At 39.5% G+C, this 545,151-nt stretch overlaps 10 protein-coding genes, 1 long non-coding RNA gene and 3 other non-coding genes across 39 annotated transcripts; 11 read left to right on the forward strand and 3 right to left on the reverse strand.

The window, feature by feature from the left end:
* The first annotated feature begins 40,790 nt into the window (after positions 1-40,790).
* On the forward strand, positions 40,791-128,048 carry CPA6 (carboxypeptidase A6). Its single transcript, XM_072851194.1, has 11 exons — positions 40,791-40,888; positions 80,120-80,195; positions 93,483-93,607; positions 97,116-97,230; positions 98,161-98,262; positions 99,103-99,207; positions 115,766-115,876; positions 116,127-116,217; positions 120,806-121,008; positions 126,139-126,223; positions 127,861-128,048. Exons 1-11 carry the CDS (start codon positions 40,791-40,793, stop codon positions 128,046-128,048), a joined length of 1,299 nt encoding a protein of 432 aa, XP_072707295.1.
* Positions 128,049-150,818: 22,770 nt separating this feature from the next.
* On the forward strand, positions 150,819-249,185 carry ARFGEF1 (ARF guanine nucleotide exchange factor 1). Its single transcript, XM_072852378.1, has 39 exons — positions 150,819-151,591; positions 183,500-183,530; positions 187,786-187,942; positions 189,016-189,162; positions 198,633-198,812; positions 200,859-201,132; positions 201,685-201,798; positions 202,459-202,631; positions 203,746-203,879; positions 207,384-207,618; positions 212,059-212,158; positions 212,279-212,418; positions 212,523-212,631; positions 213,656-213,857; positions 214,912-215,023; positions 216,261-216,466; positions 216,568-216,652; positions 217,451-217,622; positions 218,818-218,969; positions 222,236-222,364; positions 224,365-224,523; positions 224,898-225,048; positions 228,656-228,746; positions 229,933-229,973; positions 230,082-230,251; positions 230,891-231,042; positions 231,204-231,376; positions 232,381-232,541; positions 233,059-233,189; positions 234,258-234,387; positions 235,418-235,553; positions 235,641-235,779; positions 240,759-240,828; positions 243,165-243,294; positions 244,151-244,290; positions 244,667-244,835; positions 245,802-245,940; positions 246,892-247,009; positions 247,739-249,185. The coding sequence occupies exons 1-39, from the start codon at positions 151,468-151,470 to the stop codon at positions 247,901-247,903; spliced, it is 5,541 nt and encodes a 1,846-aa protein (XP_072708479.1). The 5' UTR covers positions 150,819-151,467; the 3' UTR covers positions 247,904-249,185.
* Positions 249,186-251,893: 2,708 nt separating this feature from the next.
* CSPP1 (centrosome and spindle pole associated protein 1) lies at positions 251,894-319,874 on the reverse strand. 4 transcript variants are annotated; one of them, XM_072852379.1, is made up of 31 exons: positions 319,757-319,874; positions 314,697-314,800; positions 313,231-313,327; positions 308,460-308,560; positions 307,720-307,743; positions 305,165-305,245; positions 301,966-302,067; positions 297,959-298,404; positions 293,677-293,778; positions 292,955-293,037; positions 291,049-291,142; positions 290,029-290,086; positions 286,879-287,051; positions 286,042-286,160; positions 284,368-284,446; positions 283,907-284,027; positions 281,875-282,022; positions 279,325-279,477; positions 276,800-276,912; positions 275,550-275,699; positions 274,163-274,309; positions 273,235-273,339; positions 272,010-272,076; positions 270,433-270,553; positions 269,573-269,718; positions 268,865-269,005; positions 262,950-262,990; positions 261,585-261,648; positions 257,458-257,567; positions 257,123-257,273; positions 251,894-252,742 (listed from the first exon to the last, which is right to left on the reverse strand). In XM_072852379.1, exons 2-31 carry the CDS (start codon positions 314,796-314,798, stop codon positions 252,516-252,518), a joined length of 3,666 nt encoding a protein of 1,221 aa, XP_072708480.1. In that variant the 5' UTR covers positions 314,799-314,800; positions 319,757-319,874; the 3' UTR covers positions 251,894-252,515. The 4 variants fall into 4 exon arrangements, with proteins under 4 accessions (XP_072708480.1, XP_072708481.1, XP_072708482.1 ...); XM_072852380.1 differs by lacking the exon at positions 319,757-319,874 and adding an exon at positions 315,611-316,398; XM_072852381.1 differs by lacking the exon at positions 307,720-307,743.
* A 42-nt stretch (positions 319,875-319,916) lies between these two features.
* Positions 319,917-333,863, forward strand: COPS5 (COP9 signalosome subunit 5). 2 transcript variants are annotated; one of them, XM_072852383.1, is made up of 8 exons: positions 320,078-320,509; positions 320,637-320,871; positions 323,610-323,738; positions 324,965-325,030; positions 326,511-326,596; positions 329,655-329,766; positions 330,516-330,664; positions 333,461-333,863. In XM_072852383.1, exons 1-8 carry the CDS (start codon positions 320,349-320,351, stop codon positions 333,543-333,545), a joined length of 1,023 nt encoding a protein of 340 aa, XP_072708484.1. In that variant the 5' UTR covers positions 320,078-320,348; the 3' UTR covers positions 333,546-333,863. The 2 variants fall into 2 exon arrangements, with proteins under 2 accessions (XP_072708486.1, XP_072708484.1); XM_072852385.1 differs by lacking the exons at positions 329,655-329,766; positions 330,516-330,664; positions 333,461-333,863 and adding an exon at positions 328,348-328,552 and having other exon boundaries at positions 319,917-320,509.
* Positions 333,864-344,917: 11,054 nt separating this feature from the next.
* On the forward strand, positions 344,918-369,195 carry PPP1R42 (protein phosphatase 1 regulatory subunit 42). Its single transcript, XM_072851246.1, has 10 exons — positions 344,918-345,050; positions 345,496-345,585; positions 346,531-346,741; positions 349,004-349,170; positions 349,619-349,757; positions 351,960-352,076; positions 357,989-358,106; positions 359,402-359,530; positions 360,798-360,951; positions 368,408-369,195. The coding sequence occupies exons 3-9, from the start codon at positions 346,613-346,615 to the stop codon at positions 360,932-360,934; spliced, it is 936 nt and encodes a 311-aa protein (XP_072707347.1). The 5' UTR covers positions 344,918-345,050; positions 345,496-345,585; positions 346,531-346,612; the 3' UTR covers positions 360,935-360,951; positions 368,408-369,195.
* Positions 369,196-374,095: 4,900 nt separating this feature from the next.
* TCF24 (transcription factor 24) lies at positions 374,096-380,397 on the forward strand. The gene is made up of 5 exons (XM_072851247.1): positions 374,096-374,116; positions 375,228-375,313; positions 376,310-376,405; positions 377,312-377,721; positions 380,284-380,397. Exons 4-5 carry the CDS (start codon positions 377,338-377,340, stop codon positions 380,395-380,397), a joined length of 498 nt encoding a protein of 165 aa, XP_072707348.1. The 5' UTR covers positions 374,096-374,116; positions 375,228-375,313; positions 376,310-376,405; positions 377,312-377,337.
* Positions 380,398-384,308: 3,911 nt separating this feature from the next.
* Positions 384,309-400,680, forward strand: LOC140647597 (uncharacterized). Of its 12 annotated transcripts, none has more exons than XR_012040852.1 (8): positions 384,309-384,905; positions 385,985-386,102; positions 386,905-387,008; positions 387,498-387,670; positions 388,348-392,212; positions 396,680-396,822; positions 399,207-400,508; positions 400,662-400,680. It is a non-coding gene; the product is annotated as an uncharacterized lncRNA (long non-coding RNA). The 12 variants fall into 12 exon arrangements; XR_012040862.1 differs by lacking the exon at positions 400,662-400,680 and adding an exon at positions 386,202-386,262 and having other exon boundaries at positions 399,207-400,610; XR_012040855.1 differs by lacking the exon at positions 400,662-400,680 and having other exon boundaries at positions 388,348-388,423; positions 392,042-392,212; positions 399,207-400,610.
* On the forward strand, positions 386,760-386,838 carry LOC140648710 (small nucleolar RNA SNORD87). Its single transcript, XR_012041323.1, has one exon. It is a non-coding gene; the product is annotated as a small nucleolar RNA SNORD87 (small nucleolar RNA).
* Positions 387,340-387,418, forward strand: LOC140648709 (small nucleolar RNA SNORD87). The gene has a single exon (XR_012041322.1). It is a non-coding gene; the product is annotated as a small nucleolar RNA SNORD87 (small nucleolar RNA).
* On the reverse strand, positions 388,961-399,017 carry MCMDC2 (minichromosome maintenance domain containing 2). Its single transcript, XM_072852386.1, has 14 exons — positions 398,349-399,017; positions 398,125-398,255; positions 397,970-398,029; positions 397,451-397,646; positions 396,371-396,493; positions 396,074-396,181; positions 394,751-394,879; positions 393,998-394,229; positions 392,057-392,262; positions 391,574-391,740; positions 391,016-391,192; positions 390,313-390,455; positions 389,633-389,742; positions 388,961-389,127 (listed from the first exon to the last, which is right to left on the reverse strand). The coding sequence occupies exons 1-14, from the start codon at positions 398,560-398,562 to the stop codon at positions 388,961-388,963; spliced, it is 2,163 nt and encodes a 720-aa protein (XP_072708487.1). The 5' UTR covers positions 398,563-399,017.
* A 1,676-nt stretch (positions 400,681-402,356) lies between the features above and the next one.
* Positions 402,357-464,497, reverse strand: SGK3 (serum/glucocorticoid regulated kinase family member 3). 6 transcript variants are annotated; one of them, XM_072852393.1, is made up of 17 exons: positions 464,327-464,497; positions 431,834-432,033; positions 426,937-427,020; positions 424,916-424,988; positions 421,976-422,051; positions 416,122-416,209; positions 414,078-414,127; positions 412,697-412,754; positions 411,817-411,900; positions 411,586-411,717; positions 409,605-409,717; positions 409,355-409,391; positions 409,157-409,243; positions 406,936-407,031; positions 405,943-406,098; positions 404,747-404,836; positions 402,357-403,736 (listed from the first exon to the last, which is right to left on the reverse strand). In XM_072852393.1, exons 2-17 carry the CDS (start codon positions 431,909-431,911, stop codon positions 403,566-403,568), a joined length of 1,473 nt encoding a protein of 490 aa, XP_072708494.1. In that variant the 5' UTR covers positions 431,912-432,033; positions 464,327-464,497; the 3' UTR covers positions 402,357-403,565. The 6 variants fall into 6 exon arrangements, with proteins under 6 accessions (XP_072708494.1, XP_072708489.1, XP_072708490.1 ...); XM_072852388.1 differs by having other exon boundaries at positions 464,323-464,497; XM_072852389.1 differs by lacking the exon at positions 464,327-464,497 and adding an exon at positions 439,719-439,950.
* A 17,540-nt stretch (positions 464,498-482,037) lies between these two features.
* On the forward strand, positions 482,038-498,837 carry VCPIP1 (valosin containing protein interacting protein 1). Its single transcript, XM_072852394.1, has 3 exons — positions 482,038-484,946; positions 490,536-490,622; positions 493,714-498,837. The coding sequence occupies exons 1-3, from the start codon at positions 482,240-482,242 to the stop codon at positions 494,583-494,585; spliced, it is 3,666 nt and encodes a 1,221-aa protein (XP_072708495.1). The 5' UTR covers positions 482,038-482,239; the 3' UTR covers positions 494,586-498,837.
* A 9,363-nt stretch (positions 498,838-508,200) lies between these two features.
* On the forward strand, positions 508,201-508,290 carry TRNAY-GUA (transfer RNA tyrosine (anticodon GUA)). Its single transcript is given in 2 exon segments — positions 508,201-508,237; positions 508,255-508,290. It is a non-coding gene; the product is annotated as a tRNA-Tyr (tRNA).
* A 328-nt stretch (positions 508,291-508,618) lies between these two features.
* On the forward strand, positions 508,619-533,139 carry MYBL1 (MYB proto-oncogene like 1). 6 transcript variants are annotated; one of them, XM_072852395.1, is made up of 17 exons: positions 508,619-509,157; positions 509,668-509,738; positions 512,597-512,699; positions 512,825-512,896; positions 515,891-515,983; positions 517,042-517,262; positions 519,081-519,264; positions 519,488-519,562; positions 521,110-521,214; positions 522,455-522,688; positions 523,003-523,371; positions 523,861-524,003; positions 524,406-524,520; positions 526,219-526,335; positions 526,422-526,526; positions 528,535-528,714; positions 530,508-533,139. In XM_072852395.1, exons 1-17 carry the CDS (start codon positions 509,122-509,124, stop codon positions 530,634-530,636), a joined length of 2,352 nt encoding a protein of 783 aa, XP_072708496.1. In that variant the 5' UTR covers positions 508,619-509,121; the 3' UTR covers positions 530,637-533,139. The 6 variants fall into 6 exon arrangements, with proteins under 6 accessions (XP_072708496.1, XP_072708497.1, XP_072708500.1 ...); XM_072852396.1 differs by having other exon boundaries at positions 521,113-521,214; XM_072852399.1 differs by lacking the exon at positions 528,535-528,714.
* Positions 533,140-545,151: the final 12,012 nt, after the last annotated feature.

Raw genomic sequence — 545,151 nt, forward strand, 5'->3', positions numbered from 1 at the left:
TACTTTGCTGTCAACCATATCTCATCTTCTGGAAAATACTTTTTTTTTTCATAATCATTGCTTCCCCTGCTACTCATACATCAGCTAAAAATCGCAACAATTTCCCACTCTAAAAATGTAATTGTACCTTGTATTTATAAACAAAGGCAAATGTGTTACTTGTCAAATGAAGATTTTTCCCTTATGCACTGCACTTCAGCTATCCTGTGTACTACTCAGCTCATCCTCCAGATGTCAATTTTTATTTAAAATACTTAATCAAAAAAGATAAAAATAACTCAAATCATATTAAAGAAAGAAACATACAACTTCTAAATCAATACTTGTGTAATCTACCCAAACATGATTCTCTGAAGTCAGTGGGGACCCAGTCATACAACCCTTCTTCCAAGCACAGTGAAGTCAACAAGAGTGCTTTAAGTTAGATATATATCATTCATCCACCCATCACCATACATGTAAGTACTTTCCTAAATACATTAAGTATTAAATATATCCTTGAATGTTTAATTAGCATCACTGGAGTTAAATTTTAAGCATTTCTCTAAGTGTTTAGCATCACTGCCTTCCGGACAGAAGAAATGACAATATATACCTTGTTAGAGCATAACTGTATTTATTAAGATCAATAATTGAGGTTTTTTAAGGCTTTATCACGATAAATTTTTGCAGTCAGGGTTCCATAGATTTGGCCATGCATTTTACCTATGTAACCCACATTTACATATCCTGAGGGTATTTCTAGGGGAGAAGCAAAATTCAACTCAGACATTGAACAGTGTTATGTAATTTAAAGCTATATAAAAGTGTGATCTATATTATCACAGAGTTAGGCTGAATACACTTGCTTGGATTTTGATGGAGTTTTTTGTTTGGTTTGGATTTGGGGTGTGTGTGGAGGGGGAATATACTTTCTTTCATAGAATCACAGAATGGTTGAGGTTGGAAGGGACCTCTGGAGGTCATCTGGTCCAACCCCCCTGCTCAAGTAAGGCCACCTAGAGCTGGTTGCCCAGGACCACGTCCAGATGGCTTTTTAATATCTCCAGCAACGGAGAATCCATAACCTCTCTGGGCAGCCTGTGCCAGTGCTTGGTCACCCTCACAGTAAAGAAGTTTTTGTATGGTGGATAGCAGAAGAATTTTTCTGTCTGACTGAGTACCATTCCATCACTATATGGCCTTTTTAAATTTTATATTCTGGTCATTTATCAGCTAACTGGCAAACAGCAGTTCTGATAATGCAATTATTTTTATGCTTATTCGAAGATTTAAAGGACTCCCTTGTGTGCAAAAAATGTCTGGAAAAAAGTGGAAGCTCAGAGATTCTAATGTGGCACCAGAGAGTGAGAAAAGAGTAGCTCTGAAGCAGAAACAGTTGTCATGATCACCAGCACAGTTCACAAAACTAAAAATATATGAGAACTATGAAAAATGTTCATGAGGAACATTTGAGTAAATCACAGAACAAGTTGAGTCATTTTGTGGAACACAACTGAAGGAACAAGAGCTCATTGATATGCCACTGGAAAGTATGTCTTAAACGTAGTCGATCCACTGCCAATATTGTAATATTGTCGTAGCAACTGTAATTAGGACAGAATAACATTTAAGAGCATCTTAAGTACTAAAAACAAGTGAAGTGGTTATGGTGCCTCTCTCTGGTCATTAGCTGTGCATCAGATGCTGTTTGATCACATTTTTCATAGCTTCCAGACTGATTTACACTGTGTAGGAACTTAACCCACAACATTTTAGATATCAATCATCACAGCTCTTCAAAATGTATTTTAACATTATTTGATTTCCCAGTAAAGGAACAGACACATCCAGTGTATTTATAGATCTTACAGCACTGTCTAGTCTGGGAAATGAAACATCTATTTTAAAAATGTATTTGTTTTGGTTATATTTTCAAACTGATGACTAAAACATTTTAAATACCTAAATAACAAATAAGCATTTTTTGACATTTTCTCACAAAAAACCACCTCTCCAAGTTGTGTATGAACACAAATTGATAGCACCAACAGCTGAAGAGCAAGTAAGAATAGACATGCAGATAAGAAATTAAAACTGCCCAAATATCATTTGCCATATTCTTCCATATTCACTGTGGAGTATGGATTTTTATCTGCAATCTTGAATTAAGTCTCTAAGTCCACACTCTTCATTACAGATAACAGTGAAGTTTTCAACATAAATGCAAAATAAAAGCATGAGCTCACATCTTCTTCTCTCATTTATTTTATTTTTAAATAGCTAGGCCATAGAGTCCTTATTAAGCATGGAAATGCACATGAGCCACAGTGTTGACAGCTCTATCAGCTTTTACAGGTGTACTGGGTCTGGCTGGGATGGACTTAATTTTCATCACGGCAGCCCGTATGGTGCTGTGTTTTAGACTGGTGACCAAAATAGTGTTGATAACAAACCAATGCTTTAGCTATTGCTGAGCAGTGCTTGCACAGCGTCAAGGCTTTCTCTGTGTCTCGCTCTGCCCCTCAGCAAGCAGGCTGGGGGTGCACAGGAGGCTGGGAGGGGACACAGCCGGGACAGCTGACCCCAACTGAGCACAGAGAAATTCCATACCAGATGACCATAATGTCATGCTCAGCAATAAAACTGAGGGGGAGTTTTTCCAAAGTAGCCATTGCTCAGGGACTGGCTGGGCATCGGTCTGTGTGTCGAGTGATTGCTTTTCCATCACTTGTTTTCTTTTCTTCTTTTTTCCCCCCTTCACTTATTAAACTGTCTTTATCTCAACACATGAATCTTCTTCTCACCTTTGCCATTCTGATTTTCTCTCCCATCTTGCTGCTGGGGAAAGTAAGTGAGCAACTAAGGGGGGAGGTTGCCTGCCGGCCAGGGCCAACCCATCACAACAAGTTTCACAATATCTCATTTTATTTATTTTTTATTGTCCAGTGTATCCACTGATGGAAAAATCCCAAATTGTACTTACATAGTTCAAGGGCATTCTTAAGTTTCAAAACTCCCAGAGATTTAGTTAAATACTAAGTTTTTCCCAACACTTCAATTTGCAGAGGCCATCTTGCTAGTTCTTGACTGTTCAGATATTGTAGTATTATGTCATGCAACATTGTCTTTTGAAGTGTGCTTTCAGTCTGAGCTGGAGGAATGAACTTCTTTTTCTATGGTTTTAAACTGCCCTGTGTTGCCTTGCGTTCAGAGAACACCTGGAGACTGATGCTCTGACTTTGGGCATCCATACAGTTTTGTCTCTACCTCAAACAGTAGCACCACTGATTTTAAACAGTACTATTGATGTCAATAAAGTTAAGCAGATACATAATTAGTAACAGAATAAGAGATATGTTTGAAAAAATTAATTTACAATAAGCTATATTTCTGACTGTATAGCTCAGCCAGCTAATTGTGCTCTTATGCAAAGCCAACACACTGCTAATTCTGAAAGCACTCAAAAACATTTTAATATATGTTTTCCAGTACAGCATCTCAAGGAAAAACATCAAGATAGTATTTTTCTTGTGGAAAGTCTAAAAAGCTTGGGGGTTGAGGGCTGGCAAGTATTGGATTCTCCATCACTAATAAAGGAGAAAATTATATTATTCTCCAGTAGTTTTGATTACCCTATATCTTATAAGCATTTGATTAGTTAGGTTTGGGTTTTCCTGCTTAAAATTTCAAATAAAAGAAAATAGCAGTGTAAGTCTTATAAATGTATGCTTTCTAAAAGTTGTCTTTTGGTAAAGTATCTCATCAAGAAAAAGAAAGAGAAAAATCCAAGGAAGGGAAACAAACCAATGAAAACAGGGAACGCCAAACAACCTGTAACAAAACTCAGTTTTAATAATTGTAGGTGTTCACTATATTTAGTATGTTTTAATCATCCTTTTCAACATGTACCCTTTAATTATTTCAAAGGCACCAAGGAAAGAGAAAGGACATGGCAGATTAGTTCATTTTTGTATACTTTTAAGTTAGTCTCCTCACTCTTAGGATTGTTTACAAGAATAATAAAATTAACATTTTGTGGCAAAGGATGGCATTCTACTGTCTGTTTGATGCTAAGTTTTTATCCATTTTTTTCCTTTCAACTACTTTTGTTAGTATTCTGAAATGAAGTCCTGGAAAATTATGAAACAATGCAGATTCATATCTGACCAAGTAGGCTGTTTTTCCATGTGCTGAATTGCTAGGCACTGACAGTGAAAGGAGAACTCAGGGAGGTTTGTGCTTTTGGGAAAGGATACCACTCAACTAACCAACTATTGTGCCTAAACACAGGGAACACAATGTATTCACCAAGTGCTTTCCTAACCACGTTAAAAACTTTTTTTACCTTGTCCTGGTTTCGGCTGGGCTAGAGTTAATTTTCTTCCTAGTAGCTGGTATAGTGCTGTGTTCTGGATTTAGTACCAGAATAATGTTGATAACACACTGATGTTTTAGTTGTTGCTAAGTAATGTTTACACTAGTCAAGGACTTTTCAGCTTCCCATGCTCTGCCAGGGGCACAAGAAGCTGGGAGGGTCACAGCCAGGATAGCTGATCCAAACTGGCCAAAGGGCTATTCCATACCATATGGTGTCATGCTCAGTATAGAAACTGGGGGGAGTTGGCCAGGGGGCAGCGATCGCTGCTTGGGGACGGGCTGGGCATCAGTCAGCGCGTGGTGAGCGGTTGTATCACCTGGGTTTTGTTCCTCTCTTGCTCTCTTGTTGTTTTCCTTTTATTACAATTTATTATTTTTTTCCCAATTATTAAACTGTTCTTATCTCAACCCACAGGTTTTCTTTACTTTTGCTCTTCCAATTCTCTCCCTCATCGCACCAGAGGGGGAGGGTGAGTGAGTGAGTGTGTGGTGCTTAATTGGTGACTGAAGCTAAACCACGATAGTCCTTCACGTCTTTATTATGAGGCAAGGATTTATTCATCCCATAACTATCATTCACCCGTTACACCAACAAAATAATCAGAGCTTATCCAATAAGACATACAGCTCCAGAGTGTGCACATACCAGCACTAGCAGACTCAGCGACTTTATAGCCATTACATGCATCTGTAACCATATGATACTGTGTCACCTGAGGTCCTTATATAGATTTATGACTTCAGTATTTCTTTCAATCCAACATCTCTTACCTGAAGTGAAAAGGGTTCAAATTTACGTCACAAACCACAAAAATAACAGGCAGAGTTTGATTTGTCATGCAGTTTTAAAACACTATTCACTTCCAGATCCAGCAACAGAAGCCTACACTCCTGATGCCCAGAAAGGTACACACAGATATCTGTATAGCTGGAAAGACAGCTCCATCCAGGAGATAAAAATCACCCTGAATCTGAAGGGAAGGGTCTTCCTCCTTGAGAAAAAAAAAAACAAAATAAAACTTCTGTGTACCATTTAGTACAAGGGCCCCTAAGTAAAATTCCTCACTTATAATACTCTGTACCTTAATAGTTCACTGCTGTAATTAAGGTTTTATGTTTTTAGATAGAGGTGCTGTTCCTTTCACCACAGAACAAGACAGGAGAAAAAAGCTCAGTGTGCCTAAATAAAAAAGATTGTTTACTTTTTCCAGCCATATCAGCTAGTCTAACCAAATATATTCTCTTTCTCTTCAATCATTGCTTCATGATAGCCTTGATAGTCATGGATGCAACAGTTATTAAGAGTATGGCACCATGAGCCTATGGTGTCACTCCTCTCCTGTTCTTGCTCCCAACTCTACAAACATAGGATCCACCTTGGTTTCTTCTGGTTATTTTTCTGTTCTTTTGTCTTACTCAATGTATCTCTTCCACATACAGAAACCATGATAAAAACAACACTGCCACCTCAACACATTCACCCCCAGATACTAATTTCTTTACTCACTTCAAATAGGAATGACTCAGAAAAAACAGTGTTTCTTCTGGAACATGTCACATCCGTTCTACTGTGCTACCAATAATGATTAGGAGAATGATTTCTATCAACAGTCTGTAGCTTAAACTACATGTATCAAACAATACGTTACTTTCACTTCTATTTTTATCTGATTTTCATTAGGACTTCTTGTATTAACTTTTTTCTCCTTTAATGATAAAAATGTCACTTATTTAATGTCACTTGCATAGTTATTGAGCAAAAGGAAAAAGAAGTGAGTGTCGTACATAATTTACAATTTCTTTTGATTAATCATCTTCTGTTGGCAGAACTGCTCATCTTTCATGTAAAAAGCTTGGGTATGTTGGGTAGTTCTACTGGACTGACACCATAAAAAAGCTACTGATCAATTATTCATACACAGATTAAAGTGAATTAAAACTGTAATCTTGGAACATCAGGAAAATATAAAATGACCAAGAATTATTAATATAAAAACCTTCAAAGAAGTTATAAAAGTCAAATTCTCAGCTACAAGCCTACTGTTACCTTTTTGGTCAAAAAAAAATTAAAGGAAAACTTTCTTTTTTTTATATGGTCATTCATTCTTTCACAATTTCAATTAATTCTGCCAAAGATTTTGGAGAATCTAGTTCTTATTAGAGGAGACCATTTCAAGGGAAAAAGTCACAGTTTTATGCTGATTTCAAGCCCTATGCAGTTCTCTCATGACTAAAAAAGGCAATCTAGAGCTAAACACTTCCTTCTCTGCTCATGATGTCTAGGAGCTGTAACATTTATGTCTTCCGTTCTGTCAGCAACTGGGAAAAAAAGAAAAAAATGAACCTAGCATTGTGGAGCAACATCATTCTGTAATAAGAGCAGCAAAGAGTTGTCAAAGAGTCCAGTCATGCCTTTCTCAATAAGTTTTGACACTCGTTTCGGTAAGGCTGAAGATACCATTCAGAAAATCCAGATAATATCCAGCCAGTCTCTCACCTGACTGTTTTGCACCAAGAGTTGCTGGTCTGTTACGACCCCAGTAAGAAAGGCACTCAGACTCCGTAAGGTATCATTTAAATGCTATTTATTAGAGATAACACTATAAGGAGAGAAAAGTAAAGATAATCTTACTTCTCTTTAGATGCTGGGAACTCCAAGTGGTGTGGCAATGAACGAGCCTCTGATCCACGTGTACGTCATGCAGACCCCATCCGTAGAATTTTGGTCATTCGAGCTATTATAGGATTTTATTGCAAGAAAACAACTGTATTCATAATTTCTACTGTCAAACAGAAAGGATGTTTGCATGAGAACTTCTTGCTGTGCTTTTAGATAAAGGCAAGGCCACGCAGGTGGCATAATCACGGGTACCTGGTGGGAGCTGCCTGTAGGCTCTCCTTTTGCAATGAGCTGGCTGAGTCTATCCCGAAGCCAAGGGATTTGTGCAGCGCAGCACCAGGCTGAAGGCAAAGCTGCCTGTGCAGCACAGCACAAACCAGCCCTGGGCCTGCTCAGGTTGGCCGTTTTGTGGATCACTGACTCCTTGATGTACAACAGTCTTCTGGTCAGGATCACTACACACATCCTTCAGTCTGCTTCCCCTAGAACATTTGCGTGGCTGATGCTGTGTTTTTTACAGAGGACCAATATAATTCTGAAAGGGATTTACATTTCTCCCCAAAAGTTTAACATACCCATCCTGAAGGCTCCCTCTCTCACAGCTGCTGTCCTACTGCAGAGAGAGCACAGTTCTCCTCATGGAGCTCACATACAACTAACAAAAATTCTGCTGCCACCACCCCTTCTCCTTTCCTGTAACTGTGTACCATTAAAAACATTGTGCATAAATGAGCATTAAGTCCATTTAATTGCACAAACACACAGCTAATTTTTCCCCCACCTACTTGTTCAGTTGCACTCGGCGCTTACCCTTCCTGTGGCTTTTTACTCATTTTTAGCCTTTCCATTCACTCCTTTATCAAACAGAACACGCTCCTTATTTCACCAGTCAGTTCTACTTGTATTCACCTCTGTTCATCCCAGCTATGCACAAACAGGTTTGCATGCATGCACACCTCACGTGCTCACAGCCCCTCTGTCTGAATACCCATCCTTCTTCACTTCTCTGTGCAAGACAAAATACAGAGAGGGAATACGACATTGTATGAATGTGTGTGTATATATGTGTCTGTGTGTGCTTTGGTGTGTATTTCTCCACAACCACACACAGACATACACATGCATTTGCCTGGGTCCTGGAGTAGAAGGGGATGCAGGCAAGCTCAGTGGAACACAAAACCACATCCCCACAGGGAGTGAAAGAAAGAGTTGTTTCTCCATCTGCAAGCTGCGACATGTAGGATCATTACCACTGCTGCTCTCAGGGCTGAGCAGAGCCCAAATCCAAGGAAAAATTAAACCTGCTAACAGAATAATCGAAGTCTGAAAATAGGGAAGGCTGAAGTCCTGCACCCAGAACTCCCTGTACCTGACCCCTGGGCAGGATGAATTTGCTGTCCTGCCTGTACAAGTCACTGTCTTCTGTACTAATAGTCAAATTGTGGTGCACCAGAAGTAGCCATAGAGAATAAATACTGCTTACCTCTATGCAATGCACATATAAACAACCACGGCCATGTTGCAACTTGCATATACTGGACACTTAATGCAGTCATCGTGCCTACTGTGGCATTTGCAGACAGGAGACCAGCACCCAGGTTAAACTGCCCACTGCACAAGGCAACCACATCATGGCCAGTGCTGCCAATCAAGACTTCAGAACAGGGTAAATTATTCTTTATTTCTCCCCTATCAAAAAAGTCTGCATCCCACAATGCTCTCAAAATGGTCAGTGCATGGACAGAAGGTGTCAGAAAGGCTAAGGTTAGGAACATCTGGTAGGCATCTATAGAAACGTTTCCGTACCTGTTCTCACTGAAGGTAAATTTCAAACCTAATGTGTGACAAATGAGGTATGGCATCTTATACCATGGGAAAGAGAAGTGAGAAGGACACACAAAAATACCTGTTATGTCTGCAAAATGCTCAAAGGACCACTTGCCATTTTGGCTTAAATCTTTGGTTAGTTTCATTAGCTCATTAACTAAGTAATATTCAGAAAGTCACCTTCTATTAGGGAAGACAAATTTCACTCCATTAATACTCAGAATTAAAATAATTCAATCACAAATGTATGCTGAATTTTTATTGTACATCAGGTGCATCCTTTTCATCACCACCACATTGCAAAGCCAATGTACTGTTGTCACAAGCACAGGTGATTTAATCACTAAATAATGAAATGCTGCAATCAGAAACATAGCATACCAAGCCTTTGGGTCTAAATGAGAAATTCTAATCAGACTTAAATAGTTCAGTTGTTCCAGTTACTGCAACAATCTTTGAATTCATGGGTTTTTTAATAGGATGAGACAATCTGACCGTGTCAAAAATGCCACTGCTCAAGTACAAAACTATATGTACTGTAGGCACTTCTCAGTTGTCTAATTCTATGTGCTATTTCAAGCCTTGAAACAGCTGTCGAGTTTGTTGTGACAATTCGGTATCATTTATTTTCACAGTTTTTATTTCACTACCTTTGTTTTTTTCCATTATGGCCACAGCACCTTTAGTATCATGGTTATTTTCTAAATCCAGCTTGCTTCCTCTTTTCAATAAATATACAGAACTTGTAGTTGTGAAAACAGGAACCAAGTATAACAACAAATTCCAATGTCAGAAGACAAAGTTAACCTAAAATTACACTAACTATCATAATTTTTGCATACTTGACTCAAGATTTTTTTTAATACTGTAAGTGAGCCATGCTGGGGACCCGCCTCCTTATTCTTTCTGATTGTTTGGGTGCTGTTTGAAGAAACCTGCAGTAAAATTCATCTGCCATTACTCTTGCTGTGTACTGCCCTCTCGTGGATTTCTGTCAGAAAAGAAAAAGAAATCCAACCAAGTGAGAATATACACCCTCTACATTGTTTTCCCAAGCCCTGTAAAGAGTCTGTACATGCTTGAATTCAGTCAAAGAAGTGGGTGGACAGGAACTCACACTTAGGGGTATATATAAGCAATTACAGAACTGATCTCTAAATAATCAGGGATAAAGATATTAACAGCACTTCGCATTGTGTATACTTTAAATTCAAATTATAGCTCTTCATGTCATCGGGGCATACCTATTCATGTTTTTTACATCAAAATATCTCATAGATTGGAACTTGATAATTTCAGCTACAAAACTTTCTCTCTCTATCCATTATAAATGAAAAATACTTTAATTAATGAAGGCCTTAAGCTACTTCAGAATCAAGCCAAATATTTTAAAATGAAACCAAAGTCTACAGAGGTTTTTAATAGGCATTTATAAGTAATGTAAATAATTTAGAACTCATGTAAATTTATGATATACATCTTTTTAGGCCAAGACTGGTAAAACATCCAAATTTTGACTACCAGAAGGAACATTTTATACAAGCTGCAGAAAAGAGAATCACTTCAATACAGCTGACACATTGAGCAAGACAGATCTGCAAATATTCTCAAAAAAAAAAAATCCTTTGAGCATCAACACTGTTGTTCACTCCATGTGGAAATATGAGTTTCTCTACAATTCAGTCTGCTCCTGAAATTCACAAATTCTTTTTTTTTTTTTTAAATAATTCAAGCTAGGTAACTAATTTATCTCTGAATTTGGGGTTTAGTCATTGGCTGATTATTTTTTTTTTAGGCAAAATCAGATGTACTCAAAGGGGTGCCACAGGAAGGGTGCTTCAGTCTAGGAAATGTATGGCTAAAAGTCTGTGTCAGTAACCGCATTCAGCCCAGTCCAAATAAAACACATTCCCTTCCACCTCCTTTCCCAATTAATTGATTTGCAACTAATTCTGAGAGTCGTAAGGAAAAAGATCAGAAGTTCTTAATTAGCATGGTTGACTACAGTATGACGCAACAAGCCCTGCCAGTGATCAAGGAACATAATACATACACTGTTTCCACCATATTTTAAATCAAGACTTCAGAACAGGATAAATTATTCTTTATTTCTCCCCTATCAAAAAAGTCTGCATCCCACAATGCTCTCACAAGGAGCAGATGGACATTTGACAGGAAAATCTAATCCTGATAGTCTAGGATTTTAATCCATGTAGTCAACTCTGTTATCACTCAAATCAAGGGATCTTGGCCAACAACTTTGACGGGAAATAAAATCAAGCCTGAATTGGAGGTGAACAGTTACGTTGCGTGACTATCTCCAGACGTGATGAGGGGTAACACAATTCGGAGTTCAATGCTGTAGTGAAACTGAAGATTCAGCCCACAGTCTGGATTCATTGCCAACATCTAGGGGCAGATCAAGGGTATAGATTACCCCATGCCACCACCATATCCTTCCTACAGTGCTGCAAAAGGCTCAGTATCCACCAGAACCCTTCTGCTACCCAGCTGAGTTTGTGCTTCAGGATGATTCTCATGTCTTCCAACTCCTGGGAACCACAATATGCAGTGCTTTTCGATTGCTTCATTCAGGATTTAGCTTTTGTGGCATTTCCCATTTTTAAATACACATCAGGGAACAGATGGATAGGATGACAATTTTGCATGTCCATGCAGTATAATTCTTTATGGAGCAAGCTGCCAGATTTTAGTATTTCTAATTTACGAGAATGCTTTTATACCTTTTATCAGCATCAGACACTGAAGCTAACTTTCAGAAGCAGCTAGAAGTAAATAGCTATAGATTTTAGAATGGGTAGAAGAGGAACGCACTTCAGGGAATTTCAAATTCAATAGAAGTCTATTTGAGCTTTCGGTTCTTTTATCCAGGCATCTTTTAGAGCCAACTAGGAACGCTACAGAATGAGCGCAGGAAAGTTTTCCCTCCTCGGCCATCCAATCAAATCGAGTAGGTCAGCTTTAGAAAGGAAAGTGTTCTTCTGTTTCCCTTTGAGACTCATACTCTTGCATTGATGTGATATTCTGGTTTGCGCCTATTCTCTACTCTTCTATTCGCACAAGAGGACCCAGGCTCAAGAATACTGGTCTTTTGTTTGATCTCTCTCACAGTAGTAAAATCAGAGCAAAAGCAGGATTCAGCAGAAGAAAAGGTCCATAAAGAGCTTTAGAGACTTGGGGATTCCTCTGATTTCCATGGCAGTAGCAGAAAACAAGATCAGCCTTATTCAATGTCCTTCTATGGTGCATTGCTTCCTTCCTATGGTAGATGGCACTACCTGCACCTATTATCAATGGTACCACTTTCCACCTAAAATGTTTGGTTTAGTTGTTTATAGCTTTGCCAAGTATCTGTAGTTTGCCCTTAGATTTTGTTTCCAGGCCAAGTATCATGTCAGCTTGAAATCTGGGGAGGAGGGGCAAGAGAAGGAAAGGAACAGATTTAAATAGAAATAGTTCAGCTGGGTAGTCAGAATTGGCTGAGGCTGGGTTTGCCTGTGTTAAAAAAAAAAGTAATCTTGTTTTGCTAAAAGTTCTAGCAGTTTGTTCTTTGAAGTAGGGACTTGAATTTCAGGTGGGCAAGGATGGGAAGGGAGGAGTGCCAGCCACTGTATTGAGAATGTGGCTTTTTCATCCTTTAAAAAAATCCACACAAATTTGTCTAGGTTTTAAGTTCACAAAGAACTACAGTATGAAGCTCCTGAGCAAAGGCTGAGATCCTAGCAGTATATTTTCCCATCCAGTCCATCTGTACCCAAGCATGCTTTAACCCCATCCAAGCAAAAGCATTTTTGGAATAGCAGCGGTTGGCTGCTGAAGGCTGTGTTTGGTCTCAGTTCAGGTGTGTGCACAGAGGCTGAGACACCTATTGCCTGTGTGCTTTCAGGAATCATTTTCTGCAGACAAGGAGCACACATGTGTACACGCACACACACAGAGCAGGCACAGCATCCAGACATGCTCTCAGTGAGGGCTTTGAAGGAGCTGTCTGAGAATAGGGGGAAACCTGGAGGCAAAGGGAAATGCAAAAGGAATATGAGATTATGGGATGACCTATCTGTGGGCAAGAGAAGAAACTTGAATTCTGAGACCCAGAGGGGTCTGAAAGTGGGATTTAAGCAAGCACAGGTGCTAAGTACAGCAGTACATACCCAAATCTCAGGATATTCAGACAGCTGTCACTCAGCATTAGAGAGATAGAAAAGACCATTTAGTCATCAAAATGTTTGCTGCTTCAGTAGAGCACTGAACAAATAAGAACCTTTTAACCCTGTTTTGATACATGGACAATGTCATCTTCATCCTTTCTCCAGTAGTATCCTATTACTGACTAGCTAACACTGAAAACTTTGTACTCAACACACAATTTCTTATGGAGTCCATTTTGAGGTACTTGACTTTCCTGTGCATTGAATAAGGAGCCTCAACAGATAACACAGGAGGTGGCAGGCAGCCAACAAGAGCACTATTTCCACACATTGTTGAACTGACCAAGTCTTTTCATGGATACAGCCTTGGGTCTGGGAGGGAGGAGGCAAATGTGTTGAGACAATGACTGAGAAGGAGACTGTCTCCAGGTGGCAGAAGGGACAACTGGAACCAACAGACAAAGCTGAGATAGAGCAAAGAGCCAGAACACAGCCAGGGAGTGTGTGGGGCTGAGAACAGATGAGGAGCAAGCGTCAAACACTCTGAAAGGCAGAGAAGAACAGACACTGGCAACACAGATGAATGTGATCAGGAGGCTGGGTACAGGAAAAATAAAAGGCACTGGCTGAACAAGCTGATTAAAGGTAGGAGCAGCAAAGCAGAGAGCTGGAAGTGGGTTGGAGAATAAGTAATAAGCCTGAGGGAGAAAACATATTGAGGTAAAGTGGTGGACAAAGTGAAGAAAAATGGGAATTTTTTTTAAGGATGGGTAGGCTTGGCAGAGAACTAGGATAAGGTGGAGAAGGATACTAAAATTAGGAGGAGAGCTGAGCTCAAGAGTCTAGGGCGTTGGACTAGAACTTGCACCATCAGGGGACCGTGTCCCCGAGGAGAAACCTAAGGAGTGGTGAGTGCAGCTGGTTGAGAAACCAAACTGAACTTGAAACAAAGGACCAACATGAGTGGAGAGACAAGAGTAGGGCCAAGAGAGACTGAAAGGAACAGGACAAGATTCCCACCTAAAAAGCTTACTCCCCTCTCCAGAGATGAGAGTTTCACTCTTCTGCTGAAGCAACATGAAGCCTCCAGCACAGTAACATGCAACCTGGAAACCTCTGTCCCAAGCTTATTCTTGGGTCAGGTTGAAAGTTTTCAGAATGCTCTGAAGAATCCCTGTGACTTTGTATTTCCATCAGTGTGAGATTCCTCAAAACACTTCCCTCTGTTTATATCCCCATTCAAGTCCTACAAGCTTCTACCATATCCAGCTCTGGAACAGACAGAAAATTTTAAGAAAAATGAACATCAGCCTTTCAGGCATCAAAGTAAGATACTAAATAGTAATATTCTTAGCGCAAATTTGGGAGCTCTGTTTTCCCGTGGGGCACGTGGCATTTGGAAAAGAGCCTTCTGAATCCAAGAGGAAACAAAGGAACAGAAAGTAGGAATAGACTGAGATGCCACAGGCTCTGTTGGCAATGCTCCTTTTCTAGCTTCAGCCTTGGAGACTTGGCCTGAACTGGTTCCATTTTCAAGGCTGAAGTATCCACTATTAGCAGTACTGACTTCTTTACTGAACTTCTTATTAATTTTGTCTTTATTTTAAGGGCAGGTGGGTCTGTTTTTCACCATCACTGGGGTATACCACTTCCCTCTTCACAGTCAGGAAACCATTCCTCTGAAGGAAAGCAAGGATTGGCAAAGTGCACCCACCTCAAGCCTGTAGGCAAACATCAGAGCCCAGTGCTATCAAGAAGAAAATCAGCATCTGCCATACTATTTGAGATGTGTGAGAGTGTATTGGGTTTACGTGGCAAGGTTTCGATAGCAGGGGTGGGCTACAGGGGTGGCTTCTCTGAGAAGATGCCAGAAGCTTCTCCCATGTCCGATAGAGCCAATGCCAGCCGGTTCCATGATGGACCCAGAGCTGGCCAAGGCTGAGCCCATCAGCGACGGTGGTAGCGCCTCTGTGGTAACATATTTAAGAAGGGGAAAAAAACTGCTGTGCAACAGCGGCCGGAAGAGAGGAGTGAGAATATGTGAGAGAAACAACCCTGCAGACACCAAGGTAGGAGGGGGAGGAGGTGCTCCAGGTACCAGAGCAGAGATTCCCCTGCAGCCCGTGGTGAAGATGTTGATGGTGAGGCAGGCTGTCTCCCTGCAGCTCATGGAGGTCTGCTGTGGAGCAGATATCCACTCTGCAGCCCACAGAGGACCCCATGCTGGAGCAGGTGGATGTGCCCTGAAGGAGGCTGTGACCCCGTGGAGAGCCCACGAGGAGCAGGCTCTTGGCAGGACCTGTGGCCCCATGAAGAGGAGCCCACGCTGGAGCAGGTCTTCTGGCAGGACCTGGACCCCACAGGGGACCCACAATGGAGCAGTTCATGAAGAACTGCAGCCCATGGGAAGGACCCACGTTGAAGAAGTTCATAGAAGACTGTCTCCTGTGGGTGGGACCCCACATAGGACAACTTAGTAACTTCTGTTAAGTTTAACATGGCATCAAGGTGAGGTGCTATGGTTGGAAGCAGTAGCTCTTTTCATTTCAATCACACAGCTAAAAAACTTCAACCCCTCTTTCCAAGTAGGTGCTACTTATTAATACTGCTCACACCAATTTTAAGAAAGTTGTCCTGCTTGGAAGCTGCTTTTCAAACACTATAGTCACTAGTACTAGTGTACTAGTACTTCATTTGTGACAAGGAAAACTAGGAATATTTTCAGGGGAGGTTATATTAGTCACAAAAATCATGTAACTCTAACACATAAGATTCTTTATGTCATTAAAAAATGTATGTCATATCGTGTGCTGCTGGCATATAAAAATTAGTGGGGCTCCCCTTTTTAAAGAGCTGTAAACATATGTGGTAAACATAAGCAAGCCCTACATATTCGTCTGGCAATACTCCTCAGAGCAATGAGATCTGCAGCCTTGCAAGGAAATACTAAGTCCCATTGAGGTGAAAATATGGCAGGGTAAAAATAACTGCACAAGTGCTAGTAAATCAGCACCTATAAATGATAATCTGAGAAGTGAAGTGTATTCAAAGGGGATATTTCACAAAAGTGATGGAATGGTGATCAGAATAGCATGTGATGTTCCCAGGAGTTTTGAGAAAAGCTGTGACAAAAATCTTGAGAGCACTTTGCACAGATGAGAGCCCCAAGCAATTTGGAAAGTGACAACCAAAATATGGAAAACAGTGACTAAGCTATTTTCTATGAAGAGAAACAAACAAATGCATCAGAGAAATGAGGTCTACAGATTTACTGAAACTCTCTGCATTGCTGATCCTCTATTTCATGTCATAGACAGCTCTGCTCTGCTCTGAAATGCTAACTGGAAAATTCTTTAGCAGCATTGTTAAATCAGCAAAGAAAAGGGTTCATACTGATGGCTTTTGAAAGTCAGGTAAACCATCTAAGAGAACTGCTGAGAGGTTCACAGAATCACAGAATGGTCAAGGTTGGAAGGTACCTCTGGAGGTCATCTGGTCCAAGCCCCCTGCTCAAGCAGGACTAGCTGTTGCTCAGAAAGGCAGTTGCCCAGGACCATGGCCAGATGGCTTTTGAGTATCTGCAAGGATGGAGACCCACAACCTTCCTGGGCAACCTGTGCCAGTGCTCGGTCACTCTCACAGTGAAACAGCGTTACCTGACGTTCAGAGGGAACCTCCTGTGCTTCAGTTTGTGCCCATTGCCTCTGGTCCTGTCATTGGGCACCACTGAAAAGAGCCTGGCTCTGTCCTCTTTGCACCCTCCCTTCAGGTATTTATATACATTGATGAGATCCCCCCTGAGCCTTCTCTTCTCCAAGCTGAACAGTCCCAGCTCTTTCAGCCTTTCCTCATAGGAGAGATGCTCCGGTCCCTTAATCATCCTTGTGCCCCTTTGCTGGACTCTCTCCAGGATGCCTATGTCTCTCTCACACTGGGGAGCCCAGACCTGGATGCAGTACCCAGGTGTGGTCTCACCAGTGCTGAGGAGAGGAGCAGGATCACCTCCCTCCACCTGCTGGCAACACTCCTCCTAATGCAGCCCAGGACACCTTTAGCCTCCTGTGCCACAGGAGCACATTGCTGGCTCATGGTCAACTTGGCATCCACCAGGACCCCAAGGGCCTTTTCTGCAGGTTATCTTTGGTTTCTCCCAGTAACACTTTTGCGATGCTCCCTCTGTTCCACCAACTGCTTCACCTCTTTCTTCCTTTCCTTTCCATTAACTGAGAGGCTTCTGGGATTTCCACAAGGTCTTCAGACAGAAGACAGGAAAATAACCATAGCTTGTCTGAGGAGGCGCCAGTTTTCCAGAGTTGTATTTTCAAAGAATAGTATATTTAGATGAGTTTGATTAACCTGAAGTTTAAATTTTATACATTAAAATACAGTAGGAGAAATTTAAACATGGCATTAGTTCATCAGCTGAAGATGCCAGTGATTTGAATTGGGATTTTTAGTAGTGATCATGGTGGTAAAGACAGATGCTAGATTATTTAAAGGCTGTTCTGTAACCACGCACACTTAAATTTTCCACACCTTTCTGTTCTTTTTTCTGTGCGTCTGACATGAATCCTACTCAAAAGTACCATGTCAAAGTCACAACTTTAGCTTTAGGCAGAGGTTCACAAGGGAGGAGAAAGCACAAAAGCAGTAAGACAAGGTCCTGGCTCACTCCCTCTCACTAATGCCGAGGCAGGGAAGTCCTGTGCACTCCCCAGTACAGGGTCTGCCCTGCTGGCCCCATGGTCCTTCTGTCTTTTCTCCTCCCAGGGCCCAGGACAAGAGCAGAGTGTGGGGGCAGTACCCCCACTGTGACCTGGCGCCAGCCCCAGGCCAATACCTCCACTATCTCTTGGAAGAAGAGAGCCTCATATCTCCCTGACTGCTGCTACCGCTTTGCTGTGAAGCAGCCTTCATCTCCAGCTTCACCCGGCCATGTTACACGTTATTCCTCCAAACCTAACTCAGCCATACTGGTCTGCATCCCAAGACTAGGGGGAATGGCAGCTACCCCATATGCTGTACCACAGAATCACAGAATGGTTGATGTTGCTGAATACAAGAAGACAGCTAACACTGTATATTTTTTCCTAGTGCTGATATTTCACCTATAAATCTTGGCAATATTGAAAAATAAACAAAGGAACAATGTAAAATTGTAACTTTGTAGTTCAGCTTCAGCTGAGAGTTAGAAAAAATGTAATATCTAATATTTATGTTCTTTTAACGTTTGGAGCAGAGTGCTCAAGCAGAACCACAATAACCTAGTAAGACAGACAAATTCAAATTAAAAAACAGCATGATATACATTTGCATATATTCTGTGGGGTTTTAGATCCTATGCAACCAGAGATATCAGTGATTCAGCACACAGTGTGAATTAAAAAGAGAAGTTTTCCCAAAATATATAAATAAGTTTTTCTTACAAGGAACATTGCAGTTTAGTACATATCCCAGCTTATATTGTATACTCCAGGCACTTAAGTCTACAAGGTCAATGATTCAGCTACACTGCCAGAAGTCTCCCTTGTGACAAGTCACCTTGTTCCCAGATGGTTATGAAACAAGAACATTGACGCTCTGTCAGAAATCTGTTGGGTTTTTTTCTCTCTCTTAATGTTTAGTCAAGTTAGAGCTACAGAAGTGTGTGAATGACAGCCCTGGTGACTATATTCATTTGTGATTTCACAAAAAGGTTCAGCTTGAGCAGAACTGGCACCAACCTCCCAACACTGTCTTATCAACATCCATCAGCCCTGGCCTGCAGTGACCTCTTCCAGCAGTAAGCTTCCTTAAATCCAATTTAGACAGTGGTTTCGGTGATGGCCAAGGCTTGCAGTGCTGACAGCTCTGTTGATGGGGCCAAGTGAATCAAGATCACCAGCACATTTCAAATAGTTCTCCAAACAGTACATAGATGGTAATTGTCAGTCATTATCTATCCAACCTGGAATGAGTTATTAACTGATTTTTATGTCCATAACAACTATTACTTGCATTTATATTAGTATCCTTTTAAAGAGAGCTCAGGGAGCTATTCCTAGCAAGATGTTCAGGCCTTGATATTAGTAGATAAATTATTCCATAAAGCAATTAAAACTCTGTGAACAGCAGGAAGAAATCCAAAGGGATTGCCTAAAATGAGTCGGCAATGTGCGCTAGCAGCCCAGAAAGCCAATTGCATCCTGGGCTGCATCAAAAGAAGTGTGACCAGCAGGTCAAGGGAGGTGATTCTCCCCCTCTACTTGGCTCTCGTGAGACCCCAGCTGGAGTACTGTGTTCATCTCTGGGTGTCCTCCCATAAGAAGGGCATGGACCTGCTCGAGCAGGTCCAGAGGAGGGCCATGAGGATGATCAGGAGGCTGGAGCACCTCCCCTATGAGGACAGGCTGGGAGAGTTGGGGTTGTTTAGCCTAGAGAAGAGAAGGCTGCAGGGAGACCGTATAGTGGCCTTCCAGTACTTAAAGGGGGCCTACACGAAAGATGAGGAGGGACTCTTTACCAGGGAGTGTAGTGATAGGACAAGGGGTAACAGTTTTAAACCCACCACAAGGGTAGATTTAGATTAGATATTGGGAAGAAATTCTTCACTGTGAGGGTGGTGAGACACTGGAACAGGTTGCCCAGAGAAGTTGTGGATGTTCAAGCCCAGGCTGGATGTGGCTTTGAGCAACCTGATCTAGTGGAAGGTACCCATGCCCATGGCAGCAGAGTTGAAACTAGATGATCTTTAAGGTCCCTTCCAACCCAAACCATTCTATGATTCTATGATTCTATGATTAAAACCTAAAATTATCCTGTGAAGACTACTGTCTCCAAGCTCCCTTGTTGTTCAGTAGTGAAAGAGAAGTTTTCTTGGGCACAGTTCAACACAAGACCAACTTCAGTCACGCTGCATCTCCCTGTAGAAGAGTCCCAGTGGAAGCCTAGGGTTATTAGTTTTACAAGGCTTAAGTTAATAGGATGTAAAAGATGCTTTAAGAGGCACTTTGTACAGTAAGAAGAACAACAGGGTCTTTGTGGGATGTTTTTTGTTTTTTACATTATTTTTGACTGCTCAAAAATATTCTGTAATTCTGCAGATCCATAAAATTTTAATTCTCAGTGAATAACACTGTCAAATTTCTTATAGGAGAAATTTGTAAGGAAAGATGTTACTTTTTATTGGGCGTACCCCAGGGTGCAATTTTGTTATTTCCCCAGGCCTACCTGACAACAACTGCCATTTCAGTCTGACAGCCCAGCACATCTGCAGCAGGGAAGCATAACAAGAGTTAGAGAACAAGATAACACCTATTTTGACATGATTACCATATAAAAAAAAATTAAAAAGATCTGATGTCTGGTTATGGGCATATGAGGTATATAACTATAAAACTTAAATCTTGGGCGGGCACAAGGGAAAGGAGGATGGAAAAGCACTGCCTGCCTGCACTCACTGATTCCACAATTACACTGCAGGCTCTGTTGGGATCCCCTGTTGCAGAGACCCACACCCTTTACTTTGTAGCAGCTTACTGGTTTACATTATTCCACTGTGTCACTTATTCACAATAAACCTCATATTTAACCTCACAATAAGCCTCATATTGACTAAGCTGCAATAGCTTAGTCATTACAATATTTTGACTCAAATAGTATTCCAAAATTCTATGAATAGAACTAATATTCTTAGACCATCATGATTATAGCATGGAAATTCCCATCTATTTTGAGAAAAAAAAACCAAAAAAACCCCAAACAATTTAGAAATTATCAGTTTGAGATGCACATAAAGAAATTGTATGATCTATAAAAAGCTTATTAATAAAATGCTTTACACTACTAAAGTGAAATATGCTAATTAAACCTCTCAGTGGCCATTTCATGATTAGACATATATATTATTTATAGTGTTGTGGTTATGGCAAATACTTGATATACATTCCCAAGACTTACAATTTTTTTTTTAATATTATAAAACTGTATTTTTCGAGTGCAAGTACTTAGCGGTAAAGAAATTAAACAGCTTACAGAAAACAAAATGGATATAATGATTTTGAAACACAAGTACTTCTGATAGGTAAGTGCCAAAACAGGATGGAAATATAATAATGTGGTTAAACATTGGTTAAAAGATAGTAGACCAGATCCTGATCCCACATGTATTAGCCACAGGAGTTGACCCATACAAGCCTGGATGGTGTGCTAGCACATCCTGATGCTCCAAACCATGCACACACATCTTAAGGCACCTTAAATGCTTCTCATGAAGAAACCTGAAGTGATACAGAATCCAAATAGCCCTTACTGCAAAGTAAGCAGTGCAAGATACGTACGTACGCATGATATATTAGTCCCCCATAGAATGTAAGAATTTTTAGATGTTGTCGCTGTGATTTTATGATAATGGCAGAAGTACTTACAGGAATATAAAATGGTTACTTTTAGGGGATTGTCTTAAAATATTTCCATGATTCTTATATCCATGATAGAATTCTTCCCATATGTATCAGAGTTAAGATATACTGCAGTTGTCAAGCAGCTGGAATGATAGCCCATTATACATTATAGAGTGAGAAACAAGTTTAATTGGTCACTTATAAAGAGGCAATCTTGGCCTTCATATATAATTTGGGTTATAATTCGCTGGAAGCAGCCTAAAGGGGATTTTTCTGTTATTTTAATCACCACAAGTTCGTTCAGACAAAGCCTTCTTTCAGATCAAATTAATAATCCTATCTGGTAATATTCCATGCATTTCATCTAAACTTTCTAGACAGCTGACTAGCTACAGGGGAATGGAAATTTGTAATGCCATTGCAGTGTTCTCCACAGCCTTACCAGAATGTAAAGCAAATGGCATACCTTTGACAACTTTTCATCATTTGGGTTCCTGCTTTTCCTATTCATGCAACAAGTTGATTCTCTTATACATTGATTGCTTAATTTTTTCTTTCTGACAAGCATTCAGCATGTGATAACATCTAGCTGTTTGTCAGCTTGTTCTCTTTGTCAGATCCTTTGAACTGATTAAACAGCTTAGCAAACTGATTTTTCATCACGTTCAAAGCTGAAACCTGCTCCATCACTTTCCATCAAAAAAGATTATAAGATTACAAAGGTGCCAACACATTAGTGACCTCTGAAAAATCTCTTCCATTCCTACCTTTCTCTGCTATTGCATTTCACATCTTCTCTGCAAATCCCTTACCTTCAGTGGTAGTGCCATTTCTTCTGTAAAAAAAATTATATGTCACCAATTATACAGACTAAACTGGTGCTAAGAAACACTGTGGTGTTTCACTGTGGCAATACAGTTGTTTCAAACAACAGGTAGGTCCTGTTCCAACATCACTGATATTTCTTAAGTTAGAATTTCAAGGTGCACAGTTCCTGTAAAAGTCCTACTCAAGTAACCCAAATACCCTATTTAGAGACTATATAGTTATATTAAATGATATTTCCCGTAAAAAGATAAACCAAAGGCATAGGGATTAATGCAACCACTCTTTGGCAAAGCTTTTTAAGAAGCTAGCGAAAATTAATTTGACAGATATCCATGTGGTATAAAAGCAGCATGATGCTGCCCTCTCCTCAGCACATCATCTTAGGTTCCTACAGCAGCTGACAATGTGGTCTCCAATGCAATTTTGGCATTTTGTGTCCTTTGGTTTTGAAGATTTTCTTCCCAGTGTCACAGGGCTACTAAATACTGTTCACGAAAAAATGGCTGCCAGAGCTAGAGGTGATTTTTGCAATTCCAGAAAAACGGGTTTTTTTACCAACTCATTTCTCACATGCTAAAATCTGAATGTAGCAAATAAATTGCATGTGTACATATACAGAACTGAAACCAGTCTTCTGTTTAAAATTAACCAGGGACTTAATTATACATAGGCTAAATTAGGTGCTAAGTACTCTCATTTGCCACCATTCTGCTTTAAGGGAAATAGATTATCTGCAGGTGCTTGGAAATTAACCAAATGATTTAGTGGTGTGTCCTGGTTTTGGCTGGGATACAGTTAATTTTCTTCCTAGTAGCTGGTATAGTGCTGTGTTTTGGATTTTAGTATGAGAATAATGTTGATAACACACTGATGTTTTAGTTGTTGCTAAGGAGTGCTTACACTAGTCAAGGATTTTTCAGCTTCCCATGCTCTGCCAAAGGCACAAGAAGCTGGGAGGGGGCACAGCCAAACTGGCCCAAGGGCTATTCCATACCATATGGCGTCATGCTCAGTATAGAAACTGGGGGGAGTTGGCCGGGGGACAGCGATCGCTGCTCAGGGACTGGCTGGGCATCAGTCAGCGCGTGGTGAGCGGTTGTATCACTTGTTTTTTCCTGGGTTTTGTTCCTCTCCCGCTGTCTTTTGTTTTCCTTCTCATTACAATTTGTTATTTTTGTTGTTGTTGTTCCAATTATTAAACTGTTCTTAACTCAACCCATGGGTTTTCTTACTTTTGCTGTTCCAATTCTCTCCCCCATCCCACCGGAGTGAAGGGTGAGCGAGCAGCTGTGGGGTACTGAATTGCCAACTGGGGCTAAACCACAACATGGTGCCTTGTCAAAAGCTCGCTATGCCTTTTCCATGGAATTTATCCAAGAGATGTATCCTGTTTCTAAATGCCAGACACTAGCTATATAACTAATAGGTCACTGTGAATTTTAGTCTATGTAAACAAGCTGGGCAGAACATGCAGAAGGTATCAGAGTTCAGTCTGCTTGCTGCTAGACTGAGGGCATATACCAAGGGAGAGCTCATCCTACTTCCACTTTCAATGGACTTGGTGATTTTGAAGTTTAATTTGAACACACGTGTTTATCCATTTGCAGCTCAGTTCAAAGAATAGCTATGTGGCAAGTAGAGAATAAAGAGCACCTAAAAGTGTCACGGGCTAGAAATATCAGTCAGTGGTGATCTTGTTTTTCCTACAGTGCTGCTCCTAGTCTGTCTTTAGACAGTCTTGAGAAAGGAGAGGAACATGCAATACATTGTCCAACAGCAGCCTGGAAAAGACTCTGTGGCTTAGTTCACAAACCTCTTCCAATTTCCCCTTGCTCAAGGGGAAGGAATAATTTGTAGGTGATCTTTGCCTATTATATAATCCTTCCACCACAAGTGTTGGGAAGATCCATGGCTCTATTAATTCTCTAATTTCCTTCCCACATTGCTTCCTTGACACAAAAGCACAGTGATATCTGCCTACTCATCACAAGTGTCTTACTGACTGGCATAAGTGTTAAAACGTAGTTTTAATCTAGATAGATATCAGTTTGCATGTATAAGCCTGCAAAGTTCAAAGGGAGATAAATCTTTAAGGGGAGTAAATGATATGGTATTTGCCAAATAGCCAGGGTTAGAAGAGCTCATCAGTGCAGTAATACTGTGTTTATGGGAGTCTGTCAAAATTTTGCCTTGCCACTACGCCAGGCCAGGTGTGGCAGTGTGCTCCCCCCCCCCCCTCCCTGCACAATCAGTAACCATCAGTGGGAGTCATCCTGATAGCTGCATCCAGCTTATGCTGGACCTTGAGGATGAATGGCAACAAAGTAGCCAAGGGCTGCCTGAAGCAGGGATCTAAACCTCTTGCTGATATGCAAATATGACCATAAGTCAATCATCTTACTCCTTAAATAGTGGACAGCCCAGGGCCCTTTGAGCTCTCCTGCATGGCAGCGGGCTGCATGCCAGGATCTCCCCTTGAGCAGGGACGCCTCTCAAGGTTACTCCTTGAGGTTGAGAGATTCCTTGCCGCAACAGATCCTCGGTAAGTGACTAATAGCATGCTAAACTTTGAAATCTTAGCTAAGTGATATAAAGGATTGATTGCGCATATATAATCCTTTAGACATAAACCGTTGACCAAGTCTGGGACTAGGACTGGATCTAGCCGCACCTAGACTCCTCTCTGAGAAGGAGTTTAGAAAGCAAGGGGATCCTTTCCGAACCTCATGACTCAACAGGAGGGTCTCCCTGACAGTTCTGTCTGACCCTGTCCTCTATGCAGTAAATAATCAAGTGTACCTCGCCATCGAATCTCGTTAAAACATTGTCGCATTGAACTTTGTTAACTCCCTATTCTGTATCAATAAACTATATTTTTACTTCTCTCTTACGAGTGAAGTGCACTCTCACTCCATCCGCGACACCACCTTACATCAAAATTAAAATATATTCTTCAGGTCGATGTTATATCATGTTTTGACCTTGGACCCTTTGAGCTCAAACAGAAGTGAAACAGTGGCAGCAAATTTGAAAGGACTGTCAATCCAAAGCCTAGCAAGTACACAAAGAAGGAGGATCCTGGGCTGCGTTATTAGCAGTGTAGCCAGTAGGTTGAGGGCAGTGATTATTCCCTTCTGCTTGGCACTTGTTAGACGGCATCTAGAATACTGTGTCTGGTTTGGGGGCCCCAATACAGGAGAGACATCAGTTAAACCAGTGCACAGCCAGTGGAGGGCCACCAAGATGCTTGGGGGCTGCAGCACTCCTATGAGAAGAGGCTGAGAGATCTGGACCTTCAGCCCGGAGAAGAGACAGCTTCGGGGGAGACCAAATAATCCCCTGCCAGTAACTATGAGATCATTGAAAAGCCAGAGCCAGGCTAATACAGCAGTGCATGGTAGGAGCACAAGAAACAACAGGCACATTGAAGCAAGAGAAGTTCAGGCGACATACAAAGAAAAACTTTTTCACTTTGAGGACAGTGACAGTGAAAGAGGTTGCCCAGAGAGGAAGCACAGTCTCTGGTCTTACAGGTTTTCAAGATCTGACTGGATAAAGCCCTGGTCTGATCTCATATATATGCCTCTCTTGAGCAGAAGGTTGGGTTAGAAACCTCCCAAAATCCCTTCCAACCTAAATTTTCCCGTGATCCTATGCAATACTCTTGAGAGAAGGGGGATTAATCTAGTTGAGTGTCCTCTGTGTACATTTACTCAGGACATTAAATTTTTGCTGCTAAACTCAGTGTCATTATATAGTTTCATTAATGAGAGATATGAATACATTATCACAGGTACAACTACAATGATCATACTATTGAGATTTTAGTGTTGCATAGATAAACTCCCACTAGCTTAAATCTACTGCTTCAGGTAGTAGTCACATTCTGGCTCAAGTCAGTAACTCCCAGAGATGGCAGTGGGAAGAGAGAGTTTTGAAAGCATAAGGTTTGAAAATAAGGTGGTAACAAGACAGTAACTTTACATACAGTTATAGTGGGGATAGTTCAGATGGCTCCATGGACAACTTCTTTCCCAACGAGGTTCTTAAATTATTGTACAATTTATCATTGTTCCATCTTACTCTCTTCACTGTACTTACACAACAGGTCCCAGACAAGATCAAATACCCATTGCACTAGCAACTGTTATCAACAAATATTAAAATAAAGTTAAGTTTGGGGGAGGAAAGGAGTGGAAAACATCACTCATACATTGTTTTCTTCACACTGTTTCCCCTTACAAAGTATTATGTTGAACACACACACACACACACACCCCCCAGTTAATAACCTCCTTGCGCAGACATTTATGGATTTGGATGGAGCCTTCAATTGAACAACAAGTCCCTCTTCCCCAATAAAAAAGGAGTAAGGCAGTTGAATTGCCAGTAATCACTGAGACATGGGACGCTAAGATATGACATTTTAAAAGCAGTAAGTCCTGACCTTTATTTGATAAGATCAAAGGGTAATTTGAGTAACTGTACTTTCTGGTGTACCTATTTCTTGGGTACACCTACAAAAATTTTTTTTAATCTCAGATCTTCTCAGTGGTTCCATTTATAATGGAAAGCAAGGTGTGTGCATACCTGCAAAAACATCTGGATTTAACAATGTGTATAAATGCTATTATATTACATTATATTAGTATTAATTAATGACAGTATATTACATTATTATATTAAATGCTAATATAAAATGCAGCCAGCTAATTGTTTAAGAAAAGGTGATCTTTACCTCTGCTAATGATGAATCTTCCCTCAGCCTTAGGTAAGGATAAAAAGAAAAACCCTCCTGTCCTACTGACTTTGTGTTTAATTTACCACTCAGGTTGCCAAAGGCTACTCTAAAAACAATTTTTTGCTTATTTTCTGCACTAAGTAATCCATCCAGCAGAGGAATTTTGGACCATCATGTAGAACGTGGCAAAGTGACATGAGGAAAATTCAGATTATTTTTTTTTCCAAGAGATATTTGCTGAACAAAAAGATTTTTTGAGGAACAGCTAAGAATAGGAAGAGGACTAAGATGTAATATGTGGCCAAGAAGGCCAATAGCATCCTGTCTTGTATCAGAAACAGTGTGGCCAGCAGGACTAGGGAAGTGATCGTCCCCCTGTACTCAGCACTGGTGAGGCCGCACCTCAAATACTGTGTTCAGTTTTGGGCCCCTCACTACAAGAGAGACATTGAGGTGCTGGAGCGTGTCCAGAGAAGGGCAACGAAGCCAGTGAAGGGTCTAGAGCACAAGTCTGATGAGGAGCGGCTGAGGGAACTGGGGTTGTTTAGCCTGGAGAAAAGGAGGCTGAGGGGAGACCTTATCGCTCTCTACAACTACCTGAAAGGAGGTAGAGAGTCCCTTCTCCCAAGTAACAAGCCATAGGATGAGAGGAAATGGCCTCAAATTGCACCACGGGAGGTTTAGATTGGATATTAGGAAATATTTCTTCACCGAAAGGGTTATCAAGCATTGGAAGAGGCTGCCCAGGGAAGTGGTTGAGTCACCATCCCTGGAGGTATTGAAAAGATGTGTAGATGTGGTGCTTAGGGACATGGTTTAGTGGTGGACTTGGCAGTGCTAGGTTAACGGTTGGACTCAATGATCTTAAGGGTCCTTTCCAACCTAAATGATTCTATGATTCTGTGATTCTGTGAATATGAGGGAATTAAATGGGAGGGCAGAGGAAAGAAAGGAGAAGCTGCTATGTTGAGGGAATGCAATCACCTGAGGGTGAGAGTTCAGGAGGCAATTGGAAAAGGCAGCTAGGGTAAAAGAGAGAGGAACTTGAACAGAATCTGCAAAGGAACCACTGCAAAGAATGGTGAAGAAGAAAAAGAGGAAGATGTAGTCATAGATAACTAGAAGACCTGGAAACTAATGGACAAGTAGCATGAATGAATAGCCTGAGGGATGGGAAATTCTAACAGGATTCACTTCACCTAAAAGGAGCATTGGCCATACCAAAGTGTCTCAGAAAGGGCTCAGAAAGATTGGGCTGCCTCCCTTTCTTTATGGCAGCCCGATCTTTCAGTGAGGGAGACAATCTACTAGGAGCTGATGAGGAAGCCTTCCAAAACTTTCACCCAGGCTGCTGCAACAACAGACTGCCTCAAGACACCACAAAGTCAGTGGAGAAGTTAGCAAAGTATGTTTTACTGACCACTGGTTAATATTATTTCATTTTACCCCAAAAAATATACACGAAAATATGCATGCTTACTTGACTGATCATATAGGGTTTTCTTAAGCTATGCTATGCTCAGGTACGAACCCACACCTTGTTTCAATGCCAAACGGATCCCAAAGACTGAAAGCAAGGTTTTAGTGCATACATCAGAATCAATAAATACAGAAAAGATCTTTTGTCATCTATACAAGTATATATATATATATATACACCTATTTTTATCATGCTAAGGTGCTAAATCCTGTCAAAAAAATAACTCCATGATATTTTATAGTTTTTGTCATGCACAGTTTAAAGGTGCAAGAGCATGTGTCAGCTGTAGGAGGTGCAAATGTGTTATTTCTGACACTAGATGGCAGGAGATTGAAGTAAATTATTTCCAGTGGGTCAGAGCAGCCGCCTTAATAAATCAGTTTAAAAAAACAAATGCCTGCCGTTTTGTAAGTCGGGTAATAAAATCAAATTGAAAGATACAGTGAGGATTCTGAAATAAAGCAGAACAGACTTTTATGTTTTTAAAGCTAAGATGTTCCTTGGAGAATGACTGTCTGTTCAAATACACACATATAATCTCAGTAATTAGATGGAGTTCATCATGGGTTAAAAAAATGGTGGAAGTGATTCTACAAATTTCAAACCCCAGCGAAGTTTTCCCGGATGTGATTAGAAGCTGGTGGTGTATTTAGAAACTAAATTACATGTAAGAAAGTTGTGAAACCTCAAACCTCAGAGTCCATGTTTGTTAGAAAGAGAGATCAGGACGAAACCTAACGGGAGAGAACAGACTATTCCACACCAAGTAAAGGCTTTTTGTATCTTCTACTAAAGTGCTACTTGGCTCAGCTAAAGGAAGAAAGCTGGACTAGAGGGACTGAGGTTCTGATAGGCACTTTAGATAGCTTCATACCCACCCTTTGCTCCCTTCTAAAAGTTTATTCTTCATAGTCTCCGGCTTAAACCTTCGTTAGCTTTGGACAGGAATCTTCAGTGTTACCAGTGCAAAGGGGCTTCTTAATGCAATTCTTACAAGTATCCCTCGTGATTTGTCACACAGCGTCATGTTGTCTGAGAGGAATAGAGGTACTACAACAGCCTTCCTGCAGAGCTAATAGGTTCTTTGCCTGCTCACCCCTTACAGCAGCTCTTGCTTTAGCACTAGACTTGCAAATAGGCAGTGCCTCCTCCAGCTCTTCAAGCCCATGAGGCTGATGTGCTGCAGGGAAGCTGGAAAATGAGAAATATCAGGTATGCCTTATGGGTGGGGGATTTTTTTTATGGGCTTATTTTTTAAAAATAATAATTCTTCATAGGATTGGTTCTGTCAATTTTCACTATTTTCCAGAGGTGTTGCTGTCACTTGCAAGCAAACCTCAGGACAAGCAGGAGAGGTGCATATCCACACGTTTAGTATGAAAGAGATTGTAGAGAAGGGAATGTGACATTTTTACTGAGAAGTTTCAGTGGTCAAAGTAGTTCCTGGTCAACTGCCAAAAGAAGACCCTGAAGGTTTGTCTGCAATTACCTACCTCATGCCACAAGTGATCTGCACTAGCTAGAAAGACAGAGTATGTCTCTACGGCTATATGGGGCTACTCTGAAAAACAGCACAGTGAGTTGTGGTGATTTATTGTCATTCTGATTCTTTGAACTTTGAATGTCATTGAATGCTTGGAAGGCTACAAGACTCCAAAACACATCCTCACTTCTGCATTCATTAAGTGTTTTGTCAGTCTGTTTCTTTATCAGAAGTATGTTTCAGATCAGTTACTAGCTCCATCCATCACACAAGGCTATAGTTAAGATTACACAGAGCCAGTAAGACTAGCTGGCACTTTTCACTTTTCATTAAGTGCTCTTTGAAAATGGTGAGTATCATTATATCGCTTTTCTAGACAGGGAAACTTAAGCTGAAGAAGATGATGTAATTTGTGCAGGGTCATCAGCAGGCTAGCAGCAAGGTTCAGTCAAAAAGTTAAGTCCCTCAGACTCCTGGCCCCAGATTCTAGCCACTATTTCCCAACAGCATGGTAACTACCCATAAATAGATTTTGGTTCTTTTGTCATCTAGTAATTTTGCTTTCATATTGGTAATCTATATGTAGCAGGTGATTAGGAGGTCAGCTGTCTCCTAGTAGTGGAAACTGGGCTAGTCCCAATCTCCTACTAAACCACCTCAGCTGATGGTCCCTTCCACATTTATTGTGGATCCTATCAAATACAGGATACTTGTCTCAGATGTTATAAATTGTCCATTTACAAATAGGAAAAGCAGCTCATACTGAGCTTAAGCCACTTATATGATTCTCTGTAACTCATTGCTCCTCTGCTTATTGCACTGCTTGAATTTGGTTTGTAAGTAAATGCCTTCCAGGAGTGATTTTACATTTACCTCCAAATCACAAATGAATAGTCCTAGATCAGACTTAATACTTATATCTATGGAGCCTTGCTTAGATGGTTCTCATTAACTACAATTTCCTAATAACTACCACTTTCTGTATTTATCTGTCACCTAGTTCTTAAGCTGTGAATTTGCACTTTATTGATACTGCATAGAGCTATTCTTGATTTGTGCTAATCAGAACATCAGGCAATATGAAATCATGTATTGTACTTCCCAAAAGTCTGAATATATTGCATCTATATGGCAATCAACCCAAGTCCCACAGGGGTAGCTTATACTTGTGAACAAATGTCAGGCATACTTGATTTAAATCTTTTGAGGTATCTTTTTTCACAAACCATACTGACTAGCATTACTTCCACTCCAACCCTCAGATTTTTTTTCTAATTGCACCCTGTATAAACCACTCCTCTGTCTTCCCTAGGACTTGTGTCAGACCAACAAGCTTATGCCTACCTGAATCAGCCACTTTGCCTTTGTAATATATAATATGGAACAGTATTTGACTTTTCCAGAAACTTTTCAGAAATCCAGTATTTATGTAAAATCATGAGGGGCCAGGATACAGCTTCTCTGGCCATGCTGATTAATATTTTTTTATCCCTTTTTAAATATTGTTCATGTTCTTCCTTGATTACTGCTGACTTCCCGATTCTCTTGTGGTATAAGGATATAATGTTGCTTCTTGCCTCTTTCCAAATACAGAACAGATTTTCCTATTGAACACTTCTGCTATTTCTGCATTATTATTAACAATTTACCCATCAAGCAGTGGCTCTTTGCCACTGCTAGGATTTACACTGTACCCAATGTATTTAAACCCTTTTGTTCTTGCCAGTCATGAATTTCTTCCTGATGGTTTTAGATCCTCTTATAATTCAGAATTTATGAAGTGTAGAATATGTGTATCCACTGCTATATATTTCTGTTTTTTTCTTGTTACATGTTGCTTTTTTTTTTTTAATTGCTGCACCTATTTCACTACTGAACCAGGATGGGCTTTTAGCCAGTGCTGTCCTATTTCCTGGAAAACAGAAATTGTTGAATTGTGTCTTCAGGCCATAAAATAACTTCTTCTCAAAGAATATTCAATTCAATATAGTTTTTATTTCTGTATACTAGAGTAGCGTTTAGGAAATAACACATCTTAACACATCTTTTTCATTTAGCCTTTAACAAATCTCAACCAGTGCCCTTCCTGGGCTTTGTTAGTATGTTGCTCCACAAGTATTCAAGATCCCATAATTCATTCTTAATCAGCTTTTAAACAGGTAACGGTGTATTTAATGTGAAAGACCTTACTGTTATATGCTTTTTACTCTCTCCACCAACACTACATGGGTTAAAAGTAGTTTCTCTGCAGTAGAGTAACTGGCCTTTTTAAGGCGTTACAGAGGAAGACTGTATTACAGCTGTTCTGCAAAGGGATGCCATCAATTATCTGTATTTCTGGCAGGTAACTGGGAACATTGACAGAATGTGCAACTGCCTCTAAACCACCCGATAGCATTTTGAATAGCAAAGATGCATGGAAAGGACGGAAACATCATGGCACTTTTGTTCTGGAGGGTAAGAATATATTCCAGCAGTGGGATGGTATAACCTTCAGATAGCTGTGTGGCAATTTCCTCTTAAGTATTGACTTTCCCAGCTGTTAGAGAAAGCTCTAGATTATCAGTCTGAATCCTTGGATTTAATCCAGAAAGAACTGTCTCTGAGCTAAGAGATTTTCGCTATGGAAACAGTTTCCATGGTGCATGGAGAGTCTAATTCTGACTATCAGATACATCAACCAATTTGACAAAATTTGACCAAAGTACATACAGACTTATTTTCCATTTTCTTGGAAAAAACAGTATTCTCAGCTGCAGTCACTGGTTTATCCCCAGTGATAACTGTGTCACAGGAAGCAAAATGGGATTCTTCCAAAATACTTCCATATTAATGAAGACGTTACTTGGATAGACTATCCATTACAGTTCATATGGATCTTCGCAACTAAGCTTTGCACTAACAGAGGGCAGCAAACTGTAATTCATTCCCAGGGAAAAGGTCCCACAGCTCTTCTTACTTGGTGTCTTAGAATAAGGGGAGTTTTCACTCTATGAAGCCCAGGTTCAAAAATGTTCATTGCTTGTCTGGTATCTCAGGTGCAAGTTGTGGGCAGGAAAGCAGGACACCAGCTAGGCTGGAAAAAAAACCAGCTTTTAAAGTTTAACAAGGTAGTCGAATAGATAATTGATAATTGAATCATTGAATTGATAATTGAATCTGAATTGAGTTCTTTCACCTGAGAACTTATCTACTATACTTATTTAAGCTTCACATATACCTGGGTTAAACGTTATCGTAAAGGATTATCCCACCTCTACAGTCACACAGAGATTGAAGGATATGTGAAACGCTTTTAACAGTGTTGAGAAACAGGAGAGAAAAGCATCGCTTATAGAGGTAACAAGTTGCCATCCACTGACTGACTACTCAGCGAAGTGAAAGACAGTTTAACAGGCTCCTTAGGAGTAAAGGTATCTTCTGCTCTGCTTGGCTGTTACTGCTCAGTGTTTTCTTGTGTTTATGTTTGTGGACAGTAACACAGCAGCTGAAAAACTTTGTTGTTTTTTTAATCTATTGCTTTCAGGTTTTTTTCTTGTTCCTCCAACAGTGAAACAGCCTATCAAGAGACAAGTACATTTTTACATTTGCGGGGGGTGAAGGGGACAGTGTCATTTGCTTGTGCAGGGAAGTTTAATCAATCCAGGTAAAAATAAAGTGAAAAAATTTTGCAGTCCTGTGTCCCAGCCACTTGCTGTCATGTTTGAAATCACCATGTTTAAGAGAGCAATGAGTGATGAAGACTACCTGTTACCCGAGTTATCGAACAGTAGGTACTTTATCTATTGAAGAAAAAGAGATACTGCATTCAGATCACGTACTATAAGGTCTAGCTTAGACGTCACACTCAGCTAACTCTCCCTATCAACAGCAAAGAGAAAAAGCTAAAATGTTATCTAAAATGTTCTTTAACTGCATCACGTGTCCTTCCTGCACTGTAACGCTGTGTGAAACAGCATTACCAACATGAATGTCAGGTGAAAACAAGTCTTGGTCTGCCCTGGAGGAAAATATTAATGAGCATCTTTAGCAATTTTTTCTTTCTTTCTACAAACTGTTTGCAAGCCTTTCTCTTAGTAAAGAGTTAGAAACAGTTTTACAGGTTGTCCTTTAAAATTTTTTAATGGAAAGACCACATAATAGTTCACTTTTAAAGGAAGGGGCCCCCAACAGCAGATTACTACAGATAACTTTTTAGGCATATTCTAATCTTTCCGTGCAAATTTCTGGATCCCACAACTTCCATCAGGTGATGAAATGATGAAATTCTCATAATGAAATTCTTTCCTGAACCAAATTTATGTAAAGTCAGCTCTTGTTAAGTCAGCAGAATATTTGTCAAATTAACTCAATGGATGTAAATTCAAGTAGAGTGTTAATCAGAAATACGGGGGGTTGAGTTTGGATTATTTTTTTGGCATCATATTTTCATATTTATGACTACCCTGCAACGTCTGGTATCCACAAGCTTCTGCCACCCTGCCTCTTATGGTTTTGTAACCACTCGCCTCTGATTTGGACTGCAAGGCTATGCGTGCTTCAACTACCAAGATGGAGAAGATAAACATCAAGTTAATGTCAGGGAGCAGCAAAAGCCGGCAGCTCCCTGTGGGTCAGCAGCATTAGGGGCTCCCCAGGGTGGCAGGGCAGCCAGGGCCACCGGGGCAGCCCCAGCCCCGGGCATTGGCCACCTCCCTGGGGACGGGGACAGGCCCGAGACAGGCTGGGATGTGGGCCCGTGGGTGGGCCCGGCTTGGTGGGTCCCCTGGCCGGGCAGGGCCGGGCTGGGCTGTGGGGAGCTGGAAGCGGCCCTGCTGCGGCATCGCTGGGCAGGGGCTGAGACGGGGCCCCAGGCCGCGGGCAGGGGCAGGCAGGGCTGGCAGTGCCCTCGGGGCCCTGGCAGTTCTCTGTCTCCCAACTGAAACAATTTCCTCTCATGGCCGAGCTCGCGTGCATCCAGTTTTTTTGAAAAGTTGATGACAGACAGGTGGAATTGTCTTGCTGTAATGCTGCCTGCTTGTAAGACTCAAGGAAGTTTGCGTTAAATATGCTTTTGGGGTTCCTCTTGTTTTCTTCCTCTGTTCTCTTCTCTGACATATTTCACCAGATCGAGACCTTGTTCCCTGGCTTTTTAACGTCTGAGAAGTGGAATGACAGACTCCTGTAATACCAGTATTTTTCACCATTCACGTCTTCCAGTCTTTTCAGCATTTTTCAGCATTCAAGTTGCATAAAACTCTGAAGTACATGCTACCTAATTATATACAGTTTCAAGCTATTGAGGCATCCAAATTTGAAGGAGGACAATCAAAATATCATTCCAGGCACAGATGGTAAAATGACCTGATAATTACCAGGCAATGTTAAGGGCGAGAAAGGGAGGAGGAGGAAAGACACTTTTCATGCCAGTGCAGCTGACAGATAAATGAAACAACTCAGTAGTTTCTGTTTCACCTACCTCCAGTGTGATATTCTACGTAATGTTCCCTTTCCTCCCAGAAGATACGACGATAGTGCACCGCAGAACATCTGCAGCTGGGAGTTGTCTGGAGAGTCGCACAGCACCCTATTGTACTGAACTTACTCTTTCAAAAGGACTTTTTCCTTCTAAATATTTTCATATGTGCACATATGGTAAATGCTAGTTGATATAAATAAAACCTCGGCACCTGTCATCTTTTGTGCGCAGTAGCTGCTATAAAGCAGTTATAAACAGTGTTCGCTGGTTCAGAAGCCACTTAGATTTCTCACAGTGTTTCAAAATAAACATTGTTATTATTCTTTCTTTTTTCTCAACATTATAAAAAAATCATTGCTGGGTATCCAATGATTGCAAATAATGTGTATATTAAAACTAGATACTGAACATAATCTTTCATTGTGAATATGCCACTCCCCTTGGAGTAGAAGTGAAACTGTATCTAAGCCTGAGTATGCTCAGACAAGTCTGAGACTCTGGGAACTAATATGTTTGCCTTTTAGATTAAAAATACAATCTAATACAAATTCACTAATAGCATATGTTCTAGTGGTTATTGTCAGGAGACCCAAATGCTAGACTTACAGTTGCCAAAGACTTGCTCTTTCTCCTGGGACAAATTATTCAGCGTCCCCATATCTTAGTATCCCCATCTGCAAAACAAGTCCAAAATCCTGTTTACATTAAGTTAGAGGAAGGCCAAGATCTTTAATGACTGCAAAGTACAGAAGTTCAGAGAGGGTTGGAGGAATGTGCAATACAAGTCCAATGTGTTACTAGACACAAATTTCCCAGTCCTAAATTGTCACCAGAACAGAAAAGCTAGAGAAATCTCTTGCCTAATTAAAGACTGTATTTTCACTCAAATAAAAATCCTGTAGGTTCAGATATAGGAAATCTTTTTTGATTTTGTTTCTCTACGAATGCTAGCAGGGGTAAAGAGACATCCGAGACAAAGTCTACATATAATCACACTGCAATTTGTTTACCCAGTTACATACATCTCTCACTTAAAAAAAGAAAAATAGTTTTACAAAATTGTCTTGAGCAATGCTTTTTTCAGAATTCATGGCCGAAAGTTTAAAAACAAGTGGCCACGCATGTCTTAAGGCAGAATCTCAAGACAGAACAAGCTTTCCTTCACAATGTTGCCTGCTGCAGATCCTTCAAATAATTTTTTTTCTCCTATGGGTAGCTTTAAGAAGGAATTCTATACGTATAAAGAAAGCCATGAACACAAGTATAGCAGTCTTTCCAAGACTAAAACCATGCTAAGGAACAGAAGTCATCAGGTTTGTAATACTGTCATCTGATGTTATCTATCAGTATGGTTTCTAAAGACTCCCAGGGGGGTTGATCTGTTGATGATTTGTCTGTTACACATCTAATTTCCTTTAGCTGCTTCCAAAGCATACCCATATTTAAATATCTCATTTCCACAAAACAGAAAAGAATATTTAACCTGTGTTCCTGTCCTCCTGCAGAATGACAGAATAATAGCAGAACAGAAGACAGAAATACTTTAAGTGAAAGAGTACCATTCTTTCACTTAATTGAACCATTTTATAACAGTTCAGTGCCATTGACACAAATCCAAATAAAATGACTCGGTTATAGTCATGCAGCATCCTCAAGTAAGCTGAAGACAGAATGTCAAGATTCTTAATTGCAAAACTCATCCCTTTAAAAGACACCTGCAATTCATTTTAGAAAGCTGATCACATCCGAATACCCTCCAAGGCAATGTTCAGCACTGGTTCATTGTTACAAAACCCGCTGATCATTTCTTCTTTCCTGTGCTGCCACGTCTGAGGCCACAGTGAGGGCAGGGTGATGGTGACACCTTCCCAAGTACCAGTTGTCAGCAGACCCAGGAAGAAGGACCACAGAGCTGTGTTAGCAGGCTGAGCAGGAGGTTGAAGAAACTTAAAGGGGATGGGAGCGGGGTCAGGGAAGGACACAGGGAAAGGTAGCAAACCTACTTAGAGAAGCACAGACACCCTAAGTGTCTTGCCTCTGCAGCAGCCTGGTACCCCAACTAAGTTTCGACTAGCTCAGGTACCAACAGCAGCCTGTCCCTGACAGTACAAAGCTCAGTGCTACCTGAACAACCAGCCCTAGGAATGGGTAAGTCCTCGGGTATCAGCTCTCTGTTGCTACAGTAACACTCCTGACTACACAGAGTGGTTAGTTAAAGTTAACTCGGCCGTGGCACTCATGCGTGGATTATATCACTTTCATGTTCTTTTAGACCCCAAACCTAATCTAGCACAGGATCAGCAGGGCCACTTTCACTGTCCTTCATCCATCAAGGTCTCTGTGTGAGCTAAAAGAAATGGAGACCAGATCTTGAAAAGGACAGTGCACTCAATCAACTTCAATCTTTTTTAACTAGTTATAGCAGTGCAAATCCCAGCATGAACATGCTTATTCCGATTTATTATTAACTGGTATGATTTAAACTAGAACAACTTAAACCTTGTTTAAACTCCTGTTTCTGAACCATTATGGCTCTAACAAACATACAGCAAGGATTGTTTATTCAAGCTAATGCAACCTTCTCATGAAGGTGAGAGCTGGGACAGCTCAAAGGTATAAAACATGCTTATAAGAAACTATTTTCCTTTTTCTGCTCTTCTGTGCAATTACAGGCTTCTCAATAAATGGCATGTTCTCAAGTTCAGGTACCAAATGTAGGCTGCCTGCCCACTCACTTTACATGAAGCCTTTCTTGTTTTCATGCCATGTAGAATTGCCTCTGTTTCGGCAGCCTGTGTTCCTTGTAAAGTGTGGGACGCTGTGATAAATCCCAGATCTTGATTCATTAAGAGGGAAACCATATCTCAGCCTTCGCTCTCCTGTTTCTTCACAGGCTCTCATCACCTCCAAGTCAAAGCTGCACACCAGAACCCTTGGTGTTGGCAATTCCTCTCTTCAGCTCCAAGAAGCGAAGGAAAAGAAACTCTTACTTTCTTCCTCCCAAATCCTTTGCTTAGCTGGGTGCAAGTTTCATAGGCTCATCTTGTCAGGAAAGTAGGCTTACCACATGTGTAACTTCCAGGCTCAACTACAGCTTTTTAATCCTTTCCTATCTGCCAGCATGACGGAGTTCCAGCCCTCCCTCCAGTCTGCCCCGTCGCCTACTATGATTTAAACTGATGGATCAGAGAGAGACCGAGGGATCTGTATCTCCCTCACTATCCCTACCTCTTTTAAAGCCCTTTTTGATATTTTTGAGCTATTTCTCTCTCCAGCTTCTCCACAGCTCTAAAGGTGTGGTTTTAAATCAATTTTTTAATTTATTTTAAACAGGCAGAAGTAATACATATTAAGAAAGATAGCAATACCTTTCTTTTGAGTGTTTATTCCACGTTCTGTTACTTATCTTCACTATTTGGTTTTGGTTCTTGAACTCTCTTTCTCATATCTTCTTGCCTTTTACTTTCAGGGAATGTTGCAGAAAGGCAGGATTTAAAACTGAAATCTAGAGCCACAGAAACCCATAATAAAATTCTCCCTAACTCAAATGGAGCCAAGTTTTCCTCTTGAAAGCAAAGCTTTCAGAATAATAGCCAAACTATTTTGCAAACAGAAGCCAATAGTAAAATTCTTCCTAACTCCAGCAGAGCCAGGTTTTCATCCTGAAAGCAAGTATTTCAGAATAATAGCCAAACTACATTTTGCAAACATTTTGATAAATTGGTGTATTACCTGATGCACTTCAGGTGTAGCAAGAGTACATAGTAAGGAAAGTAACCAAGAACAGCATGTGAAATAAAGCAGTGGTTTTTGTTCCAGTATCATACTTATACCCTCCAAAAGTCAGTTACTTGACTTCACGACAGCTGACTTCACCTTTGAAGTCACCTCTGAACATACAGTAGAGCTTCTATTAAATAGGTGTCTGTAAAGTTAAAGTTGCATTTATTACAAGACTGAAGATTTGCAGAAAAGGTTTGGGGTTTTGCCGCTAGTAAATGGAAAGTGTTTTCAACAAGAGATGTACAACAGCTCACGCTGAACGCACATCTGTGTATAAGCACACACACAAATTCACCTCTGCGCAGCCTCACCAGAAATGAATTTGAGATTTTAAGCAGGGTATGTTATGGGGGGACGGGCAGCTCAAGGGAGAGAAAGCCAGTAACCAAACAGAAGGGACTAATCCTGCCCTGGACGAAGGCTTTTCCATCTCTGGACTCTATCACACAACTAGTGTCAGATTTGGTGCTAGTATGGAGAAGAGACAAAGGAAAACGTTCATTTGCCTTTCAGCCATAGAATAGGAAGTGTGTGTGGTTTATTACAGTCCTTTTTCAAAAAGCTCCCTGTGTCTCTGAAACATTAACAGGGATTTACAGTAGTTCTCACACATGTTCAAATGTCAGCTGGTTTTATTTGTCTACAGCCCACTCGTTCTTTTTGCTCTCAGAGAGGCTGAGAATCAGTTGGGTTTCAAGCACTTTTTGTTCCTTTTTATGAGAGTCAACATAAGTATCGAAGGGGCTATCAATTTATTCCATATTGGCATTATATTTTTACCGACTTTTTCTTTAACAAGTACTCCATGTGTTTTCTATAAACTACAATTATTTGCAACAAAATTCTCCCCATTTTCTTTGCTGTTCCCAGTGCCCCAGTGGCTTATCTTTACGTGGATCTTTCCCCCTCACCCGTGTGGAAAAGAGACGGCAAACCTCCGGTTTTCAAAAAAAATGCTGAGCTTTTGCTTTATTTTATTATAGCAGTCTCTCTTCCCCTTCCCACTACGCAGGCCCAAGATTTTTGGCAACACTGGTAACTTGAAATCCCACTCTCGCCTCCCTTCGTGGTTCCTAATGGACTCTCCACCGCTTATGTTTTATGTAAGCGTCTCTCTGCCCTCTCACCAGACTCAACCCTTTTCCCCAGGCGGGGAAATCACGGCGATAATCCCCCCGATGCCACTTGCTGCGCGTTAACCGCCCCTTGGCCGGCTGCCTCGGCGCGGCACCTGCACCCGCAGCCCGCCCCGCGCACCCCTCTTCCCGGCAGTCCCGCCGGAGCCGCCGTGCCCGCGGGGGGCTGCTCGCCGCCGCCCGGCCCTTGCCAGCCCCCGGCCCCCCGGGGCAGAGCGGCGGCGGGGCCACGCACCCCCCGCACCCCTCAGCCCTCCCAGGCGGGCGGGCGCCTCCCCGCCCCGTCCCGTCCCGTCCCGTCGCCGTCCCCGTGCCCAGGCGCGGCGGGGCTGCGGGCGTCGTCCTCCCCCGACTTTCTCTCCTCGCCGCTGGCGACCCGCGACACCTCCGACCGCCCCGCTCCTCCCGGCCCCCGCCTCCGCGCCGGCTTTGTGTGCGCGGCCGCCGCCACCTGGGGCGGGCGCGGCGCTGGCGTTGGCGGTGGCGGTGGCGGCGGCGGTGGCGGCGGCGGCGCGGCCCCGCACCATGCCGTTCGGCGGGCGCCCCGCCGCGCTCCTGCCCCTTTGTCTGCTCTGCCTCCAGGCTGCGCTGCCGCTCCGCGGCCACCGCGGCCGCTACGCCGGGTAAGTCGGGCCGCCGCCCCTCTCCGCCCCGGAGGGGCTGCACCGCAGCCGCGCTCCCTCCGCTAACCTTCCCCAGCGCCGCTAGCAAGAACCGGCTTGCACGTACGTGTTCGGGCTTTTCTTCCCGCTGCTGAGCTGTTTGTTTGCTTGTTTCCATTCACTTGTAGCGTGCTCCGGCGCTTTCTTGCCATAGGTACTGTGAGTCTCTGCTAGCGATAGGAAGGATGCTACGTTGGGGGGGAAAAAAGTTTTGGTGTCCGTGTAGAAAGAGAAGCTGCGATTATACAGGGGGAAAAAAGTTTCGGAGGCTTCACCGTGCTCTGAAATGAGCGACGGTTTGTATTTTCTTGTTGGGGACAATTTTAGCGGAACTCAGAATTGTTTTTTTAAAAAGTTGAACAATGTGCAGTCCTACTGAATGCATAAAAAGCTCAACCGATAAGGGAACTTGATTAACCTTACTGTAAGCAAGTGGCGACTTTCACATGTAGTTCAAACGACTTCTTTTTTCTTTTTTTTTTTTTTGTTTTTCATTTGAAGTTCAAATTTGTGTTAGAAAGGGAGAGATTGAACTAAGTAGTAGTAAAAGGCGAACTGTGGTATCATTGCTAGGCTTTGCTTCCAAAGTGTATGTTCTTTTTGCCTGGTTTAGAGACTTGGTTTTTAGCAAGTATTTAACAAAATAGGTGGATTTATGATGCAGATGAAACGACAACCAAACATAGGAGCATGAGAACCCAGTGGCATCTTTTTACATACCGTATAAAATTCATTCAAACTGACCAGCAAATTCCTCAGGATAAGCACACCGCCCTGTGGAAGCAGGAGCCGTATTATTCTTTTTATTTTATTGAAGTAGCCAAGACAGGCATGTAAATCCCACTACTAAAATGAAGTTTAAAAAAAACATTCCCTGAGCTTCAAGGATTTGGTAACGTGATATGAAGCCATTCACCCCTGGGTCACTATTAGTGACAGAAAGTAGTGAAACAATTGACAGCTGTTTCACTGTCTCTCTTCAGTCCCTCGGGTCCCGCTATCTGTCTGCACTGCAAAACCAAACCAGCCACCCCGGTCAGGAGCTCTCCTGGCAGTGCCAGAAAGGAACAGGACAGAAAACTAAACTGTTCTTTAAAGGCAGGGTCCTGTCTTAAGTTTTGTGCAGCAGCACTGTCCTCTCTGTCTGGAGCCCATTGCACAGTCATGGTCTCAGTAAGACCCCAATTTTAAATTCAAGATTGTATTCAATTTGTTTGCAGATTACATTGAGATGAATAACACATTCCCGGTGCTCGTACATAACTTTTGCTGAATATTAGTTACATGAGCTATCCATTGATCGATCTATGAGATGTCAAAATACATGTTTTAATATCCTCTAGGTTTAAGTGAGATTGTCAATCTAAAATCAAGTTGGTTAAAATATAGAAAAAAATGCATGCAGACTCAAGTATTGTACCTCCGCTCATTTATGTGATTCACCAATTTTGTTAACGTTTTAAAAATAATTTTCTCGTTTAAGCATTTTATGTGCCCTGGATGACGTGTGAAAGACCCATCCAAACTCTCCCTGTTGATCCCTGTCCTAGAAGCTTTCACATAGAGTCTAGTCCAGAAAAATGAGACTTCTCATCAGCTTCCAGAGTTTAGGCAAACCCAACAAAAATCACTGCTCAAAAAAAAAAAAGCTAGAGTTCGTTATAAAAACGCTTGGTCAATAGGCAATTGTACTAGGGGGCCAAGATACATTTACAAGCCTTGCTGAAAATGTGGTCACATTTGTAACAGAAACCAGAATGTGTACCACATGTGTAACGCAAACTGGAAAAATAAACCTGATATTTTTCCCACTCTACTAATCTTTTCCATTTCTACTATCCTGGCATTATTTGTGTCAATAAAAGATGATGAAAAATTAGTCTGAAGTGGGATGAAGGTTTCTTCAGAATTATGAATCTATCTTGTCCTCCAGAGGCATCTGTCATCAGCCCAGTGTCCTGGGCAGGATCATTTGATTTCCTCTGTGTGTGCAATTGATTAGAAACAGTTGAGCAGGTATTGCCATCACTACTGAACCTGGTCATCACCCAACGGGAAAAATTTTTTGGTAGGTTTTTTTTGAGAAAGGCAATCAGGACATGAATATAGTTTTCTAATGTTCATCATTAAAAGGGGTGTCCCAACCACAGGACTTATTTTGTGCTAAGAAATGTGTGTCAGTCCTAGTCATTTCTATCGTGTCAGAAGCTGTACCATATCGGGGAAAGGCATAAATATAATTAGGGCAAAAGGATGAGAGAAAAAAAGAACAAAAAAAGCAATGGAAAACATTTCTCTCAAACTCAAGCCAGCACTAGGAGGCACAGAGGAATTGTAGATCTTTAGCTGAGGACTCTGACCTAAGACAATTAAGTGGTATTGCACATGTTTCTCCAAACTAACTTCTCCAAACCTTGTTCAGAGCAGGCCAGGTATGCCATGTGGACACACTTTAACCAAATGCATTCCAGATACCTTTGGGAAGTCAACAAATAGTTGGCAAGTCTCAGCAAAGAGGCAGCAGCTCTCATGCCCACTGAGTTCTTGCAAAGCCTGAGGAACAGATGTATTTGCCTTCTGCTGCCTCACACAACACGCAGGAGTTCAACCTGCTCCTGCTCTTGTGCCCACAGGAGCTCAAGGGGAGCTTGGAGCTACTGCCTTCGCCTCTAAAAGACGCTGCTAATCAGCTACCCTACAGCAAACTCAAAACTATACTCACACATGCACATTTTTCCTTCTCCCATTTGCGTGCTCTGTCCAAAGGTTCCAGGGGAGCTAGGCAAGGTGGGGGGCACATCAGGGTTTGGACAGAGTAGATGTACATTCAAGAGGATTTTCGAAGAGGGCACTACCAGAGGTTCAAACAGGGGCAATGGGGATAACTAAATGTATGGAATGGTTTAAGTGCCTGAAATAACCATGTAAGGTAGGACTCTTTGGTCTCTAATAGAAAAAATTTAGGGCCTAACAGATGTCTACAAGCTTTGAGTGACATGGAGGTAGTGGATAGAGATCAGTTGTTCACTGTTTCTTCCAGTTACAAGTAGAAGGCATAAAACAAATCTAGTAGGAACCAGGTTGAAAAGAAAACCTTGCTGAAGGATGTGAAATGTTTACAAGGATTCGAGGGGGCTTGACAGGTCCGTGGAAGAGTGAGTTACTAGGTATGCTACTGAAATGACATCCAGCCCAGGAGATCACTGCATTGAAAGTAACTGTAGGCTGGGAGAGTACTTAGTGGTAATATCATACACTTTTGCCTTGTTGTCACTCTTCCTTGGGTAGTTGTCTTTTGGCAGTTTTCCAGAGTAGGGTACTGGAGCAGATGGACTTTTTGTGGGGTTTTTTGACCAAATGCCGCAATATTCCTACTCTTAGGAATCCTGTGAAGAAGGAGATGGCTTCTCATTATCAGGTCTTAGGACAAAAAGCATATCTCTCATTTGTTCTTTAAAAATCACTACTAAGATCTTTTTACTCTGGCTCATCTACCTCCACCTGTACATGGCGGTTGGGCACGTTCCCTCCATTTTCTACCCCACTTGCTGTTCTTCCAAAGCCTTTTCAGAAGTGTGCCTCATCTCACCTCTGCTCTCACCACAAATAACGAAATGCAAGCAAAGGCTGAAAAAACTTGGCCAGTTCTTTTCTAAGGTTTTTGCTGGAGGTTTTGGAGTCTTTTTAAGTATTGGATCGAGATGTTAACTCCTCCAAAATGTTATTCTTCTGTGGGTTGCAGTACTGCAGATAATTGTCATTTCTCTTGGTCAGGGGAAGGCTATGGTACATGCTTACATTATTGTGTAACAACCGTGTAAAATAATCTGGGAATGATGTTGAGGTGGATAACAAGGAAACTGAAAACAGTAAAGAAATGTTCTGTAATCCAAGATATAATAGCGCTGCAGCTACTGGGACATCACATCCTGAAAATTGCATAAACCAGCTGTTCATATAGATAAGCACAGATACCAAATCTGAGAGCATTCAGCAAATTTCAAGTATTTTAATGCCCATTAATATCCCTACATACCATAGCTAAGTGCCTCTGATCCCACAATACCTTACACACAATAGCTGGCAATTGTTCTCATGGAAAAAACACATGGGAGTGTGATGAAAATGAGTTGCTGAGGGAATTGAGAAGTGGAAAGGAACTCCTTCTGTGCTATTCCCCTCTGCAGATTTTTTCCAAATGTTTTAATAAGGGACTAAAAGATCTGCTTTGCTGTGTAAAAAATGTTCTTCCTCTCTGCTGCTCAGCTCTCCTTCCCCACCCCCAAGTTAAAGTAAAATGTCATACACACAACTGGCAAAAAAAGCGCTTGGAAAGCACGCCACCAGCATTAGATGGAAGTTAATCGTATTCATTCAGATGAAAACCACACTTAATGCTTCTCTGGATGGTGTCAGGGAGCTTGTAAAAGGTGAAAAGCTGTGAGCTCTCTAGCACAAACAATTTTAAGTATTCTCTTTTCAAATAACCAATAATTCTGTAATCAAAGCACCGCTGATTCCTAAAAAGAGCACAGATCAGTGAAATCCACAACAAATCTGGGACCTCTATACCCATTCTTGTCCCAACACCGCAACTCTAATTTTGTGCTTTCTCATCACATGATATTCCCCCTGTACAGTATCATTTATGTTCTCCTAGAGGAAAAAAAAAATTACTGCCAAGTTTTGATTCTTTTTCTCCTCTAACTCCAGGCATGATAAATTTACCTTTTAAAGCCTCTCTGCCCTCCTCATTATAAATGAGAAATATGAAGTGTTTCAGTTGCTCTGTCTTTCCCTTTTTTACTTTTTTTTTTTTTTTAATAATTGGAACAACAGTGCACATGCACATTACCCAGGTGTAGTGAATGCCAGGCAAGGAGGCTCCCAGTTGATTATGACTGTGTCTAAACTGATCTCCAGGTTCATGTCACCACGTGAGCCTGGTCCCATACTCGTCCAAATTGGGACGCCATTGGGTGGTGGTGTGGTTCCTGTCTTTCCTCTGCAGGTGGAAGAGAGGGGCAGAAAGCATGGGGAGTAAGGGAAGACAGAAAAAATCAGGACATGGGCAAAGCTTGCACCCATACTTGGGAGTCCAGAACCTTTTCTAGGTTTCCTACATTAGATGCAACCTATGGTCTTCCAGTAAGAATGATTCTTTGGGAAATGTAAAACCAATTCAGTGAAGATTTACACTTTCCTCGTTTTTAAAAGTGTATATATATTACGAATGGGAATGTAGTATATTATTAAAGAAAATTCATGTTCAGGCTTGGTTTTTAGTCCAACAATTATGTTCTGCAAAAAACAGGATATATTTAAGGTGTACTGAGACAAAGATACTTATAAAAAAAGAGAATTCATATATCAAATCCATCCTGACTCTCAGTCTAAAGCATCCACTTTGAATCCAGCAGCTTCACTGTCTCATGGAAGTAAGCAGGCAAAGAAATACAGCTTTTCCCAGAGCTTCTGGTACTAGTTGCAGTGAACTCCAAAGCTCCCAGTTCTATGGTATACCCACTTCCAGCTGCTGCTGCTGTGAATTCACTCTCCCAGAGTCACTCATGGGCTTCTTAAAATGAAGTTCTCAACTCTGAATGTTTTGTACAGGACTTTAACAAGCACTTAACAGGGGACAGATACTATACAAATTATGTACATACTGATTTTTTTATTTAAAAAATTGGAATCTGAAATATGTGAGCAGTTCACATGAAAGACAGTGGAACTTAGTTGTAGTCCCGAAGGAAAATCACGGTTCTGGGAGGAGCAAATTTGAAAAAGGGAAGCTAAAAATCTGCTTTTCTTGAATACATTGCTAATAATTTGTAGGGAACTCTTCTTTCATACACTGCATGCGACTGTATCCCACACTGTACAATAAACAGGATCACAAGGTCTCCTGAAGTTCTAGTATCTGTAAAAATGTCATCCATATATCTGAAACAGCCTTACATGGTCAAAATGCCGTAGGAAACGTTTATTGCTCTATCCAGTTGAAGGGGAATGGCCACCATTAATCATTTCTCACTATCTCCAGAAGGTAAATTCTGTCATCTCTGTTTTGCAGAACTGTCCTTCACTTATCTTTTCTCCTTAATTTTACCTCTGAATACATAACAGAAATTGTACTCCCTCTTCTATTGTAGAACATAGTATTTAACAGTGCACTGTGTGCGTAATGTTCAGGTAAATGTCAAGAAAGAAACAGATACGTTGATCATATATTGGGCATCTGTTCAGTAGTCCTGGAAGCAAAACATGCTGTGAGTATGAATATAGCAGTAAAAACTGAAAACAGGCAGTGTAGTTTGCCATTCAGTATTTTTACTGTTCAAGCAGAATAATTTAGTTTGCTCCCAAGCAGGAGATAAGGAGAATTTTCCCGCAGTTTGACCCTCTACACACACACACACAAATTAAAATAAACAGCATTGTTACTGTCCCCTGCCCACCTAGCTTACGTATTTATGCTGTCAGTATTATTTTTCATGCAGAAAACAACTTTCAGTGAATCCTGTATTCTCCATTCTGTTTACAATGATAAGCAGGTTTGGTTGCAAAATGAGAACCAATAATTACAATTATACATTAGATGTCTCTCTGAAAACCCTGCTGCAGGCAAAACTCCTTGCAGAACTTAACAGGACTTTTGCAGGTCTCAGATTTGCAGGAACAGACCTACAGTCAGCAAACTTCTGGAGACAATTAAGCCCAATTCTATTTTTTTTTTTCAGTAAATTTTGATTCTGATTTAAAGGCTTTGTTGTCATGGTTGAGTACAAAGATGTGCTTCTGATGTGATATTAGTGTTACAGCAAAACGTGCATGGATTTCAAGGGTGCTACTAATTTACACCTCAGTATATCAGATCAGAATCAGACCTTAAACAGACGCTGATTGTAAGGAAAGCATCTGCAAAGAAGACTCTAAAACTGCTTTTTGTGCAAGGCACCTGAGGGTAGGTGAGCCAAAGTACTCTGAACTGAAAAGATACTCAGACCGACAAATGGATGGGGACAATATATTCCATTTTTTCTAATACTTTGCACCTTTTGAGTTTGCCAAATGAGGAGGAAGGCCAAGGACCTCACTGCTTTCTTGTGAAACTTAAAGCCAGGCATTGCGCATCACTCGGGAGGTGCGAGGACGCCTGGTCTTTGGGGTGGGTGCTGGCACAGGCTGGCATACAGCAGCAGGCAGGGAGCACGAACCCCGTCCTTTTGCCTGTGTCTGCTCTGTGCAGGCTGAATGCTCTGGAGAACAAGGTTCTGCTGAGCCCCCTCTTGCCCTGGGGAACGATGAGACTTGCAAGTGTGCTTATTTAAAGAGAAGCCACACCATAAAGTTACCAGGCAAAGCAATACACAGAACAACACTTGCTAAGGGGAAGATCTTCTAGACTGTTTAAATACAGCCATGAAAAAATCAAAAGTAACTTATGAAATCAAAACATTTTTTCTTTTCTTTATGTCCTGCAGCTTGGTTAAGGCCTCTATACAGGGGAGGCTACCAAAGCTGGACCTTGAAAATGAGTTTGTAGGGGGTTTATTGCAGCAAGGTTATTCTAAGAAAAACTTACTGTTTCTTATATCATGCCATATATACCTTCAGGAGAGTAATGATACAGTTTGCAGCACCTCATGGATGACTCAGAAAAAGTGGCTCTTTTTAATTCAGATGTTTGTGTTACATTTGTATAATAACTCATGATTACAGTATCCTACAGGTTTGAAAGCCTCAGGTATGCAGCATAAAAGGTGGTACATCTTAAATATAGGACAACATAACAGCTTTTTAGGCTAGAGAACTAGAAGACTTTTTTTTTTTGAGGGACGGGTAGCATATATGATAAAACTATAGTCTGTAGATGGATTTTAAATGTGAATGTTTTGGCCATTTTCTTTTTTTTTTCTCTCCGAAAGCACTGAAGGTGTTAACTTAGTTGAAATAAATGAACAGATTAATGCATTGAAGTCAGGTATTGGATTATGTAAGTATGGGATAGGATCTTGAAAGAAAGCCAAGCCTCGAGGACAGATGTGAGAAATGACTTTAGCAGGCCTGATGAAAAACTGGTGCACTCTTTGATTTACTCCACCGTACTCCTACCAAGATTACCGCCAGATGCTACTCCAAGGCTGCAGTGCAGTGATACAGCCAAACCCCGCTAACCCCCGCTAATGGCCGGCTGCTGCCAGGGCAGGCAGTTGTGCTCCCACTGTTCCAGATGTGCAGCTGCTGCTCAGGGACTGGCACTCCTCTGCCTGCCAATTCCAGGAGCAAAGAGAGCAAAAAAGCACTTTTTCCTTTTTTTTTTTTTTTCTTCCCCTGGATTAACTTTCAGCTTCTCAGGCTGTGATCTGGCTGCTGCAGAGCCTCTGGGGTGTTGGTGTTGGCACAGGGAAGGGGTGGGAGTGGCTGGTTTTTCGGTACCTGCCTGCGTACTTCAAGCCTTTCAGTCTCCCTGTGCACATATGCACTGGAGACGGTTGTCTGAAACCAGTTAATTCCAGGTGTGAACTCCAAGGAGCTCACCGTGGTTTTGCCTCGGCAGAATTTGGCTTCCTGATCAGTCCCGACTGCCAGATTCCTCTCCAGACCGATGGCAATGGAACAATCCCAAATGAGTGTTTCAGGCTCACAGAGAGAATAGTGGGATGCTTATTTTCAAATAAGCACCTTCGTAAAAGTGCGTAACCAAAGAAAATGGTACTAGCCATCATCACACATCGGTTTTTGAAGCAAAGGGACTTCATCATTCCTGATGTCTGAAGAAGCTGTAAGTCCTTCTTTACATTACAGACAAGACTGATGTGATAGTGTCTACAGAAAAATAACCTCTATATTTATTAAATAGGTTGGTGTTAAGCAAACGATAGCTGTGTTTGTCAAGGAAACAGGGAAGACATTTAAATAAGGACGTTTTATTAAGAGCTCTGCCTTTTTTGTCACAGTGTGGTTTCAACAGGGAAATAAACCTTGGGTTCACCTGAACTGTATGGACAGGCAGCCAAGAACATACTCTGCCTAAAATTTATGCCAAAGAACAAGAGTCACCATGTAAGCACACTGCCAAGTCTGGGCTAGTAAGGCGAGTGTCTCCGCAGAATGAGCTCGCGTCTTTGCCAGCAGTACCCTGTGGCACAAAGACAGCACGTCGTGTCTTCATCCTACGCCATTATCAACAGGCTGGATCCCTGATCCGTCTGCCTGTGGTAGTGACAATGCTAAAATATATATATGGAGATCGCTAGTAGAACGTGAAGTCTAAGTAATTTTCTTGCTTTGTGAAAAATTAAATAGTTTCACCTTCAGTCTGTTCAGCTGAGGTTCTTTTGTTTTGCTTTTACCAAAAGCAGTTATCTTAGTTTTGATATAGTCTTAAAATCATGGCCTATTCAAAAAAGCTTCAGAGGAAATCAAAGCATTGGAGTGTAAAGGGTAAAAGCTTTTATATTCACTGTCCAACACCATAAAAATAGTTCCTGATGTATTTTCTGAGGCCTAGCCTAGACTCGTAACTGCAGTGAAATATGTAATTATACAGGTTTTGATCCCTACTGCAAGAGTTGTTTCTGTTCAACACTAACAGTCGTCCCTCCGAAGCAGCTGCAAGGAGTGGGAAGCACAGGACCCTGGGGCTCCTCTGCTCAGCAGCAGGGCGACCGTGTCTCCTGAGGAACCCTGTCTGCTTGGCAGGGGCTGTGCAGGGTCTGGGCACGTTTGGTGTATCCTATCTCCCAGGGGCCCCAGGCAAAGAAACATCACCTGGTCAACACCATCAGCCTCTGTCAGACAGACGCACGACAGAGATGCTGATCTACTCTTACCCGGTGGTTCTGGGCCAACATGGAGACAGACATGGGTATTTCAGGCTCAGATTTGGTGATGGAGGACTCAGGGGCTTCAGCCTTTCCTCCCCTCTACGATGTACGCTGTTTGTCACATGAGGTAGTTATGTCTTTCAAGGCCTTGCATCTAGCCTCGCCTGCCAGAAGTGTATATCAAATTAGGAAATAGGTGTCCATTGAGTTCAAGTGCTTTTGCAGTTCGGAAGCAGGTTAGCAGGTGTCACAGAGCTGAGGACGTTGGGACTATCAATGTCTCACCCTAGCATCCAGTCCTTCCATGTATGCTTAGTCCTTAGCCAGTGGGCGGCATGCAACACACCAGTGTGTTATTTTTCTTATGTCCACCCCTCTTTCCTTGGAAGTATCATCTCTTCTCCATACGATGACTGGCATTTTTTGGCTATATGATGAGTAATGGACAAAACGGCACCCAAAAAGTCTGGTAGTCAGCACAGGCTGCCCCTGCCTGACCAAAGCGGAGAATGATTTGTAATGATTAGCACATATCACCCACAAACAGATGGGAAAACAGTACAAAACCATAGAAAGATTAATTAGCTTAAGCCTCTAGGAGATGATGGAAAAGTGAAGTAAAGCCAGTCTCCTGCATGCTAAGGAGTCAGTATATACTAGTGTTCAAAATGAGTTAAGCTTTATGTCTCCTTTTTATGAGGGGCAACCTCTCCAAATGCTATAAAATCTCCACCGAGGAATGGTGGGAGAAGGGGTCCAGGGACCAGGAAAACCTGATTTTTTGCTTCTGCTGAATGAAACTGTAAGAGTGCGGAGAAAACCTGCAGATTTTACCTTGTCAGACCAGATCAGTCCTACCAATTTGCAGACAGCGAGACAGTGCCATGAAACAGTTCAGGGTACAGAATTATAGAGAACAAGGGATCCACACTCTGCTCTGTGAAATCTGATCTTTCCACATTGTTTTTCTTTAATCCAGCATGCATTATCTCTGCTGAAGAAATACACGTGAGCTTTTATGTATGGCAACTGCACTGGGGGTGGTCTTTGAATTAGAAGGCATTTGCTTGCAGAGCCTGCAGCAAGTCACGCTGGCTGCAGGCTGCACAGTTATACTGGAAAAAAAGAAGCAAACAGGAGACAAAAAGCGTTCTCCTGGATGGCTGAAGAGGACAGGTCCGTGAAAACTAGGAGGTCTGAGGAAAGAGGTTTCTAATATTCAGGTGTGTTTACTGTGCAGTGACATTAACTGAGGGAAGTGAGATACAATATTTTAAAGGTTTATTCTACGGGTAATGGATCTACCAGATTTCAGTTATCTTGGTAGAGCTAATGAAATACAGTCTCAATGATGGAGTAGCTAATAACTGGCCAATAAAAATGCTAAACAGTCATTCTGTTAAAACATATAAAATAAACAGAACAAAAAAAGGACTTTATGCAGGAGGAAAATGCAGGGACCTCACTGGCAGGACCAGTTTCACTGCAGCCAATGGAAAACATAATTATTAGGGTGTATTTAGCAACCAACAGTCCTTCTGCCCCACTGGAAAACATTACTTTTTTTGGGAGAAAGAATAACACAAACTTCAAGCAAACGAAGGAATTTTTAAATTAGTTGTATAAAGAACTGTGCTGCTTACAAGAATAAATAAATGGGCGAATTTAAGGTAATATTTTTTAAGTTATCAAATTGCATGCAGAGTATTTATTTTTAAACTGCATGGCTATAAAACACCAGATGTTGTACAATGAAGTAATGTCAGAAGAAGACTGGAATCTGTTGTCTATGAGGAACAGGCAGATGCTCGCTTTTAGCAGTGACGTCTTGCTCATAAAAGAAGAAAGTTTGCTTTCAGTGCAAGGACACCAAACACTCTTCACTGCATTCAAGACTTGTGTCCCCATTGCCTGTGGGGTTTTGTTGTTTTAAGCTTAATTATTACTCATGTGAAACAGGAAAGGGGGAGTTTAAAATTAGAGTTTATGGTGGAAGAAGAGTTGTTTTACCTTATGGTAGGGATTAACCAAAGGAAACATTGCCTGTTGGATGGGTGCTGCAGCCACAGCTTGAGAGGCCTTTGCTGTTTTGGCCACACGTTGTCTTGATTTATGACTTAGGTCACTCCACTCTCTATTTTACAAAAGAGAAATGGAAGTGCAACAAAAAGATATATTTTTCATTTGAGATGGAAAAAACAAAATTCTGATATAAACGCAAAGTATCACCTCATATATTGTGCTGCTTCTTGCATAATGTAAGTTTTTGGCAGCATATTCATAGCCATGTAGCATGCCAACTCCATTTTCCATGAAACTTTATGTAAGGATAGCTGGGCACACAAAGAGTGTAACAAGAAAGAAGCTGCAGAAATATGGAGCTGACAATTTAATGGTTTTGTACAGCTCTAAATTTGTGTGGTATTAATTCACATAACATATCAAGTGTAGCTCAGTGCGCCCATGTTTTGCACATCACAGCTTTATAGACTGAAATAATTGCAAATGGAAATTAATTCACATTATGAATTTATCTCAGTGTACAATGTAAAAAAAGACAATTTAAATGGTAAGTGTATATTCATATAAAAGCAGAGAATGTGATTTTAGCTGGATTTTTAAAAATTGCTTAACAACAAAAATAAACACAGCTGTGTATCTGGGTTCTGATTTTAGTGTTTAGTGGACATGTACTGTTGCTGCTAATTTCAAAAAAACCCCCTTCAGTTTATAATTTTGCTAAATCCCATGCTTTCAGGCATATCAAAGCAGCTGTCCTCTTCTAGGACAAAACATAGAGCAAGGCTGAGGTTCAATATTGATCACAGGTTTCAAAATTTGTGCGCTCGAGATAGCATAAGACAATAAAACATAATCTATTTCTTCATGTGAAATTTCATCTCACTCTGCTCGTCCATTTCAGTCAAATTGAGCTACATCCTATTTATCTACCAAAACCTCAGCAAAATTAAATAGACCAACCAAATCTTTCCCTTCCCTCGCTCCAGCATTTCACCTTTAGATGGGGAGCCAGTACATTAGAGGCTCTATCTGATAAAATCACTGGGTGCTACAGCAGTAGAAGCAGATTTTTAGTGAAAATGCTGCTCGGGGGACATATCTTGGCAAGCAACAGCTCCCTGATGGAAATAGCATTTGGCATCAAAAGTTCTTTCGCAGAAGGTCTATGTACATAGTTTCTCAGTTGTCATTTTCAAAGGACCTTTCCTTTTGCTGGCAGTGCAGGTGCTGAGCTGAGATTACAGCCTGCTGTGTAAAAACCTGCTCCTTTTCTTCATACCTGCCTCTCAGTTCTCGCCCCCCTTCTACTTCATTGTCCCCATGTCTCATCGTAAACAGCTTGCAGAACCGTTCTGGGTAGGACTGACTGGCATTTTACCACCTGCTGGATCAGCAGATAACTCCAGGTCTTTGTTGTCTTGTGTCTGCAGTATAATCAAGTAATAGTAGTAGTTTCAGCTCTAACACAGGTCTTTTGGACAGTGGATCCAGCCGGTATGATAAATAGCAGTCTTATACTGGTGAAAAGAAGCTTAACAATTTTTCAACTTAGGGATTTGTTTTCAGTTGGACAGAAGGCAGCAAATGCTGATGAGATGGTCTGTTTAAGGAGCTGGCAACTCTCTTCAGCATTTCGTTAATTTTTGTGAATTATAATAGCAGGAAAGAACCTAAATTGCATTTATGAAATAAACTGATAGTTTCCATCAAGTGTTGACAGGCAAAGCTCTGTTTCTTAATGTTGATATGAACAAGCTTGAGAAATAGCTGATACCTGAGTGCAAGACTCTACTGACACCCTCTGAACTCAGGATCTTGTTCTCCTGGATCCCTTTGGATTTTCTTGGTTTATTTGCTTGGTTTTAGTAGCTGTCTGGATGTGAGAGTTGGAGATTGTGATCAATTAAGAGATGAGTAAGCAGGAGGTCATAAACAATAGCTCTGAGACATTATCTACCCTGTTCGTTTCAACCCAAGGTAACTCACATCCTGGACGAAGTTGATAGCAATGTCCTTTTTCACTAAAAATTACATATATTTTTATACTTTCACACAATTATGTGCATCAACATTTCTGAAACGGGAAAGGCATCCGTTATACCTGCAAACCTGTTAAGTCAAAGTAACACACACAAAGGTAACTGTCTTTCGCACAGAAAGTATGAATAGCATGATGTCATTCGGTAAGGTAGACTAAACAATCTGTCTTTTTTAGATAAAACCTATAAAACCTTTAGAAACATTTACTGTATCAGGTATCTGATGAAAATTACAGTAATAAATCTGAGATGGTTTAGAAACCATATTCCCAGGACAATTACAGAATGCCCTAGGCATTTGCTGTCTGCCTGCTGTTAGGCAGAACATGTTTGCACCATGTTTCATAAATTCAGCTTTTGCAGCATGGAGTGTTTTCGTCTAAGAGCACAGCAGTGAATCGTCTAAACAAAATGAATGACATAAAATCTCAAATGGAGAGTTTGGTATTTCAGTGACAAAGACATAATACTTAAAGCAGATCTCTGCATTTGTGGGGTTTTTTGGTTTAGCAAACTAGATTCCAGATTGACGTTCAACAAATAACCAGTGCGGTAAATGCTTTTTAGCAATCAAGTAATAAACAAATGTAAAGGCATGTCTCAGGAAATCAGTCATAGGTTGTTAGGGCAGTGTCTATAACATCTGCTTGCTACCACAGATGCCGCAGGGCTCCAGCACTGAGAACGGTACTTGGTGGATTAATGGGATTTGCTGTGCTTTGTCAGTGGGCTGAGTCTTTCAAAGTAGCCCTTTCACCGTCTTCCATGCCTTCTCCCGGTAGAAGAGCCAAACTCATCACGTCACATTCAGCATGAATAGTTCAAGCCATAACTAACTCAGTGGTAACCACATCTTGAACTTTGGAAACACAGTCGCTGCTTTGCCAGTTAGAGTTGCGGGAGGGCAGCCAAGGTACTGCAGGGCAGTTTTGATGGAGTTACAGCAATGAAGTCAGAATCCAGCCAAAAATGAACGCTCCTTAATTTGAGGAAAAGTGATTACCAGGCAAATAGGTGAGATTTTCATAAGTTTCAGTTCAGAGTATTAAGCCCTTTTTTACCTGGGTGGAAAGAAAAACCTTACCATCTAATAAGAGCTCTGGCTTTTTTGCTTGGCAGAGCTCCCCAAAAGTAGATTATATTTCTCTTCTTGGTAGCATAAGGGAATCCCAAACCCTACTGCATTAATTCTCTGCTCAAAGAATGTTTTTCAAGTCACACTTTTTCTTCAAGCTTATAACTTTGTTGTTCCTTTAGATGACATGAATAACACTGCCACCTTATTTTCTGATTTTTGATTTACCTGTTGAATTGCTGGGGAAAAATGCAGACATTGATTCAGGAATCTGAATAATTCTGGGGAATATCGGCTCAGGAAGTTCACATTTTGGACAGTTGGTAGTAAACAAGCTGTTTTCTCCAAAAGTTACAAAATTCTGCAAAGTGAATGAAACTGTAATGCATTTTTATTCATGTTGTGACCAGAATTTCCCAACCTCACCCCACATCTCTACACAAATATTTATATTATCTAGCCATAAACTGACTTTATTAAATTAAATAAGAAACTCCATACTTCATTTTACAAACATTTCTCCATAAATTAAGTCATATTGGTAACAGATTCTGAGCCCACAGAAGTCCAAAGCACTATGTGAAGTAGTAAGATGAACTATTTAAAGGGTCATTTTTCGTGTTTTAAATTGTTAAAAAAAAATTTCATGCTTTTGTTTAAAAAAAAAAAAAAAAAAAGGAAGAGCTCTTAGGTGTGCCAGTGACCACAGTACCTCACATCAGATTGTGAATGTTTCATGCTGTCCTTTTGGGATATCAATTACAGGACCCATAAAGCAAAGAGTCAGTAAAGGAAAGAGAGTCTTCCAGGCATGAGACATCTGGTTCTTTGGCAGCCTACACAGACTTTATATTGCCAGCTTTAAATTGGGCCTTTGGGTTTGCCACATGCTTTAACTGATGATGGGCTGTCTGGACTGCCATGTGTTCCTGGTGGCAGTAGCTTTAACATTTAATGTTTAGGCTTATTCCCCTCCCTTCTCTCTCTTGAGGATCTCCACATAGGTGAAGCTTCACATTCGTCCCTAGTGTTTAGGGCTTACAACGTTGCTCTTCTAAGCCTGTAAATGTGCATTTCTAATTGGTTTTCTAAGGACTGGGACAAATTCACAGTACTACAAGAATTATGATCCTGAATATTCCTGTGCATCACCCAAAGTTCTACACTTGCAGACATTCAAAAGAAGCAATTAGAAGAACATTTTCCAACCACAAGACCATTAACACATCCATTGACTGGTTAGAAAATTCTCGGTCGCTTACTTTCCTAAACTGAGTCTGAAGTTTATATAATTGTTTCTAGCTTGGTGTCGGGCTCAATCATCAGAAATCTATTACTAGAGGAAGTTAGCTGGAGGAATTGTGTTTGTCAGCTATGAAAATAAGGTCTAGGATCAAACTGGGCATGTCATCTGAAACACAGATTGTAAATAGCCCCATTTATGTATATCTTGATTTAGGGTATTCTGCAAAGAAGCCAGTTACTGCTTGTTGTGTGAGCCGGCACAGGCAGGACACAGGAACAACCACAAAACCATGGATGAAATGCAAAGAGGAAATTTATTTTCATTACCTCGCCAACCAGGGGATCCCCGAAGCAGCACCCGTGCAGAGGCACACAAGTGCCATGCTAGAGCATCACCGAACCTGCTGGTTTTGCCTGTATTTCAGGGATTCTCGCAGGTGTAATTTACCATGTGCTTTGATCTTTCCCACAGCAGGGCAGGAATCTCAGGCATGTTCAATAGGGTGCCTCTAAGTCTATCACAGGCCTATGTTATCTAAACACAGGTGTTCTACTTGTCCAACACACAAGGCCAAACAACAATTAGTATGATACGTGTGTTTTTCGACACCCCAGCTGCAAGTCACTTGAGCATGTTTACAATCCTCCTCGCCAATCTTCTGTTATTTTCCATGACTTGTAGAAGTAGAAGAAGCTGCTGTTAGGGAGAAAAAGAATTCTGATAGTTATCTCTTGGGTATTAAACCCTAATAAAAACATAAAATTGCTTAGAAGGAGCATCAGTAGTTTCCAGATTAAGTAAGCTAGGAAACAGAGGAATTGAGATAGTTCATTCTTAATCTGTTCCGTTTGTGTATTGATTACAGCATCCTAGTACTCTTGCTCCTCCATCTGACACTTCAAGCGTGTGTATGACATACCTGCTCTGCCGAATGGTCTAGGGCCATCGTATCGTCAGGCCATCTGGAGTCATGGAGCCAGTTATATTCATACTGATCTTAAGAATTAGTTGGTTTATTTGTTTTCTGCTCAGATGATGCAATCAAGAGAATATCTAGTCATCTGAAATGTCATGAAAAATGGGTCTCCACTGTGAACCTTTGTACTTGAACCCCGCAGATAAATAGCCTAATGCTTATCTTTTCCTTTGCTCATAATTTTTTAAATTTCTTTTAGAGTCTGCAGAAACTGTTTGAATACTCAAACATTGCTGACCAAAGTCAGCAATGATTGGGAAAGCAGAAGAGCATCAGGGCAGAGGACTGCAGTTAGCACTCCTCTCTGGCTCTGTGTGCTATTTATCGCAAGTGTCACTGACTTCTCCTGTACCCCAGAAAATGCTTAAACGCCAGTATGTCACGCTGAGTGACAGTCAAGTGTTTTCGTACAAATGCCTTCTAACCTCTGCAGATAGACCTTCTTCCACAGTTGTATTTTCTATAAAGATGTAAAACCTTCTGTCTTTGTGCCAGTCCCTCTGACTATCTGCCCACCTCTTCGTGTCCAGATTCCCATTTTCTACTTCACTTCTGTCGCTGCTGAGCCCTGCCCCAGCCTCCATCTTCTGCAGTGCCCTCCCTGCTCTTGTGACAACGATGCTCCCACTTCTCTTCCAATTTAGTGCTCATTTAGAAATCACTACTGCCCTCGAACCTGAGACCAGTGATGGGCCACACAGTGGACTGTGAATCTTTCATAATCTGATACGAAAAACATTGTAGTGTGATATTACTAAGTATGCTATTCAACTAATTTGAAAACCTTTGAAATAGTTTCACTTATAATATTGGTATCAAAGGGAGCGTAAATAAATGGGCTTCTGCTTCTTCCCTGTTTTCACTGTGAGCAACAGTAGGACAAGGGAAGTCAGCAGCTACTCTGCTCTTTGGAGGATGCCCAAAGGCAAGTTTTAAGTGTTGCTCATTAAGTGTGAGCACTAAGGAGACTTACAGCATCAGGAATCTCTTCACTTTCACATCCAAAATGATGGCAAATGGCAAGCTAGCAGCCACCCTGCTCTGCTCCCTAAAACAACCATGGATCTGGTGCATTTCTCTATTTTACTGTATTTACCTGGTCATGTGTGATAGCATGGTCATTTACAACAGTAATAACACAGCACCAGGATGCCACTTACTGCTGTGGCAAACTGTATCAAGCTCTAGCAGATTACCAGGCTTCCTGCAGACAAATAGCACCCAAATATTCAGCTACCCAGGGAATTAGGCATCTGTTCACTTTATCTACCGCACTAGCGGTAACATAGCCTCTTTGTTACACAGTTCATTCTCTTGGCAATTGACCTTCAGAATAAATGTGAAATGCAAACCTCGGAGCATATAAAGAGCCTCTAAATTCTATCAAATCACTTAGTAAAATCCATCACTTTTGGCTCAGACAAAGTACTTCCTAATTTAAGGCTGGCATTTATATGTTACTCAAAAATAGCTAAACATGAATACTGAAAAGAGGAAAGAAGCTAGAAGCATGAGCATTAATCGTTAAACTTTTACAGCACTTGATTTTAAAAGTTAGGCTAATGGCATGAGATTCTAAAATCTGTGAGAACAGAGAATTTATGGTTTTGCAAAAGACCTTTAGAAACCTCTGTTCATGCGTAGCTGGATCATTAAAATATTTTATGGAGAAGTTTTGAAGAAGAGTGTTTCAGTTTCATTGGCACTTGCTTAAAACTGTAATATTTCACATAAGAGTCTAACGTGGAACTGAGAAAGCTTATTTTACACATTTAAGTATGTACCGACTTTGATAGCATTGAGATCTCAACACTTGTGTAACGTAGTGCCCCTGTAGGCAGAAAACATCTGTCAAGTAGAGCTGGTAAAAACAAAAGTTACCCTGGGTGTTTTTTAATTAAATTGGCCTTCAACAGAATAGAAATTTCGGTGAGAGTTTTCCCATGCTGTCACTGACCCCAAAAAAGAGGCAGCAGAGGTATTTAAAATACATTTTACTAAAAATCTTCTGGAAGCTAAATAGGTTGACTTCCTTCTTATTATTTATCTGGAAATAAATAAATTTCCTGAGTAGTTCTTGGCAAATCAGGATTTACCTCAATTACGACAAAAGTCTGAAGGTGAAAATTCTCTCACCAGAAGGCAGGATGCCTTGTAGCTCATGTGTTAATGACATGGATTTGAGTGGAGGAAGAAAGTTCTCCGCAAGCAGTAGTGTAGGATATACAACCACACTCTCACAGTGGTCTTCTGTAGGAAAAAATGCCTTCCAGTAGTTATACTACCTTTGGTAAATTTCAAGTATGACTTTTGGTTAACTTTAAACCTAAGCAAAGATCTACTTCTAAGTCTTGGCATATTGAGTCAAAATAACCATCCTTTCAGGTTATGTCTATGTTGGCAAGCAGTGCTATGTAGACATGCCAATGAGGCTGGATCAGCTGGTGCTGCAGACCAGACCTTCTCCACGCTATATGAATCTGGTTGGGTTTTGCTTTGGACTGGCTGATCTGATCCCACGGGCTGAAAGCCCGTTTGTGGTTGGGGCACATTACATGCACCCCAAGTGCATCTCTCAGTTCACATTCAATCCAGTTCATGCCCCTTGAGACTGGTCCATCGTGTGACATGCACCCAGAGGCTGCTTCATAGTGCCGACCACAGGCTGGTAAGAAGGGACACTCAGGCTCACTTCAGAAGTGCACATCTGATCTGAAATAAAATGTTTATGTAGTTTCTGTCCATCTCCCAGCACAAAGTCCTAAAGAATAAAATGTCTGAAACACTGCAGCTGTTAAATAGCGTGTCTGCAGCAAAGGTTTCTTCCTAATCTCCATCATTTATCATTGATAGAGAGACTGAAATCTCTGAGTGTCTTGGAGGAGGATATGAAATTGCTGTATTAGTTGTTTTTGTAATTTGTGGATATAATGGGGAGTAGCTTCTGTCCAGAGTGATCCACGATTCCTTTCTTTGTACATTTTCTAAAAGTTTTACTCAACTGTCGGTTCCTTTTTCAGAAGAATACTTTTCCATTGTAATCAGATTTGTATTGCCTAAAAATGAAGTCATTGCCTGCTCTGTACCAGGAATGTATTTAAACTAGCAAAATCTTTCCTTTCCTTTGCTTTGTGGCCCAGGTATGATAACTGTAGAAGCAAATGCAGTTAATATAAAGCATTGCCATATACCGTCTGTTTGTTGGGACCTGTATGCTGAAGGATGTTGTGTCAGTAATTATCCGGATCACCTCAAATCACTGTCCTCAGAGATTAGAAATCAGCTGGCTGACTAACTACTGAAGCAGTTCAGGATCATTCATACCGTTTCTTTTGTTAGCTGAGGACTCAAGTGAGTCGTATTTAGTGAACAGTATTTGTCCTTCAGTAAAAAATTATACTGGGGGAAGCAAAATGTTTACCTGTGTGTGTACCTGAGCCACCCAACTGAGTGGACTTTGGAGAAACACCCCGTCAGCCTTGTCCGGGCTGGCAGGTCTTGCGTGGCTGGGGAGAGCCGCACGGTCCGCTTGGGTCTGCGGCTGAGACCGCGCGGTGGTGCCGACCTGGCGCTGTCTCGCTGGGTGCTCTCTGCCTTCTCAGCCCCTGCTGTGAGACAGCCGTGCATCACTATAAACCAGCCCCATATATGTTAGCTGTGTATACAGCACAGCCAACACAAAAATAGCAAAGCATGAACTCTCGGTATCCGTTTTTTCCTTCAATTCACTTGCAAAAGGTGTCTTTTGAACCTCTCCTTTACAGAAACCAAGACATCAGTAACAAGAAATACAAACTCTCCAATAACAAAAGTGGTTAATACCAGGCTTTCACTTTTAAAGTTACTATAAATGGAGTCATATTACCATGAGCAGGCTTAAGAATGTAGAGCAAGTCCCAACAGCCCTGGAGAGGGACTGAGGCTGGGCTGAAGATTTAGGAGAAGGCTCAAACTTGTCTGGCGTTGGCAGCTTCCCTTGTAGTAAACTTGAGCACAACTGTTCACAGCTTCTTGCTTGAGGGCAGAGGGGGAACACCTCCGCTTACACACCACACTGCATTATTCTCCACATTACTTTGGTTTTATGGTTTACTGAAAAAAAAGTGAAGAGATTCTGCAAGGGCAATTCAAAGTGCTTCAGCATGGCACTGCTATTCCTCGTGCAGGTGACACCGTACAACCAAGCGTCCGGCTGGCTGTCACCTACCACAGGTACATCCTGCTGACTCTGGGCTAGAAGACTGGTCCAAAATAGAGAGCTCTCCTTGAGATGCTTTGATGAAGATAACCACCTTCTGACCCATACTAACATTCGGAGAATCTCAAAGCAATTTTATATTGCATATGCCTTCTGGAAGCACATCAAGAGGTATTTAAGGAAATTAAAGTACTTGAGGCATTAAGGAAAGGAAAAGGGAAGTGTCCTGCTGTAGGCACCATGGCAGAAACAGTTGCTGGCGGCAGGAAACTGGCTCTGGTCAGGGCAAGTGGGATTACTGTGGGTATCTGAGGCTCCTGCAGTATGGTCCTTCATACAGCGATGCTGGACGCTTCACTAGATCTGTAGGGTGGTAGTCACTCATTTAATACTTATTTGTACATTCAGTCATTCACTGTGTGTTTCTTAATATTCGAGACTGTACTCCTTGAGCTAAAATGAGACCTCAGAGTTTTCTGTTTACAAAAACAAAAAAATTCACTGCTTTTCTCCTTTTTCTTTCATGTTTTTCAGCAGTTCCTTATTGTTGTGCTGAAACTGCCTTACCTAGCTTCTACTTGACATCATTTTGGTGCGAACATTTTAATCTGCTGCTTCCTTGCATTGTTCACTTTTACTGTGCACTCTTTCCCAGTTGAGTGGTATTAAAAAGTTTGGAAATCTACTACTAAATAAAATTTTATTAATATTTATTAATTGTAATATTTATTAATTGTAATATTTATATTGGCTCTATTTACAGTATGAATAAGATTTAATAACATCATCTTTGCTGTTCCTGTAAAAAGATAATAAAAAGCAGATGATCTACATCCTTCTGTAATTTGTTTTCCTATATAGCTTGCAAAGGTTTGTCCTTACCAGAAAGTGATTTAGAGAAGACTAGCTTGACTTTTCACCATTTTCACAAAATCCAAATGCTAAATGTGATAGATGAGCTAAATGTGAACAATGAGGTCTAAAAGTAGACTTTTTTTTGCTCTGGCAAATGGGCAGATCTGAGCAGCTTTATTGTAGCACTCACTACAAGCAGTTTATGCCTGTATTAACAGACCATATAAAATATGTAATTGCCATTAAGCACAGCTATATGGATCTGTTAGGAACAGGCTACAATGTCATTTGCATTAGTCCAACGTTCATAGTATAACCTAATCATCACTAATCATCACTGATCTTGCTACAGCCTCTTTTATGAGAAGTCAGAAGACTGTTACTCCTTATTTCATGCAGACTGCATTAGTATGGATGATTCCCAATCCTAGAGCCCCTTCTGCCACGGAGGAAGAGAAGAGCCTGTGAGAAGTTTCAAATTAAAACTGAATAGTGAAAACAAAAAAATTCCTTAAAATACACTGTACTTAGGATGTTCTTGTGATGTGGTAAACTCCCTTCACTATGTCATTAAGACCAGGCACCTAAACATGAGTTTTCACATGCTGCCTAATTTATATCCATGCTATTCTGGGCTACTGAGCCTTTCTGTTGGATTTAAAATAGAAGAGTTTTAATTTTCTGTCCATGCAGAATGGGAAAGTTTCTGGAGTCTCCCACCATTTCCTGCTCACCCAAAATTGTCATCATTGTCAAATGGTGTTTCAGGTGTAGACTATTATTCCAGTGTGCTTCAGCTCAGTAAGCCTTCTGGTATCATGGGGAGAACCTTGGTGTTAGCAGCTTTGTTGGGTATTACATCTAACTCCCCCTACAATCAGGATATTTTTAAACAGAAAAAAAAGGCAAGCCATCAGGATTGAAAATGTTGCTGTGAGGGCTGTACTGCAGAAAGATTTATTTGCCCATGCAAGGCAGGTATCCTTTAAATGAGTACCAATAATGAACGTACAAATTGCAGGGCAATAAACATCCCACGATAAACATTTTGCCCTAACATCTGCACATCACAGATGTCAGCAGATAAGAAAACTCAAGACCAGATTCTCAGTTTATGCAAGCAGGCGTATCTCCATTGACTTGAACAAAACAATGTATGTTAACACCAACAAAAAAGAAAAGAACACCAAGTTCTTTTGGAAGATATTTTAAGAAACAGTTTATTAGTTAAATATGCAATATAAATCTTTCTCCTTACAGTCATAAACACAGATTGCCAAGAAGTTAAATATCAGCCTCACAATACAGCTATAATATACAGACTGCATTTATTCCTTGGTGAAGTATTTTACCTCACTTTGGTTAGGTAAATAACCTCACCAAGACCTGTTAATTGATTCATTGCCTGTTAATCTTTATTTGTCAGCCTTATTTTAAAAATACACATTTATCTTGTGCTAATGAGGAACAGGAATAAAAGCCATTCTCAGATGATTCGAGGAAGCATATCAGAATGTGCAGAGTGGTTAGGTTAGCGTGCAAAGCTCAAAATAAAATGCTCAAAGCAATCATATCCCTGGAATCAGAGAACAGCAAGTTTGGGTTCCTTAAAGGAAGGAAAAAGGCAATAAAATGGGGAGCCCTAAGGTAAAGCTGCCAGAGGAAGAGAATATAAAATAGCTTAAATACACTGTGCTCTATACTGTATTGGGTCTTCTGCAAATATTTCACTGTGTAGATGATGGAGAGAGGACTTCCAGAGGGTGATTCGTATCTTTAGCAGTCTGAATAGTCTTGAGATGCCCGTCTCTCATTATGGGCTATATAGGGTTGGATGGCCTAGCACGATGTGGAATGGACCTGGGCCTGTAAGACAGGTGCTGCAAACACCTACTAGAAGACCGCTATTCAAGAGGTGCCTTGCCCAGAAACCTGCCTGAGGTCATTCTTTTTACAAAGCACTTCCTCTCAGCAATTCGGAATTCAGTTTCGTGGCTGGTCTATTCATGAACTCGTGTTGGTAGAAAGGGGCAACATTTTATTAGGTACCTACAAACACCATCTCCCATGTATCTTCTTGTCATGATATAACAAAATTATTCTGTCTATTCACAGCACTCTGCTAGAAGTTGCGGCAGTGTTACAGTACTGTTCGGAGAAGACCTGTGGAGTTGGCTTCATTTTCAATTGTATTGAAATTACAACAAGCTAGATAGGTGCAGTTAAGGTAAACATTATTATCTTAACCACAAGTAGACTTACCACTTTTTTGCTTAGGGAAATCTTACTATGGCATCCGCTAAGTTCAGGATATTAGCAAACTAAGAGGCACAGGAAGTTTCTGTAGGATTCCAAGTCGTCCCACCCAAGCAACTATTAATACAATAAAGAAGTAAATCCCAAGATTTTACCTCCATAATTATGCAACATGTATCTCCAATATTCCCTTAAGTCAGAAGTGATTTTGTAGAGAACTGACACAGCATTAATCTAGTGGAGAAAAATTATTTCTCAAGCAGCTTATGAAAATGGCAAAATATAATTGCCTTAATGGATGGTGCAGCTGCCTTACAGGAACTGTCTTCAGAGAATAAATAATTTCATTGCCACTAAAATATTTATTTCCCTTCCCAAGCCTTCAGTTTGATTTTGTTTTTTAAATAGTATTCTGCATTTGATGTGCTTTGGTTTTCTTCGGCACTATAGGTTCCATTTTTCAGTGATAGGATAGCAGGTCAGTTTTGTGTAAGATACTCAGGACTGGTTTGTGCCATGAGGAAAAAGAAGAAAAGAATTAGTTTTAGAAAATCCAGATCAAAGGAGAGTTGGATTGCATATATGCATGCCAAGACTAAGTTCAAAGATTCAGGCCCATCAAATTATGCATAGCTATCTTGTTTATATGTGTGACTGTGTTATACACTTCCTTCCCATTCATTGCCCGCTGTTAAGTGAGACTGCAAACTTGCGAACTACTATAAACATGTTTAAATTTAGCATCCTGAAGTCTTTTTTATCAAGACACATAGTTAAGTATGTGCAAGAACTGTGATCCATGTATTACAACCTCATTAGGGCTTAAGGCTGTCTTATGTGCCTACATAGGGCCTCTCACAAGAAAATACTAAATACCACTTAAAGAAATGCACTGCCCTGAGAAGCAGCTGCAATCACATCATGAGCAGAGCTCTCTTGGGTCACCTTTCATTTTCTGGGGAGCCTGGCCAGGAAGCCCCTCCGCTCTTAATTCTTCCCCACCACTTACTCTACATTACTTATCAGTTTTGTTTGGTGTTTTTTTAAGCTTTCACTTTTGACACTGAAAAACAAAACAGGCTGGATCCAGCTGAATGAACACTAAAATGTATGGCAGCCCATCTTAACAAGTAATTGGCCAGCAAAACGTCAGTCCTACTTATTGCAATGTTGCATGGGTAGTCTGCCCCTGAGAAACCTTGTGCCAGGTTGGAACCTAAATTTATGGCTATAAAAATGCATGAGAAGGATAAAATGTAGTATGCTGATGGGCTAGACAAATGCAACGGCATTGGGAGTCTTGCACAGCCTTTATGAAGGGAGCCCAATGTCCAGCAAAGTGGGTCTGGTTGGCTTCCACACCCCAACTCCTAAATACAACTAACCTCAGACTTTTCCATGGGTGCATCTGAATGGCCCTTACTGATACTTAAAACTACATTAATTTTAAAAGAAAAAAAAACAACAAAACCCCCACTTTCCCCCTTCCCTAAAAAATAAGCAAACAAAATCCAGTATGTTCAAAATGGACGTTATCAAAGCAAAGGCACTTCTACATGGCTATTGTGCTGATTTTCACAGCCTATAAAATAAGTAATGAAGAAGAAGAAGATAGTTATGATGATCACATTAACCACACTTTTTGTCTGTTTTTTTTTTTTAATCCACTAATATGTACAAATACCTCCTAATGTTCAGATCCTGCAAGCAATTAGGTGTACTATTAATTTTACTGATGTGTAAGGTGACATGTATATTTAAACACAAGTCCTAGATTTGGTTCCACTGAAATATCAACATGTATTTTCTCTCTTTATTGTTATCTATCTTATTTATGCTTTTGACAAAATCTTGGTAGGAGTGCTGCAAGCAGTCATCTGAATAGCTGCTGGCCTGTGAGCAGTGAGTGTGGCAGGGAGGGCTGCCTGCACCCACCCGGGCTGGCAGCACCGGCTCTCCAGAGTGGCTGGTTCCTCCCTTTGGGCAGATTATCACGTAACTCCTATGGTATGAGAAACAAATGGGATAAGGTATAAAAGGGTGTAAAACCTGTATTTCCAAACAAGAAGGCTCAGGCAATAAGTTACAGAGCCTGAAACTAGCCTAGATGTACGTATAAGCAAAAAGACTATATGCATCCATAAAGCTGGGTGGAGCAGCTGGATAAGTGTTTTCTTGTTCGTGTGCTGAAAATGTCCTGCCCTGGAAGGTTTCTAAATCTTGCCTATAAATTCATCGCCATGGAAAAGTGGTCCTCAAGAGAGGACATGCTGTGAGTTATGAGGTTTCTCTTTGTAGTATTACATCCAGTTCCAAAATGTTTTGAACTCTCATGTTAAAAAAAATCTGACCTTTATCTGAAAATTATGAAAATGTGAACATTAAAAATCTGTTATAGTTAGTAAAATAACACTTCATACTGCAGGCACATGCATACTTAATTTGCCATCACAGGTAATTGGATTGATTTCAGTAAGGAAAGATGGTTCAGTAAATACACTGCAATTCGAAGTATACGTGGTGCAGAACTGGAGCTGCACTTTTCAGTGTATAATTCTTTAAAGCTCTACATTTCTGTGACACAACTGATTAGAAACCAAATAATTTTCATGAAAATTACTTCTCTCTCCTCCTGCCTCACGTTTGGTTTCCACGTTCACTGAAAATGTAATAAAACATTTTTATTTTCATATTTATTTCAAAAAATATTTTTGAAAGTTGATTTAAAGAAAACCCATTACATAATTAAACATCCAAAAACATTTCCAAATTTTTCAAAACATTTTATTGCACAAAACCTGTCAATGCTAAATGAAAAGCGCATTTGGTAGGATTTGTGTATATCAGTTCCCCAAAGATATAGGTTGCTTCTGGTGCACGCGCAGACTCCCAGCGGCGACATGCACCTTGCGTCCCTTCGCAGGGAAATGATGGTTGAACGCAGTGTGGTGCGGTCACTCGGGATTCAGCTTGAAGCTGAGAGACATCCGGAATGTACATTAAACTGGGAAATACTCCCAGTACAGCTGTAGCTTTTGCAGAAAGCTTGACTTACTGCTAGGTTTGTCTCATCAGTCTCTTTATTCAAGGCAGTTGGTAGAGAGCAAAAATGACACTGTGTACCAGGGATCATGGAGACCAACTGTCCGGCATTTTTAATTCAAAGACTCTATCTTACATCTCTGCTTTACAAATATTTAATCCACTCCTTTCCTGCAATATCATTTTCAGCTGATGGGAAGATATTCTGCCATACAGACTGTTTGGGGACAAATTGGCAAATACTGTTTCACCTTGGTCTAGGTGTGCAAGGTGTCCCCTTGCCGAGGGACTCTCCTCGTCCCCGTTGTCAGAGACACTCCACCTGGGCACAGAGTTTTGCCGTCTCAGGTCAGCATCGTCACCTTGTTCATGTCCCTGTGGGGAAAATAAGAGAGTTCCTGTGAGACTCTCAGTTGTCTGCTGTTGTAGGATTTAGCAGTTAGCATAATGTATAATTGTTCCTGGGCTTAGTGCTTGCAGATTTACAATTTCTTCTTTGAAATAGCATACTGAGTTAATGAACAGTTCAGCGCCCAGGTCTCTATTACCCTTATCTGAAACACAGGAATAACTGATTGTCCTGTCATGGAAAAAAAGCCTGCTGCTTTTTTCTTGCTTAACCTAGCAAGAAGAGGTAGCTCCCTTAAAATCAATGGAATTACACCAGCCTACTGCAGTAACACCAGCAAAAAGAGAAGTAGACCCAGGATTTTCCTTACCACACTCAGTAAACTTGGTATATTCCCCAGCTTTGAAATCTATGGATCCTGTCCTCCTGCAAAACTGTGGAGAGGCATGTCCTGTTTGTCCTTTATTTGTACGGTGACATTAAAGGTGTGCTTTCCATGAATTAAAATACAAAATCACTCTGTGGAAGCAAACTAGGTAATAAGTCATGACAGAATAGTTTGGGGAAACTTAACATGCTACAGACATCTCGATGCAACAGTATTTCAAGCCATAACAGTTTTTTTTACTCCATAAATATTTTCATCCTTCTTGCTGTAACTTGCATGAATGAATAAATACATAGAAAACACTAATGATAAATCCTAAATTAAAACTAAGCTCACCATCTTGACATTTACTTCTTAAAATATGTATGAGACAATTCTTCTGATCTCTTTTTTATATACTTACAAACTCACACACTTACCAGTTATTTGTGTTTCTGTGCCAAGTACAGTAATGAGTACAGACTTCCTCCTGCTAACGCTGAAAGCCTTTATACATTCATGAGAGCCTGAGGATCAAGGTCTTAAATTGAGTTCAAGAGATTGCCTATCAGGAATAACCAAATACTTCCAGACTTTGTCCTATTCAGCAACAGGAGTTGCTTCATGCTTTTATCCCTCATTCTCTGTGCCTTGAGTTATCATACCCACAAAAATACGAAGAGTTTTTCTTTATCCCCAAATTATTTTCTCAAGTTATTTATTGAAGGAAGCTTCTAGCCATGTATTAGAAAAACTTGATGGACTTAATGATTGAATTAAAAGAACTAGGATGGAATTCAATAGTTCAAATTTAAAGATCATACAAACAGAAATTTCTCCTATAACCACAAATCCTTGGGTTGGATCAGGGAGGAAAAAAACAGCAATGTACTATTCAGCCATAGGATGACTGTGAGCTCCAGGGTGTTAGGACCATAAAGTTGAGTTTGTAGGAGTGGAGACTTTTCAAAGGGGTAACAAAGTTTACACAGCACTTTCAGTCGATGTTCAAAAGCAGAAAAGCGGGAACAGGTACAGAGAAGAGCTACAAGGGTATCTGATGACATGATCTCCAGATATCCCATCAACCAAACTTATTCTGTTACTCTGTGCAATTACTTCTCCAAAGATGGGAATCATTTTGGCTTGAATTAATTACAAACAGTGAGAGGAACAGAGTACTAGAAAAGACCTGCTGGTCATAAGATCTTCCTCTTTGCTGTTAAAGGAAACAGCGTAATAAATTTAGCATGGTTTTTTATGGGCCTCCTATAGAGATTGTGTTTAAATTAAAAAAAAAAAAAAAAATTACAAATTTAAGTGAAGAGCATGACTCCTGAAAATAAAAGTAATAATTTCTTCCCTTCTGTTTTTCAAAGATTGAAGTATTGTCTGGTCCTTGAGAAAAAGTCATCAAGGCAGATAAATTACATACCCTATTCAGTGGTTGTCACACAGTTGGAAATGTGCAGGTATTGGACTGAAACGTTCCCTTCTTCAGTTGTGGCAGGTCAAGTAAAACCACAGCTCATAAAAAGTGAAGTCCACATAGCTTGTGTTCTATAAATTAAGGATTTTCTGTGAACTTCAGACATTCTAAAGGAAGGTTTTAGACCTTACATTTGTGTGTGGTAAGCTATTTATCAGAAAAAATAGTTATTTTACTTACTTCTGGATATATGAGAGTTTTAATACAAACACTTTTTAAAATAGTATATGGTAAATCAATTTTACCATGGTTTTTTCATGGTAAAATATTACGGTTTAGTATGCAGTGGTGACAACTTATGCAATTTTATCAGAAAACCACCAGTCTTTAAAATTTTCTTTAAAGACTGTAGAAGACTGCTTTCATTGAAAATGTACTACTTCATATTTTCCAGGTTTGTAGCTTGCCTGAGCAACCTGTCGTGAATGAGTGATTTAGATCGCTTAAAAAAATCACTGTCAAAGGTATTAGCAAAAGTGGTTTTAATATGATTTATAAAAGCACGACTTAACAAAGTTCGATGGCAAGGTTCACTCTATTAATTACTGCATGGAAGAAACATACACAGGAAAATTGGGTTACACTCGAGTTAAAATGATTCACAGAGAGACTGAGGATACAAAAGGGTACGGAGGACCCTCCCGTTGAGTCACGAGGTTCAGAATACACCCCCTTGCTTTCTAAACTCCTGATGGAGCTTACGTGCGGCTAGGTCCAATCTTAGTCTCAGACTTGGACAATGGTTTATATCTAATGGAAGGAATATAAAGAGTAAGGAAGACCCTCCTGTTGAGTCACGAGGTTCAGAGTAGTCCCCCTTGCTTTCTAAACTCCTGATGGAGCTTAGGTGCGGCTAGGTCCAATCTTAGTCTCAGACTTGGACAACAGTTTATGTCTAAGGGATTATATATGCAAAATTTATCAATTCAGGCATGCAATCAAAGTTACCAAGACAAAATCAAATTTATCATACTACAAGGTTATGCACGATATCGGTTGCTTACCAAAGATCTGCTGTTGGTAAAAGGTCTCTGCCTCAAGGAGCAACCTTGAGAGGTGTCCCAGCTCAAGGGGAGACCACCGCCATGCAGTCACGCTGCCTAGAAGGGAGAGCTCAAAAAAGGATCACTTTGGCTGTCATATTTCTAGATAAAGTGGTTGGCTAGTAGTCAGATTACATGCGATAGGATAGATATGCATGAGGCTCCTTGTACCCACAACTTTCTTTGTTCCTTGATAAATGAGTCTTGGAAAAGCCACCCGCTATTCATGTGTCAATCGCATGATCGGTGTTCCAAGCTCATATGCATCGATGCTCACTGTGCCACTCAGCTTCTTTGTGGGTTTTCAGAGAACAGATCGGAACCAGCAGAGCTCTTGGCCCGGCCATGGCTCGGGCCTTTACCTCCTTTGGAGCCTGTACCAAACTACTGCTAGTTTGGTTAAGAGGTCGAGTGCATCCATCACACAACCAAAAATGGTGGTTATTTCCAACCTTTGAGCATATTTCACAATTTCATAGCTGTCTCCAAAGCAAGAGAGCATGGACATCTTCTTTGGACTCTTTGCTGTTCGTTATTTTACAAATATCAATTCATTGTCTGTGGAAAAGCATAAAAGGAAAGAAGTACAGCACCTACTAATTTTTCACTGAACTTGAAAAGGAAGGGTCCTCTGCATGCCTTCTTTGCATACAGACAAGACTTTGGCAAATTATCTATGTTATCAGGAGACTCGTGTATAGGAAAAGCTCAAGATGTGGAAAATATTAGATTATTTGAAACAAAGCTTTTCTAGGATACTGAAAAAAGTATGAAGTTTAAAAAAGGATGCAAAGGAGTAGCACCAAATAATAAAGCATCACTATTAAATTTTTTAAAAGACGTAAATTGTAGCTTAACATTGCTTACCTTCTTTGTGCATATTAGTCTTGATTTTTTTCAGTCTCAGATTTACTAGAAAAGCCAAAGCCATGTCCACATGGTGTGATGGTACTTTGGCTTTAATAAAAGCAAAGTTGTCAAGGAATAGTGAGGTTTAAACTTCTGAGAAAGGAGGTAGTTTTCAGCTGACCAGGCAGAAATGCTGGTTTTTATTTCCCCACCATGAGTGAATCATGAGCAATGGCATTTACTGTCTTTCTGAGGCATTGTAGGACCTGCTGGGCAACTGATGGCTTTGTCCAGTTTCATGCAGTACAGTCTTTGATAACTCTAGGGGAAAATACAACCATTAGAACAAATAAAGTGCTCTTCTGTCTCTTGTGTGTGTGTCTGTAATAGAAAACAGGGCTTGAAGAAGCCTGTGCCGTTTCTCAGCATTGTACATGTCTGAGTGTATCTGCTTCTCTCTATTAAGATCAAAGGCAAGCAGAGGCAACTGAGAGCCACATGGCAAGTCAGACCTATGGACCATTGGAGTTTTGATATCTTTCTAGGCGTAGAGAGATCTCTTACAGTGCTTGCGACACCATTGAAGTCTATCGGGTAAATGCACAAGGTTTCAAGACTTAAAAAGAGTTGTAGAATTTTGTTCTTTACCTTCTGTAAAATGTGTATTTACTGCTTTCCATCTGTGGTCCCTGCATTGCTCCCATTACCGTAGCCATCTGGAAGCTTAAAAGTAATGAATTTTATTTATTGTCTCAATACCCCCACAAGTTTAAAAGATGCTATCATCCCCATTATGGGGGTGGGGACCTGAGCCATGTTTACACTGTCAGCTAAGCATAGCTCTAAGCCTAAGCTTGTCCATCATGCTTTATAGGCAAGTATGCACTCAGCTATAGAGTCAGGCTGAATGCCATGCTTTTGCAAGTACCTGTGCTTCAAGGACACTCACCAGGACAGAGCCCAGGCCATTGGAATGGATGGGGCAGAGAGGGACCAAACAAACCGGTCCACCAGCAAATATCTCTAACCAAATACACAGTGTGTGATTTTTACAACTGAATGACAGCCAGCAATGTGGATATAAAGCATGTGGAGCTCAGTATAAGAAACCTTCTGCCAAGCCTGCACTTAACCTCACTTGTAGATGACCTGTGATGGTTTGCTCAAGGTCTTAAAGGAAGTTGGAGCACAAGAAGTCTAATGTAGACCTCTAACACTGAAGCATTTGCCCCTTCAGCCTTCTGCTCTTGATATCTAAATTCTGTAACAACCCACTTTCAGACTTGGTGTTCTTTCTTTGATTTCACCAAGGTCAAGAGCAAATCTGCTGGGCAGAGTCCAGAGATACTTAATTTGGAAATTGTTGATGCAGTTGTCTGAAAATATACATGGAGCTTAGAATGAACTGAAGCAATTTTGAAGTTCAGAAAAGCATATGAGCTTCTGTGTGGACTTTTAGTATGGAGGAGGGTTGGGACTGCAGGCAAGCGCAGGCTGTGGACTAGACCCTGGACTGAGGTTAGGCTAACTGATCAGGACGTGGATAAACTATGGGACATGACATGAGAAATTGCTGGATGTGACAATGTGAGAAGCTGACAAAAATTTCAGATCACACTAGGACAGCTGGATCTTGTAGGAGGTAAAGAGGGAGTTATGTGAGAAATTATTGAATTTCACAGGTAATTGAAGGGGAGTATTGGGGACATCTTGCGGGCAACAATACCTAGGTAACCATATCAGTAATACCGTATGAGGCTGTGATTACCTAGAAATACCAAATTCAGGTACAGATGTAGCAAACCTGGGACCAACTGGGAAAAAGTAATTAGGGCTGAGTTGTTTATTTGAGGGGAAATGGATGGAGAAAGGAAGATACAAGCATGGTGAAAGAGAGGGTCAAGAATGGGAAAAAGGATAAAAATATATGCAGCTGATGTAATCGGGTCTGTCCAGGGGCACTGGCTGGGCAGCCCCATGCTTGATCACCACAACCTAGTCAGGACAGTAAACCAAGCTTGCCTGGCCATGCCACCCAAGTCCAATGTGCCCCTGGAGTCAGGATGAAGAGGGAGGGTGGGGGGAAGCTTTCCTCTTTGGGCAGGAGAGCACTCAGACAGACAGATAAGCATTGTGGTACTGTCAGGCCCATGCCAAATCAGCATCACCATCTACTCATTACTTCCTTACAAAGCACAGAGCAACTCACTGGAGAAATGTATGAGCCGTGGGAATAAAGAAGCAGACGGGGTTATTGCAGAAGCTCCTTTCAGTAATCTGTGTTACTGGAATGATGATGGTCCTTTTTTTAAAAGTAGCTGTGCTTGATATAACATGTCATTGGAAGGATTACATCCAAGCTAAACAATCATGAGCTGCTTCATGCAAACTTGTTATTATAATACTTGTCTTAGGAAGTGAATTCAAATGAGTACACATAGTGTTTCATTTAAGCAGACTACTACAGGCTCCCCCTTAGGTCAAAATGGGCATCTCCTAAGTCCTTGCATACATTAATCCTGCACGGTTAGCACCATATCTCCTTGTCGCCTACTTTCTTACTTTGGCCTGTTTGTTTCTCTTAAGTGTGTATTTGTCTTGTTAATTCTTATTTTATTTTCTGCCCTGAGTAACTGCCTTCTTTCTCTCTTCTATTTGCACACGACTGGATGACACTTGGTGAAGCAAGATGGTATCCATTACCATACACACACATCTTTTCGGAGACACAGACATGCACTGAAGCAACTGGTTCCCACTTTCTCTGTTTGAGCTAGATGGCTGTATATGCAGTGTTCACGAGTCATTGGAGGCCAGCTTTGCTTGGAAAAGCATTGTTCCTTAGTTGGAATGAAAACTGGAATTTCTGCAGACAATCACCTTTCCAGACCATCTGTCTCTTGAATTAAGCTGTTTAAAGGAAGAGTGCTAGTAATATAGCATTGGTTTAGTCCCTAAAGTTTCCTGCTTGGGTAAAGTAGGAAACCCTTTTTGCGCCTGAAAAACATCTGTGAAACTCAGATATCCCATGCCTGGGAATTAGCGGGCAACTTGCATATAAATTCAGTCTTCAGAGAAGTCGTCTGTGCTATACTGATAAATATCATGCAATAATATATTTTGCCTCCTCAGCATTTCTGCCTACATTAGCCAAGCAAATCTTTTTCATTCAAAATTATAGATTAGCCAGTTCTTCCTTATACCAGCAATAACATCAGTTTTCCTGCCTTAATAACTAAAAGGCAGAAAATATATATAATGCTATTGAGAAAATACAAATGGTGCTCTCTTCTGTTGGGATCAGTATCTGCTATAATCCAGAAAACAATAAAGAAGAGCTCAGGAAGTTTTGTAAAGTTCCCTTTCCAGATGTCTGCATCAGGTCTCAGGAAGGAGCCCAACCTTATTTAAGTAAGTAGTTTTTGTAACAGTATTGAGTCCCCAGTTGAAACTCTTCATCCCAGTAATGAAGAGACATAAAAAAATTAACGTTTGAATATTTAACATTTTGAGTAGCAGAAAAGTTTAGCAGAGAAAAGGGAATGAAGCAATCGATCTTTCATCACAAATGATATCTGATGGCATATTGGGAGTTGACAAGAGGCTTTCATGCTGTAGCTTTTTTCAGATGTGTCTTTCAGTGTTTAACTCGTTCCCAAGCCTTAGTGAACCACTTAGAGTGCAGCAGCTATGGCAGCTTGTTCTCAAGAACTATAATCCCTCCTCTACCATTAGGAATGGATGCTTGTAAGTGGAGATTTATTTTCTTTCCGATTTTTTCTATAGGTATTTGATTTATAACATATCATGCCTCAAATTGTGTTTAAAATACTTGTAAAGCCTTTGTAAACATATGTTTATTGAATTCCATGGGAGAGGAGAGAGCTGATTAAGGTTCACATTAGTCAGGAAAATAAAACAATAAGAAGGATTTTCCTGAAGGAAATGAGGAATTTACATAACTGCAGTTCATGCCATGTGACTTCAGCAGGAAAGTTTCATGGGAGAGAACTACTAATTCCATCAGTAAAGAAGTTGTATATGTGCTGCAGAATGGTTTCATTGAATCCATCTGGTCTGTTCCTAGATGAGTAAAACTATGAAGTAAATGGAAAAAAGTAAATGAAAAGAGCCAAAGAAATAAACCAATAGGTTTTAGTCCCCATTGGCAGCAAGGAATATCACCCTTCCCAGGCCCATGTAGCATATTCTATGTTTCAAAAGCAGCTGTGTCATTTTTCATGCTGTTCTTGAAAATATAAGGGGGTAATGAAGGGAAAAAAAGTCATTGCATGTCAATGTTAGCCAACATCTGGTCACCCATTTTGCTCAGACACAAGGCTGACCCTGGGGACACAGCGGTCTCGCTTCTGCTCTTTGCTCACCACTCTCATCTGGTCTGTTCATTTCATAAAGCTTGTGTGTTGCTCTTTGCAAAGGCTTTCAACTGTATTTACACAAAATTCAAATGATCTCACTAAGTCCTAGCTTTAAATTCCATTAGCCTAATTGCTAGGGGTAAATTGAAAGTTTGTCCTGGTGGATGTAAAGTTCTATATTAACTTATACAAAAGATATCCCATCTTGCTGTTTGTTTAGAAATTTAAAAAAAAAAGACTTTAAAAAAAAGTTTAGAGACATTATGGTTAGAAAAATAACCTTGCCTGCATAAACCAGCAGAGTGCTGACATATGTCTGCAGGCAATGCAACTTTCCCTAGATGTATACATGATCACTTACTTCTTTCTCCTCAACAGCTGGACATGAGGGATGGCAGGAGACCTCACCAGGGGGTGGTTCTGAGTGTTTGGGGTACAGCTGCCATTTATCAGCCACATTAGTCCATGATCTGGTAGATTTTGTTGTTGCCTTTTATATACTGGGTAGTCTGTTGGATTTCTACCCTAAATTCAATGGGTATTGCATAGTGTTTAAGGTAATAATTTGATTTCTTTAGTGTGAAATGTAACTAGGAAAGCTGTAAAGCTGAAAAATAACCTTAGGACTATGTTCTTTGACTGGCAGATATCAGGAGTAAAGCCATATTTTGTAACTGTGCTTTTTTGAAGAGCATATAATGATTATCCACCGGCTGGCTAGCCTACAGAAGTGGGTGTTAGCAGATAGTTCTCAGGAATTCAGTGTATTCCTGCATCTTGCATGCACAAAAAATGAAACTGCTTTGTCATAATGGCTTAACCATCTTTTCATAAAATACTAACAGTACCTGGTACTCTAAACTACTTTCTATGAGCTCTCTAGCAGCAGACCCAGCCACAGCTTGAGGCATTTCCCAACAATGTGTCAAGTGATCAATCTGTCACAGCAGCAATATTTTCCTCTTTAAGGCAGGTCTTTCATCACATTGGAAATGACAGAGTTGCTGAGCTAATCCAAGACAGTTTAGAGTGATGTGTATTAATTCAAGACTATACCTAAGTGATATCCATTCCTTCAAAATTCCATTGCAGCTGCGTAACAGATGCTTAGCTACTTGTTTCATTAAAATCTGGTTTTTATATGTCAGTTATCCCAGTCCTTCCAGAAATGTCCAATGAATCTTTATTACTTCACCTTCATGTCCTGGGCTTCTTCACGTCTATTTACTTCATGTCCTGGGCAATCATTACTTCTTTTTGCCCATTTCCTTCTTAACAGCAATTTAATACTCTGAAAGAAATGAGTAATGGGAAAGAATATTACTGTTGTATGTGTGATAAATTAAAAGCATCTATTTTCCTTGAAAAGATGCAGCAGTTGTAGTACTCTAAGAGGCTTATTCCTTTCTGTGTAAGTTCCTATACAGGAGGTTAAACTTGGCTTAGAAGCATAGTAATTTCTCCTAAAATTTTAGAGCTGCCAAATTATAAGACGAGTGCTTTCAGAAATCTTCCTTCTTAGGCATAGACCATTTGTCGAGTAGGGTCAACAGCAGCCAAGCAGAATGGACTCAGGTCCACATCTCTGGGTACATCAGTGTTATTGCATCCATAACCTGGAGTCTAGCTGGACCAAAAACTTTAAGGCCATGAAGCTGTTGGAAGACTTAGGAGTTTTAAGGCTTGGGACCCGTCTACAGGGAAAGCTCAGCAGGGGTGAGAACCAAAACTTAAGAGCTCAGACAAAAAAGAAGGATCAGAGGCTAACCAAGGGGAGCAGATGTTAACAGGAGAGAAAAGACTGAAGAAGAATGGGGAAGGGAAAATGGATGCCAGAAAGAGGCAGAGTAAGCCATTTCAGAATTCAGTATTTATTAGTAGTACTGAACCCAACAACCAGTGCATTCTTCTGAACCACTTACTGACAATATTTAATGCTTACAGATATGCATGAAGAATTCTTGCAACAAAGGTGAGTCCTACCAGAGCTGTAGCTTCACTACACCAAAGGCAAGACCTGGTGCCTGCTTGCTGAGAACAGCAGCAGCTTGGGAGCCTTCCTAAAACAGTGAGGCCAGCAAATGCACACTCACCAGTGTTGCTTCTAGTTGGTCAAATATCTTCTGAGCAGACTCAGAAGCTTCAGGAAAGTAGGAGAGTTCACAATATATTTAAGAGAGAAACTTCTCTCAATGCCAAGGGAAATCCTACTGCATAAAATTCCCAGATAATGAGGAAACTGGAGATAAATTTTTTAAAAGGGGGTTCTGGCTAGTGGATGGGACTGTAGAAATAAAGATGTGCATGACCTCCAAGGTCTCTTGGAAGAGGAGAACTACTGATTATCAACAGTACGAATTTAAAAACTCAAAATGTAGGAAAATGCTGGAATTAGCATTGTCCACACAAATTTATTTCAGCCCTCTTGTGTATGGATTATGATGGTGATGTCTTAGTTACATGATCACCCTCTATATTTTCTATGGTCTCCAGCCTCCCATAGTTCATGACATGGATGGTGGTTATTGAATGGACAGCTATTCAGTTTCTTGTTTCCTGTTTGCAAAGTTATGTTCATTGAGAGCTGCTAAAGAAAGTGCATAAAATGAGCTCCTATTATCTAGAACCTTCTGAGCGTGTATGAACAGCTATTTACTTCACAAAATTTGTGCAAGCTTTACTGGACAAAGCAAAAGGCATGCCCCGATATGAAGGTCACCTGTCCTCTAAAGTCAAGTCCCCTCTTTAACGCATGAGTACACTGGACTCTTCAAAGCCTATTAAATGTTTAACCATACAAAAGCAATGTCTCTTACCTAATCTTGTCCTCAGAAACAGATTATTTGTTTTGGCAAAAAATACGGGGTTTTTTATCTGAGGCAGATATTCAGTATGGAAGATGTCGGCCTGAATGGTTTCAATTAGAAGGAATGAAAAAAAGCATTTACATAGAAATGGAGGGTCAAGCTGACACCCTGATCTGTAAAGAGCAAATCAGTTCCGTGGAAGTGTATAATCCAGGGAGCAAGTTTAGAAGCAGAGCTCCGGTTCACCTGACATTTTGCAGATGCTGAAAAAGAGCACAAGTACAGTAGCTATCTGAACCTATTTACTGTTGCATTGTGCTGCTCCAAAGAGCCTCAAGGTGTCAATTCTATGTTCTGTTATTGGCAGTGATAAAGTCATACGAGTTGTTCCTGAGAGCGAGAGGGAAACACAGATCCTGAGGGCTGCATTTAACAGGCTTAAGGTGAGTTTGATTATTTTCATCTTCTTTTTCTGATCTTTGTTGAAGACTGTAGTGGGTTAACTGGCATGCCTTTCATTTGGCACTTTACTTCAAGCTATTTTATACTCTGGAAAGCAGCCTTTACCCATTAAATTCCTAATTTCCCAATAAAATAGTGTAGGAATTAGGTTCATCATGCCTAACAATTTTAACAAGAAACACTTAGTGCCTTAAAATAATATAGGTGCCACACATGCAAATTTGCTTTTTTTGCTCTTCCACTTCTTGCTAGCGTACATAGTTTCACGCTTCACTATCTGGCTGATGGTTTTATTTAAAACACTGAGTTAATTCAAGATGTGAACACACACAGGAATAGGAAAACGGAAGTGGCTTCAGTTTGAGAATCTCTCTGGCAGAATAATTTTCTACAGGGAGATGAGACAGTGTCTACGAGACTCACTAGCAAGTGAAAAACTTTCTTCCCTGGCCTTTTCCTGCAGATATAGATGAAAAGCAATGGTGCCACTGTAGCAGCGCAGCACAAGAGCACTCTGCAGCATGCTGCTTTGCCGGCACAGCTAGTGAAGGCACAGGCAGTCTTTCCCCAGCAGTGCGGCCCGATATCTCAGAGGAGGACGGGGAGTACCTGTAAGCCAGGTCTCTGGCCCCTTCACAGCATGGAAGGGACTGCACCATGCACATGCGCTGCCCTCAGGCACTGGGGGACGGACAAGCCTCATTAATAGTCTCCAAAACGCAGCCTAACCAAAGCAGAACCAGGGAAGTAACAACTTGATCGCTATGTTGAGTTTGTTCCAGGAGTTGAACGTGAGTCCCAGGCTCTGCCTCTTCCCCTGTGTTGAGCCCAGCGGGCAACAGTTGACTTCTCCCTGTACCTATGAAGGTAAAGGAGTTTGATGGGCAGCACAGGCACAAGCTAAAGTCATTTGGCACAGCAAACTCAAACCTTCATTTGTGTCTGGTTGAAAAGAGCTGTATGGATGTAGACAAAGGAACACGTTAGTAACTTTGGCAGTCCTGTGGCATACAGTTTTGGGTTACAGCAGAACACCAGTGGTACCAAAGTGATGGTGCAAAACCCCTGGGCTGCTCACTGCCTTCAACTCCAGAAAACTTATTAGGCAGTCTGCGATGTATCTCTGTCTCCGTTGTTGAAACCTCATGTAAATGATTGTGTTCTCACTGAGGCAAAGAATGAAGGTGCATATAATTTTCTAGTCCAATAGTTAACATCTGGGATACAAGTAAATCAAATCTCAGTCCTCGTACCAAATCAAACAAAATGAAGATCTTAGAAGAGCTCTTACACCCTCCTGAAAAGCATTCCATCTTTCAGTTATGATGAAGCTTTCTTGCTACCATTTTTTAAGAAAGTGGACAGAGCTACCTTAGGTACCTCAGCCTTCTCTTGAGAAGGCTTACTGCTGTGAATACACCAGCAGTCAAGACATTGATGCCTTACTAGCTTTAAGTAGGAAGGCTGAGGCTCTCTTCATCACCTCTGCATTTCTTAACAATATGTTCAGTGAGTTCCCCACTCAAGATAATATCTTTTGTAAATCCCATTCTCAAGACATCCAACCTGTGCACATGTTGCATGAGGAATTTCAATGTTCAACAGAGGCAGTGTCACACTGCTATGTGTTATAGCACTTTGTACTGTAATGCCCAACTCTTCTAAATAATATTGTCTTATATTTGTTTCTGCAGTGCTTACTAAGGGCCTGACCCTCAACTGTGAATGTTACTGTAATACCCCAAAAAGGATAATTGTTTTACTCCCAATTAGGAAAAAAAATATCAAATCATAAACCCAAGAAATACGTGTGGAAGCTGCTTTTTGCATTAATTTCTTCCCCCTGGATGCTGGAACATAAAGAGGGAGCACATGTGGTTTTTTCCTTTCTCCTCATATTGCAAACCCAGCGAAGCAAAAGGGTTACTCACCTTCCTGCAACTGTTTCTCATTACAGAGCTCCCTTAGGCTCCCAGAAAGATTCCTTCACCCAATCCCATCAAAGTGGGAGCAGTAGAAACTTGAATAAATAATTGCATACTATAACTCTGAGACCAGGATAATAAAATTTTGGCAGACTGCATCAGAATCTGACTAGTTAATTAGAAAGTGATTGATTCTGATGAGGTGGTAAGCTGAGGAAGTTGAAGGGAAGATTCAAAAGAGAGAGTATTGACACCCAGTTTCATGAAAACAGGCTGGGTTTGGCTGCATTTCAGTTCTTAGGGCTCTTCCATCTGCAGCTGCTTCACTGCCCATCTACATGGGGTCAGACAGAAAGAGACGCCTGGAGGGCTAACATGTTTAACATTAACTTATCATTATCTTTCCCCCCCCCCAAAAAAAAAATCTCCAAGTTACTCACTCATGAAGGAGTGGATTGACAATGACACTTCTTAGAAGTGCCAAGTACTCACAATACCAGCAAAAGTCAGTAGTGGCTGCGAGTCATCAGCCCCTCTGAAGAACCATATATTTAGAGTTGTGCAATTTTTAAAGTCTCCATGTCAGTCTCCCCTGTTCTTCCTCTGCCCCCAGACTTCCAGAGTTGGGAACTCAACCAACAGTGGACTTAGGCTCAATTTTTAAACATGAGTCTTTAAGTACAATGCTGATAATGTGCTCAGGAGAAAATAGAAGACAGTGCACCAGAAAAAAAAACAATAGTGCAAAATAAGCTACAAACAAAGGCCAGATATAGTCCTGTTGCTGTCTTAACACAGTATGCCTGACAAACAACAGAGATATGAACAGGGGCATCAACAGATATGTACAAATTGCTATAATTACTGCGCTTTGGATTTTTACATTTTAGAGTCAGAAAACCAGAACTGGTTTAAGACACATCTCCTTTGAATCCATTTTGGTTTGAGCAGTAAATTAATACCAACCTGTCATATTACTCACATGTTCTGTTCCTCAAGGGAAAAATAAAGCTGGAACCAGGATCCTTTCAAGACACAACAGTTTTGTACCTAAATAACCATCCAATAGCACCAATTTCACTTTTTTTTTCAGAGAAAGTATTTTAGGATTAACTGCAAGTAGTTGGTCTATTGAAGAACGTTAATGTTTTATTTAAAGCCATTTGAAGACTTCAACCTGAGTTATGATATGGCCTGATAGTATTCTCAGTACTGTCAGTATTAGAAGAACAAGAAAAGCCAGTGAAAATAAAAGTTACATCACTTTTGTTCTCAAAGTGAGAAGGATACCTGAACTTGGGTTTAAATTCAGCCATATGTTCCTCTATCCTGGCAAGTTGGTCTATTAGAGATGAGGTATATTTCAAAGGTACCAAAAGTTATGCTCTTTAGTGATGTCAGGATTAGTCCCCATTAGTGAACCCAAAGAAACACAGAAATTGCAGTGCAGAAATCAAGTTTGGGGAGCCCAGTTTTCCCCCAGGGTGATCCATGCACAATTTAAATGTTTTGAATAAATTCCCAGGACAGTGCAAACACAGAGTAGTTTCTGCACAAATGGATCGTATTCTCATTGCAGGATTTCCTTGCATACAACAGGCCATCTATGCTGGCAAGGGAAAGAGAAGACAATCCCTCCTGTCCCAGGCTCCTCACTGTGTCTGGTGGAGGGAGCTTTACTATAGACTCATGGTGTTTTGTGTTTATTCCAGCCATTTCCTTCTGCCTTTAAAATCTACGCTTGTAAGGCAGAGTCACTTAGCCTTTGCCTCTGGCCTATCTTTCATAATCCAAAGAATTAAAAGGAAAACTCATCTCTGTCCAGTTCAAATGAGCATATCCTTCTGAAGGGCTTTATCACAAAGAAGTTTGAGAAAATTATCCTGATGGTCCTATTACAAAGCAGTGTATTTCAGTGTCAGGCAAAGAATAAAGCAAATGCAAAGATACCCCTTCTTACCGCCCACTGATTTGGACAAAGGGAAAACAATCAGGAGGAAAATAAACGAGCACTGGAAAGAGTGGCAATGTATCTTTTCATTCATTTTGTTTTATCTGCCTGGTTCTTAATGACTGTCCTTACCACTGATTTTTCCTGAGTAGATTTTGTCATTTACAGTCTGCTCTAGCTGCTTTCTTTCAGAAAGAAACACCAGGGCAGTGGGGAAAGAAGTGGGGAGAGCTTTGCCTTCTGCCACACTGAAGCCGATGCTGTAGAAGTCAGCAGGTTGCAAGGTCCATCCCTTTTGGGAAGAGGATCAGACACAAAAGGAGTCCTTGCTTGAATGGGCGTTTACAGAAACCTACACTGAGACATCCTTGAAGGATCATCTTGGAATTGGCTATATGTCTTGATGTATTTGAAGTATCTTAGAATATGCCCCCAGTAATTAACTTGGGCAGCAGTGGCAGTCTAGCCACAGCGTAAGCGACAAAAGTCGCAGAAGTTGGATGACTACTCAGGGGCTTTAGTCCACATGGAAACCTTTTGATCTCAAACAGGACTGCTCTTCTACCAACACCTGAGCTGTAAAGTTAACTCATACACTTTTACAGAAGGTGTAGTCCCTTCAGACTTTTTAAATTTAGCATCTGGAGCTCCTTAGGAGGGATATTTGCCCCTTTTTTTTTTAAGCAAAAAAAGTACATATAATGCTTAGTGTAATAAACCCCTGAAACCTGTCTGAAGTGGATAGGCTCTGCTACAGTACAAATGCCATTGCCTGTACTGAGTGAATAATGGATAATGAATGTTTCATTCCACACGTTTAACTTTTGGTTCATGAATTGCCCAAAGGCAAATCACATTAGTCATAATCACTTGCTGAGTAATTTCCACAAATTAGTTTTGGTCTGTAGCTCCATTGCCCACAGTGCTTTGTTATTAATCATTATTATAAATTGATTCCTTCATTGGCTGGTTCTATTAACTTGTAGGTGACAAAATATTGCTTTTTTCCCTGATGGGGTGAACATAGCATGTAGATCTGCACTGCCAGTAAAAATAGCCAGCCCTACAGATTAAAATTTGTCTGCTGTGAGTTCTGTAAAGTTGCTTAAACTTGCATGTATTCAACCAATAAACTCGCCCACAAAAGGAAGCTTAAATGTACTGAGTCCCAGCCCAGCCCGCAAAGCAGCAGGAGGTGGCTCTGGCCCTCACTGCTCCTGCCCCAGCCTGGCAGAGCAGGGTCCCCCGCACTCCCCCTGCCAGCATCCCCTCCCCGCCAGGACCACAGTACCACCGTCTCTCCAGAGCAAGTTCTCAGAAAGCTCTTACGCATCATGCACGGCTGTGTATGCAACTGTTTCTTAGGGCAGTACGCGTCTGAGGTCATAAGAAATGAGGCAGGTGGCGAACAGGGAGTCATGCTCTTTTTCAAGGCAGGAGATGCCAGTTTCTGGTTTTCACTAAGTGGCAAAGGTAGTAGCAGCTGGGAGATGCCATCAGTATGTATACAGCAATATGTATCTCTTGTCTCCAGCATGTTCCTACATCAAGTTTCTTTCAGTTTCTGTGGGGAAGAAAAATCAGAGCCTAGTAACTGTGCTTCCCACCAGCAGCACCACCCCACACCCTTGAACACCCTTTGCACAGTCCCTGTGCCAAAGACCACTGGAGCAGATACGACGGTGAGTATGACGGGTAAATGATGGTGGAGCTCCTCCTCCAACTTTCGTCTAAGATGACAAGTATGTTGCATAGCAATGTTAAGGAACATTTTCATATGGTTGTGATGACAGACTGAAATGCAGCAAATTCTGTAGCAATTGAAGTACAAACTCATGGAGTTATTTATTTTTCTAGCTATAGATCACTGTCACAGTTTTTGGATTGGCTGCTGCTCTAACGCAATCACAGGCACCGATCTTAAATTTTAGATGTTCTGCTGCAGTCCTTTGCTCTTATAAATACTATCTCTTTTTATACATATGGTACAAATCTTTGTTCCTGACCCAGTGTTTAAGACCAGAAATACCTTTTTGCAGGTTCACTGTTTCACACTAATCATTTGCAAATTATTACAGTAATCAACAAACAACAGAGAAATATTGAGGATGATAGTACCACAGTGAACTGAGTATTACAGAACTGCCTGCTCTCTGTCCCCCAGGGCTCCTCTTGTCCAGCCGTTGTCCCTCTGCCTCACACACCTCTCCAATGACTGGCTATTGTCTCCTGCTCTGCCTTGTTTAGGAGACAATTTGAGGAGCCTGTTGCTGATTTAGGAGCCCTTTCATGGTTTTAATTCTGTTGGACCTGACTGACAGAAACAAATGTCACATTCCCAAGTGCTTTGCAAAGAAACCGGGATTTGCTCAGGTCCTCAGACCCAGCAGATTCTGTTTATCTGCTCTGGAATTTTCCTTTGTAAGCATTATTTTTGACGTGCTACTTCATTTGAGCCTTGACTGATAACTTCTACTCCATCGGTGGTCTACAAGCACTTTTTATCACATACGCCTGACTGGGATCGGGGCTGTTTGTATAAGTCGCAAAGAAGCTACTGCTCTGTGAACATTCCTGGCATAATAGAGTTAGACCACTCATTCTTCAGTAGCTTTTACAAAAGAAATTCCTGGCCACAGCCAGGCGCTTCTTTAACTTTGGGAGGAGCCAGCCTAGCAGGCCTTGAAGCCACAACTCCATTCCCTTTTGTTTGTTTTCTAGCCCCTACAGCAGCTGCTTATCCATTGTAATCCCTGAATTGATCCTGTCATTGCAGTTCAGGGACTCAGAAAAATATCTCATAGGGGAAAAGGATCACTTGGCTATAAATCTGATAGTTTACAGCTCCATAGGCAAATGCTGAAAAAGGCTTCAGAGAACAAAAGCCCAGCTGAAAATGCAGTAAGAAAGCCTGTCAGCCCAAATGGAGCTATTCCTACTTTGAGGAAGGAAAGAATTAGCTCAGTAGCCAGGGCTGTGTGCATTTTACTGTGCACATAGAGCAAATATATCCATATAGCCAGATGCTTTAGTCATCAGTCCAGATTTTACCCTAACTCATAGTTAGGGTTCCAGTCAGATATGCATAGAATATTTCAGGTACACAAGGAACATCAGGTGACAACAGAGGTTATTCATCAATATATCAGAATACATGTCTGTAAACCACTTGCCAGGCTCAGAAGGAAAATGTTTTTCCAGGAAAACTTTAGTAGGAAGATGCAAGCTAGAACAGGAGAGCCCAGGGAGTGAGTGCATCAGAAGATGCAGAAAGTCTGGACTTTCTGAGATGGGAGGAATCTGTTTCCTCCTTTACTGGTGAGGAAGCCTGAGTCCCAGCTCAACAAAGTCATCAGCACAGCCCCAGTGGGAGCAGGATCAGACCCAGACCCTATTCCATTTCTTATGCAGTGCAGCAACAACTACAAAAGGAACCAAGCCATAAATAGGTTAATAAGAAACAAAACAGGGTTTTGGTTGGGTTTTTTTAATAAGTGTGTTAAAGACTGTTTCACGTCTTTCAAATATACTTAGCCCAGTGGCATCTGTACTTGTAAGAATGGATATTCAATTACCATATAATTGTGTATGAGTTTTTCCTCAGTGACTCTCTTGAGGAATAGCCTACGAGTTCTTTTCTGCAGTGTAGAGCTCTGTGTAAAGTTATACCAGTGTACGTAGAGTGGCAAGACCATTACTGTGTTATAGTTCCACAAAGATCTGCAAAATTCAAAACTTCAAGCTGTGCATTGTTCGCATTCAGTTCCTGCCAGTGTTATGGCTGCTGCAATCTCGTGAATCAATCCCGATTTATTGGCACAATTATTCTTACCAGCCTCACTGAAAAGCAAATAAATACTGAAAAGTTAAAGCCAATTAAATGTCTAGTGTGCTCAATCAGAAACTTAAATTACTTTGCACCAGCAACTAGGACTACCTTGTAAGTCCTTCCAGAAAGCATGGGGAATCCCACACATAATTGCCACTGGACCATTTTGCTGCACATAAAGGGCAGCTGAAGGAGATTTGCAGTCAGGACTGTCAATTAAGTTCCTTAACTAGCAGGAGCAAGTCAGGATGAAATCAGTCCTGATCCTGAAAATATTTGCAAGGGTGAAGACATTAGAGAGGCGCAGTTCTACTCTTTCCAGGTGAACTACAGCACAGCTATAATTATCCACCAGTGTCAGAGTCAACAGGAGTCATTCTTCCTTCATTCTTTCTTTGCAAATATACCAACAGAAGCCAAAAATTCTGTTGCACACTATATATGTGCATGCGAGGGGTGTTTGTGTACATACATATATGTGATTATGTTTCTCGTGTGTTATGTGATGAAGCCTCTGATAGTCAGACCTCTGACAACATCAGTAAGACTAGAACAGTTTCTACTTCTATTCTCTACCTTCTACTATCAGATTTCTAATTGAAAACATACCTCATGAGTTTCAGGACTGCTTAGGGTGTTTATGTGTCTATACACGAGCATATGGATGTAAATGGAAAACCCAAACATCCTGAGAGAGCCCATGACATGCTGATAGAGCCCATGAGCAAAGAGCATCACTGCCTGCATTACTGACTGCACATTCCCTTTTACAAGAGGCTCAGAAATGCCAAGCCATTTCAGCTGATGGCATCATAATAATAATTATATTCTGAACTTTATAGTTGACAGCATTTCTCGAAGAAATCTGTTCATAGTGATGTTAAGGACAAGGCCAGCTTTGGCACATGGATTGCTGTATACAACTCAGTATAAAAACTGGAATTGCTAGGTAATAAAGCATAACAAAATTACTGTCTTCATGGGGTATAACACAGATAAATCATATAAACAATTTTGTCCAGATACTAAATGTAAATTATGGCAGAGTTATTCTAGTAATTTTCAAAGACAAGCATCAGTCATCTCTTTTGATCGATACACGATCACAGACCTGATGAGAGCTCTAAGCATCCTTCTTTCAGGCTAAATGGAAGAAGAAATTAAACACCTATTTACAAAAGGATAGTGAGGAACAACTGGAGGCTACTGCCCAAGAAAATGGCTTTAATTACAAAGTATGAGCCAGACTAAGCCCTGTTGTCTGAAGAAGCTGGGGATTTCTTTCAGTGACTTGAACGAAAAAAAGGACTGTGGGATTCATGCAGCCACGAGTGTGTTCCTGGGGAAAAGCAAGGAGAATCCTTTCTTCTCAGGCTCCCTTTCCACAGGCACAGAACGAGCTAGAGGAAAACCTGGAACTAGTGAAGTGAACTCTCTAGAACTAGTGAACTCCCTGCTCTGGTTTCTCTCTTGGCAGGGCAACAGAGCTTTGTGTACACCATTGGTGATATGCGGGATTATACCAACGAAATGTTCGTATTTATTTGCGTCGTTTTTAATTTTGGAAGAAATTCTGAATTCTCTTAGCTCAGCACCCAAATCTTTTAAAAATATTTGTCCCTTTGCCTCGTGATGACTTTTCATCACCATACTGACCAAAAGCTAGAGACATGACTAATGAGTTCAGGGTTGCTGTGGCTTGGAAGGTGTCCTGGTAAGAGCCGATACATTTATACTCTTGAGCTGTCTTTAACACCTTGGTTTAAAGAGAAACTGCCTACAAGGAAACCCAAAGAGTGTTGGCTTTCCTAAGCACAAGTTGAATCCCAGGGACTTTTATGGGACGGTGAGGTTGAAAAAAAGAATGTGCAGTTAAAAAAGAATACTTACTATGTAGTCACGATTAATAATCTCTTACACCTTCTTTGTTAAATAAAGCAATAATGTGTTTAAATCCTCTGGGAAAAGGAGCTGTCTATGCTTTTACATACCATTTCTTCTCATCGAAAGCAAGTCAGGATGCTCGTGCCTCCAGTGAGATTCTGGGAAAGAGCCTTCGCTGGGCACCTGCGGAGCCACCACTGTCCCTGAGAACAGGTACCCGGAGCCACACCTGAGTGCAGCAGCAGGTGCCGAGTAGTTGGTCTCCACGTCCCAAATCTGAGCCTGCTGAAAAACCCTGCCTGGGCTCTGCTTATTGTCCAGAGGCTTAAAACATCCCAAGACCCTCTAAGGGCAACCTGCTGCCTGACAGATAGAAAAAGACGTGCAAAGGAGACAGTTCTGCAAAGGAGATGAGAATATTTAGGTTTGCAGACATACTCTAAACCATATCTCTTTTCCTCTAGCCTGCAGATACCAGGTGAATTTTGAGGTTCAAATATTTGGCTGTGTGTTCAGGGTAGGATTTCTGTAGGATTTCTGCATCTGTTCATTGTGTAGCTGGAGAATCTTCCCCCCCATCTAGCAAATCCCACCACCCACACAGCAAATAAATGTCTTTTGGCAGTGACTGGTATACCGTCCATAATACTGTATAATAGCTGATGTGTAATGTGTGGGAATAACAACACCCCATCACAGATAGTAAAGAGGATAGGAGAACAATTAATATTACTACCACTTGCTAGCCAGCGGAGCACAGCTGGAAATCCAAGGCATGCTTGCCAGAGGAATGATGCTGAAAGAAGAGTGATGACTCCGATGGAGCCCTCAGTATCCATGGGAGATGCAATGATGAAGTCTCCTAAAGTAGACAGTGAGTAAAGGATAGTTGGACTTGCTCAGTCCAAACATGCCTGCTCTGAAATCCATCTTCTGTTTGTCAGTTTTCATGCGCTGCCTCTATGTCACGCCAAGGACAAGCTGAAAGCTGCAATATAAATAAGATGTCTGTTGGAGAAGTGTGTTTCTTGTTATATGCTTTATAAAGTAAAATCAAGTCAGCAATTGAAGTGGTGCTCTGGACAGCACAGGTAACATCTCCCAGATGAGCCCTGAATGCTTCATTTACAAAGGATGAGAAGTGGGAGTCAAATGAAACCAAAACCAAACTACCCAAATAGGGAACTGAGCTGAAGAGGAGTGATTTGCATTCTAAAAATGGGATTTTTTTGTCTCCCTTCCAGGACAATGCCAGGAGTGAAATATTGCATTTTCTCCGGAAGAGGATAGCAGTGTGCAATATACCACTGATTTCATTAGTTAAAAGAAGATTGCTTCTGCTTTTGATATTCCCTTGCAGCCAGTAATGTGAGGCACAATTAGAATACCTCAGAAATTAAAAAGCTTGGTGATGTTGTAACTGATAGTGTGAATATTGGTTCGTCTATCCCCTCCATGATGATGGAGAAATTAGCCAAAATTAATACAGAGTAACTATGAAGAACAAAGACAAATTTCAGGTGTATCTCAATCTTGATTTTTTTTTTAAAAAATTTTTGTAACTCTGTTTCCAGTTTTCTCTGCTTAGATGGCCAGGAGTTCTGCAGTTGGCAGTTGGCCAGGAGACACTTCACTTCAGTTGCTCTTAGCTTGCATATAACAATTTGTTGTTATTTTTATAAAGATGGCTCAAGCTGAGCTGATTGATACGCTGTTACTCCAAGAGCAACAAATTTACCCTCTGTGATGTGTATTTATAGGGATAAATCTTAAAAGTCAAATACACATTTCTAATTAACCATGTGTGAAATCAACCATGTTGAATTAGGGCGGACTTTCACTGGATGCCTATAATTAATCAAAATACGAAAGATAAACTAACAAACATAAGGTGTTAGCGCAGTGAGAGGATCTTTATTTATACGCAGCATTTAGCACCATTTAATTCATGAGTTCGGTTTCTACTGACCATCTGTCATAGCTGCTGTCAGCTTCACAAGTCTCGTGAACTTTGCCAGTCCTGGTGTTAGACTTCAAAAGATGCTGCGCCCACCCACCACTATCACATGGATCCATAGACCATATTGTGGCAGCGTGAAACAAAGACTGGTTTTGGCAGGAATAGAAGAGGCTGCCCCTGTGTTTCAGTTTTTCTCCTTCCAAAGTAGCAGGCATTTAATTGGATTAACAGGACTAACGTCACTACTGCTTGAAGAGGTAGCATCAGGTTCAGCAGCAGAGGCCTTCTTGGTAATCAGAATATTCGTACTCGGGGCCATTTGAGAAATGGTGGGAACTAAACCCCTGTTGCAAGATCGTACTCTCTTCTCAAACGAGGTTCATAGCAAGACCAGGTGAAATGCATTAGATATTTCCAAAATAGCTTGTATGGCATAGAAGAAGTCAGGAGCTTTTAAAATATAGATTATAAAAACCTTCTTAGAAACCTGGAAAGCAAGTAGGACAAGGGACACTCATGAGCTGTGTCCATGACTTTCATCAGTGCAGCCTAGCACAGCTGATGGCAATAAACTTCAAAAGATACTTATCAAGTATTAATTCATTTAAAATTCTCTTTAAGAAATGTGGGGACATGGTAGTCCCTATCAATTCCCCTCTTTGTATTCAGCTCACAAACTTAGGTATTTTTAAGGCCTGTGGATCTTGACATGCATATTTCTCACATTGACACAGAGGTTGTTGCTGAGACTCCTTTCCATAGTCTCCTGTGACTATCCAGCAGCTCTGGGAAGAGCTCTGTTAACTTGTGTTCTCGCCATTGTCCTCCCACTGGCTGAGGAGGAACTCTTCTCACCTCTGTTGAAGAGGATGTGCATCTGTTGTTGGTACGGCTCAGCAGTACAACACCATTTTGCTACAGGGTGCAGAACACCGAGCTTCAAATCCCTGTTTGCAAACTTTATTGCTTTCTTCAAAATTCATGTTCTGGGCTACAATTTCCAAGTGTGTTTCAGATTTGGCAACAAAAGAAAGTAAAAATGGACAAGAAGCATCCCTTAGGTATGCGCAGATATAGATAGCACACTAATAATTGTGGTATCATTTAGTAGCTATCATTTTTTACAAGATTGTAATAATTTGATTATCTTAATCCTGTTATTTTGACATTTCATATAAAATTATTGGGTAGATCACAGCTTCTTTCATAGTAGTGGTGACCTTCTGTTACTGACCTCTGATCTGCTTATTATCAAGAATAAAACTTGAGTACGCTTTGCAAACAGCACTGGTATATGCTACACTTTCTACCTCTCTTTAGCGTTCTTTTCTTTTACTGCCCTAGTGATCATAGAAAATACCTTGTGAAATAAAAGACTCACGGACTCCATAGGAGCTAATACACAGGGAATGTATAATAGTCTGAGGAGGCGCATGAAGTTGGAGGTAGTTTTGTTTCAAGCTGTTTGAGGAGGCACATTCCTGAGACTGTTCTCTCTTCCCATTGGCAAATATTCCACGAGAGTTGTGGTAAGCTGGACGCAATCATTCCTCAAAATCTGCTCCATTAGCACAGATGTCGAGCTGGACCAGCCAATACAGTTTTATTGTCTGTACCATGCCTAGAGTGTTTGCCTACATAGCTTCAAGCGTGCCATCTCCTGGATTTCCCCACCTACACTGAATGCGTATGAATTACAGGTTGGTTCCTGCACTACAGGTGGACCTGTGGCAGCCCAGCAGCCCCTTCCACATCGTCGAAGGTACGGTCACCGACGTGCGAGTACCACAGAACACATCCCGAAGTCTGCTGCCCTACCTCCAGCAAGCAAACATCCAGTACACGTAAGCCCGTGCTTTGCTTTCTGTGCCCCGCTCCAGAGATCTGGCCTCCAAGGCAGGTCTGCATCTACCACGCCAAATGCGCTTGAAAATATGTTCCACATCGTAGCAATTAGACTGGCAGACAGCTAGACATTGCCAAGAAAACAACCATTTTAATGGGAGAACAGAAAATCTCCCACAGGCAAGCAGTTTTAATTAAATGTCCTCCTTTGGAGTCAAGCTGAAGTGTTTTCAATGTATATGAAATCACATCTGTTAAGAGAGGGATGGTAATTACTAATTCTACAGCCTGCTTTGCCTCTCTCTGTATTTAACAGGAGCAAGGTTTGTTTACAAGTGTGCTGCAAACACGGAGGCAAGCCTTCTTCATGAATTATAAAGGAATGTACTAGTTCTGTTTCATAACTCCATTCCTTGTGACCCAACGCAAGTCATACAGAACAAATATACGCTAAGGATCACACATCATTTATAGTGTTTCTTAAAAGCATTCAAGACAGTTTTGGAGTATACTTATCATTTCATATTTATCAATATGATATGCTAGACAAGAGTAATGATCTTGTCATTAAAGCCTTTTCAGTGAGATGCTGAAGCATCTGAATAATCAACTGATGAGTTACTTGAATTCTCAAACATTTGCTGAATAAAGCCTTACGTGAGGCTATTTATACTTATTTCTCAGCAAGAAAAGGATGGCGCAAATCATATTGTATATTATATGTACTCTTATCAGAATTCCATTTTTATTATAACAATGGCCTCTTATTAATTTGTCATTCTAAAAATACAAAAATAAACATAAGGAAATTAATTACGCAGGCCCAGTAGCTGAAGTTCAGAGTGACTTTCATGTGGGTTCAACACTGCTTCAGTTTTGTTTGTGTTTAAAAATGAGATGGGGATTTCTGTAATTGTTTTCCTGTGCTTATACAAAAAATGCCCCCTAATTACTGTGCCCCGGCAGTTGTATATATGTCTGCTGCTGTTCCTGCTCACAGTAATCACCTTTAATGAAATGACAGAAGGCCATTTTATATGTGTTATAAACACTCCTGTACTTGAAGACCTTTACTTAGGTTGCAGAGCAGAGTGTGCGAGGGCAAGAACTGCGAGAGCGAAAGGTCTCTGCAGTTTGCCTGAAACAACGTGCTACAAATACTAGGACAACATCACATTAACTCTCCACAGGGAAAATTTCCTCTCTGACATTTGGCACACAAGTTGTGTGCTCTTAGAAGGAAGCCGGGCAGTATTTTCTCAGCTCCAGACTGTTTCTTTGCTCTCCCTCTTCATCTCCCTGCTGCCAGTTTTGGGCTCCTTGTCCACTGGATCCCAGCCATCAAAAGCAAAACCTTGCAAAGCCTCGGACGAGCATGTGCTTGTCCTGACAAGCCTCCTGAGATCTGTAACTCCACAAGAGCTGGCAGGATTCGCTGTGAAAGCAGCAACAGATATAGTCAGGGAGCAGCAGGAGTGGGGCTGCTGGGCACAGCCATGCCCACGGCACGGCTGGGGTGGGGACCACAGCCCTGAGCTGAAGTGCAGCTCCACAGCCAAGGGGCTGAGGCACCGGGCAAGGTTTCATACAGCTCCTTTTCTCATGGCTGTTTTTCACAATATTTTTTAATTATTATTTTTGACACGCTATTTGCAAAGGAGTTAAATTGCTACATCCCTTTTGGAACTGGAAAATCTGAGGCAAACACCATGTAAAGCTTCAGCCTGACGGAGTTACGCTTGCCTAAATTATGACAAATTTCTAAAGACAGGAAGCATTAAGCAGCCCTAATAATGAACAAAGTGACCAGGTGTATCTGTCCCAGTGTTTGACTTTATGACAAGAAGACAGTCATGAAAACAAGCCAGGCATCAGAGAAACTCTTACTGCACCAAGTTGCCTCAGTTGTAAGTTCTCTGGCAATGAAGCCACTTAGGTTGTATTCAGACCTGAGGGACTTAAGAGCCTCTGTGTTATAAGGACACACAGTACACGCTCATTTAAGAGTAAAGATTATCAAATCTCATTTGGAGTACAGACAAATAAACAATCAGGAATTGTGAAATTAAATCTATTATTGTAAAAGTGAACAAACAGAGCTTGATCCTGGTAGGTATTTACACTAATCAGAATTCAGCAAAGCAGGCAAGTATTTTTTTAACATATTAGATGTCCTAAGGACTTGAATTAAACCACTGCTTTAATCTGACTACAGGCTTAAATGCTTTACAGTACTGGTCTTAGAGTGTATAGCACTTTGCAAGTCAAGACTATAAGCCCTTAGTTTGCTTAATTAAAGTTGCTGATGTAGAACAATGTAATTCCTAACTATACAATTACTTCACTAATACATTTGAAGATGGGGATAGCCTTTTCTTTGATATTATATGTAGATAGACATATTATCTTTGAGGTATCTGCTGCCCAGCTGAGTTAGGATTAGAGTGAATGCAGTTTCTTTCCATCTTTTTCCAATCATTGCAGCTAATGCCTATAAAATTTTAAGAGGCTGAATGTGACCATCATTTTACAGGAATGATGAATTAGTGGTATGGTGATTACAGGTTGCCATGCTTTAGGAGAAGGTCGTCTACAAGGATGACTCTCAGTTTTACAGTGATGTTGTTACTGATGTCGGCGACGATATTCCCAGCTCCTGCCACTGTGTGATGGAAAGGATAGATGCTCCAACTTCTTCAATATAATCCTTTTTGGGTGTTTTCTGTATTATATTTTTATATTTGTATCATTATTTGGTTTTGCCATAAAAAAGGAAAGTTTTCAGCTTACACCACTGTTTCTGCATTTTGCTCTTAATGCAAAGAACCTTTCACGTTTTAGGCAAGCATATTTAATTTTCACTTAGTATTGTTTCATGTTTTTCCTGACTTATTTTAAAATAACTGGCAAACAACTATTGCAGAGTAGATAATGTAAACAACAAACCACACTTAAGATTTTTTCTTTGTTTGTTGTGTCTCAGACAGAATGATAATGCCGCCAAGTTCTTCATTTTTTTATTTTGCCTCTACAACTCATAGGTATATGAAAGGTTCCATGCCAGTACAATAACTGCCGAGAGAAAGTATGTGCATGTTTTTATAAGCCTAAACAGATTTTTTTTATGGTTTTGAAATCAATTTTTGAAGATCCGTGATCACGTAGTATAACTGGATTATAAAAGAAGACAGCAAATGCTGCTCCATAAACAAATTAAAGTGGCTTCTTCTTTGCATTGGCTACGATATTTACATCATTCTGTTTTATTCACTTAACAAGCTCATTGTAGTTTTTGAAGGCACTGTTGCATTTCAAAGCAGCCGGAGTATTTATTTGGCAGCATATATTCAAATAAGCCTGAAGCACTCTATTGTCAAAATATAACAGATGAAGTAACATCAGGGTGATTTAACTCCTGCTATATTTCTTCTAAATGTGATTGTTGTTCTGCTTTAGCCTGTGTCTTCTACTAGTTTTTCAGTAATGCCGCTATCTTTTTTTACCTAGGATTCTCATATCAGACCTACAGAAAGCAATAGAAAACCAAACTGGAGTGAGGTCATATAGGAATCGAAGGTCCCTCTCTGGGTATAACTATGAAGTGTATCACTCCCTGGAAGAAGTACGTGAAGATTCATACTGTTCCTCTTATCCGCTCTACTGTTGTTTTTAATAAGGCTAAGATTTCTCTCTCTCTACAAGTTATCTTCAGAAGTGTTCTAAATGTTTCTTCTTCAAAAATAGGCACCTTCTTGAAAATATGTATATTTTTAATATTTGTATTCAAGGCTTATCTTTACATGTAACTATCTTTGACAGCTTCTGAGTTTTGTTTATAAAGTAGGTCTTTTTCTCTGATGGAATAAGAGATTTCAGTGAGTGATTAGTCTCAATGAGTCATTTAAGAAAGCAATACGAGCAAATGCTTAAGTATTTGCACAAGAGGCCCAAAGACTTAAACACACTTAGATACAAATTCACGTAGAAGGGATACTATCCTGGAAGATAGCTGGGTAAATAATTTCTGCTGATTTCAGTGTGCTCACATATACAGTTTCAGTCTGCACCAAAAATGTCACTAGGCTGAGCATGGAGGGTGCTGCACCTCAACAAGACCTGTGAAACCAATATTGGCGGTAGCGTTGAACCCTGCAGGTCAATCTGTTCGCCATTCTGTGTCCTGGCAGGCAGACTCAGGGACCTTCTTTCTTCATTCCATTAATATTTAGTGGGAAGGGCAGATTAGCCCCATCCCCAGATTTTCGATGGACAGCTAATGCATTCCAGTAATATCCAACAATAAAATGGGAAAAAAATCCCATGTGACTGAAGGCTGCATCCAGCCTCTGGCAATAGAGCTATGAGAGCCCAATGATAGTTCAAGAGTGACAACAAAAACAAACAAAAAAAAAACCCAAAAAAGACAAAAATAAAAACTACAGGAAAATCCCAAAACATACAGAGAACTGAGAGCTGAGATTAGTAAATGTGTTACAGTTGCTTCCCATGAAATGCAGAGATTGAAGCAACAATTTTATTTCTGTATTTGCAGATCCAGGGTTGGATGCATCATCTGAATAAAACTCATTCAGATCTTGTTCACATGTTCTCTGTTGGAAAATCCTACGAAGGGAGACCACTGTTTGTACTCAAGGTAAAGATTAAATAGCCATTAATCACACTAAAATCTGGAATCAGGGACAGACACTTTGTTACTTATGTTATAGCATGTACACCGGGGAGGCAGGTTAACAGTGTTTCCTAAGGATGAGTTGCTAAGATTTAAGTATTTCTCTGAAATGTCATCTTTACTGAACAAAAAAATAAAAAGCTGGAAAACTAAAAGCCAAATCCTATTTACTTGGATTGGATATGCATGGAGATAGATTACAGTTCAATTAGCAGTATTTGTATTTAAGGGAACTGGAAAGTTTTGTGTTCATAGACAAGCGGGAAAGCAGTTACGCTGGAGAAGGACCCCAGAGGACTCTGGAGCCCTTCTCAGCAAGTGCCACATACACTTCCTCTTCAGATACTGACAAAATTTCAGGGCTGTGTGCTCTCAACTCACATTATTAGGACCACAAATTAGAGGGCGTCAGCAAGACACAAAAAAAATTTTACTTTCAATGTACTTTCTTTTCATCTGCTGTTGCAGAGTTCTGAAAATTTGATTCTGCATCAGGCTATTCCTGTAGCATCATTTTTCCTTATGCTGCTCCATGTGATATTTCAGGATATGAGTCCTCATAAAAGAGGAATTGACAGATCTCTCTTTCCTGTAAATTCTTTTTTCCATTTATCAACTTCATTATCTCGGCATACCTGCATATCATTATCTTGGCCATACCTTTGAAAACAATAAATATGTGTTCCTTTATATGAGGAAATTCAAAATGGTTTAGTGTTTCTAATATTCTATTATTTTCTCATCATTGTGTCTCACTAATGTCATGAGATCTATTGATATTTCTATGAATATTCACACTTCAAGTTAGGTAAAAGATCACGGCCCTACAAGAAAGCTGTCTGGATAGACTGTGGGATTCATGCAAGAGAGTGGATTGGCCCTGCTTTTTGCCAGTGGTTCGTGAAAGAAGTAAGTGTTTACCGATTTACAGTCATGCAGTTCTTTCAGTTCAGTAAACATTGCGTTTTTGCTATAACTGATGTAACATATTATTAATAAGAAAAATAACTAGCTATTATAACGCTTTTTTTGTTAATTTGTGCAACACTTAAGTGCTTGATAAACGAAGCTGATAGTGACAGCCAGACACAGCTAGGCACAGGACAAAAATATGCCAGATGCATATTGGCAAAGATATGAAGTAAGATTTTATTCCAAGACCTAAAAATGTGAAGACTGTAATTCTGGTAATGGTCCAGGTAAATCAGTGTCAGTGTGCACTGCGTCAGATCAGTTCAGCAATATCTTTGCTTTAAGGACTTAGATTAAGAAAGACATTCTCTTTTGTGTAATTCCATAGGAACAGGAAGCTAAAATCATAGAATCATAGAATCGAATCATAGAATCGTTTAGGTTGGAAAAGACCCTTAAGATCATAAAGTCCAACCATTAACCTGGCATTGCCAAGTCCACCCCTAAACCATGTCCCTAAGCACCACATCTACGTGTCTTTTCAATACCTCCAGGGATGGTGACTCAACCACTTCCCTGGGCAGCCTCTTCCAATGCTTGACAACCCTTTCGGTGAAGAAATTTTTCCTAACACCCAGTCTAAACTTCCCCTGGCACAACTTGAGGCCGTTTCCTCTTGTCCTGTCACTTGCTACTTGGGAGAAGAGACCAACCCCCACCTCTCTACAACCTCCTTTCAGGTAGTTGTAGAGAGCAATAACGTCTCCCCTGAGCCTCCTTTTCTCCAGGCTAAACAACCCCAGTTCCCTCAGCCGCTCCTCATCAGACTTGTGCTCTAGACCCTTCACCAGTTTTGTTGCCCTTCTCTGGACACGCTCCAGCACCTCAATGTCTTTCTTGTAGCGAGGGGCCCAAAACTGAACACAGTATTTGAGGTGCGGCCTCACCAGTGCCGAGTACAGGGGGACAATCACTTCCCTAGTCCTGCTGGCCACACTATTTTTGATACAAGCCAGGTTGCTATTGGCCTTCTTGGCCACCTGGGCAAACCACTGGCTCATATTCAGCCAGCTATCGACCTGATCCTTTTCTGCCGGGCATCTTTCCAGCCACTTTTCCCCAAGCATTGCATGGGGTTGTTGTGACCCAAGTGCACTTAGTCCACAACCCAGCACTTAGCCTTGTTGAACCGCATACAATTGGCCTCGGCCCATCGATCCAGCCTGTCCAGGTCCCTCTGCAGAGCCTTCATACCCTCAAGCAGATCAACACTCCCGCACAACTTGGTGTCATCTGCAAACTTACTGAGGGTGCACCTGATCCCCTCATCTGGATCATTGATAAAGATATTAAACAGAACTGGCCCCAATACTGAGCCCTGGGGAACACCACTTGTGACCAGCCACCAACTGGATTTGACTCCATTCACCACAACTCTTTGGGCCCAGCCATCCAGCCAGTTCTTTACCCAGCAAAGAGTACGCCCATCCAAGCCATGAGCAGCCACTTTCTCCAGGAGAATGCTGTGGGAAACCGTGTCGAAGGCTTTACTAAAGTCTAGGTAGACAACATCTACAGCCTTTCCCTCATGCACTGAGCAGGTCACCTTGTCATAGAAGGAGATCAGGTTAGTCAAGCAGGACCTGCCTTTCATAAACCCATGCTGGCTGGGCCTGATCACCTGGTTGTCCTGTACATGTCGTGTGATGGCACTCAAGATGATCTGCTCCATAACCTTCCCCGGCACCGAGGTCAGACTGGCAGGCCTGTAGTTCCCCAGGTCCTCCTTCTGGCCCTTCTTGTAGATCGGCATCACATTTGCTAACCTCCAGTCAACTGGGACCTCCCCGGTTAGCCAGGACTGCTGATAAAGGATTTACAGTGGCTCAGTGAGCACTCCCACCAGCTCCCTCAGTACTCTTGGGTGGATCCCATCTGGCCCCATAGACTTGTGTGTGTCTGAGTGGTGTAGCAGGTTGCTAACCATTTCCCCTTGTATTATGGGGGCTTCATTCTGCTCCCTGTCCCTGTCTTCCAGCTCAGGGGGCTGGGTATCTGGAGAACAACTGGTCTTACTATTAAAGACTGAGGCAAAGAAGGCATTAAGTACCTCAGCCTTTTCCTCATCCTTTGTCACTATGTTTCCCCCTGCATCTAATAAAGGATGGAGATTCTCCTTAGCCCTCCTTTTGTTGCTAATGTATTTATAGAAACATTTGTTATTGTCTTTTACGGAAGTAGGCAGATTAAGTTCTAGTTGGGCTTCGGCCCTTCTAATTTTCCCTCACAGCATCCTTGTAGTCCCCCTGAGTTGCCTGCTCCTTCTTCCAAAGGCACAAACTCTCCTTTTTTTCCTGAGTTCCAGCCAAAGCTCTCTGTTCAGCCAGGCCAGTCTTCTTCCCCACCAGCTTGTCTTTCGGCACATGGGGACTGCCTGCTCCTGCACCTTTAAGATTTCCTTCTTGAAGAATGTCCAGCCTTCCTTTGCCCTTCAGGACTGCCTCCCAAGGGACTCTGTCAACCAGGCTCCTCAACAGGCCAAAGTCTGCCCTCTGGAAGTCCAAGGTAGCAGTTCTGCTGACCCCCCTCCTTAGTTCTCCAAGAATCAAAAACTCTATCATTTTGTGATCACTCTGCCCAAGACAGCCTCCAGCCATCACATCACCCACAAGTCCTTCTCTGTTCACAAACAAGAGGTCCAGCGGGGCACCTTCCCTAGTTGGCTCACTCACCAGCTGTGTCAGGAAGTTATCTTCCACGCACTCCAGGAACCTCCTAGAATGTTTCTTCTCTTTGTATTTCCAGCAGACATCTGGTAAGTTGAAGTCCCCCACGAGAACAAGGGCTAGCAATTGTGAGACTTCTCCCAGCTGCTTACAGAATATTTCATCTGCCTCTTCATCCTGGTTGGGTGGTCTATAACAGACTCCCACCATGATATCTGCCTTGTTGGCCTTCCCCCTGATTCTTACCCATAAACACTTAACCCTATCATCACCATCATTAAGCTCTAGACAATCAAAACACTCCCTAGCATACAGGGCTACCCCACCGCCTCTCCTTCCTTGCCTACCCTCTCTGAAGAGTTTATAACCATCCATTGCAGCACTCCAGTTGTGCGAGTCATCCCACCATGTTTCTGTGATGGCAACTATATCATAGTTTTCCTGCTGCACAATGGATTCCAGGTCCTTCTCTTTGTTGTCTGTGCTGCATGCGTTGGTGTAGATGCACTTCAGTTGGGCTATTGATCCCGCCATCTTTTTGGGGGGAGAAGCCCTAATTCCTACATGACCATTCTTTCTCAGGTGCTTCCGTGGTTTCTAACACATCCATAACCCTTGTGTCTTTGCTGCCGCATGGATCTCCATCCCCCACCTCCACTGAGACAGCAGACTGAAGGACCTCACTAGCACACCGTCCCTCAAACATTGGTATGCCGCCCTCAGGCTTATCTCTAGCAAGCCTGGTTTTATCCCTTCTCCCCTTCAAATCTAGTTTAAAGCTCTTTCAATGAGCCCTGCTAACTCCTGTGCAAAGATCCTTTTCCCCCTTTGAGACAGGTGTATCCCATCTGTTGCCAGCAGGCCTGGTGTCATGTAAACAGACCCATGATCAAAAAACCCAAAATTCTGCTGGTGACACCAGGCTCAGAGCCAGGTATTGATCTGCTGGCTCTTCTTCTTCATAGGCAGATTTCACCCAAAATTATGGATTTCATATGCTCTGAATATCAAGTGGTTCCTCCAATGTTTCTTTGATCCTATTTTATTGGATTTATGTTCCCTTTATCTTTGATATCTAGGTTTTAGCCTTCATATCTATCCATTTGCCATTTTTCAAACGATCAGTGAAATCAAATGGAATTGGAATTTTGTTTCCACTTGTCCAGTACATCTTTTCTTTTATTTTTATATCAGCACTTAAACTCTTCTAATTTGGGAGTCATTTCAGATGCCCAATATGTTTGCAGGATTTTGACATTTCCCCTTAGCCAACAAACTTTTGTTCAAGATGGGATATTAGCTGCACAGTGGAGACTATCTTGCAATGCAATTTACAGAAGTCAAAGAAGGCTTCAGAAAAACCAACAGATGTGCTTTGAGTATTTTGCATACCATGTTTTGCACAAAATAAGGGATGCAACATTTTTTTTGCAAGGTTCTTCATATAAGCACACAGTTTTCTCACTTCTCTTCCACCCCATCACTGTGGAATTCTACAAAGTATTAATACCTCCTCTGATTTAAAGGATCTGCCTTTGATTTTCTGGGATCTCTCCACTCAGCAGAAAGATCCTGGCCCTATAAGTCACTTCATGAGAGTAAATTTCTGCATCATCAACACCCTAATGCATTAGCTGAGATGATCATATAACTGTGTGTGGCCTTTCCTCAGAAGTCACAGCAGCACATAGGGCAAGTACAAAAATAATGAGGCCACTACAATTTAGGTGAGCCTGTCAGCATGGCTGCTGATGCATGGGTAGGCTAAACCAGATCCAGGAGCTGATCTCCAAAGTTCAGTGTGCAATGATGGTGTGTCTTCTTATTAGGACTTCTGTTAGTGTAAAGATGAAGAAACTTGCAACTATTTCTGAGCAGCTTTCCTACCCAAGAGAACAGGCTGCAGTAAGGAAGGGAGATGCTTGGGACAGAGAGGCACTGGTGGGAAAGCCTATTGCTCAAGTACATCTTCCTTACCAAGGTTTTCCCATAAAGCACTACAATGTGGCAACAAGGTAAAAATCACAAGGTTTCTCTGTAGAGCTTATGGCAGAATATAGGCTGTGTATGTGTATATAAAAACCTTCTGTTATTATTTGAGATCCTCGGAGAGTAGCTTGCTAGTAAGACTGTTTTGCTAACTATGTAAAAGTATTTTCCTAGATTAAAGAAAAGTTTCTGCAGAATTCCTTGAGACTACAAGAACGTACCACCGTTGTCTGCCCATCTCGGTTGTGCATTGCCTTTGTTCACAAATGGCATATTTTCTTCTTTCCTTAGAGCAATATTTCAATCCAGCATTAAAGCAAAAAGCATCAGGATGAGAATACATTATGCTCACAGTCTCCATCATTATATTAAAAATGACTGGGAGAGGAGGAGAGACAAGATTGTTTGGTTTAGGATATTGCTTTTCTTGTTAAATGAATTAGACATTTTTACTAAGAACTCTGGGAAGACTGAAGGTCTCTCTGTGCTTCAAACTTTGCAATTCTCTTTTGCTGGCAAACTCTTCCCTTAAGCACCTCTGCAGCCCAGCAGCCCACTTTCCATCCTCCCTGGTGCTTATGGGCAGTTCTGAGAAAGGGCAGTCAGCTTGGAAACAGATTTTTCCTGGCATGTTTGTTGACTCTAAGGAATAGCACTACAAGCCATTGATGTAAGGCAAGCAAAAGGAAATGTTTGATTTATGTGATGTTAGCTTCTTTCCTAGCAGGAACAGCACACGCGCATCCCTTTACTGTACAGGCAGCCTGAAATACTTTATCAAGCTTTCACTTCACCCTGTGATCTCTGTCACTTGGTCTTGTTGAAGTATCCATACTCCTGTGTACAACTAGGCTTTTCAAGTGATTTAGCTTAGAAAACAACCTCTATGTATGAATGTCACTTAACATTCAAGCTCAAGACTGGGTGCTGCAAACTTGACCAGATATTCCCATCTAGCTTGGGAACCCTCGGTATCTTGCTTGCACCTCTGGAAGTAGCAGCTTCTGAGTCCCAGTGAATTTGCTGCAAGCAATGGGAGACACCACCTCCCGTAGGGTGGAGGTGCCACCGAGGAGCTGGCTGCTAGTGTGGCTTGCCAGAGTATGGGCAGTGGCTCCCCGCTTTCTACAAAGCATCTGGAGACATTCAGCTGAGCAGGACCCAGCTCCCATCTATCTAGAAATGCAAAGCAGACTAAGGCAGATCAGACTTGGGAAGTGAGGATGTGAGGCTAGAACGTGGGAAGGCAAGAGGCTGCCTGATATGCAGGCTTGTTCTCTGTTCAGGCAAATACAATAGTTAGAGAAAAAGAACAGATGGACTAGAGAAAAAGGGAGAAAGATATAGCAGTTAAAGATTAAAAAGAGAAAGAGAACACACAGGAAAGAGTTTTGCATTATGTGATAATAGAATTGGAAGAACAAAACCAGCCTACTCACATTTTGAAAGAAAAGGAGAGCGAAGACTATTGTTTGGTTTGGAGGTTTGGGGTTTTGTTTGGGGTTTTGTGTGGTTTTTTATTATAATCTACTCCAGCATGAGCTCTAGCCATGGCTCTGTATTCCATAGGTCTGGTGTTAATAACAACGTCGCTGTTTGTTTCTTTAGAAAGCGCCCCTGAATGCCTGTAGTCTCTCAGCTAAAGATAATCAGATGTTCTACCAGGGTTAGCAATACTGGTGGCCTCTGACAAACCCTACCTCATGGTCATTGAATTTCCAGTCAAGAAAGGGGACGCCCTGTGCTCATAGGATCAGGGTTTACAGTCGAGTCCCACCCACCTTCAAGCCTTACTCAGCTGGAAAGGAGTGGAAAAAAGGCCCTGACAGTGGGAATACTGAGAGACCTGTGGTGGAGTAGGGAAGCAAGAGGAACTGTAAAAGGAAATGGAACTGATTATGTATGGACTACTTTGAAGGCAACCTGCAAAGATAAATGAATCTAATGTAACCCAGAATTTGTGTCCACAGCAAAAGATTGGGGGGGAGGTTTGTTAGCCTAGATTTAGCCTAGTTTTTAAAAAGACCGCATGGGTTCTAATCATACATTACAATGTGTTAGTAAATATTCCAGACTGGAAAGAAAGGGACTCTATTATGTATTATTGCTTTGTAGAAAGCAGTTGACTTTAGAAACAAAATTTGTTTATCAGTCATAACATGTATTTATTCAAAATTAAATAGCCCTCATAAAACAAAGAAGCAAAACCTATAGACTTTTTGCAAAAGTACAATTATATATGTATATGTGTTAAATAAGAACATTTAACTCCTCTTCATTGGGTGTGCAATTATGAGTGGAGAAGCAGAATTCAGATATCAAATTATCCAGACCTCAAATTTAGGATTTCACCATTGTTTTAAAAATCTGAAATATGTTTCACAGGCTGCTATTCAAATTAACATCAAAACTAGATTCTGTTTCAGTTTTAGTGGAAGCAGATGAGGATTTCCATTACATCTGGTTTGACTTTCTTCCGTCTAATAAATGCTGCCATTTGATCCATGTCAATGATGTATAACCTTGAAATGTCATTCATACAACAGTTTTAGAAAACAACATACAAGAGATGTGACTTTAAGATGCACTGTTCTTTGTTTCTGGGGCAGAAATTTGTATTTCAAGATTAGAAAATGCAAGAAATGTAATTAAAAACCTTCAAGAAGCAAGCACTGATTGTACTTCTTCTTGACAAAATGTTCTAAGAATCCAATGGCAACTGTAAGGGAAACATCGATTAAGATCAAGTGCATGCCCCTAAGGAAGTGGCCTCATTGGGGCCTCAAATGAAGGTGCATATAGCCTCACACTTTAGAAATGCAGTAACCTCCACCATCACCTTCTTCTCCCATCCTCAAAAGTGGGCCTTTTTAGGAAAAAAGGAAAACTGACATATGTTGACCAGATTCAGTATATCTGCATCTCAAATGTGAAGTGGCATGCTCTTCCATAGACTCCCTAGGCTCTCATATTTTTCAAATGTTTAAATCTTGAGGACTTTCCTCAAAATAATATTATTATTCTTTGAATGCGGCTCAGCTTACATTGCATTGCACATACCCACTTTTCTTTCATGTTAGACTGTTGTGGGTTTTTTTTCTGGATGAGCAGTGCTACCGTCTGCTTCTTCTGGGACAGAACCTAGCCAATATCTAAGGTGTTTGCTGAAAAAATGTTCAAAACTATTTCTGAGCTTTCTGGATTTGATCAAGGTGGCTTGATAAGTTTGGTTCAGGCATTGACCTTGCTAGACTATCCATGACAGTTCCCTCACCCCTATACACAGGCCCACTGGAAAGGAGCTGTATGGTAGAGGAATCCAAATTCGCACCTCTGAAGCCCTGCTCATCCTGCAGCACTGCATCATCCCTTAAAGACGGGCCATAATAGCTGTCTCATCTCAGAAGAATCCCAAATCTGAAAAGAATATCAGTATGCTCTGTATACTTTAGTTTGTGAGATGCGTGGCTGAAAGTCCAGGTTCTGAAATGTGTGTGTCCTATGATCCCAGTTATATGAGTTCCCAAATTATCCAAGATGATGTGCTTGTGCTTCATCACGCGCCCAGGGAGCAGACAGGCAACCCTAGACAAAGAAGCTGAAGGCTGAGGGCAGGTTTTTTTGTTGTTTTTTTTTTTTTTTTAATGCTGACATTGGTATTGATTGCTGCCAAAACCAGACCTGAATCCCATCTTTCCACTCCATAATAATGAGCTAAGAGGGACACACAGGCTGTCTAAGATGCAAAATGGCAACACCTGTCTCCACTGTTCTAAGCTTGAGGCTGATTTATGAGTCACCTTGTGGGATGCATATGGGATGCATACTGCCAATTAGCCAACCATTGGGCTTGCGGACCAGGCCCCAGAGACCAGTCTTTACCAGGAATTTTGCAGGGTTCAAGACCTCAGATTCTTCCTCAGGAATGTTTATGAAGTGCTTGACTGTAAAGACAGGGTACCTAAAATAACAGCACATACACATATACAGAACTGAATAAGGACAACTGTGTGATCAGACGCAGGTCCAAGCAGGAGACCTAGACAGCGTCAGTGTTAAAAGAGGTTGGCTCTTCTTCTGCGCCATGCACGCCACGTGGTCAGAAGGCCATAAAGCTATAAGTATTCCTACTTTAAGATCTGCTGAAAGCCAGTATAGCACTTATACTCATTCTGCAAAATTCCATAGTCCGTGTCCTGATGGACAAAACATCTGCAATATGCTGCATGAACAGTCAGAGCAACACTCAGTCATTCATTCCAGTGCTGAAGTCCACACTGTCAGGAAAACAGCTTCACATTCTGGATCATTTCTGGGTCTTGCTGAGCTCCATCAAAACTGGTGATCCTTTAAGAATCAGAAAATTTATTTCCCCTTGCCTACAGAGGGGAATGTTGCCCCATAACTACCAGAGCCTCAAAATACTGGCTGATTATGAAATTCAGATACCAGTTTTCACCCACTTCAGAAATAGTCTGATCTTGGGGGTGTGTAAGGTAGTTATGTGAAGCAACATGCTAATGTTTGTTAAAGATTATACGCTTGACCTATCACTTGTCAACAGACTTAAGTCTTTTGAACAGGCACAGCTGAAATGCCAGGTTCCCACATCCAGGATTTCAGACTAATATTAATTTAAAGGATGCTCATTACACCTGTATTTAGTTATTCTTTGAGACAGTGTAGTTATTTCACTCCCCATGGTATGCTTTCCATCTCAATTTTTGGGAGTTTTCCAGGCAGAAGCTTTGAACCATACAGGAAAGAAAGCAAGGACCTGACTGCCTCTCCCTATATGCTGTATATTTATGCCACTCCTGTTCCTGGGGACAGATACGCCACTGTTCTTAACATATCTTTGAGTGCTGGCTTTCAGAAACCTTATGAGCTTTTGAAATAATTTGAAATATTCCGAAGTGAATCAGAAGCATGCAGGGCCAAAACAAATACTGTACCTGTAGCTTTTTCCTTTCACCCTTTAGCTGGATACGTTCGTTCTTTCCGAGGTCCATTCCCTTCAGCTAAAGCTCTTCAGCTGATGTTGGTTTGACTTGAAATATTTTGTTGCCCTTTAAACCATCGCATCTTCCTGCTCTGTGAAATCTTCCTATCTGGGTTTTCCTCCTGTTCACCAGTCTTTAGTTCACCGTTGTTTTGGGAAGGCGAGAAGCTCCTCAGGGCTGCATCTTGGGGGCTCCCCTGGCAGCCTCCTTCACAGCTGCCAGTGATTATGGCACCAGGAAGACTGGGCTCTTCTCACCTTGGAGGACCAGTCACCTGGTGACTGATCTCTCCACAAACTCTGCAGCTCTTTCAGTGAATGCAATACAATCACTGGAGCTTAATTTTTATTGTTTGCCAGACTCTAGTCTCCCCAGCTGTCTTTTTAGCTGCCTAGCCTCACAAAAAAAATTGACTTCTCTGAGTGCTCCCTATATATCCATTATCTGGAGGAAAAATCCATCTGTTTCATCCTGCAGCATCTATATTTGAAACACTCAGCCTTACTTATCTTTAGCTAACTCATTCTTCTCTGTCAGGAGCTTCTGCCTGAAATGCAATTTGTTTTTTCTCCATCAGAGAGATCACCTCTTCCAGCCTCTTCATTCAATACTTCATTCATCAGCCTTTCAACAACAAGAGGTGCTGATGCAAATGCAGAATCTGTTTTATCCTCGTGATTTTTTTCATCCTCCAAATGCTGTTCCTGCCATTTGAAGTTTCTGTGCAGTAATGACACCTATGTGTATGTAGTTTCTACTTCTACTCAACATCCCCCCTCCGCTCCACAGCTGGTTCAGCTCTGAATGAGTTTGGTTAGTTCAGCAGCCATCTCATATCCCACTTCGCTCTGCGTGTCTGCATCTCTCCAGCACATCCTTGCTGTGAAAACAGGTTACTAATGTGCACCACTTCTGAGGGGAAGGAAAATAAAGTAGCAGTGAACACTACCAACAAGAGTTTCCCAGACTGGGCCTTCAGTTGTGATGCTTTTTTTTTTTTTTGATGGATAAAATCTAAGCCAATGCCAAAAAGATGGAGTGCAGTACCATGGTGTCACCACAACGAGGCATGTGATGCATTGTTTTAAAAGCAGCTGTGGCAAACCATTTTTATACTGTGCAGTGTTTCTTTCTCTTTTGGTCCATGGTGGATTTTCCCAGCTTCTATTCAACGGTAAGACAGTTTAGAGAAGGTGCTTTCCTTTGCTGTGACATCTTCATGATGGCAAAAAACCAGTTAAAATGGTTTCCAGTTTTCTTCTTCCAAAATGAAATAAGTACTGCATTATTTCTCTTGTGCACTTTCAACTACTCAGCTGCACCCTCCTGCTTACCCATGATCTTAAGAAGGTAAAAAATACTTTCATTTTGCTTGCAGCTATTCATTTTTCACAATGTGAATACATCTTGATAAAATAAAGGTAACCCTGCAGCTGTGTTGTGCCTGTAGTAGGAATTCTTCAATGACACTTGCTAGTGCAAACTCCTATGTAAATATTAATCACTAGAACATTCAAATTCTACCCTGTGAAGGTTTTTAAGCTGTTGGGTATGTTCTTCTTCAAGTCATGAAGAGAATTCATATTATACTCTAACATATTACTTGCCCTAGGGAAGAAATTCTGCTTTATATTTTAGCAGTCCACTCCTGTATGATGATGCTGAGTATTTAGGGCCTTAGTAAAATTACTGATATGCAGAAGCACTATTGAGCACAAGAAAGGACTGTGAAAGAAAATTCTGTGTTGGACAATTTAGTTGTTCCAGAAATGGAATTATAAGCAATAACTTGCATCTTAATAATTTAACTGTGTCTCAACAATTTAATTAAACAATGTATTCAAGTGAGTTCTGTTGGGTTGCCCTCAATATGTACTACCCTGGACCAACATAACTAGGATGTAAAATGCAAGAATTACATTTTTCTGTGGTAGACATCTCAGGGGGTCTCCACCAACTTGGTGGGCTTTAGTTTCATACAATTACCAGTAGAGAAATTGGTCTTGCTCCTTGCAGAGTATTCACAGTGCTTCAGAATAACTCAGGCCTTTCTTTTCCCTGGTAAGCAGTCCTTGACTTATTTGGGACCTATGAGGTTTTTTTATGTACTACCTCTCAAAGTGGAACCAAGAAGTTGTGTCTCCTATTTCCACTAAGACCTGTGTAACTCTAGCCAGCTTCTTCCCCACAAAATCCTTCATTTTCTTGTGTGGTCCCCATCTTCCACAAGCTTCCTGGAACTGCTGTTTGCTTCTCTAACATGTCAGTCATGCCATCGTCCCTCTGCCTCTTCTCTGCTTCAGCATCTTCTCCATTTGCATCCTTAAGTACCAGCATAAGCAAGCCTTTGGGATCCTGCAGGTCCTTCTTTTCAGACTCTTTTTATGGGCTCTCTTCTCAGTGTTGCAGAGTAGTTGCAGCACACTGTCGTCTTTCTCAGTTGTTGTTTCTGAGTTCCTCCTGTGGGAAAATGCTCCCAAAGAGGAAGGAAAATTTTGCTTGGTGGGGAAAAAAAAATCAGACACAGTTCAAGCTTCAGCCTTGAAAATTTGACCCTTTGTTTTAAGCCATTTGTTTTTAGATACTCAGTTGTATCTTACCTTTAATAATGGGCTTACCACTCTGCTTGTGATTTGAGTGTCAAAGCAGGACACTAGCAGTAAAAGGGAAAATGGAGATAAAATGAGGTACTGCTTCCAAGTACAGAGACAGAGCTAACTACTAGCTTGCCAAACTGATAAAGTGGCAATGAAGGCTTGAATGGCAGATCATAGTGTCACCCTGCTAGAATGTAAGATATACAGACAATAGTAAAACATTGTATGTTACCATCAGAAAGGATGCTTTAACTGATATCTTAATAATTGCATGAAAGAGTTAATCCTGTTTTGTCGGAGGCAGTTTTATGCTATTTCTGGAAGAACAGCAATGGAGTCAATTCCCTGTGCTAAAATAGTAACTTTAATTCCATGTGATTGTTTAATTCAAAAACAGAAACAACAAAAGCTGATTGTTACCTTAGATTTGATAATAATTAGTTACGGGACAGCAAATCGTTATTAAGCTCAACTGCAATTTCAGAGGTTGTCTCAACCCTGTCTCGCTTTGTCCTTCTCAGTCAATCCCCTTATTTTATAAAAAGCCCAACTGCATCCTAAACCCATTTTAAAGTCTTGCCGTTTATTGCCTTGGCAGTTTACAATATAGCTCTTTTGTTCACTTCATCCCCCAGATTAAATTTCCTATGGCCCAGATCCTCAGCCAGCCTGAGCTGGCGTAGCTCTATCAACAACCACCGCTCTGCTGATCCAGATGATCGAGCCCCCTCCTATTAATCATTGATTGGTCCTTTGCCCCATCCCCCAGGCAGATTGCTTGCATGGTGTTGGCAGGGTTCCTGTATCATCTGTTCATTCACTAATAACACTATTCAGCATTTATTGAGGCAGTCTGGCTCTCTGCACATTCAGCAGCAAAGCTGCTATTGATTGCATGATGGGGAAGCAGAATCAAGCCATATAAAGTCGCATTACTTTGTATTCTGAGAGCTCTGTGCAAACTACAATGCAGTTAATTCACTAATAGTTTATATTGGTCTTGCTTGTGTCATAGTGAAGAGAAAATGTTTCAACACTGCTGGGCGGGGGTGGTTCACATGATCGCTGTTTGGAGGATTTGAGAGTCACGTCACAAAAGGCAAGCCGTGGGCTTTGCTCCAGCAAGGACACACCTTAGTAACTGTAAGGCACGTTGCCAAAGACCTCCCTGTTAAGGGAGGTCAGATGATACAGTCTGTGTTGCCTGATTACATATATCAAATAAAATTGCCAGATAAATACAGTATGAAGGACAAAATATTTTCAGCAGAAAGAGTGAATATGATCTCACACCAGGTTACACCATCTACACTCTTGTTTTTGATGAAGAATGCCGCACCAGGTCCATTACGTTTTTAATGAAATGCTACTCTAAAAGGGTAACCAAATTATTAAGATAAACCACATATGTTTTAAAGAACAGAATTGAATGATTGACATATTTGGCTCTAAATCAACTTTAAGACTTAAAATTTTGAAGAGTATTACTGGGGACTATAATGCTTTCTAAAGTCTGTCCTAGTATTTTGTCAATCACAGCAGGCATTAAAATAACACTTTCATTAAAAAATGGAAGGGTGCTTGGCATTTTGCAGTCTATGTTGTGTTTCGGTTTTTAAATGGTGGTGAATTTACCTAGCAGGAGAAATATATTCTTCACAGGATTTAAAACATATTGAACATTAAAAAGTCTTCAATTCAAATATTTTCACTATGTCACTTTTTGAGAATTTGGAAAGGTTCTGAAAAATTTGCAAAGCTCATCCATGCAATTTTTAAGGGGTGTATTACCTTAAATTAATTAATTATCTGTAGTTATTTTAAGGAGATGATTTTAAAAGTGTTTTAAAGAGTTTACTCTTAGAGCAGTGCAGTTTAAAATACAGTATATAACACTACAGTATAACAAAATGCATAATTACAGATGTAACTGACAGCAAAAGAATGGCATACGTAAATACAGATACAAGCAAATATGCCAATCTCATTATCGCTGATATGTAAATACCCACCATGGAGACACAACCTGAGCTTAATTTGTTAAAACTGTTTAAAAAGAGAAAAGCATTAAAAAGTCAAGGAAGTGGTGTGTGGTGCCTTATTTCCTCCCCAGCCAAATTACTTCTTCCTGAAATAAGCATGATAACAATATTCATCTTCCTTGACTCACATTTTGGAGCACAACTTGGTTCTGTTTCTACTGTAAGAACAGTCTTACAGATTTAACATCCATATTTACCGTATAGGCTCTTAATCCTGTGAAGATTTAAGTGCAGGGCTAGCTTAATGCACAGAGTAGCCCTAGTTACTCCAGTATGTGTTTTCTGCACGTGGAACATCAATGAGACAGAGCCCTTGTTTTCACGGTCATTATTTTTGAGTAACAATTGCATTCTGTTTTGACAAAATTACATTTTACTATAGCTGCAGTTCCCTGAATACCAATATTTTTATGCAAATATATTTGTAGCCTTGATGTGGCTTCCTAGTACAAGTAAATCAAATTTAAATGCAATACCATTCCAGCTAAGAATCTTCGGGGAATTTCTGGCACGCGGGCCAGGGGACCTGTGACCTCTGCATTGGCCAGGGACTTTCTCCCAGGCAGTCCATGGCTCCACCAAGCTTCCCGTCAAAAGCCCGCTGTGATCCTCTTCTCCCCTGTGATAACCCTACTCTCTTTCAGCATCTCGTCCCACCCTGCGGTGCTCCACGCCATGCTGTCCCAGCTGCTGCTGAAGTCTCATTTCATTCTGTGCTGTGCCCCCTTTGCCCTCTGTTGCTCACCATCCCTTCCTCTTGCCTGGCTGAAACAGAAGAGGAGCTCGGTGTGGACTAGCACTGGGTGACTCGGTGGCTTGGCACAGGGATGATGCGCTGCTTTGGATCTGCAAGTGAGGCTGAAGGACCAGCACATGCAGAGCACTGCTGGAAGGGAAGCTGAGGCTGGGTGAGGACAAAGGACTGCACAACAGAGAGGTGGTTAATGAACAGCGTAGAAAAAGTATTTAGAAGTCTCACTAGGCCCTCAGTAAAGAAAAAAATGTTCAGACTTCTCCATGAGTAAATTTCAGCCCCAGACATGTCCAATTGTATGGGTATTTTTTACAGGTATTCCACAAAAAGCATCTGTCAGCTCCCACAGCAGCTTCAATAATCCAAACAGCTGCATGGTTAGGAGCCCAGAATTATTGAATTCCTGTACTTCACACTGTTCTCTGGCATTTGTCAATTGAAAAGCTTTTAGCTTAGTTTATTTCAAAGCAAATGTTTCCCTTTGTCCCCCCAAACACTTGTTACTTCTCGGATCTGAAGGGCCAGAAATACTGCAGAGCAGAAGGCTATAATCACAGCACCAGGAGAGGAGCCAGCTTCAGGCATCCCTCTGAACCCAGCATCAGTGGGATATGCTTTCCGCTTGCCAGGTGAAGCACTTGATTCCTCACCTTACAGAATCAAGACTTCAACTTTGAAGGATGCAAGTTTGATGCCCAGCTATGACAAGGGACAGTTTTTGCTACAGCATGTGGAGTTCAAGCTTCCTGAAACCGGTAAAGGAGCATCTCTGGTACTAGCAAACAGGACTGCTGAGGAGCCTCTGGTTTGCTGCGTTTTTCTAAGATGTAGAATGGAAAAAAATACTTTCCCTATCTAGGCTTCCTCTACTAACCTTTATACTTGAGGTTCTCCAAAAGTAGAGGGTTTTCTAAATTATAAAGGAATAAACTGCCTGTATTGATGATTGTGCATATAGTAAATTACTTTGAATACAACAAAAGCTTATGCAATGTGAACCTTAAACGCTTTAAGACATGCTCTGACCTCACCAAATCATCACCTGGTGGAAACAACAGCAGTCCGTTGTCTTACAGGAGCTAAACTCGCTTCCTCAACTAAGAATCTATTCCACTGACTTTCAGCTCCTACGTCAAGAAACACTTGGTATGCATTTGCTTCTCTGTAATGCGAGTTGTATTTTCTTGGCTATTGAAAGTAACTAACTGAGAAGCAGAGAGAATAGGGTCTTTTGAACACCTTTTTCGCATGCTCACATGCTGCCTTTAATCACATTTGCAGGAAGATGTCAGCCTTTCAAGTACAGCTCTAAGGATGCCAGTGGTGCCGTGAGATCAGGTCTCTGTACTGCCAAAGGCCACGTGACTGTCTTAGCCTGTCACAATACTTAATCGGGAAATTATTTTTATTATGGAAACTACTTTCTTTGGCTTTTCTGCTTTAGGCTCTTCAGACATACCAGACTGATCCTGCCATGAGAAAGATGCTAACTCAGCTGTTTTTCTATATCATGCCTGTATTTAATGTGGATGGATATCATTTTAGCTGGACAAATGTAAGTAGTATCAGTAGTATTACTCAAAAAATTCTTCAGACAGGAAAGATCGAATGGTTGTTACATCATTCAAAGGTGACTTTCTGTATAATCTGGTCCATCACTTTGTGGCATGCAAAATGGAAGTAAATTACTCCAGTTAAAATATAATACTGAATATGTTTACCAGGGTTGGTTTGTTATGTGTACAAATAGATTTTTGCCAAAATATAGTAATATTGCTGTTTAACTATTTTATAACTTATGTTAGGATCGATTTTGGAGAAAAACAAGATCAAAGAACACAAGGTTTCGGTGTTATGGTGTTGATGCTAATCGCAACTGGAAAGTGAAATGGTGTGGTAAGTCTGGAGATACTTTGGTCCACCAGTTCAGATTACCCTGTATTTAATTATCCAGCAAAGTAGGTTAGGTCACATCCGTTGTGAAGTGTTCTCTTTTCCATAGTTAAAGTTGGAGCTATTTTCCCATAAAGCCACAAGCCAGGACTCAAATCTTCCTTCTAGCTTCTAACAAAATAGAAGTCCTGCACTTTGGAAAAACACATCTCATCACAAGTAAAAAGTTTTCATGGCGAGTGTGGCAAAAGTGAAAAACCGTACATACAGCTATTCTATATTTCTGCAAACATGTAAATAATTTGAAGCACAAATTAAATTATTTAATTTGTCATTTCTCCAAAATGGCTTTAGCTTCAGAAATGTCAGACTTGCTTTGTTGGCCTCACAGAGAAATGCCTGAGAATATTTTAAGGCCATTATTACTAGTGCTTTAATAAAGAAAGAAGGTGCTTCTAAATGCATGGAGATCTCATTTTAAACTCTCAGCACTTCTGTAAATACTTTTATAAAAATTGATGTTGTTTTTGCATAGAGAATGCAGCAGTAATGAAATACTAGCAGAAGATGTGGAATGGGTCCACTGAAGAAGAAATGGTATTAAATCTTACAGCAAGACAGTGCAACTCACACAGGAGTAAGCAGCCATACAAGTTCTGGTGCAGCAGAAAGTAATAGCACTTTGTTGTGAAATACAGTGATATATATACCTGGTTCTTCTGCTGACCTGCTCTCCCATCTTCAGGATCTTCCTTCACCTCTCTGTGCAGCTGTTTTCTCCTCCAGCATTCATCCAGCTTCCTTATTTACATTACAAACTTGTAAAGACAGAAATTGTGTTTGCATAGCACTAGTGCAATGGCCCTCCGTTCAGCCCATCCCTCTTCCACTGGAAGTCTCTAGATGTTTCCACAATAGTCTGATTACTTGCAGTAGGAGTAAGCACTGCACAGTCTGGCTTGCAGCCATTGGATTCTTTAAGTAGATTTTTGAGAACTGTAAGGATAAAAGTCAGTGTGAATAATCTGCCTGCGGAGATTACAAATGAGGTGAGAGTGAACAGAAGCATGCATTCAATACAGTATGGACCTGTGAAATATGCTTCCAATTTTTTTCAGCTCTACTTGTGGTAAGGAGAGGACTGACACAGAAGCAGTTACAGAAAGCCTATGTTAGCCGAGAATCCCTCCACTACAGAAGACAGTCCCAGGGCTGCTATCACGATCTTTAAAGCAATTTTATGCTGCAAAAATAATGTAAAAATGAACCAAAGTCCTGCATCACTGTTATCATCTTTTACTTAAGTGCATAAGTCACAACTGCAGGTATTTTGGGGACATACATTTACTGTTCAGAAGATAGCCACCGGCATAGTTGGAATGAACAGCTCTCTTACAAAGTCTTCAGAGCCGTATTATAGGTACCTATCAGTGCAACATTAATACTCACACAGTGCATTTTCTTTCTAGTCCTAATTAATCTTTCTTGGGTTCAGATCACTCTGTTCCTCCCTCTTCCTGCTCCCTAGCCACTGTATTAAAGCACACTTTTTACTTAGTCCTGAAAATGTTTGCTTAGTTTTCAGTAAAAAACATTTTTTCTAGGCTGAGTGAAACTATAACAATACACACACGCATTGTGTGTTGTAATCCACTACTTGCTGCATTTCTCCCCTGCACTGAATATGAAAGACAGATCCCCACCCTGAGTTTAAAAAATAAAAATTCCTTCAAGGTTGCTCATCATCCCACCAAGCACATGCTCTGCTTCCCTCACTGGACCCCAAACTCTGTCTGATTCTCTATTTTGCCAGAGAATGAAGAGCTCTTTCATGAACTGGGCTGACTGGTGCTCAGAAGATCCTCACCCAGCGCCCTATGTTCTCATTAATCTGACACTAAATGAGGCAGAGAAGAATCTGGATCATATCACACTTTGAGGCTTGTATAATCATCGTGTGTTTAACATTTAATACTGCATATGCTTGTAAAAACCTTTTAATTCAGTTCAGTCGCATTTGCAGTTTGCAGACAGGCTTGAACTTCACTGTGGGGCTTCCAGGCAGGTGTGTTGTGGCAGAATCCGGCCCCAGCAAAGCCGCTGAATGCTAGCTGCAGTGAGCTAGCTGGTAAAGATAACACAGCATCACTTCTGCTTTCCTCTTCCTTTCTAGTGTAGGACTTTGATGTAAGCTTTATGATGTTGCTTCTGTATTCTCTAGGGACCAACAAAAGGGCTATATCACTGATTGTGGTAGGTTTCACTTTGCAGTGCCCTGTACCCAAAATAGTGCCCGGAAATTGCACACAGACCCAGGTGAATACTGACAGCAAGATCTCTGGGTAGAAATGCTCCTTGCAATATATATATGTGCAATAACTAGCACAATGGTTTAGTGTTCATTAAATAAATAGCAACTTGAAAGCTAATAACAAGGTACTTAGAACTAAATTATGTCATAGGGCAAATCCAGTTAAAGGGGTTGCCTCCAAAGACCCCAAGAGAGCAGCAGTGGGAGTTAAAATATCCAGTGCATCCCAATTGCTAGTGCACCCTATTGCTCACTGAGGACAGTACCCCATACTGGCAGAAGAAGTGGATGCAAGGGAGTTTGAGAATCATGCTCCAGCTCATCCATCCTCCCAGTCTTCCTTCTGTACCAAAGCATTGGTTTTATCAGTCTCTGCACACATTGCCTTTGTACGTTTGATCTCATGATGGATGTTGAAGGATACTTGTCCTCCCCTGGTATGCTATCAGGTACAAAAATAAGGCAGCATGGTAATGTTTTATGCAATTCCATTTTCTTTTCATGACTGTAACTCAGAAATTTCACAGAATACCTACTGTATTGTTTTTTTCCTTCTTGTGTTACTTTAAAAGAACTTCCAGTATGAAAATTGAGGATATCCTTACATTATCCAAGGCCACCATGGAAACCCTCTCTTTTTACTACCAGCCAGCTTCACTTAAGGAAAAGCATTAACTACAGCTGGGATTGCAAATGGCTCACGATAGTACGCTGGACAGTTTAGAGAGTTTTTCTTCACCGAAGGTCACTAAACTGAATCATGTTTTACCATTGGGTCATTTTACCATTAGCTTGTAGGATTCTGCTGTTTATTCACAGTGATGTCCATTTTCATGATTCAGTACACAACACTGTTACAGGAGATGAAGTATCCATTAAAAAAAACAAAGGCTCCGGAGGCTCTGTGAAATAGCTCTCCTTTAGCTATATCGTCTGACAAGACATCGAGGCAGAGTGCTCTTGGGATTTGGATGACTTGGTGGCCATCTGTTCTGCAGGGAGGAGACCATCTGCCCTCTATATAACCCTTCCATATCCACTGCAATCTAAGCACTAATAACTTTTGAAATCCCCACCTGTGGCCATTGAATGGTAGCCTCAATTTTCATATTACAAATGAAGCTGCAGCATGAAGTACTTCCACTTTTTAATTTTTTTGGCATTAGCTTGATTGCATAACCCTGTTTTAGTTCATATTATTATGCCTTCTCACACACTGCTCTTTTCTTATTATTTGAAGATGGCATTACGTGCTATACAAAGGAAAGCTAATAAAACACTGCTTTTGTAAGTCCCTGATGACACCAGGGAATGTCGCAAACAAACTATTATTATTCTGCAGGTCAGTGTAAAACATGTGGCATTTTGAAATCACAGTGGATAAAAGAGCAGAGTGGATTTGCATAAATATTGTTCTTTTAGGCCCAGGCCCTAAGCTGTAAATGAGACGGTGGCTTAGATCCAGAATTGCTAAATGATAAAGGAGCCACTGCCACATCTCCTTTTCTGAGTTTCATCTTTCAGTACCTCATGGGATATTACAGGCAGGCTACACTTCTGCAGTTTACTGCCACCTGAGCAGGTTGATGTGGTGAAAGCTATCCTCACAACTGAACCCCTGCCCCAAACTTGAAGGAAAATTAAGCCCTGTGCAAACTGAGATGCTTTCTATTTTAGCTAACTGAGCAATCATCCCATGTGGCTTGTCATTTTTTTCCCATAAAGTTTGCAAGAGTAAAAATAGGCAGTAGTCAGGAACTATTCTCATGTTTTAAACCAGTCTCTAAGATAATGCCTGTTGAGGTTATCTACCTACCATTGTAACCACCACTGTAGTAGCTGGTACGTTAAAATGCTCTTAAAGGCTAGATTTGTCTTGGCAGCGACTAGTGAAAGAGGTATAGCTCTCTGATTTCAAATAGACCAACTGAGACCCTTCAGTAGTTTTAATACTGGAATGCTATCATAAAATGTGTCACTCATATGGAAAGCCAGGGAAGAAAATACAGTGAAGTCAGGCTCTCCTTTTACTGTTGGGTTAAAAATATGTTCTCTGGGGAGAACTGTGTGTAGTTGGCCAATTGACAACTCGGTGTGTCTACCAGATGAACAAGAGATTGCTGTACTGAGGTCCCGCTAGCTCATGCCCATCAGTCACAAGAAAGAAATTTGTTTATTGCTCTTCACACTTTTGCACGTGGGCCCACACAGGCTGAGCCAGAAGCTGACCCTTGGAAATTCTCTGATCATTCACCATCAACTTTCTCTTTCAATCTCTAGATGAAGGTGCTTCATTTCACCCATGCGATGACACCTACTGTGGTCCCTTTCCTGAGTCTGAGCCTGAAGTAAAGGCTGTTGCTCATTTTCTACGCAAACATCGGAAACAAATAAAAGCCTATTTGTCCTTCCATGCATATGCACAGATGCTGCTGTACCCTTACTCTTACAAATATGCAACTATTCCAAACTTCAGCTGCGTGGTAAGTACATTAAAACTGGGGAGAATATGCTTCCCTATATTATATTTTTTGGTATGTTTTGTTTTGAGAGGAGACTTGTTTTTTCAATACTTTGCACATATTTAATAGTGAGCGGTATTTATTCTGGATCCGCTTACAATTACATTTCTGGTTATATAACCTTCACTCAAAGTGAGTCACCGGTAATTTGATTAAAATTGTATAGTGCCTTCCATCCATCAGTCCCTTTAAATTACTTTATAGGATAAATCCCTGGGTTTTAATTATAGTTATTATCATTTTATTTAATTAACTGTAATGGGAATTATGTAGTTAAGTCCTTGGGCATCTAGCTGAAATTCTGTCCCTTCATGCTTAGAACTTAAATGCTGGGAGCACAAAGGGGATCATCTTCAATGTTATGAACAAAATAAAATTGAAATGGTTTACGTTTATCAATTAGAAGAGAAATCTCGTAGATTTCACCAAAAGTAAAGCTTCGATTGCTTTATGTATCATCCTGCTCAGACATAGTGTTTTTAATGCTTTAAGACAAGCAGTTAATTAACATCAGGGGCTTTTGTCTATTAGAAGAATATATTAGTAAGAATACATGGTTTTGATGCAAGCCTATCAATTTACAGATACGTACATTTCACGTATTCCATGCTCATCCAAACGCAGAAGAACTATTCCCTCTGCTCGCAGCCTGAGGTCTGTTTTTAGCCAGACCACTGTACCTAAAGCCCTCCCTATGGCTTATTCTCTTAGGGAAATGTGGCTAAGCTTTACCTTCTGTTTGCTCCTGCTCACAGACACACATTGCACCAACCAGTTGCCAGCCTCTTTCTTTCGCCCTCAGTCCCCAGTAAAATTACACTGTCCATATATCTCCCACTTTGGCCTTGAAAGTTACAGTGACCTTTAACTTACTAGTTTAAGCTAGTTTACTCCAAAGGAGCTTAACTGCACCTTAGATTTATCCTGTGCAGAATAAATGATGTTGTCAGACCCTGGAGCTTCGCTGAAGTTTCACTCAGCTGCCCTCTCAGGACGCTGAGCAGCCAGCACTCCACAAACTAAACTCTCTTTGTGGGTTTATTTCTGTTAAGACACTTAATTTCAGCAGCTGCTAAAAATTCTCCTGTCTGATGTCATTCCTGGGAAGCAGAGCAAATTAGAAGTTAACTAAGCAGCCAGAGGAGCTAAAAATAGGAGACTTGTGGGGACTGACCACCCAGCCCTGCATTGACTGTGAATAAATCCATGAATCTTTTTATTCTACCTTCTCCACCCTCTTTTTTGGGGAGTGGCAAAGAGAAAGGAGCTCCCCAAGTGAATTGGTAACTATTACTTTCCAAAAAACATAGGTTGGGAATTTAAAACCACAGGATCTCATTCCTTTGAAGACCAGCAGGTGCAAGAATGTTCTTTTAAGAACAGACAACACAGCAGAAGGTAAAGACATGGTGTTAGGAAGAATCAGCATCTCCTCTGCAAGTAGGTGTTATTGGGTGTCTGATGAAAATATCGAGAGTAACGTAAAGCAACAGCAGACACTGTGTCAGGAAACTCATTGTAAGGGAAAGGTGTTTCTAACAGAGTTTTCACACATACCAGTAAATCTTCAGTACATGTTGTTCTTGTTGCTCAAGGGGTATTTCCATTCTGAGACAGGGAGTAACTGCCCCTCAGCACACACACTCTGTCTTTCCATCCACGGCTTTTAGACCAAAGGAACCCAGTTTTTGATGTGTGGTAGGTGTTCCCCAGGTTTGTGAGACCTTGGATCAGGCTTCTCATCAGAGGAAGTGGAGCACAGACCTAAAGGGACAAAGAAAGACACTGTTTTAGACAACAGCCCTGGACAAATGGAAGCCAAATCCCAATTCTAAATATTTTGCCAGTATTTGGACTCTATACTTCTTTTTATTGCAGTGGGTCAAAAAGAACAGGGAGGTTGGAATAAGAAACTGAAGTAATTTCCTGTTATTTAGAAAGCTCATTATGGGGATCTTAGTGAAAATGAATGGAATACTGTTGCTTATTTATTTGTGTGTTTTAATATTTGCCTACAGCCAAAGGCTCCACCACCTAGTGGCTCCTAGATGAATAGTCTTTAATATTTGAAGTGTCTAAAATGGTGACTTAGGTTGAGGTTTCAGATTCTCCAGTTCTCTTGGAAATTACAGTGAGCTGGAAAGCAGCAGATCTCTGGTTCCTGCTGCTGATGGAACAAGCTTTGTTGGTCTACATGGATTGTGTACAGTGGACAACTGTTGGACTCCACATGCATAGCAGATAAATAACATTTGGTGCTAACAGGGGGGCACAATTAATCCTGAGCAGAAGAAAGGATATTTCTGTCTGGGTCGTATCATTCTAGTGAGCTGTCAGTTACCATTTCAATTAAAGTGTTCAATTATTCAGAGTTGCTTTGAAACTGGAGAGCTGTGTACTGATCACAACATGCATATTCTGTTCTAATTTAGGCACAACTCTCTTATTAACACTCTCCTGAAATCTGTTCTTTTAAGATACTTAAAATGAAAGTGCACTTTTAGATTGAAAAAAACAACAGAAACATTCATCCATCTCGAGGGTTTTAAATTTCACCTACTTTTCATCCCTTTTCTTCCTGTACAGTCATTTGCCTTAGTGTTTGCAGTGAACTTATATGGCAAGACTGAGTTTGCGTATGTCTTTGTAAAAATCTGGTAATTCTATGTGAAGCTTTCTCCTTGAGGGCGTTCAAAGACTGGTTGCCTGGATTTATTCAGGATCCAGCCTGCACAGTAGGATGCAGTTGAGAATTGTCACCTTCTTTGGGCACATAACTCCAACAGTGGAAGCAAGCAGCATTCCTCAAGGCTAAGAGCATCGAGTTCACAGTGCCCAGGGATGTCTGCCTACGTGGTGGACATGGACTTGGGTCACTCCCGGTCTGGCCTCCAGATGGTTGCTGCCTCTGCACAGAACCCAGTACTGTTGTGCTGGTTTTAAATGGGCATTACCAAACTATTTCTTCAGAAGGATTTCAACAGGGCTTGCTTCTGTTGTCTCACTGCTGTACGATGTGTAACTCATGCACAGGGAGTCTTCTCCTTTGTGGCTATGTTCTCCTTTCCATGGTGCGTTTACCAGGACATTGCTCTCCACCCGTCTCAACTCCCTCAGCTCCTGCCTCCCGCTCCCTTGGCGTCAGGCCTGTTGTCAGGCCGTCCCAGCTCCACACCACGGCCCTGGGATGGTAAGCACAGCTGCTTGACAAATTTCTGTAGAGCAACTGAGCCTGGTACTTGGGGCTTCAGTGCAGGCACCAGACAACAGCCCTAGGCTGCAGCTGGAGCTCCCCACTCCCCGGAGCCCTGTGAGGCCCCACTGCCACCGCCACGGCCTCACACTGCCACCCCGCCGCCCTCACAGGGTCCAACACCTCCGACCCCATCATGGATCTTGTGTGTCATGACTCACAGAAGTTGAGGCATCTGCAGGAGGAGGAAGAGTCCCAAGTGACAGCACTTCCCCTTTCCGCGGGCCTCCTCCCACCTCCTCATCGTTGGTGTTAGGGTGAGTCAGAGGTTACCCCTCACACCCGCTGGCGACCGCATCCCAGCCCGGCAGAAGTTCCCAGCAGCGTTGACTTCAGCGGTCCCTGCCTCCACGCGCTCTCTTGTGGAGGTGGCAAAAGGAAGAGAAGGGGCAAGCTGAAAATGTCAGTCTCCGGCACTATCATCCCTGCACTGAGAAACAAACAAACAAAAAATCTAGTTGTACCTAATGGATTTTTATAGTGGAGTAAAAAACTGTTCTTCTATTTACTAAGAGCAGTGTAAAATAAACTCTCCAAAGCCCTGCTTGCTGGCCAGTAAGTGAAAATGAACGTTTTTTTTCCTGGAATGATGCTTTAAAGCAGTTTTCTCTGGCTTCTCTACTCAGGCAGACAAAGACCCCAGCAGGAATGCCTGCACGGGTCAGACCAGGGCTTAAGCAAGAATCCTGATTCCTGACAATGGCAAACAAGTGGAAGGTTAGGGAAAATGTATAAACAGAAAGGCAAGTATAGAGTAATCCTTCCCCAGTGCATTCATCTAGTGCCTGATGAATAACAAGGTAAGGACCAAGTTCATGAAGACTTGCATAAACTGAAACCTACAGCTCTTCAGTTCACAGAAATAAAACAACTAAAACAACCATTGCAGCTTTATCCAGTGGTGCAAAGTCCAGCAGTTTCTAGCTCCAAAGATGTTAGTTTCCTGCTCTCTACAGGGAGATGGCTCTGTTTTCCTAGATATTCCCAGCCTTCACTATACATTCTCCAGGATCCTTTCCTTTGGAATCGTAATATTCCTTTTTCTTTTTAATATGTGTGTCCTTTCTCTGTGTTTGGGTGCACTATCCATGTGTGACCCTCAGAATTTGCCATGGGCCAGGCCTTCTGCGCCCAGTTTCACAGGATGCCGTGAACCTCCTAAACAGACTGCATCCATACAGATGTTGAAATGTAGGTGCTGATTTTCCCCATACAGTACTGAAATCACATATCTGCAATAGTGGAAGGACTTCTCCAAGCCTACATCATCTGGCCCCAGAGAAAGTTAGACCAGCAGCGAACATTCACCTCTCCATCAGAGATTCAGGAGTGGAATTTGCCTCCTTCCTTCTTCCCACTCTGCTCACTGAACCACTGTGGAGTGTCGCCAAGAGATCATTTCTCCTTCACAAGCCCAGCAGAGATAAGGTTTAGTGGACTGCGAAATGCATCCACAGGTACTGGCAGAAAATGGCTTTTAAACTGGATAAAAAAGAGATTATTTCATCTCATGGTCTCACATGTTGCCTAAATTTGTTGTGTCACTAAATTGGTATATATACCTATAATTACAAATATTTAATGGCTGATCATTCACAGTGCAGTGAGCTGCTTTATGCCATGAAAGTACAGAACCAAGTTTTTCAGGGAATTAGGGAATTGCTGTCAATAAAAATAAATAATGCATTTATCCTTTAAAATAATTTTGAATTAGCTGCCACGGACTCACGGAACACGGCATTGCGCCGGAAGTCAATGATCCATAGCTCAGGTTCCAATCCCATTACAGTATTTAATTCAAAGTCTAATTTATGTACTTGTTTTTCTCCCCCACACAGGAATCAGCAGCCTATAATGCTGTTAATGCTCTTCAGTCAGCCTATGGTGTAAGATACAGATACGGTCCTGCGTCTAGCACTTTGTGTAAGTTTTCCTCTGGCACAGGTTTGTGACTTTGACCTACCTATAGTAAGAAGGAGATTACCCTTATTATAACAAAGAAAGCAAACACTGTTTAAAGTGAACTTTGTTCCAGTTGTGAATGGTGAGGAAGGTGGAAGATGAAGTTTCGTAACTGATTCAGTCAGTTGATTGCAGTAATATTAACTCAACTGATGCAATAAAAGAGATTAAAATGCAATGCATTTGAGAGGCGAAAGCCAGCAAGTAACATGTTCAGAACATACAAAACCAGATTTTTTTAAAAAGAAAGATAAAACAAGATCTTAAAAAGCATATCTTTATCAGATACTGTAAATGTACTACTAAGTTATAAAATATTTGGGAGGAAATAATTCAAAGTAGGTTTCATTTTTCACCTTACTTGGCCTCTCCTTCTGTGCAATTGTGATAGATACAGCTATTCATAGAGCTCATTCTAAAATTTAGGGTGATGTCTTTAAAAGCTAGGTTTCAAATGTCTCTGTGTCTAGATGATGATAAATGATAGCAACAGTATCTGTATTTGGACATCTTCCATTTTTCAGAGAGCGATTTCAAATGCATTTTTCCCTATAACAAAATATCTTTAAAATATGCCTTTTAAATATGTAACAACATTTGTCAGGCAAGTTCTCCACGTAGACAGGTAAGAGAAAAACAAGTTCAATAGGTTTCAGCGAGACACTTTTGTTTTTACTGAAACTATGAGGCCCGAATGCTCTCGGTAATAACAGACATTGAAAAAGTGAGAAGCTTAAGTAAATAGCAAGATTTTTCACAAGTAACCTCCTGCATCTCCTCTGCTGTTGCTGTGTTTTGGCTAGAGCTCCACCTTATTGTGGGCCTCCATCTCACAGCACAGTCGTCGTCTTGTGCTCATTACAGTGCAGTCAGTCGCTATGTCAAAGGAAGAGCAGTGTGACTTAATGCCAGAATTGCACAGAAGACAGCAGGCCACATGAGAGATGGATCTTTATATAAATATAAGTGTCTTGGGTAATCAACATATGGAGATAACGAAAGCATAAGAAGCACACTTCCTCGGGAAGGTTTGTTAATATTAGACACCACCTATGCAAATGCTCTCATGCTCTAAGGAAATGGTGAGAAAACAAGAAAGAAATGAAGAGAAAATAATTTTAAAAGGACTTTGAAAAGGAGAATGTAGATTACCCTATCAACTTTCTCCCTTCTCCCTGCAAAGGAATTGCCTAAAAAACCCAAGTTAAACCTAGGAGCATGCAGAGCTCCAGTCCAGCTGGGAGATCTTTGTGGAAGCAGAGCTTTAGACTGCACTTGCCTGGGGATGAGAACAGTTTGAGGCTTTATTCTAAATGTTCTCTTTTATTAAAGTTTTGCTTTACACAAAAAAGTCAGTTATTAATTTTTTTCCTGTGAAAATCAAGGGTCTAATCCCTATTGTGCTGAGCACCTTTCACCAGGTGCTGGGTGCCCATGCTCTTCTCTGAAGGATGTTAAGGATCAGGGCAAGCAATAGCTGCAGTTGCAAGTATATTCACTGAGTCCTGGAGACAAAAAGCCACAAGAACCCTCTGGTGCTTTCAACATGACCTGCATTGAACATTTTTTTAAAATTTTCTCTGAATTCCCTCTTTCAGATGTGAGTTCTGGTAGCTCTATGGACTGGGCCTACAAAAATGGCATCCCCTATGCATTTGCGTTTGAGCTGCGTGACACAGGCCATTTTGGATTTTTACTTCCCGAGACGCTGATCAAACCAACCTGCACAGAGACCATGCTTGCAGTTAAAAATATAACTCTTCATCTGCTGAAGAAATGTCATTGAGAGCTATTTCTAGGAGCTGGAAGTGAGTGTTTTACTCCTAGTGCTGATGCCTCTCAGTGTGGCCAGTTGCCATTCTAAGCTTGGCCACTTCAAAGTTATAGAAGCTAATGGGAAATATGGTATTGTTTCTACCAGATTTACTTGGTGGGAAATGGAAAAAATCATTTAATATCTGCTCTACAAAAGTCCATAAAGTTGATATACTAACTTAGTTACCAGTTTTGTGTAAAATGGTGTGTTCTTTTTGCAATAAAGCTTTGACTCTGCAACTTCAGTGGGGCAGGTCCAGGTCTACGTACAGGTGCCTGAAATAAAACTCCACTTCCAGACAGTCCCTGGCCTTACTCCTTTCCCTAACAGGAAGGCTTCTCTTAGTGGGGTCTCTCGAACCAAGGGATTAAGTTTACGTTCATGTATATGTACTCTGTGACCCAACACAGGCCCATGTCTATAGCAGTAAATGGCATATGATTGCAGCTGGCCACACTGCAAGTGGCAATGTGGCTTCCTTCTGCATGTATATATACATATGTATATGCACTTTTGTGATTTTTTTTTCATGTAATGCAAGAATTTGACCCAAGGTTTCCTTTAACTGTTCAGAGAAACCTAGTTTCAAATGTATATCTTGGGGTGGATTCAAAATCAACATGTTGCCTTTGAAAATGTAACTTTCCTAGAGATGTGTAAGAATTATAATGAACTATTATTGAGATATACAGTACTCTGCTTTATAGAGAGACAAAGCAACTTGCCATGACTTCGAACTTGGAAGCCAGCAGGCAACTGGTGCATCTGGGTTCTGCTGTAGTCAGTGTCTGCCCATTTCCACCAGCTGAGGACCTAGCCTTAAACTGTAATTAACTGATGTTAACTGATGTTTTATTTATCGGTATTCTTGCAGTGAGTTCTGTAGCTCTATGGCTATGTGGCTGTTCTTCTTGGAAGTTGTATTTTTTGCATGTTTTAGAGGAATTAATAATAGATTCTTAAGTGAGCCGGAGGTGAAAGCAGAAGCTTTACAGCTGAAATACAGTGAATAAGCACTGCGTTTGGAAGAATAATAATGAAAGCACAGAGAATATAACAACTTGTTGAGGGGTTTTTGGTACTTTTAAAATACTATTTTTGTATCTTATATCTGCAAAAGCTTATATTTTACTTTATTAATTTTGAGTTTAATCTTATGCCATAACAAGTTAAATAAAACATATTTGTTAATAAAATCATCAGACTTTTGAAGTATTCATGATATTTCATTTAATTGTTAAAGCTTTAGTTCAAGGATGTGACAATTTTACCTATCTGTAAAACATTACTGCCAAGGATGTCAAAAAAACCCCCTACATCCTCTCTAAGTAAGTACTTGAACTTAGGAAATGGGCAACCTTTATGAGACTAGGAAGCACTGTATTTAATTAAGAATACTCTCGTTTTCAGGACTGCAAAAGGCAATCAGTGAGCAAAGATGACAGAATTGCATTCTATTTGTTTAACATTTTGTTAATAAAAAGTATTTATTCTAAAGAAGCTTTCTGAAAGCTTGTTCAGATTTGATTAGTTCAGACTTGTTTGAGTAATGCAAGTTTCTATTCTGGTTTAATAAAAATCTAGGGGACAGAAGCTCTCAACATATCTATCCACTAGTCATTTCCAATTGCTTATGACCATAACCATTAAATATTTTGAAGACGGCAATAACTGTCTTTTGCTATGCACAGATTCTTGACCAACAGTCTTGATAGTGGTGTAAAATTAAATATTAGCACCAATTGTTGTAGTTATTCTGGATTTAGATTACAAGATTGAACTACTACAAGGACATAAGAGACTGAAGTGAAGGACCAAAGGCATGAGAGATGACTAATCGGCATGAGGCAAACTTACCTCTGGATTGCTACAGTACAAACCTTTTCAAGTATGGGCCAGGAGAAACCAGTTCAGATGTGATGGTTTGATTCCTGCTCGTAGTCCAACAGTTTGTCATATGAAACATTTCAGCTTTATCTTCATACTATCACATCTCCACTGGTACTGAAAAGTAATTGAACTCTTGGAGCAAGAAAGGAAAAAAAAAACCCAAACCCCTTTTTTAGTTACCAAAAAAGACCTAACATTGTAGATCTAGTTGACCTTCTTGGACAGGAATAATTGCAAGTAGTCTTACATTTGTCTAAGAAGCTTTGACATTTAGAAGTACTTGATATCAAAAACAGTCCATGAATAAAGTTACATCCTGGTATCTGGATGGACTCAGGCTGAGTACCGTGTATTATGTGCAACTGAAAACTCTGAGCTGAGTTTTGAAGACCTGTGCAGGGTAATTCAGTGCCCCATAGCTGAATACAAGTGTAAACAGTCTCTGAGCCCTTTAATTTCAGGGTCACTAAAGCTGATCAGACAGTCACGAGAAACGAACAAACCCTATTTCCTGAATTAAGAATTTGTAAGGCAATTTATCAGCAAGAGTGATTCTAAATAGAGTAGTTTATCCTAAGGAAAGAACTACTGGAAACCAGCTATTTGGATATAGAACGACAGCCTTTGTGATTTACAAATGTTACTTCTCTGAACAGCTCTTTTTTATCTCCATAATTGCTTACTTCTCTTCCCTTTGTACTTCTCTTCAGCAGTCTTTATTGCTTACAGGACAACAGAATCGATAACTGGTTTTGAGAAAAGTGAATTTATTTTATGATTGTAGGTACAGTTTATCATTCAACACAATAAAAAGTACATGAACAGCAAAACACTGGTTATTAACCCAGCAGTCAAAATCACATATATAATGATCATGTGAAATCCAGGGGTTATACTTCCATTGATTATTGAGAGAATAATTATAAACACTTCTGTAACTTGGAAAAAGTGCTCAGGCAAGCTTTTGTGAACATCTGTTCTTTTTTTTGATAGTTTTTATTTTTTATAAACAAAACCCTGAGATTAATTAATGTGGGGAAACAGGCCTATGCCTCTTCAAGTCACCCTCCCCAACAACAAAACAATTATCCCAAATTACCTTGAATCATAATTCATAAATTGATTAAAAAATGGCCTTTAGAGGTCAAAAAAGGTATTGAGTTTGGTTGCAAACCTTGAAGAAAGAGCACAGCTGATGGGTGAAGCTCCCCGTGTGTTTTTCAGAAGTTGCTTCAAAAAGGCCAATGTATTTGGTCACTCATGTAACATATAAAGCCTATGGAAAACTGCAGTTCTTTCTTGAAATTTCTGAAATTTGAGTAGAAAGAGTCCAAATGACCTTGAATGCCAACATGCATTTACTTCAAAACATCCAGTGCCAGTCCGCTTGTCTATAACAAACTGCAGTGTGCAGATTGCGCTGCCTACTCGAGGACTGCGCAAAATAACTCTTTATTGAAAAGACTGCATCTAATTCTTAAAGTTGGGAAGAAAGCATTATATTTGCTACCAAAAAAAAGTTACTATTCAACTATTTGAGTTTATTCATGTTAAACAATCCTTTCCCTTTTTATGTTTACATTCAACTTAATGGTACCACTCAAAGAATAAGATATTTGGTAACATGGGTAGAGTAATAAGTCTTTTTGTAAGCCCTTTGACCTTTCCTTTGGCTGTGCAAAACTACTATATCATTTCCATAGTTCACTGTTATATAGCAGTCACATTCATTGTTAAAAAATGTTAGCCTCACGCATAATGACTTCATGCTTTTGACTTCTGTGCCTAAAAGCCAGATGTTACCATTTTCATGCAGTTCTCAAGTGATGGTAAAACACCAGAATAATATCTCAGATGTGTAGAGATGAAACTAAACTACCCCTCTGCTGTAGAAAACAGGACAAGAGAACAGAAATTCAAATAAATTGCAGAGAGACTTTTAAAATACAAACCCTGTGACATTAGCTATACTTCTTTAAAAACATTTTTAAACGCTCACCACACAAAATACCTTTTCCAAGTTGTAAATTTAAAAGTCTTCTGTCCACGGAAAACGTAGGCCATGTGGCATGCTTAATGTATGCCCGATTCTCATACTCATTCAGGATAAAAAATTAAGGTCCAAACAGCTGTAATTGCTTCCTCCTTCACTGGGTAGGAGGAAAGCTGGGTGCGGAGAGAGCTGCCATCTGGCCGACTGCATCGATAGGCTTCCAAGCCGTATCAGCACCACGAAGTCAGGAGTACTGGTGCTGTTGGTGCGTCTGTCTTGGAGGAAGGTGAACAACTCCAGAGTGGTTTTCACAGTCCTCAGCTGAACGTGCCTGTCGCCCTAAGTGCGATGCACTGGTTGAGCAGCTTGTCGGAAATTCAAGGTCTTGTGTTACTATCTGCAAATGAGGGATAACTAGAGCCACTCCAGAGCAGTGAGCTAACATATGGTTCTCCTTAGCAAGTGGTGTTTAGGGCAAGGACATTTAGAATAGGCAAATCTGTAGCCCCTGAATGCTTGTCCTTGCCTGACAGACAGGAGCGGTCAAGCAGAAAGTCTCAGCTCTCTCCGCTTGCAGATCCTTTCAAGCCCTCTCCTGAGAGACCGAGTCAAGCACGGCAGGGCTTGCCCTTGGATTTAGACATCAGGGAATGCACTCATAAATAATAGATTCAAATGTTAATTTAAAAAATCTGCCACTGTCCCCAGCCATGCAGAAAGTGCACTTCGCCCGCAACAAAGAAAATCCATCCGCTGCCATAAAGTCATGGGGTAATACATTTCATCCGTCCTGCCTGCCCTTAGAGTCCAGCCACCTTAGCACTGCTTGGCGTTATTGAAAAAGACATGTGGCAGAATAGCCATAACAATGAAATATTTTAATCTACCCCCAGTATATAGGAGCATATACTTTATCTCAAATAATAGATAACCGCTTCTGAAATAAATATTGTGCTACGACTGCGAGCAGATGTTTTAGTCTTTTGTGCTGACTACTGTGTGCCTGGATATTCCTCTGCATACAAGGATGGCTCGATGCTAGGGCTGTCTCTTTTTTTAACCAAATAATGAACCCTTTTCTTTTTTATCAATTCTGAGCAGAATGTCAAGTTAGGTCTGAAGATATATACACACAAAAGAGCCTGAGAAAGTTTCATTTTATAACAGAATTTTCAATTTTCTTTAAAATAATGCATCTGTTAAAATCACAGCCAGAGTTTTCGGGTGGCTTATTGTTTTCAGAATGTCATAACTGAAAAAAACAGTATAGCAGCCTGAAAAGCTGAGCAGAAATGACTGATCTACTTACTGTTTCATTCCCCTTGTTTCATTTCACTTTTTTTCTAGATTGAGAAAATCTGGGTTGATTGGGCTGAATTGAAGAAGTGCAGTCAAAAAGCTGAGTGTAAAGGGTTCTTCTGTGCTTAATGAGCTAGAAATAGCTACTTTAAAAAAAACCCAACTAGTTATATTTTAAGTTCTTTATACAGACTAATTGCTTTACTCTGAATTAAATTATCACATTCACAGAACTTAGTATGGTTTGGAATGATGTATTGTTATTTTCCTGTTATATTCCTAAATGAGCGAAATGCCTGCTAGTGTGGTAGGAGAACCGGAGCTGCTCTTTGGCCTTGTTAGCACTGAATCTGTCAAAAAGGCAAAATACACTTGCGCCTTATCTAACAGGGTAAATTTGCTATATCATGCTGCATGCATCTCCATTTCTCTTCCTCCATTTCAAAAAAGAAGTGAATACTGTCTGTCAGTGACGACTTCAGGCTATAACAGTGCCTAACTTTTGGTACTAAATTTAAATCATGAACCTGTTAAAATGTGTGAACTTCCCCACATACCTACGCAGATCCATTCACACACAAACAAGATGTCTGTCTGCACAATGTGTACTGTGTGATGGTTTACGTAACGGTGTAGCTGCAATTCTCGGCAACCACCGGGCTGCTGATAGCAGGCAGCATGTGTTCAGCATCTTTCCTCTGCCTGCCATAAGCACACGCGAGTTCAGCTCGTTTGGGCAGTTCCCTAAAAGCCCCCAATGCTATTTCACTGCTGCAACACAAGAAGTTCTCCTCCTGGGGCTGCTGCAGCGTATTTCCGTGGGTTATCCGCTACTACCATTAACACGCCACCTACAAGCTCAGATCATGGGCCAAGCTCTTCGCGTGTTGCACCATACAGAGCTAAGAAGTTGGGGTTTGCTATTGCGAATGCTTAGGGTAGAGGCTGTAAGAAGGTGTTATGCCGTCAACTCCCAATGTGGACTGCATCCCAGAAAACCTTCATTACCTCGTGGGTTATGAAGAAGGCCCTATACCATTGCCCATAGTGACCAAAGGTGTGTCTAAGGCTGTTCCTGTGAAGTCTGGAAACACGAAGGAGAGCACTGGAGAGCCCATACCAGCTGCCATGAGGGTTTTTTGGCTGCTTCAGCCCATGAACATTTCTTCCATATATGAGCCATTTGCAGGAAAACATTTGTAAAACAATAATTTTAGACCAAAACCCCCCTTTTTTAGTACATTTTAAAGATTTTCTATCCAAGCTATTGTGATTATTTTAATGAGGTTTCTTTTCTGAGAAATGAAGTCTCTTTTCCAGGAAGCTGAGGTAGAAGTAACCTGAAGTTGCTGTCATGCTGAAGGCTGTTTAGGGAGTCAGTGGATGCAGCCCACTGCCTGTCAAACACACACCTACCAACGCTGTGGATAATAAGCGCAACCTTCAGGAGATGTCTCAGCAGTGACCTCGCAGCAAACATTTCCGAAGACTGGGCTACTCTTCAGAGAGCAGTTTTGATGCAGACTGGCTAATGAATGTTGGGAAGCTCGTTCACAGCTCTCTCCTCTTGAGCTGAGAGTAGGAACATCACGTTTCCACAGCTGTCAGGACCGTACTTTTCAAAAAAACATGGAAGTCTGTATCAGAGTTTTAACAGAGAAAGGAAGGTCCCTGCTCATTTCACGCTCCTCTGCACGGCACGAGGGGAAGGGCTCCTTCACTGGTGTGCCTGGCTGCTGATCCGCTGGCACCCAGCCCATCAGAAACAGCGTTATTTAAAATTGCTGGAATCACCATCCTGTTTTTTGCTTTTGCCTCTTTGAGAATCTTAAAACAATCCATCAGTGCTAAAGCCTGAATATGGGCAAGAATAACTCTCTCCCATTTAGGTGTCTATTGAAGGACACACAAAAAGCAGATTTCTTAAAAATGACTTTTTGGATTCAGTGATTTCCATTCTGCTGAAAACTAACAGTTTGTATGTACAGGGGAGAAAAATAATCGCGGAAGACAAATGATTTATGAAAAGTTTTATCCCAAACCATACTAAGAACAGTATGTATCATCTTCATACTCTAATTCTGAACGCACAGAACAAAGGTGGAACATTTGGAGCATGTTTTCCATTTTCACTCGGTATCAGGATTAAAAATAAAGGCAAAGGACAGAAGTCTAACATGGAGTAGAGCAAAAAGTCCAAATTAAATAGTAAGACTCTAGGCCCCAAGAGTAGCAGAGATTACTTGGACTAGTATAAAAAGGCATTTTTATTTTTAACCAGGAATAAAATCACTGAAGCACCAATACTTAAGAAAGATGAAGGGAAATAATGTTGAATAATGTTAATGTGTTGAATAATTAGAGGACTGCTGGGTCAGATGGCCTACTGGAAGAGCGAATGGCTATCTGTGACTAAACAGTTGGAAGAACAAAAGTTAGAAAAAAATTGGCAAACAAGCAGAGACTAATCATTTTGGATTGAATGACACTCTGTGAGAAGTATAAAAATGTCTTCATCCTGAGTAAGTAAAGTAAACAGATACTGCTGGGATTATTTCTAAAAGTAATAAGGAGATAAGACCAAAGGGACACTAAAATCAAGAGAATCACTTCTCCGTTAATCTGATGGTGTCAGAACCCACAATTAAGCTTCTTTTACCTAAAAAATTACCTGCCTTTGGAGTACTCCCCTGGGGACAATGCTAATTAATATTCAGGAACCCTGTGACATAATTAATTTTTAGTGTATGTGGATATTAGCAAAGAGGTAAAGGTATCTAGTAATGCTCACTACCTTCCCTGGCAATTACAGTGTTTCCCAAGCCATGCAGGTTGGCACCTCTATCTCCACCCCTCCAGCTGTACGCGTGGATAAAGCCTAACACAGCAAAAATGGATAGGTATCTGCTGTGTGAAGAAGCAGAGCAGCGGATTCCATACTGAGGTAGCAGAAGTCGTCTGCATTATATTTGGGCCATATTTCCACAAGGGAATGTGTATAAGTGTAAAAAGCGCCATATATCTACTGCAAGATACTAGAAACCAAAAGGTAAAGAGGGTTAAGATTAGCTTCCTTTATGGAAAGCCTCACTTATCATAAAATTCATCAAAATATTGATCCTATTGCATGGTAGAAGTGCATTTCTTCTTCCACTTTTCATTAGACATCCATAATGCCACACAATAATGATTTTTCTCTATTTTTCTGCATTGCAATGCATTTCATAAGTACGCAGCTCTTCAAGAACAGATTGATACCATAGCTGAAAAGGATAAAGTAGCAGTACCACCAATATACAGTAGGAAATTAAAGACATGCAATAAACTCAAAGCAAAAAGCAGTACTGGAACCCAAGAGATGAGACTTATAGGGGAACGTTTCCAAGGAAGGCTCTCCTAGGCTTCACTAAATCTTGACAACCTGTATCTATTTAAACCATACTTTATGCTCAAATTCACTGGAGTGTAGAAGTCAAGGCTGCAATGAAAAGGAAAACTGTTGGATATGTATCATTTTACTTGCCATTCAGTGTGGGAAATTATTTTAACAGAGCCAGAGTCAATCTATTTGCCTAGTATGTATCTTTAAAAAAAGGAACAATAAATAAATAATAATCTTTGAACTCTGCAAATTTCTTTGTTATGCAAATGAGTATTACTTATCAAGGCTCACACACATCAATTACAAATCTCTCTGTCCTTCACCATAGGTGTTCCCTGACAATTATATACACCACCACAAAAAAGATCCAAACCTTTAACAGACCAATCACCATTATTCAGCATATTGACAACAACTGGCAATAATCCTACAGCCAAAAGTGTTACTTGAGATTTCCGAGATACCCCAGTAAATCTTCCCATTCTTTCATGTCTGGAAAAAAAACAGGCATCCCTTGTACCTCCTCCTGGGGGATAGTAATGCAGAGTACTAAGGAACAAAGAGGTGTTAAGAGTTACAGGCTTACCAATGCCGCCATTCACCTTCTGTTTTTTCTGTATTCAGCCCCTGGGGTGACAGGCCTCAACTTTCACCTGTCTGGGAGGAGAATTTCACAGTCCTTTTGCTCTGAAGGGGGGATTTAACTCATCTGACTTCCACTATATGAAAGCTATTCATCTAAACTAAATTGACTTGGTTCCCTCTGTAGTCGGTAGAGAAAAATAAAGTATATAGAGGATGACAGGTCACATCTATCTTAGACTTGGTACCATCGGTACTGCATGAGTTACTCTTTAGACGTTAGTCTTTTTGCATAGCAAGAATCCAGATGACAGTTTAGACTAGGTGCCTTGTTTTTATAACTACTAAAATTAATCCAGGCAAATTCCACCCTAGGATGAGACATATCCTTTAATTTCCAGTGTATCAACCATGCTTATATATCAGCTCTGGCTGAATTCAGATGCCTGAAGTTCTTTCTCTCAGGGTTGCCCATGGCACGTGGGACATTCAGGGAACAAACAGCCTTCCTAAAAATAAACATTATTTATTTTACCTGTAAATATTTGTCTAATAGAAAATAATTTACACATAATCAGCAAACTGTCTACATACATTTCTGTCATGTAACTTCAACTATAATTCAGGTAGACCTAATTTCTTCAGCCACCACAAGTGAAGCCTGGCATCTTTCAGGTGCTGTGGACCATGAATGCTTCTCCTTTTCTGTCCCTCTCTCTCATGTCTCCTTTAATCCCACCAGTTATTTTTGTAACTCTGCATTCACATTTCATTTCTTGTCCTTGTAGTTTGCTGGAGAGGGACCCAAAAATGTGAGAGCCCCCATAAATAACAATTAGCTGTCTAACTTTGAGTTAGCTGCTTGATGCATTCTTCTTCTTTTTTCCTGGACAGATTTTTTACAAGTTAAACAAATGCTACTATACAGCATACAGAAAATACCAAAGACACACAACATACTGGTACATGAAAAATCAAGCAATGTAGCATATTCAAAATCTGTCATAGGGCAGTTCCAAATATGTCACCAAAAATAGCACATTCCAGGGTTGGTGAGACCCTGTGGATTTTGTGACTGGCTGCCAGCTGCCTGCTGAATCCATAGGAGACGCCCCTTTAAGCAGTCAGTCTCTTTTGTTAATTACCTCTTTTTCCTGCTTCTAGTAGGCATTATACGATATTTAAAGGCTACTGAGTTTAAAGCGCTCCCTGAATTTAAAGTGAAAATGTTATCTTATTTTTATAAGAATATATAAAATTTCATGTTTGATGCAAATTATCAATAATTGAGACTAGTAAACGAATATTCCAAGTAAGCTGTAGCCTCTTCAGCTTCCCACTGCAGAAACCAATCTTGACCTCTGAATTTATGCATAGGAATAGTGACTGTAGATTTCTGTGTTGTGTGATTTTTTTAAATAAGTAAAAGTTTGCAATTATTGCAACAACATTTAGGTTTGCAAATACACCAGAATGTTTTAATATTATATTTCACATGGTGACCACATTTACCAAATGTGCACAAATACGCGAAGCCTGCTTATAAGACATTGATGTTATTGCTCAGATTTTTAAAACAGAGCACAGTCAGCTTCCATAGAGGGCTCACACCTCTTTCAAAGGACACAACCTCATTCTTATACAGTACACTGTGCATTTAAAGGCAATTTGGATTTTAATCTTCTACCTTTGATCCAGCACTACAATGAAAAGAAGTGAAACCATGAATTTAAACCTCCACAAACTTGGAGAAAATTCTGGTGGGGTCTCACATTTTGTGACATGAATGCCTCAAATTACTATTTTTAAATGACGCATGATTGTCTACCCTCCTTTACATATTTCTCCATGGACTGTTATGCCTTAAGATTAAGGAAGCTATCCTGCAGGTGCCATGCACACTGCTGCACCAAAAAAGGCAGAAATTACAGTTGCTGAGTGTTCTGGTTTCTAAGTATCCAGATTTGGGTTGACCTCATCCATGTCAGAGAGCTTACTGCCAGCACACTTCGTTTTGAAAACCTTACCATATTGTTTCCTTCTTACATCTGTGTTCATGCCATTTGCGCTCGATAATATCCCACGTATTATTTCTGTTCTAAAATGGTGAGCAAAAGAGACGCAATGTGCTGATGAGAGTTTAATCCAGGAAAAGTTAAGAAAGAACAAACTAATGGATAGAAGTGGTTTGTCAAGTGAGCATTTTAAGGACGATACCTGCAGCTATCCAGAGGTGTGACCCCCATCCCATGCATACACAAGTAGACCAATTCAAGCTCCACTGCCATAACCTGCTATTAAATTCATGTAAGTAAGCTTTTATTGCAAAATGTATCTAGTCCCAGTGCTAGCCAAGGAAGCAAGTTTGGTCCAAGCACGTATAAAACACCGTAAAAATTATCATTAGTGTTGACTTATATCGTTATGTATCTATTATAAGGGCCCTGCACAAAGCCTCCTCTTTACAGACTCTTTGTTTAAGCAAGGGTTGCATTACTGGTAAGCACAAGTTACCTCAAATCACATTTGTCAGGAACTGAGAAGAGAAGCAGTCACAAAAATCAGTAATGGCTCTATGGATTTGGAAGAACTTGTCCCTGTAGAATTATCTTCTGCATGTCTCACACATTATCATAAATTAGATTTTTACCAGCCCAACAACATTTGTTTGTTTGGCCTTCTCAGCTACAAACAATTATAAATTGCACCTCAACAGTCCCACCAGTGGCACAGCATAATTTTCCGATAGCCACTGTCACTACTCCTGTATGAGGAGATCTAAAATTATAAAGCTTTTAGCAAGAAACAGCACACAATACACACTTTCAAATATCAAAACTAAACACCCCAGGTCTGCCTGGATCTGAATCCAGACAGCAGCAACTTTGAATGTCATGAGAAACCATTCATTGTACATGCTGTGAACCAGTCAGTCTGGTTTTTAATGATCCAGATTGCACGTCAGCTCTGACACTTAACTTGAAAACAGAAACATCCTGGAATTCTAATCAAAACTGTCATAGGTATTTCAAAATGTCTTGTAAAGATATCTGAGTGAATACAGATCTAGTAAATAGTGAGTTAATTGGGATACTAGAATGAATCACTACAGTGCTTTTTTAATGTCTTTCTTCTAGGCAAGAATATCCGTAACTCCAATTCAATTTTATCTTTCTAGTTATTAATATTCAAAATCTTTCATTCCTGCCCCAAAGCCCACAGTTTATAACGTATATGCTGAAATATCAGTTATTGCATTTTTGACAGGAAATAAGCCACTGCAGTTGCTGGAGGAAACAATCAGGCAGATTCAAAGATCACTTCATGGCAGTTAAAAGTGGTTATTGCTCCAGTCTCATTGCTTCTCACCTTAATTCACATGACTTTTATGACCTCTCTGTCTAGGCTTTTCAACACGGATATTAAAATACTTGGAAACCATCCTTGTTATTCATTTGACTTACCCTACCCACAGATTAAAGGGATATTTTTCTCCGGCTGAATTCCATTCAACTTTTCTCAGTTCCTTTTCATTTTCAACCCTTCTTTTGTTATTATCAGCTTATTGAGAGAGATCTGCATAAACCTTTGAAAATGCGCAAGTTCTAAAGTGATATGCTGAATTCACCTCAGATCAAGGGCAAGAAAGTCATTCAGCATGTAAAAATTAGGTTAAAACTAATGCTTCATGCTCCCAATATCTAGGCTATTGTCGTGGTTTAACCCCAGCCGGCAACTCAGCCCCACACAGCCACGCGCTCACTCCTCCCTGGTGGGATGGGGGACAGAACTGGAAGGGTAAAACTGAGAAAACTCGTGGGTTGAGATAAAGACAGTTTAATGGGTAAAGAAAAGCTGCGCATGCAAGCAAAGCAAAACAAGGAATTCACTCACTCCTTCCCATCGGCAGCAGGTGTTCAGCCATCTCCAGGAAAGCAGGGCTCCATCACGCATAACAGTTCCTTGGAAAGACAAACGCCATCACTCCGAACGTCCTCCCCTTCCTTCTTCTTCCCCCAGCTTTATATGCTGAGCATGACAGCATATGGTATGGAATAGCCCTTTGGTCAGTTGGGGTCAGCTGTCCCAGCCGTGTCCCCTCCCAGCTTCTTGTGCACCCCCAGCCTACTTGCTGGTGGGGTGGGCTGAGAAGCAGAAAAGGTCTTGACACTGTGTGAGCACTGCTCAGCAATAACAAAAACATCCCTGTATTATAAACACTGTTTCCAGCACAAATCAAAAAAATAGCTACAAGCTACTATGAAGAAAATTAACTCTACCCTAGCCAAACCCAGCACATTCTCCACCCCTTATTCCATACCATTTATTTCATGCTTAGGTCCCACACTATCCAATACATCCTCATTAACCACCACCCCCCTTCCCATCCTTTGATATAATACACAGGTATCATTCCCTTAGTCTATGGACCACCCCTGTGAAATGTCTGTAAACTGTCCATAAATGTCCACCAATGTCCATTGAGTTCATTTAGTCCATGGCTTTGGGCTCCATCTCTTATGGTGGTCACTCAGGACAGGAGAGGTGGTGTGTTGTGTGGAGTTATTGGGCACTAAACCCAGCTCAGGTCGGGTCACTGCTGCACTTGCACTGCTTCTTGTAAGGCTGTCCTCCATTGGTTCAGGTGGTTCCTGCTGTAGTAATTCCTGTAACATGCAACTCAAATCCCAGGTTACAACAATTTAAAGGTATATCCATTACAATCTCCACCCCTGGCCCCTTTGGACCAGACCATCGGGTTTAACATTGCAATGAACTCCTCCCCTTGCCCCTGTTCTGGCTTGGACTTATCCACAGACTGCAGTCCCTTAGGGGTGTACCTGCTCCAAGTGGAGCCTTATCTATGAGCCACCGTCTCTTCAGGGATATACCTGCTGCACCATAGACTTATCCACAGCCACAGTCACTTTGAGGTGCACCTGTTCCAGCGTGGCCTTCTCCATGGGCCACAACGCTCTCAGAGATACACCTGCTCCAGTGTGGCCTTACTCACAGCCACAGTCCCTTCAGAAGTAAACCTGCTCCAACATGGCCTCACCCATGGCTGCAGTCCCTCCTGGGGTGTACCTGCTCTGTTGTGGGTTTATCCATGGCCACATGCTTTGAGGTGCTCCAGCATGACCTCATGCACAGCCACTGATGCTTCAAGGTGTACCTGCTGCAGCATGGACTTCATCCGCAGCCACAGATGCTTTGAGGTGTACCTTCTCCAGTGTGGACTTAACCTTGGGCCACAATCCCTTCGGAGGTAAACCTGCTGCAGCACAGACATAACCACGGCCACAGACATTTCAAGATATACCTGCTCTGGCATGGGCTTATCCATGGGGACAGACGCTTCGGGGTGTCCTGCTCCCACGTGGACTCATCCACAGGTCACAGTCCCTTCGACTCGAGTTCACACTGGAGTTCCAGCCTCTCCAGTACAGCAGGACACAAACAGCAGCGATGCCCTGGCCATCTGCCAGCCCAGGCACATCGCCATGGCTGTTATCAAAATGTTCCCAGGCACAGCAGAGTCAGATGATCAGCAGTACAGCAGCACGGCAAGCAGCAAAAGCAAAAAGCAGCCACTAATGAGCCCTAGACTCTAATATACAGTAAGGCAAGCAAGCCCCATGGCAAGCACAGGAGCCTGCCAATTAATAGCTAAACAGCAATACCAGATACAAATTCGATCTAGCACATTCCAGTCAAACCTGTCGTTATCTCAAACCCTTCAAGCCCCACATTGGGCACAAAAAATGACTGTCGTGGGGACTGTCGTAACCCCAGCCAGCAACTAAGCCCCACACAGCCACTCACTCACTCCCCCCCACGGTGAGATGGGGGAGAGAATCAGAAGGGTAAAAGTGAGAAAACTCATAGGTTGAGATAAAGACAGTTTAACAGGTAAAGCAAAAGCCACATGCACAAGCAAAGCAGAACAAGGAATTCACTCACTCCTTCCCATCGGCAGGCAGGTGTTCAGCCATCTCCAGGAAAGCAGGGCTCCACCACGCATAACAGTTCCTTGGGAAGACAAACACCATCACTCCGAATGTCCTCCCTTCATTCTTCTTCCCCAGCTTTATACGCTGAGCATGACGTCATATGGTATGGAATAGCCCTTTGGTGAGTTGGGGTCAGCTGTCCCAGCCGTGTCCCCTCCCAGCTTCTTGTGCACCCCCAGCCTACTCGCTGGTGGGGTGGGGTGAGGAGCAGAAAAGGCCTTGACTCTGTGTGAGCACTGCTCAGCAATAACAAAAACATCCCCGTGTTATCAACACTGTTTCCAGCACAAATCCAAAACACAGCCCCATACAAGCTACTATGAAGAAAATTAACTCTATCCCAGCCAAAACCAGCACAGCTATTTAACGCCTAATCTGTAAGACAACTCAGCATGCATTATGCTGGTCATGTCACATGAGTTACGAAGACCTGCAGGAGTCTGAAGCTAGGATTTAAAGGTAGGAGAGTAATCATCTTCAGTATATTTGTTACTTTTCTAATTTGTTACAAATCAGAATATTCCCATTTTGTAAACTGAAACTGGAGATTAAGAATTTGGTATAACCATACACTATGGTAGTCCTTCCTGTTACAGGTGTTTGGGGATTAATTAACCAGGCTCACACCCACAGAGTAATCTAGGAAAGGTGTAATGGTAGGGACAGCACCTCCCAAGGGAGAGGGCAATCATGTTGTGGTTCCCCCCCTCAATAGTTTCTCCTTAAAATCCAGTAACAGTTCCTTAGCAATTTTATCTGCTGCATTTGGCTAGGAGAAGCAATAAACCAGTGGATCTTATTGCTATCTTTGCCATATATCCTCCACACATCTTCTTTTGCAGTACAAGGCCCTCAGGAAATTGCCACAACTTTGTATTCTTGGTATTCAGAGACAGAAATACTTGCCATTATGAAGGCGTCACTATACTGGCTTGGATTTACCTTTGCATTTGCATAGCCTCACATACAACAATAACTGTATAGTAGGTTCCTGATTCAGGGTGAAGATGTGCTATTTATTTCTACGTTCCCCAAAAGAAACACTCTCTCTTTTCTCAAACAGGATATCTCAGAAAATCAGCCATCAGTTATGGCTGATACATCCATAATCAGGTCCTCAAGTTTGAAAAACTACTAAAGAAACTTTAAAAAAAACCCCTATATAACCAAATTTTAAAAAATATATTTCCTTCTGTCTTTAAGATGGATACTCGTATTCCTTCTTCATTCACAATATTAGGGAATGGTATGCTGAGGTGCCATGGAAGCTGGGAACTGAATTCTCCATCTATTAGCTGGAGCAAAATGCTGAAGAATGAAGTTGAAAACTCCTGTAGGTAGGTTAAAAGAAAACGTATTCCCACAAAAAAATTCCTAGCAAAAAGGGATCACATTGCAGGAAATGCAGTGGTATAAGCTTCCAGCACATAAATGCAAGCTACAGCCGGGAACGTTTGATATCCTCCACAGTTTCCAGCCACAATTCAAAACTTTATTGCATCAACCACAAGAGGTGGGGTTTTTTTTTTCCTTCACTGCTATCTGACATTTTTCCTGCAGCCGTCACAAACTGACAAATATCATGCTTTACTAGGAGTATGTATCCTCACTCAACTGTAGTATCAAGAATGTATTTCAATACAGCAAAAGCCTTTTAGCTGTACTTTTTAGCTTTAAGGAATAAATTTGTCACCTTGCAAGAGCCTCCTCAGTGATGGATGTTCATTTCATTATTGGTCACTCCAGGGTGTCATAACGCTTTTGTACAGATGTTTGGAAGCAACCTAGGAATTACTATTGATTAATACTCCCTGTGCTAATAAACATTTGCTTTTTGTTCTTTCAGTGCAGCAGTGGATATACTGCAGCCTGTTTTAACCTCTTGGAATACTCACTCTACAAACAAACTATGAACTCTTAATTTCAGCTCCTGAATTTATCTTAAAAAAACCCCAACTCTTAACAACATTAAAGTACATTTATAGTGAGCGTATCTCTTGCAGTTTGGTTGACAGATTGCGATCCTTTGCATAATAGATACAGTGAATATTTTGAATTATGCTTCACTTATTTTTACAAGGGAGGCAGACCTAGGACTCCACAAAGGGACAGAAAGAAATGCCTGCATTGTACCTCAGTATTACATGACGAAGCACCACCAGCAGACCTGTTAAACTGCTTGTATTCAGTAAGAGACTTGGAAACTTCTCCACCAACGTGCCTGCAGTTGCAGAACAGAATTGCAGCTTCTCTCCTGTTCCAGGTTCCCATCTGCCAGATCCATCTGGACCCTGATCCATCACGCACTGATTATCTGTATCTGGTACATGAAAACAGAACGGGAGCAAATGCAAAGTACTATACTGCAGCTAAAGAAGGTGCCAACAAGTGAGCCACCACAATTAAAGGATCATATACACTGGCACTAGTACACTGATCCCATCTATTGACCCATCCATCCTATATATGGGGTCACATACAGAGACAGGGCTGAGTGGTCTCTTACACAATGGAAATATTGAAGAAAATTTCTATTAAAAGCAGCAGTTTAAACAACACTTTAAGTCAGCATAAACTGGTACTGTTGCCAAAAAATGCAAGCCTGCCCTCTTCTTGCCCATTTTCTTGTTCCTGTCCTTGTGTTATCCCCTCCCTTGAGCTAACACAAACATTTGTGATGTTGCCTGATGAATCAGGATATGGAATGTATCTGGATTAAAAATCCTCTGTTTCTTGTCAGGTTAATTTCAACCTAATTAAATTCTGAATATAATTCAGCACATAATTCACAACATGACAATGCAAATGCTTATGCTGACCAAGGAAGCAAGAAATATATAGGTAGGAGCAGGAAGAAGCATTGCTTCTTTTAGTGGCAGTTCTGTTTTATTCTAGCTTAAAGTGATCACAGTCTAACTATTACTGTGCTGTTTCAAAGCTCATCAAGATGATTTAAGAAGACAGTGCCCCCATAAGCAGTAGACCGGCCCTCCTCATCACCCCGACCACATTTCTCCACTCCCTTTCTTGTGTAAGAATTACTGAATATGCAGGTAAGTCTGATCAATTCACTGACCCCACTGAAAACTAACTTTCTTGTAAGGCTGCTTTTTGGCTGGACCACTGAGCTGCACTGACTTACTGCATGGCTGCGCGACTGCAACACAAGAAAGGGGGTGAGAGCTCACACAAGTGAAAGAGTTCCCTTTGGGAGGCAGCAGCCATAGATCATCAGCTTGTTCCAAACATGAAACTGCGCTCTTACTATCACCTTTTACTGTCAGTTGGAAGCAAAGGCTTAAAAGCCCTAGCTTTTCAGCATTTTCAGACAAGCACTACATACAATTGTTGTACATAAAATCATCAGAAGCATGTGCTAATTGTTCCCTCTCACAGAAAATTCTCTACAGTTTTTTACTAAACAAGTATCTAATACTCACCGAAAACATTTTAAATATATGAAACAATATAAATGGCTTTTGGAATACTCCAATTCACTTGTAAATAAAAAAGTACTAGACAGTAATTTTTGGGATGTTTTGGAAGGTACTGCTGTTGTATGACACCATCTGTTCCCCAAGGCTCACTATTGGGGCCAGTTTTGTTTAATATCTTTATCAATGATCTGGACGAAGCGATTGAGTGCACTCTCAGTAAGTTTGCAGACAATACCAAGTTGGGCAGGAGTGTTGATCTGCTTGAGGTAGGAAGGCTCTGCAGAGGAATCTGGACAGGCTGGATCGATGGGCCGAGGCCAATTGTATGAGGTTCAACAAGGCTAAGTTCCAGGTCCTGCACTTGGGCCACAACAACCCCATTGGGGAAAAGTGGCTGGAAAGCTGCCCGGTGGAAAAGGACCTGGGGGTGTTGGTTGACAGCCGCCTGAATATGAGCCAGCAGTGTGCCCAGGTGGCCAAGAAGGCCAATAGCATCCTGGCTTGTATCAAAAATAGTGTGGCCAGCAGGACTAGGGAAGTGATTGTCCCCCTGTACTCAGCACTGGTGAGGCCGCACCTCGAATACTGTGTTCAGTTTTGGGTCCCTTGCTACAAGAGAGACATTGAAGTGCTGGAGCGTGTCCAGAGAAGGGCAACGAAGCCGGTGAAGGGTCTAGAGCACAAGTCTGATGAGGAGCGGCTGAGGGAACTGGGGTTGTTTAGCCTGGAGAAAAGGAGGCTGAGGGGAGACCTTATCGCTCTCTACAGCTGCCTGAAAGGAGGTTGTAGTGAGGTGGGTGTAGGTCCCTTCTCCCAAGTAACAAGCCATAGGACAAGAGGAAATGGCCTCAAGTTGCACCAGGGGAGGTTTAGATTGGATATTAGGAAAAATTTCTTCACCGAAAGGGTTGTCAAGCATTGGAAGAGGCTGCCCAGGGAAGTGGTTGAGTCACCGTCCGTGGAGGTATTGAAAAGATGTGTAGATGTGGTGCTTAGGGACATGGTTTAGTGGTGGCATTGGCAGTGCTAGGTTAACGGTTGGACTTGGTGATCTTAAGAGTCTTTTCCAACCTAAATGATTCTATGATTCTATCTTTAGTTAGGAACCCATGTAAGACAGAAATATTCTAAATCTTCACCCTTTTTTTCTTGTGAGTCTTCTTATTATCCTTTCAGTAGAGATAAACCCCTACCTTTTAAAGTAATCAGCAAAGAGCTAAACATGTTCCTTATGGTCTGTAGTCTCTTTAACAAAATCTGCCCTCAAAATGCTTCCTCGAAGTCCATAAAATTCTTCATAATTGACCAAATATTAATACATAGCTTCCCTAGTAAATAAACCTGTCATAACAATTGGCTCTATTCAAAGCACTGGGACCCAGCACACAAGCTGACAACAATTCATATCATGACCCTAAATGAGGGCACTGGACTGTCTTTTTATCTCCAGTGCTTCTACCATAGTTCCCCTGTGATTTCCATCCTTATTGGCTCAGCTCTTGCAAGGAAACTGGATGTCAACCTGCTGGACAGATGATGTACAATAAAATTTTCCTGTCCAATTTCAGAAGCAGTCCTTTGGTAACATACAGGCTCTACACTGTTGCGGGGTTTAGGCAGGGGTTGCCTTATGACTAGCATGTAGATGTAGAGTACCAGCTGTGCCAAGCTATAAATTGAGTGAACAGAGCAGCAGTTGTTTGAACCTGAGAACAGAAATTGAAGATTCAAACCACATGAAAAACCAAACCAAACCAAACCAAAACAAGAAGTTTAATCTAGTCATATTAGAGCAAGAATGAAAGACATGGAACCAAGTGTCTTTTTGACAGGTCTTTCCCTCCAGTAGCTTGATGTTTCAGCAGCAATTCTACACACTCAACTAAAACATATTTCACATGTAAAATAATATTGTGTACAGCATATGACAATAGACATTAATATAAACAAAACAGATAACTGCAGTGCTCAGTGCTCTTTACATACAGATACCCATTGTCTTCATGATATTGCAAGTCTTTCTGCCAAATGGACTGTGAAAATCAATAGCAAACCCCATTTGCTAAATAACACTTGCAAGCTCTGACTTGGCTAAGGAAATTTGGACTCAGGTGGTTTGTGAAAAACTACCAGCAAGAACTCCGTGGAAATTCTTATTCTTGCCATGTGGTCACTAGCAGGCAGCTTTGAAAGACCAAAGTCATTCTAACATCAAAATTTCTGAATTTGCACCTGTGTATAAAAAAAATTGAGATTTAACCAACAGGCAAAAGGTTTTTCCCTAAATAAATTACTATAAATAATTCAATTATGCTTAGTAATTGTGCTGCTGAAGACGCAGTCTTTTGAATAAACCAACCCAATCTGAATATGGTCATTAAACAAAACTTGAGTATTTTTTTTCAAGAATCAATGTGCTTGGTGATGTGACTTCTAACTCTCTCACAAAGCTGTTAAAAGGCTAAAATCAGGTGTACCATCTTAATATTTTCAGTATTATCAGTTGGGTAATAAAATAGCCTGCGGGTTCTGACAGTGACTAAAAAAGCCCCTGGTGCAGATCAAGTCATTTCAGCAAAGTAAGTGTTTTGCTCTAACAGTCAGGCCTGGCATTCACCTATAGCTTCGGTGGAATTCCCCATGCCAGGGTATTCCTTAAAAAGTCCACATATAGATAACTATAAGGCAACAAGTCATTTTGACACAAATCATTTTCCATTTAGGAAACTGGTTAAAGCAATACCGGGCAGCAGCTGCCTCTTCATTAGGGGGCTGGGATCACTGTACTTTTACTAATGCAGCTACAACCGCTCCGTTGTAGTCAAAGAAACAGGTGTTCAAATAAACTATTCAGTCAAGAGCATAAGGCTACTTCCAAGGCCTTAGCATGGTGGCATGATAGCCTGGGCAGGCTCTCTCAAATTCTTCATGACGAAGGGATCAGGATTAACCTTGGAAGGCTGTTGTCCTGACTGATGCAGCAGGACCAGAGGAATAGAGAACAGACAGGAAAAGTTAGCTGGGGATAACCTCTTCCCGTGCGCTGGCTCTCTGTCCTCCAAGGTCAGAGGTGGCCCCTGGTTTCCATAAGCATCTCTGCTTTCTGCATGCTGATGCTATAGCCTTGTCCCACTCTGCCTGAAAGGTACATCTAGAAATTCAGTCCTTTCATTTCCAGATTACTTTTTAATTAATACTTTATGTATCAGGCAAAAATTTTCTAAAGCAGACCTGGCTTCAGTTAGTGCCATATTCTACTTTTAAATACTGGTGTACATCCTCTGAGTGCAAAAACTTGCCCTGTTATGTTTTTGCTGCTTACCAGTTAGCCAGAGTCAACCAGAGCTCTTCTTGGCCCTGAAGCAAGCATGAGGAAATTACCCCTTAGCACTCTGGGAGGAAAAAAGGCCAAAGAACACCAGCAAAAAAATAACAATTTTACAAAAATTTCTAACAATTTAATAAAATAACAAAACACAGAAGTCACCGTTTAGTTATAAGTGAAGGTGCAATTTTTTTTTTTTAATGCTTTGTACTCCTAGTGCATATACAATGGAGAAGAAGTGCGGGATGACTGTATTTTAAAGGCAGAGGATGAACGCGATAGGGAAAGGGCACCCGAGCAGAAAGGGCACCATGAAAACACTCAGGTGAAGCGCTCATCCAACGCCCGAGAGCGGCGGGCAGCAACGACGAGGGCAGGGGGTGAGGGCAGACGGCTACAGAAGCCGCGCCGCACGCTCCTCACGGGAAGCGCGGCTCCCGCACGGCGGAGGCGAGGCCCTGCGCGCCCCGCCGGAGCGAGGCGGAGAGGGGGCCGAGGGAGCGCCCCCGGGGCGGGCACCGCGCTCCCCGTCTCCCCGGGAAGGGGCGCGGGGAGCCCGGTCACGTCCTGCACCCTAACACGCTTCTTCCTCCCTCGGCGCCGGAGAGCTGCTCTCCGCTCGCTCCTCCCGTGAGGCAGAGCTTCGGGGGCTTCCCGTCAGGGGAGGCCGAGGCCGGGACGACAACTCCTCTCCGAGAGACCCTCTCGCGCTACCCCCGGCGGAGCTCCCCCTTCGGGGCAGGTGGCGCTTCCCGGGGGAGCCTTCCTCCCCCTCCTAGTGCTGGTGGCCCGGAAGGGAAGCCCTGCCCCTCCTCCTCCTCAGCCAGCTCCCAGGTGGCAGCGGCCATCTCCGTACCTCCCTCTCCGCTGCCTCCCGCGAGTCTACTCCACCTGTAGCGCGCCCGCGGGGCGCGCAGAAGGCGAGCGCTCCCCCCCGCCCACCTGCTTCCCTCCGCCCGCCCGGCTGGGGTACGGCCGCCGCTTCCTCCCGCTCCGCAGCCGTGCGGCTGCGGCCCTGACGTCGTTTCCTTCCAACATGGCGAGGGCAGGTTGTTGCTGCTGCCATCGCCGCCGCTGCTGCCGCCGCTGCTGATGGAGGCGGGTGCGGGCCGGGGGCGGCTCGGGGACTGAGCGCGTCGCGGGCGCCGTCCGCGCACACACGCAGCAGGGGCGGGGGGGGAAGGAGAAGGCAGGAGAAGGCTTCGTCCTCCCTCAGCCGTGGGGGTTGGCTGCCGCCGCCGCCCGGGCCCACCCCAGCCTCCCCTCGGGGGGAGCCTCCGAGCCGGCGTCGGGACGCCGCGGCCCTCCCTCTGAGGGAGCCCTTCCCCCGCGCCTGCTTCGGCCCGGCCCCGCGGCCTCACCGCCTGCCCCGGCCCCTCGCAGCCCTCCCCCGGCGGGAGCGGCCGGTGCCCCGCTCTCCCTTCCCCTCCCCACCCCTCCTCCTCCTCTCCCGGCTCGATCGCGCCCATGTATGAAGGGAAGAAGACGAAAAACATGTTCCTGACCCGGGCCCTGGAGAAGATCCTGGCCGACAAGGAGGTGAAGAAGGCGCATCACTCCCAGCTGCGCAAAGCCTGCGAGGTGGCCCTAGGTGAGGCGCAGCTCGGGGCGGGAAGGGGCGGCCGGGGGTCGGGGTGCGCTCCGGGACCCCCTTCCCCTATTTCCCGGTGTGCGTTTGTGTTGCGGGAGGGAGGGAGGGAGGGAGCAGAGGCGTTTTGGGGCCTCTGGGGAAATGAGGCAGAGGGGGCTGACCAGAGGGGAAGGGCTGGGGGAGGTGGGGCTGCGGGCTGAGCCGTGGCACAGGTTTTGGATCGAGTGGAGGATCTGGTTAGTTGTGTGAGACTCGGGATGGGTGCGCAGAGGGGCCGAGGCCTGGCGTCTTACTGCGAAGCCCTCTGGGGCAGCGTGTGTGCCCCTGGGCTGCGGGGAGAGCTTCGCCCCTTGCTGAGAGCGGCCCCTCCGCGCACTGCCCCTTACTGACAGTGGCGGTGAGGGCGCTGCGGCGCCCGGCGGGCTCTCCTCCTCCTCCTCCCCGCTCGCAGGATGAATAGGCAGAGAGACAGGGGCGCCGAGCTGAGCTGAGCTGACCTGGAAGCAGACGGCCGGCGGGGAGGGAGCAGGTGACAGGCAGCGGTAAGGGAGGAGGGACGGGGGAGGAAGCGGGGGTGGCGGAAAGCGAGAGACAATGACACCAGGCCACGTCTGGAGCTGGTGGCCCTTCGGAGTCGGGACGCCCGCCTCTAGGGAGGAGGGCTAGAGAGAGAGAGGATGGCCCAGGAGATGTGCGAGGGAGAGCCTTAGCTGTGTGGTTACTGGTGGAGAAAGAGCTGATGGGGAAGGGGGCTTCTTTCATGCATGGCAGGGTTGGTGCAGCCACGGAAGATGTGGGACTGTTTGCGTGCTTCGGGCTGAAGAGGGGTGTTAGGGTTGTAGTGCAGCTGTGTCAACACCACCTTGTCTAGAAGCGTGAGGGAAGTACTGGGGCTGGCTAGTAGAAAGCATACGTACACATTCAATAACAGGCAGCATAAAAGGAGAACTTGGGCTTTAAAATTCTGGCGTGATGAGTACAGGCAGGGTTTGAACCTATGTGGCAAAATATTGACGTATTTACTGAAAGACTTCTGGAGAAAGGCCTGCTTTATTTAAATAATACATAAATGGATTATGTCCCTCCCATTCTTGTATAATTGTTTCTGGTTTTGGAGATAATTATCTTGATTTTGTACAGTAATAATGTCTGTTTAAATGGATTTGTTTGAAGAGATAATATTAAACTGAAACTTGCTTGTTTTAAAAATGATTATAAGTAATTTCAAGCTGTTCTTTTGTCATTCTATTCATTTGTCTTTTATAATACTTTCACTTCTTTAAAAAAAAGAACAATCCTTTTCTTGTTTTCTTTGTGAAAGCCCCTGACAAATGGAGGGGGAGAAATGGCAGTAATTCAACTATTTATGTCTTAATTATTCAAATAGATTGGAAAGAGTTTTTTCTTACATTTCTCATTTATCACTAGAATTATTAATAATAATCTTATGATTTAGACAGATGGGATTAAACTGATAACCCTTTGGCCTTTCCGTTGACTTTAGACTGCATATTCAAGTTAGAAATAAAACAGAGAAATGTTTTCTTATTAGTAAGTGGAATCTATATCCAGCCTGTATGTCATCCATAGAATTAGACATTGGTATTAATCTTGTGTTTCTGCTGTACTTTATTTCAGTAGCTTGATCTGTCTTAAGTATCATCCAGATCCCTCCAAGCATGGCTTCATTGTGTTACACAGATTATAAAGGAGGGCCGCTAGACTGTACAGTCTGCATCTTTTATCTTGTAAACTGATTTGTGCAAGGAGACCCCTAAGCACACATCCCAGTGATTTCTATGCTACAGCTTCATTGAAACCTTCTCCTGTGGACTGATTGCGTGATTGGGACTTAAATGGGAAAACGATACGATGTGTGGGTATAAAAGCCAGCGAAGCAGGAAAAAAGAACTACAAGATTGTGCATATTACCTAATGTATATAGAAGGGCTTCATGAACTTGAAGAATATCAGATGTGATGTTAATTACCATAGAGTCTTACTGAAATCAATTTTTTTAGATTGTGGCACAATGAAATATAGTTGGTGATTGTAAATGTAGTATGGTCCATTGTCTGGTTTTGTGTGTGATGGACTCCTAATTAAAAAGTGGCAATATATAACTTGAATAGAGTAGTGCTCATGTCTAACTATAAAAAGCTTTTCAGAGAAAAGTAGATATCCTCCTTATTTCACATGTGGGGCAACTGGCTGTTAAAGCTGAGCTGTGATTTTCATAGCAGAATTGGAAATAGGAAGCACATGTTGTGCTCTCTCCATTTAGCTTTTCATCTGTTGGAGAATACTCTTCAACTGGACGCTTCTTTTCCACCTTAAGCAAGGAGTATGTACTTCTTAGTCCTGAGAAATTGCTTTATTTTAGAGAGCAACAACATTAATGATAAAAAATTAGAAAAATGGTAATGTAGAGTTAAGTTCAATTTTGAGTTAACTCTGGCAAAGTCTAACTTTAAAGTTTTATTGGATTTTTTTAAAATGGTTGTTAAATAAAAGGTAGCTTTTAAAAAGCATGGCAGTAATTACACATCCTCAGATCAGCATAATGTTTTTTTCAGTCTGAATATTTAATTGATTAGTCTTCATTGAAATTATCTGATGTAATACAAAACTCTGCCATTAAGATCTTTTTTTTCCAACTGCATGACTGTAGTAAAATGTTGCTTACTATTAGTGTATCAAATATTCTAACTAGTAGTTGTTATCCAGACACTTTTTTGTTTCGTTTTTTGAGATGTTTTCTTCTTTTTCCTAAATCCAGTATTTACATTGTTTTACATTGTTTATATAAGATGAGCTGCTATTGAAGTATTTCAGAAACAAGCAAGCAATGACCAGAAATATGGTATTCCTGTACAATAAACAAACAAATTAAAAGTCTGCTTTTTAGACTGAGGTTGATTTAAGAATCTTTAGGAATATCCCTTTGTCATTTTTAATCTCTGTATGTTTTCTTATAAACCTGTGCTATTGTATTCCATTAAGATTATACTTCCATCTATTGTTACTTCGTGAATTCTGAGGGAGAAAAAACCCACAGCATTCCTGGTATATGTTACTGTGGCAGCCTGACCTCTGAACAGGTGTTATGATGAGATCCTTGTAGGATGAACATTTTTCTGGGCTATTAGAAGATAAGAAAGCAAAATATGAATTAAATATTGCAACTTGAATTATAGATGCTCTTTTGTTTTTAACAGGGACAAAATTAAGCCTGATGCTTGCATCCTTTATCTAATGATTCACCAGGTTGTGTCTGGATTAATACAGAATAATTGACTCCAAATTTAATGTATTTTTCATGTAACATTGTCCTTTCTGAAAGATGTTCTCTGTATGTAAAGAATGTAACATTTCTTTCTCTAGTCACATAATGAAATACAGCTAATTTAGAACTCGTGTTGTTTACTTGCATAGCAGCTACTCTTAATCTAGGTAAGGAATGAGTTTATCTTTAAAATTGTTGCTTGCAGAGAGCATCAGGCAGCAAGCTGACAGCAGGATTAGATTTAGAGGTTCCCTTCCCAGTCACTTCCCTGCACTGCTGTTTCTGTATTAGTTTTCAGCTATATTAGAGTATAGGAAACTTTACAGTAAACATACTGCATTATGTATGGTCCATAAAAAGTCTTGGGGAAAAAAAAATTCCTCAGCTGAATATAAAATTTTTAATAGACTGAAGAAAAACTATTAGTGCTTTGTGTCAGAATCCAGGGTGTGGATTTGTCTGCCTGGAAAGGTGGTTTATAGAAGGACCAAGCTGAGCAAACCAAAATTCCCTGCTTGTATAAAGGCTGCTAGTTCAACTGCAAATCAGGAGTCAAGCAACTCTTCTTTAAAACTCCAAACTGCCAATAACATAAAATGATACAGATATATACCTGGTACGTACTTTAAAGCAAAGCGTGCATTTGCTGCTTGGAATTCTGGAAGTGCCAACTGAAGAGGGCTGAAAGTAAGTTTTAAAAGGTTCTTCAGTGCTTCTTAGATTTAGTCTGTCATGCAAAGATCCTGCTGGATGATGTAGGTCTCGTCCAGTGTGAAAGTAACAGCTCCGTTCAGTTTGTGCTGCCATTACATGCATGCATAGGATGATGAAGCAGCAGGATATAATTAAGCATTGAATCTTAGTTTTTCTGAATACAGGTAACGTTTGGCGTACAACTTGCCCCAGAGGTGGGAAGGTTCATCTATATCTTTACTTACGCAGATTTGTAAATGGCCTGGGAGAGTCTCACCTGCATATGTTTTTCTGTCTCTCTTTTTACGCTTCCTAGTTTCATTTTTTCATGTCCTTCGCATACATAGATAAATCTGATAATAGAACACGATTCAGCTAGGTTAACAGTCAATACAGAAATGCATGTACCTGTTGCAGATGCCGGGTGCATTGAAAAAAGCTTTCCTAAACTGGCATGAACAGTTCAAAATGCATTTTTAAGACCATTATTGTGTTACTCCTCTGGAATTAATTTTACAGGAGAAGTGTTGGACGAGCTAAATTTCTGCTTATATTTTGGATAATGCTGTTCTCAGTAGAATACCTTCCATCTTTCATCAAAATTAGTTGTCCTTTTTTAGAAGCCAAAGCCCAGAATTTTCAGAGTCTCTTCTATGCTGAATACAAAGAGACCGATATTGTACCATTGTCTGTTGTCTGCATGTGCTATAGGCATTTATTTTCACAGTATACAAGTCACCATTGTCCATACAGAATTTATTTTCTGGTTTTAATTGTTCTTGTGAAACACTTATTTTGAAGTAAGCAATCAGAATAAAGGGAGATTTTTTGCTAGTACAAACCAAGATGTGTTTTTTAAAAAAAAAAACCAAATCCCTAAAAGTTGCAGCTGCCCTTTCCTCCTCGTGCTTGCTTTGCTAAATTTGGACTTTACCTAGCAGGGTTTCGGTGCTGTTAAGAGCTCATCTACTTTTGCAAAGATTTAAAACTTGGCTTGGTAACAGTAAGGTTTGGTTGGCCCTATAAACTGCTTTCCAGGTTGTCTTCTGCATTTGAGGTGTAGAGTGCCATTTATGTCGAATTTATGAGGCGAATTTAAGAGAAGTTGTGTATAGTGGGAATTTTTATTGTTTTAGATGTAATCAGTTCTTGGCTGTGTAGAATGGCAACACTGACGAGCTTTAATCTCCCTTGTGAAAGGGGATGGTTGGCAGGGTGCACATAAAAATACTTTTGTAGAAAACAAGGTAGATTGTATTTGGGTTGGGAAAATGTTAATGGAGAATGAGTATCAAATATTTGCTTTTTGTCTTGGAAGGAAAAAAAATGATATTTTTTTCAGGTGGAACTTTGACTTTATCCTGAAATACGTCCTCAGTTAAAGCCTTTGATATTTTGAAAGTTTTAATGTTGATTTTCAGTACCTTTTAAAATCTAATTTTGAAAGACTTCAACACATCTTTGTGACACAGAACAGCTTTTAAGTATCTCTGTTCTGCTGTGTATTTTAGAGCACTAATTGGAATGTTGAAGCTTAAAATGAAAAGCTGTTGCCTTGTGACCAGAGTGCTTCTATTTCTTATAATGAAGTATCTTTACTGGTTTGTGAGTCTTTGTTCTAGTTGATCTTCTTCTGTACCCTCTTCCAGTATATTATTCCTGTAATTGTAATATTTTTCTCTTGGTTCTTGTCTCCAGTTAACCACTGTTTCGTTTTTTTTCAGGACCACCACAGTGCCCATTCATGTGCGTCTTCTTCATATGCAATTGAAAAAAATTAGCTTGGCCATTGGTGTCAGGTGTACATTCCAGACCTTTTCTGGAGTCTTTCAGAGAATAATTGGTATTAAGCTAGTATTTTGATAATATGTTGTTAAATATGCTAACTCGTTTAGTTGTCAGGGAGGATTGTCACATGGGTGTTTAGAGGGAGGGAAGGATCAGCCAGTGGTGTTGTAGTCAGTCTCTCTTCCCTGTTTTTGGCGAAACTCCTAGCTGAAATCATGGACTCACAAAAAGCTCAATGAGGAAGCCTTGTCTTCTTTTGGGGCACCTGCCTGTCAGTTTTGGGTTTTTGATTGATGTTGATATTTTTATCAAGTTGCTGATTAGTGAGTACTTTAAAGTAAACAAATGCTGCCAGGAGCCTGGGAGGCAAGACCAGCAAACTTGTACGTGACACTCATTCAATTCTGCAACAGGCAGCAGTAGATTGGTGACTCTGACTTGAATAGGCAGGGGGAAGGGAGTTTTGTGTTTTCTGCATCAAGCCACAGAGTTTTCCTGTGTGATGTGTAAATTGGTGGTTTGCTGGGAGAAAATATTTTTGTCTGGGAAAGACAGCTACTGTCAGTGGAGCATCAGAGGCTGAAGTGATGGGAAACAGAACTCCACAGATTTTGAGGAAGGAGGATGGTATTCAGGAAATAGAATTGAGTAAGAAGCTTGATAGTTGTTATCTGTTAGAGGAGGCAGAACTCTATTGTGTATGTCTGAAAGCCAAAAATACGTGATCTAGCTGTGCTAGTCAGATGGATACAGACCAAGAAGTATTCTTTGCATAGTTGGCAGTTATTACCATGTCCGTGAGTAAATAGTAGAAGAAACTATAAGTTACTGTTAGGGAAACCAAACCTTTAAGAAAAAATCCCATACCTACAAAAAGTCTCCAAACAACCAGGGAAAACATGAAATACTTCTGTGGGATTTTATAGAAAGAGAATATTGTACATGGACAATTGAACAAACGGTAGCTGGTGTGTTTTGTTTCTATGAAAAACACGTAGTGTCGGAACTTAAGAAAAAAACCCAACACCACCCCCGCCCCAAGCCCCCCAGCCTGTATATTTTATAGATATCTTAATAGAATGCAGGGGAGCGTTAAATAAAAATAGCTGTTTTGAGGGATAAGGTAGATGATACTTGTTATACGATACTTCCCATTTTGAGTATAAATGTAAAAGAGCTGCTAAAAATAGGCCTGTCAAGTCCGGAAAGTTTGAAATACCTGGCAGAACTCCCTTATTGATTTCTAATCAATCTTAGGACGCTGAGAAAATACCAAAGGACTGGAAGACATCTGCTGCTGTGCCAACATTGTTACAAGGATGAATAGAATGACCTAGGTAATTACTAGTGTATTGGCCTAATGGTGATTCTGGGCAAGGTAGCTGGTACATGATGTGAGTGAGAACAAAAATGCCAGTCAGCAAGGATTTGAGATTTGTTTATTTATTTATTTATTAAAAAAGCAAGCCTTCTACCAGTTTTAAGGTTTTGGGGTGGATTATGAGGTGTTTTCCCCACATTTTAGTCTTCCATAACCCCTGTGTTCTTCAGTTCTTAATTTTACATGATTAGAAGTAAAAACTGCCAAACTGGTAGGGAAAGGCTTGATAAAATTTCATTTAAATTTATATATATTGACAAATGTTGTTAGCTTTTTTTTCCCATTTTCTGTTTCTTTCCACTGTAACCATGGTCTTAGCTTTTAGGTGGTATTCTTGTTGTCGGGGATTTTCCTTGGGTTTCTTTGGGGATTTCTGGGTTTGATTTTGTTTGTTGTTTTTATTTAATTTGAAGTTTTACATTTTAGTTTTCAGTGTGGACATATTAGTAGATGATGAGGTTTTAGTTGGGAAGCAGTATCTCTTAAAAGAACTTGAAATCTTGAGGAATCTGAGCTCTTACTATGATGCTGTAGTCAAGAGCAGCTTTGAAGCTTAGGTAGGGAATGTGGAGGTTATACTAACTCTGTACCTGATACGACTTTGAGAGTAATGTTACCCCTGGCTTCAGCAGTGCGTGGGCTGAATTATCAGTGAGAGGCTTGAAGAGCAATAAGAATTAGAGAATGAAAAAAATAGCACAAGAATCAAGATTAAGTCTGTTGCTTGTTTAGACACAGATAGGAAAACAGTGGGCTGGTTTTATTCTCTGATGTTGCAAAATCTTTGTATCACGCATTCTTTTCAAAAAATGTGTTTTAGTTCAAGCAACAATTGTTTCAGAGATGTACATCTGGCTGCGCTTTTCAGGAGTTTGTTAAAGGCAATCACACTGCCTTTTAAGTGCACACGTCCTCTTAAACTGCAAAAAGGATGATTCTGTTTTGGAAATTTCTTTCCCTTTAATAAAAAAGTCACACTTGATTTTATGGGAATTTAAGTGAAACTATATTTGTGCTTTTAAACATTATACCAAGAAGCTTGTGTGCTTAGTGGGTTGTGGAAGTGTTGGTCATGTGTGTGTGAAACCCCAAAATGACAAATAGAGCTTTCATTTTGAGAGGGGATTTCACTTCTTCCACCTTGGTCACCTGCCCACTGATTTCTCCCCCCCCCCCCCCCCTTCAGGAGTGACAGATCATAAAACTTCCTGAACTGAGTGATCATTGCTGCATTTTGATAGTGTTTATTCTCTGAAGCAGTTACTTGTAGCTTTTCTCTAAGCTGTGATCAAATGTACTCATGCTAGCGAAGGATCCCAAAGCAGTAATGTATTTGGTTGCAATGTTTTATTAGATTCCCAAACTATCTTTCTGCTCAGTTGTTTTAATCTTTTTTTTCCTCCTGCGATTTTTTTGAACTTGAACAAAGAAAAAATTTTCAGTAGCATCTCAGGTAGATTTTAAAATTAAAAGACAAACCCAATCCTGAAAAGCAGATTTACACTTGACCAAAGTAGTGGACAGTAGTCCCTGTCTAATTTGATAAACTCACATGGCCGCCTGTTTCACTGGCTCAGATTCTGTTTTTTTGCAGGTATGCTGTTCTTGTTCTGTTCTAGTATTATTTAATTTTTCTGCTAAACAGGTTTCATTCCAATTGTATTATCTAACTAGCTGTTTCGTCATGCTTGGGGGTTGTTTTTTTTTCTTTTGCCCCAGCTTTTTGTTCCAGAATTGTATACACACTTTAACAGCTTAACTAAATTTTGCTAAAAGCAAACGAGTCTTTTATTAAGACATCTAGGGCATGATTGCTGTGGGCTTTTTTTTTTTAATTGTTGATTTCAGTTCAGAATGTTTTACTTCTGTTCCCTGCCCCCCAGCATTTCTGGTAGTCTGTGTATTACGTGGTACGAGATTACATGGTTATTGATGTTATGCTGTTTAATACTTGTTTTTGTTCAAATGGGTAATGTCTGCTGTCCAGTGCTCTTCAATCTTTTTTTCATTTCATGTGTTTCTTTTGTCAGAAAAAAATTAAGATATTTTTAAGATAATTGAAAATACCCACCCTTGACATAAATGGTTTCATTCAAGCCCTCTTTTGTGTCTGCTCTTAAACACAGAGGTAGATAGGTTTAAAAAAGATGATCCATTAATAACACAAATTCTGCACTCGCTGTCTTTAGCACTTGCTATTCTAGTAATTGTAACAGGTTTTATAATGTTATTCTTTCTTTTCATTTAGAAATTAAAATATTGTAAATATTTCATGTTGAGATTTTAGCCAGTTCTGGCTACAGGGGTGTTTTACTGCTGTGTGTTTTTACTTGACATAAATGTGGGACTCTTGAGCATCAGTTTGTGTTGCAGGTAGTTGTCAGCAATGTTTGAGTGACCAGCATGCTTCAACATTGCAATGCGCAGCTTTGCAGTTTGAGAGAAACTGGGGAGAAGATATTTTTGGACTTTCAAATTGAGATAAAAATGTTGGGGTTTACTAAAGAAGTTAAATAGTGTTTTATGCTACAGGGCTCAGCTGTCCAGTTGAATAGCACAAGGTACACTTAGAAAAGTTTCAAATCTGTAAATTAAATATAAGTGGTGTGGCACTGGTTTAATTTCTTTGGTACCTTCCCATCATATTTTAATTTTAAAACTGTGCCACAACTTAACACTGATATACTTGCACAAAACTGTGTACTTTTAATGCAAGTAATAAGCATAAACTAATGGGAACGCCCTTTCAAATGAAGATTTTTTTTTTTCGCAAAGGCATGCTTCTGTTGTGTGTAAAACTAACACACCTGTGCATGCCTGGCAGGCAACCTTGCAGGTTATAACGGAGTGTTTAAAGGTCTGAGTGGTACTATTGCATGGACTGAGAGTGCAGCAGATGGCATAAAATCACAGTTTTTTTCTGCAACTCGGGAGAGCTGGAAAATGCAGAGTCTTAACTCAGCTCGCTTCATTTAGCTAATGGACTGTGACGTCTGCAAGAATGCCATGCTGGATCTTGTGCAGTGTATGGGAAAGTGGATAGGAATAAATTAACCTCTGTTTTCATTATCCTGAAATGGAAACAGAACTTTATAACTGCTGTAAGTAAAATTGGTAGAATAGGACAGCTGCATTTGCATGAAAGTTTGAAAGCTGGATAAAGACTGCCTAAGTGCCTGAGAAGTATGATTAAAATTTTCTTCACCTGCAGTGAAATGAGACAGTTAGATGTTTTCCACTTGTGATTTAAGACATGACACTTTATTTTGTGTGATTATGTGTGCATAATTATGCATATAAATAGATCTCGAATGCTTAGAAATTTTGCTGTAAAGAGAAATACACTGTAAAGAGAAATAGACTTCTTTGGAATTGTCTCTAACGCTGGGGGGAAAGTAGACTGTGATGGTTAGCAATGTTTGGAGGAGCCTTAGATTTGTGTCTTAGGTGCAGAAAGAAAGAGGGGATAAGTTTGACCTCCATCCCTGAGTCTTACATTGTATTCTTAAGCTCGAGACAAAATTCTGCGTTTGAATTATTAACACTGTCTTGTACATTGAAGGTAAAGCAGCACTTGGGCCATTCTTTCCTTGATCACCTCCTTTTCATATGGAAGCAGAAGCTGCTGTCTGTCTGCTTGGTTGCTCTCCAGGCCTTTCAATGATGAACTTGAGGCAGGTGGCATGGCACTAAGACCTCTTACCTCTACCTCTTACCTCTACCCTTTGGGTGATTGTTTCTTTTATGCTTCTGTGTAGGAGTTCACTTTAATAACACCCCCCACATCCCCCTCCAATCCAAAAATCCCCCCTTCCCCTGGCCCAAAGCTGCTCTCTGAAACTGGACCAGAGGGAGGGGTGGGTCAGGGTGAAATACCCTCACAAGGAAAGAAGGGTTTTAAATTTCTTTTTTAGAGAGTAAAGTGTAATTTTGAGGACCTTTTAAAGCAAAGTTAGAGATTCTTCTACTGTTTATTGCCAATATCTATAAAACTTAAAGGATATGTGTAACTTTAGAGGTTTATTTTCATATACAGCTTGTACCTGTGGCAGTACATGCACTAATGATTCATAACTTTAACTTAGGTAAAGGATTTCTACTTCCGAAGAGGTAGAAATGGCGAAAATAGTTTTATATATGAATGACTTAAATAAAATTAATAATAATAATAATAAAGCCGTGAATAGTACAGATTAGATGTAATCTAATAGACGCCTGATGAGCACTAGCTGGTGGTGGAAGATGCTTGCATTTGATCACAAATAGATTTCCTAGAAATAGCCAGTTATGCACTGGCTTCTGAAATATGAAGAAACTTCCATTATTTTGATAAAAAATAGTTAGACCAAGTATCCTTTTATAACAGAGGTGATTTTGAAAGTTCTTTGACTGACTGTTGTAGTTTATAACAGCATTTATTTAATCACGTGTCCTAAAATGCTCTTAAAGAACAAGTAGGAGGGGCGCAATCTCAGTGCAGTAGAAGTGTAAGTAATTACTGTTAAATAAAAATTGTGTGTGTATATATATAAAAAACCATTTGTGTAGGCAATGCAAGTACACTTTTTCATAATAGATTATTATGAACTCATGGATCCAGTAAATACTGAACCGAATACCTTAATTTTCTCGTTCTTCACAGCTTTGGTAAGCAATGGTAAAAGAAGCACTTCCTTGTAACACAGTGTGCAACATGGATAGAGTTAACAATATTGTGTAGTGGTGACCTTTTTGAGTAGTCTTCCAGTTGTCTTCTGATCAGCATCTGAGAAAATAGAGTAGTTGTCATATGAGTATTTGTCTTAATTTAAGCAGTCTGAATTTTCAAAAATACTTCTTTTGGATGTAAATAAAAGATAGGAGATGGAAAATAAAGGTTTCATTGTAGTAATAATCTAATGTGTATGTGCTGTACTGAAGGCAGCCACACTGGAGCTTTCAGACTACTGTAATACTCATATTCTTTCTTCTTGTGTTCATTCAAACATCTTTGTCTGAGCTGCTTCCTATATCAGAATCTAATGAAGAAATCAGGACTTTAGTAACAGTGTGATCACTTTGAAAGTTGCATTATAAACATCTCATGTCAGGACTTCTGATTTAAAGTTTGAGCTTTCTCTTACAAATTTTTGTTTGAGTGAAAATTATGAAGTTGATAAGGTTATAACCTTTTTGGGGGTCATACCATAGACATAAAAATAAACTTAAGTCCATGATACCCAATATTTTTTTTTCTCTGTCAAATGTAGCTTGATGAATTTTATAGACAATCATTAAATTGCGGTCTCCTGGCTATCTTCTTGTATCTGGAAAAGATTATGATTTTCTTATGATTCAAAGCTATGGCAAGAGGGAAGTGGCATAATGCTTTTTTAATTAGAAGGTTACCAGTAGTATAATTCATGTATAGACTTACATGTGACCTTTAAAGTTTTAGTGCTTGAAATGGGTAAGAATCTTGCAGTGTCATGTGTTTTGTTTCTTGTTTTTTCATCCCTACTTGCAAATTGCTTTTGGAGTTACCATAGTGAGCAGGCTGCTTAATGGGAATATGGTTGGTTTGGGGGTTTTTTTGCCATTTCTCAAGGTATCATGAACTTCTACGGATCTTGTATTTAAGTCTGAAATAAAGTTTAGTAATTTCCAACTTCTAAATTACCTTTTAAACTACCCATTTCCAAAAGGACAAAAAATAATTCCAGTTGGATATCTACAGCAAGGATGGAGGTTCAAAAACGTAGATTTTCCCATAAAACGTAGATTTTCCCATATTAAAAGGAATCTTTTAATTTGATTCTAGCTGTTCTTAGAACTTTACACTGCCCAAGAGCTTATTGTCCTTGGTTGTATCTAGTCTTTGACAATTCACAGTACTGATTGTTTAACAGAAAGGTATATGAAACCTTCTCTTAGAAATTGAAAATTTTATAGCAAATGATCGCCCCTGTCATCAGGATGATAATCAAAAAGCATGAAGATTCCCTTTTTGCAGGATGTGGGAAGGGTTACTGCATACATAGTTCAATCAGTTTTAACTCTGGATTTTATTTAAAAAAAAAGATTCTAGCAGTCAAAATAAACACCTACTTTGAGATAAATGTGCTCACATGCCTGGCTTAGAATAATCATCATTATATGCCAGGATTTATTTTATTCTGTGAGTCAGTTTTGTATGTGTATCACGCCTATTTAATATATTGTATGCTTGTGTTCATGGAGGGGACAGCAGAGGCGTCAGTGCTTTTCCTACCTGGAGTAAAGTGTTAAAATTGAGTGGCTTCAATGTATGTAATAGCAGTTTGTAGTAGCTGGTTATACTTTAAGAAGTATGGAGTAAGGATGCATGCATCATCATTGTTATGCATGTGTGCTTACTCCTGAAAGAAAAATTAAGAAAAAATAAGAATGTTTGAGGGGTTGTGTTACATGACAAAGTATTACTGAAGAGGTGGTCTGTATGAAAAGTGGACGTGTAGCTCTTGTTCATACTGTCAAATGATCCAGAAACAAGACTGAGAAACATAATGATGGTCTTGTTCTGCAGCAGCAGCCTGTCCTTGCCAGAATAAATACAAAGCATTAGTAAAACATTTATTTCAGTCTTCACTTGTCACCAACCAACCAAATGAGCAAGTAGAACATAGTAGAAAATAACAGAGAAGTCTCAAGAAATAGTTTCCTCAATAGGTATCTATGTCAAAAACAAATGTATGCTTGCTTATATATGAATGCTGGAAGTCTTTAAAAATGGTCAGCTGAAATATCAGTGGTTTTAAAATGAGGATGCTGTCTTAATAGGCCAGGAATAAGGAGAGATAATCTGTGGAAAAGTCTTAATTCCATAGCATTAATTATGTAGGTATGAATGTTTAATTTGCTATACTTTACAGAAAGCTTAGTCAAGTAAGTAAATCAACTGTGTTGACAGGTAACATTCAGTAAAGATGTATTGAGCAGCTCTTGAGTTCTTCTCGAGCGCTAGCCAGGAATTGGTTTAAGGTGTACAGCTGAAGAGCTGGTCTGTAATAGTGAGCATTCTCATCATTACATGCTCAAACATATGCTAAAATACGCTCAAATTCATCTTCCTAATAGTCAAGAAAAGACTCATTAAAGCACATATTTTTTTATTTCAAAAAAAGTACAGGATTGAGGACGCTTGGAAAGGAGCGCAATGCTTGGAGCTAACATGGTGATTCTTTGTCATGTGTTTTGTTTGAGTAGGTGTATACTAGCTATTGATAAAAGCTTATGAAAAGCCTATAATAAAGTTGGTATGAAATAGCAAAGAAGAAAACCCACCCGTATTTGTATTGCTTGTAGACGATAATGGTATCACAGAAGCTTTTGGGGAATACAAAGATATTGAAGGAGACCAAAATACATTATTTGCCTTGTTGTATATGGAAGCTGAGGAAGTTTCCTATAGTGGAATTACAAGGGATGAGTCAGAAAAAAAATCCCAATTTGAAATTTAAACCAAAGTTCATATTAACTTGTTAGGATTAGGAGTTTTTAAAGGTTCTCTAATCTGAAATTGCTGAACTGTTTAATAGAATGTATAATATTAAAATTTCATTGATTGGTAACAAAGGAATGGGAGGTACTAAATGTGAGTAGCATCAGTCTTTTTGTTTGTTTTTTTAAAAACAAAAAAGTGCCAAGGGTATAAGGGATGGAGAAATCTTGAGAACTTCAGACTGGCAAGTCTGAACTGTAGCAAAGAATAAAGCTGGTAGAGAACAGAATGGATGCGTGTGCTGTGGTGAGGAAGGGTCTGTGCAGGCATTGCAGAGGGGAAACTTACCATCACAAATCTGTAAGGCGGAGTTGATGAGTGTATAGATAAGCATATGGTAATCCAATTTTACAGTAAACCTCAACCGGGTTGCTCACCCAAGGTTCCTGAAGGTATTGAGCTGTTAAGGAGTACATCTGCTCTCCCAATGGAGAGGTATTTCAGTTCTGTAGAAGTTCGTGGTGTTTTGGGGTGAATTGTGAGGTGACAAAGGTTGACAAAGGAAAATATTTAGAAGAGTGAAAACAAGCTGTTAAAGCCCGCAGTTGTGCTATACTGACCCACTTCTTGATAAAATAGCAGAAATTGAGTGTTGATAAACGCAGACTGACCCCTATGAGCAGAAGAGGGGAAGTGGAGGGGGAAACCGGTCTAAATTGTGCATGCACAAACATGGGCTCTAAGAAAGACTTTTGTCCATTGCAAGGGGGGGAGAATTGGAGTTACTGTGAATTATTTCATCAAAATATTGATTCCTTTGTCAAAAAGACAAATATGAAAACAATAGAGAAAAAAAATGAAGCTGTTAAACCACCTTATAAAGGTGCCCTGCATCCCATGTGTAGTTCTGCTCTCTGCTGCCTCCCAAAGAGACAGTGGACTTAGAACCGATGCATTGGAAGTAAACAATGATGACTGAAAGTGTGGAATGTCTTCCAGAAGAGATCAAACAGACTATGCCTCCTGTTCCCCGGAGGGGAAAAAAATGAGGAAGATAGATGTAAAGGAAGTTTCTAAGATTGTAAGTGGCATAGACATGAAGAAAGAATAATTGATGATAATTTCTTGACATGCAGATCCGGATAGCCTGTAAAGAACTCAGCTTATTTAAAGTAAAGCAAAAAAATTATTTCCTGCAGCTTGTAATTACATGGATCCCAAAAGTTTAAATGGTTTAAAAAGTGATTAAATGAAAATTTAGCAAGGGTTGTCAAACCTGCAGGAACACTCTTTGTGCAGGAAGAGTATAAGCCACAGATGGCTAGATGCTGGTAGGAGGGGACTACTGCAGCATTCTTGCCCTGCTTTTATAATCTGCGTTTACTTAAGCATATGCTGTTGGCCACTCGTGGAAGCAAAATACACGCTAGATATCAAGGGCTGAAAAAAATTTGCTGTTCTTGTATCTTTTTGTCCAACACAGTCTGGTGTTTTTAGGTTTGATTTCTGGGTTTGTTCCCCACTTCTCAAAGTTTACATGAATTTTATTTAAAAATCTGAGGTAGGGATGCTCTGGTTTTGTTTGCATCTTTGGACGCTGATCTGCTTATGTATTTCATGAGACATTCATTGTCTGTCAAGCTTGATTAGTTGCCTTCGTGCCTCTTGTTTGAAAGTTATTTTCATTTAGTTCCATTATGTCTGCAGTCTGCAGTGAAAGAGCTTTTGAGCTGGGTAGTGCAAAAGTTCAAAAATGTTTGTGCTAAATTATCTTTGTTTTTTTCTTTTTTATTTTATGTATTAAAATGCATGTTTACCTACAAAGGAAAAAGAAATTTCTTTTCTTAACTAAGTGGACTAGAGCTACTGAATGCAAATCCCTGTCTTATGACATGAAATGATGATGAAAATACTGGTTTTCTGGGAATGGCATCATGAACTGAAGATACACTAATTCTGGAATTAAACTTTGCATGTAGGTGTAAAAAGCTGTGTTGTATCTGAAGTAGGAAGAACAGAATGCTTGTATAACACAAGGAGAGCTGAACTGCTGCAAAATCTGTTCCAGCTTGATTTTCCAATTTGTATTTGGTTAGGCCTTAAAAATTTGATTCATAAATAAGCCAAGTGCATAAGCGAAAATATAGTAGTCATTTTTTCTTTGTTTGAGTTTCTGTCATAATTTATGTAAATACAGCACTTTATGTTTACAATTGTAATACTGTTGTTAAAATATGAGAGTATTGGTGCCAAGGAAAAATTTAGAAACTGGCTTTGTGACTTAAATTCCTGTTATATGTCACTTGCTGGTTCTCTTATGGCAGCATAAACTTTTGAAACAGGACTCGGTTGAAGAGTAAGATGCCTAAGGTTAGGGGCTTCATATGCATCAAATCTCTCCTATTCCACTGATTGTACTGATCAGCTCTCTTCTGGCTTTGGAGAATGCTTGGGCAGGTCCTGAAGCACACCTCCTGGCTGGTCTGCTGCTGCACAGCTTCTTCAGCTGTTGACAAGTTGCAATTAGAAGAGGTTGGGCAGATAGCATGCATGAAAACATGCAGGTTGAAACATCTTAATATCAAACTGAATCCTACCTTGAATGTGACATTTTGTGTTTCTAGATGTAGGTTCTATTGAATGTTTGGGATCCTTTTTCAGTTGTCAATGCAAACAATTAAAAATGTTAATTAAATTTTAAGAGTTACTCAGCTACTTAAGAGACTTCTTTCTGTTAAGCCTTTTATTCATCACATTGTTTGACTGCAAGTGAATGCTGAAGAGATGTTTTTGTGTGACAGAAGTCTTTTGGAAATGTATGGAGTCAAGTCATAGAGAAGTCTAGATTGAACGGGACCTATGGAGATCATCTGTTGAAAGCAGATTAGGTTGAGAGCCGTGTCAAGCAATAGTGTGAGTCATTCCAGTGGAGCAGACTCTACCGCTTCTCTTGGCAGCCTGTTCACTGTTTAGATATTACCAAAGGTAATAAATAGGCAGCGGCACATCAGACTGTGCAGAAATTCCTCTCTTACAGGGATGGATATGGTGGAAGAATCCAGCGATTATAACTGCAGAGAGGTGAGATAATTTCTTACTATCGGGTCTTTGTATTTTTGAGTTGGACAGCTCATGTTTGCCTACTTTGAACTTAAAGGTCAGATTTAAAGATGATCTTCAGAAAGAAGCTCATTGTGTCCTTTCAGATGAGTTAAGAATTGCAGGATTTTGTTCTGAATATATTTAATTTCAGATATGCTTTTTCAGACAGGTGGAAATGATTTGATTGAAAATGCTTTCCCTGTTTCAAATGTAATTTTTGTGTCTGCAAAATTTGTTTCTGTCGTCTTTGTATTTTAGCAGAAACTCACACTTTTCCAAGCAGAATATGAGGGATATGCTTGAGTTTCTGATCTTAAAAATGAGGGAAACTAACCTACTCTCTTGGGGGGGTGGGGGGGAAGCCCAGCTTGCCATGAAGAGGCACAATGTGCATTACCGCAAGCTTTCTTTCTTTGTAAGAAATGATGCTACACTTCTTTCATATCTGACAGTTTTCACCAGAAATATCATACATAATCAATTATTTTATTTGCCTGTATTCATGAGTTTCAATTTTAACTTAAAAAAGAAGAATCTATGTTGTGTTTGAGTAGAGGTGAGTACTTTCCACAAAAAGTTTATCAGGATGTCTGAAACAGTGATAGAGGCTGGAAATCTATTAGTATTCTGATTTCAGTCATGACCTATCTTCTGATTCAAACTATTAGTTAAATGCTTGTGGTGTTTCCTATGTTCTGCTGAGTTAAAACTTCCTCTTCAAGTTGTAGATCAGATCTAGGGAGTAAAAATCACAGTATACATGGAGATATGGAGGGTGTGTACATATTTATAGATATAAAAATTAAAAATTTTTTAGAGATATATAGTCTTACATTTCTACTTTTTACTATGAATCCGAAATTCAGTGCTCAAAGGGAAAAATATAAAGACCTAGATCCACGTTAATTTCTTAAAGGTTGCAGCAGCAGAACTGAGGCTGCTTTTGACTTCTCTGAATTTCAGAGGGCGACATATCAAGCTGCTCTGGCAAATTAAGAGTTATTGATGATTCATTGTCTCTAGAACTAGGCAAACACGTTTCACAATCTTAAACAACAGAGCTACTGGTTTCCTTGTGGTTTTGAGGAAGTGTAAACCCACCATGCTCAGAGTGTCTGCAGTCCTGCTCTTACATGCAGTATAAGCTACAATGCTGCTGACTGAGGCAAATACTCACTCAAATGAACTCTTTGAGAAAATTGAGAGAGAAGAGGACTGGATGTATTGAGTCTCTCCTCAATACATCCTTTTGAGAATTTCTGTCTGTCCTGATTTTTCACTCTGTTTTCTCTTTGATGACTATGCTGAGAAACTGATGTGTCCCATCAGTTGAATCAGGTAAACAACGTGGTGGCGGGGGAGGGGGAAAGTCCAGTTATCTTGCGCAAACTATTCTAGAGAAACCAGAGGAGTTACATATTATTTCAAACCATTAGATTCTGTCATCCCTCAAGGCTTACCTTCCCCTTAAATTTGAAACTTAATGCAATGAGTAGATTCCTAACTCTTTCTAGTGGAGTTACAGGCACGTCCAGGAACTTCACACACATAGAGTGCTTTGTAACGTTGGGTTGCAATGACAGAGGGGATGTAAATATAAAGTCTCATTTTTTATAAAGAATTATGCTGATTATAATCCCTATTTTATCAAATTTGTAATTGGTAATTAGTTATTTTACCTTCTTATGGGTTACTTAGATGGCGGTTATTATTCTTGGCAAGAATATTTGAAAAACCAATTATTGAGGCAGAAAAGCTGGGGGGTCTTTTGTCTCCAAAGACTTGTGATGCTTTTCTCTAGTCCAGCATGTTGGCATTTTCATGAGAGACAGTTGGTAACAACATTTTTGTATACTGATCTGTATACTGTATACCATTGCACTCGGTAAAATTGCTTTTTCTGTAAATTACAGTTATTCTGATCTGAATAGTTGTAGTATATCCTTTGGTCAGACTCTTCTAGGGGATCTGTCTTAATTTGGTTGTTTCTCTGCAGTGTTTTGTCCTTCCATATTCTTTAGTAAAGAAATAAATGACCTCCCTCGACACACATTTTCATGTTTCCATGTTGAATTTAATTTTCTGTTATTTCTGTGATTCCAGTCTGTTACAATGAACACCCCGTATTTCCCCAGCAGTAGCAGTAATCCTGGCTAAAGCATTTGTTTTCTTCCCCACCGTACCCTTAGCCACGTGGTAAAACCAGATGAAGGAACTGATCAATATTTTAAAAAAATGTTTTAAACTTTAAGTTAAAAACTTCAACTTTTACTTTCTTAATCAAGTGTTACTTTTCAACTGGTAAGGTTCCTCTGCAATTTTATAGCAGGTGTGCGCAAACAGTTGTACTGGCCTAATATAGGTGATGCAGTCAGGAGGAAATGGCTGTTAAATATCAAAAAGATTTGTGCTGTTTAACACATTGAACAACATTCTACGTTTTTCTTGCTGAGTAGTCTTTCTTTTGTTCTGAACAGTAGTTGACTCATCTGTCTGCATAGGATATATATGCTGCTTACTTTCTTTAAGTAGCAAAAAATACAAAAAAGCAATAAAAATATCTGAGTGAAGTTAGTTTATGCTGTTTTCAAAATGTTGTGCTACCTGCCTCTTTATTTGGATAGCTGTTGCTGTGTTTATATGCTGGGGTTGAGGCCTCTAGAATCAGGATTTACACAACTCACAAGAATTTTAACATAGGACATGAGAAAGAAGGGTCAGAAAACTCTATACACAGTGTGAATATTAAGAGAATATACAGCTGCAGGCTTCCCCCCTTACCCGATGAAGAAACATTATTATCCTTGCAAAACTTACTTCATTACAAAAAATACTAATGCTGATGAAAGACAGTGGGTAAACTTCGTCTAGTTTTGCAGTATATTTATTCCAGTGCATCTGTGGGCATCCACTGCAATGGGCAGTTCTGTTCCAGCTCTTCCCTCCCGAAACATGTGATACACATGAGGTGTGGCAACTCGTGATCATGCAGCTCTACAGTGAATTGAAATAGAGCACTGACCCCAGGAGAACTAAAATTATCAAGCTATTTAAACTTTGTGCCTTGGCAATAATTGTATAAGGAGTGTGCAAATAAGCATGAAGAGACATGTGGAATAGGAGGAACCACCTTTTTCGGTGGCCACCCTCAGTTGGACTGGATTAAAGCATATTGAAAAACTGTACCTCTAGGCAAGATCCTTTCTATAATCTGGTTAGGTGACTGTATTTGGTAAGCAACCAAATTGCCTGTATATTGATGCACCTTTTCAGCAACTCGTGCCACAAGTTCTGAGTGTGAAACCAATATATGGGGGTAGTGGGAGGAAGTATCAAAAAGGGCTGGAACAAAGTATTTGAAAGGTATGCCCTGCTTGATTAAAATAAATGTACATGGCTATGCTGCTCTTGTAACAGGGTTTAAAGATGTAAATAAAAAGTCTGTTTCCATTCTTTGATTTTGATCTAAGTATAAGAAATTTCTTTAAGGAGTGAAGACACAGGTTTGGATACTGCTGGGAGTTTGCTGTAGATTTAATAAAGGGTGAAGACCCAAATGATATTGAGGGGAAGCAGAGGGATTTACTGCTGCAGAAAATGAGCTTTTCAGACACATGTTAGAATATCAATGCTACTAATCATGACTATAATTCAGTTATCCTTGGCAATGTGTGACTTATACGTGTGTCACCCCTCCTCTTCTTCTCAAGTAGTCAGTGAAGCAACTTGACAGTAGTCTCGGCTTGGTTTAGCAAGTAGCAAGATTATTACAGAAAATCTAGTCATAAAACCCATTGGATTGAATGATTCTGAATTAATTTTAAGCAGAATGAGGCCAGTAGAGTAGTTTCTTCTTTTGAGTAGATTTGCCACTGATTCTCTGTTTGAAAATGTCATACCTAATGAGCTGAAGGAGCAGGTAGTAAGGTTGGCTGAGTGGAGACGGGTTGTGTGTTCAAGCTTTGGAATTTACACCAGAGTTGCATATTCGCAAATGATATTATATTGTGAGGAAGGGTAGGGAGAAGCTGTAGCTCTGTATGAATGACTGTCTAAAAAGAAAATGAAGAAAGGGAAGATAAAAAGCCCAATAAGGACCATCAGACATAGAGTTACTGTCTTTTGAATTGCAGATACAAAAGTAGATAAATACTTCAATAGGATTTTCTGCAAACCTTTAACATAGCAGAAAATATGGCATGGAAAGTAACAACATATAATGTTCCTTTCTTATATTAGCACTCTCTTCAGAGGATTAGTGTCATCTGAAGTTGAAGCACCTCACCTGTACAAAGTTTGTATTCATGGCTTTTGTTTTTTTACTTTGTGTGTAGGTACACATTAATATTTCTCTGCACGCTTCAAAGGTTACTACTCTGTGTTTTTCTAAGCTAATGAGATAATGACTTAGTATTTCAGTTGATTAGAGAGTTTCAGGATTTCGTAGAGCACAACAAGGAGGATCTACATAGAATTTCATCAAGAGTTGTCAGACTCAAAATATAACTGCTGTTTGTTTGGAACGCTGCTTCTTAAATAGTGTGATTAATCTGTGCTTCCTTAGTTACTCCTTCAATACCTGTGAACATGAAGTTGCAGCAGCATAATACATTGGAATGGAAAGCAAGTGGAAGTGTTCAAATACACTTTTAAGGGTGTTTTGTTTGTCTGTACAATAATTATTTGCTATTATATAAATGCTGTGTGAAGACCACAGCAGTGACTCTTAAATCTGCATGGAGCTTTGCTCTTTTCCATCCATGTGCCATAGCTATGTGAGCTGTAATCTTGCAGATAGAGGAAACTAAGTAGAATGTAAGGTTAACTGACCCCAGCAAATAACAGCAGTCACAAGAACAGATGTGTAAATAAACTATAACTGAGGGTCTATGCTAAAGTCTGGGCTCAGAAATTTTGAGGGGAAAGAGACACTCATGGTATTCTACGATGGGGAGAATGTACACAGGTGAAATCCACACTTTGCTGTATGTGCTTGCGCTTGTGTCTGTATTTCTTCCAATCCTGTTTCTCTTTAGGTTAGCTTCCTGGATTAAAGCAAAGAACAAAAACTGCACCCCTAAAGGCCCAGTGCTGCTATTGGCCTCTTCTTGGACTCCCACAAATAGGATTTTTTGTCCATCTTACAGTCACTGTGTTCAGGAGGATTTGAGGGAAGGGAGAAATCTCTGTGCATCCTAGAAGGTATGATGGAGAAAGCTGTTTATAGGATTTACAGGGAGACACAGTGCTATGATATGCATCTTGGAAATTCCATTTAAGGAACAATTTCAGCTTTCATAGTGAGTGTTTTCTTCTGCAGGCTACCTAAAATACTGATCATTTCAGTACTGTCTTCCTATAATGAATTTGCATACATTATTACCAGTTCTAGGCAAGTCAACCTGATTTGATAATCTAGGGGGAAAACAGTATTGTACTAACCTGTTTAATTATTTTGTGGTAATTTGAGATCCCAGTGAGGCTTCTTATAAAGCTTTCGGGTTTTTTGTCTGTTTGCTATTTACATACACTGATAGAGTTTAACATTGAAGATAGATGTATTAAAAGTTGCTGAAAGTTAATTACATTGCTACAGTTTAAAAATAAATGGGAGAGGAAAGTACCATAATCTTAAGTTTGCTAGTTACTCTTCTCCATACATCTTCAGCACAAGAAAACGTTTTGAAACTGGAGTAGTTCAGAGTTTGGAAGTAGTGAGGCAGAGGCTCTGTGACAGCAAGAAGAGTGGTCAGCTGAAAGCCTGGAGAAAAATTTCTATGCAGTGTGTGTGCTTGACACTGTCCCTTAGCAAATCCTCAGCTTTGCAAAGACCTGTAGGGGGTTTAGATATTAGAAACAATGTTTAGGTAAGAGCAAGTGCCAAATTTGCAGCATGTATTTTTACATAAACTTGCTGGTTTTTCTTACACGTACTGACTTGGCAGAAGTTGCCCACAGAGATCATCTCTGGATCATCACTGTCTGCATGCAGTGGACCTTGAGTTGAAAATGGCTGTGTGTTTCTCCAGTTTGTTGTTTGGACTCTTAGACCTGATTATTTTAGGCTTTTTTCTGAAGTCTGTTACTGACTTTTGGGTGTTAATACTAATTTACCTTAGCTGAATAGGCAAGAGACTTTTTGACACTGCTTGAAGCTAACAGATAGCAGATAGCAAGAAAAGAAACAAGTTTGGGATATTTGTTTATAAATATATTCTAATAACCACTTTTGGGGGGAAACTTACTCAGCATGATCTGCTTGGAATTTTATCTCTTTGAGGGAGAGATTTTTTCGGGGTGTTTTTTATTCCCGTCATGTTTATATGGCTTTACTGCTGAGTTCAAACTTGGTAAATTTTTTTAGTTAAACTATCACCATATATGTAATAATCTTATTACACAGCTGGGGATATAGTTAATTAAAGTTCTCTTCAAATAAATATTGAATTTCTAGTTTTATATTACTTACAGTCCGGCTAACTTTATCTTACAGTTTTAAATTGACAAGTACCTTTAGACTGCTAGGTCTTTGAGGGTTTCTGTATACCTTGACATGGAGAAGTACAGTTTCAATATTGTTAACGATGAAAAATTTGGGGTTTTTTAATCCCTTGGTTTCCACAATATTTTGTATGATATTAGAGACAATCACTAGAATACTTGGATGGAAGGAAGCAAGCCAAGTCAATTCAAGCAAAGCTTTTAATGTTCTAATAGGGTTTCACTTTTTTTTTTTAATATAGCTATCGATATAATTTAAGTTCTTCTTCGCTGCATGTTCGTTGGATCTCATCCACCTGCTTTGACTTGAAAGAATTGAATTCAAATTGCTTCCTTCTCACGGTGGTCTTCTATGGTATAAGTAATGCAAGCTCCAAACATTGACTTGTTTCCTTGGAGTATTGCAGCCTGTGCTGCTTTGGCTGGTTCTACCTTCTGATTAGCTGGGATGGTTACAGTTCTTTAAAATGCCACTGCTTACTGTCTTGAATTCATTAGATATTTAATACACCTTTTTTTTTTTTTTGAGTTGTAATATAGTTATGATTTTTAGTCATCTGCATACATTTTTGGCATTAAGAAGAGTTGGAAAACCCAATTTTTTTTTCAATACGAAGTGGAAGAGTAGCTGCTTCTGCCTCTCCCCCAGTGAGCAGAGGAACAGGCATATACATTTTGGATATAATTTTTATGAGGTAATGGGTTTTTTCCCCAGTGAAAATGCAGGATGTTTTCTGTTCCAATAGATTTACTTTCAGTTAGATAAAGGAACTTTTATGTTTACACTGATTATTAGTCTTTGGATGTGCAGATCCTTGTAAAATTGAGACTTATGCCGGTGCTTCTCTGGCAGACAACATCAGTTGTTTGGAATTACAGTATTGTGGGAATGTAATATGCTCTTGTTTTTGAATACAATTCTGATGCAAGAACAGAAAAATATAATGTGATATGTATTAAATGCTTTTAAGTGTATGGGGTTTTCCTAACATCATACTTTGTAATGAACTTGTAAAGTATTTTTCCATTTTATGGTAAATAGTTTGCCCTGTTCCTGTTAGCAAGTTCCATAAGAATTCTTTTCCCTGTAATCTAATGTACAACTTGATGTTGAGCTGATACCCTAGAACTTAGCTCTGTATACCATTCCGAAGGTAACCATTTAGTTATCCCTTACTTGATGAGAATATTATCCTTGACTTCTGCCAAAGTGTAACCATAGAACATTTATACTTTACATGATATTATGGCATATTTAGATAAGCAGAAGGAAATATTACCTAAAGATAACCTAGAGGAGAGGGTCTGTTTCAGATGTAGAGGGATGTTGGCATAGGAACCAAAGGAATAATCCAGTCATAAAAAAATTTCAAATGGGAATTAGAGACACCCTTCAGTGTAGTTAAGGTTTAAATCATCCTTCGAATCGGATTAGCAGGGCAAACAGTGAATTAGTTCTAAGTTGGAGTTTGATCAGCATTAAAGACCAGTTAAGACAGTATTGTCCACAGCACCTGTTTGACCTACTTAGCCCATTTTGACCTTGGTGCTTAGGCATTGTCATTACAGAGAGAGTTGTTGAATTTATAGTTGCAAATGAGATTAGCTGGTTATTAGGTCTTAAAGGGAGAAAAAGAAAACTAGAAACTAGTTTGGTTTTTTCATCGTAGAAACCATGAGCAGTCTGAAGAGGGTAAGGAAAAGTGTTCAAATGGCATGCTGAAATAGTGAATTAAAGTTGGAGAGGTAAGAATGGAATTATGGATGCCTGTTGTGGTGGTTTACCTCCAGCCAGCAGCTAAGCCCCACGCAGCCACTCAGTGGCTGGTATGGGGGAGAGAATTGGAAGGGTAAAAGTGAGAAAATTTTGGGTTGAGATAAAGACAGCTTAATAAGAAAAAAAAAGGGGGGGGTGGAAGGCAAGAATAAAGGAAAACAAAACCAAGAAACAGAAGTGATGCAAAAAAAGCAATAGCTCACCACCAGGCAACTGATGCCCAGCCAGTCCCCAAGCAACAGCAGGTAAACTCCCCTCTTCTCCTCCCCAGCTTTATATGCTGAGCTTCACGTCATATGGTATGGAATAGCCCTTGGGTCAGCTGTCCCAGCCGTGTCCCCTCCCGACTTCTTGTGCACCCCCAGCCTACTCGCTGGTGGGGTGGGGTGAGAAGCAGAAAAGGCCTTGACTCTGTGTGAGCACTGCTCAGCAGTAACTAAAACATCCCTGTATTGTCAACACTGTTTCCAGCACAAATCTAAAACACAGCGCCATACAAACTACTATGAAGAAAATTAACTCTATCCCAGCCAAAACCAGTACATCTGTATAACAAAGGTCTTAGACTTGGAAAAAATTAGGAGATTTCTTTGAAATAATGATGGTCTGTACAAGTGTAGGTGAAATGGAAAATTATGTTGAAACTACTGTACGTGACTCATTTTACCTGCTGTGGTGGGTTGACCCTCGCTGGATGCCAGGTGCCCACCAAAGCTGCTCTATCACTCCCTTCCTCAGCTGGACAGGGGAGAGAAAATATAACAAAAGTCTCATGGTTGAGATAAGGGCAAGGAGAGATCACTCACCAGTTATTGTCACAGGCAAAACAGGCTCAACTTGGGGAAAGTAGTTTAATTTATTACTAATCAAATCAGAGTAAGGTAATGAGAAAATAAAAACTAAATCTTAAAACACCTTCTCCCCACCCCTCCTTTCTTCCCAGGCTCAACTTTACTCCCGAGTTCTCTGCCTCCTCCTCCTCAGCGGCGCAGGGGGACAAGGAGTGGGGGTTGCGGTCAGTTCATGACACGTCTCTGCCGCTCCTTCCTCCTCGGGGGAGGACTCCTCACACTCTTCCCCTGCTCCAGCATGGGGTCCCTCCATGGGAGAGTCCTCCACGAACTTCTCCAGTGTGAGTCCTTCCCACGGGCTGCAGTTCTTCACGGACTCCAGTGCTCCAGTGTGGGGGGTCCCTTCAGTGCTGCAGTGCTCCAGTGTGGGGGGTCCCTTCCATGGGGTGCAGTCCTTCAGGAACAGACTGCTCCAGCGTGGGTCCCCCGTGGGGTCACAAGTCCTGCAAGCAAACCTGCTCCAGCGTGAGCTCCTCTCTCCACGGGGCCGCAGGTCCTGCCAGGCGTCTGCTCCAGCATGGGCTTCCCACGGGGTCACAGTCTCCTTCAGGCATCCACCTGCTGCAGCATGGGGTCCTCCGTGGGCTGCAGGTGGATATCTGCTCCACCGTGGACCTCCATGGGCTGCAGGGGGACAGCCTGCCTCACCATGGCCTTCACCACAGGCTGCAGGGGAATCTCTGCTCTGGCGCCTGGACCACCTCCTCCCTCTCCTTCACAGACCTTGGTGTCTGCAGGGTTGTTTCTCTCACGTATTCTCACTCCTCTCTCTGTCTGCAGTTTCTATTGCGCAGGTTTTTTTCCCCCTTCTTAAATACGTTATCCCAGAGGCACTACCACTGTCACCGATTGGCTCGGCCTTGGCCAGCAGCGGGTCCGTCTTGGACATGGGAGAAGCTTCTAGCAGCTTCTCACAGGAGCCACCCCTGTAGCCCCCCTGATACCAAAACCTTGCCACGCAAACCCAATACAACTGCTTTGTGAAACAGTTGAGACATCATCCTTTCAGTGCCGTAGAATTATCTGAGCTATTTTACACAGTAATTCTGTGTTTACATCCCAGATAATGCAGAGAAAGACTCTGGAAGCTGTAGTCCTTTTCTGTAGTCTTCTTGCCCTGTTCCCAGCATCTTGCATCCTCTCTTACTCTTCCTTCCCAAAATGAATGGTGATGGTGAGAAAATAAGCTTTTCCAGCTCTTGGATCCTCTCCTTTGTGGTTTTGGGTGTGTGTTTTGGAGAGGGAGAGAGCAAAACAAGGAGGCAGCTGTATGATTTGAAGCCTAGCTTCATCTCCCTTTTGTAGCTAATCTTTAGTTTTGCAGGGATTGCTTTTTCCTATATAAGATAATGTATCAATCAGTGTTTTGGTTCATCTGTCATTAACAGATTACTAATCTAGCGTGAGAATTGTTAGTTACCTTTGTTATAATCTGTTTTTCTGATAATTGAATTTTTCTGTGCTTCCTACTGGATATGGTTGTTACATGATGATGCAATTATACCGTGATTAACTTGTGTTTTGGTTTGGAGAGCAGAGGGAGCAATCAGACAGTAAAGGAAAATAGGTTTTCTCTGTTCTCAAGGGTAAAAGTAAAGTTTGCTGTCTACCTCATTCATAGTAATGGTATCATACCATGTGCTTATCTGCCATTTAAAATATTTTAGTCTCCTAAAATATTGTCAGTTACTATAAGAACCTTTCTTTTTATTTAACAAAGGGTATAAAATCCATACTTTCACATTAATAGACTGATGTGGTGCTGCTCAAAATGGTAGTAACATTTAATTAGTGACACTTGCATAAGCTTTTGCCTTTTAATTGTAGTATACTTCCTTCAATTACAAAAATTTCCATTTTCTGTTATGAATTGTTGTGACCTATTCTGAAGACAATCTCTTGTAGTATTTTAAGAAAGAATAGTGATAATTTGTTAGAATATCAGCAGCACAATGAGGGCTCTAAGCAGCTCTGATTAGATTTTTTTTTTTTTTAATTATTTTTGTAATCTTTGCAGGTACTGCTATAGTTTACAAAGCAGAGAATAAATTCAGAGATAATCTGATGTAGCATCAGGATGACAACTAGCTGGGTTTGATACATTCTTTTAGTTCAGGAATAAAACCAGTTAGTGCAAAGCAGAACCACCGTTTCTGATCTTTCTTTTCCTGAATGTTATTTTATGTTTGTCTGTTTGCTACGGACTGTCTTTGTTCGTGCAGTGCTTTCAGCTCAAGAAATCTGCTTAGGCATACAGTTTAACCACTGTTTTGGATCCTGTAAAGTGATTAGGGTGTCTGAACGCTCACCTACTGTCACATCTGCTTTAAGTAGTGCATATTTGCAGTACTTAAAGAATATTTGCACTTAGGACACGTGCTGTCTTTTACTGGAAAAATACTGTTGTTCATGGAGAAAGGGAGAGGGTGGGGAGCTGAGAACCGCCTTACTTGTACTTCCTTAAGCAATTTTCACACTAATTCAGTACTCACAACTGTTTCTGTTCTGAACAATGAACAAGTTCCACTATAATTTGCACCTTCCCTAAGGGGGAGTAGTTAGCCTCAGGGAGTTAGCATTCCAGTGGCGTGGTGCAGGCTGAGAAGGGCAACCAGAATTGAATATGAAGTGGAGCTTCGCATTCTGTTGCTTTATTCATAGCAATAGTCTGAAATAATTCTTTTTCTAGATTTGTTTGTTGTTCTTTTCTTTCTCCTAGCCAAAGTATAAAATAACTTGTAAATGCACAAATCTTTGTGTTGTCAATAGAGTAGTTAAATCCTGTACCTAAGTGACCTTAAGTAAAACCGTTAAATAAACTATTGTGTTCCTTTCAGGTTATTAAAATCTGATAAAATTGTAAACTGAAATTTGTGTTATAACAAGTTGACAATTACTGTTTTATCTTGAATTGAAATATCATATTTTGTCATATCAAATACCATAAAATGGGTTATAATCTTGAATTATAATTTAAATATAAAACAAATGGTTGTTAGCATGACTTAAGTTCCAGTTTTATAACTAAGCGGTTTCTGAATTTGTGTGTTAATCATTTTAATCAGAAATTTAATATCTAAAAAAAGAGCATTTAAAGGAGTCACTCAAACTAATTCAAGTTCAGTAAGAGATGATTTCTACTTTCGTGTTGAGTATCTGGCCCCCACCTTTTTGGAGATACTTTAACACCTTGTGTAATTTTACAGGCAAAATTTGTTAACATTTCATTGCCATTATTAATGGGATTACTCTCTGAGTAGAGCATTAGGACTCCCTTAGTTTCTGTAGTCTACTGTGTTTCATTCTGTGTTCAAAGTAGTTGGGTATTGGGTGAGAATCTGCTCAGTTTGGTTGCTTTAGTTAGAAACTTTGAACTCAGAAGCCATTCTGCAGTTGTATCTGTTGGTTGGTAATGTTGTTTGTTGGACAGACTTCAGAACATCTCAGGGAGGCGAGTTCCTGTGTGTGAATGCTAAGGTGGGAGGTAAAATAATGAAGGGTATGAAGGTGCTGGAAGGGAGGAAGAGAGTTTCTTTTCCTTCCTGTTGGTCAGGAATTTGTCTTCAAGCGAGTAAATGGATCAAGCATCATAACCTGGTAGGAAGGCTTTCCTGAAACACTGCTGACTATAAGACTTCTTGTTGTTGTTATTGTTACTTATTGAGGAGTATTAAATATCTGGGATATGGTATTATTTTCATGTTTTAGCTAGTCCTGGATAACACAGATTTGAACCACTTTGGACTAGCTGTTTTTGGATGAACCACTGACCTGCTAACCTCTGGGTTTTACTGGCGGTAAACAGGAGCATCAGTCATATCAGAAATAAGACTTAGATTTTAGTTTGACATGCACTCCTTATGTTCATTTTTCTTCATGTTGAGCAAGAAATGTTTATTACTAAACATATTTGATACTAGTGATTTGTGATAAAATATCAAACTTGGGAACCTGTGTTGTGTAAGTGAATCAGTATGACTGTGTGAAATGCTAAATGAGGGGTTTGAAATGACTGTGTGAAACGCTAAAGACACAGACTAAGTGTGCTTTTGCTTCGTGGGGGCTTAGTTAGAAATATTAAATTCTTTTTTTTGTCAGAATCAATCCATGCCACTAGTTTAAAGCTTATGCACAACAATCCAAGTAAAGTGTTGGTTTTAGTTGATTGTGGCTTTGCATGTTTGAGCAGGATTTGACATTAGAATGGATTTCCTGAGGTGATTTCTTAAAACATGTATATATATTCATACTTGATCCTGTACATTTTATTTCAAGAATGTATTCCTACAACATTGGAAATCCTAGTCTTTATGGGATTTCCTATGATGTAAGTGTGCTAAATAACTAGAGAATACAAACAAAAGTACTCTTGAAATTGAAGATGTTTCCTAAAATTAGTTTCAGTACTTTAAAATTACTCTTAAAATGTATTGTAAAAAATTACTTAGAATGTCTTGTCAACAGCATTAAACTATCAGTCCTTCTGTTTTTAATATATTTTAAAATAGTATGAAATAGAGGTGCTACAGACTTTTTTCCTCTCCTCTAGTCATTACTGTGGTGTCTAACACTGTTTAAAACCAAAGATAATTATTAGTCATCAAGGTTTCATGTAAGAATCAGCAATGCTGGTTTCTTTATTGTTTTTCTGTATAATCCACATTTAACAAGCAGTATATCCTTTATTGATAGATTAATAGTTTTACAAATGCTTGCGTTTTCCTTGTTATTTCTATGTACGTGAGCTGTGAAAAGAGCTTGCCAATGTCTTGCCGGAAACATTCTAGGGATGTGGTGTTTAGCTGACATGACTGGATGCAAATTCAAGTATTAAGTTGTGAATATAGATTCATAACGTAATTTTGATATAGTTTGCAACCAGTGCAGGTGAAGAGTAAAAGCTCTTATGAAAGTGCTTATAAACATGTATTTTCTGTTTTAAACTATTCCTGGTTTCAAATGTTTGCTAGTTTTGCTATAGGTTTGCTTTCCAATCATTTTCAGTTATTTAATTTTATATTTGTGGTTTTGATACCATTTCCATAACTATGCCTTTGTTTCATTTTACAGAGGAAATAAAGGCTGAAACAGAAAAGCAAAGGTATGTGATAGTTCATCGTATTGAGTGATAGTGCTTTTAACTTCTTAAAATGTGTACCATACTTATTTTGCATTGGGAATACGGGCTCTCTCTGAAAAGCATTTTCAATGTATTTTGTAAGGTTGGTGGTATCTGGAAATGTGCTAAAAGTGCTCGTTCTCTGACTGGCTGTTAGGGTGCAAGGCATGGGGCCTGGGAGTAGATGCAAAAGATAGCTTAGAGGGAGCAGGCTGATACTGTCTGGCCAGGGAGGGTAGGAATGGGGATCAAGATTAGAAAAGGTCTTTGTGGGTGGCACAGAAAGAAAGTATTGGTGGAGGGGCCTGAGCTTAAAAGGCTCTTGAAGTGGGTTCAGAGGAGGCAGAAGAGCCTGGAATGCAAATAAAAGGCTTGAACTGTGAGCGAGGAAGGGGAGGAGGTTGGGGTGAGGAAGTGGGAACAGGTAGAGAAAACCAGTGTAATTTGAAAAGGTAGTGTCTGGAAAGGACCTTGTTAGGGAATAGGTGTAGATTTCTGGAAGCAGTTCCTCTGCAAGTGAAGGTAGAAGCCAAAATTGACATTGACTCTTCCACTATCAACAAGTACATCTTTAAGTATTGGTAAACTGTGGAATCCATTATTAGTATTTAATTACATGTTCCACAGGATCTTCTTCCTCATTCAGTGTACATTGCTAACCATGAGTCAGGGCTGCATGGTGAAGACTGTTTATACCACTTGTTGAAAGAATCCGATCAGTGGGTGAAACTGATGGTGAAAGTGCTCTTATGGCTTAAGCACATGAGTGCTGCTTGGGGACCTGTGTTCTGCCCTGTAACTGAATTTCTGGTTTAGGCAAATCATTTAAACCACAGCTGTCAAAATTGCCTGCTAATGGTTTTTGTTTGGTCTCCTGGGTGTTTGAGGTGAAATCTACAAGTTTTGGTTTGGAAAATGTAAGCACTTCTAGCTGGAAAGGAAGCCATCTTTGTTTCAGAAGATGTGAAGGACAATATCAAATATGCTGAACAATTTAGTCTTGCAGCTTATCAAATTGGGCACATAAAAATTAGTGGATGCAGCTGACTGAGTCACTGTGCTTCAGTTTCCACCAGCAAAATAAAGTCAATACCATCAGCTCATAGTAAGGTTGTAAAAATAAATTTAGTATTTGTGTGGTGTTCAGAAAATGTTGCACCAAGCACCACAAGACAGTCTCAGACAAAGTAATAATGTGGTTTTATAACGGGTTTTACTTAGAGTAGTATAAAAAAAGCAGAAGTCCACATTGTGAAGCTTCATAAGAAAAAAATGCTTAACGTTAAATATGCAGTGAGGGATATTTGTGCTGGGCACTGAATAAGGAAAAGTAATATCTGATCCTGTAGTTAAATACCATGCTAAAACTAATGAGAGCACTGATTTATACAAGCATGGTTCAGCCGTTTCTGAACTTTGGGTGCTTAAATTCTGTCCTGTTAATATCTGAAGTTGTGATTTTTTTGGGGCATAACGTGCATGTCTTACCTGCCTGTGTACATTTTCTAAATAGATTTTGATTTCTTCAGTTCTGTCTTTGACAGTAGCCTTTTGCTGCTATGAAGGCATTGCTGGTCTTGGAAACTGTGAATGGATTTGCCCTATTCTTACTGTAGAGTCAAATTTTTTAGATGCAGTAGAAAATACTGTTTTTCTAGGCCTTAGAATAGAGAAACCTCTTAGTTTATCAAATTATTTTCAGCTTCTTATTTCTGTAATTGAGATTTGAATATCCTAACAAGGGACTTATAATAATAATTCTTTAAATTTTTCCAGTCCCTGTTCAAGGAAACTGATCTCACAGTTAACCTAGAATGCATTGAACAATAGATCATTTCCACCTCCCAGAAATTTTGCATGGAAAACTGCTTCTTTTGTTTTGTTGTTTGTTCAGTTTTTAAACAGAACTGATGTTTGGTAGTGGGGCGGAGGGGAATGGAATAGAAAAGGACAGGCTGATTTATGTAACCATTATACAGCAAATGCTGCCAAAATTATTTTTGAAATTCTTTGTTTGATACATACCTTAGCCTGTTTCTATGGCTGATACGTAAATATCAGCATATTTCATAATTCTCGTGCTTGGTAGATCCCTTGGTGGAAGAAAGTTTTGTTAGGGACAGTTTCTGGTTTCACAGTCTGCTGGGAAAAAAAAAAACCAGCTGAAGTAATTTCTTCACTGACATTAAGAAGAAAAGACCTTTTGGGTTTCTCTTCTCCGCTCTCCCTGCTATCCCCTTCCCTTCCATCATCAGCAAGGTGATGAGCTTTTTGAGTGATCTTTCCAGAGACAAATGGAGCATCATCTTCTGTATTTATTATTTTGGGCATTTTTTAATAGCTTTCAATTAAGAGAAGCTTCAGGCTTCTGCAGTTGCTTGCTGTGGCATGGATTCTTCATTTTTGGAATCTCATCGTGGCTTGCTCCTTGTTTCTGAAAAATTCTGGTTTTATTTCTGGAGTGCTTTTTTAACCTAATTTTAATGATTTCAATAGACATAATCACTAGATGAAGAACAGTCTTGTCATAAGACGTCAGCAAGAGATGCCACCCTTCCATTCCTCAGAGAAAAGCTTTTTTTAGGCATTTCAGAGAGGTTTAAGAACATAGAAGAAACATGTAGTTCCTCTGCAACTTACCTGCTTTGGGTTTTGTCCAAAACAGCTCTGTTTCCAGCAAAACAATATTGGGCAATAAATAAAGTTATGCATCCAACAGATAAATAAACCTCTGCTCTTCTTCAGGAAAAAAATAAGTAGGGATAAATCCTTAAACCTTCAAAAGACAAGTTACTTAGTAGAAAGTAGAATCTTAACTCTAATTATTCACTATTAAGACTTAGAATTTAGGTGCCCTTTTTAAGCAGCTTAAACAAGGAGGGCTGTTTGAATGTGGTGCCAAACATCTTCTCAAGGACAATCCATCTTGCTCCTTGAAAAGCTGAAATTGATAATTTATCATATTGGTTAGTTTAAGGCTTTCTTCATGATGTGTGGGACTGCATTCATTCTTTGGATTTATAATAAAGTCTTAGCAGTTCATTCTTGTACTTCAGCAACATGAAAAACGTGTATTTTCTACCATCTGCATTCCTTGAAGCATCTGATTTAATTTGCAACAAATGCATAGGGCTTGGATTTGAAATTAGTTGTTCTGTAAAGATCTATTTGAATTACTGCAAGAATTTTGTAATCCTTCACTACAGAATACGAAGTTATGCTGTTGTTTTCTTTTTTTTTCTTGTACTGCTTACCAAGTCTGTGTAAGACAGTGTAGTTTACCTTTTATGTAAAGATACGTATGTGTGCACAGAAAGGGTCAGGAATGCTTTATATAAAGGTGATGAGCTGTTCTGTGAAATGAAAAATCCGAACATCTTGCTTTGAGTCAAAGGCAAACTACATTGATGCACACAAATTAGTGAAAAATTACACATTCTTAATTGTCCTTTTTAGCTAAGTATTAATGAGCATGCCGTTTCTAAAGGTGCTGTAAGCAATAAGACTTCAACAGCTAATGATTTTCTCAAATTTTGTACAGTTAGTCATTTCAGATAGATTGCCCAAGTGAGATACATTGGTAACCATGGACCTCTTAAATTTTGTGGTGTCATCTGAAGCAAAGATAGAGCAAAGTTTTGAGCGTTTTTTTGTTGGTGTTTTTTTGTTTGTTTGTGTGTTTTTCCCCTGAGTAGGTCCAGGATTGAAGTTCAGATACTTCAGTTGATCTCCAAAATGGATGTACTTTCTCTAAAGTACTGAACCAAATTCATGTCATAATACAGTAGTTACGTAGTTCTTAACTTTCAGGGTCATTAAAATTTTTTGCAAGCTGTATTTTTATCTGTTCTAGTAGTAACAGACTAGACTTCTCTCAAAGTTATTTAATGTGGAAATGATACTCAATAGATTTCCCTTCTTCCCCTCTGCCTTCACCAACCAAGTAAGGGGAGTCTTTTCCTATTTTCAGAGGAGACAAGTCTTTATGCCTTCAAACCGGCAGGGACCACTGAGTATCTACTTAGTGTGCAAATGGGTCAATTTGCCTGATCCATAAAGGAGACAGATGAGGTATAAAAGCTGTTAAGAAGACCATATTACTGTTGTGTTAACTTCACAGAAGTTACTCTTTCCTAATGTTAATTTTCTTGATATCTTACCTCATTCATAAACATTGTGGTGGTGAGAACTATTTGTCTGATCGCTTACAGCATTCTAATACAATCATTCTGTTTAGTCCCCCTCATGGAGAAGCAAAGCCTGGTTCAAGCACTCTTCCACCTGTGAAATCAAAGACAAGCTTCATTGAAGCGGACAAATACTTCCTACCATTTGAATTGGCATGCCAGTCGAAGTGCCCCAGGATTGTCAGTACATCTTTAGATTGTTTACAGGTCTGTATGAAGATAAGCTTTAACTGTCAACTATAAAGTTCTGTTGGTTTGGAGGGGAAGTACAGTTGTATGTAACAATGTCATTGCTTTTGTATTATTTTACTTTATTGCACACACAACCAAATTGAATATATTTCTCACAAAAAGTGAATGTATGTCTTATTTATTATGTAGTGCATGTATGTGTTTATTTGTGTATATATGCATTGCCACGGTTACATGTTTGGATCAATTTTATTATGTTAGTGTACAACTACCTATTTTCATGTGTATATCTCTGTGTTGAACTAACACAGCAAGTATAGCATTATCAAATTCATTTTATGCTATTTGTAATTGCAGTAAAATATTTTCAATTTGAGATGTCTGCTCTCTAAACTTATAGGCTCCTGTAACGTTTTCAAAACAGATTCTACAGCATGGAATTTAGCCATTCGCTTCTCCTGAGCAGCCCAACAGTGAACTCAATATATTTACATTCACAGGCACACGCATGCCTGGCATGCCATCGCACTATGATGCCTTGCTACTCTGTGTATTTTTTAAGTAGGTGGGCCATGGAGATTTACAAATACTCTCATGCCTGAAGTGGTCGGAAGAGGATTTTGTTAATTTTGTAATAAATTCCATTTCAAAGTATCAAAGACCTAGGGAGAGAAAGGGATAATAGAACACTTAAACAGAAGTCTATCTAGTAGCTTAAATAGAAAGCATTTGCAGCTGGTTTATCTGGTATTAAAAACATTTGTGTGCTGACTGCATATGAAGACTTGTGTGATGTGAGTTAGTTTTTAGAATCCTGTTTGTTTTAAAACATTGCTAGCTGATGAACAAAAGCTTTAATGTTAAGCTTGCTGAAAAACTTTGTATTGTAGTTGCTGAGTGAAAATTTAATAAATCTTCAGGACATGTAAAAAAAAAAAATCCTTGGTGTTTTATGAGACTTGGGGTAAAATGTACTGTTTTAATTATTCTGCCAAGTTAGAGCTATCAAGTGTATTTATTTATTATAACAAAAAAGCTGACTTATTTTTTAAGCTGTTATTTATGTGTGGTTTTTTTCTCCTCTCCAGAAACTTATAGCATATGGGCACTTGACAGGGAATGCTCCAGACAGTACAGCTCCAGGCAAAAAATTAATTGATAGAATTATTGAGACGATATGTGGCTGTTTTCAAGGCCCTCAAACAGACGAAGGGGTTCAGCTACAAATAATAAAGGTAATATGATTAATACTTCCAGTATTTATAGTGGTGACAGGAGGAAGACACACATGGCCTCAGAGTGCAAAAGCAGAAGTGTTTAATTTGTAAATGTAATAGTAATTTGAAAATATTTTCTTGATCCTGTTTCTTTGAGATGGAAACTCCCTATTTTATGCTCCTTTCCCTGCTCTCTCCCATTGCATTTTGGGTGAATTCATGGTTGTGACCTGAAGTCTTGTGCACAGACCACTGGGTGAAACTTCATTCCCAGCAGATCAGTGGAGCTCTCTAATTGTGAGGAATTACTATGAAATAATTCTGCACTCCCAGTGGGGAAGATAGTAATTAAGCAGCAGATTTTTAAATCCATTTTGGAATTATTTTATGAAATGCAATTAGACCTGGCAGTCAGGCATTAGCATGGTATCTTTGTGCTGCTGTGTAATAGACTTTTGCTTGAAGGAGGTCTAGGGTTTCTTTGCATAGCTTATATAAACATTGCATGTGGAGTTTGTACAAATAAGTGTTTCTGGGGAACCTTAGCAGTTTTCGGATTGCACCCATTAATTATGAGTATTTATTACAGGAATTATTATGTCAACTAATAGAAGTTACCCACCTAGTGGAAATACCATACCCTACTCCTGTAAAAGTAGTCTTTGAATGGTTGTGATGATAAGCAGTAGTGAAGAATACAATTAAAGTTAGTTATGAGGAATGGAGTGTTTGTTACCTCGTATTCTTGTGTATATGTGTCATGAGGTGTTGACATTTCTTGCAGATTGTGTTTACTTGTTTTACTGCAAATAAGGTAGTTTGTTCTATTGCTTTTCATAGCTCAAATCTTCTTTTTTCTTGACACTTCACTTCTCTAGCAGATAGTTGTTACAAATGTTGGTTTAGGCTGCTGTTGTCTAGATTCGTGTTGTTTTGCCCAAGCATTTAAGACATTTTTCATCTTGCGAAGGGAAGTTTTTGTTGATTGAAACTTCCAGTGGGTGAAACCATTATATCTCCCTCTCACTGTGATACTGTCTCTCTGAATGCTTTCTTATTCCGGTCCTCTCAGCCCTTCGTCAAGATGTTAAAAAGTTAACCTCCCGCTTGAAAGGGGGTGTCTGTGAGCTGAAATTCCTTCTGTCCAAGAAGATAGTTGAGAAAGTAAATTCTTCAACAATTGTAAAATGCATTGTGTGTAAATTCATTTAGTGCCTTCATTTTTTGACTGTTTAGACTTAGCTAATTGCCATGTTAGAATACCTGGGAAAGTGGGGAGTGCTGTTTTGGCTTTGACTCCATGTTTGTCCAGTAGACTGGACACTATAAAAATCATAAAAATTAGAAATAATCTTAGCAAAGACCAGGACTTTTGACTTCCTTTGGGGGAATAATGAAACTGCCAAGTCATTGGCATGGGGGGGCGGTGGGGGGTGCAAAGTTCCTGTTGACACCTGCAGAGGTTTTAGTTGAAGTTCTGTTTACATTTCTGTCTGGCCTTTTTGTTCCTGAAGAACTACAATTATGTCAAAAAATTATATTAAATTTTTTTTTTAAATCTATAAAGAAAGAATAGGGGTGAGGAAGAAGGATGGGACATGAGATCTACTGCTTATCCTCATCTGTGTTTTCTTTCCTTTGTCTGCTGTATAGTAAGTATTTGTTATTATTTAGATAGTTTTACAGTGTAACTTTCTCATGTTTGGCAAAGAAAAATTTTTGTGTGTGCTCGATAGCTGTAGTTTGAGAAGTTGAATGTTATTTTAGTGACTGCTTTCTGAGTCTTCCATGTGCAATAGACTGTTCATAAGGTCAACTCCTGTATGTGTGTTTTTACAACTAGTCACGCTGTCAGTATGACCGATGTCCATGGAGAAAGGAAAGTCCAATCAAACATTGCTTGCACAAGGTGCCTTTTGAAACTAACTAAATAGAGAGGAGAACTCATTGTTGGATTACAGAATGGGAAGACTGTAAAAGCCAACTAATTCTGAGGAATAAGGAGAATGATGATAGGTTTGAAAGAATTTTAACAGAACTTGTGTGAAAACAGATTCCAAATTGAGAACACCCTTAGAAAAAGCTTCTTCCATTCCGTATCCTGTTTTGTTTCAGTAGTGTGGAATGCTAAGTAACTTAATAATCTACAATATCATGTAGTAGCGTGGTTATTTTTTCCTATAAAAAGCTCATAGAAAGCTTAATTCCTCCTGCTGAGATTAAAAGGAGCTGTGGGTTATGGAATGATTTGAGAATTGAAATGATGATGCAGTAAGTTTTATTTCTGAATCTTTGTATTTTGAGGCTTTCATCTTAAGTTAATGGCTAGGGCTGGTTACTTAACCTGAAAATTCTGTCCTGTCAGTTTGCAATTTTATTTTTTAGAGAAGGGTTACGTTTTCAGAGTTGGACATGAAATACTTCTGTTTTGCAAGACATGTATCCGTTTAATTCGATATTAGGTTCTAGTTCATTTTGAACACCTAACTTTCCAGTGATAAAACTAAATAAAATTTTATATTCTTACATAATTTATATTCTTTGTGTTATCTTCCATAGGAGAAACCGGAACATAGTTCTGTTCTTTCTGCAATCTCCACAGTCATAATCCTTCAGTGTGTTTCAGGGCTGGTAACTGACCACATGCTTGTGAATATGGATTATTTTTTCTTTAAAAATAATGTTAAGTAGAAAAAAAATACTAGTTTAATTAACATTTAGTATTTGATTAAATGATCCATTATTACTGAAATCTGGTGTAGCATCTAGGATATGACACTGTTGATTTAAATTACTGTCTTGACTGTGAAAGCATGCTGGAAGCAAACACTATATTTTTCTAGTTTTCATACCCTTACAGTGTATTTCCATAAGTCTTCAAAGTTGGTAAACTGAGTTAGGTAAATGTAGGTGTTTTAAAGCTATGGTACATGTATAACAAAAATGACTGAATAATTTGGGAATGGTAAAAAGCAGGAGATAATCTTACCACTTGCTCACAAAGAAAATGTTGCTTGCAGAACTGTATTACTGCATTCTGTATTATTTTTTTAGTGTCACTTGTATTGAAAAATGATTTATCTGTGGAGGTTATTTGACGTATTTGTTGCTTTGTGGTTTAAGGACTTAAATCTGCGTTTTTCCAAAAGTCAGTCCATAGTAACACATTATTTTGTTAAGTGCATGTTCAGACTTCAAGTTGACTTTTAAAAAAATCTTATTATTAAAAGTAACCCTATAGCCCTTCTCAAAGAAAATGGAATTATGTGGTTCCAGTAGCTAATATGCTAGAGAGAAGGGTTAGGGCCACTGTGTTTTATGTGCTGTCTCAAGTACTCGAGAGTTCTCAGGCAACTGAATTATGAGTATTTTACCCACAGTAAGCTTGTGCTGATCAGATGATGGCTGTACTGTGTCATAAATCTTCCAAAGATAAGATGATCAGAGTTGGCTGAGAAGAAGAAAAGAATGGCCCTGAGCTGAAAACTAGGAAGCCTAGCAAGTCTGTATGTAGGTGTATCTGCCTCTTGTGCATTCTTAAGTCATTCTCCTGATTGTAGTTACTTTCTTTCACCGTAACCATTCTGTTCTTGCAGAATATTCAGTGTGAGAGGAATGAAAAGTTTACAGGTACAAATAGATGTTTTTAGTAGAGAATTAATGTTAATTTAGTTTCCTTTATAAACTACATTCGTTTTGCCTCACAAATCACGGTACTTCTGTACTGTTCTAATACATTCATTTTACATAATAGGGAATTCACTAAATAGGCAAATGTTTCAGGCTAAAAGAAAAAATACTATGGGTGTCATACAAAGATATGATAATCTGTAACTCAAGAAATGATCCTGAAGATTTTTCTCCTTTCCCAAACCCATCTGATGGTTGTTTATAAAATGAATAAGCTTTATTTATAGTAACTAGGTAGAGGCACAGAACAATAGGTTCTTTCTCAAATACAGAACAATAGGTGTGAAGGACGGGAAGGGAAGCGTAAGGAAACAATCTCACAGTCAGGATGATAGCCAGTAGTTTCAGGACAAGGAAAGCTTGATGGCTGTTGGTATTTTTGCAGGCTTTGTGAGAAAGAAAGCTTTTGTGGAGGGACCTGAAGTATAATGCGGTAGTGCTAACAATGTTTTTACAAAGATTTCCTTTTGTGCCTAAAGAACAGCAAAGGGGAGGAGCACAGTAAAGTAGGCTTTTTTTTTTTTTTTAATCATCTCTCCTTAGCTCACACTGAAGATATTGGATGAAAACAGATGAGCTAAGTGTGACCAGAAGGAGTGGAAACTCAGCTGCAAAGCCTTGAGCAGCAAATCTTTACCATGTGTGCATGGGTTTTACCATGATAGAAAAGAGCAACCTAATGCTGTGACTCCATAGCCAGTAGAGCCACTGCAGTAGCTTGCTGTTGTGACCTCTGCAGAGAGGCGTTTTTCTGTCCAGGCTTTGCTCCCAGACATTGTCCTACTCCATCCCTTGTCCTGGCATGCATTTAATACTCTGAATCAACTAAAATAACTTTTAAAACAAACAAACAAACAAAAACCTGAAACCAAACACCAGAAAAGCACCTGTGGGGTGGTTTTGTTCTGTTTTGGTTTTAGTTGTATTAATGTGTTGCCATTAAAATAGCAGACGTGGCCTCATGCCGCAGACCTGTTGCAAAGTAAGCAGTGAGAGCATATGGCTGGAAGGAAGGCAGAGCTTTTGTTGTTCCCCCCTCTCAAGGACGTGCATTGCTGCGTAGCAGTTCGAGATTTTGTGTAACCCTGCTTAACTGGGGACTGTTGCTGAGGTGGTTGTCTTCTACTCATCTGTCTCCCCTTTCTTCCTTCTTGCACTGGACCTAGTAGCTGTTTGGCCACAGAGTAAGGCTGGGGAGTAGTGTGATGAAAACTGATAAAGTGAGAAGGGGAAGGATTAGTTTTCTAACATCTGAGTTGACAAGGGTTTCAGAGGAGCAGGACTGCCACTCGTGATCGTAACCTGTGGTTTCTCGGGGTTAGCTGTCACACCAGTTGTGGTGATGATGTACTCTTTTATGATACAAAATGAGGTGATGTTGTTTATGGCATGCTGTCAAATTGAGCCCTAAATGGAAGCTGCCAAGAGGGAAGGATGTTGTCAGAAAGTAATTGTAAAACACTTCCTGTCTCATGTTCGTTCTCATATTTCTGCTAGATTGTGATAATAAAGGAAGAGAAATGGCATTGAGACATGAAGTAAGTGTGACTAATAGCCTGAGGATGGCTCTAAATTAGAAGGAATATGAAACATATTAGCAAAAGATCAAAGTTAAAAATGCTTATCAGTTTACAAACATGTTTAGTAGTCATTAGGGTTTGTTGTCTCTAGTGCCTGAGAAGGAAAGAAACCCAAAGAAGTGACTGTCAGGACCTCTGTAGCCAAGTTGAACTCTTTAATAGTTAGATATCTGCAAGCAGATGCCCTGCTAGAAAGACTGATTTCTCAGTCTGCATAGAAGATGTAGTTATTCAGTGAATTTGGATTAATATGTTAAGGAGGTATGTCTCTGTGTGTAAACATTTCTTCACCTCCATGCCCCCTTATCAGGTGGTGTGCAAAGAACCAAGCTCTAGTAGTCCTAACAAGCATACTGAAGAAACTTACGAAATTCAGGCTGTTAAGCCAATTAAAACAAAAGAGCACATAATACTTTTTCTACTAGCAGGCATTGTCTCCTGTTATTAAAAGTTGGGGGAAAAAAAACCCATGACACTTTACTAAACTGAGATGGAAGTTAAAATTGGACTTTCAAATATCAAATTCTTAATCACCCAAATTTAACGAGGAGACAGAAAGTGACACAAAGGAATAACTGTATGAATGACATAGCTAGAACAAAAGAGATGGAGACTTGATCCCCCTGCCCCCTCTGCACCTTTTCGTTAGTGTCCTAAATGCTAGGCAGCAAGAGACCTTATCTTCCAAGTGAGATATTGTAGGTGGTTCTTAAACTGATGTATTGTAAGTGTGTGTGTCTTTGTTATCTTTTGGAATTAGGCAAAAGAAATCTTAACTAAATCTAAATACTTACTGCTTTGGGCCCAAACAGTAGCGCTTGGGAAAAAATAGCTGTTTATGCCTGGGCTCTACTTGTTTGGCTTGTTTTCAAGAGTTACTGATTTTTTTTTTTTTTTTAAACTAGCATAGACAAAGTTGTTCAAGGTTAATTCTGTTACAGAATTATTGGTGAAAGATTAAGGGAGCTTTCTCTTCTGGCCTTTCAGGACTTTGACACACAAAACTTGAAAAAGTAAAATACTGAAATACATACAGGTGTACAGCCTTTCCAGCCAGATCGGAGAGTGCAGAATCTAATCACTGGGAGTTACCTGCCTTCAGGGTGATCACATTTGCTCCTGAAACATGTAGGAAAGAGTTGGAGAAGTCAGCAGGGCTGTGATTGATATGAGTAGCTTTGGGGATAAATTCTGGAGTGTGAGAGTACTGTGGTGTAGGGGATGTAGATAAGTTACCTGATCAGAAGAGATGTGCGACTCTAGTTAATGGGGTTCGGCATGTTTTAATTCAGTATCTGCAAGTCTCACAAACCCCCCAGGAATTCCTAGCAGTAAGGTAGAGGTGGAACAGTACAACACTTAATGAAATATAAGTGAAAATATGACACACAGAATTGCATGTGTAGGCCGGTGTAGAAGATGTTTGTATTAAGGGGGGAGGGGAAGGGACAGGTGGTGAATGGTTTAAATGTATAAATGGGTTTTTGTGGCAGACTCACTGATATAGAGATCATAGAATAGAATCATAGAATAGTTTGGGTTGGAAGGGACCTTTAAAGGTCATCTAGTCCAACCCCCCTGCAATGAGTAGGGACATCTTCAACTGGATCAGGTTGCTCAGAGCCCCATCCAACCTGACCTTGAATGTTTCCAGGGATGGGGCATCTACCACCTCTCTGGGCAACCTGTGCCAGTGTTTCACCACCATCATTGTAGAAAAATTTCTTCTTTATATCTAGTGTAAATCTACCCTCTTTTAGTTTAAAACCATTACCCCTTGTCCTATCGCAACAGGTCCTACTAAACAGTCTGTCCCCATCTTTCTTATAAGCCCCCTTTAAGTACTGAAAGGCCGCAATACGGTCTCCACAGAGCCTTCTCTTCTCTAGGCTGAACAACGCCACCTCTCTCAGCCTTTCCTCATACGAGAGGTGTTCCATCCCTCTGATCATTTTCATGGCCCTCCTCTGGACCCGCTCCAACAGGTCCATGTCTTTCCTGTGCTGAGGACTCCAGGGCTGGATGCAGTACTCCAGGTGAGGTCTCACCAGAGCGGAGTAGAGGGGCAGAATCACCTCCCTCAACCTGCTGGCCATGCTTCTTTTGATGCAGCTCAGGATACGGTTGGCTTTCTGGGCTGTGAGTGCATATTACTGGCTCAAGTCCAGCTTTTCATCCACCAAGGACCCCCAAGTCCTTCTCCACAAGGCTGTTCTCAATCCTTTCATCCCCCAGCCTGTATTGATACTGGGGGTTGCCCCAGCCCGGGTGCAGGACCTTGTGCTTGGCCTTGTTGAACCTCATGAGGTTCACATCGGCCCACTTCTTGAGTTTGTCCAGGTCTGTCTGAATGGCATCCCATCCCTCAGGTGTGTCAACTGCACCAGTCAGCTTGGTGTCGTCCACCAACTTGCTGAGGGTGCACTCGATCCTACTGTCTATGTCATTGACGAAGATATTAAACAGTACTGGTCCCAGTACAGACCCTTGAGGGACACCACTTGTCACTGATCTCTATCCAGTTAAGGCACTGGATTTTGTTATGGCTTTTGTATGTCCTCTTCCCTGAATGCTGTTTCCATTCGCAGAGGCAGGGTATTGGTAAGTTCTGTGGAGATATTGAATCGTTGCACAGAAAGGGTAAGAATTAAGGATGGTGGTATGAATTTCAGCTTAGCAATTCTTGGTTTTTAGAAGGTGTGTGACATGTAAACTGAATTTTGGGAGGAAAAAAAGAGTAGTACCAGTGTTTGGAGACTTAAGTTCCATTAACAAAGCCATTGACTACAGTTTGCCTACCTCTGTGACTTCTTCAGTTGGTTGGGTGCGTTTTGATTTTTTTTTTCTTTTGATTTTTGATAAAAAAGACTTCTAGTGGGCATTTAGGCAGTACTACTTTGTAGATTGTAGTGTGAGATGCTGTTTAGTGGTCATGCAGGTAAGAATGTATACTCTCCAGTAAGAAATGTAAGTGCAGTCATCCATATATGTACCTCCCTGTGTCCACTGATGAGAAAACTGAGGCACCACGGGTAGAATAAGAAGGGACCTTAAGCGGACTGCTTATCTAGGAGTAGAATTCAGGTCTCTTCAGCAGCAGCTCAGTGAGGTGGGTCTTTTATTTTCTTTTTCCTGTTAAGCTGTACAGTGATTTTTAAAGAGTTTGAGTGAGCAATGGATACTTTTTTGTCCACCTGTTGGTGCCATGTGTGGACAGAGGTGCTGACAGTGTCAGTAAGAGAAATGAGGCATGGTTTGATGAGTAAATTACACAACACTTAAAATAACTTCTGTTTTTAACTGTGATAAACTTACAAAAGTATGAGCTTTCCAGTGCTTCCAGTTCTTTTCTTTCTTACCGTACACGTCCCATTAAATCATCAACTCTGTCAGAGTTTTTAATGCATTAAATGCCCTGGTTTCTTCTACTGGAGTACAATGATCAGTATAAACATGTTTGTTCTACTGTGGACCAAGCTCTTCCCCTTCCCTTCCACTCTCCAACATGCACCTCTAACAATGTCTGCACACCCTGTCCTCAGCTTTCATCTACCTGTATTTCTGCTCTTTAATTAAGCCTGCTTCTACCTCACATAAAGATAATGTGTTCCTTATTTGTGTGTTACCTGATCTTTTAGAGGCTTATTTGCATTTTTTTTGTAAAAAAAGAGAAGCAGATAATAGCTCAAATGGAAAGAAAGAAGTGAATTTCTACAGAGAGGGCAACACAATATTCTAGCATCTACCCAAAGGTACAAAGGGTAGTTGTCCCACTTATAGCTGCCTAATCTCATAATCAGTCTTTGTTCTTCACATTTACATTTATTTGTGAAACAACTTTTGGACCCTTTTGATTGCTTCCCAGATTTTCACAGGTAGTCTGTTCATGTTTTGTCTCTAGAAAATTCTAGGATGACTTTTGTTAACTACCTGTCTGATAACTCCATTGGTTACTTCTTGCTGTTATATGCTATGAAACGTGTATTTCCTAGATATGTTGATTAAAAACACTCTCAATTTAATATAACTGATATGTATGGTGTTCCGATATGGCTACAAGAGTACATGGGAAAACTTAATTAAACTGCAGTTCAAGATATGTACTTAGTTATATTTTAAGAATAATCCAATTTTGATATTTATTCATTTGCAAACTATTTGATTGACAAGAAAAGTTTTGACTGGAAAAAATGTATATATGTGTGTTTGTTTATTTAGGCTTTGCTGACTGCGGTAACATCTCAACATATAGAAATCCACGAAGGAACAGTGCTACAGGCTGTAAGAACATGTTACAATATCTATCTAGCAAGCAAAAATCTCATAAATCAAACCACAGCCAAGGCCACTCTAACACAAATGCTGAATGTCATTTTTGCACGTATGGAAAATCAAGCAGTGAGTATCTCATTATCTTTGTATAGAAGCTAGCTCTTAAAAGCAAATCAGCTTGAGAGATTTGGTTTGTCATTATTATTAAAGCTTTTTGGCTTTCCTAACTTACGTACTTTTGGGGAAAAAAAAAAAAATCTTGTATCTTACACTGTTCTTTTTGTGTTTTGCACTCTGAAATAGGTGTGATGTGTTTTTGAGGGGTGGGGGTGGTGTATAGGTTTTAAACTTACCGTAGTGGTCCTCTATATTTAATTGGATATATTCAACTTCAGTTTCTGTTGTCAGGCTGTCAAGAGATGCCACACTACCTGCGTAAGAGTGCATATGGAGTACATTAGTGTTAGTGAAATGCTCCAATGTTGTTTTGATGGTAAACACCAAAGAAGTAATCCATGATTAAGACAAAACAAAAAACCTCAAACAAACAAAAAAACACCCCACAGAAAAACTTTTAGTCATGTAATCATTTACATTTTTTAACATTTTAATGTGTAGTAGTCACTAACAGATACTTATATGTCACTGAAATTGCTGTTGTGAGTTGTCAGCAGGGACCCCAGCGTATGCACTGTGCCTTCTGCTGCTGATAATAAAGATCAATAAGGCAAAGTAATTGTCCTATTCCTATTAAAAAAAAAAACCACCCAAAACCCAAACAAACAAAGCAGATGCCCAGATTTGAGAACTGGTTGAATTCCTAGCTACTTCTAGAAGTAATTCAGCTGTATTATTACAAACTCTAAGTTTTCTCTAAGAGTATGTAGATATTCTGAGAGAATATTTCTCTAAGAATATTCTTTCTTACTTTCCTCTCAGAAGCAACTGCGTATTGGTATGTGGTACCATCACAGTTGAAGATTTGAGACATCATATTTATGATAAGTCATGGCAAAAGTCATGCAGTACCCGAGTGCTTTGAGAAATCTGTGCAGTTACTGTCCTTTTAAGCAACTTAATATAGAAGAGGATTATTATCATTATTCTACAATGGAAGTCTTCATTTTTGCCAGACTATAAGTCTAGTCTTTATGCAAGTTGATAAGCAGTTCTGCTTGTTTTGCACTCTCAGGGCAGTTATTTTAATGAGATAGCTAACAAATGCTAGAAGGAATTATTTGAACTGTAATTTGAAAGGTAGTATCTAATCGGGGATCTGTAGCACCCCAAAAGATTCACCATAGAAAGCTTTAAGTGGAGGAGTAAAGGGCTGAGATCATAGTAGCCAAAATAACAGTATAAAAAGTTACAAAACTTTTGTTAAACACTAGGCTCTGCAGGGATAGAAAGCCAGTCCTTAGAGTATCGCCTCAAAGGACGCCCTGCTTTAGTTCAATGACTGTTGTCTTAATCCATTAGACAAGAAATTCTTCCCTTTCTGGGGACTCCAAATCAAGGAACTATGAAACTAAAATAGTCTTCGTCTTACAGTTTTAAGTATGATGATTTCTTCCTGAGGATCTGTTTTCTGTAGTGTTTTGGAAGTGCTGCTCTTCTCAGTTTTAACTCCCAGTTTTTTTTTTTTTTCCCTGGATGTTTACTCAGTTTCCTCTTTTTTGTTTTTTTGTTTGTTTTTGTTAGTCTTTTCCTTAATACCACATGTTTGTAGGATAACAGAAGACTTGTCCATTCTCCCATGTATTTCTCTTTGTGGGAACTTTCAAAAAAGAAATAAATCTGCCTTGTTGTTTCTCCATACAGTCCTTGTATATTGTCACATCTACTGGCTGAACTTCCTTATAGGGCAGGCAGACAACTCGAGGTCCTAGACTATGTGTAGTTTAGTCATCCCTCTTCCACAGTGAAGGTATGGTTAAGTGTAATGTGCATAGTTGGGAAGCAGCCCTCTTGCAAAGCTTTATCTCGTGATACTAAAATTATTTGTAGTAATACAAAGGATGCATTTTCCTAAACTGTTACAGCTTTATGAAGGCACTGTGTAAGCAGAGACAGTGGAGATTTAATGTTTATAAAATAACGTATAAAATACGTATACAGCTCATTGTTTTGTTTTGATGGTGAAATTCTTGTGTCATTGCAATGTTTTTGTAGCTTCAGGAAGCTAAACAGATGGAAAAGGAAAGACACAGACAGCAACACCATCTACAGCAGTCTCCAGTAAGCCATCATGAGCCTGAGTCACCTCAGTTGAGACATATTCCAACACAGACTGATCCGCTGTCCAAAGAACATGAGAGAGAGCTTGACCACAGCACAAATGATGTGGACAAGAACCTTCAAGAAGATACAGAGGCAGAAAATGGCTCTGATATTTCTAGTGCTGAAAATGAACAGACAGAAGCCGACCAAGCCACAGCAGCAGAAAGTAATCAGTGTGTATTTCTGTTTCATGGAGGGAGGGAAAAGGTCTGTAATAAGAAAGGCTTGAGGATTGTCTTTTTTTCCCTCTCCCAGATTTGGAGTCAGGCATATGTTTTCAAATAGTTGACTAATGCAAAATGCCTGTTGTCCTTGTTTGCACTGTTAAACTTTATCATGAGTATCCTTTAGTCCTATGCTCTGTTGTAGTCACTGTAGGAAAGATTCCTCTCTGCACCTATGTAATATTGTGAAAGTTTTTTGGGAGTAACATCTCAAACCCAGTAAGTTTTCAGTGTTTAATGTACATGAAAGTACAAAATTGATATCTTCTGTTGGCATAGACCTATGGATTAATTACCATTTACAGGTTAAACACTGGAATGCTTATGTTCTGCAAATACTATTTTCAAAGCATCCAAACATGGCTTTTCTTAACGTATACTCTCCTACTGATAGATTTGTAATTGAATTTTTAAAAATTAAATGCAAGTAAAATATATCCTTAGTTTCTGAGTTTCTCATTAATATTTGTTTGGGTTTGTTTTTCTTTTTAAAGATCTTTCTAAAGCTGATGGAGGAACATATGATGGTGAAAGCAATGAGTGTGAAGAGAAGGCGCAAGAAATTGTAGAAAGTATTGTACAGGAAATGGTGAACATAGTAGTTGGAGGTATTATATTAATATCTGTCTAGTCAATAACAACTGTAGTCTGAATCTTCACATTAAGAATTATTTTAACACTTCTGAATATTTAACTAAAATATGTCATTATTTAAATAACACTTACATGCTGAAGAAAATTGTTTCAGTTGTCTGATCTTAGCTGTGCATTATTTAACAGTAAAATGGACAAGATTTTATACATTAATTTACACTCTCTACATTGGAGACTAATGTTCTTTTTAAAATACAAATTCTTTTTCCTTTTTTTTTCTGTTTTGTTTCCACATAAACTTTTCACAAATGGGCCTGTCTCTGTAGTAGCAGTGTAGCACTACATTTTTCAGTTTGTTGGAAAGTGTACATCAAATCAGTGGCTCCTCGCCTGCCTCCCCACCCCCCACAGTCCGTCTTGGAAACTTAGTAGAATGGTGAACCTGGCAATGTAAAGTTATAAGTAATTTTTTAGTTGTAATTTTCATTAGTGGGAATTAAGACTATTTGGAATTTTTTTTTAGTTTTATAATGCCATGTAAATTCTGCCTTAAGCTCCTCCTTATGATATTTTGCTTATTATTGTTTTAGTATTTAAACGTTAGGTTTAAAAGCTCTTTTTAATTTGCATTCTTATGTAACATTTGTTTATAATTTTTACATCTTTTCTGATAGATGTGGAAGGGACTGCTGAAAGTGCAGGTGGTGATGGCACAATTGTAACATTAGAGGATGGCAGTGACAGTGAAAACATTCAGGCAAATGGAATTCCAGGGACTCCAATTTCTGTTGCTTATACACCATCTTTACCTGATGACAGATTATCTGTCTCTTCCAACGATACTCAGGTACAGGCAGTTACAAATTAGGAAATATTGAGAAAAGTAGTATGTTTTAAGTGTTGTCCAACACTTGTACAGAGAGTGTTTAATATAATTCCATAAAATAAGTTACTCAGATGAATTTCAAGTATTAAGTAATGTTCTAAGCATTATTCTATTTTAATGCACTATTTAAATTAAATTTTCGTAAGTAAATTTTGCATGTGATGCCTTTTTTGTCCTAGCATATTTTTAGCTGCCCCATAGAGTATGCTGTTCCAAGATTAGAGAACTCAGTTCCCTGTTTTTTTGAAGTGCTCCTGACAAACTATAAAACTAGCATTTGATATACATAGTGAAGAATATAGCTAATTAGAGACATACTTGTATAATTTCAGTGTGTTCTATTCAAATGATAAATAGAAATTTCAAGCCTATAGTAGGAACTTACTGCAATGATTTCACAAAAAAAGCTTCATGTCTGAGAGGATTTGATTTTCATTAACAAAAAAGAGGTGAAAATATACTCCCTCTGTGTTAGGTATCAGTATGTATGCACGATCCACTGGCAGAGGGTATCTGCTGTCAAAGTGTACTGAGTTTGGGAATAACAGATTTTAAGCTTAAAAAGCTACAGTCACATATGCTATACAAATAGAAGATGAACATGAAACATGTTGCTTGTATAAGGAATAACAATACAGAATTGCAAGAACTTAGTGATAGGGGTGATTATTGTACCATAGAAATTTTACCAAATGTATCTTGACACAGATATGTAACTACTTGCGTTCTATTAAAATGTGAAGGTTTGGGTTTTTTTAAACTAGTTATCCACTGAAAATGTCTGAAGGCAATTCACTGCAAGTTACCTTACTTAAACTTGACCTACCTAATTTCATGACAGTCTTTAACTAATTCTCACTTTTTACTGAGATGGCAATTTTTATTAGTGAGTTTGTCTATTTTAACTGGACTGCATAATATTTTGTTTTGTTTTAGTTTAGTCTTGAGACCATAAAGCTATAGTGAATTGGTTATATTTGTATAATATGTTAACTTCTTGTTGCTAGGAGGTGGGGATTTCCCTACACACCCTGCTAATGCAAAATGGAATACTGAAATATGTTAACTTCTTTAGGAATCTGGAAATTCTTCAGGACCTACCCCTGGTGCTAAGTTTTCCCACATTTTACAAAAGGATGCCTTCCTTGTATTCAGGTCACTGTGTAAACTCTCCATGAAGCCCCTGTCAGATGGACCACCAGATCCAAAGTAAGTAGAATTAAGAGTTCTTATAATGAATCTTTTCTACTTGAAAATAAAAATAAATTATTTAAATATTTTTGAGAGTCCTCAGTTGTTGAGAACATAATGGTATGGTAAAAAGAACCTAGAAACTTTGAAAAGGTATTTTTTTGTTTTAATGCATCCTTTGTATGTTAGATGAAAGCAACTGCTGCTACCCATCTACCTGTTTAGAAGTTTCTTAACAATGCCTGTGCTTCCTGCAAGTACATCATGTTCTTCCTAGTTGCTCTTTATAATGCTTTTCAGAAGGGTTTGTAAAGAAGGTCTTCAGGTATTTTTGGTCTCAGCTAATGTTGCTCTGCTTTTAAGTAATACTTAGGTTCATAACCGTTGCTGTTTATGCCCCACAGTTTCTTACATCTCTTGCGTATTGGGTGTCCAATACACATACCCAACTCTACTTCATCTTAATATAAGCTCCTCACTTTGAGCTGATACTGGTTATGATAAATTCGTGATATAGTGTTTCATTCTTTCACTCAGGTTGGACACTTTTGACAGCCTCCTTAATCAAAACATGAATGTTTTGAAAACAAAGTCTTTATTTGGCTGTTTTGGAAATGTTGTCCTCTGACTGAAGACACCATGGCTTAGACACTTGTTCATTGTAAACCAAAAAAAAATATTCTCCTCTATAGATGGGTGCCAGTTTTAGTTAGTTGTGGCAAAGAGCTTTGCATTTCTGATCTTGGATAGAATTTATATGCATCTTTTTTTGCACATTAGGAACAAGGGTAATAATTTTCAAGAGGAATGCTTTTTTTGTTCCTAAGATACTAAAACTGTGGTACGACTTCTGATGACAGTCAAAGGCCCAGTATTCTTCAAAATGAAATCAGCTTTACTGTTCCAAGGTTTAACTGTTAAAGCAAGTAACTTTAAGACAGTTTAATTTAATCACTGATGTGTATCATGGATTTAATAAGCTGAAAAAAGTATGATGCAGTAGAAAGGGTTTTGCAGGCTTAGTCTAGAACCATTTTCAAATTGTTATCTAGTGATGCACTATGGAAAGTCAGAACATTCAAGAATGAAGACTGAGGCATGAGGTTTTTCCTCACTATTTTTGAGAATGTGTCTTCCAGGAAGTGCCATGAAAATCCTGTGTTTTTTGTCAGTTCTCTGAGACTAAGACTGTCCATTTATTAAAGGCTTTAATGGATTAACTCCCTCTGGAAGAGCAGCAATAGCTATTGAGGCACTTGGAGCATCTCATCTGAATCCATGGAGTCCTTGATGTTTGTATCAGAACTGATTAAGCTCTTCATGTAGAACAAATTGGAGGAAATGGTGTTTAGGGCAACAAGAATTAACTGCAAAGGCATTTGAAGACATCCTGTGTTTGGAGGAGTGCCTAGAATTTATCAATGGTTCTGAGGCATTGATGGCTTTTTGAACTATTACAAACATGCTGTAATTGGAAGAGGAGGCGTAGGATATCTACAGCATTTTAAAAAAGTGTTATCTGCCTGTTTAAAAATAATATTTCCAGTGAAATTAGCTATGAAGTCTTTAATGAAAATATTTTTAAATTTCAGGTAACCAGACATGGAGCTTTAGCTTAAAATCACAAGGCTGGGAGTTGAGATCAAGGTTATGCTTCCTGGGAACCTGCTTAATGTCTTTATCTTGTTTTTCCATGGAATAAAATAAGATGGGGGAGAAATGTCTTGAAGGTTTACTTACTAGATTTTAGTCCTTAAAGTTGTTTTAAATTAAGTGGGCTTTACACATCATACAGAATTGGTAAGGCCAGCAAGTTAAGACTTCTGTTATGAGCTGACATTTGCTGGAAGTAGGCAATATTTACTATTTTATTTATTATTTAAATTCTCTTCATATTTAAATTCTTAATGTTTCATAGCAAAGTATGGTCTGGTCATGTGCTGTCTGCACACTTGATACAACATGATGCAAAAATCAAGCCTTTTGCATCAAAGGAGATTGTTATGTTAGGTTCCATGCAGCTGGGCAGCGCCTAGAGCTAGGCATTTTCTTGAAGAACCCCTACAGAGCTGTTTTGGGGCATTTACTTTGACCTGCAGCCCATAAGGAGGAATGGGAGGAACAAGTTCCTCACTCAATTTGACTGGCTATGTTTTGCTTCTCAAAAGTATCTTCAGGCAAAAAGTCTAAGCTTGGGATTATATTTTATGAGTTTGAAATGTTTGCAGATTCCCCCCCCATCCCACTTTGTTTGCCAGCGTGCAGAAATCATTGAGTTTATTTGCTACGTACTTTTATTAATTTGCATTTTTGTTTGTAGCTAGACTGGAATTACTTTTTTTTTTCATTAAGCTCATATTTTTGCACTATACAGCAAATATCCAACTACTGTGTGTGTCGTGTGTTGACTTGAAGTGCTCCCTACCATGTCTGAGCTGTACTGTATGAAAAATTTCCTGTCATTGTTCCTTATGTTTCATAACTGTCCTCTGTCAGTGGGTGGTTGTTCTATGAAAGCTGTGGACTGTCTTGTTGGGAAAGCCATTTGTATCTATACCTGCTCTTTAGAAGAGCTACAGTCTTTTTTTGAGATGATCAGAAGTGGGAAGGAGCATCAGGAGTCTGAGAAGAGAATGCTTTCACCCAGAATGCTATTTAAATTGCATTATATTTTCATAGTTGCAGATTTCCTTTACACTTTTGTGTATGTGTGGTTTGGAGGGTTTTTTGTCTGGGTGGTGTTTTTTTTGTTTTGGTTTGGTTTTTGTTTTGGTTTGTTAAAGCATAAATGGTAGCACTGTTCTGACATGAATTCTAGCTTACTTCAGTCTGTAAGAAGCGTGATGTTAACCGTGGAGCACTTGACAACACTGCAGCTGCCTGACTTTGCTATTGCCATGCTTAAAATAGGCATGTTATGTATCTTAGCTGCTCTTTGGAGTGTGATGGGGCCAGTGACTGATAAACAATATAAAATACGGTATTTGAGAAAAGAGATTTCAGTGTTGGGAGGAGGTAGGTCAGGCAGTACAGCTGTTGTCTTTATGGTCCTTCAACTCTCTTTCCGTGACGGTGGAAATAGAGGAGGAGGAGGAATTTCCATTTTTTGGTAGTCAGGGTTCTGTAGATGGGCTGAATATTTTAGATGGGATCTTTGAAAAATCCATTAAAAGGGAAGAATGCTCTCTTCAACCTCTGGCTAAGATGGGCAGCATTGCCTACTGTTGCTGCTGTTCTGCGGTGCTGTGCTGCAGAAGAGAGAGTGGCTCAATAGTAATGGAGAGAAACAGTAACAGGAAAAGGTTGTTCTTACCCACCTTCTTGGCTGAGGAGTGACCACTTCAACAAAAAAGGTCAACATCTTTTTATGACTCTTTCTACACCAGGTTGTGTCAAATTTGAGTTTATTTCATGAACATTCCACATAAAAAAAATCATTGTGGTGTGTATTGACTTTTCAAGAGAATGTTTTATTTTTTTATGACTTACACCGAGCTGATATGCTGCATTGTTTTATTCTAGATCTCATGAACTGCGATCAAAGATTCTTTCATTGCAGTTGCTTCTGTCCATTCTGCAAAATGCAGGACCTGTCTTCAGGACAAACGAGATGTTTATTAATGCTATTAAGCAATACCTTTGTGTTGCACTGTCAAAAAACGGAGTCTCATCAGTTCCAGAAGTTTTTGAACTTTCACTCTCCATATTTCTTACCCTCCTGTCAAACTTTAAGACTCATCTAAAGATGCAGATCGAGGTACGTTACATTAATTTCTAATTTAAGGGGTGGGGGTGTGTTAGGTGAACATCTGTTTATATTTGTGTGTAGCTTGGTCTTGCTTAGATAAATTTGTTTTCCTTTCTGAACCTCAGCTTTTGCATAAGGCTTGCCAAATCTTCCCATGCGTAGAAACTCTTTTTCACCCAGCAGTAATGGACTTGCTTGCAACAATGCCCTTGAAACCCCCTTCCAATAAAATAGCAGCATTTCCTTTGGAATACTTTATAGATTAAGTAAGATTTGCTCTGTAATATCAGAAGTAATGTGACACTTGTGGTAGTGTTAAGTTGTTTGGTGAAGTGGAAAGTGATGGGAAAACTTTTGTAGGGCTGTTTAAAAAAATTTCCATATTTTAACTAGAACATGAAAAGAAGTACCTAATAAAGAAGTAAGCCATTTCATCACTTAATAATAGACATTAACATAAAGTAAGAAATTTTACCGTGCAAAACATGCTTTGATTTACTTTGTGATTGAGGTGAATTTTTACAGTCATAACTTATACGCCCATACTCCCTACTATTACTATATGAGTTAGTTTCCTTTATTTAAAAGCAGAGTTTTCTGTTGGCTGTGGCATGGTATTATCGCAGAATGATGCTGAAACTCAGAAATGAGTAGGTTTGTGGATAAGCTCGGTCAACCAGCGTTCAATGATGCAATTAGGAAGTTTTAGCTCTGCACTACATAGTACAAATGAAGAAAATGAGTACACTTAGGAAACTACTATGTAATCTGTGGTTTTGCAAAGGAATTTTAGAAGAAAAATTAATGACTTGAAATGCATTGTGGATTCTCTTTGAGGCCTCTTGACCAGATTTCTTTCTCTAGGGAAACCCCAGCTATTTGATTATTGTAGACACTTCCTGTTGTATATGAGGGCCTACATCAATGTATGTCCTGAATTAAGAAAATCTCATTTCCTCAGGCTTCAAAAGGTGTATGCACAATTTAACTCCTTGGGCCATAAGTAGAGATAAGTCCATATTCTTAGCAATAAGAGTTATTCAAGTCCTGACAGACATTGCGAATTTTCTCACTGGGTGGATATATTCTAAGTCATAGAGGAAAGCAAGACATACGTAGAGCTTTGTTCTTGACTTCTAATTCTTGTGCTGTAGGGTACGAGCAGCTTCTTGGAATGATTCTGTCCATTTGAACCACATGAATACCCTCTTGTGTGTCCCATGTGTTAAAGTTCTTAATTCCGTGGTGAATAAAGTAGTAGTGTGCATAGTGTGTTGCTACTGTTCATTCTGGTAATTTTATGTTTTGGGAGGCAATGTGAATACTGAAGCCTACAGATTGCCCCCTAAGCGTGGAGGTTAAGTACGTGAAAAGATGCTGAGGAGTGTTGATAATGTTGCTGTTATAAGGACCTTGAATTCAGGGATTTCTTCATCTATGGATGTCATTGTATAAGTTGATACATTGCGGCAGCTTTGGAGGAAGAACCTCATTTTGCCAGTGCCACGTCAGAAGGATACTGTGTCTGATCACTTACCAGGTTATTTTTATGCCTTTTTGGAGAAGAATAACAGTAGGATTTCCAGTATTTCCTTGAGCATAGCTTGGATAGAAATACAGGTTTGGTGACTCATTGAATGTGCCTTGAAAATATGATGCATTTTGAAGACTTTCAAGACAAACTGTGTGTGCTCAACAAGACTGTAGTGCATGTGCAGCGTTCAGCACATCAGACAGACTGGGCCGAGCTGCTGCTCTTCAGTCACACAGCCTGCTTCCCAGAAAGTGTTGGACTCGCTATGTGTTCTCAGAGCTTACAAGTCAGTGTGTAGGTGGTAAATGCATTGCAATCCGGCTTCCCTGACAGAAATTTTCATGAGCTCCCATTGCTGCCATCCTTTCCCCAAATTCCAAACAGAAAATGAAGACATATCTGAGGAAAATTGCATATAGGATACCCTACACTATTGTAGCAGCTTCTAGAATACGCTAAATTAGGACCCTCACCACATAGCAGGGCTGCATTTCCTCCTCACAAATATGAAAGCCAAAAGCTTGATGCTGCCAAAGTATCTATCTATTACAAAGTACGGGGAACAGCAATTTCTAGAAACTTACTCTTTTTCCTGGTTGTGAGCTAAGAATTCCTCTTCTTTCAGCTACTGATCCTAAAGGTTATTCAGAAGATGTGGGTAGACAAGTAGATAACTTCACATTCAGTTTGTGTCTTGGAGCTGTAAGGGGAGCCATATGCTCTGATTTATAATATGCAAAATTTATATATTTAGGGATTGAGGCTGCATTTTTCATCCGTGTAAGAAATTTTTGGCTTATTTTAAAATAATAGTTTTAGATTCTGTTGAAAGTGACCTTCCCCTGGTCCTTTGACTTAAATATTCAGCTAACACTGCCCTCTGACAGTTAAAATAGTTTGAGTCGTACCGTAATTGTATTGTAACTGTATTTCTAAATGGGTCAATGAATATATTTGCAGCAAATCAAGTCCTAGACACCAGGGGATTTGGGGTGTCATTTAGCTATACTTACCATTACCACCCTTTCATAACTGTGAATAAGCTATCTTAAAACTCTTATTTTCAATTGACCAAACTAAATAATTAGATCTTTTCTGGTTTACTTTTCTGATACGCTAGGAATAAAGTCTCAACTCTGTGACATGAATTGCAATAAGTAACGTAGTGATAGATAGCATTTTTAAATATCTGAAATGTGAATGATCAGTACTGTTTTGAGAAGCTGTTCATTCCAAGATATGCTTGTCCAAAGTTGACACTAGAAGCAAGAAGTCAGCTCTGTCTCGGAAGCATGGAGATTTAAAGTGTCTTTGTAGTATGCAGACTTTCCAGCTAATTTATCTTCTAGCTTAGATTTGGGTTTAATTTTTATACTTGAAAGTTTTTTCTCTGCTCCATCAGTGACTACTTTTTAAAAATTTTCTACAGGGGAAAAAAAATTATTTTCCTGATTCCAGAGGGTATATAACATTACTGTCTTTCAGTAAAAACATCAGAAAATAGCACATATGTAACTAAGGATTGCTCATAGTATGACCTTTATTAAAATTTTATGTCTTCCTCTGTTTGGATTACGTAAAGTTGTGGCTAAAATCAGTCTAGTACTCTTGAGTGTATTTAAGTGCTTGAAAGTCTTTGATCTGTTATGTGTTGAACTCCTTATGTTTCGTAGGGATGCTTTCCTTATTAAGACTAGTAACTGGGATTGTGCTGTGTGCCTCTTTTTCTCTAAAGAGGCCAATAAAATGGAGATACTGTTAGCACATTTTGCTTGAGGAAATGGCTTACCATCAAAGTTGCTTAAAAATCAGTGTTGCTGTTTTTCCCCAAACATGTGACTTAAAGTGAAATTAGCCTTAGGCTTATCTCTACCTGGCTAATAGCATAAAAACCTCTGTAAAAATTCTGTGGTATAAGGGAATATCTAATATTACAAACAAGGGTAGTTATATATTTGGATATTTGTGTGCTGCTATTGAAGAGGAGTTTGCTGGATTGAGACTATCGGCAGCATTCTAGAAAAAACGTATGTTGGTGGATTTGGTAGCCACAACTGGCTACGAAGAGGTGAGCTCTCAGAAGTGCAGAATGGTGATGTAATGCCATGTAGCAGTTCACATTTTGAGTTCATACGCTGTTACAGCAGTTGCTGCTGCTTAGGGAAGAAGTGAGAAAAAGCCTGCCCTAGGTGCTAAGCATGCTCAGCTGAAATAGTCTGCCTATAATACTAATTGATCTGGTGAGGAACTAATTGAGAAGGGATGAAATAGTCTCTGTTCCAAACAAAAGCATCTGTACTAAAATGATTTCAGGGAAGAATAATACCTCTTTTGGAGAAGAGTAACTTTCCTATTAATGGACCTGCTGCATTTTTTATGCTGTGCCTGACCAGTACCTTTCTTCCAATAATCTAATACTGTAGAGTGATTCTTTTGTGTCAAGATGTTTCCCTTCTAACAAAGGTCTGATACTTTAAATTGGCATGAGTGGCTGTTTTTTATGTTTGTGCCATATCATCATCATCTCGCAGAGAAAATCTTTTGTGGTGAGGTAATACCTCTCCTTTCAAAATCCCAAATAAACTCTAACAACAGCTCAGACTTCTTGTTAGGCTAAATTGTCCTTCAGGACTTCACATCATTCCTGGTTCTTCTGGTTTTGAGTGATCAGAATAGAAACTAAATTTCTCAGCCGGACAAAACTCGAGAAGTACATAAGTGATAATTCGAATTCCTAATTTGAATGTATCAAGCATGAGTTGTATTTCCTCCTTTCCTCTTTTTTTTTTTTCCTTATCTCCTGTACCTCTAAAGTGCTGCTTTCAGAATTATGTCAGAATATTGGCCATCAAAGTTAGTGACTGTGTTTGTAATAGATTTTATTTTTTTCTCCCTCTTCCTGGAATATTTGTTAGGTTTTCTTCAAAGAAATTTTCCTGTATATCTTGGAAACATCTACTAGCTCATTTGATCATAAATGGATGGTTATACAAACACTGACAAGGATATGTGCAGGTATTAAGGACCATTTGGTTCTAGTTTTTACATTTTTATGCTAAAGAACAAAACTGTACTTGCCTTTCATTGAACGATCTAGTTTTTGTCCCAAGTTTGACAATGTCACTTTGTTTATAGATGCCCAGAGCGTAGTGGACATCTACGTGAACTATGATTGTGATTTAAATGCAGCAAATATATTTGAAAGGCTGGTTAATGACCTATCAAAGATCGCTCAAGGAAGGGGTAGCCAAGAACTTGGCATGTCCAATGTTCAGGTAAAAATTCCACCAAACTTTATGAAGCTTCATGTTTCTTAGCATGACAGGTTAAGACTAAACTCTCCATTCTACTAATGTATTGCTTTTGAAATCTTTTCTAGGAATTAAGTTTGAGAAAAAAAGGATTGGAATGCTTAGTATCAATCTTGAAGTGCATGGTGGAGTGGAGTAAGGATCAATATGTAAATCCCAATTCTCAGACAACACTTGGTAAGACACGGGATGTGTTTCTTCTGGCTTTAGTAAAGAGGTGCTGCAGGAGTTTAGTGCATTTTTCCAGTATTTTGATACTGTTAGCGTCCAGATTGGTAAAACCTCTTGTATTAAAAAAAGAGAGAGAATAAACTTTTTTTTTATTTGGTAGAAATATTGCTAAATTTGAATTGGTGTCATTTGAACAAGTTGTCTAAGTTGTCTTTTCTTAATTGTATGAATTCCTAGAAAGCTACTACACGGAAAATGACTGAATCCTGTTATTTTCTGTATTTCTAATTTCAAAAAGATCACAAAATTTACTTTGAAGCTCCCCTAATTTCATCTAACTTTATATTGATTAAATTACTACTGAAGCAAGCTAGATGGAGAGCAATTTTTTTATTTATTAATATATAGCTATCAAACTTTTAATGTTGTAAGCAGTGAAGTAACTAAATCATGACTTGTTTTAATTTTTTTTCCATCTGACCTGAGATGAAAAGTACTAAGATTATGCCAGAATTTTCAGATCAAGCGCTTAAAGTTGGTAGGTGAAGTAATAATCTTTTTAGAGGTAGTTAGCATGGCTGTCTTTGAGAACTGAGAGCACCAGCTCCTTGGCGTATCTGCTCATAAACACTTGTAGACACTTTGTTTCAAAAACTTAGAATAGTGTGATTCACTTCAGGTCAAAAGTAACCTCAGACTTGAAAATAGAAGGAAAGATCTGTAATAGGGTTTCTAAAATGTCATATATTTTTTTTCCGAGTGCCTACAAATTATAGTTGTAATTTAAGGCTTAAATTTCAGGTATGTGATGGACTGAAAGAATCCTCTTTGATATGTTGTAGTGATTTTTTTTTGTGTTATTTTCCCAACCGAAACAAAAGTACAATATTTATATAAAAATAAATATATCATTGAAGATAACCCTACTAAGCTTTAGAAGCCTTCAGAGAGGATTTGGAGAATAATCTGTGATTTTAATTTCTTTTCACTGTATGTATTTTGTATGTATGTAACCCTTTCCAATTTATAGGCCAAGAAAAACCCACAGAACAGGACAGCAATGAAACCAAACACCCTGAGACAATTAACAGATATGGAAGCTTAAATTCATTGGATTCTACTGCTTCATCAGGAATTGGCAGTTACAGCACACAGATGTCTGGCACTGACAACCCAGAGCAGTTTGAGGTCCTAAAGCAACAAAAGGAAATAATAGAACAAGGAATTGACTTGTGAGTGCCCTTTTATCACCCATGGGAGGGTGGATTCTTTTGGAGCTATGAAGATTCCTGGGTTTTTCTTCCTTCTCCTCATAGATACTCATCTTGTGTTAGGAAAAAAACTCTGGATGTAACAGCACTTCCTCTGGTGAAAGAGTGCTGAATGGTGTCCCCTTTGGAGCCTGTCAACAGTGTTTTCTGTTAACCTAGTTCCTCACAGCTAGAAGATGAGTACTCTGAATGTTTGTTCTTTTTTCTCCAGACCTGCTTGTCTAAAAATAAGATTTTTATATTTGGATAAAAAGAACATTGAGCTCATGATCAGTTGAATACGACCCGTTTTAGTGTACACGTTACTGATGAAAGTGCCTATATGCTTAAGCTGATGCTTCCTTCTGATTAATTAACTTGTCGTAATTAGAACTGGAGGATAGTATAATTTCAGTGCAGTCTGGCATGAATCTTCTGTGGGATTTCAACCTTGTCACCTTACCTCCTCAGTGAGGTCACTTTATGCAAAAATAAAAAGTTTTCTGTAGTATAGTTCTCAGACCTTGAACAAACATGCTTCAGTCCTTTAGGGTTTCAGTTTCTTTCAGTTACCTGGTTCCTTGTCTTGTACGTTTCCATTCTTTCAGGATTACATACATTCTCATGAATTTCTTGATTGTTTCATACAGATTAAAACAAAAAGCAACAGAGCATAATTGTTCCTTTCCAAGCCAAGACTTTGCATTTCTCTGGAATATTTTTTTCTTCACGAGTGCCAGAGTAAATGATAGTGTTTAGCTCTCTTTACTGGGAGCTGCTTGGATGCCGTGCTGGCAGTTATGTAGCAAAGAGGAAGAGGAGGCTGTTTACAGGGGAAAAAAAGATGTAACGTCATCCAATGATGAAGGGAATAGCTCATTCCCGTCTGATGCACAGTTTGATAAAGGAAAAATATTTAATACATAGATTTTCAATACCTCATCCAAAATTGTTGAATCTTTTTACTTAAGCTGGTAAGGCTTTGTGCATGGGTAAAAGGGTTAACTCTCATTCCATCCTGATCTTGATTGTACAGATTCAATAAGAAACCAAAGAGGGGGATTCAGTACCTGCAAGAACAAGGAATGCTTGGCACTACCCCTGAAGATATTGCTCAGTTCTTGCATCAAGAGGAAAGATTAGATTCAGTAAGAAAACTGTTTTCCTGATGGTTGTTTTTGCTCATGCTGATGTTTTTGTACTAATAGCAAATCACATGCTAGTGTTTTAAAGTGTGTAACATGATTGTACAATGAAGAAAAGGAAACCTTCTCTCACTTCTAAAATTTGTAAGCTCAGGCAATTTGAATTGGAGTATGCATTAGAGCTATACTGTGTACTATATGCATCCTGCAGTTCAGCGAAGTGTAAAGGAAAAGACTGACCTACTTGAGCTGACTCAAAACTTGCACTTAGTTGCTAGTGTAGCTAGAAGCAACTTACTAAACTGTATGTACTTTAGTCCAATAAGGGACTGCCAGAAGTAACTGTCCTTCGGAGACAGCAAAAAAATAAAGTGGTGCAACAACATGAAAAGCATTTTTTGCTGCCTCCCAAAGGAAAGTTATTTAATCTGGATTAGTTCTTTGATTTTCTTTACAGCTAGCAGCTGTTGCTAGACTTGGAAGGGTCCTGCAATATCTGGCTGAAGAGGGTGGGAATATCTCATGTTCGTATTGTCATGAAAAACTTAGCTTTCTGAAATGGCTGTCTGCACCATCGTGCTTAGTAGTCACCCCCATTGTTTTCTAAGGAAAGGCTTGCAGGTGCCCGTGCTTGTAGCTGTGACTGAAGTCACAAATTTCAGTATTAGAACTTAGAATCAGCCATCAAAACAAATTTTTTAACCTCAGTTTACATATACAGGCATCTTTATCTGAATGCACAGTATTTTTCACTGTACTGTTGCGTTGACAGTGATCAACTTGGATGTGTTTGAGTACCAGCTATTTATATTCGAGCAGCACTTGCATCTATTTGAGGTCTGAACTCTAGTAGCCATAAAGTTGAGTTTAGTAAGCTTTTCATTCCTGTGGTAAGTTTTCTAACTACAAAAATCATTACAGCAGAGAACAAACAATCATTGGTAATATTAACTTTGTCTTGTGCACATGTGGAATTAATCTAATAGAAAAAAATGGTACATGAGTAAAACCAGAGAAGGAGGAAAGTAGGCACATATGAGCATGTAAGAGCATTGGGATGGAATATATGGCCAAAATACTTTGCTTTAGAGAGTAGAGGATAAGCAGGAATATGTCTTAGTTGACTGCATACAGGCCTCTCTTCTTGTGAGGCATATGGGCAGTATGACTCTGTTGTTCTTATTTACTATTTTTTTTCCAGTGTAAATGCACTAGTTTGTCTTTTCTATTCTTATTTTAGACTCAGGTTGGGGAGTTCCTGGGAGACAATGATAAATTTAACAAAGAAGTCATGTATGCATATGTAGACCAACACGACTTTTCAGGAAAGGATTTTGTTTCAGCTCTGCGCATGTTTCTAGAGGGATTTCGTCTTCCAGGAGAGGCTCAAAAAATTGATCGCCTAATGGAGAAATTTGCTGCTAGATATTTAGAATGTAACCAAGGGTAAGCCATACTTTTGTCTTCAGAACTTCGGGAAGCTGAATAATAAGTAAAAAATCCTCATGTGTTTAAGTTGCTGTTCTTTTTCTCCTTTCCCCCTTCAGGCAAACTCTTTTTGCTAGTGCAGATACTGCATATGTTTTAGCTTACTCAATTATCATGTTGACAACAGATCTTCACAGTCCACAGGTATGTTGCTAGAAAAACATCTGTGTAACCCATAGACATCTAACTTTCAGGCTTTCTGACAATGTAGTTGTAAAAGCTTGGTGTTCAATTCAGCACCAATATGTGTGTAAGAAATATGTTAGCTTAAATCTGTGCATCTTTTAAGTAACAGTATTGTGTTTCATGGGTCTTGAGATTTTTAATTTGTTTTGGTTAGACCTTTCTGTAAGGTATCATTTCCCTACTCTGTGTTCAGTATGAATTGCGTAGATTTGCTTTCATCTTATGGCGCTCGCACTTACAATCAAAGCCAGAATTTGTGTAATTACTTACCCATTGATTTTAACACATATCTGCTCCTGATTTCAGTCTGTTTGAAAAAATAATACAGCTTTATTTTGATAAATACAGCTCACTTCTACAGTGCATAATATTCAAAGTTGCGGTGATTGGCCATCATCATTTATTTAAGCAAAATCTGGAAAGAGTATTGAACTCTTATGAGATTATAGGATTATGCTTAAAATAGATGGCTTGGTCTGTATGACAAAATAAGACACTTCTTTTTGTAATGTATGTCTAATTGATCTGCGGATCCTACTGAATGTTTGAGTGTTATAATGTCCACATGGCCTTGTGTTATTCTGTAGATTTGACAGTATAGTCTTGCATATGTTGGGTACTTAAAAATGTCTTCTGAATCAGAAGGTTTGTCCTTGATGGTAACTTTTCATCTATTTGGCTGCTTTATAGGCAGCATTGTAACTGCTATGAACTTGCCTCATTTGTTGATATTAATAGCTTCTTTCTGGGTTTCAGGTTAAGAATAAAATGACAAAAGAACAGTATATTAAAATGAATAGAGGTATCAATGACAGTAAAGATCTCCCTGAAGAGTATTTATCTGCTATCTATAATGAAATAGCTGGAAAGAAAATTTCAATGAAAGAAACAAAAGAATTAACAATACCCACAAAATCCAGTAAACAAAGTAAGTAGTTGCAATGTTAGCTTTCTTCAAAGTGTTGGCTCTTCGATTTCATGAAGCTGTCTCCTTTTTAAAATGAGAGATGAATGAAGCAAGCACCACTTAACTCAAAATGAATCCTAACTTCTAATTTCGTATTCTTTTCCTTTTAACATAAATGCATGATGCTACCTTCAAATCTGTGTTAAATGCAACTGCTTATTTTCACTTCCCTTTGCATCTGAATTCCTGATATTCAGTGCATTGACCATGGAGAGGACATGTTTTGCTGTTGAACAGCAACATAGGGAAATGCATTTGAGGGCTTTATGACGTTAACAGTGCTGATAGGCATAGTGCAGAACAAACACAGTGGTTGTGCCTTCTATTTCTAAGGTAACCGTTGTGTTTTCCTGCAATAACCAGTCTGTCGTCATCAAAAATTTTGCATTATTTGGTTTGTAGGGCCCTAATTTATGCACTTTTAATTTTATTTTCCTCTCTCAAATACCAGAAAAACTTTTTTGTGTTTTGCACAATATGAAGATTCAGATATTATTCATTCTAGCTTTTCTACAGAGGACATTAAGAGAGACTTAACTTTTTCCCAACATAGTCAAATTTGTATACTTTTAAGTCCTAGGTTAGCCTTATGAACAGATTACTTACAGGAAATTTGCATCTGGAGAAAAGAATCCCTCAATATTCATTCAATTAACATAATGTTTTTATTGTAATTTTAAAGAAGCTGATTATTACATTCTACTTGGGTTTCACTTTCTTGATGAGATGGAGGTTCCATTACTGAAATGCAAAGGTGATTAAGGTAGTTCTCCCTCAGAAAAAGGATGTCCACTTGTTTTTATTATTTTCTGTTCTGATGGATTGCTGTAAAACTTCTGTTCACTTTGAATTTAGCTTAGTGGATGTGATATTTATGCTGTCAGTTGAAGTGATGGAGAAGAAAAGTTTGTTGTGCAAATCTTAAAATTCTGTCAAGCTTTAAAATTAGGTTACATTTCATACGTAAGTTTGCCTTAAGTTAAATTTTATCTATATTGTAAAAGAAATATCTTGCTAGTGTGGTAATTTCAGAAAGTAAAGGTAATACAAAAAAATGCATCTGAGTATGGCACTTAATGAAAAATGTAAAATTATTATATTCCTGAAGATACCACTGCTAAAGATGCACAAATGAGAGGAAAAAATGTGTTTACAGGTGTTGCTAGTGAAAAGCAGAGAAGACTCCTATATAATTTGGAAATGGAACAAATGGCTAAAACAGCTAAAGCTCTTATGGAGGCAGTGAGCCATGTTCAGGCACCTTTTACTAGTGCAACACACCTGGAGCATGTGAGACCTATGTTTAAGGTGAGATACATGTGTAGATATTTACCTAGAATATCACAGAGTTTCTTAATACAAAATACTGACTGACAGGATTTCTTGAAAATACTAAAGATTTGTGTCTGCTATGTTTTGATCATTTTGTAAGTTATTTAACTTGCTGTAGGAAAGAAGGGATTTTGAGCCTTCTACTCCAGTTTCATTTACCCTGGGATTTAAGAAGTTTCTGTGCTGATAGAAGCAGCATCTTGATATAATGGAGGAGTTACAAGGAGTATGTTGAGAGGATTAAAGTATAAAGAGTAGTTAAAAACTTGAAAATACAGGATTTTAATTTCGGGTATAGCGGTGTAGTCAACACAACAGATTTATAAAAGTGCAATGACTAATCCCGGGTTATTGTTTGAGTCCCTCCTACTGCTTCTAAGGGAGATTACTTCATTGCATATTGGGGGAGCAATTATCAGAACAAACTTCTGTCTAATGTTGTCTGTTGCAAATCAATATTTCAGAAAGGCTAGGACTGTCATCTAGTTTTGGGGGAGGTAGCTGGACCTGTATTAAACCATTATGCTAAACACCTGTCTTCGCTATTGTGTAGGTGCAAAGCTGTCTGCATCCCAAATGCCTTTTCCGTACCAGTGATTCAGATTCACAGATATAGAGTATGTTCAGTAGTGTATTATGCCTCAGTATGCTTTTGGATATGGTCTTTGACATAACTAACTCATTATGGTTAACTGCCACTGAAATAAATTGTTGCACCCTTACCACGCGCTCTCATTTGCTGCCCTTGTGTAAGTAGTGGTCCTTATATGGCCCCTTTGTGAACTGCTCCAGGGAAGTAAAGTCTCAGACCACTGCCATTACAATGAACAAATGGTTACCTGGAGTGATGTGCTGTGAGGTTAGGTTGACCTCCAGGTCCAGGCTCAAGAATCATAGAATCATTTAGGTTGGAAAAGACCGTTAAGACCATTGAGTCCAACCATTAACCTAGCACTGCCAAGCCCACCACTAAACCATGTCCCTAAGCACCACATCTACACCTCTTTTCAATACCTCCAGGGATGGTGACTCAACCACTTCCCTGGGCAGCCTCTTCCAATGCTTGACAACCCTTTCGGTGAAGAAATTTTGCCTAATATCCAATCTAACCCTCCCCTGGCACAACTTGAGGCTGTTTCCTCTTGTCCTGTCACTTGCTACTTGGGAGAAGAGACTGACACCCACCTCGCTACAACCTCTTTCAGGTACCTGTAGAGAGTGATAAGGTCTCTTCCTGAGCCTCCCTTTTCTCCAGGCTAAACAACCCCAGTTCCCTCAGCCACTCCTCATCAGACTTGTGCTCTAGACCCTTCACCAGCTTCGCTGCCTTCTTTGGACATTCTCCAGCACCTCAATGTCTCTCTTGTAGTGAGAGGCCCAAAACTGAACACAGTATTTGAGGTGCGGCCTCACCAGTGCTGAGTACAGGGGCACGATCACTTCCCTAGTCCTGCTGGCCACACTGTTTCTGATATGAGCCAGGATGCTGTTGGCCTTCTTGGCCACCTGGGCACACTGAGGATCTAGCTGTAAGATTGCTGTCCATGAGGCAAACTTCTGAGTTCTTTATTGCCATATTAATAAAAGTAGGATAGTACTCTGTACAGAATAACTCTAAATGAAGCCCTTGTTTAAGATCCACTTTCAGGGTGTCACTTAGCAGAGGTGTACTGTATATAGTTTCTCTCTGACTTCTTTAAGGCTGAAATGAAATAACTTGCATGCAGGCATCTGTAAAATTCGTGGATTATTTTTCCTTAAGATACCAGCCCTGTTACTCTATTAACATTCTTAGCCCTTAGTATCTGAAAAGTACACTTGCAAAATCCATTTTCAAAGGAGCAAAATATGAAGCATCAGGGTAAATTAACACCCTAAACGTCTTTTGTGAAGGTGCTAAGAATTAGAAGTCTTCTTATTTGAGGATCTTCATAAACTAATTAAAGTACTGAGGACAATGTAATATGTTGAACAGAGAGCTGTCTTCTCAAAAAAGTGAGAACTGTGGAAGTTAAATATTTAATTTCACATTTTTTATTTCAGCAAAACTTTATAAATTTCTGGGTATCTCTTTCACCCATTGATGCCAGCATCAAATTTATCATTATAACTATATTTACAGATAGATTTGCTGAATGATTAAAACAGAACAAAAATTCACTTTATGCACCCACCTAAGCATCCCAAAATTGTTTGTCTATTTCAGAGGCTTAATTTTCACCTTTAATGACAAAACAGTCTATTATAAGTAACAGTGTAAATCTAGTTATAAAGCATACTATACAGATCTCTAGATAGTTCTTAAGAAAGTATTTCGGTTTTGCAATTTTTAGGATTAGTTTTGGTTTCAATAGGAATGAAAAATTAGAAGGGGGGGGGAGAAACATACATTTCTGGAACATAGAATCATAGAATATGGGTTGGAAGGGACCTTTAAAGGTCATGCAATAGGCAATTAAGTCATGGATCTAGGAATTCATCTGATGCTTTTAATACTGTCCCAGAGTTATGGTTTGGTGTGTGCAAGTGTTAAATGCTTTTCTGAGGTAGTGCTTTTGAAATTGCTGGCTTAAATGAAACCAAAGCTCTGTGGTGCATCATTTTACTATGAAATTAAGTGTGAAATCTCTTGCTCCCTGCTGTGCCCATTGACTTTGTGTTTCATCTGGGGTGACTTCAGGCAAAATTATTTCTAAAATTGTTCTGGGTACCGTGGGGTTTCCTCTCCATAACTGCGGGTAGTTATGGCAGGATCCTCTGCATCTTCTGATTGTTTTTTCTGCCTGTGGGAGAGGGAGCCTTGGCCACAAGGAGAGGACCATGTGGCTTCTCCTGCAATAACTTTTAGTTGAGTGTATTGCACTCTCAGTCCCACGTAAGGCAAGAGGAATGGGAAACATCAACAGTGGCTTAGATACAAAAAGATGGAGGGCTGAGGGCAACAAAATTAAGAGCAGAGATATCAAGGAAGGAATCGTGTCCTGTCTCTTACTGTTGTTGTCTTACCGTAATTTTAGTGGAATTAATAAAGTTTACTGCCCTATTTTACCCTACTTTTTTTTTTTCCCCCCTTCTGGTGTTATCAGGACAAACTTGTCTTACTTAAGTACATACTTTTCATCATAAAGGAGTCTATTGGTTCTTGCAATAAATACTGGCTCAACCTTTATCTTTGTACAGTATAACATTCCCTTCAAGTCCTAACAGTTGCTAATGTAACTTTTATTTTGCATATGTTCCAGTTGGCATGGACACCTTTTCTAGCTGCATTCAGTGTGGGTCTACAGGACTGTGATGACACAGAAGTTGCCTCTCTTTGTTTGGAGGGTATACGATGTGCAATCAGGATTGCTTGCATTTTCAACATTCAGGTAAAAAATTTAAGATTGAGACAATGCTTTGATTTATGTATCAGCAAAATGTTAGTGGGGTTCTAAGAGTCCTTGTTGCTGAAGCTATGCACTGCAATACCTAGAGTCTGCCTGCTTCTGCAGTTACTACTGCATCTGATATTTGACGGGAAGTGTTTTAAATAAAGTGACCTTTATTTATCCTGGTGTTCTGTGGTAAGTGCTGTCATGCCTATGTACTAAATTGTTTCCCCACAGGTTGACTGCTTTCATGTCAAAGTACTTTCTTTCTAGCTTTGTTACAAAGCTGTTTAGCTTTGTTGTGATGTTTCATAAAATAAGTCTTTCTATCCTTTTTCATAAGTTAAAAAAATAGTATCTCTGTGAACCGTGGTTGAAATATTGTTCTCAACTTCAGAGAGATTATACTAATTTGAGAATTCTAGAATTGGATACCATTTTAACAGTTATGGCACTGGAAATGTCATTCCTGATGTAATGCATTAATGCATCTTGCATTAAGCACAGTGCCAAGAATTCCAGACTCTCTGGCTCCAGAAGGTAATTCTGATTAAACTTGGGTGCTTTTTTGCCCCCTGTTTTTTTTTTTCCATTTTAAAATCATTGGTAGTGAACGTACTGTTATGTTATTGTAGACTATTAGTTAATAAATGGAGTACTGGTCTGCCATAAGTCCATTGTAGGGATAGCTGAAAAGAGGGGTGTACTTAATTTGCTTATATCATCTGTTTTTACTTTCTGGTTGATGGACACATTGTTTAGTTGGTTTTCTCCTACTTTGATGGCTTAGAAAAAGGGGCAGAGGGGGAATATCTGTATGGAACAGAGGGAAGGTAGGACTGAAAACATTTTCCTTTTACAGAAGATACACAGTTTGTAGACTCTAAAGCTTCTTTGCTTAGTACTCTTTCCATGAAACTTCTGTTTTTCTGTGCTTACACATCATCTGCTGTGCCTTTGCCAGTGTACCCTGTAGCTGGGTTTGAACACAGCAGCCACGCTATGTGGCTCTGTGAGAATCCGTCCCTTCTGTCATTGCCCACTGTTGTGGCATTCGTGTTTTCTCTGTGAAACAGACATTCTTCCTGGGATATTTTTTTTTTATATTTTATATTTGTTTTTATTATGTGCTCAATGACTTTTTCTATTGTTATTTCAGAATAGTCTTAAACATCTAAAGAGTTAAATATATTTCATAGTTGTCATTTGTTTCTCTGATGTACAACCATTTCACTTTATGGCCTTCGGATCATACATAACAAGAGAGTAAAATGCACTTGTGCGCTCAACTGTAATCTCCTTTTCACCATTGTAATCTGTTCATATGAGATCTGAGGAGTTTCCTTTGGTGTTTATAGATACCCTAGACATAAAAAATGGGTACCTGCATGTGGAACATTCTTCTTTGTGAGACTGATTTCATCTGCTAGATTATAGGTCACTTGCCGTTTACCTACCCATGACAGTCTTGCCTCACAAGCTTCTGAGGTACTCCAAACGGTGTAGATTAAATCAAATACATTTTGAGCAGTTTTGTGGAATTGGCAAAACATGCCTTTTAGATTATTTAGATTCTGTTGCCAAAAAAATCCTACAACTTGAGAGAGTCTGCTAAGGCAGCATTTTCAGAGTAGGTCCAGGTATAGTACAAGAATATTAAAAGCTTAGCTAAGAAGCCACATTTCTTCTGAAACAGCATCCTGTTTCCCAAAAAAGCCCCCCAAAAATCCCAAAAGACCAAACCCAGAAACCTAACAACAACCTATGTGTCCTATGCTGTCAGACATTACACTTCATGTTCCTGAATAGAGGGAGCCTGATTTTATCCCACAGCTTACTACAGAAGAACGTGAGATATTTTCACTATGTAGAATGCTTTGGAAATTCAGTTCTAGGAAGAGAAAGGTAAACGAAAAGTTGCTGAAATCACACAGATTGTACTAAGAACAAGAAACTGAGAAAATACTTACAAGACAATTTTTTTTTCCTCCCATTTGTAGCTTGAAAGAGATGCCTATGTCCAAGCATTAGCAAGATTTACGTTACTTACAGTGAGTTCTGGTATTACTGAAATGAAGCAGAAGAATATTGACACAATTAAAACTCTCATCACGGTGGCTCATACAGATGGAAACTATTTAGGAAATTCCTGGCATGAGGTACAAGAGTCATTTGTACTTAAACTGTAAGAAAGCGCGTGTACTGATTTTGAACACAGTAGTGTGCTTGTTTGTGCATAAATACAGTGGTTTTTACATAAGTGCCAAGTATATACTTTTGTACATACATTATGTAGAATTGTACATTATGCAGCCAATTAAAGTAGAAAAACATGTCCAAGTGAGAAATAAAATTGTGAGAGACTAATCCAATAGTACTTGCCGTTTTAGACAGAAGAACAGAAATACTTGTCTGACCTTGAGCGTTTAGAATTTTTTCTTCTAAAGATCTGCCTGAAGCTTTTTATTTATTTATATTTTACTATTTCAAACTGCTTTTTGTTGATAAACAACTTCTTTATTCTCTGGAATAGATTCTGAAATGCATCAGTCAACTTGAACTGGCACAGTTAATAGGAACTGGAGTAAAACCTCGCTACATCTCAGGGACAGTGCGTGGCAGGGAAGGTTCTTTTACTGGAACAAAAGATCAGGCACCCGATGAATTTGTGGGGCTGGGACTGGGTAAGTAATGCAGATAAAATATTTCATTTAACTGGCTTTGTTCAGACAGATATTAAAGTTTGTCCCTTGTTTTCATTATTGTTGACTGTGAGTTTTGGAGACAAGAGCGTGAAGTACTCCTTGTAAAACTGCCTTAGGCTTTGAATAGACCTATTCCTATTTCTGGAATATTTGTTTTGCTCTGTTAAGTATGATTGCTAGGATGGGAGAGTGGGAAATGTAAGAAAATGATACATTATTCATTTCTATTAAAATATAGCTGACCAAGTAAGAATGGATTGCTTGGTATGGCTGATGGTATGACCAGATTTAGTAATATTGCAATGTTAGTGCACCAAGTATTTTACCAAACAGGCAAGTTAGTATGTGTAGGTTAAGCATCCTGTTATGAAACTTTATGAGAAATACAGAGTATTCAAACCAAGTGGGAGATTAGTTTAGCTTAAATTCTGAAGTTCCGTTTCCTCCTTTTTCGGTTACTTTGGTACTGAGTAAGTACCTTTTTTAGGTTGGCCTGAGAGCCAAAATTTACTCCATAAATGAGATGTTGCTTCCTATCCTCCTAGAAAAGTATACCAGTCTTACCTTAAATTATCTTTAAAAGGTTGATCCTCCCTCCCCCCCCCCCCCCCGAACACAGTTAAAGACATACAGGTGTAAGGTATTAGGAAACTATGGAAGTGTCAAGGAAGTATATATAACTCCATTTGACTGTTAGAAAGTTTCAATTTTAGTATGATGCTCAGTGTCTCCTGCCTTTTGAACCACTTCACCCACAGCCAAGCAAAAGCTTTGTGTTCCCTCAATTTTTCATGTAACTTTTTTCTTTTTTTGAGGACTAATGATTATTTTACTAGTTTCCCTGATCTTAGCCCTCAGCTAGTCCTAATCGTCTGGCTTTGTTCTGCTCAGATGGTTTTTCTTATTCTGCAGTCAGTCCTTTTCTTTCCATTGTGCTCTCTTTTGGCATGCTTCTATGTACTCCCCTCACCTTGGCAAGAGTTGCTGAAGGGAAACCTTATGCCTGGAAATTAATGCGTCTGCCAACATCTCATATACTGAGCTTCTTCCTGCCCTTCTAATATGCATCCTCCAGTTTAGTGTTCCCCGATGACCTAGGCAACTTTGCTGTTTCCAAACACTGGCAGTTTCTCTACGCTGAAGTTACTGGCCTTTAAAAATCTGGAGTCCTAATAGCTCAAGAATGTAAACTGTAGTCAGGTGTCTCTAAATCATACTTCCTAGTTGTTGGTGTAGATCCAGCTCGTAAAGACTTTTTTCCCCTCTGTGAACTACATTTCTAAGGAAAATAGTCTATGCCCAAATGCATAAAATGTTTTTCTCTGAATTGAATTTCTGGAATCCTTGTTACATATGGAAACTTAACCATTTTTTTTTCCTTTTTCTCTTTTCTCTTCTTTTTTTCTCTTTTCTCTTCTTTTTTTCCCCCTAATATCACTTCAGTCTTACAGGAAAATGCCTAACTCAAAGGAATATGGTTTTCTTGCACTTAGGGGCTGTTAGGACATAATCATTTTCTCAACTGTTTTAGTTTTTTCACTCTTCTCCACAAATCCTGTATTGCAGATACGTTAATTTTCTTTCTATGATCACTCTGAAGTATTCTTTGGAACTGTGGCTTTTGAGCAACCTTCCTATAAACCTAAATTCTTGTGAAGAACCCATAGTGCATATGTCCATATATACAGACACATATTTTACAGGAAGATAGTTGTTTAATTAGAGTAAGTGAAGTTGCAGTCTGGTGACACAGAAGCTTCATCTTTCAAACTTGCTTGCAAAATCAGCATTCACTCTTCTTGCTGAAGTTAGAAGAGTGTGGTTTTTTTAAAAAAAAACAAAAAAAACAAAAAAAACCACAACAAACAAATAAAAACCAACCCCAGAAACCCCTTTGCTCATTTACTACCTGAACAAGGATTCAGATGTGCACTCTTCAGGCATCTCCGTTTGAATGTCTTCATTACTCTTGCATTATCTTCCTGCTGTGGCCCTTTTTTGTTTTACTTGAAAATTCAAGGCATCACAAGCACGTGGGTTGTAAAAGTAAATGAATAAGCATCTATTCCTTTGCTTCTTTGGTAGGAATGTTGTGTTACTTGGAGTTGTAACTGTGCAGTTCAGCTGTCTTCTACTCTAGTTTCTATTCACAAAGTTGGAAGACCCAACCTGCTGCTGTGAGTAGGTCGTAGCCAAAGTGTACTTGTTAGGCAAACAGAAGTCCTCTTTGGACAATGGGAATCTGAGGAATCAGTTTTTCATAAAGCAGAATTATATAGGTGACTGTGTTTCATTGTGAGAGATCTCATAACTGTTGGAATATAGATTTTTCCAGCACTGATTATAAATCCTACAATAATAAGGAATTCTCATGTAAACTGGCAGGGTTGGTTAGGGTTACCTGACTTCTTGGAAATAGCCCTTCAAACTCACTTCACACAGCTGCTCGTTTGATCTGTTTCTTAGCTGACACATTACCAAGATTCAAGCTAATTGATATTGGCAGCTTGTGTGCTTACAAGAGAAGCCTTGATCAAACCCAAGAGTATTGTAAGTTGCTGAAATACTAGTAAAAGGTTATGTATGTATGCATGTATGTACAGAAAGGTTACTCCATAAATGCCCTAGAAAAATACTTCAGATGGGTCGGTTTATCTAGATTTGACAGCCAGTCATCTTCAGCCACCTCCAAGTGTGGAGCACAGCAAGACTCAGAGGCAGATGTTTGGGAGGCAGACTGAAACATGAGAACTTTTCATCTCTGCAAAGCTCTGAGAACAGAACTGCTGGCCTTCTTTCAGTCTTCTGTCTTTCTGATAGGCTGCCTAAGAAAGAAAACCCTAAATACGGTATAGGTGGAATTACCCAGAATGGTTGTAAGATTCCTGCTCTTTTTGATGGGGGGTGGAGGAGGGCTTCAAAATTGCCAGAAATTTCAGAAATTTGCTCACTGTGAAGTTAGCATTTTCTTAACGTGAGCTTTCCCAGGTGTGGGTTACAGTTTCTAGCCTCCAAAATAAATATTGCTATTTTTATTTACAGATTTTTCTCACTATTGTTAGGTGATAATTTTGCTGTACTTGAGATGTAGCTTTAAGATGGAGTTTTGGTGGGAGCTCTTCTCTGTGAATGATTAAAAAGAAAACCTATCAGGATGGATTTACTTGCTTGCTGCTAATAAAGTGTGAAAAGTCCTCTGTGCGGTATTCTCTATCATATGTTGTGTATTTCCAGTAGCAGAATTACCAAAGATCCATTGAAAGATGGAGAGAAAAAGGTGGTTCTTGTGCTTTTGAATTTTTTTCATTTGTATCTATTCATACAATTGTTCCAAATGTGGACAATTTTCTGGGACTAATATAGTTTATACATGGATAGAGAATCTAGAGAATTAGGACTTAGACCAACATGCAGCTGTTCACTGAGATGCTCAGCTCATGCAAGGGAAATTAGTAATTAACTTCTCTTTTTTTGTGAATTAAAAATGTGTTTAATTATACTGGTAGTGGCACGACTTCTCTTCCTCTTTCTTCCCAGCCCTTTCTGTGTTATCTCTTACCCATTTTTCAAATTTTGTTCACTATAGTTGGTGGAAATGTGGATTGGAAGCAGATAGCAAGTATTCAGGAATCCATTGGTGAAACTAGCTCCCAAAGTGTTGTCGTTGCTGTAGACAGGTATTGTATTAAATTTTCTGTTGCCATCTCAAGCTTTTTAAGCAATATTTGAATACCCTGTGCTAATAATAGGACATTATTAGTTTACCCCTACTTGGAAAAAACTACATAAATATTACCATATTAAAATGCTTTTCAGTTTTGTGGGTTTTTTCTTTTTTATGGAGCAGAAGTATTTTTACAAGAAGGAACAGAACAAAGATCAGGCAAGAAGCCTTTTTACTGATAGAAAATTATTACAGGAGAGTTGCAGAATGAAGACTGCTGTACTGTCTTGTGAATCTTGATTCGCTATATATAGTAACATATAGGAAATCTCATTTTGCCTTAGAACAGGGAGCATTATTGACAGACCCTTTTTCTCCTAAATGTAATTACTGACTCCCTGCTTTCCTCTAGGTTATGTAGATGTTGTCTGAAATGACCAAAATTATTATTCCAGTCTTCCTTTCTGTGAATCATATTTATCATAACTGGATTTGATCAGGCATAATACATATAATAAACATTCTCTGTTTATATCGTAAGTTACTGATCAGACTGGAGTGTTAATGGATCTTGCTCCCAGCATGTAAGAAATCAGAAAACATCATTTTCTTAATGGTTGTCAAAATTGACAGTCACAAAGGGGTATCATTCTCAAGGCTTACAAGCATTTTTGTGATTGAGTATAGGCAGCAAGATCGATGTCAGTTCCATGAAAGTTGCCTTGCAGTAACATCATGTCAAGTGAACTGGAGGCCTAATGTCAAACACGTAATAGCTCTTTAGGTTTGCAGTATTTCTCCCCACTTCATAATGGGAAGTGTTTGAAGTATCTATTTGTCATGGCAAATAGGAATTGTGCACTCTGGAGAAGTTTGAATTCTGTATTTGGAACAGGGCTGAATAGTTTATAAACTACTGACGTTATTCATCAGTCACTGTCAACGAGCAGGATAGTATTAGAAACAATGCTCACCTCCCAGTTTCCACGCATGCTTATGGGAGTTAAATATTAGAAATAATTGAAATATTTCTGATTTTATTTTCAAAGCTCAGTATTTTTCCACAATTACTAATTGCTTTTTAATAAATAAAAGTAGTCAGGGGGTGTCTATATATATATTTTTTAAAAATCTTGACTATATGTTTAATAGATGCTTTTTTAAGAAATTGTAACAATGTTTTAAACTGCACTTTACAGAATATTTACGGGATCTACAAGGTTGGATGGAAATGCTATTGGTAGGTTTTATCCCCCTCATCTCCCCCACCCCCCATCCCCCTAACTACAAAGCAGCTTTGTCTTAAACCTTGGAAAAATGTTGCATAAAATCTATGGTCATTTAACAGTGGATTTCGTTCGCTGGCTTTGTGCTGTATCTATGGATGAACTGCTGTCTGCTACCCACCCTCGAATGTTTAGTCTGCAGAAGATAGTAGAGATTTCTTACTACAACATGGGCCGGATAAGGCTACAGTGGTCTAGAATCTGGGAGGTTATTGGAGATCATTTTAATAAGGTATCCCTGTTAATGATTATGCTGCATACTCCTTGAATTATCGATACAAATAGAGTTTATTTAGAGATTTGTTGGAAAAGCATGTGCTCATCTGAATGATACTGCTTTTTCTGTCCTTCTGTATAAGTAGCTTAAAACACAACAAAAATTGTGAAGCTGGAAAGGCCTGTGAGAAGGCAGAGGTACACAATATAATAAATGTAAAAGCAGGAGTATACATTAAGTTATTTATCAGGACCTGGGTCTAGAACTAGCTGCCTTTAGTTACGTGTTCTAATTTTTGGGGGTGTTTTAAGAAGCTTGGGATAAGAGGTTGTTTTCTGTTCAAGTCTAAATTGACTGTTTATCAGGTGAATGTTTGACATGCGTTTTTAGTACAGCTTATTGAAGTTTTTCTAGACAGCTTGCTTATTTTTAGAAAGTTTTAAATGCTAGGATACATAATGTAGAAAATAGCTGGAATTGGTTAGGGATTATTGAATTGCATTAACAGTGTGGTTTATGGAATTGGCTATTGTTTAATTTTGTTAATTTTTCAGTACTGCTTAGTTCTCCGTTACCGAATGTAAAAGCAGCTTGAGCTGAATCCATAAGAATTCTGATGCAAGCTTACTATGTGTTTCTATTCTGCATTGTCAGGTTGGCTGCAATCCCAATGAAGATGTAGCTATTTTTGCAGTAGACTCATTAAGGCAATTATCAATGAAGTTCTTAGAAAAAGGAGAACTTGCGAATTTCCGATTCCAGAAGGACTTCCTAAGACCGTTTGAACATATCATGAAGAGAAACAGGTAATAACATACAATTAACTGAATTGCCTGGGATCATAAGCACCAACTTTTGCAATTACTGTTTCAGATTGCTTTTGTAAAATCAGTTGCTGGAGAATTATGCTATTCTAATTGATCATGTAATTTAGTTTAAACAATTATTGTTTATTATCTTAATTTAGGTCTCCTACTATTCGAGACATGGTTGTACGGTGTATTGCACAGATGGTAAATTCCCAGGCTGCTAACATTCGTTCTGGCTGGAAAAACATTTTTTCAGTATTTCATCTGGCAGCCTCAGATCAGGATGAAAGTATAGTGGAACTTGCATTCCAGACTACGGGACACATTGTCAGTGAGTATTGACAATATTCAGACGTCGTGAAAGTATATGTGACTCCAGAGACTGAGAAGCTTTGTTTATCTGTTGGCTCTACAGCCTGTATAGTAAAGCTTGCTTCATGCTTCAGAACCAATGTTTTACACTCTTCAACTAATCGTCTGGGAAAATACTTATGAAAATAATTCAGTAAGATGATAGTTATCTGTCTTCCTTTATGCCTTTTAAAAAAAAAAAAATTTATCTGTTTGTAGCATTCTGTAGTAAAACAAGTCGAGCCTTAGGTAATTTTACTTAATGTGTACATTGTTTAAGTGAAGAATTTTATATTTTTTTCCACCCAGAAAAAAAATTGTGCTGTCATTTTACTATTATGTTGTTTGCTTATATTTTTCCTTGTTTCTGAATTGTGCTTGTCTATGGCCCTGTTCAAGAGAAAGTGTTGCGCTAGGTGGCACTATTTTTTATTTTTTTTTCTTTTTTCTTCCCATTCTAATCTAGATCTCAGGCTTTAAGTGCCATCAGAGATCTCTTTATTCTGTCTCAACCCCTGCAAGTTCCTAAAACTTTTGCAGTATTGATGAAGAATTTTTTTTTTTCCTCAAAAGTGACTATTTAAAATCAAGGCAACAGGACCATATTGCTGAGGGAAGTCCTTTTGTAGATGTAACTCCGTGCTTTATGTAGCCCTCTTAAGCTCTGATCACACAGACTAGTGTTAAGCAGTAAGCCTGTTGCTCTGTTCTTGCTTAACTGTTAAATTTCCCTCATTTAGACTAGATGCTACCTTGATTTATTTTAGATACTTATTTACTGTCAAAATAGAATGCCCTCTAGGTGATTTTTTTGTTGTTGTTGTTGAGCACTCTTTTTTTTTAGTTTTTATTACTAAGCAAACATTTGACAGCACCAATCAATGAACCAGTCTCTCATGACTTCTGTTACAATCAGTTCATATTAGAATTAATAGATTTTAAAGCATGACACTTTTTTTTCTTCTGTTCACACTTTTCTCCCAGCAATTGTGTTTGAAAAACACTTCCCAGCAACCATAGATTCTTTCCAGGATGCAGTAAAGTGCTTGTCTGAGTTTGCCTGCAATGCAGCATTTCCAGATACCAGTATGGAAGCAATCCGCCTCATTCGCCACTGTGCAAAATATGTATCTGATAGACCTCAGGTATAGTCTATATTAAGTAAATTATAAGTGTTTTAATCAACAGTGCTTTTATAAATAAAAAAATACTCATGCTAACCTTATTGGCTTCCCTTCAAGTTTCAGAGATTAATGAGAAATGTACTTTATTGAGAAGCAATAGGAGTATAGGATCTGCTCCCTGAGAAACGTTGTGAAGAATGGATAATGGCATAAGCAAAAATGTTTGATATCCTCAAAATGTTATGGTAGATCCTCACTTTCAGTGCTGTCTCTATAAAAAGGGAGTAAGAGACTCAGACTGAACTGCAAGCAAAAACTGATGCTTGAATGTATCATCTCATTTTTTTAGTTTATTTTTCATAATGTACTAAGCATTACTTTGAAAAATACTTCAGCTTCTCAGTATTATTATTTTGATTGCCAGCTCACCTGAGGTATCAGGGTGTAATACTATACAGCAGAGATTGTTATTTACAGTCCAAATTGTGTTTTATTTTGAAGAATCTAACTCTGTATAACCCTGTGTTTTCTTCTAAAGGCATTCAAGGAATACACGAGTGATGATATGAATGTAGCTCCTGAAGACAGAGTGTGGGTGCGAGGGTGGTTCCCAATTCTGTTTGAGTTGTCCTGTATCATCAATAGATGCAAATTAGATGTAAGAACCAGGTAACAATCAGTATTTGTAATTCAAATTTTAAAAGGCTTGCATTACACTTTTAAAATAGAAGCAACTCTCTTAGTAAACATAACTGTTGTGAAATGACTTATGTATTTAATTTAGGTGATATCACTGTGGGAACACCAGACTTTTTAAAGACACCTTTTAAATAGATGCTGGAATGTCAAAATTAAGTCTGTGTTCTTTAGATATGAAATTTTTATCTTCCGTTATAATAAATAATGAAGTTACGTGGTTGTGATTGCATTATGTGATTGAAATACTTAAATGGATAAGTATTACATTTCCTTAAAGTTAAATATTCAAATAGTGCCTGTTTAGGATGAATAGCCATGAAATCACAAAGATAAGAACTATTTAAATAGTTCATTGGAAAATAAATTAAAGTTTAAGTAAATTAAAATATAGTGACTGTTTTCCGTTTATTATAGAACCTGTAAACTATTTAAAACAGCTCAGCTCAACAGTCAGATTGGTTGAGGATTAACCAATCTTAACAGTTTTAACTGGTTGAGGATTGCAGAAACGGTTGAAAAAGCAAAGCTATACTCTGATTTCATGTAAAACCTGCTTATTTTCCTTGAATATGGCTTTTCCCTTAAAAGTGTATTCTGTTGCAGTTCTGATGCTAAATATGAGAGGTTGTATACAAATCATTTTAAATTTATACATCTACATGCGAACTGTGCATCTGGACTCCCATTATAGCTGGTGAAGATTAATACTCATTTCTAGACCTCTGTATTTCTTACCTGGAAATACTTTTTCCTTTATTTTTGTGGTCCTTCGTAAAGAAATTGTTTTCCTATTTTAATTTGAAGTTACTACAGTTCTCAAAAGTATTTTCTGGCTATTGCCTGTGACTTTTAAGTGGTTTTTAAACAAGCTGGTTTTCTACTTAGTTTTAGTGTACTGGTGTGACTGATCAACATCAGATCAATGTATAATGTTCTTAACAGTATTTGAGCATGTTATTGCTGTTGCAGTTTGACATATTTGGTCTAGTGTGTGTCTTTTTGTAGCTCTTAATATATATTGTTCTTTCTTCATTTCAGGGGCTTAACAGTAATGTTTGAAATAATGAAGACATACGGCCATACTTACGAAAAACACTGGTGGCAAGATTTATTTCGGATTGTCTTCAGGATATTTGACAACATGAAACTGCCAGAACAGCAGACTGAGGTGAAAAAAGTGGGGGAAGATAATTTACATGAGATCTATATTTACAGTAGAAAACCTGATTAGTAATATAGCTTATCAAGTAATGTAAGGCAAACCTCAAAACTTGCATGATTGACCTGTGGTTCTAGTAGCCTTATTTTGTTTTATTAGCATTCTGTTGGAGGTATTGTCACTTTTCTCATTTTTTTTTAAAGCATGTCTGTAAAAGGCCTAGTAGTTCATGAACAATAGAAGAATAGCATAAAATGCAACATATGTAGGGACCGTAAGAACTGCAGCTTTTACACGTCTGGAATCTGAGGCACACATCATTTCATGGCAACGTGCTCAATGGAATGAGACTTGTAATCAGCAGTGAAGTCACAATTAGGTTCTGCTAATTCAAAACTTTCTGATGACTAGAGGGAAAAAAAAACCCAAACCAAACCAACAAAAACCCCAGAAAGCCAGCACTGTGCTTTCATTGCACCCATTTGACCTGCCAAACAGGTTTTTGCCTGCCAAACCAGGACCAGGTACTGTCCTGACAAGGAGGTGAAACAGAAATGGGCTTACTAATGTAAATTATGTGTAAATTATTAATATTAGAAGCTTGATCAAAATTGTCAACTGTTTGGGAGGCTCTGTCTGACTATTTGTAGAAGGACATGTCTCACTTTCTAAATTTTTATTCCCTGGAAAATATTTAGAAGAAACACAGAAAACTTAGCTTGGTGTCAAACTGTTGAGCTAGGGTTAGACACTGAAGTCAAACTCAGTATCTCATGATGGTAAGTGCTTGTCAGTCCTATAATCTGGTCTCCAAAAATAGTTGTTTGTCTGTTTCTGTATTTTTTTTAAACCTGCTAGTAAGCAAAGCAAAAGCTGGGGCTCCAAGTTTTGGGGGTTTTGAGATATAGAAAGGAATTGCATGCCACTATAAAGCAATTCAAATTGAGTAAATACATATATCCATCTGCTTGCAGGGATGTGTATCCTAAAAGTTTCACCTTAAACAAAGTTGTGACTTTTTTTTTTCCCCCCCTCCTAGAAAGCTGAATGGATGACAACTACTTGCAACCATGCACTTTATGCAATATGTGATGTGTTCACACAGTATTTAGAAGTACTTAGTGATGTTCTTTTGGATGATATATTTGCACAGCTGTACTGGTGTGTGCAGCAAGGTAGGACTGTAACAAATTACATTAAACAATGTTAACATTTTACTATGTTGAATGTGAGTAAACAAATGCACTGTTTGTCTTTTCCAGACAATGAACAACTGGCACGGTCTGGTACAAACTGTTTGGAGAATGTTGTCATCCTAAATGGTGAAAAGTTTACCCTAGAAATCTGGGATAAAACTTGTACTTGCATGCTGGATATTTTCAAAACTACAATCCCTCATGCGTAAGATGACTGTTTATATTTATACTTTGTAACATAGTTTATCTAGGTGACTTGCTGATTTCAAACTGTTAGATATCTAACAGGTGGGAGTGAACAAAAAGTTGTTATGTGTGGACTAAATAGAAGCAGACTTTGTTGGAACATAATGATAAATTAGGTGCTAGGGGCTAGATATACTACTTTTGTGTTGTAAATGATAAACTGTTAAAAACTAGAAATACCATACGGGAGATAAGCAAACAAAAAACCAAACAAAAAAAGCCCCAAAACTGTGACTTGATTCAGTTTTAAAATGTTGGATTTTTTAAGAAGTACTATATGATTTTTTTTTTTTGGTCATTTTCTTTTTGTAATAGAAGAATGCTATTGATAGGTAGACTTTGCAATTTGTAATTACATGTGAAGCTTTTTCCACAAAATACTAAAATACTGCAAGTTTTACAGATTTAAGTCTCTGTCGTTGATGGTTAACTTTCATCATATGTTTCTATGAATCCTAATCTTCTAATGAAAATTATCGTGCATATTTGGTAACTGTCTTTCCCTTAGAGTTATAACTCTGTGTGAAGTTTCTTGAAACAAGGCTGTACTATTCTGAGTAGTATATTATATATATACATTATAGAGCAGAGTAACAAGAAATCGCATCCAGCATTATACCAAAGATGAGGGTTTTTTTCCCCTACCCTGCCAACACTGAGGTGAAACACTACTTGTTTTCAAATCCGGTAGTCTTAATGTTGAACTGTTGTATTATTACTTGTCCTATGTCTGTCAACTAGTTCATAGCATTTGCTTCTGGGTATCGCCTAGTTCAGGCCTGAAGAAAACTGAAGCAAAAGGGAACCTCCTGCACATCGGTCTTTTTAGAGTTATATATCAGATAGCACTGTAAGAGAGCTTCGTTCATGCTTAAAAGATAAGTTAATCCATCTGTCACTACCTCATCTACTTTTCTATGTGAGTAGGTATGAATTAATTGCATCCAAAAAATAATACTAAAATAAAGCTGAAACATCTGGGAGCTAGCAAGATATCTTTTTTTGCGTTTTGGTAACTGCCAAAAATAAAATTTGAAGCCAAATCTCTGGATTTAAAAGTCCAATTGAATTAGCCCTAACTTACTCTGTCCTGTACTTGGAAAGATTTTGAAGTGAATACTCGCTAGCAGAACATTTGCTTTGGTTTCCACATATGATCAAAACTTAGGTTTCTGGGTATTCTTACAGTTGACTATTAGAAACCCTTCTAGAGCAGCATTTTGGATATCTTAATATTTAGACACATTCAAAATACTCTTGTTGCCTTTAGCTATATCCGATTTGAAATATGTGCATTATTCCCTTTGATGTTTATGGCACTTCTGCTTTTCAAATGGATTATTTTTCCTAGGAGAGTATCTGACTCCTTCCATAGATTTCCATTCTTTACTGCCCATCTCTTTTTTTTAATCTTTCTATGCCTTCTTTGAGAACTTCATTATGTTATTCCTTCTTATATTTCTGGGAGGTTCCCAACTTTTGCAGGATAAAGTAAATCTTACTTGGATTTTATATGTGAATAATCCCTTGAGTATATGTAATCAGTCTCCTTTCCCATGGTGAAAGTATGCCTGCTCTTTTCCAAACAACTGTTGGGTGACACAAAACTGCTCAAAACAGTTTTTTCAGTTTGACCGTATTTAATTAAAGCTGGAGCTTTTTAGATGGGTAAGAAAAAATTATGATAAATGAATACCTGTATATTGTTATATTTTTAATGGAGACTTTGTACTCATTTTTTTTCCTTCTCTTTCTGAGCCCTAGGAGGATACTTCTTTCTCCTCCTGTGCAGCTCCTTTTTTTCCTCTCTTTTTATGGGATCTGGTTCTTTTTCTGTGTCTCCTGATTTGGCTGGCATTTCATATTTGTATTTCTTAGTCCCTCTATTAGTCTTATTTTTGCAGTGGAGCTTTTCCTGCCCCCCCAGCCTTAATTTTTTTTTTTTTTTTTTTTGACAACACAGTTTTAATATCCAGCTTGTTGTGGAGGCTGCCCCAGTACTTAGAGAAGGTGGCAAATGCTCCTTTTACCTTTATTTTCCCATGTCTGGAAGTAACACGGTAGTTAATGTTGAAATGAAGACAGAGACAAATCGCACAGTGGTATATATGAAAGTTTTATGAGCAAGTGCTTTATTGCTAATTGTCTTGAAATAGTCAGATGCTATGAATCTCTGGAGTGTAAAGTATCTTATGGCAGAGGTTTTTACTAATCTGATCAGGTAGGATTACATCTGTTCTTTCTTAGCATTCATATAAAACATCTTCCAGGTATTGTGTAACTTCTTCAATTTAAGAGTTGCAGCATTGGCTGCAGGAGTTCTTAGTTGCAGTACTAGCCTCTGCTGGTTCTTGGCAAGTTACTGTTTTGCAAAGAGAGATGACCATGTTATTTCCTTGTTTGGAAAACTCCGTACAAGAATACTTACTCAACTACCAATTTCAGCAAGGATCCCTTACTGAAAGCCCAGTCTGTACTCCTGCCAAGCTTCCACAAAATCATTGAGGTGTTGGTAGCTGAAGATACTAACACAGAATCACACAGAATGGTTGAGGCTGGAAGGGGCTCTGGAGGTTGTCTGGTCCAATCCCCCTTCTCAAGCATGGCCACCCAGAGCAGTTTCCCCAGGACCATGTCCTGGCTTTTGAATATCTCCAAGGAGGGAAGCTCCACAGTCTCCCTGGGCAACCTGTGCCAGTGCTCGGTCATCCTCACAGTGAAAAAGTGTCTCCTGATGTTCAGAGGGAACCTCCTGTGTATCAGTTTGTTCCCATTGGCTCTGGTGGTGTCACTGGACACCACTGAAAAGAGCCTGGCTCTGTCCTCTTTGCACCCTCCCTTCAGGTATTTATATACATTGATGAGATCCCCTGAGCCTTTTCTTCTCCAGGCTGAACAGTCCCAGCTCTCTCAGCCTTTCCTCATAGGAGAGATGCTTCAGTCCCTTAATCATCCTTGTGGCCCTTTGCTGGACTCTCTCCAGTATGTCTATGTCTCTCTTGTACAGGGGAGTCCAGAACTGGACACAGTGCTGAGTAGAGGGGCAGGATCACCTCCCTCCACTGCTGGCAACTCTCCTAATGCAGCCCAGGATACCATTTGCTTTCTCTGCAGCAAGGGCACGTGGCTGGGTCATGTCCAGCCTGGTGTCCACCAGGACCCCAGGGCCTTCTCTGCCAAGCTGCTTTCCAGCTGGGTGGTCCCCAGCCTGTGCTGGTGCCTGGGGGTGTTCCTCTCCAGGTGAAGAACTTTGCACTTCCCCTTGTTGAACTGTATGAGGTTCCCATCATCCTGTTTCTCCAGCCTGTCGAGGTCCCTCTGGGTGGCAGCATGACCCTCTGGTGTTTCAGCCACTCCTCCCAGTTTTGTGTCATCAGCAAACTTGCTGAGGGTCCACTCTGCCCCATCATCCAGATCATTAATGAAGATGTTGAACAGAATTGGACCCAGTATTGACCCCTGGGGTTACACCACTAGTTAGTGGCCTCTAACTAGACTTTATGCCCCTGATCCACCACCACCCTCTTGGCTTGGCTGTTCAGCCAGTTTTCAATCCACCTCACTGTTTGCTCATCCAGACCATACTTTGTTAGCTCATTTTAATAGTTTCCTTGATTCTTCTTTTTATTTAATTTCTATTCTGTTTATAATTTTTTTTTTAAATCGAAATTTTCTGAAGCTTCATGAGAGCAAGTCTTGACTCGCTGGCGCTGAGAAAGCCAGGGTAAATGCCCTCTTGTTTTTGGGAAATTCGAGTTAGAATTGGTTCCTTGCACAAATTACAATGATCTGGCCTCTACTGGGTCATAATGGCTCATTATTCCAGTACCTCCTTTGGCAGATGGAAGTTTAAGACTTTATAGCCCAAACTAAATTATGCTGTATTTAACAACCTCTAATCCAGAATAATCTGCAATTTGTGTCCTGGTAGCTTTCAAGAATCAATTCAGTTCTCTTATCTACTTTATTTGTTGTCTCATTCCATGCCTCAGGATTTTATGTTTTCTTGTCTCTGATTTGTCTTTTTAGTTATATGGTCTTTAATTGTATGGATATCAGTGATAATTTAGGATCCTTAATACAGTGGGAAAGATCTCACTTAGGATACGCAGGCACAAATGTCCATCAAGCGTTGCCTCACACAGATTGAGGCTAAATAGTTTGAGATCTTAACACTGACAAATAACCTTAATCTTGCTTTGTAGCAATAGATTTGATAGAACAAGAGATGATGGACCACTTAGGTCATTTAATCCAATTTCCCTCGATTCTTGGCAGGCACAGACAGCCTCAATAAGTTACAATTAATGTAGAAATTTTTTAGTGCTTAAGGCGAAGATCCCCAAGACAGCAAGGTGCTATAGGAAGACAGCAGGGAAGAGGTCAGAAGAATTGTCAGTGACTTGGTACCTCATAACAGCAATGAATCCTAGGTGGAAGCATTGAATCCTAGGTGGAAATAGAACCACAATGCTGGAACGTATCCCAAACAGAGAATGCAAAACATCTCCAGACATTCATGCTGATTTGTCCTGGGGTAGATTCATTCCTTATTCCAGGTAAAGCTTAAGGCAGTGTGAGAGAACAAGGCCCACTAATGGCACTAGAGCACTGCCTAAAGCCAAATCCAGTATTTCTGAGAACAATTAATCCACCTCCACGTAATCCAGTTGTCCGTCCAAGGCAATTGGCAGAAACATTGAAGTTCAAAAAACACAATACTTAAATTTTTCAGTATGTGTGAAAGAATAAAATGTATACTTAAAACTGAAATTAGTTTATTAATTTATGGAAGTATCTACATCCAACTCTTTTCATGTTTGGCTTCCATTAATTTAAATTAAACAAAAACCCCACCATATTGAAGTGGACTTTATAGAATATCAGTTCTGATTTGTATTTCAAACTTAAATTTCGTACTGGTTTTGTGTTTTCAAGGCTGCTGACTTGGCGACCAGTCAGTGGGGAGTTTGGCTCTGGATCTCCCTCTGATGCAAAAGAAAAACTGGTAAGCCACTGAAATAAAAAATATTTTAAAAGCTTGGAAGAGTTTGGTACAAATATGTTGTGATGTAGAATAAGTGAAAATTATACTTAGTTTAAACCCATTTTTCAATTTTGATGTACTTGAAAAAGTTTTTTCCAGATAAAGTGCTATTTAATTCTCAAAAATGGCAATTAAGAGAAGTATGTATTTGTTTGCAGCAAAGTTGGCTTCCAGAAGTTGGCTGTAGGTCGTTATCTGTGTATGTTTTAGGTAATGTCCTGTGTCTGGTAGGTGTCTGTAATACTGTACTTAGGGTTTGAGTTGTTTTCTGGCTTGGGGTGTGGTTTTTCAATATTCTCTTTGATACATTGGCTTGATGAGAAAATGCTGGAGGTGGAAAGATTGCCAGTTAGATTGACTTCTTTTTCCTTCAGATTTTCTCTGGTAATAAGAACTTAAACATCAATGTTTAAAATAGAAAATGTGTATAACCATCAGATTTCTTAGCACTGGTTGAATAAACTGATGTAAAATTTGGATTTGTCTACAAGTGGCAGCCCTGTAGCTACTTTACTACTGATGAGAATTAGTTTAGCTTTTGGACATTCTCACAAGATTGCTGTATGAAGTTCTTTATAGATTAATGAAGCATTTGATAAAAATTGTTCAAGGATATGGTCCCAGATGAGTTCTACTAAGAGAGACTGACTCCCTCCATTTATCTTTATGGAGTGTTAACATAAGTTACTTAGAACAGAGTGTAAATGTTTGTGATGGCCAGTTTTCATTATATAGGTATTTTACATCTGTGTGATTGAATGTGCTTGCTATATCTTGACTCATTTGTAGTGATTTGATGTATAAAATGTTTGATCAAAACGTTGGCTATGTTTTTGATCCATTTATGTCAAATATAATAGCATGCAAAAATGGCAAATATATTAAATGTCTTATGAATGTAATGAATAAATTGAAAGATATTTTCTCTTTGAAATTAGTTTACCATGAAAGTTTTCAAAAATCTTTTTTGTCTTCAGTGTAAAAAGACACTTTACAACTTCAAAATTAACAGAACTTGTATAATAAATAGTGTTGAAAGAGATATATTTTGGATCCTTTCTTTTGGTAGGATAGAATTTTTGCAGGCTTTAGATATTTCTGTCTAATTTGTCTTCAGGTAGTTCAAATACAATGAAGTGTTCTACTATCTGTAGACATAATATATGTTAAAAGTGTATTTATACTTAATAGAGATTAAAACCTTGGTTACTTACTGGTATGAGAAGTTGATGTGTTCTTTATAGGAACTGTATGTGTAGATTTAAATCTTGCTAACACCACAATGCAGGGAATTAATGGGTACTCTCTAGTGGCACTTATGGAACAAATGCCAATAGAAATGCTGGGTTCTTAAAAGGGACAGTATTCACTATATATAACTGCTTTGCAGTTAACGATAACATGTTTTGTTATTAATTACATTAATTACATTTCCCTCTTTCAATGAATGCTTTGTGAAATGAAAACAGCAGGTATTACCACTGATTTTAATACTTCATATTCAGCTGATCAAGAAGGAAGGTATTTATTAAAAAAATAAAACGAAACAGAAACCCAACAATTCATCTTCCAAAGTCATTGAGTTCTAGCTCACAAGATAACACAGTACAACATGGAGAATCAGAACACATTGCAGAATTCTGCTGAAGCACCTCTCTGGCAAAAGGATTTTAGATCAGAGCATTTTCTTGATATGCGTATATTCTCTTCCTTCATCATTTTACTGTGGTAAATTCCTGTAGCACCTACAAACATGTTAGTAGGAGCTTATAATTGAGAACATTCAAGGGAGTAAAGGCAAGTAAAAACTTTGATGATACCTCATATTGTTTGGACTTGTCATTTAAGAGTGTGTTCACATTTTCACCCATTATAAAAGGGAATACAAATTTCCACAGAAGCTGTTTAGGGGTTTTTATTGTAGATCAAGGTAGATACTGCATTTCCCAGTATCGGAAACCTGCAGCAAACCTCATACACTTAATCTGGTAAAAGTCAAACTAACTGTTGGCTGACATACTAAATGCTTGGATGGCATATAAAAAACCTATGTGCAAAATACTACACATTGACTTCACTGTGTAATTAAGTATTTGTTGCTTGTTAAATTTTTAGTTCTTAGTAGGTCATCTTTTTAGTAAATCTTTCTCGAATGCTAGTATCAAATATGATGAAAGTGAATGAAAAAGTGCAGTGTTGAGACAGCAAATGTCTTCAGCTATGAAGCGCACAACACTATTGACAATTAGCTCGCAGAAGTTTTCTGTAAGTTAATTTTCATTTGGCTTTCTTTTCAGGATACAATCTCACAGAAGTCAGTAGATATTCATGATTCTATTCAGCCTAGATCTTCAGATGGACGTCCATATCAACCCAGCGCAGGGTCCACAGTAGGTGAAGAAATGAGTAAAACCAGGCCAACAGCAAGTGCGTGTTTTGTAGTGATTTGGCGTTTTATATCTGTTAAGGGTAGTATTTAGCAGATGTTTGATATCTTTAGTTATAACCCCAGCAATAACTTTAAAAACATGATGTGAAGAAAATTACATTGGTTAAATTTTTGTCTTAATGTAGTATGACAGAATTCTGTTGGACTCTTGTGGTTCCACGTTTTTGGCCTGTGCTTTAAAAATCTAGAGTTCAGCTGCTAACTTGCAGGCTTTTTACCCAAAGCAAAATATTAAAAATAGTACTCTCCTTATAATGGTATGTAAATGAGTAAATTATTTTTCTTAAGAGCAAAGTTCTTTCTGTGGAGAATGCAACAGAAGCAATAGCTGGGGAAAAAAAGTGTATTTAGACTGATTTGAAGAGAGTATATCAAACCCTTAAGATATGTGTGCAAAGTTATGTGTTGGTGCCTAAAATGTTAATGTCTGGTGGTATTAGTACTTGCCACAAGTACAACAAGCATCAATGATACCAGCGCTATCCTAAGCCTTCTCTGCCTGCGTACAGTCTCAGTCTCTGGTTCTTGCCATTGCACTGATGCTAACAACAAGGTCGCTAATTTTGGTGATTTTTAGGTGACATTTAATATTTGTCCAATATATGGCAGGCACCTTTAAAGTTAGGAAATAATTTTTTAAAACTTGCCAATTGTTAACGATGGTGATCAGTCCTGGTTTTAGAAGAGTAATTCAGATGGGTGGATTCCAGGTTCAGTTTATGAATGTGCTTGAAGTTAAGCTGTTCTTCAACTTACCCCCAAAATAGCTCAAAAAAGAAAAAAGTATTGCAGTTCTTTAGTTAACAAGCAATTTTCTTTTTCTTTCCTTGAAAGAATTTCCAGAACAGAAGTTATTTGCTGCTCTTTTGATCAAATGCGTTGTACAACTGGAACTCATTCAGACTATCGACAATATTGTGTTCTTCCCAGCAACTAGCAAAAAAGAGGATGCAGAGAATCTAGCAGCAGCACAAGTAAGTAGAACTGATAGGTATCTCTCTCTTAACAGCTTTTTCTGTAGTGGATAAAGTTTCATAAACTCCTGTAACATCTTCTAATTTACAATTTTTAGAAGCGCTTGAGAACTTCCAGCAGACTGTTGAGATCTCTTACATCTTGCACTAAATTGCATTTGCTGTGCTGGGGCAGCACACTGTGGAGATCAAAACATGTATTGTTCAGAGCGGTTTATGTAACTGGGATGTGGATACAACTTTTAATACAGTTTTAAGTTTAAATACAAGTACAGATGAAAACAGCGTAGGATTGAGTTATCACAGGAGCTTGCTGAAGGCAGTTGTGAATTTTTACTTGAAATATCTTTTTTCTTTTTTCTTTTTTTTTTAATAGAGAGATGCAGTAGACTTCGATGTCCATGTGGATACACAAGATCAAGGGATGTATCGTTTTCTAACATCACAGCAGCTTTTCAAACTTCTTGATTGTCTGCTGGAATCTCACAGATTTGCTAAAGCATTTAATTCAAACAATGAACAAAGAACTGCTCTCTGGAAAGCAGGTGAGTCAGTCACCTTGGAGAAGTATTTTGCGAGAATGTGTTACTGTGCTTTGAATTGACCCAAAAATAGGTCAAAACTACTTTGATGCTGAATTTCAAAATGCTTTGAAATTGAATATCAGGCTGTAACTTTATAACCCTAGAATCCCTAAGGGGAGGAGACCTCATCTGTGCAAGTGCAAATATCTTTTCGATTTCCTAAAATTTAAGGTTTCACTAGGTTACGGCTGCCAAGCTGATCCCTGGCTGTAGGTGTGAGTCCTGTGCTTGGAAGCTGCAGGCATAAACCCCCAAAACTTGTTAGAGGGGTTGTTGTACCTACCAGCATATAAGTGAAATATATGTCATTTTCTGAAACAGATGGAAAATGGACTCTCTGTATCATTGTGTTTAATCTATTCCTTGCACCAAAGTTAGCTATATTCATATTTTTAATGGCGAATGCATATTGTGAATATGCAGCAAGCTGTTTTGTGCATTGATATATGCATACACAGAACCACTTCAGCTTTAGTGAGGTAGTATTAATATTTCTGGGTATGCTTTTTGCTAGTGTGGACCTCCACTAGCAAACTGAGTTCAATTATACAGTAACAGCTTTGGAAACAGTAGTATTGTAGACATTTTTATCAAAAACAAGCAATAAAACAGTATACACTGTAGGTACATGACTGAGACAAAATGGTCCATTGTTCAGGTGGTCAGAATGCATTTTTATCATACACCCAGGTTTCACATCTACTTGGAAGCTTATATAGAAATGGGTGCCAAACACAATTATGGTGTATATACATAGATTAATTTTTAGCAGTACTCCATTGTACTAAAGGTAATGAGAAATTAGTTCCATAAGGCGGTTCTTCTAACTGTCTACATGCAGAAGATGCTTAGAAGGAGAAGTGGGGGACTGTAAGGAAAACTGTCAGATGAAACAAAAATCTAAATGGATGCTTGGAATTTCTCTAGGTTTCAAAGGAAAATCAAAGCCTAATCTTCTGAAACAGGAGACTAGTAGTCTTGCCTGTGGGTTGCGCATTCTGTTCCGTATGTACATGGATGAAAGCCGTACCAGTGCATGGGAGGAAGTCCAGCAGAGACTACTGAAGTAAGGTCCATGTAGCTGAACCTGTGGATGTTACTTCTGATGTTGAAGAATGTTTATTTTTATTTAAAAGGATAGACTTCCTCTGCAGTAAACTTCCTAGAGCTAACACAGTATGGTGATGGTCACAGCTAATAGCAAGAGTTTTTACGTTGTGGGGAGAGCTGTGCCTCCAGCTACTAATGTTTCCTCTGCTTTTTGTTCTCATTACATGTTTTGCAGGAGAGAACAAAGGGTTTTGTCACCTGGTTTTTTGAGGGGTTTTTTTGGTAGCATGTCGGTAGGTGGGTGATTGTTATAGCTTCTCTTTAAAAATAAAAGAAACTATCACCTAAACACTGCTTTTTTCTTTCAGTAACCTCAGATATTTTAGGGAACTGATGCTGGCTGTTCTCATCTGCAGAAATGAGAACTGGGCTTAAGGAGCCTATGGGCATACAGAAACTTTTGGCTTTTTGATTATTCATTACTGTGAATAGTAAGGTTCACCTGAATGTTTTTAGTTTACAAAGTTGTTCAAGCAAGTGTCAGAATAACAGAGGGCTTAAAACCATGGCAGAAAAACAGTGAAAGTATTTTAAGGTTTATAGACCAGGGAGCAGAGCTGAACACTACCTGGTTACATCAGCATGAGATTAATTTTTAAAGTCTACACATCATTCTGTCGCATGCATCGTAATACCTCTCAAAGAGCATTTGATACACTTTAAATATATGCAGACAGCACGATCACGTTTTGTCAGCATATCTAATACTGAAGTCCTAGGACTTTGGTTTTGAGTTGAACAAAACCACTGCTTTCTATTACTAATCAGGCTTACAGTAGCTTTCATAAAAAGATGCTGTTCTACACCAGGGCTCTACACTGGAATAGTTGCAAAGCCAAAGCTCCCTCTCTGCAGTAGAGCTCAAAATAAAATGTTAGTTAATAGTTTTTGTGTCTTTTCTCTCTAGTGTCTGCAGTGAGGCTCTGAGTTACTTCCTCACTCTTACATCAGAAAGTCATCGGGAAGCCTGGACTAATCTATTACTCTTATTTTTGACTAAAGTCCTGAAGATAAGTGATGAAAGGGTAAGTAACTGTTTGGAATGGTATTTAAGACAACATTTACAGGCAAAAAGTAGTTCCAGACCGGTTCTTCACGCACAGTTACATACTTGACTCTAAAAGCTCCTGCTGCTCTGTAGACACTCTTTGTTGAGGGAATGTACGTTGAAACTGCACTTGACAGATACTGACAGTAGTAATGCAGAGTGAGGGCGCAGTGAGTGATAAAATAAAATGTGTCTGAGAAAATTTAAAAGATGCTAAAATCCTTTAGAAGTGTGTGTGAAGTTGCTTTTACCCCTCTCCTGCTGAGGAAGAGGATTCGTGGCTGATATTTTATTCAAAGGAATGACTCCTGTTTCTGCTTCCAGTGCTACATGTACATCACCTTGACCGTCTCCAAAGCAATTCTGCAGTAAATAAATCCATATTTAGATCTCCCTCTATTTCTAACAAAACTTGGCTGAAACATTAAGTGAAAGGGGCCAACAACAACAAAAAACTTAACTGATAATAGAAAAATTCTTCCTCTTGAAGAAGAGCTGTGTGTATGAGTATCTGTCAGAGTACATCACAGCTGTCTTAGCCTTATTCTAGCACTGCTAGCTTCAGTTATAAAGATGTTTCTGCTCATCACTTCATGCGTTTCTTACCTTGACTTGGAAGAGAATTTAAAATTCTTCACTTGCAACACGCTTTCTGAGGTGTATTGATGCATAATAGAATAATTTCTTCTGTTTGTTTTCTCCTCAGTTCAAGGCTCATGCCTCATTCTACTATCCTCTGTTGTGTGAAATTATGCAGTTTGACCTTATTCCTGAACTTCGAGCTGTTCTACGAAGGTTTTTCCTGCGGATTGGTGTGGTTTTCCAAATATCCCAACCACCAGAACAAGAGTCTGGAATAAGCAAGCAGTAGCAGACAGTGACTGAGTATTGCTCCGTTTAAAGGTTTATGTTCCTCAGCTAAATAAAAGGACCAGGTAGCTGAGCCATTCTGTCTGGATATCCATAAAAATGGTTTCTCTGTATGGCAATGTGTATCCAAGGGTTAACGGTACAGATGCTTACAACTGTAATTAAGGCTTGCAACACTCCAGTCCCTTTATTTCCTGATGGATTGTCTCTACCGGTTTCTCTTACCTGGCTCATGCTGAGCACAGAGCCAGTTTTTAGCACAGTCCTCTTGTCAGCGTGGGCTGCAATATCCTTTACTGTCCTAGACAGCAGTATAGCAACAGATGTTTATGGCGGGTGTGAAAGTAAAATGTACCCAAAGAACTATATATGTAAAGGTTTGAGCTTCTGCAAGAAGTACAACTCAGGAGAGCTGTATTTTGAAGGATAAAATGTTTATAGTGAAAAGAAAATGGAGATTATTGTTCATGGTAAAAGATATTTAGCAACTATGTCTGATATTCTTATTCTGAGATTTTTGCACACTCAGGCTGTCTGAGACATTGGTAATCATCCTTCTGTGAAAAATGTACAGAGATGCAGGTCTGTAATATAAACTCTTTAACACTATACAGTTCTTCCTGAATTGTTTTATTTCTGTATTATTGATTTGCTGAAAACCCATAATACTTCATTGTTTACCAAATGCACTAGAAGTTTGGGTTTATTTTTTTGGGTTGTGATTTTTTTCTTTCTTTTTTTTGTTTGTTTGTTTGTTTGTTTCATTGTAGCCCAGAAGTTAGTGTTGCTGACTTTTGTCAAGAACAGAGGTAGAAATATCACGACTGACAAAACTACCTGTAATATACTTGGTTTAGGGCTTTTAAATGTAACGAGCCATTGAAATGATGATCCTTCAAGGACTGGAACTTGAATCACTGCAAACAAGTCTAGGTTGTGTCTGCTGTCAGATGTTTTTTGTTTGATGTAGATTTCACTCTTATGTACAGAATTTAATGTTGAATATATTCAAGTAACAAATCTGGCATGGTTTGGGGATGGTTAAATTTATTGGAAATGTATTCATACTGTGAATTGTGCTCTGATGGTTAAAAGACAAGATTGTCAAGCATTCTGTATTACAATGGATGTAGAAATTTTTTTCAGATGGACAAAATGTATATGGTACAGATATGTAAAGTTTTCTATGTAAAAAAAATTCTGTACAACTTTCTGTACAATATTTGGTTCTCATCTGGCATATTCTAATCAGGTTATAGGTCAATAAAGTTTTTGAACTCTTTCATCAGTGCAATCAAAACCAGTCTAACCCACAGCTACTTGTTTTACAGTTTCCTTTGCCTCTCATGCTCTTGTTTCAAAGGAACAAAAGTTCCAGAAGAAGAAAAGTGCTGCACAGATAGAAACTCAAATACTGCATGTCGCTTTCTGGGGATTAAAATATTAATACAAAACAGACTGTAGAGTAAGGCTGGGATTACAGTTCATCTCACTGCTGACTCGGAATACACCAGCCAGCTAAGCCTGGTCAGCGTCTTTGATTTTGTAAGTAAAAGTGGAATGGGACTGTTCTCCACCGTGTTCTCACAAAACTTGTGACTAGCAAAGGAGAGAAGCGTGAACACTGAGAAAGTGGATGAGGGAGCCTAATCTCAGAGGTGAATGAATCTCCCTGTAGCCGTTCACAGCAGGCTCCAAAAATAAGTGTAAGCAGTTCAATGAAATGGGTATGGAAAGGCCAGTGAAGGGAATTAAAAGGCATGACCTGCGACTAGGAGTGTTTTCATAATGCTAACTGGGGTGGAGCAAAACCAAATTGCATTTATCAAAGTCTGAAGGGGGAGAATTTTAATTAATTGTAATTGTACAGCCTTTCCTCTTGGGCTGTATTTTATTTTTTCAGTTTGTTGTATAATGTTTAAATCTTAAACCACTGTACTAGGCCAGATCTGAGGTCCTTCTTGTCTGTTTGACAGTGATCAGTAATAATTCTTAGAGTCAGTATGATGTGTCCCATCCCTGTTGATGTCGCACTGTCCCCCATGCCCCATGCCTGTGGCAGACAGTGTTCTTGGTACCGTTATCAAGGTGTTCCTGACACGGTTACCCAGAGCGCTGTTTTAACAGTCATTTATGTATCTGTTATCCATGGGTCTGCCCCATTCCTTTTTAAATGCCTGTGTTCAAGATTCAGCATTCAGTGGCAGTGAGTACAACAGATAATCTAAAAAGTTTGGTGGGTTGGGTTTTGTTTTGTTTTAAACCTTGCTGCTTCATTGTTCTGTTGTGTACTCCTATTTAGTAGTAACTTTTTTTTACAGCGTGACCTTCTCGTGCCTTACCTTATTTATTGCTTACGCAGAAAAGGCCTAATAGCTGTTTAGTCTTGGTTCATTGGAATCTGAACTCCTGTATCATCACTACTCTTTTCTGTACCTCTTTAGTTCTTGCAGTGCCATAACTGCACTAGCTGTACTCTGGGTATCACGTTCCACTTGCAGCTCTCTGAATGCTCATGTCCACAATGCTTACCAGAAAAGCAGGGGCAGGAAATGGGTTCTATTTTAGTCATCTCAACTTTGAGCTCAGGACTGTGGGCTGTGTTTATTTTGCAGATGAGACTGTAATGATAAAAAAAAATTTAAAAAATTTAGGAAGGCAGGCAGAAACACCCTGCCTACAACTGAACTTTGGATATGCTGAAGAAGCTGAAGGGAAGACTTGGAAAAGAAAGGTGTGAAGGACCAAGAAGCTCCTGAATAGCAGCCTGGATGCCCAAAGGGAGGATAGCTGTAAGGAAGAGTGTAATTCGCTGTGCTAAATGCTGTTGAGCAGTGAGGTTAAAATCAGTTCAGTGGTTTCAGGTCACTGCAGAGGTGACGGAGGCAACTTAGGGGGGGGCTGTGCAGGGTCCTAGACTTGAACTGGAGGAAAGGAAGAGCAGCCTGTGATGGTCAGTGACATTTACAAAAATTCTTGCAGTAAAATGAGGCTGGCTTTTTAGGATAACACTTAACTTTGTGCTTCCATTGGGGGATAAAACTTTAATCAAAGTTCAGGGAATAAAGAAAAATTAAATCATGTAGGCCACTAGATGAGGAAGAAAAGACAAGTTCTGTATCTAGCCTGGAGTTAGTACAGTCAATGTATCACAAAGTTCAACTCCTGAAGCAACTGAAGAGTCATCAGGCATCAAAAACAAGGGGAAGGCTGGCAGGTGACAAATTGAAGAGAAGTATGAAATATGTAGGGTGGGCTTCAGCATGAGAGGTGCAGTGGTAGGGTGCTATTAGAACATCTTTACCTTAGCTGCTTAAAATTATTTTGGGATTCCTGCCTATGGGAAAATTCAGAATCGAGCAGCCTATACTACATGCTCTAGCCTGGGTCTTGCATTGCACTAAGATCCCTGCATTACTTACTGGCCATTGCTGTCATACCCACACTGATGAACCTGATTGATAAGCCTTTTAGCTGAAGACCAGAAACTCATGGTAAGAATCAGCCTGATTTGGCACTTCCTCTCTGGGAGGGAACATGCTAAACCCATGAAGAAGCCAAGCACAACACAACCTTGAAGTACAGCTCTCTCAGCAAGCATCTCTTGCCTGCTGCCATCGCAGCACTGCTGTGGCCTTCAAGCAAGTAGACAGAAGCTTGAAGGCAGCATTTTAGTAAAAATAAAGAAATTTTTACAAATTGTTTTGTTTTCATTTGTTTTTTCCCTGCTGGTCATGCTCAGGGTGGGAATTCCTAACCAAGAGGAGTGTCACAGCCTTACCCTTGCTTCACCTTAGTGTTTCAGTTCACTGAACTCCTAAAGTCTTGCTTCCATCTACACATCCTTCTTGCTAAAGCTCAGAGCTTTTACTCAGCAACTTTTCCATGTCCTTTGCAGAGAGCCTTAACGTTCTAGTTTGTTCATGAGTAAATATAAGCTGAAGCAAATGATAAATTAAGGAAACTGAAGTCTGCTTTCACATTTTTAGTAACAAAATAATTTATTAACTCTTACATCAGAACCATAAATTAAATATATGCAACACTATTTCCAGCACATAACAGGTTACGGAACATAAGATACATTGCTAATAGTAATTTTTCCATGAAACTGTTTACCAAGCTTTCATGCAGGATAGCACTCATCACTGTATGAAAAGCAAGTGCGTGCCCTTCTCCAAGTTAGTTACTCTTTTGGTAAAAGCTTAAAATGCACCTCTGCTGCTGGGTTACTCTAGTTCCAGACAGTTTTGGAGTTTGGCTACAAACAAAGCTAAAAATTGACTTTGATTTAATATCAAATTCACACACACACTCTGTTTTTGTGGTAAGTCAGTCCAGCTCTGAGGCTGAAGCTTAACTTGTATAAAAAGTGCAAAAACCACCAAGCTCTCCTTCCACTTCCCACATCATGTAATATAAAACATCCCTGCTCTGCATCTCCGTTGCACTGCAGCTCTGTTACTTTATTATTGCTATTTTAAATTACACACACAGCTCCACACTATGTACATGGAAGAAAACTATCCCTACAAGAGACCCTGGAAAGTGCAGTAGTGCCAAACCGTCCCTCCTCGGCCGCAAGGCACTGCTGGTTCACACTGGAGCTCGAGTCAGCCGTGGGCGGTTGAGAGGCCTTGCCAACTCAGCGGTAGCGTGTCCTTGGGTGAAAGCTTTGCTGGGCTCGACTGTTCAGCCATGAGCCTTTGGAGCGTCTCTGACGTTCCAGGTCGTAGCCAGGGCTCCGTTGCAACCGTGTCAACAGAACTGGGCCGTCTGCCAGCGTTGGGTGGAGCGTGCTTCAAAAGGTCACCCACTTCTCCTAAGGAAGCGTTATCACCTGAGAGAGGAGAGCAACAGACATATGTTAAGGGGGACAAAAGCTTACCGCATCTTACCGCAACATTTTGTTATATTGAACAGGCTTATTTGTCTGCAATAAATGCATAAATAATGCTTTTAAATTACATTTGTTTTTACTTAGCACACATTTTTGATGTTCTGGGGAACTGGGCCCATCTAGAGTCAACAGCTGAAGACTCCAAGTCTTTGATGTCTAATGCCAACAGCTCCTCCCCCTGCCAGATCAACAAGGAGGCAACACAGGCAACCTTGGATGGACTCGGTAGAAGGTTCGTGCTTTCCCAAAGCCTCCCATTACAGCAACAAGTCAAATCTGGCAGTGCATATGTGCACAGAAAATGCATATAAAAATAGGCCATTAAATTACAGTGTTATGGCTAAACACTCTTGTATAGACAGTCTCTTGCTCAGGAGAGAACTCAGGAAGAATTATTTTAACACTGGTAAACAGTGCAAATGCAAGCAAGTCTGTACAACACAGTCCAGCGTAGCTAATAACCTTAACGCAATGTCGTTCTGAAATGCATACTGGGTAAGTCGTCATCTTCCGGCTACAAAAAAAAAACCACACAAAAAAACCGCCACCACACCAAAACAGCCTTGCCTCTGAACTCGGGGTTGTTGTCACTCTGAACTCTACTATTGCTTGTTTTGATTCAGTCAGCAATCATACATATGTAGTACCTTAAACAGATAGGTTTTAGTGTGGATTATCAAACAACATAAATTTGTATTATATATATAAACATAAAAGGATATAAATGTATCATTTCTCTGTGCCATTCATTTTTTGGATTCACAACATTTAATTTTTACATATACAAATCAAAAAATAATGCAAAACCCCCACATCTATAACAACTGAAAATTGCAATGTCCTCTTTAAAGCTGAGTCATGTAAATGAGGAGGTTCTGGTTTGTTGGGGGTTTTTTAAGCTGGGCAGAAAAATGTTTGAAGACTCTGGATTAGGAAAAAAACACAAAATTTTTGCAGAAATATACTAATTCCAGTAAAGCGTAACAGAATTGTATATTCTTTAGTGATGAAATATTTCACTTAAGCAATTCATAAGTGTCATGTAATTTAAGTATTTGGATGATTTTTCCAAATTTCAGGTTTTTATTCTGGAAAAAAGTGACGACTTTTTAAAATTTGATTTTAAACCCAAGCTTCTCTGAAGCTTCTCATTAAAACTTGAAAGTTGATGGTCTAAACATGGGTGTGAGAACCCAAGTCCTGCAGAAGCAGCAGCCAGGTGTGTAGACGTGAAGGGAAGGACAGAAACCACACAAGCCCACACACACCGGGAGCGAAGGCTCAGTTTCCCTCTTAGTGCCTAAGGCAGGATGCAGGTTCTAAAACAAAATGCCAAATACTTTTTGTGCAAAAAGACCTTGGCAGTGAATCCCCTAGTTCTGTCACATCATACAGAGGGTGATCTGATCATCCTCCAAGCCTTCTCAGTCTGGTTAAAACAAAACTTCTCTGGAACATTAAGTGTAAACAGACCTCCCTCGCTCTAGGGCCTGTCATCTCCTGTGCTTGATGCTGGGTTTAAAGCTGGCAGAGTGAACATCTTTGTCTCCTAAATCCTGGGTCAGATTAACTCTCCTGTGGGTTGGAACCCACAGTTTTTACATACATAAGTTACAGTGCGGTTAACAACAGTACATGGCAGGAAAAAATAATACCTAAAGAAAATTAATTTTCTCTTTGCTACTTTTTTAAGAGATTATATTTACAAACAATAAAAAATAAGGTAATGTATTTGTTTAGAGACAAACAAACTGTGGACTTTCAGGCCAGAAGGCTGCACTTCCCCGAGTTTAACTATCACTGCCTTCAAAGACAAAGCCATTAGATCTTCCAGCAGTCAGAGGTAAGAACAACTGTTTTGTCAGAGATAAGATCATAGTGCACATCACTATGTCAGACTCATTTGGTGCTGCTTTTAGAAAGCACAACAGACCAGCTACAGCACAAAACGTGCTTCATCATGAACTCAACACTTTGTATACTCCATAAAAAACTGTTCTTAATTGGGCCACATGTGAATAATTTTCTTTGGAGCTGCCGCTTGATAATTCACAGTTCGTATCTGGAGGCTGGGGATAAGTAGACTTCTTTCCTTTGCATGAAATACTGACTCAAATTGATTGGTGTCTGGACTCCCACTAAACACTGACTGCAGCACATCCTGCCCCTTGATGAGAACAAACTCCTTCAGCACGCTGGAGTGGACATCAGTGTTTGTCTTCTGTCAGCCTGCACTTACCAGAATCAGTGCTGCTGCCCGCTGTAGATCACGGCAAGCTACAGCCTTCCTTTACTTAAAGGCACAGAGGAACGCTTAAAAAGTCTCAAGCAATTTAGGGAACTTCTCTTACACGTAGCAGGGTCTCAGACACATATCTAATGTGCTTAAAGCTGTGAGAATTCTCTCTTCTGTATCTGAGTCTGCTCTTGTTTACGCAGTTAGGAACATGCATACATTGCCCGCTGGAGGAAGTAGCTGCTGGCTTGCAGAGACTTCATTGCCCAAAGTACTCACCAAGTCTATGTTGATGGGAATGGTTTTTTTGGATGGGTGAAAACAGAGGAGGAGGCCTGGCTCCAATATGCACTAATTTTCCAATTAAGAAAACAATTCTAGGGTGGCTTTAGGATTCCCACATCAGTCCCATAAAGGAAAGTGGACTGCTGTGAACACAGCCTCCTTGCTGTCCCAACAGGATCAGCTCTTAAAATTTATCAAAGCCTGTAAATTGCCATCTCCTGGTCATTTAAAGGGAAGATAACCAGTTAGAGTTTCTTAGTCATATATTTGACAGAGTTGTTTTCTCCCAACTATGTCACTGAGGGTGGAGGAGAAATAACAGTCCTAGCTGTTAAGAAAGCAAGAGGATGCCACAGGAGTTCTATCAAACTGCTAGGGAAAAGGAATAAAACCACTTGGCTTCACTCATTGTTTTTGTAATGTCACTGAGTATGGGGAGGGAACAGGAGTGCAGGCAGCAGCGCAGCCCCAACAACCACATCTGAGCAAAAGGATCTCTTGTTACATTTCCAAGAGGCACATATGCTAAGGATGAGTGATGGTCCTCATGCGTTCCAAAGAACAAGCTATATACAGACATATAAATATATATATACACACACACAAAAAAATTATATATATCTAAAGGCTGACGCTCTGGAGACCATGACAAACTGAAGGCAAAAAAAAAAAAGTGTAGTTCACATGATATGAGGTGAAATTATAAAAGAGGTGAGATAGAACAAGGGCAGAGAAGTAAAAGAAGTTCACATAGCAAAAATGTTTGGGTGGAGTAAAATTAGTACAGGATTTGTTTAGATTATAGAAGAAATGAATATGAATGGGGTTTTCTTTTTAGTGAGTTAAAAATCACAGTGAGATGGTTAAAACAAACAAAAAAGGATGAAGTGCTTGTAAGAGTACCCATAGCAACAGAATCAGAAAAACTGTCAGCTTCTGTACTCTCATTAAGTTTATAAAAAGGGTACTGATACTGTAATTGCCTAGACAGCATAGCAACCGCCTCCTAAAAAAAGGGAGATTTCAGACTCACATGAAAGAATCACTAGCACAAAGTGCATCACCTGGGTCATAATCCATGCGAGAAATTAAAGGCCCTTAATGGTGGCCATAAGTGGTACCTCATCCACAAAGTGGATCTACATCAGGCAGTCAGCCTATGGAGAAGCTCTGAGATAACCCCCAGAGTCTGATGTCTTATATGGTCACAAGACACACATAACAAATTCAAGTGCGTGTACAGTGAAAGAGGTATCAATATCAACCTCAAATACTGAATAATCATTTATGTTAACAAACCAATAGAAAATCCAAATTAACTAGAAATTGAAGTACTTCTTTATACACAATTTTATGGTATATCTTCATGCTGGCTGGACCACAGACATCTGATTCCTAGGAATGCCAATAAACTCACACAGGCACCCCATCAACATCAATCAGTCAGGAGTTTCATTTCTTTCCACTAACATTTCAGCTATGCAGCTGGATATCCACATCTTACTGCTAGCAGTGACACACTGCAATATTAAAAGTGGTACAGACAGGACAACTATGAGTGGCTAATCAGACAGGAATTAGAGAGGTTTTTTTCCTATTACCCTCCTCTAAACTTACTCTAAAAAGCTGTGTGGAAGTTTTCTGGGAACCTCTTGCACCAGCTACAGAGCTCTATAAATAATTCCTATGTTTGAGCCAGTTGCTCACTGTTCAACTACAGGCAGTCTATTAATATTTGTTCCTTTAATTATTGTAATTACTTAGTATTCACTGCATCATCTCTGTTACACAGAGCATACCTAAGTAAGCAGACTTCTCCTGGAGCTCAGTCAGTCTGTGCAATCGTTCTTCATTCTTGCCTTTCAACTGATCAACATCGAGGCTGAAGCTCGAGTGCAAAGAAAAGCTGTCAGGCTGCAGCAACGGTGTCTGGCCCAGTGGAACATCCTCCTGCAGAAAATAAAAAAATGCACAAATCCTTCAGTTAAATAGCATCCTTTTCAAAAAGGCAAATAGCTATACATGTACACTCTCAGTATCCGTATCATCTAGCCACTAAGGAACCACAGGAACTGTCTGACGTTAGATCTGTGGTCCACCTTCATATTTAAGCCAACCCAGTTATCATACATACAGCACACGCCAAAGCTTTCTGCTTTATTCGTCTCCTCTCCCTTGCAGAAGGTGGAAGCTGTGGTGATAAGTTAACTTCTCCTAAGGCAGGAAACGTTTCCCCATTAGCACCTGGAAAAACAGGTGAAATCATTTCCAAAGAAATCAAAATACTAGACAGTGTTCAAACCTGTTTATGTATTGAAACGAGCCAATATATCATACTTGATTTAATCACAGGAACCAAAGGAATGTATTCATTAGGACATCTTCCATGAAGCCAGTGACAATCCAGATGCAGACAAAAGAACAAGGTACCACAACATCAGCAAGGGATGAACTTCAAGCGAAGGCAAGGGATATCTTGAGATATATATTGAGATCTCCCTTACGTAGAGCATAAGGCATTTCACATCCTGCAAATCCACCACCTACCTTACTTCACCATATCTGGTTTATCCCTAGACCTTTAAAGAAAACGAGTACTCAAATGAGTATAGTATCTCTGCTTGAAAGAGAGAACACTAGGCAAATTGGAGGCATAAAAAGATACAATCATGTAATAACATTATGTATGTAAATATGTTACACAGAATATATAATAATGTTACATGGAATGATAATGTTAGATGGAATATGGTAATATAATCAGTGCCTTAATCACATAACCTTAGTAATATCTTAGCCTTTTCATGTAATAAAGTGTTAGAATCTGTTCATACAAAAATAACTAACTAAATAAATTTTTGATCGTAACTATCACATTACAGTGGGGGGAGTTTAATCTATTTTTATAATATAAATGAACCCTAAGATGACATATCTCTGCTTCACACTTGTTTTGACTATTTCCCCTTCCTTTGCTGATTCTGGAAACTACGTCAAGTACAAACCATTTCAAACAGATCCTTTTTTTCTCTCCAGGACCAGTAACCACTGCTTGGGGGCTGGTTTATGGCTTTGCTGCTGCTTGGGGCAGACAGTGGGCTCTGTTTTCTAGCTCAGTCCCTCTAGTATCTCCAAGAACAGAGCCTCCCAGAAGAAGAAAGGACCCTGCTTAACAAAACCAGTACAGAATCCATTACCACCAATTACTCTTTGTGACAAGAGAGTCACCTTTTGGAAAGGCTCTTAGTCTAGTATGACACATTAAGTTAAAAAACAAAAAAAGGTGTGTAAATATACACACACACAACACAGACTACTGAACAATTCTGCAGCATTTGTCTGAAATAACGTACTGTGACATTGAAAATAAACCACAACTGTGGAAAGAATGGGTTTTTCATTTCCTAGCAATTTGAAAATAAATTTTAATGAATTCTTCTGTATCATTCATGAGTGTCAAAGAGCTTAAAATTAAATTTTTAAAGTAACAAAATAATAAAATTATTTTGGTTGGAAATTGAAATACTTAGGTTTGAAAAACAAATTTGATTGATATCAAGGAAGTTCAGAGAAACAAAGACAGATATTTCAAAAAATTCTTTCATATTACCGGTTGTTTTTTTCCCTAGAAATAAAAATTTTATTCCCCTCTCCTCTTTTCCCTCCCCTAGTTTCACCAAAGGTACTCATGCTCTCATCACAAATGTTTCAAGTAAAAAAATCAAAGCATAATTTTGAAATGGTATATGGCTAACAATCCACTCATCAGAATTCTAGTTACAAGATCAGTTGAACTTCATTATATTCAAACTAGTGCTATTACTCAGAATACAAAAAATTGTTTAATCATGTGAATTTATCACAACAGAAACAAAGTACAAGCTAAAGAAGAATTTATTTGTACCTTTAGTGTTTCATCAGTGTAAGATGCTACCTGTTCCTCTAGGCATCTATCATTCAGATACTGCTACGCAGACGTGCTTTCAAACCACTGCATTAACACTAATGAATTCTAGGGTTTCAAGTGAGGCAAAAAAAGGGAAAAAGAAATTGATAAACCTCTTTATTGCTAACTGCCTCAAATTTCTGAGCCCTACGAGATAAAGACAAATTCATTTGTAATGCTGACATCTATTACAAAATTGAGTTAGATTTTAAACCCATGTAAAAAAAAAAACCACAAAACAGAGGGTAATGTCATGCTCTTCTTAGGAAATGAAAAACATTGTTAAAGTACACCACAAGTATTTCACAAAAGACCCCTAGACAATGTGAGCAGCACAATTCACAGAGGAAGCAGCCCACAGATAATGAGAGTTTATTTTTCATTTCAGGGATGGAAGTCACCAGATTCATATTCAGAATTTTAATAGCTATTTATAAAGCCCAAATAATGCAAAGGGTAACAAAGTTTTAGTTAGTGCCTACAGCTCAGTATTGGGGAATGTGGTTTTCAAGACTCATAAATGATCTGGGGAAAAAAAAAAAAATTAAAAAAAGGGGGAGGTGAATAGTATCATAAGTTAACTCCATCACCTCACTAAGCTGCAAGAATCAGCTAGGGGGGAGAAGGACAAAATAGGAGAGAAGACTATAAATATCATAAACCTTGTGAAAGTGGTGAATAAAACCAAGCAGCACCCATTACAGAGGTGGCAGATTCAGAACAGATGAAAGGAGATACTTCACACAAGGCACAGTGTGGAAATTTATCCACACAATACTGCTGATGGTAAACAATTAGAGGGATTCAAAAATGCTGATTCCGATTCATGAAAGACAACCTATTAAAGACCCAGCTTAGCAAGGTTTATTAAATGCAAACACACGGCATTTGACTCGGGAAGCCTCTGAGCTACCAGTCGCTGGAGGCAGGAAGAGTACTCCACAGCACTGCTGCACGCCTGCCCTCCTCCTCATATTCTTCCCCGTGCGCCTATTCTAGCTACTGTTAGGGTATTTGGCCAGATTCTAGAGTGATGGACTCTCATAAAGCATCCTTTCATCATTTGGTCTGTAAATAATAAATACTATTTCCTAACCTGAAGAAGAATGTATTGCAGACTACAGTGAGTACCAAATGCAATGAACAAGCCTGAAAGCCCCATCCTGTGCCTTTCCCAGTGTCAGGTTATATCCTGTACTCCAGGACTTGCACGTTAACAGAATAAGCTTGAATACACTTCAAATGAAAAATTCTGCTTTTAACCGAAGCCAGAGATAACAATCATCGGTATATAGAAACATATCTAGTTTCATCAAAAAGCACTTGCAGGAATCTACTGCATCCCCCCTACAGCAAAGAATAAAACCTTGTAAGATAATTTCCCACAAATGATTGAAGACTATTTCAAGGTACTGTAATGCCTACTAATGGAAAATAACACGTAGAGGCCTGAGCTGGTTGGGGTTTTTAAAAAAGAGAAGATAAGGCTAGAACTTATTATTTCTAGTGACTGGAAACAAAACACATCTGAAACAGCACTTTTATGTACATGCATATAAAGGTTGAATAAAGAGACATAAGACAATGTGAGGCATAGTCCTGTATATAAAAATCTTAAGAAAACTAAAAATCATCCAGTTCAGATGATTAAGAAGTGACAATGTTTACAAGTATGATGTTGCAAGTTATGTGAAATGAAGTGATGTGTGAACAGCGGAAAAGTGAGTCATTTAGAATGAATCACTATTTTATACCCATATAATCATACTTAAAATCGAGCATGCTTGTAAAACAAAAGAATAAAAATGAAAAGAATCACTGGCTGCCCAACACCTTCATATTTCACTATGGACAGCTTGTAATTGTAAGCTGTGATTTCTATTATCTTATTTGCTGCAGAACTGTAGAAGAGCATGGCATATTCTACCACTGTAACACATTCGCTGAACAAATATTAGCTTTTCCTTACCCAAAGCTGGGAAGATGTCAAAAAAAGCTCCCTGACAAGGCTAACATCCCAGTCAGAGCACAATGAGCACGGAAAGACGCTTCCTCATGAAAAGATGTGAAGTGGTATAAGGCAAGTGAGCAGCATCATTAATTTTAGGTGTGACCTACACCAATTTATTGCAGTACAATTACATGAAGATCTGCATTTTAATTCGGAAGCATAATTTTCACATACTTTAAAACAATCAGCATAGCTACACCCACTGCAACTTTTAAAACAGTAATAATCATTTTAGAGACACATCATTAGATTAAATGACATGTTTGTACACTCATAACATGGTTAAGGGGAGGAATAAACTCACCGATAAAAGCGCTATCCGATTCCAACAGTGAATTTTTCAAGAATTCATTAGATTCATTCCTGAGCTACAAAAATGAAACAGAAGACATGCAAATTCAGATGCCTCAATATCTTTCTGGGGCCAAATTATAATTAATGTAAATTAATTGCCAAACTTCTGCAAAGCAAACAGCAGCTCTACAGTGTTCTGTACTATTCCTTACTTTATGGCTATAAAAAACTATACCTTTTTAAATAACTCATGTTCTCTTTAAGCATTAGGGGTTTTTTTACTTTTCTGTAATAATCCCATTTGCTGAAATTGCCTCCACATGGCAACTGTTGTGGTGATTTGTAACACAGACATTTCCACCAAGAAAAACATCCTCATCGCTCTGCTTGAGTTTCAGAACAGTCAGCACTAGAAGTGAGCTTTGCACCTAAGGTTTGTATGAAGTATTGATCAAATGAAGAATGATTCCTTATGTTTCACATCCCACCACATACAATCTTTGCTATTAAAGCATTAAAATAATGAATTTCTTCACAGTAATAACAGGCACTAAGAGCAATACTTCTAGTTCACTGCATAGTTGCAACCATTTGTTACAGAAATTCCACTATAGAATAATTTATGTTGAAAACCACTCTGAAATCAAAGCAGTAGAAACTATCAGAGGAAACAGAACAAGAGAAAACAAATTTTTTACTGCAAAGCATTGCTCTGAAATAATTTCAGGCAATAAATTACAAATATAAAATGTGTTAAGGTTTTGTGGTTTTTTTTTTTTTTTTAATAAAAAAATATTTCATTTCGGCATGTAGTTACAGCATTATCCTTGAGGCTAATGGCTCTGCTCTGGCACAGTGTTCCATTTTACATGGTTTCACATTCCCATGAGACACAATTGAACTCTGTTATTCTGTAGTTTGGGTTAGTGCGGAATTCTAATTTGATAGCACTTTATTTCGCTCTTTTCACCAAGTCAGAAAATAAACATCCCATTTGAGACAACGGATCTAATTATTTACTGCCATGGGCATCACTTAAGCCACCTGAATTCAGAGCATCTGCTTCTGGCTTGGCTTTTTCTACTAATTCCCACCCCCAGCAGCAATCTAACATCATATGAATATAAAATAAGTACCAATAAATCTAAAAATAAAGGAGTTAAAGAATCAAACTATCTCTGCATACAAAGATAAACAACTTGTATGTCAAGTTTAAAGAAGCTGTTACTCATTGTATTGACAAGCAAGAGAAGTAAGCAAGCTTGCTGTCTTGTTACTTAAGTGTAATTTCTTTCTCTGAATCTGTGAAAGACACAGTATTTCTCATACTTGAAAAAGGCAAAGTAATATAATAAAAAACCTGTTTTATTCTTACCAGTCCCATAGTTCGTGGGTTACCGCCAGAAGCAGAATCATCTTGATCAACAAAAGCCACATAAGCAAGAGACAAAACGATAGTATTGACATAAAAACAGTTAATACTAAAACATTAAAAGTTTTATCAGCATATTATTACAAAAATGAAGACCACTATGCATTACTTCTTTAAAATTACACACACTGTAATGAATATTTTTAACACATTTGAATGCAATGTTTATTCCAGTTTCCTTATGTCAATTTAAGTAGAATCAGAGAAGTCAAACAGAACTCAGTAGTATATTATTTCTTAGAATGTTGAGCATGTGCAAGCCCTTATTAAGGCTGGATTCATCAGTTTCTCCCAAAGAGCAAACATACTTTTCACACTAGAACGATATTGTTCATTGCTAATAAGAATCAACCACTTCCCATCTTGTTCAAAACCTGATTTGTTATCCAGAAAAAGGAAGCATAACTGTTTTCATGGCTATTGAAAACCAATTTTTTTAAGAAGATATAATCACACTCCGTTAAATGCTAAAATCGCACTAAATTGTGCTGAATTCTGAACAAAGTTCTCTATACTGCAACAGTCAGAACTACTTTTGTGCTATGTTCACAACAATATTGTAAACACTTGTTATAGAAAGGTCATGTCCAAATGTTGACTGAATAACGTAAAACGTCAGTTTGTGGGAAGGCAGCATGGTTTAAGCCATCAAAGCAACACCTTAGGGCACAAAAGGTTGCTGCATGAATACTTGGTTTCTCTCTTTTACCCTCTTATGTTTTGTTTGTTGATTCCTTAAGATCTTTATTATTTGAATTACTGCATCTTAAACAATATCCAGTCACACAGCTAGCAAGAAATGTTTTTTCATCATATGTTCTGCACACTGCTGAATCCTAATGCAACTGGAACATGGTACTGAGAAAACGCACCAGGTTAAGTAACTTCAGCTGAAAAAGCATTTAAACAGAAACCTACTTTCCAAAGTGTACCCAAGAACTCAAAGTTGATGGCCTTCTTACTATAATAAAGACTATTGCCCCTTCCCTAGCATAAGTATTTTGGTTTTCTTGACATCATCTTCACATATTAAATTTTATACGTCATATTTTTCTTATATTAAAAACATTTGTGAATTAAAAAAAAAAACCAACAACAAAGAGTGGAAGTTAATGGTATTCAACATCCCAGTGGTTGCTAGTGCTAAACTGCAACACTTTAAACTCCATCTGAGCTTCACAGCTAGGACACAAAAACACCAATAGAGAGAAATCTCTAATTTATCAATTTTTGTTTAAACTTGCTATGAACCAAGTAGAACAACAAACCAATACTGTGTCAAATTTCAAAAATTAGAGCCAAAAATGAATTATTTCTTCCGCAATTAGGGATCACCTGAGCCATGTATTTCCTGACCTCACTTTGGTTTTTTGCCATTATTTTTAGTGGTTGTCCTGGTTTTGGCTGGCATAGAGCTAATTTTCTTCCTAGTAGCTAATACAGTGCTGTGTTTTGGATTTAGGATGAGAATAATGTGATAACACACTGATGTTTTAGTTGTTGCTAAGGAGTGCTTACACTAGTCAAGGTCTTTTCAGCTTCCCATGCTCTGCCAAAGGCACAAGAAGCTGGGAGGGGGCACAGCCAAACTGGCCAAAGCGCTATTCCATACCATATGACATCATGCTCAGTATAGAAACTGGGGGGAGTTGGCTGGGGGCCAGCGATCGCTGCTCGGGGAAGGGCTGGGTATCAGTTGGTGGGTGGTAAGTGGTTGCATCACTTGGGTTCCTCCCACCTCAGGGTTTTGTTCCTCTCTCTCTCTCTCTTATAGTTTTCCTTTTCATTACTATTTGTCATCATCATTATTACTATTTTATTTCAATTATTAAACTGTTCTTATCTCAGCCCACAAGTTTTCTTTCTTTTGCTTTTCAGATTCTCTCCCCCATCCCACCGGGCGGGGAGGGTGAGCGAGCGGCTGTGTGGTGCTTAGTGGCCGACTAAAGCTAAACCACGACAGCCCCATCAAGAGCTAGACCAAGGAAGTCAGGAATCTCATTTATATGTAACTGAAGCTAAACATTACAACAGTTCTGTAGTCAAAACTCATGGATACTCAAAAAATATTTATTCTACATTCCAGACATCTGCTTGCCAGGAATAGGCATGTTTGCATAGCTAAACAGTCCTATTTGTATCAACAGAACTCAAGACTAATGATATTCTCCCCTAGGTGGGACATCTCAACAACCAATTTGACTAGCAAGAAGGATGTCATTTCACAGTAAACTCTGTTGGATGAAATCAAGTCTCCTGGCTTCTGTCGGGGTGTAATAATCAGAGCAGGAGACTGCAGAAAGCCCCAAGAGTGAATGTACGCTCAGCGTGCTGAGCACACTGCGTTTGCCACTTATCAAAGAGAGGCTGAGAGGTTGAACTAGACAGTGATCATTTCACAGAGGGAAGTACTTGTCTAAGGATAAAAACCTCAACTCGAGAGCACAGAGAACCATCCTGAAAGTTAATCTAACAATGACCCCATGCACGCTGGAAATACAAAGAAGTAAAACTGAAGTTACTCTTCTTATTTGGTTTAAGTCTTCAAATAAAATATTTGATAAGATAGTTTTTATTTCTTGCATCTCTGTCTAGCAAACTTATTCACTGTGTAGCTAACCTTCTGTCTAGCATCAAAAACCATAGCACACGGGCTGTCACTCCTCCTGGACTGACAACCAGACCATTCCCAATATGCTACTCCAGTCAAGCAGAGCCCAGCACTGCAGCACAACAACATCAAACCTGCTCCTCTGCCTTTCCCTCCTGCCTTTCCCTCCTGTCCCCCAAATTATTAATCATCCAGAAGTCTGCAAAAGACTGCTTTATTTATAGGGACACAGCAAGCATTTAAAAAATTTGGGACAGTTAAAATACCATTAATTTCTCAGGTTATAGTTCCACTAATAGTCCACATATTTCTCTTTTACATATAGAGAAGAAAAAAAAAAGAAAGAAAAAGCTTATCAGAGGGAAAACAGTATATAAAGCATGTAAGGTAAAGAACACTTACATATAGTGTGGGAAATCAGGTAAGCCTTTGCCACTACAGCCTATAATATGACATTTCTCCCACAGTACAAAAATACATATTACTTTAATTCATCTTTCTTTCTGCCTTAAATCAGACAGTAAAACCACTCATCTATTTTCAGTGAGAGGAAGACAATGAACATGTCTCTGAGGAAAATAAACTGGAAATAGATACATGGCAACTAATTAAGTCTCTTGCTCAGTACACAGTGACAGACTATAAAGTTAAATGATGTTGTAAAGCAGTAGGAGAGAGAAAGAGAGAGGAAAAGCTGCTCAAGGATCCTCTAAAAGCATCACTGGGAAATCGCTTTAAACATTAGCTGCTTGTCTACCAACTAATCTAAATTGTCCAAGGAAATGCCTCTTTAGGTTGTCCCCATGTAAGCCTGCATTACCCATTTAGGATTAGCATATGTCTAAAATGACTGACTGTCCTTAAAATTAATGAAAAAGGTAAATTTGCTTTCTAGCTGTTGGAGGTTCCTCTCCAGACAACATTAAATTAAAGCCTTCTCAGACTGGCCTATTGAAACATATTCTAATGGCAGAAAAACAAAACCAAACCCCAAACAGATCTCAGTTGAAGCTAATGAATTATTTTTCACCATTTCAGTCTATCCCACAAAGGGGAAGACTGAAGACAACCCTATACATTCCATTTAGACATTAAATGATATTCAAGAGCTTGTAATTATGCTTATTTGCAACTGTGATGTTGTTATCCATAAGCAACATCACACACATTGCTTGAACACCAGCACATCTGTCCAAGATGGAATAGGAATCATCTTTAACACTCACCAGGGTACAAAACAAAATGCCCTGCAGGTAACTGTCACCTTTCAGATCTTGGTATCAATTTTGTTACTCACATATGGGTCTATTAACAGGTAACACAAACAAGCCTCAAAGCACGACCAGTGATAAGAAGAGGCATTCAGTTTTTCTAAAGCAGTATGGAAAGGTGTAACTATTTTCCTTTCATATGTGTTTGGGTATTTTTATGCCAAACTTTCACCTCATGTCTAAGCCTAAAAAAAGTCTAAGGGGCAATCTGAAATTGTACTGGGTGTCTGTGGCAAGGGGGGGCTGCAGGGGTGGCCGCTGTGAGAAGATGCCAGGGGCTGCCCTGTGCCAGGCACAGCTGGTACCACAACAGACCCACTGCAGGAGCCCATCAGTCAAGCTTGTGGTGCCTCTGTGAAAACGTATTTAAGCAAGGGGAAAACGAAGCACAGCAGTGAGGAGGGAGGACAACAGTGTGAGAAGCAGCCCTGGAGATACCAAGGTCAGAGAAGGAGTGGGAGGAGGTCCTCCAGGTGCCGGAGTAGAGATTCCCCTGCAGCCTCTGGAGGACACCATGGTGAAACAGATGGAAAGGTGCAAGAAGACAGGAGCAGCAGAGGGAAACCGCTGTGTACTGACCGTAATTCCCTTCCTCCCCGGTCTGACGCCACTCACTGTGTCAAAGGGACTGAGCGTAACCTGGGGTGGTACCAAGGAAGGAGAGCAGGGACATTGGGAGTGAAGGAGTGAAGTTGGGCATGCAGAAGGGGGCAGAAAAGGTGCAGGTTTGATGTTTGTCTTTTTGTTTCCCACTACTCAAAATCAGTAATTAAATATTTATTTAAATTGATAATAATTCGGTTCATTTTCCCCAAGTTGAGTCTGTTGTGGGCAAAACAGCAACTGGTAAGCAATCTCCCTGTCTGTACCTCGGCCAACAAGCTTTATTCTTCCTGTTTCCCCTACTACCTCGCCAAGGGGCATGAGTGAGGGGACCTGAGCAGGCGAGCATCTGGGTGGGAGTTTGGCTGCTAGCCAGACAATAAATTTACTTTCAGAAATAAAGTTACTTTCTCTTCAAAAATTTATTTAGGCCAGTCTGAATTAGAGACAAACACTTTTCTGAGAAATTTGTATCTTGTGCTCAAAACTGCGTTCATTTGTATAGTTGCAGCTGTAACTTTTGGAAAGGTTGAAGCAATTCTCATGATATTTTAAAATAACATCTAATATAATTTGAGATACTGCTCTTTCATGACTGTTCGTAAAAGATATCTGAATGAACATTACATTTGGAATTAAGTGCAGCATGCAAAAAAGGGGCATTACATTTACTTTTCACTGCTTCTGCAATACGCAGCCAAAATATTTTACTATGTTAGGATGTTAATATTTTACTATATTAGGATGATCTCTATTAAGTGATACAAGAAACATTTTCATTCTGGAACCTCAAACTAGTTACGATATCTTACATGTGGCTTCTAAAGCAAAGCCTGTTTACAGATACAGATTTCTGAAACTTTGAAATAGTCAACCCAAGACTATGGAAATAAAAGAAATTTAATCCATTAAAAGGAGACCAAGGTGAAGACACACTGGCTGCATTTTAACCAATTCACACTTCAAAGCCATCTACTTCCTCGGTAAGGACTGAAGAAATGCCACAGGAACTTCCTTGCTAACGCCTTTATCACAAATCAACTGAAGAGTTTTACTGCTCTGTAGTTTTCTTTAAGAAACAGTAACCAAACTACTTCTCTCTTGCATATTTCTGAAGTATGAAGCACTCATTAAATTATTTTCAGGGAACCAAAGAGAAACAGTCACAGTAATTAAAAAAAAAAGGCATTCAATTTTTTTATGCTTTACATTATGACAGAATTTCAGCATTCCAGTGTTCTACTGTTTTGTACTGCAGTGCTGACATTGAACTTGAAAGAAGTAAAACTAGAGCTGGTGTTTTTTAATTCTTATAAAATACAAAACAAATAAACAAAAATCACTGAAATTATCTCGGATTGTTCATTCCTTACCTTCTGTTTCTCTCCTCGTTCTCATTCTGTCAAGTTTCTTCTGCTGCTCCCTCAACAGTGCCTGCTGTTGAATCTCTAGAGTCTGGTCATCTTTTGGAGGATCAGGATACATGTGCCTCAAGCCCATACGCGTTTCAGAATCTAGAGCAAAAATATGAAATTTAAATTTTTCCCTAAACCAATGTTTCCAAAAAACATTTTTAAAGAAATAGCTACACATACAAAGTCATAAAAGAACATTACAAATAATGGTGACAATGGCCAAGAGGATGAGACACTTTAGCAATGATTTTACAATTTTACTATATTAAAAAAATGTATTTTCTGATAAAGGAGAAACAGAAAAAGTTACACAGAATCACAATTTGGAGGGTAAAAAAAAAAAATCAAATTCAGTCTACTTTCAGTAACATCATAGTATCAAATGCATAAGAAGTTTAAGCAGCAAGGACTAGAAGCTAGGTGAGTGCTCTGAGTGATAACTCAGCATTACAATACCATGAATTGTGTGCACTTATAGAAAACAGCCACACAGAGAGATATACATGCATACAAAATGCTGTCCACAGAGTATATTGTGTATGGGCAGTAGCTGTGAAGAGCCTGATTTTTATTTTTGTCTTTAAATCCTGTGTGGCGTGGAAGACTGAGGAAAACAACAGATATTTCACTACCTTTTTTCCATCAATAACAAGAAGATCTACCTGCCTTTGTATTTAAGTTCATTAAATTCCCAGATATTCTGTATATTGACAGGATCTTGTGCCTCCTTTGATGAAGGTCGCCTTACTGGAGCCTGCAGACGAAGCCTGGCCATCTCAAATACGTCCTTTGGATTCTTCTCTCGCCTCCCACTTCAAAAGTTTGTAAAACAAGCAGAATATAATTTAACACTGTAATATTAATGAGTTGGATGGAAATATAATATCAATAAAGCTCACATCTTTTATCCTTAAATAAAGCTATCAAAACAGAAAAATAAATTTGAAAGTAATGACACTGCATATTTGTTATAAAAAGGGATAAGCTACTTAAAATCGAAAAAAACACTCATACTTTATGGAGTGGAACTGAGATGGATGATCTGATGAGTCTTTTCCAACTAATTGGTATGATTAACTAATACATTTTGGAAGTAAACCAAATTTTTAAAATAAAAAGTGTATGATTTTCAATAAGAAAGAAAGTACTTCCACAGCAGTATGCTATTCATAAGCATATTCATCAGCAGTAGTACTGCAGTTTAAAGGCACGAATTATGCCCTAGGAAAAAGGTAATGATATAAAATCCTGCCTTAGACACCTGTTTTAGACCACTCTCCAAGACAAGAGTATTGCAACTTCTAATCTTAACCAGTACAGCCATTCTTACGCTAAACATTAGTAAGATTCTTGGAAAAACCCCATACACATTAGAAAAAAAATGAAGAAAATTTTATGTACAAGTTCCATCTTTATATTTTCACTTCACTTATGTATATTGGCCAACCCATACTAGCTACTAATACACAGTAGCTTTGAGTTCCAGTGCAAAATCTAACTTTTAAAACCGAAGATTAAATTCTTACCGTGTAATCGGTACATCATCATCACTGGCCACATTTAGCAACTGTTCCTGCAGTCGCCTCTCTTCGCTACGAAGCTGTTTCCTCATCTCTGATAATTCATTTATCACATTCTTTCTTTCCTCTGGAATTTAACACAAATAATTTAAGAGTGTCAGAGACACTTTTCTGCCTACCTCATAAATGTAAGGTTTTTTTTTTTTTTTAAAAAAAAAAAGAAGAGATAATGAACCATTAATTAAAACAAGGATTATACAAACACAAGAATCGCAGCATTTCATACACTAGAAATTAGGTCAGAGCTTGTATTTTGAGACAGCACAAGGACCAGATCCCCTGAACAGCAGAAAGCATACAAACTTCAATGGAAATGTTTTGCTGTATTTAAAAAAGGAAAAGCTATGAAATACCAGCAAGTGGGTGCTGCCAGTAAATAGCCTTATTTTGAAATTAGCAAATCTACACAGTCTTCAGAGTCCCAGAGGCAGATGACAGGATCTGAAGTCGTGTCAGCAAGCACACAGCCTCCTTTCTGTTTCCTGACTCAAAAGTGAGATATCTGTCTGCTCAGTGCAGACTCTCTTAAGCGTTCAAGAGTTCTAACTTCAACACTTATTTTTAGTATGTGCTTATGTTGACTTTTTAGATCTACTTTGGGTCTAAGCTGTATTTTGTGGTCAGGACAGCATTCCTCCACAAGTTAAACAGTTTCATAAATACCTTATTTTCCAGATAACACACTTAATTTGATATTAACTGACTTTTAGTCTGCATCCAGAACCTAGCAGGCAAGCAAGTTTTATCCTCAAGCTTAAATCCTCAAACACAAGATTTAATTCATGTCTTTATTTCTCTCATGACAGATGGTCTGAGTCAATCGATTTCCAAGAGCTACATTAAGAACCACTCTGCCTTCCATTTACTGGAGGAGCCATAACTCCCCAGAATGGACCCAGGTATTGACTGCTGGGGGTTAGCATTTGTAGGACATCATTTACTGTTACCTTCCATGTGTTGTTTCTTTTGTACTTGTAAAAAAGAATCAGAAGAAAAATTACTGCTTTCCACCCACATATTGCCAAGATAACTAACATATAAAGAGCAAAGGAGATCCTCCCAGCATGTCTGAATCTTAAAACTATCAGTGAAAGCTAAGAGGAACGAGCAGAAGATTAGGCAGATTAACAAAGGAAAGTAGAATTTAAGAGTTAGGAGTGCAATCCTGTACACATTGTTGGTCTAATCCATTACTCAGCCAATCCAAAACTCTCCCATTTTGCAATGTTCTGGTCACAGTGGTCACCACTGTCCTGACTGAAAGATCCAGCACTTCCCATGCAGATTATTCCATTATCAGAGTTTTTACCAAAAAACATTTCCTGATGAAGACACATAATAAATGCATTTTTGTTTTGTATTAATACTTCAGACATACCATACTAATACACTGATAATACTAAGACAGAGAGAACACCCACACAGAAATGCAAGACTATTCCTTTGCAGGCAAGAAAGAGAACTGTAACTGAGAACAATTTTGTTGTAACAGAAAGTGAGCTTGCAATAAAGACAATACCTACCAAATGCACGTAACTGATTTCTTCTAGCAGGGACAGGTGGAGAAGGAACCCTTGGTTGTGGAGGACCCTAGTGATCATAATTAATATGAAATGTTAATATATCAAAAGAAGAAAATATAGCAGACATGTACGTTTTATTTCCTTATTTTATGTCCAATGTACTTTAACTATCACTACTACTGGAAGACAGAATAGTAACCTTACAGGTTGTTAATGCCTAAGGTTTTTAAAATCTGATCTTTAAAAGTATAATCCAAATTACTATGATAATACCTATAATGCACTATTCAGAGATCTAGACAAAGCTATACCAAGTACTGCAAAGACACAGAAATAAACCAACCTTCCTCCAGAGCATTCTTAACATTTAGGGAAAGCAACAATTTTAAATAAGGTTTAAGGTCTTAGTTAAAACATTTTCTGAAACTGCACTATAAAGTATTTTGCCAAATTATCATTTTCATGGCAAATTATTTTTTTAAATTTTTAGCCCAGTTCATACAGACAGTTGGTAAAAAAAACATTTCCAATAAAAAGTCAGAAGTGTAGCCTGAGATTCAAATATAATTTGAATATTAACTATCATTTGAATATTAACTATCATTTGAATATTAACTATCATTGGAATATTAACTATCATTTGGGATAAATTTATTTTAAAAAAAACAAAACAAAACAAATAGTCCCAGGGAAGATGAAATCAAGTGAAAGAAATGAGTGGTCTTGGGACCACAACTGTAACTCATTCGTGATGCCAAGAAGAAAGTGAAGTGTATTAGGAGTTATAATCTTTTTGTACCTTTGGAAGCATAAAACAATAATGTCTGTAGCTAGGAATCAACATTAAACTTCATGCCTGAGCTAAGTTCTGTTCTTCTCTGACTGAACACAATGAGTTGCTACCTTAGATGTAAACTTTCTTATTCTTAACCTTGAGATTGTTAGACCCTTGGTAAGGGTCTAGACAGAGTATGTACACTCAAAAGTGAGGTGCTCATCTCTACAGAAAATGCGCATGCAAAAAAAAAAAAATTAAAATAACACACCCCCAAAAAATTTCTTCAATATTTTGAATACAATTGAACATTAAATTTCAGAGCTACAAGACTGTCTCCAGTTATTTGTGGTATTCCAGTAATAACTGGCAAACATTAAAAACTTGGTAGGATTTCATACACTGTACTGTCTTAAATAAATCAGTAAAAGTTTACTACAAAAATCATACTTGAGCATAGTAAGATATATGGCTCTCAGCAGAGGGAATCCTTTCTTCTTTTCTTACTGATTTGTTCTGAAGAGCAGAAACGATGGGAGAAGGCTGCCTTGAAAACTGCAAGAAGGGAAGCAAGACTGAAACTACATTCCTATAGATTCTGAATACAGTATTATTTTGGACAGGAAGAGTTTTGTTACTATTTTTCATTTGACAGAAAAATGCTTTTGCTTATCTTAATTTAATTATTTTTGTATTTAATTTGCTTTCAACTCTTAACCGCATAAAATTATTGCCAAAATTATTTTATGTTATTTTATTTTCTACCTATAGTAATTTTAATACTTTTTTTCTATGATGTAGTTTTTTAATTTATTAAGTTACATATCTTTTTTTTTCCTCTAGACACTCCCATTGTATCCGTTCATTTTAGAGAAATGACATGTAGAAATTTCTAGAAGAGAAACCGTTCTATATTTTACTTAGAATTCTGATAGACAAAATCTATGTGATGGACTTCTTACATCATCCAGGTCAAAGGAAAATAATTAAATTACAAAGAACATCATTGTTAAAGATGAACAGTCCTCTAAATTATATAACTTTATTTTTATTTGTATTTGGACCTCAGCAAAAGCAGGCCATGGTACCTCACAGCAGATATAAAAATCAACTATAGAGTGCAGCTTGCTCTTATTTATCTTGTTTTTACTATTTTTTTAACATGAATTTGATCAGCAAGATAAGTTTCCACTGTAGTATGTCTGATTGTTCAATCAGCTGTTCTCTGTGTGTGCACTAAGTGTACTATAGCTTGATAAACTACAAGGGGAACAACACTGAAGGTAGAGGTCTAAGAAATCATGCAATTTCTTTAAAATTCAGTTATTTTTAAAAGTTAGGAAGAAGTATTTGTATCTTAAAAGTCACTGAAGCATACCATCTTCTTTTCCTCTTCCATCTTTTCTTTCTCAAAATATTGTCTAAGTTGTTCATCTTGCTTTTCTTCTTTTTCTTTTCTTCTTTTTTCTGCCTCTTTTTGCCTCTCTTCATCTAATCGAATTATTTCTTTATTTTTCAATCTTCGCTGTAACATGAACATTATTAGTACATAAAAAAGACTCAGCATTATTAAAGTTTTGCTTTGTTTTTCTTTAAGAAGTTAAAATTACACATCAAAGTGACTAGTATGAAACGAAAAGCATATTTCATTAGGCTGACTTCAAACATTCAAATTAAAAACTATGCCATGCAAATATTAAATATCTGCAGTCCTGGCTCTGCTAACATCATTTAACAGAATTCATAATAAGTTCAATAAACACCAGTTTGTGTCCCCAGATCTGCTGCCAGTTAAGGCTAAACTGTAGGAGTCATTTCCAAAAATTCAGTTCAAACAAAACATACTGCAAACATGCAGCACCCTATCACAAGCCCACAGAGAAAATTATCATCCAGTCTCAATTTTAGTCTTGGGCCTATGAAAAGCGATGATACCAGTTAGCTCCCTACTATATACTAGATCAGCTCTATTATCCAGAAGACAAGACTCATCCAACTAACTTGCTCATACTAGGGAAGATAATCTGGTATGTAAGCTAAGTGTTCTGTCTTAGAAATCTTGAAGTCCTACATCCTGAAGTGATCTTTCATAATCCCGCAGCATACTGAAAAATTTTTCCATCTCTGATGGCCTTGTGTCCTTTTCCTACAATTATTTATGAGATTCTGAATTATGCAAATTCATTCAGTTTTCCAAACCTGATAAATAAAGCTTTTGGGTTTGAATTAAATCACAAGTTTACCTCCATGAAAAGTGTTCATTAGATTTGCTTGGTATTCTTCCAAAACAAGCAGTATTCTTATCTCAAAGATATATCCTGGCCAATTAAAAAAAAGGCTTTACGAAATCTTCCTGTATAGCTACATTCAGAATACAAATAATTCCATGAGAGCTAGATTTAAGAGGCTAACAACAACAACAAAAAGCTAGTTTTGTTTTTTAATTCGCTGATTTGGCAAAGCTTTTTACTGGCCTCACAAATAATTTCATTTAGAAAGGAGAGCACTGCTGTCAATTATAAAACCATACCATTTCTCTTAGAAGAATTATCAGTACTTCAAGTTGGTAGTATACCATAAAGAGTGAGAAGAATGCGCTAGTTAATACTGACAATTTCCTACCTGTCCTCTGGCTAATGTAGACTCATTTAAAAACAAAGACTAATTCACAGGACACTTCTCAGTTTACCTTCTTAATCTAGAGGACAAATATTACAAAGGGTTAGCTTAGGATGGAAAAAAGTCACGGTATCAAAATACTACACCTCCTCTTCTTTCTTTCTTTTCTCTTCTTGTTCATCTTCATATGCTTTTTGAATTCTCATCCTCTGTTCAGCTAATCGTTTTTCTTCTTTTTCTTCTTCCATTCTAAGTTTTTCTCGCTCTGCTTCTTCCCTACGTCTCTTTTCTTCAATCTAGAAAATAAAGCAAAGTAGTATTCAGCTGTCAATAGCCAGCAATAATCTGATTAACAATATTTACCATCATGATCTTTTATGAGTTTTGCAGTACCTACTTGTGCAAAGATCGTATGGAGCAACAGAAAGAATTCTAGGGCCAGTCTTACATTTCAGCTTCAGAATTCCTTTAAAATGAGTGATATTTTACTATTTCTTTTTGGCCACTACCTACGGAACAACCCTCCAGTAAGAACACTAATTATAAATGCTACTAAAAACCTGAATATTTCCTAACACTTATTGTAGTCCTGATGTGCTGGAATAACACTTTTCTTCACTGATTAAATAATGGAAGATGGGAAACCAAACCAAAAGACATAGCAATTATCTTTTTCCTTTCCACAATTATAATATTTTTAGACACAGCACTGAGTTACTGAAGCCAAAGGTCTGCCCATTCTTTATTCTTTCTGGCAGCACAATACATGGAAAAAAAACCTTGATCTTTTCTTTTTAAGAGATCCACATCAAACTCTGTATGCCATATGTATTCTTTTAAACTATCTAGGATTTCCTTGGTATTGATATTTAATTAAACTGATATTTAATTCTTATGGCATAAGATTGTATGTGAAGTACTATGGACAGAAGACAGAAGCTGGTAGAACAACGATCACGTTTTATATACCCATCAATTAATAACTACGCTATTATTGTCTCACTGATTACCATTTCATTCTGATTAACGTCCATTTGTATCTTATAGGCTTCCACAGGCAGGCATCTTTGTTTCTTTACATATTTATGTATGCAAACTTGTACTGTATGCACAGTTTGAGAACTCAATACTGTTATTTAGAGAGCTGTACTTAGAAAAAAAAAAAGACAGAATCTAGATTAATGAAGCCAACTATTAATAGCATCACTTTTATAAGCATTTCTTATGTAAGGCAAAATCTGAGAGACTCAATAGCATATAGATCCTAGTACACCTCTTGTGTACAGAACTGGCTATGATTGGATAAGGTCTTTGGTCAGCAGTGATGATTTACTTTGACTGTAATCCCCCTTTTTAAAATTTATTTAACGAGATGATAACTGGTGCGCACATTCACCTGTAGACGAAGAAAGTTCTTGTATGACTCCTGTCGCTTAAGATGCTGTGGAGATGGTGGTTCACCGAACACATTACCTCGAGCAAAAGGAGAGGTCTGTGCAAATGTAAAACCTGGATGGGGGAGGGGGAAGTTACAGATATAAATCAAAGCAAATTTAAGACAGCAAGCCAGAGTGAAGAAGCGGGAATCTGAGACACTTGTTTCAAAAGGTAGTTTATGACAGCCATAATTAAAGGCTATAGCTGAAAACAATAGCTGGGATTAAAAGTTCTTACATTGTCTGCCTAGAATACTGTCAGGTTTTAACTGCTCAATTAATAATGTCCAAGCGAGTTGTCTTTTTACAAAATAACACCTATAAAAGTCATGCATTCTACTGTCCAATCTGCAGTTTAGTATCTCAAAATGTTACCTGTAAGTTAATTAGAATAGCAAAGATTTTACATCTCATAACTTTACTGCTTGCAATTACTCTGACTTAGCACACGTCGTTCTGTTCCTTAGGTCTATTCACTCTTTAAAAACAGAGCATCCTAACAGAGCAAATATTTAGGTAAAATAGCAATGGATGCTACAAAAAACAAAAGCCCAAAACTGGCAAATAAAATTCTAAGCAGTCAGAAAACTGAATTCTGACAGTATAAGGTGCCTTCCATACTATGAAGTTTGAAGTGTCACGTCTCCTTTAGCCCTGAGTTATGAATGCATCATAACCATACAGTTCCAAAAGCTCTAGACAGGAGGATTAACTCAGATACCACATAGAACAGGTTTTGCAGAACAGGATCCCTACAGGGAGCAGAGGAGAAAGGAAAGTAAAGGAAAAGTAGAGTAAGTTGTGTCAACTTTTCAGCTGACACAGTATGTTCTTCATTCATATCATGTCTGCTCCAAAGGATAGTGCCTCAAGGCTGTGCAAGAGCCATAGCTCCACTGACCTGAGATGAACACAGCTGTAGCTGTTCTCATGTTCCCTCCTTACATTTCGCTATATGATGATGCACCATCCAAGTCAGATGAAAGCAGAAATAACACATACACTTATTCCCATAGGAATGCACATGCTTACTGCTACAGCCCAGACTTAGGAGCATGTGCTTGCATACCGAGGAGTACACTTTGAGGTTAATATTATTTTTCCTTACATGGAATCACTGTTTGAATCCTTCCAAAATATAATTAAATTTACATGTGGCTCTTTCAGGATGGATTTACTTCACATGGATATATTCCACGCAAAAAAGCAGAATAAAGTTTACATACCATTTGAAAGGCATGGACACAAGACAAGTTACTAAGGAATGTATCAAGGAATGAGCTTACTGTGTACCAGCTGCTGCCCTGCAAGTTCCTCTTTTAATGGGGTGGTGTAAAAAAAAACAAAACAAAACACACACCCAAAACCAACCAACCAAAAAACCCAACAAAAAACACCACCACCACACACACAAAAAGCCCCAACCAAACAAAAACAAACAAAAAACCCTGAACAACCAAAACCACCAAAACCTACACAAAGCCACTTCATTGCCTGACTAATCAAATGGAAGGTGCAAGACTATAAAGTTCCCATCACTGATCTGCACCACCTTTTGATCCCAAAGTAAGTGATCTAACCAGGGGGCTCTTTGCTATTCTGCATTATTACTTTATTGGCCTTGCCTGTTTCACTTCTTACTAAATGGTTACATATACACTGTATTAGGGAGAAAGAGCAAGAGGGGGGACAGAAGGAACAAAAAAAATTGATTCTACAGCCAGTGGTCAGGACACTGAATTGCAATCCTGCAAAGTAGATCCATGCCCCAAATACCATGTAATTTTTTATATAGAAGTGCGACAGTTCAGACAGGAGAAAGAAAAGCAGCATCTAAGCTGACTTGAGGAGACCACCACCAATCCTGGCCTTTGTCCATCCCAGACTAGGGACAGGTCTGGAGTACCACAGTGCTCTCATTTAGATGTCTCACAAAATGTAGGAAGAGAAAGATGCATTAGTTTTTACATAGGAAAATAAAATAAAAACCCTAACACTTGGAGGCAGTGCGCAGGGCTGCATATGTACCCAATTTACCTGTAACTTTTTAGAACTTAACCTAGTTACTGTACCAATTTCATCTCAACCTGTAACATCATACATCTGCAGACCCTCCTCCTCCTTTTATTTCCATCTTCTCTCCTACTATACAGTTGTATTTTACTGTGTCATTTAGAAGTAAAACAAATATGTATGAAGATCTGATTAGATAATATTGAACCTGGAAAACTAATATACTGATCCTGACTGTTCAGTGCTAAAACAGTTATTAGTTATCATTACTGACAAGACAGATAAGAAAATACATTTTCAGTGCACACAGTGACAGCAATGAAGAAGTTTGGGAAAGAAGCATGATATTGACTTTGCAGGTAGAGAGCACTAACACTATCATAGGACTACTAGAAAGGAGTAAAGAAACTAGAGAATTTTGATCACTAAGACCTCTAAGTAATTAGAGCTGTAATACAGTATTCTTAAAAACCTGCTATTTTATTTGTAGATGCTTCTGTGTTCTCAGGTCTTGGGGAGGCCAAACTTAGGTCAACAGATACAATAGCCCTTTTATCTTCATATAGTCTTGCCTCTGGATTATGATATGCATCTTCGTTTTGCTTGTGCATCATATTCAAGTCCGCTAAAGGAAAGGGGAAATAACTGTTTATAATATTTTATTCTCATAAAAGGCATGTTCACCACAGATTCTCAAAAATGCAGGGATTTTTGAGCAGACTCCATGTTTCCTGGGCATACCAACTATGGGAACAAAAACATTTAAGAAAATACAAGAATATAGAAGCTATATCTGAAATAATAGCCATTAGGAATTCACTGATTAAAAGATTTATTTTGTTGGTTTTCTTTTGCCAGGAATGATGCTTCACAGCAAACCTCCCCTCTCCCCTGCCCAAAAATGCTATGAAATGGAAAGATAAAGAGTTCAAAGACAAAAATGTCTTTGAGACATTTTGACAAAATGTCAAAAAGACAAAAACACACAAGTCTGTGTTAACAAGCATGTATGTAGAAACCACCCCTTCTTCTATTTCCTTAAAGCTGTAAAATATGTTTGAGCTTAGTACTGGTATTTTAAGTACTGAATCTCTATTTGATTACTATTAAGGGCGATAAGCACAATTGAACCATTAAAGTGTATTTTGGTCTTCATGTCTTCAGTAATAATCCAGGTGCAGGTTTCTATATGTAAGCAAAACAATGTAATCCAACATTTTCACCAAAATTTACATGGTGCCTCTCAGTTACCATAAAAATCCTGATCAAAGATGTTAATTTCAGCTCATTTTGAAGCGTTACCATACTATACCTAGAAGGCTTCTTTCAAAACAAAAAAGTACTACACAGTTTTCAGACTATCTTTTTAAGTAGCGTTTCTGATAATTATGAATTACTGTAGTCATTTAAGCACACAGATTCCAAGAACTTTAAATCACATCCCTCTCTGTAAAGCAGCCTTTGCATACATCAGAGTCTCAAAAGCTATTTACAGGCATTTTCAAGAGAATAAAAACACAAGTCACAGTGCATAAAAAAGAGACATGGCAGAAAGCACGTTATGTTTCACGACATTTGACTCATAGCCTATCCATCATGCTGCTAAACTATGGTGGGAAAAATAACTTTTCATGTGTAATTCAGGAAAACAGGTTAAGAAACTTCTTGCTCTTGGTTCCTCGTTTACGGATGGAGATAAGCTTCTCAGCAGGTATTTGCAGAGCTCAGCCTAATAGGAGACACCTACATTTTCCTCTGGCCCACTCTCCTCACACCATTGTAAAACCTAAAGAAGCCAGACGCTTAAATGCAGTGGCTAAAATTAGGCAGTGTGAACACCTCTGTCTGCTCTGGGGATAAACACAAGCTTGGATCCTCAACACAAGCTTCTAAACTTACTATTTGGGCACACAATCTTTAAAAAGCATTTAAACTTTACCCCCTACCCTCAAACTACACTATGAATTTAGCCATATGTCGCTCAGGTGTCATAAAACTGAAACTAATTATTTATATATAAACTCTTATCCAGTAAGTGTTCCATGCTTTGAAAATTCTCATATTTTATTACCAGGAGACATATTTTAAAAATCTAATTGGAATTCAACATCATATTCCAGTAACAAGAAAATCAATTTGTTTCACATTAGAAATCAATAGTTGGAAATCACATTAGAAATCAATAAAACTGTAAGACTCACTCACTCAGATGGCTAAAGGCAAGAATGAACAGAGCTAGCACAGGCCAATATTTTTAAATATACAAATCTAATTGTGCCTACCAAGTCCTACTTCTATTTTAGATAAACTATTCCTGTAGGGTTCACTAGGAACTGGGATCAGGAATTTGAGTTTTAATCTTACATCTGTCTCTGATTTACTGGAGGGGTGGATGAACAACTTGCCCGGATCATAGCTATCTCCCAGCTCACTACTCCCATCTTGTATAAAACAGCACTTGGAAAAAAATAAACCTTAAAAAACATTACTGCTGACTGCTATTTATATAGCCATTTACCAGCAGTGTTACTTGGGGAAATTTAAATATTCCACTTAGCTTTATATATTTATTCAAACATGCTTCCATTTTCCGTGTCACAAGTAGAGCTTTCTAAGCCCAGAACTTATTTTAAAAAAGAAAAACAATAAAAAAACCTGTTCCTGGAAAATGTTTACATAAAAGTCTTCACTACAGACTTTAGCACATTTGTATTGCAGATGCTTCTACAGCTTGTTTTCCTCCTTCTCCCTTTACCATTGCATTGTCTTCACTTATAGTTGACATATCCTGTGTTTCCCATTTTGTTCAAATTGTACTCTTTGAATGGTTCTACAGAAATCAAAATAGTTACTCACTTAAATATTCCTAGAGTGCATCTGCTTGAAACAAGTACATCTGTTTGTCAATAAAGGGCTACGTTTAGTGTTACAAAACAAGGAACAATATATCTGAATAAGAGCCCTTATAAGAGCAAGAAAACATCAATCTTGAAAAGACAACCCATAATTTTGGCAAACATACTTATCAGATTTCCTTTTGCGTCTCTGAGAGGAGCACCACCACCACCTTTTCCCCAGGGGTTGTAATTCCTCATTTCTGCTTCTAACTTGGCTTCGTAGCGTTCCTTCTCTTCTCTCTCTTGTCTGCGTCGTTCCTCTCTCTCTCTTATCTAAAAACAAAAAAAACAGAGTCAGTTGCATAAAAATATCACATTAAGTATAATTTTAATAAAAAGTTAATGCTATCATTACCCATTCCCCCCATCTATATCAAGCAAATCACAAACATTTCACTGCCTATACTGCAGACAGTGCATTGAATACTGTTGTCAAAATGTGCATGCCCAGTTGTACATAACCACAGAGAAACATACAGATACACATTGTAAGATATCCAACTTCCAGAAATGTTCACATCTGACACTTGCAGTAGATCAAAAGTCCCATATCTCTGGATCTTTGATACAGAAGTTTATACTGCCTGAAAATTAAACAGGCAAAATTCTACAATACTACAGCACTTGCTTCTCTCAACCTGGTGTATTTTGTTTAACCAAAACTTAGACTAGCGATGACATGAGATGAAGAAAGACTCCTAACAATAAATGCCTTAATAGAATGCTACACAATTCTATAACCATTCATTGAATAGTTTTATGCAGTAATACATGATGATGTATGCAAATAACGCAGAACTGTTCATATTGATTGTTCTTCCTTTTCTTCAAAATCAGGTTAAATTTATATAACTAAGTCTCCTAATAACTTAATGTACCATTTATAAAGAGAACAGCTGTTAAAAAAACCCTCCATCTTCTATTCAAAGCTTTTAAAACATTAGCTACTATTTATGTAGCTGAAATATATTAATGTATTTTTCTTAAGTTTGTTTCTTCTGTGCATTAGATAAACATTTCCCTTTATCAAGTAGTCAGACAATTTCATAAGATATATAATGAGTCAACACAAAGACCCATCTAGCCCCTTCGATTGTTTACAAAAATGGTCAGTTGGGTTTGTCTATAGGAAAAAAAAAAGCAGAATACCTTCTGTTGCTTTCAACCATAAGCAACATAATAACTTTGAAAGACTGTATCGTGCCACATTTATTAGACCTTTACGTCAAATTGTGCAGTCTCTCATATGGCAAGATAAAATTTACTTCTAAGACTATAATGAGAAAATGCCTTCAGAGAAGAGTAAGTCCAATGTCCAACACTATTCTTAAATTTTTATTTTATTCTTAATTTGACCTTGATTGGCAGCCTCTCCTTTATCCCTATGCACAATCATAATTAGAACTAGAGTATTTTTATAGCAATTATTTACCTCCACTGAAGAAATACATAAAGAAGAATAAGAAAACGTTAGTGCCACTGAACTGGGTTCTAGCAAAATCTCTTCTGAAATAACATGTCTTATCATGGTCAAATACGTTTTATAAATATAAACTCCCACAAGGTGCAGCAGCGAAAGGCCACTAAAATGAGTAGGGGACTAGGACGTCTACTGGAAGACAGGAGACTCCAGAAATTTGTCTAGTCTATCAAAAAGGAAGCTGAAAAGAGATAAGACACCACCTACAAACACACTCGAAGTAAACATTAGGGAAGGTTTTGAATTAGTATCCAAATGATCATGAAGAACTTATTGAAATTAGAGTGTTCCTAATAATTATAGCAATAATGCTCAAAAGCAATCTTCCAATAGGAATATAAGAGCAATACAACTCATTGCTTTTAAGATGCAGGTTCTTATGTTTATGAAAATAATTACATAAAACTCCATGCCTGGAACTAATCTGTTTGCTGTCAGTCTTAACATTTTCTCTGCCTCTGACAAAAAAATTGAAGAGCTTACTGTCAACCTGAAGAGCTAAAATGAGCTAAAGCAGGATCAGAAGAATGGGAGGAAGGAAGTGAAGAAGGGAGGGAGAGTTAAGAAAGGTTTTTACTTGTAAACTACATAAATATGTTTGAAAGAGTACTACAGTTACAACCAATATATGTTAAAAAGTAAAAGAAGAAAGTGCCAGAAGCTTTATCACTCAGTACCTGCTGTTGTAATTCTTGTTGATAAGATAATGTTGCCTCTTTGGAAGGCTTTGATTTTTCTTCAGAAAATACTCCTATGCTTCTTTGTCTGTCTCCTGTATTCCTCTGTCCAATGTTACTTCTGAATTAGAAAATCACACATATAAAAGGAAAACATCATAGAGGCCAGAGAAGGGGGAATTAAAAAAAAAAATTAAAAAAAAATCCCTGCCTGAAATATTTAAGAGCTGTTGTTTTCCACAGCCTGGCAATTTATAATCTCAAACATTTTCATAAATCCATATAAAAATAGGAGTTCACTGAATTATTGTTTAGATAGAAATTCTTAATTAGAAGTTTGCAGGGTTGTCTTTAACACACTTTATGTGTACATATCTGTTGAGAGCAAAATACTCCCAACATGAAAAGCATATCAATACAGATAAATACAAACAAAGAATATGAATACAGATAATACTTACACAGATTGCTCTACTGGGGCTTGGCCTAAAGGAGGATCCAGATTAGGTGTGGGTTGCATTCCCATCATACCTGTACCATCTACACAGTAAAAAAAATACTACTTTAAACTTCGAATGCTCAGATATAAAGATTTGCCATTACTTAAAAGAACAGAGCTCACTGCTCAAACTCTGTGACTGCAGAATTACAAACAGGACTCTCAACTTCTATAATGAACTTAGCTAATGCCCTCTAAAGCAAGAAATACAATGCCAAGGTACAAATCTATTTCTTAAATTCAACTAAATCCCTTTAAAATTTAGAAATGTCTTCATCAACATATTCTACAATGAACTAACAAAAAGAAATAACTCACTTAATGTAACACTTGTCCTCATGCTTTCCAAACGTGTCCTCTGTTGTGAGGAGAGCCCCATTGCCTCCTGCAGAAATGCAGGACATTTGGCTTCTGTACTCTTACTGAAATAGGGCCTGCAGCTCTTTGCCACAGCGGGGCTTGGAACTACTGTGCATACTACTGCTTGTGTTCAAGACAGTACGCAATGCACCTCTAAAACAATTTCACACTTTCGAATTTTAAGCACTAGCAATATGCCAGTTTGTGACAACAAGCTTTAAGAAAACCTTACTCTCCTATGTGCATTTTAAGTATTAGTTTCTTACAGGAAAGCAAACAGAAAAAATACAACGGAAAACAAACAAACAAACAACAAAACACCAAAATAAAACACACACACAAAAACCAAACAAACAAAAAAAACCCCCAAAACTCCAAAACTTCTGTGAGTTAAAACTGTGGTCTGAAAATAAGATTACAAAGAAAAGGTACAAAAGGTACCTGGAACAACAAAAAAACAAAACCAAAACCAACAACAAAATCTTTCTCAAACCATAAGCTATTACATTTCAAGATAGGGAGAAATTAACACTGGAGAAAAAAGAAATATCTAAAAACTTCTGCTCTTAAATCTCTAGCATCCCTGAAATTCCCCAGTGGATACAAACCTCATTCAAATCAACCAGTAAAAGAGTTATTATTATAAGCTTTTTTCCTCCTTTATTTTAACTTTTCTATGAAGGTAGCACAACAACTTTCTAAAAGTATTTGTTTTTTCCTCTAAAAAAGCAAAAAAAGAAAAAAGAAAACAAACAAACACCACACAATCCAGTCCCTCCCCACACACATCACAGTTGTTTCACTCGTGAAATCATCATGAAGCAGTCAAAGGGTAGATAAAAAAGGACTTCTTAAAATAAAAAGTTTTATTACTTCATATAGCTCCTTTAAAAATATTTAAAATCATATCTGAAATTGTAACACCACCTAAACACGTAATCAGTTATAATATGATTTAAGCAATTTTAGAAAATAATGTGTTGATTATCAAAACTATAAAGAAAATTATCTGGGAGGAGTAATGGCTAAGTAGCTGAGACTAGAGCTTGTTCAAGTGATGAACAAGATTTCTGGAAGCCATAGGCCCTTTTGCAGTTGGAGAAAACTACTTCATTCAAAACCAGTATTGAAAAAAAGCCTACTTTTCATTCAATACACATCTAAGAACTGGGTTTAAATTGCTTTTACTAGTTCTACATTATTCATCATTTAACTAGATTAAAAGCAGTCATCTGAATCATTCTAACAACCAATCCACCTAAAATCATCAACTTACAATATGCAAGATTGGGATCCAAAGGATTCCTAGCCCCATAAAAGTAATATGCGTCATCATAAGGTGTTCTATAGTTGTCTGTCAAAACTGGTGGTGGAGGGGGTGGCATCGGTGCAAGCCTTAAAGAAAAAAGAAACACAATTTTTTGTTTTGTTGTACAACTGTAAAGAGAGATGATCAAAAGAAGAAGGGGGGGGGGGAGGGGAGAGAGAGAGAATTCACTATAGGAAAACTCTAGATTTAGCTCAGCCCAAGACCTCTCATTAGTGCCATGCAGGAACAAGATACAATAAGCCTCAGTAGGAAATTAACCTTCCCTCAGGGAGTAGTACATGAACCCACACTATTCCAGAGATCTAAAGAACATAAAACAAGCACGCTCTCTTTAACTGATTCAGTTAATGATACTTACTGGTTACAACAGTAACAGTAAATAAAACAAGCCAAGGATTAGTCCCTGGTCAAAGGGCAAGTGGCACAGCACAGCTTTAGCCACATGCCTAACACTCATTCTCTCTCCCAAACCTGTTTAGTCTCAACTGCAGTGTCTAGTGAAAGCTGTCCTTGCCCACACTGCACTCCTGAGCTTAGCCCTGGGAAATTGCTTAACTGATAGGGGCCAAACTCACCCCATACCAGCCTTCTAACGAAACGGACGCTGCTGGGCACGTGCCCCAAGCACACACCCAAGCACCCCCGCAACACGGTTCCATATTACAGCCATGGACATAATTTCTACGGCATGACTCTTATCCAACACAAACATCCACTCAGTAGTAATGAAGAAGCTTGGTGCTAAGTGTGTTAACATGCAAAATGAACATGATGGTGAAGCACCTGGGCGCTGCTATTTCACCAAGAGTGCTGGCTAGCCCCCTGTGAAAGTCTTCATTCACTGGAGAGGCTGAAGGGACGGGCACCGGAGTTTGGAAAGCCACCCTAGGCCTTTCAGGAGGTACTTTCTCTTCAGAAGCTCTTGCTGTCAAGCCAAACTGCTTCAATCTATTTGGCTGAAGGAGGGGGGAATAGAAAAAGAGAGAAAAGAAGCAGTTACTTTGTTATTACTAGGAGATATTCTGAACCTCCATTTAGGCTGTGTTAAACACTTCAGTGGGTCCCAACTAGCTGTTCAAATTTCTAGTAATTGCATTTTTTTCTCCCAAAGAATTACTGGAAATCTAATACTACAAGGAAATCCAGCATGTTTATCACGAATTTACAAAAGCCAGCCTCTATGGCAGGTTTCAGGAAGTATACAGTTCTAATTATTATCCAGGGAAAAAAAAAAGTATTTACACAGTTGTCTGTAGTACAGCCACCAGTTTCTTACACTGCCAGTATCATCATATTACGTATAGGAGAATTTTCTAAAATACATCCCCCCAAAAAACGTAAAATAGCTCATAATCAGTAAAAATAAAAACAAACACGCACTGAGACCTTTTCCAATAAACATTTCCTTGCAATACTGTTATTTTGGTTTTGGGGCTCTTTTGATTTTATTAACTTTTGCAACCACAACAATTACAAAATTTTGTGGGGTTTTTTTAAAGTATAAAATGTTTATTGATAACTAGCAGCCTCAGAAAAAAGCCAAAGGCAACATGCAAGTAATGCAAAGGCATGCAAGTCAGTCAGTTTCAGAACTATCCTATCAAGCCCAGAAAGCCCTTATACCAGCTGCTATGCATAAATATTTTAATGTTTGTTTAAATAAGTCAAGATAATAAAAGATCAGAAAAAATTCATACACTGTGTAACAGATTTTTTTCTGAATTTACTGGTCCTAACATTGTAGTGCTTCAATTAACATGCATTCAGAAAAAGTAACACCAGCTAAATACTAAATATCTAACAGCAAACCATATACCCTACAATATGGAAGTATTTCAGCAAAATATTAAATCTTTACCTCCTCATCACTTAGCTGCAAGACATAGTATATACAAGGCAGTTAGTACTCACCAATCATAAACTACAGCATTAGGATTAAAATTCTCAAAATCTACTAAACATTAATATTTGTTTATATCATTTAACTTCAAATTTCTAGATGTGAATAAAAAATTAGATAACAGATATGAGCTACAGCAATTGAAAATTTGAAAGCAGTCTGCAGACTTTTTTTTTTTTTAACTTGTCTTTTCAAATCCAGCGTCTTGAGCAGGAGACCATTTAAAACAGCTTTTCTCACTAACAAGTTTGATGTGAACTGTTCCCAAAGTGCCCCAGATTTCAGGTCTGTAGCTAATTTCAGATGTGACTATGGTACTCAGTTCATCCTGGGGATTGTTTTCTTTTAAAGAAGCAGTATATACAACACTCTACATTTATAGATTCTTAATCAGGCATTGCTATTTAACCAACCTGTAATTAATCAAGAAATCCACCTAATTAGAATCCCTCCCCGAGAGGCAATTTAAAGCTAACAGTGACTGCTGCTTAATGAATGTAGCAATTCCACTTAACTGAAGGCTTTCAGCTAAATTAATGGTTTTAAAACATTATACATGCCCTGGACTTGCTCTGGATATAATTTTGTTCCTACAACAGGCACTTTTCAGTCTCTGACTGAGATGCGTACGGTATATAGAGTGCTTCAGCACAGCATGCTTCTGCCTAGTCAGCTTTGATTAGACAAAACTGTTTACACTGACCTTACAGCCTGCTGTGCCAAAAGAGCCGGCATCCTCTGCTCAGTTTTTCCTCTTTTCCTGCCTGGCTCCCAGCTGTACACCCCATCCCTCTCCCTTTCACCTCTGAATCCCTGATTAGCCAACTGACCTCTCTAAGCCAACTAAAGCAGCAAAAAAGATTCCGATTTTTGCCAGCTAACCAAGCTGAATCAGTTCGCAAAAGGGATCAAACAAGCACCACAGATAGTTTAAGCAGAGAGGGCAGGAACATGCCAGCCAGACCACTTGTCAGTGTTCTCCCTCCCCATTTAGGAGTAAGAATTTTGATTCAGCTTCGTTGCTTATCTACGTGCATTCACAGTCTCCTTCCTCACATGCTGACTAATAGCATCTTACAGCTATTCATCCATCTTCATTTTCCAGAACATACAAACTCCTTTCACCTCTGCTGAACTCTCCTGAAATGGCAGTTTCTTTCTGTGTTGTAGCCTCCCCAAAAACACAGCACTGTTGATAATTTAAACTGGTAACCAGTTAAATTAATAACCAGTTTATTCTTGCTTGAGAAAGTTACCCATCCTACATCGCCAACAGCAGATCTCTACTGCACCCAAGATGCAATGGCTTCAATGACTTAGCAAATACACATGCAAATCATACTAGTTCTGTGACAGTCTGCTACTAATGTTACTAGCGCTGACAATCTTACTCCTTCATATATGCTAATCAAAATTCTTAGTACAATAATCACCTTACTAAGGAAGTAGAGACAGTAGTAACTCTGCATTAAGTCTTACAAGCAACACAATACTAAACATCTTGCTTTTTACAAAATCCCATAAAAGTGCTTGTAATCCTGAACACTACATTTGATAATTAAAAAAAAAAATTACAAATTTGAAATTAAAAATTGCTACAATGAGATCAACTTCGCTGCAAAACAACTGGTTTTTTTTAATTGAAAAAGAGCAAAAACTTTCTGCAGCATACTTTACATTCCCAAAGAAAGGTTACTAATGTGTGCATGTACAGGCTACCACTGGACACTTAAGTATTTTTTCCATGATACCCACTGCTTGTACAAAATTTCCACTTGGTCACAGCAAAACAAAATGTTTGATAACTTCTGTGAAAATATTTTCCTCTTAAGCTGAAAGCATGTGTAATCAGTTACAGCCCTATCACCTTGGCTTCAATTTTATTCTATGCTAATGCCCTATTAGAAAAAAACACAGCATTTATCATTCTATAAAAGCCCTACAGAGTTTTGTGACTGAGCAACCACAGTGTACATGTAATAAAAAAAAAGTCTATATAAGTGAAAGAAAATCCAAGTATCCAAGTTCCTTACCTTCTTTTCTGGGTCTCGAGCTCCAGAAGCAGCAACTGAGAGCTCAAGTTCCTTCTCACTGTTTTTGTTTTAAAAAAGGAAAAAAAAAAAAAGGATCAAATCAGAAAGCAGTAACAACATTCTTTCAAAGCACAGACCTCACAACTCTGTAGTTAAAATAACTCTGAAAATACAGGATAACAGAAGACATGATTCCACTTGATTTCTTCTGGAGTCTGTATACTGTATATTATTTGTAAATAAACAGAACTCTCGTGAAGTATCTGGCTATCATCTATTCTGCCTAATAAAAATCCAACTACCATGAAAGGACAAACCACCACATCGCTTTTTACTACCACCTTTCAGGACATTTCTTAAAAATTGATCTTTATTCATGTTATAGCAAGAAATTTATAATAAACATATTGAAATTAATGATTCAAAAGTACAGCAATAAGTACTACCTTGTAATTTCAGGGCTCAGGCTTGTTCAGCATGTACAATTTTTCATCACAGTGAAACCGTCAATAGTAACTTATTTTTAATTACTTATCCCTTCACTGATATCACTGTGTGTTTTTATGTATCTATACTATCATTCAGCAGGCAGCTACTTATAGGTAAGTAAGAAATTTATATTTTATTATTCTGCATAAGCCAGATGGTCAAGTGCTTTGAAAGCGAAAGGTTACTTTCCTAAATTGGGGGGCAAAACAAGATTCATTTTCAACTTTGCAAAGTAATTAGACACTCCTCTACCAGCAAAAAAAGATAACTTCAGTTAGAGCTTCTTTATCCTTAAGAAACTAAAAATCATTTTTTAAAAATGAAAAAAATCATTTTCCTTTGTTCCATTGAAAGCTGGTGAATTTGTTTATTAAAAACTAAAGCTCTCATGCCAATGAGTTTAATTGGATGCAGTATTACCTAGCTAGCTGGAATTCCTTAGTTATAAAAATTATTCTTACCACATTTAATTCATTAAATTCCTTTAAATTTCAGCCATTATCTTCTAAAAATATAGTAACTTTCAATTACCGTTTCTTATTTCGCTGTTGCTCAGCCATCTGTTCTATTAGTTCTTGCCTGTATTTCTCTTTTTTCCTTTGGAGAAGTTCTCGGTCCTGACCACCTAATGGAAATGACCACACATTTGTGTAAATGCTCCACAAAAATACACAAAAGGTACTGGAGAAACACATTGCATTTCAGTCAATTTAAAACATGAAACACAGCAGAGTATATGATCTGGGAATGTGCATAAGAACACTGGATCTTTACTGACTTTAAAAAAAAAAAAATCTAGTTTTAATACACAGTTTGTTTGGAGTATGATGATCAAAACTACTAAAATTTTCATTAGTATTTTCCTCGTTTGCCTGGTTTTGTATAGTCAGGAAGCTACAAGTTTCAAAGCTGTGGGATACAACAGCAGCTAAAAACAGTTACTTAAATTTTGTATTTTTTTCCCTAATGCTCAGCTAAGGAAGATACACTATGGCACTCCAAAGTTATGAGGCACTGCTCTGGATAAAAATGAAAGTTAAAACTAAGAAAGTCAAACCCACGGGGAGGAAAGCAAATTGCTCTGCTTTTAGGATGGTCCCCATGACTACTAAGAATTAGCAAAGTATCTATATGTAAAAGAAAACAGTGGTAACATCTCACATGGATTTTAAGGAACTCAAAAAACTTTCAACTTGTGGTAGTTCCCCCACAATAAGTGTGGAGTCTTCTATTATTTTAAAAACAAAACAAAAAACCCATCATCACCACTTTCTATATAGTATGACTATCAGAGACAAGGACTCCTAACATACTTCCATACACAAAGTCACTGTGGACCTCCAGTGAAGTAGACCTGAGCAATAACATGAAGGAAGCTGCAAAGAAACTAAAACAAACAAACAAAAAACCCAAACAACAACAAAAACCCATGATGCATGGCTGACTGAATTTTTTATTCAATTATTGTACTGGGACTGTAAAGTGACCAAAATGTGCAAGATAACCTCATGGTGTGTGATTTTTGGGGAGTCTGAAACCACTTCTCATTTCCAAAAATTTCAAGTTTTAATTTACTTAATCTTTACACAACATAGTTAACAATATTCTTCTCCTAACCAGAACTGCTAGGAATACAAATTCACAGCTTCGTGTACTCAAGTTACTACAAATGAGATGACAGTACAGATCAGAGAGACTGACCATTACAACACCACTGTTTTAATGCTGCCTTTAAACAGTTCCAAAAAATTGACCTGCCACATAGAGCACTGAAGATCAGCTAAGATCAAATGTAAAAATAAACAGAAATTATTCTGACAACTGTTAGTCAATTGTTCCACAATTCAAACCTACCTTGCCTTCAAAGGCTCCCCTGCAAAGAACTACTACAGTTTCTTTTATTTTTGCCTTATAATTTTCTGAATTTAGCTAGGAACACTATGTTTTCAACAGTATTTCTCTCTACTACACTCAATAATAATGTTCCCTACTAAATTTTATGGCTACATTTAAGCAGTAAGAGATGATCAGAACCATTTGTTCTTACACAAGGTTGTGAACAGTACCATTTCCCATATTTCTGCAATACAAATTCAATACCAAGTCATGTCTTTAACAATACTGAGGTTAATATTTCTCCTATACTTCATTTTGTAAAAAAACTTAAGACTGTATCTGGGCCTTAAACTGTTAATGAAATCTAAGAAGAAACTTGGGCTCTTCAAAATTAATTAGAAAGCCCTCTTACATTAAGGGGGAAAAGGAACATGTTTTTCTTTTTTTATTTTCTCTATGTAAATAATATTTATTTACCAGTCTTGGGGACAACTAGCACAAAGATAAAGCTAGTTTTTCTAGTTTTTAATTATCCCCAAAGAAAAATAAAATATGCAAAGAAAGGCTAACTCAGTATCATTAGTTAGGTTTTTATACATACCAAGAACAAGGCCTGTTGCATATGGCATTTCAGCTGCAGACTTGGCCTGTTCATTAGCTGAAGAACTAATTCGTACCTGATTTCTGGCAAAGACAAAAAAGAAAATGGAAAGATCAAACTCGAGAACTTACTTGCAGTCTGTGTGAAACATGATAGATGCATTTACATCACTTTTGATACATTTATGACAAACAGCTTTCTTAAAATCTGAAGAAGTATCACAAGCAAAAGAAGAAACCGCCTGGCAAAAAGGCGTTTCTCACAGTTCTCATTTGCCTGCGGTTTCTGAAGCCATCAGAAACACTGACTCAGTTGAGCACTTCAACAATGCTGACAGACTGAGTGTGCCAGTCAAGCGTTTATGTAAGGGCTTTACAAGTGTTCTGCTTCTGCCTCATCCACTTAGATCACTTCAGGACTTGCAAAACCAAGACGAGAGGAAAAAAGGGAATTTTACAACTACTATCAGAAAAGGATTCCACATTATTCTAATAATTAAAAGTCTTCAGTTGGAGAATAGGTGAGCTATTGTTTCAAAAGAAAACTGGCATGCGAGCTTCAAAAGCTGTTCTCAAAGGAAACACATTTTTCTTGTACTATATCCTAGCTGTAGGAAAAACTGTCAGCCATTTCAGACAACATATTAGGGATTTTAAATAAACATTTTCCTTTCACCATGAATTTGTAGTGCAATTATCAGAAAAATACACTGTATACCACACCTAGAATTTCCAGTTCTTGAGATCTGCTGCACACGTGCTCTCTCCTTTAATTCGTCTTCATAATCTGCAGGTAGATCTCTTACTATTCCATCCAGATAGGGCCTTAAAGAAATAGAAAGTATTCAGCTATGCTTGCCTAAAAACATCTAATCTGAAATGGAAGGTCCAGCAGTTTCGTGCAAATGGATCCTCAGCCTGATTGCACACTGGACGGCAGAACCAGTTCTGAAAATATCACACAAAATTTCTAGAAATAATTCACTTTGTTAGCATTGTCAAGGCAGCTCTCTGTCTGGAGTCTGAATTCCCAAGCCTGCTTTCATGCAACCTTTATCTATTCAGCCTGGTTAAGAGTTTTGAGAGCTGAAGAGCATTCAGCATTCACACTGCATTAATTGAAACAGATCTTGCTGCTCTTAATCTCCAGGAGCCAACAAAGTCTACAACAGATTTCAGCACACAGCTATTGGGCAAGTCTGGTGAAACAGTTAATTCGGATATGAAAAGCTTCTTTAATGACAACCTACCCTTCACTACACAACTGATACCATTTAAAAGAGAGAGGTGACTTCTGATCAAGATAAGAGACAGGTAACATGGTGAATACAAAAATTCAGGAGCTAAAATTTGAATCATCTGCATATGAAGTAATATAATTGAAACTTCAAATAATTCTAAAGATGCCAAAAATTGTATGGTCACAATGGAGCTTTTCCTGAAAAGATCTGGGGTCATTGAATTTACAGACTTTTCTTGCCTTGCAAATTAACTATTCTTTAATGAGGACTTCACGTTATCTTGATAATATAAGGCAAGAATAGGTATTCAATGGAAAATAAAGTACCCAATAGATGCTAACAAAGTTATATATTTTCCAGAGCTGGACAGAGCCATGGACTTCCTGTTAAGCAAGCCAAAAAAAATACTAGGTAAAGACAGAAAAAATCCCATCTTATTCTTTTATGTAAAAAGTTCCACAGCTCTGCCCAACTCTGTAATTTAAATAAAAGCCAATAATCAAAGGCAAAAGGATGCAAGCAGATTATTAAACATTGATTTGGCATCTGAACAACCCACAAGAACAACATGAAAGAACGACATCCATCCTCTTGGCATAACATGATCTTCTTTCATGATCAAGAACATCTTTCTGATAATGATCAATCTGCTACTTACAAGGCTGGTCACGTAAGACTGAAACAGAGTCAGGAAATAGAAAGCCTAGTCCATAGCATGATGAAAGGATGCAGGGAGGAAGCAAAGAAACAAACCTTAGGATTCAAGAGGCAACCTTTTTTGTAAAAAGCAGCAAGCTTAGCATGGCAGGCCCAGACATGTTGGCCCAATTCAATGAAGAAGCTGTTGTATCCTGTTTACAGGACAGACCTGGCTGCTGGGGATGGACTAAAGCATTCCACTCATAAGAACCAAAACATTTTGCAATTCCTCTCACTTTCCTGTCACCATTTCTAGTTGCTGAAATATGCCACAGTCCTTGTGCCACCGTCAAAACAGAAACCTTTCTGGAAAGTCCCGTTACAAACACCTGTTTGTAATAAAGTAATAAACTAATAAAGCCCATTTAAAAACATAAAAGCTTTAGTACAGCAAATAAAAATATTCCTCCTTATGAATTTATTTTCTGTCATGAATCAAATGTGTTCTGGAAAAGATGACTGCCTGAAATGGAGAAAAAAATTGCAAACCCTTCAGGAGCTGAGCTGTCAGTAACTAATAGATGCGTTTCTCCTTGAAGAGAGACTGAATATAGTTCATAAAAGGTTAAGTGGAGCTCCTTGTGAAGGAGAAAAAGAGTACTAGATTACAAAGCATATTTAATTAAAAAAAAAAAAAAAGTAATTTTCAATAAAAATTCAGCAAAGTAGAAAATACACACCAAAATTACAAACCTTAGTTTTATGTACAAATTTCAGTTCAGGCAATCCAGGTGTTGGTCCAGCAACTTCTTTTAAGAAGATGCACCAAGTTTGCCAATAACAAAGATAAGACTATCTTCTGTACTTTGTTTTAGAAGAAAACTGGAATTAAAACTGTTTGAGAGGCCTCTCCAAATAAGCAATGAATTGCTTAGTGATATATTGCTCACAGACATTTATATAAGCACCATCAGTGTTTTCTGGAATAACTAAGAACTAGTATCCTCTATTCAACATGATACTGTCTACTGTTGGTTCAAACACCATCCTTGCTGATATTTTACATATATAATGCTGCATATATTGAGAAACAAAGTAAACCCTCAAACTTTCTTCAATGGTCATTTTTATTCAAATATTAGACTCTGTGTCCAATCACATTAGACAGTAGCAAACAGCTACCTAGTAAAAAGAGGACATTCATCTTTCTGGGTGTTAATTAACATCGAGGATTAACATTGCTGTTAGTCTCAAAAATATGGACATTTTTATTATCTGTTAGACACCAAGCCAAGCTTCTAATATTTTTCTTTCTGAAAAGTTGTAGGACAAGAAGACCCCACCCTAAAGCCTCCTTTGCTCATTTCTACCAATATTACACTACAGGATGGAACAATTTTTCTATTTTGCATTATCTTCTCCAAATCTTGTTCAGCAGAAAACAAGCAATCTTGTTACTGCTATCTATTTAACCACTGTTTCCATTTGCTAGTCTTTTTCAGAAACATTGTATGAATAAATACATGCTTTTAGAAGCACATCTGGACATACAATCTCAAACTCTGAAATAACCCATTTATTTAATCTGCATCTCCCAAATGCTTCCAGACATTTCATTTTCTCCACAGTTACTTAATTTCTTTATGATTTTTTTTAAAAAGGCTGAGAAAGAATATCAAAAGCTGGTTTTGTAGAGAAGTTATTTAAACTCTATTGGCATTTGAAACTGGAAAAGAAGCATGACTTCATTCAATTTAGAAAATGCTTTTGCAATAGAAGAGCATTTTAGGCTTTATTTTTCCCAGTTATTAATTTGCAGTACTATCCAGAAAATTATCCCTGTAAACAATGACTCAAAAGATCATTTAACCAGTCCACCAGCAATTAACAACGAAACATGATCACAATATTTAACATTGTTGAGAGTGGTACAATTTGCCTTCCGTTTTTTCTAGAAGTGTTAATTCTACCAAAAAAAAAAAGTGGTTATTTTGCTGAACAAGGAAAAGACAGTGGTGCTTCCTTCACTGAAGCAACTGCAGTAAAATAATTCTGGCAACAGGCTTAACACAAAGGGGGGCGGGAAGCATCTACAACACTCATGCTCTCAAGATCTGTGAAGTGAACAAATGAACTCTTCAAACACCTTTCTAAAATTTATTTACAAGAAACTTTACTGCTTTATTTCATTTGAATTTAGCTGTATAAAACACATCTGTTTCAAGTTTGGTACTATTTCACACCACAACCCATCTGTTTTTGAAAGCAACCGGTTCTTGCAATGGAATAACCAAAGGTGGCCAGACTGCCAAACCCTGAATGATTGGGAAGGTTATGCTTTTTTTTTTTTTTTCCTTCTTTTAAATGAGTGAGCTAGAAGAGAAAGATCAACAATTTATGTCAAAGCAATCAAACTGATTTATCGGTTAACACAGTAAAGACTATTTAATTATGAACAGTACCTAATATCAATTTGCCTCCCTAGTGATTTATCTAAAACACCCTCTTTTGTTTGGTTTGGGTTTTCTGAAATGTTTATTCAAATTGTGTAGTTATTACTGAGATTAGCACCTATTAACAACATCAGGATTTGGTTCAAGTATGCATTTGTTTAAAGTCTGCCATTTAGCAAGACATGCAGTAAAAAAGAGGAATTTTTTAAAATATATTTTTACATTTCTAACACATAGTGGCATGTACCTAAAATTGAAGCTCAAACCAGTTTTGGAATCTGAGTTGAAAATTGACTTGCTATAGGTATTACAGACTAAGACAATACATGTAATCTTGGGTTGCCAGCACAGGGGTTAACTCTAAAATACTAACATGTTTTCTGGCAAACTACTCTTCATAAAAATTAATTGTGGGGTGCTTTTTCTGGGGTAATTTCTCTAGTATTCTTGGTTTGCCATAATATATAAAATGCTCCCTAATGTATGATGTAAAGTCTTTGGTACTGGTCCAATTTTTAAATATTTTTTCTAAAAATTATTGCAAAGTTCCTTTTTAAATTAAGTACAAAAACCCTGCTTTCACATGTCAATCTTGTCTAATTTTCAATGAGAGCAAACCATGGCTGTCAACAAGCACTACAGAAATAAAGGAGGAAATGGAATTAAGAATACCTTTCAGCATAAAAAACCCGGGGAGTTTTTCTGTCATAAGCACTTTCACATCTAAATCTAGGGTCCATTTCTTCACTTATCTCAGGATCATAGTCCATTCTGTAGTATCTTCTCCCAAAATCACGATCCTCCTCAAGTCTGTGATGCTTCCTAATAGGAATTACAGATTGGCTAGCAAATCCACGATGTCTTCGATTGGGAACATCCAAATCTTCATCGAGTCTTTTATTTAATAGTCGACTTCTTAATTCAACTTCATCATCTAACCTATGATACCTGTCTTCCTCCAGCCATCTCTTATTTAGCAGCTCTTCATAATCTTCTGTAGAAGTAAAGGCATCCTTTTTGGGAGGTTCTGCACCTGTATTACAGGGCTGTACTTCTGTATGGAGCTCTGCCTGGAGCCTGGTAACAGCAAGAGGTTCTTTATTCCTGTCCATCTCATTCTGTTTAATGGAAAAAAAGTATTAAAAGATCTGAATATAAACAAATCACACTGAGCAAAAACTTAGTTTTGTATTTCTTCAAACAATCTCTAAACAGGCATTGGAGAAAAGGTAGGAGGTGAGCAAGAAAAATACTTCAAGGAGGGCTTAAAAGCTAGGGACTTTTTTTTTTTTGAGGGAAAACACAAGCACTCCTTCTCTTATCTAATGTTTTTCAGAAGAATGGCTATCAATCCTGGATAGGCCTTTTACAAACTCCAAACTGACCTTTGGATTCAGAGGTGAAAAGTATCAAAAAACACTTTGAACTTTATACCTCATCAAGAGACTAGATATCTTTATTCTACCCAGATTCAGGCAAGTCTGTAATACTTTTTACCTATGAGCACAACCTTTTAACCTGACCATTTCTTAATCTATTTCTTTGCTCCCCAAGGAGATGTCACTATGAGAAAGGATAGTTTAGTGGATAAAAAACAACCCTATGACACACTGGACCAGTGTTCAGTACACAGTTCTAGCAAACAACATGGTTTTGGATAAATCCTGTACTATTTCTGTGCACTAATCTTTCATCTGTGGAATAAAGATAACAGTAACTCATACTTTACAAATGAAAAATAAATTACAGATGCAAATGACACCAAACTGGGAAGAGACATCAATATACTAGAGGGTATGACTGCCACTCAGAAGGGTCTTGACAAACTGGAGAAATATGCTGACAAAAAGCTCATGAAGATCAACAAATGCAAATGCAAAATTCTGCATCTCAGAGAGAATAATGCCATGCACCCGTACAGGCTAAGCACTGACTGTCTAGAAAGCAGTTTTGCAGAAAAAGGCCTGGATTAGTGGTGAGCAACTAGCTGAACATGAGTCAGCAGAGCACCCTTGCCGTGATGATGGCAAACCACACCCTGGGCTGGATCAGCAAGAGTGTCGTCAGCAGGTCAAGGGAAGTGATTCTCCTCCTCTGCTCAGTATTTATTCAGTATTCAGGTTCTGGTGTAGTGTGCCCAGTTTCCCTCCCTCCCCACAGACACTGATGAACTGGAGAAAGTGCTGAGGATGGCTACCAAGATGGTTAAGGCACCTGAGCTCATAAAAGAGCAGCTGACAGAGCTGGGTTTGTTCAGCCTGGAAAAAGAAGGTTAAGGAGGGTATGTATGGCGGCAGGAGGACCTAGTAATTGCAGTTTCTACCTAATGGGTGGTTACAGAGATGCCAGAATCATGGTTTTCAAAGAACCAACAGTCACAAGTTGCAGCAAAGGAAATTCCGATGGGATATGGAGGGAAAGAAGTACAAATCAAGCAGTTAAAGTTGTGGAACAGGTTGCCCAGAGGAACTATGGATTCTCCATCCTTTCAAAACTCAACTGGATAAGGCCTGACCAACCTGATCTAACTGTGAAGTTAACCCTGCTCTGAGCAGGGGATTGTACTACATGACATCCGGAGGTTCCTTGCAACTGAAGTTTATCCCATGATTATCTAAACTGTTGGATCAAACTTTTGAGGTCACACATGTTAATCATGAGACCTATTCATTTGACTCTCACTCCAAGTCAAATATCCCTCAGAGATGGAAGAAGCTCAAAAAATCCTCACCAGGTTTTTTTCCTGTTATTTCATGACAGCAAAATTGTTTCTACACAAGAATGATAAAAATGTAACATAGAAGTCCAATGGGATGACAAACAAAGCAGAAAGAAAAAACCTTGACTCCCTACTAAATAGATTTGATTAGATAAGCCAGCTGAGGAAATGCCCAAATAATGCCCAAACTTGTAGAAAAATCTTTAGAGATTTATAGACTCAGTTATACAAACACAAGCTGCATTTTCACCATGTATTTCCTAGGGATGACTGTTGTGTAGCACTCCAACCCTTGAAAAAGCCAATAAGAATCAGATATTGAATTCCAGCATCTAAAGGATGCCTGAATACTGCCTTATAGCTGTCTTCACAGATTAAAATAGTTTTCAACTCTATGACACTCCAGTGCACTTGAAGGAAAAGATCTTTCTCGTAAGAAAACAATCTTTCTGGAGACAGACAAGAAACATCCTTCTAGATCAAACTTATAAATACATGGGTATTTGCACTTGCTGACTGCTGTAAGAAAGACAATAAACTTTCAGCTGTTGTGAGTACAAATACAAGTCCCTTCATAGAATGACCTAGCTCTCACACTACTGTACACTTTATTAAAAAAATGTGGAAGGCCTTCTTAAATCAAACTTGCATTAGATGAGAGTTCCAAATTATTGCAGTCCACCACTAAACTAAGGGAACAATATTTTTAAGAGAAAATTTACCCATTCTACACAAGATTTTACAATTAACAAGCAGCAGAGAGGCTTTCTCAGATCAATATATTGCTTCCAGATTACTAAAACAAAGGGTCTCACAACAATGCTAATTAGACCTAAAAATCCCTTGTTGACTGTTGTACTGGTTTTGGCTGGGATAGAGTTAATTTTCTTCATAGTAGCTTGTATAGGGCTATGTTTTAGATTTGTGATGAAAAAAGTGTTGATGACACAGGGATATTTAAGTTACTGTTGAACTGTGCTTACACAGAGTCAAGGGTTTTTCTGCTTCTCATGCTGCCCCACCAGCAAGTAGGCTGGGGGTGCACAAGAAGCTGGGAGGGGACACGGCTGGGACAGCTGACCCCAACCGACCAAAGGGATATTCCATACCATACGATGTCATGCTCAGCATATAAAGCTGGGGGAAGAAGAAGGAAGGGGAGGACGTTCGGAGTGATGGCGTTTGTCTTCCCAAGTAACCATCATGTGTGATGGAGCCCTGCTTTCCTGGAGATGGCTGAACACCTGCCTGCCCATGGGAAGGAGTGAATGAATTCCTGATTTTGCTTTGCTTGCGTGCATAGCTTTTGCTTTACCTATTAAACTGTCTTTAACTCAACCTACGAGTTTTCTCACCTTTACCCTTCTGATTCTCTCCCCCATCCCAGTGCGGAGGGGCAGGGAGTGAGCGAGCAGCTGCATGGTGCTTAGCTGCCTACTGCCACACAAATCAAAGGCCTCAGCTCAGAATCTGAGTTCAATTATGCATGTGTCTAGCTCACTTTCAGTAGTAAAGACATTTTTTTTTGATTCACAAATGCACAGCACCATATACTGGACAGCTGCCTGCACTTGCCTTGCCTTCGCACGAACTGGACACAGACTGAGGAAAAAGCAGCTACAAATAAAAGCTAAGGAACACTGTGTGGAGCTCAACATTTTGTCCAAAGAGACAGCTTTTTTGGCCGCCACCTTTATCACCAATAACAACCCAGGGACTTCCTTCAGACACACAGAAGAATGAAAGCATCCTTCTACCAGACAGACATGACTGAAGTAGGAATCAAGAACAGTACTGTATGACTCATAACCATGACTTGCTAGATATATTCATAAAACTGTGGCCTAATTGAACGACATTCTTTGCTCATTTTGTCTTACTTTGTATGTCTTAGTCAATGATAAAACAATTGACAAGATCATTTATGTTCTTTGTATCAGCTTCAGTAAAACTGTATTACCTCTGTGTTTTTCTTCCCTAATTTCCTTAGCTTTTCATTCCATTCTTCTTTATCCCTGAGATATTGATTGTACTCCTTGTTTCTTTCAAGTCGTAGTTTCTCCTAAAACAGGCATTGAAAAGGGCATCATAATTTTGCATTTTTTAGTAGCTTTTAGTTCATAGAACTGCAGTATTAAATGAATACAAGTGAGCTGTGTGTTTGCCCTCCCCCTTCTTTGTGATATACAAATAGGGCTTGAACAAAAACCTCAAAGCAATTCATTCTTGAACATAGTACTTCCTCTTAATCTGAAATCTGTAAGTAGAAACCAGCTTCTTGGGCATGAAGTCTAGTCCCCAGTAACACTACTGTATATCAAGTTCCATCTTAAAACTGGTTAGGTTTCCTTCTGCTAATCTATTCCAAAATTGTTTCAAAGCCTCACTCCTTTGACAATTAGAAATCACCTTCTAATTTCCAATCTGAATGTATTTACAGATTATTTTTAAACATACAATTTTTTTGTGTGTGTTGAGGATAGTTGTGACTTGCCCACTCATAATTAAAAGTGGACAACAAATACATGTATAGACAAGATGTGTCAATTATAGCTTAGGATATAACTTGAACTTAACAAGCAGTTAAGCTGACTGCAAAGACACTCAAAAGCGCAAAGAATGCAAGGAAAACTAAGAAAAACGTGATCTATCCACCTTGTCCTAGCTGCTTTTGCAAGGTGACAACATTTATAACCAGCTTGCTCAGGTCTAAAAATATGCAGGAATGGTACATCAATAGCCTAATAATATAATATGAAATACTAAAGTCTCCAGGTAAAGCAAACTCTGATTTGCATTATTTCCTGATATTAGTACCTTATGTTTAGATCATGGGGCATCTCTCATACTACCTTATTCCAACCATCATATGAGTGGAAAAAAAAGAGAATTATATTACAATATTATGAGTCATGCTCTTCTCCACTGCAGTATTTTCCAATAAAAAAAAGCACAGGGTATTAAAAAAATCTGAACATTATATATACATTTACTTTTCCATGAACAAATGTAAAACAAAAATAATCTATACCTCAGTCACCGTGGAAATACCAGTTTAGTAATAGTTTTGCAAATGAGACCAATGCTCCCCCAAACTATCTTTTTCTGACAGTGACAATATAAAACCTGCAGGCAGCTGCAAAAGCTGCCTGAGGGGTATTTTCCAAAGCTGAGAAACTAGCATTGTCTTTAACAGGTGGCAAAACACTCAGCAGAAAATTCAATATGCTGTGTGACTGCACATTTTACCTAATAGAGGAAACCAAAATGCAAATGTTAATCTCTAATCGTTAGCTGCCCAAGACGCTAAGCATTTAGCAGGGCACAGTGTGACATCTTCTGGCAGCTTTTAGGTTCTGCAATAGCAATAAATAAATGAGTAAAAAGGATACAACGCACTTGTACAGAAAATCTCAGTGAATGTTGAGCTGCTATGATAGAAAACCATCAATGACCAGACATGTTCCCAGTTCAGATACGTCTTTAATTTCCACGGAATTAATCGAAGATACTTTATCTTTCACTGTTTCAGCACACATACTCTCAAGGATTAACACAAAGTTCACGAGAACTTGAAGCTAACAAACTCAGCACAAATGCATGCTGCCACTGAGGAGTCCTTTCCCCTTCCTGGGCACTTCATTCTTGCTGCCTCTTTTTTTTTTTTTTTTTTTTTAACACTAGTATAATTTGGAGTTTGGGGATTTTTCATAACAGCAATTTTCACTTGAGTTCTCACCTGGCTCCTCATATGGCCAAACATCATTGCCAGCACAAGAGAGGCAGAAAGCGTAAGTAAGCACAGCAAGGGCAAAGCTAACGCATTCCATAGCAGAAGTCTTGCGCCAGATTACAGTGACAGCGTAGCCCCAAACACAGAGCAACAATGCAACTCTGAGGCAATATAGGTTAAAAAACCAAAAAAAAATAAAACCCCCAAGGGTGCAACAGTCCAGTCCTCCTCCAGCAACACAGCTTCTCTTTCTGCCTTGCATCTCCACTGGGGTTTGTCCAGTCCTAACAACCAACCAGTGGTGTTCGTGGAGTCAGCAAAAATATTTTCTAAATTACAATGTTTCTGCTGATTCAATTTCCTGGATCAATTTACAAGCAAACACAAGAAAGGAACTGGGAATATAAGGCCAACAGCGTGAGGGCAGGAGGAGAGGTGACCCCTGTAAGGTTGATTTAGGCTTTCAAAGAATCATACTATGCATCAGAGGAATGGATCAGAGGTTAAGAAAATCCACATATGCATGTTGCATCTTCATATTCTAACCTCCATGAACCTCCAATAGCAAAGAGACTGTTATGGCTGGTATCTTTCTCCAATATATGAAAGCAAGACCATAAACTGATAAGAAACCTCAGGGAGATCAAAGGGGCTAAATGCAGAGAGAGAATGTGTACTCCTTTCACAAAACACATTAGTATCTGTACTCTCAAAGACAGATTGGAAATTGGGAAGATTCCTATATTAACAGCAGGCAATATTTGAAATACCAGATCAGCTTTTATTTAGATTCCTGGATTTATCTGTTCAAAACAAACAAACAAAAATCACATGAGGGTAAGCAGGTAGGTTAAGCGCGCACAAAGACATCAAAACAAATTGTGTACAGCAGAAAGCACGCTTCCTTTAGTTCTGATAGAAACTGATAAGAATATCACTGTAGAAACAACTACAAGCAAATTTTTTTAAAATTATCCCCAGGCTGCAGTAAGAACAGTAATAAATTAGAAAAGTATATATATAATTATAAGAAAAACAATGTTCTTTATTAGATCAATATTTATTGCTGAACAAAATCCAAGCACAACCACTAGATCTTTTGAACACACCAAGTGCCCTGCAGGTGTGAATTAGAAGTAGCAAACCTCAAACTAGTATCAGTATAGAATTACACACCTAATTATCTAAAACTTAAGAATACAGGTAACCTAGGATTAAAAATTTAAAAACAACAACAAAATTTAAAGACTTTACTTTTCTGAGAATTATTCTAACGACCACCTCCAAAAATGTTCATTTGTAAACACTGTAAAAAAACCCAACCAAACAAAAAACTTGAGTGCAAATAATTTTTCCACAACAGTTTAAACATCCAGGTTCATTTTCAAGTTATACACCACTTACTTAATTTCCTCCAGATATTTACCTTGGCAGATCTTCGCTCATCAATAGGAAGAGATAACCCCTGAGTATATGGATCTACTTCACCAGTAGTCAGATAGTTTTTCTACATTAAAAAAAATAAAAATAATTCAATATATTTTAAAATACCAAATCTTACTTGCTAAATAGTTGCTAGGAATTATATTTTCTGAAATAAGTGTCATCAATTTAATGAAATAAAGACTGAAGACAACCTTCACATTTTGAAAATGTAGGATGTTCTTGGAACACACGAATGAAGTGAAGTCAAGGAATGCGGAATGTAAAGGGCTTTGTCAAGCCTTAAGCTTGAGTTTGAAAGTGTTTGCCACTTCTTCCCTATTACACTATTTCAAGGATTACATAAGTTAGTCCCTGTATATTAAAAAAATATATTTTTATTCAAAAAACCCCCACCATTACTCAATTCTCCTGTAAGTAAGTAGCATAAGCACAAGCATCTGTACAAACATAAGAGGAATTTTCCAAGACACTACGTTACTTAAGATGAAAAATTGGTTTTTCTAACTGCAGAAAAGGTATGTCTACCTCTTATTTTAACAGATGAAATCCATGTTAACACTAGCACAGTAACCACTCTGCATCTCAACACTACCTGTTTTCTACAACAGCAGTCCCCAAACTTTTCAGGATAACGACCCATCACCAAATCTTGTAATTCCTTACGGACCTTCAGTCACTTTCAGAACAGAACTTTCCATTGAAAACACTATGTTGTTGCTCCATATAGGTCCCTGGGCCACAGCTTGGGAACTGGGCTGCATGGCAAGTCAAAGTATCAGCCTTTAAAATCAACCACCAATGCTGGAACAGGTCCTTAGCTTCCAGGTCTAGTGGCTTCTTCATACATCACTCATTCGCTAAAAGCATCCCCAGGCCATTCTCAGTCAATCACCTAATGTTTTATAAATCCGATTATCTTTAATAAAAAGATCACGTGTAGCATGGGCTGATGAGGGGAATGGGTTAGATACAGTATTTCACTAGCATTGTTTCCTTCCATTATCTACGTCATAACGTAGCTTAAAAGCTTAGAGGCATGTCAACAGGTGAGAGCTCTACCTGTTCCAGTACAAAACCACATAATTATGAATTATATTTCACAACTACACATGAAAATATTTAAGGGATTTAATAACCATGCAAATATTCAAGCACTGAGACAACTAGATTAATATGGCGAACTAAGTTATTTTTGCTAGAAAAAGTAAATAAATTCTAATCCTCTTTATTAAGTAATTCTTTTCATACTTTGAACACATCTGTAGAGGTTACCTATGATCTTAAAAAGGTATTTGCCAAAAATCAGAAGCTGATATGGAAACTGCATTTTCTACATAAGTGAGACTAAACAAGTTATTAACCAAAATATTATCACTATGAGAGCTGCTAAAAGTTGCACTATCTCTTTATGTGGGGAAAAGAAATTAGAGATTGTTATCCTATCTCTTCCTCAGGCCTTACAAGTTTAATATAGCTAACGTACTACATTAAAAAAACAACCCTTGTAAACCTAAATTTGTAAAACTGAAGCTCAACTGAGAATAAAACACTAGAAGTTAATGTAAAAATTATATTATTTGGGTACTTTGGTGAGAATTATGAAACATTACATTTTAACACAATATTCTAACTTTGAAAATAATCTGAAGTTTAAGATTAAACAAGAAGCAACAATTATATAAGCATCCTTTTGGTTAGAGGTTAAGAAGCCAGTTAATTCTGCTGTTGCTATTGTTATTCAGGAATTCTAGTGCATGCTTATATAGTTAATTTGTATCATATGCATGTTATTCAAAGCCCCAGAAAAACCAGAAGGTAGTGCTTCTACCATGTTACCTCCCAGTCCTTTACTGAAGTTGCTTAATTGAACAACCTGGAGGGACAGCGTTAAATTTGAAAATTATATATACGTGACAGTATAATGATATAAATATTTAAAAATTACTGTAATTGAACAAAGCTTACAAAAATGTGCCTCTGGTATTATTTTTTCTTCACAATACTTGTATTCTTGCATTCTGGCCACTAGGTGCTGAATAGCTGGCTCTACTGCTTTCCTAAGCACCACTGATAAGATTTCACAGTGACAGGAAAGAAAAAAGCCTTGACTCTGGTTCTGATGACATATTATAATATTTCAGAGTTTATGATTTTATTCCAGCTTTATAAAGTATGTGTATCAAGAAAAAAAAAAAACTGAACTCATAACACCTATGTAACTGATAAGCCTTGAAGCAAATGTCTACTAAAAGAAAAATTTTTGTCGAGTCAGCATTAGGCAGCAACAATAGCAATTGCAAATGAAAAAAGAAATCAACAAGTGTTTTAAAATCTTATTAATGGAAAATAATAAATATAAGCAATAATTTTGCACAAACAATGCTGTTAATCACAACTAATCACTACAGCATGCACAAACACATAAAGCACAAAAAAAAATGATTTTTTTTTAATTCAAAAAGCACAAAGCTTTCAAACAAAGCAAAAAGCGACTAATTTGAAGGAAAAAAAAAATTGGTATTGCAGGCACCCTACCTTTCTTTTTGCCTGTGAAATACCCTAAAAGTCAGGGAAAAGATACTATTCAAAAAGAGTCTTTCATTCAAAAATACTTGACCTAATAAAAAAGACTTCATTTCTTAAAGCCAATCCATTCTTTCATTTTGAGAACTAAAGACACTGATAATCAGCATTTTCAGACAACAGAAATTATTTGCTTCCTGATTTTTCTTCTGTTTGACTAAGAAGGGATACAGAATATTCCCAAGATTATGACATTTCCTACATCCCATTTCAATTTTAAATTTACCGTGACATTTAATAAATCATGCTAAGCATAACATCAAAGGTTTTTTATTTCTAAAATTGAAAATAAGCTGTCAAATAAAGTTACACTAATTATAGGAATATTCTTACCTGAATTACAAACCATAGAATACATAAGTACTTAAGGAAGTAACAGATGATATTTTAAATTCTTAAGAAGAAGCTAAGAAAGAAGTAGAGACAAATAAATGAAAGTATTCAGAATAAAATGTACTAAGTAATATGTAGTCTCCTGGCAATGAGATCTGTAGAAGCCTAAAACATATAACCGTTCCTAGCAGTGACATTTTGAAATTACTTTTACTCGAGTCTTTGAAATCAGCCATTGCTCATAATGAGTGCCTGCTTATAAAGATTTTCCGCAGATTTTATTAATTTTCATTCAATTAAAATGAGATAGTCATTTTAAAAGACTCACTAAACTCAGGCAACCGGACAAGAAGCTTTACCTGAGAAAGATATCGCCTATAATCTTGTCGAAGTTCCTCTTTGAGTTTATGTTTTTTTCGTTCATACTCTTCTCCAAGAGGTAAACTCAGGCCATAGTCACCTGAAAGTTTAATGCTGTTAAATATTATTATTCTACTATTTTGTATTAATACAAAGCACATCCTGCAAAAGCTACACTTGGATTTTTATTAGACATCAGCAATAAAATAAAGAATGATGCAACCAGTAATTACAAAACAGCTGAAATAAAAACCACCTTCTCTGTATGAGTAGTTGGGTGGGAAGTGTAGAAAAATTGATTGGTTTTTGGATGTTAGTTTTCCTCTAGTCCTTGCACTTTTTCTCCCCACTAGAAAACAAACGCAACATAAACTGAATTTATTTTGATAGTTTGACAAATAGTATAAAATAACGTAAATATTGTACCTATTTCTTTTGTCAATGTATGTTTCAAAGGAAATCTCCTTTGACATGTTACTTTCTAAATTACTCTGATATTTTAAGCTGTGCTTATCACACGATAGAAAACATACTTTGCAGCTAGAAAGCAACAAGCTATTTGTTTAGCACGAAACGTGAAAAATATCTTGGCTTCCACACAACTACAAGGAATCTGACCATATAATAATAATAATTTTTTAATTTCCACCTCAGTGTTTTTAATTGTAGTAGACCCAAAACACACATTTAGTACTTTTCCAAGATTACTGTTGGGTCTTGTAACAGCTGCAGTCTTAAAATATAATGCTATGCAAGTTGTTTGTTGTTCCCAAAACACATTTTAAAGTGCTTTATAAGAAATATCCTCTGCCCCAGAAGCCCACCTCTGCAGCCACTTTCACCACTCTCCACAGAGAGCTAGTGGATTCCACAAAACCAGACAAGAGACATAGATTGCGACTCTTTGTTTTTTTAATTTCCTATTGTTTCTCTGAAAGCATTTCTACATCTTGTAGTCTATGTAAAATGAGTAGCAAGGAGTAACAGGGAAGAGAGGGATAATCAAGATTTACTCTTACATCAGTCCCAATTTATTGCATGGTACTTTGTTTGACTCCAGTATTTTACATGTTTAGGGCATTAATCGGTGTCTGTACAGTAAAAATGACATTATATAAATGCTGCAAATTGCTACCTTGGGAATCACTCTGCTACTGAAACAGATAAAAGGTTGAAATATACTTAGTAAAAACACATTTAGCTGGCTTGGCTTGAGATAGTTTCAGCTAAGTCAGAGAAATCAGAGAATACATCCCTATATTATCAACACTGTTCTCAGCACAAATCCAAAACATAGCCCCATACCAGCCACTATAAAGAAAATTAACTCTATCTCAGCTGAAACCAGGACACTTTATGAGCCAAAACAGGAGTCAGCCTGCTGTTCTGTAGAACCAAAGGACCTAATACCTGATTAAATATGTCATATGCTATTTTGAAACAGCTTACAGAGTCTAACTGCTAACCAAAATCTGCATGGGAGCTTCTTCTCCAACCTGCAAGTTACTTTTCTCCTAATTTTGCACATAAGGTAAGTGTGAGTTCCATTAAAAAATAATGTATCATTTCAACCCTCAAAAAAGGGGTAAGTGTAAAGAGGAATAGAATACAGAAGAGGAAATGGTTTGTTTCAGCTACTTGCTCTTGCCTCTTATTTTCACATTAAATTATTGTTGGATTAACTATAGGAAACCAAGAAAAAAAATCAAAAGCAACTAACATGTCAGAGTGAAGATTCCTTCAGTAACTTCACAGAAGCCAGTAAAATTCAGTACAGAAAAAGATCAGTGAGAATCAAATACGTGAAGTATTCAAGCAAAAGAGGGTTTAAAGTTAATTTTATTACAGAACTTTTTTTGGCCACCAGAAAAGCACTGAGATAACAATTATGAGTAGTGATTTAGGAGATATTTGAAAACTAGCTACTTCAAAAACTTACTTTAGGAGAGCCTAGCAAGGCAAAAATACTCCAGTTAACATACATTCATCCTAATTTTCATGCAAAATTTGTCTGAATTCTTCCATCAGAATAAGAGAGATACTTTTTCATTGGTTTTCTGCTTTTGTTTATTCTGTATTTGCTGTATTTATTCTGTTATTTATGCTGTATTATTCTGTTAATCACACACAATCACATTGGCAACTTTTTTTTTTTAGAAAAAAGTTAAGATTTTAAATATATTTTTACATAAAAGTTTGCATGCATTTAATATGTTGAGAAATAACTACAACTTCATGCAGCCTGATTCTCAACACTACTGCTAGAACTATAGAAAATACTTAGCAGCTACCAAGGAACAAGTCCCTGTCTAATTTAATCCAAAGGAAATTACATTGCTTTCAAGCACAGCCAGCCAATAATATAAACAACCATCCACCAACAGTCAAATGTGTTTAGCACCCAAATTATTGTTATAGGATATGCTGGTTTTGGCTGGGATAGAGTTAATTTTCTTCATAGTAGCTAGCATGGGGCTATGTTCTGGATTTGTGCTGGAAACAGTGTTGATAACACAGGGATGTTTTTGTTACTGCTGAGCAGTGCTCACACAGAGTCAAGGCCTTTTCTGCTTCTCACCCCACCCCACCAGCGAGTAGGCTGGGGGTGCACAAGAAGCTGGGAGGGGACACGGCTGGGACAGCTGACCCCAACTGACCAAAGGGATATTCCATACCATATGCCGTCATGCTCAGCAATAAATCGGGGGGGGGGGGGTGCTGCTGCTGCTCGGGGACTGTCCAGGTATCGCTTTGTTGGTGATGAGAAATTGTTTTCATTTGTATCACTTGTCTTTTTTGGGGTTTATTTCTCTCTGTTATTTTCCTTTTCATTACAATTTGTTAATTTTGTTTTTCAATTATTAAACTATCTTTATCTCAACCCATGAGTTTTCTCGCTTTTACCCTTCCAATACTCTCCCCCATCCCACTGGAGGAGAGTGAGCGAGCGGCTGCACGGTGCTTAGTTGCCGGCTGGGGTTAAACCACAACAGCAATACCTACTTGTTGCTTTTCATTTAAGACCACCTGAACGACCGTCATCTGTAATACTTCATTATGTGTGTTACTCTATTTAGGTGTCAACAGTTAAGTCCAATTTATAATAATAAATACAACATGACATGTGCTATTATAGTTCTCCAACAAGAGATAAAATTATTTTAATATTAAAATAGCTTAACAGTTACGTAGTCATCTGTCACAGCCATTGGGATACTACCTACTGTGTTCTATTTTCTGTATCACATGTTTCCACAGTTAAGCAAAGAATTATCAACACCACGACTAACCTGCTGATCATAATAAAACTGCCAAAAATGTGAGGTAGATACTTATTGAAGTGCTGTCCCCTAAGTAAGTTTGTCCATTATGACTTCTGGTAGCAAGGAATATTCAATTATCATTTCAGGTAATTTTTAGTGAAATTCTCCTGTAAAGGTTTTAGAGAAATTTGCCTTGCTGATGGCTGGCAAGTTACTTATACAACATCCTTATAAAAACCATATTTTTATTTATGCAGCTAAGATCAGTTCAGGCCCCCTGATTCACAAGCTCAGGCTCTGTTTTTTAATTTAAATACATGCACTTTTCTGGTCACAAATTCTGTTAAAATTATATAGGGGACGTAACATTAAGCATCACAGGAGTACTTATTTAAAAGATAGATTAGATTGGTATTATGTAAAAACATGAAACATCCATTGACGTATCTTCTTTAAAATAAAAGGACAGCTTTTACTCCCACTGGAAGCTGCAGAATTACACCAGAATTACAGTAAGCATAGTATGAAAATTAATGAGGTACAAACCCAAAGTGTCTACACACGAAAGAAAAGAGTTACCTATCGACACGAAGTAGGACACAGAAAAGCTCTAAAGCTGTCAAGACAAACATGAGCTACACAAGTGTAACTAAGGAAAAAGAGTAGTGCCTACAGAAGGGAGATGGTAGGACAAGTAAGGAAAGGTGGCACATTACAGAAAGAATAAAATGGAGAAAGGAACACTATCACACATTTTCAAACAGAAATCACAAAGAACACAGAGAAAAAGAAGAAAATAGGACAATATATACTTCTAAAGAAAACAGTGACTAAATTGATAGTCACAGCAAAACAAATCTAACCATTTCACTTGGTTAAGATTTCAACCAAAATTAAGAGCTTGTTCTTTCCTTGTATAATAAATTACTACATTATAACAAAATTACAAAAGCCATACAATCAGTTTAGTACTCTCTGCCTGAATGTTTAAAAGACACTTAACATTTTAAAAAAAAATTAGTTTAACTGTGTGCATTTTAGCCAAGTTGGACTAGGACTCTTAAGCTTAGAGGCTGAAAGAAAAGGCATCCTTACTTCCCTGGCACCAAGTACAGGGAATGTATCCTTTTGCAGTAAAGTCCAGGTAAAAGGACTTCCAAAGCTTTTGCTCCACCCAAATACAACAGGAAAGGACAGATCATCTATAAAGGACTGGTAAAGAGCTTTTTGTTCTGGTTTTTTTTTGTTTGGTTTTCTTAATGGAGCTACCTTTACAAGAAGAAAAAGAAAGTGCTTGGCATATTTTCCTTATTCGAGAAAAGTGTAACTACAAAAAAAATTCCACACAATCCCAAGACATTTGGAAGACTGAAAAATTCGTATGCACTTGAATTACAATGATCATCTTGTAATTAAAAATCCAAAGCAGTAATTCCTTTCCAAAAATTCTCAAAGGCAATTAAATGCTACTTAAATCTAGAAGACATATAAAAAAAATACACTATACCTGAAGGATAGTTCTGTTGACTATTTGGAGGTATATTTTCTTTAGCCATGGAGATTAACATTTTGCTAGTCTCAGAAAGCTTCTCTGATTCCTTATTCTGAAAGCAAAACAAAACGCTTTGCTGCATCACAAGGTAAAAGAAATATCACATATAAGAACAACATTATTAACATAATTATTAGCACTGGAGAATAGAGATTGAAAGTGATGCCGGATTAACACACTAAGCAAGTTATACATTTCATTAATACTACCATAAAAGTAGTTCTCTAATACAACACAGGAATTATTAGTGCAATATATTTCAATATATTCAAGATATTTCATGTCATGAAATATGTTGACAATATATATTCTGATTTATGTCATAAACCACATGTCATAATCCACAATTGTTTCATAGTTTACACACAACCTCTCTTGGTTTTTTATGGGGGCTTATTTGACGTACTGCATCTTGCTTGAAACTATGAAAGAATTACAGTGTATTACAGGGCAAGTTTAAGACACCTATTCCCTACAACTATACTTTCACCATCCAGCTTAGGACTTTATCAAACTATAGGCTGGAAACATTTTCCTTCTCTTTAAACTTGCTCTGAGCAGAGGAGGCAAAAATAAAGGAACCCCAACTCCTCACAACTCCCTCAGAATTAACCTTCTGGAGTGAATTAATAAAACTTTCTGGAGATAATTATTATAACTAGGTAAAAATACTTATATTACCCTCAAAAGGAGAAAGATGAATTCTCATAACCTTCTGATGGAACAAAAAATTGAGTGAAAACTCAATATTATAATTGCTGTTAAAAGCTGTTTGGGGCTTTGTAAGTCAAACAACAGACAAATCAAAACTCTTTTTTACTGAGGACTTTATTTAGTTACCATAACACTTAACTAGCTTGAATTATTTAGATACAGCTTTTTACCAGCTACTGGCACTATTAAACAACTTAATGGTGATCTCCAAATTATAAAATCTTTATAGCTTTAGAATTAGGTACTAAAATTTCTAATAGGAAAATTGTGATAAGAACAGATTTTGTTTAATTGATTGGATTAAGTAATCTGCCTTTCATATTTCCTAGTTTCCATAACAGAAATTTTGAGGATATTTATATCTTCCATCCCCATCCTAACACCCATGTGCTGCAGTGGACAGAGAGCAGATCTCTGCTAGTCAGCTTCCCTAGGGAGGAGGTAAGGAATCATGATAAACATTTACAAGAGTTTTCCCACTTGTAAAATACAAATGTTACTGTATATGCCTGGTGGCAAACAGGTTTTTAAAGATCTACATAAATACAGATACGAAGTATTTAAGTTAGAAATTACTTTGAATTGATAAATCTTTAATATATACTTTAACAACAGATACAGTTTTAAGAGGACAGTAAAAGCAAGCTTAAATCAAGACTCTAGCAATAGAAGTGTTTAAATTCAGGAGAACTATTTAATACTCTTACCCTCATTTCCATGTAAGGTAGATCATTTTCAAATTCTGCCTTATCTTGTGCCAACTTGGCCTTCTGTTCTTCAATAAATTTGTCTAAATCATCTGCCATCATTTCTAAGGTTATAGAAAACACATAGAACATCACCTCTACATCAGAACCTCAAAAATTTAAAGATCAATTACAGTTGCTTAAGACAGTAGTTAAGTAATATTCAAGTTTCTCCTTCAGAACTACAAGCCTGAAGATGTTTGCTGGGTCAATGAAACACCTGACTCGGGAAACCCATACATGGAGGAGATGACTTGATATTTCACCAGAGAGAAATTCAAAGATTCCAGATTAGAAGACTGAAGATATTTCTCTAATCTTTTTTTCTAACCTGGTTAAAGTGTTTTGGGGTTGTTTTTTTTAACTGCCAGTCTACCAATGGCCCTTCGCTACACACTAGCACAAGTTTATTGTTAGTGAATTATAAAATCAAAATTAGACAACATAAAAAAAATAAACAGGATAAAGGAATCATTAGACAAAAAAGTACGAAAAGTGCAAAATACACGTACACTCTAAAACAAGGACCAAATCATACAATCAATTCTGCGCTTAGCTTATTATCACCAGAAGTCTTAAAAATCAACAAGCTTATTCAAAACAAAACCAAAAAATAAAATCACTTTTGTGATTTTAATAACCAAGCAAAAAAACAACCAAAAAACCACCCACAAACCACAAAACACATGCATAGTGTTTCTGGAGTTGGAGCCAACAGTGTATGACTACCTCCTGTACCAATAAAATAGCAGAGGCAGTAAGAACAGCTAAAATCCTGCAATGACTGTAAGATCGTGGATATCAGGCAGCATCGACTTGCAATCAGACAAGCCACTCATCTGTAAGAAAACATATACCGAGGAACAGCTGATTACCTCTCTTCCATTAGTTGTGCATCTTGCCTATTTAACTGAAAGCCCTTCAGAGCAGAAATTTTAGCATCTTATTTGTGCAGTTTCTTGTATATTGTTGCTCCTAGATAATCTCATAATAAAAATTAAAGTGAATCAAATTCATGACAATGGAACTCTACAGAAGTTAAGGCACACACTCAGACTTTTAATATTCTTTCTTAGGATAGTCTTATCAGAACTAAAAATACTGCAAAGCTGCATACTAAGTAACCATGGAAAGAAGGAAGACAAAACCAAAAAGAATGACTGCATACAAGCCCACTCATCCTAACCTCCACTCAGCATTTTCACCAACTCCACTGGAGAAGTTTTGCAAAACCAAGCCTACAGATAAAAAATCCATATGTTATATTCCATGTTTAAAGGAAGCATGAAAATGAGAAGAAAATAATGACCCTCAAATTCTTCTAATACTACTCACGCAACTTAAGCAATAGGATTGCTTAGGCAGGTTCCTAAGCAATCCCATCACATCCAGTATCTAAACTCAGATTGTACAGCAGTTTTATTGAGGCTCACTCAGCATCTTTCCAAAGCCTTCAGACTGTATGAAGTAAACAATAGGCCAATGATAAAAGTATATTAGAAAACACTTTCAGGAAGACGATCAAGGAATTTTGAAAACAAAAACAAAAAAACCCACCTCACAAAGATTAGCGGAATAAGATACTACATAGGTTAACATAAAATAATGTGTCCAGAGAGACAGAGATAAATGCTTACTAGAAGTAAGATGAAGAGAAAAAGTCAAAATTCCCTCAGATAAATTCAAGTAATTGCATGCTAACTTAATTTAAGGAATACATCTGCTTGATATATTCCTTAAAATGTATTCCTTCAAACTTTTTTTCTTACATTAATGCTAATTTTTGATTAATAATATAAAATTATAATATTGTTACAGAAGAGGCAGAACTAGGACAACCTATTTACAACTCCTAGCGGTAATACAGGACAATTAATTCCAAAAATAAATTCCCCCATCTGACTTGTCCTAAATCTTTAATCTCATTAGTTTTGCACACCTATAAAGGATAAAAGAAATCTAAAAGAGTATAAGTTTCCAGGCACTGATAAATTTTATTTATCCTATTAGGTTACATAAGAATAATGAAAAAATCTTCTGAACAGGTGAAAAAACTTGTCATACTAAAGAACTTAAAAAATAGTCTCATCATCTATCCAGTGCTGCACACCCACCAAGAGCAGAATTACCACATGTAGGAGGTGGCACTGTGAGAAGCCTTCCCAAAAGCTCATTGACTGTAACATCTGCATTTCTTACCTCTATTTACAATAATATTTATAAACTCTAGAACTGTTTCCAAATCACTGTAGTGGAATGGTACCAAACCTATTCTGAGAGACAGTATAAGGAAAGGAGTATTTGCAGTATATTTTCTATCTAGCACAAATAACACAATGAATATTCCAGCATTCTGCACTCCTATCATATTGCTCAAAAGAGCAATAAAATAAATTAAAAAACAAAGACAAAACAGTTACGGCTGAACTACACAGGCAATTCAATTGGTGTGAAGAAAGCTTACAACTCCAGGCCTTGGAGAACACTGAGAAGACTAATGCCACAGCATTGTTGATTCAGCATACCTTTAATACAGCTAAATAGCCAGGAAAAGCGGCCAAATGCCTCTTAGAAAACAGCTAGACATTTTGTGTCTTACATCTTTCTGCTTGAGTTGATCTCGTTAAAATATGCACGAGCGCAAACTTTATGAGATAAGCAAAAAGGGTACATTATACTGAAAGACAATGGAAGATTAAAAAAAATCAAAAATTCTTACATATTCTAAAAAAAAAACCAACAGATAATTTGAATGTGATGCATACACTGCTAAGCTCAGAAAATATACCAGTATGTAAGCAAATATCTTACTGAATATTAATCCATTTTATCATGTACTGTATCAAGTGAAAAGATCATGACTAATAGCAATTAAAAAAAAGAAACAATCCATTTCTATCTGAAAAGAGTGCCACCGCAGTCCCCAGTTACACAGTGAACTATCTTGGAGATGACAGCACTAAACTCACAGCGAATCATTAACTTCAAACTGGCTTCATATGACCACACAAACGTACTGAGGTAAAGCTTGCCACTATAAAACCACTTCAATTCAAAATAAAATAATCTGGTTTCAGTTTACCAATGTGTCTGAATGCATTTGTGCATTTCTAGAGCCTTGCAATTATTACTAGCAAAAGTAGCAGATTCAAAACTAAGCTTGGAGACATTGCTCCATGAGCAAAAGGGAAAGTCAGAACATGATGTAAACATTTGAAAACCCAAGGATAAACCATATGCCCCCAAAATTACAAGGTGCAAACAACATATTTTTCTTTTGTTTTGGAAAACAGAATATTTTGTAAATACTATTTTTAAAAAATGTTTGATAACATAGATCTATCAGCTCTTCCATCTTTAAATCTTGGATGTATTTGCATTCCCAAAACATTGTATTATTCAAAGTGAAACTACATTAAACATACTGCTGCTATATACTCAACTACTGTCTGAAAGCATCCCATAAAAATATATTTTATATTTTTTTACTTTCAAGAAGATTGTAGTTTTTCATAATCTTTTTTTCTTTTAAACTGGAAGTTTTTACAAAAGCAACTCTGAATAACTACAGAATCAGCCAGGTAGACTTCAACTTAACCAAATATACCAGGCAATAGAAAGCATATAGATATTCAAGAAATAAAAAAATATAATGTTCGAACTTGACTTATTAGATCTATGCCCAAATAGAGTTAATAATGCAAGTCTCTGTACTCAAGATATTCAAAACATTTATTTGCATATGTATTGTATCATATGTACTATATCTACCTGCATATTGTGCATCTACTTTATCATCTAAAGCAAGGTTTACTGTGTTCCTTTTTATTCTTTCCCTTCCCCTCCTATTTGTTCAAGAAAACAGGGTACAAAATTTAAAATCGGCATGTGTAAGTAGGCAGATTTCATCTATTCTGTGCCACAATAGTACTAAAATGACATCAGGAAAATTGGCAAAATGGCAATTCCCATCCATATGGACTGCAGCAAGGGTGGGAGGGGAGGGAATTACTTTAAAAATGCAACTGTATGCCACGTTTAGTAACTGTACTTGCAGTTACTAAATAATTGTCTCATTAAGAAATATTTTTCACCCCAGCTTCCTAAGCTCTCAGAACAGCCAGTACTGGCTGCTTCTCCACCCCTGTGAATGGCATGTCGAATAAGCTCTTGCTGTGAGACATGCTTCCTGCACCTTTCACCTTCGTTTCTTTTCAATTCTGATCTGAAAAGCACAAAAAAATGCAGCGTCTGGACGCTCACAAATAGTAAACTCTGACTACAACAACACGACTTTTTCATAACCGTGAAGGCAATTAACCCTCAAAACAACCAACCAACAAGTTCTGCGAGTTACTTCCCCTCGCCATAAGGGCTTATCTACTTTTCCAGAACACGTACTGTGATCCAGAAAGACATTAATTTCGGAGAACCTTCAGAACCAGGAGATCAGATTTATTTCTCCAAGCATGACAGCCCGGGGAAGCGCCTCTCCCCCGGCCCCGGCCTGCAGCGTCCGCCCGCGCACGGGCCGCCCCCGCCTCACCTCCCACCTCCCTCCTCAGCAGCATTTCTCAGGCAGCCCCAGAAGCACCGACCCGCCTCGGGCCAGGTGTGGGGCGCTGCCGCCCGCCCGAGACGGCGGCCGCGGGGCGGGCAGGCGGCGCTCGGCCCCTTTAAGGAGCGCGACGCCGTTGTTAGGCAACGGGCGCACAACACACGGCTCCCGCCGGAAGGCCTCGCGGAGCCCCTCTGCCTCCCCCTGGGGACGCCCAGGCCCGGCACCGAGGCCCAGGCCCCGCCTGGCGCGCCCCCGCCCCGGCACGCTCCCTGCGCCGCCTCCCGGGCCCGTGCCGCGTCCCGGGCCCGTCCCGCTTCCCGGCGAGCCGCCCCCGTCCTGACCGCCGCCTGCTCCGGGCTGTGAAAAAGGCGGCCGCTCGGTCTCCGCGCGGCGGGGCCGGCAGAGCGGGCTGCGGGGAGGGGGGGGGGTTCCCGGGCGCTGCCCCGACCGCACCGCTCACCGGCGCCGGCGGCCGCAGCGCTCTCTGCGTCCCGCGCGCGTTACCGCCTCCCCGGAAACCGGCGGGCGGCACCGAGCAGCGCCCCCTGCCGCTCCGGAGGGCGGCGCGACGCGGCCCCTCTATCTCGCAGCCGCCAGCGGCTCGCCTCCTCCCCGGGCGAGAGCGGGGCCGGCGCCGCACTGGCGCGGCTTTAACCGGCGAAAGGGAGCGAGAAGGGAGGCGGCGGCGGCCTCCCCTCAGCGGTGGCCTTCGCGGGCCGCTCCCCGTGAAACACCGCTTGGCCAGCCGGGCGGCGGCGAGGAGGGAGAACGCGCTGCGGCCCCGAACGCTTCTGTCAGGCGGCAACATGCTGTAACGCCAGCACGCTGGGCGACCCGCAGGCTGTCACAGCCGCTCTATTGACCCGGCCGGGGCGCAGAGCCCAGCGCCCCCGCTGGGGGCGCAGCGCCGCCCGTCCCGGGCCTGCGCGGACCGTACCACCTGCCCCCGCAACCCCCCGGCTTTGCTTGGTTCCGGCGGCGGCCCGGTGCGGCGGTGAGGCGGGCCAGGGCCAGGGCCGGGGCCGGGGCCGGGCCCGGTGCGGGGGGCGACGATGGCGGCAGCGGCGGGGAGCGGCGCCTCCGGGAGCGGGATGGCGCAGAAGACGTGGGAGTTGGCCAACAACATGCAGGAGGCGCAGAGCATCGACGAGATCTACAAATACGACCGCAAGCAGCAGCAGGAGATCCTGGCGGCCAAGCCCTGGACCAAAGAGTGAGTGGGAGCGGGGCCGGGCCGGGCGGCGGGGCCGGAGGTACAGGCGGGTGGGGCGGCGAGGGCCTGAGGCGCGGGCCGGGCAGCGGGGCCGGCCCTGATGGCTTCCGCGGCCTCTCTCTTGCAGCCACCATTACTTCAAGTACTGCAAGATCTCGGCGCTGGCACTCCTGAAGATGGTGATGCACGCCAGGTCAGGGGGCAACCTGGAGGTGATGGGGCTCATGCTGGGCAAGGTGGACGGGGAAACCATGATCATCATGGACAGCTTCGCCCTACCGGTGGAGGGCACCGAGACTCGCGTCAACGCTCAGGCGGCCGCCTACGAGTACATGGCTGCGTACATTGAGAACGCAAAGCAGGTAAGGAGACATGGCAGAGGGTGTTTCTCTCCCTCCATGGCGTGGCTGCGGATCTTGTAAGCTAATCGCGCAGGCACATGTTCTGGGCTTTGCAGGCTTCCCTGCCTCCCCCCTCCCGCAGTGATAAAGTGGCTGTCCAGTCGCCCTGTTTCTTCTCAAACATGACTAAGAGAACTGTGTCAGCAGCAAAGAACACAGACCCCTTCAAAGATTTTCATGTATATATTTCCATGTCTTACAATAGGTCATCAAGTACTGGATTATCCTTTCCTTTATCAATTATTTTCGTTACTCAGGAAGTGTTTTTGTGGCTGCAGCTGGCGGCTTGCAGATGGAACAAGGAGGGAGTGTGTTTCTAAAATAACTGATATAATACATGTTTCTAAAAACAGTATGCAAAATTAAACATAAAATATGTATGTCAGAGATACTTACTATTTGTAGATCAGGAATATGACATTTATTCTTAGCTTCTTGCTTTCTGAAGTCTTACTGCATAGCCATGTTGCTGTTTTCCATAAAAATAAAGAAAATACATTTGTGAAGAAAATGCCAATGAAGGATTAAGTAAGTTTCAGTGCAACTTAATTACTCATATTCATAGTTTGCAAATTTAGATGAACTGACTCAGATGTCTGTTCCCCATCTTCGTCACCCTGTATTCAGAGATCCATGTCTTATTAAGCCTGACTATGCAGTAAAATTCTCACGTGGGGTTAACAGAAATATGAATCTGCTCTGTGGCTGATGTAGAAACGAGCACGGCACATCAGAGCACCTGCTGACATGCTTCTTCCAGTGCAGGGCAATCCTATACTACGAATAAGCGTTGAAATAACTGTAACTCTCCAAGCTCAAATAGTTTTGAGGCCCAGTTTACATTTCGATTTTTCTTTAATCCTCAAAGTATTTTAAACCAGCTAAAATTAGAGGCCCCTTACTCACTGGAGGTAACAGAGCAGTATTTGGGTTATTTTGGAGAGTTGTACTTATATTGACAGGCTTATATACAGTTAGAGATATTTAAATAGGTGTGAATTAGGCTGGATCATAATATCAGAAAAGAGTAAACAAAATCCAGAAGTAGGTATATTCTAGGACTTTTTTTAATAATTCATCCCTGTTTATGAGAAAATTTAGAAATTATTTAGTCTAGTTCCTTTTGTCCAGAAACTATTAATGTCATGATGCTAATACTGTTGTTGCAGAAAAGTAGGTTACTTGAAAAGATGTCTTTACCTAAAGATATATTCATACTATCCATTTCTTAGGTAGAAATAATGGGTTTCAAAATAGTAAGCATATAGCATAACATTAGTATTTTTTTATATACAGTTAGTTCATCTTATGTTTAAAACAGGTTTATGTAAGAGTACTCATATGATGGGAAATGTTTTTTCTAGTTGTTTATATTGTACAGTTTTGCCTGTAATTCGTTTCACAATTTTGAAATTGAACTTGTGTGCAAATATAGTAACTCAGCTTTACTGGTGCTCTGGCAGAGTTTACACACTGGCTGTTCCACATTTGATTTTGGCAAGCAGTTGTTCCTGGAATAACTCTTTTTAATATTAGATTGCAAGTTGATATATTCCCCTGCATAAGTACTTTACAGATGCCAACGTTCCAGTTATTTGCTTCTCCATGGGCAGGATCTGGTGTTAATAGAGTCTACGTGTGTTATGTGGCTTTGGAAAATAACCCATGTTCTTTAGTGTTTTGTTGGTCTCTGCTTCTCAAATATGGGAGATGTAAAGAAAATATAAATATTATCCACCAATTCAAAAATAAAATAAATGTTCCATTCAGTGACTGCATCTGTCACAAGTAGGCAGTTTGTGTGTTCTGTCTCATCTTAATGTTTTTCTGATTTAACCTTCCTGACATATTCAGTATTTGGCAAAACCAAGCAGGTGATGCATCCAAACACACAACTCTCAGTTAAGAACTGGCATACAGTGTTGTACCAAAATTATTCAACTCAGTATGGAGCAACCAGTAAGCAATTCCTGAGAGAGGATCACAAAATTAGGAGCAATTGTTGTTTTTTCTCCTGTGTTTTTTTTTGTTTGTTTGTTTGTTTTTCTTCCAGTGTTTGTAGAGATAGCCAGGGCTATTATTTGGAAACTCCTATTTTGAGTTTTTCTGATCCTAAAAATCTCAAAAATTCATCTTTTGGCTTTCACAGCATTGCTCTGGCAATAATTTCTGTCACTTCTGGTGTTCGAAAACATGCCTGTCTGAAGTTATTTTCTAAACCTAGCAATAATTTCTCTATGTGCCTCTGAGATGTGTTACTGTACTAAATAATGAACATTCATTCTCTACTGGCGTGCCATACGTTATATGAGATTATATATACTTATGTCATATCCACCCTAAGAAATGTCTCTTCCACGCTGAAGAGTCCCAGCTTACTTAACCATCTCGACATGTGGAATCTGTTCTGTACTTCAGCTGTCGTTGAAGAAGGAGCTCCTGGCTCCTTTAAGTTCTTTGTTCTGTGGTAATAGCTGTAACAGAGAATGCTAATACTACAGATTGTATGGTTTCTAGAAAATAGTTTAGCAAAATAAGGTGTGCGTTTAGTATTTAGCTTAGTAAGTTAACATCGCGGGCCGCGTGTGTATTCTTTATTCTCTCGCCGTGTTGTAGTATGCTGGAGGGCCCAGTAGAGGGCAGCTGGTACTTTCGGAATGGAGATTAATGCTGGGTTTGTTTTCCTTCACTGCTGTTAGGTTGGTCGTCTAGAAAATGCAATTGGCTGGTATCACAGCCACCCTGGCTATGGCTGCTGGCTCTCTGGGATCGACGTCAGTACCCAGATGCTCAATCAGCAATTTCAAGAACCCTTTGTAGCAGTGGTTGTAAGTACTGGCTGATAGTTGATAAAACTGCATAGCAAATTATGTTGAGGGGGGAATAATTTTTAGATTTCTGTCTGTTAACATTCTAGTAGTGTGTATTTTGCATGATGGAAGTATTAGATCCAAATTTTAAATTGGTATCACTCCTTTTGCTTTGCTGGCCGCATACTGGTCAAACTAGTAGTATTGCTTACCGAGGCCATTTTCACTGCATTGTTCCAGGTATGGTAGCTCTGTACAAATCCGTACATTACTCTTAACTTAAAGTTCTACTTGGTACTTTTGCAATAAAAAGTTCTATTGCAGGAGATTGACTATGGATTGCTCAATAGAAAAATCTGTTTCTTTTGTTCTCTTCATTGCTTCTTCTGTCGAAATAGAGCAAAGCATGTTCACAGAATGCTGTTACTTTGCATCTAAAATGCCTTTTAAATTAATGGCATAGTACAAGGTAGAAGACACTAGGAAATCTTTGAAGAAAAAAATCTGAAGAAGCTCTTTGGGCCCTTCAAGATCTTCCAGGCTTCAGACTGCATTTGAAATCAAAAGTAAACCTTATTTTAGATACTACTTGTATAACCATTGCTATTGAAGGAAATAAAGGAAAAAAGACTGAAATTAGTCAGAAAGAAGGAATATTACTCTGATGGAAGAATTACATTAGAAAAGGATAAATAACCCTTAAGAGGTATTTCTACCATGTGAGTTCTCCTATCTTATGACATAATTTCACAGATTCAGAACACTTTCCTTGGGACTGCTTTTTTCTTTTTTCTTTCTTTTTTTCTTCTTTTTTTAATTACTTTTAAAATTAAACATGGCATTAGTCAATATGTTAGCAAGGAGATTCCTTCATTAGTTTCCTGTATTTTCCACCAAAATACAGCAGATCACATAATACTATTTCTTACCTCTAGTAGTTATAAGATTAAAATGCAGATTTTTTTTTTTTATTATGGCTTATTGATTGCTCTTAAGTGCAATTTCTTTAAAGCATTTGGGAAATAAGGAAAATGAGTTAGAAAAAATGGTCCATAGAAGGCTGTTGATATTCCCATCTTTTTAGAGTCTCATACCAACGGCTGCCAACTGAAAAAGTACTGTTTATGACAAAACTAATACAATTTGCACTAATTACGTTTCTGGAATACAATTACTGTAAAGGTAATTTATGTCTGTAATAATTTATAAAATGCATACAACAAGCATTACCTGTATTTCTACAGATTGATCCAACAAGAACAATATCTGCAGGAAAAGTAAATCTTGGAGCATTTAGGACATATCCTAAGGTAAATAGTTGAAATTATTTAGTGTGTCATCACTAAACTGTCCTTAAATGAGTAATAGATTGGTTCAAAAGATTACTGCAGTTTGATCATCTGACAGTTCGATCTGCTGTGCTGTACTGTATGTCATTGTTCATTCTAAAAGAAAGACGTGCTGATACACTGGTTATTGCGTGTCTTTGGATATTGATTACATTTACAAAGGTTGACTTATAGTTTGTTTTTCATAGATTTTTGGCAGCGTTAAATCAAATAGACTGTCTCGATAGTGGAGCTGTCCTAAAATTATATAGCTCAATATAGCCATTTTTTAATGGATGTAGTTATAGGTAGCATTCATCAAAATAGATTTATGTTAATTATTTTCTATAATTTTTTAGATCTGAAACCAAATGTTAATAGCATGTTTTATATGTTGTAATCTGCTTTTTCACTTTAGAAAAGCAAGATTCAAAACTACCTACTTAACTCTTTCAAATAAATATTATGAATCTTCACAAAATAATGTGCAAAAAAACGAGTTAATTAAACAATGTGGAAAGGTTATGCTAAAAACTAGGAAATTCCATAAATATTTGAGATCTAGACCTCTAAATGCAGTCTTTTGTTTATGCTTCTGGCAGAGATATAACTGTGCTATTTAATTTCAATCTAATAAAGTTCAGGTATATTCTTCAAATTTCCAGTTATTATTGACTCATCAAGAACTTCAGGCTGACATCCAATAAAACTGTAGTTAACAAAAATGTTTGTGAGAGGTTCCCAGTTGCATTCAGGCATTATTTTTGTTTTGACAAATATATCAGAGATCTTCTTAGAACAGTTTGTGATTCAGGACAATTATTCACTTCTGTAGGCAAATCCACTTCATAAATACTTTCAGAATTTTGAGCAGGGAGAGGAGTCCTGCACCTGAAAAACAAATTGTATATAGAAAATGCACATTAGAAGCGTATTTTTAGGGAGTCCTCACAGTGGTCTGCGGGCAGTTCTTGCTTAGTCAGTAGCTGTGAGTGGCACCATCTTGGATAAATAAGTAACTGAAGTTTTAGGTATCCCTGAGGCATATCCAAGGCATGGATGTTTCTTCCCTCTTTTCATGCCTCCTATCTTCCCTCAAAAGAGGATTGAAATAACTTCTGAGGATAGGTAGAGAAATAATTATCTTAGAAGAAGCTTGCTCTTTTCTTTGATTTAAGAAATTATTTAATCATAGCTTGCCATCTTACTTGTTTGAAAAATCTCAACTATGACCACTAGTTTGATAGACCTGCAAATGTAATGACTGCTAGTAAAGCCAAATGTAAATCTGAGATCCAAGAAAATTCCAAATTTCAGGCTGCTGGGGAAATGTCATTTTCCCTAGGAAAAATAAACTAGAATTGCATAAAATAGGATTTTTTTTAAGTGCTTTCAAAGAGTTTAGGCATTTAAAGAAGTCCCAAAATTACTGTGTCATCTTTGCCCTTTGTTGAATTTTTAGGGCTATAAACCTCCAGATGAAGGTCCCTCTGAATACCAGACTATTCCGCTTAATAAAATAGAAGACTTTGGTGTACATTGTAAACAGTAAGTAACATAAAAACTACTAACTCTAGCACAAGTTCTCAATTTTTGTGTTTAGGTTAGTGATTCAGTACGGAGAAGTACATTTCTTGGAGTGTTTTCAAATCTTGAAGTTCTTTGTTGCTTTAGCACTGTTGGCTTTGTGAAAAAGTGTTATTGTCATTTATCAGGAGATATTTTAAGGGAGAACCGTTACAAAGATGAAGATGAACCTGGTTAAAAGATTTAGCAGTCGATTCCTGAACACCTTTAACTAGTGGTGCTTTCTTAGGGCCGGGAGGAAAGGGTCAGGTGTAGATTTAGCAGCAGGGCTAGGGAGACTGTAATCTGCCTGCTCTTCTGAGTAATGGCAAGTGCTGTGCATCTCTTTATCCTATGTCACTGGCGATGTTAAGATTGTTCCTGTCTTTGGTAGGATTGGAAAGTAGAGCTACTTCAAGGATAACATCAGCAACAGGAAGAATTACTGCTTTTTCTCTCCTGCTAGTTTACTTTCCATGAATTAAAAAGGTAGTTTAGTTTTAACCATTCTTTCTTTAACTGTTCTATCCCCAGCCACATGTTCCTCACTTCATACCTACATTTACTTATTTGGCAAGGCATTTGTTTTGCCAGGTCAGTCCCCTGATCTGGTCCAACTTGTGGGAGCACGCATGTTCTTGCTGGTTAAGCTACGGCGTGGTGGAGAGTAGAGACAGATTTTGGAGACACAGTGTTTGCAAAGAACAGCTGAGGAAAGGCGGGACTGCTTCTTTCAAGAATGCCCTGGTTTCAATTCTACCTTCAGATATTTGACTAGCACTACAGCTTAAGCATCTGTGTACAGAGAACTTGAAGATCTCATTGACACCAGTATGTCCTGTAGGCTGTTACATGGTTTTTTCACGTTTTGGTGCATGGATATCTGTTGTTCAGTGCATTTATAGTTGCATGCAAAATCTGACCCTGAAGAGGTGAAGAAATTAAAACAATTGGAATTGGTCTTCTATCCAATTTGAGGAAAAATCCGGAACAGTAGCTACACAGAAATCTTTGTAGAGCTGTAATGTTCCTGTCATTTCAGAGTAGTCCTTATAAGTCTGGCATTGGCCATAAACCCATGCTTTTAAGCATGAAAGGAGGATATGTTTTATCCTTTCCATTTTAGAGGTGGTTAATTTGGTGGGGGGTTTTTGAAGTTGGAAGTGCTTTATAGTTATCGTTATAATCGACGTCTCAGGAAGTTGGCTTCTTGTACAAGCCATTTCTTTCCATCTGAACCAAGAAAATATTTTCCAGTCTTTCCTAGAAGGAAACAGCAGTTAGGCAAAGACAGGGAATTAAATTCATATAGTATTATATTATATATTATATATTATTATATTAAATTCATATTATATTAATATAATATTATTAGATTAATATTATAATGTGTCATATATATTGATATTATTATTAGATTAATATTATGTTGTGTCATATATATTATATATTGATATTATATTATTATTAAATTAATATATAATATTAGTCACGTTACTGAATTACTGATAAAACAAAAGACTAGAGTGTTGGTGTCCTCTCAGTAGTATGGGCAATCTGACTAAGAATTAAAAGTTTAGAGAACTTGAGTGATGATCATAGAACCATAGAATCATTTAGGTTGGAAAAGACCCTTAAGATCATCAAGTCCAACCGTTAACCTGGCACTGCCAAGTCCACCCCTAAACCATGTCCCTAAGCACCACATCTACACGTCTTTTCAATACCTCCAGGTATGGTGACTCAACCACTTTCCTGGGCAGCCTCTTCCAATGCTTGACAACCCTTCCGGTGAAGAAATTTTTCCTAATATCCAATCTAAACCTCCCCTGGCACAACTTGAGGCCGTTTCCTCTTGTCCTATGGCTTGTTACTTGGGAGAAGAGACTGACACCCACCTCGCTACAACCTCCTTTCAGGTAGTTGTAGAGAGCGGTAAGGTCTCCCCTGAGCATCCGCTTCTCCAGGCTAAACAACCCCAGTTCCCTCAGCCGTTCCTCGTAAGACTTCTTCTCTAGACCCTTAATGATCCTGTCTGTTTGGAATGCCAGTGACTACTAGTTGCTTCATAGTAGCAGTCTGGATAATCTTAGTCAAACTTCTCTCCTTTAATTGGTGTTCAATGCCCAACGTGAAACTGCTTCCATTTAATCTTTTTAAGTAAGTTTATGACGCTATTCCTCAAACAACTTGGATTTCTAATTTTGAATCTGCCACACATCTCTTTGAAGAACTTAGTACCTCATTTTTCTTAGCATATGTGAAATAAGGGTATTTGTTTTATCACAGGAATATTAAAGTGTGGTGTGTTGGTAGATTTTGAAGCACTGTATCTCAGGTGGAATTTCTTACAGAAATGCCAAGCAAAATCACTTTCCAGAGAAACCAGGCGATAATAGGATTATTGATAACCTGCTCAAGAATTTCCTGATCAAAATAAAGTTCAATATAGGTCTTTAATGTTGCTGTAATTCACCTGCACTAATGACTTTGCATAGCTCAGCTTTCTATCTACTTTATCATCTTTTGTGAATTCTGTAGCACCACTAAAGCCTGGCTTTCAAAATAGGTGTGGTAGAACGTAAGATTGTTTGCCTGTTTGTAACATTTACTGCTATCAAACATTTCTAATTGAATTAGAGGTGATATATGAAAAACTGCACTCATCTGTAAGTAACAATTATTATAGTATTGAAGACTCCAGGCGTGGAACAGGGCATCATTGCATTGCACAAGAAGTTAAGAGAATAATTAAAAAAAAAAACGTGCAATGTCTTTAAATAGAACAAAGCAGTATGTGTGGGGATTATGTATACCTGTATTAAAGCTATATATGGAATACATACAGAAAATCGTTTAGAGTTAGAATTGGAACTGGGGTAACTTTTTTATTGTTCACTGCTTTGAATTTTTGAAGGTATTTGCCATTGATAAGGCTTTTTTGAGATGCATGTACTTTGGGTACTTTTACTCTTTGGTCGCAGCCAAACAAGACGTATTTAGATGGAAGCTTATTTTGTTTGCATGTTTGTTTTTAAAGGTATTATGCTTTAGAAGTCTCATACTTTAAATCATCTTTGGATCGTAAATTGCTTGAGCTTTTGTGGAACAAGTACTGGGTGAACACTCTCAGTTCTTCTAGTTTGCTTACTGTAAGTACTACGGTGTGCTATCATGTGCATATATTAATTCATCAGTGCTGACAGCCAGACCCTCTAAATGCTTAATGGGACACTGATAGATACAGATCCCACATTAAGAATCTATTTGTCAGATTAAACAAGAAAGGATGGTTTTCCTAATGATAAATACCGAAATGTTCCTTATAGCTGCTCTTTAAAAGTAGAAGGTGGGAATAACTTACTTCTAATTTTACTGAGTTCTCTATACAGTTGGATTTTGTTTTAAATACCTTTTAACCTTATATCTCCTTACAGCACTGTAATGAATAGTATGCCTTAAAATAATGGTATTGAATAAGTAAACAGTTCCAATGGAACTGTTAAAACAAGGTTGCAACAGAAATACTGCAGGTAGACCTTCAATGTAACAGCTCACCATCAAAACCTTCCTTCTGCAAAAGCCAATTTTATACCTTTTCTCTTGGTCAAAACCAACTGAGTTTTACTTGCTCTTTCATAACTTAGAGCATGGGCGGAAAGTAATAAAGAGTGCCCATTTCAGGCTTTAGGTATAGAGCATTTGTCAGACGTTCAGCTTCTGTTCTCTCAATCACCACTTGTGTGCCACTCATGTTCTGTATCACGTCAACTGCAGATATAGGTTAAAATGTGCAGTACAACAGTCTTAAAGGCTCTTTTCAGATTTTGTTTATTTTGTGTATAAATGCTTGAATTTATAGCTTAGAATTCAAAATGTTTATTGCCTTCTTTCTCCTAAGAATGCTGACTACACCACTGGCCAAGTCTTTGATTTGTCTGAAAAATTAGAACAGTCAGAAGCTCAGCTTGGAAGGGGCAGCTTCATGCTGGGTTTAGAGACTCATGATAAGAAATCAGAAGACAAACTTGCAAAAGCAACAAGAGACAGGTAAGATAACGCATACTTGTGTTCTTCCCTGTAAAAAGTGTTATTTTGTTTTAAACTTCTATCATGCTTTCAATTGTAACCTACCAAGATTATAGATAAGAATGATTAGATTATAGATAGGAATGAGAGACTCCAAATGTCACCAGTTATTTTTGAAAGTTTAAGAACATCTTGCCTTTATTAAACCTACAATGGCTTTTCAATCTTTGTTTCTGGAATAAATTCAACTCTAGTTTATAGTTTATTAAACAAAAAATCCCTGTTAAATTCCATCAGTATACGGAAAACCAAAAAAGATGTTTTCTGTCAAATGCAAAATGGTAACATTGCTAGAAAATAGCACATTTTATGTGGTTAATCAGGTTTAAACTAACAGTAAATAAAATTATTATATAGAATATGATTTTAAGAACTAGCGTTAACAGTCCAGTAAGTTTAGTTTACACTTGTGTAGTACTTTCACTCACTTAAAAATTAAGAACCCCCTTTTTTTTCATATTTCTTAATTAATACGTCCTTTTTCCACCAATGAGGAAGGTTTTATAGTCACCATTTTTCCAAGTAAAATCTTTAACAAAGGCTAATAGTATCCAACAAGTCGTACAGTATCTTGGGCTGTTCAAGAACATTGTATTTGGCAAATTCTTAAAACCAAGAAGTACTGCACTGTACATGCTAGTACAATCTCAGGTCTATCTGTGGAGAAGACGGGACTCACCTGCATGCATCTTAGGAGTGTTCTGAGTGAGAGATAATTCCATTTAATAAGGAACAATTCTGTAGAATCTCTTGGAACAGAGTGCAAAAATTGAGTAAAATCTGGGATCTTCTACTTCTCAGATTTGGAGGTTTTCTGGTCCTCTTCCTCATCATTTTATCCTGATACATAGAACAGTTTTCTTGTACTCTCTCTGCCCCCCTCCCCCCTTCCCCTCCATTAGCAGTATGTGCCATAGTAAAAACTTTACTAAGGAACTGATTTTTGAGATACCAGGTGAGTGGTGAGTATAGGTAAAAAAATCAAGAGACAAAAAGGAGGCCTTGTGTGAAGAGACTGATTTATAAATAAATTCATTTACATCTTGCTCAGTATGACTCAGGTGAACACGGGCTTTGCCTTAATAAAGAGAGGAGTCAGCTTGTGTTGGACAAGCCTTTGTTCCACAATAAGCAGTGGGCGAATACCTGCAAATGTAATACGGTCATTGCTAAATAGAATCAGAGTTGCTGTTGTGTTAGTGTCTTCTGTGCATTTGTTTCCTTGTTATGGAAAGTTAACAGCTCTTACAAGTTTTCTAACAAACATGATGGAGTTGGAGGGGGGTTGACTTTATAGAAGTTAATACCCATTTAGACTATTTTAGTTGCAGAATACATTTGCAATGGAGTTAAGGCTGTTGCTAACTCACAACAGCCAGGTTAGGTGATACCTCCCGGTTCCTGTAGTGAAACAGTTACAATAGCAATGCTTTAAAGACATGAGAAGGATGGAGTTGCTGACAAGTTCGCTTTGATTTTCATCCCTGTTTGGTGTCCCATAATACTGACTGCATTTTATTTTCATGTTACTCTCACGTGCTTACAGTTATTCTCAGAAATAACTGCTCCTCTGATCATCCTACTATATTATTTCTTGCAGCGTTTCTAGATATTTTTCATTTCTGTTTTTATTTAGTCATCATCAGTAGTTAGTTTATAAATTATAAGACTGGAAGGGATTGTTGTTGTCATCAATTCTGCTTTCCTGTGTAACAGAGGCTACTGTAGTTCCCAAAATGGCTTGTAACACTTTTACAGATGCATGTTTTTCTTCAGCTAATAATCTTGGCTAAGAAAAAAGACAGTAGAAGACTTGTGCAGACACCAGGACAGTTGATTCAGTGTCACCTAAATTACTTTCAAGAAATAAGGTTGCAAAGTTTGCTAAAGGATTATTGTACCTGTTTTAGGAAAAACAATACTGTAAGACATTAGCATAAAGGTGCTTACACTTGGGTATATATCTTCTGTTACTGTACAGACACATCTCTACGAGCCGTTTTCTAAGAGTACATATGCATTGGCCAAACTGTGCTCCAAGCCGGCTTCCTTTGCCTAGGATTCCTTTGTCTGTCTAGTAGTAATTTGTCCCTATTCTCCATGCCTTCAGGACTGATTCATCTTTTGCATTTGTATATTCTATTCTGAGACATTTTTATTTGTTAGTTTGACACTACACCCCCCTAAGCCAGGCACACTGGATGAAACTTGGATCAGTAGGAATCCTCTCAGCTGTTTGGGTGTTTTGCACGTTACATATTTTGAGTAATAACTGATTAGCTCTATAAACTCTTCCTTTAATGTTCTCTGTAAAGTTTCTCAGAGGAGCTATGGTTACTGTGCACTACTGGCCTGTGGTTGGGCAAAGGAGATAAGGTAGAGAACAGCGAGAGCCTTCAGGTATTGATAACAGCTGGTAGCTCCATTCCCCCAGGGATTTTTTGTTGTTGTTCTTTGGTTCAGATGACCACACAGCTCACTTGCTATTGTTAATGTAAGATGTCCTAAATTGCCAGACAAAGAAGTTTTCTGAAATTGGTCTTTGTGTGTATAGTGCTTGTCAGTTTGCTTTTTAAGTAACAAAAAGCTGTTGGCAACAATGGCTAAATTGCTGTGTATGGTTTTTCCTTTCTGGACAGTTGTTAAGATTCATGGGGTTATGGGCACCCTGAACTTCCAAAACAGCTGAATATCTTCAAATAAAATGACAGTTTGGTGCAGTGTTCGGCCAATGTTGAATTTATGCTTGTTTTTCAGCTGCAAGACCACCATAGAAGCTATACATGGATTGATGTCTCAGGTTATTAAGGATAAACTTTTTAATCAAATTAATATAGCTTGAAGTGCATCACCAGCTGATATGCATCTCCAAAGCAGAAAAAGTCATGTTTTTTTTTTCACTTGGACTTGTTCAATTTGGGAAATGAAGCTGGAGTGGAAAATTATTCATATAATTTGTAGTACTTTAATATTTCCCACCTGTCTGACCAGTTTTAAAGAACAAAATGTTCTGAAATGTAGTGCAGCTTTTTGTTCTTTATCATAAAACACAACCAGTTTGGAGAATTGTTCCAAAAGAAAAATAAATGTGACTTACTGGATTTTGCTCTTAGGTATTTATCTCTATTATCCAACTGCAATAAAACAATTTTGAAAATGAGTGAGTGTTTTGGGGCTTGAATTTTTTTGGCAAACATTCATCTCCTCTTACTCTTTTTCTTATTGTTCCGTAGAAAAGTTCTGTCCACTCAGTTAGATTAGGTAGGAAACCTACGCTGCGTAAGAAGTTTGTTTCTCAGATTTTCATTTCTGTGTTTAAGAATTGAAATCCCATTTGCTTATCTTTTAACAAGTTATTAAATGTAATGGAGCCTTTCCTGATTTATTTTTACTGGTCCAGCCAGAAATGGTTTCTTCTCACAGTGATGAAACATTTATGCATGATACAACAATATTTTGCTTGTAGCTTCACACTTATGATGGACATTTTATATTTCTAAGCAGTCAAGTAACGACCAATTCCACAGTGAAACTAATAATACGGTTATATACCATTATTTTTCTCCTGCTCACCTTCTATTGCTTGTCATAGTCACTTGTTGCATGCAAAGGAACAAAATGAAAAATTATTATCTCTGAAATACGCATTAGGCTAATTTAGGGCCACAGATACTAAAATGCATTAATCATAATTGCTAGCTTACAACATGGTGCTGCTGCAGGGCTGATCTAAGTTTGTTTTGGAGGCTTTCATACTGCATTTCAATAATTCAAGATGTTTGGATTTCTTTTAAGTTTTTATACTTAATCCTGACTTTCCTGGGGGTTTTGGAATGTTTACTTTTGAGATAATTTATAACATGCTTTATACAATATGCCATTACGCCTTAAACTTAAGTAACTGATACTCCTTTTCAACCTTAACTCTGCCTTGATGTGGGTTTTGTTTTTGTTTTGGTCTGGAAATTTTAATAGCTATTACTCATTTGGGGCTTTTCATCCAAATGGATTCCAATGTATTAGAAGCTAAGATGCAAGTTATACAATGGAAACTTATCATTCAGCAGGGAAATGCAGATACCCTGAAGCAGAAATTCATCAAGATTTTTAAAGCAGCAGCATCCAACAGTATAGGAAAAATGTATTTACTCGTAGCTAGTAAAGTTGAGATAATTATCAGATGTGCAGTTTGATAGGAGAACAATTTTATGCTTCTTCTAGCGTGGCAGTAGTGGGGGGGAGGCAGAAGAAGAAAGCTGTGGTATTTTAATATTCAAAGCTATTAATTTTCTTGGAAAAGGCAGCGATAGACTTCTGTGCAAGCAAGCACAGTACATAAGCCCACAGCGGTACTTTTTAAGTTCAGGAAAGACACAGCAAGTGTATCTGGCCAGTAACTTTTCCTACTTATCTTCTTCCACAGGTGTTTGTGAGACTTTATATTTTAGCACACAGCCATTGTCCCACTCAGTACATGTTTACACAAAGAAGTACGCTGCTTTTGTGAGATAAATACCCATTAGGAAATACAACCTATGTTGCCACTTTGTAGAATTCTCTTTGCATAACATGATCCAAAAGTTTTTGACATCTTGTATCTACCTGAAATATAAAATAATAGTTTAATCTCATAGCGTATTTAATCTCGTAGCGTATTTAGCGTATTTAAACTGTCCTCATTTGTGATAGCAATGAGCTGAAATTTCATACAGGTAGGTTCAGACTGGATGTTTTTAGTCACAGTTGGCTTTAAAATACCAAGTTTTTTTATAAACAATAGGAATATGAATGCTGATGCTTGAATGCTGATGTGAACAATTGTCCCTGGAGTTATGTGTGGTGTTACTTGCTGAGCATATAGTGTTATAACTCAATTTAAAATCATACATGTAATGTGGCTATACCTGTGGCCTGTATAGGATCTTTGCTGCAGTGTTCAGGAACCAAAATAGCAATGCCCTTGCCTTTGATCAATCATTTGTAATGCTAGCATTATTCCAAATTCTGCCTTAACAGATATCAGAATTTCATGCATTGAAGATGATTACCACAAAGGAGTCATCCAATATGTACACACATGCACACAAGTGTATCCTAAATGATGGAGAATCATTAAGGCATAAGAAAGCATGCCTTAATTATACCAAATAGTTTTGAGACTTTAAAAATATTAGGAATAAAGGTATTCTTGAGAACAATACATGTTGTATATCAACAAATACGTGAATTTGTTCTTCCACGTTTGCACCCACTTTTTGTTTAGAAATCAGTTTATGTGAGTGCCACATAGCGGGTAATTATTTTGACAGCTGAAGTAATTCAGTACTTACTAAAGCACATCCAAATAGGTTATCTTTAGATTTTTGAGACAAGCATGCATAGAAAAGTTCTGAGTGCCTTTGACATTTTAATAAATAAAAATCTAATTCAATGACCACAGTTAATTTATTCATCTAACAGTATTTGCCAACAGATATTAAAATTACGGAATGCTGAAAATGCTGAATTGTGTTTGAACTTCTTCCCTGTCCTGTTGTTCTTTTTTCTTTTTTTTCAAGTTGCCCTCTATGCTCACCTTTCTCATGTATGCAAATTACATTTTTAAACAATTTATACATTCTAATCTCAACTAAATCCAAAGAAATACATGCATATTTGTAACACTCAAATACCAAAGACTAAGCTGCAATTCCTGATCAGAGTACCAGTTTGCCTTTCTTGTGCACAGGCTTTCAGATTTATTCTGTGATTACTGGGACAGCCAAATTGGTAGGTACAACTCTGGAAAGTATTGTGTAGGCGTGGTTCAGATTTTCCCAAGACACATTTATCTACATCGAAGCTCCTCTGCCACATTTTTGCAAGATCCTTTTGGAGTTCCTCACCATCAGCACGGTATGTCACTACCCAGAAGAGCCAAGTTACCAGCTTAAAACTTCGAGATATTTAGTTATCTTTAACTCTTCGAGGTTTCATCTGATTGACGTGCCCATTTCAGAGAGGAGTTTACCCCAATGATACTGACTATACTTTATAATGTATTGCCAGGCTTTTGGACAGTAAAGTCAAATGCAAAATATTGTGCTGTCTATAACAAAATTCAAGCTTGGGTTGTCCTTATAATTCAGTACAATGTCTAGCCATTGTTTCATATTCTGAATATCCAGAATACTGCACAGAGAATAATAACTCAACTATAGGACAAACTTTTGAAAATAAACACATTGGGGGACAAACATTGAATTGCACTGACTAGGGAAGAACGTTTTGCTCTCTAAAGGCTGTACACTGGAGAAGGAGATGGTTTCAGGCCTAGTGCATGAGTGATGAGGTGCAGATATAGGACTCATGCATGCACAATTACTCGTTTATCTTGCATATGCCTGCACTGTATCTGACTGCCACATATATATATATAACTGAAAATAAGCACTTCAGAAACTTGCAAAGTTGTATTCCTGGATTATTTTAAAAGTAACTAATGGCAATATAAACATTTCAAATGTATATGTATATGGTATATCTGGGCTATCTGGTCATATAAAGCAGAAATACTTCTATTTCTCAGATTTATATGTAGCCAAGACACTTAAGGTAGTGAGGGTTTTTTTTAAGTCCCACATAAACAATTAGATTACCTACTCAGTAGATATATTCTTAACTAATCTGTAAAGTGTAACATCTTCACTCTGGTTGCATTTGCTCTAGCGATGTTTGTGGATAGTGTTTAACACCACTGTAAAAAGCTAAATTAGGTGATCAGGCCATTAGGGCCATTTTTTTTCTAAATAATTCTGCATCCAGCAGCCCCCATTTGTACCACTAAGCACCCAGATTTTCAAAAACTCAGCACTTACTCAGAGGGAAAATGGGAGTTACTAGATGTTAAGTGTTTCCCTAGGTCTCTTACATTAGATGTCTACTGGAGACTGAGCCTTTCTGATTGACTAGCCCTAATTGGGAGATTTAAGCAATAATCTCAATACACTGAAGAAAGCCAAATTTTAGAAAATGTTTTGGTCCCAAAAACTCTCTCTGCCACTGTTAGCCACCAGTATCTGGATTTTGTTACAAAGTCTGTAACCTTTACTCTTGCAATCTTTGTATGAACAACCTCACTGAAGTCAAGAAATATTTTTGCTTTAGAAAAAGCTAATAAAAATTAAGCTAACCTTAATCTTTTGCTTTTGAGCAGCGTCACAAGTTCTTCAGTCGTCCCTTACCTCACATTCACACCAGGCCAGAAGAAATATTCCTTGAGCTTCTCATAAATTATCTTTGATTCTAGTACTGGAATAACAGGCAGCTGTGAGCTGGCTACAACAGCTCTGTTCACCGTCTATCTTTGATATTCCCTGGAAAACTCCCCTTACCCCACAATGTCTCTGTTCAGACCCTATTTTACAAGGGACTCTCTTGTTTTCCTTGCCTTCAGTGGCAGTTTGTGCACATGAGCTCAGATTAAATAGAATAAGCTCTTTTAAACTTGCTATTTAGTAAATGAAGCATAACTTTCTTGCATTTCTATTACTTGTGCCTTTATAAAGCTTCAACTGCGTCTGGTTTTGGATATTTTGTTTTTACCTTAACCTGTCTACTGTTTCATGAAACTGCAGTGCGGCAGGCTATTCCTGCAAATATAGTAGCTTTAGAAGGTATGAGGTTGCCATGAACTTGGGTAGTGGATCACTCCTGCACAGCGTAGTACATTGCCCCAAGGCATACAGTGTTCCTATAGTAGTACTCCATTTATTATGAACTGTAAAGCCAGTTTATTATTTAATGTTGATTATTAAAAATGCAAGAATCCAAGACGTAGTACTAATTGCTGACATGTTACTATTTTGTTTATAAGGTTAAAAATATACTAAATATGATTAAACATTAATTATCTTATTTTCTCCCCTTTGCTAAATTTTTGAGATTTTTTAATTTTAGGTCAGTGTTTTAAAATAAGCATGGTATATTACTTTCTCTTTGATAAACATACTATTTATTTTATCTATTTTTATTACTGTGCTCCACAAAGTCCAGATCAGAATTGGACTCTCATTATGCTACTAACATATAATTAACATAATACTTTTATACACAGTATTTAAAGTATTTATTGAAATCCCAATATAAAAAATTTCTATATCATACTATAAACTAGGTTAAGATAAATTGACAAAAAGAAATACTTTCAAAAGTACAAAACCAGACAAAATTTAAATACTATAGAGTTGAGCTAGCACCATTTTAAGGGTGCAAGTCCCCAAGAGGTGAAAATGATTAAAATATGGGGTGATAATACATAAGATTAATTGCATGCACGTAGAATTTTTTTCTTGTGTCAAGTCTTGAAGAACTGACATCAGAGAGTCTCCAGTTAGTTGAAGGATTTTTCTGGAGTTAAAAACAATTATGCTAAACCTTTAAGGAATTAATGAAGTATCTTGTTCCTCAGGGTGTATTTTTTATGAGCTGTAGTTTTACTTTTCAGAGCCTAGGAATAATATCCACAAGGAAACATGTAATTTAGGAAAGTTAATTTTGACCCTCACATGAAACTTCTAACATATGAAATATTTGCTGTGACGTTTGGTTTGTTTTTAATTATGAAAAATTGCTTCATACAGGGCTTTCTGAAAACTACAGTATTCTGGGAAGTAGCATGGTCCAGTGGATAGGTCAGAGGACTGCATCTCAGGAGAATTGGGTTTTCTTCCTGACTTTTCACAAACCAGGAGTGCATAAACTTTAGCAAGGCATTTTTGCCAGAGGTACTGTTTTCCTCTATGAAGTAATAAGATTGATCATTAGCCTTTTAAAAATACAGATGAAAAAGGATATGTAAGTATTACCATTTTTATGCACCATTTTAGCAAGGTCATCACTACATCTCCAGTTTGTCAGACATTACCACCTTAAATAACAATAATGTTGTTAGCAAAGAACGTTTACTCTGTTTTGCATAGTTTGTGTGTTTAGATCATCACAGAGAGGAAATGCCTAAACCCTTTGAGGGGATTATAAATATATTGGTTTAGGAACTCTTCAATTGAAACATGCATTCAACTCCTATGAAATTTGTCCATCATTTCCTGTGTGAATTTCTGTTCGTTTTAGACCTGATTACCTTAGGGCTTGTGTATAACTGCAGTGGCATTACTTTATTATAAAAGGAAATTAATTTATGTGCCTGCATCTAATGGCATGGAGTCTTTAGTAATTATAACCATCTGAACTTTCTTATCCAGCTGAAGACAAGTTGCATTCACTTACTGTATCATCTAAATTAGAATTAAGCTTATATTTTTAATCTGTTTCTAAGGGAGGCATTTTCTGTCTGAGTTCCACAAAGCTAGAGAGATAACTGGAGAAACCTAGAGGTACTAAAATGGCAGATATTCTTCCAACTTAAACAAGATGTATGTATTCTGTATGACTCCAGACTAGCTCCTATATGACTCCAGACAAACTCCAGACTAGCTCCTCATTATGACAAGTTTTTGCAGAACATCTTCCTTTTCCACTTTAAAAATTCTTCTTATGACAACTAGGTAAAATTCCAAAAGTGGCAAAAATGGTTTAACACAAATATTTATGTAAAACATCAGTCAGGGACAAATAATGTGTAAATAACATCTTACAGCTATTTAAGAACAAAGAAGAATGACTGTGTGAATACTCAGGTTTGCTCTCTATACAGTGTTTGACAAAATAATGCTGAGATACCAGTACATCTTCTGACTGTTTCTGAGTAATACCAGCATATAATAATTTTTACTTTCTCTTCTTGGTTCATCTGTCAAACTTCATTACAGTATTTGGAAAGTTATTTTCTCTATGGTAAAAATTGTAAAAGTGTGTTTTGAATTACTTCTTACCGCTCATCTTTGGAGACAGAATCTTGCACTTCCCAAATCAACATTGTAGTCTCTGCTGGAGGTAAGATACAATGTTTATAAAAAGACAGTATGAACACTATAAAGATAAAATGTTTGTCCTAACAAACAGAGAGTTTTCTAATAACTTTTACTTCCAGGTTCTAACAGATTTTAATGCTGGGAGATGCAGAAAGGCTATTTCACTTTTTGGCATCTGCCAATAATATTAATGATGACAACAGTTTTGTACTAATAATAATTATCCATATTGGGCTTCAGGCCTTGTCTGGTATTGGACATATTTTAACTTGATTTTAGTTGTATTTGCAGAAATAATTTTAGGAACTTTTGTAACAGCCATCCTGCTATCTTTCTCATTTTAATCATGTTAGTGGTTTTCTGTCTTAGCTCTGGTTTTGTTTAGGCTTGCACAGTTCTGTTGGTATCAGCAGTCAGTATGAGCAAAAGTGTTAATCTAATCACGGAAGAAGTGATACGGTATAACCAGTGAAACCGCAGTAGCACGGGATGTTAATTGTGTGTGGTCAGTGAGAAGGCGGCACTGCAGGGACAGAACTCCAGTCCAGTGCTTCTCCAGCACAGGGAAGGAGAAGTAGCTTAGCTTTGAACACGTAATTTGTTAGTCATGCATGCATGAGATCCTGCTCAAATAAAATCAAGAATCAAGAGGTGTTGTCAAGTAGTTGTCATGCAACAGAACAAGTCCAAGAACTTGAAGCACTGCGTGCAGGGTTAGGGCTTTACATAACTAATTCTTCCAGGTACCTGTCCCACCTAAACCACTTCCAGGATAGAAATGCAAACACGTAGAGTTATGCTGCCATACACCTATTTCAGACTAAGTTTGACATGTGGACAAAACTGAGGAAACTATGTATTGACCAGAATTATTATTCACGAGCAGCAAAAATAACGATGCCCTGTCTCCTGCAGTACCTTACTGCCTGCTGACTGTAACTAAAAGCTTAGCGGGTCATAGCTGGAGTTCCCATCCCCACATCTGGAGCAGGCCCTCCACGCGGCTCCAGCTCTCCCTTCTGCCTGCCAGGCTGTGGCTGAATGAAGGCTGTCAGATTTCTGACGGAGGCAGGTTAATGCCCACCCGCCAGATGAGCAGGTAACTGTTCAGGTCACGCTTCAGCCCCTCCCTCAAATGAGGACGCTAGGCTAGGAATCTTTTTTCCTAACCAGTTGTTGAATTTTGTAAAAAATAGTAGAATTTATTACCATGCCATGCCTGTCCTCTCTGCCAGTTTTACCCAGAGTTGGCTTGACGGGTTTAAAAGTTACTAGGCAGTATACGCAGGCAGAGACAGCAAGAATGGATAAGCACCATGTCCTTAAGAAACCAGGCTGACAACGGCAGACTTAATGGATTCTAGCTTTATTTTTCAGATAAAGACATTTCAGTACAGCTCTCTGCAAGTTTATTGAAATTAAAGCACTATTTGCTGTGCCCTATGTTTTTGAGAACCTTGTATTTGCTACCCTTGAAAACATAAAAAAAACCCCAAATTTAAATTCAGTGGAAAAAGTTGTTTCAACATGTTTTACATATTAAAACAACTACACTGAAGCAACTGTGTTGATTCCATTTTATATAGCTGTCTAGCCACAAAAGAGGAAGGCAAGAGATACTCAGGAAAAAGTCTGACTGAATAAAAAGTTTGAAACCCAACCCTGAAAAAGTTGGTCAGATAGTGCTAGGCTTGAATTTAATGTTTTACAATTAGAAGTGTGAGTATCTTCTCAGGATATTTGTCTTATTCATTATATGACACACCCCACATACAGAATCCATATACGCAGAACTAGCTCTATACAAAATGCATGGTAGTGCTTACGCAAGGGAGGCTCTTAAGGTGTTTTATGTCCTTAGAAGTAAGTTTCAGTTCAACTTTCCAATCTGGAACTGTAAGAAATATAGCCATCAATGACTTTACAAAGGTATTTCCAAAAGCTTTTTTGAAGACAAGGAATTTTTGTACTCAGCCAAATTACTGCCATGCTGGAGAGTACACAGATGATTGTTTAATGCTCTGTGCCACCAGATGAGAATCCTATTTCAAATCCTAATGAATAAAGACTCTCTCTGAAACTTCTCATAGCTTTTTCTGCCTTTAAATCAAATTACTAAGACAGCCCTAGACACCTGCAAAATCTACAGCCATGAGGGAGAGCGAACTAAGTCCAAAATTAACTTTCAGAATATTAACATACTTTTTTTACAGAAACATTTCCCAGAACAAGCAGCTCCAGGGCATGCTCAGTTTGGATTCCACCACAGAAATAAGGACATCTTATGATCTTTCATGTCCTCAGAGAGAAGGATATAGGAAATTTGAGATTGGAAGGATGGGACTCTTTATACCTTGTCTGCATTTCTAACAAAGGTCAAAGTGGAACATGCTTGCTCATAACATTTTGTGTCATTTTTCCTAAAAGAGAAATAAAAATCCTAATCTTGGTTTCACTGGGAGCAATATATTTTGTCACTGACCAGCTGATGCACTTTTATGTTCCAATACAGCAAGCACATAACATGTATAAAGTTTTATTTACTTCAGTGAGTTATTCATATGCTTAATTGATAGAATCACAGGATGGTCGAGGTGGGAAGGGACCTCTGGAGGGCATCTGGTCCAACGTACCCACTCACTCAGGGCCCCCTAGAGCTGGTTGCCCGGGACCGTGTCCGGATGTGTTTTGAGTATCTCCAAGGAGGGAGATCCGACAACCTCTCTGGGCAACCTGTGCCAGTGCTTGGTCACCCTCACAGTGAAAAAGTGTTTCCTGATGTTCAGAGGGAACCTCCTCTGTTGCAGTTTGTGCCCTTTTCACTGGGCACCACTGAAAAGTCTGGCTCTGTCCTCTTCGTTCCCTCCTATCCCGTATTTATATACATTGATGAGATCCCCCTGAGCCTTCTCTTCTCCAGGCTGAACAGTCCCAGCTCTCTCAGCCTTTCCTCAGAGGACAGATGCTCTAGAACCTTAATCATCTTCATGGCCTTTTGCTGGACTCTCTCTGCTATGCCCATGTCTCTCCTGTACTGGAGAGCCCAGAACTTGACACAGCACTCCAGGTGTGGCCTCACCAGTGCTGAATAAAGGGGCAGGATCACCTCTCTCAGACCTGCTGGCAATGCTCCTCTAATGCAGCCTAGGATACCATTTGCTTTTGTTGCAGCAAGGGCACATGGCTGGGTCATGTCCAGCCTGGTGTCCACCAGGACCCCCAGGGCCTTCTCTGCCAAGCTGCTTTCCAGCTGGTCAGCCCCCAGCCTGTGCTGGTGCCTGGGGGTGTTCCTCTCCAGGTGAAGAACTTTGCACTTCCCCTTGTTGAATTTCTTGGGGCTTCTGTCAGCCCATTTCTCCAGCCTGTTGAGGTCCCTCGCGATGACAGCACAACCCTCTGGTGTATCAGCCACTCCTCCCAGTTTTGTGTCATCAGCAATTAATTAATTAATTTTAAAGGCACCAAAAAGGTTGATATAATATGGATTTAAAAAAAAAACAAACCCAAGTTGGAATAGTGTTTTACCATAGGAAAAATGTATTAAATATTTGCTAACTTTTTTTACAGAACATTGCTGTTAACCACAGTATCCACTCAATTTATTAAACTATTAACCCTCCTAATTTAAGCATGGGGGAAATGAACCACGTAATTTTGGTTTTGCCAGTAATTAATGCTCACAAAGAAGCCTGGCATGCAGGAATAAGGGGTAATACCAGATGGAAAACCTGCAGGTAAACAAAATTTAAGAACACATAGCATTATTAAGATATTAATAAGGCAATGAGTTCTTCATAGGGGAGATGTTGTTTAAAATTCATTTGCATTAGCAGGTTTCAAACTTTTCTTCTGGGATACTCCCGTTGCGATTTCCTCTTCTACAGATTCCTGAAGAGGGCTGACAGGCCCCAGCTAGCCGAGGGGCCACCCTTGCTGCAGGACATGCCTGTGCCCCTGACCTGTGGCATACCAACCATACCAACCCTCTTTTGCCTCAGAGGCATAGCCAGGCCCATGACTGCAGGCTAAAAAGCAACACCGACTCCCCCACGCCAGCTCACATAAGGACACATAAGGCCAGCGTGGACACATAAGGGGTCTAGCCAGGGGAGGCAAGGCCACTAGCGAGCCCGAGCAGCCCTTTCCCCGCGCCCGCGGCCCAGAGCCGCCGGAACGACGGCATCGAGAACCCCGCCAACCCGTGCTGAACCCACCCGAGGCCGTGCGCGGTCCGCGACTGCGCAGGCGCAGCCCCCGCTCTCCCTCCGCCTGCGCTCTCTCCTCAACGCCGATTGGGTGGGAAGGGCGCGCGCCGCAGCCGGAGGTGGGGGCGTTCTGCCTCCTCGGCGGTTGGCGTGTGGTTGCCGCGGCAACCAGCGGCGGTGGAGGCGCTCGCGCCTCCGCTCTGCCCGCCGTCCCGCCGCCGCGGCCGGGAGGTGAGGGGGAGAGCGGGGTCGGGGCAGGCCGTGGGGGTCTGACCTGGGCCCGCTGGGGAAAGGGTGGTTTCCTCACGGGACGGACGCTGGGAGCGGATCCCGCCTCTTCCTTCCTGCCCCCTACCTGTCCCTCTTGGCTTACGGGCAGTGACATCAAAGCAGCCTTCCCGCGGGTTGTGCTGGGTGGCGGTTGGTCCTTGTCGTCGTCAAGCCTTCTGCTGGGGTGGGGAGACGGGGACGACAGTGTCAAATCACACGGCTCTAGGAGCGGGGGGATCGAGGGAGACCTGCCTCACGGAAAGCCCCTGCGCTGGCAGCCCGGCTTTTCCTCTGCTGTTACTGCTTGTTTTGGAAGAAGGTTTAAGAAAAGGCTCTGAAAGGTATTTTACGTTAAAAAGCCAGAAAGAAGCACGCTTCTCAGTAAAAAAAAATAATGTCCTTTCAGCTTTCCTTCTTCCCCCACCTTTTAAAAAAAAGCAAAAAAACCCAAAACCCGCACGGATAAGGGGGAACTACTGAGCTTCAGCTTTGCTTAGTAAGTAAGGAAGTTTCTTCTGTCTTCACAGTTTCAATCTTTGCTTTTCCTCAGTTTCTCATAAATGTAATACTGGCAAGGAGGATTCTCCGTGCCTTGGTTTGTGTGGCTGTGTGAGTTTTAGTATTGGGATGCTTTTTGCTGTCTCCTCGGTTGTTTTGCTACACTGATGTGAGGATATTATGTAGTGGCGAAAATACATAATGTACATTATATTATGTACTGGCTAAAAAAGCAACCTCTTAATTCTGCGTTGTTATATTTGTTAGGGTATTTTTATCCCCAGACCGTTTACACATCCAGTTCGAAATATGTGTCTTGCCTTCTTCCCTCTCCCCCATTCCCCGATTTATAAGCTCACTTGGAACGACGGCCAGAGTTTAAAAAAAAAAGTTGGTTTTGTTGTGAGAGCTCTACAGTATGCCTCAGGGCGAAAAACCCAGCTTTTCACTGTACATAACAAATGCACATGCAGTTGTGTGCATGACAACAGGGCTGTGCAGATGTATAAAGAGTACTGTAGCTTTATACCACTTCTCACAGCTGTAAAACCTGCTGTAGAGAGTGATGTATTTTCTAACTAATAATTAGGTAATGAGCTGCCATTAATTAGTTATTTATGTGTGAGAATTACTTCTGCTGTGGACCATTGTGCTCATAGCTCTACTTGAAAAAGATGAAGACTAGGGTACAACCTTCTTAAGCACACTGAAACAACAAATCAAATATAACAATGTATTTTAAATGTTATTTAATACACTGAAAGTTTGAAAAAATGATAGCAAGAAAGGGGTAGGTTTTTCTAAGCAGCAAAGACTATACATAAATGTGTCACTGTAAGCAAAAAGGGAATTGGTGGGCAAACACCACATTTGAAGTATACACATAAGCTTTGTTGAAGATTGGGGGTACACATCATGTAACATTTTCCTTTTTGTTTTTAAGGCATTTTATAAAACTACTTACAAGAGCACATGGAGTACGCTATTAAAAGAAGCAGTAGAGCAGTTTGGCCTATGACAGAATTATGGTTCGACTAACAATGGACCTAATTGCTAAAAGTGTCAGTCACAAGAATCACAGTGAAGAGGACTTTGGACGGTATCTGCGAAAAATAACTCATCTGAATTTATCAGATAAAAATATAGATGCAATTGTAAGATTTATTTTTCTTCATTCCTTTTAACCTGGCTACTCAAATGTTTTGCAGTTACTGTTATGATGAGTTATTTATAGTTGGGGAGACAAACAAGCAAAGCCAAGTTTCTATTTTATAACAGCTATATTACATTTTAACATTTATATTGACTTTCAATTAAGCCTTAATAATACATCTGTTTGGCAACATGCTTCAGCATTCCCTGCTGTTACTGTGTGCAACACTGCTTCTATGTAAAAGTGTTTAAATGGATTTAAATGTATGTGCATTTGAAATGTGAAAATAATCTTTCAGCTGTAACTTTTCATATAAAACATCAAAGTGGGTGACTGTAACTCCAACAGTCTGCAGGGTTTCTTATTATCGACCTGACACTTTTTTCTTTATGTGGCAAAAATCTTGTTGAAGTATTTTACTTACCTGAAACTGTGGAAGTATAAATAGTCTGTGTAGCACACAAAAAGGATATTATCAGTACACTAACTATTTTTGCCATTAATTAATTAAATTAGAAAATCCATGTAAGCAATTACACAAGAGAGATGAAGTGTTAAAGTGAAGTATTTTTGCAGTATTTCACAGAACTATTATAGAAATCTGCAGCTCTAAAAAAAAAATTCAAAACAATTTGCTATTTTGATTATTTTGTACAGTTGCTACATTGTAAAGGAGCTTTCAGGAAGTCATCAGAATGGAAATTATAACTCCACTTGCTTACCTCTTTAGCCACTTAACAAAGAGAATTTTTCAAATTAATTATTTAGACCTGACACTTCTCCTGCAGAATACAGCCAGGCTGTTGCCATTGAATCAGTAGGTGTAGGGCTTTGACAGCAGTGCTTTAACCCTCTTGAAACCTAGCTGTAGTGTTCTTGGAGACTTTAGGTCTGAGGTTAAAAAACAAAGTTCATATTTTCAGCAACAGTTTGTTTTTTTATTTAAAGACTTGTATTTATTGATGGTTACCTTTATAAAAATGTGAACTGTGGAACAGAAGAAGATGTAAGGAACTAGTAATTTTGCAGATCAGATTTTATTTTTTTTTTAAGGAAGTAGTAATGATACTACATACTATTAAGTGCAGCACTTATTTTATTCTCATTAATGCCATATTTTTTCTAGTCTTGGGAATTTTACAAAGAGTTGTTAACTCGCAGCACAATCTTTTCAATCTATCTGTGATTTATTCCTTAGATTTCAGAGGAAGTCTGAGAAAGGAAAGGGGATTTTGGGAACAGGATATAAGCCAAGTGAGGTTAACAAATTTGGACTGGTGGACTGGTGAAAAGTGGCTTTTTCAAATTAGGCTAAAATCTACATTATTTTTTTTTAAATTGCCCCCTGGGGCTTATTCATTTAAAAAATAATCCATGACCTTTTCATTTTCAAAGACTAAACCTGCAAACTTTACCCAGTCCTCCTTCCTTTGAGTTTAGTAATAGGAAATTTATACAGGTTTCAGTAAGTCCTGAGTTAATTCAAATCCCCTCAAGATACTGAGCACATTTTGAAATTGCTGAACCCTGAACAACTGAATTGTTGTGTATCGTGGATTTCTGCTTTAGAAGTGTGATTTCAGTCAAGAAGATTAAATAGCTTGTTCTATGTGAAGAGCTCCAAGCAAGCAAATGGGTTTATTCAGCCCACTCCTAGGAATGTGCACAGCCATAGCGAGTTACTAATTTGATCAGTCCATTTGATTAGGACTGGTTCATCAGATGCCATAGAGAAGTTTTACAGAAACCCTCATAAGAACATGTGACCTTTTAGTTATTTAAGAAGAATACATTCAAAGAAACTTGACATTCGAGTGGAGTCTTAGACTCAGAAGTATATTAAAGTACATTGAAGTGCAAGTTTTTGTATAAATCAGTATTCCTTTGCCAAGAACTGGTTTCCATTACATCACTGAGGTTTGATGGAGACAACTATGCTAACAATTGTGCTTTTCTGAAATCCACCTGATGAAGGCAGGGAAGGGAATGAAGTCACACAGGATGTGATGTACCTGCTGATGATGGGTGTAGTCCTCAGCTTCTGTATGGCAGAACAGTAATGATAGATTTTGGTCTAAAATCTATGCAGGAGATGACTACTGACACTCAGTTCTTCTAGGAAAAATAGTTGTTAAAAGTGTTTGTTAAAGATGAAAATGTATAAATCATGCAGCAGAACTTAAATATAAAAACAATCAACAGCTTCCAGAAGCAGGCAGTGAGTGAACTCTATGTAGCATTAATTTGTTATTGTTTATTTCAGGGTGACCTCTCATTGTGTAAAAATCTTAGAGTTCTGTATTTATATGATAACCAAATCAGTCAAATCCAGAACTTGGACTTTGCTTCAAATATAACACACCTTTACCTTCAGAACAATTGTATTACATGTATAGAAAATCTCTCATCGCTGAAAAACCTTGAAAAACTGTAAGTTGAAAATAATGTATTTATTTTACTAGTAAAAGAATAATTATTGCACTAAGAAATTTAAAAACTTATGTAGCCAGTAAGGTCCTTTCAGCTCTTAAATGTTGCTTTTCAAATAAAAGTAATTGCTTATGATTTTTTTAACAAAGTGTTCTATGATATAAGTAAAGTGATGGCATATCATCTTAACATATTTATTTGCATTGAAATTATTTTCCTTTTTCATCCATTTAATAATAATAGTAGCAATATATAAAAGCCCTAAAAAACCCTTCGATCTGTTAGCTGTATGTTCTACTTGCATGCTAGGTTGTTTAATTTTTCTATTATAATTTCCAAATATTATTCAGTAATACTTAAAAATATTTATCTTTTTTAATATATGGAGGCCTTGTGTTAGCTCTTGCTTTCAAAGGATATTAAATCTGTTTTGTGTTCTATTCTGCAGGTATTTGGGGGGCAACTGCATCACTGTAGTAGAGGGTTTGGATAAATTAGAAGAAATAAGGGAGCTACATATTGAAAGTCAACACCTCCCTCTTGGTGAAAAGCTTCTGTTTGATCCAAGATCTCTTAGGTCCCTGGCAGTAAGTACATTTTGAGAATGTCAGTGAGCCATTAATCAGTAGATCAGTATTTTTAAGAGAAGTGATTAGGACTTGATCACTGTGTGTTTTCCTTTTCTCCCAATTGGTGTCATTCTTTCAAATTCTACCAAGGGACTCCTATCCCAATTCTCATATAAGCAAGGAGTCCGGCAAATTCTACTTCTTCATTTATTTTTGTATGAAAGATAGAAATAAGAATAAAGAGAGAGAGGAAGTAAGGAAATGTATGGATGCCCTGTACCAACAGAATGTGAATAAACTAAAAAAGGGGTAGGAATTTATCACAGTTAGTTATCCTAGTCTACTTAGTTTGTAGTGAATTAGTTTGTTGATACTTCTCTGATTGTTATATTAGTTAATTTACTGCCTCCTGTATTTCTCTAGAGAATGCAATGGCAAAAGGTGCCAACAACTTTTTTTTTTCTGGATATTAAGAGCAACACAATCAAAAGCATTCAGTTTTAGTTCTGCAATTTTTCTGTTGTGGTATGTCAAGATTTCAGGAAAGTCAGCTTTTGAAGTTTTCTTTCAACATGTTAATTGCTCAGTAAACATCAGATGTATTGTTGAAGTGGTTAAAAAAATAGACTTTATTTACTAATAGATGTAGTTCTATACTAAAAAAATCATCTTGCTGTATCTCCCAAAGTGTAGTCAGGGCTTGATGAGCTTTTTTTGTGAAGATGAAGAACTTGCTGAAAAGTGAGTTCTTTTGTTCATGTGTAGATCATAAACATTTGACCTAGCTCTAATTCTTGCTGTTTTGAGATTAAGTAATCCAAGACACGTATTGCCATTTTCCTTTAATAGAAATGAGCCATTCCTGTGGGAGCACTTTTACTTTGTTCCTTCTCTATTGGAGAACTGATGAAAGTAGAGGGAGCTTATATTGCTATAATCTTTCCAGGATAACTCATATACTTAAGTGTTTTTCAGCATCCTGGCCTAGAGTCACTAGCATTTTGTTCTTCATGGCTTTTATTTAAGGTCTTTTGGTGTGGTAGTTTTTTCGTTGTTTTTTTTTTTTAAGAAACACTTTGCATTCTTGACCATGCAACATCTTTGTGGAAGCTACATGTAAAAACATTCTATTTTTATCCTTCGAGTGCCAAGTGTTTCGTCCCTCTTTAAGACATCACTTCTTACTTTACTTTCTTCTGTCTGTTTCTGGCTCTTAATGCTGTCAGAGATGAAAGAGCCAAAAACATGGGACCGTATAGCACTCTGTGTACCACAAGCAAATGTTTTGATGATGTCAATATCATGAATCTTTTGACTGAGGAGATTAAGTTTATGCACTGTGTGTATCAGGATGATACTGGTAATTTCTGCCTGCAATGTAGACCTTGGTCAGATTTTAGAAGGCAGTTACACTTCCTGTATACACTGCTGAGATAGACATTTCCTAACTAATGGTAAATCCCATCTTAGAGATGGGATTTACTCACTGGACTAGCTGCCCTTTTTCATCTTCTAGAGATACAAGCTTCTTGATTCTTTTACGTGAAACGACATTAAGTATTTCCTGAGATAAACACCTGAAACATATTTACTTTTTATCTAGAATGTAAAGATCTCTCTAACTATTGTCTGTTACGAAAAGCAAAGTGCATTATGTGACTCACTAGTGTTCCAAAGAAGGGGCAAGGAATAGAGGTATGTATACCAAGAGGTTTGTAGGATCAAGTCTGAAAGAAAAACAGTATAGTCCAGCTGTTAAATAGTCCAGCTGATATAGTCCAGCTGTTATATAGTCCAGCTGATACCCATGTAGTCTGATACGGATTTCAGCTCTATGCAGTTCAGATGTAACCTTGGAAAATGCAGACAATTTCTGTGTCTGTTTTGTACTTCAAATGCAGAGTTAGTAGCACTTGCAGAACTGTGTAAAGCATTTGAACATGTTTAGAGAAAAACAAAAATTCTGTATTTACTAAGAATTCCTGAAATATTTGAGAAATAATCCTACTTTGGTTTGACTTCAAAACCAAAATAAACAGCATTTTAGGACAAGATGCAAGGCCAACATAAAACAATGTAGAGGTATGTCGTAGTTGTACATGTGAGTTTCTGCTTCATATGCTTGTTCTTCCTCTAAGAGAATTTTCTGTAAGTATTTACAACTTGACTCATGCATGGCATGAAAAAAATTACTTTCTTTTTCTGTTTTTCTTCCTCCAGAAATCTTTGTCTGTGTTGAATATCAGCAATAACAACATTGATGAATTAGAAGAACTGGCAGTTTTGGAAAATCTTTCTTATCTTAGAGCAGTTGACAATCAGCTTCAACATATGAAGGTATTAAAATAAATATTTGTTCTATTTAGTATGGGTGATAAGAAATCAGTCAAATCCATCTTTATCACTAAATAGATGAGTAAAAATAAACTTTACTTCTACAGTTACTGAACCTCTGACTTTCCAAGCATGCTGTCCTTTCTCATCCAAAAATCTTATTGAGATTAAAAATGGAAAATCGTTTATCTATGATGTCCAAATGTCCTTTAATCCTACATAAAGTGGCAATTGTGCATGCATCTATCAACTGAGTGGTAAATGCATGGAAGTTATAACTATAATATAATATGTCCAAAATCTAGAGTTAGTGTGTATGTTTTGGCCATCTGAGTGACTATCAGTGACTTAACTTGCAAAGATGATGTGGCCACTGTTTGTTAATTAACTTGCAATATTTTACTATACTACAGTTTTTAATTCTCTATGTTAATGTAAATAAAAGCCTTCTTGAATATCAGATAATCTAGGTGATTTTGCAGCCGTTCTAATATCAAAATGACTCTTTGACTATTGTTGCTGGAGTAGCATAGGAAGTAGTTGTCATGAAAGTATACATCTAATTTCTTTCATAAATTTCTGGCAAGGAAAGACATGTCTTCATAAGCAAGAGCTCTAACTTCCACAGTAGCAGCTAAAACAAATGAAATAAAAGTATTTATGCTCTTCCTTTTGCAGTAGTGAATGTGGTTCACACAGCATGTTCTAGAATTACAATTTCCAGCTTATCTTCTCAAAAAGGAACACGAATATTGGCCTTGTCACTTCTCATTATTTTTATAAGTTATGATGTCTTCTACTTCTTGACATAAAGAGCAGTTAAAAAAATAATTTTAGTGTCATGATAGTAACTGAATGTCAAATTTATGTTGAACAGTATGCTGACAGCATCATTGCACAGTGGAGGCATGGTACAAACTTTATAAATGACTTAACACTCTTTTCATTTAATATAAACCATAGGCATTAGTGTTGTGCTGGTTTTGAAATTTATATTTTTATTAATAAATACTAAAATGAATTGGCTTAAATTGTAACCCAAATCACCAAGACAAAGCCTTGATTAAAATAAACTCTTTCATTACTGGTTTGCATATACATTCTATTTCCTTAGAAAAGTTAACTTTCATTGGTTAGTAATTATTAAAATAACTATTCTTATCACTTCTTAGAACACTTAATATCTTTTACATTAAATTTGGCAGTTCTTTTTACTAATAAGGAGATTCCAGTACTTTGTGTGCATATTCTAGTAATTTTCTAGGTCAATATACTTAATTTGGACTCTTCATTTTTTATATTTTAATATTAAAAAATGTTGAATGATGCATTTCTTTTTTACTAGAGGATTATTAACGTATTGTATTTCAAGCTGTGTTCCTGGCTGGCCGTTGTGATTGAATTCATGTTGAAATACAATTCATGTAGGCTTTTGCAGGGTAATTAAAACCATATTGAATGTGTTGGTTATATCAAAATAACAGTAAGCTTTTTTAAGTAGGTGGTTTCTCCAAAGCTTCCCTTTTGAAAAGGATTCATTTTCTAAATAAAACTTACTATAGTGATTTTTTAATTGTATTTTTTATTTCTTATAAATACAAAAGACTTCAGTTGTGATGATCTCAAAAGAAGATTGTCTTAGCCAAAGAACCAATTATTTTTAAGAATGAGGGTGCCGGTTCAGAGACAGTGTTTTCAGTATCACAGAGGAAAAACCAGTATCTTCTGAAGTAGAATAAGGAGAGGACGAAAAGACTGTATTATTCAGTAACTGTGTGTATATTATTTAATCATTATTAAAAGTCATTATTTCATCATCAGGAAGACCAGAGTTAATATTTACCCAAATCAATTAGACATTTAGATTTCCATGTTACACGGTCACAGCATTTGAAAAATCATGTGGTTAGCATGTGAGTTAGCAGCTGCTGCTATCAGTTACACTTGGATCAAGCTCTGGTAAATTTTGAAAGTGACTGTCCTGTGTGTTTTCTAAACAATCTCCAAGTTTTGAAAATATGGAGCAAATAGGGTATTTCTGTTCATATCCTTGCAGGCCCGTAAAATTAATGACCATATTGAATGTGTCTAACATACAGTGTGATGCAGCTGGATATCCAACTTTCCAGCTACAATTACTGTGTTTTAGAGATTACATTTTAGTAGGCTCTACTTATCACTAATATAAATTCTTATTGAAATTTAAAAAAAAAAAAAAACAAACTGTTGAAAAAGCAGTACGCCATGCAAAGTATTAAAAAAAAAAGTCAGTTTTAGCTCTATTTAAGATGCTATAACTTACAATGAACATCTAGCAGAAGAACAATTTTATACATCCACTAACTGTTAAAAAAAAAATAGTTGAGGAAAGTTTTAAGTATGTTTCGATTTTTTTTTTTTTGCAACCCTGAATTTCATTATTTCATGGCTTACATTATTCTACAACTGTGATAGCTGAAAGGATTTTAGGGAGTATACAGTTGTACTACATATACTTAATTGCTTCTGCTGGCTGAACTTGTTACATACAGCAAAGGCTCCTTCATTCCCACACAAGCTGCCTCCATTCTCCTCCCTTTTGCCCCTCTGTTTTCAAAACTCTGAAGTATACCTCTTTTTCATGCCAAAGGTTCTACGTCCCCTTTTTTCCCATTCCTGCTTCCCCATCACTGCCATCAAGAATGTCCCCAGGAATGTTTGGCGTTGATCAGAGACCGTGGCAGTTCTGCATGACAGAGAAGTGCCGAAGAGCTCTGTTCCCAGCTCTGCTTCACCCGGTGGGAAGAGAAGCTGTAGAGGAGCCATCCAGGTCTTAGCAGGGCTGGTCAACAGCAGTGATCTGTGTAGCAGAGGTAGATGGCAGCAGGAACAGTATGGAATCTTTGCAAAAGAGGGAAATGTGAAAGGCATAAGAAATACATGAAATACAATCTTCTCATGTAGACTTCTTCTCACTTTTGTATAATTAGTATCATTATTTTATATCTAACAATTTAACTCAGTTTTTCCACATTATTATGAAAACCCATACTCCCTCGCTTTTCAACAATGCCACATTGATTTCAGCGTAGTTGAAAATTAGGGCTAGTAAATTCAAGCACTTAAGGTTCTGGCTAATTCAGGGCATTGTTAGCATAATTAACAGACATCAAGGCATATGACCTTGTTTCACATGACTGAACAGTAGACAGAACAAAATTAAGTAATTTTTCTCAATTCATGCAAAATAACTTACTATGACTAGCTACCACATGTAAAAAGCATGTCTTAGGTCAGTTATCAAGAATATAGTTCATTTTAATAGAATTGGTTTTTTCTTTGTTTTCTGTTTCTTGCTACTTCATTTATTTATCCTATCGAGTTTCTGGTTTACTTTAGTCAGGTTCACAAGGACTTCTAGGCTGCAGTGTATTTGGGTTGGAATACTAAGGGAATTTTTAAAAACACTATTCCTATGAAAAAAACCCACAACTATTCCCATTTACAAAAAGCCAGAATATTATTTATTTACTAATTACATCAGTTTTGGAAAGATTATGACTGTGTGAGTATTTGAATAGATAGAGAAAATATAGCTAGAAATACCTATAAAAATCTGAATTTCCTGTCTTTAATTTATTCAACCTCTGCCCGGTATTGATTATGACAAGAGGATATCACAAAAGATGAATTCATTCGCTTCAGAATTTAGTCAGGAACAAGAGAAAAATTATAGATTTTCTCAAATAGATTATGACAGGTAGTCAAAATGGTGACAAATTGCTGTCTGTAGATGTAGTTAGGGCAGCTGGACTAGACATTTCCGATAAAAACTGGAGCATACTGGTCAAATACCAATTCTTAAATTGCCATCATTAATTGGTAAAAACGTTATTGCCAGCACTACAGCTGCCTACTAAGGCACTTGCCCTTCCCCCTCTCCCCCCCAATGGAATATAATTTGCTCGTCAGTATTTTGTAGCAGACCTCAAAGTGATAGCATGACATGATCATTTATCAAACGGAGACTGCCCAGAAGAGTGTCTGGTCCCTTTAGTACAGCTTATTGAAAGGCTGGGAAGTGAAAGCACTTTATTAGAGACAGGAAGGCAATGAACAACTAGAGCGTATCGAAAGGGTAATCATATTTCAGCACAGGATTAGTGTGCTCTTAGATAAACATACACTGGAGTAAGCATGTTCTGGGTCATTTATCAAGTAAGTAACAGCTAACAAAAATCTACAGGACTCTTTGTATACATTCATCAAAGTTAAACTGTATACATTTTATTTCAGTAATAGACAATTTTGTGTTGCAAAACTATTACTTGAAAAAATTTTTTCTAGTGAAATCTCGAACACATTACAGATTTCAATGACAATGCCTGAAAGCTCAGGTAAGAATAAATAAATATGCTTGCTAAATGCTATTTCATTTTTAATAAGCCTAGCCTAAAATGTTTTTCACCTAAATTGTTGTGTTTGTGATTAAGTGTTAGCACCTGAACTGTGAGGGTTATCATATTGCTATTCTGATACATGCTGATAAAGCTTTGCTGTGTAACATTATGAGATTTATCAACATTTCTTCATGTGGACTGGTCCCCAGAGTTTCTTGCAGTGTTTTATCAGTTTTGCTCTTCACAGAACCAAACTTTTGTTCTCTGTTTTTCTGAAAAGATGTTATCATCATTGGATAACAACAGATGATTTGATGATGACGGTGATATCATCTTAGATGAAAAATGATATGGTTTGGAGGCGTGAGGCTGTGCTGCCACTTCCTCTTCCATGTGATTTTTCTAAACATGTATTATATAACCCATAGAATATTCCCAGAAGGATTTCCTACCAAGGGAGTAGAGCCTGCAAAACTGGAATTCTTCTTGCTTGCGTTACCCAGGTGATTTTCTAAATTTGAAGGAGCTAAGAGATATCTGCCTTGCTAGATACTTCATTATTGGCATCAAGCTACAAAATTCTACAGACTTCGCAGTTTAGAACCTGTCACATCATGATTAGTAGATTTTTTCCAAATTATTACAACTGTAGAACATAAATTCTCCTCCTCTTGTATTCATACAGATTGTTTTGAATCCCTCCTTAAGCTTTTCACACGTATAAGGAAGCCTATCAAGAATACAGTTAAGGGAAATTTTGAAAAGAAAGTATTTCAGAAAGTAGGGTATCTGAGTAGAAAGGACCAATCTGCTAAGCTTTGCATCCTTTTAGCTTGAATTTACTGTATTTAAAGACAGAAGAAGTTTTATCTAGGTCATACTGCCCTTCGGTAAGCAGACAGAAACCCAGATGGAGAAAGGTATATTTCAAAAATTTCACTATTTGGGCCAATACAATAACTGACCACCCACAGTTATGTAGGGGGGGATTACTGTTTCTCCTGTAAAATACAGTTTTACATATATATAAAGAGAGAGGCAGTCTACTGTGGTTTGAATGATTTTTAGCCTTTTTTAGAGTCTGTTCTTTCTCTGTAACATATTTAGTCTTCCACAGTTTTTTCAAAATCTAATCAGATGCTGATACTCTAAGGGCTCTGTGAGACCATGGAGATGTATTAACAGACATTACATATCATACAAATTTTTTGGCTGGTAATTCCTCAGCTTTAGGGGCTTATAAGTGGGATTGTAGTGGTAATTCTCCATAGCTGGCATTACTGTATCCTTAAAAATGCAGGGTTTTCCAACTGCATCACCATTTCTAATGTGCAATTATGATATATTCAGGGAATCCTATGCACCACTCTATTTGAAAATGCACATTCTTAATGTGCATATTAATACATGAATGGTCTCATTGAAGTTATTTCTGTGTGCAGGCTCTGGGCCTGGCTGAACAAATCACACTACTATTGAATTTTACTCTGGAGGGGGAAAAATAATCACAATGTTCTGTTCTTGTATCAATTGCAGGATTTGGAGGTTGTATTAAACAAATGGACAAAGCTACGCAGAATGGATCTTACAGGAAACCCCATCTGCCACAAACCAAAGTACAGGGACAGGATTGTAGTACAGTCACAAACTTTAGGTAAAAAATAAAACCAATAGCCAGCCCCAAAACCCACCCATAACCCTCACTGGTTTAGGAAATAACTGATACATTAATTATTCTTGAATTGCACTATTTATGTAAACACAATTACTGCCATCAATATTTATGTCAAATGATACATTTTAAATTTATGTACAGGTAACATAGCTAGAAGTGCTTATGTAATCAACTGCGCAAACTGTGTTGCTTAGCTTTTGCTATTAGTAGTAATCATTCATTTCATACTAGATGATTGGTGAGATTGTAATGACAGTAAGACTTTCTTGTGTTCGTATTCCAGATGTTGTGAAACTGATTTGCAAAGATAAGTTTAGTCTACTTCCCTATCGGCCTGTAGTAGTTGCTATAGGTGTTTTAGTTGTATGGTTACAGTCGTACAGGTCATACCTTACCATGTTTGAATTTGTTACATAACATTTGTCCTTAAAAGCAGTTTACACTTATGTTATTAATGTATTTGCTAACCTTACCGTGATGCAGTTTACATTATTATTTTGAGATAATTTTAGCATAAAAGGAAGCAACTTAGTCTTCTATATGTAAGTATTCATACTGTAGAAACAAGTAAAAAATATCTGCTCATTTTTTACTTTTTTGGATAAAGGTGGCAATTATCTTAAAAGTTGTAATTACAGAACTTGTTTTTCTTTTTTCTGAGAGTACAAAACATTGGCCAGTAAGAAAAAGAAAAAGCCCATCTGCACAATGAAAATAACAGTGACTTAGGACAGTTCTAATGCAACCTAAATCTGTGGCCAAATGAGGTATTTCATTTGACTCAAAAATGCAGATGCAATCAAGGAAACATAAAGCATAAGCTTTATGGCACCTAAGTGAGTAAAGTTAACCTTAAAGAGCCAAATTTGCCTGTCTGTCTTCGTGATCAGTAGGATTTATTGACTGCAAAGACATGCAGTTTCTCTCTCTTAACCTGAATTTCTGCATCTGTATATATCTTGTGTAAGAGCATAGTTTTTCTTCAGAACTTTCTATAAGGTGTTGCACATTAACTGAATGTGAAATACATATATTTCCCTTGAAAGTTATAAAAATAATAGATGCTTTCTTTTGTAACTAAGACGTGTCAACTCGCTCTTGCAGCTTGAATACGAATATCAAGCTGTATTGAATATTTTTTTCACCAAAAGACTAAAAAGAGAAAAAAAGATTTGAAGAGGGCAAATACAGAACCAGTATACATTACCTACAGCTTTGTACAGCCTTTTAGTTAACTTCGGGTATCGCAGAAAATGTTCTCTTCTCTTTGGCAGAAACCCTTGATGGGAAAGAAATTAAAGAAATGGAAAGACAGTTCCTAATGAATTGGAAAGCCTCCAAAGCTGCCAGGAAAAAAAAAAAAGAAAGAATGACAAATGAACATGCAGCCTATCTACACTTTTGTAAGCAAACTAATCAATTACTTCATGATTATTTGCAATATTACAGAAACAATAAAATAGCAGCTAACAGTAAATATACCAGGAATGAGACTTGTACTGGTAGTGAGACTAAAACACAGGAGTAGAAATTGAACTTTTACAATATAAAATTTAATTTTAGCACTAGCTCATGTGGTGGTTTTTTCCTCCCATCCCAATCTCCCAGAATTATGGAAAGGAGTAGCTAATACATTTTGAATGTATGTAAATATTCATTATTACTTTCCATATTAAAAAAAAAGTGTTGGGCATTCTAGAATAAATATGCATGACATACATCAGACTTTTAAGATCTATTTGTTGATATTTGATCTGTGTAAATTCCCAGTCCTTTTAAAGGCCTTCACAAGATACGTGTCTAGCAGAAGTAAAGGTTTTAAACTTGGAAAGAAAAAAAAAAGTCTTGGAGGAAAAAAGCCTTAAACCAAAAAGAAAAGGCAACAGGTTCTTGAAGCAGGAAAACAAATTAGTTTTGAAACTCAAGCAAAACCTGAAATAAACTCTGAGGTTTTTTTAAAAAATGGTGGGGTGGCGGTTGTTGTTGTTAGAGTTGAATGCAGATTAAAACATAAATGATTTAACAGCATGTCTTGCCATCTTGCAGGATTTGGAAACAGACAGACTTTAAATTACTTAAAATGGTTTGAATGACCATATTTATAAAATAAAATAAAATTGGTGGTAGTTACACTGTTGTTTTCAGAAGATAAACTGTGATACGTAACTTGGGGGAGAGAGCATGTTCTTTGTAGCTGTAGTATCTCAAATTATTAATTCATGGAATCTCATGAAGATCAGTTATTTCTGAAGACATGAATTGAAAAGCGCTCAGCCTGTCAGTCTCAGCCCCAAGAAAGTTGCAGTCTGCTCAGTGTTTGGAAGCCATATGTGAGTGGCAATGGTTCTGAAAGTAATATTCTGTCTTCTGAATAACTACCGATATAAGGAGGTGCCATGTAATTGAATTTACTCCCTTCCAAATAACTCTACCTGAGTATGAATACCTGCTTTAATATTCACCTTCATCAGTGTTTGCAGCATTGTCCATAATTTCATACAACGTTTTCCATTCTCAGTTATAAAATTTGAGGCATTTTACCCTAAGGCTTATTACACTGTTTTCTATAACAAGATATACTGGAACCTGTGATCAATCATACTGAATACTAAAATAGATATGCTTTGACTTGGGATATTGAATTAAACCTTTTTTCTTCATTTTCTGCAGCTGACTTTGAAACACCTTATCCTATTCTTCCCTTTCACTACAGTCACTCTGCGAAAGAAAAACCAAATTTTTTAGTTTTGTCTGAGATGCACAAAGTTAAAAGAGAACCTCTTTCAAGAATCCTGGAAAAAAAATAAATCAGACGAAAACTCAGGTATGTGCCTCAGACATCTTCCTCTTAGTTCTGTTCGTTATTGCACATACAGCTCTTACTGAATCAGTCAGAAAATGAGTACATGAAGGTAGAATTTCATCTGAAATCAGTTTCAGGGTTTTTTAACCATGTTATAACTGTTGTCTTTATTTCTTTGAAAGACAGGATAATAGATTTCAGTTTCTGGTTATAAATCAGTAGACTAGCTAATAGTAATAACTTTATTCCAGAGTTACTAGTTTCTGTCATATGGATTTGTTTGTAATCTTCCACAAAGGTAAAATAATACAGAAGTTAATTCTTGGAAGTACAGTTACTGTTCACAACATTGGTGAAGGTTGATCCCATGCATGCAGTAATATGCAGAAGGAGAAACAATCACGTTTCATCATTATAGCTTACTTCTAATAGACATGTTCCAGTGTATTGTATACTTCATTAGCATTTTCCTGCAGCATTAGCTCAAGATCGTCAAGATAATCAAGAAAGAAAATCTGACGTGTGTGCCTTACAGACATTTAGCCATTAGATGAATGTAAACAATTTAGAGTTTAGCATATGTATTCCTTACTCACATAAGCAGCCTTGTGAACTCTAATGCAACTGTTTGAGAAAATAAAATCAGCTCATAGGGATTTGCAGTTTGGGACCTGGAGTTTTTCCAATTTTACCTGTAGTAATATTTTAGTTCAGTATTTGGCACCTAATATCACTCCTTCCAGATTTTTAATGCTACTTTCAGCCTGTTTTATTATTTAGCAGCTGTACTGGCCAACAAAAAAAATCATTTTTGCAATGCTGTAGATAAAATAAATAAATAAATTCAACTGGCACAGGTATTCTTCTGTAACTAAATTACTAAATGTAGTGTTTTATTTTACATTCAAATCAGAATTTATTAGTATGTTTGAAAATTTAACTAGGCAACATTTAATACTCTTTTATTGTTGACAGCTTACCACTTTACATTCCATCATTGTTGTTCCTACTGATTATTTGTTCTGACTAAAAATAGCTGCCTTTCCCTTGGGAAGGGAAGAAGAATTACAGGTCACAGAACTGCTCTCTTCTGAAGTATCATTTTTGTTCTTCATGTGACAATGGATATATTCCATCTTGAAAAGAAACGGAACTAATTATATATGTGCCCATTCTTGAATTTTTTTCCTGCTGCAGAAGTGGAGAAGTTTAAAAACACTAGTTATCACAAAATAGTACTACTGTGTGATTATTTTCCAGGGAATAGTCCAGGCTTGTGAAATTTAAAGGGTACAGCCTAATACTCATGCCATACAAACATGCATTTTTTTCTTTTAATTCCATTGTAAAATTAGTTTATCCACATGCTCAGTGTTCTGTCAGCCTGAATTTCATCTTTATTAGCATTCTGTCTTTTGGGCCAGGCTGAATAAAACTACGCTTTTCATTTACCATTCCCCTTAGTTCTAATAAAGGATGGAACACGCGTGTACAGCACTTCCCAGAAAGTTGTTTCCTTTCGTGTAAGAACTTCTGCTATCTCCTTGGAGATAAAGCATTCCGATTCTACTCTACTATGTTGAAAAGCTGTCCAATTGTTGAGCAGCTTTGCTTGACAAAATTTTTCCCAGTGTGATGAAGCTGGAGTACAATCCTGGCCCTGTTGAAATCCCTTTTGACCCTAGAAAGGCAAAGATTGCATCTTCCATACTTGATTGGAATAAAATGTCTATATTTGTATTACTTTACATTTCCAAATTAAACAATTTGAGTGATTTTTTTGTTTTGTTTTGTTTTTACTATTAGTCTAGAAGATTTTACTCTGAGTCACATAAAGGATAGAATAAACTACAGTCAGATGACTTGCATTTAATATTTTCAAAAAACTTTTAAGCGAGACTTATCTTGGACTCTGAAGGTTGCTTTACATTACAATTTCATATGTAATCACTGATCTTGAGACGTATTCTAATCTTGTTACTAGTGGAATTCTATGGAAAACAAAGAGTCTTGAGAATTAGTTAAAGGTTTGTGAACTCTTTAAAATGTTTATTTTTGGGGGAAAAAAATAATTCAAAATACAGAAATATTAATTCTCAGAGTATATGCAGGTTTGAAATAATGACAAATCACAGTATTCCCTTGACAGATCCAGTAGTTAGGGGTATGCATAAATGTGCCCACATGTAAAGCGAGGAAATTTTGTCAAACTGAACAAATAACCTGTATTGTTTAACTGAAATTCAGTATCAGACCAAAGAAATCAGTGAATTTTAATCCTACCCTCTGTTAGTCAGATAAATTATTCCAACAGATGTTTCCTCTTTCCCTATACATGCTAGGGGATGTTTGACCTTGGCAACTGAAAACCAGGCATTAAATACCTTTTAAACCTACATCTAAGATCCACTGAGGATTACATATAGGTTGAACAATGAAAAAAAACAGTTATTACTAGATTACTGAAATATGTCATTAATCTTTCCTTTTCGATGATATAAAAACAATAGCAATTTTATATTGGATTTTAAGTTAGTTTTGAACATTTAGAGAGAATTATGGATATTGGCAGGAAGTCATTAAAAGAAAACAAATAATTTAACCATTTTAAAGATACCTAATACCTTCCAATGGGATACACTATTATTAATTTTTCCTGAGTAGAGAAGTTGTTGAAATTTCGATGTAAACTTAACCTGTAACCAGCAGTTTCTGCCCACATTTCCTTACTCCTGAAATTGAATATCATAGTAGGTATTCATAGCAATATCGTAGCAATTCCAAATTTGGTGGGAAGGTCACCTTTTGTCTCTCCAGTGTATGTTATGTGATTAGCAATATGGTAATATCCTTAAATGATATAGTTAGCATATAATAAGTACACTGGATTGTGTCAACTAATCATAAGCCACTCTCCCAGCCACCATGCACATCCTGTATCGTTCAAGTTCTAGTACCAATGGAGGGAACTTGCAGTGAGCAATGTTAGTTCTCCCTCTTCTTGGCTCTTTGGCAGGTGCTTTTATCAACATTGTATTTATTTATTTTATTAAATATTTATAAATGCCTTGAGTTGAGGTGATTTATGTGGTCTGAAATCTATATAGAGTAATGTATATTTGATAACAGGTAAGAATGTACATGTTCTGCATCTCTACTGAGCTTTTGTTTGTATGAATCTAACTGGCATTATAATAAATAGAATTTTATTAAAGCCTATTATATGACAGGTTTTTGGGGAGGGCTGATACTGAGATTATAATGCTTGTTATACCCAAAACATAACTTTTACAATCATATGTTTATTGCATATTACAAAATATAGTTATCTTAATTGAGAGCTCCAGGTAACCTAAATCATCTTATCTTACTGAATATAAATTTCAGCAAACTTCTGAAAATTCAAAAATAAAAAATATTTGCAGCCTTGGCTTCAGAAAAAGGAGAAATACAGAGTTAAGATACAAACCAGTGCAGTTTTAGCTGTGCACCCTAGAGCTGGTTTTAGCCACTGAATAGCCTACAAGCACTCCAACTGTATTCAGAATTAGTTGCGTGCAATATTTGGAGATACCAGGTGGAGCACTTTGGCAGAGCTGAGAGCATGTTTTGAACAGACCTGGAGTGCCTTTCCCAGCAGCAAGAGCCCATCTCACTGCCTTTCCTTGGTGGTGGTGTTGAAGGAAAAATGCAAACATCTCCTCAGTGAGGTCTAGAAAGTATTAATCAGCAATTAGTGATGAAGGCTGCGGAAAAGAAATTTAAGGAATTTGCTTGCCATTGAATTATTCAGCCATGATAGGGGTTTGAGAGGAGTCCCTGTAATGCTAGATAAAGTGTAAGGATGAAGAGATTAAGTGCTGAAATTAAATAGTGTTGCTGAAGCAGAGCTATTTGAATGGAGATCAGGTATAAACAGTTTCTGGTTACTGTGGCCCATGTAAGGTTTCAACAGGCGATTCACCAATTTAGTGGTTGGTTGCCTTTCTTCTGGAGGATGTGCACCACCTGCGAAGGTGAGTGTGAGTGCATTTGTAAGACCATAATTAATGTTACAGTATTGCGTATCTTCACGGTATTTTCTGTATCCATGTTTACAGTCTTGCTGAATTAATTCAGCTGAATGTGGTGCTGAATGATTCTGGCCATGATAATTCATAATCTGTTTAGAAGCAAAAATATAACTTTCATTACAAACATGCAAGATTATGTACAAACAGCATTATCTTCTCTCTAAACTTAGATTTCAGTAGTGGTAATTACTGTGGTAATATAAATGGTAATAAAAGAGTTGTTTTAATAGGTGCCAAATCTGTAGTACTCAACACTGCCACATCATTCAGCGTCCCAAAGACAGTGATAAGAGGCACCCCTTTTTGGCCAGGAATTCTGATATTTACCTGGAGACTACTAATTTGGAAATTATCCATTCTTTCCTGTGTCCATGCCTCCCCACTCCAGTTCTCTGTGCTGCTGGCTGTGCCCAAAACTGGGAAAGAGCAAGGACCTAAAATACAGTAACAGAACACATGCACTTACAGACCCCCTGTGCCCTTGAAAAGAATAAATGCTTTTTCAAATCACTGAAAGAGAGTGCGCGTCTCCCGATGAGCAGATTGCCAGCTAGACCACGTCCTCCTACGCGTCTGGACTGCCAGATATCATACAGGCGCATTCTTGTCGGGAGGTATATGCCTGCTGATTGGCAAGCTGGCAGGAGCACATTTGCTTGCATTAGTCTGCTGCCTCTTCCAGGAGATACGTGCTATTTCCCAGACCTTTAGAAGATCAAATGGCACGTGCAACTTGTCAGCCGGTAGTAGGTCAAAAAATTACCAGGGCACATCTGGGTCCGCAGGCTGCAATACATTTTCAAGAATGTTGAAACCTTCTACATAAAATAAATGAATATTTAGAATCATTTAGGTTGGAAAAGACCCTTAAGATCATCAAGTCCAACCGTACGTCAATAACATTTTAAACAGAATGCATATAGAGAGAGGGCTATATAGAGAGTGACTTTAGAGTGAGTTGCATCTTGTAAATGGCTCCATCAAAACTGTATCAGGAATGAAGTACTACTTGAGGATGGTAAAATTAAAAAAAAGCAAACTCAAATCTTTGCATATCTATTTTTCAGGTGTTACGTGGTCATTGTAATAGTTATTAGATAAATGAAACAGACATTCAGTATGCCGTGTTTACTTTTTTCCTATCCTTAGATCTTTGTTGTCAGTACTTTCACAGACTACTGTTGAGATAAAACCTCAAAACTTCGTAACATTTTTAGGCTGCTGCATTAGCATTGCACATTTTTTATTGTGTAACTAATTTACAAAATTATAAAAATCACTTTTATATACACAAAGCATAAATCAAATTAGCAAAGTAAAGAAATAATGCTGTGTTTTCAGGTTTTTAAAACAGACACCTGCATAAGAGATTTAAAAAGTAATGTGAGGTTAAAATAAAGACTGCTACTTGAATAGGGATATATAAATAAATTCTGTAATACCTCAGTATAACTCTGGAAGCTATTCAGTTGAAGTCAGTTCCAGTAAAGTAATTTACTGCAATGATACAAACACTGTTTCGCTATCTGCCTTCCTGTATCCTACCACACATTCTGTAGGCATACTCCCATATCTGAAAAGTCGAAAGCAGTTGCTTTAACAACCTTGAGGTGAAAACGCAATCATTGTGCCCTCATCTAGCAAGATGAGACGCTACATTTTGGAGGCCAGCATTACAACCCCTAGTTATAGAGGAACAGCTATACCTCCTCAAATTCACTTCCAGCACCTGGGATGCATCCCATCCAGTTGCAAAGACCTGGATATGTCAGACATGCCTTAGCGGTTCCTAACTCCATCATCATCTACTGCTGGTAGTACTTCTTAGTACCCACTAAAAACTGTTGCGAGGACCTAGGAGGTGTGAGACCAGGCCTTGCCAGTGAAGAGTCTGATGGTTTCAGAGCAACATGCAGTACTGGTGCAGCTTTTTGGTGTCAGAAGTGCCAAAAGGGCAACCAAGTAAGGCAGCAGTGCTTGAACACCTCCCCTTGGTACTGCTCTGACCCTAATCAGAACGTATGTATAGATACTTAAGCTTTGTAATCCCTGTGTACACACTTGAAATTTAAATCAGTAACCAATGAAAAAAACCTATTTTTCTTCAATGTCACATTAAAAATAGTGCAAGGTGTGAGTTAATTTAATGCCATAGCATTTCTTTATATATGCAGGTATAAAGCAGCGCATAGAACTGCCTGTGATACAATCAAAAAGTTCTGAAGTTGGGGAAGAAGGGGAAAACAATAGCCAAAAAAATTGAGTCAGTGTTCAAGATGTGCCCGTTGATTTTTCAGGATGAGGATTAAGACACATGATCTGTTAGTATGGGAAAATATGTCACTGTAATTCAGAGTGTAACTGATAAAAATAAGGGGATCTGAAAGTCTCTTCCATGTTTTCCTTATGATTTTTTTATCTTCAGGTACTGTGAAAAGTAGCTATCCTGACTAACAGAGCTCTGAAGGGAATCAATTAATATGTGAACCTGCTTATTTACAGTCACTAAATGATAAATGTTATATATTGTGGCCGTAACCAATAAATTTTACTTTGCTAGAAAAAAACCAGTGAGTTTTTACTTTGTCACATGACCTTGAAGGATTCTAGGAGTTCACTGCTAAAAAAAAAAAATATGTATTTGAACCTTACCTCTTCAATCAAATAACACTGTAACCAGAGACTACAGAAATGACTGACTGCATCCTTCTGTTCTCTTAATTCTGAGCAGAATTAATGGCTGCATCAAAACCAAGATAAATCAGAGCCAGCTGTGAAATGATCCATGTAATAGCCTAATACTTTAATTCAAAAAGAGAATTGGAGCAATAAGATCTTCCTTTCTTGGAGAGTTAATATATTACACTGTCATAGTAATCACTGATTACACGTCCAGTAAAGTTGGGTATAATCAGTTATGCATAGTTTGTAGTAAAATGTTTTGGAATAAAAGTCTGGGTCTTATTTGGTTTCATTTATAAGAGAAATTGCTTGGATTATGACTAAGATTTTTGTTTCCTGTGGAACTTGAAAATTATCAGTACTTGATAAAAATTTATCTGGCCAAAATTGTTAACTGTCACCATTTCTGTGTGTGGAAAAAGCTGGTCAAGTTTGTAATAAGGGAATGTATAGTACTCCAGATCGTCAGGTTATGTCAGTTCATCTTCGTCTGCCCTCAGTTTGGCATTGGTTAAAAGAAAGGGCTTTCGCTGCATCAGTCGATATCCTGGCAATAGGTAAAGGCCTCTTCTTTTGTCTGCAGCTTTTGATAACACTGCTTATAAACTTTATAGAAACGTTGTGTGGTCCTGAGAAGTGTTAATGAAGACAGGAGCGTTAGGGGCTTTGGTGTGGTTCTGACGTGAAGGCCTCATCTGTCTTCTTTGGTCTCTCGGATGTAGGTTGAGGAGGAATCTGAAGTAACAGCAGAAGTAAGTTGAATTCTAAAAGCGAGAAGTTACAGGATGTGAAGATTTGGCATGCTTAGAGTCTTCCTTCAAGAAGAAAGGAGCTATTAGCACATGATTTTTGAGAAGACCTGTAGTCCTAAAAAATAATTTCCATCATTTGGATTTTTCCATGTTCTGGTGAATAACGTGGAACAGTTGGGAAAGAAGGCACAAGAAGATTAATGATGTCTATGCTGATTAATTTTTGGATTGGGAATATTACACATTAATTTCACTTCAAATTCTGTTTTAAGTAACTGGGACTTGAGTTTGGCTGCTTTGCACTGGTTTGAGTAATTAAATGAACACTCAAGACTTCTGATATAGGAAAATTCCAAACGTACAGATAAGGAAAGGAAAGCCCAGATTGCAAATTGCCCCTGGAATAAAACCTTTCCTGATGGAGCTTCTCTGGATGAATGTCAGCTCAAAATCTTATGCTTGAGACCCTCCCTGAAATAAGAAAGGAATTTTTCCTGAAGAAGGAAATCAGGATCTGTCTTTTTGCATTCAATGTTTTGTGTATTTTGTTATAGTTTATATTTTATTGCCCTTTGATAAAGATAATTCAAATAAATTTAACTCTTGCATACATTCTCCCCTTGAACAACAAGATCTTTATCTTCATTATAAAGAAACAGCTTTCCAAAACTAAGGTAGTAAATGAGTGGTACTATAACCCTGAGGTGCCACTTGCTTCTGTTAAAGCTAGTGAGTCATTTGCCTTCAAAATAAGAACATACAAAACAATAAATAAAGCTCTGATGTGTAGCTGTCGTTATTAGTCCCTTACTGCAATTAGTATTAACTGAGCACGATACTTCTTGTTTTAGCTGTCGTCATCAATGATATTCAGGTCGAGGAAGACAGAAAAGCATACATTAAAAAAAGTTGTTTCTTGTTTAGGGAGTTCCCAGAGGAGAACGTCAAGACTTTTGGTGAGCACGTTTAAAGGGGCAGCTGCTGGATGACTGACTCAGTGCAGCGCATTAGGAAGTCTCCTCCCGGGCTTTATAGCGTGGCGTTACCTTTCCACCTTACACTTCCCTCTGCCTTACACAGACCCATTTAAAAAGGTTGAACGGATTTTTAGTATTTCTCAACGTGGGTTATGCTGTGTAAGCCATTTAGAGCGTGACTTACCTTTCATAGGTTCTGAGTATTCCTGGCTTAAAGATTTTAGTTTCTTGTACATTAAATAAAATATTTAAGACCTGATGAATTATTCCCTGTTCCGAGTGGGCCATGGGCCACAGAGAATCCTGCAGCCAAGCAACTCACTCCTAGCTAAAGCAAACCCCTGTCAAAGTCTTCCACTGGTGAAACAGCAAAGTGGGTCTCGGTCTCTCTGGCTCTAATCTCCCTCTCACTTTTTATATTCCGTAATAGCTTGGCTACATCCCAGCTGCATACACGTACGTTTAGTCCCATTCTTTGGCCTGCTCTAAACCCTTGCATTTTAAGTCTGCAATTCCCCTGGAGTGCAATCATTCACGCTGCCATTTAACGTATAAATATTCACACTTCTCCAGCTCCAGCAAAGCCAGCCCTTACCCTGCTCGGCTCCGCTCGGCTCCCCTCTGCCCACTCGCACCGGCTGCAGCGGTGCGCTGCTCCCGGCTGCGAGCGAGGGAGAACCGGGAGCCAGCTCTCCTGGGCTTCTCATCCTTCGCCCTGGTTTTCCTTTCTCTTTCTCAGCGTGAGAGCGGCCGAGCTAACGGAGACCCTTTCAAATTGGACACCTTTCTTGTGATCTACAATGGAATCGTTTAGAAGTATTTCCTTAAATAAGTGTGGGTATGAAATGGAATTATGGTGGGATCTCAGTATTTCTAACTCTTTAAAAAAAAAACACAAACCCCTTAATATTATGCTCTGACGCTTATGTACACACACACTAGAATGGAGCCCTTCTGATACGTATTTTAGATACATTTTTAAAGTAATTATTACTGAGAAAAGTGGATGCTGCTTGGTGGTAGCTGGGAGAATGGAATACTGAACTCACTTAAGCTTCATTTTTGCAACTTGCCTCTGAAAATTTTGTGGTTTTTTAAAAAACATTTATTTTAAAATATTTGGATTTATGACTGTGGATGGGAAAATCTAGAGAGGGGGGTAAAGGATAGTATTTGAATTTTTTTATTGTTTTATGGCTGTTAGTGAAAATGTTCATCAAAAGTGGTAATTCAAAATGGAATTTTGATTAAGACAACATTTTTGGAAGCTAAACTACTTTGATCAGCAAATTTGGAAGGAGAGATTAAATGAAAAATGTTTGTCCTATTTTCTTTTTCAATGTTAAAATCTTTCTTACAGCATACAGGAGAGGCACTGATGTGTTCTGGTATTCCGGTATTAAGAAGCAGCTCTGCCTTTAGTAATTTAGAAAATACAATAAAAGACGTTTTGCTACACTGTAATATAACTGCAGAATATGCTGTGGTCCTACAATACACTAACAACATGGCATTTGAAGCAAGGCAAAAAAGGTATTTAATTGGAAATTTTTGAAGTATTTGTTTGGAATTGGAATGCGCTCCCATTATGAAATGTGGAGTTTTCCCCATGAAGCAGAATTTCTGAATTTTAACCTATTTTGACTCTCCCGTGGCTGTGTCTCGCCTGTGATTTGCTCCCGAGCTAAAGCTGGAATCGGTGGGACCTGATCAGGTACAGCCCCTGCGTGGCTTTGTGCCCTGTTTTACTCGGACGAGCGACATTTCTGCTCGTCCGTCAGCAGTAGCAACATCCACGCTTCACCTTACCAGCAGACAAACATACTTGTTAAGCCCTTATACAGAAACGGGAATGGGAGAAAATGAACAAATTGGAAAGAAATACCATGAATGTTCATGCTGAATTGTAGCTGTAAAACCAGAAAATCATTTGATGTGAAGGGAGCAAAGTGTACCCGGATAAGCATCAATCTGTCTCTAGTAGAACTTTTTCTTACCTAAATCACACTGGAAATCTGGCTCTTCTGTGACCCTGGCGTTCCTCGGATTTGAAATATACTGTGGAAGGTAAGGCAGGAAAGTAATTTTCAGACATTTAGCTGGGAAAGAAGAAGAAGAAACAGCTGCAGCAGCTTGTTACGGCTTTAGACTTAAATACTGGGTTGATACAAGAAAATAATCACTGGATCTCTTTGTGGTTACACTGGAGGAGTCATCTTCTGGTGGGAGAAAATCTTGACAGGGCAAAGAGCAACTATCTCTACCTTTATAACTGTTTGGGTTTTCTTTTTAATATATCTAAAGCACCTCTTCTTTGGTAACAGTGTTAGCAGCCAGGGTGGTCTCTCCAAACCCCGCTCACAAATCTCACTATGCAACCTCTCTAACCGCACTCTGCAGCAAGCTGGATTTGGATTACCATCAAAAGATGGTAGTGGGGGTTCCACCACTTCTCTTCCAACTCCTTCCGCTGGCTTTCCAGCACTGAGGCTGAACTCAGTGTGTCTACAATGGGAAAGTCAAAAAAATCTGTAATTTTGTGTCATTAATTACATTAGAGCAGAGAGGAAGAGCACAGCACTCATCTGCTAATTTAGGGTGGCTGGGAATCCTCGGGTAGTTAGGACACCTACCATTAAGTCCTCTGTCTATCATTGACCCATATTAACATTGCTGAGGGTCCCACGGTCTACTTAAAAGTCCTTTTGGAGGAGACATTTCTTGGGCAGGCAGACCTAGGACACCTCCTTGGGAAATGGGAGAGCTGATCCCAGGCTTGTGTGCTGGACCTAGTCAGCACACGTTTGGCAATTACGGAACGAAAGAGGAGCCCCAGGGGAACTGGGGCTGGAAGGCGAGGCTCCCCGCTCTCCACGGAGGCCAGGACCAGTTCTCCCATATCACACCATGGAGTCAGCAAGAGTGTTTCCAGGGCAAGTTTAAGGACGTGTTCAAGAACTGCTCGTTTGAGCCCCGGAGGCTGGCTGAGTGAACTTCTAAGAGGTTTTAGCTGCAGAAAGGTGTCGGCAACGCTCCCTTGCGCTGGAGGCAGACCTGGAAACCTCGGGGCTGAAACGCGGGCCGGGACGCGAGGCTGGCTCTGCAGGGCTGCTTGGAGGAGCCGGCACCGTCCTCCAGGGAGCCGCAGCCTTCCTTCTTCTGGGCACCGGGAGGCTGCAGGATGCTCGGCGGTGCAGGTGAAGCCCATAATCACGGCCTTGTAAATATCGGCAGAGTAGCTTTTGCCAGAGTAACTCCCCACGGAAGAAGGGCAGCTCCTACTGAGGCAGCCAGCGCCAGGCAGAGGTAAACGTTGAGGCACGGTTTCGGTTTTAGTAAATTCATCTCCTTTAAAGCAGCCCGACAGCACCCCTTGCCATCCAGCCCTCCCCACCGTGCCGGAGGCGGCTCCGCGGGGCTGGGGGTACCGCTCCGGGCAGGAAGGCCGCCGGGGCCGGGCCGGGCAGGGGCAGGGTTCCTGCTCGTCCCCCGCAGCGCGGCTGTGAACTGCCGGGGCCGGAGCGCTTTGCTGGGACGGGCTCGCCCGCTTCCTGTCGGCCCCGAGGGCCAGCGGCTGCCGCGGCCGCTCACCGGGCGCTGCCAGGCCGGGACCGGGGCCGGGGCCGGGCTGGGGCGGAGGCGGCAGCAGCAGCAGCCCCGCCGGCGGGGGCTGGCGGCAGGTGCCCGGCTCCCCCTGCGCGGCCGCGGCCGCCCCCGCCGGGTCCTCCCCACGCTCGTCCCTCCCGGCCCTAAACCATCCCTTCCCGGGCCTTCCAGTTATCGGTGAAGACGAAGTCCTTAATTTTCTTGGCTGCAAGAGCGGTAACGCATGGCTCAGATTCTGTTTTCTGCTGCTCCCGAGGCTTGATTTATTGTGTCTCTGTTACCGCATAGTCAGGCTTCGTTCAAAATGTCTTTCTGGGCTAATTCTATACCCCCGGTATTTATTTTGACTGTCCGTTCTCATTAACGTTACTAACTTTTAATCGCTCTCCGTTCACTTTTCAGTCACCCCTCTGCCCGCCCGGTCGCGCCTCATCCCGCTCGTGTTTCCGTCCACCCACCCGTGTGGGCCGGTCCCCCACGGGAGGCACCCGGGCAGCCACGACCCGCTCCCCCCGCGGCCGCGGGACGGAGCCTCGCCCGGGGGAACCCCCCCCGGCCCCGGGAACCTCCGCCAGCCAGGGAAGCGGCGACGGAGCGGAGAGGCAGGACCTGCTTTTAACAAACCGTCGCCTGAGCTCCCAGCCCCGCGGTTCAGTTTCTCTCCTCCAGCAAAACCGTTACTTTATCCTAAGAAAAACAGCCTGCACAGGCCGAGCGGCGGCGCGGCGCGGCGGGCTCCCTCCGCCCCGGCCCGCTGCCGGCAGCCGGTGCCGGGGGGGGGTGGGGGCCGGCGTGAGGCGCTGCCGCCCCCCGACAGCTGGGTGATTAATGACCCACCCGCCCGGGAAGGGGCGGTCGCTGCCCCCGGGCTGGCGGGGGGAGCCCGGCGGCCAGGTGCGACCCAGCCCCGCCGCACCCACCGGCCGCGCCGTCTTATAAGCGGCGCCGCGGGGCCGGACGCGACCGGACGGGACGGGACGGGAGGCGCTGGGAGGGGGCTGCGCCGGGCAGGGCAGACCCGACCCGACCCGACCCGCTCCGCTCCGCTCCGCTCAGCTCAGCTCAGCTCCGCTCCGCACTGCTCTGGGCGGGACCGGTAAGTTCATCCCCGGGTCGGGGACCGCGGCGTCCCCCCGGTCGCGGCGCTGGGTGGCGGGGAGGCGGGTTCCCCCGCTGGGGCTGCGGGACGGGGACCCAGCAGCCGCCGTCGCGCTTCTCTGCGCTGCCGGCGGGGGTGAGCGCGGCCCGCGGGCCGGCGGTGCGGGCCAGCGCCTGGGCTGCCTCCGCAGGCGGACGGGCGAGTTCGGATTCCGCTGCTCCGGAGGAGGTATTTTCGTTAAGTGTTGCCGGAGTTACGCAAAGGGCAAGGGCTTTTTAAAAACGCTGCCAAATCAGACAGCTTCACTGTATTTTTTCCCCCAAGGAGCAACTGGAAAGGCTGCGAACAAGTTTATCCGAGGCTTGCACCTATTGCTTTGCAGTTTGCCTACTCTGCGCTGGCGTTTTCGATCTGTTCCTTGTCCGTGTGGGCAGGTTGCCTTCATCGCCGTTTCATTCACACGGAATGTAGGACTAAAATAAGTGTCGTGCTGTTTGGGAAACTAATTAGATTTCAAACGGGTTACGTCTTTGTAATGCCATGTAAAAACACGAATGCATCTGCCCGCATTAGAAATACTGCAATAGAAGCTCTTTAGAAATAAAATAAATACTCGGACTTTCACATCCCCATTTCCAGGTCTCTCTGCACGCCAGGCAGCAAGCGGGTGTTTGCAAAAATTCTTGCAATTATCTTAAAACACAAACCTCTTTCTTGTCAAATTTTAAAGGAGATTACATGGAAACTGACTGTTGCCCAGCGGCACTTTATTTGCTTTAGTTTTCAGCAACAGTTTTTTGGACCACGAGGTTTGGGTGAGCCCTCAGTTGACAGAGAGCGCAGCACCCAGAGCGTGCACCCTGATCGCCCCAGTGCGAGGGGTGACGCTGGCCAGCCCCAGTGTGGAACAAACCCCAGCTTGGCTCGGGAACCACCGCGTTTTGGCTACGCACATGTACGTACCTACGGTAGATCCTGTGTTTCTGCGTAGCGGATTTTTGTGGGCTGTTTGCTGTCCGTATTTGATGAGAAATCTGACAGTGAAGAAACTAATTCAGAGGGAAATCTCTCATTTCCACAGCTGAAACTTTGCCTTTTTTTCCTGTAGGCCCAGGATTTCATCTGATGTAGATGTGAAGCTCCTAAAACAGAAACTTCTACCTCAAGGGGCGCCCAAGGAAATGAGTTTTTTAGGTACGTGCATTTCTATATACTGTATGTCACGCAAAGTCATTCTAGGGCTAAATTTGGTTATATACCAACACGGCAAAATCAAAACTGCACGTAAACCAGCCTCAATCCTGTGTCTCGGTGGATGAGCGGGTATTTACACTAACCCAGTCTGTCTGTATCCTTGTGTAATTCAGACTTTTCCAGTAATCAGGGAAGACTTATTCGTTTCAGTGAGATTTCGATGGCATGGCAAATGAGAAATCCTGCTGATAAACCTGAAACGATAGACTTCTGCCGTATTTCATTATTGTATTGACTCGGCAGTAGCAATAGACATGATTTTTTTTGCCACTAAAATGCATCTAGATCTGACTGTGACTTAACACAGTGAGAAAATACCAAGAAAAAAAGCATATGGGACCTTTTTTTTGCTTTAAGTTAAAGGAAATCGCCAATTGAAGGACCATTTTCCAGCCCTCACTCAAGACAAGCTCATGTAGACTTAATGTGACTTTTCTTTTATATAGGTCATAATTATCACAATAAAAAAGAATAATGAGATTTTTTTCCTTTGGTTTATGGTTGTAACAGAGCATTTCACAAATAATATCAGTCTAAACTGTACTACTATTTAAGAGAACATTATCTGATAAAACTCTGAGTCACATTAACAGCAAATTAATCACAATAAAACGCCCAAAATAATAATGTCTTCTAAATACTGTCAAATTAGAGCATTGCAAAAAAGATTATTTAGAAACCTTTCCTCTTCTCTGCTATAAGTCTTTGACTTAGTCCCTTGTCTTGGGTTTTTTGCCATTATCAGCCACAATTCCACAGGGACATCAGTGGGACTTCAGCATGTGGTTGAAATGCTTTGCAAAATCAAGGCCTAATTTTTGCAAATATAGATCTTCAGTCACTTATGTGCATCAGTTTTATTTAAATTTTTAAAATTACCTAGTATTTGAATGAAATAAAAAGTTTTAATAACTTGTTCTTATCCTTGTCGTCTAGCTGGGCCATCACAGAAACAGCCGCTCCCAACACGTGAAGGCCGGCATCTGTCTGAGACATCCAGCAGGGCTGCTTGACTAAGGACAACAGGATCAGGTATTATTCTGGCTAAGAATTGCTACACTTTGGGGAAATACTGGTTGAATTGCATTTTACTGTGGAATTGAATGAATGAAAGGACTGTGAGTTTTACTACAGGCAGAGCTGACTGCCTGTCTTTTCTGAAAGTTAGGAAAAGACCTTGCAGTCATTATTTTCAGCTTTGCTCAAAAGGAGCTTTTTGCTGTTGCTTTCAAAGGGTTCTTTTTGCCCCCCAATGGTCAAAATCCAGTTTTTAAGATTCTTTTTACATTGGAAAACGTAGAAGCTACAGGATAAGCATGGAAATTCCTGAGTAGTGTTAGGGGTGGGAGGACAGAAGTCTGTTCCTGATCCTTTAAAATCGTGGACCAAGCTTTGTCCTTCAGAAACTCAGTACTGTATTGCTGCATCTGAAAATGGTATATTTTCCTTCTGTAATCCATGGAGCACTGATCACTTAAAAGACCATCAATAAAACTATGACAAGTAAATGGAAAATATACACACAGTCCCACATGCCAAATTATACAAATAATGTGATTTAAAAAAAAAATCACAGCTTAATATTTAGTTGGTTGTAAATGGAAACAGCTGTGGCAGTGCTGCTCAGCGTTGCCTATTGGGTTTTCTCAGAAGAGCTGGGTGATATTTGGGCTATGAGTGATTCAAAGAAATTGCTCTGTGTAATACTGTCCCCCCAAATTTAAATCTTTGTGAAGAGTTTAACTTCTGTTTCTGTACCTGTGCGTAATATCAAATGTATACGCAGCGAGTGGACAAGCAGCTCACACAGCTGCACAGCGGCATCCTGGCTTTTGCAGCACGGGCAGCACTTGCATTTCTGATAGTCTTTGTTTTTAGAAAGCATTTGCTTCAGCACAGCATGGCGGCTGCCTTTAGAGATGCTCTTGTTGGTTGCAGGACCTTCCCTGCCGGGGAAGTCACCAATGGACTGTGGACACTTAGCCGAGAGCAGTGAGGAGATCTCTGGCCTGGGCGCAGAGCCCGATTCCCTGCTGCCTTCTGCTGCTGGCAGCAGTTCCTACCCGCCCTCGGCAGCCGGGCAGCGGGCTGGGGCACCTCCTGGCAGACCCGCTGCCGCTAACGCCGCTCGAGAGCGCAGTCGGGTTCAAACCCTGCGCCATGCCTTCCTCGAGCTGCAGAAGACTCTCCCCTCTGTGCCGCCCGACACCAAGCTCTCCAAGCTGGATGTACTCCTCCTGGCCACCACCTATATCGCACACCTCACTCGCAGCCTTCAGGATGAGGAAGAGTCACCGGGAGAGGGCTTGGGTACCCTCCGAGGGGATGGATACCTCCACCCTGTCAAGGTAGGAGAGCTGAGGAGCAGCTACCACCTTCTCTCTGTGAAGAGCTAAATAGGTGTTAAAGATACTTAGATGAAACTAAAGATCTCAAGCTTATTTACCTTAATACACGATAAGACTGCCTAGACTAACCACTGCATCTAGGTGCTAGGGGCCTGATGGAAATGTCCCAGAGCTTTGTCCCTCCAGCTTCAGGGACTTTGCACAAAAATGTCAAATATAGCATAGGTCCAAACCTAGTGGCACTTGGTCCCCTGGAAGTGAAGGTGGAGGGCAGCACTGGAGGAGTGCCAGCACCTCCTCAGTTCCCATATGGAAACCTTGGTGATCCCCCACCAAACCTATCAGAACCCGCTGTCGGGGATGTGTGTGGTTGAGGGGATGTGCTGTCCCACAGCGGCAACCCCGGCCACGGCTGGGCCTGCTTTGGTTCTGCTGCCGAGGCAGCCAAGGTATGGGAGGTGGCGTTAATTACTAGCTGCGTGTTAATGCCTTCTATGGCAGTGCTTTGCTGATGCATTTGTCTCGTTCAGTTGGTATACGCTGTTGTTGCTTCGTCAAAAAAAGTCATGGCAATGCAGAGGGGACGAGAAAGGGGAACTGCTCTTGGAGAGGACCTGGGGCTGGAAACTGGTTTCAAATGCATCGCTCAGTGACTGACGGGACTCTTAAGTACCACGGGGTATTTTCTTTGGCTCTGGTCTCAGGGACTGAGTTAGAGCACTGGGGTGGTTTTCTTTTTTTTTTTTTAAAGTCTGGTGAATTCAGAATGATTTAATTAAGATTAATTTGTGAAGTAATCCCTAATTCCTATAAAGTGACTAATTCACAGAGAGTTTCTTGTTCACAGTGTTGGTTGCTGTAAAAAGCATGATGTGAACTGAGGCCATTTAAATGATTAGCAGGTTCATTAAGAAAGCAAAACCTTTACATCAATTAGAAGATGGCTATAATTTAAGAAAAAAAATATTGTGATATATTTAAAAAAAAAAAGCTTGAAGTAGCTTCTGTTAGTTCCCTTGGTCAGAGTGAAAGGACACAGGTCTCTTACGGTACTTTTTATCAGCTGCCCACTATTACTGGCAGGAAAATACTTTTAAATAGTTACTACAGCAGTTAAATGATGCAGATGCACATTTCCCGGGCTACTGGAATACAGCAATACTGGATTCATCTAGCAATTATTTTTTATAATCTTATTTATGTGCTATTTACCTCTATTTAGTTTTGTAAAGATTCTATAAGTCTAACCAATCTTTCTAATATTCCTGGTAGTAAATTAGTAATTTTTTAGTTGGCACTAGAACAAAAGTGTCACAGACAGATCATAGTACGTGCTTCAAAAAAAAACTCAAAGTGCAGGGTATGAGACAACCAGTACAGATAAGGACTGTAGCTATACTCATATATCAAGCACAGTAAATACAAATAGTGAGGAAAGTAAAATATCCAAGTACGGTTGTGTGTACACCGAACAAAAAAATATGGTTAATTACTTTAAACTCGGATGTCTTATTGGTGACGAATTCATAACATCACTCTTGAAATAAAAATACTGAATGAGATCGTGTGGTCTTTCCAACTGGGACTATGCTGCTGCTTTATGTCTGTAACTAGAAGAGCTGAGATTTAACTGCAGTATTAAGCCCCTCTAGTTTTTAGAGCTCTCTTTCATTACCCACAGGAAAGGTGCCAGCCTGTTCCCAAAAGTGTCTTAAAAAAACCTGTATGCTTTTGGAACAACGTGCTGGCTGTGTTTCAGGTATTTTTGCATCAGATGTGTATGACAAGCTGTCTTTTCAGACCTCTGCCTCTCTAATAATGAACTCAGCACATCAAACTGGAGCTGAATGCTTCCTCCCAAGAGAAGGGCACACAGCTGCAGTCACCTTTAGTGCAGGGCTGTTTGCAGTACGTACCTTGCTTGGGTTAAGAAACTCGAGCTATAAGAATAGATATTTAACACCAGTGTAACTGATTATTCCCGTAATCAATGAATGGAAAGATGAATTGTCTCATCTGAAATCATTGGAGCTGACAAAGAACAAGAAGTTGTCCGTGCTGAAGGCTGCCAAGGAGCAATTATATTAAATTCCCTCTACCAGAGTCTTTAGCAGCCCCTGTGCTGCGGTCGGTCTTGTGGGGGCTGGCTGGCACGAGCGGGTACGCACACAGGGCTGCAGTCTCTGCAGGCGTTGGGATATCCCCATAGTATCCCTGGCGCTGTAGAGAGGAATGCTTTGTTTTACTCGACCAACAGAGCATCTGCTATACAAACTGTGGTACGATGACTGATCGGCATGACTTGCTCCTGTGTGTTGGGTCCCGGGTGGTTTAGGAGGTGTGCCTCATGATTAATTACCAAAGAAAATACTCAGGCTGAGCTTCCCTTGCCCAGCTTCTAGGGACACTTTCCAACAAGTGACAAAATGGGAACTTTCTGGCCATAGCAACAGTTTCCTACTTTCTTGTATTGTGACTCCATCAACATTTAAAGCTTTGCTGAGAACTGCATTCAGACTGCGCAGTTCCCGTGTAGCTCAGCGCTGTGCTTTTCTCTTGCAGAAGTGGCCAATGCGTTCCAGGTTATACATTGGAGCTACAGGACAGTTCTTGACTCACTCGGCACAAGGAGACGGCGCAAACCAAGGAGAAACATCAACAACTTCACAAATCTAATCTCCCTTCTCGCTTCTAGAAATAAAATGTTATTTATTACACCTTATATATATAAGTTAAAAAATAGTATCTACAGACAAACTATAATTCCTGAAATACTGTTTGTAGAGGAGAAGGAATTGATTCTTAAATGTAATTAATACCTCATTAAGTTAATGTGACACGTGATTGGTTTCTATTGTAGAGGACATTGCTGGGATCTGGACTGGGGGATTAGAAGGCGACTGCAGTCAGCACCAACACGAGAGGCGGCCGCAAAGGCAGAGCTGCTAGCAGAATAGGTAACCTCATCACCTCCGGGGCAGGCGGTGAAGAGGTACGCTGTGGAGAAGGGGGGAGAAGGAGCGATGCAGTGCTGGCTAAGTACAGAGCAGTACAGGCTTGGGCGAGAAGCAAAGGGCAAGTCTAAAAATAGCAATCGAAATCCCGCATGCACTTTCTTCACTGCATGAAACCGATGGCAGAAATGCCCCTGACCGCAGTCGTCAGGTCAGGGCATCATCCTTCAGATAATCTTAAATGTATGTAGTTATTCCTGAAAATGTGGATGCATGTTCACCTCAAGTAAAAATGTGCTGAAATCTGTCCTGCGCGTGCACAGCGCTACGTACAAGACACAAGCTGCTCTGTACGTTAAGTATTGCTTGTATCAATCCATACAATTGTGTTGCATGTTACAGGGTTTAAAATGTGTTTGTGTTACCCCAGTACAACTGCTTGTCTGCTCCAGATATCACAGTTTATTTAGCTTGTCTTTTAGCGGGTTCATGCGTTCAAGCAAATGAGCCTTAAGAGTTGGCTCGTTTGTAGCGCATTTTTCACTTAAACATCTTCTATATTTAGGCAAGAAAAGCTGAAACTAAATGCACAAATACCATCTAATGTATCTGTTCTGTAAAACACTGCTTCTCATATAGTTTGTTATTGCTGAGGTAAACATTTTATTAAATATTGTTCAATGGACGTTATGTATTTATTGAGTTGCAAAATCTGTATCTGTTTCTCATTGTACAGGACTGATAGTTTCTAATAGTAATATTCTGCATTTATAGTAACTTCTATTTAAACTTCTTCACGGTTTATGTTTTAAAGTGACATTTGGCAGAAAAGGAGAACACAAATACTAGCAAGAACAACCTATATATATATATATATATATATAAAAATCATTTTATTGCTTTCATTCTTGAGTCAAACGTGTAATGTCTTACAGAGGTGCTGAGAATGTCCTTGCAAGCTGAGTGTTCAGTATCACAGAAAATCAGGCCTCCAGTATAAGAAAGTATATAAAAAAATTAGCAGAGCCATTTAGAAAGAGTTGGACAAACCATCTAGGTTATACGAGAGTTGTAAAGTACAGTAAAATCTGGAGCTCCCCTCCACCCCTGCAGCATTCTGAGCTTTTAGTAAGATTATTCTTTTAAATAGTAAAAATACTTTAAATATATGTTTTTAAACTATTTTAGGCATATATTTCTTATTTACAACCATAAGTGGTTTATTATGATAATTACATAGCCAGAGCACCATTCAACTACACAAACTACTGTGTTTTGTGAAAAAAATATATACAAAAGGGCAGTTCTGCATAGACAAGTATCTATTCCTATGTAAAGAAGAGTGACTTTTTAAAGGACTGTACTCACTTCCCACAGTAGTAAAAGGTAGGTAGCACAACCTTTTATTATTGGGACAGCTATTTGTATTCAGAGATATTAATGAGGAGATGCGAAGGAGTTGTAAAGGTGACGATAGTTAAGTAAGATGAAAAGAGTGGCAGAAGAGGGAGGGTTTCCAGGGTTTGCTGTACAAGATGAAGGCGTTAAGACACAGCTTACACTTCAGGCTGATAAAATAGCACGTAGCAATGTAGAAGCACAGAGAATTCAGTCTAGTTTTGTATGTAACTGAGATCTAAATGAATGGCATCAGGTCAGGGAAAAAAGGACAAGTGAAATCTCAGCCAGAAGTCAATGTCAAACCTTGAGCTGCGACTGTGTAGCAGTGGTCTGATAATAAAACACATATGAATCACACATACAAAATGGCATGGGGAAAACACAAAATGTGGTGGTAGTTTGCATGAATTGCATGCTCTTACCTAGTGCAGAGGTACTGGTTACTTCACAGGCTCTTAAATAATACACCTGGAAGGGACAGAATTCAAGAAACCAAAAAAAAAAAAAAGGAAAAAAAAGACACCCCCTAGTTTTTAAAGGCTTCTTCCATTAAATGTAATTGAAAGATTCTGATTGCTTATTCATGAAGTAAACACGAAAAATGGATAGGAATAAGGGTTAGAAACATAGAAAGTTATGAATTGGAGGAAATATTTCAGACTTTCACTACAATAGAGGTGGGGTTTTTACAGTGGTCAGAAAACAGCCAGTGAAACGGAGCAGCAAACACTGGAGCTACTTTGTACCTACAAAGTTCGTATAAATGGTGGCCACATACATGACAATGCAAAGACCTTAGCGGCATTTTATACACATATTATAGGACAGTAAAAACATGCAGAATTACAACAGCAGTTTTTTACTTGAGAAGAACTTCCCATATTTATGGGTTGGGATTTTTTTTTTTTTGAGACAGATTATTCTGCATTAGCTGCAAATTTTCATGCCTTTTCTTCCACAGCCAAGACACCAGGTTAGGCAACCCACTTCCTTTGACCAGTGCAAGAGCTCTTGTCTTCCAGAAATTTACACCAGGATCAAAACAGATCCTCTGAACCTGTTTGCTTCAAACCTGATGTTTGGATCGAACATTACATTTCTTAGGAACAGTTCCTATCCTTGTATACTGAAATGTAACAGTTTGGCATTTGGCACTGGAAATATGCATGCGTTTAGGAATAAAATTCTACAATGTTCATACATTGCTATCAAAAGGAACAGTTTTTCACGGAGTAACTTCAAGATCTTAGCAAACCTCAGTTACCGTCATCACAGCTTTTCCTTCAGCGGGATGGGACCGGTAAACTTCACATGGTCATATGCAAATAACCAGCCTCTGCAAAACCTGCTGCAGATAGATCTTTTTTTCCTCATACGCACAGCTGTAACTACAATACTGTGCCCTCCAGTCATCTATTGCTTTCTCTTAACACATACCCTGCCAATCACTCCTTTTTCCCTTAGAGATTGTTAGGACAAAGTATTCATTGTGCTTGTGTGCACTAAAGAATGGCAACACCAAAAAGATGAATTTTCCATGGCTTTGTCTTCTAGAAGACTGACTGTTCAGTGAGAAGGGAAGCATTTTAAGGTTGAAAACGCTGGATTGTATTAAGAGTACTGTGGTGTGCAAGACACGCCAAAGAGAAAGTGAACGTGCTTCCATCTCAGGTAGTCTTGTTCACTTTCTCAACCCACCTCGCACAAACTCTTCCATTTTCTCAGCGAAACCGCGACCCCGCCACCTGTCCCATCAATACCGACTCGCGCGGTCGCTGCCCGCTCCCCAGGCCCCGTCCGGCCCCGGAGGGGGCTGCAGGCGGCGGACCCCAGGCCCACGCCCGCCGCTCCCGGCACAGCAGGACGCCGGCCCGCGCTCCAGTTCTACGCTAACGAGCCGCTGCGGATTTTCCGCTGCCTAAATGGCATGCCAGGTCTCCCGCCCAAATTCCAGCGAAAGCACGGTTAAAGCGACCGCTAAAGGATTCCTGAGCTGCCGGTGCGAAGCAACCAGGCCGCCCCTCAGGGCTCCCAGCGCGTCGCGGCCTGAGGGCGAGAAGCCGAGGCGCAGAGACACGCGTGCCAAGCCGCGGGGACACCGGTGCCACTCGCGGGCCCGGCGCCGAGGGCCTGTGAGGACTGCGGGCGGCGCTGCCCCGGCGGCCCGCCCCACGCGTGCGCATGCGCGCGCAGCTAGGCCCGCGGTCCCTGCAGGCGCCGCCCCGCCGGAAAGTGCCGCGGTGCCGCGCGCCTTCCCCGCCCCTGGCGCGCGGCGTATTTAGCGGGATCCCGGCGGCGGCTCGCTCCTTCCGCGCGCCCTGCGGCCCTGAGGAGCGGGGTGGGGCGCGGCGGCACCGGGGCGGCGGCGCCTGGGGCTCGGGGGGGAAGGAAGGACACGGCGGCATGGCGGGTGTGGTGTGGTGGGGCGGCTCAGGCCGGCCTGCCGCGGGACCCGGCCTGCGTTTGCGGTGGCCGTGCTGTCGGTGGGGCTCCCGTGACGGCGAGGGGCGCCCGAGCGCCCCCGGCAGCATCCGGCGGCGAGGCCGGCTCGCTGTGTGCGCGGTGCCGGCCCGGTGGCGGGGGTTGCCGGTGTATGGTACGTGGCTTGTGAGCGGTTCCGGGCGTGCCTCAGCCTCCAGTATCGGGGCGGTCGCTTGGGCCGCCGAGTCTAACCCCGCTCCGCCGTGGCTGCCGTGCGGACCCTCCGGCAGCGGCACGCCGCTGGCTTGCTGCCCGGGGGCTCGGGAGCAGCCGAAGCACCCGACCCCGACTCGCTGCCGCTGCCTTCTTGGAGCAGCTCATCAGCCCAGGCACATGCTCGTCTAAACAGTAAAGTGATTTCTAATTTTTTCTTTTCAGAGGAATTAGAAATATCCCCTACTGTTTAATGTAAGAAGTCCAATTCTGACAATTGAAAACAATGAATATGATCTCAGTTGAAGGGATGGATTGCTGGCGCTGTTTTCTGAACAGTGTAAGCCCTCCCTTGAAAGACAAGTGATTGTCTGAAAGACAAGTGATTGTCACGCTGTTGCAACTGTATCTTGGGTTTGGTTGCCAAGTGTCACTGTGGCAGTGCACTAACAACTGGCTTAGTCTGGGTGGTGGAGTTGTTTAGTTCAAGCTGACGCTCGCTAGCCACGCGGGCTTTCCAGGGGCGTGCGTACGTCTTGTGAGACTAATATGGACCTAATTAGTACGCGTCACTCCACTGGCAAGCCGTGGTGGTTACTTTATCTCTTGGTTCATCGAGTCTTCAAAGGAATGACAGATTGGACATCCAGAGAGACTTGGTTTTGCTGATAAATCATTTTCATTGGCAAATGCATGTACTAATTCTAAAGATAAATTACCTTTTTTCCCTTTGGGGAATTTGGCAAGTGCTGTATGGTGACCCTGATGATGCCCTTTTTGGATCGTAGGCACAGATCCAAAATGGTGGGTTCTGGCAGGGACAGGACCCCAGGGGTCTCAGCAGTCTGTGGTAACACTCTCCTGCTAGGACCATGGCACGAGTGCTGACCTTAATTCAACCGATGGGAAAACATGTCAGTAAGTTCCCCAGAGCACAGCACACGAACTAGGGTTAAAGGCTGTACCCTGCTGGGGTGCTCCTCTCCCCAGCAATGGCTGTTCATTAGGAGCAGCATAATAGCCCTGCGATCAGTCATTCTTCATGCTGGAGCTTGCTTTACGTAAAATGGTCATGCCTCTGTTGAACCTCGATCTTAGCTGATGCTGTCTGCAGTTTTCTCCCCAGGTAATGATAGAGTCAGCAGTTAGGTTACCCAGTAGGTTGGTATTTCTTTGACTGGCTTACTTTCCCCAAGGAAATGATGCTTTCTGCTACTGGCTCAGCAGTGGAGTGCTCCGAATTGGACATGTTTTGTCTCTTTTCATTGTTTTAGGCAGCAAGTGAAGTGAAGAAATGAGTTTGTTACTGGCTTTGGGAATCTTCAGTCTGGACTCTGCGACACTGTTACCTTGCAAGCAGAAAGATGTCACGTGAGTCCTGGAGCTACAGAAGTAATTATTTCTTATTGCACTTCAAAATGTTGTGGAAAGTCTCCTGAAATCTAGATCTAGATTTCTGAAGCTGTTTTATGATTGTAAATTCTCTTACAGATGGAACAAGGAGGAATGATTGTTTGCATGTAGGGTTAAGAGGCTGAAATTCTAACAAAAGGTATTACAACAGCTATAAAACTTCTAAGACTTGCTCCCCAAAACAAAGCAGGTGCAATCCAAGAATCCTGAAGGAGTCAGAGGGGAGAGGTTTGTAATAGTATCAGAGCATCTAGTTTCTAACTGGGGAGAGAAACAAGACTTCTGCGTTGAAGAATTAACAGGTGGTAGTTGGAAGCAAGAGGCTAAAGTGAAAAACAGTGTGTCCAGATTGCCATCCCTGCTGGCACGTAACCGTATTGGTCTGTTGGAATGTATTCCGAAGGGAAAGGCAACTATGGCAGTGAACTTTACATCTAGAAAAATACTTGGCATCTGGGGCTTGCATGTTACAACAGGGAGGGGCCTGCGTTTTTGTGCCCAAAGAGCATTTTTCTCTTGTTCCTGGCCATTCTGTGCTTAACAGTTAAAAACAAGGTTCTGCTTTGATGTATAGAAGTGCATCTCTTGAGCCAGACTTAACAAATCCCCAGTCTTCTCACAGGCAGGAAACTGCTTGCTGGCATAATGATGATGACTCTTTGCCGTTTACCCAACTGAATTTTGTGATGAGCAATGTTGTATCTGATGTGCCAGCTAATTAGCAGGATTTTTGCAGTTTGATTTGCTACCGTCACTTCTGATTTTATTTATTCTTTTAAAGGTGCTATGACATCAGATGACCTTCTCCACTGTCTTCGAGCCTTGTGTATGCACATACAGCCAAACAGTAGACTCCATCCATTTCTAGAAGGTAACTTGAAGAAGGTAAGTTGCTTTTTTGCTGTGATACTACAGTATTTGGGCTCCAGTAAGCTACACTGCTAGCTGGTGAAGGCCTGTACTGGCCATGTCTGCTGCTGTCTGGAGCTGTGCTGGCTTCCAGCAGCTGAAGGTATGGCCTGTTAGTCAAGGACACTTTTGGACTGACTACGCTGTCCTTTACGTGTGGCACGGCTACTAGTCTTCTGATTTTTGTTTAAAACATCATGGGAGAAGCTGGGGAGAGTTGTGCTCTTTTTGCAGAAATTCTTTTTCTAAGGCTATACATAGTGATTTATAAAGGAATTCTGTTTAAGTCTATTCTAGAAGTAATTTTGCTGGCAGAATGATGAAATCTTTGCCGTTTACCCATCTGACTGGTTTTTGATGTGTATCTTTGAATCTGAAATGCCAGTAAAGTTAATTACTTTGTACAAGATTGATTAAGCATACAGAAAACTGACTGACTAATTTTGAAATCTTTTTTTTTGTTAGCTTGAAAACAGCAGCCTGAAATGTGGAGTTCTAATGCACTTGGAAATGCTTTCATGGCCCTTCCTGCTCCTCAGAAATACTGCTTGATTCAATAGTAAGGAGTCAAGGCAATCAAAGGGCAGAGGAGTAGCTGTTTAGTGAAAATGTGTGAGTAATCCTCACATGAAGTTCAGGTGAGAGTGTCACTCCAGAAAGGGAAGTGGCCTTGTGGACACTCTTAGAACTTAGTATGAATATTTAAATGTATGAAATAAATTGAACAGTATTGAATAAATCTAAGGGTTAAAACAGGTACGAGAACTTGTGTTATCTTGTCTAAATGAGAGAGTTTACACTGTTAGTGGTGGCAGCTTTTCTGCTTATCTCCAAGGCAATGTGTATATGAATAAAATCTTGGATTTCTGTTTTGAGTGACTGGAGGGTTTTTTGGTGCTATGTGAGCAGCAGCACCATGATCCTGCTGGATGACAGGAGGATGGGCAGGAGTCACACCAAGCCTTTAGTATTCAGCTTGTTCAGATTTGACAGGAAGTCTGTACAATTTTTATGCTGCTTTTGGGGTTTTTTTTGACATGGACCTCTTGGATGTAAAACTTGCTCAATATTATGTCTACTGCCATATCCTTACTAGGAAGATAAAATACAGGCAAGTCCACAGTTGGAGAAATATACTGTAGCTCAGACACCTCAACTTCTACCACACCACTCTTTACACTTGTTTTTGCAGTGAGGTAGAGTTGAACTCACTGAGCTGCCTACCTACCAGGTTGTCTAATAACATTTTTTTTCACTTTCATGCAGTCTATGTAAAGTAATGTGGAAATACTGTTTTGGTTTTTTTTTCTTTCAGATTGCAGGAGCACACTGGCATCCTGGTCTAATATTACATTGCTGTGATGTAAAACTAAGACATAAAACATCAAACAGTAGGGTGATACTTTTATACCTTTTAGAAAATGAGTAATCATTTAAGAAAGTTGGCTTATACTAGAAAAAGTTTTAATATACTTAAAACTATTTAATCCTCATTGGGTGATACCCAATTGAAAAGAAGCAACAAGAAAAACTGCAGAGAGTTCATGTAGTTGAAATGAAACATTAGATTCTAAACTCCTGGTTTAATTGTTAGTTGTAGTCTTATGAAAAACGCTGCTTGAGTCCTGTCACTTAACTGTGGATGAACAATGGTAGCCAGGAAGAGAAGTTCAGGTTGTGGCTGTATTCTGAAGCCATGGCCTCCCAGGAGCCTCCATCCTCCCAGGATGGAGACATCACTCCTGCCTTCAAACAACACTTACAAAACTTGTAATCTGATCTTGTCAGCTATGCTTTATTCCTTAGCAAAACAGCACTGAACTGTCTTACAAAAATATTAAAAACTTTTAGTTGTGTATTTCTAACTGCAGTCTCTCAAAAAGCTAAAGTAGAAGCTTCAGACTTTACTTACAGAGTGGAGTTTTCACTCACTCTTCGTTAGTGTTAAGGTGAATTCCTGGGCCATATGCACCAATAAACTTCAGCAGTTGATGGTGACACTGCATTAGGTAACTATCTCTCTGTTGCAGGGAATTTTCATCAGTGAGGTCAAATGGAAATACAGGATTTGGTGCTATGCATAATGCAGACTTGCCTAAGCAAAGAAGAAATCAAGACTGATGCTAAAAGACTTGATAAAAAAGCTGTGACAGATTACTTAGTAATGCAATCTTGTATGTTACCATTTTTAAGTGTTACATCAAAATTCTTGCCTCAGTGCCAAATTTGTGTGTGAACAAATGGGAGACTGATGCAAGATAAACAAAAAACCCCCTCAACCCTTGTCTTCTCTTTCCCCACAGAGGGAAATCTGTCTTCAGTTTAACCTGGACCAATGTTAGAGGAGCAGTGCCTCATATAAGCCAGCATCAGGATGGAGGCTTAGTGCTGGCCTGTTGCCTAATTCCGCACTAAGCAGCACTAAGACTCTTTGCAGGAAAGTCAACTGAAAGACTTTTCTTATACAGTCTTCAACAGTGGAAATTCTGGACTTTGAGTTGAAATGAACTATTATTGCAATCAGTTGATACAAACTTTTTTCAAACTGCCAAAATATGAAAAAGATGTACCCAAGACTAAAGACTGAGTTTCATTATTACCGTGTTTTAGGGTAAGAGATGATTCAAGTAACAAGATGGCAATCAGCGCATCTTCCTCAAGTACTTTCTTTCTTAAACTTAGTTTAGTATGAGCCTTAGACAGTGAAATCCTAAGAGATGAATATAAGCATGTCAGAAATAAAGAATATTGCAGACATGAATGCAATACGTATTGCCCTGTTTCAAGCACTTCTGTAAATCGAAAGTTAACACTGGAGTGGTTTTTTTTCCCATACTTCAGCTGTGTAAACTTCCTACAAATACTGTGCAGTTATACTTGTCACTGACAAAGTACCTATTATTATACATGACCTTCTTGTGCTATGAAAGCAGTGGAACTTAGCATATTATCTACTGTTAATACTTTTTTTGCTTGCATAATACAAAGCTGTGAGAATTTAAATCCCATTTTTGTTTTTCTAGATAGCTTTAATAAGTGATAACTGTTTCTTACATCACTGGATTTTTGCCTGGCAAAGGTCTTTAAATTTTTTCTTGCCACATCAATATATAAAATAAATTCATAAATTGGTATTCATAAATGGTAAATAAGATTCTTTACGCTTGAACCTTTCAAAACTTGAGTCTTGTCTAGATTTTTAACATGCTCTTGAGCAGGTTAGCACAATTTCTATTTGAAATGTAGATGTGGTTCCTGTACTATGAAAAGTAGGACATACAGAATTTTTAGTGCAGATGCTGATAATGTTGATCCATGAATAGAATCTCTTCGCATTCTGCGACTTGCAAGATAGTAGCCCTGAATGAGGTTTTCTGCTTCTGAACTCAGTTCAACATGAAGATTCTTAGCAAAAAAAATAAACTAGAGAGAGGGTATACATTTTAAGTATTTAACTGGAAAATAAAGAACTTACATTTTTCACATCTTTTAACGTACTGGTGGCATAGTAATATAGTTTGGACAATATATTCTACCGGTAGTTTTTATAAAGATAGCTGTCACCATTCAACTATACATAAGGATAGATCTCGGATACTAAACACAATCATCTGTTAATTATACTAGAAATATTGACAGTTTATTTAGAATGGAATATTAACTTTTACTACTGATTGTAAACTATTCTGGTCCGAAGTAGGTATTGGAGATCTGTTCTCATGTGAATGTTAACCTAGTATGTTTTTCAGAAACAAGATCAAGCTGAATTTATTATGCTCGCCCTTTTAAAGAACTGAAGCTAATTTTATCAACGATCCTATTGGTGCTAGTGGCAATATGGTGGGGGGAAAGGGTAGGAAGTGAGTATTAACAGGTTTAAAAAGTAAGCGCTCAGAATGTGTGGAGAGCACCTTCTGATTCCAGAAACAGTATGATATTCCCAAGTATAATGCACTTCTAAGTTACTGGGTAGTATCTGTTACCTCCTTGTAATCCTGCATTCTGAACTGCTGTGAGACTTTGTACAGCATGGCTTCAGGATTAATGGCTTTTTTCAAGATATGATGTACAAGAGGAGACGATAGTTGACATGAAGGAAACTCACTGTAGATCAAAAGCCCGAAAACATCTAGAAGGTTAGGTGGAATCAAACTCACGTCCTAAAGACAAGACCCAGAGAAAGAAAACAATTACTTTATTTTGGCCTTTTGCCTTGTAGAAACAATGCAGTTTTTTCAGTCCAAAATGTTTAATATCAGTTTATACTGCATCCTGCAAGATTATCTAATGAATTGCCTATAATATATGCAGTAAAATTTTGTATCAGTAGTAGTTGTCAAAAGCTATTCTGAATAAAATAAATTATACCTGCTTTCGGGAAAGCTATCTCATTTTAGAAGATACTTGATTTAAAGTCACTTAAGTTGTGACTTTTTGGGAAATACTAACAAGTTTGATTGTTTTCATTATAAGTTGAAATAACCATAAACACAAATGACTGCTATAGTACAGTTACTGTCACAACAAGGCATGTGCTTTACCATCTGTCCAATTAAAAAGTTATCCTTTTGTGTATGTTTCTTTGGGGAAGAATCCGCATCTACAAAAGACCAAAAATTGGTCTGAACTGAAATGGTAACTTGTTGGTCAGCCTCTTCTCCATACTTCTTCCCAGGAATGAATACTGTTGTCATCCTGCTCTCTAGCACTAGGACAGGACAAAAAGACATCAGTTATGTAATCGATCTAGTTTAACTATAAATACTAGTCCCACACACGCTACCTGAAACCAGTCACGATTATGTATTTCACCGAATTGTCATGATCAATGGATCTCTGGCATAGCCTGTGTAGCAAATGTAAGCTTATAGGACCTTGGCTTTTTTGTCCTTGTTTCTTACACAGACTGGTTAAAAACAGATTTTCCCAGCATTTGAGGGACATAAGCTGGGGAAAAAACCCAGCCATGAGTTTACATCTTTGTTTTGTTCTGTCCCCTCATTTGTTAGTAGGTGTGAGATTACCGGACTGTAGAAGTTCAAGTTTATCCTTTTTATATGAAGATAAGTCTCCTATGTAACAGATACCACCCTTAGCCAGCACAGCACTGCAAGCTTGAATACTAGCACTTCCAGTTCCATGTTTATCTTTGGACACAGAAGGAAAAATTTCACTAGAAGGTGGGTGTCGTATGCCACGAGGCAGAAGACATATGCTGTAATTCAGAAGCCTAGAGGATTAAATAATTCTGTCAGTCATAAATTGTTGTTATTGTTCAGTTTTTCAAAACTTGAACAACTTAATACTATAATTCATACTTTATAATGGTATTTATATATATTAAGACTCACTTAGAAACAACAACAAAAAAAACCTTAACATAAAACCAGCGTCAAAACTAAATGTTTAAAGTAACTTTGAATACAAAGGTAGAAGTCCAAGCTTTCTCTCCAACAGCTGCCAACAGGACTGCATTTCTTATCAATTTAACACATGAGGCAAACCATGGTTTGCAATAGAAGTAATTCCTAGGAAGTAAAAGTCATCTTGTAATTTAACCTCATATTGTTAACTCCTATTCCTATTCTAAAGAAACTTTTCCAGTAATGTAAAAGAGTAGAGGATTAGCAATCTTGGCCATCTGGGAAAAAGGAAAAGGCTGGGAACTTGCAAGCTCTGCCTGCCTGGGTTACCTCCTCCCTCTCTCCTCAATTCTTTTTGAGAAAACAGGCATAGAATTTCTTTTTCATCCCCTGTGCTATGTTTCTTGGCACAAAGAGGTTGTAAATTGTCTGTCTGGTTCCACAATCAAAGGCTTCTAATGATTTTAAGATGTCAGAGCACGATTTATACTACCATTAATAACTGGGAGAAAATTATTAATTAAAATGAATAAGTATTAATAAATAGGCTATCATACCAATATAAAGATGATGTTGGAAATGCCTATTTTGACAGGCTACTGGCAATAAAATACTATGTGCACATGCAAGACAGTACAAATGACAGTACTGACCGAGATTTACAGTGTGCAACTGTTTTAATATTAACCAGATGTAAAACACTGAGTTCCTATGATTTCTCTTATGAAATCTTACTCTTAACCTGGGGAAAGAAATCCTGCAGCCCACATTTTTTTCAAATTTGAACTAATTTCTACAGCTAAATTTTGAAATGGTTAAGGAAGTTTTTTTTTTCCACAACAAAAAAATACTCTCAAATGAAAGTAAAATTCATGCCACTTTGAAAGATCTTTTCCAAAAATAAAATGAAGCCCTGTTTTGAGTTGGGGAAGGAGGAAGTAATTTTGTTTACATTAATGTAAATTTAAAGGTCAGAATGCTGTACTTTTCTGCAGGGTATGTGAAATTGTGTTAACAGTTTATAGTTGTGTGAAGGGGTAAATACATAAAATGCATAAATACAGAAAAACATTTTGTTAAAGTCAACAACAGCCGGATTTATGACCTATCTGTAAAGATGTACATGACTTGACACCTTATCAGTATAGTTTTTATGAAAAAGAGTGATAAAAATATAAGTATCTATTTACACACTGCTTATTAACTGAAAATGCCAGTAGCTGGGAGGTGAGTGACAAAAGATTTGAAAAGCAGAGCCCTTTGCTGTTATCATTACCAGTTTCTGGGACAGTCTTCAGTTTTGATTTCAGAAGAATGTTTTGTTTGAGCTCTGCTAAACAGTGCTAGTGTTAAAATCTTACTGGGATCATTATGAGAGTATTAAGGGGCTCTATTATTAGTGAAGTTCTGATATGGATTTATCACGTGAGATAAATAAAAGTGTCCCAGGGATAAAAATTTGGTATTTTTACTAAGTCAGAGCCCTGTATATTCTTTTAAAATATAGTCTCTTTAGCCTGTCATGTAAGACCGATCCTATTATCTTTAAAAATACTCATGTTTTTAATTCTAATTTACATGAAAAATAAGGAGTCTCTTTACCTATCAATTACTAGTGTGTCGCTTGTCACAATCAACAGATCCAGATAATCTGCATTTTCTTTTTCACATGTCTGTACTAGACTCAGCAATATTGCAAGTTTAAGAGTATTGTAAGTGCCTGGTGGAACAACTTCAGAAGCAAAGACATTGGCAAGGATGGCTGTAAACCTCCAGCATGAACTTGAAGTCAGTGAGAGCAGATGCTTAAAATTATCACTGACAAAAGAAGGACCTAATTAAAACAAAGTACAGGTTAACAAACACTTCATAAGAGAGCTATGCCGATATATGAGAACAAATCACCATTCTAGTCTTGATACAAAACTTACAAAGAACTAATATGTTTATGTATTAAGCACAAATTCAGAATGTAAACATCTGACACTATTAACTTTACTACTAAAAAGGTAGCAGGCATGATCTGCTAAAACTGATGGAATAAGAAAGGAATAGCAAACTGAAATATCAGGTTCATTTAATGTATGGTTTCGGAGTACCTTCCAATGGAGAGGAGAAGTTGGAAAGAGAGGTTGAGGAACTGCAGTAATTATGTAGTTTCCCAATACACAGAAACTGGGCAAAAGAAGATATTCTCAAGTAACAGTAAGCATACATTTCAGACTTTACGAGGAAAGTCCCAGAGTGGTTTCATAATCCGGACCTCTAGATAATAAAAAACTGTACCAATTCTCAGGATTTTGTTCTAGAAGGTTTTCCAACTTTTTTAGTCAATTTTTAATGGCACTTTCTTACCATTTGGTTTACAGAGCTGTACGCTGTTGACTTCTATACATGCTGTAGCTTGTAAGCCATTTTGTACACAAGCTGGAATTCCTATAATCTTGTAATGGTTTCCTATTTTCATTTTATTGGCCAGTTCATCTAGCAATTAAAAAAAAAGGGGGGGGGGGGAGAATCTGCAGGTGTATTAAAGCATAAAAACAGTTTTAAAGACATGGTCAGAAAACTTTTCTTCACATTCTGAACGGTACGATTTCATTATTTAATTGCAGACAACAACCGTTGGATGCAAAAGGTAAAGAAGGCACACTGGGTGAGGAAAAGTAGATTCCCGATAAAGAAAATGGATGATGCATTTAGTTCTGCGTTAAAAAGAAAATGGACAGTTGTTCGCAAGCATGCGTTCCTACTCTGAAACTTGTGGTGACACCGTTACAAGTTACTGTCCTATAAAATATCAGAGAATAAAAAACACAATAAAAAGGAGATCCAAACAGATTTCAAAAAGACACAGAAATAGCTTTGGGAACCTTTGTATTTCTGTGCATTTAAAAAAAAAAAATCACATTTATTTTTTGGAAATGAGAGTTAGATCCAACCAAATATGAATCTCAGCTGTGAGACCCTGTCTAACCTCATTGATCACTGAAGCCAGCGGAAATTTAATGCATGCATAACTCGTAGTATCTCGGCCATAGATTCTGTTTTATACCAATACATGCGTAGTGTCAGCTTTTAAGTGTTTCTCATGATCTTGGAGCTATTTAGTTTTCAAGAAATGAACCATAATTCCATAGACTTTTGGAATGGTGGGTTTGTTTGGGTTTTTTTTTAAGAGAATTAATGGAAGTATGCTGGTGAGTTGTGATTTTTAGTTGGATGTTCACATTAGAAATCGTTTAATGTTTGCAGTGGAAGGTAGTGGCAGTAGAAGCCAAAAATCCTGATGGAATGCGGAAAACAGCTAGGCTGAGGAAGGATGTTAAAAACGCTTGAACTTAGTACAAAATAGTATGACCAAAGGAAGTAGAAAGGAGGAAAAAAACAAGCTACAGTTAGAATGCAACACGGCAGAGCCGGCCAGGGGATTTTATTTAAATGCAGGTATAAAAGCAAACACAACAGTTTTGCCATGTGCACCCTTCAATCACCTGTGTATACTGTTTAGTCACCTAGATAATTTCATGTATTTTCTCCCCCTAATTTTATTAAAGAACTGCAATATAAATTACTTTCATAATTTTATCCAGAGAAATGGACCTATAAGGAAAATGCAAGGGATTATTACAGTTCCATTCTAAAACATTTTTTACAAAACTCCAAAATTCAGCTTACCTCTCAAGAAAACTGTAAATGCCTGAATCCTAAAGTGTGATTTAGCATTGGAATATCCTTTCAAAGCATTAAGAACTTTTGCATCAATCATTTCAACTATTTGTTTATCTTTCAAAATAAAGGCAAAGAAAAGGTTAGTTCTCTTGAAAACAGTACAGCTTTTTTTGTTGTTGTTGTTGTTTTTTTTTTAAATGACTGGTGTATTTTGGGGCTTTTCCACTTAACCATTTTGTTTACCTATTGTGTAACAGAAGTAGGAAAGTAACAGATCTAAAAATAAAATTACATAGATCCTACCACCAAGTACTCTAAATTTCATGTCTTCCTGCAGTGGCGAAGAACACAAGCTACACACAAAATCATTCCTCACTGTGGCAGATTCTGTAGCTCCAGGCAGATGCACTCTTATGTACCTAAACCCTACAAAAAGAAAAATTTACCAAACATTTAAAATGAGGACATGGCTTTCATTTTAAATTTCCCATTAAGAATAGAAGTGATTAAAATACTGGACAGTGAAATTCCAAATTTATCATGTGTTTCTTCAGATGAGCATGTGTTTATATACTATGCTTCCACTAAAATGATCTGTGTAATTTATTATAGGTTGACCACAAGATGCCAGAATTGCCTATTGCACATTCCCAAGCAGAACAGCTTGGCCTGGCTTTCTGAGCTGCAGGGGGCAAGCAACTGCCACTTATGCCTTGCGTGGAAATGACACGGGATAGAGATAGTCATTATTAGAGGTACGTGCCCTCATAAAGACATCATTATGATTTGTTCTGCAGTCTCCTAACTTTGGGATTTCGCTTCTCTTTTATAAATTTATGGTCTGTTACAGGAAGAAGCAAACAAAACAGCCTTAAAAGTACTTAAGGCCTAATCCGATACAAGCACTTCAGTAATATTACTCAAAGAAGTCGTTCCACAGAAGTCAGCTACTCATTAAAGCAAACATGTTCTATGCTAGAAGCTTTTGCCAGTCACTTAAGCATACTGTTCTACGGTATTTTTATATAAACAGAAACACAGTTTCCAAGGGAAAAAAAAAAGTATTCTACTAGTTTAGCTTTTTTTCTTTCAGATAATTTATTAAATTATATTGGCGACATATCTTTTCTCATATAAACTATCTTCAGCATTAGGAAAATGGACTGCTGGCATAGCTATGCTCCCAAAACATTTAATAATGCTGAACAACCACTGGCAAGGTCCACTGCTTTCAATTAATAAAAATCATGCTGTGCTCATTACAAAAATGTCTGCATAATAAGACTGCATAGGAAAATGCCTTTTTGATGCTAGGTTTTTAATCTGTTAAGTTTAAAATTATTAAAAAGCTTTTTAAATAGTACTGATTTTTTTTTTTACTACCTTCAGAAAATGGACAGGTTTCCTCAGTACAAAGAAATCGTGCTCCTTGTGTATATTTTGTTACAGTTCCCATTGCAATCGCTATTCCTTCAGACATATAAAATCTTTGAGATGTGTAAATAAAGGGAAACGCAGAAAGACTCAGAACGTAACTTGGTAAAGGTGGCAAATGTGTTGGTTTCAGCAGTATACTAATCTAAGAGGAGACACAATTACATTAATGCTGTAAAAATATTTTTTAAATTAAAACTGCTTTACTTACATGGGCAAACACACAATGTGATATATAGCTATTAGGAAAAAATTTCAGAAATACATGAAATTTAAGAATAATTAGGTTTCATATTATCTCAAAATTCTTGCAATATGGTTGGGTAAGACTTCCAGCTATTTTTAATTTCAAATAATACTACAACCAAAGGGAAAGTGAAAACTGAAAATACAAAAATAATATTTGTTAATACTTCACCATACTTAAAAGATTTAAGATCTAAATGGAGGAAAACAATGCAGACTCACCTGGGCCTCTGTTTGCAGTTGTTCAATTAATGATAATGTCTTAATAGCTATGAAACATACCTGTGATGAAAAATAACTTCGTTTTAGAAAGGAAAATCTAGTTAAAATATAGATGATGTACTTTTGTCTATTCTTGTCTATAAATATATACTTACTGACTGAAAAATCTGTGCAGCTTGTATGGGATTATGAAGAATGTAGTTTCCAAGAGTTGCATCTAGTTCAGCAATATCAGAAGGATTTATTGAAATAATGAAACGATAAACAGCGTAACTTTGTTTTGAGTCTGTAGGAGCAAAAAGTATCTTAAATAAAAATAACAGAGATTTGTGTAACATTACATATCAATTTAACAGACTATCTATTGAGTGAGTAATACCATTGTATTTTTTGCAATCGTGCACAAATTTCTGAAGGCCACCACTTCTGTCAAGGTAAACAAGGGCAATTTCCCTGTTTTTCTGTATTTCACGATGCATCTTCCAAGAAAGATCTTTGCACTCTTTATCAAAATGTTGGAATAAACTGTGAAGAAATGACGTTAGAACTGGCCATGCTATGATAATAATAAAGGTATATATTAACAAAGCCATACAAGATTAATAGTCTCTTTTTCAAGCTATGCAATTCTTCAAGGATTTTTAAAATTTAATGGAAAGTTTTTTCCAATGGCTGAAGCATACTACATTCCCAAAGGAAATTCCAGAAGAATGCTCTAGTGTTTTCTCAGTCAATTATTTCACTGTGCAATTCCCTAACCCATGAAATTAAAGCTTGCATTTAATTTAACCTCCCCTATATATTTCATAGCTATAATCAGCCTATCAAAAGTAAGACTGAAATATCTCCCTTCTCTGAGAAGTCTGTCATAGCTGTTAAAAGTGTGAAACTGGGCAGCATCTTTTCCCTTTTTTAAATCTGATTTTCCTACTCTGCTGTTACCTCCTGTGGCACCCACTTAAGGCGCTGATCTTGCAAACACTTATTTCCATCCATGTGCACAGACAATCAATTCTGATTCCCATAAACAAAACTTTCACAACTACAATTTTGGTTTGGAGGTTAACTGTGCTCTTCAGTGCTGTTTTCATTGTGTATTACCCACATCTCTGCATTTTTTTTTTTTTTTAAGTAGAATCTCATACCATGAAGCACTACTTTGCTGAATTTAAAGGAAGAATTACTAAGGCCAAAATATGTTATTTTGGATATACATATCTGTTTTACTGTCTTACAGATTTTCTTCTACAAAGTGTCCTTTGTCCTCTCTGTAGATGACCAATATGAAATGTCACTTAAATCTTCAAAAATAGATTCAGCTACTTGGTAAAGGACAAGACATGGAATTATTGGTCTGATGAGGAAGCAAAGCTCATAGCATATGAATGATCCCTTGCAGGAGCTCACAGAACTGTCTTCGGGAGGACAAACATATCAACATCTGAGAGAGGAGTAACTGGATACCAGTGCAACACTGGCATGGCAACCGAGCACAAGTCGAAAGAGAATTTATAGTAGGGATTTTTTTTCAGTTTATTTAGGATTACTCCTACACAATTACTGCCCCATCCCTTGAAATCTCCATCCCTTGAATGAAGAAGGGATTAAAGAAACACACCCACACAGATCCACCCTATCTCCCTGGACCCTGTGTTGCCTGGGCTGTAAGGAAAGGACACCAAACATGGCTAGGAAGTACTAAGATATGACCCAGGTCATCGCGCACTAAACACTGTTATCGCCTAAGCTTCAAAAAATAAAGTCTGACCAGTCCCACTACCGGGGTGACCGTGTTCATCAGTGCCCCCCACAGCCAGCTAACCCCACTCGGGCGCACTCCAGCGTGACATGGCATGATACTATACACCGCCCTCCTGGCTTCAAGCTCCTGCCATCAGCAGCCCTTCCTCACAAACCTCACCGGCGCTCTCCCCAAAATTTTCTCAAGGGTTCCTATGCCCCCTCTTCAGCACTGCTGCGTCGGCAGCAACAAGCACGAAGGGCTACCAGGCTGCCCTCACCACAGCGGGGAGAAGGGCCATGACGCCTTCTCCCTACGAGGGCGCTGGTGTGCCCGCAGGAGGGGAACGGGACCCGTTTATGAGGCGGTAGCGAGGGGAGCGGCAGCCGCAGGACGGGGCTACCGGTGCCGCTCCCGCACCCCCTCAGCCGCCACCCGCCGCCCCTTGGCGGGCTCGGGGACAGCCGTGAGCCAGCCGCACCGCGCGGCGCCGGCGGGAAAGGCTCCCCCGCTGCCCCTCGGCCCAGCAGCCGCCTCGCACCGGGCGCAGCCTCTCAAGGCCACCGCTACCAGGCCCCTGAAGGGCAGCGCCTGTGTTGACAACTACCTCTGCGCCTTAGCGAAGGCAAAACCCAAGCCCCCCCGTTACCCGCAGCTGCACAAGGACATCAGCCACCACCTCTTCTGGATGACCCTGCCCCATCAAGCACACTGCTACTGTGGGGTGCGCTGCCTTCACTTTACTGTGGCCACAGGCCTAGGCAGGTCACTAGAAAAGAGTCATGCGCTGCCAGCGTAGTAAGTACTAGAAAACAATGAATTTGTAAAACCATTTTCTCTCTTTCATTAATAAATATTGCATATTAAACTGCTGCCTTTAGCATGCCAGCCATCTGCAAACTTACCTCCCAGGACAGTGCCTCTAAACTCTCTTTTTCTGTTGTATTTCAGTTCATGTTTTGACAACTGCCATGGATTTCCATCAGTCCATCTCTTTGTTCTCTCTCTCACGCTCCTCCCAGGCCAAAAGACCGCAGAGCACAAAGGCAGCACCATTCCTTTGCTTCCACAGCACCAGGAGAGAAGGCCTACTCCTCACAGGGTTCAGCTGCACCTCTCTGGCAGGAGAGCAACAATCCCCTTTTACTAGACAGGCTAAACTCCCTGCATTAGCCTCAAAAAGACACATTTTACCTCTCTTTATTACATATCTGCCAAAACAGGAAGGGAGTACCACAGGTGGTTCCTGCGTAGGTTCTTCGACAGTCTCCTATCTAGGCTTTACCACAACTAATGCTTCAGATGTCACTTTTCAGCTCAGCATGGGTGAAGGGGATGGACTACACTCTGAGCCTAGCCGCCCTACTTTGAAAACCAGCAGCATGAAATGCAGAGGTGCAGAACAAGAGCGCTAGATAAGTATTGTGAGGCTTTACTGCTTGATGTTGTACACAGTCTGTTATCTTTAGAAGTCCTGATCTGACCGAGGCATTTCACAATATGAACTTAAAGTAGAAGAAACAAAGTGAACTTTTAATATTGCAAGTGGTATGTTTTACACACTCACACTTCACCAAAGAGGTGGGGCCTGCTGAAGGAAAAAGCTTAATAAGCAATTATTAAGCTGCTTTCCCAGAAACAACAACCACCACTGCCATCTTTTTTTTAATTAAAAAAGGGAAAGAAACCCCAAATTTATGACCAAAAAAACCCCAAAACCCCTCACCCAGTCAGGCAGCTAGGTATAGACATCTTGGAAATACAAGACAAAGAAACTAAAAGGGGTGCTAGCTCCCACAGCAACAACTTCTGAAGTATCCCTTCTCCTTCCCATCTCTCTACAGTACTGTACTTCCTTGCTGGAGAAGCAGAAAGCAGCTACAGTATGTGCTTCCTTGCCATAAAGAGAAGGTAGTTACAGTAGCCCACAATCATTTCAGGAGTATACAGAGTAAAAATTCAGCATGAGAACGGATACTTCCTTTCTTACAATCAATTTCTGCTTTCCAGTCCATCAGAAAGCCATATTTAAAAAAAAAGGCTGTTGCTTCCAAATGATTATAACTGCAAGAACAGCATTCATGTAGTTGTTGGTTGTCCTGAACAGCTGCATAGCTATTTCCAAAGAGCAGCACTATGGTAAATGAGCGCCAAGCCACCAGTCCGCTCCCACAAACGATACAGTTCCTTCCTCCCTTCCATGCCAATGTCAATTCTTACTTCTTTTACCCTGCCACTCCTTCCAACAGCTCACGTAGAAACTGCTAAGCATCACTTAAGCACTCATGCAGGAGATAGTGCTATAGGAGATACTCCTTGAGATATGCAAGGACTCCTGTTTTAGTTTCCACTTGTCTAATGTTTCACTGTTGACACAACATTAATTTCAAAAGAATTATGATTTGATACACTTGTTTCCCCAATATCCTCAATTTTTAACTGATCTTGATGCAATATAGATAGCATTTCTCTTAGCTAGTTCTTATTTTGTCAAAAATGAGATAATTTAGACATTGACATTTATCTAACATTTAACTCCGTCTACTCAGTGTCTTATCAGACTTCTCTCAAATCAAGGCATTTAACTGAATGTATTCATGGACAAAAAACACAGAACATTTTTGAAGTAACAGACAAAAATAAGTTGTTATTTACAAGTAATATATATAATAAAACTACTACCGTGATAGGCCTTTATACACTATAACTGCAGTAAATTTTTGCATTGTTTAAAAACATTTCCTTAAACAGAAATTGTTCAGAATTATCAGTTTGTCCATACACGTGTATGTTATGAGAAATACAATAGCTTTTCACATTTTTAAAATTATCAGCGTAATTTACATTTTCCCCCCCTAATATCAAGTGAAGATTTTAAAAGGGTGCAAACTGGAACACAAAGACAAGTAGCTATGAACGTTGAAATACAATCAATTTGGAACATATTAGTGTTTCAAACTCTAAATCCGTGAGAAAAATCCCTAATATTTGGCATGATCCCCTCACCACCCACCCCCAAAAGGTCAAAGCAAGATAGCCTTTTAAAGTAACAGTGATTATTGCATATTATATCTTTGGAAAAGCAGAGTTTTAACCAAAAATATTTTTAATGTAGTTGAAATATAGACGTATTTATCTCAAGGAGGAAAGAAAAGTAGAACACATGATCAGTAATGTTATCTAATCAATCCAGTTAATTTGTTCCATCCTTGCTTTGAGTAATCCCCCATACCTCAGATACTCCAGTTGAGTGAATGGGTACTTCAACAAGCGCAAGAGCAACAATCCAGTTTTACATGACCAACTTTTCATTCTGTAGAAGTCTTTTAAGAATCTTGGTCTTAACTTATATTAACCCCTTCATTTAAGTGCTGACAGGTAAATTAACATATATTTCAAACTGATATAACAGGGAAAACATTTACCTTTTTTAAACCAGGATATACAAAAGACAATTTGCATAGTTACAATTCAAGCACAAAGTCACTGTAAATAGGTACAAAAGCATTTATAAATTTACTAAATTTGCTGCTGTTTGTGCCAGCCAAATCTTTGACAGGTATCAATGTAAACTTGAAGGGATTGAGAACAGTCAGTGTTTTTGCTTAAAAATATGTAGAGAATGCTTTTTAAAGGTTTTAAAAAATATTTTCTGCAGCAGGAACAAACAGTTCAAACCCCAAAGAAAGCCATCCAAAATGCCCAAATTCCTCCTATACAGCAGAGAAAGTTTGTTCATAGGTTTCAAACCTACATACAAAATGAGGCACTAGTTACACTATTCCGGAATGTGTCCATAACCCTAACATTTCAGTTCACCCCAAGACTTCCAAAACACTGTTGGCTTCTAACTTCCTAGGAAAACATATCTTCAGAAGGTGGTGCATAAGAAAATCCAACAAATGCATCATCCGCCTCCAGGACACTGGCATTAACAATGTTGTAATCGGAAGAAACGCAAACTGAGTATGGTACCATTTCTTCTGTAAACACTGCATCAAAATTCCCAATATCATCTGGTCCAACCTAGAAAACAGAAAGATCTATCAGTTCTCATATTAATACCGTGTTTTAAACTTGTACTTGTCCTTTAGATTTCAAATTTAACTCGAGGCTATCTACTTTGTCATTCTTCCCTATTTAAATACAGGAAATTTAAGGAAGCACACCACAGCGTCCCCAAAAACAGTTATTAAAAGCCTGCTTGTTTCTTTTAGGCTGGAGTTCAGGCCAAAGCCTACACACCTTTATGATTTGATAAACCTAAGAAATATGAAGAAATGTCTCTTTCTTAAATGACTGTTAGGGAGATGCAAAAACTAACCCCATGTCCCCCCAAACCCAACCCAAACAAAAAACAACCCCAAAACCCACCAAAAAAACCCCAAATCCCAAACCACACCAAATTCTCTTTCTCTCTTTTCCATCAATAATACTTTAAGTGTTAAATTCTAGCAATGGTACTGTTGTCATGATAGATCAGCTTCCCAGTAACACACCTAAGAACTAAAGCACAGTAATATTTAGTCAGAAAGGAGAGACAAGACAGCTAAGGCTTCTTCACCAAACAGACTCAACAAGAGGTGATGCTCTGATGTGACTTTAGGAAGGACTTACCCTCCATCCCCTCCCCCTGCCAAGTTTTTGCACAAGCAATCACAGGTTGACACAATTTAAACTGATGGGAAGATAATAAAAAGCTGGAACTAAGGCTTAATAACTACAAAAAAGCAGGAAATCAGTCTTTTGGAAAGCCTTCAAATAAAGAGGATATCTTATTTTCTCCTTTGGTCTTCAGATCCCACAAAAACTGACAGTACTTTGACAGGAATGAGCAGAGGAACAGTGATATGTCAAACTGAGTTTTAAGTAAAAAAACCACTATTGCTGCTCAAAAGTGTGACTGCTCAAAAGGCCAGTCAGCACTGGGGGGTTCCCATTCTTCACCATTCTGAAACAAACATTCTTTGCAAACAGATGAGCCCTCAAAGGCAGAAATTTGGTAGGTATGAACTAAAACAGCACTAGGCACCTACCACATTAGGATTAAATGGTGGCGGAATCTTCTTCTGAAGAAGATCAGTCCAGCTGAGAGATTCAAAGAACGGGTGCTTTTGAATTTCAAGCTGCAGTAAGGAATAAAGATTTTAGATATTTCAGAAATCCATCCTATGCGTCATAGTAAATACTACTTCAGACTGCATGCACATAAGGAAGTCAAGTCCTTCACCAGTTTATTTATTCACAGTTTACTTTGCAATAAAAGCTACAGTTGGTAAAAACAGCAATTAAAACCTTAGCCTGCCTCTACAAACTGGTTTCCTCTTAAGATCATATTTTCTGCTTTTAAGCCTTAAAAATCAACCACCTTGAAGCCTATCACACAGCAAGAATGTTTTCTGTTAGTATCCCTGCTCCTGCCTTAAAGGTTTGTTAGTTTTTGTAAAGCAGATCATTGTCTGAGAAGCAGCTGCTTCAACAACTCTGCAATATGCTTACTAGTTATGAAGCAGCAAACAGCTGTGCTAAATGCGACCACCCTTTCATCTTGCTCCCCACTGTGAGAAAGTATGATATAGTCTAAATGCTCGTTACAAGGTCAACAGACTACCTAACATTAAGGCTGCAAACAGAAGGCTATGAAGATCTCACAATTAATGGATGGAAGAATTCCTTCTACATCATTCCTCATCACACAGTTCTGAAGACATCTATACTTTCTCACATCACCTTCTGGCAAACAAAGTTTCTGTTGTTACACTGGGAAAACATTTGCCATGATTTTAAGGCTAAAAAAAAAAAGAGCTGCTGTTTGCATGGTACTAGTGTTCCTCTTTATCCAAAGACTGTTTTTCATGGAGTTAGTAAAAATGACATCACCAGAAAATAGCCTTTTTTTTTGGTTATTTCCCAGTTTCACTACGAACAGTGAAACCTACCTTAGTACACCTTAGTGACTACTACACCAGGAACTGTGTTTCCTTTGCTGGCAGGTACAGCAGCAACCAAGCTCAAAATATTTATACCCCACAACAATAATCTCTCCTATCCCCAACAACTATCAGCAATTGACCACACTGGTGTCTTTAATGAAGAAATAAAAAGGAGAAAAACAGACACAGATGTAACAGAGCAATCTGTATCTCCAACTATTAAACCTGTGCTGTGCCCATAAATTTGGTGATGTCCCTTTAAAGTGAAGTACAGCTTGATAAATTAGGACATTACATACAAAATCTTCCCTTGCTCCAAGTCTGCTTTGCCGATCTTTCTCCAAAAGTTCTTCCAGAATAGACCAGGCTGTAAGACTGATTCCTGGGCGCAAAACCAGGGGTTTATGAAGAATATTCTCATACATCTCAGCAACATCACGGCAGTAAAAAGGAGGCTAAAAAATAAAAGTTATACACGAATTTGAAGCCACACACAACATTTTGTTTCATGCGTATGGATCAGTAATAATTCTATAAGAAATACAAACTGCTAGCAGTGAAGAAGAAATCTACCTCTTCTTATGCACTGCTAACTTCTAATTCAGTCATCACCACTGCCAGATCTTTACACTTGATAACTTCCCCACCCACCTCCTCTTCTAACATGTTCTCACACTCATAAGTAGCCATAGCTGCCATCCAGCTTCGAAGCTCCCATTGAACTTGCCTGAAAAGAACATGAGTAGAAACACAAAACTATCTCCTTATTTAAAGTCCTAGGGGAGGAGATAAGAAAACTAACAGAACAGATTGTTACTGGAGTGATTACATATGACTAGAAGAAGCATAGTAAGACTTTTTTGTTTTAATGCTGCATCAAGAAGTGGGAAAGCTAGGAGAAATTCTGGGAGACTTAAGTAAAAAGTAGTCTTTTATTTATTCCAGTATTTGGCAAAATTTCACTTGTAACTTGGGGTTTTTTATTGGGTATTATCACTGTTGATTCATTTTACTCTCACATTCCCTCAAAGTGATGACTACTTGTCTTCATCGGAGTTGATGTCCAGCAGTTCACTGGAAAGCAAAATTTTATACATCAAGAAGCAATGCAAAATCCAAAAGAGAAAAAACAGGTGCTATGTTAAGTATAAGACAAACTGTTCATCCATTTAAGCGGAGTATTTCAATATTTTGCAAAAGTTAGCATCTTTAACAACACTCCAAGGTTACTTCACATAAAGGGGGAGGAGGAGGGGGAAGCAACCCCTGCCCCCCACATATTAAGTACATACCAGCCCATAAAGCATTTCATAAAGAACTGCACCAAGGCACCACCAGTCTACTGTGTTGTCATAGGGCTGCTTTTTAATGACTTCTGGTGCAAGATACTAAAATAAAAAAAATAAAGTATTTTAGAGCATTAGGCTAGCAAGAATAAAACCTAGGTTTTAGTCACATCACAGTAAACACCTTCAGGAAAAGTTGCTTCATAGTAATTGTAAGACTGCTAAGTATTTATCTTGTCCTTCAACAAACCTGGCAAATGCTTTGTCACCGACCGGTCATTTACCAAGTAGGACAGCTGTTTTCCCAACTGAAACAATACTTCCCACACACTATTGTTTTGCCAAACTACTCTGCCACGTCTATTATGAAACTTGTTTTACATTTCAGATACGTTGCTGCACTGTTGCAGAAGCAACACCTCTCAGCAAGCTGGCTACTAGCCATGCCTATTCTGCCATCCTCAGCCTGTATGCTCCCCATCCAGTACATAAAAATGAAAGGAGATCTTAATTCTGCTTCAAATCTATCATTATTGAGAAACTGTATGACCTATATAAAAGTTTCACTGTAGATCTCGATGAGGGCATGAGTTCCTAAATTAGAGATTCTTGTCAAATAGGTATCACTTGACTGATTTGTGATAAACATCTGATACTACTGAACACTGAATGACAACGCTAACTGGTTTCCATCTGCCTTGCAAGAAATCTACTCATCATCTCAGAGCTTACTACCACTACAGCACAAGGACAGCACCTTCATAATACGAGACTATTCTTTGTGAATATGTAATATAAAATTACTATGGCTGGATCATCATCATCTCAGTCCTCATCTACAGCACACACAGTTTCTAACTTCTCAAAACAAGAGGATGCTCACTTCTATCATTCTAGTATCCAAATTCTGAAATTTAATTTACAAATAGATGATAGCGTTGTCAGCCAAGGCACAGACTGAAACTCACAGTTTAACTACATCAGTCTTTCTCAAACTTTCTGTATGTGTGAGTGCCCTGCAACTCATTTGTCTACAGATGACCCTGTAAAAGCATGAAAGCAACTGAAGTATTTTGAACTCAAGTACTTAAGCTTTTTCCAATCTTTCACAACCTTCTTTGAGCTTTTTAGGTGTTGGAACTCACCAAGTCATTCAACTCAGTGTTTAGAAACAGAGAAGGTCATTACACTCTTAGCAGGATCATGAAAGATTTGAATCTAAATCTTCGATTAGAAAGGCTAATACACAACTACTATGTTTAGATGTGATATTTTTAAAAACTCATATGAAGCAACAGCATTAGCATCCTCTCATGTTTGCAATTCATGCAAGTCCAAGGTAAGTGTGAAGACTAAGCCTCTGAACACAGGAAAAAAAAAAGCACAGATTTTCTGCAACAGATCCAGAGTTACCAGTGTTCTATATGTCCTTCGAACTTTCAAAAAAATTCAACAAATATTGTTTCAGCTCACATTACCACTCAGCTTTATGGATTCCTACTCTGATCGTAACTAGGATAAGTTGTCACACATTGCCACCTGACTTTTTTTTTTCTAGTTCAAATATTTCAGCTAAATACTACTCCTCACTCTCACCCTTTGCTGCCTTCGAAGGCCTTTTCTGTAAGTTAAAGTGTATGTTTATCAAATTATCAAAGCTACTAATCTTGTCATTTCAGTGAATCCCTCATATGTGTTCAAGGCTTCCAGATTCCGAGTTTTCCAGTCTAGTTTTCTTAGTAAAAAGAAACAACACGGTTGAATAAATTCAGTCAGCAAGTTCAGTTTCACATATATGCAAAATTTGCTCAAGACTCACAGATACAAAGTCCTCATAAACTTACTAAAAATCAGTGGCAGAATATGGTAAGTAGATTCATATTGGCAAATCTGTTGCAGCTGTTACACAAGCTAAATGGCCTGTGTCTAGCCAGCGGTTAGGAGACATGGGAGGAACAGAATGTTTGAAAAGGGCTGGAAAAAAGGAGGAAGGAAGAATGAGTTATGGGGATGTGGGTAGTAAGTAGGAGACACTGTGTATTAGTAAAAACGACAAAGAACAGATCTGCAGGAAGCTTGTCTTTGGTTTGGTTTCATGGAAGAGCTTGTTGAAAGAATGCAAATCTCCAACAGCACAAAATGGAATATTTGATCTTCCAGTTACACAAGTATTATTAATAGTCAACAGTCATTACTAATCAAAAAAACACAAAAGTTGTCAACATACTTCTGGTGTCCCACAAAAAGTTGCAGTGGTATCAGAAGTTGCAATCCCTTCTTTACAAAGTCCAAAGTCTGTCAACACAACATGACCCTGTTTAAGAAAGAGTGGCATTTTAAAAACAGAACATGGTCAAGATGTGGATACACGTAAGTGTCAATTTTGTAAGAGAACAGAAAACCAAAAATAATGTTGCATACTTACTAGTGAATCTAGGAGAATGTTTTCTGGTTTTAAATCCCTGTTAAAAAAAAAATCATATTAATTCAAAACAGCAGTCACTAACACAAGAGCTTCAAAGGCAAGGACTTTTATTCTTCAGCTGTAAGCTTCATGTTTTGGTGAAATGGTTATGTTCGAGTTTCCCATAAGATGATTTAATGTGGTGGTTTTTATTCAGTAATTTGTCCTATTTTGAACTTCTGCAGGACAAGGATACATTTCAGAAACTTACCTGTACACTATATTTATGGAGTGTAAGTAGCCCAGTGCACTGGCTATTTCAGCAGCATAAAATCTGGCTCTGTGCTCAGGAAAGGAACGTTCTCTTTGTAAGTGAAAGAACAGCTGTAAATATGCAAATAGTAAATAAGAACATTATGCACCAAAAAACAGATTAATTATCTGTAATTTTAACAGTAAAAAGTAATTTTATTTAGCTGTCCACTTTTTTAAAAAAAACATACAATTAAATATAATTGGTTTTGCTGCATGACTTTGTCATTCCTTTACTCACTTTCTTTCCTCTCTTTTGTAGCTCAGAAATGGATAGGTAACTCAAACACATAAAAACATTCCCCTAAAGCCAAGACTAGTCAAAAGGAACTAGAGTAAATAGCCTCTCAACTATAGAGCTGTCTGGCTTCAAATAGTTTGAGCAGATACAGAAGTCTAGCCAAAGATTAAATCATAAACATACAGATGAAACTATACTACCCATTCAACTTCTAAAAATTTTAAGAAAACAGAAATTTTCTGTTTTTGGCCTACAAAGTTTGGGAAAAAAATATATACAAAACACAACCACAGCTTTCCAAGCACTTCATTCAAATTTGTAAGCTGTTTTGAACTGTATTTTAGTTTGCCTGGAAGAATGCCAAACAAAGTTGTGGCCAAGAATTCAGAGTAGAGCAAACCAGGAGTTTGCTAATACTGTCTAAATAGCATGACAGTACATTAGACAAGAGAAAGGCCCATCTTGTCCCAACTCTAACACTTACAGGGGTCAGAACGCCAGCTCTAGGAGCATCATAAATACTGACAGTAGGCCATATGAATATGAACTGATGTATACCCCAGTCCATATCTCATCCTGGTTTATTCAGCATACTTTATACTTGTCTATGTATATCCAGGTGCAGCAACATAATAGGAAGCCTTGAGATATGCCAAAACAAACTATTTAAATTCTACCCCTTCTCCTGTGCTCTTTCAGCTACCAGAATTTTATCATCTGCAGCAGTATCCTGTCTCATCCTTCTTTCCTGTTCTGCTTTAAGCACCTGTAAGACCTTCTGAAATGTGTACATTTTACACCAATAAATTACCAAATTGAAAACACAGCAAGTGACAAGACATACAGCTCTTCTTTAAAGCATGTATGTTGGATAGTTCCTTTCATACAATAGTTTTTCACTACACTGTTTTCTTCAATCACAACTAACTTCCTATATAGGTCCAGGCATTATTAGTCTACAAGACCCTTGATTTTCCACAGAACCTTTTGAAAGAACAGAAGCAACATTTTATACCCTTCTCACGTGTATTGGCTATTCAACCAGTTTATACATTAGTTTCTTGAGCACTCCTGGAAGTACTGGGGACTTTGAAAAGCAACAGGTCCCTAGCTGAAGACAAACTGCTCCAGAAGTGTATTTAAACATATACAGACTTTCTCCATTTCCTTCACAAGTTTTCCCCCACGTTACTTAATGGCTCCTCAGATTGAATAGCATCGCTTCAAGGCAAAGAATCCTGAGGATAAGGCTATTTGGCAAGAGGTAATTAGACCACACAAAGCTACAGAATAATCCCAAGGTTCCCAATAATATCAATGTAGTAAATTCAGTTACCAGTTTCCTTCCTTCTGCTTTTGAAATACTAGCATCTCAGCTAATGCAGACGGAAGAGGAAGACAGTTTTACATGGTGGAAAAATGTCAACATAAGATTAATTTGTAATAAAGGTACATTTATGTAACTGTAAAATACAGTATTTGTATCTGACAACCATGAATAAATGTGGGATTAAAGCTGTCAATAAGAAGAGGAACAGGGTCCGTATAGCTATAGAAGTCTGTAGTAACAGCAGATAATAAGAGGATTTTCAAAACTGGGAGAATACCGATCACAGCCCATTGTAAAAGATCATTTCGTTCCTCCCACCTAGAATTAGCAAAATAGAGAGACTCAAATCCAAACACAACCAACACATACCTCTCCTCCATTAACAAAATCCAGGACAAAGTAAAGCTTTTCCGTTGTTTGGAATGAGTAATGTAATCCAACCAAAAATGGATGTTTCACATTTTTCAAAAGCACATTACGTTCAGCCATAATATGTTTTTGCTGTAAGGAAGTAAAAGATCAATAAGTAAAAACAGGAATGAATTTGTAATTAAGGGAAAAAGGAAGGGAGGTGGGTGGAGAAAGAATATTCCTCTTCACCTCTTTCCTATTAAGAACAATTTTTTTCTGCAGCACTTTGACAGCATAGTATTTCCCATCCAGTTTTCGTTTTGCAAGAAGAACCTGTGAAATTCAAAACAAATGAAGAAATGTGATTGTTGCAGTTCACGTTTCGTAATATTTTCATAATTTCAGCACAACTGTAAAGTATTTGTGCTATTTTTTCTACAATAAAGTTCCTTTGCTTTTAATATAGTCAATCAGCAATATAATCACCAATAGAGTGAGCTTACAGTTCAGTAAAATCTGTCATTATGATATCATGAAAGACTGAATTATAACATTTATTTTCCAGGACCTGCTGAATCTCTATTGAGATCAATTTCAGCTGGTTTTGTAAGTTTTAAAGATAATTTAATGGAGAACAAAAACTTGAAAAATAACCCAAAACCAAAGATTTCAAGAGGGATTCTCTGTTGCATCTTTGCAGAATATCAATATTTAACTAATTTTTCAATGGGCTGTTGCTCATGCTGCTCCATAGCATTAGGGGTCTGAGAAAACAGTCCACGCCAACAAAGGGAAACGCACGATTCATACTCCAGCTGCTGCATAAGCACAGGGGTACCTCCCTTCCTCTCTGGGGGAAACAGAGGATCCCTGTTGCTCTTAACGAGAAAGGGAAACGCTCCCTTTTGTTACTCCCAACAAATGACCAAGGCAGCCAACTGCCACAGCAGGAAAAAAATGGCAGGGCTATAAAGAAGCAGCAACTGGAATCCAGTACGACAATTTATACGCCACCCTAGACTGATACCACTTCCAAAACCTCTGGCCAAGTCCAGCCAACAGTCATTATGCACAAGACACCAGCTAGCATCCTTGCACCAGGATAAGACACAGTTACAAGAAAGCTCACCTTGCCAAAGCTGCCTTTCCCAATAACTTTCAGGAAATCGAAGTCTGTTGGTTTAGCACTGAAAGATATTTAGGAAGGAGACAGGTCATCTGGGTAGAAATTACAAGCTTTATACCTGTACAGCAGTCTAGTGTAGCACTTCAGTTGTAATGAGAGAAGAACGGTCTGTTAGCACCCTCCTTTATTCTTCATTCTACCCAAGACCTAGACTTCTGCAGACCTTCCCTTGGAGACGATGACTCCTATTCATTTTGCAATTCTGTTTTCCTCCAGGGAAAGTGTTCAAGTTGCATCCTTTGAGTTTATTTTATTTTGTAAGTTTAAGATGTAAAGGAGGAACAAGACTGTTCTTTTATTCTCCACAGTCTAGTTTTAATTTTTAAGTCTCCATTTCCCCATGACTTTTCCTGGAGCTTATTTCTCATTTCCAGAGGGCCAAATGGATTCTCAAGCTTAGATGAGGGAAGGAGGACCAAGTTTGTTATCTATTCTTTTCTCTCGTTGCTTATCCCATCCTTCCCTCCATCCATTCCTCTCTCATTTAAAATTACAGTGAGAGGCCCTAACACCTTCCTCTTCTGTGTGTATACGTATGAACTCACTCTCAGTTTTTCCACTTTCCACATCACCACTCCTTTCAGTTATTTCCCAGGATTCCCTCACTTTTTCCTAAATGCAATGCAGAGATATTTTTGTCAGCAAAACAATTATCCGTGTTTTCAAATTCCAAAGCAACAGTTACATCACCATACACCTCTCCATTTATTGCCCCTGAAGGGAAGTACTCTTAAATTTAATTTCTTACTGCAATCTATTAAGCATTTCCTCCTGTTAACCCAGAACAAATCTGAGGAAAGCAAAACCAAAATAGCAGTCATCTCCTAGATGAGAAAAGCACAGATTCACACAGAACTGAGAACAGAAATTCTACAGAAGACACCAAACAGAGAAGCAAGTTATGACTGCAGTAACTAGGTTTGTAGTATCAACAAGGCAAGCTGCTCCTTTGCCATGCATTAAACTTGTTTTCAGAAACTGTTCACATTCTTAAAGAGTTGTGTGACCACTCCTAACACAGAGAAGTCATCTTTGCTATAGCATCCTTAAGTGAAAGGATGGCAGAGTAACAGAATCTGAAGGTGAAAAGGAAAAAATGTTTTAAAAGTGGTTGTTCATGTAGCACAGGATTCAATGTTTTGCTTCCTCCCAAGCAGTGCAAATCAACAAATAAAGGCATATATCCAAAGAACTTTTCATACTATTAACAACTACACTCAGTCTAATTTTTCAGGTTTTAAAATTAATTTTAATAAAATTTCATTAAAATAAAAAATTTACATTAAATTGAATTACATTTTAATTCAATTTAATGGAAACCTACTGAGGATTTCCAGATGGTCCCAAGTTGATATTCTGTGAGGTAGAGTTTAACTGTTGGGAGAGACAGAGAGGTTTATTTTTAATTTTTTTTTTTTAAATTCTCTCTTATATTTCAACCAATATTAATTTCAAAATACTCTACTAATTTGCTCAATCCATACCTTCACACTTGTTACATTAGATTTTTAAAGAGATCTAACATCCAGATTGGGAACTTCCTAAGTTGAAATATCTGGCCATCATCACCTTGTCACAAATTGTTTCTACACTCATCATATTCAAGGACGAAGGTAATAAAATAATCGTGTCCAGACATAAATGACAAGATTAGGAACAAAAATTTAAGAGCATTTCAACAAACAACTTGTTTCTCACCCAGAACGTAACCCTTTCTGTATTTGCTCTAGAAATATATTTTCTACCTTTTATTCTAAATTTGTCAAGATCTTACCAATAAAATAATTTTAAACCCACACTGCTTATGCAAGAGTAATTAAAGAAAGACACGGTGCTTAAAAAAAAAAAAACAACAAAAAACCAAAAAAACAAACCCAAAAGCGAACATTCTCCCCACCCCAAGAAAAACATTACCAACCTTTTCTATCCTGACATTAAAGGTTAACTAACTCAATTCCAGGAATGGCATGCATCTTACCAGCACACGCCCAGACAGAATTCGTAAATTACAGGGAGAGGAGGAAGCCACTGTCATTTAGGTAATTTTCTCTATTTTGTTTTTGATTAAAAAAGCAGTATTTGTACCCTCATTGTGGTTTTGGACTTTTATCAGAGAAGGATAAACTGCATTCAAATACAAGTTACCTGAGGACAGGCTGTCAGGCATCACAAAACCAGTACTCCTACAGAAGCAGAGAATGCACTGACAGCAGCGCTGGATGCTACTATTCACTAATAAGAGCCAATCACACAGTGGTACTGGACAGTTTTAAAAAACCTACTATATAAGTTTTCAGATTTTCTTTTCTTGAGGGCTTTTGTTCCTTATTCTTCAGCTTCATCACTTACAGCAACTATGAGAAGGTGAATTTTCTATCAAAAAGTATAGTCCAGGCCACTATGCATTAGCTCTCTTCCTATTTTGGAATTTGTTGTGGCATGACACATCATTAATTTTCCACAGAAGGTTTAGATCATTCCACATTACTTAAAATACTTTTCAAAGGAGGAGGAAACTGGTATTTTAAATTAGAATTTTGCTCCATGCTCACAGTGCTGTCAAGCACTTAAAAAAAAAGCAAAGCAGCAAAGACTGGCATCTTTGGAAGTGAAACTTTCGGAAAACACTAAATCTGCTGTGGATCACACACAAACCAAAATGACAACTCTTACATCTTTAACAGGGGCTGAATAAGAAGAGAAGTACTAACATCACATCTGTATGCCAACAAGTAAGCCATAGAGAAAATAAGTTTAAATATGGCACTTCTGCCTTCCTAGAAATACTCCTTTTTTCAAACAACACTGTTTCTGGAGGCTGTAAATTAATTTTCAGAGAATCCATCTAGCTATGCAGTGGCTTTTGTGACAAAAGAGGCTTCAGACCTCACACAGTGTTATATGTGAAGTGAAATCAAATCCATCCTTGCTCCTGAAGTGTCTTTTAGAAAGACTGCATTTTTTCCCTTGAGAGAATTATATTTCTCCTCCCATTTAAAAAAAACAACACACAAGCAAACAAAAAGACAAATATTCGATCTCCTCTGCCCCTTGCCAGATGTTCTTAGCAAGAATCTTTGAAGAGATTGCAAAAACTGTGACAGCTAAGCTATGACTGAAGCTGTGTTTCTTTAACCCATCTAGTAAGTGGGGAAGAAGCAAGACAAAGCTAGCAATCACTTTTACCCCTCTCCGCAGTTCACGTCTGTCAGAAAAATATCTTACAGCTCCCAGTGGAACACATTGGTTTAAAAGAGCATGGAGGGGATTTATTGCAAAACCAACCAGTAATTTTCAGTAAATAATATACCTAAGGTTGCCCTCAAGTAGCTAAAATTTAGAAGATTGTTCTACTTCCATTTTATTACCTTCCGACTGCTCCTTTCATCTTCATCTTCAGATGGATCCGACTGGTGTTTTGGGTTATCCATCTGAAGAAATGCTCTGACATCTGGGCTAGAAACACAGTTAACTTCATTAGCACACCGATAATCTGCATGATTTCAGCCATAACCACAGGAAGCATAGGATTAAACAGCAGCATACAGAGGAGTTACTCATCACAAAGTTCTATATTTAAGTTCTGGTAATTAAGGACTGTGTACAAGAAATGCTTTTATAGCAACATAATTCAACCGCTAATTGTGTTACATACAGTACATAAAATTTTCCACTTGCAAAAAACTGACATGTATATGTATGTGAAGACTTCATAAGGAAACGCTCTGCAGAACTGCATTAAAAGATAATTATTAGAAGAAAGAACACTATCCAAAGCATGAGTTCTAACTAGCTCGCAACCACCAGGAAACCAACTTTCTTTCAAAAAACTGAAGAGTTTACAACCATTTTTAGTTTTCCAAAATTAATGAAATAGTCCAACACAATACAGAGTTAAATACATAGTCTGTATCCCAAAGACAGGTGCATGTCCCAAGAGGCACATGGTAGTAACGTTCCTGTCCCCATTCGCTTTAAAGTGGAGGATGGCGATTTTGTATTCAGAGTGCATTCTAGCGGGGCACTGACAAGACAACATAAGAAATCCTTCCAGTAAGCTGCAGGACACAAACGCTATCCTTCAGGAACCAGCAAGAGAGACGACAAACTTCCCACCGTACCCAAGGAGATGCATTTGAACTTCAGCATTGGTTTCTAGCTTCTGTCTTGGTGGGAGCTGGGGGAGGAGGACTGGGAGAAAGGAGGGAAAGTAAGATAATTCTGAGAACTCACTCCCAGGAAGCAAGGCTTACCCAACAGTTAAGTGCAAAAGAATGTAACATCTTTCTTAACCACAGCACAGTGAGGGAGTAAAGAATAATGTAATACAAGTGAGGCGAAATTAATTCCTGAACAAATAGGTATCACATACAGCCTGTGTACCACTTGAAGAGATGACTTGAATCTTTCAAGTTCCTTTGGTTCATGAAAAGGCAACCTGCTTATCGAGGAACAAATCTTACCTAAATTTCAGAGATAAAGTTATTTGAGAAGGTCTCAGGGCAGCCACTGATAGGAAACTCTGCATGAACCGTTCAGTACAAGAAAAGCACTAACTTACTACGGAGCTGCTCTTTTATCTTATCCCTAGTATATATATAAAATAGCGTGGCTTTATACAAGAAGCAGACATACTTGCTTTGCTACTTTCAGTCCATTTCACCCTCCACACTTCTGTAAAGCAAGGATCAGAAGAAAGAGATGAGCTGTTTCTGACATTTCTCCAGCTCCCGTATTTCATATTAGCATTACTGAAACTAATTCATGTCCTATGCTATCTGAGGCTCCCAGTCTCCACCACTTACATTCTATATTCCTAAACCCTATTTGAAATCTGTTTCAGTTACCTTCAGCCTTTCAGGTGTAAAATACAGCAACAAGACTGGTCACACAATTTTCGACCATCATTTCAGTTTAATTCTTCCCATCTTATATGAACTCCAAATTCTGATCTATTTGTCTTATATCCTGAGTCCCAGGAAGACAAAAGTCACTGTGGTTTGAATACTGTAGTAATATTGGCTCATGATGCAACAATTTAAGTTTCAGAATTTTTGGATATCATAATACCAAGAATAGAAAGTTATGGTTAATGCTTTTCATTAGACGGAACAACAAAACCAGACCTTAATTACCTTTCAGCATTAATTATTCTGGACAACTGGCTGATTAAATAGAGCATGTTGTAATACATCTCAAACAGTTACTATAGTAACTTTGTCCATGACTGAATTCACAGCAGAAAAAAACAAAACAAACCCCATTCCCAGTAAAAGGCTGCTGTACTGTTGCAAGGTATTCAACAATCTCTGCAATACATGGCAGCCAGAAGCGTAACTGATCAATGGTACATTGTTCACATTTGTAATTTTAAAAGCACTGCTAAGAAGTAGTGATTAAAAAGTTTAATGTACCAATTTCTTAGCCAAGATTGCAGCGTGTTACGCAAAATGCTACATAGATTGGTAGGACTTCCATGCTATATTAGCTCACATGTATTAACTCAAAGTATTTTAAAATACACTGAAACTATTCCTAAAATAACCTCACATATCAAATTAAAAGGATCAAGCAAACACTTTAAAAAGGGATGCTCGATATACGTTGTACATAAAAATCCAGACAAAACCAACTTTTTCTGGTAGTATATGATTGACTGGATAATTTTAGTTTATGGATTATCTCTGAAATCCACAAAGGAGTGTCAAGCTCTGCCTAAATACAGTTCTTGCTGTGATACTTGTTCTGCATTAACCTTCCTGCAGAAATATACGAAGCCACACAAAAATTCTGGATGCACCCACAAATATGAACAAGCCCAAAAAGTTACACAAATTTTGAGGCAAAGTGGTAAAATTAATTGCCAGTGACAGAACCTTCATGTTTAAGACACACTTTATTTAAATAATGGTGTCCAGCTCCTCTCTCTTCACACCTTTAAAAAAACCAAAATAAAAACAAAAACCATCACTGCTACCTTTCTTACAGAAAGCAAAGGCTCAAAAAGCCATAATGTACAGTAAGATTTTAAAAGAGTACAACTAATGCAATTCAAGGTTTGCTTTCCCCAACATGGGCTGCAAGATCTTACAACCCAGGGGTTTCATATTCATTTTTATATTCATCAGACTTTGAAACCAGAAAAATCTAGTCACTCCGATTTTCTTCTAGGGAACAAATGCAGAACCCCACTTCTCACTTAAAGAACTGATGACTCATTTCCCCATAGAGGTTGCACGGTATTGTCATCCTTGAGTTCTTCAAGTATTATGCAAATGTTCTTATCTTCATTAAGGAGCTACTTTGGACTACTTAAAAGTAACTACATTACATCTTTAATGCATTCTCTATTATACATTTGGATTCAAACAGATTTTCTTTGGACATGTTCTGATAGACAATTAAATGAATTACTTTTTCAGTGAAGACCTACATTGGAGGGGGCGAGCAGCCCAATTTGAATAGTTGCTCAGTGATTTAGGGGCCTCACAGTGCTCACAAGTAAAACTCCCAGCTCCTGTTCAGTGAGCAAAGGGGACACATTACCAGATCTCTATCCTTTCTGACCTTTTTTCTTTTTTTTTTTTGCAACATCTGCATTCTATCCATGAGAGCAAGTTCTCTGTCAGATACAGTTAGCTGAGTATATGCAGCTTGAAGCTAGTCCACTTAATTCCCAATTCGGCCTAAGCCAATGATCCATCTTGCCCCATGTTTCATCTGACAGTGATTGCAGGAAAATCCTTATCAACCATTACAGGGTCTCTCTAATCACTTTAATGCATGTTACATTTTAGTTGGGTTTATTATCAAGCAGAAAGGTTTGGCATTGATACAATATTCAACAAACACATCACAGCCAAGAACAAAGTCTGGTGAAGGAGGAAAAAGAAAAAAAGAAAAGAAAACAGTGCTCCATGTTTCCAAGGATAATGTAAATATTACCATCTTGGACACACTGAATCTGACATTTATGCTTTTCAGTTCAGATGTTCAGGTGCCTTCCCTTCCAGAAATGAGGACATCATCATGAACCACCCTTAAGCTTTTAGTGAAACAGTTTTCCTAGGTAGGACTTAAAAATATGGCATCCTGATACTGGTTTTAATGCTTAAAAGATGTAGTGGAAGGTAGACTTTCCTTAAAGTTCTGTGAGAATGCATAACCCCCTAAGTCTTCCTTGTATATTACTAACTTTATAGAAGTTATTTTACCAAATATCAAATTTAATTAGCACATTAAAGCAAAACAGCCTAAGAAAGCAAGGATGTGGACTAGCTGTGAAGACCCAGTCACCACATATTCCTTGAGTAGTTTCTAGCAGATTTTACAAAAAATCCCCAAACAACCAAGGTCATAAAAGTTCTGGTATTTCTTCACTAACAACATTTATTGGCACATAGGAAAGGTGACAGATTATGTAATTATTAATATGATTTGTTGCAATGGAGCACTGCAAAAAGTAAAAGCTCACTCCAGAAAAACAAAGTACCTTGCAGTTATTAAAAGAAAAACAACACAGAAATTACTATAAAATTAAATGCTTTTGCATTGAATTGTGACTTAAAGGCTTGCTTTTTCTCCCACATAAATCACTGTTACTTTAAGGGTGGGGTGGAGGAGAACAGCCCAAGACAAACTTCAGTCTCTGTTTTGTTTTTATTATAGAACTATGCCTAATAACCTTTTTATTTAACACAGTTTCAACAGCACCAAAACACTTTATAAGACCCATTTCTTAATAGTGGTTTAAGTTAGTTTTAATGGATCAGACAGACTAAGTGCCATGTTAAAGAACATAGATTCAGCTACAGCTGCATTTGAGAGTAAAACAATTTTAAAAAGCTCACAAAAATTTAAGGTGGCAAGTGGATTTGAGGTTTGGCTTTTTTTTTAAGCATACAGTTTCGTGATGTGCATAAAAAAAAGAAAAGTTCCATTTTACCTTTGGAGAACAAATGTAGTATGCTTTGAGACAAAATATTTTGTACTTGGACATACTGACAACCAAACAGGGGAGGAGATTGTGCTAAATAAAACCAGTGTCTTTTCCTAATGTAACAAACCCAATTAGCATTCAACAAATAGTTATTTTAAAGTTCTTTCTATTCTTTCCCAGAGAAGAACATGACTACGACCACAAACCTCACAGTATTCGCTCTAGTGGAAAACTATTCCACCATAAAGACTTTGTTTTGAAATTTTTTCCACTTAATCACAAGGAAGTATATAGAAAATGCTCCTCTTTTTCCAAAAAAGAAAGGAAGTACATATTTCAGGTTAATAGGACATTAAATAGTTCATTTGTTGGGGGGAAAAAAAAAATCTGACTGCAAACTGCAGCAATATTCTGTTAGAGATTTTTTTTTCCTGTGGGAAACTGGCAGTTTCACGGGTTATACACGTAGGCTAATTAAACAAAGCATACCTATTAAAGACATTTACTCAACACTGAAGCCAAACATAGAGCTTTACCATTTTACTAGTTCAAGTAACACAGAAAGCTGCATGGATTTCGTTTAAACTGATTAGGTATAGATTTAAACTGAGAGAAAAATGCAGTTTACCCCCCAAATAAGTTCACACACAAAGTGCTATCCTCCAGATTTAACTGAAGCGGACTCTAGCATATCACCATCTCTCCTTCATCACCATCCCACTGATGGAGGTTAACGCGCCTGCAGTTCTTCTGACAGAAAAGTTTATGTGCAAGCTTATTCATTTGCTTTAGGCAGGTCAGCTTGGTTATCCCAAACCACCTAAGCAAGCTGATTAAGCTACTTGGTTAATAGGCTTAAGAAGTTCTTAGCAGACACATGAACTGCTCTAACAAAAGGATGCAGGCAGTGACTTACTCCCAGAAGGACAATGTAGTAGCAAGTGACAGTAGCGTGTTTAAACAGTAAAGCTATTGGCAAAACAAACACTTGCCCTACAGCAACAGTTCACACTGAAATCTGTGCCTCGAACTAAAAATCAGTTAATTGCCTGCAAGCTTATTTGTAGATCAGTTTTCAGAAAACAAAGACATCTTCATACTGTTCATCAGTCTGTAGATTTTTCCTGAAGGAATGAACAGCCATATTAAGTTTATTTATTATACTTCAGAGCACTGAACAGGTAGAATACATTTTCTGGTTAAAAGTACTTAATTTGCAATTTTGTATTTGACATGTCATGTCTTTTAAATAGCCCTTATAAAATAGAAATGAAATTACTTACTGATTGCATAGCTCTGGCTGTCTAACTAAATTCTGAATGAATTCATTCAGTCCTGCTCTTCTCTGTTTAATGAAATCTGGTAAAAAAAGAGACATAAAAGGACATAGATTTATTAGAATGATCAGTCAGCTTGTGAAAAAAACTTATTTTAAAGTTTAGGCTTTTTTAGGACTTCAACAGCAGGTAAAAAGAGATTGGTTCACAACTGGTTCTGTATATGAAAATCACAAGCTTAAAACATTCAAGTGAGGTGAGAGAACACATGTCAGTTTCTCTGCTGCACTATCTGAAAAGATAGAAAGCCAGGTGGATTACAAGTGCACTGAAGTGCTTCAAGAGCAGTGTGTAACCACAGTGGGCTAACCTGTGCAGCCTTCACTGCATGCGTGAGCCCCTCAGGACCTGATTCCACTCAGAAAAAAGCCACAGGCAAAACTTGACATCAGTTGCACAAGTCAAGTTTTTACACGAACAGTCCCACCAAGCAGCATATTTCCATAATATACGTATGGCAGTGGGAAAGTTGCACAATTCATCCAGCCAGCAGGCACTCAAAAGTAACCATTAAAGATAACTACATAAAATGCCTTTTTTTCCCCCCTCATTTTGGACATCATCTCTAACTTAAAAAAAAATAAAATCCTCAGAATCTCCACCCTCATCCAAAGCTTGAAACATGTAACTTTTCTTTAGCAATATGGAAAGATACACAAGGGACTTGAAACAGAAAGAGCTCTAACCTTAAACAAAGTGTAAAACAGAATAATCTTGTCTTTCATTACTCATATCAACAATAATTTGTATGGAAAAAGAACATTTAACTTGTGTATTAACTTCTAAGGTATTCCAATGACTCTTTCTGTCACATATAGATTACTGACAACTATTAAAACTTTAAATTAAATTTCAATTAAAAGCTGCATTTCAAATATTAAGAAAAATGTTCATATTGTTTCAGGGATTTAATCCCTAAACCCTTGCCAGGGTGTTTAATAATCCCAAATTACTGACATCAAACAGGAAGATAAATCTGCATAAATATATTATGGGAGTCACCAACATCAGCAGTTTCAGTATGGTGGAGGTACAATGCAATCAGCCACGCTAAGCCTCCAGAGCCATCCATGTTGTTGAAGATAAAACACCTGCATCCCATCAGCTCAAATGTATGCTGTCATTTTCTAGTTCTGTATTCTGACTGGTTTCTATGATTTCCCTCTGCCCCATTTTTGAAGTTAAAACAAGATTCATTTTGAAATAACCTAAGTGACATAAAAGTGGAGTGTTTAGATGACAATGTATGTTATGACAGTATTTTTGGTAGATTCTGGGAAAAGGGATATGTACGTTTCACTCTACTGCACTTACGACCCTAATGCAATAGTACAATGCTGCATACCCAAGTATGGACTAACAGAAGTAAAATACCTTTTCACCATTTGTAAAGTATGTAACTTATTTCAGAAACCAGCAGAAACATTACATCAAAGCTTCCATAAATCAGTGTTAAGATAAAGAATTATTTAAATGAGCATCATGGCTCCATCTCCACCCTGCCCCCCAGCAAGAAACATCTGGAGAACTATTTAGTTTCTCATGCTTCAAGGATTTCAGGATAGTTCACAGAAATTTAAAACAAGTCTGAAGACTTTGTTTTACATATATAGTTTTAATAAAGTTTTAGGGTATCCCCCCATTTAAACTCCAGTTTCCTAAATTTGACTCCAAGAAATCCATCTGTACATTTGGTTGTACAGCAAACCAGACTGCATGACATTACTAGGTCTTCAGCCAGCTCTGAAAACCCCAAGGTCAGAGAAAAGGAAAGAAACCAAAACAAAACAAGAAGTCCCTGTAGACATAATATACATAAAACTTTCAGCAATCATTTACATCTTCATCAGAAGAGGACATCAGAGTCTGGATACCTGTATTTGTTTATTTTAATAAAAAAAATAAAAGGGAGTCTCATGTCAGGATCCAGATGATGAACTGTCACTGCCAAAAATTAATTTGCTTGAAACAACTCTCAAAACCCCAGAACAACACATCCCAAGAAGTTCAACATCTTTGGATTTATTTGTTCTTCAGCAAAGGAGAAAATTACATGCTTGAAATAGGTGCAGAAGGAGGTGAAACTACACACACAGTCTGATCACATCAGCAAGCCAGGGGAGGGTGGGAGGTTCCCAATGACCATCAGGAAAACCCTTAAGTAAAAATGGCCTGAATGAAGGGTACAAACACACAGAGCAAAGGCCTAGCCTCCCATTTGCTTTTTTATTTATTCATCAGTGGTGCCACCTAGGTTAATTCAATGCACTTTACAAGTGATTCTCCATTAGTATTTTGATGGGGACAGAGCAAGCTTAATTGGAACCTATCACTGCTAACTGGATCACATCATGTTCATATCAGACAGGCTTCTGTAAGTGGAACAACAACAGAAAGAGGTTCATTTTCATATAAACTGTACAAGGAAGCATATTTAGATACAGAGAGTACAAAAGCCTTCAAAGATAATTCCTTTAGTTATTTCATTTTTCAGAAGGGAAAAAAAAGTCACACAAAGGAAGGTTAAAATTCACTAGGCATATGTTTAGAAGAGTTTAGGTTTTGGCTTTTGCTTTTATAGAAGAAAGATTACACACCTGACAGTTCAGAATCTCTCACAATCCTGAATATGGGAGGGCTGGGAGGAGCTATGGCTTTCAGCACAAGTAAGGCGCTGGACCACTAAGCAATACTTTGTTCAAGATCACAAGGTAGAATACCTACCTACGCTAGTTCCTGTTCTTGACTGAAGCATGACTAAACTTTGGTTTAGTCACTGTTTTGAGGACTGGTGTAAAACTCATCTAAGATAGCTTCTTGTAGGCTGGAATAGATCAATTTTCATATAAAGAAACTGACAAAATGAGTAACAAGATGATAACTTACCAGGATCAAAGTTATCTCCAAATATTCTTTTAGCTGGAATCTTCAGGCTCATGGTGGGAAATTGCTTCTTCAGCTGTAAACAAAACACAATTGGATTGTGCTTAGACATCAAAGTACCTAGAAATAATTGCATTTTGTTTGTTTTCTGACGAACAGTTTGAACATCTGATTATTAGTAATTCTGCTCCTCTCTGCCTCTCATACACTCATACATTTAGGGGAAAAAAAGCAAACCCAAAACAACCTGTACTCAGCTTGTTTGCACCAGCCATACCCTTTTAAATTCAAAGGCCATCTCAGAAAGCTATGGACTACCTGCAGCTATCTTCTGCAATACTGGCAAAATGATTTTCCACTTGCCCCAGATTTAAAAAGTAGGCTAGAATTTAAATGTTGGTTTTATTATCCTCTTTTCTTCCTTCCTCCATCAATTCTCTTTCTCGGGTTTGTTTTTTTTTTCTTGCCTGCTTACATAGGGATGTATGCGTGAGGTTTAGGATGGGTTGGGTATACAGGCTGCTGAGTTTTGCCCAAACAACATTCTTAAAGCTTCAGAAACCACAGGTGGTCTACCCCTAAGTCAAAATTTTAAATATATGAACAGCCTGTTTTATGATACTGCATTTGATAATTTGATTATATTCTACACTTTATAAACTGACCAGAAGACTGTATACAACAGCACTGAATTTATCAAAAAAATCTGACACGAGCCAAGCCTTGATTACATTTGCTTCATCTTCAAGCGCTTCAGGAAGAACAATCTTACTCTCATCCTCTTTAATAGTGTAGTCTTCTAATACAGTAGCTGGCAATTCTTCTTTCCTTAAGAAACATCAGTACCTCTCCCAGTTAGCAACACAAGTTCTTTTTGGTGTACTATACTATATGAATTACATTGAATAGAAACTGGACTAAATATCCTCCCGGTTATGCTTCCACAGGACCTCCACCTCTATGCGCACTAGAAAGACCAGTGCTGAACAAACTTCAGCAGAGCAATGCTAATCTGAATAGCAAGAGAATGCGGCAAAGGGAACAGTATCACCAACACTCACTCTGCAGGTACTGATAAGGGGATACTTTGTTTTTACATCACTTGCAAGTGTCTTCCAAGATGCAGACAAAGCATAGCATACTACATCCAGGCTGACTTCAGCTCAGACCTTGTAAGACAGCGCCAAGCTCACTGCCTGCATTTGTATACCACTGTCACATATAAATCCATGTACAGTGAGGCAAAAGGGAGAAAAGCCTGACTACTTCCCATAGGGGCAACGGAAGGGAAATGGACACACAGATAAGCAGGTGGTAATATTTTTTTATGGGGATCACAGAGGATTTATTTCTTCTTCTGTTAAAGCAAAAATTGTGGGCTCTAAACATGAAGAACTAGAGTATGGACACAGGACATGTAACAGACTGCACAACTGAGCAAGTATTTGCCCCACTTGCCCACTATGTAAAAGGGGCAAAATCCTCTTCTAGCAATGAACCCAAGAAATCCATACTTAGTTACTGAAGAGGCCCATTTTATTTGGACCACTGCCACAAAATTTGGCTATGAAACTGCAGGTAGCAATTGCCATGACTGACTGACCAGAAAGTTTATATTAAGAAACAAGGATTTGTTCATTGCTTTCAGTACTTCAAAGTAAAACACTTATTTTAGGAGAAATGTATCTATCTAGATGTTTGAAGTTTTGCAGTGATTTTTACCATCACGAACAAATGCACATTTAAGATGTTTTGACAACTAGTAAATTGGACGTTTCTCTCGTTACACTAGGATCCCAAGCAACAATAAAACAAAAGTGACAGATAAGTAGATTTTGAGTTTGAAATTCAAACTAACCAAACTTTAAAAACCCCACCCTGCCATTTTCTTTAAAACAGGCTCCTGTGGTTATAGAATGTTCACTCAAACTCCTCAATGAGGGAATTAACCCAAACCATAATATTGCAAACAAGTGTTACTCTGCACTATTCTGGCATGATTTCATAGCTTGCCTTTTACTTACTGTATTGTAGAGTTTATCAAACTCTGCATACCGTCTGAAGACAAACCATTCATTTCTGCCAACTGAGACCAACACTTTGTAAACCTGTAGTAACAAAGATAAAGTTATTGCCAACAGCAAAGTTTAATAAAACCTCCCAGGTTTAATCCTGTGGTGGAAATAAGGGCAGGTTGTTAAATTTATTGTGTAAATGTACTTGTTGAGCTATGTATTTCTTACAGCTGTCACACAGACATCAACACAAATGATTAAAAGAACAATTAGAAGAGTCTGGTATTTTACAGAAATAGTTTTTGCTTACCTGGTGTTTAAGCTGATTTAATGGAGTTTCATAAATTAGTTCATATGCAACAAGAATACCTGGCCATCAGATAGCAGTCTATAAAAATTTGCTAGGAAATAGGAAGTAAATCATTTAAATACTGAAGACTGCCTTCACCATAACCTAAAGACAAAGCACATATGGAAGGCAGTTAAAAAGATAACTGTTCCTTGCAACATTTTGAAGACATATAGTCAGGATCCTGGCAGATGACACAATCGTTTGGGGCGGGAAAAATGCTGCTGTGGCTGAAATACAGCACATAATACACAGCACTGGGATCAAGGGAGGCATAGCTGGAACCTGCTGCACAGTTCTGGCCATTCAAATCCCATGGCAGCAGAGGACTCTAATAACTAGACAGATTGTCAGTCCCTGGCTTCATAAATCTGGTTGACAGCTGAGTGTCCAGCATGCTTTTCCCGTCTATTACGTAACAAGTTGACCTCCCTTCTGCACCTTCTTGTGCTTCCCGACAGAGCCTGGCTATTTCTTCAGGGGAGAGGACAGGCACAGCAAGGAAATGAGCGCAGAAGGCTGATAATTCCTGATGTAGAAAACTGGACCAATGCTCCAGTCTCCCTTCTGTCCTGCAACAGCAGCTCACCTCTCTTTAACTCCCTCAGTGGAAGTAGCAGCCACCACCATCAGCTCCTTAGCCTGAGATCTGCATTCATGCATGCTACGTTAACTGCTCAAATAAGCTGCTCTCAGTCTTCCCTGGGGAACACAAGAGGCTGGACAGAAGCACCCAGTAGGACGCTGATGAGACTCTACTTAGAAAACTAGCTCTCTGTTATACTGCTAAACAAGCATTAGCATAAAACCTAGCTACACACCTTCTAGAGCCTCCCCAGACTGTAAACAGCAAAAGCTTCAGCTGCAAAGACTTAAGTACTGTCCTCCTGAACTAGGTATCTTATACAGCAATCAAGTCCTGCAAATAATGCTCAAACACACAGTATCTTCACTCCCCATGACTGCATGGCAGATCAATGCCAACAAGCTTAAGAAGCAAGCCATGGACAACTTCTTAAATTAGCAGGGCAAAACGCACAGACTGCAAAGTGCACAGGCGAGGATAACTTAGGATACAAGATGATATCCACCTCCTTATCAATGTCTAAACTAGAACAGTTTTGTCCTTGGAGTAGCTAGCTGTAGAACAAATGACACATTCAACATTTTTTACATGAGAGTGTATAAAAAAAACAACCCATGAGGTCATCCAGTTCACACCATCACCGAAACTCTTGCATACCCAGCAAAGTAGAAACTGCAAGTTCAATAGTTACAGAAGCACTGAACAGTAAGAACACATGTGATATCTACAAAGAATTTGGTAAAACCCAAAAACATAAGATGTCTTTGGGCTGTATTACTACTATCAGCTACACCTATGTAATTATTTAGAGAGACGTGCAATGCCTGCTTCTAGAAAGGCGGGGGGGAGGAACCTAGCCTTACTTAGATAATAACCTTTTCAAATCTAATTGCTCCTAAACCAAAACTAGAAAACTTCTGAAAAATAGATAAGATGCATCCACACCTTATAATATGTGGATAAATAGCACAAAGCTCTGAGAAAGGAAAAAGGAAGAAAAAGAAACAGAATTCCTGAAAACATCACAATCATCACCATAACCTACCTTCCCAGATACAGATAGGATAGGGTCCAGCTATTTCTGGATGTGACAGATTTCTTTACAAAAGAAGTCACTTAAATTAAAAGGCTCCAACTCTGTTTAGGTAGCTTATGCTTCTGGATTAAATATTCAATTTGTATTAAACAAAGATAAGTAAAAGGTAGGCTGTTTTCTGATTTCAAGAAAGCAAGCATTGAGAAAGTAAGGAAACTACTTATTGACAACAAAATAAAAACAACTCCACAGTTTCCATAGGGTTGGGGATTAGTATTATACATCACAGGTCTGAGACAAAGTTTTCAGATTTAATCAGACAAACAGCACCCTTGAAAGAGATTTCTTAATAAGCTTGTATATCATTGGGGTGTCAGGGGAGACAACAGAACAGGTCAGAAGAAGAAAATTAAGCATCAGACATCAAACAGCATAAGGATAAAAGCAAGAAATCCAAAACAAAGCTATCTGGCAAAACAGGCAAAAGAAAGTGGCCCACTATGCAGCAAGGACAGAATAGCAATTAATATAGCCTATATATGGTCCAAAACAGGCAAGTATTTTGCTCTTTTTATGAAGAAAGTGAATGCTGAATCTTTAGAAAAAGACAGGACAGTGAACTAGAGTGGATATACATAGAGGCTGGTCACCACAAATTAAGTGGAAGCAAAAAAGCTTCCTTGCCAGAATGCCCGAAAAATTCAAACATTAAATTATTAGTCAAGAAAAAATATTGGTAGTAAATATATCAAATGCATGCTGTATTTAATAAAAACTAATCAAATATTCAATAAAATGTTAGGAAAATGCTCAGGAGGAATGAAGAGTTCATTTACAAAGACAAAACTGAAAAGCTTGACTCATTTATCAGAATGAGGACTGCACAGAGGCAAGATAATTTTTAAAAATGCTTCGTCAGAACACATGTGAGGGGAAAAAGAGCAGCTAGTAAAAAGCGAAGTTGCACATACTTGTCTTGTTTCCATGCCAGCATTAAGTGAGCCACTGCAAGGTTTGAGCCGGAATTCATAGTTTCTATTCAGACCAGTAAGATTCTAGAATAGTCTCAGAAGCAGTAGTGATATATACTGTAAGTGACAGTAAGGTGATTATACAAAATACCCACCTGAAGTCTTTCCTAGCCTTTATCACTTTAACATTTTCTTTCACCCTAAGGTTCTTATTGCTCTTTATGGAAATGGCACTAACATTGCTATCAGAAACAGACAGCTATACCTACCACACATTTGTTAATAACTGTTTGCCCCCACATCCCTCTCTCTCTCCCCTCCAAAAGCAGTAATGACAGGAGCCTGTCAGTACAACACAGCTACAAAAGAGGAGACACAGTAAAAGCACCGACAGACACATGCTGGAATTCACAGTTCCTACCATGAAGTTTAGTATGACCCTCACTTCTGTTATCAAATCCTAAAATATATGCGATAATACTCAAAAGCTTGGTTGTGAAAAGCAGTTCTTGTCAAGCTGCTAATTGATGCAGAAAGCAGAAGCTGCCAAGACAAAGTGTACCTCCACAGTACAAGCTGGGTTGGATTCCTTTCCCTCCCTCCCTCAACCCCCAATTTCTGAAGTTTCCTACTCTTGCTTGTACAGCTTTCTAAAGGGCACGCCCAAAGAAAGTGCCTTTAAGTTGCTAAGGTTGTTACACAGATCTTTAGGTAAAATGACCTGGAAATCACAACACTAGTATGTACCACCAATGTACCACATTGGCACATTTTAACAGCAGGACTGCCACCACTGACGCAATAAAACAAACCTGCTTTGCTCAAGTTCAGACTTTTATGAAGTTTTTCCTGCTCATTTGAGTTTCACATGCACGCAGCAGTTTAAAGTATTAGTCAAGTTCTCTTTTGCTTGTTCCCTTTACCAGCACACTCCTTCCCCAAATTACATCTTGATACACTTGTAGAATCAAATAGCATTATTATTTTCTGAGGAGGGGAGGTGAAGAGGAAAGACAGATACATAACTCAAAGTAAATCTTTGTTTTGTTGTATTCTTCAGACAGCACTTCAGTCTAAGGGTGTTTGCATTCCACATCGGAAGAGTGACTAAGTCACTCCCCCCCCAAAAAAAAAGCTTAGAGGAAGTTGCACAAGAGCAATGAAATAGTTTGAGCTTTTTAAAGAAGTATTATGATGCTGTCTTTATATCCTAGCATACATATAAGCAAAACAAAAATCCATGCCACACTATTTTTCAGTGTGCAATACAAAGAGTTTCCCCACAGAATGGGAAGACTTTACTTCCAGAAAGCAAGTCAAAGTGGGAGGCCAAAAAAGGAAGAGGGAGGGGAATGACAAGGAGTGGAAATGGGAACAGGATAGGAAAAAACCCACAGGCATTAGAATCAGAAAACAGGAAGGAAGATAGAAAAAAAGTCTTTCAAAAATTTGATAGTTTATATTTTTTTTCTTTTACACAAAAAATTATAAAAGTAGAATATGGTATCTATGAAAAAACTGGCCATTAAAAAAAAAACCCCACAAACAAAACAAAAAAACCCAACAAAAACCAAAACCACACTTTAGTCCTTTACAAAATAAATGTTTTTATGAAAAATAGTGTAGGATGCCACATCTTAATCTGATTTGGTACCAAAATGTTATCCCTGGATTTGGACACTTATGTATTTTATATGAGAAAATGCTGCTATTTGGGGGTAAAAATACCAGAAATCTGTAAAGCCAAATTATTTTTGCAGAAAGCAACACAGTTAAACACTGTAAAACATTCACAACTTCTCACGCTGGACTATGGCCAGTACTCACAAGAGCAAGTGAACAGATTTCCATAAATCTGCTGAAAATAATACCAAGCTTCCTATTAAGAAAAAAAAGAAAGTAGCACTTCCAGGCACTAATAGCCTATGCATTTGCCTACAGTGCTTAGACTCCTACATACTTACAGTAAATCTTTTTTTCTTCTCTCTGTGTTCATCAGAGCTGGGAATGCTAACGCTTGGGCAGCTTTCTTTGAGATCCATTGTTCTTTTGACAAATCTGTTACAGGACCCTGCTTTGGGTGTTGTGATCAGAAGGTATCTTCAACGGTATTGATCCAAGATACGTAGCTTTTCTTGAGAAAATGTGAATTCCATCATGTAATCTTAAAGTAAACATAAAAGGAAAATTAAGTACAGGAACACTTAACTCACAGTGCTAAAACCTGTGTGACAAGAAATTTTCCTGGCAGGAAATGCACTTTACTATGCACATATACAGCCATAATCATTATGATTTTGCAAACTCTTTCATGCTTGTGGTCCTTTGTTGTTTCACTGAAACCACTCATGTTCTCTAAGGACACAAGTGCACACAAAAAAACCCAAAAATCCCCGAGTTGTGTAGACATACTGGAAACAGATTTGGGCCCACTACAGACAATACTTTGAAGGAACAAAGATAAAGCATGAAGAAATAAAGATGACAACCTGGTATCAGACACCTGAGAAAAGCCACTGACATGTACATTCAGAACAGTTTATTTCAAAACCAAAGGTTTTCAACTGCATGAGTCTGTACCAGAGGGCATTTCAGATTTGTCAGAACATGCTCAGTGTATTTAATTATCACATCAAAGATGAAAGACAACATGAGAAAAAATATTTTTTCATGTGAACTTTAGAGAGGGACACAGGTAGCATCATGTGTCTGTCTGAATATTTATCTTCTCTGCCCCCTCTTCCCCCATACTTGGCATACTTTGTGTTTAGCAGAACAGTACGGTCATCCATTCCCTCCAGTAGAACAGTTAGCTTCCTTGCAGAACTTGAGAAGGGCACAAGACGAGAGAGGATAAAACCACCAAAAAGGCAGAGGGCTTAGTATTAACTAGATGCCTGTTTACTCACTGAGGGACAGTATTCTCCACATTTGCCTTGAGCACAAGCCAGTTGTTTACTGGACCCCACTGCAAACAACAAGAACTTTAGCACTGCCTAAGAGCAGCTGAAATTAATGCTACATAGCTACAACCCCCTGTTCAGGCCTGCAACGGCCATCTGAAGTGTTTCAGTGACTGCAGCTCAGCTTTTAGAAGACTGTGTGTCTGACCAACTTACAAACATGAGAAAAATTTTTCAGAAAGAGGAGACCTCAGTTCTCTTCAAAACAGCCGGAGGAAAAAGGAGCGCCCAGGTCAACATTTAACTCCCTATCTTCTTAAAACAGGGAAGTATAAAAGTGAACTGTATTTTTCATATCATAAATTTCCAAAAAGCACAAACTAATCCAATGCAATTCTGCTATTTGAGAGACACCCATATTTAAGTTGGCACGAAGGCCAAAGCCCCTGGAATCCAGTGAAAAGGTTTGTCCTCGATACCCAACTAGTCTCAGTCAGCCAGTTGACTATTTTTCTTGTTCTCAGAAGCCAGATCATCTCTCTGGTTCAAGCTTCATGTTATTATTCCTCCTGTAGCCATTTAAAATTAAGTAATTTTCAAAGATCTATCTGGTGACTTTAAACAAAAAGGAGTGTTTGAAAGCACTGTAATCACAACTAAGTGACAGATCATCCATACTGCAACATATTTCAAGAATTATTTTTAGTTACATCTGCATTTACCTTAATTTGATTGCTCCCTACTTCACTGATTAGGTAATTATAGGGTTGAGCAGGGTTAAGCTTCCCCCCTGCCTTCAGCTGACTATAATGCAGCTCATCCAAGACAGTTACACAGACTTTGAGTTTCAAATTGGTTTCTCTTTTCCTTTGGCAAGCCACTGTTAAAAGCTTTATTACAATAAGGCACGGTTCCCATTTTCCACAATTTTATACCGGCATGGGATTAAGACTGTTCTTCACCCATTGCCACACACTAAAGTTAAGATCTGTGCTCTTCTCCATCATAAGAGGTCCACTAAAGTAGTCAACAGGCACCACTTTCAGTAAGTGTTTCACTAAGCTTAGACTTTACTAAGCACTTATGTCAATCTTTAGCCACTTCAGGTCCAGCACCAGGAACTGGGCACAAGCCCCTGTGTTTATCTGTCTTCCTGCTCATCACAGAAAAACAAATAAAGCTTTAAAATGGATTAGGTGTTCCCTGACTAATATCACTCACCATCTTTCTCCTCTTGTAAACTGACATTCATTACAAAGGATCCTAACATGCTTGCATTCATTCTCACAATATAGGCTGTGCTTCTCTCATCCCTTTCATTTTTTGTTCTTGGCCTCATAGTTTTAGATACCAGTACAGGAGCAGTATGGATTAAAAGCTGTAGTGCAAAGAATATCACTTGGAAGACTGAGCTTTATTCCAGATCTGAAGTTGAAAGATCTACAGAAAACAAAAGGAGGAAGTGTCACCCAGATTAGTTCAGGAAGAGTTTATTCATCTTACTGGGAAGAAAAAGAATAAATCATCTGATAAGCTGAAACTGCAATGTTCGTACTTCTTTCTTTAAGCTGCTTGGAAGATCACTGTTATTATTTTCTTTCCCTGAGCCATCTCCTCCGAGTTGTGCCTGGGTCACCAACACTAAGCTGAACTGACAAATGTGGAAAAAGTGCATTACCAGTTTGCTACTGAGCTCCAGACGATCAGAGCTTTCTTTCAATTTCTATTTGCCACGAGTCTATCAGCTCTTGAGAGCTTCTTGTATCTGAACTGTAGGTCTGACTGTAGAAATAGGGATAGTTCTGCCTTAATCTTTGCCATGCTGTAATTTAGGAACACAGCTGTAGTTTGAGTAGCAGGTAAAACCCCTAATGCTGTGGTAACAAAGTAATAATGGTAGAGACATGAAGCAAACAGTAGAGGCATATTTTCATCCACAGCTTCAAAAGTGAAAACTGCAGTGTCTTGAGGGTGGCCAGATACGAGTTAAATTAACAGACACTGTCAGTTGAGAAGTCTCTGCCTCTGGTTATAGCTTTTTCTGTAACTAAGAACAAGTATCCCCTAGCCTCAACTTTGATAACAGGCACAAAGGAGAAGGAACTTTAGAAAACCAGGTAGCAAAATAAATACCCCTTAAATCACACTTGAGCACTAGTGAAAGAGCATGTAGATAATGCAAGACAGGTTAACACTGAGACCAGTGCTGCCCAGAAACAGCTAAAACTTTTAAGTTGCTACAGTATCTAGGCCTGGAACAGGGGAAGGCACAGACAAATGCATTAGAGGAGAACAGAAGTCACACATCCTCCTAGTAAAGTTTCAAGCCTACCAACAGCTACACTGTCTATTTTCTCCATGGCGGCTGTCAAAAAGCAACCAGTATTTTCACTGTTTCCTACAGGAAGCCACAACAATGTCAAATTTCAGGCTGACCCTTGCCTCTGGTGAAGTAAGAGCATGGCAATAACAGAACCGTGACACTATGAGAACATATATAGATCTACTATACCCACAAATTAAGAATTTTCTGAATGCCTTACAATAAAATATTTTGTGCAACCTCATAATAGCTGGATGCAACAGGCAAACATTTAGTGGTACATGGCAACCTCCTTTTACTCCTTTCTACATAAGCAAGGCTCAAACTGTATTAGAACAGGTTTCTGAAGTTTGATTGTTTTATTCTGTACTGAAACATTTTCTTTCTTTTTTAAATGATAACGGCCTGAAGATGATACCGTTGTATAACCAAAACCCCCTGTTCTGGGTGCTTATGAGTCAATCTCTGCCAAGAATATTCAAAACTAGATTAGGAAGCTGTGTACTCACCTGCTGGGTGAGTATTCTCCAGCTGTAGCCAAATTGCCTTAAACACCTCTAACGCAGGTGCAAATCATCTATCACACTCATTCCAACTCTTCCAGTAATACAAGGGGAGCAGAGACAAGAACAGTCAAAAAACCCGAAAGACAGTCTCCCTTCAAGCACACTTGGAAGAATCACCAGGATCCACACTCACCCTTTGGAACAGAAGAGGCATTTCCCTATACACTCACCATCCACCCAGAAAGACTTACTCTAGGACCAAGTCACCAGTAAAACCCACTGCTGAAAATCTCACCTGAGTGTGACTGCAATTACAGAAGGAACCTGCATATGCAGAAACAAAAAGCAAGATAGAGGAGAGAGTCCTATTATTCACTATAAACATTACTCTATTTCCTCTTACTTTAGAGAAAGTATCATCTTTGGCATACTTTTCATCACTTCCTCAGTCTTCTCCACAAATACCCTGATAATGACTCAACATATCACTGAACGTTACACAATCTTTTAGAAAGCCCAGAAAGTCAACTTTTTCTCAACCACTGTATGATGAAACAGAAGAGTCCCACTCTTGTTGCCAGACAAGCAGCTGACACACAGGAAAAGGGAGACAAGACACTCAGAATCCAATGCAACAGAAATACAGGATGAGAAGAGCCAGGGACTGCAGGAGAAGTCACATGCTTCAGCAAGAGGCAAAAGCAAAACACAGATTGCTAATCTGTAAAGAGAGATGGATGGCCAGAAGCTGGTGACTAACTAGGTTCTGAAGAAAACAGGTTTCACATAGGCCATCCTTTTAAATACTACATACGTATGATTTTTAATACGAGAACACTGAACACCAGTGTAACCTCTAGAGATATTACAGCTGAAGAAAAAGGAGAGCACTAACCAAAATACTCTGGCCAATCCTTGGCTTATTTCCATATTCCCTTCTAACTACAATTTGAGAGGAGAATTGAGAATTCAGCCATTGGTATAAAGGAAAAAGCCTGCTCCCTGTTTAAACACCCACCCACTACCTTGCATTTTTAAAAATCTTCAGTATTACCACTATGGAAAGCAAACCACTACTCTGCAGCAATGTGGGCAAAGTCCAATTCAACTGATTCTTTCTACTTGTAGAAAAGGATAAAGTGAAACTCAACCAAGGGAAAGAAGTAACTCCTCTTTTTCTGTCTCTATCAAATTTACTTTGGAGAAGTCAGGCAAACATTTACTTCCCACAATTCTGCTGCACCCAAGAACATCCCTTCTACCCCACCTCCCAAAACAAGCTTCAGTAAATTACTCTAACTGGCATATAACAAGATTCATGGATTGGATGAAATTTGCATTCGTGTTTATTACATGACAGAACAGAGGTTCTCTGCTGTGGTAAGCAAACCCTGAGTAATAAAATGAGTCTAAAGAACAAATACAGCCAATAAAAGGCAGCTGTCTTTTAATCCTGAACACAGGTCCATAATAATTTCATCTTTAGCCTGTGTCCATAGTATCTGGAAAGGTCACTATGTGCCTCAGACAGTATGACTTACACAAAGAGCAGAGCACATTAAAAAAATCAACTTTGCATTACACTTGCTACCTGCACATTTCTTGGCATGCTTCCTCAGCCTTCCTACACACCAGGTCCAATTAAAGTTAAATGTAGATGCCTAAGGATAGCACAGATCAAAAGTTGTAGCAACAGCACTGTGAGCTACTTTCAAGAGGTCTTGCAGACAGCTGATACCAGCCACTTGCAACGTAGTCAGTTCCACGTAAGAGGGCAGTCAGGCTTCAGTAAACACAAAGCAAATAATCCTAGCCTCATTTTGCCCCTCTTGATGAAGATTAAGCGAGAGAACCCTACATTTCAATTACAGATATACTGCCCATTTTTTTACATGACCTTCAACAGAAGTCACTAACTGTTCTCCCTCTGTTTCACTACATAAACACAAGAGAATTCTGATCTATTTAAGATTAATGTTAGTGCTAATGCATCGAACATGGAGAAAGTTACTGGATTTTGTGTACTATAATTGGCAAAAGGATAAAATCCATACCACAGAATACATCTAGATTTTAAAATAATGAAATGTGGAAATCCAGGCTACAGTTCACAATCCAGAAAACACACTTTTGAAGTCTGTGCTCTACAGAATTCACAGCTGCCTAGAACCATAAAGCTGTTGGATAATGAAAAGGCAACAACTTAAATATTGGAATATAAAAGGCAAGTAAGAGAAAGAGCCTCTACCAAGATCTAAATCGCATGCCCAGTTCACCACCACTTGATTCCTCATGCCACATCAGTACAACTACAGCTAGTATTTTATGTCCATTCTTCAAGGGCAGTTTACAAACTCCTGCAGGTAAGAGAATACATTAACCTCTCACATATTTCAGTGCTGCACAGAGAATAAGAACGTGTTTCAATTCTATAAGGATTCAGAGAATAGCTGTTTATGCATGTATAACAGAATTTGGTGCAATAATGTCACATGTAGTGAGGCTGTAATTTACCATCAAAGGTGAAAATTAAAGTTGGAAAGGGAATTTAGCACAATTCGTCATCATGTCACCACTAGTAACTACTTCTTCAGCTTTAAAATTGTCAAGGCTGTTAAAAACAACCAGTACTTCTCACTGACATGTGCAAATTTCTGACCTAAACTAGTATCCCAAACACCTGCTGTATTTCTGACCTAAACGAGTCTCTTCAAAATATCTTTTAAGAAATAGGTCAGTTTTCTAGCTTTAAGTTGTTAGAAGTACCACGCATGGAGACTACCTTGACAGTATTAACAGTGAACTTTCCAAAATGCTTTCCAAAAGCTAATAACATTTTTTCCTGAAGTTTAAAGTATCTTAAAGCCTTCAGGAAAACACTCCTTCATAGACACCTTCCTTTTTCATCATTAGTTCATATTACAGTCATTGAGAAGATTGATGTGCAGGTGAAGACTAAAAAAAAAATTTAAAAAATCAGAACTATATTTAGACACTCAGACTGAAGCAACACTAACATTTAAAAGAGCCCAAAATGGAGTAACAGCAGCCTTTAAAAATACAGATTAATTCTGCATGAGTCTATAAACACACCTAATATATGTTTGAGAGGAGTTACAAAAAAACATAGCTACAAGAACACTGCGGCAAGTGATATTCACAGAAATCTTCAGTGCCAAATAACTGGAAGAACCATAACGGCGTTCAAGTGACATTACTGTGTTGAAATGAAATGCAGTACCAGCACGAAAACGTATCTCAAGTTTAAAGAGGAATAAGAAATGAACATTCCATACTGCGAAATTACTGCACATCTAGAAGCAGAACAGTTACACCTTTAAGAGCTGCTAGAGGAGGAAAATTCACATATTAAAAAAAGACAAGCTGTCAAAACAGCTTAAGCCTTAATACTTTACAACTGCCTTTTAATTAACCTCCACAAAATTAAATTCCTCGAGGGTACCTGAATCCCTGCAAAGCAGCATTGCCTAAAAAGCTGTCCTTTTTCAGGACAGTGGTATTCTCTCTCAGGTTCGCTGCGCTCTTCCAAAGCACCAGCTACCTATTGGCTGCAAACCACTCGGAGGGAGAAGAGTAAACACGGCGCAGACGACGCCCTGGGCCATACCCCTCGTCCAACGACTGGCAGAGCAGCGCGGCAACTAAAATGGACCCGCGCCTACCTACCGCACAAGCCAGACGCCGGCTCCGCCGCGCTCTGCGTAGAGCTCGGGAATGAAGCCAAGCCGCTCGCCTTCACCCCAACAACTATTTCTCAGCTCCCCGATTTCTAGGAAGTTACAAATCTCTCACGTTCCCGCTCCAGCGGCGCCGCGCGGCTGCCCCCGCCAGCGCCCGCCGCCGCTCCCCCGCCCGGCCATCTCCTGCCCGGCGGCGTCCCGCTGCCCCGCGCCCGCCCCCGGAGCTCCGCGGGCTAACGCACGCGCGGCCCCAACGGCGAAAAAAGGCGAGAGGCGGCTCCACCTGGGAGAGAGGCCAGCGCCGCCGCGGGAGGGGCGCCCGGCAGGCCCCGGCGCCGCTCCTCGCCGCGCCTCACCGCCGCGCCGAGCGGCAACGGCGGCGCACGCGGCCCCCGCCCGCCCGCCCGCCCACGCACCCCGCACGTGCGGCCGTCGCTCCGGAGGCGGGCGGGTGGCGGGGAAAGGAGCGAGAGGAACGCGAACCCCGGTGAACTTCCTCCCAAGGAGAACGAGCGCGGCGGAGGCGCGGGGCCGAGCCCGCGAGCGGCGCGTGGAGCCGAGCGAGCCGCTCCGGCCCACCCACGGACGCGCCCGCGGGGCCAGCGCCCGGCCGCGGCCGCCCTCCCGCGCCCCTCCGCCCCCGCGGCGCCAGGCTGCGGCCCGGGCGTGGCGCGGCCCGGCCTGCCCGCGCAGCCCTCCGCCGGCCGGGCGCCGCCTCCAGCCGCTGCCCGCCGCGGGGCCCAGACCCCGTCTCGCCCCGGGCCGTAGGCCAGGCTTCCCCTCACCCTCTTTTTAAAAAACCTTTTTTTTTTTTTGTTTAATTACAAGTTCCCACTTTTCCCTGTCCCCGCCGCTAGGTTTCAGCCCACCCCACAGCCCCTGGGGAACGCTCCCGCTTCTGCGGGGCGGCTCCCTACAGAAACGCCTGAAAATCAGCAGCGGCAAAGCTGCCAGCCTGGTAAAAATAATAATAATAAAAAAAATAAGTGCGCACAAGAGGGATTTCAGTTTAACTCTTCAGTGTGTTCAGGGGTGCCCGCAATCCACTGGCAAGGCTGTCATTAAACCGACCAGCTGCCGTAGTGAAAGCTCTCCCCCTTCTTCCGCATGTGCAGAAGGAATAACGCAGAAAAATGAGACAGGTTTGCATAATATCTAGCACTATTTCGGGAACTATTTCTGCACGCTCTGAAATTAGAGGGTAAGTTTCAATATCCCAGTTAAAATTCAACTAGACCTCTTAAAACAAAGTGTAACTTGGTAAGTTTTTCCTGAGCAGATTGAGGCCATAAAGCAGTTACAAAAATACAAATTCCAGAAAAAAGCTCTTTCAACGGCAGTATCACTTCCGCTTTGTTAACTAGATCTAAAAGTGCTGGACAGCCAGGAGTTGGCATGGATTCAGTTTAACAGAACAGACCACCGCACCCATTACGTTAAAACCTCGTGTTTATTGAGGATCTGCTGTGGTCTCTAAACATGTGTGTTCATCGTTCAGGCAAGGCTTAAAGAGGCAAAGAATATCTAATGCAAACAGAAACACTCAGGATGAGGTGAAAGCCTACGCCATTTTCACTTCCTCCATACAAATACCTGAAATTATTCTTGGGATTTCAACTGCCATGTAAAAAATGAGCAAGTGTGAAAACACCGTAGCCTGTACCACTGCCTTAACTGATGTTAACACCTAGGTGCCCTCAAAACCCCACAGGTTTTCATCAGGAAATTGTTCTATTGGTTATGGAGAAGCCTCATGTTCTGCAAGCGTGTCTTCACAAGACTTGTATTTGGGCCTGAGGAGACATGATGATGCGCATTTCAACAGTCGCAGGTATTGGCAAGCATCTGGCAAATAGCGATTCGGGAGATCCTGTTTCTGGACTCTGCTGCTGCAGAAGTATTCCTGCATAATACTACACTCATGTGTCAGACACTGACAGTCATCCAAGCACGCTGCAAAAACAAACCAGAGAAGCAGCCTGGCAGAATTTAAAATACGTCAGTGTTTTGATTAGCGTGTTGTAACTGTGTACACACAAGCTACAGGTCAACTGGATCACAAGCTTCCATTTCAGTAGAGTCCGTACAGGAAGAAATGAGGAATTTTCCCAACCTGACCTGCCCTTTCCTGATTTTGGAGTTTCGTATTTTTGGGTAGGCACTGCTAGATCCAGAGACTCTGCATTGTAGCAACAGCCGCCTTTTGCTTGTTCAGGTCAGGCAAGGTATTTGCCTTATGTTCATAGAGAGGTTTTAAAGAAACTGTGTTAGCACTTCTTATTGTGAAATGCAGAGCTTTTGAACTTCAGTCAGTTAAAATAACTTGTTGGCAAATAACTTAATCGGGTAATCTGTATTCAAGAGTTATTTTACTTTACAGTTGTTTAGCAGTGTTCATCTTCTGTCTGGTTGATAGTTTTCAGTTAATCATTCACTTGTCAGCAGCTCAGTTGAACGGAGCCACTGGACCGATTTACAGTAAGTAGAGGGGCCTCAACCCAGGAAAGCAGAGAAGATGACCCTGGCCTGGAGATAATTTAACTCTGTCTACCTGGCCACAGAGTCTAAGCCCTAAACCTTTGAATAAAGAGCGGCTATTTGTCCTTCCTCACAGTTCAAAACTCCCTGAAGACTGGGCTGTCAACCAGTTAATTTTCCTCTCACTATTCTGGAGCCAGTTCCTCTCACTATTCTGGAGCTGTGCTCAGTCTTAAGTAATTAGAGAGCGGCGACGTGGTACATATCCTTAAATTGTAATTTGCCTGAATGAATTCCACAGCATGTTCATGTCTTGTGCATCTTACCATGCAAAACACTGTTAAGGTCATAAAATTTATATAAACCCTAATTTGCACATTTGCTTGATGAGCTTTTAAAGGCTAATATTCTAATGTCAGTGTGGATACCTGGTGGTTAACTGCATAGCACACACAGAAACACACGGAACTCAACTTGCCTTTTAAGTGGAGGTAAAGGTCAGCGTTCGCACTGACATTTTTGTCCCCGGGAACTCCCTTGCATTCCCCATTTATGTTTCCTGGGCAAGTAATACACACAAAGAATCTCTCTTCCACTGCTTTGCAGTACTTTGCTTCTAAAGAATGTTACAAATCCATGTATTGTGCTGTCATCCCAAGTATTTCAAGTCTTTGCTGAAGAACACCAGTAACTGGGTGGCAGGGGTGGAAAAGAAGAAAAAAGGGAAGAGAAATGAAGGACCCATCTCAACCCACTGCAAATGCAAGAGGTCACAGAAATGCAGGGTACCTTTGACATGTTTCTCCAAGCTCAGTATGAGTAGGTAGCAATAATCCGAACTACTAGGTTCTGAGTTTACTGAAAATGTCCTTAAATTAGTATGAAAACCTTGTCCCTGACCAAAGATCAAAAGTGTAATTTTACAACATCAAGAGAACTATATAGACAAAAACACAGTATGTAAAACATTGCAAGACAAAGACAAGCACAAATGCAGAAGACTTGTTTAAACATAGCCAGGAGCTTTGCTCGTGAACACTGTTCCATATGTATATGCTGTGGTACTTTAGTATATATTCAAATATTCACATAACAAGCACAGCCCAAACCACTTGACAAGCATAGTCCAATATTTTTAGTTACTGCTAAAACATGGTGGGTCAATTGAGTAACAGCTTGAAATCATTACCTCACTACCAGCTTTAAACACCAACATCACAGCTTTCAGTTGCAGTTCCTGCATCTTCAAAAGAGTATCTTAGCCTATCGCTTTTCACACCAAGCTTTCTGCCCTAGTCCTCACGCTCAGGGATAACACAACCAAATGCACACCTGTTTAAAACCCTCCAAAAGGCATTAACGTGACACTGCAATTGATATGATAACGTGACAATGCAATATGATATAATAAATTGCATAATTAATGCAATAATTATTATTGCAAAAATATAATTAAATAATTATTGTTAGCCTTTACCCTGTAAAGCCTTAAACTTAGATTTCACTTAGGAAACAACTGCTGGCCATTGCAGTTAACTTTGCATGTGCCAATTCTTTTAATCAAAGAATCCAGCTCCAAGCAGGTTGTATCCACCTAACACAGCACTGAACAGTTTGAGGACATCAGCCTTTGGAAAGCCTCAGGCTGCAATGGATGGGCCTCATAATGACACAGGCACAGCAACTCAGGGCAAATATTGTCTAACACCCCGGATTTTGGCAGCCACAAAACTCCATAAAATGTATGAAGCCAGATATGCACCCACCCTTTTCTATGAATTACTCTCACACTGCTTCCCAGCCTCTTGTTTGGATACACCTAATTAATCCATGTTCATACCCCACTGCCTGCTTAGGAACAGGACTTTGAAGAGGCTTGGGAATGCGCCAGCTGGGACCAGGCGTTCAGCACTGCAAAGCATGACCCCCAAGAGTCATGTACTGGAGAAAACAGTCTTCTGATAGACTCCCCGGACACATGAGATTGCCAGAAAACACGGGCTATCACAGATAAAATCAAATAAGAAGACCCTCAGTGGGAAAGTGATTTAGCTGAAAGCCTGAGAGTTCAAACTGTGGAAGAAACACCAGCTGGACAAGACTTAAACCTCACAGTGCATGTGCAAGCAACAGTGTCACCAGGTAACTGTTCTTTACCAAAGCAGGTTTTGTAACACTTAATGCATGTATGCATATTAATAGATTTCATTTAACTCATTTTCATAGCTGTGTGCCTGTGCTTATTAGCAAAGTCTGAATAATGGTTCAGTTTTACATGAGCTGCGCAAGGGAAATGCTTTTTTTCCCTACTTTCTTTTTGTATGCTACATCAACTACAAAATGTCTTCAGATTACAGAGACAGTCTTTCAATTTGAAGGACTGAAATGAATACTTAAGAGACCGATTCGTAGCAAACATATACTTCAAGCCCTTCCCTAACAAACCAACCAACCCACCCGAAACTACAAGCCACCTAAACAAGTACCACTGAATGATTCATTATTATCTCTTGACAAAGCACAAGAACTTGGCAAGTAAAGGAAGCTTCCCAACCCTGAACAACATTCACATTGAACTGACAGTTTTCCAGCACTCCAGATACAAAGAAGATGATCCATGTCTTACAAGAAGAGTGTCCCAGAGCACAGAGGTTGGTGGAGGTCAAGACCAAGATCTACAACAACACTACAGGGACCCCACTTAGCAGAGCAAACACCACAAACCAAAATAATGGAAAATTATAGAAAAACTGTAATAAATTGCATCATTTCACAAACATCACAGAGTATGCATAACATGGACTGGAAGAATGACAGCAGCACCACATCAAAGAAATTCTTTACAGAAGCTAAGAAGAAAATTGGTTTAAATCAATTGAAGCATATACTAAAGATGAACGCTAGTACACAAGCAAGCACTGTTCCAAAAGCAGCAGTGTCACAAGGAATTAAGGAAAAATAGGTAATGCTGAAAGATTAAAAAGGCGAGTTTATCCATACCTAGGGGAACGTGTATGCCAAGTACGTTGTTGCATACCTTGGAAATTCAGATTCCCTGCCAGTGCTCTTCAGAGCAATTGTGTTTTTTGCTAAAAATATATGAAGCTCTTGGTCTCTTCAGCAATGCATTTACATGCTGGGATGATGAAGCCAACAGCTGAGAGTTTCTCTCGGCAAGATTGACTGTACTAAACAGCAAATACTCTCAGTCACATGGAAAAGTCCCACTAAGAAGGAGTTCAGTGGCACCTCTGTCTTAAGCACGTTGACATTTACATTGGTCAACGCCACAGCACATATATCTGGTCCTTCCTAGAAGCAGTAGTTGTACTCTGAATGTTCAGCAGACCCAAGCAGGACTTCTTAACATCTACAGTCCGGGCTGAATGGCCAATCTTACTTGTCTGCTGAGTATCCAGAGCTCCAAAACAAATACAAACAGTTAGGTTCTGTCCTGGTACCACCTCCAGGCAGAAGAAAAGAGGAGGCATCTCTGGAGAAAATTAGACATATGGCAGGTTTTACAGATGCCATCTCAGTCCAAGCATAGCCCTCATTACTCACACAGTACCAGAGACTTTGCCTAGGGATGCCTCCCTTTCCCCTCACAAAGGCCACTTTCATATCCCAGATTTTACTCCACTTTAAAGAATTTTCATTCCCTGAGATGCAGCGATCGCTATATTCTGAGTTGCTTTCTTACAAGCCAGGGATTTCTGGCTGTACTTCATATACTTCATGTTCAGTTATGTCACATATGGTCTTTTAGAACAAGAAGGAATCTGTTTCAAGCAACAACTATGGGCAAACACCCTGCAGAAAAGGGAGTTTATGGACCTGACCACCACCTCATTGTGGGGAAGTACTTGATACGCATAAAGATCTGAAGGTAGCAAATGGAGCATAACAGGCTGAGTGGTGGTGGGGAGGAAACCCGAGTGATTCGTTCCAGTAGAAAAGCTGTACGTACCTCAGACATAGCACAGATATCCCTCATGATCTTTATACCAACCTATAATCCATTTCATAACCAGTTTCACATTTTATCCAAACACATGACTATTACAGAACACAGATACATGCAAACCAATTTACTGTCACAAGCACTAGACAGGCTTTTAAAAGGTGGAAAGCAAATTGAAAACACGAGGACAAGTAAGGCCATGAGTTACCCTTTTTTGCCTTTAATGCAGGAGTTCTGCTTGTTTACATTTCGTGATTACTTGAAGCCTCTGTATATTTTCATAAATGTATTTAGGAAAATTCATTCCTTTTGCACAACACTATGTTGTCACTAACAACCCCTGGGTAATTTGATAGAGGCAAGCAATTTTTGGTAGAAACTGCATAAATGCATGATGGGATTTCAAGATAAAAAAGCAGTATCAGGCAGTGAAATATCCTGTCTGCATTTTCAATACATGCATCTCTATTTTCCTCACTTCATCCTCCTCAAGTTCTTTATTTCCCTCACGCATACACCAAAATGTATTATTATTGCCGTATCAGCCATTTTGGAGTACTGTTTTCAGTTAGGGCAAGCTGAACAATGTATTTTGTTATAAAGCAAACGACGTAAGATTAGTTTCTAAAAATTACTTATCATGCAAGGCATTTAAAGGGAACGGTGAAGCGCACATGAACTGCCTGACAAAGCTCACTTCTGACCCAAACCCTGGTGTTTACATCCTGTTCACTTATCAGTGCAATAGCTGGCAGGGCTCCACCAGGAGATATTATCCAGTTACAGCCTTGTCATTAGGAGAAGCACCACTAACTGGGGCACACGGACACACACTGGTATTTGTTGCCCACTGGGCCCAGATCTCTTTTTGCCTTGCACCTACCCTCACTCACTGCAAGTGTCCAGTCCGGAACAGGTACCCAAGCGAAATCTCCACAAACTAGTTCAGCTACCAGCAGCAGAATAATAGTATGAATGCTAAACTCCTGATAGCCTAGTTTACCTTAGTTTTCAGTTATCTTAGAGATGCACAGTGTAGATACTGCCTCAAGCCACCTCCACTTGCTTACATGGAAGCATGGAAGATTTACATGGCTTCCAAGAATATGAGGAGAAAGAAGTCCATTGGACCTGAATTATCACCAAGTCCTACAAGGGTGAATACATATACAACACAAGAACAAAGATAACTGGCTGCTTTATAGATATATAGCAAAATATGTGCTTCACATGTCAAATACACAGCATATTGGTATATGCTAACATGTTCTGGGGCTAGTTTCAACAGACATGCATACAACGCCGTAATAAATTACTGCGCTGTTAAACACTTTGAAGCTGAAGTTATTCAATACACCTCATGAAGTTGAAGTATCAGTATAAGTTGCTAAAAAACCTCCCAACTCATAGTACTGCAAGACCTGCATTTTGTTCTTAAAGGCTCTTTGGAATTCAGCTTATAAATACAGTTCTATGAAACAGGTCAAATACCTGAGTTTGCAGGAGATCTGAGCAGTTTGTGCAGGAAGGTATACCAAAGCCAAGCTAAGTATAAAAGAAAAAAAGCTCTCTAGGTAGTAACTCTGTATGGATGTTTCTTATTTCAGCCTCCTGAATCTCAGCTACAGCACATTTTACTAGAATTGCAAATACAGGCTGGGGTGAACAAACATGCTTTGGTAAACAAATGCTCTGGTACACAATGTTACGTAGGTGGGGTCTACCCAGAATGTCAAGAGTTCTTCCCCAGATTGTAGAGATGAGCAAGAACACAAGCACCGTATTTGCATTTTCAAGCTATTTACTAGTAGCTCATCTGTACAGGTATTCTATTCAAATGAAACTAAACAAGGGCAGTGGTTTGGGGGGTGTCCCCCCATCATGTCCACCCCCTCACAAAAGGCCCACCGCCTTTTTCCAAAATGTCGGCGTTTTAAAGGCAGCCTAAGAACTACAGAATAGACCAGATTTGCTGTTCTAGTAATACTTCTAACAAATTGTTTATGTCAAAAGACACATGCATGCCACTAGAGCATTGTTGTGCACCAACTCGGAGCAGAAAAAAGGTAGCAGCGATTTAAAAACCCCATTACCAAAGCAAGAAGCTGTATCTCATAATCAAAAAATGAGAGAGATTTAAGCAAAATGTGGTAAGAGTTTATTATTTGCTGTCCTGACTTTGCTTAGTTGTTTATCTAGCCGTTTCCTCATGTTTGCCAGATGCCCAACCTATTCCCAACCCACAGAGAAGATGTATTTCCATCTACCAACTACAGAGTCTGGTTTTTGTTCTCCAAGCACAAATACGCTCATTTTCAGTCCTGGGAGCTGTGGGTCAATGTTTTAAGTGTGTATATGGCTCTGAACTATTAAGTGAGTTTCAGCAATAGATTTATATAAGGATACATCCTGTCCTCTTATAGCAGGTAAAACCCATACAACACAGGATGTCCAAGAACAAGCAGGGACAGAGGACAGATGATCAACTTTTGGACTCTACTAAACTAAATTTTCCTTTAATGTATCTTTCTTTTTGTAATATGACAATCTAGCAGAAGCCACTTAATAGAATATTGTAAATTTGAGTATGAAGCCTAAGCAACAATTAAATAAATCCCTCGAGTCTCAATATTAACTCAAGACCACTGTTCCATTATGCAGTTTTAAAAAGGAACATGGCAGTATTTAATACTTCAGGTCAGCGATTTTTTTATGTTAGCTATTATGGTCTTGGGTGGAATCTGAATTTCCAAAGACCTGCAGAGAACAAAGAAAGATGTTGCAGGTTGCAGCATGGAACATGAATACTAGGTAGGAGAAGTTATCACAAAATTGTACCTGTTGACGTTAAGCTTTGATGTACATACAGCCACTTTAAAGGGACAATAAGAACCAGATTATTTAAAAGACATGGTATTTTCTTGCAGTCATTGTTCAAATTAGTCAAATGTTTCATATGAAAATGTTCCTGCACACAAATCCAAGCTACTGTGTTTTCCTTCTATAAGGCAAGAGATCAAGAATAAGTCTTATTCCAACTACAGTCTTCTCCAACAATGCTGTACAAATTAAAGTAATTTTTGTAGATGACAGTGCAATTTTAAGCTTGCATAAGAACACAAAAGAGCAAAATGCCAAAGTTTGCTAATTACATGGCAATCTTTGTGTCAACCCGATTCATTAAATGTTTTTATAAATCTTTGAGTTAAGCAAGGAATAAATTTTGTTCTAAAAAGAAGATAAAGAATTTTGTAAAGCTATGAGAACTCAAGATGTCATACATCTCATGAACTGAAGCACTGATAAATACGTTGTTACTGCATTGGCAGTAAAATGTGGGAGCTGTGCAGAATCTGTACAATGTTCAGGAAACTACCAATAATCAACCTCTGTTCGGATGCAATTGCAACGGTGATGAGGATACCCAAGCTGGAACATGCACCACGCTAATGGAAGCTAATAGGAGCAGTGTTGGAGGAGGGTGTGAATATCTCCCACTCTTGGATTGATGAAAATTTAACTTCAGTCTGAAGCAGATACCATGTAAGTGCTCAAAAATCTCTCTATGCCACACTAGCTCTGTTTCCCCTCAGGTTTGGGATGAGTCACTAGCAGGCTTCTACACCAAATTGCTTCCGATTCAAATGTACCTTTCATTTATATAAAAAGTGTTGCGGTAACAGCCCTTCAAAATACCCACTTCAGAAATAATGTTTCATCGTTCACCTTTATATAACTGCGGTTCTCCCAGGCCTACGCTGCTCATTTTTTCCCTTTGTTTGCCCCCAGTTTATGCCTACCCGCACGCAGTCGTCAGCACAGCAGAACCGCAGGGAACGCCTGCGCTGCTGGCACGGCCACCTCCCCTAGGGAGCCTGGGGTGGTGGGCAGATGTCTGGCCAAGGGGTCCTCACCACGTATCTCCATTAAAATAAAAGTCGGGGTAATTATGGATATTTTCATTCCTTCACCCATCTGCCTCCACCGATTGATTCAGAAGCGTCTTCAAAATCAGAAAATACAAGCACTGTTTATTTCTCACTCTTATGAGACTAATGCCTAATTTTGAGAAGAGAAATGCGGAAGTACTGAGGACAAAACCATTTTTTTATGTAATTCTTTTAAAGTCAGAGCAAGCAAGATGGCTGTTTATACTGCTGATTCCTGGCTCCAGCATTCCTACCTGCATAATTGCTCAATAAAGCTTTTCATAAACATTTTATTGCATTCATTGGGAACTTGCACATCTAAACTAGTATCTCATTTTAAAACCTGGTTTATGGGAAGGATGTCTGAAGTCACACAAGCCAGAGCTGCTTAGCACTTTTATGTGATAACGGAGTGACAGCAGAGTTTCTATCAACTAACAAAAGGACCATCGGCTGAGGGAGAAAAAAAAGAGAACAAATAAAACATTAAGCTAACACCAAAGAAAAAGACATTTTGGACATTTCACATAAATGCAGACTTGAAAGCATTAATATGGTTACCATGGTGGGCAGGTATAGAGTCAAACTATACCTGTGCGGATGCTCGAATTGTGGGATTATGAAAACAGGAAGATGGTGGGATTAGTTATTTAATTTACATGGGATGATATGAAGTTTTGTTTTATTGCATGTCCAGGAAAGTTGAGAGCAGAGCCCATGACTTCCTGTAGTGTCTGGGGAAGGGGAGAGGAAAACATGCAGAATCCCCACTCCTTTACTTTATAACAAAACCAACAAAAAATTATATGGAGATTTTCTTTTGTAAGGCAAAAAAACCTCCCAAGCATATGTGTGGGGGGGTGAATTTACTACGAAGGAAAGTAAATTGGATACTAACAAAAAATTATTTCAGAGAATACTTGTCAGTATCTTCTGAACACACAAATCGTGGAATTTGCCTTACATTTTAAAAAGTTTTCTGCTAGATAATCTGCCCAGACCTGAAAAATTAAGCAGTCAATTTACTGAAGAGCCTTAAAAGGAAAATAGGTCTGACACTGGCCTGTGGTTAATTCTGTAGCACGTTGGCACAGAACGTATCACAAATTTGGAAGGAAGTCAGATTAAAGAAACAAACAAAATCCCAGATATTGGCTAAGGAGAATAAATAAAACCAAGGTCTGAATCCAAATAAATAGGTTAAGTAGTATTTTCTTTGCCAGTAGCAGCATTTTCTTGGCCAAGACTATTCAGATTCCAATGAACAATAAAATTAAGACCTGCTACATTGTAAATCATGAAAACAGCAGTAAAAATGTGCCTGCAACACAGACTCAAAGATTCAACCAAGGCACAAGGAAAGTTTTTGCAGTAGAATGAGGAAGAGATCTTGAGTCTTCCAAACTCCCAGCACATCTTATTCATTATCCCACAGTGGAGGAAGATTACTTGCAAAGGACAGCCTTTTTACTCAGCTAGGAAAAAATAGTCTACTTAGCTTCTTCTAAAAGCACCCCAGCCCCAATTCTCTAGCACTACATAGCATTGACTGCTCATCTGTGTAGAGCAACAGCAGAACCCCCAGGTTACATACACATTTGGAAGACCACTCGCCAACCCCGGGGAGATTGGAGCTCCCTAGGAGTATTTGGGTGCATGTGTCAATATTTGCTAAATTTTGCTGAAGTTGCTCAAGTTTGCTAAAACTAACCTCTCATTAGGCACAGGATAGGAAGAGCTGCAAATAAATTAACATCAAAATCACAGTAAGTCTTATTGAGCTGGAGATGTTAGTGAAAACAGGAGAAAAGGAGACAGAAGCCTAAAAAAGCATTTTGTGATCAGGACAAACTGGCAAAGCCTTGCCTACTTCATTATTCTATTAAACCCTAAATACCATTTTATTTTGGGCACCTCCTTCATCAGCACAGACGACCGTTTGCAGGCAATTAAACACACTCTGCAGACAGTAATAACAAATAGTAGGCAATGAAGAAAATATCTTTCCATTTTTTTATTGTATCATCCTTCTCATTTACCTTCACTGAGAGGGTAATGTCTGTCTACCATGCCACATCCTGCCTCTCCACTTCGCCGTTCTCTGTAACCTGGCCTCACCGGAGGAAACCCACAGGGTTTCAACCCTCAAGAGGTGCAGGACTTTGCTCACAACCCCTCTCTTCCTGCTCTCTCCACACTCGAACGCCACTGTCACCCACTCTGTTCAGGATACTTTTCACGCTGCAGCTGTGACTTACCTCACCAGCTAGGAATAAAAGCCAGAGCAGAGTTCTTTGGAAAAGAGGTCATCTTTATTAATTTTGTGCAAGACATCCAGCATAATGTGGACTTGATGCAGCTTCGAGTGCCTAGTGGCTGCCAATGACCAAGATAACTATGTAAATTTATACATATAGGTATGTATTATTGCACACACCCCTCTTATCATGCTCAATGGACTACATAATAATCCTTTAAAGTTTCAAAATCTTTCTATTCCTAGCTCTTAAGATGCTGGTCAGGACAACCAGATCCCTTTCTTTTGAAAGAGCGGCAGCACACGTCGCAGCTTTAATCAAAGGAAACGCTGCACGGACTGGCTTCCCGTAGTGGGGTGGGAGCACTCTTTCTGCCTTTTTCACTCACCCTGGATTTGAAGAAAGTCGACAGTAAGCTTTTAGGATCATTGCTGTCACCAACGGTGAATGTGCAAAGGCTCAGTTCTCTCTCAGGAGTGGAGAGCAAAAACAGCAAAGGAAGGCATTTAGAGATAATTGCCGAGGTCACTGAAGTCACACAACTGTTCATTATAATGAAGGGAGTTTGTTAAAATTTTTGCATTTCACTGCTGGAACAAGCAGTGGAAATAAATCTTGGGCCTAAATCCATGGTTGGAAGAGCTTAGGTCCAGGATCTGCACTTTGCACACTATCAACAACCTGTGGAACAAAATCTGTCTTCTACAGACCAGAAATGGAGATGTACAGTGACTGTAAATCTGAAAGCACGCCCTCTCTTTATTTTTAAATTGATTTTTCCCACTGTGGTAGATCCACTGGCACTGGGCACATGACAGACAATGCACGGTAGGCAGTTAGCAGAGTCTGAAGCGTTGCAAGAACAAGCCACTTGCACTAACAGGGCTAATCAGTTTAAATGATGACGAAGCCATTAAAAAATACCTAGCAGCACCAGGGTTATTTTTTTGATATCTCAAATCTACATACCAAATACCTAGCAACTTGGAAATAAAACAGAAAAGCCCGAAATGGGAATTTAACAACACGTGGTATCTTGATAGCCACATGGTATAAGGAGCAAAGGCCCATGAATTGACATGAAGCTTTATTGTTGTTTAGACTCCCACTTCTTTTATTTCAAAATTAGCAATTTTTTAATTAAAAAATGGAGAAAATACAGAAGGCAGCAGATCCTTTAGATTTATTTCTAGACAAATGGAGAGCAACCAGTTCAGATGACAAGTTGACTAAACCTCGTGAAATGGGAGGAGAGGGAGCTCATAAATGTAACGAAGACAAATGTGAACACGCTCGGGTAGAGAGGAGACCTCACAAGAGACACTACTAAGAGGAGACAGAAGAAAGCAGCAGCAGTTCCTCCAAGAAACAACACAACGGGATAACCTGTGCTTGTTCCCTGTAAAAATAAACAGCAGAAGTTGTAGCACAAGATTTATTTGTCAAGACAGACACAGAATGTGAAACACCATCAAACTGCTAGCAATAAGTATAAAATCTGCATAAGCACATAGGTATAATCAGCATGGTTAAGATTTGCATTTTATAATGCAAATTAAAAAAAACTGGCTAGCAACAAAAAAATCCTTATTATCAATATGTTTATAGCTTAAGAGCAAGAAAAACCTTGCTGCCCTAGTCAACACAGAGAAAAACTGATGAAAGATGACATCCAGAAGGCTATCAGGTTTAGGACATCAGTCTTCACCAAGGGGGTCAAATGCAAGCAGTGATTAGCATAAATAACAGCAATGACAGGTAAGATTTCAGGGGGGAGGGGAGAGAGAGAATGTGAATGAAAGTGTGTGCACGTGTACACGATGGAAAAAACCAAACGAGTAAACAAAACAAAGCAACAAAAAACAACAGGTAAGAATATTAAGAGACCCGAGTCAGTTTAACTTCAAATTCCTGTGGAAAACAATCCAGAACAAATTCATTAGCAGCACCTGGAAGATAATCTTAACTAGTAGCCAAAAGAGATTTGTTAAATCACATTGCTAACTTCCTTTGACAGGCCTTCCAGATAGGCAGGAGAGAAAGCGCAGATGTCACATCTTTCCTTTAGTAAGGCTTTGAAACTGCCTCGGGATATTTTAACAATCAGCCTACAGATGCATGAAGGATAAATATTAGTTCAGGATGTGAGAAACAAAGCTTAAATATATCATAGTCAGGACAGAGTAGTGATCTGGAAGGATGGAGTGAAATGTAGCAGGTTATGTACACGATACTGCCCACAGGCAGGAAACATCAAATATAGAAATACAGGAGGGGAAACAACACGGCAACACGGCAGCTGGTCACAAGAGACAAATATCATACTGCTGTAAGAAAGAAACATTGCTATGAGATATAAAATTTAAAAAAGTGTTGGAGTGCAAAGCCTGACCATAATCTGCTGAACTCAAAAAAATCCTTCTACTTTACTCTGTGTCTGAATACCTAGGAAAGATGCAGACCCACCAGAGAGGGTCTAGGGAACAGTAATGAGAATGCACAGTAGTCTAGAAAATGTGACTTGCGGGGAGGTGGGATGGACAAGCTAGTTGTTAGTACAGAGGGGAAAAAAACCCCAACACTTAAGGGATAGCTGTTACATTGGAAGACTACTACAAAGAGAAGGGTATTGCCTCTTCAGTCAGCTATGGATAGGAGAAGTCCTAATGAGCTTAAAAAGAGCACAGGAAAGGTTCAGGTTAAACACTGGAGGAAGGGAGACAAAAACATTAAAAAAAATAATGGAAGGGTACTGAAGCACTGGAAGAGACTCCACCAGGAAAGAGCTTTAAAAACAGCTGAGGCAAACACTTCTTCATAAAAGACAGGTTGCACCTTTGGGGCAGAGAGAATTAAATGACCTCTTGAGACTGAGACCTTATGGCTGGGCGCAATGTTCTAGGAAAGAGATGGTGGCAAACAAGAAGTGAGGGGAAGGAAAACTGGTTTAAAAGCACAGAGAGGAGAAGCACCGAGGGAAGTCAAGTGACAGGCAGGAAACTGAGAAAAATATGAAAAATGAGACTCCCATTTGCAGGGAGAGCCATTTCAGAGGTGTGTTACACTTTCATGAGCAACTACTTATGAGGTTGCACATGAAGTCAAGAGAAAAGGCAGGCTCCAGGTGCTTCCATCTGCCCTTGCTGTAGTTCTTGTTCCAATGTCTACCTTAGCAAGTAATGCAGCACAAGAAAAGGGACATCCGCAGAGAGGAAAACAGTTAATGTCGAGGACACAGCATCCACATGACCCATGTTGGCGTGGCAGGATTTGTATGTTTTGCTTCAAGCCAGATCTAGCCTGGTCCTGTGGGCAGGACACCCAGTTTGTGGTCGGTAGGTGCTAAAAGCACTCCTGCAGAACATCTTCCAGTCTGACTTCATCTGAAAGGAATCCAGCTCATGTTCCCCAAGATCAGCCGCAAAGTGAACCAAAATATGGCGAGGAACGTACTTCAAAAGCAGGCTCCTGAATTGAACTAATACGGCAACACAGACTCACCCTAAGCCAAACCAGAGGAATCCAGGGACCAACAGTGGCATCCATATGGCAGAGAGCAAAGCAGGACAGGTCAACCCTAGCAGACCAGAACAACACTGCTTGCCTCAACTGTTAGATAGATCTAAATACTTTGCAGCAACAAGCATGACTGGGGTGACAGCGTTAAGTGTCTAGGCAGCAGGCACTGACTGTTTCCAGACAGCATATTGACCATTTTAACTGACATCTGATGTGGCATATGGACGTCTTTGGTAGGTCTGTAAATAAACTGTAACAAACCATCACAATGTTTTCATTTAACAACTGCATTTGCTTTAAAATAACATGGCTAATAATCTGTCTTTTTCTTTCTTTCTTTCTTTTCTTTAAATGAGGACCTATGTCTAGGGACTTTCTGACTCATACAAATTAAAATAGCAGAACCAAAACAAAAGGCCAAGCACCCAAGCCATCAATCTTTTCCAGGTGCCGAGTCATAAAGCAGTAACCAAGACAAAGAACATTCCAGTTTCTCACTGCCAGTTCCTAATTTCTTATCAACATATTTTCATTTCATGATGCAACTTTCTTTTCCTAAAGAAGGGTCAAATTGTGCACGTCTGTGTGTGCATGCCTGTTTAGATTCTAAGCTGCAAGGCCATCCTCTGTTCCTTAGGAGGCCATTGGTCTGCACCTTCTGAAATATTCGGCACCTTTGGATTCCTTGTCAAGGACAAGGAATTTGTTTCTTACTCTGTGCACATCACGCATCCAACATGGTTCCCTGAATAATTATCTGGGCTTTGACTGGGTGGTTGATGATAAAATTTCTCTCAGGTCGCTTCAAGTGATGCTCCTATGTAAAACAGCAAACTGAGTTTTGCACGCGTTGACAAGTTTACAGTTTCATTTCTGAGTAAAATCCCGTAAGTGTTATGAGATTCCTCCTTCCACCTCTATTTTAATTCTTTATAAACAAACACATATGAAACATGGGGAAAAAAGCCACAAACGACCTCAACTAATATCAACAAATACAATTAAAATGTTTGCACAGAAATTCTAGATACCTTTTAATACATGAGAGAAGCTACAGAATTCTGGTTTTATTCCCAGATAATTAAACAACAGGAAAAATGGCTGAGACCATCAAACATAAGAATGTCTTAACTGAGGATCCTAGCCAGCTTGTGTTGCAGAGCCATGTTTGCAAGACAGGCATTATTTACACATTCTGGTGAAGTACTCCACAAGTTTAACATTTTAAGGTGGTTTACAAATTTCTAATAGCCTCCGTCAATTCACATAAAATGTGCTTAAACACCCAGATGCTATGACCAAAACCAAATGAATCATAAATTTGAAGTTTGTCTGAATTGGTGAGGTTAAGTCAAGCTTCTAGTTTAAATTTACATTGCCTTGGATGTGTAAATTAGCATCCAAGCAGCAAAACTTACTTTTAATTGGCTTGGACGGTAGATGAACTCTTTCCTTTTCAGTCTGCCTTCTGATTTTAATTGGGTAGAAAACTACTGTAAATATTTTCTTCTTTCTCACCCCTTCTTCCCAAGGCTTTTTATAAACAAGTGAGGTATTGTTTCGCTGCTATGCACTATACCCCACAAACCCCAAACCAAAACAGAGAAAAAGTATGCGTTCAGATTGCTACAGAGCACTCAGGGTTTTATAGATTTTTTGATCACACGCTGCAGAACAATTTTGCATACCTCCAAAAAAATGGACTAGTGCAACTTCTAGCATCTTTTTAGCTTTGCTTTTCATTATCTGTGTAAGGAGAGAAACGTAGGCTGGGAAACTTCAGCAAGTGAACCTAGAAAGATTCGCTCAGCTGTCTCCGAGTCTCTGGTCAACAGCTCTGTGCTGTTCAAAGCCCAAGTACAAGTGCATCACTGTTCTCTCATTTAAATGTAAAATAATTCTAGGATTCATGGCAATGCCAGCTTAAACTTCGCTCTAAAGAAACCCTTTGTTTTCAAATAAATCAGTGCCTGGTTTTAGATAATTCTATAAAGAATCCTATTCATCCCCCACATAACATATTAGTTAACATGAAAAGAGCACCAAAGAGGCAGCCAACCTCCAAAAAATTCTGAAGAAAAGTGAAGTTAAACCAATCTATCTGGCATATGCCTTTAGAGTTACATATAATGTCTGTGGTACACAAGATGTAAAACCTCATTGGGAACAGCACAGTTTGTTCTTGATACAAACACTTTACACTAAGACAGTTGAAAATTTCGGAGCACGTGGCCACACTCTCTTACTAGAGCAATGTCATTGCTCAGGTTTTCTGTCACTGCTGCAAGTATCACATGGTTTTTAAGGCACACTATCAAGGGACAGTTTTGTGGTCCCCTGACAGAGAAACCCCGTATGTTTTCAATCAGGGCTCTGAACACAGAAGGATGGCAGAAAAGAGACCCAACAGTTCCAAAGACAACAGATATTCTTTGACCAAGGGCTGATGTGGGAGGGATGGGGGTGAAATTTAGTTATTTTAATATTAAAATGCTGCTTAAGTATTTCCATGATAGTCTGAAAATCCAGAACCCCTTGCAAGAGCAATTGATCAAGCTAAATTACTTATTTACAAGAAATTTACCATGTGTACCAGGAGATTAGATTAACACCAGTAGACGTGTTACTTAAATGAAACACTTGAATGAAACAAGATGCCCTAGTATTTGGGGAAAAAAAACCCCAGGAGGCAAACTGGATTCTAGGCTATCAGCATCTACTATGACTCTAGATAACTGCCTTCTGCTTCACTTCTTACCTCTCATAAAACATTGCTATACACTCTTTAATGCTACATGCTCTTTTTAGTTACCTTTTATGACAACATAGCTTTTTTCTTTTTTTTTCTATAATATAATCAAGATGCACCACTACTACTGCAGCAAGGAAGCAGAAGTCTCCTAGTTCTTTGATGCACTTGTCTTCAGGCGTTTGACAGGCTGGGTACATTTGCCAGGTAGCTTTTATTTCTGAACTGTTCTAAATTTTCTCTGTTTTGTAGTTTTTGGTGGCATTCCAAACTCGTAGACTCCGTCCAAGAGACAATAGACTCGTATCATGGTTTTGCAAGGTATGTTTAAATCCCATCCAAAGGGAGTACCAAAGTTATTTTCTTCTTTAATTACCTCCTATCCCTATTCCATGCTCTTCCCAACATTAAAGCAAAACACATACCATACACTGGAAATTCCACAGCATTTAAATAAAAGCATTCATTTTCTGAACGCTCAGTCCTTACTTATTTACTAAACTTAGTATGAAACATATTTTAGGGCTTGATAGTCATCCCAGTTCATAAATAACTAACACTAAGATGCCAAAAAAAAAAGGTCTAAACCTAAACTATCATAATCCAAATAGGTGGTTGTTCTGTCAGAGTCCTGCAGACTGAGTACATTCACATTTAAATACATATGTCTGACATTCCTACACTTAAGCAGGAACTACACAGGGCATGGAAGGGGTCAGAAGACAGACAGTCAAGGGCTGCAGCACGGTGAGTTGGAGACGACTAGACTTACTTAGCCTGGAGAAGAGGAGGCTTCACAGGGACCTAACAGCAGCCTTCCAATGCCTTTAAGAAGGTTACCGAGAAGACAGACTCTCTGCTTGTGGTGCATTGCATGAGAAGGGAAATCATTGGGAGGATAATTGACCACTAGGACAGGTTGCCCACAGGGGCTGTGGAGCCTCCGTCTCTGGAGGTTTTCAAAACCTAGCTAGACAAAGCCCTGAGCAACCCTGTCTGAACTCTGGGTTAAGCCTGTTTCGAGCAGGAGGTCACACTCAACACCTCCCAAGGTTCCTTCTAACCTGAACAACTGCATGACTTAAGATGTTTAGCCCTAAGCAGCACTTACACCTTCAGCGTATCCTCCTAGCTGAATCCAGAAAAGTTGCTGTAATGCAATGTTATATGCAACATCACAGGACAATAATCCTCACAAGTCCCCCAAGCACAATCTCTCATTAAAATATCAATTTGAGCAAAGATTAATGGTGCAAAGCCCTGAAATAGCCATCAAGATAGTTTCTGAAAAATAAGAACTATGTTTCTAGCTGGTGGCTTATTTTAACAGCAAGCAGAAAAGTTGAGACCTCAAAAATTGACCCACAGTTTGCACGTATTTAGATATCAGATTTTGTATCCTCTATTAATTAGATGAATATAAATACTTCTGAGTGACTTCAATTCCACAGTTGTTCAATAAACACTCAAATATGAGGTATAACTCCATGGGACACTGCAAATCTCTTTTGATGCACCTGACATTAGCATTGAGTTCAGAACCAAAGGCAAAGCTTTCCTTGGTCTGATATCTGTTCCAAAATATTTTGCAATTAACAATACAATGAAAAAGTTTTAAATAGTTCTATTCCATCAGTTATTTCACAACGGTGAACAAGAGATGGAGAAGAACTGTTGAAGGAAAACTGACTGCAAGAACTAGAAGAGATGGCAGCAGCAAAGCGGCACGCTGGCACCTCGGAAGCAGCTGGAAACATGTCGGTCTTGCTTCTCAGCGGAGGCAAAGGATCAGAAGTTGGTACCCATTTGGTTTACTCCAAGAGAAACGTAACGGTCTGTGAAGTTATGCAACTTCTGCAGTGGCAGTATTTTGCAATAGTATTTGGCAAGGCACTTAGCACTAGCAGCTTGCCGGTCGCCCTCAGAGTTTCAAATGACTGCCAAAAAATAAGATATGATATCTCTTTGAATAAAGGAGCTTTCAGATAAATTTAGACACCAATCTTGCTTATTCACACTCCCCCTAACCAGGTGCTTTCCTGCCCTAGAACAAAAAACCACTGTAGCACCAAAACAAAGCTTTTCAAATATGAGGGAACGAGGAACTTCCCACCCCTTGTCAGATGATGCTCGCAGAGTGTCTGAAAGAACCAAGTGAAAACGTCATGTGAAGATACAACCTTACTTCTTCCTTTGCTAAAGGCTAGGGAAGACAACTCTCAGCACAGAGCCGGGTGAGGGAACGGAGTTACAGGTCAGGCCACAGACACCCCAACCTGTGGATTGGGTTGGTTACGACAAGAACTAAACACCTGCATAATACAAAACTGGCTGTCACCTACTGCCACACAGATACACCACAAGAGAGAGGTGGCCCGGGATGGAGATTTTGGCACTGGAAATGGGGTTTTCTGGTAGGAAATACTGGAAAGTCTCCCCACTTCAACTTCAGGGCTTAAACTCCTAAGCCAGGACTACAAACAGCTGTCACCATCTGCTCCAGAGCTCAGAGCCCATTCTCCTCCTGGGCCCAGTTTTCTCCTAGAGCAACTAGCCAAGTGTTGCTCCTCTCTTGAAACATGGAGGATGTCGTGGAAATTCCGACCTCTGATAACAGTCTGATCGTCAGCGACCAAGCACTAGATCCCAGCCCTCCTCCCACGGGAACACACAAACTGCTGCAAGAGAGTCAGGTTCCTGCTGCTGCTCCCTCATGTCAGCCTCGGGCAACCTGCTGCTTCTTCCACGAGATGGCCCAGGTTAAACACAAGGAGAGAAGTGTGCCCTCCCACTCGCTTCAGCCTGTGCCACAGCTGCGGAGGTGCGGGAAGATGTGGGCTTGAAGCCCTTGGGCACAGGGAGCAGGAGCCCAGGTTTCAAGTACTAGAACACAGTCTACTCTTTAGACAAGTCCCACCACCACCAGCTCTCAGGGAAAGGTGAGCACTGGTTCCTCTTCTGGCAATGTTTTAAAAAGAAAGCCCATACAACTGCATTTCGAGACACAACCAATCCTATCAGCGCCTGTGTTTACAGTGTGCTTGCCAGGTGTCCTAGTTTCTTGATCTCCTAAGGGCTTTGATGCTCAACTACAGCAGCTCTAGATAAGGCGCTTAAGAACTTTCTGCGTAAAGAGGGAGATCCAATACGTTTAAGACACTTTCAGAGTCAGGCAGACACTGTATTAGGTGGTTTGGAAGACTTGGGGAGATAAATTCTGTTTGAGAATTAGGAATGCAAGCAGGAACCTGATTAACACGTTTTAAAATGTTCTCACAGTATGCTGAAGCCCTTCAGTTCTACTTTGGAAAGCGTAAGTGTTTGCTTTGCAGGTTATTTTAGCATATGGATACTACTTAAACTAGAACAAAATGAATCCTTCAATATAAACACTCAAAAGCGCTAACTTCAAGTAAAAACAACATATTGCTTTACTACAGCTCAGTCTATATAAATACATAGATCACTTATGCCAGTTTCTAGTTCCTTGGTCTACAGAAAAAAATAATTCATAGCAATATAAGTCTTCAGTGACTTATGAGCATCCAAAAATGAAGTCACAAAAACAATGAACAGTGACTTTCCTTTTGGGAAGTACCCACTCCTTAAAAATAACATTTTTCTAAATGACAAATTAGACAGCCAAAAAAAAATATTCTTTTACAACTACGTGTAATCTGGTCTCAATTTACATGCAGAAATGCAGGGCATTTGTGTATAAAATGGCTTGTAGCCATGGGACAAAAATGCCCTAGTACTTGCATGCAAATTATAAAACCAAAACCATCTGGAAAATGATCTGGGGTATAGGCAGGATAACCCAGGAGAGAGCTGATGTGTGGATGTGGCTGAAGGATCACGGCTTATTAGAAGCTTATCCTGTATGGATGGGATGGAAAATAAGATTTGACATACCCTCTCATACAGTGATGATTAACATGAACCTGCAATTAGCACGCATGGCATTATAAAATGACAGATTATTTCCACCATAAATCCTAGATCCCAGGAGAGACAAGAGTTGCTTTGAATCTATTTTTATTTGCTAATACCTGTGACATTTTATTTAATATAATTTATTTTTGGCTCTCAACATACCCTGTTGAAATATCTTGTTGCAGGGTCAAGTCAGCTTTGGAGGCTTGCAGCTACTCCAGCTAGCTAGGCTGAAACAATTCTGCATATTAAAAACCAGCAATCACTATTTTAAACACATGCCATTACAGTCAAATTATCCACCTACTTGTGGATTGACTTTAAACAAGTCAAAAAATGAACAGACTAGTCATTTTAAAGTGCCCACATCTTAAAACTTGAACTACTAGATCCCTGCAATACATTATTTTATAAGCAGAGTGGGCTAGGAACCGCCCAACTAATGTCCCCCGTAGGCCCTCTGAACCTCCGTTCAATGAGACTTGAACATCCAGCTTTGCCAGGCTTCTTAGAAAGCTACCTGTCCTTAGAGAATGAAAATGCAGAGCGCAATAATAAAAAGCAACAGCTCCTATCAGTTGTTGATTATCAGAATGAAGATCCCCTCAGAACAACATAACCGATGAATTACAAGTCTTGCAGTACTCTGGATGCAGCCCATGTATACACCAGTCCGTGTAGCTCTCCTTCCCCTGAGGAAATGTTTAATCCTCTTTTAAGATAACAATAGATACTGAATTTATTAGATTAGCATGAAAGAAATTAAACGCAAGGGCTGTCAGCATCTATTTTGAGTGTCCAATATAAATTTCAACGCTATTTCAATGCTCAGAGCACATAACAAAGAGGCTGTAGCACTTACTAGAGAGAAATAGAGAGACTGCAAACTGTTTTTTGCTGCCAGCTAGTGCATATCCCTGCTTTTCATACACTCCCCAAAATTAAGGGAAAGAGCTTGGCAGAATTCAGACAAAAAAACTGCTCTGCAGGAGCACATAAGTCTCGGCAAGGGGAAGCCAAGGAGTGCTGACCAATGCTTGTGAAAGAACTGAGCCGAAGACGTCCTGCAAATACAAAGTCACGCAGGTGAATGTTGTGGGATACTCCTTCAAGCTCCACTAGTTCTCCCCCTAGTGCAAATCCTCCAAGTTTGCATCAGAATTTTACCTTTCCCATAAGAGATCTGCCCAGAAAGTACTGATTTTTGCAACTCCCTCTGCACGCGAGGCGAAAAAAATTATTTTAATTTCCTCCTTGCCTCCAATCTTCTCTCGTATTTAAGGTGTTTAAAGGGGTAAAGAGGCAATTCCAGCCCTTGCCTCTCTGGCACAGAGATGGCTAGAAAGAGCCACGGCAGACCTGAACTGCGTTAACTGCTCTTCCTCTGCAAGACGCAAAGCAAAGTGAACCAGGGTCTCCCCATCCTACGGGGGCACGGGGAAAGGGCTCTCTGGAAAAGGGCTCTTTCAGCTGCTCGAAATGTAAATGCCAAGCCATCCCCTACCTCTTAAATGTCTGCTTCCAGGTTAGCATCACTGTCTATATGGAATTAAGTAGTGGAACTGAAATGGAGTTTGGTGGTGTCTGCAGTTGCAACCCAGAAATCAAACTCTCCCAAACCCAGCCAGCCATGCAAAATAAAACATAATACGTAAAACCACAGATACACGCAGTAACACATAAAAACATTAGGGCAAGACTACTAGCAGGAGCAAGTAACACCGTTGGAGAAGGGTGGCAATAAAAAAAAAGACGAGAGGAGAATGCGAAATGCAGAATGACTTTGCAACTTCTTTGCAAATACAGTATCTAAAACTACACGGGCTGAAAAAAAAGCAGAAGTTTCTCCATGTTTGCTTGGAGCACTTTGCCCCCAGTCCGTAACTGGATCCCTGCAACTGGAGCCGTACGCCCACGCGGATCCGCGTTCTCCTGCGTGAACAGTTTCAGTTCCCCCCGCAGAAGGCTAGGGAGGGCCACACTGAACACACTCCACAGAAGCGACTGGGGATATAAGAAAAGCACGCGTGCATCTTCGGGCTGCAACAAAAGGGAGGCAAAACGGTCCCGTGTCCCGTACCCCCCCACCCGCGGCCGGTGAACCTCCGTGGCTCCGGACGGCCCCTCTTTAAAATGCCCGACGGCCTGCAATCTGCAAGCGGCCACCGGCACCTGGACCCCGCGTACCTGCCTGCGGGGCGGGCCGGGGGGTGTCTGTCCGTCCGTCCGTCTGTCCGTCCACCCGCCCGCCCGCCGGAGCTGGCCTCTTCCTCCCCGCCGGCGGGGCGCGCGCTGCCTCCCCTGCCGCGTCAGCCGCGCTCCTCCTGCCGCAGCCCGGGCTGACGGGCGCCCGCCCGCCGGGGCTCCCCCCGCCCGCCGGGGCTCCCCCACCCGGCCACGCACGGCCGCCGCTCCCCCCGCCCGGGCCAGGCGGGGCCGCTGCCGCTGCCGCTGTGGCAGCCGCCCGCGCCTCCCCCGCCGCCGGCCAGCGCCCCCCGGGCGGCGGCGAGCGGGGTCAGGCGGGGACTCGCGGCCGGCGCCGGCCCCGGCCCGCTCCGCCCCGGCCCCCAGCGGCCTGCCCCCGGCCCGGCCCCGGCCCGCTCCCGCGGAGGGCCCCGGGGCTGCGGCTGCCCGAGGGACGGGCCGGGGCAGAGCTGCGCCTGCCGCCTGCGGAGCCTGCGGCTGCCGGCAGACGCTGGGATGTGGGATTCAAGGCCGGATTACCGGGCTCCTCCGGCCTCCAGTTAAACCGGCGGGTAATCCAGGGCGAGGCCGTCTTCCCCACATCCAGCGCACGCTGCGCCCCGGCAGCAGGTTTGAAGGGGGTGGCAGCGCTCTGAAGCAGCGCCCGCGGTGCTGGCCGCTCGCAGAGACACACGACGAGTTACTCCTCGTCAGCTAAATGTGCGGAGCCTACACACTACTGGGTCGCTTCGTCAACTGCAAAGCTGTCACCGAAAGCGAAGATGGATTTTTGATGCCAGTGTTTCATTCATCTGGCCAGCAAAAATGAATTAATCGGGTTGGATGGAGGAAAGAGACATTGGAGACATTAGCTAGGGTGCAGAAGCATCCTCCCCCTTCTGTCTTCTCAGCATTATTTTGCCTTTTTTCTCCAATAGTCGCTTTCAGTGCTCATTTCTCACAGCAGGATGTGGTAAAAAGAGAGTTATAAGTTTGTCTCGAGCAACGTTTGTTGGTTCTTTTCTGGCTGCTCCTTTGGTGCTTCCTGCCACACTTTCTTCTCCACATATCACCACAGGATGCAGCACAGAAAAACCCACCCCGCCCTTAATTTGCGCAATCCTACCTCAAAACACTTCTGTGTATCAGATTCATGGTTCTGAGTATGGCCGGCTGAGGTTCTCACGTGGCACGCCCAAGAAGATGGTACCAGCTTGGAGGCTTTGCAAAACAAGGAGAATTTCAGGAAGGCCTCAGAGACGGGACGTGAGACGAGGGAGGTTGTTCCAAGCACAGATGGGGCACGGGTGAAATTTTTCAGTGGCAAAAAAAGGAAGGCAAGGGCCTACTGAGAAAGGCATCCTGAGATGCAAGAAGGAAAACAGACACTATAGTATGGGCAAAAGCGAATCCAAGACAAAGAGCTCAGTCTGATGGTCTGGTATAGTTAATCTGATGTCCTAGTATATCTTCAAAGAATGATCGCTACATTACAGTGTCCTTTCAATACAGTTTGGATAGTTCCTTCCTTCCCCGCTTCTAATTAAGCAAAGGAGTGAGACGAAAAGGTACAGCTAAGCGCCACGTCTTTGAGGAAAGATAGGAATAAGCAGTTCTTGCCAAGATGGTATGATTTCATGCAAGCTTCCTCTTTTACTCTCTTCATTTAAGGATTTCGCTAACACATTTTCAGTGGGAATGCTGTTTTAGCCCATCATTATGCCCAGTCATTTGACTGCACCTATAATTAACTTCTGGCCTCGGTCTTTTCTTTAGCCTGCCACCACTTGCTGGAATTGTACACTCGAGCTGCTACAACAATTGCCATTGTGTCGAACATTTCTCTTTCTGACTGATGGCTTCTTTAAAACTGTGCTGATGGTCCAAAATACAAACTTGGAAAATTGCCAGATTATTTAGATCATTTATCATAGAAAGCTGAAGTACATTTAAACATCATGGGAACTACTGGCCTGTCAGCCTCACCTCTGTGCCTGGGAATATCATGGAACAGATCCTCCTAGAAGCTCTGCTAAGGCACATGGAGGACAGGGAGGTGATTCGAGACAGCCAGCATGGCTTCACCAAGGGCAAGTCCTGCCTGACCAACCTAGTGGCCTTCTAAGATGGAGTGACTATATCGGTGGACAAGGGAAGAGCTATGGATGTCATCTATCTGGACTTCTGTAAGGCCTTTGACATGGTCTCCCACACCATCCTTCTGTCTAAATTGGAGAGATATGGATTTGATGGATGGACTGTTCAGTGGATGAGGAATTGGTTGGATGGTCGCATCCAGAGGGTAGTGGTCAACGGCTCAATGTCCACATGGAGATCGGTGATAAGTGGTGTCCTTCAGGGATCTGTACTGGGACCAGTACTGTTTATTATCTTCGTCAATGACATAGACAGTAGGATCGAGTGCACCCTCAGCAAGTTGGTGGACGACACCAAGCTGAGTGGTGCAGCTGACACGCCTGAGGGTCAGGACGCCATCCAGAGGGACCTGGACAAACTCGAGAAGTGGGCCCATGTGAACCTCATGAGGTTCAACAAGGCCAAGCACAAGGTCCTGCATATGGGTCAGGGCAACCCCCGGTATCAATACAGGCTGGAGGATGAACGGATTGAGAGCAGCCCTGTGGAGAAGAACTTGGGGTACTGGTGGATGAAAAGCTGGACTTGAGCCAGCAATGTGCGCTCACAGCGCAGAAAGCCAACCGTATCCTGGGCTGCATCAAAAGAAGTGTGGCCAGCAGGTCAAGGGAAGTGATTCTGCCCCTCTGCTCCACTCTGGTGAGACCTCACCTGGAGTACTGCATCCAGCCCTGGAGTCCTCAGCACAGGAAAGACAGGGACCTGTTGGAGCGGGCCCAGAGGAGGGCCACAAAAATGATCAGAGGGATGGAACGCCCCTCCTATGAGGAAAGGCTGAGAGAGGTGGGGTTGTTCAGCTTAGAGAAGAGAAGGCTCTGGGGAGACCGTATTGCAGCCTTTCAATACTTAAAGGAGGCTTATAAGAAAGATGGGGACAAACTTTTAGCAGGGCCTGTTGTGATAGGACAAGGGGTAATGGTCTTAAACGAAAAGAGGGTAGATTCAGACTAGAAGGAAGACATTTTTTATGATAAGTGTGGTGAAACATTGGCACAGGTTGCCCAGAGAGGTGGTAGATGCCCCATCCCTGGAAACATTCAAGGTCAGGTTGGACGGGGCTCTGAGCAACCTGATCTAGTTGAAGATGTCCCTGCTCATTGCAGGGAGGTTGGACTAGGTGATCTTTAAAGGTCCCTTCCAACCCAAACTACTCTATGATTCTGTGATCCTATGATCATCGTAACCTTCTGTTTCTCGTAAGTCTTGCATACATTTAATATTACGTCCATGTGGGTGTCCTTGATCCATCTTCTGTGTGTAATTGTTTAGCATACAATCACACAGAAGCTATTTTCAGGACAACTTCCAAAATGCAAATCTCCAGACAAAAAGGTTTGACCCATTCAAGAGATCCACCCCTGTTATGCAGAAGTAATGCTAAAAAGTCCAAGAGAGATTCTTGCCACATTATATACTTGGGAGAAAGTGTTGATTAACACAACTAAACCTTTCCTGTAAGGCCTAGGTTTTCAGGAATTAATCTTTCAGTATTAGAACACCATTTCCGCATTGGATTAAATTGGTAGAGACAAGACTAAATAATAGATGTATCCACTCTCTCCTTTCCCTTCTCTCCCAAAGAACCTGAACGAGGAAAAAGTCTTGGAAGGTTTTCTCCTGTATCAAGACAAAAACAAAAACAGCATTAAAAATGTTCTTTTCCCCTTCCTGAAAAGGAAAGGGCTGTTCAACCCCAGAGTAGCCTATAACCTGATGTATCATCACAAGATTCTTGTACTTCTTAAACGCTGGATACAGTACCTAGTTTTGTTGGTGCTCATCCCATACTGGCGCCAGGATTGCTACTTCCAAAGCTCTAACAAGGTATTCTTGTATTCTTTGTTTCTTGTCTGAAATTAAAAATTGTAAAAAGCATCCATTTTAAGTGAAACCCACCTCAGTTATTTAACAATAATATGCAACTCTTTCTAGAGTTTTCCTGCCACTTAAAAGGAACACAGAACTAGTAGGAAGAAAAACAAAAGGAAAGACATAAACAGCAGCTTTTATCAGTTGAGGAGGCTGAACCACTGGAAGTCTCTTCTAGTCCTTTTTTTGTGTGTGTGTAAAAACACTACAAATCTTTCTTTGACCTGATAGAATCCATTTTTCCTGCCCTACGTGCAGTTTGACTCAAACTAGGTGGCTTGAGAAAGACATCGTCCTCCTGCAAGTGATGGGTTGGCTTGCTGACAGCCTGGGAAAAAGTTTCCAGTCTAGACCACAACCTGCAGACACAGCTGTGGCCCCTCCATGACATTGCTGTGGTGGTGGAGCCCCTGGGCGACTGCAAATTCACACTCTTTCCAAGTCTGTACCAGACTTGGAAAGTCTGTGGCTTGGAAAGTCTTGGAGACTATTCTGTGGCTACTCAGGCTATTGCACTCCTGTACAACCACAGCACAAGACCTAAACATCAGTGAGAATCTTAACTGCCTCCTCCTTCAATATAAGCAAATTTCACCTAAGGTGAAATCCTCTTAAAAAAAAAGGAACAAAGAAAAAAATTACTTGCCACTACAGTCAGCCTTTTCTTTTCTTCCATCGTAATTGCCCTGTAAGAACAGCATGTTTTCCTCTTGCTCTGGTATTCCACTGCGAGGACATAAGTACACGCTCAAGGTCCTTAATGCTACATCATCCATAATAGGAAGCACTAAACCTAGAAAATCTTTAAAAGGTTGATCTCAGTCCTGCTGCTGAACAAACAAAGCTAATAGATGTGCCTCATTTGTTCCGTCATCTGTTTGCTCCATCGTTTGTTTTCTTTTCTTATACATATCCTTGCAGACAGGTTGATCTGTTTAACTACACACAGGTCAATGTCTGAATAGCTTACCTAGAAGCACCAGCAACAGAAAGAGAAAATGGGGAAAAAACAGATGATGATGACATACTGCTTTTAAAGTATAACAAAACTCCTGTCAACACCCGCAGCCTGGTGCACAGGCTGAGGCCAGAGTAAACCCTTTCTGCAGTAACTGAGAAGTTGTCACGATGATGTATTCTCCACCTTATTGTGAGACACTAAACAAAGGGGGGAAACATCTTTTGCGAGGTCACCATTACTTCTGTCTTCTTGCTATACCTTCTTTCATTCTCTTTGTCGCTTCACCTATTTGCATGTCTCCACCTTTCTTCCCTTGGCACTTCATTCCCCATAGCAACTCTGCCTACATACATCCTACTTCTGCTTCCTCCCACATCAAGAAGCTACATAATAGTGCAAGCTGAACTTTACAAGGGAAAATTGCAAAGACAAAGGGTTGTTAGCTGATGTAGACTGGTAGCAAGCTTTCTAGCACTATAGGCTATAAGCTGAAGTAGGGAGGAAAGAAATAGACTAAGGACAAGTGAAATAAAAGAAGTTAAGAAAGTTTTAAAGTAGAGAGCAGAAAGTTATACGAGGTGATCTTTCACCTAGGATTGTCTGTTCATGCTGACAGTACACGCTCAGGCTAGTTAGATCCCCCACAACCATATACTAGCAAGGAAATAAATCAATGATGACATATCATGAGAAAGGCTTGTTGTGACATGGCATTCATCTGCCACTAAATTCATGTTCATGAAGAGGTTCCTATCTTCAAGCACACAAATTCCCCTTTTTTCAGAGCAAGTTTCTGAAGGAATGATAAAATTTGTCTTCAGGGGGCTAGCTCACTATTCATATTCCTAATAAGCATAGAGCTTTACAAGGTATAGGTATTGAATTTACTTTCCTCCAGTAAGGTAGTATAACACTTACATGTTTTATTGAACATTTGAAACATGGAGTACAGCAATTAAGATGAAAGTTCAACACAAATGTTAAATAAAAAGAAATTTAAGTGCTTTATTGAGCTCCTGGAACTTGGTTGCGAAATCGCATCTGGGGTTTCCTGTCTAACTCCCATTGTGCCTCCATGGAAAAATCATCTGCTCCGAAGCATTGCCATTAGACGTTCATATCAACACCCAAATCAGAACAGGTAGAGAAGAGTGGAGGTCACCCTTCTCATAGCCACCATTTTAAGTTGGTTTCACTTGGTTATATTTCCTACACTGTTGGATGCTTTGAGTTTTGTACTTTAGTTTGTACTCGTCAGTGTCATGAGTAAATCTAGATCAGATTTTGCAGAATTGAAGTCCACCATAGATGGATATTCAGGTGAGATGCCCACCTCCAGAGTATAAAGAGACATGTTTCCAAGTCTTAGTTGTTATTAAATAATGGTTGTTAGCAGTCTGATCCTGAGACAAGGTGAATATTGGTGAATTGAATAGGAAGAAGATACTGCCAAGTTTGTGGGTGACATTTCAGGACGTGTAAGCACTGTTACTTAGCCCCTAACTAGGAGCAGTTTTCAGCGCAGTAAGTAGAGTTCTTTTCCTGAAACGGTGAGAGGTAAGCAATTAAGCATGGGATCCTCCATCTAGATAGCTAGTAAACACACTTCATTTTCTCTCCCTCCTTCCAAAAAGTAAATTTGTTTTTCTTTTATCATATCCTCTTACTCAACTGCTGTGGCATATTATGCTACTGTTAAGTGTTTAAGTATGTTCTCTGTAAAGCTCAAGGTTAATTAGACCAGAGGGTTCACTGCCCTTCAGCTTCTGTTACTGGATACACTGTAAGTTTCATCTATTCACACCACAAGCCCGTTTAATTTTTGCATACAAAGCAGAGCCTGTTTTTTGCATTCAGGATCCCTGCTGCTATGAACTATTTGTCATATGAAACACCAGTCACGTTGGCTGTCAACGTTGGCATCCAACAGTCAACCCCTGCAAGCAGAATTAACTAAAATAATGAAGACAGTATATTCTTTAAATCTGTAATAAACTTCTTTAAAAATAATAAAACTATTTATCTTTAATATATTAAATAACAAATCTCAAACTCCAGCCAAGAATTAGAAGCTATTTCTCTACAAAAAGATGCAAGAAAAAAAGGCAGTATGGCATGTATTACAAGGGTGCTACATAATTATTATATCTAGATACCTCCAAATGGAAAACCAAAGGATACAGCAAAGAAAACATGAGAGGACGTATAGTCATCTTTCTTACTCACTGCAACATGCAATAAGCAGATGATGAGTCAGAGGCCCTAAGTAAAACCCTGAGTCTACTTTTGCTTCTTAAGAAAAGGGAATTTGGATTAAATCTTAGTGGTATAGGAAAAAAATACATCATGTGATATAACAATGGAAGTCTCCAAGAAGTTGAAATTCAATTAACTTACCAAAGTTTCAGTGTAAGAAAACATCCCACTTACTTACTTAGAAAATAGATTTATTTAATGAAGTGGGGTTTTGTTTCTTCTCTCTTTTCATTTTGATTCCAGCTATGGTTGCCATTTTGGGGAACAAGAAAGTCCCTGCCTCAGATGTTTCCCATGAGTTATCAGGAAGTACCAAAGATGAGGCAACAGCTTTCCCAGAAATAAAATCTCAAAACCTACCACAAACGCATGGAGGTGTTCTTATTTGTCTTAATATAGGAGTTGGGGTATAAAGTCTTTAAAAGAAGAGAATAAGCCTTTTGAGTGGGCAAGAGTAGAAGGCTGTAAGGAAGCTAAGTTACCTATTTCTAAGTGAAGTGGAGGGGTTAATAAAGGAAATATATGTGAAGTCTTTTTTATGTATGCGTAAATCTGAAGTGTTGTTGCTTAATGCTCACTCTTCATTAACACAGGCACTCTTTTCAGGCTGATAGTGTACAACTTAAAAATTAAAATAAAATTTTTGTTTTCCTTTGATTTTGTTGTTCTGCTTTCTCATCTTTACTGTCTTCTGTTCTATGACTTTTTCTGCATTGTAAAATCACATACAGATGAAACCAGATTAAGGAAACCGATGAAATCTCTTCTGTAGGGTATGCTGGGAAAGACCTGAAATTACTCATATTTTTTTTATAAATTTGCACACAGAAATAAGCATAGTGAAATACAATGGGTGTACAGCGAAAGGATAACTGAACTGGGCACGTGAAGGAGAGATATCCATGTTACTAAGCCCTGGGGTCTGTAATGTGCTGTAACTCCATTCTAAAAGTATCTGTTTTGTAATCAACTCTTGCAGAGCTCCAGCAGGAAGAATAGAGCGAGTGTCCCAGATGTGCTAACCAACTGGTACGTGGATCTGCTCCCAGTAGAGCATGTTTCAAACACTGGTAGCTATTTGCATCTGGGGTAGCTTCTTTGCTGGTGGGAACTGCTGGAAGTTTATGAGAAATCCTTTTGCACACATGATAGGAGATAGCTGCTCACAAAAGGTCTATTTGGGAAGTGTCTGGAGTCCTAGGAAGTGCCTGAGGCACAGTATTTAAAGTAGGGATTAGATAAATCTAAACCAATGTTAAACCAGTGGTAAAAATGCCATGTTCTCCACTTCAGAATATTTTCAGATCGTATCTGTTACTAAAGAGTTATTTGGTGAAACTACCCACTGCCTCTCCTACACCTAGACTTGAAAGGCAGAGTTTTGGGCACAGTTACATATCCTCTACTTTCTTCTCCATCTTATTCAGACAACTGTAGTAAAAATATCTGCCTGAGGCCTTCTTCCAGGGGTCTGGTATTGTGCAACAAGGAAGAGGGATTGCTGGGACTCCCTTTCTGCAGAGCTGGGGTTTCCCACCCTGCCCGAGGCTGCTTATGTTGTCTCCCCCTACCAGAGGTCCCATGTGCACCTCTTCCCCCTCCACTACGCCATCAATTCACTGAATCTCTTTAGTCCCCCGATACTTTAATTCATTTTTCCTTCATGGAAGGAAATGCATCAGAGAGCCAGTGAAGTGCTTTGGAAGAGCTGAGTTGGGAATAATGCTCTTGGGAGGGGTAACGGCTTCAGTCAAATATTTTTTGGTCTATAGGTTATTATAAAACTACCTGAAACTCTCAGATCTGCTAACCCACATACAAGAAGGTAAGCTCTCAGTCTCTTTTTCTCAAGTTCTCATTTTGCTTTTTTCTGGTTTTCAACATAGCATGTTTTTGTTTGTCTTTGTCAGGAACATTCCCCGAAATTTCACAGTTCACCTTGAGTGCTGGGCTGGCTGCTCATGGTATAAACAGGAGGTGAACTTAACTTAACAGGAGGTGGTATAAACATGGTATAAATGTTTATACCATGGGTAGGTTATACCCTAACATGGGACACCTACTCTATACACCTACACCTACACCATACACCTACCCTATAGGGTAGGTTATACCCTAATATGGTATAAACAGGAGGTGAAGAAAACTTAAATATCAGAGGGGGGGACTTAGCAGTCATAGACACAAATAGAAAGATATGAAAGGGTTGGGAGTAGAGCAGATTATTTATCATGAAGCAATATAATCTCTGACATATTTTTTCTCATATCCTCTAATTTTGTATCATCTTTCTTTACTGATATCTTGACTCTTACTTCCAGTCTGTGTGTGATACCAGCCTCAGTTACCTAGCTCTTGCATGCTTAGATGAGGACATCCATTCTTTCTCTCATGTCTTCTTTTTTTCTAGATCATGATTATTTTTTGTTCGTCTAGCTTGGACTTTTCCCTGTTGGTTCACATGCTTCTTGAAATGAGGTACCAACACACACTGCGCTTGCTGCAAGTTGCCATGTCGATCATTTTGTCTTACCTGTGATACTCATGCTCTGAATCCTTTAAAAGGCTTTGCTTTTCATAACAATATGACATGGCTGACTCACAATCAGTTTGTGATTCACTGTATGCCCTGATCCTTTCTGAAGTATGTTTCCAATAAATTTACTCCTTTATCTTGTCATTATAAGTGCAAATAAAGTATTATATATGCTGATTTCTAATTATTTCACCGGCTTGTCAAGAGAATTTTGAACTATAAATTTCGCCCTCAAAGTGCTTGCAGCTCTTTCCAGCTTAGTGTTTCCCACAAGTTTAATAAGTATAATCTTGCATGTAATTAATGAACAGACTGAGGACAGATGCCTGCATAACCTCATTTTGATATGCTTTTACAGTTTGGTAGTGACCAGCTGCTCTGCATATGCCGTGGTTACATAAGTATGCTATAATCTTGGCTTTTCTATCTAGCACAGCAGTATCCGATCGGCTAGCTTGATTGTAAGGTGTAATGTCAGAGGATACCAAAACTCACGAATGCCAAGATAAGACAGCTATCACTTCTTCGCATGTATGTGGCCTGAGAGAAAACAGGCATTGTCAACTATTCCTCATAGTAATTATGCATTTGCAGAATGTCCTCCTTATAGCCCCTTAATTGTGTCTTACTTTCTGCTTTGGCATCATTGGATTTTTTTTTACCATATTGCTTTCTGCTTGGTAATTTGATTTAGTTTTTTATTTTTGGTATGGTTCTTTTTGAGTTTGTCAATGTCATTGTCAATGTCATTGTTTAACCAAGTTGATTTTTCTGCACTTTATTAGTCCTTGGATCGGGATGGTTTGGGCACAAAGTTCCGATTTTTTCAGAATTATTTTTGATTTTTACTTCCTTCCCATGCCTTATCTAGCAATGTGGAGAGTTTCAGAGAGGTTTTATTAAAGTCCATTGTCTTTCTTTATCTTTCTTGTCATTTCATGAACAGTTGTGCAACTTGCTACTTTTCTTCACTCAGCTAGATTTGCTCAGATTCAAATCTAGAAAGCCTTCCCTATAGGATGTCTTACGTCTTCTGTATCAACAGATTCTCTCTCAAACTTTACCTGTTAGCCAACTTTCTCCCACTGTACCTGTTTACCAGCAGATATCTGTTAATTTGAGTAGTGAACTTGGTGGTAATGAAGGACCTTAGTATGATTTTATTTGAAATCCTCCCCTTAAAATTATATCCCCTGAATCTTCCTTATGCAGTGCTCTATAGTAAAGTCATACCATAGTGGGATCTTTCCTCTGCTTTCTCTTCACCCCCAGTTTGTTGCAGTTATTTGAGCAGACCTTCTGATGAGTTCTGGCCCTCAGAACAGGCACTCATGTTCTCAATGTGCAAATCACGGTTTCCTGTCATTCTTCAGATGCAGTGTTCTTCTGTATCAATATGTGTTCTCAACTACCCTACCACGTTTGCTATGCTAATGAAATCTTCATGCGTAAGCAAAGCTTGTCCTGCTTATTTGCTCAGTAGTGTACAATCATGTTGTTCCGCAGTTGGACCCGCTGTTTTTCTTTATTTGATTAGTCAGATAAAAGGCAATAGAGTGACAAAGTAGTTGTGCCTTATAGCACTAATGTATCATCCCTGTAGCGTGGCAGTTCCTGGGATCAGTGGGAAGGTTCACTTGGTTAGCTTCTGCTGACACCTACTGCCAGAGATGAATGCAGCAAAATGACAGGAGAAGGCTTTGACACTGTCCCACAAGATTCATGGAATGTAGCTTTGGACTCGGACTACCACTATTGTACTTAAAGAGATAAATACCATACATAGTTTTATGGAAATAAGAGTAATACAGATCAAAAATGGCAAAGTCTCCAGGAGCAATTTGGGGTTTTTTATTGCTGTTTTTCTAGTAAAATTAGTGAAGGACAAGAGCTAATTGAAAGTCACTTTATGCATTTTCCATGATAGAGGCTAATGAGTTTATGGATAGAAGTAAATACTTCTCAGAGGCAAAAAAGTTGTAACTTTTTTTTTAAAATAGATGATACATCTTCATTGTTACTGCAAATGGTTTTACATCACATTCAAGAAAAAGCTGCTCCTCAAAGCAATTCCTGCCCAGACCTGTTTCTTTGTTTTTGCAAACCTCCTTTTCACTTATTTCAATACTGAGAAATCACATCCAGGACAAGGAAGTGTGGTAGAAGATCCCACTTACTGGAAGGTTGTTGCGTTTAGTGAACTGCAATGAATTAATGCACACAAGAGCTGTAGTTTAGACTTTATAGGTGTATGAAGGACTGAGAACCTTTTGAGCTATCAGAAAACTAGAAACTATTATAACATCTGGTGGCAAGGATGTTTGTGCATTTTGGAAGATGGGATATTATGCTCAGTTGCTAAAGGACGGGGCAACAAACCAGTCTGAATGGTTCATCTAGTTTATATTTGAACTGTAATAACATCTAGGCTAAAACCCTCAGGAGACAATCTGAGGACAGAGTGGCTTTGTTTGTTTTTCTTTTTTTCAGGCAGCTGATCCACTCCCACCATTTCATATTTGTGTACCAGGTTCTCTCCTATGTCTTCAACTCTGAAAAATACAGGCTCTCAACCTGCCAAATACTTCCAAATTTAAGCATATCACAAGCCAGGCATCACTGCTATGTGTTTTCTGTAAGAAGCATTCCATTGTCTTTGTCACCCATTTACATCCTTGACTTGGGAATTCTTCTGTCCTGGGAATGGCTGCTCATTCTTCTCTACTAAACTGGGTATTTGCAGAGAGAATTTCACTAAGGACCAGACTGTAAATCGGGATGCTTAAATACACGTGAATGTCATATAGATTTAAGTAAACCTTTAATAGCTGCCAAGATCAGTGACTGTGCATATGCTGTGAACACACAAATCAATATGGCAGTGAGTGTGTTACTTGCTCAACCTATTTCATTTTGAGGCATTCATCTTTTAGTGTAATGGGATTGTACCATTCCTTCAATTTGTATTTGACAGAGCACTGTGGAAAGCAGATAAATATTCACAGTAATTGCCATTGAGACTTCCATATAATCAGGTTACACATCTAAGCTAATAACACTTACATTCTCCTCTTTTTTAATGGTCTACTGCCCTAAAGATTGATTTTCTATTGACAGTTGCTGGACACCGGCAGTCCTGATGAATCCATTTTGTTTGCCAGTTGTGCTGGCATCAACTCTCAAAGAGATACTCAGAATAAAAAATGTGGAGCCTTAATTTTGCATGTGGAGGAGTTTGCATGTGAAATCAATTTAATTTGCTTGCAAGTTAGGGCCTCAGAACCAGATTTTGAGCCAATAAATAAAAGGAAAGCATAGGTAAAAAAAAAAGTGTACCCGTTGAGCAGCTTGTCTTGGATGCCGAGATTGTCCCTGCATGGGAGTCAGGTGTAGAGCTATTCTTACCAGACAAGGCTGTACCTGAACAAACATTGGGAACATTGACTTTGCAGCAGCAAAGCCTTTGAGCAGGTTATTTGGATAGTTGTAATTAGCATTAGAACCTCTGCCCAGTATTGCCCTTTTCATGTTGTTTTCCTAATGTGCTTATGTTTTGCTAACACACATACCACATTTTGAGCAGCCCAAATTTGGTCTCGTGTGTAGGAATTACATCAATGTTAACAATGTGCATCTTTGCTAAAGTGCTATTAGTGGTGTGAAATGCAGAACCTGTTGCAATGGCAGCAGTTCAAGCTCTGGCTCTGTGAAAGCACTGAAGGAAAACAGTTTTTCATTTTGGAGATCACTGGAAGGCAGTAGAAGAGGGATATGGAAGTTTTCAGTTGGACGTATCCAGGGCAAGTTACCAGCCCAGGTCCTCAAAATAAGCCAGATGCTGTTTTCTAACCACCATCAACTAACTATTAATTAACCTAAAGGTTTATGAAAGCTGATCTGGAGTTGCTCAGTGGTGATTCCTGTCCTTCCAGAACACTGTGCTGGGCTGTACGCTGCCTCTGAGGACAAGGACGTGAGGAGGCCTGTGACCAACACCCCTTTGGCATACCACAGTAAGCGTGGTGGTTAGTGCTCGGGCTTTTAATAACACCTGCTCAAGTGAAGGGCAACAAAAAAATATGCAGTTCAGTAGCAGTTTGGAAGTGAGTGCAGAATTGGTTTAACAAGAGTGATAAATACAAGAGTCCACACTGCATGGAACTCAAAGCTGCTCTGTGCGGTGAAGCACATACTGTTGTGGACTCCTTGTAGATATATGGTACTACTAATAGTACTTATTATATCATAAGTACTATCCAGTTGGGGGCCTACCCATGCTTTTTAGACACTAGGGTGTCGTCTCTAAATAGAAAAAAGTTGCATTCATTGTGGGTCGTGATGATATTGCCATCTTCCCTCTAGCTCACACTTGTGTTTTCTCTCTCCTCTTTGCATGCAAGGCTGAAATGTAGTGCTTTTAGGACCAGGTCAGGCAAAACTGCTAGTCTTGCAGGCTAGGCAGGATCAGCTCTGCCAGGGATTCAATGAAGATAACACCAGACTTTTAGCTATCCTTTCTCCATAATGCATGGCATGGAGAGCACACTGCCGCCTACAGAGTTGTAGCTGGAGGCTGATAATAACTTTCACTTCTTGACAAAATAGAGCATCTTCTAGTTCATTGTGATGTGGTCTTTGGCACACCACACAAGCCTTTTCCTTCTGTTTAGCTGGAAACTTCTGTCATTGCTCTTCCAAAGAAACAAGTCCCTGTGAGAAATAATTGCTTTCACCTGGGAATGACCCATTTCCTGAGGGTGAATGACAAAGAAGAGAGGGAATAGCACTGGGTGAAGATCAAACTTAAAATTTTAGATCTCTCATCCTGGGCCTGAAATGAATGCCTGGTATTTTGCCTGCCAGTGCTCGGTTCTCATCATCAAAGTAGCATGGGTTCAGATATATCCTGTTGCTGGCAATTAATCACTCTTCTGACCCATTATAAATAGATTTACCTTTGTAATCAGTGTGATCTTCCAGTATATGGTAGATTTGAAAGTAATCCTACTTTCCTGACTGTGAAGTTGCTGTTCACGTTGCCTGTGAAAATAGTGTGGTTATTGCCGTGATCTCTGGTAGGATGCATTGCTACACTTCTGCAGGGTATCTATTAACAAGGCAGACACTGTATTTCCTGAATTTTCCTTTAAGGGTGCTTAAAGGTTTAGGTACTTGCATGACCCATATTCAGTGATATAACACAGAACTTCCTTATCCTGTTTGCCAGATACAGTGTATAAAGCTTGTAAATAAATATGCATTTAATTTGCATAAATTATTAGCTTGCCAGAGATTTGTGATTTTTATCAAAGATTCTGTAATGAAAGTTTATTGTTGCAGAAATTGCTTGGGCAATCAATCATGATGATAACTCTGCATATAGCTGGAATACTTACAAATGTCATTCATAGAAAATATTCATGTTACTTAGGGTCAAGTAACCATAAAAGATAGATTCCTTTATTGAATATAATTTATCAGTGAAATTAATGTAGGGAATAGGAAGGAGAAATGCTTTTGACTTTACAGTCATAGTTTATCAAGTGCTTTCATAAAAACGTCTGGCTAGAGAAGTAAACGAAACATCAAAATTTCCGTCGGCTTTGACAGTAAAAGCTAATTATTTCACCAGGGTGCTACCTATTATTTACTACAAAGTACTATTAAACAATGACAGAAGCGTTTATTTCCCATATGTGAAGAAATTGATTGCTCCAGAGGCCAGCGACATTACAGAAAAATTCTTTGAGATTCCTTCAAAATGCAGGCCGGGTTAGCACAGGATTGTCACCGTCCGGTGCCCTGAATGGTGCCCATTCTCAATAGCTGCCACAGTTTCACAGAGGACAGAGGCTTCCCTATTTGCATTTTTACTGCGTTCCCGCTACTTATGAAGGGAAGACTAAGGAATGAATGGGCATAGACTGCTGATTTATCCCCAAGTACAAGGCACACTGGCAGGATTATGGAGCTGGTGATGCTGCTACCTGACTGCCATACACATAAAAAAGAATTAGTAGCAGGCAAGAATGAAAATCTGTCTCATAATTTTCACCTTTTCCTCTTCAAACCTGTCCCAGATTTTGAAAGATCAGATAAAAGATTATGCTGTGGAATGCATATATTTACACACACATATATATTTTCTGTGCTTGACAAATTACCGTAACCGAGAGGGAAAGAGCATGCACAGCTCCGCTGACATCACTGGAAGGTGGCAGTGCTCAGTCTGTCACAGGGCCAGGCCTGGAGCCATTTTTTTCCTTAAGTCTGTGATAAAGCACACAAACAGAATTTTTCTGTATGTATTAATCATCTGACTCTTTATAATTTAAATGTCAGCTGCATAAATTACTTTTCATGGATTAATGAAAATGAAACATGGTCTTTGTATTGGAAAGTACAAGCACAATACGTTCTCTATGATTTTTATTCTAATTTTAAATTGTTTGGGTGACTACAGGATAGGTAAGGCCTCAGGATGTAAATGCCAGGTGTTTGTTTGGTGGAACCGGGATGATGGAGGAGGGAGGAAGCGGTCATTTTTGCCCTTGTATTTGGAGGGCTGGGCCACTCTGCTACTTGGCAATACCCAGTGAGGTGCTACCTTGTCCTCCGGAAGTCAGCTTTTGTCTTCCTATATTAAAGGATAAATCTCTATCTGGAATGGCTTCCGGAGAACTTAAAAAAACCCTGCATGCTGACAGTAACGCTCCCTGAGCTCTCTGCATGAATATGCTGCCAGCCTGCTGTAATTAGGTTGGAAGTTGTGAACATTATCCCCTTTCATTGTTGTGAAGTATCATTTCAGACGGCCACTGGAGATAATATAAGCGCCAGCTCCATTCCCTCATTATCTCCTTGGGTAGCACCAGCAGGAGGGATCACTTGTGTTAACAACTTGCTCTCGCATCTCCTCGTGTCTTGTTTCGGCGCTATCAGCAGCCGGCAGCTGGGGAACACCTCCAGCTAGATAGCTCACCTCCTGGAGAACCAGCCTGGCCTAGCTGCTTGGGAAGCGAAACCCCGCCAAGGGTACACGCAGCTCCAGAAAGCCTGGGGAGTTGGAAGAGCAGGCACAGGCACCGTGTCGGCCAGGCCTGGCTACGGTGACTCGCGTGGGCAGACGTCGGGGGCCAGAGCCCGCATACCCACGTCTGCAGGGGATCGCTGCCGGGGAGGACGCGCTGCCTGCGGTGCTGCTTGAAAACCTCCATGCCCAGGAAGCCCTCGGGGCCCACCCCGGGCACTCAGACCGGCCCTGCACAGCAGTGCGGAGGTGCAGGCGCCCCTTTCTGTCAGCCCTTCGTCGGCGGCAACCTGTGGGAGCTCTGCCAGGCAGCGCTGTGGGGGCCGGGGAACAAGGCCCAGCGGCAGCTCCCAGCGCCTCGGCTTCAGGCAGCGGGAGCAGCCTCCCTCCCCGGCTGCTTGCCCCGAGGGACAGGTGACACGGGAGGGAGCCTTGCTTCAGCATTGACGCCGCGGGGGTGACAGAAGAGGAATATATATGTGGGGGTGTCACCTTAAACACAGCAGCCTGCCCTTCCCCCACACCCTGAAACAGGAAGCGCAACAAGCGCCTGCAGAGCGCCCTAAGTGTGTCCCTCTCGGCTCCCCTCCTCCGCGGCCCAGCCGGGGGAAGACTACACTTCCCAGAAACCCCGCGGGGCGGTGCAGCCGGCCCGGCTCGCCCCGCCCCCGCCCTCCCTCTGCCGCCTGGCATTACGGTCCCTGTAGTCTTCGCGCGCTCCTCGTTCCCTTCCCCACGCCGGGCCTTCGCGGCGGCGAAGACTACCGTTCCCGAGTGCCCCTGCGGCGCCGCGCCTGCGCCGTTGGCGTGGAAGTGCGAGAGGCCGTTGCGTTGCGGGCAACGGCTAAGGCAGCGAAGAGGCAGTAAGCGGCGGCGCCGGCGGCTTCCGCGTTTGCCGGGGGGGGCAGGCGGGGGTGGGGGCGAGGAGCGGCGGCAGCGGCGGCGGCGGGAGGGCGCTCGGTGGATGGGCGGTTGGCGGACGGCACCGGTGGCGGCGGCATCTGTCAGGCGCTGGAATCTGTCAGGCGCCGGACGCTAGCCGGGGCGCAGGGGATGAGCCTGTGAGGGCGGCGGAGCGCGGGTGGGGGTGAAGCCCGGCCAGAGCAGAGCGATGTCTCAGCCTCAGCAGCAGCAACAGCCGCCGCCGCCGCCACCGCCGTCTCCTCAGCAGCAGCCGCAGCCGCCGCCTCCGGCCGCCTCCAAGAAGCGGGACCGGCGCATCTTCTCGGGCACCTGCCCCGACCCCAAATGCCAGGCGCGGCTCTTCTTCCCGGCCCACGGGCCGCAGAGCAGCGGCAGCATCGAGTGCACGGACTGCGGTCAGCGCCACGAGCAGCGGCAGCTCCTGGCCGTGGAGGAGGTGACAGACCCCGACCTGGTGCTGCACAACCTGCTGCGAAACGCCCTGCTGGGTGTCAGCGGCGCTGGCCCGCCCCGCAGGAACACCGAGCTCGTCAAAGTCATGGGCCTCTCCAACTACCACTGCAAGCTCCTGGCCCCCATCCTGGCCCGCTACGGTATGGATAAGCAAACTGGCAAAGCCAAGCTCCTCACAGAGATGAACCAGGGAGACATCTTTGACTGCTCCCTCTTGGGTGACCGCGCCTTCCTCATTGAGCCGGAGCATGTTGAAACCATCGGTTACGGAAAGGACCGCTCTGGCAGCCTCATCTACCTGCACGACACCCTGGAAGACATCAAGAAGGCCAATAACAGTCAGGAGTGCCTCATTCCTGTCCATGTGGATGGAGATGGCCACTGCCTCGTCCACGCAGTCTCGCGGGCGCTTGTGGGCAGGGAACTGTTCTGGCATGCTCTGCGAGAGAATTTAAAGAAGCATTTTGAGGAGAATCTGAGTCACTACAAGGCGCTTTTCCATGACTTTATTGATGCAGCAGAGTGGGAGGACATTATCAACGAATGTGACCCTTTGTTTGTTCCTCCAGAAGGTGTGCCAATGGGCCTTAGGAATATTCACATCTTTGGTCTGGCCAACGTGCTTCACCGGCCTATCATCCTGTTAGACTCCTTGAGCGGAATGCGAAGCTCCGGAGATTATTCAGCGACGTTCCTCCCTGGTCTGGTACCTCTAGAAAAATGCATGGGAAAAGATGGCATGTTGAACAAGCCGATCTGCATTGCATGGAGTAGCTCAGGACGTAACCATTATATTCCTCTAGTTGGAATAAAAGGTGCTGCTTTACCTAAACTGCCTAGGAAGCTACTTCCTAAAGCCTGGGGAGTTCCTCAAGACCTCATCAAAAAGTACATCAAGTTAGAGGAGGACGGTGGTTGTGTTATTGGCGGAGACAGAAGTCTGCAAGATAAGTACTTGATGAGGCTCGTTGCTGCAATGGAGGAGGTTTTCATGAGTAAACACGGTATCCATCCCAGTCTTGTAGCTGATGTACATCAGTATTTCTACAGAAGGACTGGTGTAATAGGAGTCCAGCCTGAAGAAGTCACTGCAGCTGCCAAAAAAGCAGTGATGGACAACCGCCTTCACAGGTGCCTCATCTGCGGGGCCCTTTCAGAGCACCATGTTCCTCCGGAGTGGCTGGCTCCTGGGGGGAAACTCTATAATCTGGCAAAAAGTACCCACGGCCAACTAAGGCCTGACAAAAATTACAGTTTTCCCCTGAACAGTTTGGTGTGTTCTTACAACCCCACAAAGGATGTGCTGGTACCAGACTATAGCCTGAGTAGTTTGACTGCTTGTAACTGGTGTCATGGTAACTCAGTGCGCCGTGTCAGAGAAGATGGATCTGTTTCATATTTGGATGGAGACAGAACTAATACTAGGTCTACAGGCGGCAAATGTGGCTGTGGATTCAAGCACTACTGGGAAGGTAAAGAATATGATAATCTCCCTGAAGCTTTTCCTATTACTCTGGAGTGGGGTGGAAGAGTGGTGAGAGAGACAGTCTACTGGTTCCAGTATGAAAGTGACACATCTCTGAACAGCAATGTGTATGATGTCGCCATGAAACTTGTGACCAAGCACTTCCCTGGTGAATTTGGTAGTGAGATTCTTGTTCAGAAAGTTGTCAACACCATATTGCATCAAACTGCCAAAAAGAACCCTGATGATTATACCCCTGTAAATATCGATGGTGCTCACGCCCAAAGAGCTGATGATGTACAGCAAGGACAAGAGTTAGAGTCACAACTTCCAACCAAAATTATTTTGACTGGACAGAAGACAAAAACTTTGCACAAGGAGGAGCTGAATATGAGCAAGGCTGAAAGAACTATTCAGCAGAACATTGCAGACCAGGCTTCTGTAATGCAAAAACGGAAAAGTGAAAAATTGAAACAAGAGCATAAGGGGCAACCTAGGACTGCTTCTCCTGGGGCTGTTCGTGAGGGGCCATCATCTGCACCTGCTACACCAACAAAAACCCCGTATTCTCCAACATCTACAAAAGAAAAGAAAATTCGAATAACCACAAATGATGGGAGGCAGTCAATGCTTACCCTAAAGTGCACTACCACCTTCTTGGAACTACAGGAAAGCATAGCGAGAGAATTTAATATTCCTCCCTATTTGCAATGTATTCGCTATGGCTTTCCTCCTAAAGAGCTTCTGCCTCCCAAAGAAGGCATGGAAAATGAGCCTGTTCCTTTGCAGCATGGTGACAGGATTGCGATAGAAATCCTGAAAGGTAAGGAGGAAGGCAGGCAGTCTGCTTCAGCACACTCGGCCCATGCTGTGAAGCATGAAGATGTAGCTGTGACTAGTAAAATCTCATCGAAGGAACTGCAAGAGCAAGTTGATAAAGAGATGTATTCTCTCTGTCTTCTAGCAACACTAATGGGTAAGGCTGACTTCAATATACTTAAAAATTGTATTTTTAAGTAGAAGATAACATTTTACAACTGTAGTTACATACATCTCTTTGTGTTTTTTTTTTTTCTTTTCTATAACCACAGAGAAGGTTAGTTCCTTTATTCCTCTATTAGAAGAACATTTAACGTGCTGTCAGTGATTTGTTGAGTGTTGTGACTTTTAAAAATGTGTATATGAGATACTTGTTCTTTCTTTGCTATAAAGTCCTCTTTTTAAAATTGCTGTTTAGAAGTTGTTGTATTTCTTCTTCTATCTGTCTCTCTATTTGTTTTTCCTGTCTCTCATTAGGCACACATCTGATGTGTATGTGTGTGAGCCACATGCTCTTTTTTTTCCTACATCTCCCTCAGGTTTCAGGAAATAAATTCAGAGCAGAGGTGAGAAGGGGACGCTGAATGTCTGCTCATTGGAACTTCGAGGACCAAATTGTCACCTTTGTAGTAGGATAAAGTCCTGGCATTTCTCTCCACAGGGCGTTGTGTTGGTTTAAGCAAATCAACACAACATTGTATCCTTAGCTAATCTGCTAATTTTTAAGTTAAGGTCTGGTCTTTTTAAAAAGCTGTGAAAAGTATTCTTCCAGAATGTAAGCAGAGGAGAAACTGAAAGAAGCTAAACACAGCTTTGAATCCCAAAGGTGGACATAGGTTTGCAAAGCTATGCTTATAAATCATCAGTCATGTAAATCTGACTCACTGTTAATAATTCAAGACGAAAGAACTTTTCCCAGGTGCCTGTGGCTTTTATTTTCATATTTGGACTCAGGAGACTTGGACCTTCACTTGTGTACTTTCTTCATTGGGTTTCACAGTTCTTGCTGCTTACTGGCAGGAAGTAGAACAGTAATTATCATACATTTAGCTCTATGAACCAGTTGAATAGTAATGTTTACAGGTTTTTTTGTGGGAGTCTTCTCTTTTGCTGGAGGGATTTGGTGTGGCTAAAGCATGTGATGTTTTAGAAATGAAACTATTACATAATCACAGAGTGGTATGTCGGAAGTTCATCATGCAGAACTTTGATTCTTTTCCAAGGCTGATTGTTTACTCCCATGTCTCTTGCAAGATATCGTGCTGAATCACTAGCCACCTCGTCACACTGACATTTACACCGCAGTTCCAAAGTGCAGGAAAAGGTTAGGTTTAAAAGCTGTCTTAATTTTGAGATGAAGCTTAAAAGAGTGCTTTCCTGTTTTCAGGAAATACTCCTGAAAATGTATTTATTGGTTTACAAAAAACTCTGAGGTGCTTTAAAAGTATCTCGGTGACTTCAGCATTAAGGAGTGTCTCTCTTTTTTTTTTTTTTAACAAGTATTTATCTATAAACTGTGAGCTGATCTTGTACTCAAGAATCCATTTTTGTCTTTGACTCTCATTGCTGTTAGACTCTGCTTTTGAAGCACAGGTTAGAAGAGAATTTATCTCGCCCTTCTCTGACTGCATCCATTTTGCATTACTAATAGAAGTCAAAGCGTCAGCAAATGATAAACTAACCAGTTATAACAACTTATGCAGCTACTGAATAAGATGCTATTTTTATATAATCACTTTTCTCATCAGGGCTTCATTTTCCTTCAAAGATACTCGTGGAAAAACTCTAGACAGTTGACTACTTACAATTGTGATTTTTTCAATGGCGAAGCAAACTGCAAGAAACTTCTTAAGTCCTTGCACTTTCTTAAGAGTATTGGGGTGGCAGTTCCTCAAGGTGGCATATTCAGCCTTTCTGGGACAAGAAGCCCCAGTGTTTTTCAGTTACGTTTCTGTACTGCTAAAAACCAGCGCTGCAGAGTTCTGAGAGTCAGCTTATCCTGCATGCTCTTGCTGTAACTTTGTTCTGCTAAAAGCATTCATCTAATACAGTCAGATTAGACTGTGTAGAGGGGAGATGCTATTGAAATAGCAAAGCATGTCTGGCCCAGAGAGCTTTTTTTTTCCCCCCAACGCCCATAGTGAAAGTGTGTCTTCAAACATCTATAACTATTCATTCTGGATGCTTAAAAGCTTTTCTTTCATACAGGGTCTCTTGTAGGCTGACTTGATGCTTCTTTCATATTTCAGTTACTAGAATTTTTCTTTTCTGGTCTCAGCTAGTTAACTTATTAAAATTTTAGACCATGTTATTTCATTTTTATGTGTAAAACTTAAAAATAAGCCTTGGGAAATTAGATTCTCTAACTTCTGGACTACTTAGCTTTACAAAAAATCATGTATAAAATGTTTTCTCCCCGACTTTTGTTTAGCTCAAAATACAGAATTCTATAAGGAAATTACTAAAGAACTTCTAATTTTACATTAACATAGTTAAAACATTATTTTTTTAAACTGATTTTATATACACCCATGCAGAAGCACTCTGGATACATGCAAGCCACGTATGAATCTGTCTTGATGGGTTTGTTTTGCATTGATGAATTTGTCAGTGCACAAGAAATCAAAATAGCCAGGTTTAAATTAAATGTATTAATTGATACCAGGATTTGCTTGGATTTAAACAGCTTGTTTTTAAGCCAACTGTAGTTCCCTGTAACCTATGTTTATCAACTGAGTTTTTGATTTGTTTTGCACTTCTGTGTGTCTTCTCTGCTGTACAAAGTGATGATCTTGGGCTTCTGCTGGAGTAGGTTAGTCTGTACCTGCTCTTTTTCGGCAGTGTATGAGGCATGCTTGTGGGTAGGATAGTCTTCATTTGTTGCCATACCTTAATGTTGTGGGGCTGCAGGAATGTGTACTGGAGTGGGAATAGTGCGAAGAATGTCATCTCTTTGATAAATGTAGTGTCTTGAGGGAGTTTTTAATCTAACTAAATGATCACCCAAATTAACTTGTGACCTATAAACATCTTACTCCCATGGTAAACATAACCAAAACAAACAGTAAAACTCAACTAGCAACAAAAATGTGCAAACTCAAATGTAGTTTAGTTGAATCACACACAGTAGTTCCTCTGATCTGGGAAAGTCCACTTGTAATTGTGGGGTTTTTTGGTGTTCCAATCTGAGATCTCTTTATCAAAACAGCATTGTTAGTTTGTATTTCTTTCAGTGGCTGATGCTTTTGTTTTGTAAGCCCTGCTCTCCGTACTTTACTGGATGTAGTCCTTGTTAGTGTTGCATAAAAGGCTGTCTAAACAACGATGCTCTTCTGGTGCAAGGCTTGAAAAATCATGCCTGGAGTGAACAGGGAATCTTTCCTTGGAGAATGCCACTAATGTGTAAAACTGGTCTTCTTCTAAAAGCCTGGTCATTGTCTTGTGGAAGGGAAGGGAATCCTTCAAATAAGAATGGCTTGCTAGATGCAGCAGTATGGGAGTCCTTAGTATGGAATCAGCCACTGTGTGGCTGCTGGCTGTGGCCTCCCCAGGCTTCAGCAGACTGACGACTGTATTCCATTACTTATCAGTGTTGTGGTTATTTTGATTCTTGTGGGCAGTATTTAAACCATCAGGAAGACTTCAGCTTGCTGCTGCTTGGGGGAAAATGAAGAGCCACAGCAGTGATGCTCTGGAGCCATTGTGTATAGGGATGTGTATTTCAAAATGTAAATGAGAATAGGGATGCAAGGTAGCCCTGAAGGCCTTTTGAAACAGCAAAAATGTGAGAGAGAGTGTTATCAGCAGTAATTGTCCTCCCTCCATACAGCTGTTTGAAGAAGAGGGAAAGCAGTGGTAATAGCGGGGAGGAAAAGAGAATGCTCCTTTTAATTTTTTTTTAATTATTATTTTTTTTTAGTGGGTCAGTGAGAGCTGGAGAGGAGCTTCAAATTTATTAGCAAGTGAGTAGAGAGGAGTTATCAGGATAAAGTCAAAAGACAAGACCTCCTTCTTCAGGATGGAAAATAAGAAAGATGAGTAGTTCGTTTTACTTGGATGTTCTTGCTAGGAAGTGAAGGCCAAGTCTGTGAGCTTGATGTGCAAATGAATGCAATGAACCAGAGCATATATGGTTCAAGGGAATGCATTTAAAATGAGTCAGATTATGTAGGTCTCCTGTCTTTAAAATGTCTAAAGACAAAACACGATGAAGATGCACTGTACCTTTTAATAGAGAATGGGGACTTGAATAACACCTGAAGTGGAGAGGTGAGCGATGGAATCCTTCTGCTGGGGGGACAGACGAGCAGGGGAGTGTACAGAGCCCCGTGCCTGTCGGGGAAGGGAAACAGAAAAGTTGGAGGGTGGCTTGAAGGGTGTCAAAGCGTAATGTAGCACATAATGCCACGGTCACGAGGGTGAAACATTTTCTCACCTGAGGTGGGTGGGATAGGAGAGTAGCCACAGTTACCTTGTGGGATACGTAGTAAAGAAATGCAAGGAGGGATTTAGATGTGCCCTATATTCAGTATGTGGAAGCTATTAAAAATAACTTTTTACTTTTATTTTGCTCTTAACAGCAAGCGAAGAAATATTGGTGGGTAGTATTTTACAGCCTCACACATTCCAGCTATCTCTATTCCAAGTAGTAAGTGCATCCAGTTAACTTTAGTTGATGATTTACAGTCTCCAATTTTAATAGAAAATTGAGATACATGGTTATTGAGATTTTGATGCCTAAAGAAGGGTGAAATTTCTATTTAAAGTATCTCAGTATGTTCCCTGAATGTTTGATATAAAGTGGGAAAAGCAATTTTTTTCTGAAAATATATATGCATAGTAGTTGTTTCTGCATCAGGAGAATGGAATTTATCAGTACTTTTTGTTTGCGCTGCTTTGACAGCTACCTCACACGTCACTTCTCTGAAGCAGGTAAGTGGTTAGCAAAATGAGGAAAAGGGTATAGGTAAAAATGGAGATTTTTAAAAAAATTAACTGATTTAGCAGGTGCTGTTAGGTCACTGATATTCTGTCATTGTAACCCAATTTTTCTGTTCTTTATATTCCTTTTCTTACATAGTCTAGTTTGGTTTTTTTTTTCCCCTCTCAGTGGCATTTAAAGTTGTCATATTTCAATGCCATTTTTGGCATCTTTGAAAAATGTCAGTTACACAGAACTGCTGGGGCCTCACAGTTGGTATTTTGTTTCTAACTCTCAAGAAAAGCAAGGTACAGACAGAGCTTCTATGCAGCTGCCCGTGTGGATGTTTGTATCTCGGCTACAGTATGAAGTCTGCTGTATGGCAGCTGTGAAACTGAGATTTGATTTTAGAGAAGGTGTAGGGATACAGAATTGATGTTTTAATGTGCAAGGGTATGTGCTTGAATTTTGGAAGTGTGTTAGTCATTTCCTAGTTTTATGTTGAAAGCATGGTAGGAGGGGAATGGAGACTCATGCGTAGGGCCTGGCAAAGAACCAGGAGCTGCAGCTTGCATCAAATCAAATTTGGGAACCTTTGTACTAGAACATGTAGGATATTTGACTGCAGATGATGGTATGTTTTCCTGAAAGTTTCTCAACGTCCTGGGCTCCTGTTCTGTAAATTTGCAATAAGAATTCAAATTCTTAATTGCATAGAAGAGAGTGAGGATTCAGCTTTTAATTCAAGGAGTTACATTTTCAGCCATTGTCTATAATGTTAAAATATGACTGTTTAATTCTAATGATTGTGTTTGATTTTTACAGGAGAAGATGTTTGGTCTTATGCAAAGGGGCTTCCTCAATTGTTTCAGCAGGGTGGAGTATTCTACAGCATAATGAAGAAAACAACAGGTATTTTTTGGTTTTGTTTTTATCCCTTCCTTCCTCTGTTTTCAGGTCTCTAAAATTGTAAATAGGTATTGAGTCACTTGTAAGCATAAATATATTTTTATTTTATTACCATGGTACATTTTCATTTTCATAATATTGTAGAGCTCCTTAAGCTCCCTCAGAGAGCCTAAGACTGGGGAATCTGACTAAGACTAGTTCATTCAACTTAAATCTCTTCCTTTCTGAAATTTTGTCTACAACCATACATCTCCATTTAAACTTCCTGAATTGTACAAACAACTTCAATAAGTCAACTGATTGGTGTTGGTTCCCCCTCCCCCCACCAAAGATCAAACAAAGAGAAGATCATAGGACCCAATCCTGTTATACTTTAAAATGCTTACTGGATAAGCAGTTCATCTTTCTAGTGTGCTTCTTAGTAGCTATTTTATACAGGGGTACTGCACGTTTTAAATTTAAATGGTTGGTTAAATCTGTCTTTCATATTCCTAAGACTGTTGTTCAAAAGCAAAGCTATCCATCCCCTTCTTGCATTGATAAATGTCGCATCTTGGACTATGTGCAGAATAACCAAGCAAGTAGAGTATATTTGATTTTTAGACAGCTTTACAAATACTGCCTACAAAGAATAACATCTGTTTCTTTAGAGAAGAAAGTACTAGTCAGTTATTTTCTCTCATTTAAAGTTTATTTTCTTATTGAAGTCTTTGCATTCATAGTTTAGCTCTGGTGGTTTCTTCTATAATAATGATTCCTTTGCTGCTTTCTTACTGTTTGATTTCTTCTTAGGCAGTTTTATCAACCTTAACTTAATCTTGATTATTTCTGGAAACAGGTATTTTACCATGTAATTTCTGTTCTGTTTGCAGTAATTAAAATGCGTGGTATACTCAATGCCCACTACCTCTCACTGAATTATTAGCCTGGGTAATAGAATTAGCATGCAAGTGTCTTATAGCAGATCTGTTTCCTTTTAGTTTTCTTTCTTTTACTATGCTTGTACAGTAAAGACTGGTGTATTGTTTGTGGCAAGTGAATTAGCTTAAATAGTGCCTGATGGAAAGGACATTTTGGACTGATTAATGACTAGCCAGAGTTGAGAACCTGAAATGAATCCAAGGGATTTTAACCCAGCTGGTCATTAACTCACAGAAAATGCCTGACTTAAAAGTCATTTTTGCCAACTGACAATGTAAGAACTAAGGCTGTGGGAAATGCTGTTCTATATTTGAACATTATTGCATTTCTGTGTGCGCAGGTGCACTACCTTGGTATGTAGAATTACTATTTCAGCATTAACATACTTGCATGATTTTAACATTTTATGAACTACTAAATTTCCAGATTAAACAATTACAGTGTGCAACAATCTAACTATTTTTTTCACTTAAAGAAGCTTCTTACCTATTTGTAATGTTTTAGTTGATGTAATAATGCAACTATTATACTGGACATTTGGAACAAAGCTTTCTGTCATGTGTAGGTACTACACATGAAATAGGTACTAATAAATTGAAATTTGATTTAGTAGATATTTTTTAAGATCTTATTTTGAGATTTCAGGATTGCAATTTCAGAGGCAGTTTTGGTCTATCATAGGAGCTGTTACAGCTCTCTTTTGCAAATGAAGGTTGTGCTGGTAAATTATGTAGTTACAATACATTCTTCAGGCTAAGTTAGAGGTATAGGTGTTTGGGGTTAAATTTTGTTCCGTGCGTGTTTTGGCTGTTTGCTTATTGGTTCCCATGGATATGTAAAGAAAGAAGCTATATGTTTGAAGTTCTCAGAATAAAATCTCATGTATAGATGCTCTGCAACTGTAAAAGTGTGTGAATCAGAAGCTGTGGAGGATGAGTGAGATTGGTCAGTTGGTTCATCAGCATAAAAACAGTTTAATAATGTTTCACATTATTTGAGTGACCTTTTTCATTGATGCCCAGAATACTTGTTTTGACTCCATTGTATTTGATAACGCAGAAATAGGATTTGCTTGTTGTGTTTCTTCCCTTCTGCATAATTTCTAGTGTTTTTCTTCAAGAATTGTAAGAGAATATGAAGAAAAATCCAATTAATTTACCTATTCCTGGCACTTTTAAAAAAGTGCGTTTTTTTATCATAGCTCTCCTTGCATAGCTAATAGAACTGAAGAGAGTTGTTGCAGCCAAGTTTTCATCTGCAGAGAGCTTTTAACTCACAGAAAGCTGTTGTCACTAAAGTGATACCTCACTGCTTTTACCACAACCTATATGGAGCAGAGTTGAAAGAGTTATTTTGTATTTTAGGATGATAAACTGGAAAACCAAATGTTGCCAATTTTTGACAGAGAGCAGCTTCAGAACTTAAATTTGTCTAGTGAACTCTCAATTTTAGCAGATCAGTCAAATTGTAAGTGGGACAATGAAACAAACAGCAGATCAAAAATATTATCCCTCGTGTTTGTTTTGTAAAGGTTAGTAGTTATAATCTCCAGGACTACTAAACATAGTAAACTTGAAACACTTCGGTTTATCTAGCAACACTTCCGCTTTGAGAAGAAGGCAAATAGCAAATTTGAAATTCCTCAGACTTAGCAGCAGTTGTACATCCTGAAATCCTACTACAATTCTAACTAGTATGGAAGTGGTCTTAAATAGTACTTCTCCAGATAGGCAGTGATTTGAAATGTGCTCCTTGGCAGTTTTCTGGGGGGGTTTTTTGATTGTTTGTTTGGTTTTGGGTGGTTTTGGGGCAGAGGGTGGTGGTGGTAGTGATGGGATTTGGCTTGCTTTGTGTTACTGCAAGCATATACTATTTCTTTAACTTCTGTTGTATTAGAACTGCAAGTCCCAGCAAGGTGGTTGTTTTACCTAGTAATACTACAGTCCTGTCTCTTCATTAGAATCACCATAGAAGGCAGCAGCATCTTAGGGGTATACTGTGATTGCTATCATATGGCATACAAGCCTAAATTGTTTTTCTTCCACAGTAGTAAGTCTCAGTGTGTTTGTTTTTACATACTTGATGCAATAAGTTTAAATACAATAATTACTGTGTATTCAGAGCATGCCTTAAAATATGTTAGCACTTCAAATAACTTTTTCTATCTTTATAGGTTTGGCTGATGGCAAGCACTGTACTTTTCCACATCTGCCTGGTAAAAACTTTGTGTACAATGCAGCAGAAGACAGATTAGAGCTGTGTGTGGATGCTGCTGGGCACTTTCCTATTGGTCCTGATGTTGAAGAGTTGGTTAAAGAGGCCTTAAGTCAAGTGCGAGCAGAAGCTACTTCAAGAAGCAGGGAAGCAAGTCCTTCACATGGAATGCTGAAGCTGGGTAGTGGTGGAGTAGTGAAAAAGAAATCTGAACAGCTACATAACATAACTGCATTTCAAGGAAAGGGCCATTCCCTAGGAACTGCATCTAGTAGTCAACAACATGATCAAAGAGCCAGGGAAACACCACTTTTAAAAAAGCATAGCACAGAAACGGACTTCAGTCCTTCTGCTAAAATTGAGCCTTCTGTATTCACAGCTGCTTCTGGTAACAGTGAGCTTATCCGAATTGCTCCGGGAGTTGTGACAATGAGAGACAGCAGGCAGCTTGACCCCACTTTGATTGAGGCACAGAGAAAAAAGTTGCAGGAAATGGTCTCTTCTATTCAGGCTTCAATGGATAGACATTTGCGGGATCAGAATACAGAGCAGTCAGCATCAGTTGATCTATCTCAAAGAAAAGTAGAGGCAGTGAGTTCAACTGCTAAAACTGGGAGCTTTCAGGCTGGCTTACCCGAATCGTTTTCTGCACCAGGTGGTACTGAACACTTGAATACTGAATCAACTGATGGTAACATGGTGAATTCTGTGGGAACAACATTCCCTGCGAGGTCTAAAGCACAAAAGGGAAATTCTGTTGAGGAGCTTGAGGAGATGGATAGCCAAGATGCAGGAATCACTAATGCAACTGAGCCAATGGATCACTCTTGATAGGTTAAAATCTAATAAGGGTAGAAGAAATTACTGTTCAAATGTAATGTTTATTGGCTGGGCCACACAAAGTGATTAGTTATTAAATCTTGTATGTATGTCAAAGATTATATCATCTTATTCAGTGCATGATAAGCAAGTGTGTGATTGGCAATAGCTTTCAATATTACCATACTGCTGCCCAGGCTGGCTCTGTTACCTGTAAATTAGTTATTAGGAAATGCACTGAGATGAATATCTGCTGTAAATGTGGGTTCTTGAAAATTCTTTGTAATTTTTAATTCCTTAAAAGTCTTAAAATTTAAGCCCATGCAAGGTTCTTACCATGCTAGTTTAAGGTTACTGGAAAGGCTAGAACAGGCAAAACTAGAAACGTGACAAAGTTAATCCTGTCCCAGGTACTTAAATCCACTCAAAAATACACTATAAACATGAATTATACATACATTTCAAAAAACAACTGAAACTGAACTTATGCTCAATTTGATAATGCAGCATATACAGTACTTTAATTACATTGTGCTGGCACTTCCTCCAATTTAAAAACTTTTTCATTCATACAGCTGTATACGCTTGTCAGAAATCTTGGAATAAGTGTAACTTTAGTAAACTCTCTAATTTCTGCATATTGTCAGTTTAAGCAAGTTAGAAAAAAGGCTACTTAGTGTATGATGAAGATAAAGTGAATGTGGTGTGGTTATGCATGGCTGTCTGAGCCAACACAACCATTTTGGTGCTCTGTTAGTAAGTGATAGCATGTTTTTATTTCCTCCCAAATACTGAGCTGGTCAGATGTTGTACAACTTTTAATACAACTGCAGGAGAGAAGGAGTTGGCAATTGCCAGAAACAACAAATGTTCAATGGCAAATCCATTTCTTTTAAAAGACTTTGATTACTAGCATTGGTTAGTAATGGCAAAAATTAAATAATGGCTGTCCTCTTCAGAGCAAATTAACAATTTATTGGAAGGAAATGACTCTCTAACATACATTATCCTAAAGTGTTCAGTGATAATTGAGCTTTTGGAAGCTCACTGTTTACTCCATGGAAACAAGGAATACATGCCGTTTCAGTGTCTATAAAGACTGCCCACCTCTCTTAGCCTCACTTCAGTTTGTGATGCAGATTTCCCTGCATCAGTGGTAATATAGCTGGTATCCACTTAAGTAGCGTGTTCATCAGACTTGCAGTGCTAGTTCTTGAGAAGCAGCCATTGTGCTTGCTCCCTAAGGAGGGAATGTGTATCTGATACTGCACTTTTGCTTCCTATCTTCATAGTCATATTTAAGTGCACTATTGTTGCTTCCTCTAATGGTAAAATTACATTGAATGGATGAAAGATGTTAATACAGCTTCAAAGGAATTAAGAGCATTTAAATATTGAAGTCTGTGTTTGTGCACATGTGGGTTTTTACCAGTTCACAAATGTTGTTTGTATTGTATATGTTTGTATTCAGAAAAGTCTCCTCACTTTTTACATTTCTAATCACTTAAACAGCTCTAAGCATTAGTATGATAAAATGTCCCATGAGGAAGGATTTATTTTTGTATGTAAAAATTAACTGAAGCAAGTCACTTAAAGAATAGCCCCCGTTTTGTCAAAGTAAATTAAAATGCCTCTGTTGGTTAACTTTTTATGTAGAGGGAATAAATATTTTACGATTTAGTACACTACTTATAGGTAAAAAATAAGAATCACCTTTTCACAAATAAATGAAAAATTTTAAGATCCTAAATTGCTAACCTGTAAGTTAGCAATTTGGAAGCTTGGAATGTATGAAGTAATTTGGCTCACCAGAACTGACCTTGCTGATGCACTGATTAACTGGCAGGGCTTATTCAATGAGAAACAGGATGCACATGCAGCAGCTGGAAGCTTGCCATGACTTCTGAAAACATTGTCTCCCACGAGTCAGTCTAGCTGTCTGAAGGCTACTTCTGTATAGAAAATGTTGAGTAGAGGCTTGTGCTTTGTCACAGTGTGAGGTTTAGAAACGTATAGCAGTGGCATGTTCCTGGGAAGGAGTTTAAGTCAGGAGAGGCTGAGGGGCAGGAATCTCCTGGATCTCTTCCATTTTAGACAAGGTAACTATCACTTAGACATTTTTAACCTTTTCTTTAGAAAGAGAAGTCTTCCTTGGCTGAAAAAAATAGGGGCAGTGTATATGAGAGAATTTTAAGTTTGAAATAAATTGAAATATTTATTGCACATCATCCTTATTTCAAGAGAAGTTGCTTACTTCTTTCATGCCTTTCTGGTATGACCACAGAAGTTTGTGTGCCTTTTACTGTGTCAAGAGGAAGGCTTGGTTTAATTTTGGCACACTTCCCATTTCATCAGTAATTTGACATTTTCCTTCTTATCTAAATTGAAATAGACACAGATAATAGCTCTGTTTGACTCACCCTTAGTGTCATCTCGGGTCCACTCAAGTCATGTAGATCAGAACTCTCCAGTTCCTAAAACAAAATGGTCTCAAAAAGGAATGGTAAAATGGTGTCAAAATCACAAGATACGCTGATGTGAATTCCTCTGGTGTAAAGCAGGATTGTGCATATTTCTTTGCAGTGTTCATATTTCAGGTAGCTTTCTCATGCATTTAAATATCAGTGGTTTTGAGAAAGATGGCTTTTGATACTCTTAAGTGAAGCTAAACATCATCTACATGCCGGTGAGATGTGTAACTGTACAGGAGAAGTGAAATAAAGAACACTGAAGTGTAAGTTTGAACAGATGTTTCATTTGATTGCTAGCAGTGGGTGCAAATGTAAGTTGAGGCAAATCTGTGTGCCTGTTGTAGGAGCACCCGTGTGCTTATTGGATTTCCCTGTTAGAGTCAGGAAAATGGTGGTGGGGTACAAGGGCAGGGAAGACGTTGACTCATTGTGGATGTGAAGCCCTTTCAATAGGACTTCTGAAATGGCATAAAGAGTGTCCCTTTCTCAACAACCCCCAACTTCTTACTACTGAATTGCCTCTGGACTTAGGCTGTGGTTCTAAATTATTTGAGTAACTGCCTTGATTACTTTCTTGTCTAAGGGCCAACCACCTTCTACACAGTGTCTCATGGCAAAGACGACTTAAATTATTTGAAAATCCTAAATTTTACTATGGCTTAGTATGTATAACCTAAATGGGAGATGATTACTGAAAATACAGGCCCAGTACAAAAAAAAAAAAAAAAAAAAAAGGAGAATGAACTAGATTGCTGATGAGCATATGGGAAACCTCAGGAGAACAGATCAGTTTTCCAGGCAAATGCAAGATTTTTACTACTTCAAATGGCTGGCTGCTTAGTAAGGTTGACTTCTTGATACTGCTGTTTGTAATTGTTTGCATTTCAGTGAGGGAAAATAAATAGCTTTTCAAATGAAATCACATAAATATATTTGGGATACAACAGGCATACTTTCAAGACCAAAATGCTTAATTTACAGTCTTTCAAAAAGTAGAATCTATTGTCACTGTCACAAGGTTAGCAGAGTTGCTTGCTACTTTTTCAATGCGCTGAAAATGCCAGCTAATAAAATTCATAGTATGCTTACAATTGGGAGAGCGATGCTCGATCTGAAATGTATGAAAAATGAATGATTTAAGAAGATGCCACTGTTATCTCTTCATTTGTTTGGCTCCCATTTTCAAATAGCAGAATCTACATGCTTTTGTGAAATAATAATAATATGAAGTTGATAATTCTGTTAAAAAAAAAAAAAACCACAACAGTAAGTGGTTTCTTTGTTTTGCTTGTGGATATCAGTTTAGCTTCTTAAAATTGAAAAAGTTGCTAAGATCTTTAGAATGCAGGATTCCCTCTGAGCCCTTATGCCTGCGGTTGAGCAATAAAAGGTTGAAACAAGAGTGGTATTTTCAGAATTATTTTACGTTTAATGAGGATTATTGCCAAGAAGTGAAAGAGTGCACTTTTAGGAGGGAATGCTATTTAAAATGTATAAATAAGAATTAAAATAGTGTATATATTTAGAAAACAAATCTTTTTAAACAGTAAGTGCTTTACATGTTGAATTAAAAATAAATTAGCATAGAAACTATACCATCTTCACAGTACTGGCTGTTATCCAGCACAGTTTGGTTTGTTCTATTTGTGATTGCTGTACTAATTATATTTGATTTTTTAATCTGTAATGTAACAATAGTGTATTATAACAGTATATAGTGTACTATACTACACTTCACTGTACAGTATTTGGAATTTTCTTTGATTGCTATATTAAAACTATAAGTTAAAACATCTGCTTTGGTTTTATAAGGTGCAACTTTTATCTAGCCTTTCACACATTAGCCTGTTTAACACTGATTTGGCTACAAAATGAATGAGTTGTAATTACATTATCTTCTGCATTATACTTGCATACATGAATACTAGTACAGAAGTTGAAAAACTGGTACGAATATTAGAAAAGTAAACTCTGATGTCATCCATTTTGCTTTAGTTATGTTTCTGTTTAAAAGAAACTTTTTTGAAAGAAAAACTCTTTATGGAAAAGTTATTTTGACCTTATACCTGTTCTGAATATTTCATTAAACACATAGGATCTTTGAATTTGAGAGATTTTTAAAACAGGTTTTTATATATTTGAGACCACAATCTGAGATCTGAATCTTTTTTCAAAGTTGTCACCATGAAGAAGGTGTAGAAAAATGCTGACCAAGTCATACATGACATTTAAGATATCTTGCAATCTGTGGTTTGAAACGCTGGCCAAAATGTATTTCAAAGCAAAATTTTAATGCATGCATGTAATACGCAAGTATGAATAGTATAATTTGGAAGACCTAGGCTTTTGAAAATTTGGCAATACTCAAAGATGAACATACTGACAACTACTTAAATTATCTCTGTGTTTTTTCCACCAGCTACATGTGGTACTTCATTTCAAAAATTGACTGTAATCATAACTTTTGAGCCTGAAAAGAAGTCATAAAACCCATCTGCAAAACTCTGTGTTACTTCTTCCTGTATTTATTGAAAGGTTTTAATTCAAAGTGTGCTAGCATTAAAGCATTCTTTAAAATGATAGGTGTAAATATATGGAGTTAATTTTGATTGCATGTCATATCATGAAGAAATGAAAATTATCCTTTGGAACATTTCTATTTCAAAGGCTTAAATGCTTAATGCTAAGCTAGAAATTTACTCATCTTTATTAATGCAGTGTTTATAATCTGAGCCAAAACCAGTACTGAATGTATGAAGCAACCAAGTTAAGAGTGCTTTCGAAGTGTTTTCATTTTTCTTCTGCTATTAATTGTACAGCCTTAATATATGTCTAAATTTTTTTTAGATTGGAGTTGTTGGGTTTGGTTTTTGGTTTTTTTGGGGTTTTTTTGTTTTGGTTTGTTTTTTTTTCCCCCTTAGGTATGTCCCTAGCAAATCTGTTCTAACATCCCTGCAAAACCCCAGCTTCCTGCCAGAACAAGACCCCTCACAACATAATTTTCTCCCTAGGATCAGGGTGAGAGTGAACCTTGGATGTTCATCAGCATGCGTAGTGAGTTGTGGAGGGTGCTTTTGGTATTGCGAAGAGTCAATTCAAACATGTATATTGACTGCAAAAGTGAATAGAAACTGTGTCACTTTGCTTGATGTGGAGTTTATTTTATTGAGGCTTTGATATATGTTGGCTTCTACTGATCTGTGATGTTTTGAGTTAATGATAGATAAAGTAGTAGTGTTTGGATCCATGCTAGACTTGATGGCCAAGCTGACATTACAGAAACCTGGTTGCCACAACTGATTTGAATGGGTTATTCTAATTTGAATTACTTAAATTGATGTATGCTGGGTGATTCTGAACATTTATTAATGCCATCAAAGGCATTAGGCTTCAGTGTAAGCACAATCTCTGTTGCAGTAACTTGCAGACACTTTAAGAGGCTTCAGAAAAGACTATTATTCTCTGTTCTGTTAATGAAAGGCATTGATTTGATGATTAAGAGACTGCTGCACAGACTTGTATTTGGACTTTATCCACCTCTTTTTTTAAATGACTGCCTAATTTTGTTTTCTTGTCTTGCTGGTAGCAAATCTAATTTTACTTCTAAAGTGATGCTGTAGATCTGGACTGGCTCTGTGCTGTTTGGAAACTTGTATTCAACAAGTAAAAAATTAAAAGAAAGATGGCAGGTGGATGGAAGTTACCAGAAATTAGAAGAAGGTTTAGAAGGTGCTATGGTTCTTATTAGCCAATAGTCTGTGGAGCCTGGCTGTGTGAAATGCACAGTCATTTCTTACAAACCTTTAAGGCATGGTTCAAGCAACTTCTTTCAGAATAAGAAAACTTGATTTTTATAGGCTATTTTGTCAACTCAGTATATAAGATTTTCTTTAAAATGAAGCTTCTTTCAGATTGTCACATTGTTGTATAAATGTAGACAGATACTTGCCAGATGCTACCTCCTAATCCTAACCTCTCTCTTCTTTCCCACATGCATTTGTGCAGACTCTCAAATCCTAAAGAGGTCTCTTCTGATGCTGGGCTAGCTCTCCTGTTTGCTTTTCATCTGCCATTTGTACTTGTATACTGAATCATTTTTACCATGGATGCTTTTGTAAGCTTATTGTCCTCTGTTTATACTGCTGCTCTAAGAGACAGTAAGAGGCAATAGATAAATTATGCAATTTCACACAAATTAGACTGATTTTCATTTCTGTGAAAACCTTGTTTGACTTCCTCCAAGATCCGTATGTATGGGACAGAAAGGAACGAAGGGAGATTCCTAAGAGAGTGGAGGACTTGTGGGCATATTCAGGAGAGGGAAGAAGATACACGAGGATTTATCAATGATTCTAAAAATCACCTAGTAGTTCTGTAGGTCAACCATGTTTTGTGTTGTTCCACCTCCAGGGTGATGAGCTTTAGAAGCTGCAGTGGCTCACTCTAAATCTGGGGATTTCCCACATCCACCTTTCTTTTCTCCTAGGAGCAAAAGCTGCCAAATACATACTTTTCTACCCAGTGGGAGAGAAGGGGTGAGACCTCACCAGTTGTTGCCACATGATGGTGTAGGGTTTGTGGCAGCAAGAAAAAAGCCAAAACACACAGAAAAGGCAAGGGCCTAACTTAAAATTGCAGGGAGTGAAATAACTCCTATTTCTAACTATTTGTATGTTCAAATCTGCTCAAGTGTTGCTCGGTACATACCCAAGCCCTACATCTGAACATTGCACATACAAGCATACTACTTTTTCCCCCACTATGTCTTTCTTAAAATAAGATCCTTCTTGTCTTCCAAAGGCAGATGCTGGAAATAGCAATTAGTTTTGCAGACAGCAGGAGGGATGCAGGAAATAAGGGTCAAGAGTACCTGCTTCCTTTTGCTTTCAAAATAAGAAAATTCAAGGCATGGTACAATGGAAGAAACAAAATACCAGTATTTATTTCTTTGCTCCCTCTGTTTCTCCTAACCTTAACTTCTTATCTACCCTGCCATATTCACCAATGTATTTTTTTGTTTTCTTCGCTGAATTTAAAGTCAGCTGAGCTACCCCAGTCCCTTCTTAGTTTGGAAACTTTGAACTATCTCAGGTCTCTAGTAAGCCAGCAGCCCCCAAATCCCCAGCTATCTGTTGTCTACTCTGAAAGTCGTTAATGTTTTGGATCTTTCCAACCCTAACCCTGAGGGTTTTGAAACTCTCATAAACGTGCATCCTTGCACAAACTCAGAACATACATTTGCAATAACTAAGGACCTTTCATGGACACTCATTGCTGACTGCAGAAGTGGAGCCAGGATGGAGGTGTGCAGTCTTTTGCATCTGTAAGCACTCTCCGCTCTCTCTCCTCTCCTCTCCTGCTGGAATTCTGCGGGGCGTGGGAGCAACACTGCCTTGAAAAAAGAGGTAAACTGCAGTTGTGCAAGCAGCAGAGGCCAGCATCTCTGGGATTGCCGTTTGTGATACTGGAAAATTTGTCTCCGTGACTCCTGTTATTGTAATCAGTGTTAGGAGTGGGAAGGAGAGAGTCTTGTTGGTAGTTTGGAAAGTAGGGGATTGGAACGCTATTCTTTTTATGAAGTGTTTTTTATTTTGGGGGTAGAAAGTCAAGCCAGTGCTTTCCATTTATCACCAGGACACTATTGAACTGACACTGTTTGCTTGAATCCAGCTCAAGCTGCTGCTGGGACACTTACTGCTGCCTGACTACCATTTACCCACCTGACGGTTTGGTTGGCCCAGCCTGGCTCCGACTGCTTTACAAAGCCCTTGCATTAGAACTAATTGTTTACTCCTGGCATTGGCAAAATCTAAGGATTAAGTTGACTTCTCTTGCATCTGTAGTGATGACTTTCTAGGACATAATTCCAGAAGAGCGTGGGAAAATGTGTACTGCTAATACCTGATTAACAGGTGGCTTCTAAACGATCTCTTCAGTCTCCAAAGTTGTATGTATGTTTGTGAAAGGAGTAAATCCTTTTTTTAAAACATTTGCATGCCTGACCAGAACTAGTAAAATTATTCCTCCGTGATTTCCAAAATAAACAAGTGGCATTTGAGAAATTAGTAAAGTTTGTTAATTGAGATTAATATTATAATCTAATCTTGCAGCAGTATCATTATTCTTTATTGGGAGAGTTGATAGCGAGATCATAGGTAATGTCTTAGTGTAAATTTGGGAATGTTTTTTTCCCCCTTTGATTGATTCAAGGCTGTTCCACTTTTAACCCATAAAAAGTAATCTGTTTGCCCATCTAGTGCCTCATATAAGTTAATACCCATGCCATTGAAACCATAGGTGAAGTGGTTGCCAACCAGAAACTTGTCTCTCCAAAAGAGTACTATCAGTGTAGCTGCCACTGTACTTGCATAAGTGAGGCTTAGGACTTGGTTTATAAGTGACAGTGTCCATCAGAGCTGTGCACTGACACCATTTCCTCACACTCTGTGCAAGAGACAGCGTGAGCTCAGCATGACCTCAGTTTCTTCTTAAGCCAATGACAGCTGAGGATTGCCAGAAGCAGGGATGCAGAGCAGCTCATGAGATCTGAAATATAATCTCATCCCTGAGAACTACAATTGTTCTACAGTAAGTAACTTGTTCTTTGTGTACGTGCCTGAGCAGATCCTAGTGTAGGTCCCTGGCAGGGCTATATCCCTGGAGCTGCTTTATTGATCTCCTGAACTTGGGAACTGTGGTAGTTTTTTTCAGTCCAAGGCTTGATCCAAAGGCCATCTCAGAATTCTTTGAGTAGTCATACAGCCTCCTTGAGAAGCCGATATAGGCTGCTTTGGGAATGTGCAAGAGGATGTTTTTTGTGCACAATTGTCATGGAGGTTAATGCACTAGTATAAATTCTAATCCTGTCCAGATATACTCAATTATTTTGATATTTTTGTGATATGGTAGTCTTTAAGCCTTACATTTCCACCCTTCCTACGCTAGCATGAATAATGTAGACCTGTCAATATAGTAAAGCAAAATTAATGGAATCACAAAGTACATACAATTCTTCTGTGTCATGGTTAACAGGCTGAGTTAGAGGTATTAGCAGTTTTTCCCCTCTCCAAAAGGCTGTATAAATAGATTGAGTCAAAGTGCACAGAGCTTGCTGTCTCTTCTGGGTGAAGTGGTTGATCCTGTAAGACTTAGTATCTCAGGAAAATGTTGTAAGGAGCATTTAGAGAGAATTCCAGCAAAAGCAGATAATTTTCAACAGCCATGAACAGAATATTGCCCTTCAGAAACTTTGATACTAAGAAGTTTAAAAAAAAGCAAAAAAAAGACTAAGTGACTCTGAAGGCACACAGCAAGTTGAAATTGCTCTGAACTGCAGCTTCACTGAACTGACTGTGACATGACTCAAGTACAAATGACGAGCTGGGATCTTCAGTACCGAGACATGGAGCAGATGCAGATAATAATGTGCTGTCCATATGGAGAACTATTTTAATTTAAAAGAGTATCCGGTGAGTATCCTCGTGTTCTTCATCAGGAATTTCTCCAAACATGGGGAGGAAGCTCAACCCCCACAGGGCTGATGCAAGCAAGATCACCTTGGGTGCTGAATGAGTGGTGCTGTGACATTGAATTAAGTCAAGTAGCTGGGCTGAAGACTTGATGGATGCATGTGGTTTTGACATAGTTGGTGTTTCTGCCAGAGCAGAGCTCTGAAGATTATAGTCACTAGAGGAACTGGTGATACGGCATTGAAGACTGCTAAAAGGAAAGCATCTGGTAAAAAACCTGTAAGCTCACCTACACTGAGCTTGGTCTTTATTTTAGCAATCATCACGTGTTTCTTTTACTGTATCGACCTTAGTTCTATGAGACTGGCAGCAATTGTCTTTGAGTTGGGAAACTGTTTGCTGAGGAAATAAGTCACTTGTTTTCTGCAATTCAAAAGACTAATTCCTGAGTTTACCTTGTAGGAATTTTGCTAGATTCAAAGGTTGAAGCTCTCATAGCAAGAAGTCAGTTGCGTGCCTTGTTGATTGTCTGTGCCAAGAATCATCTTCACAAAGACTCTGGGTTCCTCCATTGTAAGATTTCTGAACAACCTACAGGGAGATCATTTAGGATAGACTGAGTATTCTTAACTTCATGTCAGTGGTGTTAGGCCCTGTGCCCTCTGGGGAATATCCTTGTATTGCTTAGTAGTCCAGATAAATGTCGAACTGGCTGCCTGAATTCACAATGAGATTCTGATGAGCATAGCAGCAAAGAATTGTGAACTTCTGCACATGACTTCAGAGTTTTTCCATCATTTCAGCTCTGTGACAATATGAAATGGGATCATGACTGGTATTTTTTTATTAATTAAAGGCTTTGCCAGGGAATAGATGGAACTCTCACAGAATTGGAGCAGTAACAAGTGAGCCTGGTAATATGCATATGGTCTTAACATATGGACAAATAGTGTGGTACCTTCATACCACTGCAGCTGCGTGAAATTTTTTGAAGTGTCGGCATTGCACAGAAAGGGACCTGTTTCCCAGCAGGAACAGACTCGCTCGTCTGCCATTGGTTAGGGTCATAATGAATGCCTAATAGAATTTTTTTCCCTGCAGATCAGCAGGAAGCTTAGCAAGAAGGAATAAATAACGGGGCAAATTACAGGATCATCCAGGGTACTTCGCCTATCAAATAATCTGGGTAAGACTGTGAGTGAGTGTCCTGTCTTTGGAAGTGGGATGCCCACTGCTGTTAGCACTTGGGGAACACTACAAAAGCCAAGCAGGATCCAAATGCCAATAGGTGGTTCTAGTGATGTTTGGGTTTGATTTGTCAGGAGACCCAACTAAGCGGTCCCAAGGCAATGGGGAAGTGGCAAAGTGCCACTGGAAGTATGCCCGCTGTGACTCAAGGTCCATGAGCTTGGAGTGATGGTGACATTTGCCTCATCCTGCCACCCTGAACCTGCAGAAGTGTCTTTGCACCTGGTCATGTTCTTCAGGTCTAGGCTGGAATCGAGCTCTCCTTTGTCCTTGGGAAGGACAAGCAAAAGCAGAAAGGAGGTCTTGCATAATGGGACTCAGATATTGCAGGCTGGTGAATGTCCTACCAGAAGTCTACTGAGGCTGAGCCTGATGGCTTGTGGGCCATGACAGCCCTGATGTGATGGGATGGGATGGGACAGTCCCTGAACATGGTGGCATTTGGGGGAGACGTTCCATATTCCGCTACAGAGGCAGACTGCTAGTTTGTACCTTCTTTCTTAGGGATGCTCTTAAATGAACAGTTGGAAAAAAAACTTGTAGGGTCTCTTCAGAGACAAGTAGCTAGACATCTGGCTTGGTTTTGTGAAGTTACTAGAAGCTGAGAAGAGATGGAAAGGGGGATGCATCTCCATCCTTTTTTTGTCATGTATGCGCACAAGAAACTTGGTACATTAGACCTTGTCACATAGGACAGTAATACATACAGGATTAAAAAAGAAAAAAAAGTGAGGTGTGTATGTGCTTACTGATGTACTCCAAGGAGAATGTTTACTGGATGTCATAACAAACTGCATCTTTAGATTTTTTTTTTTTTAACAACAGGACCATCAGTACTTATTAATTTAGTAGTTTGACTCAGCTAATGCTTTCGGGATCTATTTCCTACAAAATAAGAACACATGTATTACTGTGGGAATATACAAGAAGGTACTTGTTTAAACAATGCTATTTTTATTTCAGGCTCCTTTCACTTTGAATTAAATATAAATGAATGCTAAAAGGTGACATTTCATACCTTATGAGGCTGACGACACAAATCCTGTCTCAAGGTGGCTTTTATTCCACATACTTTTTGATTACAGCTTTTGTAGTTCAAAGACTCCTGTCAGAGCTTTGATGTGGGGAAACCTGCTGTGTTGTCATCTCTGGATACTAGAAGTGAATCACAGTGAATGCAGATTGGTAACAAACACCTATTAGTAAAGAGCAGGCAAAGACTGCTTGTAAATAAACAAATAAAAACTCAAACAAATTTGATTTTTTTTTTCTGTGAAAGATGCAATGATACGACTTTGTCCCTGTAACAGCAGGTTTGTAAGGCAGGCAAGTTGGGTTTGGGGGTTTTTTTCCCCCCCGCCGTGCCTTAGGGGCTTTGCCAGGGCCTGCGGTTCTGCTGCCAGCCAAGCTGTCCTGCCCGCCCTGCTCCCCACCTGGGCTGGGGAGAGGCGGTCTGCTCGGATAGGTACGTATATAAACATGTACTTGTGCACGTGTGTGTGTACAAGCTCCATACATGCAAGGCTTCATTTATACAAATAACTTCCAGCTTAAGACTTTGGCATAGGGGAATACCTAGATAATACATAGGTTATGCTTGAGTGTAGCTTGTACTTCATGGCAGGGATAGCTTCAGGGAGTTATTTCCTCTATGGCAGTGGTTAACAATTTTCCATAAGTAAATAATTTAAAAAAATGTGTTTGGAATAAGAAACCATATGCTGTTTTGATGATTTGTTTTGACCATTAAGGTAGAAACCACATTAAAATTAATAAAGGAAAAAGCTGATGGGTGGGCTCTGTAATAGACTTGAGCACCTAAGAACTGAGCAGGCACCGTGGGTGAGTGTCTTTAAACGCTGACCCCAGGAGTGCCTTTCTCAGGGCTGCAGAAAGATCCCCTGCCCCTTTTTTTTTTGGCTCTGTAACCGCCAACCCATGTCTTTAGGGCAGGCGCCGGCACCCTTTTCTCCTAAGAGCTCCGCAGAGTTCGTGTGTTTGTAAGTGCAGCCACAAGAGGATGTGGAGCGATGTCTGGGCTGCCTTTATTTTAATATACCCGTGTAGCGGCTAGAGCAGGTGCCCCATAAGCGGGGTGTCTGGGCGCGATGAGACCCACGCTTCTCGCTTCTCAAGCACAGGGCATCAATGCTTCGGCGGAGGGAAGAGCGAAGGGCTGCCTTCGCGCCCCCTGAGGCTGCGCACAGGGCGGCAGCGTGAGGGGCTGAGGGCACCGTCCTCGCCCCCTGTGCTAACCGACCCGCCGGTAGCAGGGAGGAGGCCCTGGGTGCGGGCGCCCTCCGCTGGGCGCTCGCCCTGTCAGACTCGGGTCGCCTGCAGTTTCAGGTCTCGGTCTAAAGCAGGTCTTTACGCGCCGGCCGTTCCCGCCGTGAGGAGCGGCCACGCTGTGTGCGGCGGAATGGAAAGCCCGGCCAGCTCCCTTCGATAGCTCAGCTGGTAGAGCGGAGGACTGTAGAGGCGCGGCCCGCGGGAATCCTTAGGTCGCTGGTTCGATTCCGGCTCGAAGGAGCAGCTCGGTTTTGCGCCGCCGCGCGGGGCGGCCGCCGTTTTTTTTTCCGTCAGGAGGCCCCGCCGTTGCCGCTGGCGCGGGCGACGCGCGGGTGCTCGCGCCGGGGCGTTACTGGGCGGGGGGGTGTCGGCGAGGCGGGGTGCCCTCCCCCGCCCCGCCAGCCGGGAAAACTCGCTCCCCCGTCATGCCTCGCCCCCGCCGCCCCTCCCCCTCCCCTCCCCGCCCGCGGCGGGCGCGAGGCCCCGCCCCCCGCCCGGGTCGCGTGCGGCGGCGGCGGCCAATGGGGCGGCAGTCCGCCTGCGCAGATTCAAACGGTGGCTCTGGAAGGAGGCTGGGCGCGAGATTCGGCGGCACCGACCGAGCCCGCCGCGAGCGCGGCGGTGGCGGCGCAACCCGGGCGGCGGGGGCCGGCCGGCAGCGGGGGCCGGGCCAGGCAGGGCCGGGCAGGGCAGGGCAGTAGCTCGGGGCGGGAAGGCGCCGCCGGAGCCCGCGGCAGCTCTGACAGGAGCGGGGAGGCACAGCCGGGCGAGAAAGGGGCCGCTGCGCGCTCCGTCCTTGCGGGCAGGGGCCAGGCCGAGCCATGCCTGACGCGCCGGGGGCCGGGCCGGGCCGGGGCTGAGGGCGGCTGCCGGGGCGCTGCGGATAGCGCGAAGCTCCGCGGGGAAGAGGGGGCCGTAAAAGGAGCCCTGCCCGCCTCAAGCCTTCCTGAGCCGCCAGTGCCTCTCTCCGTCCCCCGCCCGCCCTGCCGCGCCGCCCGGCTGTGAGAGGAGGAGACCGGGCGGGGGCTCGGGGGCTCCGCGCTGCGCCCCGCTCCTGTGGCGGCCCCCCCTATGGTGCGCCCCGAGGATGGCGAAGAGACCGCGCAGGTGAGTGTGGCTGCGGGCCCGGCCCGGGGATCTCTGCGCCTTCTGCCCCCCGCCCCCTCCCGGGCAGTCGCTGCCTTCCACGCCGCCGCCCCGCGCCCAGGTACCCCCCCCCGCGCCCCGGGATCCCTGCCAGGTACCGCCACCGTCCCGCCCCGCCCCGTCCCTGCCGCCCCTCACCCCCCCGCCGGGCTGTGCTGGCGCTGCTCTCGGCCTTCTTCCACCTCCTTGGCCTCGGGTGTCACTGCCCACCTCCCTCCCTCCGCCCTCTGATTCCTCCCTCGCCCGGTGCCCGCACAGGTATCTGTCTTCCCACCCTGGAGGATGACATAATCTAGCCTGAAATCTCCCCGAGAGAGAATGTTTTCCTCAAGAGCTTCAGCAGCAGCCCCAGATGGTTTTGATACATCTTTTGCTTTATTGATATGAAAATGGGTGTGTCTTTGCTTTGTTATTCAGAAGGTGGGTCTTGAAGAACTGTTTTATTGCTATAATTATTCTTGTCCTAAATAGAAAACCAGTTTCTGGAAAGTGATAAAGAAATGTAAAAGAAGGATTAGGATTGAGAAAGGAAAAGATACTCAGTGAGTAATATTAATGTGTGAGTTACCTACAGCATCAGGGGTTTACCGTGACTGCATACTTCTCATGGAATTGGGGGTGGTTTCAGTTACAGATATTAAAACTGTTTCTGCATTTTCCTCTGACATGAAAAGAGTTCACAAGTTAATCTTCTTCTGCAAAACTGCAACTAAACCAAGAAAGCAATGCTTTGGGGTTCTAGTTGTGTAAGGAACAAAGATTCATTAAGGAGCTTTGCTTGCAGAGGCAGACTGCTGGAGCTGTCTGTACTTTGCTACCTGCAAGAATCAGCTCAGAGAGAGAATGTTTCTTGTTACTCCTAATCTGCGTTTTGTAATTTAAGAGACTTTCATCTGTTTTGTCTTTGCAAAGCTTTAGCTTGTATTATCTCTCATGGCTATGGAGTGCTTTGATGTCTTCATTGAAAATGCAGCTGGTTGTGGATAGCAGAGGAACGTTTGGTTAGAGATGAGTAGCCCTAGAAGAATACTGTGTCAGTGTGTGATCATGATGGTATCTCCAAAACTAAATCATTGTAGTTACGAGTTTACATAAAGGTGATTTCAAGATTATTAATCTAGGTGTGGAGTAAGGGGAAAGTATAATTGCTTTGCACCAAATGGAATTAAGTTTAATTTTGTTAAACTACTCTTGGTTTTTGCATTTGGAAGCTTAATTTTTTCCTTTAATGGTTCTCAGCTCAGAATTGCAGAGACAGCTAGCACAGAACTCATGAAATACTTTATTGTTCCAGATTTCTTATTTGATGAAATTTGGTGGTCGTGTTCCACTTTCATGCAGTATTGTGGCACAGTTTCATAACTGCAAAACAATTGTCAAATGAACTATAACAACCCCACGTGTTTGAAAATATTTTCTTTTTAATCTAAAGCTTAAGTTAGTAGTCCCAACCATGTATATTTAATTTATAATGTACTGGTGTACTGTTCTAAACAAAACCAAAGACTAAACAGTTATTCATGTGGAATCAAGGTGCAAGAGAGCTTAGTGCCTGCTTGGCTGGCTCTCGTGCCTGTGAAGCGTGCGGAGGTGGCCGGCAGCCGTGCTGGTTTGGCTGTGGGACATGCATGCCGCTGGAGAACTCCAGGTGCAGGGTTCTTCACCGCTGCTGCAAGTGGGGACCCCATGTTGTCTAGTACCGGCGGTCTTGTCAGCATCATTGCTGTGCGCGTGGAGCCCTTCCTCTTTTTTTTAAATTTTTTAAAATCCTCACGACTTTTCACGTAACTGAAGACTCTGTTCTTGAATTAGTTTGCTGTGCAGTGGGTAAGGAGATTGTATTGACAACAGCTTAACCACAAAGCCAAATTTTAGTTATAAGTAAACTGTGTGGCTGGCTTAGTATGAAATAGGATTATAATACCAAGATATGCTCCTGAAGTTTGTTGAGAACCTGTGGAGGTACTGTGAAGAACTTGCTGTTGACCCTTCAACAAGCTTAATGCTTTGTATTTCACTGGCTCCACAAAGCTTTAATATGTTTACGTGTTACAAAATATTTCTACTGCATCATGAAGCTAAGTAGGGCAAATCCAGATGTGGTGTAGGATGTAGAAGCAATGTTAAATACACTGGGTCTGCAAGAGCTGGGTACATACTGTCTTGTAGTAATGCTTTCAAGTAAGTAGTGCTCTTCTTGAATGACCATAAATTCATGTTAGCCACAGAAAACACAATCACTTCATGGGAAATTACAAATATACATAAATGGTTGATCGGCGTGCTGTGTGGGTGAATTGCATGTTCTGGAAAATAATGTAGAGGCCTGCCATCTAATCGGTTCTTCGGACAGCAGCACAGGTTAATTCTATTACTGGGAAAGGATTTTTTTTACCTTTGGTTGAAAAATGGAAGAGATTTTCAAGGCTGAGCAGAACTAATAAATTTAGTTTTGAACATGAATGTATTGTTTTTATATTGTGCTTTATACTGATAATGAAATGGAGAAAAATTAAGATTGCAGCGTGAAATTGCTTTTAATTAAAGCTGTGTATTTGGATGGGAGTCCCTTCTTTGTGTCTCTGCTATAACTCATGCAGAGGAACTGCTCGTCTTGTTGTTAAGCCTAGGTTTGCACATGTGTTTGAATTTATGCTGTCTAACATGAGTCACTGACATATAAGTTTAAGTGATATTTCCATGAAACGTTTCCCTGTGCTGCTTGTTTGCAAGGCTTTGTTTATCACGGCTGTGAAGTATGCGTTTCTCCAGTAGATGGAGTGTGATCTACATGGAGTCGCAGAGGTTACCTGGCTTCCTGCGCCTCTGGCTCTTCACTTAGAGGGTCAGCACTCATACCGCAATTGTTCCTTGCTGGAATATTTCTGTCTTCAAAGATTTGTGTCTAATTCCTGTAACACTGAGGCAACGCTTTTATTGAAGGCAGGAGCCCACTTAATTTAGTGTCAACTTGAGATTTTATTTGGCACCCTTGTTGTGTTTGTTGTTTGAGTTATGGAGGTGGAACATGAATGTATTTTGCAGACTAGCAAACCACTTTACCTTATAAGCTCATTTGTGTAAAATGAAGATTCATAAATGTGTTACAACATGATCTTAAACAATAGCTTTTGCTTCAAATTTAAGTCTTGAATTGGAATGAATTATCTGTCCATATCCCAGTATGTGGCCTTGAAATTAAAATTAATTCTGTTCCTTTGACATGGTGAATATAGGCCACTAGTGGAGGCAGATCTTATGTTCATGCAAATTCTCTATGTCATTTTAGAACAATATGTACAGCTTGGAAAAAAGCTAGAAGTAGTTAGAAAAAATAAGTTATTCAGAGTTATTTTAAACTCTATTTCTGTCTTCTTCACCCTTCTGTTGTACTCAGCAGTGAGGAAGATGATAACCTTCAGTATGTGGATCATGACTATGAAGTACCACAGCAAAAAGGTTTGAAGAAGATATGTAACAGGGTGAAATGGACACGTGATGAGGTAATACTTTTTTTTGTCTTTAGTTTCTTTCCTATATGATATTGGTAGCACATGAAATATGTTATTGTTTAGTATCATATTGGGATAGCATGTAACATTTATTGGCTGAGGTTATGTCTTAACAGGATGAAAGGCTAAAGAAGCTGGTGGAACAAAATGGTACAGATGATTGGGCTTTCATTGCTAGTCATCTACAAGTAAGTTGAATCTCTGTTTCAGTTAAGTTCCCTTTTAATATTTTATTTACTTTGGTCATATGTCTGGTTTGGAAAGGAGGTGAAATAGAAATCAGAAACACGTACCAGTAAACAAAAATTTTAAAGGATGCTTGTAAATTGAGTTCTAGCTCAGACCTTGGAGAACCTTATCGTCTCAGGCTGGGGCTCAAGTGATAGTCTGAAATAATCAAAAATAATTGATGCCTTCTGTCCACAATGGCTATTTATTTTCATTCTGGAATATATTCCTGCTTCCTATGGGTTGCATCACTTGTGGTGGTTACATCTACAGCTCACAGGTTGCTTCTGAAGCAGTTAGGAGTGTGGGCTGCATCTGGAAGATTGCTTGAAAGGAGCAGGATCAATTTCATAAACACCATAGGATAAGAGGGGTGGGGTGGTGGGGGTTTTCTTGTTTTGGTGTTTGTTGGGGTTTTTTTTTTTTTACAGTGATGTCTGCTTCCCTAACATACCTAAATCTTTCTATCCAATGGTATCTTCAGTTGCTATGAATGGAACCTTAGTAGGTTCCTTGGAAGTTTCCTACTGACACTTAAAACTTCTTGTTCTGTTCCAATGGTCAGATGGAATGAGTAAAAGAGCTGTTAGTTCAAACATTTAATGACTCCTCAGCTGTATGAGCTGCACTGGTAGAAAATACCTACAACTAGAATTGATGATGTTTGTTTCTCTTCTAATTAAATGCTATAAAATGCCTACTATAAAAACATGGCTAGAATCTAAGGCTGAAATCACTACCTAGAAGTGGTATTGAATATTCAGATGTTAGAAATCACAAGTTACACCCCCCCTGCGCCTGCCTTTGTGGTTCTTATAATATTGAGTGGAATGATACAGTTGTATAAAATTCCTGTGTAACTAGGTAAGAATAGACTTGAATTCTAAATGCTGAATAACTGTAACTTTTCATTGTTCTCATCGTATTTGTGCAACTGTGGTGCTTCTGATCTTTTTTTTCTTTCCAGGTGGCAAAGTATAGATATCAGGGAACGAACTCAAAGCTTCTAAATTTAAGGAGTGCATAAGCAAATCACTATTCCTTATGTGTACATTATCCCCTTCCAAAAAGCAGTGAAATGAGTGAATGGCAGAGGAGAAAGAGATAATATAAAAAGTTTTTATGTTAAATTGTTTAAAAATACAATGTTTGGTGATACTGATCTGCAGGTGCAGTATGGAGTTGCATTTAACAGATCTAACAGTTTAATAATAAGTTCTCCAGCTGAAAAGAAATGCTTCTGCAGACAGAAAGCTATTGTTCAGCTGCACCCAAGTGAGGCTGAAAAAAGGCTCCCCAGCTATCATGGGAAACATGCATGGAGGATCAGGTTGCCCATTGCAGAATCGTTGATGTTGGAAGGAACCTCTCAAGATCATCTAGTCCAAACCCCCTGCTCGAGCAAGGTCAGCTGGAGCAGGCTGCCCAGGACAGTGTCCAGCTGGATTTTGAATATCTCCATGGATGGAGACTCCACAGCCTCTCTGGGCGACCTATTGCAGTATTCAAATTACAAAGCCAAATAGTAGTGCTAATTATGCTAGCCTCTTACCTTTTTACTGATGGTCTTTTGCTAGGAAAACCAAGTGTATCTTGAGTTACTAGCACGTAAAGGCACTCAAACTGCCATGTTTTCAGAACCCTGTTTCACTGTTGGGCTGGGCACAAGTAAAGCTTTTCTCTATTTGCCCAAAAAAGTGAAGATGGCTTAAAGGTGACTATCAAGAGAGGGAATGCAGCTTGTATTCTCTTTCAATTTATTGTGGCTAAGGCAGACCTGAAATGATTTTCTTGTTTCATCTCATCATTTGCTTTGCTCTTCTCCCCCAAATATGTCACAATTTGAGAAATGTCTGGAAGGTAAAAACACTGAAAGGCCGCAATTCCAAATTTTTCTTTCATCAAAATTGGGAACAGCTATCCTATATTGAGTCTGTCTTTTACAGCTTGTCACCACCAGAAAATGATGATGTTTTGTAACAAAGTCTAGTGTGCTTTTAATCATACAGTGTCTACTTGTGATTAACTTGGAGGTACTGTGATCAGTGTAATTTTAGATGTAACAGTGTTTTGGGTGGTTCTTCTGGTCTTGCAGACTGCTTCTTGTTTAACTTCATCTTAGCATGGTAATGCCTTTACTTGGTAGACAAGCCCAGTGAAACCTTGAAATTGGTACTTGCTATCCAGCAGCTTGCACTGAAGAGAGTAAATAATCATGTTGCAGTGTTATAAAAGGCATACTAGTATGCTGTGCTGGGGCAGGCTCTTATCTGCGTATTTCTCAGGATTGGACCAACTACCCTGAAAGTCCCAAACTTTCCTACAGACAGTTTTTAGGAGGCTAGTGAAAGCTTACTTCTCTTTCATAACTGGGAACAATATTTCAAAAGATCCTTAGTGAAGCTACAGAAAAGCACCATCTGTCCTGAGCAGAAAAAGCAATGTTGTTTAATTAGTATGTGTTAGCTAAACTTGATATAAATCTGTTTTCCTTAACACTCTAGTAAAGAGCTGAGAATATACTCATTTGAGACTTAGAAAAAAGTTTATTCTTTTATTTGAAAGAAAAAGTATCTCCTTTAAAAATTTCTTTCCTTATATAGGTTATAGATAATGTTAAAAGCATGTCAATAACATAAAGTTAAGAGAAGGTGTGGAGTAATGAGGACAAAAATAATTCTAAGTTTTTCTTTGAAGAAGAGTAAGTTCTGAATTTGATTATGAAGTAAGAACATTGAAGTAATTAGAGCTTTGTGCAAGGCTGTTTTTTCTGGAGAAGAGTTTTTATAAGCAAATGGAATAAGAAATAATAAGGGAGAATTTATTATTCAGACCTTTGTTCTAAGTATAAGTCTTTTAATTTGAAATAAGCTAATGATTCTGGCTAGCTAATATTTACAATTTTATGTATTCAAGAGTTTAACAGCTACACCGTTCTTCTAAAACTATTTCAGAATCGTTCAGATTTTCAGTGCCAGCATCGATGGCAGAAGGTACTAAACCCAGAATTGATTAAAGGTCCCTGGACTAAAGAAGAAGATCAGAGGGTAATAACTAATTGATACTGTACTCTTTTACTGTAATAAAATTGGCATATGACTGCTAAGAACGTGTACTTTTTCTTAGGTTTCATCCCCACAAATATGATGTCTGATGCATCTTGTGACATAGATAATTACATTACATTATGCTGTGTGAGAAGGAAAAAAAATGCAGCTGCTCTTAAGTAGATGGAATGTCTGGTCTGCTCAAGTGTTTCATTTCCCTTTGCTCAAATTGCTAGCTGAACTACTCTAGCTTACCAAGTAGAGGAGATCTCTTTACAGCACTAAAGATCAAAGGTCTCATTTACATCTTTTGTTCCTCAAACCTGCCAGACTTAAAGGGGTTGGGAATAAGGGAAATTATTTCATACTCTACTGTTAAAGAAGCTAGCAATGGTGTCTTAGACTCCTTTTCCCCATCTCTGTTAATCCACACTGTAGCTTTTTGCCTGCAAAACCTGGACTGCCCTGTAGGGAGGTGCACATATAGCTTTCACATACAATATTTCAAATCGACTGCTTATTCCCACTGTTTAAAACTAGTTATTTGTCCACTTGTGAATATGGTCTTCCTAATCTATTTTTTTATAGTTCTCATCAGTTTTTTAAGTGTAAAAACTGATGAGAACTTTAAAGTTTTTTAATGTGTAAAAACACATAGAAACAGGGTGAAGTTTGGGAGTAGAGGTGTGGGTTTTTTCTCATACGTATGTTGCTGAAAAAAGTCAAACCAAGCATCTTTCATCTTTACCAGCTTCTTTTTTGGTCTTTCCTAATGTCAGCTTATGCAATGGGTGACAGAAAGTAAACTTCCCAATGAATGTTTTCATCAGTATATACTTATATTCTAAACACAGTGAATTTGGAGTTAATAAGCAATTTTTTGATTTCTTGAAAAATAATTTTTAAAACCCCAAGTCACTGTCTGCCTCCTTAGGCCTAGTATCTTATCAAGTTGACTATTATAATCCTATTCTAAAATGTGAGTTTATCAGTGTTCTCAGTCTTTGATTAGGAAAATTAGGGTTTGGAATTACAATGTGCTTTCATCTGTGTTCCAGGTTATTGAATTAGTTCAGAAGTATGGTCCAAAGCGCTGGTCTCTAATCGCAAAACACCTGAAAGGAAGAATAGGCAAGCAATGCAGAGAGAGATGGCATAACCATCTCAATCCTGAGGTAAAAAAGTCTTCGTGGACAGAAGAAGAGGACAGAATAATCTATGAAGCTCACAAGCGTTTGGGAAACCGATGGGCTGAAATAGCAAAACTCCTTCCTGGAAGGTGCTTTTCAACTCTATTTGTGTTAAATATTGGAATATGGAAAGCAGTCATTGCACAACTCTTTCCAATGTAATTTGTTAGTCAGAGCATCTGTTGAAACTTATGTCACAACATCTTTATCTTGATAGGTACTGAAATTTTTAAAGATATTTTGCATTTGATTATGTGTATTCTTAAAAAGCCATAAAACCAATAAAAAGACCTCTAACACTCTGCAGGTTCCTTAAAAAATCCTCATGTTCACTTAGAAAAAACTGTAGTAGAGCTGAAGAGTAACTGCAAGTAATAGTGGAAGAATGCCTTAACATCCTATGACTTGATATCAAAGTGCCTTCATTAATATGCATTTGGGGGTGACTTTCTTTTTGGTTTAAGATGAGAAATTCTTTTTTTTAATTTATTTTTTTGTGGAACACTTCTTGTTAAACAGGACACTCAAAAAAGAGAATCTTGGTAACCTTCAAAAGTCCAGGCTTAAGAGTCATGTATTGCAAAGCTAGTTGGTTACCATGTAGTCTCTTAAGTTAAGAATGAGTTGTATGCATTGTTCTCTTTATCTTTGTTTCGGATGTGATTGCCAACTTACATGCTTGTAGAAGACAAAATTTTAGTGTATAAAGAGTTTAATGAAATAAATTTTTTACCTTGTACTGTTAATTGAAATTCAATGTTAAGCTGTCCCTCTCTGAATTCAGTCTGTGTTCAGGAGGTGACTGTCTAGCTGTGCCTAAGGAGTGTCAGCACTTGTTATGTTGGAAGAATGAGTCCTTAGAGATGTGTGTTTAAAAATTTGACATTTTGTTTATGTACACAATCCATGAATCACAGGAATCCTTTGGAAGAATGGGAAGGGAATGGATTGCATCTTAATAGAATTTCGGAGAGGGAAGATGAGTTTGTAAGGACAGAGGCATTCCTAATTCACTAACTTATTTGTTGAAAATAAATCCAGGATGAGACTCTTAGCTAAAGATTGGATCCTAGGCCTAGAAGATTTGTAAAGAGTCTAACACTAGTGGGATGAAAAAAGGAGAATACTTCTTGGAGTTGAGCTTAAATGAAGAATGGGGCTTAAAGCAATTTTTATTTCTGTGTACCTCTCTCTAAGGCTAGTAATAATATTGCTAGTACTTTAGACTGTAATGCATTCATACTCTACTCTTGCCTTAATGCTTGTCTAGTGTTAAAAGTGATTTCAGCCTGCTTGTCAAACTGCAAGCATTTTCTTTGCAAGGGGAGGAACAATAGGTACTGGTCTTCTGCCATGCCTGCTTTCCCCATACAAGATCAAGGGCACCAAGAGGTAGTGGGATCTTCTTCCACAAAGCTGCACATAAAACTCAGAGCTGGCAATGCAGGCTGTCCTTTTTTTTTATTTTTTTAGAAGAGATGTCTTTCAGTGGCAAACACTAGCCACAGTGCCCTTATTATTCTGTGGGACAGTAGGGTGATTGCCTTAGCTTCACATTCTGCAGATTTGTAGCAGAGGCTGAATAATGTAGTGACAGAGAACACATGGTTGTTCCAAGTATCCAAGAAAAAAGGTTCTCACCCGTGATAATAGCCAGAACCAAGGCTTTCTCTCTTGCTACTTTTAATTGCCTGCAGACTTGAAGTTTAGTAGAAGGAAGTTTTGAAAAGAGTAGCTTTCTAGTCATTATGCCAAAACCCCACTGATAATAGAACTTTCAGTCCCAGCTGCTGGACCTTTCTGGATTTGTGGCTTTGGATTAACCTACTGTACAAACCCTGTAAATTATGCTATATATTAAACTTTGAGATATGGAAACCAGTCATTGTTGTACACTTTCATTTTAGGACTGATAATTCGATTAAAAATCACTGGAATTCAACAATGCGAAGAAAGGTGGAACAGGAAGGATATTTACAAGATGGTATAAAGTCTGAAAGAGCTAGTTCATCCAAACTACAGCCCCAACCTTGTCTGACTATGGAACACTTGCACACTCAGAATCAATTTTACATACCTGTTCAGACACATGTAAGTTCAAAATCCAGAATAATTAGTATTTCCCAGTTTCAAATAATTTATTGGGTTTGGAACGAGAAACAACTCTGAAAGAATGAAGATCTGTTGAGTATTTATGGTATTATGGTAACTTAGGATTTTTAAACCATAATAAATAGTTTATGTACAATAAACTAGAGATAATTTTATAGCCTCCTTTTCTTTAGGGTTTGTAAAATGATTTATGTCTTTTTAGATTCCAGCATACCAGTATGCCTCACCAGAAGGCAGCTGTCTAGAACATGCTTCAGCTTCTTCCAACTTAGTTCAGGTAAATTGTTAACAGGCATTGTAAATGAAGAGAATGTACTGTGTATTATGCTGTAAAATGAAGACTTTAAAAACCTGTAACTTCAAAATGTCTTCAAGTCTTTATCATTCACCTAAATTTATGTAAGTGTTCCTCTGTAAGTAGGCTTGCTAGTTTAATTGGTAGTTCTAGGCAGGAAAAAAGGAGCTGTCTTTATACATCCCAGAAACACAATGGTTATGCTTATTTCTGACAGAAGTATGGCTTAAAACATAGTCTACTAGTTAAAGATTTAGGTTACAATTATGACCTGTTAGTATTACCTAGCTTCTGAGAGATTTAAAGACAAGATTTTACTAATAAATGTAATAAATTTTGTAATAAATGTAACCCTATCTGAAAGACTTGGTTCAAATAACTTAGTGTGATTTACAGTTATGGCTGTGTTTTTTTGTTCTCAATAGGTTTTAGTTTTTTCTGACTGATAAATTTCTCTCAATCAGTTGAAGATGCTCTTTTGCAACATTCTAAGTGCTGAAGTATTGAGGAACTTTAAAACAAACAAACAAACAGGATGTATTTATTTCCTTTTGCTCCTTTGGGCTCACTTAGAATATATCTGAAATTCCTCATGTGTTGCAGACCGAATGTAGATCTTGGTTTGTAATATGACTTCCTGGAAGAATTTTTGTGAATTTGAAATGAGTAAAAAAATTATTTTGACACAGGGAGTAATACATATTTTGTTTGTGCTAGATGTGTTAGAGGCATTCTGCAGAACTCTGTACCTAACCTTAAGCTTCCCTGTGCAGGTCATCTGTTTCATGTTGCATTTTCTTCCCTGATCTCAGTGTAAGAGTACAGATCATAACAAAGCCCTGTATGGCTTTTGACGCTCTGGATTGCCCTATACAGAAAAGTATAAGATACTTTCTGCTCCTTGAAGTCCTCCCTAAACTGGGGAGTATAACTAGTTTTGAAACTCATGGCATATATCCTCACTTACCTGTATTTATAGCAATAATAGAAAGCTTTAAGGAGGTTAAAAACAAACCAACCAACAAAAAACAATTAGTTAATTTTCTTTTCTGATAGTGGTGGTAGGATTGCTTGTGTAGACACTCTGTCAGCAAATGCTGATTTGAAATACTTAATTGCACACTTGCACGCTTAAGTGAGGATAAATAACTCAAAATTCTAGAAAGCACATGCAAACACAAACACATCTACCAAGGTGCCAACATTGTTGCTTCTATTAAAGATAGAACTGAGTGACTTTTGGTTAAAAAGTGCTACAGCATACTGAGCATTTACAGGCCATATTAGAAACCTGTTAAAATATTAGCTTGTATATCGCTTTAACATCGGATCCATCTCCTGGTAATTGCTGGAGTTGTTTTGCTTATGAGTGACTACTGTATTAAAAAATATAATACAGTTTGAACAGCTCTGTTCCCGCTATGTGTGGATTTCTATTAATAATGTAGCTGTGTTATAATGTATAATCTTTACTGTGGAGGGGTGGTGGAGGTGGAAAATAGTAATGGCTTCTTTCTTAAACTTTTCAGCAGTCATTTATTGATGATGATCCTGATAAAGAAAAGAAAATAAAGGAACTTGAATTGCTACTTATGTCAGCAGAGAATGAAATCAGAAGAAAACGAGTGTCTTCTGTAAGGACTGTAAATTTCTGTAAATATTTTAATATGCTTTACTGAGATTAATCCTCAGCAATTTAGTAATGGATGTTTGGTTTTTTGTGGTTTTTTTTTTCACCTGACCTTTGAAAATCAAACCTATGGCTGTTGGGTTGTAAAACAAAGTCTATATATTAGAATTGAGGCAAATTATTTTTAGCGCAGTTTTCTAAACTGTGAAAACAGCAGAAATATGACCTGCAATTTGGCAGTTGTTCCTAAGAGCCAGGATTTTAATCCTCTTCAAGAGGCAGCGTGTTTGTTGATATTACCACCATTCAGTTTTACAGATCAGCAATGTCGATCATCTGTTCAACAGAGAAAGGTGAAAAATACATAGGTTTTGCCCTATTTGATTTCAAAACGTCCTGTAGATTACATTTTTATCAAACTTCTGTCTGAGTGCTTGCAATACTTAATACCCACATTTGGACATGACAAACAGTATATAAATTGGCAGTGTACAAAATTTACATGTACTTCAGTGTAATGTGGGAAACTTGCAGATGACAGTCACTTATTTCCTCAGGAACAGAGGGTTGTGAACAACATCAGACACCTAACCAACCCAACCATATTGATCACTAATTTAGATTACAGGTGAACTTCCAGGTTTTTGTGGTGGAGCTATTCCTGGGATTCTCTTGAAACAGTGCAACGTTCTGCTTATCTAGTGGAATCTGCTTTGCTTCTAGATTTCCAGTGAAAATTAAAATCTGTTTCTTGAGTACTAAGCAGCATACTAAAATGGGATAACCATTTAGAAGTTAACTATCAATGCAGAATCTGCATTTAAAAAAAATCAGATCAAACAAGGAGTATTTCACATTCTAGAAACAGTTTCTAATCTTAAAACGTACCTGTGTTCTGTAGTGAAGATGATTTCGTAATATACTGATGTTCAGGAACACAGGAAACTTGCATCAGAGGTGGCTTCCAATACAACCCATAATTATCTAAGTTATAAGCATGTATAAGATATGAATGAGAGGTAAGATAAAAATCTTACACAATTTGAGAATGTTGAGTATGTTAATGTAAAGAGAAGACTAACTGCATTAATGCAAACAGATAATTAGCGTTTGAAAAAACAAAAATTAACAGTTTTGCTTAGTCTTTCCACATACTACTTTTTTTTTCCTCCCTGCAGTCACGTAATTGACTCTTTTCAACTTCTAAGTTGAATAAGATTAACATGTTTCTTCATACTTTTTAGCAAGCTGGAAACTTACCTTGTTGGTCTGGAAGTTTTGTCACGGAAGATTGTGTGTCTAATACACTAAATAGCCTTGGGGAACAAACAAGTGAGTTCTACAGCATGGATGAGACCCACAGCACATCTGTTCAGCAGAATTCACCACCTAAGTATTTGGCTGTGGAAGCAAATACAATGTTATCATCTCTACAAACCATTCCAGAATTTGCGGAGACACTAGAGCTTATTGAATCTGTAAGTCTGTATTTATTCTAAAAAAATGTTTATTTTGGAATATCAACTTACACAATATCTGTAAAATACTCTTAAAATCACCTTATTCTGTACTTGTCTGTAGTTTCAGCCATATTGAGTGACTTGTTTTATTGCCTGTTTTAAAAGAATTGTGTTTTAAAATATTCAGTGTTTTAGGATTGTGTGAAAGGTACAGGGAGAATAATTCATTATATGGCCTCTGGAGGTAGAGAGCTGTTAGATTGGCTTGGATGTTGTGAAATAATCTTGGATAAGCCTGCTAGTGTTTGAGTGCTTTCCATCTTGCCTCATAGGATCCTGTAGCGTGGAGTGATGTCACCAGTTTTGAGCTTTCAGAGGCCGTTGCATCTCCTGTCAAGCCAGCTCCAGTAAAACTAATGCGGATTCAACACAATGAAGGGGCTGCTGAGTGCCAGTATAATGTCAGCGTTGTGCTTGATGGCAAAAAACACAGTAGCATCAGTGGCGAGGAAGAAGCAGTTTTTCCAACAACCCCAAACTTAACTAAATTCAGCACTCCACCTACTATCCTAAGAAAGAAAAAAAGATTGCGTGTTGGGCAATCACCAGTTAATGAACTGAATGATGGCTTGTGTAATGATGCCATCAATGTTGCACTAAAGCATACACCAGTGAAAGCACTACCATTTTCTCCATCACAGGTGAGTTTATTTTTAAATATGGCTAAACTATGAAGACTGCAGTGGGTGAATTATAAATTACAAGTACTTTCTTCCCTAGTCATACATTGTAGCCTAAACAAATATGTCCAAAAACTTCTTAAAACATCTGCATAAGGGTAGATACATTAAAAATAAATTGCTAAATAACCTATTTCCTCTGTTTTGCAGACTAATGGGGGGGGAGGGGGGCAGCAACTTCTGTCTCGGCTCACACTTTCTCATGCAAATAATTGTTGATAGACACCTATTGTCTCTGTGACCTAATTAAGCAGTAGGGATTTTAAGGAGAAAATCAAGGTTTCAGCGATAAATATCGCAAATGTCTTGGAGTATAAGTCAAGAATAGTTTATTGGGGTTTGTCAGTAAAAGCCCTTCAGATATATAGATATAAATTTTTTTACTGCTCAGTACAGTGGTGAAGTTTTGTCCTTTAGGGTTGCTTAGTTTTTTTTCTCTCTTCCGCTTAGTTTTTCAACACTTGCTCTGGAAATGAACAATTTAACCTTGAAAATCCTGCATTTACATCGACTCCAATCTGTGGGCAGAAAGTTCTTATTACGACTCCTCTACACAAGGAAATGACACCAAAAGATCAAAAGGAAAATGTGGGGTACGATTATTACATTAAACATTTGGTGGTGTTGCTCAAATAAAACCAAGTTTTTCTAAACATTGAGAAATTAGTCTACCTGTATGCATGCTGGGAATGAGTTTTAAAACCCCTAACACTTAAATACTCGTGTACAAACAAACTGGCTTCCTGTTTTTAACGTAACAGAAAGTGACTTGTATTCAGTTAAATTTTTTCCTTTTTTAAAATACTGAACAAAATCCAATTAAAGTTTAATATACCTGGGGTAGGGTGATCTTAATACTTTCAGATTCATAGTGGTGATATCTGTTGTGTAAATTAAGGTATTTAAAAATGTTTCTTAGATTCATTTTATTACATTACTGTTGATAAAGTAAAATATTAAAATGCATGTATGAACACTTTTCTATGCTTGAATAGTTTTAGAACTCCCACAATTAGAAGATCTCTTTTGGGTTCAACACCAAGGACGCCAACTCCTTTTAAAAATGCTTTGGCTGCTCAGGAAAAAAAGTATGGTCCCCTCAAACTTACGGTATGTGATGACATTGTTTATTTTCTTCTTTGTTAAAGTCTAAATGCCCTCTTGTTTTTGAGTTATTGCAAGCCTCAGCACGATCTTAGAAAGCATTTTCTAACAAGGCTGTTGTTTCAGTGACATTTCATATTATCCTAGAGAACAGCTAGAATGTGAATCAAAAATGTTTCAGATTTTATATGTTAGTCTAGTATCCTTCAGTGTAGTATGGAGGCATTGTCTTTTTGAATGGTATTTGTTACATATAATCATTTGATCCATAGTAATCTTAAACGCTTTGGTTCCGCATTTGTGAGTTGTTTTAAATTTGTATAGTCTTGCTAACACTGTACCTCTTACGAGGTGGTAACATCATTGTCTGAGATCTTAATTTTAATACTTTAGCATTCTGTTTTTTCAAAAGAAAAATTGTGAGAGAGTGAATGAATGTGGGTCCTCCAACTGGATAATCTAGTAAGAGCAAACTGGTGCAGATGAATGTGACTGACTTCATTATTTTAAGCAACTTTCAGATTTGACTTGAAAAACTGCATTATCTTTGAATCCTGTGGACTATGTAAGAGCTGAGTTGTTTTCTGGTTTTGGTTCTTCAACAGTGCTAGGACTGAAACTAGATGTTTACCACAGCATGCTAGTATTCTGAGAATTTATTTGATGGGAAGATGTTTGGAAGTGTTTTATCCTTCCTAGGGGCTTACTTGAGTGATGTCTACAATTTTCTTCATCCTAAACCCCAAAATCTTAGTAGAGCAATTCATGATTCCTCTGATTCTTCTGGCTGTTGCAGAAGACTTTTTTTTGGTTAACTACGGATAATGTTACTTTTTTTGTTTATTTATTCCAAATGAATTCAATTTTTGCTCTCTTCCTAGTCTAGCTAAGGTATGTTAATGTATAATAACTTTTGGAATTCAGTAGACATATGCTTTTCAAGTTCTGAAAAAATTCCAGCCAATATATATTGACTACTTCTTTTCTGCAAACACAGAAGGTAGCTCAGACTTTGCCACAGGGCTTGGCACCATCTGTGTTACCCTATAGATTCACAGTCTCTCACTATGCAAATGGAGTGGTTTGGCATTCCTGTTTCTGTCCACTATTAACCTCCTGTTCAAAATCAAATTTTGAGGGCTTAAGGGAATTCTTCTCCTGTTGGTACACAAAGGAGCCATCTGTATGGCTTCTGTGAAATTCGGTACTGTACTTAGGACTATCAATGTCTTATTCAAAGATTTGTGTTAAGATTGATATAAATTCCATTCCCAACAACAGTCATACTTTTATAGTACAGTTTTTAGTATGTTTGTATGCATGTATATATAATATATGTGTTTATGTATGTGTTTAGTATATATAAAGTATTTTATCCCTTTTGTCAGTGGATAACCATTGCTAATAAATGCAAACAAGTAGTTTGCATGTCTTCTTCAATGCTACCTTGCATTTTTTGAGGCACTGTGTGCATGTGTATGTTTCATCTGGCTAGAAATAATGTGGAGTAAAATGAATTTAAAAATCTGCATAGCCTTGAAATGTCGATCTGTAGTTCTTAACTACAATAGCTTAAATCCTTTTATCTGTTGCTATATTTTGCAAGATCTCTTTTCTGGCCTACATTAGCTGAAAGTAGAATATGGTAAAAACTAGCAACTAATAGACTTCCCATGTTTTTTCCTCCAATTTTAATTAACTTAGTCACAACCACTTGCCTTCCTGGAGGAAGACATTAGGGAAGTTTTGAAAGAGGAAACTGGAACAGATATATTTCTCAAGGAGGAAGATGACACTGTGTATAAAAGCTGCAAGCAGGAGGTAACATTACAATAATAATTTCAAATAGGAAATAACTGCTTTTAAATAATATTTTACAATTTTTCTCTGTAAAATGTTTATTGCAGCACAACTCTTCTAAAAAAGTCAGAAAATCACTGGTCCTAGATCCATGGGAAAAAGAAGAGGTTGGTGCCCAGCTCTTCACAGAAGAGAATAGTTTAGATGTACAGGTAAGTATTAAACTCCTGAAGAGCATCACTGGCAGCAATATTAACATAGAACTGAGTATCTTTCATTCAATCAACTAAAATGAATTGTTCGGATTGAGGCTAGATTCATAAATCTAGAAAGTGAACATCACCTTCTGTTTGAAATAGTACTTTAAGTACTTAAGCAGTACTTGAACATTGGGCTTGAATTCATGCATGAATTCTTCCTTTCAGGCCTTCAGAGCAGGACTGGTAAAGTAATGTGAATGCTTTGCAGATCTGCTGTTATATCAAAGCTGCTTCCGTGCTGGTTACCTGTAAACTTTAGCATATATGGCACGCCAAAGCTCTCTGTAATACACCAGGAAGATGGCATTTGCCCCTGTGTTTTGCATGCTTGACAGTCTGGAAGACATGTTCTGAAGATACCTAATGGCGTATTAGGCAGCATGTTTTTCCTTTTCCCGCTTTCTATAGCAGGGGAATACTTTAAGAAATATCAAGCACATACAAGATGAGGTGTGTGGGCTTCCTCTGCCTGAAGGAATTTGAATACTTCTGCCTCAACAACCAAGACATCAAGAGTTCAGAGATGGGGCTGTTTTGGTCCCTCATTCCTTTTAAAAAGTAGCCCAATGTTTTTCCAGTTGAGTGATTTTATAGATTAATCTTTAGTCTTGAAGCTTGTAGGAAAACTTTATTCTAATCTAGTTCTTAAATTAGTGTATGTATGTGTTTAATTCTGAAAGAGCAAATGTGTGTGACTCTTGATCAGGTATAAAGCTATATGCAAGAGGTAGGAGCCAAAGTCCCTAAAAAGAACAGGTGCTTAAGTCATTCTCCTTTCTGATTATTGTAGCTGGTTTTCCAAATTCTCTTCTTAAATGGCTGGTTGGCTCTGTGCCAAACCTCGGCATCTGCCCGATGGGTGTTAGGTGCTCTGCCACCTAGTGGAAACTCCCCGCTTCCCCAAGAACATCTCTGTCTTGTGAGGAGCAGCATTGCTGCCACTATTCAAAACAGAAACAAAATGCCCGATGTTCTCTTAGTAATGTCTTGTTATGGCATGGTATATTGTGCATCGCTGATGTTCAGGTTATTAAGCTAAAACCAAGACACACAATGATGTTGTGGTGTATTAAAGGCAGTGGACTGGGAAAAAATTGCTTTTCCTCCATTTTAATGAGGGATGCTGGTGCAACAGGAACATTTGCTCTTAGCAAGAGAGATAGTGGTAGTATCGGATTTCAAAATGAAAAATGTACCCATCCTTAAGTAGAAATTGTGTGTCCATGTGGCAGTAAGTTAGCAGTAAGGTCCGAACATGTACATTATATGTACATAAATATGTAAAGGTAGTTTAATGCAGTTTAATGGGGTGTTTTTGTAAGCAAACAAGTACATATGCCACTGTTACTCATGTAGTTTTGCTCACTAAAATTGCCATTTACCTTTCTTCTGCTTTGCTGTAGTGAAGCTGGATTAATTTCTTTTTATTTCCATGAACATTATCAGCATATAAAACTCTTCTGGAATTATCAATCCAGTACTTATTTCAGTTCTTAAAGCAGTTCCTCCCTCTGATACTGATGTGATCTTAATTTTTTTTACTCCAGTCTCCTTGTGTTTACTTTCACAAGGCTTGTACTAGAAGTGAATTACAAGCTTTTTTTCTTTAAAACTGTTCTGTAATTACCACTTTATCAAGTCTTGTTCTTAACAAAATGTAGTCAGCTGTAGCGTGGCTTTATATGAAAGAAACTGTCTACTCAGTGATGCTCAAATCATGCTAGCAGCTACTTATTTTACTGTGCTCAGCATTGACTATGAATCCCTGGGATTCATAGAGGAGGCTAGTTCTTCATATACCGTTCATTACTTTTTCTTTTCAGATTCTTTCCTAGGGTCTTTCTGATACTACTTGCTTTGTTTACATTTTGGCTTCTCTGATCACAGCAGCTGAAGACTTTTTTTTTTAAATTAAATACTAATTATTATTCCTGTTCCCTACCCTCTTTTTTGTCAATAGTCAGAAAATGCATATACCACATCTTTATTAATGATACCATTGTTGGAAATACATGACAACAGATGTAACCTGACATCAGAAAACCAGGATACAAATCCAGCAAACAAAGCAAATGCAGTAATTAAGAAGAAACTGAATGCATGTGCTTCAAAAAATGTCAAAATGGAGAAAGCTCTTCAGGTCTGGATGCAAAGAATTCTGTTAGTTTTGTTAGCAGGTTAACAAAGAATTTCTTTTTGGTTTCTGTCTTGTACTAATGTCTAGAATTGTTCAATTTAGTGATCTAGTTTTGGTCAGTGTTTCCATGATCCTAATTTCTTGTAAGTTGGTCATTTGTCCATGAAGTGTTTATTCATAGCTAAGTTCTTTAAATACAACCCTGATGTTTCACTGAGTGGCCTCTAAGATTTAAATGTGAGGGAAAAAAAATCAGGATAGGGTAGACCTACAAAACAGGTTTGGGTACCCAAGTCTAGCAGTAAGAAAACTTGACTTGGTGCAAACTAAACCTCTATAGAACCTAAGTTTCTCAAATGTGGCTGGTGCTTACTTCATAATAAGCCCAGTGGGATTCATTAAGCAGAGTTCATTTACAGGTTCTGTTTGGTAATGGTTCTTGTAATGTATCTGTTCTTGTGCATCCGTATATTTTCCATATTGTTAAAACTGTGGAACCTAATTTTTCCTCTGTGTGTGTCTTGACCACCAGGTTTGGGGAGACATTCTCTTTGGCCTGACTTGGTACCTGTTCTGGTTTGCTCCATAGGGAGTTAATGTATAAAGTTTTTGTGTCTTCTCAGAATATCTACAGCTCTGTATTAATTAAAGAAAAAATACAGGGCACCTGGAGCCTGATCTTCCATGTCCCACTTAATTGCTTTAATGATGATGGGTTTTTAAGTACAGAGACAACAGTATTACTTTCTGATCCTTTCTTATGAGAAGAAAGAACAAACCTCATTTAATTGTGATATTCCAAAAAAAGGAATTAACTGCTGTGAATGCAGCAAAGGTGAATACATCTATCTGGCCCAGAACTATGCTCTTAAGAATACTTAAAAGGGGAGCTTAGTCATACTGTACTCACAAATACTCTCATTGTACCATCTCTCTCTTTTTGCTCTTTCCCCTGAGAAATTCCCTCTCAGTTTAGTGGCCTCTCCAGCCACGAGTCCCTTCCATGAATCAAGTCCTGCTAAATTTATAGAGAAACTCAAATGGCTAATTTTCTCTGTGCATCTATATGTGGAACTGATCCTTTGGATCAGTTTCCAGCTCAATGTGGGAGGGAGAAAATCTTGCATTCTTCATTATGCTACAGTCTGCTAGTGTCAGGTCCAATTTAGAGCTGCTACAAATCAGCTTGTGATTCAGTAAATCATGTAAACGTGCAGGGTTTGCTTCATGGAAGAAGCAGGACTAGTGGCTCAGTTATTCTTCCATTCATTATTTTTATTCCTAATTCCTTTGCCATTTCTAATATATTCCCAAAACATCTGACCATTCTTCCACAGCTGACACTTTGGTTCAGTGACATCCTTCACAGTATTCTTTTTCAGCTGCCAAACCACTTTGCCTTCCTTGGTGGCTCCAGACAGCTGTCAATAATGTATTTTTCTGCCTGTTGAACTTAGCACATTTAAAGGGGAAGATATGCAAAGAGAAGATGACTTAATTAACTTCCCTTTTATGTATCAATTGTTGAACTACTCTCTTTTTAAGAGTGTTTTTCATTTTATGTGTTAGAACTTAAGCGTAACACAGATGCAGTGCTGGGGAGCTGGATTAAGGGGTGGAGAGGGAGCTTTGTCACAGGTTTTAGGTATTGTATTGTAGGACTGAATCCTTCTCAGTAAAAAAACAGTATTGCTAAACTTTGATAATTTATTATTACTCTGAAAGGTTCTATGAGAATTGCTGAAGTATTTCAGTTAGTTAAAATAATCTTTCTAACTGAATTTTATTCTATGCAGTCAAATTGTGAATGGGAAGCAGTTGTTTACGGAAAAACAGAAGACCAGCTTATCATGACTGAACAAGCAAGAAGATATCTGAGCACATACACAGCTACCAACAGCACTTCAAGGGCTCTGATACTGTGATGGTCACTGCAACTGACAACCATCTCTTTCCATTGAAACTGACACAATGTGGAAGGCAATTCCAGCACAATACTTGTGAATTAAGTCTTTATTTTCAGACTGCCAAGGGAAACCTTAAAGCTACCTTAAAGCTTCCTTTCTTCTTTTGACTGACAAAGAACAGACATGAAGCTCTCATATTCTCTACAAAGGGACAGTACAAACAGTTCTGCAATGAAGTTCTTAAATATTAAAAAAGTGACACCCTAAAATATGATAAAGAATGGTAAAATACATTGCAGTACTGACAACATAGAGTTTTTAGGTCTATTTTTCATATTTATTCTTTTGACTTGCATTGCTTTTTTTCTGTTAGTGCATTTTCAATATAGAGTAGGTTTATAGGTTGTTACTGGTTTCCAAATGAGCAACATACATGACTGAATGTGCTTTTGCTTATGTAGCATTTTTCTAGTATATAAAGAAACACAATGGAAAGGAGGATAAAGGAAGGATAGAAAGTTGCACTACTAATTTTTTTGGTATGCTGCAAAACAATGAAATTAACTACAGTGTTAAATATATTTATTTGCAAATGGTACTAGAAGTAGGCAGAGGGGGGTGAATTAGGTTTTAGTGTAAAGCATCAGTATTTTCTTCATAAATCTCAAAATGAGATGATTGTTGAATGTATTGTACAGTACGTAGGAACAGGGAAAATTTTGTAAATTGGAAAGGAGTCTGTTTTTATAATTTATTTTCATTTTAAAGCTTAAATGTAGATATTTATATGTATGCAGGTTGTCTAGAAGCCAACGTTGTTTCCTGTTAAAACAGCTAAAATGAAAAAAGGACAAGTTTAAAGTATGGAATAGCAGAAAAATTACAGCGGTGAAGTGTACAAGTCTATACTGTATGTTACATCTACATAAAGATTGCACTATAACCCTTAAATCATGTTGGTCTACAAAATAATTACAAGGTATACCTGTATTATACAGCAACTGTTCCTGTACCTTGTTTAAATATATTTAGAAAGGAATGGTGGCATCCTATATGTGACCCAGGAGTACTTTGTCCTGCATAGGAACTAAAAACCAATGCATTTTAAATTTTTTTTTTTTTTTAAAAGATACTTGGCACCTTGGATCTCAAAACAATTGTATCTGCACTTAAGTTTGACCATTATATACTTACTAAATGTTTGAAGAGCAAAGAGAACATTCTTTTATTTATGAAAAATCTTTGTCCTTATTTAAAAGTATACAGGTCACAACAGTTGCTTTAGTTGCCTATTTTAGGTATTTGCACTTATTTTATGTCTTTTTCTTTTTTTCCGAAGGAATGTTTTGGTTTGCTTTTGTTGTAGAGATTTTTATGTAGTTAATTTAGAGCAAGTTATAATGGTGTGCTATCAACAAATACTGACAGGTAAATAGAATTGTACACTGTAGTTTTAGTTATTTATAATTCAAACACTCTTCCTCTCCACTCCCGGGTGTGCTGCTACAGATAGTGGCAGAATCGGCTTGCTGCTATGAGAGATGGAAAGAGCGAGCATCATATGCACTGTATGTAAAATTACAAAAATGATGTCAGGTTCTCTAGTTAACTTTATGAGATCAACCAGTACTATGCAGGGTGTGGAAAATATTCCGATCACTTTAATATCGAAGATGGTAGAGAATAATTTATTAATGGAGAATTTTAACATGTGATGAGTGGCACAAGGAAGGCAATGGGTTATTAAACTTTTTTAAACATCTCAAAGCTTATACAATCCTTATTTTTAGGAGCTTTTTGATATTAAATATTTGCCTGGCTATGATAGTAGTAGGCATAAACATTTTTAGCAGTTTTTAATTCACATCAAAATTTTAAGGGGGGGGGAATCCTGTATAAGCAAGGGGATCAGAAAATACCCATCATGCCAGGATTACTCCTCACCTATGAAAACTGAGAGGAGGCAATTGGAATTCTTGGCAGTCCTAGATTTAGGTGTGCGTTACCAGAATGGATTTAACAGCAACATTTAATGCTGGAGACAGCATTTAATTCACAAAAAAATTAAATAAGACATTGAGAGAGAATGAATATCTAGAATCTGGATGATATATTTCAGTAGAAGTGGCATCACCAAAACTGTCTATACCAAGTTTAAGGATAGATATATGGTAAGTAGTATTAATTTGTGTTGGTATTGGTTGGATCGTTTAGTTAACTCCTACTTTGTTGCTTTAGCAGGAAGGTTTTAATCTTTCATATGTCAGGCATCTTTTGTTACTTTTTGAATGTTGCGTGCATTTGCATTTCTTTCAGTTTATAAGTAGATTGTACATGCAGCAGCCAAACTTGCATGAAACCTAAATACATATTACTCCATATTTTTGTTTTAAGGTTTGACATAATGTGCAACAAATGCCTTGTTTATCTTAGTTTTTGTTGTACTACAAACTTTTCTTTTATGTAAGAGAATCTCACATACAATACAGACCATATTAATGTCAGAAATAAAGCATCTATGTACCAGGTTACTGTAAGTGCCTTTTATTTGAGAACTTAAACACTCGGTGCTCGTTAAAGCAACGTCTATGTATGTGTGCATGTGAAACTGCAAGAAACCTACCTGTTCTGGACTGGGCAGAGACAAACAGCAATTGTGGGAATCGGTGGGTTACACAGCAGGATGGAGTCCCTTGACAATACATGCTTCAACCCAACCTACTTGTAAGCCTACTTGTATTTGGTTAACAGTTTGTATTTGTCTCTCAAAGCTTTAACACAAATATTTATGTACAGGAGACAGTTTGAGGGATGAAGAATGTTGCTAGTGTAAAGCTTTTTTACATTACTTTCATTTGTATGATAGAAGTGATATTTTAGTATGTGTGCCTGGGTCTTGGGAGGTAAATGCAAGTGTAAACCATGCAGTGTGATTTCCCCCCCACCCCCAGTACTCACAAACCTGTATTAATCTGAATTAGTGTTAGACTTTGACTCTCTTATTTTCCTAGAAACATGGGCATTCAAGAGATAATATCTATTGCTTTTCCCAGTTTTGTGACAAAATATAAATGGCAAACAATTAAAATAAGATAATATGTTGAAGGAAAAGGACAAGAGGCACTAACAAACCAATTCTTCTGAAATATGTCCTGGTAATTTGTATCACCTAGCTTCAAGCTGCATAGGCAAACTGTGAGTGTTACTGGGGCTTTGCTGGGGTTCTGGCTGTCACAGCCAGACCACTGTATGAATATCCTGCAGACCTGCTCCTGTTTGCATGCGCGAAGTTTTCCACGGCTTGGGACAAGCAAGGTGGGCTGACTGTAGAGCATTTGTTCTTTTTGTGCTGGCTGCTGACATCTGAAATGGGGGCGAAGTGTAGGTAGATGAAAGTGAAGTCTCTAATGATGTGACTAGTTCATTCTTCTATGTCAACCTTGCTCAGTGAAAGAAAGTAGAGCAGATGGACAGCCAGTAAGCCAAACTTGGGAGGTACTACAACCCTAAGTTTGATTATATGAAGACTCTGGAAGCTTTACTCATTGGCCTGGCTTTTACTTGGAAGAAGTGTTCTTTAAGGAATGGATTGGTGAGAATAAGCCCAGTTCCTACCGCTATTATTCTGGTTTTCCATGAGAACAACTCTACTAGGGTTGCACCAAACTAAAACTGATGCAATGTTGTGAGTGAATCAAGCTTCATGAAATAAGGGTTTTAACACTGGATATTAACGGACCACTGTTGCACCATACCTGTGACCAAGGTCCAACACAATGCAAACAACAAAAATTCTGAAATGGGAACTGATTCTTGCACTTGGTTTTGTGACAAACATTCGGATAAACGTTCAGTACCTAGGCAGAAAATACACCCATGTCTTCTAATGCTAGACCTCATTTAATTTTTTTTTTTCATATGTTTCCTTGACCTTGGATAAGCTGAAGCTTTACAGGCTTAAATGCTTACTTTCATGAGGAAGCTGTGGATTACTGTTTCTGTGCCAGCTCAGCCAAAAGATTGGTCCCTCTTGAAGCTGCAGCATACTGGTCTGCGTGGCTTCCCCTGGAGACAGCCAGCTTATCCCTTGAGTGGGTTGGAGTCTTGCCCTGCAGCTGAAGGGAACAATAGGATCCTTGTAGTTCTGCTAGCATGATGTGTTGGAAGAACAGGTAAGCTTTGGACATTTATACGTAATCTTACATTTTTGTATAAAGTAAAAATCCGAATGCTCATACCCACCGTATTCCACCTTAATGGTTATGAAGAAACCTCGATAGTGCAGCTTCTGTTTGCATCTGGAGTAAGGGATATGCAATATGGCATTCTTCAGTATCAACTTGTGTTGGCGGTTTGGCTTCCTTTTTTAATTTCATTTTCTCTTCTGCTTCATTGCTGTGTGTGTTTTTTGTGAGGTACAGAACTGAAAGGAGTCCTCTGATGGTGCCTGCTGTTGGACCGCATGACTGCAGTGATACAGCTGCTGTTGCAGAGGGAATTCTGTCTACCTGCTACTACCTTTTACAGACATTTGGGTTTCTTCTTTGGGTTTATTTTTAGAGTTTCCTCTGGATTATTTACCTGACTTCTGATTTCCTGTGTCGTCACACCCTCTGACTACAGAGAAGATAGATGTTAATGGCCTTAGCATACACAAGATGGGAATGGGCTGTGTATTGGCTGGCAGTGATGTACGTCTGCGACTGTCCTGTGTCATGGTCTGAGGGGAAAGAGTGCTTTTGTGTCTTTTGGGGAGAGGGATTTCTGCTTACTCAGCATTTACTTCCTCGCTGACTGTTGGCCAGTTGCTTTATCTTAGTTACTCCTTGTAAAAGTGATGTTTGGTGGTTGCACAACCAACAGAACTTTAGAGCATGCTGTAGTGCATGTTGTGCGCTCTGCTTTAAAATGGTCTGTCCCATAGGTTAAGGAATATTTGCTCAGTTTTCTGAGGGTATCAAGTTCTTACACCAGTAGGCACTGAATAAAAAATAATTTAAAAAAATCAATAGAACAAACCCATAAAACATAAAGAAAACCCAGAGAAAACTGCTCATTGAAAGACCATGCTTATAAGCAGTGATATGAAGTGCCTCAAGTCTTTGTAGGAACTATATGGACTATAGAAACTATATGCACAAAACTATATGCATCTAGTGCATATACATTAGATGGAAAGACAACGTTTGGAAAAGCGATCAGCTTTGTAAATCAGAGCAGTTGAGGATGTGTTTGCATGTACGTGTAGGGATGAGTTGGCTTGATGCGCTCGTCTTAAAGCTGAGTGGGGTACAGGAGGACAGCATCCTTGTTTCCCAACTTCTGACGCCAGCAAGCGTGCCTTTGTGGCAACTTGGTGCCAGAGAGGACTGCCCCAGCACCAGGGCTCGGGCTGCGCCACGCAGCAACGGGGAAGCACGTTAGCTGCGCTGAGCGGCGGGCCGAATAGCCGGATAAATCAGCTGCTGGCAATTTACAAATGAATGCCACGTTCTCCTCAGCCATACGGAAACAAGCGGATCAGCGGTGTCTGGAGGGCCTGTGTCACCAGAAGTAGGCCAGTTTGTGCGTCGTCCTGCGCTGGCAAACGGCCAGGCTTTGTGTGCTCCAGACACCAGATGGGAAGCAATTATGAGTGTGACAAGCGGGTCATCTGGCAGACACTCTGTGGACCTGCTGCTGCATAATTTTTGGCGGGAAGAGGAGAGCTTTTTCTTTTCTTCCCCCCCCCCCCCTTTTTTTTTGGTTGTTGTTGTTAGTACAACCTCTCCTTTAGGGAACTCACGGTGACCGTGTATGGAGCATCCTGCGTTTGCTGAGTTTATGCTCCTTTTGTGCCCTTGCTGGTGCTTACCAGAGTGCAAGTGTTTTTCCTTGGCCAGCAGAAAGCAATGGTTACACTTGTGTTTGTACGTCCTGTAGTTTGCAAATACTGGCCTGCAGTGCTGGCACGGATGTTTTAGCAACTTGGCAAGCCAAGCTGGGGCGGGACACCTCCAGCCCAGGACAGGAGAATGAGGGAGCCTGGAAACTCCTCCAGCACGGACCTGGTCACCCAACAGGGAGCCCGAGGGAGAAAGACACCCAGCACTCTTCAAGACTTCCCACCTCCCTGTAAGGGCCAGGTGGAGGGGTGGGCCCTTTGGCAGCTGGGGCCAAGATGGGACCTTGTCAGTTTGTCCTTTGACCGTAGTCACTGGCCTGTGAAAGGGGAGTTTTGCGAGCCCGGACAAATCAGCTTAGCTGGCTCCAGCTGAGTGTGACAATACAGCCCCTCGACCCAGAGCCTGTTGCTAACTGCGATGGGCGAATGTCTAAAATGTATTAACATCTTCCATTGCTTTTGTCTGGCTGGCTGGGGAAAAATGGCAAACGTGGCCTGGGTTGCCCGAGGTCATGCTTTCAGGGTGCAGCTGGAGATGGCGACGGTCCGAGCAGGCGCAGGGGCTCTGTCGGTGCTGACCCCGGAGCGGAGAGCTGGTGCTCGCTGCGGTGCAGGGCTGGCTGGCAGAGGAGGCTTCTCCCCCGCAGAGCTCCTGAGGAGCTCAGTGGCAGCGGGTGGCATCTGACTCCCTCCCTCAGCAGGAGATCAGTAGCAAGCGTGGATATAAATACAAGGCGGGGGGAATTTTCCTGACCCTGAGATGTTCCCAGCTCATGCGTATAGAGGATGGCCCTCAGCAACATGCCTGTAAAGAGCTGCAGAGTTTGAATCCACCTCTGGAAATCATGTTCAAAAGAGTTTTTAGGGCCAGAGACTCCGTTCAGCTCATGATAGATGCTGTCAGTAGTTTTACATCTAATGTCTCCTGCTGGTAAAGGTTTGCCCAGAACTCATCGGGATCTGTGTTTATAACCCAGCCTGGCCCTTCATCATGGGTTAGCATCACGTTCCTCACCCTTGGGGAAGGTGGGAGTAAGCATGTGTGTTTCTCTTATTTCCAGCTTTAAATGAGCAGGTAACAGCAAGGTAAGAAGAGAAATGTTGCCCTGAAGGATTTAGGGGTTGCAAGAACAATTTCAGGGGAGAAGCATCTGCAGCCTCTGATCCTGTTCTGATTCCCACTTCCCATGGTTTGCTGCCAGGCTCTGCGACAAGGGCAGCTCGAGCATCCCCTTCCAGCCCACCTCCCTGCCCCTGGCAGCTCAGCTCTGCAGGTGGAAAAGCCAGCAGCAGGTCCAGCTCTGGGCAGCAGTCCTGGTCTACCTCGTCCTTCTACCTCCTTTAAGCTCTATTGCTAGAGACTACTTGCGTTCATAGCAAAGGCATGTTCTGCAAAGGTACTTGGAGCCAGCCCTGCTTCAACAGTCAAAAATGCAAATAATTAAAAATGTTGGAAAAGTTCACTCTGAGTGTGCAAGGTCTGACTATGATAGGATGGGGGAAAAAGGTAATACTAATTTAGTTAAAATCTCTGGAGCTAAGCAAGCAGGACCAGTGGCACCTTCAAGTGCCAGCATCTCTGTGTGCCTCCCAAGTGCTGATACCAGCAGGGCTGTGGATCTGCCTGTTCAGGAGAGATGCCCTGAGGTTGGTGGCCAAATCTACATGCACAGACCCCTGAAGTTCAGGTGGTGGGCTGGACCAAAGTACTTGCTACTGTACCCTGGTATCTCCCCCCCCCCCCCCCGATAATTTTTTTTGCTTTGGGAACTCTGGGAGGGCGTTTGGGAGATGTGGGGGGTTTTGGCCTAATGACTACAGACAGAGTATTTTGCAGGCAGTGCTTGTTGCAGTTTTTTAATTCGCAGAGTGTTACAGATGGGAGGATAGATGTGATCATATTGCAGTAAGGATTACAGACCTCCGTTTTTCTTCAGTGGAAAACCCCAGAACAAAAAGTTTTTCTGACTCTTTACTGAATGTGAATAAAGCTATCGGCTATTGTTTTACTTAAGCAATATGACAGCTGCAAAGCAGGTGGAACATAGATCTTGGAAAAAATGACCTTCAGCCACCTCAAAAGCTTTACTCTATAGCATTGACTTTCATTCGACCAGTTAGTTGTCACACTTCTCCCAGCTCAGGATGCCTTGCTGTGAAAATGCCCCCTCTGTGCCTTCTCCCTCATACCCACTAGTAGCCAGGTGGTGATGCTAAAAACTCTGCTTGGGTTTGACACTGGTGAAAAAGAAGGGTTTCAGTCCAGAAAGGCTGGTGAGGGGTTGAAATGAACGGGGGAGCTGAGGGGTGTGGGCACGGCCCCAGCTCTGCGCTGCCTGGCCCATCCAAGTGGTGCTCAGGGGCACTGCCAGCCGTGGCCCGGAGCCTGTGCAGGTGGAAACTCGAAAATATTTAGTTTTTACTTTTTAGAGCAGTTTAAATCTAAAACTGCATGCCTTATGGTGCTGGAAGATGTTAAAGCCTTTGGAGGGAAGGGGAATGTTTTCCTCGTCACGCCTCGCTGTGTGAAATGGTGTTTCCCGTGGGGAGTTTGCGTATCCAGACCATGCACTGAGAACCAGCCGAGGTTTGTGTCACCTAAATATAATGTAGCCAGAGCCTCAGAGCCAGCTGTTCACGTGGGCGCAGACACGGGGGCTTTTCTTGCCATGCTTTCCCTCCCCTACGGCACGCGGTACGTGGGCGACCCGGTGTCCTGAGGTGTCGCGCTGACCGTGGGTCACCATGCACGGCCCATCTGTGGTGGTGAGGGGCACCCTCAGCCGTGTGCGGCGTAAGGTGGCGTGTCCAGCTATCCTGTCAGGATATTTATGAAACAACAATAGCGTAACTTCACATAACACTATTTCCAGCATATGAGGGAAGTCCTTTTGTTTCCCGATGTGTGGCACCGGCCGGATCTCCGTGTCTGCGCTGGTTATCAAGATGAAGTAAAACTGGGTAATAGCTGTGTGCATTTGCCCTGACAAGATGGACTTTATGCTGTTTTCTCATGGTAAATAAATGGAAATAAAGCGATTTCTTCTGCAGCAGGTGATGGTGGTTTGGCGGTAGGGTTGCTGGTTGGCAGAGGGTGAAGCCGGGCCCCCCCGGCTCGGTGCCCCAAGGAGACCTGGCTGGCCTGCCTGCGCCCGCTTTTGGGAGCGGGTGTGGAGCCACAGGGGAAAATGTGCATGTTCAATGGGTGGTTTTGTACACGTACCCTCTACCTAGCAAGTGTGAGGCAAGAAGGTTTCCTGGATCGTGTGAAGTGTTTCTCTTAGGTGTTGCCTGCATCCATCTATAAGGCAGCTGTTTTGTCCTGTGTTGCAGAGGGCTGTTGCAGGGTTCATGCACGTGCTTCTTTCTCTCTGAAATAAATAGTCTGCTTAAACTAACAACCCTCCAGCTGGGAGCACAACTGGATGTGAAGGAGATGACCTGGGAGTTTTTCTTCTGTTGTGGGAGGACTATCAAAGGGGTTTTGCTGTTGACCTGATGATTTCTAGGGACAAAAGTGACCGCTGTAACTGGCTGACCTGACTCTTGCATAAAACTGGCTCCATAACCTCCTTTATCTCCAACTTCACCCCAAAAGTCTGTTAAATAGTTTATTCTGGTGCATCAAAAAGGAGATTGGAGGGCAGAGGGTTTGGCTCTTTTTCATTTGTCAGATCCTGGAGGAAGGAAGCATTCAAGCTGCCTTGAGGTTCTTCCAAAAATATTGGTCCTCATGGAAAGTACCAGAAGTACCAGTTCCAAAACCGTGAGCAACTAAATGCAGACTGTGCTGAGGTTTGCACCGCTGACCCGCTTTTGTGAAGGCAAGGCTTCTCCTTTGGCAGGAGGGCAAGCCCCCTCCCCTGGAGCCTGTGGAGGAGGCTTCCATGGCGGCAGGGCATGTTCCAGAGGCCTGGACTGGCCAGAGCCTTCTTCAGCATTTTGATGACTGCATCATCATGCCGGCTTTGCATTTCAGGTGAACTACTGAAAACTGAGCAGTCAATGGGCCATCGGGAGCTGTGTGTAAACTTTATACTTGTTCTGTCTGAATTTTGAATCTTACTTTTCCCCATCTTCTATTAATAATCATTGTTGAAGTTTTCAGCTGGGTGACTGAAACCACCAGTTCATACCTGTGACTTTATCAAGGCAAGGAGGTTTATCGCAGCAGAGCAATTTTTCTACCCTATTTTTAGGCACTTGGATTAGCTGGAGTATATTTTTATTTTGTTGAAGTCTGCTTTTGCTGAGCCTTTAAATGTCTTGCAGAACAGCAATTTGCAAGCCTGCTAATTGCTAATTTGCAAGCCAACACTATCCTAATAAAAAAGCAGCCATCTATGAGGCAGAAGGTGATGGTGCCAGCCAGGTTAGCCGGTGATATAAGGACAGATGTAAAGATGGAGCCCACGTCTCGGTGAAGCAGCATTTCCCTCGGCACGCCTGGGTGGTTGCCTGCCTCTCTTCTCCATTAGAGGATACCCAGGAAGGGCAGGGATTTTCCACCCTCTGGGTAGAGCATCTAGCACCCTCTCTCATCCTCGCAGGGTTTCTGGGGGGTGATGCACCCCCAAAAGCTACGTATGGATCTGGACAGCCCAGTGGGGTGACCTGAAGGCTCCTGTGTGTGTCAGCAGCTATAGATGGAGACTGCTTCTCCCTGCTGAAATCTGGTGTTATATTGCAGAGCTGAGCAAATCTGTGCGAAGCTTAGCTGGTCTCAGAGCCGTGCTCTGTGTCAGTATGATGCTGGCATGCGATGGTTGCACTGGTAGTTCACACAGGACTTCGCATGCCTGCTGGGGGCTGTTGTGTAGTGGTGAGGCTGGTGTAAGCCAGCCGGTCACGCTGAAAAGCAAGAGTTGTGTGACTAAGCTGTTTCTCTTGCTTTGGCAGAAAGGTCATTATTAGCCTGAACGTGCAGTCTTCCTCCTTACCATACTATCCGCACGCAGCCGCTGGCGCCTGCTTTAGTGGCTGGACCAGATGACGAAGGGTTTTATTGACCCTCCGCGGGGGCTGAGGCTGCTGACCCCCGTGCTTTTTGGATTCGGAGGGTTTCTGGTTTCCATCTCTGCTGATCACCCTGGTTGAGCTTTCATTACGCGTGTGTCCCCAGCCCGGCAGTGATCACATGCAGTAAGAAGGTATTTTTAACCCTGGGAGCTGAAGCTGAGGCTATGGTCTGCAGAGAAGCCCTTGATGTGTCCAGCTGCCGCAGCTGCTATGCAAATTGAGCCAGATCCTGTTCTGCACGTTCGCTCTGACAGATGCACGAGCGCTGCATGTACGTGTCCTCCCCGGTACGAGGAGGGATGTGGGGCCAGCTGCGGCATGGCTGGGAATGCCGTTGGCCAGGGAGGAAGGCAGCCTGAGCTGAGCCCTCCCGGTCCTTGGGGTCCCCTGGCAAGTGGCTGCGTGGCTGGATCCGGCTCATCACCTGCAGGGAGGATTGACGTGTGGCAAAACAGGTGCTGGAGTGGTGGCAACCAGACCGTAGCTGTTTTGCACATGTGGGGTGACTCCTCTGTCACACTGGTGGAGTTTGTCTCATTTCTTTAGGTGGCAAAGGTCAAGGGAGAAAGGGCATCACCTGAGGCACCACAGAGTTACTGAGCATCTCTGCTTTCCACTTGGAGACCTGATGTCTGGTGAGGGCCTTGTGCCTGGCTGCAAAAGGAACAACTACCTTGGTGTGCATCGGTCAGGCTGAGATGGGTGCAATGGTCACAAAATAAAGCTCTCACAAAATTTTGCTCCCTTGCAAAACCCCGGGCTGGGTGATAGCATCCTGTATTCACATTCTTGCCTACCCCATGGCGGCTTTGCACAGACCTTTGCCTTTGCTGTGTGGGGCTGGTGCACCGAGGCATGGGAGCCCAGCGTGCTGGCTGCTGGTGGTTTCTGCGTAGAAGGGTTTGTCCATGGAGGAAAATGATTGGAGGCCTATTTCTTATTATATTTTTTCCCCCTAGAATATTTGTGTCTCTTCTGCTAATGGGATAACCCAGGTCAAGCATGTTGTTGTCAGCTAAATAGCTTGATATTTCTATTTATAATGTAAATGATTAAAAAAAATGATTAGCCAAGCTTGGATTTTTAGATATTACCATTGTGATTAAAAGAATAGACATTGCAAGAGTCTGAGTGTTGATGAACACCATTTATAAGTGTTCATTATAGATAAATCTTTATCCAACTTGCTTCAGAACCAATTGAAAAATCTGCTTGCATCCTAACTTACAAGGACAAATGTCAGATACCCAGTATTACCAGGGCTCTGGGGTAGAGTTATAAAGAAGTTATAGGGTTTTCACAGGAAAGGTTAATGTCTTTATTAGAAAAAAATCACTGGCAGGACTTTCTGTGCAGTCTAGCAGTTAAATACAGTCTCGCTAGGCTTGTCACTGCACTCCCAGGCTAAAGTAGCCTGTAACTTCTGAAGCTTTTGCTGTGTGTTTAGCGGTCCTTGTTACTCGGACAATTGCTTTGACAAGGATGCTGTTGCTTCCTCAACCCCACCTTTGCTTTTGCTGGCACAGCGCAGGAGCAGGCGATGCCTCGGCAGAGCAGTTGGTTTCGCAGCGTCAGCTCCCAGCATGGCTGCACTGAGGGCTCGCTTCACTGAAAAGTGCCTCGTCAGCGGTGAGGGGGAAGGACCGTGCACGCTGCGGGGCCCTTTGCATGTCTCTTCTGCTTTATGGTCCAGTGCATCCCCCCTCCCAAAAAAAGGGGGCATCAAGCAAATAGACGGTGTGTTGCCTCTTACTATTTCTCTGCTATGCAAACCGTGACGGTGCAGTAGGAAAATGCTGGTCTAAAATAAAGCAGAGTAAACTGTTAGGGCAGGTGAATCTGCAGGGTGGGAGGTCTGACGGGGTGAAACACCTGGGACCGGGGGCTACCAGCCAGTGTCTGTGCTGATCTCCTGCCTTTGGGTCAGCTGTGGGGCCCTTGGTTGCTCCATAGGGCTTATTGATAAGGCTGTTAAAAATGATGCCTTTTTTTGTAGTGAATCCAACCTGACGGCTAAGAGGGGCATCACCCACATGTGCTTCCATTTCATGTTCTCCTTTGAGCTCAGCTGCTTGTTTTTTCTGGGCCTTCATCTAACTTTATTAAATATTCAACTTTCTTTTTCCCTTCTAAATGCTTCGCTTTTTATTTTAGTGATCTGTGTGCCCATTCATTTAAATAATAGTTCTGCCACTTAAAAAAAAGGTTTTCAATACCACATAGGGTCGAGCTGCTCACTTGTGAATAATCTGTGGATTTAACACTGATTTTAAAAATCTCTCATAAAATACTTATGGCTATTTGACACCTGCATTGTTTGTAGGGTTCACATAGAGGGTTTCATCTGAGAAATCGGACTCGTTTCATTTTTCTTTGTGTGTGCAAGTCCTGATTTTGCAACTTTTCTCACTGGGTAACTCTCAGATGTGAAATTATTCTGCAGATGCCAATGTTTGAGTTAAAAATGTTTTCTGTAAAAAGTGTGTGGTATTCCCCCAGCAGCGATGTGTCTGTGATCAACTCTTCTGGCAAACCTGTTTGCTACAGGATCTGTAAAGTGAATGCAAAAGGGGAAGAAAGGTGGGCAAAGCATATCTGAGATTTTTTTTTTTCATGCATCAGTAAGAATTATTTTATATAGTAGCCTAGCTTTAAATTCACTACAGTTTATTTAAATAAAGTGGTATGCAAAGTAATGATGGATATTTTAATGAGTAGCTCTATCACAAAGATGTTTTTGAAATGGTGAGAAGAAATTAGAAACCTTTTTTTGGAAATGAAATATAAATTACTGTAAGTGTGATGGACTGTCATCATGCAGTCTATTTCAGTCAGGTCAGTGCCCCAGTTAGTCTCTAGTTCCAGGGAACCCAAAATTGTAAAATGACATGATACACGTCTGGAAAATGCATCCTCTCGTAGATGTTATAAAGTATGACGATATGCATGGGTCAGGCAGTGTCAGTCGGCTGCACATTTAACAACTTTTCTGTCTTTGATGGAGAAATGGTACAGTTCACTTATTTTTTTCAATCACTATTTCACATTTTTCTGACGGTGCGCTAGAGCTGACCCAACGTTTCTTTCTGTACAGTCTCATCTGGAAAATGTATTGCATATCCACATCCTGTTCCATACTCATGCCAGTATTTTTAACACATGACTAAGGGTCGGGCATTCGCAGAGGAGTTCCCAGCAGAGGCCAGGTTGTTACCCCACGTCCTGGAAAAAAATCTCTGCCAAGTCCTGTGATGTGGACGCTCATCGAGAGGACACTCCCCAATTGCTCATTTTAAATGTAGCCATTGGCTGTAATGGAAGGACCAGAAGTGTGGCACCTTTTCACCAGAGCTGCACAGAGTACGGGCAGTGCGGCAGGCAGGGGGACAAGCCATCCTCTCATGGATGGGCTTTCCAAAGTCTGGGTTGGTGAAGGATGTCAACACCATACGTTTTCTTTCCTTGTTGTATCTTAAAGTCTTTCCCTTTGCAGTCTTGAGTCAGCTCCCCTAGCCTGGGCTCCTGCATCCCTGTATGACCCGCCTCATGTTGGGCCATAGTTCAGCATATGGTCTCTGAAGACCATGTTGTGCTTGAGGTAAGTTAAGTGACTTTGTTGTCAACTGGTAG

The sequence above is a fragment of the Ciconia boyciana genome, chromosome 2, assembly GCF_034638445.1.
Source record: "Ciconia boyciana chromosome 2, ASM3463844v1, whole genome shotgun sequence".
NCBI lineage: Eukaryota > Metazoa > Chordata > Aves > Ciconiiformes > Ciconiidae > Ciconia > Ciconia boyciana.

What these genes read in the sequence shown, in the direction of transcription:
- COPS5 (XM_072852383.1), top strand. Translation starts at nt 320,349, where the DNA reads ATGGCGGCAGCGGCGGGGAGCGGCGCCTCCGGGAGCGGGATGGCGCAG. An exon ending in GTTCTTCTAGTTTGCTTACT is followed by an intron (nt 329,767 to 330,515) that starts GTAAGTACTACG and finishes CTTTCTCCTAAG; the next exon opens with AATGCTGACTACACCACTGG. An exon ending in GCAAAAGCAACAAGAGACAG is followed by an intron (nt 330,665 to 333,460) that starts GTAAGATAACGC and finishes CTTGTTTTTCAG; the next exon opens with CTGCAAGACCACCATAGAAG.
- TCF24 (XM_072851247.1), top strand. Translation starts at nt 377,338, where the DNA reads ATGGACTGTGGACACTTAGCCGAGAGCAGTGAGGAGATCTCTGGCCTG. An exon ending in GATACCTCCACCCTGTCAAG is followed by an intron (nt 377,722 to 380,283) that starts GTAGGAGAGCTG and finishes TTTCTCTTGCAG; the next exon opens with AAGTGGCCAATGCGTTCCAG.
- ARFGEF1 (XM_072852378.1), top strand. Translation starts at nt 151,468, where the DNA reads ATGTATGAAGGGAAGAAGACGAAAAACATGTTCCTGACCCGGGCCCTG. An exon ending in CACGTATGGAAAATCAAGCA is followed by an intron (nt 198,813 to 200,858) that starts GTGAGTATCTCA and finishes ATGTTTTTGTAG; the next exon opens with CTTCAGGAAGCTAAACAGAT. An exon ending in TTGGCATGTCCAATGTTCAG is followed by an intron (nt 212,419 to 212,522) that starts GTAAAAATTCCA and finishes AATCTTTTCTAG; the next exon opens with GAATTAAGTTTGAGAAAAAA.
- SGK3 (XM_072852393.1), bottom strand. Translation starts at nt 431,911, where the DNA reads ATGGATCTCAAAGAAAGCTGCCCAAGCGTTAGCATTCCCAGCTCTGAT. An exon ending in GGACCATCTGGAAATCCTCA is followed by an intron (nt 412,755 to 414,077) that starts GTAGGTTTCCAT and finishes AATATCTTTCAG; the next exon opens with TGCTAAACCAACAGACTTCG. An exon ending in ACATTCTCCTAGATTCACTA is followed by an intron (nt 409,244 to 409,354) that starts GTAAGTATGCAA and finishes TTTCTTAAACAG; the next exon opens with GGTCATGTTGTGTTGACAGA.
- PPP1R42 (XM_072851246.1), top strand. Translation starts at nt 346,613, where the DNA reads ATGGTTCGACTAACAATGGACCTAATTGCTAAAAGTGTCAGTCACAAG. An exon ending in GATCTCTTAGGTCCCTGGCA is followed by an intron (nt 349,758 to 351,959) that starts GTAAGTACATTT and finishes TTCTTCCTCCAG; the next exon opens with AAATCTTTGTCTGTGTTGAA. An exon ending in ATCAGCTTCAACATATGAAG is followed by an intron (nt 352,077 to 357,988) that starts GTATTAAAATAA and finishes TATCAATTGCAG; the next exon opens with GATTTGGAGGTTGTATTAAA.
- MCMDC2 (XM_072852386.1), bottom strand. Translation starts at nt 398,562, where the DNA reads ATGGCTTTGTTAATATATACCTTTATTATTATCATAGCATGGCCAGTT. An exon ending in CGATTGCAAAAAATACAATG is followed by an intron (nt 398,256 to 398,348) that starts GTATTACTCACT and finishes TTGCTCCTACAG; the next exon opens with ACTCAAAACAAAGTTACGCT. An exon ending in AACCTGTCCATTTTCTGAAG is followed by an intron (nt 396,494 to 397,450) that starts GTAGTAAAAAAA and finishes TTCTTTTTGTAG; the next exon opens with GGTTTAGGTACATAAGAGTG.
- CPA6 (XM_072851194.1), top strand. Translation starts at nt 40,791, where the DNA reads ATGCCGTTCGGCGGGCGCCCCGCCGCGCTCCTGCCCCTTTGTCTGCTC. An exon ending in TGTATCACTCCCTGGAAGAA is followed by an intron (nt 97,231 to 98,160) that starts GTACGTGAAGAT and finishes CTGTATTTGCAG; the next exon opens with ATCCAGGGTTGGATGCATCA. An exon ending in CTGGAAAGTGAAATGGTGTG is followed by an intron (nt 116,218 to 120,805) that starts GTAAGTCTGGAG and finishes TTCAATCTCTAG; the next exon opens with ATGAAGGTGCTTCATTTCAC.
- MYBL1 (XM_072852395.1), top strand. Translation starts at nt 509,122, where the DNA reads ATGGTGCGCCCCGAGGATGGCGAAGAGACCGCGCAG. An exon ending in GCAAAACTCCTTCCTGGAAG is followed by an intron (nt 517,263 to 519,080) that starts GTGCTTTTCAAC and finishes CTTTCATTTTAG; the next exon opens with GACTGATAATTCGATTAAAA. An exon ending in GAAGAAAACGAGTGTCTTCT is followed by an intron (nt 521,215 to 522,454) that starts GTAAGGACTGTA and finishes CATACTTTTTAG; the next exon opens with CAAGCTGGAAACTTACCTTG.
- CSPP1 (XM_072852379.1), bottom strand. Translation starts at nt 314,798, where the DNA reads ATGATGGCAGATGATTTAGACAAATTTATTGAAGAACAGAAGGCCAAG. An exon ending in TCAACAGAACTATCCTTCAG is followed by an intron (nt 308,561 to 313,230) that starts GTATAGTGTATT and finishes TTAAACTTTCAG; the next exon opens with GTGACTATGGCCTGAGTTTA. An exon ending in TTTCACAGGCAAAAAGAAAG is followed by an intron (nt 305,246 to 307,719) that starts GTAGGGTGCCTG and finishes TTTTTAATGTAG; the next exon opens with AAAAACTATCTGACTACTGG.
- VCPIP1 (XM_072852394.1), top strand. Translation starts at nt 482,240, where the DNA reads ATGTCTCAGCCTCAGCAGCAGCAACAGCCGCCGCCGCCGCCACCGCCG. An exon ending in TCTTCTAGCAACACTAATGG is followed by an intron (nt 484,947 to 490,535) that starts GTAAGGCTGACT and finishes TGATTTTTACAG; the next exon opens with GAGAAGATGTTTGGTCTTAT. An exon ending in CATAATGAAGAAAACAACAG is followed by an intron (nt 490,623 to 493,713) that starts GTATTTTTTGGT and finishes CTATCTTTATAG; the next exon opens with GTTTGGCTGATGGCAAGCAC.